This window comes from Halichoeres trimaculatus, unplaced genomic scaffold (genome assembly GCF_033239565.1).
Source record: "Halichoeres trimaculatus isolate MK-OKI-2021-1 unplaced genomic scaffold, fHalTri1.1 fHalTri1_scaffold_19, whole genome shotgun sequence".
Lineage (NCBI taxonomy): Eukaryota > Metazoa > Chordata > Actinopteri > Labriformes > Labridae > Halichoeres > Halichoeres trimaculatus.
In genome coordinates this window covers 1228582-1764125 of record NW_027437197.1, presented here as the reverse complement: position 1 = coordinate 1764125, position 535544 = coordinate 1228582, and the positions used below count along the sequence as shown (strand labels likewise).

At 41.6% G+C, this 535544-nt stretch overlaps 11 protein-coding genes and 1 long non-coding RNA gene across 24 annotated transcripts; 6 read left to right on the top strand and 6 right to left on the bottom strand.

Annotated features, from left to right (window-relative positions):
* The first annotated feature begins 1331 nt into the window (after positions 1–1331).
* med14 (mediator complex subunit 14) lies at positions 1332–15206 on the top strand. 2 transcript variants are annotated; one of them, XM_074695185.1, is made up of 29 exons: positions 1332–1752; positions 2645–2671; positions 2780–2885; positions 2982–3155; positions 3242–3371; positions 3475–3603; positions 3693–3800; positions 4673–4805; positions 5139–5289; positions 5373–5484; positions 6909–7034; positions 7137–7215; positions 7458–7617; positions 7744–7938; positions 8018–8152; positions 8235–8311; positions 8397–8557; positions 8636–8782; positions 8864–9108; positions 10448–10717; positions 11152–11401; positions 11867–11989; positions 12178–12348; positions 13246–13484; positions 13562–13741; positions 13834–13941; positions 14018–14143; positions 14231–14420; positions 14527–15206. In XM_074695185.1, the coding sequence occupies exons 1-29, from the start codon at positions 1577–1579 to the stop codon at positions 14598–14600; spliced, it is 4302 nt and encodes a 1433-aa protein (XP_074551286.1). In that variant the 5' UTR covers positions 1332–1576; the 3' UTR covers positions 14601–15206. The 2 variants fall into 2 exon arrangements, with proteins under 2 accessions (XP_074551286.1, XP_074551287.1); XM_074695186.1 differs by lacking the exon at positions 11867–11989.
* Positions 15207–17351: 2145 nt separating this feature from the next.
* Positions 17352–21341, top strand: LOC141808452 (uncharacterized). Its single transcript, XM_074695069.1, has 8 exons — positions 17352–17810; positions 18082–18200; positions 18287–18347; positions 18421–18488; positions 18570–18672; positions 20524–20642; positions 20724–20869; positions 20946–21341. Exons 1-8 carry the CDS (start codon positions 17750–17752, stop codon positions 21052–21054), a joined length of 786 nt encoding a protein of 261 aa, XP_074551170.1. The 5' UTR covers positions 17352–17749; the 3' UTR covers positions 21055–21341.
* Positions 21342–22742: 1401 nt separating this feature from the next.
* LOC141808356 (cohesin subunit SA-2) lies at positions 22743–37461 on the top strand. The gene is made up of 32 exons (XM_074694908.1): positions 22743–22876; positions 23203–23298; positions 23384–23462; positions 24734–24892; positions 24968–25064; positions 25137–25213; positions 25283–25354; positions 25458–25662; positions 25745–25896; positions 25986–26059; positions 26148–26271; positions 26348–26446; positions 26520–26599; positions 26687–26794; positions 27918–28029; positions 28111–28222; positions 28310–28413; positions 28656–28748; positions 28818–28904; positions 28977–29177; positions 29281–29357; positions 29438–29525; positions 29601–29681; positions 29758–29850; positions 29941–30115; positions 33538–33674; positions 35292–35393; positions 35467–35618; positions 35704–35832; positions 35910–36091; positions 36164–36236; positions 36313–37461. The coding sequence occupies exons 2-32, from the start codon at positions 23249–23251 to the stop codon at positions 36446–36448; spliced, it is 3510 nt and encodes a 1169-aa protein (XP_074551009.1). The 5' UTR covers positions 22743–22876; positions 23203–23248; the 3' UTR covers positions 36449–37461.
* Positions 37462–39647: 2186 nt separating this feature from the next.
* Positions 39648–67916, bottom strand: ppp2r3b (protein phosphatase 2, regulatory subunit B'', beta). 3 transcript variants are annotated; one of them, XM_074694989.1, is made up of 14 exons: positions 67695–67916; positions 66739–67125; positions 53599–53784; positions 53242–53345; positions 51017–51119; positions 49721–49795; positions 49524–49610; positions 47210–47366; positions 46572–46620; positions 46401–46490; positions 46087–46262; positions 44140–44258; positions 43956–44062; positions 39648–40802 (listed from the first exon to the last, which is right to left on the bottom strand). In XM_074694989.1, the coding sequence occupies exons 2-14, from the start codon at positions 67090–67092 to the stop codon at positions 40664–40666; spliced, it is 1746 nt and encodes a 581-aa protein (XP_074551090.1). In that variant the 5' UTR covers positions 67093–67125; positions 67695–67916; the 3' UTR covers positions 39648–40663. The 3 variants fall into 3 exon arrangements, with proteins under 3 accessions (XP_074551090.1, XP_074551091.1, XP_074551092.1); XM_074694990.1 differs by lacking the exon at positions 67695–67916 and adding an exon at positions 67477–67659; XM_074694991.1 differs by lacking the exons at positions 66739–67125; positions 67695–67916 and adding an exon at positions 57369–57775.
* Positions 67917–67921: 5 nt separating this feature from the next.
* Positions 67922–95687, top strand: LOC141808413 (uncharacterized). Its single transcript, XR_012599901.1, has 3 exons — positions 67922–68015; positions 68916–69011; positions 95603–95687. It is a non-coding gene; the product is annotated as an uncharacterized LOC141808413 (long non-coding RNA).
* Positions 95688–176259: 80572 nt separating this feature from the next.
* On the top strand, positions 176260–185825 carry shox (shox homeobox). The gene is given in 7 exon segments (XM_074695549.1): positions 176260–176714; positions 178331–178539; positions 181732–181789; positions 181956–182044; positions 183615–183683; positions 183686–183827; positions 184166–185825. Coding segments are annotated over 7 exon segments (1074 nt in total). The 5' UTR covers positions 176260–176473; the 3' UTR covers positions 184432–185825.
* Positions 185826–192009: 6184 nt separating this feature from the next.
* Positions 192010–350565, bottom strand: asmtl (acetylserotonin O-methyltransferase-like). 6 transcript variants are annotated; one of them, XR_012599927.1, is made up of 19 exons: positions 350471–350565; positions 349142–349257; positions 348851–348982; positions 348718–348765; positions 348167–348231; positions 348017–348081; positions 347662–347770; positions 347123–347390; positions 346857–347048; positions 344251–344413; positions 343962–344161; positions 343752–343884; positions 341772–341912; positions 341565–341687; positions 340587–340698; positions 327639–327753; positions 230196–230270; positions 227175–227236; positions 192010–192305 (listed from the first exon to the last, which is right to left on the bottom strand). XR_012599927.1 is itself a non-coding variant. In XM_074695555.1 (16 exons), the coding sequence occupies exons 2-16, from the start codon at positions 349232–349234 to the stop codon at positions 327744–327746; spliced, it is 1854 nt and encodes a 617-aa protein (XP_074551656.1). In that variant the 5' UTR covers positions 349235–349257; positions 350471–350565; the 3' UTR covers positions 327359–327743. The 6 variants fall into 6 exon arrangements, 4 of the variants coding, with proteins under 4 accessions (XP_074551656.1, XP_074551653.1, XP_074551655.1 ...); XR_012599926.1 differs by lacking the exon at positions 192010–192305 and adding an exon at positions 219400–219470; XM_074695555.1 differs by lacking the exons at positions 192010–192305; positions 227175–227236; positions 230196–230270 and having other exon boundaries at positions 327359–327753.
* A 1008-nt stretch (positions 350566–351573) lies between these two features.
* p2ry8 (P2Y receptor family member 8) lies at positions 351574–354871 on the bottom strand. 2 transcript variants are annotated; one of them, XM_074695189.1, is made up of 4 exons: positions 354508–354871; positions 354266–354353; positions 352733–353052; positions 351574–352637 (listed from the first exon to the last, which is right to left on the bottom strand). In XM_074695189.1, exons 3-4 carry the CDS (start codon positions 353047–353049, stop codon positions 351875–351877), a joined length of 1080 nt encoding a protein of 359 aa, XP_074551290.1. In that variant the 5' UTR covers positions 353050–353052; positions 354266–354353; positions 354508–354871; the 3' UTR covers positions 351574–351874. The 2 variants fall into 2 exon arrangements, with proteins under 2 accessions (XP_074551290.1, XP_074551289.1); XM_074695188.1 differs by lacking the exons at positions 354266–354353; positions 354508–354871 and adding an exon at positions 353589–353833.
* Positions 354872–355714: 843 nt separating this feature from the next.
* Positions 355715–362145, bottom strand: upf3a (UPF3A regulator of nonsense mediated mRNA decay). 2 transcript variants are annotated; one of them, XM_074695567.1, is made up of 10 exons: positions 361956–362145; positions 360227–360333; positions 360023–360129; positions 359834–359932; positions 359624–359734; positions 359473–359528; positions 359226–359384; positions 358990–359123; positions 358565–358865; positions 355715–356902 (listed from the first exon to the last, which is right to left on the bottom strand). In XM_074695567.1, the coding sequence occupies exons 1-10, from the start codon at positions 362094–362096 to the stop codon at positions 356714–356716; spliced, it is 1404 nt and encodes a 467-aa protein (XP_074551668.1). In that variant the 5' UTR covers positions 362097–362145; the 3' UTR covers positions 355715–356713. The 2 variants fall into 2 exon arrangements, with proteins under 2 accessions (XP_074551668.1, XP_074551669.1); XM_074695568.1 differs by having other exon boundaries at positions 355721–356902; positions 358577–358865; positions 361956–362144.
* A 1743-nt stretch (positions 362146–363888) lies between these two features.
* Positions 363889–372462, bottom strand: cdc16 (cell division cycle 16 homolog (S. cerevisiae)). Its single transcript, XM_074695679.1, has 18 exons — positions 372229–372462; positions 372010–372064; positions 371420–371517; positions 370867–370905; positions 370576–370716; positions 370065–370224; positions 369888–369982; positions 369296–369429; positions 369107–369186; positions 368960–369009; positions 368802–368875; positions 367884–368009; positions 367523–367675; positions 367093–367156; positions 366948–367009; positions 364909–365044; positions 364680–364770; positions 363889–364588 (listed from the first exon to the last, which is right to left on the bottom strand). Exons 1-18 carry the CDS (start codon positions 372274–372276, stop codon positions 364335–364337), a joined length of 1860 nt encoding a protein of 619 aa, XP_074551780.1. The 5' UTR covers positions 372277–372462; the 3' UTR covers positions 363889–364334.
* A 1063-nt stretch (positions 372463–373525) lies between these two features.
* On the bottom strand, positions 373526–529392 carry cfap97d2 (CFAP97 domain containing 2). Of its 2 annotated transcripts, XM_074694436.1 has the most exons (11): positions 529205–529392; positions 383047–383291; positions 380467–380533; positions 379834–379929; positions 379070–379574; positions 376020–376093; positions 375802–375904; positions 374550–374630; positions 374244–374362; positions 373963–374149; positions 373526–373867 (listed from the first exon to the last, which is right to left on the bottom strand). In XM_074694436.1, exons 6-11 carry the CDS (start codon positions 376064–376066, stop codon positions 373574–373576), a joined length of 831 nt encoding a protein of 276 aa, XP_074550537.1. In that variant the 5' UTR covers positions 376067–376093; positions 379070–379574; positions 379834–379929; positions 380467–380533; positions 383047–383291; positions 529205–529392; the 3' UTR covers positions 373526–373573. The 2 variants fall into 2 exon arrangements, with proteins under 2 accessions (XP_074550537.1, XP_074550538.1); XM_074694437.1 differs by lacking the exons at positions 379070–379574; positions 379834–379929; positions 380467–380533; positions 383047–383291; positions 529205–529392 and having other exon boundaries at positions 376020–376857.
* fgf14 (fibroblast growth factor 14) lies at positions 391576–533942 on the top strand. 2 transcript variants are annotated; one of them, XM_074694438.1, is made up of 5 exons: positions 391576–391772; positions 488367–488477; positions 490891–490994; positions 527448–527646; positions 530534–533942. In XM_074694438.1, exons 1-5 carry the CDS (start codon positions 391682–391684, stop codon positions 530674–530676), a joined length of 648 nt encoding a protein of 215 aa, XP_074550539.1. In that variant the 5' UTR covers positions 391576–391681; the 3' UTR covers positions 530677–533942. The 2 variants fall into 2 exon arrangements, with proteins under 2 accessions (XP_074550539.1, XP_074550540.1); XM_074694439.1 differs by lacking the exon at positions 391576–391772 and adding an exon at positions 475458–476677.
* The last annotated feature ends 1602 nt before the right edge of the window (positions 533943–535544 follow it).

The following is a 535544-nucleotide window of genomic DNA, read 5'->3' as shown; positions in this document are numbered from 1 at the left end:
AAATGCATTTGTTACATCATGTTGCTGTTAATTGACACCAGCAGAGTTTTGACATTATGTCCATGTGACAAAATAATCTTAACTAGGATGGAACTATTTTTACAATATGATGCTGGAAATTTGGTTGAAAGGATCATGGAAAAGACAAAAAATCATCAGATGACTCACATTATACATGTGGTGTATGACCTTAAGATTTTAAAATGTGAGGTTCCACTGAGAGGGATTAACATTAAAATGATAGTATCTGCTTACATATCCAGATATGTTGCTCTGATGACACAGCAAAAACAAGGCCAATAGAAACTGGAGTGATCCAGTGAACAACACACTTATCCCCCCCTCCCATCCTGCACTGGGCTCTTTGTGCTCTGACTGCACTGTGATTTGCCTTAGTCTAAAGTAGGAGCTCCTTTTTCAACCGAATTCATCTTAATTGTGTTTCAGCTGTATTGTGTTTACAAGCGTCACCCTCTGTGATTATGTGTAACATGATATTACCAATCTCTTTGGGCTAAAGGGGGACCATGGCCTGAAATAGGTCATAATAATCCTAAATCTATATTTTTTTCATACACATTTACAACCTGTCAATAATTTTGTCATATACATTTACCACTGTATTTTGATAATTACTATCAATCTACTACTATCTGCAAAGATACTTCTTAATGGACTGGATTGGCAGGCAACCCTAATAAATACACCATCACCATTTATTCCAATAGATTAGGAGACCATTTTATTTGGCACCTAATTTCATTTTGTCCATCATTGGGCATCAAATGGAATGATTTACAGACACTCGTGCATTTAATAACCTTGTTTCTTCCCTTACGATAATGAGTAAACCTCTGGTATGTCTAAGATTTTTTTTTGGTCAGTTTGGTTACAGAGGCTATATCTATCTATCTATCTATCTATCTATCTATCTATCTATCTATCTATCTATCTACATATATATATATATATATATATATATATATATATATATATATATATATATATATATATATATATATATATATAATTCTTTTTTTTTACCCCATTTTGCATGACTCAATTAAAATAAGTCCTCCAGAACAACAGCAACTATGCATTGACTCAACAGCCAAATAGCCTACATATTGATCTTTCTCGCAATGTCAGCAAATAAGCAAATAAATGTTAATGTATTAAAAACTCATTAAGCTACTCATTATTTATCACTCACTTGTGAACATCTTGTTTATCCTCACACTTGCCCTGGCCTGAAAACCAATGACCTAGCGTACAACGGCAACAAGAAACCGTCATGGCTCCCGCTCCGTGAAAGTCCGTTCAGGGTTTTCCTTCCAGCCGGACTTACGTTGAACGTTCCGACAGCAAAGATGGCGGTTGAGCAGCTCTGAGCTCCTCCGTGATGAGTTTCTTGCATTTGCGTATTTGTTACATTTTCAGTAATTAAACAGAATTACGGGTATCCTTCAGAGCTCCCCTTTGAGAGATATGTTGTGAAACTGCGGATATTTCTTTCAGCCGTTGCAGTTCGCTAGTTCTCCGCTCCTTGTAGCCACCTAGCTCTCGTCATTGTAAAATGGCTCCGGTGCAGATTGGCTCAGATGGGCAGCTCGTACCACTCGGAGGTCCGGTGGTTTCGGGTCCACAGCCTCCGCCACCCGGGACCCCAGCCACACAGGGGGTCCGGCTCAGCCTGCTGATTGAGTTTCTTCTTCAGAGGACCTACCATGAAATCACCCTGCTGGCAGAGCTGTAAGTAAAACATTGGCTCTGTAGGCCTCGATGCTAACTGAGCTAATAGGCTAACGTTAGTAAACTGAGGAGATGCTCCTCTTTCATTCTCTGGAATAAACAAGTTCACCAACAAGAGGAGAACCACTTATGTTCACATAGACCTTAATTAAGAGGCTTGGGACAGATTAAATCACTGTAGCCTGTCACAACAGTCTGTCTGAAGATCCTAAACTTAACTCATCTTTATTTATGAATCAGCTTTTGTATGCTTAACATGCAGCTCAAAGTGCTTCACTAAAGAGCTGTCAATAAATGAGAAGAGTCCTATTAAAAATTTTAAAATTAAAAACAACGCTGTAGAATAAAAATTAAAGTACATTTTAAAATAATTAAAATGAGTTTCGTGGCCAGGTTGGTGATGAGCCACTTTTATCAGTCACATTTTAAACACGGTTTCTCTTTACTTTCCTCCTTTTCCCTCACAACTTGAATTTTTTCACATGTAATAATAAAGTTCACATTATAACAATCACCTGCACGATTAAATCTCCTGTCAACAGTCATAAAGAGCCTTACTTAAACTAAAAATGTAAGAAACTGATGCTATAAAAGTAAACATAAAGCAACCCCTCAGTTATTACAAACACATGCCAAAAGCTAGGCAAGATTATTTACAGCGCACCTGTCACACTCTGAGGTAAGTCAAAGTGTTTTGGAGTTTAAAAAGATGCAATAACAGATTTTTGGTTGAAAAGCAGTAATAAAATATTTAGAATTTGTTAAATATGGCAATTATTTTTTTTTTAAGATTATTAAAAATAACAACTGCAACATAAACAAAAACAAAATAACCTAAAGACATTAAGCATTCAGAATACTAAGTTTAATATTTCTAATAATTGTTTTTCAGGCTTCCCAGGAAAACAGACATGGAGAGGTATGTTTTAATGAATTTCCTATGTTATAAACCATCGTTCTTTATACTTTTACTTTGTTTCTGTTGTACTTTTATTCTGCATAAGCTTAATACTAATTTTTTTACTAGAAAAATGGAGATCGTCCAGTTTGCCAGTCGTACCAGGCAGCTTTTTGTGCGACTGCTAGCCTTAGTGAAGTGGGCGAGCAATGCAGGGAAGGTGGAGAAATGTGCGGTATGTTGGCCTCTGTATCTTTATGATACCTTGCAAATTGTTCAGTTATCATCAGAGCACAAATAAACTCACCGTCATCTCTCTGTATTGTTTCAGATGATTTCTAGCTTCCTGGATCAGCAGGCCATCCTGTTTGTGGACACTGCTGATAGGCTGGCTTCACTGGCCAGAGATGCTCTCGTACACGCTCGTTTGCCGAGCTTTGCCATCCCGTTTGCCATCGATGTTCTCACCACAGGGTCATACCCACGCCTGCCGACATGCATACGAGTGAGTTTTCTCTTCTGCTAATCCTTATCAGTATGTTTCAATCTCTGATGTGTGTTTTCATGTATTTCTGATTGTTTTTTTTCCAGGATAAGATCATTCCTCCAGACCCCATCACCAAGAATGAGAAGCAAACCACTCTGAGTCAGCTCAATCAGATCCTACGGCACCGTCTCGTCACCACAGACCTCCCGCCTCAGTTAGCAAACCTCACAGTTGGTGTGTGAACCCACTGTTTCTTCTTGTTGTACCTGTTTACTCCAGTTGTATTTCTGTTTGGCGTGTTTTAAGAATTCATCTGCATGTGTGTAACTCTGTGTAGCTAACGGGCGTGTGAAGTTTCGTGTGGAGGGAGAGTTTGAGGCCACTTTGACGGTGATGGGAGATGACCCTGATATTCCCTGGAGGCTGCTGAAGCTGGAGATTCTTGTGGAGGACAAAGAAACTGGAGGTAAGTCATACAGATCATTTATTCTTTATCATTCATTGCTACTTTTATGCCTGTGTTTCCCTCATTGTGATGCTCCTCTGTGTTGACAGACGGCCGAGCCTTGGTCCACAGTCTGCAGGTGAACTTCATCCATGAGTTGGTCCAGGCCCGTCTGTGTGCAGATGAAAAACCTCTACAGGACATGTACAACTGCTTGCGTATCCTTTCCCTGTATATTTTATTTTCACACCAATGCCCAAAGAGACATCTTGTGTGTGTCCTGTACCAACACTCTTGGCCTAAGTCCCAGTTTGATGTGGACTGCTGCAGCAGGGTGGGAGTGTGTGTCTGAGCATATAGAGTATTGACTGGTCCAGCAGACCCATGCAGCATTCTAATGAGATACACAGCTGCAGAATTGCATCCTCCTGAACGGCCTCTTTTTTCATTCAAAAAGCACAACCCTTTTCTGTTTCTGACAGGAAAAGGGCATCTCCGTTCCCCTCACAGCCTGTCACCTGGTAAGGTCATGTGAGGTGCGTTTCTTGCAATGGAGATGTTTGTTTTCAATACCCGGAGGATTCACCACGTTTCTGAATATTTAGAAAACAGCAGCCTAATTAGCGTGCGTTAACCTTTTCATCCAAAGCGATAACCTTTGCAGAGTGAAACGGTGATTTCTTTAACATGTAGAGGAGGGTTTGGTCTGACCTGAGGCTGAGGCTGCAGGCTCATCAGTGAAATGAGAGAAACAACATCTTGTTAGCATTCACGCTAACAGCAGCGACCCTTATCATGCATGCAGGAAAAGTGCGACTGTGCTTATCACAATGCTAATCAGTACATCCCTGCTCTGCTTTTCCTCCAGCCAGTGCTAGCAATGCAGCTCACCGTGTCAATGAGCAGTCTGTGTTGGGTACAAATACCCCTTTTTATACCAGCAGGGTGTGTGTGTGAGTGTGTGTTCTGGGGATAAGTGTGCGTTATGAATATTAATGGAAAGAGATGTGTGTAGCACTTCATGTCCACTCACCTGGGCTCGACATTTTCCCACACCGTGTCTTCTTTTCTTTAACCACATTGTTTCCAGACTCCTTCTGTCTGTCGCTGCAGCTCGAGGTGCTGCGCTCTCAGACGCTCATGCTGATCAGGGAGCGGTGGGGCGACCTGGTGCAGGAGGAGAGATACATGCCTGCAAAGTACCTCACGCTCAACGTGTGGAAGTAAGAGTCAGAGAATCGTCTTTGCAAAGTTTTAAACACAAAAAATCTGATTATTGCAAGAAAGTTTAGAGTTTATCTTGCTTCTCTTTTCGCCTCAACAATGTCTCCATTTTCCTGTTGTCTGCTGCTTCTTTTAGGTAGTTTGTCCCAATTATATCTTCTAACAGAAAATGTCTTCACAGGCTATTTTTAGCTTAAGGCGGATTCAGTTTAGCTCTTGACTTCTCAGGAATATTAAAAATGGTGCATATGCAAGCTAACAGGATGTCCATGCTGAATATAATTGTTTGTACACGTCATTTAGAGGCGTATAACTGTTTCTTTCCACTTCAGCCAACAGGTTTTAGGGAGGAAAACAGGCACAGCATCAGTCCACAAAGTGACCATCAAGATCGATGAATCCGATGGATCGAAGCCATTACAGATCTCTCACGAGCCTCCTCTCCCGGCCTGCGACTCCAAGTTAATGGAGAGAGCTATGAGGGTAAGGCTGGTGTGTTCAGTGTTGGTCTCACTCTTTAAATTTCCTGCACTTCACTGATGTCTTCGTCTTTCTTCTTTCTCCAGATCGACCATCTGTCTGTGGAGAAACTTCTGATCGACAGTGTGCACGCCCGCTCTCATCAGAAGCTGCAGGAGCTGAAGGCCATCCTCAAAGCCAGCAATCCCAGTGACAACTGTGTGTATTCACTCTGCAGTCTCTTTATTTAAAGGCTTTCATACTGTCTATAATAAATAACGTGCACAGAAACAGTCTTTTCTCCAGCAGCAGCTGAAGCCTTGACACCTGACCCCAACCAGCAACACTTGAAACAGAAATAATAAACTGAAAAAATACATTATTTTTGGGCAAATAGGTTGCACACAGGGGTTTTTAATTGTTATCTAAGAACAAAAAAGTTACTATACCAATTAGGAACTTTTATACTCGCAGGCCCTGACTCCAAAATCCTGAATTTTTGGAAAGTACAGCCCTCCAAGCAGAGACTTTTCAAGGCATGATTGGCAACTACCCCATAACTAACTTAAGACCCTGGTTGTTGCTTAAAAAGTTCCTGGATCCTTGGGAAGGTTCCCCCTGTCAAAAAAGATCCTTTAGGACATCTGCAGCATAAAAGGTCCCATATTCTGCTCCTTTCCTGCAGTTTAATCTGGATCATTGATGTCTTCATGAAATGGTAGTAACATGTTTTGGTCCAAAAAGCCAATAAATCAAGCACAGCAGCATTGTTTCCAGGCTCTCATAGCCCCTCTGTTCAGAACGCTCTGATTTAGTGGGCGTGGCCTTCATATGTAAATGAGCCACCGCTGATACCGCCCCGCTCTTCCACGTCACTGAGAGCGGCGCCACAAGCTCCGAGTGCACAATAGAAAACAGAGAAGCTCGTTTACCGTAACATTACAGGCTAAAACAACAGGCTAACTGCAGCTAAAGTTAGCATCCTGAAGCTAACACAGAGACAGGGGGGACACTGAGGAAAAGCTCTTCATCTGCTCCACAGCACACAGCATTTAAAATACTCACATTTCCAGGGTCCCAGGTTTGTTGGAGGATGGTTGGTAATGCGCCTGGATTCAGGACCAGTCTATTGGCTAGCCCTCTGTTGGACTGTCCAAAGTTGGAAAAGCAGTCGGCCGTGAAGTGACTAGCACACACATGCACAGTTTTACTGAGTGTAGCTGGAACATTTCCTGATAAATGAACTCTAGACACTTAGTCTGTCTTCTTCAGAGATGGGAAGCTTGAGCATGGAGCTATGTGGCTGTTTACAGCCAAAAACAGAGCAGTGATGGCTCTTCAACTTCGGGGTTATCTGCTCTGGTGGACCAATCAGGTCAGACTTGCTCCTGATTGGTCAAAAAAGGGAATCGCTGATGTCGGCAAATCCCCAAAATCCAAACAGCTCGTTTTAGGTCAGGATTTTACATTCACAAGCTCTACTAAGAACAGGTTTGGTCATTAAATATCACATTTTGTGGGCTGGGAGGAAAGACAAAGACCCACAAATTTCACTAAAAGACTTAATAAAGTGATTTTTGCAGAATATGGGACCTTTAAACTGAGATTTTTATTTGAGGGTTTGTTTGCATCTTTTTTTCCAGCGTTTATCGAGACGGCTTTACCCACGCTGGTTATTCCAATCCTGGAGCCGTGCGGTCGCTCTGAGTGCTTACACATCTTCGTGGACCTGCATTCTGGCATGTTCCAGCCCATGCTGTATGGATTAGGTAAGTCAGAGATTTCTCCTGTTTTCGTCTTCATCCGATCTCAGCTTGTGTTTTTTTTTTTTACAGCTTTGTGATGATAAAACTTGTCTGTTCTCTTTGCAGATCAGTCCATGCTGGATGACATTGAAAAGACCATCAACGATGATATGAAGCGGATCACGTCTTGGCTTCAGCAGCTAAAGTAAGCCCGCCTATTCAGGGTTTTTTTTGAAAGAGGGATGAATGCAACATGTATGTTCAGGGAAAGTAGGAAATGTGTGTTTTGGCATGAGCAGGGTTAGCCGGTCTGACGCCTGCCCCTCGCTCGTCAAACGGGGTGATTTCTGTCAGCAGCTTCACTTGGCTGAGCAGGTGGCGAGCTGAGTGTTAAATCTGTGCTGGAGTCGAAGTACGAGCATGAAGCTTTTTTTTCTCTCTGTCAAGGTTCTGGTTGGGGGAGCAGCGCTGTCGACAGTCTGTGAAACACCTTCCCACTGTGTGCACTGATGTCCTTCACCTGTCAAACTCTGCCTCTCACCCCGTCGGCAGCTTGTCAAAACACAAACTCTTCATTAAGCTCACTCGTCTTCCGCAGTACTACATTGTGAGTGCTGTCCTTCATAAGACTTTAATATAATTCCTCCTTAAGTTAGCGCTCAGTTTACTGTTGGATCCTCTTTCTCATTTTCCCTTTTGGATCTTTCCCACTCCTCATCTCTTTTTAATGCAGGTGGTGGAGATGCTTGAAGTGCCAAGCAGTCCCACAGCGTTGCAGTACAAGTACTCCTTCCTGTCAGTGTCTCAGCTGGAAGGAGAGGACGGACCGATGTGTGCTCTGCTCCTGCAGCACTTCAAACCCAACCTGGAACACCTCGTTCAGGACACCACGGCGGGGAGAGGGGCGCGACCCGGGACCAAGAGAAAGGTAGTTAGTGCCAAAGCAGCAGTAAAGGATGGCGACAGCTTCATTCCTCATAATCCGTCTCTTTGTGTCTGCTGTTCAGATTTCAGGGGAGCAGGGCGACTCGGAGCCCAAGAAGCCGAAACGTTCAGGAGAGATGTGTGCCTTCAACAAAGAGCTGGCTCACCTCGTAGCAATGTGTGACACCAACATGCCTTTCATCGGCCTCAGAACAGAGGTACACACCTCATCCTTCATCTCAACATGTGTCTCAGCATCTTCTGTTTCGCTAACACTGATGTTCTCCTGTGTTCGAGCAGCTGTCCAACATGGAGATCCCAAACCAGGGCGTCCAGGTGGAGGGTGACGGCAGCAGTCACGCGATACGTCTTTTAAAGTAAAACACACGTTCATTTAAAGTCGTTTTTCAAGCTTCAGGAATAAAAACTGAGGTAGCTTCACAGTGTATTTTCACCCTGCAGGATTCCTCCATGTAAAGGTGTCGGAGAGGAGACCAGGAGAGCTTTGGAGAAGTCCTTACTGGACTGCACCATCCGGCTGCAGGGCAGGAACAACCGGACCTGGGTGGCTGAACTGGTCCTGGCTAACTGTCCTCTGAACAGCACGCACAGCAAAGAGCAAGGTACGCAGTGATCACAGAGTCTTTCAGGGTGTTAATCAGGATGTGCACTCCTCTAAATGTGATCTTACACGTCCACAGCCTCCACGCGGCACGTCTATCTGACCTATGAAAACCCTCTGTCGGAGCCTGTCGGAGGGCGCAAGGTGGTGGAGATGTTCCTGAACGACTGGAGCGCCATCAGCCAGCTCTACCAGTGTGTCCTCAACTTCTCCCGTGCTCTGGCAGGTGTGTGAGTCTGAAAAGCATCACGTTGGTGCAGAAGTCTTCACTGTGAGCTCCAGATCTAACTCCAGCTCTTTCCTGCAGAGATGCCGTCTTTCCTGAGCCTCTTCTCCGAGGTGCGGCTCTATAACTACAGGAAGCTGGTGCTGTGCTACGGCAGCACCAAAGGCAGCTCCGTCACCATCCAGTGGAACTCCAACAGCCATCGTTTCCACCTGGCGCTGGGTACCGTGGGGCCCAACTCTGGCTGCTCCAACTGCCACAACATCATCCTCCATCAGCTGCAGGAGATGTTCAACAAGAACCCAAATGTGATGCAGCTGCTGCAGGTACTCACAGTTTGGTTAGACATGACCAAGGGTCTTCAACCTGTGGCTCTTTAAATCCTTTGCAGTGGCTCCTAGCTTAAAAAAAATTACAGAAATAAAGATTATTTTTCTTACTGAGGGTAATGATGATAAGAAACATAAAATAATGATAGTATAATTTGACTGCCATAGTGCTAGTGTGATAAACATGCTTTATATGTAACAAGATATTAGCAAACAACAAAAAAGGTGAATTAAGCAATATTAATGTTATCAAATTCAAGTAGCCTATTCTTTCAAACATTTTGTAATTTTTGCAAATGTATTCAATTTCTCCTTTTTCTTTTGCAGTTTTTTATATTCCAAATCTTTTTTTTGACATTTTTGCAATTTTTTTTTAAAAAAAAGCAATAATGCAAAAATTATTTAAAAATTTTGCATTTTTTCAAGAAGCTCCATTAAAAAAAAAACAAAAAACAAAAAAAAAAACTAATTTTGAAATTTGTAAATTTAAAAAACAAGATAAATTTTATTTTAATAAAAAAAGAAAAAAATTTGGAAACTTGAAATTTCAAAAGTTTAGACATTTTTGATTTTTTTTAAAGCAAAAATGCAAAAAATTATTCAAAATCTTTGCAAATTTTTTTAGAATTACAAATATTTCGCTTTTTTTTAATAGCTTCATTAAAAAAAACTTATTTTTAAAATCTCATTTATTTATGCAAAATTTGTAATTTTCAAAAAACAAGTTAAATTTGATTTTAATTTAAAAAAAAACAAAAAATATTTTGGGAACTTGAAATTTCAAAAAAATTAGACAGTTTTAAAAAGTTTTTAACAAGCGAAAATGCAAAAAGTATTTTAAATCTTTGGAATTTTTTTTAAGTTACAAAAATTTTGCAATTTTTTAGACATTTTTTAAATAGCTACTTTGAAATCTCATTTATTTATGCAAAATTTGTTAATTTCAAAAACAAGTTCAATTCAATTTTAATAAAAAGAAAATGGAAACTTGAAATTTAAATTTTTTGACATTTTTGGAAATTCTTGAAATTTCAAAAATTCGACATTTTAAAAAATTTCACTTAAAAAAAAATTCTGGAAGTTTATTAAAGGTTATTAGACAAAAAACTCCTTTTTTAGATAACTTTTTGCTAGTACAGAATTTTACACACTTCATAGTTTGGGTTGTGAAGATAAATAGATTTTGTGGCTCCTGAATGACTTTAATCCAGATGAGCTGAGGGAAATGTCTCCTTTGAAAGTGAAGGTCACAGACCCCTGGAAATGAAGGATACTTTAAATGTTTTTCGTTTTTCCTCTTCTTTCACGTCTAACCCGTCTCCTTGTTCCTCTCCAGGTGCTGTTCGACACGCAGGCCCCTCTGAATGCAATCAACAAGCTACCAACAGTGCCCATGCTGGGCCTGACCCAGCGCACCAACACTGCCTACCAGTGCTTCTCCATCCTCCCGCAGTCCCCCACACACATCCGCCTGGCCTTCAGGAACATGTACTGCATCGACATCTACTGCCGCAGCCGCGGCGTGGTGGCCATCAGAGACGGCGCCTACAGCCTGTTTGACAACACCAAGATCGTCGAGGGTTTCTACCCGGCTCCTGGACTCAAGGTATCAGCGATGTCTCGTCTGCTTTCCAAAACATCCTGAATTCTGGGAAATATTTTCAGGGTTAGAAAACTGGTGTGACTGTTGAAAATGAAAAGCCCCGCCGGCAGCCAGTCAGCTTCAATAACTGATAAAAACAGGAAGTTATGAGTCTGAAACAATAAATTAAGCTTCTTTAAGGTCACTCATCCAGCTTCTTTCTATCGCTGTGAAGTTATTTGTTTTCTAAGAATTTGTTCAGCTGATAAACCCCAAATCAGTTTATGTGAAACAACAAGTTGCTCTCGGGGTGTTTTTTTTAATCTCACTGTTTCCCGTCTGTTTCCCTCCTTGTTACACTCACATCCTCTGTGATAAAACAGAGTGTATCTGATGTTTCTGTGTGTCGGAGCAGCTCAGACACACTCTGATGATGAATCCTGTCTTCCTCTGTCCAGACCTTCCTCAACATGTTCGTGGACAGTAACCAGGACGCTCGCAGACGCTCCGTCAACGAAGACGACAACCCGCCCTCTCCGGTGGGCGTGGATGTGATCGACACTCTAATGGGCCAGTTACAAGCTCCTCAGCCTCCGCAGCCAATGAGAGGAGGAGCAGGAGGTGTTTACCCTCCTCTCACGTCACCGCCACCAAACTACCACCCTAACGTAACTCCATCACCGTCCATGATGCCCACGCAGTCACCAGGTAAACGCCACTTTGCTTCCTGCAGTTTGTCTCAGTATGTGTGAGTGAAGGAGGAATTTGAACCGACAAACTGTTTTTGGTCACTTCATTCTGCTCCCATCCTCCGCCCTGCTGAGTTTTTGTCAGAGCATTTCATGTTAAAGCCAAAAAAAGAAAGCGGTAACGCAGCGACCATGTGTGCCCGTTTTGATTTCTGTGAATCCATGAGATGAGTTTTGTTTCTCATGCGACATACACACGCCTCGCCTCGCCGCTCCGCAGAGAGGGAACAAAGCATGCATTTAGTCCGCCTCCTCCATCCCTCCATCCCAGCCCGCCAGCCGCAGACTGCAGCCCTTCCGCCCTGCTTCAGAGTGTGTACATGAGTGTGTGTACATGTGTGTGTGTGTGTGTGTGAGCAAAGAGAACTTGTCAACCTCAGAGTCTGACGAGCCATTTGGTGTGTGTGTATGTGTGTGTGTGCAGGGAACATCCATGCCTCTGGCTCCCCTAGTGGAGCTCTGAGGGCACCCTCTCCCTTTGGGCCCACCCCGTCTCCGTCTTCTCTGGGCATAGCCATGGGTCAGACCAGCTTTGCCAGTCCCCACGGTAAGCAGCAGGGTGGTGGTAAACGCTGGTCTGTGGGGCTGAACGGAGCACGCTCAGGTCTTCAGACTTTAGAGAGTTCAGGATGCACAGCGGGGGGGGCACAGCGTGGTACCTGCATGTCACTTCTTTCTGTGGTGCTTGTTCGGTGTCGTTCTGTCTCTCATCGCTGTTTCTCTCCGCTGCTTCAGGTGCTCTGGATCCCAGCTCACCGTACACCATGGTGTCCCCCAGCCACAGGTGGCCGGGCTCACCCCAGGTCTCAGGGCCTTCTCCGGGGGCCAGGATCCACGGCATGTCCCCTGGTAATCCATCACTGCACTCGCCTATCCCCGACCCTCATTCTCCACGGGCTGGGACCAGTAAGTGTTGAAACTTTGACTTTTAGAAATTAAAAACTACAGATTTCTTTCATAATATAATAAAAATGATTATTTATTAAATTAATTATTATTATTTTTTTTTTGGTTAAATTTTTTTTATATATTTATTTATTTAATGTTGATATTTTTAGTATTATTGATTTATTTATTTATAATTTTATTCTTTTATTTATTAATTGTAGATTATTTTAGTATTTATTTATTTTTTGGTTATTTTTTTTAGTATTTATTTATTTTTTGTTGATTTTTTTAGTAATTATTTTTTTATTTTTTGGTTATTTTTTAGTATTTATTTATTTATGTATTTATTAATTTTATTTATTTATTTATTGTTATTTTTTGTATTTTTTATTTAATTTTTTATTGTTGATTTTGTCTTTATTGTTGATTATTTAGTGTTTTTTAGTATTTATTTATTTATTGTTGATTTTAAAATTAATTATTTATTTATTTATATTTTAAATGAAAAAATGAAAAAATATATTTAAAAAAAAAAAAGAGAAATATTTTAACGTTGTTCTGAGACTTCAGTGTGTGTGAGGTTTCCTGTGAGAGGACAGCAGCCTTTTAAGGGAGCGTAACATCATTTTAAACATTTTATTTACTGGAACATTAAAATAAACAGGTCAAGTTTCCTGTGCTTATTTTTAACTCATTAAAAAGATATGACTAAACCGTCCCAGGGCAAAAACAAACAGAAAACAATCATCTTTCTCATCCCACAAAGATTTCACACTCCAAAAATAAACCGTGCAGCGCTCCCTGGTGGGCAAACTGTTGCATAAGCCAGATGTAAACAGGAAGTTGTGATTCTCACACACACATATGAACACAGCGGCTCTGATCTTGTCTTTTCTCCCTCTGTCTCTGCTCCAGGTTCACAGGTCATGCCCACCAGCATGCCTCCACCCCGAAAGCTACCTCAGCGCCCCTGGGCCGCCTCCATTCCCACTATCCTCACCCACAATGCCTTGCATGTGCTTCTGCTCCCCTCACCCACTCCCTGCCTGGTCCCGGGCCTGGCGGGAAGCTACCTCTGCTCGCCTCTGGAGCGCTTCCTGGGTTCGGTCATCATGAGACGGCACCTGCAGAGGATCATCCAGCAGGAGGCTAATGTAAGACAGAGATCCTGCTCTCCTACACACTCTGATTTTACTCCTCCTCCTCTGATTTCACCTCGTTTCTCCTCCAGTTATCCATCGTGAACTCCAATGAGCCGGGCGTGATCATGTTCAAAACAGACGTGCTCAAGTGCCGCGTGGCTCTCAACCCAAAGAACTACCAGACGCTGCAGCTCAAAGTCACTCCAGAAAACACGGGTCCCTGGTCCCAGGAGGAGCTCCAGGTGCTGGAGAAGTTCTTCGAGACCCGGGTGAGCACACAGCGTCAGGTTACAGCTCCGCTCTGAGGCTCTCCTCACTCCTCTCTTCATCCATCCATGTTTTACTCCTCCTTTCTCTGCAGGTCGCTGGTCCTCCCTTTAAATACAACACTCTGAATGCCTTCACCAAGCTGCTGGGCGCACCCACCAACATCCTGAGGGACTGCGTGCGCATCATGAAGCTGGAGCTGGTGGGTTGATGTTTATGCAAAGGAAGGAGCTGGAAACACGCAGGTGGATTTATTTAACACGTCTCCTCTCTTTCAGTTCCCTGACCAGGCTGCACAGCTGAAGTGGAACGTCCAGTTCTGCCTCACCATCCCTCCCAGCGCTCCGCCCATCGCCCCTCCAGGAACCATCGCCGTGGTGCTCAAGTCCAAGATGCTCTTCTTCGTAAGTCTCTGAGCTTTTCACCTTTGATTACTGCCTCCTCCTGACCCTGTGTTTGACCCCGTGTTTGATCCGTGTGTGTGTTCACAGCTGCAGCTCACCCAGCGCATCCCCGTGCCCCAGGAGCCCGTGAGCATCATCGTGCCCATCGTGTACGACATGGCCACGGGGCTCACGCAGCAGGCCGATATCCCCCGACAGCACAGCTCGTCTGGAGCTGCAGCGCTCATGGTTTCTAACATCCTGAAGAGGTTTAACGAGCTGCATCCTGCCAGACCGGGTGAGACCTTCAGCACTTCACCCAGAAACCAGTCACCAATACGTGTGTTTTATAAAATGTAAACCTCTTTTATCTCCTGCTAAAGCTCAACGTGTCTCATTCTCAGGTGAGTGCACGATATTCGCTTCTGTTCACGAGCTGATGGCCAACCTCTCCCTACCACCCGGCACCCGTCAGTAGAACCTGCCCCGGAGCCATAAAACCAACCACCCTCTCCTCTCGCCTCCTCTCGCCTTCACGGCCGAGGAGCAAACAGTCTGTGGACTCAAGATGTCAAACAAAGCAGGTGTTGTACCTGCTGCAGACCCTGGACCTCTGACCTGACGTGTGACTCAAAAGGACGATCAAACGCTCCGTCGAACAGGAGCCGCACGCCGACTTCATGACGCGGTCGATCTTTGGGGTCATTTCATGCAAAAGGATATAAATGTTATTTTCCTCCAGGTGCACTTGTAAACAAGATTATCTATTGAATTTAAGGTTGTTTACAAAAATCTGTACATTGCTGTATATTTGAAAAGAATCAGGTGAGTTAGATTTTCTAGAGAACGTCTTTGTTTTGTTTTTTTATAACGCCAGACTGATATTTCTTTAGTATCAGGAGATATATTCCTTAGCACACTGTCTAAATGTCCCTTTGCCTCTCCTTTGTCTGTGTTTTGATTTCAAACTCTCTTTGGATACTGGAACACTGCATCAAACTTTATACGCCTCTTGTATTTTATTAAGAGCTGATTTGAAACAACCTGCCTGACTTTGCTATTTAATAAACCAAGCCTAGAGTTGGTTTGTGCTTTGGGGGTTTTCTACAGCGGGTACGACGAGTTATACGATCAGGAAATAAGAGGAGCAACACACAAACTATCAAGAAACAATGTTTTACTTATAAAACTCTTAAAATTTAATAGAAAATAATTTCAGCTGCAGCAAAGAGCTGAATTACTGCATCTTTATTCTCACCACTCTTTGGTCTCTGCATCTTTCCTGCTGCAGTAACGAGTCGGATGCTTTCATCTCCTAAAATCTTACTCCTCACTCAGGAACAGTTTGTTATTCCTGCTCATAATCTGAACACATCTGAGCAGTGGCGTGCACAGACCATTGAAGGGCAGGGCTGAAAAGGAAAAAAAAGGCACCTCCAACATGTTATCGCAACTAGAGAGAGGGCTTCATCACGCTTTAACCCCTTAATGCCTGTTTTCGCAAATTTACAACAAACACATTCTATATATACATAAATATTGATTCATATTCAACACTTAATAATGATCGTATCAGATGCACTTTGTCAAAATATAAAGGTCAGAGGGTGAACTTCTCTTTTCTATACATATAACTTTTTTATAACTGTTATATGTGCTATTTTAAAATTAAAAATCTTCCCTCGATTTAAGATCTGTAAAAATGCAAAAACATTTTTTTTTATTAAATGTGATTATAGATTAATTTAGGCAGCAAGGCAAGGAGAGTTTATTTATATACATTTAGCAAATTCAAAATGCTTTACAGAGAAAAAAAATATAAATAACAAAAAAATAAATTAATTAAAAATTAGATAATAAATAACACAAAATAAAATAAAAATAAATGCATAAAAAAAGAAAAAAGGTTAAAACAGATTAAAGATAAAAGCATAAAATTTGCAGTTGCAGAGTTGTGCGGTTAAAAAAAAGATATTACAACATTTAAGGGTTAACCAGCCTGGAGGGAACTGAAGCTTGTGTTTTTTAACAGCTCTTTTGCATCTAAATGATTTTAAGTTCTTTTAAAGTGAAAAATTTTCTTTTGGAAATCTGTTGGAGAACTTTACAGTGACACTTTTCCAACTGTAAAAGGTGAGGCTTGATAGGTGTTTACATGTTTGCAAAGAGTGCTTCAGCACCACCATGTGGTTTGTACGGAAGAGGATTAGGGCCACTGAAAAAAAACAATACCTCCAATTTTTTTTAATATTATTTTTATTTTCTGAAAAAAGTCACCATTCTGAGATTTAAGTCTGAATTTTGACTTTTTTCACTCCGAAAAGAATGAAAATAAATTTTTTTGGATGTTTTTTTTAAGTTATTTTTTTGCAGTGGCCCTAATCCTCCGTAGTTAAGATATAGAAAAAAAACGGTAAAATCTTAGTTAAATATCCAACATTTATTTTTCTAAATATGTGAAATCAATCATCATTTTAACTCAAATTGTCATTACAAGACTTCTACCAGGATTCACAATTTTACTATTATTATTTATTCTTTATCCTCACGGTTTGTTTGATAGAGACAAAGCTACTGATTAAGTATAACTTCTCTGTTTAAAGTTATTATACACATTCAATTATTTATTACAGCAAATATACATGTTTCATATCATTATTAAAAATGTTATTGGTTTAGACAAAACAGTACTCTTTTTCTTTTCCCCTTGTCCCTCCCTTGATAATATCTTCATAAGATCCAAAAGCATCTCTTGACCAATGAAAAAAAAAAGTAAATAAATTATAATAAAAAATTATAACAAACAAATTATAATAAATAAATAAATTATAATAAAAAATATAACAAACAAATTATAATAAATAAATAAATTATAAAAAAAATTATAATAAACAAATTATAATAAATAAATTATAATCAAAAATTATAATGAATAAATAAATAAATGAGTGACTAAGAATAATTATCATTATGATATCTAGATACTCATCTGTCTTTTTCAAACAGCTGTAGAAACTGACACAGAGATTAAAGCTGTTCATAGTTTTTAACTTTTGTCTCTGTTCCGGTTTTTGGCGAAATAAAAAAAAAAAGAGAAATTAAAAAAAAAAGATCAGAAGACATAAAAGCTAAAAGATGATCTCATAGAGTCTGAGAGGATGAAGCCTGATCCTCATCCTCCTCAGGTGATGATGCTGAGATCTTCATCCTAAAGATGACGTCACCCTGCTCGCTCGGCTCGCGCTCACTTTGTGAATGTGGGGGGCGTTCAAAGCTGCAAATCCGGCTGTGGCTGCGCGGCTGTTGTTGCAAAGGGCGTGGGCATTGTTTTAATCCACTCCTCAGCCTCCACACAGCGAGCCCGCATGGACCCACGGGGTGACGGCTCCACTCTGCACCGTCACCTGCGTGGAAAGGACGAATAGGAGATGGTTATCATCGGGTTGTTTATCAGCCGGAACCAGAGACCGAGACTCGGACGCGTCCCTGCGGTCCCTGCTGAGGACAGTCCTGGAGAGATGCCGTGAATCTGAGCAGATGCCAGGGAAATCTGTGACAGATTGAGCCTCTTCGCGCCCTCTGTGGCTTCACTGAGACATCAGGAGAATCTTCGAGGATCGATCAGACATGGCAGTGAGCAGCACGGAGCCGCTGTGTCTGCCCTGCGCCTATCACGCAGCTTTTAAAGGTGAGTCTGACCCAGGAAGCCTCAGCCTGTCTGTGCCACTCTTTGTTTCTGTGTGTCTGTCTGTGTTTTGGGAGGAGTGCACCCTGCAGGACCTGTCTCTGACCCCCCTCCCCTCCGGAGTCTGAGCCTCCTCCTGTAAACCTGGATGAGACAGAGATGCTGCAAAGAGATGACATAATGCTGCTTGTTCAGGCTGCAGTGGAGCTCCTGTGTGTGTGTGTGTGTGTGTGTGTGTGAGTGTGTGTGAGACTGATCTGGTGTCTGCTGTCAGTGGAGCTACAGGTGAAGAGACCTCTGATGCCGGTCCAGCTGAGTCCGGAGCAGGTGGGGCTGGAGATGCTGTGTCTGTGTGGGCAGCTGGATCTCCTCATCAGGGCACAGATGCAGCAGGTAGACTCACCTGAACTCACTGACCTCTGGTTTCTGCAGCTTCTGTTGAAATGTGACATCAAGGTCTCGTTTGCTTCATGTTTCAGTTCCAGGAGCAGTTAGGACAAGGCTGCAGCCCAGAGGAGTCCGACACTTTCCAGGCTCAAGGTGAGCGTCAGACAGCTTCTCAATCTTTCTCCTGACTCACTTCACTCTCATGTATTTGTGTTTTTTCTTCCAGGCTCAGACATCCTGGACCAGATGCTGCAGTGCCTTGAACACCTACCAAAGCCTATGCCCCAGCTGGAGGTACCACACCAACAAACTGTCCAGATTAACAATGATCTGACCTTTTATTATCATGGATTCACTGTGCGCTTGTTCCTACAGGATTATTTAGACATGACGGGTCTGTCGGCGATGTTCCCTCGGGTGGAGGTGTTTCTGATTCAAGGCAGTCCCGTGGAGATGCTGGAGAAGCCTCCGATGGATGGTAGGAGATCCTGTGTTGGTTTGTACTCTTTGCGTGTGTGGGTCTGAGGGGTTGCAGACTAACAGACTAACAACTAACTCTCCCATGCCCTTTGAGTTGAAAAACCGGCACTAGATCTGCCCTCTTTGATGCAAAAAAACATATGCTTAAGTGTTGTATTATATGCAAAACACATGCTAGGTGCCATTTTGGGGCAGGAACACAGGCTAAAGTGACTTCTGTGGTGCAAAAACACATGCTAGGTGCCATTTTGGTGCAAAAATACACGCTAAAGTCACCTCTGTGGCACAAAAACACATGCTAAAGTGCCCTATTATATGCAAAACACACACCAAAAAGCTCTATTATATCCATAACACATGCTAAAGTGCCCTCTTTGGTGCAAAAACACATGCTAGGTGCCATTTTGGTGCAAAAACAAAGGCTAAAGTGACCTCTGTGGCGCAAAAACACATGCTAGGTGCCGTTTTGGTGCAAAAATACATGCAGGAGGGCCCTCTTTGGCGCAAAAACACATGTGAAAGTGCTCAATTAAATGCAAAACACACTCTAAAAAGCCCTATTATTTTCAAAACACATGCTAAAGTGCCCGTCTTTGGTGCAAAAAAACTTGCTAGGTGTCATTTTGGTGCAAAAACACAAGCTACAGAGACTCTGTGGCACAAAAACACATACTAGGTGCCATTTTGGTGCAAAAACGAAGCTAAAGTGACCTCTGTGGTGCAAAAACACATGCTAGGTGCCCTATTATACGCAAAAGACATACAAAAAAGCTCTTTTATATTCATAACACATGCTAAAGTGCCCTCTTTGGTGCAAAAACACATGCTAGGTGCCGTTTTGGTGCAAAAATACATGCAGGAGGGCCCTCTTTGGCGCAAAAATACATGCTAGGTGCCGTTTTGGTGCAAAAATACATGCAGGAGGGCCCTCTTTGGCGCAAAAATACACGTGAAAGTGCTCAATTAAATGCAAAACACACTCTAAAAAGCCCTATTATTTTCAAAACACATGCTAAAGTGCCCGTCTTTGGTGTAAAAAAAACTTGCTAGGTGTCATTTTGGTGCAAAAAAAAAAGCTACAGAGACTCTGTGGCGCAAAAACACATGCTAGGTGCCATTTTGGTGCAAAAACACAGGGTACAGTATTCTCTGTGGCGCAAAAGCATATGCTAGGTTCCATTCTTTGCAAAAACACACGCTTAAGTGTTCTCTTTGTCGCAAAAACAAATGTGAAAGTGCCTTTTTATATGCAAAACACATGCTACAGTGCCTTCTCTGGCGCAAAAAACCTTGCTAGGTGCCATTTTGTCACAAAAGTGCATACTAAAGCGCCCCCTTTGGCGCAAAAACACACACCACAGTGCCCCCTTATGTGCAAAAAAAACAGTAAGGTGCTCTTTTTGGCGCAAAAACACATACAATGTGTCATATAGGAGCAAAAACATGTACAAAAGTGCCCTGTTTGGTGCTAATATTGGCGCCAGTGTGCTTTTTAAAACAGGCAGAACTTTGTGCTTTCTTCAGAGTTGAGATGTGTTGTTTGTGCTTTTTTTACTTTTGCCCCTGGCCTTCAAAAGTCTGTTCACGGCTCTGTTTCAAAGGCAGTGATGGGCTCTTTACCCCCCTTAATAATGAACATTTCTGTGTAATTTCAAGTTTTAAATTAAAAAAAATTGAGCTGGACTATGAGACGCCAAACACTAACATCTGACTGTGCTGAATAGAACACACAGGATCCTCCCTGAGCAGGATAAACTGATTTTATATAACAGCTGGATGAATCATCTCCTCACTCTGTCTGTAAACATCTCCACAGGAAAACTCTGCCTCATGTTTACGTCTTTTGCAGAATATTTCTTCCACATTGCCAGACTGAACCAGCTCCTGGTGCTGAGTCAACAGCTTGAAGAGGACATCAGACACCTTGGGAGTCACAAATACATCGCCCACCAGCTCTCAGTCATATACGTAAGAACACAGCTTCTCTGCAGTCTGCATCGACCTGCGTCTCTTTCCTCTACCGTCAGCTTTCTGCTCTTCGTCCTGCAGCAGGTGGTCAGCTCCTTCAGAGGGATCCAGGCCTTCTACGACGTGAAGAAAGACATCGAGGCCAACTTCAAACAGATGAAACAGTGTCTGGTGGCAGAGGAAGGCTCCAGACACGAGCCTCAGCTGGCGGCTCACTACATCAGCTGGTGAGTCTCCATCCAGACGTCTCAGAAACACAGAGAGATGCTGACTGGAGATAACGCTGCGCTCTTCTTCCTGCAGGATCCTAGAAATCACTCAGAGCCTAAACTCCACCGTGCTGTCTCTACCGGAGGAGCTGACTGACGACATTCACCAGGCCGTGACCTTCGTGTCCCAGTTCCTGTCCTGACCGGGTGACGCTGACCACGCCTCTGTTTTTATGAACCTTCTGATGGATGCACCAGGTCTCTCCAGGAGCAGATCCAACATGAACTGAATCAGTAACGACTGTGAAAGGTGCTAAAAACTTCATCACCGGTTGGAGTCTGGATTAAAGAGTTTACTTTATTTACAAACCATGTAGGTTTTTGTATTTTCCTCTCGTGTGCTGTTTGGAAATGAATGTAAGCCTGGTCAATCCCTCCTTGCACTACTGTAAGAACTACCAGTTTCTTTTATACCTAAAATAAAGTTAACTGCACAAAAGATGAGTCTCCTCTGGTTCCCCGAGTCAAAGTGTCAAAGTCAAGAAATACAAGATGAGGTCAACAACACCAGGGAATGATGCTGACAGAAAGATCAGGAGGAACTGGCACAGAGACGAGAGAAGTTTTTTTTTAAATTATTATTCTTGTCTCCTTCTTCTTCTTGTTTTTATTTATTTATTAAATATTATCATTATTATTATTATTATTATTATTATTATTATTATTATTATTACTATTATTATTATTATTATTATTATCATTATTGATCTTATTATTTTTATTATATAATTATAATAAAAATAATTATCATTATTATTAATATCATTAATGATATTATTATCACTATTATTTTCTTATTATTATACATTTATAATTCATTGAATCGTTTATTTTTTATTTTGTAACTATTATTTTTAATTTTCTTTTTAATTTTAATTAATTTAATTTCAATTTTCTTTTTCCTGTTTAATTTTTTCCTCCCATATTTTTCATTTTAAATAATTTAAATTTGCTACCCACAGTCAAACCAACACTTGAAGGGATTTCAGACATTAACAAAAATTAATAAAATAAAATTAAACTAAACTAAATTAAATTAAATTAAATTAAATTAAATTAAATTAAATTAAATTAAATTAAATTAAATTAAAAGAGTGCAGCAACAATTGTTACAAATGGGAAGCAACAGGTTAACAAATTTAGAAATATTGATTTCAGATTAATGCAAAAGGGCTTTATTGAAAAGGGAAACATGAACTTAAATCCTAAATGACAGATACCTCACATCAAAATAGGTAAATTACTGCTAAAAAAAATTGATCTACAGATCTTATTAAGGATGCCATAGGGCAAACATGTAAACTCAAATACAAGTAGTGTTAAAAAATTGATCAAGAACAAACAGATAAATGTAGGTTTTTAATTTTAAATACAAGGATATGCTTCATATTGTTGTTATGGATCGAGGGCGCCCCCTGCTGTTCAATCTACGGTAATGCTTTAATATGAAAATGCCAGCACAGCTCCCTCCTGATTTAAACCAACATTATAAACCGAAACGACTCAACAGATGAGACCAGAAAAGAGATTTTAACTTTAAAATAACTCTTTAAAACGCGTCATATCCCGTGTTATGTTGTTGTTTACAGGCTGCAGATGAAATAAACAGTTTTTCGCGGTTTTTGAGCCTCAGCTGTTTCTTCTCTCACGCGTTTAAAGCCCGACTTCAACAGATGTTTCCACCGGGGAGGTAAACATCAAACCAACCGGACACGTTCTGTCTGTCAGCGCCGTCAGAGGCGGGAAAAAGCAGCGAGTGACGTATGAGAACAGCCAATCACGTCCTTTCCTCGTAGCGCGCTAGCCAATCAGAGCCTGTTAGGCTGTCCTGTAGACTTGACTGTGAGAGCTGTGGGAGAAGAAGGAGGATTTTCGTGTTAATGTGTAACTTTCTTCAAACTGAAGCTTTTAAACGATAAAAACACAGACATGGGAACACGGGGAGGATCAGGGAACGTTCAGAAGGTGAGTTAGAAAAGTTTAGGAGCGATGAGGCGCTTTGTTTTCTCCTCCCTGAGGTTTATCTTTGTTAATCTGAACATGCCACAGCAGCACTTCATGGTAACATTAGTTATGAATGAGTTATTGGATTAAAATGTGTGATTTAAGCAGAGCTGGAGGACATGAGAGGGCTGTCTGTGAGCCTCACTGAGCTGTGAGCATCCTGTCCTTAGACAACCCTTTCATTTCCTACCTGCCCTACCTGTGCTACCTGTGAAACATCAACTTTTCAACATCTGATGCTGTGACAGGGTTATTATTCTGCTGTGATACCTGAATGCTCTCTCCAGATGCAGACACACACACCTGAGCTGTGTGTGTGAAGACCTGGAGGAGATGATCCCAGAGCCCTCTGCTGCAGCTGCATCCAGGTCCTCAGAGCAGAAGTAAGCATCCTTAAAGAGAGTTTTCATCTGTTTTTATTTCCTATTCATGACATAATCTGATTTCATGTTTGATTTGACCTCACAGTGATGATGCAGCAAACTCCTCTGGAGCGGTCAACCACTCAGAGGATGACTCTGGGAACGAGAACAGACAGAAGAGTGTGGTAGGTGGTTTCACTCTGCTCATTCAGCATGCAGTGTGTCCTGCAGGGCTGGTCAAGGATGCTCGCAGCAGTGCACACTCCCATGAGGCTCTTTTTGAGTTTTTATTATGAACAACAACCAAAAATATCATCTAATGCAAACAACCAAAATTAATTTGTGCACAAATAACTGTGCAGTTTCTGATCCAGGAATGACAGATATGCAGAGGATGAGACCAAGATTCAGTTTTTAAAACATTTTTATTTTTTATCATATTTCTATTTTTATAAATATTTTATTAAACTTTTACATGTAATATTATTATTATTACTATCATCATTATTATCGATAATAATAATAATAATAATAATAAATCACAATAATACAAATAAATAGATTATTATATTTATTTTATTATATTTATTTTATTATTATTATTATTATCATTATTATCGATAATGATAATAATAATAATAATAATAAATCATAATAATACAAATAAATAGCATTATTATATTTATAATCATTATGATTATTATTATTATTATTATTATTATTACTTTTATTGTAAAAAGATACAAATAACATAGACCCAGCAATAAAAATAATGTATAACTGTACTACATATATATATATATATATATATAAAAATGATTATATAAACATATAGAAATGGGGAGAAAGTAATAACAAAAAAAATCCACAACAACAAAAATAATAAAATTATAAAATAAAAATATTAATGAAAGAAGTAAATAAATTAAAACAAATATACAGTAGCAAAAAATAGCAGCAATGACAACTTAAAGACCTCAAGTTATTACAACTTTCAAGTTTCAGGTTAATTTTCCTGGGGAGAATAATTTTATTTCTTAACTCTGAAACATAATAAATACATGTGAGGTATCAACAATGCTGCTAATAACACCTGTACTCTGTTACACCTGGATTAGTAGACTCAAATTAAGAAGTCCAATGAAATATTTCACGTGTGAGGAATTAACTGCAGGTTTATTTTTGTGTTTTTGAGATTTAGGAAGAAAAAATAAAGGATTCAAAGACATAAATTAAATTTACTAGAAATAAAAATGAGATTTTATTTATTTTTTCTTACATTTTACAAACAAAACAATTATCATAACTGAGATAATAATGTTAAAAAAATTACTCAAGTATATTTTAAAAATTTTCAGTTTTTTGGTTTTAAAAAAGTCATCTGCACGTTTGTAAAATCCTGTGAATCTGAATTATCTTAAAGTCTTTTTCCCGCTTTTATTCTCCAAACCCGCAGAGGAGGAGGAAACGAGCGCACTCGGCCTCGGAGAATGTCACAAACAAAAGTGCCAAAGCCGGCCGCAGCAGCACGAGCCGAGGAAGAGGCGGCAGACGGAAACACGTGGAGGCCGTCACGCTGTTCGAGGTCATCACCATGGGCCGCAGCGCCATGCAGGTAGGAGGTCCGGCACGTCCCGGGTCGGGATCTGAGACTTCACACACTCAATCTGACGCCTGTGTGTCTGAACAGGCGGTGATCGACGACTGGATCGAGGCGTACGTCACGGACAGAGACTCCTCCCTGCTCGATCTCATCAGCTTCTTCATCCAGTGCTGCGGCTGCAAAGGTGAGCACGAAAACACACGTCAGGTAAGACCAGAAACAGGAAGTGAAGTGTTGACCTTCCTGTCTGTGTCAGGTGTGGTCACGGCGGAGATGTGTCAGAGCAGAGAGGACGGAGACGTCATGAGTAAGATGGTGGAGGAGCTGGACGAGGTGAGACTCTACTTCCTGTTTCTGTTTTTCATTTTTGATCCATGAAGCTGAAGGCTGTGTGTGTTTCAGGCGGCAGGTCTGCAGTACAAGAAGTTTCTGGCCTTTCCCTGGATCCTCACGGTCACATGGCCCATGGATACGGTCCGTGCTGTAACCCTGAAATCCACATCCTCAACCGGTTGTGTTTTTGTTTTCAGCATCATTTTGAAAAACTTCTCAGAAATCTCTTTGCTCTCGATCACAGGACAGCGTGGAGTATCCTCTGATCCAGTCCGGACCGTACGGGCGCTGGTTTCACTCTGAGTTCTGTGACTTTGTGTCCGTGTTGGTGACCCAGAGTCAGCACAGCGTCATATTCGACAGCTACCTGATGAACACCGTCATCTCTCTGCTCGCCGAGCTCTCCGACTCGTACGTACGAGCCTTCAGACACACCTGCACGCTGGCAGGTAAGGCTCCAAACACAGACGCACTGACGCGTTGAGACGTTTCACAAACTGATCTGTGATTTCTGTGGTCGTGGTGGTTAAGCGGTGAAGCTGCTGAGCTCTCTGGTGGGCGTGGCCCTGAGTCTGAGCGTGGGCATCGAGAACAGCCAGAAACTGTGCGAGGTGCAGAGGAGGAAGACGCTGAGGCAGAAGAGCTCCGTGCAGCTGGAGAGGATTCAGAAGAAGATCACAGAGGTGAGATATGATTCACTGTGAGTTTATCCTCTCTGAGTGTGTGTGTGTGTGTGTGTGATACAGAGCGGCGTCTGTGTGTGTGTCTGTAGCTGCAGGAAAAGAGGACGGAGATCGAGAACATGATGGACATCATCTTCAAAGGCGTGTTTCTGAAGAGATATCGGTGAGTGTTTGAATAATTGTTGCTCTAAGTGGAGCTGTCTGGATCTGACTTTGTGTGTGTGTGTGTGTGTGTGTGTGTGTGTGTGAAGTGACGTGCTGCCAGAGATCCGCTCCATCTGCATGGAGGAGCTGGGTTTGTGGATGAAGCTCTACAGCTCGGCGTTCCTCAACGACAGCTACCTCAAGTACGTGGGCTGGATGATGCACGACAAGGTGAAGCCATCAGGTGATGTAACGCTCGCTCGCCTCAGACAAACGCTGTCCTCACTGACCAGCATGCTGTCCTCAGGTTCCTGATGTTCGCCTCAAGTGTGTGCTGAGTCTCCAGGGTCTGTACGGAGATCCGGTGCTGCTCCCCAAACTGGACCTCTTCACCAGCCGCTTCAAGGTACAGGGATCAGTTCCTGCTCCACACACTGAGCTCACCGTGCAGTAACGGGTCAATGTGGTCTCCTCTGCAGGACCGGATGATCTCCATGACCCTGGATAAGGACAACGAAGTGGCGATGCAGACGATGAAGCTCCTGGTGCTCCTCTCAAAGTGAAACACGCCTTTGTTTCTGTTCATTCAGAAGTTCAGAGTTAAAATAAAAACAATCAGCTGATCACAGATGTTTGTTCTCCTCAGAACCTCAGACGAAGTTCTCAGCTCGGACGACTACGAACAGCTGCTCCAGTTTGTTTACTCCTCACAGCGCCCTCTAGCGGCCACTGCAGGGGAACTGCTGTACTCACGGTGAGTTCATCTCCCTCATACGGTTGTTTTTATGTTTTTTTTGTTTGTTTTTCAGATACAAATATAAAAAAAAAATCCATGACATGTTTATCCATACTTCAAAATGGCACAAACAAAAACTAAATTGAAATAAATAAATAAAAGATATTTAGATATTTATAAACATATGTGAAAAACAAAACAAACAAAAAACAAAAATTTCAACACAAAATACACAGCAGAAAAGAACAATAAACAAGCCAAAACAAAGCAAAAACAAACAAACGAAAACACCAGCAAAATAATAAACAAAAAACAAAAAACGCAAAAACACATACAACAAACAAACAAAAAATAAAAATTAAACAAAAAACAAACAAGAAACAAGCAAAAAATGAAAAATAAAAAACAGCAAAAAAGGAACAAGAAACAAACAAAAAATTCCAACAAAATAAATAAAAAAACAGCAAAAAAAAACAACAAACAAAAAACCCCAGCAAAAACAAACAAGAAACAACAACAAAAAAAAATGAAATCATAAAAAAAGAAACCCCAGCAAAAATAATCAAACAAAAAAAACAGCAAATAAAAAAATGAAAAAGAAACAAACAAAAACAAAACAAAACAAAAATTAAAATAACAAAACAAAAGAAACCCCAGCAAAAAAAAACAAAAACAAACAAGAAGCAAACAGAAATCCAACAAATACCCCCCCCCCCCCCCCCCCCAAAAAAAATAAATAAAAATAAAATAAAACAAAATAAAATAAATGAAAAAAATAAAAGAAAAAACTTTTATTATAATTACTGAGATTAAGAAAAGACCAGATTTAAATGATAATATTGGAACTTGGAAGATGCTAAATTCTCCAGATTTTTCTGAATTTTTATTTTTATCAGGAGTATTTTTGTTATTATTGTTATAAATGTTTGCCACACTCAGTAAAACATACTTTTCTTTCCATTCAGCCTGAATTTAATTTAGTCCAACAGCTGGTGTTTCATTACATTGTTTGTTAAAGTTTGAAAACTGAGGATTTATTCATTTTTGATTCAACAGAATTATTTTATTTACCAGCAGCATCTGAAAACACGTCACGTCCTTTTGGTCATTAATCATTTCCTTCATTGAATTCTGTCGTCAGGATTCTCAACACTGAATCAGAAACTCAGGACGACCTGAACCAGGAGGAAGAACAGAAACATCAAACTTTAACCAGAATCAAAGCTCTGCTCCAGTTCTACCAGCGGTCCCAGGTGAAACACTCTGACCTTAATGACTTTAATCACCTGTGATGTTTGTAATGAGACATTAAACCAACAGGAGTCTGTTTCCAGCTGCACAGACACGTGGTCTACCTGGTGGACAGTCTGTGGGACTGTGGAGGGGCTCTGCTGAAGGACTGGTCCACGCTGACGTCTGTGCTGCTGCAGGAGTCTCAGTCTCAGGGTCAGTCTTACCCTCCTCTGTCACCAAGATCTCTGTGGGGTCAGGTCCCCAAGGGCCCAGAACTGATCCTGTCCCGTGTGTCTGCAGGTCTGACTCGTGAGGAAGAAGCTGTTCTCGTGGAGGTCTTGGTCGCGTCGGTGCGTCAGGCCTCAGAGGGACCGGTTCTGGCCGGGAGGAGCGGCGCCAAGAAGGTCAGAGGCTGCTGCTGAATTTGAAGCTACTGTCTCTTTAAGGCTCCACGAACCCCCTGCCTTCTGATTGGCCAGAGTGGGCAGTAGTTTGAATTCAGATTTCTACAACATATGATTAAGTAGAGGTTTGATGATCTGCACATGCTCAGTCTGAACGTCCAGGATTATAACTTTAAACCCATGTTTACGTTAAAGGAGCCCATCATACCCCTCTTTAAAAAAACTCTGTTTTCACCTCTCAGGTGATGAGTGCACGAGAAAAGAAGGTGCAAATCGACGACTGCTCCAAACTCACTGAACACCTCATGGTGGTGCTTCCTCAGTTACTCTCTAAGGTATTAAAGCGGCCCTCTGGACACCCCTCTTTAATCTTTGCATGGTGTAACAGTTTTTTTTTCCTGCAGTTCTCAGAAAGTCCCGACATCGTCTCCTCCCTGATGAAGATTCCTCAGTTCTTCGTCACAGAGTGCACTGAAGCTGGAAACTCACAGGTGAGCACCCTGACCTCTGCACGCTCACGCCGTCACACAGACGTGTTAAAGTCATCGTGTCCTCCTCTTCAGGTGGTCTCAGACCTGCTGGATGGGATCAGATCTGTTCTGGACCTCCACTCGAGCCCGGCCGTCCTGGAGGCTGCGGCTCGTACGTACCTGAGTCTGTGCGCGGAGGAGACGAGCTGCAGCGCGGCGGCTCAGAGCGCCAGAGACGAGCTGCTGCAGAGCTGGACGGACGGACTGACGGAGCTGCTGCAGGACGCGCTCAAGGTGAAAGACGGAGAGTTTTTTTTATGTGCACGCTCGTCTCGGAGCGTCGGAGAGAGCTTCTCCTCTCCTGTGATTCTGACTGTTTCCTGTTCCTCCGCTGCAGGACGGCGCTTTCACAGCTGACGAGCGACGAGCTGCAGAGATCCTCGTCACGCTGAAGAAGCTCAGAGCTTTCTACAAGTACAGATTTTCTGTGAATACGTCTGAACTCCTTCTTCTTCCCGTGACGAGTGTTAATCTGATGTTTCTCTCCTCGTCAGCTGTCACGACCTCTCGCGGTGGAAGCTGTTTGAGCTGCTGTCTCCCCTCCTGTCAGCAGAGGGCGCTCAGGGAGGAACACCACCTGAGGTACCTTTGCAGTCACTTTGTCTTTGTGTCGTCCATCTTTCTGGCGTCTGACTGTCTCCGTCTCTGTGTGTGAAGATCCTGCTGGAGCTGCTGCAGTGTCTCAGCTTCTCCATCATCTGGTCTCTGAACACCAGCGGAGACACGCTGACGTCCAGGGTGAGTCTGAGCGGCTTCACTGTCACGTTTCATTGTTAGTGTGCCTCACTCTGAAGTGTGTGTGTGTGTGTTTTAGGAGAAAGCTGTGTCTCAGAGGCTCCAGCTGCGTCTCTTCTGTGAGCGTGGTCATCACTTCCTGTCCCACCCTGAGCTCGCCGTGCGGCAGCAGGTAACGTTGACCTCTTTTTCTGATCAGAGACTTTTTCCTCCAGCTTCTCTCTCATCTCCTTTCCTTCTCTCCCTCCTTCCTTCCTCTCAGGCTTTCCTCGGCGTCTGTGACGTCCTGACCGCTCACTCCTACCAGCTCCACGTGTGGGATCCCACCTCCTTCGGTCCCCTGCTCTACACCCCCAGCCCCAAACTGCAGAGGGCGCTGTTGACCTTTGTGTGCCAGCACGTCTTTGTAGGAGCGGAGAGCGACGGACACTCTGGAGGTGAGAGCCCATGTTTTTCCTCCCCGTCTTTCTGCTCTGATCTTTAACAGTTTGATGTTTGAGGTCACTTCCTGTCCCGGATGGGAACAAACCACGGATCCTGGATCAGGGATGTGGAGTTAAACTTAAATGATCCTTCTTCGAATCACAAATCAAAACTCATTTATTGATTATCATTTTTGTTTGACCACGCCGTCCTCTCTTTGTTGTGTCAGGTGACCTTGAGTGACACGTAACTTATTTATTATTGTTATTTTTATTTTTTAATTAATTCAGAAATATTCACTGATAGGAAATGGGTGGAATAAATATATATAAAATGATCAGTTTTTAACTTTTTTTAATTTTGTACTTATTTTGAAACTGGACGATGATGATCCATTATTTAAAATTTTTAATGTCACAAATAAAAGACTCCATGATCAGGCTTCATTTAAAAAAGTGTAAATAATAATTTAAAAGACAAATAAAAACATGATGAATAAATAAAAAAACTCAAAAATAAATGGAGTAAAAGGAAATAAATAAAATAAGAAAAACAACATTTAATGTTGGATAAAGATTGAAGAATTGTGCATAAAATGCAAAAAAAAAACAAACATTTAAAATGTTTTTATTAGACTGAATTTTTGTCACATCCACCAGAAAAAAAATCTTATATCAAGAATTTAGAAAACAGAAAATAAACAGGTCGTAAAAAATGTGATAAGAACCAGGTAAAATTTTAGTTTCTCTTGAAATAAGACATTCTTTTTACATTTTTCTTCTTCATTCCAAGTGATTAAATTTATTGGTTAATTTCTTTCCATCCAGAAAATGTTGGTTTCTTTATTTGGCTGTTTTTAGGTTTTGGCTTTTTGAATTTTACAGAAAGTTTATCTCTAAAGAACACGAACAGCTGGAGCCTCAGACGTTTCATGAACCTTCACTAAACGTGTCTTCTCTTACTTTGCATTGGTGCGTTTTTCTTTTTTAAACCCAAACTCTGATTATTTTGCCCTGATGCTGTTTTTTTTATTCCTGTGGTAAAGTTTTGTTTTGTTGTCAGTACTTTGTGTAATTGTCCAGCAGGTGGCAGTCTCGCCATGCTAAATTTGAGATAGTTTCCTCTCAGACTTCAGTTTCTCTGATTTTTTTTTTCTGCTGTGGCTCCAAACACAGGATTTCACTGCACGGCCTCATGTTTGGTTTAATGAGTCTGTGAGGAGCCGTCAGCTGATCACAGACCAGGTCTGAGGTCCAGAGCTGACCCCAGGTCCAGGACGCTGGATCATCACCGCTGTGTTTTTTATAAACCAGAGAAACAGGAGCGCTGAGTTAGTGTGTCTGTGTTTTTTTTTTTTTGTGTGTGTGTGTTTGGCTGTTTTATAGTTTTATTATTTTGGTTAGGTCTGTTTTCTTTTGGTGTTTTCGTGGTTGAGTTGTTTTTGGTATTTTGGTGTTTTTGCAGTTTGGTATTTCGAAATTTGGGTGTTTTGGTGTATTTGTTTTTTTTTTATGTTTCTGTTGTTTCGTCATTTTTTGTGTTTTGGTGTTTTCGCTATTGTGTAGTTTTGTATGTAGTGTAAGTTTTTTAATGTTTTGGTGTTTCCTTGTTTCTGTAGTTTTGGTGTCTGATGTTTTTGTTGTTTTTTTGTCCTGTAGTTTTGTAGTCTCAGTGTTGTGTAGTTTTGTTGTTTCTTTCACTCTGTGTTTTTGTGTTTTTGGTGTCTTTGGTGTTTTCTGTAGTTTTGGTGGTTCTGGAGTTTTTGATGTTTCATTGTTTTGTAGTTTATAAGATTTTGTCGTTTTAAAGTTTCTGTGTTTTGTCATTTGTGTTTTGGTGTTTTTTATATTGTGTAGTTTTGTAGTTAAAGTTTTTGGGTGTTTTGGTGTTTCTGTGTTTTTTTTGTTGTTTTTGTTGTTTTGTTGTTGTGTAGTTTTGGAGTCTCAGTGTTTTCTACTTCAGGTGTTTCTGGTTTTTTTGATATTTTTGTGTTGTGAAGTTTTGGTGTTTCTTTGTTTTTGTGTTTTTGGTGTCTTTGGTGTTTTTGTAGTTTTGTTACTTTGAAGTTTTGATGTTTCTATGTTTTGTCGTTTTCGTGATTTGGTGTTTTGTTGTTTTGTTGTGTAGTTTTTGTGTCTCAGTTGTTTCTAGATGAGGTGTTTCCTGTGTTTCTGGTGTTTTTGTTGTATTTGTTGTTTCAATGTTCCTTTATTTTGTTGTTCCAATGTGTTTTTGCTGTTTTTGTTGTGTAGTTTAGGTGTTTCTTTGTTTCTGTGTTTTTGTAGTTTTGGCATTTGGGAGATTGTTTTGGTGTTTTTGTTGTTCTGATGTTTCTATGTTTTTGTCATTTTGGTGTTTTTAGAGTTTTTGGTGACTCAATGTTTTGTAGATTAGATGTTTCCGATGTTTTGTTGTTTTTGAGTTTTGGTGTCTTACTGTGTCAGTGTTTTTCAGTTTTTTTTGTTTTTGTGTTGTTGTTTTGTTTTGTAGTTTTGGTGTCAGTGTTTTGTAGATTAGACGTTTTTGTTGTTTTGTTTTCTTGATGTTTCTGCAGTTTTTGTTTTCGTGTAGTTTTTGTCTTTCTGGTGTTTTGTTTGGTGTTTTCTGTGTTTTGTTGTTTCTGAGTTTTTGTGTCACAGTGTTTCTGATGTTTTGTTGTTTTGTTGTTTCTGTGGTTTTGTTGTGTTGGTATTTTTGGTGTTTTCTGTGTTTTGTTGTTTCTGCTTTTTGTTGTTCTGGTGGTGTTTCCTGTGTTTTGTTGTCTCTTCTCCTTTCTTGTTGTTGTTTTGTTGTCTTGATGTTGCAGAGTTTCCTCTGTGCGTCGTCCTCCAGCTGAACTCGTGATTTCATCCGTGTCTTTCTGAAACGTAAAGACGTTTATTATCCTACAGCAGCTCCTCGCTCTCAGACTTATTGCATCCAAATATGGCCGAGTTCAGTTCAGAGAGAGCTGCGGCCGCCCGTCCTGGTGGGAATCTCTTAAATGTTCAACCAAATGCAATAGGGGGATTATTGGTTTCTGAACATGTAATAAAAAGCGATTGTTTTATTGGATTTGCCTGGTTATGCCTCAGCGATATATATAGACGGTGTTTTCTATTAGCTGCTGGATCAGAGATCACTGCGAGGGCAGGGCGCAGAGTTAAATCATAAAATCAGGCCGATCTCTTTCCGTGAGAAAATTCCATTAACTCTGGCTCACCTCGAGCCGTTTTATTAGCCCGGAGAAAGATTGAAGCCACATGGTGTCACAACCATAACTCTGCGCGCTGTTATCTTTGATTTCCACCTGCTAAAGCCATCGTCCTGAAACCAGCTCACACGCCGGCTCCATGACGCGGCTTTGTTCTCTGCTCTCTGATGAATCACTCTTTCTTTTCCTCCTCTTCCTCTTCTTCACGTCCCTCCACGTGTCCCGGCGCCGTCTGACCCCCAGTGAGCGAACGCTCGGAGGAGGAGCGGCTGGAGGAGCTGCACAGGCGCAGGAACCTGCTGGCGGCCTTCTGCAAACTGGTGGTTCACGGCGTGTTGGAGATGAGCGTGGCTGCAGAGGTGTTCATGTTCTACATGAAGGTAAACCCAGAGCTTAAAGGGACAGTTACACATTTTAGGGAAAGTTTTTTTCCTCATTGGAAGTTTTTTTTTTTACTCTTTACAAACAATCCATGCTTCATTTTTCCTTTAATATCTTCAAATAAGACTTTTCCCTTGTCTGTCAGGTGATTGTGGCTCAAATGAACTCTAATGGATAATGTTTTTAATTAAGATAAGACACTAACACCTGTTTTCATTCAGCGTGAAATGAGATGTTTTTAGTGTAGCCAGGTTAGCCTGCCCCACATAGAGAGTCCACGTCGCAGCAGTTTGACCATTTACTGCTCGTTTTCCCAAAGTCTCTACCAGAGTTGCTAAGTCCTCAGTAGGTAAAGTTGCCATTGGCTGTCGCTAAATGACATCATCACCTGCAAGCTGGAATCTGAGATGATTCCAGCTTTATGACATGGAGTGTTATCCTGCTGGAAGTAGCCATCAGAAGATGGGTACACTGTGCTCATAAAGGGATGGACATGGTCAGCATCAAAAACTCAGGTAGACTGTGGACTTTTTTTTCTTTTTTTTCTTTTTTTTTCTTTTTTTCTTTTTTCTTTTTTTCCTTTTTTTTCTTTTTTCCTTTTTTCTTTTTTTTCTTTTTTCCCTTTTTTTCTCTTTTTTTCTTTTTTTTCCCCTTTTTTATCTTTTTTTTTCCTTTTTTTCCTTTTTTTTTAGTTTTTCTTCTTTTTTCCCTTTTCTTTCTTTTTTCTTTTCTTTTTTCTTTCGTCCCCCTTGTTTTAAATTATTTTCTTTTTCCTTTTTTTTCTCCCCCCCCTTGTTTTTCTTTTTTCTCTTTTTTTTTCTTTTTCCTTCTTTTTTCTTTTTTCCTTTTTTTTCTTTTTCTTTTTTCTTTCTCTTTTCTCTTTTTTTCGTTTTCTTCTTTTTTCCCTTTTTCTTTCTTTTTTCTTTTTTTCCTTTTTTCCTTTTTTCTCTTTTCCTTTTTCCTTTTTTCCTTTTTTTTCTGTGGACTTTAAACCATGCTCAGTTGGTACTAAGGGGCCCAAAGTGAGCTAAGAAAATCTCCCCCACACCATTACACCAGCAGCAGCAGCCTGAACCGTTGATACAAGGCAGGATGGATCCATGCTTTCATGTTGTTGAGGCCAAATTCTGAGCCTACCATCTGAATGTGGAGCAGAAATCCAGACTCATCAGACCAGGCAACGTTTCTCCAATCTTCTATTGTCCAGTTTTGGTGTTGCTGTGTGAATTGTAGCCTCAGTTTCCTGTTCTTAGCTGACAGGAGGGTCACCCGGTGTGGTCTTCTGCTGCTGTAGCCCATCTGCCTCAAGGTTGGACGTGTTGTGTGTTCAGAGATGCTCTTCTGCAGACCTCGGTTGTAACCAGTGGTTATTTGAGTTACTGTTGCCTTTCTATCAGCTCCAACCAGTCTGTCCATTCTCCTCTGACCTCTGGCATCAACAAGGCATTTTGTCCCACTGAACTGCTGCTCACTGGATATTTTCTCTTTTTGGGACCATTCTCTGTAAACCCTAGAGATGGTTGTGGGTTAAAATCCCAGTAGATCAGCAGTTTCTGAAATACTCAGACCAGTCCGTCTGGACTGACCTGTTTAACCCCGTCTCCCTCCGTCCACAGTACTACAACGACTTTGGTGACATCATCAAGGAGACGGTGTACCGGACCCGGCAGGTGGATAAGATCGAGAGCGCTCGTACGCTGGTGCTCTGTCTGCAGCAGGTAACCGAGTAAAAACCGACCTTCAGCTCCTCTGACTCGCTCTGAGTCTGACGCCTCTGCCTCCTCCTCGCAGCTCGTCATTCGCCTCAAACGGGAGCAGGAGAGCGGCGGCAGAGCCCACCCAGGAGTCCAGACCTTCACCAGCATCAAGGAGCTCGCCAGGCGCTTCGCTCTCACATTCGGGGACCTTGTGAAGTTTCGTGAATGCGTGGTGATGATCCACAGGTGGGTGCGGCGCCTCGTCCTCTCCTCCTCTCTGATTGGCTCTTGGTTTCCTGCCTCAGGTGTGTGTGTTTGTGAAAATGTGCAGGAACGGGATCGAGTTCGTGTTCCAGGAGTTCAGTCAGACCCCAGAAACCCCCACGCCGCCGTACCTCTCCTACCTGACCATCCTCAGCGAGTTCTCCTGCAAGCTGCTGCGCCCCGACAAGAAAACCGTGTAAGTCCTGAAACCAGAGTCAGACCAGGGTCTAGACCTGCTGAGCGGTTTTTCTGAGGCTCCTCTTGTGTGTGCAGCTTCTCCTACCTGCAGAAACACGCCGCCGAGCACGTCGTCGACCTCAGGGAGGAGAGCTGGCAGCCGCTCATCTACTACCGGGCCTCGCTGCTGGCTGCAGCTGAAGGAGAGGACGCCGTGTCCTACGTGAGCTCCGACCGGCGCCCAAACCGCTCGCCACACCCCAAACAGAAGATAGAGGGTACAGAAAAACCAGCACAGGTCTCCAGTCTTCGTTTTCAGGAGCCTTCATGTGTCTGTTTTTGTGTTTCAGGAAGTAAATCTCCGTGCACGCTCACAAACACTGAGAAAGTCAGCAAAGGTCAAAGGTCAAGCTTCAGCCCAAGGTGAGCTTCACGTTCAGACGCTTTTATTTTTAAATCTTTATCAAATATCGAACTCAAACCTCGTTTTCCTCCTTAGTCGTCAGGAGAAGTCAGCAGACCTGGATCCTTTTTCCGTCCCTGTTGATCCGCCTGCGAGGAGACCGACAGTGGCGGGGTCGGTCCTCAGCACCGGCAACGAGGTGGACGACGACACGGTGGAGGTGGAGCTCTAACAGGTCTGGACTCTTCAGAGACTCAGAGACACTTTAAACCCAGAGAGTCGTGTTTTTACAGGGACCTTCAGACGATCTGTCTTTAAAAGATCTCAACCACTACATGAACGGTTCACACAGACTGATCTGATCGCTGACGTCCTTATAAGCTCATTTTGTCCGTTTGGTGTTGATTCTGATCAAACCTGTGCCATACGTCCTCATTAACGCCCTGAGAGCCAATAAGCTCGTCTTAATTTAGGATAATGTCCCCGTTAGCCACAAAAACAAGAAAAGGAGTTTCCTCTGGGTCGATCTAATCGTTGATTTTCTGACCAACAGCAGAGAAAAGATCCAAGCACTCGCACTTTTTCCTCTCGTTGGGCCTCGTTCACTGATAAATGTGTAGAAATGTAAAAAATAAAATGATTCATCACTGTTTGTGTTTCACAGCACAAACAGTTTTTACTATTGAATTCAATCAGACGTTTTTCTTGTACTGACAGTTTAAATATGTTACGAAGCATTTAGTCAGAGCGTATCAGACATGACGGATTGGAGACAGATCTTGTGTATTTGAGGCGTAAAAACAAATTCAAGGAAGAAAATCTTGATGAATCACGGATTAGTGCGTCAAACGTTAGCACGCACGATTAAAGCTTCCACTGTTTGTGAATGAGACCCAATGAGCGTCTTTACGTTGAGTAAAAAGATTATTTAAATTATTTATTTAAAAAAAAAAGAAACAGATTTGTCGCCAGATTTTAAAGATTTAACCAATCAGGGGAAACTTTTCTCAAATCTACAGAATTAAAACAGAGACCAGCTGTTTGCTCTCCTCTTCACTTCAGGACCACGTCTGTCTGTTTCTGTAAAGTTATTCCTCTGTGAACTCTGGTTCATGTTTCTCTGAGAGTTATTTTATCACCGTTCATCTGCTCTGTCACTTTTTTATGGGAACATTTGGTACTCTGTGTGTTATTGTGAAAAAAACAATTAAAGGAATCAGTTCATCCTCGTCTGAATGATGTGTGAATGTTGTGATCTGTCGTTATTTGGCTGTTTAAACATTTCTTGCTTTAAACTGATTAACTACTGAACCTCCGATATGATAATATCACGATATTGTGATTTATTGCTGATCGAAAACAACTTTTTAAATTCATTCTGTTTGAAATAATGAGTTAGATGCAGAGTTTTATACAAACACTAAACGTAAAAACATAAAGTTACTCAAGTTTGTCCCTTAAACTACTGTGACATCAAACTAATGTAAAGAAATTAGAGCTGAACAATTAATCGAATTCAAACCGACATCAAACTATGATATAATGCAATTTTCAAATCACAAAGGCTGCAATTATAATAAAAAAACATTTTAATGAACAGAGACCTGGAGGGAATACAGTAACTTGTGCTCATTCTTCTTCAAAACCTGCAAAAGTCAATCCGCTGTTTTTTTTTTCCTGACAAAAACCTGTAAAAAAAATCCAATTTTTTTATTACTATTTTTTCTGAGAAAAAAAGTAAGAATTCTGAGATTAAAGTCAGAGTTCTAGGGGAGAGGATCAGGGTCACTGAAAAATAAAATAAAGTTAAAAAAAAAGTCCAATTTTTTTATTAATTAATTAATTTTTTAAGATAAACATCAGAATTCTTAAATTTGGATGTTTTATTTATTTTTTTTATTTTTTTATTTTCCATGGCCCTAATCTCCTTCCCTAATACCCCTTGTTCTCTTTCTTCTGTATAATTTTTTCTCTTACTGACAACTGGAGGCCAGTAAAATTTCACAGTGTTCCTTTTTCTTTTTCAGTTAAAAATTGTAGTTAAGAATTGTTTTGGATGTTGACAGTATACTTTGCTGTGTTGGCCATACTCTAGATTGATTTAGTGCTTCTGCAAAGTGAATAATGCAGACAGATTAATGTCCTCCCTGAAAAACCGCAATTGCAATATTGGTCCAAAAAATCCCAATTAGATTATTTTCTAAAATCATTCAGCCCTAAAAGAAATGATTGGGTGATAGGTCAGCTGGTGTAACCAGTGTTACTAGGGATGTGTACCGAACTACTTTTATAGGTACCTACCGAATTCAGTCAAAAGTACCGGGCACCGATTCACATAAAATCAAAAGGTACCCTGTTTAGGTACTTAAACGCATCCTTGTGACTGTGAGGGAGTGGAAGAGGAGGTGGTTTTCCATATTGGACATGAACACAACATTGCAAGGTTATATATTAAGGAATAAATGTGTCAAATTGAAAAAAAAAAAGTATTTTAATATCAAACAAATTTGATATTTTATACCAAATAAACACAAAAAGTACCAGAAATTGGTACAGTTGAGCACTGATACCAATAGCCAGGTACCGGGCATCGGTATTGTATCGTTACAAATCCCTAAGTGTAACACATAAAAAAAATCTGAAATTGTGCAAAATATGACTAAGATTGTTGTTTTATCAGTCTGCTACACTATAAAAATTAAACTTCAAATGATTTTAAACTGACAACATTGATGTTAACAGCATCAAATCCCACATCGACAAGTTTAGGAAGAAAGTATTTTGAATAGACTTTCAGATTAAATTCATTATACAGTCTCTGGGGATATTTCGCAGAATAGCTCTTTGGCGCCATCTACTGCAGTGGAGGTATGGAAGTAGTGTTGTATTTCCAACTCACTTAAAATGTGAATTTTTATTTTTTTTTTAAATATTGATATTGAGACGTAAGATATTTATAATTTATCACAGGTCAAAGTATCGCGATTAGGGGGTGCACTGATCACAATTTTTTAGCCGATCACTGATCTTTTAAAATCCTGACCTGCCTATACCGATTTTTATTTTTTATAACTGACTCCAATTGTATTTTATTGAAAATCATTGAACACCTGTAAACCAATAAAATCTTTATGTTTAAACTTAAACAACCAATAAAGTGTCCTGATTGATTTGCCAGCCGATCAGGACAAAACATCGCTGTATCAATATTTTTCCACACCTCTACTTTAAACCTCTGTGAGGACTTCAGGTTGAGTTTGGCGCCCCCTGTGGACAAAGCCGTACCTCTGACTACTATGTCTGTTTCAGCGTGATCCCATGGCAGCGTTTTCAGGTGATCAGAGTGACTTTAAAGAGACAATTTGTTTCACAGCCCGTAAAGACTCCTCGCAGAGATTTAATGTGTGAAATAAACACCACATCTTTCTGTCTTTACCTGTCCGTTAACGAAACTTTATTATCAACTTAAAGAAAAACACAACAGTTTAAAATTGGTTCCCTTTGTTCAGTGAAATACATTCAAACATAGAAAATTTCTCAACGACTCATTTACAACACGGCAAGCTCCAGAGAAATATGTACAGGTATTTATAAATCCATCTCTAATAATTTATTTCCTCAGACTGTGGCTCATTATAAACAGACCTGTGTGTGTGTGTGTGTGTGTGTGTGTGTGTGTGTGTGTGTGTGTGTGTGTGTGTGTGTGTGTGTGTGTGTGTGTGTGTGTGTGTGTGTGTGTGTGTGTGTGTGTGTGTAGCAGGCCTCACGGTGGCTTTTTTGGCATTTTCAGCGACTCCCGAGTTTCAGCTTTCCATCATCACTGGAATGTAGCATCAGCCAATGACGTCAGACCATCCTCCGCTCCGTCCTGGGTTCAACTTCCTGTTTCTGTGCAAAACTCCGGCGTGCAAACAGCGTGTGAGTGTGTTACGTGTCAAACATTATCTGTACAAAGCTCAGCAAACCAATCAGGACTCCTAACGAGTTAACGAGGTGAGGATGAGCTGCAGGGGGCGTTTTCTAACCGGAGACGTACACACAGCGCCTCCTACTGGACGAGACGGGGTGTGACACCTCACTGATGAAGACTGTGCTCATAATACGGAGGAAGACTCTGGATCATGATGTTAGAAAGCTCTGAAAGACTCTGCTGGATCAAACTGAGTCCAGTCCAGAGTCCGGCTCTAATCTGGGACCAGCTCCCTGACGCTGCGTTTAAGGCGGTATGGGAGGCAGAACGGTTTAAACCATCTTAAAGAAACAGTCGGGCGCTCCGGCTGCTTCACGTGTGATACAGTTTGACATCCTGACCCCGCCCCTGCTCGTACGGGGTCTCCTGGCGTGGTGCGGCGCCCCCTGGTTGTTGCGGTGTTTTCTGGCGATTCCTCCTCCACGTCCCGCTGGATCAGCCGGCGTGTGTGAGACAACGCAGCAGCAGCATCCAGGGTCATTCGAAGTCGTCTTCGTACTCGTACTCGTCCAGGTCCAGGTTGCAGTGCGGACTCGGGATCTCGAAGAAGTGTCTCTTCGTCAGGCCCAGGTCGCTGGAGATGTGCTGCCCCAGGGGGCTCAGAGGGTTTTCGTACCTGAGCAGAGACGGAGACGGAGGTCAGAGACACAGAGACAGGAGAAGAAGTAGAATGACACCATGAACACGGTGAAGAAATAGTTCCACATTTACTGAGGATCCACTGAGAGGAGAAACACGAAACCTGAGGTTTGAACCAGGAGTACAGAAGCCCATCAGGGCCATTACTCATGGAGGAGAAAGTTTTAGCCAGGGTGAGATTGAAGTTGAGATTAAAAACAAAAAACAGCTTTGAGATTAAAGTTGAAATGGCGAAAATAAAGTTATTCTTGATGTTTCCATTTAATCTTGACCTGCCCAAAATTACAGAAGCAAATTAGCCACAAAATTATGTGAATTTTAACAGATACTTAACTTAAGATCTAAGACTTCAAGTTTCACTACTCAACAACAAAAAGATTTGCGTTGCTTAAATTCAACTTGTCGAATTCAGATGCTGAAATTCAAGTTGGAAATTTCAGGTCGCAACATCTGGGCTGCCCTGGAAAGCCATGAATTCATTTTTGTTTTTATGTCAGTATTCAACATTCAGTAGCTGTTAACATTAGGGGTGCATTGATCACAATTTTCTGGCCTGTCACCGATCTTTAAAAAGCCACCGATTTTAACTTTTTATTTTTTATAACTGACAGCATATCCCTTCAATGTTCCAATCTTGTTTTATTGAAAATCACTAACCAATTCCTGTGAAACAATAAAATCTTTAGGTTTTAACATTAAGTGTCCTGAGTTTTAGGTCTCAGAGCAAAAAGTGAAAATGGCTGACTGTCAGACCTTCCTGTAAGGATGAGCCGATCACCGATCACCGATCACCCAAAATTAAGGGAACCTGCACGGATCAATCCTCTAGTTAACATTCAAACAATTTGTCTCTATTTTGCTTCCATACAAAATGATTTTCTCCATTGTCATGACCCTTATCTGCTTCCATACCAGAAGTATTAAACTAGCACCCGAAGCTGACTACCTTAGCTTAGCATAGAGACTGGAAACAGGCTAACAGTTAGCCTCCTGTCTAACATGTCCTGAACAAATGAAGAATTAAGAGTAAGACGCACAGATATGAAAATTTTTGCTGATAACTGATATCTACCAATCTCAATATTGGTGGAGAGAAACAGCAGCGGGATAGTGAGAAAAGTCGACCATGGACAGGATTAAAGGATGTAGCACTCGGGCTGAACATGATCTAAAAAGTTTGTTTTGTCTGTTTTTTGGATCAAAAACAGGAAGAGAGACATAAAAGGAGAGAGTCCACTCTTCTTAGGTGGTTTTGGTGTTTACAGAGTCAGAGAAAATGAGATTATTTGGGTCTTTAAAGATTGTTCAAGATGCTCTGAAAATGGCTGGCAGCTAAATTTAAGTAAAAAATATCGGCCCACTTTTACTTTTACTTTTGAGTGGCCAATACCAATATCGATACCGTTATATCGTGCATCTCAAGTTCAAATGACTGAACTCTGCAGCTACAGCTCAGGACGTTGGCTCTTTACATTTAGATTTTATTAATAATGAAGCTTGGTCCACCCTCTATGGAGTCTTATCAAAGGTCCTTAATCGACTGGTGGCTCCCAGCCCTCTGATCTCTATTTTTGGTGTTCCTGACAATTTTGGTAGTATCTCCACCAGAGAGGGGATTGTTATAGCTTCTGCTTCTCTTGTGGCGAATTTTACTTCATTGGAAGGACCGAAAACCACCATCTCCTTCTTCTTGGCTGAGGGACCTCATGTCTTTTCTTTACTCGGAAAAAAAAATTAAATACAGCGTTAGAGGTTGCTCTGACAATTTCAATAAGATATGGGGTCCTTTTTGTCCTTTGTTGACTCCCTTAGGTCTTTGGATGACTAATGTACTGTTTGACAATCACATCGAGCAAATAATCTTATTTCTGTGCTCAGCTGTCTTGTACAGATTTTTTTTTTAGAAGTGTGGTTTATTATAAGAATTATCAGTTATTTTCACTTTTATGTTACTTAGTATTTGCAAAGTTTTTATTTTGTTATTATTTTGTATTCATTTTATTATTTTGATATTTTGGAAGGAGTGGGGTTAACGTTGTTCAGGGGGGACAAAAAAAAAAAGGTATTGTGTACATTGTAAAATAAATGTGCTATGTTGATAACCCTAATATAATGAAAAAAAAAAAAACATAATGAAGCTTTTGACCCTTTACCGAGCTGGTTGTCGTAGCTGCTTCTTGTGGAAACTTTTCATTTATTATCCATTGGAGCCGGGACATGATTTGATCGTGATTTGATTCGTTTCCCTTTTTTGGGGATTTAATTTAAAAGGCAGTTGTTTGATATGTATGTTTTTGGGGGTTTTAGTTTGCTGTTTTAACTTCAGACTATGTGAAAAAGTTAAATAATGATGATGATGATGTCTACAGACTACATCAGGAGCCATGTTTCCCATAAAATTCACATCATGTGAGTCAGAGGGAAACATTTCGCCCTCTGCTGGAGAAAAATGGGAACTTTTTTCCAACCCAGACTGTGAAAAAGAAACTTTTTTTTTGACAAAGAATCCCGAAACAAAAAATCCTGATATATTGTACAACATGTTTTCCTCCCATCCCTTCTCTCCATGTGAACGAAGTGAGTCAGTAAAAGAGGAAGAAGATCCAAAATGTCAAACTATTTCTTTTTAAGGACGGGAGATAATCCAGAGAGGAGCAGCACAGGAACAAACCGGACAGAGATAGAGCAGGAGAGCTGTTTCTGAGAAGAGGAGGATAAATAAAGGAGCCGTCTAAGACACATGAACACAACACGGATCAACACTCTGCTGAGGCTGGAGGGTCCAGAAACCAGGACTACAGGGGAGAGAGGAGGAGGACAAAGAGGGGACACTTAGTCCCCGCGGGGACCCTGAGAGTCTTACCTGCTGTGGTGGCAGCCTGGCTTTAGAAGTCGGTGGTGTTCCTAAAACCGTCATACGACATTCCTGTCAGCGGCCTCATCCATCAGCGCGTCGCCCTGCGAGGGCTCGGCTTAGCTACAGACATTTAGCTCAGTCACCGCTCAAAGACCGACCTCCACCCCTCTACATCACTAACCGATGAAGCTCTGTGCTGCGTCAGTAATTATCGACCTCATTAATGAGGCTCTCAGAGAACAGGAGACTTTCTCAGAGCTGAAGGAGACTTACACGTCGTTGCACTGATCGTTGGCCGCCTCTTCAGCCACCAGGATGTCGTACTCCTCCGCCGCGTATTTCTCCCAGTCGGAGACCTCCTGTCCGTCCGTCTCCACCTCCTTAAAAACACGACAGGTTACACCACCCGCTCCACCTCTGACAGGAAAACTAGCCCTGATCCGGTCTCATGTCTCACCCTGATGACGGAGAACGGGTCCTTCTGCTCGTGGTCCAGGTACTTCTCGATGTTGAAGAAGGTGTCGAAGAAGATGTGGGACAGTTTGCACCTCTTCAGGTCTCTCAGGGTGATCTTACCTGGACGGAGACGAGTTTGATCAACATTAAACACGTGTTCATTTCAGTCACTAAGATTCATCTTTTTCATACTTTATGAACGCGTCAATCATCTTTCTCTTCTTTGAAATGTAAAATAATGAGTCTGTGAGAAATGATCAGAGCTCAGTGACAGGAACTCAAACTCGTCTGACTGAAGACCAAAGATGATTCATTTTTCAACATTAAAACAGAAAATCCTCTCATTTGAGGATCTGTTGTTAGTAAATATTTAAAGCTTTGGGTTTTTAAAGATATTGAATCTCAGAGCACAAGAAAGGATCACACATTTCTTGACATTTAAATCTTCATCCAATCTGTCAGTAAAGCCTGCCACCACTCTGCTCCACCTCCTCCAACATCAACAGCCCACCAACTTTCCATGGGACTGAGACGTAAACAGAGGATTAATCTGTGGAGCTCAGCGTGACGTTTGGTGGCTGCAGGGTTAGCGGTGCCTGATTGGCTGTCACATAAACCTAAAATGGTCATGATCAGGAGTCTGCAACCTTTACTTTCATAGGAGCCATTTTCCCTCAGCTCAGCTAAATCGAAGTCATCCTAGAGCATCAAAATCTACTTTATCTTCACAATTAAGACAAAAGGTGTAAAAATTCTATGTATAGTTAAAATCAAGTGAATAATTATCTGAATGAGACATTTTTGGGATTTATTAATTCACACACGTAATATCTTACTTTTTTATTTAAAAAAAAAAATGCAAAAAAAAGTTCCAAAAATTTGCTAAAAATTCAAAATTTTAAAAAAATTGCAACTTTTTAAATTTCAAAATTTGTAAAAAATTTTATTTATTTTTTAATTTTGACAAATTTGCAGATTAAAAAACAAATTGTAGCATTTAACAAGTTGCAAAATTAAAAATAAAGAAATTTAATAAATTTGCTTTCTTTTATGTCAAGATAAATAAAATAAAATTGAATGAATTTGCTTCCTGTTATTAAAAAAAAAAGAAATTTAATGAATTTGCTTTTTTTATTTCAAAATTTAAAAAAAGAAATTAATTAAATTTCCCTTCTTTAATTTCAAAATAAAAAAGTAATAATTTTGCTTCTTTTTATTTCAAAATTTTAAAAAAGACATTTAATAAATTTGCTTTCTTTTCTAAAAAAAAGAAATTAAATCAATTTGCTTTCTTTTATAAAAAAAGAAAAACAGAAATTAATAAATTTGCTTTCTTTTATTTCAAAATTCAAAAAAATAAATGTAATAAATTTGCTTCTTTTTATTTTAAAATTAAAAAAAGAAATTTAATTCATTTTCTATTTTTTGTTTTAAAATTAAAAGAAAAGAAATTTATTAAATTTGCTTTTTGAATTTCAAAAATTAAAAAAAATCTAAATAACGTTTATTTCTAAAAATTTCAAAATATTGAATCTGTGTCACAGTTTGTGTGAAAAGCTTGAATCTGTTAAAATCGTACAGAGTTGTTCTCTCAGGAGCAGGAAGGAGGGTCATGTTAAGTGTTGCTCTGAGCTCCAGGTCTGCAGGACACCAGCAGGTCGCCTTAGGGTCACATTCTTTCTGTGGGTGTCCACACCAAACATGTTTAACCCTCACACAGACCAGAGTCCTCTCAGTGCAGGAGCAGCTCAGCTGAGGGCTGCTGGGAATTTGTCGACTGTGTGGATAACAGCAACAGCTGGCTGCCCCGATCACTCAGTGTCTCCTCTGTGAGGGTCTGCTCAGTCTGTGATCAATGCCTGGTCTGAAACTGTCTGTGGAGCTGTGTGTGTGTGTGTCTCAGTGTGTGTGTGTGTGTCTCAGTGTGTGTGTGAAGCCTGAAGCTGACCTTCGACCTCGGGCTTGACGAGGTCCAGCATTTGGCACAGGCAGTCCTCGAAGGGCAGCGGCTCGATGGCCATGGTCTCCAGCTTCTGACACTGCTCCTCGTAGAAGTACTCCAGCTCGTACATGCTCAGGACCCCGTCCCCGTCCAGGTCCATGCAGCGGAACCAGTACTCTGTGCTGGAGGAGGATCAGAGGGGGGATGTGAGGAAAGGTGTGATTAAACAGGAGATAACGACAGTGTGAGTCTGGGCGGCTAAGACTCCTCTGATTCTCCAGCTTCCCTCATAAAGGGTCATAGACCCTGAGTCCTGGTACCTGGTGTCAGTCTTCTTGTCTTCTTCAGAGATGAGGAACCAGACGAAGTCAGCGTAACTCAGCCGCCCCTCCTTGAACACCCGTCTGTCCCTGATGGAGGAGAAAACACCGTCACAGGAGCCAGACCTGAATGAGACCCTGATCTGTTTACGTCTTCAGATGTTCCCTCACCTTGTTACCGTTCCTGAGAAGATCCTCTCGATCATCTTGTGAGAGATGGCTGGAAAACAAAGCAGCGTTTAGATTAGTCACCACCAGACTCTGAGGGAAGGAACAGCTTTCTCATTTCATGTCCAACTTTTTCACAACACGTGTAATCCATCCTCACAGCCTGTAAATCCACACAGGCCACGCTGCTCTGTTTTATCTTGACGCTGCCATAAATCCTCCGGTCATCGCTCGGAGCGGAGAGTGGCAGAAATTGCTCCAGACATGGCGTCATTGGAGCGGAGTCCATACGCTGCTCTCTTATTGATCTTGTGTCTCATTTCCCCGTCTCACTCGCCGACCATCAACCAGGAACATGTGGCATTGAGGGTGGGGGTGGGGGTGGGGGTGTCAGAGACAAGTCTTTCTGCTACATCTGGGTTTATATGTGAGGAGTGAACCCTGAAAACACATTTACCAGCTCTTTTCATGTAGCTTCAGCTAAAGCCGTGTCCCAACATGCCGTGGAGTTAATCTGCTGCTCATGACGAAGCATCAGCGCTTGTCTTCCTTCGTTTGGTTCATCCAAACACAACAAACCCAGCAGCCCGCCTCAGATTAGCTCAGTTTAACTCAGTTTAACTCAGTTTAACCTCCTCTACCTTGGTCGTTGTGCTGTGCCAGGTCTTTCTGGTCGATGTAGAGGTCGTGGTCGGTGTCCAGCTCCCAGAACTTGCAGTAGATGACGTAGAAGTGTTCGTAGGAGAAGAACTCGGTCAGCTGGTTCACGTCTTCCTCCTGCTCCAGCAAAGCCAAGTTCTGACACAAAGGAAGGTCACAGTCAGCTTCTGAGGTCTTTATTTGTTTAATGAAGTTATTTTGGGGTAATTTTAGCCTTCATTTGATGGGACAGGTGAAGAAAAGAGGAAATGTGGGGAGCAGAGAGCACGAGGCTGTTCGAGGCTGAGAGTCAAACACGTGAAATGATTCATGACCCGACTTTAATTTTACCCTCAAATAAAAGAGTTTAGGTCATGATTTAACGACTGAAGGGTTTCATTTAATGAGCTACAATCTTTATGAAGCCTAATGTAGAGCTGGGAAATGAACTTTGGGTCTTTTATGGCACGGGCTTAAATATTTGGGTAAGTACCGAGTTTTAAATATGTCTCATTTTTCGGAACCCAAAGGATGAATCAATCAATCAATCTTTATTTATATAGCGCCAAATCATAACAAATATTATTTCAAGACACTTTACAAAAACATTTACAGGTCTAGACCCGTAAATGTTAATAAAATTTTATTAGCAGAAACCCAACATCAAGACAAGATAAGGAGTCTGATCTTATCTTAATCCACCATGAGTACAGAGCTCTGCAGCATTTAGCAAGTTACAATGGAGAGGAAAAACTTCCCTTTAACAGGCAGAAACCTCGGACAGAACCAGACTCATGTTAGACATCACTCATGAATGACGTGATCTGATAGTTTATTTTTATATATAAAAACTGCTTAGAGTGAAAAACTACTAAAGCTTAAGAATATGACTAAAGATTTGTACCGTAATGTCTAATGAATTTTTCTTTTTGTTAGAATTAAAATAAAGTTGGTATCCAAAGAAGTGTCGTTCAGGAACTGTTCTCGAAGTTAAGTTCAGTTTAGTTTGTGTATATTTCATTCATACTGTCATAAAAAAAATGTATATTTAATGTAAAAAAAACTAAAAGGAATACAGAGGAGAAGAAAGAAGAAAAGTCTTGTAAATAACCCCCTTCTTTCACAAAACATTAAATAAACCCATAATACAAAATAAAAAAAAAAAAACGGTTGGTCAACCTTTTGACGTCAGACACGTTGGAAATCTTGTGCGAGTTTCTCTCAGAGTCAACGACAAAAGATATAAAGGATATAAAGATGTGTATGAAAGATTTAAAAAAGTTTAAAAAATAGTGAATATAACCACTTTAAATTAAGAATATGAATAATAAAAAAACTAGAGTACCATAAAAACGCTGTAAACAGAGTAGAAAGAGGATGTAGAGAGTAGAGCACTTATGGGAGGGATATATACATCATTATTACTGTTCTTACAGAAAGAAGACAACAACAAAAATTGATCTACAAACATAAATGTGATGACTCGTGTTAATTTCCATTTTGCCACAAAACAAACTTGTTTCCCTGTATTTTTTTTATTTTAATAAACTGTTGTTGGTAGGAGCTTCTTACGAGCTTTGTACATAATTTGCAGCAGCATGAAATCTAAAGTCATGGTGAGTTTGAGGGATCTCTGTGTGGACTTCTGTTTATAATCTTTATTTCTCTTTTTTTTTCTCTTCAAATGAAGATTTCCTGGATTGAAGTTTTAGGTCAGATAAGGCTCAATTAGAAGATACAAGTCTCTGTCATCCTGGTAAGTCTTCACTTTATGAAACATTCTGATCGTTTTACTTGTTTTTAATCCATTAATATGTGATTTCCAATTTAAGTTTTCATCAGTAATAACAACAACGAGAACTCAGAACTGAAGTGAAGAACATGTTTGATTGATGCCCAGCCCTAGCCTAATGTGACTTTAATGAACTGCAGGGACCTGGTCCTGATTCAGCGACGATTCAGCAATGATTCAAAAACAGACGATCTAAAAAACTTTAAAATGACAGTTTCTTTTCACTGAGACTAAAAATGTTAGACTCACTTCTTTACATGTCCAGCAGGACAAAGTAAGCACAGTAATTAGCAACTAAACATCAACTCAGTCTGTTTACATTCATCAAAATATCAATAAAAATGACTTTTAAACCTCAAACTTAAAAAACTTTAAAAGTAAATGTTTCATCTCAGAACTTGTGACTTAAACCATCTTAAAAGATAAGTTTTGTGAGTATAACAGGACAGTTGATGTTTCAGACACCAGCAGACGACAGCAGCGACACATAAAGATGTTTTTTTATAATAAAATATTTCATCTACCTGAAGAAAGTTACTTTTCCTGAGCTCTGAACACGTTATCTTCCCGTTCCACGACCGGTTCACGTTGTAGAATATCCTCTGGATCACCTGAAACACAGGTCACATGACCGTGAGAAAACCCTGCAGAGACTTTAAACTCTCACTTCCTGCATCAGTGATGATGTCAGTGATGATGTCAGAGCTCTGTGGCTGCGTACCGTGGTGATGTATCTGGAGTGAAAGTCTGGAGCCTCTTTTAGAAAAGCCAGGCCGGGGTGAGAGTTCACAACATCCTGAAAAGCAGACGTTCAGAGGGATGAGTTTGTCTCTGAGTCATTTCCAGAACAAACCAACAAACACGTTACACAACAGCAGCCGTGACGCCTCAGAGAGCGCCGAGCGCCAACCGTAACTGTCGTTCATACTGCGGGGAACAGGACGGATGACATTCAGAGCGGCGGGATAAACGCAGACTGATTCAAACATCAGGAGCTGTCAGAGTCCATCCACGTCACCCTGTCAGACCTTACGCTTCATAAACGGGCTGTAAAAATAAAAGGCTGCAGTCCTCGCTGGGAGAGGCCGTCACATGTAAACGTTTGAAGTCAGAGACGACTCTGGGCCGACCGGTTTCACCATGATCTTAAGCCTCTGTGACTGACAGCAGAGACGTCTGCAGTGACTGCTCTTAACCTCCTCTCCTTCCCCACGCCGTGGAGTCACAGGGCCGCTGCATCAGAAATAAACTCCAGCTACATCCCTGCCACGACGCCGCGCCGCGTCTCTGCTTCCTTCCTCCCCCTTCCTCTCTGCTCGGGGAAGGAATTGTTGACATAAACGCGAAGGCGGCGATGAAATTAAAAGGCCTTATTTCAGGGCGGCCGTCGTGCCTCTTTGACTCTCACTGTGAGAAATTAAATCATAGAGAAACACATAAATCACAGGGCGCAGGAAACAGGCGGGGACAGTCAAATCGACTCCACTGCAATCCGCCTTTCATTCATCAAAACAGTCAAGGCTGATTCGCCGAGCCCGGCCGTACAAATTAAACAGCGTGTGCCACAAGGCATCTCTGCTGGGAAGCTAACGGGTGTTCAGAGCAGCCGCGCCGCTCCTGCCCGCATGACAATGAATCAGGTGAGGGGCGGGGCCTGAGAGGAGCCTGAGAGGAGCAACAGCCTGGCAGGGAGGAGAGGAGACAAAGGCAGAGCCGCAGGTCCACATGGAGCGACGGGGCACAATCTGAGACAGTGGAGACTCTGATCCAGGTTTTCAGGGATTATTCTTAACCTGGTTTCTGCTGAGCTGGACTCCAGCTCCAGGGGAACCTCTCTGGGTTTCTGGCTCTCAGGAGCGTCCCTGAGTTAATGCTCTGACATATTAAAAAAAGCTCTGCCTCAGCAGGACGGTGCAGAAATGAAGTCCGGTTTGTCCCGCCACAGCCAACGTAATTCTCGCCCTCCCCCCTCCATCTGCCCGGCCCGGCCCCCTCCCTGGGTGAGCGGCAGCCGTACCTGCAGGAATGGAATAAAGTCGTCTTGTTCCAGGTAATTACAGCCAGGCTTGGCCAAGAGGTGCACGAATTTAGAAGCGTCGTCGTGATAGGTCAGCAGAGTCCTGGAGAAGAAAAGAGGGAACAGATGGTTGCAAGGTTACTCCCTGTTTGCTCTGAACCCCCCCCCACACACACCTCGTCCTTTTCATTGTCCTGAGAGGAGCTCAACTTTTCAAACTGCTCTAAAACTCTAACACATCCTGAAACCAGGACTCTGGATCTTTCCCAAACCACCAACTACATCCTACATGTGACTCTACAATGAAGACTGCCTCCTGCTTTAGCATCTTTAGCCTATAGTCTGACTGTGTTGGGTCTGTTTGTTGTATTTCTACTCTGTATTTTCAGTTTTTTAAAAAAATTTTTTACCATCTTTAAATCTTGACATTTTTGTTATTTTGTTAATCTTATCACAGCAGAGTCACCATATATGATTTTTAATCTTACACCAAAAGTTTTATCATTAATTAAAAAGAAAAAATCTGGAAGTTATTGACTATTTTTTTTACAGCTGGTGGAAAAAACACCTGCATATCATCCACTTATGGTTTAAAAAAGTAAATCATTGGTTTTTATTGGCTTTGATTAATTTGTAGAAGTGAACACCTCTTCAAGACCAGACATGACAAGATTTACTGGTGTTTCTTTCACATAAATTCACTTCTATCTCTCAGACTGTCTGAAGGCTGATTTATGCTTGACACATCAGCTTCATGAGGACAAATCACGTCATTTCGGCACCTATGCCTCTTTGCACGGTCCTTTTCTCACGTGAAATTTCTACGCCACACACACTCGAAAATGTCTAACCTGACGAACAGAGACGCGCAGACAAGATGGCAGCAGAACAGGATCTCCTAGTGGTCGAAGTGCAGAAATGCAGGCATCTGTATGACTCTTCACACAGAGATCACGGTATTAACCGAGTGGTAAATAAGTCATGGCATGAAATTGTGGAGAAGAGGAATCAGTAGGAAGAACCTGGAAAAATCTTCTGGATGGATATGTGAATATGTTCTGAACAAAGGCAAACTTGTTGGACTGTAGTTTAGTACTCTGGTAGATGTTGGTTTGTGATACACCGCCCCCTGCAGTTTGGGAATGGACACCAACGGACGCTGCCCGGGGTGTTAAAAAGCATAAAAGCGCCACATGTTCTTTTGCGAATATCGTTCGTCTCATTTCCGTGCGTCACGTTTGTGTGGTAAGCACAACACTGCCAAGTCATTCCAGCAGATGGCGATAATTCACCCAAACCTGCCACCAACATTAGGGATGAGTACCGAATTTGGTACTTTTAGAGGTACCGACTGAATTCAGTCAAAAGTAACGGGTACTCATTCACGTAAAATCAAACAGTACCATGTTTTGGTACCTAAACGCATCTTTGTGACTGTGAGGGAGAGGAAGAGTAAGAGATTTTCCACGCTGGTCATTGAACACAGCAAGGTTATATAATAAAGAATAAACATGTTAAATAAAAAAAAGTCATTTTATTATGAAAAATGTATACTTTTTACCACATAAACACAAAAAAGTATTGAAAATTGGTACCGTTGAGTACTGGTACCGATTGCCAGGTACCGGGCATCGGTATTGTATAATTTCAAATGTGAAAGGTAACCATCCCTAACCAACATATCGAACACCGTTAGCGCCAGGTAGACTGGTCCGCTACATACTGAGAAATTTCCTGAATCAGTCGGAAATCCAGGAATTTTTTGGGAAACTGCAGATTTTGCAAGTTTTCACACACTGACTACTACAGACTGAATTTAGACCAAAACAGTAGGCACTGCCGGTGCAGCAGGCGGTTAGAAACCAGGACTCTGAGTCTCAGCCTGCTGGGTTTAAGTGTTAAAGTAGCGACAGGAAACAATGCGAGCATGTGTTGTGGCGTCTGATCTAAGAACGGCTCAGTCTCTGGAGGCTGGCGCATTAAAACCTGAGCATGTACTGCATACGAAAGCGTTCAGCGCACGGCGTACGCTGTTCCTCTCTGACACAGAACGACTGATTCCTCCTCAAACCCAGGACACGTCAGAGGAGAACCGTCAGGATGGCAAAGAGCTGCGCACGTCGTCTGTGATCTAAGAGCTGGTCATTGTTTCGGGGTGGTTGTGTAAGTCTTTGGCTGTGAGCACACTCGAGCACAGAGAAGAAGAAGAAGAGGCTTTGTCTTACTTTCTCCACATCGCCACGAACTTGTGAACAGACACGAAGCCCGTCCTGTCGCCTCCAGCCAAGCAGAACAATGGAGCTTTCCAGTAAAGGGGGCACTCGCAGGCCTGGGGAGAGACGGAGCAGAGGGCGAAGTTTAAACAACCAGGAGGACTTATTCAAGCTCCTTAACCTCCTCACACCTCCTGCTGAAACATCAGAGAGCGGAGCCACTGAAAGACTTCCTGACGCTCCTCAGGGACACTGGATATTTTCCCAGAGGTTTTTAAAAACTCAGCAAACATTCATGAAGCGGGGAGCTAAACGTCTGTAATGAAAATAATTTGCAGGGTGGCAGCAGACCCTCCATCACGTCCTCACCTTGGCGACCTGCCCCATGTCCTCAATGGTGGCCCTTTCATTTGGGAACTGTGAAAATATTTTCTCAATCTTGGAAATGAGGCTGTCGATGTTGAGGTTGGCTTGAGGCCGGCCCAGCGGGAAGTGAAACTTTGGAATGCTCTCGCTCAGCGCTGTGGTGACGGGCTCCTCGGTCCTCACCTGGGCCTGGGACACACAGAGAGAGAAAGTGTTAGCATCCTATGCTAGCAAACGCTAACACCAAGCATACCAGCATGAGTACAGACGCGTCTAACTGCTTCAGTTTAAAGCTAACCACAGAGCAGCCTCAGGGCCCATCAGACGGGAGCTGTGACACCTCATCGTCATAATTATCATCCATTAATCACCTGCGCTGTGTTTCATAATCCCTGCTAACGGTTTACAATCCTTCAAAGATGACGTTTCTAAATGATCACCGTTTTAAAGGAGGGAAACGGGCTGTTTATCAGACTAACTGATGTCACCTCTTTAACCAATCAGGTCTGAGAAAAAAGGGGAGAGTTTTGTAACAGTGTAATTACGGTTAAAACTGACATGTTAATAAGGCAAACCACTCACAGACGTATGTTTATATTTATTACACTGCAAAAAACTGAAATCTTATCAAGTGTTTTGTCTTATTTTCAGTGGAAAATGTCTTTTTAGACTTAATATGAGCCATATTCACATGAGCAGTCCAGACAAAATGAGGTCTGAATTGCTTTGAACAAGAGACAAGTTTCTTGTATAAAGACATTATTCTAGCTTTAAGCAATTTTTTGAGCAAATTTCTCTTGTTTGATTGGCAGATTATTATTTTTTTACTTGTTTCATGCAGTTTGTCTTTAAATAACTTTAAAAAAAGACATTTTTCTTGACTGAGCAGTTGAATGTGGCTCATATTTAGTGTAACTAGAGGTGTCCCAGTCTGATATTGATATCGGATATCTGTCCGATATCAGCAAAAAAAAAGCATCAGATTATATCGGAACGCATCTAAAATCTCCGATATAATCAGTCCATTCCAGACTCTGCTCCTGCTGTTTTTATTTGATTTATTTAGGTTATTTTCTGGGTCTTCTAATTCATTCTTTATTTCATTCAATTACTTGTACATTCTTATGTTTAATGTTAAAATTTCTGTTAGCCATTGATTAATAATAAATGGGTCAGTTTTTCCTCATACCTACTGTTGCTGACTACTGTTTTTTGTTTGAATAATATCACTTAATCAAGCCTTTTCGAACATGACAGAATAAGTAATAAAAGTATACATGTTTAATGCTGATATCGTATCTGATTCATATCGGTATCTGCCAATACTCAATGCTGCAGTATGGGTATTGTATCAGAAGTGAAAATGTAATATCCAGACATCCCTGAGTGTAATAAGACAATTTTTTTACTTAAAATAAGATTAAAAACACTTGATAAGATTTCAGCTGTGGTTTAATTAAACAGAAATGACTAAATATGAATAAATCACAGGGATAATCCAAAACAATCAGGTCTATGTAGCCATTCATCAGGTCTTGTTTTGGTCTCTTTAAGGTTAAAACAGAAAAGTATTTTTCCAAATGAAGCCAAACCTGCGGTGTAAGACATAAAACTCACTCCCTAAGTTATCATAAAAAGGACAAAGGTCAAATCAGGAGCATCTTCGTCTCTTCTCCTCATCCTCTCACCCCGGCCTGCTCTTAAATCGCTCTCACATAAGTTCAGTGTTAGATAAAACAGACACCATGACAGCATCCTCACTGACTGTGTGGCTTCTTTTGGATCATTTCAGTCAGATTTGTTCCTTTAAAGGCCCAAGCTCACGGATCAACTGAGCCAAATGAAGCAGTACCACCAGAAACCATGGGGGGCAGTGCTGCTGTTACTGAGCCCAGTGAGGAAATTATTAACCGTTCATTTAGTGAGACACGAAGAAGGAAAACAATGGAGGAACTTTTTGGAGAAAAAGTTTTTGTCTTTTATGCTGGAGCTACATTAGCAACACCTCCTCCACAGCCGCCATGTTTGTTTTTGAGTTTGTTGCTGTCATAAACTTTTGGCTCTGCACTGCCCCCCCCTGGTGGATGTATTGGTTAACAGCAATACCAACGTAAAGGACGCACGGAGGGATGTGAGCAGTGACGCTAACATCGTTTTAAAGGGACGGAGACATTTCTGTATGTAAAGGGAGGAGAAATGGACCTCAACACGCCAAGATTTCTCGATTATGCTCGGCAGTGATTTACCGCTGTTATTGGGTACCACATTTCTGCTCGTGCATGGACGGCTGTAGCTGAGGTTTGTGATGCTAAGGCAGGGTAAGAATCATAAACGTCTGCTTCAAACTGACAAAAGAATCTGTTCTCAGACTAGTTTGCTGTTTTTTGGCACGTTAAATTTGTATTTTAATCAGAGACTAAGGTCTGATGTCACTGCCATGGCTCCACTGGTCAGATAGCTTCAACAAAATCTTTTCTTTCAGTCGGTCATCAGATGATCTAACACTGAGCTTGTCTTTGTCTCCATTGTTAAATCAATAAATCGTCTTTTTCTCTGCAGGTATTCTTCACAGAAAGTTGTTCATCTACGTGTCCCAGTACGTCAGGACTGTGAGGCAGCATGGGAAATCCACCCGCCTTTGGAGACGTGAATGGAAAATATGCTCATGTTATTAATTACAGCTGAGCTCTTTCTGCTGTGCGACGTCAAAACCTAAGGCAAACAAACCCATTAAAGAGGCGAAATGTGCTGTTTACAAAAGAGACGACGGGCTGATGCATGATGGGAACTGCAGAGGTAACAACACTTAATGCTTTGGATCAGAGAGGATGGGATCAGAGCTCAACAACATGAGAATCCAAATGTGTCTGTCGCTGACTAAAACGGGCCGAGCGGAGCATGCTTCACTCCCGATCATCACCACTATTTACACGACGCAGGAATCTGCCAAGTGGATCAGTCTCCATGGCTTTTAATAATCACATAAACAGACCAACACTGGCTGGAATATCAACACCAAGCTTCAAACTACGACACTTTAAAAGTCCAGAAGCTTCTCACATTGTTAACCACAGGTTTTTGTTGATTAAAACACTTCGTCTGGATTGTTTTAGAGCTAATCTGCTCTTTACGTCCTGATGAAACGATGGATTATTAACGCTGCGTCTCCTCCGCTCTTCTCTGTCACATGTGTTGGTGTCAGCTATGGCTATAAAAGGACACCAACATCTCCAGTTGCCCGGCCCAGCGCTGTCCCCCCTCTCTGTCTCTCTTAGCCTCATGCTAACCGCTAACAGAGCTCTTGAGCACAGCCGCTAAGCCCCATGACATTTTAAACATCCAACAATGATGAAGCCTGAAAGAGGACAGCAAAGCAGCTGAGCAACATACCGCGCTAGATGAAACAACACGGACTAACCCAGGCTTACGTCTCGTATCGCTGTGTGCACACGGAGAATAGCTTCACCCCAAACAACTGCACAAGTAAAACCCAAATACGACAGCAACAAGATCCGATTTCAGAGTCGGGAGCTGTACGTTGGAAGTTTTGGATGCCGGTGATGTAACTGTGTTTGTCCTCACATGTCTGAGGAAACTGGCTCAGAAATCCTAAAAGTTTCACTGCCGCAAAGTGAGGATAACTTTAGTGAAAAATGTCGTGATCTATTCTGTAAATGCAGAAATGAAGTCCCAAACATCGTTCCTCATAAACAGATGTGCCCGCAGGCCGACAGGGCCCGTGTGTTAGAGTGAACACGACCAAGAACACCTGCCTGTCCTTGCTGGAAAGCTCTGAGCCGCTTCTTAAACCGAGAGGGCAGCACAAAGTCACAGCCGCGTGCCAGCAGAGCCAGCTCCTTCCTCAGGTCAGGATCCTGACGCAGAGACAGCTCCCTCATCCTCATCCTCGCTCCGGACAGGACGGGGAACGCATACACCCAAAGAAAAACGCTCAATCCAGAGAAGTCGTCCTGACGGTGCGGCGGTCAGCGGTGGAGGTCCCGTGTGTGTCCCTGTGATTGTCCTCTGTCAGACTGAGAGCCTCTTAATGCAGGAGAGCAGCTGCTACTGTGACGCTGTCTCCCATTCCTGGTCTGGTCGCACAATCTCAGCTCTGCCTGCTCCGTCCCCGTCTCTGCATAACATGTGCACACACGCACGCACACACAGACACACACACACGCTGCACAGGGTCAGGGAGCCCTTGCCTCAAAGCTGCTGGGGAGATAAGAAGTGACGGTGTGTGTGTGTGTGTGTGTGGGAGTCACTCAGGAGGGGTGTGTGCAATGGATCTGCCCTTTCCAGTTTGCATTCCTCGCTGCTCGTGAAGGTTATGCAAAGAGACGGACCTGTTGTTGCAGCTCACCGTGGCTGTGGGAGCAAATTAGAGGATGCACCGACACTCAAACACACTCATGTTTAACCAAAACTTTACAGAGTGTTTGCTTTTGCTCGGAGACTGCTCAAAGAAAAGTAAAGAGAGTGACAGAAACAACAGCTAAACCTGCTAAACCTCTGATTCTGTCCCAACAACAGCCGACAGGCAGAGTAAACTCCACCATACGCTGGGAAATCAAGCAAACAACCCTCGTTCCCGCGCGTAATAACAGCTAACAAGGGTGTGCCAGATGATGCTCGCACAAGACTTTAAATATAATCCTCTACATCCAGCCTTATGCTCGTCTTTGTTTTGCCTTCACTTGGCAGGCGGGCTGCCAGCCATTCCTCGTCTTATTATAGTTGATGTGTGGCAGAGAGGAAGGGAGGTGCATGTCAGATTCAAAGAGTGATGACCGAACCAGTCTGCGCCTATTAAAAGCTCCAGCAAACACTGTTTGGGCGATCCAAGAAACAAGATCTGGAGAAAGGAGGTTTATCTTTAGTTCCCAAACAAACATCTGCGTCTGCAGCTCTGGACTGATGGCAATTACATCAATTCTCCGTGAATGTGCTGATCTAACAGCTCGGGGGTTGCCTTCGCCGCAAACAAGGGAAGCCCGGCACCTTCACGTTGGACTGAGTGAAGGGGATGTAACACCCAGATGTCCACATCACCACGCCGCGTAAACAAGATGTGTGTTAATGTTGTTTTTTGTCCACACACGCAGTGAAAACACACACCCTCTGTATTTTTAGTTGACAGGATCACAGCGTCCACGGTTTTTCCGACGTTTCCGCTCAAACCCGGTTCCTGTTATCCTCCACACAGGACGCGGCACACGCCTGATAAGCTGTTTGCGACGCTTTCCACTCTGAAAGCTCATCAAGTCAAAGCACGCGTGGAAAAGAAAGCACGAGGGCCAAAACACAACCTGGGAGATCACATGGAGCCGTCAGCTGGCGTGGAAAAACTGTTTTCTGTTTGATGCAAAGAAAACCTGAAGAGTGTTTCAGGAAGACGAGATAATGATGTGTTGGTTTACGTGTAAGGCTACGGCACAGTTACTTTAGATTCTGGTAAACACGGTGTGAACGGCAACAACAGAGGATCTATGTGAAAACGTCAGGAAAACCTGGAAACTACAGATGTTAGCATTTCAGAGCTAGCTTCATTCTTTAACATCTCTTCCTCCACTGGCCCCAGAGATGATTGAGGAGGAAATACTGCTGGTACCAGCAGAAATAATACTTAAGATTGTGATTCTTTGATATTTGTAATTTTTAGTTTGTTTTTTTAACACCAGACTTGATGATGATGTCTGCAGACCAGGGGCGATGTCATGGGTGGGCCCAAAAGCCCCAGGCCCACCCACTTTCTGACAGTCCCACCTTAAAACTTTTCTTTAAAATTTTTTTTCTTTTATTTTTCAAAGAATCGTTTTTAAGCTGAATGTTATAAAATGTACGCTCTTTCTGTGAGAGTAAATTACGCTCATTTTGTTTTTGTTGCTTAGCCAAGTTTGGTCATCTTTGAGCCTGTTGGTAAAAAAGTTATGACTTATTCAGCCTCACATTATACTGGTAGGATTATAGAATGATTTTGGGAAAGTCTGTAGATTTTTGTCTTTTATTTAACCGTGATTAATGTTGCTGCTCTTGCAGCCGATAACTCATGGAAAGTTGAGGCGGAGCAGCCCATCAGCGCTGCTCTTTGGTCGATGCACTGAAACTTTATCAAATATTAAAGGATCAAAAAGCAACTCAGCTTTAAAACATACACAGTAACAGTAATATGTAGGGGAGCACCGATCACCAATCTTTAAAAAGCCTGACCTGCTGATACCGATTTTTTATTTTTATTTTTTTATAACTGACAGCATGTATAACTTCAATGTTCCGATCTTATTTTATTGAAAATCATTGAACAATACCTGTGAAACAATAAAATCTTAACGTTTTAACTTAAGAAACCAATAAAGTGTCCTGAGTTTAGGTCTCAGATCAAAAAGCAACAATGGCTGGCTGTCAGACCTTCCTGGAGGAATATAAAATCAGTTTCTTACGTAAGGATCGGTCGATCCCCGATCTCTGATCACCGATCCCTAAAAATTAAGGAAATTGGCACCGATCAATTGGTGCATGTCTAGTAATATATCAATATATTATCTACTAACTTTTGTAATTCAATTCCCAAAATCGAAATCCGGGCTCTGCCTCTGCTGCAGATGACATCAGGAGCCGTATTTTCCCCAAAAAATGCTCATCCCATGTGAGTCGGAGAAAAACATTTCAACCTTTTGCTGGAGAAAAGCAGTAACATTTTTCCATCCCAGCTTATAAACAAAGAAAATCCTGATTTAAAAAAAGTAGAACAGAAAACATCTTGATACTTGTGTGAATCGATTTTTTCTCCCACTCTTTTTGGATAGCACATGTACCTTCTTAATTTGCACAAGATGTGCGATTTTTTTGAGCTTAGCTTCTTCGGACATGCACGTTAATCAACGTTCAGCAATCTGCTTTAATGTTGTGCACTGAAACCAACACTAAAACAAGTCAACCGCTAGTTAAAGACTTGAGCCCATCCAGTTTGATAAAAAGACTCAAGCACGTCAGAGCTGAAGGCTAAAAATGTGAATTTCTACTGAAACAATTTGATTTGCAGTGTTTGAATGGATGCACTGTGCATGAAAGGCATCGTGTACGTCCACACTCCAATGGGTCACTGTGACAAACAGGAGGACCCAGACTGACCCCACAGCGTGTCTAATCTGTAAACTGCTAAATCTGATTTACACAGGAACATGTGTTCAGTCATGTTCACCTCGTTACATAACAGACAAGATTATGAAACACTGTCAGGAGGTAGAGACTCATCACATGACCTCTCACATGTTGTTGAGGTTAAATCTTAAAGAGATTTAATCACAAACGTATTCAGAAGTGACGCTTTAGAGTCGTGATGTTCAAGAGACGACATGTAGCAGCGACCGCAGCGAGGAGAGGAGCAACGCGCAGCAGGGTGGAGCCGCATACCGATCAGAACGACCCACAGGCTCCAACAGCCTGTCAATACAAGCTTACACAGCGCCCTACAAACAGCACCAACCTCCTCTGGCTCCTGGATCTGCATCACTAACATGATTGAACCACTAAGATGAGCCTAAAGAGGCGACTCAACCCGACTAATGACCGAGGGTGGGGGTCCACAGCACATGGGTCAGAACCCAAATCCAGAAAGCTCCGGCTCAATCCACCACAATCAGATGTCTGAGACGGGGATTTGGGATACATGTGAACCCGCGCCAAAAATAGGCCAGACTGACGGACAACACGGAAGGCTACGGGAAGGCCGGCGAGCAGAACATGATGTGAGCAGATCAGCTGGCGTGGAGAAGAGTAATGACACGGAAACAGAGCCTGACAGTTATCACGGTGGAGATCCTGAAGTCAGGAGGTTACTGTAAATACTCTTACACACTTACAGAGTTATTACAGTAACTATCTATCTGTGAAGGATAGATCGATAGGTTTTTTTTGCAAGGCCGATACCGATTATTATTAGTCAAGGAAGCCAATTACCAATATTTGGGGCCGATTTTCATTTGCGGTAAAAGTGAAAATTTTGGCGTCAAAATTTTGAATACAAACTCCAACCCTTAACTTTGTTTAGACTCCTTTAAGCACATGATGATTAAACAGCTCCCAGGCCCAGCGGCATGTTTAATAAAGTTAAATGAAAATTAAAAAACAAAAAAAAAGCTCCCTAAAGTTTTCTCTACATGTAACCAATCAGAGCCAAAATAAAACAGTTTGAAATTGGACCAGAGTTTTAATTGCTAGTTGATTTGCAATAACATAACACGTTTAGGGATGGGTACCTTTTACATTTGAAACGATACAGTACCAATGTCTGGTACCTGGCAATCGATACCAGTACTCAACAGTACCAATTTTTGATACTTTATTGTGTTTATGGGGTAAAAAATATAATTTTTTTTCATAATAAAATCTGAAAGTTTTTCAATTTAACATACTCATTCATCAATATATAACCTTGCAATGCTGCGTTCGTGTCCAGCATGGAAAGTTGCCTACTCTTCCACTCCCTCACAGTCACAAAGATGCACATGGTACCTTTTGATTTTACAAGAATTGGTTCCCGGTACTTTTGACAGAATTCAGTCAGTACCTATAAAAGTACCTAATTTGGTACCCATCCCTAAACAGGTTAAATACATTTTTCTTATTATTCTTTGTGCGCTCAAATCTCCTCAGTCAAATCCAAACCTGAAGTCTAGGGATGTGTACCTTTCATATTTGAAACAATACACTACCAATGCCCGGTACCTGTCAATCGGTATCAGCACTCAACAGTACAATTTTTTGTACTTTTGTGTGTTTATGTGGCAATAAATGTTTATATAAAATCTCAAAGTTTTACAATTTGACATATTTGTTTCTCAATATATAAACTTGCAATGCTGTGTTTATGTCCAGTATGGAAAATCTCCTACTCTTCCACTCCCTCACAGTCATAAGGATGTGTTTGGGTACCTAAACATGGTACCGTTTGTTTTTAGGTGAATCAGTAAATGGTATAACAGATGGACTTAAGGCTGAACAATTAATCGAATTTAAACCGACATCGCAATGTAATTGAATGCAATTTTCAAATCGCAAAGGCTGAAATTTAAAACACTAAACTAAACAAAAATTAAAGTGCGTTTTGTTACTGATGAGAGATCAGTAAGATCTTTATACAATTAATATTTAAATTTATGTTCACACAGTGTTTCTTCTTCATTTTATAAAAAAGTGCATTCCACATGTTGACATATTTTGGTTAAGCCAGAGATTTGGTCTCATTTACATTTCTGCTCTGTATTTTATGTGAGATCCATAGACGGGAGGATTCATATTTATTTTTTTATTTTCTTGTTCATAATAGGCCTGTCGTTCTGCAGTGCTTTGTTCCTTTCTTCAATTTTATTTAATGTAATTAATGATCATTTTATTACAGGTCTATGAGGCCTAAAGTTAAATCAGTCAGTCAGTATTCTACTGTGATTGTAATAGTTCAATAAAGGAATATGTTATTCGTAAACATGACATGTAGGCCTAGAAAACAAGACAAAAATTGTATGTTACACTATCCTTTGTTGTGTTGGTCACACTATAGAACGGTTTATTGCTTGTGTTAAGTGAATAATAGAAGATAAGTACCCCCCCCCCCAAAAAAAAAGAAATCGCATGCTAAATTGCAATCGCAATATTGGTCCAAAAAAATCGCAATTAGATTATTTTCCAAAATCGTTAAGCCCTTGATGGAATTTGGATGGTACCTATAAAAGTACCTAAATCGGTTCCCTTCCTCCTGAAGTCTGCTCCACTCTGAACTCTCCACAGTTAGACTCCAAAATAAAAAGACTTGCGGGAAACAGCTTAACACTTGTTCTCTCTGACAGGTCAGGCAACTTCTAACGTGACCCTGGACCCCCGCTTCAAATAGCTTCAGTGGTGCTGAGCCCAACTGAGCACGATAAAAATAAAGTCCCATCTTGAGAAATAAACTGTGATCCTAAATCGAGATGCTGAGAACAGACGGGAACTTCTGTTTTAAACTCTTTATCTGTCCACATACATAGTGACTGAGAGTGCGACTTCATTACACTCAGAAAGAAGAGAAACTGTGAGCTGAATATTATCTGTACAACATGCAGATAAATCTCCACAGCCACATAATGTGACAATGAGCAGCATCTTCCAGAAGAGTTTCAGAGTAATCGACACAGGATGAATGTCCGGCCACGCCTCATCTCTCTGGCAGGACTTCTGGGTATCTGATGCCAACATGAGGGAACCAAGGCTATCTATATCGGTGTCTGATGTCAAAGTCACACCAGCTGCTCCGGCTGCAGCAGCCTGACATAAATCGAATTTTTGACTAATCCTCTGAAGAATGCATCTGTATGCAGGAATTCATCCTGTTGTCTTAAAATAGAACTATTACTTTATACAACCTCACAATCCCTTTAATAATGAGTGACACGGTGTTGCCACATGCCATGACACATCACAGCAGAATACACAAACTGTCCAGCAGTCGCTTTTATACTCCGCTAAGAAGACGGAGAGTCACCGAGGGCCAGGGTTCACGTGGAGAAACGACACGCTGATGTGAAATCAAGAGGTTCAATCCATCTGTCAAACGTCTGACTCATTGGGGCTCATGTGGAGCGGACAAGAAAGGAGGAGAGAAAACTGAAAATTAAGATTAAAGCCTCGTCATTCTTCTGAGGATCACTTAAATCTGGGACCTGTAAAAGCAGACGAGCTCACCGCTGCAGCAGCTTTCTTCTTTGACAAGTTTAAGGATGTTTTTGAGATTAAAAAATGTCTCAACAGGTCACCATGAAGACCTCTGTTCGACTTTTTAACATCTCTGCCTAAATTAGATATATTTTCAATGAGCATGATATCAAACGTTGTTTATGGATGTTTTGGATGCAGAAAAGTTCACTTAAAAAGAACAGAAACAAAAAATGAGGAGTTTGATTTTTGTTTTGTTTTGTGGGTTTAGAAGTGAAACATTTGATTATCTGTGTTTAACAATCCTCTTGTGCTGAGCATGAAGTTATGCCTCTCTCCTCGCCTGGTTGTTTTGGTCAAGCTGAGATTAGATTTCACACCAGTGACCACTCGAATGCCTCCTCATGCCCGTCTTTAGCATGTCAACAACATGTAGAGGGAGGAGCCTCCATGTGGAGGGGCTCGCTCCAGCTGTCCGGCTGTCTCACTGTCATCACACAGACTATGTTTACAACCTGGACCCCCTTCCTGACACAGCAGGGGCTTTTGAAAAGATCACTTTTAGGTCTTTTATCTGTTGGATTTTCACCGTTTCACACAGAATAAACCCTCTGCCTTCTGAAGATCTCGGTCACAGCACAACACGCTGGAGCAGGAGCCACTGATAGGCCGGGTTTGGACCCTCCCACATCTCATACCACACTTACTCAACAGTGAGGCGTGAACATTTGGAAGGTATTTGTCTAACAATCACTCGAATGCCTGCAGACATGGAGGCTCCAGTGTGATGCTGCAGGGTGGACAGTCCCTAGACCCCTTTGATCCTGGAGGACACTCAGCAGCCTCTTGTGGCCGGCCTGGGGAAACCACTTTCCAAATACTGATGGGCTCTTACATGCTCATCTCTTTAAGTGAAGTTCAGAAACACTTGTGTGGTGCAAAGGTCAGGTGTATCAGATACATCACACCATCTGTGTGTGCAGCAAACATGCATAAATCTAGGCCTGTCACGATAATCAATAAATCGATTAATCAAACGATAAATAAAAACGTCCTGGGTAACTTTGCCAGCCTCGATAAACTGACACGTGCATGTTTGTTTTCCTCCTCTCTTTGGACCAAAGAGGCTGAATGAGAAGATGGCTCACTACGTCTATCTTTCCTAACATCGGGGTGCATAGGTTCTATAGCGGATTTATAGCGGAGTGAGCATCTGTCAAAAATGCGATCTTTGGGGTGAAGACGGGGCTGCTCGCACGTACACACGGAGAGAGCTGAAGCGAGCGTCCTGAGGGGTAAGGAGGAAACACACGCTAATATGAGTGATGGCACCAAAGATACGGTTCTTAAGCCGCCTGCCACAGTCCCAGTGTGGGAATATTTAGTTTTTATCAGAATGAACAAAGTGTGAGCTCATGAACACCAACGAGCTGATATGTGGCAATCCGCTCTTACTGAGGCTTTTGGTCGGCAAAGTAAATAGAAATAAAAGCTCCAAATGGTGGCGCTCAAAGACAGATACATTGCCAAAGAAATGCAGCCCTTCAATACGGTTAAAGCCAGAAATGTTAAAAATGATTGACAGACAGTACGGATTGACTAGGAAAAAGGACATGTTACAAACAATTCAGGAACTGTATAAACTCCCTTTTATTTAGGCTATAGTTTTTATTGTCGTTTTTGTTTTTGGAGTTTCGTTTTTTCTTTAGAGACAGGGTCTATGTTTTATTGTTTTTGATTAGTATTAATTATTTTAATTGACATGTATTTTTTTCTAAAAGAGAGTCCATTTCATTTTCATTTTTTTTCTCTTTCTTGTTTGTTAAATTTATTCTATTTTTTGTTTAATTTATTTAATTGAAAAGATCCTGGCCTTTTAATTACAGTTAAATACTCTTAAGAAATTAAAGTTTCTTGTTTTTGATATGGTGTACTCACTTTATTATCCCATTTATCATAATTACATCAATGAAAAAATGAAAAAAAAAAAAAAAAAATCAAATTAATATTGACAATAATATCGTTTATCGGCAATAATATTTTGGAAAATTATCGTCAAGCAAACTTTGTTACCGTGACAGGCCTAAATAAATCTAACCTGTTGAAACTGAGTAAAGAGCATGAGGTTGTGTCACATTTCTACCTAGACTTCTTGATTCTTTCAACACCTGACACTGTGATTTCGTGACACACATTCCAGTCGAGCTGATTTTTCTGGCTCCTAAAGACGGCTGACACTGCAGACACACCTTGTTCTGAATACTTTATGAAACAGCAGCCTCAGATGCCCTTTCACTTGGTATTTAAAGATCCTCCTAATCTTGTTAACTCTTGTTTAACTGTTACTTAACCCCGTAGATAAGAAGGAGGATAAGCTTTCTGCTTGAAGGAATCTGGAGATAAAGCCTTTAATGTTGTTTATTTACTATCAGATCAGATGCCAGTCGTTACCTTTTTTGCGCTGACAGATCTCCGTAGTACTCTGCCGTTGGGTCCGATCACTCTGGTGTTACTGCCACAACCAGAGGGCAGGGTGCAGGCGGATGGGGGACTGGAGGGCGTACCAAGGGGAGCAGGCTTCTTCTCTGCCAGGTTCCTTTGGGATGCCACATTGTTGTTTTCATTGAAGGTCATCATACGTTTACTCTGGCGGTCTGTGCTCATCAGATCAACATCATGCCCATTTTTGATTAGGTCAAGATAGTCCTTGAGTAGAGACTGTGTTGCAGGATCACTCAGCCAGTTGAGGAAGAGCTCATCCACCTTCATCTTCAGGACAGGCTGTAGGAGCTGTGGTGAAGGCATTGTGATGAGTGTTGTCTTCCCTGGTGGAGGAGCCTGTGTGAGGATGACAGAACAACACTTTGGTTCAGTTTCCTGCTCAGCTACAATGAATGAGCCTGAGAGGGAAGAGCACACCGGAGGAGATGACCAAGTTATTATCCTCTCTGTGTCTGATGGAGACAAACAGTCGCTTGGTATCAGCTGTTCTTACTTTGAGTTTACACAAAACACTCTGGGATGTTATTGAATTTAAGCGCGAAACGTCAATGGCTCAGCCTACAGGCAAAGAGCAGCGCGGACACGTATCGACCCCGTTAAAAGTCGCTATTTTTATCTCTGTTATCGAAAAACAGCTGCTTTAAGTCGGCATTAACCATCCAGATTTAGAATAACTTGTCAAAATACCTCTTCAACCTGATCCTGGGTCTGTAAATGAGTTCATGTCGCTGCAGGACTCAACAGGAAAACAAGAGTTAGCCCAAATAGCTTTAGCACACCAGCTAATATCAACTCGCTGTCAAAGATCCCGGATGTTCTGTGAATAAAGAGTGAAGTTAAAAACCCTGAGAGTACTGAAAGGATCTTTACTCATGATCGGAGAAGCTAAATGTTAGTTTGATTACCTGTAAATCAGAGAAGTCACGCTGTATCTCCCGTGTTCATGTCACTCGGGTGAAAGCAAAGCAGCAAACACCGCAACTTCTCGTGCTCCAGGTTCCCCTGGCAACCACGAGGAAGTATCGCGAGATCTCAGAGAGCCGGTACTTTCAAGACGCTTGTAGAAAGTTCTGTGTCGTTTTTGGATGTTTCTCCTCTAAAACTTAAAAGTTTCGATAAAAAGGAGCACACAGAAGTTATCTCTACCATAAGCTCACATTCTGAGCGGTTGAAGATGGTTAAAAAAAGTAAAACTGCAGTTTATTTCGAGCCGTGCGTCGAAGCAGGTGAGTATTATTAGCAAAATGCTTTGACATTGTTTAGAGTTAGGTAGTTTTACTGCTGTAAAATCAAAATTTAAGGTGTTTAAATATCAAAACAAACAAAAAACTCGTGTTTTTCACTTTAATTTGGCTGCCTTTATTGCAGCATATTTAAATACTGTATTAAATATCTTATCTTTTAAGATAAGATAAGATAAGACATACTTTATTAATCCCCGGAGGGAAATTCAAGTTGTTTGGGCTCTCTTCTTTGCATGGAGTTTATTGTGAATTACAAATGAAGCAGTTAATTGTATAGGGAAACATGTTTTCTTACTGTACACAAACACTTAGAAGCTTAAATCTTTGTATGGATAAGTATGAATTATTTTTATTACATAAAAACCTTGTGTTTATGTAGTTTACATATGTACAACTTCCATTTTCTTTGACATTAGTATTATCAAAGTGGCATACTCAATGTTGGCAGTAAAAAGCTTCTTAATCCCTGATATTTTTGCACAGAAGTGTGAATGTGTGGAGCAAAAGTGTCTCATGAATCATAGTTTCTAATTTCTAAATATTTTAATTTACAAATTCTCAAAGATATTAAAGAAAACTGATGAGGAGTCTGCGTCAAATGACAAAAATATATGCTTTAAAAAGTTAGACATTAATTTTAACCTTATTTGACATACTTGTATAATAATACAAAGGAAAATTAAGGGTAAAATAACTTGATTCAGTCATGAAAATGTAAGTATTTGTTTTCAGAAGCACTTTTTTTCAATAAGCTCGCCGATATGCGTGTTTAATTCAGCCTCCAATAAACTTCTTCCTGCCTTATTTTGCATGATGACAATGACACAGCTGTGCCTGATTCCCTTCTCCACTTTTTCCTTTTTTTGTTTTTACTCCTTGAAGCACCTGGTATGCACAAAGCTGCAGATGCTCATTTACTGCTGCAGGGAGGAGTGGTCCCAGACATCCCCAGCGTGAAATCAAGCAACACAAGGAAAGGTCAGTTTAGAAAAGGGCACGATATTTGACATGAGGGGCGTGATGTTTGCAGCAGACTTTGTATCAGAAAGCAGGTTTCACCACTAACATCTTAAAATAATGCATACTTCAGACATGAAGCAACACGTTGGCTGCAGTTTGGAGGCTAACATGTACTATGGATATTACAGAAACAGATTACATGATCAAAAAGCCAGGCATTAATGGGACATTAACTATTTAATGTGAAATTTCTCTTTCATGAGCGTTGCAGCCAAAGCAAACAAAATTTGTACTTGTTGCTCATTGTGTGTTTAGATTATTAATCTCATTGCTAAGGCAGCAAAACACAATTTTCCAAAGTAATCAGCCCTTTTTTACGACATGCTGTAATCTTAAAGAAAATATTTTGCACACTTTTTTCCCTGTGATCAGTCATTGTTCTCTATTTGTTGCTAATGATGCCATTTTCTCTTACTTTTGCATTTTTATTTGGTAAAATGATGCAATTATTGAAGAATTTAGAAGCGCAGAATGAAGATGTTGATTGTGCGTTGAGTTACTGTGACTGTATCTATCGATATGTTATCTTCTCTGTGTGTTTTCTGCATGGAGGACATTAGGGATACCTATCACCCTGCGCCTCCGTCTCTTTAATAACCACATTCAGAGTGCCTGCAGTGCTGTTGTTTAGAGCAGATTAATGGTGGTTGCACGGTTGTGAAAAATATCGACTGCATTCTCCTGATTGCTTCCCTTGATAACACCGTAAACCAATTCAGAGACATTCAAAGTTGTCTGAGGCGCAGCACGTAATGAGAAACCTCTTTGTTCTTCAGAACAGTGTGTGTTTTAGAAACATGTGTTTTAGAGCCTAATCAATATCAGAAATGAGGAGAGAAAAAAGTGAAGGTCTTGAAACTTTAAACTTTGCAACTTTTCAAAGCGTAATTATAGTGTACAAATAGGATTTTACCCAAAGCAGTGTGCATGTTGTTTCTTCACGCCTTGAAGGACGTTTCAAAGGTTTGGCCGAGGCTGAAACCACAGGGGGACAGCTGGTTAGCGTAGGAAAGTGTTAGTGAGGAGTTCATGTGTGCAGCTCTCCCTTACTGCTGTCAGCTATGCTATATGGGTGCTCTGTGAAGTAGGGGATAAGCAATCTGCTCTAATAAGGAGAGTGAATAAAGTTAAAAGTGTTGTGTTGTCGATGTGTTTCTGTAGAGACTTATTTTCACTGCAGTCTGGGCAGATAGTAGACATAGTAATGGGCATTTGGCTACAATTATTTCTATTCAAACTTTTTTGAAACTTCATTACTGGAAAACATTTCCAGATTCAGGTTTTAGATCTTTAATTGAAAGAAATTCAAAATGAATCACGCTCTTACGTAAAATTGGACGTTTCAGCCGTAGACATCTCGTCTTTAATCCCCGTTTTCCTGAATTTAAAGGTACGAATATCCTGCAGTCTGGGTTTTATCCAACAGATACTTTTCTGCATCAAACTCACGGTTTATTAAGTTTGGAAACATCCGTGCACACTTTTCCTAAATTGGTCTGTTAATCATCAGCTGGTGTCAAACATATCGCCACTTTTTATTCAATGGTTGAACATTTTTGCACATTTTTGTTGCGTAACAAGGAGAAATTACAAAGAAATATAAAGAAATATATGTCTTGTGCTAATGAAATTACACTGATTTTGATCACGCTCATATATCTGACATTCTGCTGTTGGCAGTGTTTAGAAAAAGCTTTTAGATTTCTACAACTTGGAGAAATAAAACCAAGCTGTCACAGACTTAATGGACTCTGGTGTATTTTTATGTTATTGGAGCATTTTAAAGAGTTTTTCCTTTTTGATTAAAACACAAAGACTGATCAGTGTCTGCAAACCTTTGGTGTGTTGAGAGCAGGATGTAAACTTGTTGGAAGTTAATTATTTCAGCCTTTAACAAGAAAAATAAACATAAAATAAAAGTGTTACAAAAAATATCATTATTCAGTTGAAAATAATACACCACTGTTGGAGCTGTTTGTTTATTTTTGTATTTTGTGGTTTGTTTACTTCAGGATTTGATGAGTAGTATTAGTTAGACTTATCCACATTTTTCTATTTTATAATGTAAGTTAGATTTTTCAGGCACACTTTATGTATTTTGTTAGTTATTTGGAGATGTTTTGTATATTTATTATTGTTATTATTGTTATTATTATTATTATTATTATTATTATTATTATTATTATTATTATTATTATTATTATTATTATTATTATTATTATTATTGAAGCAGTAATGTGGCGAAGGTGAGCACGCACCGGGGTGGGTTTATGGTTTTTTGCCAGCATGAGAGAGGCAGTTAGTTTGATATTTTGAGTTTTCTCTGAAGGTTTTTTTTTGTAGACAAATGGTCACTACAACCACTGTTTTTTTTAAAGACTGAAGTAAAATATCTGCTTTTCTCCGGATTTAACTCTTTTAGGATTTTGGGGGTGCCGATTCGATTCAAATCACGATTCTTGGATATTTCAGAGAGTTTTTGCTTTTTTAACACCAGATATATGAAAAAGTTAAATGATAATGATGATATCAACAGACTTTATCAGGAGCCATATTTTCCCATTAAATTGCACGTCACATGTGGGTTTGTTTTTCTAAATTATTCAGTGGATCTGACGTGTCGTTACCAGATCGTCGAAGAAAACATTTCGCCCTCTGTTGGAGAAAAGCGGTATTTTTTTTCTAAGTATCTTAAAAACAGGGTGTCCGCGGGGTCTTAAAAAGTATTAAAAGTTGATAAATCAATCGTAGGAAAATTAAGACCTTTAAAAAGTATTAAAAAGTCTTAATCCTGATGTTATGAGGTATGAAATTGTATTGGTGTTCAAGCTTTGACTCCAAACGTATCCCTGAATATTTATTTTCCTCCTTGCGACTGTTACAAACTAACCTGACTGATTGACGCGGTTAGACGATCATTCTGCTCGTCACACTCATCACAGACCAGCGTTTGTTTGTTTTGGAGCAAATTTTCTTTGTTCAAATCAACTTTTTACTGGAAACGTGAAATGGAACAGAAATGGAAACTGAAATGTGACAACAAGCAAAGTTGTAATTTTGTGAGGCGCGGGCTAACCGTAGCGCTAGCAGCCCAACACATCTGTAGGCTAATGTGACAACAAACTCAGTTTGTTCAGTAGTTTAGTAGCCGTCCATGTATCGCTGATAGAAAGCAAATAACACAATCTCAGGTGCATGTCCTAAATTTTGACAATGATGAAATAAATTCTTGTTTTTTTTCTGCAGGTTGGTCTTAAATAACAGCTGTTACTTTTTGTGGTAACAGGAATGTCAATTAACCTTCCTTTAGTTTCATTTATTCTTTCAAGCTTTATTCCTGCTCAGTTTATAATAATTTATGTTAAAATGCAAACTACAACTGTCAAAGATTGGTTGCTAACAACAGCTTAAAGTCGCGATAAGGTCTTCAGACTTTTTGAAAGGTTTTTAAAAAGTCTTAAAAGGTATTGAATTTAACCTCAGGATATCCGCATATACCCTGAAAAATAAAGACTACAATAAAGAATTTAAAAATAAAAAAAAGGATATTTGAACAAAAAAATGTGATTGGAAGATTATATGACAAAAAACTCCTGATGCTTGTGTGAATCGTTTTTTTCTCCCACCTTTAATAACGTGTAATATTAATCGAGAACATTTAACCTGAGCTGTTAAAGTAAAATAAAGTAACTCTGATGTAGAAACTGACTTTTTAGCAGTCATTGTTAAGTTTCCCATTTTTTTTAATTAATCTCTTTCTCTAACTTGAAGCAAAATTATCATAGAGTGATTTAAATAAATTAAACTCTGTGTTAAATCGCTCGATGCACAAAAATCTCGTTCTGTAGTGCAAAAAAATCCAGATTTTTTTTCACATTAGCTCTAAAATAAACAGTTAAAAGCTCCTTGCTTTATTTCCTAGAAAACTACTCCTAAACTTTAAACACGCAAAACATTTTATCTGCAAATTTCTCTTCAAGGCACCAAAACCTACTTGTTTAACTTCTCCTCCTTTGTTTTTATCTTTTATTGGAGTAGATGAAATCATCTGAAATAGAGTTATTTTTAATTCTTTAATTCTTTAAACTTTTTTTCTTCTTTGTTTCATAAAAAAAAAACAGACTTTATCATCTTCTGGCTGTTTTAAGCTCAGTCTAGTTTTAGTTTCCCGTCTCCGTACGCTGAGCACATTTCCCTCTCCTGCTCCCACAGCGTTACAGATTTGTAGATATTTCTCCCTCTGTCTGATTTCCAATAATAGCCAGACATTGTTGAAATAAGCGCTCGCATGAAGTAACAATTTTACAAGAATGTAGCTGGTCTAGTGATATTTTTGACCAGGAACGGCTTTGATCTGGGACTTAAACACTCTGTTTGATACGGCTTTCAGATGAACCGTGGTCTGAACCTCACTCTCCGCCTCCCAAAATGGCATCGGGTAGTGATGAGCCTTCTCATATCTCTTTCATGGCTTACAGTGTAAACACGCCACACTGTTTTTATTCCTTAAGAAAATCACAGACACAGAATCAAACTGTCTTCAGTCAACATTTAGATTCCTAATGCGCCGCGCGAAATGGAGCCGCAGAGGAGGAGACTTCTTTCATTAGACACTTCACTGAGGCTCTGAAGTTTGCTCCTTCCATCTGAGATGACTTTAAAAGAGAAACAATGCCTCTGCCTATTGGGGTCTTTGGAGATTTTCCCTCTCATCACGTATTAATGAAAGAGGTGGCATGTATGGAGCTGCAGAGCGAAGCAGGAAAACCTGGAGGAGAGCGTGCTGAGGAGAGCTGCCTTCATGTGCACGCCTGTTCGACGGGCTGAGCTGTGTTTATCTGAAGCTTTGTGCTGGAGAAATCTCTAACTTTGCTGCTTTCTTTGACGAGGTGTTTCCAGGAGCGGCCTGTAGAGGGCACACTTCACCTGGGATGCTTCAGGGCTGCACCTTTCCCCGTCTCTCCCTCCTTCACACACACACATAAACAATATTCATCAGAGTATAATCATCTTATATCAGGCGCAGAGACAGAATGAATTAGAGGTGAGTTCATGCCAGTTATTCTGATGAATGCGCCGCACATCACTTCCCCACGTTGGCCTCCATTTCTCCTTTAATGAGACAGGCCCATCAAGACGGAGCGGGAGCTTTTTGATATCCTCAGAGGGGCACGGCGCTCGCGAACATTAACGCTCATAATTCACAGCAAATCAAGCAAAGATCTGCTTGGAACAGAGGATCACACCAATTACCAGTTGTTTATTGTTTGCTATTGTTGTGTTTACCGCAGTCTAATCATATTTGTAGGTCAGCCACAGCGCTACATCAGCTCCAAGTGGAGGAGCGCGTTTGAAGCCTTTCATTTGGTTGTGCCATATTAGCTGCACCGAGCAGCCCCCGACATCACGCTGCCTTCGCTTTCAAGATAAAACAGAACAAGCATTACATCACTTTCTAAATAACGCCACGAATTAAGGAGATTGCTGGTAAATTGGTCACCTTAAAGAGAGGAGGAAAAGAAAAACAAGGCCCATTAAGGAGAGCGTGTTTCATGTATTAATGCACCGTCAGATAATCATCGTTTCCATAATCACTCCTACATGGGAACCAGTTTGTTGGGTTCAGCTGATGTTGTTTGGCCAGACAAAGCGCCCTCTTTCCCCGCTCCTCGCCCCTCCTGTGGACCGGCGAGGAGCACGAAGGAGAGAGGAGGATGGAAATCAGCGAGGCCTTCATTATACCAAGGTCATTACAGCTGCCTTTTATCCTCCTCTGTACTTATAGGAGGTAAGAGAATCCTGTTCTCCATCACCCAAGGCCTCACCTTTGAACGTGCACACACACTCACACACACTCACACACACACATGCATCAGTTTCTCTTTCATTTGGCCTCCTTGAATTTCATCATTCATTTTTACATAACATTAGCGTGTGAGTGGACGGCGTGCCGGCGTGAAGAGGGCGGCTGTTACTTCAGGAAGAGACTGAATAATGCACGCCAAGAGGCAGAGGAAGCCGGCAACAGCACACACCATCGCCTCCTTCACACACCTTAACACACCTTCACACACACACACACACACAGAGGAACAGATCATACAGCTCTCTGGGTCTTCAGCCCTGACTCCAGCAGGTAAACTGGGACGTAGGTGAGCCGGACCAACGATTAGAGACAGAAACGCTTTGATTTGTAAAGACAGGCTCTCCAAAAACCGGAGGATCTGTAGATCAGAGAGGGATGTTGATAAAACCTGAGATACTTTATCACTTTTATGCACAAGAAAAAGAAATACTTTGAGTTTCTAGCAGAGGAATTTGGAAAGATTTGTTAAAATCAGAAAAGAAGTGAAGGTCACCACGAAGAGACGCCAAAAATCTCTGCACATTCAGAGTTTTTATTTCAAGAAGCAACACAGGAAAGTTGAGTATCAATTAGTTATAAGTCTCAATTATTATAAATATTAGTCATAAAAAATTAAATAGTTATTTTTTCCTATTAAATGTGTTTTCTCTGTTTTTACAGACCCTGATTGTAACGTCATTCAACCTGCAAACGGTGTTTTTAAAGCATCAGAAAGCGGTTTGCTTTGCCGTTAAATGACAGAAACTTTAACAATAACATGAGAAGATGAGAGGAAAAAACTTAAAATGAAGTTTAGTGCAAACTTGGTCAGATAAAACAAAAACACCTGGATCATTTCCGCATGTTTATCATATCTCCAACTTTTCTCAAGTTTATTTATAAATCACATTTCAGCATGGCAATTCAAAGCGCTTTACAGGCAGAACAAATCAAAAGAAAACAAATTAAGATTCAATTAAAAAGCAGATTAAAATTAAAAAGATATAATAAAACAATAAAAAACAAAATAAAATAGATTTTAAAACAATTTTTTAAAATAGATTTTAAGATAAAAGTGGCAGTGCAGAGTCACAGAGATAGATATTAAAATAAATTGTTAAATGCAGCTGTAAAAAGGTGAGTCTTCAACCTGGATTTTAATGAACTCAGAGTATTTTCTGGCAGCTTGTTCCAGATATTTGGAGCATAGAAGCTGAAAGCAGACCTGATCCAGAAGACCCAAGTGGTCTCGATGGTTCATACGGGATCAGAAGATACCAACAGGAGTGTTTTAAACTCTATCCTCTGACAAACAGGAAGCCAGTGTAAAGACCTCAGACCTGGACTGATGTGATCCACTTTCTTGGTCTTCATGAGGACTCGAGCAGCAGCGTTCTGACTGATTTTTTAGGGAGACCTGTAAAGATGCTGTTACAGTAATCAGGTCTACTGAAGATAAAAGCATGGACCAGTTTTTCCAGGTCCTGCTGACTCATCAGTCCTTTAATCCTGGACACATTCTTAAAGTGATAGTAGGCCGACTTTGTCAGGGAGGGGTTAGAATAATTGTCCAATAGTTAGCGATGACGGTTGAATAGTATCTGTTTTCTTTTTTTTTCTGAAACTTTTTTTTATTATTGAAATTTCAATTTTATAAACAAAAATGTTAGAATAAAATGAAACAAATAGAAAGTAGACCACCTCAGCAAAATACATCTTTTTGCCCAGAAACAAAAGAATTATGGACAGAGATGTAGAGTCAGAGTCAGAGAAATTGTCTGGAAAAAAGAGGAAGTCAATGAAAACTGTTTTCCATGTGGTCACATGACCAAAACAAGTTAGAGATAAATGTGGTTTTATGTGTGTTACAATTACTACAGAGATTGGAGGTGTCAGGAAACGTACGAACAGGTGTGTCGTAGGATTGGGAAAAGAAAAAATTCTGTTCATGAATAGAAACTGAGGTGCATTTAGGAAAAACCTGCTGCAGATCTCGTCCCAGTCTTCAGGATTAAACGTCACCTCCAGATCAGGCTCGGTCAAAGCTGAAGAATCAGAATAAAGCAGTAAAAATGGATCCTTTAGGAGATTTTTCCAGCTCTAATCTGTGGATCTCGTCTGCCCTCAATAGACTCTATGAAGTGACGAATCTGGAGATACCTCTAATATTAAAATCAGCCCTGATTGTTCAAAGATCAGATATTATTTCTGAGTGAAATCTCTGTCTCTGGACTTGATGTCGTCATCACTAAAGGAAAATGATATGTAGTTGAGCTGTTTTTGAGTTATACTGTTTGTCCCTTTGTGCAACGACCCACAGTCATTATCAGAGTCATTAACAAACGTCACAGGAAAGTCAACAAACGATCAGTCAGGATTTTTCTATTAACAGTTTTGTGTTTGTTTCATAATTCAAAAAATCAAAAAGTTCATGTCTCTTATCTTATCTGTAACATGTACTTTATCTTATCTACTCTTTCCATTTCTATTTGCTCTAACTGCTGTAGATATTACAGCTTCCACTCGACAGTGTTGACACCTTTTTATTGACGATGTTTATGTTTATACTTTTATACTGGTGTTTTTATATTTATATAAGATGTCGACCGATATGGGTTTTTTGGGGGCCGGTGCCGATGCCGATGCTTTCCAAATTTGGACAGCCGATGCCGATATGCATAGCCGATTTTTCCAATTTGATATTCAGGCCGATTGTTAAATAAATATATATTTATCACATTTTTGTGAAACGCAGCAATTTCTGAGCAACTAAAGGAAATCTATGACAACAAGTCGTGTCCAGTCCTCTGAACATTTATTCAGCTTTCAAAACAATGAAATATTTTGTCTGAGTAAACACACAATGTAACAAGCAGTAGTGAACATTCACACTCTTCTTAAAATGTCAAAAAAGAAATTTAAACTTATTAATATAATTTGAACAAAAGTATGTAATGTATCCAAGTGGTTCCACAAGTTTGAGATGCTCATCTTTTTTGTGCCTGATCAAAAATTGCGTCATTTTATACAACAGATCAAAAATCTAAAACTAGGGAAACTAATTTCATTCCACCTCATGTTTTACACGCGTGAAATGACAATAAAGCTCCTTGAATCCTTGAATCCTTAAGGGGTTAATCAGCTCCTGGTTGACAGTTTTCTTAGAGCATCTTAAAGCACTTTTTATTTGCAGTTAGCAATCAAAAAACTTTCATAACAAGACAAAAACAATCAGAATAATCTGAGACAGCATGAGCACAAGTTTGAGGTGAAAATACAAACTGAAAATAATGTTGAAAGCAAACTATGTGAGGTAAAACAGGCTCATATTGATCATACAGATAGATATAATATCAAACTAACTTTGCACAGATATTAAATGGATCTGTCACTCTTCATATCTGTAAATAATCAGTGAATAGTCGGCGTATTTCTGGTTGAAATGTCCGTCTCTAGCCTCGATGGAGTCATCAGGAAACTAACTTGTAGGTGATCTGGTTTTGGGTTGGACTGTCTGGTCCCTGTACTTTAAGCTTTAACGTCTTCAGTTCTTCCCTCCCTCTTTGGATCGACAGAGGATTCGAGAGCGTCACTTTTATGCGTCTTAGCAGCAGAAATAAAAAGCGTTTCTATGAAGAAATTTGGGAAATCTTGAAGGAAAAGTTGCTGTGGTTAAAAAGTGTGCTCCTGAGCTCTCAGCTCCTGCAGGACCAGGATCAGATCTGCTCAGTTTGAGACTCACAAAAACCAAAATGCACTATCTTTGGACGTACTGGGTCAGAGTTTAGTTAAATACATCCTAGATTTAATGAGCTAAACGAGCTAATGTTTCATTTTCATACACTTGTTTTAACACTTTGTCAGGAAATGAAGAGTTTCTGATGAAATGACTTGGAAAGAGCAGATTTAAACTCATTTTATTGGGTATTTATTTTTAACTCAGCCCAATTAAATGAGGTTGATCAGGAAGAAAACATCCTTTTCCATATTTTTTGTATTTCTCAGATCGGACAGCTGAAGAGACAAACTCACATCCACGTGAGGTGAGCTGTTATTCTGCAGAATCCAGCTTTGATTTTCAGTGTAAAAACTTTAATTTAAAGTCATATATCTGTCAGAAAATGAAGAAAACGTGAGCAAAGTCTCCTTTTTCCTGCTCCCTTACAGCTGATAGATTTTTTTATCGACTGAATTTGTAAAGTGGGATCAGAAACAAAGCACCCAAGGTTACCCTGCTTTAAGTTTGTGTAATTAGGACGTTAGTTTCAAAGTCAGCCAATGCAACAAATTGGAGCACAGAGTGAAATAATCCCTCTCCAGATTTAACGTTAATAATTTTAACGAGCGAGTTAAAACGCTGGGTCTCCATCAGAGAGAAATAAACGATCTTAAGGAGAGGGAGAGCGTCTCCTCCGTCCGTCTCAGCGGCTGTGTCTGATTTGAAACCTGCATTGATCTGATACCACCAAGAACTGGCTGTGTGTGAGTGTGTGTGAGTGTGTGTGAGTGTGTGTAGGCTGGTGGCTCCAGTCCAGGTGGAGGGGAAATGTATTCAGAGTTATGTGCTGTCCATTGATAGTCATACAAACTGTAATATCCCTCTGAAGCCCGGCTCAGCGCCTGCCAAAACACGTTGGCCCGCTCCGCCGCTGCTGCTGACATCATTTCATCTTCAGGAGGAGCTTCAGTTTCTGTCCCAAATCCTTGATCTGCTTCACCTTCCAGGATGAGCCTGGCTGTCCCACATCCAAAACAAACACACTCATTATTATGACACACACACACGTTAAACGCTGTGTCCTCATCTGGTCTGCATGGGAACTGACGACAGGCCAGGAGATATCCGCTTTCATGCTCATAAATACGCGAGCAAATGTTCATCTTATTGAGCTCTGGACGGACTCTGTCCTCACAAACAATAGCTGCTCTGTTTCTGTTCGAGCGCAGAGAAGCTCCTCTCAGATTGGAGACGACAGAAGAGCTCGGGAGACGGCGCTGGAAAACGATGAACACCAGGCACCTGATCGGACAGGATCAATGAAAAGCAATTAGATGATAAGTCTGTGGCAGAGGCCCAGACCTTCACGAGGAAGGAAGGAGGGAGGAAGGAGGAATCTAGGAAGCTAACCCCGCTCAGTGTTTACATGTGTTTGTCTCGCCTCCTCGTGTGATTTCCCTAACATCTACTGTCATAAAGACGTGTGATTATTAAGGGAGCAGGTTTTTCACAGCGGGGAGAAAAGGGGCTGAGCCACAACAGGTTGGGCCTCCCTTTGTGTCTTTGTTTCAGCAAATCCATATTCATGCTCCCAATAAGCACGGGATAGCTCGCACATTTGTTTGTTTGTGTTGCATACATTAGCAGAAGCTCTTTCTTTGAATCACACTTTTAATGCAAACAGGGGGCAAGTGCTAATAGCGCAGAAAGGCTCGGTGTGGAAGAGGTGATGGAGCGGTGCCTTGTTATTCCTGTAGCATCCCTGCGAGAGGTTATAAGCTCTCGTAGCAGGCCGGCTATTAAGCTAAACCAGGCCGCGCTGCGTTCTGTGTGGGCTGAAAACACAAGTCCTGACCATTAGCGTAGCATCTGTGCCTGAACTACAAAAGCTCATGAGAGTTTCTCTTTCAATTTGTGGGAGTAATGATGACACAAGGAATCAGGCAGTGCTCAGTGCGGCTTTGTTAGTTTATACTAATGTTTCACTGTGCTGCATCTGTGGCCCTTAAAGCAAACCGAGGTGTAAATGTTTATTTCACAGTGAAGTGTCTCTGTGTGTGTGCAGGGTCTGTGCACGTGCTCCGTCCTGACACTAGATGGCTGTGTGTGCTGCGTCTGCGTCCCTCACGCTGCCCTGGAAATGCAACGCCGAGCTCACATTTCTGCTCCTAATGCTTTGAGACACTCGGGTTATGAAAACACACAGATACACAGACGCAGCACACAACTCCAGGTTTTGATGTGTGAATTTGCCAACCTTTCATTCTGTTTGAAGAAGTCATGAACAAGGGATTCGATATACTGTCATCGCAAGAAGTCAGGCAGGGATCCGACTCGCTGAGGTGAAAGTGCAAGTGAGTAGGTTTAAAAATAAACTCTACGCCGTGTCAATCCTCATCTATATCCCACAAATCTAGAGATTTTGTTTGTGTGAGGGGAACTTCAAGAAATCTGACAGATTTCAAAACAAGTCAAAGGTGTCACAAAGAGCGCCCGACACGTTATTTATCATAATCAGAGCCGCTGCGCTTTTACATCGCTGCATCTGCTGCATCTGCTGCGTGTGTTTGCAGTGAGAGGCTATTTGTAGTTTCATTAAGTGCAGTAAACGCGACCACATACAGCCCATGGTCGCCGTATCGACTTTGAAGATTGCCTTTCTTCTTCGTCTTCTTCTCTCTTCAGAGGCCGGAGCTCCCAAACCGCACCGCCGGCCGCTTCGTGGTGGCCTTTTATTATGATGTCAGCACTTCGCTTAAAGAGCATTCAATATCTCCAGGACGACCGTTGGTGGAGCATCAATAGGATAACACACACACACAGACAGAGGACGGCTATTCCTCATCGGCGGTCAGTTCATTTACTCATTGATTTATCGGCGGCTGACACAGTAATGGGATTAAGCAGCCGCGATTATCAGCAACAAACAGGTTGTTTGTTTTTCCTGCATCTGTCTGCTCCTGCATCTGAGTTTCACACACTCACACACATTCTGCAAAATAAGAAATCCCCCAAAGTTGTGTGAGGATGATGCAGTTTCTGATTTGACCCTCAGCTGCTCCTGAGGCTAAAGAATCGCTAATACAGGATGGAGAAACAAATGAGCCAAGCAGAAAGCTACGGGCTCTGCTTTATTAAAGGAAGGTGATGCAGAAAACAAGCCCAGCTTTGTGAGACACTCGTAGCCACATAAATCAGGGTGTGATTACTCCAGGAGCTGCAGTTATTGGGTGCTAACACTGCTGCGCTGGCTCTTTAACGTTATTAACACTCTTAATAGTGAGCGACAGCTGCTAACAGGAGCAGAAACAGCAGCTGCAGCAACAGGAAACTCAAAAACACCACTCCAAGATTTAAAGTGATACTCCAGGATGGAACAAGTTGGGTCCTATCACAAGGTTTAGGGCAGAAATTACCCCTACAGCAGTGTTTTTGTGCAGCAGAAGCCCAGAGCGCTCGCACCAAACACCCCCTCCCTGCTCCTCTGCTGGTTTCCTCTGCACTCAGACGGGGCCATATTTTACTTGACCAAAAACACAGATAAACGGACTCCCACGGAAAAAATCTGATATCGGTCTGCATTCACGCTTTATTTAGAGAATTTTCAGCGTGTTACTAATAAATAATTATTACTAATAAAAACGTCCTGGGTAAGTTTGCCAGCCTGGATAAACTGACACGTGCATGTTTGTTTTCCTCCTCTCTTTCAACCAAAGAGGCTGAATGAGAAGATGGCTCACTACGTCTATCTTTCCTAACATCGGGGTGCATAGTTTCTATAGCGGATTTATAGCGGAGTGAGCATCTGTCAAAAATGTGATCTTTGGGGTGAAGACGGGGCTGCTCGCGCGTACACACGGAGAGAGCTGAAGCGAGCGTCCTGAGGGGTAAGGAGGAAACACACGCTAATATGAGTGATGGCACCAAAGATACGGTTCTTAAGCCGCCTGCCACAGTCCCAGTGTGGGAATATTTAGTTTTTATCAGAATGAACAAAGTGTGAGCTCATGAACACCAACCAGCTGATATGTGGCATTTGTTTGAAAATAGTGGCGACGAAGAAGAAGAAGGGGAGGTGCAGCGGAGCCTTGTTCTTTGACAATCCGCTCTTACTGAGGCTTTTGGTCGGCAAAGTAAATAGAAATAAAAGCTCCAAATGGTGGCGCTCAAAGACAGCTACATTACCAAAGAAATGCAGCCCTTCAATACGGTTAAAGCCAGAAATGTTAAAAATGTTTGACAGACAGTACGGATTGACTGGGAAAAAGGACATGTTACAAACAATTCAGGAACTGTATAAACTCCCTTTTATTTAGGCTAGAGTTTTTATTGTCGTTTTTGTTTTTGGAGTTTCGTTTTTTCTTTAGAGATAGGGTCTATGTTTTATTGTTTTTTATGAGTATTAATTATTTTCATTGACATGTATTTTTTTCTAAAAGAGAGTCCATTTCATTTTTATTGTATATTTTTCTCTTTCTTGTTTGTTAAATTCATTATATTTTTTGTTTAATTTATTTTATTGAAAAGATCCTGACCTTTTAATTACAGTTAAATACTCTTAAGAAATTAAAGTTTCTTGTTTTTGATATGGTGTGCTCACTTTATTATCCCATTTATCATAATTACACCAATGAAAAAATGAAAAAAAATCAAAAAAATATTGACAATAATGTCGTTTATTGGCAATAATATTTTGGAAAATTATCGTCCAGCAAAATTTGTTATCGTGACAGGCCTAACTAGAGCCTTATTTAGTGTGAAAGTAACGCGCTGAAAATTCTCTAAATAAATCGTGAATGCAGACAGATATCAGATTTTTTCAGTGGGAGTCCGTTTATTTGTGTTTTTGGTCAAGTAAAAAATGGCCCCGTCTGAGTGCAGAGGAAACCAGCAGAGGAGCAGGGAGGGGGTGTTTGGTGTGAGCGCTCTGGGCTTCTGCTGCACAAAAACACTGCTGTTGGGGTAATTTCTGCCCTAAACCTTGTGATAGGACCCAACTTGTTCCATCCCGGAGAATCTCTTTTAAGATGAGGCGCTGGATGCTTTGTCTGCAGCGTGAGAGCGTGCACACCTCCACGTCTCCATCTCCTCCTGCATCTCCTGCTCTGTAATTCATGCAAAATGAAATAAAAAGAAGCTCCTTAGCAGTATGCAGATTTCTTTATGCAAAGCAGCATTACCTATGGTGCACGGACGGCAGCTAACGCCTTTGATCAGTCGCTCTGACATCCTCTAACTACGGAGAAGAAAAGAACTTAAAAATTGTAAAGGCTCTTAATTGAAGTGAACATAAAAGAAGATACATGGTGTTAATTGGTATACGCTAAGAATAATCCAGACCTTGGAGACCACTGTCCCTTACCGGCCCCCCTGCCAAAGTGTCAGGATTTACATCTTTAATTCAAGATTTCCCCACATTAATTACCTCGCAGGCAGCGAAATGCGGATCACTTCATTTTAAAGTATAATAAACATCCAAATAGTCCCCTCCTCCTCCTCCTCCTCTTCCTCTCCTCCTCCTCCTCCCTGCTCATCCATGAATTTCAATTTTTGTTGGTGTGCAAAAGCCTGTTTGGACTTTTTTAAGGAGGTAACACACAACCTGAGGAGACAAAACACAGCCAAAGAAAGCAGCAGATGGATTTATTTATGTGCCATAATTCTGGAAATGCAACTAATTTGTGTGTGTGTGTGTGTTCAATGTGTGTGTGTGTGTGAAGCAATTGGAGCACCAGGCCTGGCTCTGACCTTTGATTATGAGAGGAATACAGCCGTGCTCATATCCCAGGCCTCTCCGTCCCCCCTCCACATGATGAATGGGACACTCCGAGCTGCACGACACACACACACACCTGTACGCACATGCTCACACAGAGAAATGCTGACAGACAAATGACACACTGATGGAAAGTGAAGCACTTTAAAGTCCTTAAATGCCACTCTCACACACACACACACTCTCACACACACCTCTCCGTCTCTTTAAAGCACGTTTAACTCTGCACTGCCCTTCAAACCGAGCGGCTAACCGAAGCTTTTATCCCGTGAGCAGGTTCACGTATGGATTTATCGGCAGGAGCAGAAACACACACATTACGCCTCATTGAAACACTTTCAAACACACCCCACTGTGGTTCACATTACGTGCTTTATTAAGCAACAATAAGCAGTTTATGTAAACACAGTTCAAACGCGAGCTGCTCCTGTACGCCTTAAAAAAAAATCCCCCTCTCTGTTTATGAAGCTGTTTTATTTTTGGGGTTTGTTGTAATTTATTGGCTCAAAGTGCACGGTACAGTGTTAAAACTGATTTGATACAGAAACCTGCAGGGACATATTAATTAAAATAGCAATCTAATTAGCATTCCACTGTGACCTAAAAGTTGAATATTATTAGAGCTGCATCCGTCGGCTGTGATGAAAAGCGCTAACATGACAGTGAAATTGAAATTCAAAGAGCTGGAGATAATGTACACACAGATCAAAAGAACAAACGGTGGGGAGAAAAATAACACACCAAGAAGTTTTACATTTCCACACATGGGGGAAAAGCAGTACACACACACAGATACACACACACACACAGATACACACTCTGTTTCATCCAGACGTCTACCACACACAGAAACCAGATCAGCTAACACCTGAATGCTCACTCTCCAAATCTGTGGTTAGTTTAATTTTCAGAAAAGGACGAAAACAAAGAGACGAGCTTAAAACAAAAAACAGTAACACATGGACGCATTCAAATATGATGAAAACACAACTTTATTTTTATTATTTTCCCTTTTTGAGAACGTTTGGAGCCTGTTCCCGACCAAGGGGAAACATCTGGTTCAGAAAAATGAAGCCTATACAGAAGTACGGTGGCCTGCAGGTGTCAGACAATTTGCAAAAGCCACAACACGAATGCAACAGCAGAAACACAACAGAAGTTAAAAGAAGTTGGTTATCCTAACAGACACAGGAAGGTTGTAGGTAATCATATTTATATTTCTTAATTTAAAACTTGTCAACTTATCTTTAGCTTAATTAACCAACAACGTTAGCATCAAAGCTATATTTACCAAAGCTGGAGGTAAAAAAGAAAACAATCATTTTCTTACTTTCACATCTTTTCCTTTATTATCTTGAAACAGGCTGTCACACTTTTTGGCTCCCTTCTGTTGGGGTGCCAGACTAAACTGATCTGACCCCAGTAGGTGGAGCTAGAAACACTGCAGTCCATTGATTGGTGGAAAGAACGGTCACTTCCTGTGTGACAGCAGCTGCTGTATTTCTCCTGGTGGCTCACAGCTCTCTTGCTCTTTGTTTGCTGTGTCAAGTTTTTCTTCTTCGTTGGATTAAGGTGCGGGGTACACTGTGTCACGCTATTACATAACTTGCACAGCTATCAGCATCTAGCTTACATGCCGCCTACCACCAGGGGGCATTGGTTGGCTGTGGAAACCATAGCCTGTATAAAACATGGACGTAGTCTCGCCGACTGTTCTCACCCATCTGTTTCTGAAACGAAAAATGAAGCAGATCGGCTATAGCGGCCATATTGGTAGTGGCAAAGGCTTAGCGTAAAGCTATAGGACGCCTGTTGGTCACGTGACCCTCAGCTGTGCTTCTTATCGGGGGAGCTCGCTATCTTAATATCAACGGCCGAGTTAGAGTCATAGACCGGAGGTTGCCGCTTGGTGGAAACCATAGACTGTAAAAAAAATGGACGCCATCTTGCTCAGCTTGAAGTGAGGTCTCCACAAAAGCTGCTCCCCCTGGTGGCTGGCTGCAGTATAGGTAAAAAAAAATCCATCTCCCCAGTCATTCCAGATGGGCTGTGGTCATACTTTAAAAAAATTAATACTCCTGGTAGAAACGTTTCTCACGTCTGATTGTTGTGGTGGTTTGAAGATATCATTTGGCTGCTTTGTATACAGGTCCTCATTTTTCTGAAAAGTTTCGTTGTCATTAGTTATACGAGGTTAAAAACAAGGCTGTACGTCATGTTTAACAATGATTGAGAGATGCAGTTCTTGCATATTTTTTTCGGGGATTGTAAAATATGTCTGGAGGTAGAGTCAGGAAGTGATTAGACTCTCAAAAGAAAAAAAACATATATATTATATTTGTCACCCAGCTCCAGTCAGATTCTCCCAGAATCCCTCACACTCTCCTGAGCAGACTCTGGCTGCCAATGGCTGCGCCTGTGACGGAGGAATTTTGGCTTCAAAACCGTACAATGGGAAATAGGGGAGCCTTACTGTCCACTCTATATACCGGGGGTGGCCAACCTGCGGCTCATGAGCCACTTGCGGCTCTTTGTCTTTTGGTGTGAGGCTCTTTGATCCATTATTATCCAATTATTGATATATTGATGTTGTGATCAGTATTGATCAATACTTGGGTGATGCAAATGTTACTTAAGTTTAATTTTCTTTTCTTTACATTGCACATGTTCTCAAAGCTATCTAGATGGATGGATGGAACTTTGTCTTTTCTGCTCTAAAAACAGAACCTCGTCTTTGACACGGCTCCAGGTACGAACTGAAAAATGCTTACGAACGGAATAAATGTCACATCAAAATTTGGAAGTGTATTGATTTTCATCTTATGTCTTTTTGTTTATGTGTGAAATGAAGTGTGTGTGTGATGTGGCTCTTTGTAGTACCACGGTAGTTTTTGTGGCTCTTGGTCTCTGACTGGTTGGCCACCCCTGCTGTATACAGTCTATACCCAAACTAAACACAAACAGGATCAGGCTGAACCGATCAGTACCAAAGCGTACTGATCTAAATGGTCTGCTTGATGGAAATGGGGCTTAAGTAGTTTTTACTCCTGTATGCTGCAGAGTAGGGATATCAGTGGCCCTCAGAGCTGGATTGGTATTGGTGGGAAAGGGCTGTCCCATGGTGCTGATCCAGGGAACCAGCTCTACGCCTTTTTTTTAAGCTGCGATCTTGGCTACTTGATTCAAAATGTTACTTCTGATGCACTTTCTTTGTTTTTTGTTGCATTTCCACTTCACAGGGTAAATTTGACATTAAATAGTAATTTCTGTGCATTTTGAAGCACAATTTTAATATTTTCAGTAATTCCACATTCTCAAAGCCTCAGTATCAGTATCGGTATTGGGACCAGAAAAGTTGGATCGGTGCATCCCTGTGAAGGGATAATAATAATAATAATAATAATAATAATTTTTATTTGTATAGCACTTTTAAAAACATAGTTTACAAAGTGCTTTTTGAGCACAGAATAATAAAACACAAACAATGAGCACAATAAAGTAAAAACAAAAACAAACAAAAACAAACAAACAAAAAACAATAACAAAACAAAAAACAATAACAAAACAAAAAATAAAAATAAAAAAACAAACAGAAAACAAAAAAAAAAAAAAAAAAAAAAAAACAAGAAACAAACAAAACAAAACAAAACTGAAACAAACAAACAAAAAAAACAAACAAAACAAAAAAAAACAAGAAATCAACAAAACAAACAAAAAAACAACAAAAAACAAACACAAACAAAAACAAACAAACAGAAAACAAACAAACAAAAACAAAAAACAAACAAGAAACACGAAATAAACAAAATAAAACAAAACAAAAAACAAAAAAAAACAAGTAACAAACAAAAACAAAACAAAAATCAACCCCCCCCCCCCCTCCAAAAAAAGATAAATGCACATATTGCCTGTTTTACACACTGATCTGTTTAACATACACAGTTTACTAAGATCCATATTTATTGATCACATTTATCAATATTTTAATGCAACGCTCCACTTCCTGCAGGAAGTATCAAAGCTGTGTCTTCACACATCCTGGCTGAGCCCAGGTCAGAGGTGGTAACCTTTTTATTCTGCCCTTCGTCGCTGCTTGAGCCCAATCAGCAGCTCTGCACACTCACAGCGGGTGAAGTTTTCCTCCAGTGAAGCAGGAGGAAGCAGCGTATAGGTTTAGGTTTCTGGATTATCGACACTTCACTGGAGCTGACGTGTTTCATCACTGCTCTCAGTCTCTGGGCAGCTGCTTGACCTGCATCGTGTGTACGTCGAGCCGTGTACAGGTCAGGACGATCAGAGGTCAGCGCTCTCCTCTCTGCTCGGCGTTACTTCTCTTTAACCTTCAGGGCTTCTCTGTTTCCTCTGCATCCCTTCAGGGACGGACGCTGCATATTCCTCCTCCTCCTCCTCCTCGGGTAAAAGCCTCCACACTTCTCCTGCCGTTCTACAAGTGGGTGTGTTAGCATGTGTCCCTGCAGTGGGCCGACGCGCCAGCCAGGCTCTGATAATTATTCATTAGTATTCATTAGTGTGAGGTGCTGGCCGGTGCGGGGCTCATGTCGAATCAGTGTTTTGACGAGGCCTCGGCCCGGCGCGGGTCAGCGAAGAGCCAGTAATTAGGCCCACCAGTCAGGAGGCATTTCTCCTCAGCGCGAGGCGTGAGGGCGAGGGGGGGGATGCAAACGCCAGGAGAGCGGCTGCAGAGGAGGGAGGGAGGGGCAGCTTTTCTAACACCTCGGCCTCCATCGGTGGCGTGGAGCACCTTGACCTCTCTCCGTCACTCACTCTGGGTGTCTGCTTTCTCCCCTTTCTCTTCAAAGCTGCTCTAATTTGTTTGTTTCCTGTTGGTCTTTGTTGCACATGTTTATTTATGGCTCTTCGCATGTCGCAGGCCTGATAATAACAGCAGTTATTATCGCTTAGAGACGTAATCGTGTAACGGTTAACATGACGGAGTGGTCGCCTCCCAGGGATGCGGTTAGCGTTGTAAATGTGAGCAAGGCCTAACCGGATTAATCTAATCTGAAGATAATTACAGCGGCTGGAACAAAGCTGGACCAGATTTATCAAACCGCTTCCCGTGAGCTCGGGGAGGCGGGGGACGTTTCTGCGAGTCGGACGGTGCAGCTCGAAGCCGCCTGATGCTGAGGAGGCTTCAGCGGTGGAGAGACGACAACAGTTTACCTGAAATTACAACAAAAAGAAAGACACGACCTCCTTCTCTTCTCCTCTTCTTCCTGGTTTCTCACGTGGGACGAGGAGGAGGAGGAGGAGGAGGTGCCTTGCATCACCCTGTGTATCCTGACATGATTCCAGATTAGACAAATTCCCCAAACTACAAGCTGATGGCGTGACACCCTCCCTTCCTTTCTTTCTCTCCTCACCTCCTCCCCTCCTCCTCTCTCCTCTCCCGGTCTCAGGCGTGCACGCTCCTCTCCTTCAGATTTATGACACCGCCGTATAGGTGCACTTGACAGCTCTCAGATTGGCGCTGCAGAAGAGGGAGATCCCAAAGTGAGGTGGGTTAGCTGGGTAAATCTATCAGGGGTCCGTTCTGGAGGAGGAGGAGGAGGATGAAGAGTGTGTGTGTGTGTGCGTGTGTGTGCGTGTGTGTGTGTGTGTGTGTGTGAGGGGAGGGAGGGAGAACCGAGGGAGAGGAGGAGAGGCCCCGCTGAGCACATAAAGCCTCCACGCTGAGCACAAGCGCGGCTGGCTGACAGTTGTGCTCAGCCTTCACTGTAATAATGAATAAAAGGAAACTCCCTGCAGATTACACATCTTCCGTGTTTTGACATTGACCTTAATACATAATTTAAACACAAAGCCTGAAGAGTGTGTAACGAGATAAGAGAGGACCAGAGGATAGAGGGAAGATGCCCGGCCTCAAACACGCAGGCCAGAAAAACCCTGAGCTGTAATGACTCTAATACGGCGCCCGAGAGGAAACGAGTGCTGCACGTTTATTCCTGAAACGCTTTCAGGGAGAGGGCTGGAAGACGTGTGTGTGTGTGTGTGTGTGTGTGTGTGTGTGTGTGTGTGTGTGAGAGAAATGCAGTGTTTATCCAATCCCCAGAGGGAGGAGAAGGTAGTGTACACACCTCAGTCGAATAGTAATGTGTGTGTGTGTGTGTGTGAAACCTGAAAAGAAGTATTTGTCACTGTCAGTGTCACTCCTTGACTCCTGATAGTGTGAGTGTGTGTGTGTGTGTGTGTGTGTGTGTGTGAGAGTGTTTTCCTCGGGGCGTGTGAGCGTTGTGATGTGTGTGGCGACTGTTTACAGCTGAGCCAGCGCTCTCTCAGGTTATGTCACTCCAGCTGAGGTCACGGTGTCACACGCGCTGACAGGAAGTGCTTTCTTTTGACAAACTCTCCGAGCAGAAAAACAGCAGACTGCTGCTTTAGAGGAAGGTGTCCACTGCATCCATTAAGGACTCTGCTCCAGTCAGGGTTTAACAGGGGGCGGGAACCGCCAGAGGCCTGACTGTACCACGTTACCACGGTACTCCAGTCTGTGTCAGTCTGAGCGAGGGTTTAAAACAATCAATAATCTGTCGAGGATTGGGATTAGTCAGGATATTTAACTTTTTTTGTAAAGCAAATTTTTTACTTTAGACGAACATAAAGCGTTACCTTGCTGTTACACTGATGGATAGAGCACTTTTTGGTTACTACATCTGATCAAAAATATGTCAAACTGATTAAAACCTGGTTGGTTTGACTCTGCAGTTTATAAAATAAAACTAATTCTTCCTTCTTTGGTTTTGGTGGTTTCTGATCCTAGTGCTCAAAATCAAAAAGGAAAAAAAGAAAAAGAATTTTTTAAATTAATTTATTATTTATTTTTTAAATCATTTATTTTTTGAATCAATTTAAAAAATATATATATTTGTTTTTTTTCTGTAACATCTACGGATATTTACATGTGCAGTACAAAAAAAAAATGCAGGATATAAATTCCACATACCTATGCAGAATTTGTGCACAAATATGAGTACACATTAGAATAAATAAATGAAATCAATAAAAATAAATAAATAATACAAGATATAATAATAATAAAAATGATAATAAATAGAATTGTATATTTGAAATTTAAACAAAAATATAAGTAATAATAATGTTAGTAAAACAAAAAATCAAATTATACATAAATAAATAAAAAAAATCAATTAATCCAAGAGATTAAGCAATAAATAAATATAAATAATACGATTTAATAATGAAAAAAATAATAATTAATAGAACTAAAATTGATAATAAAATAAATAAAATAATAATTATGGTACTGAAAAATAAATGAATAAATAAATAAATAAATTGATTAATCCAATAAATAAATAAATAAATCATTAATAAAAAAGAAAAAAAAGAAAAAAACAGCGACCCAGAATAAAACCCACCCATTCCCTGCATCCAGAACTCTAGCTTTAAAAAAATAGTTTATTAATTTAATTTTTATGTATTAATTTATATTTATTTATATTTTTTGGATGGAATATAAAAGGATTAAATATTAAAGAGACTTAATACCCCACGCATTTAAAAAATTGAGGATAAAGGGTTAAAAAGAGTTGACGTTAAAGGGTTAATGACAACACTTTTACGCCTTAAACTATGCAGATATTTTTCACAGAGATACAGACACAGGGGCCGGTGCTCTAAAAACCACCACCGCCATAACTTTGATCTATTTGGTTTAAGTTTTGTGACAAAAACTTCCTATTTACCAAAAATTAACGTCATCGTCTGTGGTTAACGTCTACAAACATCATCTTTTTAAGATCGCCCAAAACTCTCCATCTGGTGAAGAAACGTCCTCTGTGTGTGCTGAGTTTCCCTTTCAGATTTCTGTATTTGCAGTTTGTGGATGAGTGTGTTGTTCTCTTTCTGCTGTGTGTGTGTGTGTGTTTCATGCATTAACAATCATTACAACCCAATTAAAGGCTGATTACGTCACGGTGGCCTGCTAGGTGCTGTGAAACACAGATGCAGATATTAAATATGAATTACAGAGGCTGCAGCACACACACACACACACACACACACACACACACACACACACACACACACACACTCACACACACACTCCTCCCTCCTCTCCCCCTCCTCTCAAACCCTTTCGTCTCCAGCTCCTCAAAGACACACGGCTCTGTAATTGAAGCAGCGTGTCGAAGCGTCTTCCTGTCCGCGTGTAACCCTCTGATTCTCGCTCTTCTCATTAGTGTCATAATTACCGGTGGTTGGAGCGCGCCGGCCTGAGCGGGCCCCTCGGCGAGAGCTGAGGTGAGAGTGCGGGCCCGCGGCGCTCTCAGTCGGAGGCTTCAGCCTGACCTCCAACCCAGTAGGGGGCAGTGGAGACGCACTGAAGCCAAGCGTGGTGTCCGCTGCTGAGGTCTTTTTGAGACTACGGAGCGTGCTGCTGTGCATGGAAACAAGCCGCCGTGAGGAGGATGCTGATTGGTCGATTAATGAAACATGAAGATTTTCTGATGCTGCCTTCTCTCCTGTTTTATCAGCTTCCTGTTCCTTCATGCGGTGACTCCACACACCTGTCAGTGCGTCCTCGGGCCTTGGCCTCCGCCTGTGTCTCCAGGCTTTGGGCGCTCTTCAGGGGATTTGCTTGGCTGCAGCCTAACCAGTCCTGAACAGCCTCCAACTGGTCCAGCTGGGTTGGACATCCAGTAAATGTGTGTGTGAGTGTGTGTGTGAGGGGATTTGTGCCATCATGGCTCAGTTAGCGCATGGAGCCTCAGCCATGACGGCGGTGGCAGTCGCACTTTGGTGCTCTGCCATCCGGCTTTCCTCCAAGGGCCGTGTCAAGACAGAGACAGAGAGTGTGTGTTGCTCCTGGTGTGGATGCATGTGTGTGTGAGTGTGTGTGTGTGTGTGAATGTGCTGGGCGATGCAGGGCGGTGCTCTACTTCTGCAGCAGTAATCTAATGAGCCTGTAAACACACTCATTTGACATCATTAATTGGAGGGAGATCAGAGATCCGAGACGTGTGTGTGTGTGTGTGTGTGTGTGTGTGTGTGTGTGTGTGTGTATACGTGTGTGTGTGTGTGTGTGTGTGGTAGTTGGAGGGTTCTCCCATCAGAGCGGGTTCTCCCAGATCAAAGATTTAGAGTGTGAAATCCTTGATTATGCGACAGAGAGACACATTAGAGGCAGTTTTCTGCCAAGCTGAGCGAGCAGCGGAGAGTTCGGCCGGTGCCAGCAGCAGGCCTTGATTTCAGCAGCGAGGAGAGCTAAACAACACACACACTCACACACACACACACACTCACTTCACCCTCTGTTTGTCCATTTAACCACAAGTGGACAAATTAAGGCTGGAAGACGAGGAGTCGTCTCCTCCAGATTATTGATCGTGAAGCATTTCTGCGTCAGCTGGCGGAGAAAAGTTTGAGTCCTCTGAGTGTCTGACGGGTCGGCGCTAATTGTGCCTCCGTTCGGCTTCACTCGCACTCGTCAGCTGGATCTAAGCTAGGGGGGAACAGTGACGGAGAAGTCGTCCTCTTCTCCGGTCCGGTCCTTAATGATCTATCTGCCTACCACCCGCACAATGGCCCACACCGCCGCTCGCTTTCATTTACAGAGCGCCACTCTCTGAACTCCCCTCATCAGCCCTTTGTTCCTGGCTGTTTCATGTTTTTTGGAGGGGAGTTGAACGGCGGCGCTGTGTACGGGATACTTCTGAGTGAGTGCTTGAGAGAGACAGCTAGTGAAGGAATTTTTCCAGTGCAATACATTATGAAGATTTCACTTTCTGCCTTTGATTCTGCTCTGACAGTTGTCCTTCAGCCCTCCTTTAAAGTCCCGCTTTCAGTCCCTAATGGCTGTCATGTCGCTGCGCTCTCTGGACTCTTACTCAAAGTGTCATTGGCATAATGGTCGGCAGCCGTTGGCCTCTTTTGATCATCCATGCTGTGTGCGGGAGCAACTGGAGCCGAAACAGCGAGGTGTGTGTGTGTGTGTGTGTGTGTGTGTGTGTGTGCAATACTCGCACCTCTGCTCAAGCTGCCACTCCAAGGCAAAGCTCCACGACCGGAAATCTAAAATTCACTTTCAAATAGTTTTCCTCCTGTTCTTGGTGCCTAATAGCCAAGCTGTGGAAAGTGTGTGTGCATGTGTGTGTGTGTGTGTGTGTGTGTGTGTGTACTCATTAAAGGGATAGCGCAGGTTTCTCCTGTATCAGCATCTCAGCCCAGTTTGGCTCTCCCTCAACGGTTATGAGCTCCACAAAGGGATGAAGGAAAGGCCGTGAGGGAGAGGAATCCAGGAGAGCGCAGACCTGTGTGTGTGTGTGTGAGGGTGTGTGTGTGTGTGTGTGTGTGTGTGTGTGTGTGTGTGTTTGACGGTGAGCCGAGGCCTTGGACGCTCAGAGCCAAACAGCACCCAAGTTCAAACACCTCGTCCTGCGTGTGGACGTATCAAGCCCTTCCAAGATAAATCCTCACTCGCGCGGCCAGAAAGACACATCTGAGCGCGGCGAGCGTGGCGAGCGCGGCCAGGAAGCGTCCGGAGGAGCCAGCAGAGACGTGTGTGTTCACAGGATCACATTATGTTCAAACATCCTGGGCTGAAACTCTGCGCTCAGATCCAAGCAGGGTCTCCTTTCCAGGATTAGCGTCGTCTCATTCTCTGCCTGACTCACCTGCCCGCCCCCAGCCGCTCCAGGTGCTGAGTCCAGGTGCTGAGTCCAGGTGCTGAGTCCAGGTGCTGAGTCCAGGGCCTACGGCGCTGACGCTGACGCCATCCAGAGCGTGAGGCCAGAGAGCTGCCGCCGCGGGGCTGCTGCACCTTCAGTTTCCAGCTTTGATCCCATTCGCTCAGACTAAAGAACTCGCCGTTGACCTTAGTAACAGTTTTTATTTGTGCGCCTGTGCTAGCGCAGCTTTTGGCGACAAACACACCTTTAACACACACAGCGTGACATGTGTCAAATGTTCGTTCGCTTCACCTGCGACATGTCAGTCAGGAAAAGTGCTGTCAGGATGTACTTAAATGAAAACCAACGTAGCGTTAAACTCAAACGTGCAAAACTAGTTCAGTGTTTAACCACATGAGCTTAAAGCACAAGGAGAAAACAGCAGAGACAGAAAACAGGAAGTCTCACAACAGTTGCTAGCTCTGTTAGCTAGCACATGTTGTTGTGAGGAAACCAGAGCAGAGAAGATTAGCCTGCTAATAACCAAAATGCTCCTGTTAGGTTTTGTGGAAGGTGAAGGCGTCAGAGCTGATGGCGTTTGTTGAGCTGGAGTACAAGCCACCGCCACGGAGAACAACATCTACGAGAGAGGAACAGAATATCGTTCGATATTCAGAGTTTCATCTTTTTTTTTTTTTTTTTTTTCCATTTTCTTTCTCTTTCTTCTGTCCTTCAATTTGATTATTGTGTTGACCTAATTTGTCTCTCAGTTCCTTCATTTCTTAGTTATATGTGTACCTTTATCTTATACTATTGTTCTTTGTTTGTTTAACACATGTTCCATGGATAACTGTAAAGCTGTTTGTTCAATACTCTGTAAAATGAATTATTTCAATTAAAAAAAAAAAAAAAAAAAAAGATATTCAGAGTAATCAAGTACAGGAGTTACTGCAAATTCTACAAATCCCACAAAAGACGGCAAACATCACCAGTAAACAGAGGATAATGGTTTGTAGTTGGACTTATTTACATGATTGCAGCACACATGGAGGATGCCACGGCTAAAGGTGCGTTCATGGTGCACACGTATGTCTGAGTTTTGGGGCTCTGAGTCAAAACTTTAATAAGAATGCCCTAAAGTTGAATCTCCAACTCAGAAAGTCGGATGATGTGCTACTCATGAAAACAGTAGTTTTTTGTTTTGTTGCACATTTGAAATGTAGAGTAAATATTCTGACATTAAGCTAACAGCTGGTTTGACAGTAATAAAACATTAATTTGCTCTAACCTGAAGAAGGCTAAATGTAGAAACACAGGCTTTTTCAGGCTGTAGGTGAATAGTTTTAATGTTTTTCTATAAATAATTTGAATATATAATGTTATTTTAATCAGCTACTGTTGAGTGGAGTTATATGATTTGAAATGTAAACATTAGCATCCTGATGACAGTGAGGCAGGTCCTCGTCAGTGTCCAAAGTGTAGACCAGGGGTAGGCGACCTTTTCCATGACTCAAGCTACTTTAAAATACCCTCATGCCCAAAGTGCCGATATTTACTTCTTTCATATAATCATCGACAGTCATCGAAGGGTTTTCCATGCTTAGCTTCCCTTACCGAGTTAGTTTTTAACAGAACAGGAAGTTTTGAATGTGTTGCTCTGTTTTGTAAACTTTGGTAACAGGACTTGATGTCCTAACAAACCACACTTTCACAGCAAAGGGTGCATATCCCTTCATCTCTGGCCATCTCTGGCAATAAATCCATCCTACCTTGTCGAGCTATGTTGGAAAGAACAACTGGAACTTGGTTTGTTTGCCATGATAAAGCCGCTAAATGGATGCGATCCCAGGCTAGCTGACTGACCTCCCAAGAGATTTGTGGTTGCCACACTTGCAAGACAAATTTGCACTTGAAACGTCATGATTTACATTTATTATTTAATGTTATTTAATTTTTTTACGTAATTTGTAGTGTGCTCAGTTTCTTGTTAAGTGTTATTTTTATTATTTTATTTTTTATAAATTATTTATTATTATTTATTTTGCCCTCTGCCTACCGTATTTTCCGCACCATAAGGCGCACCTAAAAGCCTTCAGTTTTCTCAAAAGCCGACAGTGCGCCTTATAATCCGATGTGCCTTATATATGGATCGATATTAATTAATCATGGCTGCTGTAGTCAGGGGGCGTCGCCGGAGTAACAGTGGTAAGAACCTGTAAAGAGGAATTCTGCTAAGTGCTAACGTTAGCTCACAGGCTGGCCGGGGCTTCTTCTCTTGTTTATTGTTAGAGCAAAACAGCGCCCCCCAAAGGTCTGGCATTTGAACTGATCTCTGGAAACTTATTTTGTGGACGGCAGAAACCTTCGTCTTTACAGCGCACTTTTTTTTTTAAAACGGCACAGAAAATAGTCGGATAGGAAAATGTGCGGCTCCGTGTGGATGTAGCCTGAGTTTGACTGACTTATTGACTGTTTTGTGGATATTCCATTTAGCGCAGCTCCATCTAGTGGATGCATAACGCAACCCCAGCCACTACTATAGCTTCTACTCTATGCGCCTTATAATGCGGTGCGCCCTGAAAACAGTTTTCAAATAGGCCAGTCATTGAAGGTGCGCCCTATATTTGGAAGCGCCTTGTAGTGCGGAAAATACGGTAATTGTAATTATTCTCTGCGTGCCAATATAAATAACCTCATGTGCCAGGTATGACACCTGTGCCCTGGGTTGCTCACCCCTGGTATAGACTGTATATAGAGTGGACATTGTACGGTTTTAAAGCCAAGACACCCTGTCAGAGGGGCCAGCATAGTAGCAGTTGTGCAGCCAGAGTCTGTGCAGCAGAGACTGTGAGGGATTCTGGGAAAACCTGAGTGGAGCTGGATGACAAGCTGTCAATCATCGTTAAAGGTGACGTAAAACCTCGTTTTTAACCTTGTATAACTAATGAAAAAGAAAATTTATAGAAAAAAGAGGACTTGAATACAAGGCAGCCAAATGATATCTTCAAATCACCACAACAATCAGACGTGAGAAACATTTCTACCAGGTGTATTAATTTTTTAAAGTTTGACCACAGCCCATCTGGAATGACTGGGGAGATGGATTTTTTGACCTATACTGCAGCCAGCCACCAGGGGGAGCAGTTTTTGTGGCGATTTCACTTCGAGCCGAGCAAGATGACGTCCATCAAGAAAAAGACAGAAGAAGGAGAGACAGGGAGTATGTTTGTTTTTGCCGTTTCTGTGGTTTAAAATGTGAATCTTGTTGTGTTTCTGTGTAAAACTTGGTCCCCCTGTTCCAAACCCCGTCAGCGCCCCCTGGTGGAGACACGTTCTCAGGCGTTGTTAGTATTTCCACCATGCTCTCTTTCTGCCCTTTGACCTTCTGCAGCTTTCGTCCTCGATGCACGTTGTTCTCTTCACGCCGACCCCTCTCCTCAGCCTCTGCTTGCTGCTTTGTTCCTGTAAAACGTTAAATTATACAAAGCTCTCCTCCTCCTACAATCTGAACTCTGAACCTCGATGCACAGCGCAGCAGTTTGTTTAATCTGAATCCTACATTTCTGCTGCAGCTCTTTCCAAAAAAAAAACTTTCCCTTTTCCCTTCTTCAGAAAACTTCTTCACTTCTGAGTTAATCGATTTGCCTTTGGACTTATTTATTTAGCTCACACACTCGCTCACACACACATGTGCAGCCCTCCCCTCCCCTTTATCCACAGAGGGATCCAGATCAGAGCGTTCGGCCAAGATGCCGTGTGATGTAAAGTTCTGGAGAATAAAAGACGTCTCTTCCAATAACATATTTCCTGCGTGTATCGAAAGACGTGTCAATTTCAGTTACACCTGGCGCCGCGGCTGGAAAACAGAGTTCTCAGCTTCTAAAAGACAACGCCATAGCAGTCACTCCCCACCTGAATGACTGATACATTAAACATGCAGGAAGCAGCGGGAGGACGCTGGGGAGGGAGCGTTCAAAGGCAGAAACATCGCATCCAAAAACAACAAGAAGAGGAAAATATGTTGCTCGCTACGCTGCGATACGATGCAGCTGTCTGCTGCTGCAGCGAGCGGCGCCGAATCCAAGTCATCCAGGAACAGATTCAGGACTACACAGCCCTGAGAAAGTGAGGAAATAAGCGGCGTTAAGATCCAGTTTAAGCTGTGTTTGGATCCCCGGTTAATTCTAGCCGCCAGTGAAAATCTATTCCTGTGTCTTTGTGATCCTCCAGCGATGTTTGACACTGCTAACCGAGCGTTTTCTCACTTCCCGTCCTGTGAAGGCTCCTCCAGAGGCAGCTGATCACACACAGGTTTGTAAGAGGAGCTGAGCAGCATCTCTGCTCTCTGGTTCCCTGACAGGACTGTCAGCGGACCCACGGCGTCTGTAGACCAGACAGGCTCAAAAACCGCAGTCCTCGCCCCGGCTGAGGAAGTGCTGACGCAGCTGCCCCGGAGGCTCGGCCTGTTGGCGGGAATTAACTCAGGCAAGGCGGAGGACACCTCAGCGAGGGAGGCAGACAGGCAGGAGGGGTCCTGTGGAGACGACTTGGTGGTCTTTGTTTCTCCGTTTATGGAGCAGATGATGCTGACTCCTCCCCGGAAACGAAACACAAACCTACCTACGTCTCCGTTTAGCTTCCTGTCTCCCTGCTAACGCTCGGAGAAATAAAAAAACACCCGTCCGTGTCAGCGTTTAGCTGTACAGGACTCTGACGTGCTCCAGACGGAAGCACATCCCGAAAGCTGACAGCGTGTCTCCTCCAACATCGGCCCTGAAATGTCAACAGCTGCCATGCTAAGCTCAACCACGGACGTGAATCTGAGACGCTGTTTTGCTTCCATAAATACGTCCAAATCATGTGTTTGAAAAATGTAAAAATACACACAAATGCTGCTGCTCCATTTCCAGATTGATGTCACGGCGCGGGGAGCGGAGGATACGAGACACTCGGACCAACCTTAAACCGACAGCGAGTGTGTGTGTGTGTGTGTGTGTGTGTGTTTAATCCAGAAATGAAGATTTAATGTTTGTAAAGCAGCTCACGGCCTCTGTTACAGGACCTACATTCAGATTGCAGTCTTAATCTGTAGTCTTTAGTTGGGCCTTGGGGAATCCTTATTAATAGATCCTCTTGCTTAAGGCCTCTGGCTTAATCCTTGCCATTTACAGCTTCCTCTGCTAGTTTGCTAAATACTCTCATTAGGTGGCTGGCGGGGCATTTTGTATCCCTCCAAGTCCTGACCACTCCCCCTTTTTTTTTTCTGGGTAATTTTCAGGCCTGACCTTGGTTTCCTGTAAAGATGGTCATGATGGGACCTTCATCTTCAACATCTCCCTGGATAAACTGCCAACTTCACAGTGAAATGATAATTAACTCCCAGCATCAATTAGCATTCAGCCTGTAGAAGGGTAACGAGGAGCCAATTACAAGAAAATATACATAATCAATTATTTATTCGCTCTTAATTACAGTGAGTTTTACCCTGTTACAGCCGCGGCAGTTCAATTAATGACCTTCAGCTATCTTCATTTAAAATTGCCGTGGAGCGGAGGAATTTACTCAAACCCTGCTGTGAAACAAAGCAGCAGAAACACACACATGCACAAACACACACACATGCACAAAGTGAAGAAACTGAAGAGGAGAAAGCAGGAGAGGAGAGAGGAGAGGTATGGAGGAAGAAGGAGAGCCAGCGAGAGGAGGGAAGGGAAGGGACTGGCACGCTGTCTGTCAGTCAGATGCCCAGAGCCGCGGTGTACGCCGTGTCACCCACAACGACCGAGCCGTCTGTCGAGGCCACCTGCCTCATTATGGGAAATGTATGCATCTGGGGCAGGCTCTGGCTGGCTCATCCTCAGCATGGGCACACAGGCAACTATTACTGCGTTGTGTTAGCGCGCGGTACACACTGCACGCAGACGGACTGCAGAGAGAAACCACTGGGAGGGTTACTTAGGGGGCTGCACAGGTTTGGGAGTGATTGTGAGGATTTCTCTCCAGTCCAGACTGGGATTAAACCAGTCACTTCCTGCTAATAGCATTTAGACGATGCATCCAAACACAATTCATGATGAGAGTTAAAATCATCCACTCATAGTAATTTAAAATAAAAACTGCTACGTTTATACTTTGTCTTTGGAGTCGTCAAGTTTATATCAAATACTGTTTACATAACAATGATAGAAAAACACATTTAGCTAACGTTTAGCTAGCATTTATATTATAAAAACAATGTGTCTCTCATTTCATATCTTACAAGTGTACAGTAGTTGTTTATATCTAATCAACAATGAAATTTAAGTGTGTTTTGTGGGTAACTGTACCTACTGTATCTGTGACATTTTTTGGTTCATTTAGCATTTTTAAAAAATATTTTTAAATAATTATTCCCAAATATTTCAAATTTTCCTCATATTATTGTCTTTGAACACAAATCAACAGATTCACAGAGGCCAAAAGTGTTATTTTGCAGCACAGCGGCTCTACCAAGCTGCACACAGGTTCACTCAGCATCCACTTCTATATATACACTGTAAAATGCGAGAGGTTGATCTTTCTTTAAAGAATCTATAAAACCAATTGCACTAAAAAAGGTAAGTAAATATAAACAGTAGTCTTTAGTTAAGTTTAGTTGAGGGAGAAATGCAGTGGATTTACAAAAAATAACCCTGTATTTTGAGATATTAACCTGCGTAAGGCACAGGATGTCTGTGCTCCACATGACATGAGCTGCTGTCTGTGCCCTATAGCATGGACCATGTACTAAATGATTTCTTAAGTATGTTAAATGTTTTATATCTTAACAAATGAGATGTAATGATGGGCAGTATTTAAATTAGCACACAGACAGCCAGTGAGCCTGTCCGTGCTGTGGAGCACAGACAGCCGGCATGTCTGTGCTCCACAGCACAGACAGCTCTACAACAGGGTTGCATATCCACTGCATTCCCTCCTCATTCATGTTTTTTTTTTTACCTTTCAGTTTGACAAATTATTAAATTAAAACAACTAAAAACTTGAAGTTGGATTGATGCAAACTGTTGATTTGACGTTAATAAAATTATGAAGTATCTGACTTAAACAACTGTGTTAATTAAACGTTTCAACTTAATTTCAAAGAATTAAAATTATTTAGGTTTTTTCAGTTGAAATAATCCAGTTAAGTTGGTCCAACTGTTTTCTTTTCCCAGCTTTAGTAACTCAGAAAATTAAAGTCGGTGTGATACAGAAAAACATATTGGAAACTTCAACTTAAAATAGGGAGTGAGATTTATACAAAAAATGACATTAATTCAACTGATTAAAAGATTTCTTTATGATGATATTAAGGTTTGTTGTGCACCTTGTGCTGACAGTTTTTTTTTAAAGAACTTTTACCAAAACATTTAGGAATAAGTTGGAATAGATCAGTGCACTGTGGCCATAAATGTTTGAGAAGTTGTTTGACTTTTACTTGGAGGCACTTCATCTTTAGCATCTTTAATTTTTTATTTATTTATTTATTTATTTTGTTTGTTTTTTTCAGTCCAGTAACTTACTGGTGAAAATGTTGATAGAAAATATTGTTGTTGTTTTTTTTAAAGCTTTTTACTTTAATGCAATGACAATAAGTGACTGTATTTGTTTTCACATTAAGGATACTGTTTGATTGCCGTTTTGAGTATTTATTATTATTATCAGACTGACTTTAATCCAAACTGTGAATCCTACATAAGCTCACACACATGACAGGAGCTGTTTGTGTACCTCTGTGTGTGTGTGTGTGTGTGTGTGTGTGTGTGTGTGCAGAGTGAGAGGACAGCGTGTCAGGAAGTGGACAGCTGACTGTACTGGCTGTCTGGACGCGGTTCAGATGTCCCCCACCGTGGCCACAGGGTCCTGCTGAAGCCGACACACAAATAGAACAAACTGATCACAACAGAAAACTTTCTCCCTGTCCATCCCGCTCCCCCTCCTCCTCCCCTCCTCCCCTCCTCTCCTCCTCCCTCCTCTCCTCTCCTTTCCGCCCATACCTGGCCTGAATACCATTAGACCTAATGGAGCGCGGTGTGAGGGACAGCCAATCATGATGGCGTCCCGTCAGTGACACCGACATGTATCTTGGTGCTCATTATCATCCTTGAACAGCGCCAATTTACATCTGATGCTCTGACTAATTCTGCTCCAGTGTTGTCAAGAGGCATAGGAAGTGGCCTGGCCGTGATGACAGCGCGGCTGTCAGGAGCCTGTGGATGGAGGATTCCTCGGGGCATGATTTAATGCCCATGTCAAGCCCCGCTGTCAGCCTCCCTCTCCTTCTCCTTCCCGCTCCCCGCGCTCCTTCCTCCTCTCCATCCAGCCATTAGGATTCAGCCGGCGGAGAGATGGAGCGATGGAGCCGGCGATTGGCCTGCTTAGGATTCACACTCTGGGCAAGAAAATAACACGCCCTGTTTCACAAGTGATTACCCTTTCCCTGTAAACTGCAATTAAGGCTGGGAAAGAAAAGCAGCGGAGAGGTGTTGGTGAAACAAAACGTGTACGACCGCCAAGTGAAGAGGAAAACCTTGAGCGTGTTCCCTCGCCGCGCTACGGCTGCCTGTTGGTCTAATTTCCACCGACAACTTTTCTGTGGTTTGCTGAGTTGTTTTGGTTTCTGTTTGGTTCTTTCACCGAGCGGATTCCCGGGCCCCTCGCCCTCGCTGCAGTCGAATGATTTACATATTGCATGATGTCTCCTGGTGCTCCACTTTGCTCCATGCAATCCTCTCTATATATTTATTCTGGTTCAGGGAGAGCAGGGTTGTCTCATTTTGTGAAGCGCACACTCACCGACTTAAAAAAGTTTATCCGAGGTGAATCTCAAAAATTCGCAGCGAGTTTCAGAGAAAAATGTGGGACAGAAGCCGTCTGCTCCTCGGAAACAAAAGCCCAACCTGAGACGCCTGACCTGTATTGACCTGTGTTAAAGGTCAAAGGTCAGAGGGGGCACAGATGGCTGGAGAAGCTGGATGGACAGAGAGGATGGAGTGATGGGAGTCTGACACAGAAACACCAGGCCTCTGAATGTGTGTGTGCTTCCCTTCAATATGTTTCTCCAATATGTCGCCCTTTCCCGGGTTTTCTCCTCGCTAACAAGGCAGTGATGGATGACCACAGCTTTCTCCGCCTAATGTGCAGAGAGTGAGCACATATGGCTCACTTTGGGCTCAGCTCCTTAAACACCAGCACCGAGCTGCAAACACCAGGACGAGCCGCTCGCTGAAAGCAGAGGCTGGCCCGGTGCGGCGTGAGTCATCGGGGTTTGAGACGGCAGCAGCAGGCGCTAACCTGGCCGCTTCCCTCGCTTTGACTCTTAATAAACATTAATTAGATTCAGTCTGCCTGCTGCATGTTTTGGACCAGCTTCACATCCTTTTTGGCCGCGTTAGGCTCAGCTCTCAGCTGCTGATTGCTTCAGCTGGGAGGGAAATACTGGTTCAGGTCTCAGCGTCACGACTGGAAACGGGTCAGACAACATGGGACGTGTGTGCGAGCGAGGTGATAGATGACAGGTGTTTTTATGGAGTGTGTCTTTGGTAAACCTTTCTGCTTCAGCTCAGCGTTTGGCACACCAAGGAGGAGGTCAGAGGAGAGGGGTCTGAGCCCAGTTGGCTCCTGTTGGTCAGGGTCTGGTCGGCCTGGAGGAGTTAATCCTCAGAGAATGTGCGCCACAGAACTCAGGAAGTATTAATTAATCTGTTAATCAACATTAAACTAATTAACAGACTCAAATCTTGAATAAATTTGTGCTTTTCAGCAGAAATAAAAGAAACTACAAACCATAACAACACTGCGGTTTGCTAACACAAACTGTGTTTGTAGATTTTTCTGTTTACAATCTGAGCTCCAACCTGTTTGTCTCAACTGTTCCTGAGTGTGTTAGCGACGAGCTAGCTTAGCTAACAGCTAAAATACTACCACAAACAATCTGAAAGTAAGATAGCTAAACAGACACATGATCAACCTGATGTAAGTTTGATGAGTTTAACCACAAAGCATGCTGGGTAATCAGAAAAAATTACTTTCTCGCCTCAAAATAATGTTTTCCCTCACAAATCTATCTGTGTCTGCTTTAGGGTTCTGCTTCTTCATACATGGACTAAACTGAGCATGTGCAGAGTGAATCAGCTGATTCCTAAATTGTTCCTGATTAAAGCAAATACAAGTGTTACAACTGACCCTGGTCTCCCCTACTTTAAATGATAAGAACAGGTTGAAAATTAAAATGATGTCTTATTTTTTGTTTCTGAGTTTGAAAATAGAGATGGAGTCTTTCTAAAATTTCAATTATTTTTTATTTAATTTAATTTGATTTAATTTAATTTTTTAAGGTGCTTGAGTGTCCTAAAAAACACTGTTAAAATAAATTGTATTTTTATTATTATTATTATTGTAATTATTATTATTATTATTATTATTATTGTTATTATTATTATTATTATTATAATAATTATTAATAGAATCATAATTATAATAATAATTATTATAATTTTCATTGTATTTGTCTTCCTTCTTTTGTTCCTGTATTTGTCTTCTTTTTTATTATATTATATTATTATTGTCATTATGTTATAAACATTATTATTATTATTATTATTAATGTTATTCTTGTTACTATTGTTACTATTGTTATTATAATATTTGTCTTCCTTCTATAGGCTTTTTTATTTTATTATAGTAATTATATTTGTCATTGTATTATAATAATTGTTTTTGTCATTATTATTATTATTCAAATTATTATTATTATTGTAATAATTATTATTATTTTTATTATATTTGTCTTCCTTCTTCAGGCTTTTTTATATTTTTTTGTTATTATATTTGTCATTGTATTATAATTATTGTTTTTTTTCGTATTATTATTATTATTATTAAAATTATTATTATTATTGTTATTATTATAGTTATTATAATATTTGTCTTCCTTCCTTAGGCTTTTTTAATTTTATTATTTTATTATTATTGTCATCATATTATAATAATTGTTTTTGTCATTATTATTCTTATTATTCCCTTTTGTTATTATTATTATTATTATTATTATTATTATTATTATTATTATTATTATTATTATTATTATTATTTTTACATTTATCTTCCTTTTTAAGGCTTTTTTTGAAAATATATTTTTACTGCCTTTCATGAATATACATTATAATCAGAGACACCAAAGTCAAGTCAAAAACCTCTAAGAAAAAAAAACTAGATAGAAAATATCTATCTATATATTTATTTATTACAATACAATACAGAAGTAAGATAATCATTAGAATCATAATAGTAATATTCAGAAACAAAAAACTTGAGGGGTGAAATAAAATGTTGGAAAACAAAACAATAAATAAAAACATATGTAAACTAAAAGACCTTCTTCAGGCTGTTTCAAGCTTCTCTCAAACCTATCTGTGTGAAAACTAAATGTAATTTATGGAGTTGGATGCTGAGAAAAATAAAAGTCCTTCATTCCTCCTTAAGACCAGAAAAGTTTGATTTAAGAAGCTTTATCTTTAAAACAAAGAAACATGCTGACTGTGGATGCTTCTGCAATGTTTTGTCTGTGTTCCTGCTCTGACCTACAGGTGGCAGTAGTGAGCACAGGAACCCTGTGAGCTGCCTGCAGAAGAAGAGTGTCAGGTAAATTCAAAGGTACTTACAGGAAGTGGGCCCATTTGAAATGTTTGCCCGGCCTGAGGAAAACAGTTTGGAGAGTGAAGTGAAGACAAAGTTTGTTTCCTGAACAACTTTAAAAGTAAGAAACAAACATTTTTATTTCCTGTTTCTGTTGTTTGGGCTGCACGGTGGTGCAACGGTTAGCGCTGCAGCCTCACAGCAAGAAGGTCACCGGTTCAAATCCCCACCTCGGCCGGTGGGTCTTTCTGTGTGGAGTTTGCATGTTCTCCCCGTGCATGCGTGGGTTCTCTCCGGGTACTCCGGCTTCCTCCCACAGTCTAAAAACATGCTTACCAGGTTAATTGGTCACACCAAAATTGTCCCTAGGTGTGAGTGTGTGCGTGCATGGTTGTCTGTCTATGTGTCAGCCCTGCGATTGACTGGCGACCAGTCCAGGGTGTACCCTGCCTCTCGCCCAATGATTGCTGGGATAGGCTCCAGCCACCCGCGACCCTGTAACAGGATAAGCGGTATAGAAAATGGATGGATGGATGGATGTTTCTGTTGTTTTAAATCAGCTGTTTCACTGACACAGTTTCTTCTTAATCCAAGAGTTCATCCGTGTGTTTGAAGAGTCTGAGTCGTGTTGTTGCTCCGGCTGTTTGGTTAATTCTGGTTTTATCTGTGCGTAAACTTCAGCTGTGTGTGTGTGTGTGTGTGTGTGATTCTCCCTCTTCACACACACACATGAGTTATAATAAAGTGTGACTGGAAAGAGTGGACGAGGCGCCAACTAACCCATGCAGTTATTATTCCCTGTTTGTGGTTAACTTCCTGTCTGAGGGCGGGATTGATGGTTACCCAGAGTGCTCCTGTGCGTCTTTGTGGGAACTATTGATCGCTGCTGCCGTCGCTTTCTGCCTCCATTTGTTGGTCGGCCCGTGAGCGCCGGGCTGAGCGCCGGGCTGCACGGATCACAGGAATGACCTCGGCTCTTTTTAATGATGTTTGAGCTTTGGAGGAATAACTGCTTCACCCGCTAAGTGTGGGGTCAGAGACGCCGCAGCTCCCGCTCACATCAGACGGCGTTGGGTTTGTTCTGGTGGCGGCTGGCGCTGAGAAACACTCGCAGATGCTCCAGTGCACAACAATTGAAGCAATTTTGATAATGATGCTCTCTGAATTCTGACACTTGGGCTCTGCGTTCATTTGCTAAATTGTCTTTAGTGTCGTTTTTATTGCAATTTTCATCAGCGCTTTTTTTCTCCTCTTTAAGAAGAGACGGGATCATTAGCCCAGGACTGCTCAGCCATGCACAGAGGAAAAACGCCATCAAAGTTGACACAGAAAATGTCCTTGTTCTCTAATTTATAAACAAAAAACACAGATTTTCTCTTTCATGTGGCTTCTTGGAGATAATTATGACAAGATGAAAGCAGTTAAATTCCTCCCTCTGTTCTCTGCTCTTCAGACGGTTCCCCCATTGTCAAAAATGGAGATGAGATTTCACGTGGCTGTCACTGCCTGTGTCCCTGTCTCCCTCTCCGGCTCCGTGTCTCTCATCCTCCTCCCCTCCTGTCTGTCTCTCCGCGGCTCTGTCTGTCTCTCCGCGGCTCTGTCTGTCTCTCCGCTCGGCTCGTCTTTGTCAGCTGTTATTGAACTCTGATATCTGGATCTGTTCACTTTTCAGAACTGTCAATCAATCAGTCACAATCTGTCTGCGAGGGCGCCGTCCCCTAATGGGGGCGAGTGATTGGCTTTAATCAGCTCAGATTTATCCGGTTTAAAGCTCTCAAACACAATCAAAGAGACAAATAATTCTTCGTGTTGCTCGCATATGTTTCCACACACACACACACACACACACACACACACACTCATGCAGGAACACATTGTTGATGGGATGTCTACACACCCCTCCCTCACACGTTCTGAGGCGACGAGCTGGAGCAGTGCAAGTGTGTCGTGGCACGCTGTGGTGTCTTTGTGAGAGTGTGTGTGTGTGTGTGTGTGTGTGTGTGTGTGTGCCCTCCTGGGAGGTAATTACCAGAATAAATACAGTAGAGGCCACGGCTGCTAATTTATGCCTGATTGTTGACAGTCAGAGTATTGTTTAACATGCACAGAGAGGGCCCTCCGTGTTGTGTTTCATGATCCTCCTTGAACGTGTGCTGCAGAGTGTGTGTGAGAGTGTGTGTGTGTGTGTTTCCTCTCTCTGTCTCAGCTGATTCCACCTTTATCATCATCTCCAGTCCCTGATATCTGTCTCAGGACGTCTCGGACTTTGACCTGCGATTATGGTCAGAGTAGACTGAAAATGGTTTGTTGACCAATCACACGCAGGAGCAGACAGGAACACTAAAAAACTGAAATCTCATGAAGTGTTTTTGTCTTATTTTAAGTAAAAATGGTCTTATTATACTCAATATGAGCCACATTCACCTGATCAGTCCAGAAAAATGTCTCATTTCAAGTTATTTAAAGAGAAAATTGAGGTCTGAATTGCTGCAACAAATAAAAAAAACTGCCAACGGAACGAGAGAAATTTGCTTGAAGATTTGCTTAAACTTGAATAGTGTCTTAATACAGGCAACGTTTCTCTTGTTCCTTTAGCAGATTTTTTTTTTACTTATAGCAGCAATTCAGACCTCATTTAAGTCATTTAATAACTTAAAATGAGACATTTTTCTGGACTGCTCAGGTGAATGTGGCTCGGTCTAAAAAGTCTCATCCTCTAAAATGTCAAAAAAATACATTTTCTACTGAAAATAAGAAAAACACTTGATAAGATTTCAGGTTTTGCTGTTTAAAAACGACTAAACTACAGGTTTAAATTACTAAAAGGTTAAGAGTTTGGGGAAATCTCTCATCCCCAGGCCTGGCTCTAGGAGGGAGCCCTGGTGGCCCACGTCCGGGCAAGGGGAACTCGCTACCACTTTTGTTATTCATCATAAGGGTCTGTGTGAGCTGCACTTTGTCTGGTCCCTCCCCTAGGACCTGTTTGCCATGGGAGACCCTACCAGGGGCATGAAGCCCCTGACAACTTAGCTCCTGGGATCATTGGGACACACAAACCCCTCCACCACGATAAGGTGGTAGCTCACTCATGGAGGGGTCTCTGGCCAAGGTGAAGAATTTAGAAAATACGTGTTTCACGTCTGAAAAACACTGACAAATATGAGTGTAGTAACTTTTGCAATATTTACTATAGATGCACAATATATCGGTATCAAAAATGGTATTGATTGATGTTCATCATTTTTCAACATATTGGTATCCATCAATATTAACTAATTAGCTGCTGGCATTTCCAGAGCATCTTGAACGATCTTTAAAGAGCCAAATAATCTTGTTTTCTCTGACGATGTAAAAACCAAAGCTACCTAAGAAGAGTGGACTCTCTTTTTTTATGTCTCTCTTCCTGATTTTGATCCAAAAAACAAACTTTTTGATCACGTTTATCACTACATCCTTTGATCCTCTCCATGGTCGTCTTTTCTCACGATTACGCCCCTCTTTCTCTCTGAACGACCTCGATACATCATCTCAGATTGTTTTATTTTTATTTTTTACCAATATTAATATTGGCAAATATTGGTTATCGGCCATAACAGCACTATTGATATCGGATATCAGTCTCAGACAGAGATTTCATATCGGAGCATTCCTACTTTCTATTTCAGGAGCAGTCAGGAACATGAGCGTCAGGTCAGACTGTGAGGTTTCACTGATCATTTTCAAAGCAAGAGATGATATTTTCTTTATGTCACTTTTATTTTTATTTTATTTTCTTGTTAATTGATGTTTTTAGTTTTTATCTCAGTCCTCAAGCTCTCATTTTATTTTGCATGGTTCTCGTATTGCCTGGGTTCATTCAGGTCGAAGCTTGTGTTTGTTTTCATGTTCGGGCTGTTAAAGCACTTTGTAAACTCCTGTTTTAAAAAGTACTACACAAATAAAGTTATTCTTATTATTGTTATTATTATATCTTTAAAGTAAAGTGTTCCTTGATATGAAGCCAAAAGATTTAGAGCTCCCCCTGCTGACCAGCAGCAGAACGAGTCATAAACCCCGCCTCCTTAAAGAGGGGTATTGTCATTTTTGAGTCCTTACTTTTTTTTTTTGGCGTTACATGATTTACAGCTCAAAACATCTTTATTTTTTTCTCTCTGCTCTTTTAGGAAACCATCACTATAATTTTTACATTTTACTATTTCACTTATCCAGCGCTTTTGTCCAAATGTTAAGTAGTTGTGGGGTGTGGTACCTTGCTGAAGGTCACCTGGACAGTGCCTAGGAAATAATGCTAACAGCTCTTCAGCTATCAGCCAAATTCCTAGTCTTGGTTCATGCCAGAACTTGAACCAGCAACCCTCCAGTCCCAAACCCTGACACTTCTTTTAGCTGCTGTCTCTTTAAGGCTTCCTGCTCCACAAACCTCCTTTATTCTCATTGGCCAGCTCTCTGCAGACCTTGGTGTTTGAGGCCTCGTGAATCAGTTAGGGGCTCTTGAAGTGAAGACATCATTATTCCAAATTTTGACAGATTTTGTTGACAAATCTCAAATCTTTTTCTTGCTTTTGTTTTTTTTTATTGTTTTAATTTCTTCTGCGTCTTTGTTTATGTGTTTCTTTCTGCCTACTTTGTTTGCAAACAAGCTCAGACAACAAATGAGTCACTCCATTTCTGCTTCTTCAGTAGTTTCCTCCTCATCCTTTAAATTTTCACTTCCATCTGTTAAACCGGTGAAAGTTTTTTAATCACTGGGTTAGTGTAACTACAGTTTTCTGATAGATGGAGAAATTTATCCTGTGTGACTGAGACAAAGTCCTCCTGAACTCTCAGACTTCCCAGAGTCGCACACAGCCGCTGCGTATTGACTTTTCCTCTGTTCCTGAACCGCACGGCTGTTATCAGATCGGCCAGCTGTGGCTGTGCGGTCGCGGGGCTTTAAACGCCTCATAGACACCTCGTGAGTTTTATGAGCATGAGAGGATGGAGAGTTCACAGCACCACCGCCGCCGCCGCCACGACGGCTGAGAGCTGCTGAGAGCTGCTGAGAGCTGCTGAGGCCTAAATGATCTGCAGAGAGCGCGGAAGTTCAGACGCCGGCAGCCAAACGAGCTGCAATGAAGTTAACTCTGGGTCCAGAACTTTTAACGATAGCCCAGCTCTATCAGAGATATTGGGTATTAATTCATTAATAATGAATACTAATGAGCTTTGAAGTGGGTGTGCTGTTGGACTTTAGAAGTCCCCAGAGACTAATGAAGTCTGTGAAACACCTTTGAGGTGCTGGGGGCCGGGGGGCCCGGCTGCAGGAAACACCACGAGTCTTTGTATTAGAGCTGATTGAGCCGGTCTGTGCCCCGGCTTCGTTACAGCCGACCACTCACACGCCCCGAACTCTAGCGAGGAGACCGCTGATGAATTTGTTTAATTGAACGTAAATAATGAATTCCCAAGGAAGAGATTTGGCCCAGTTGTAATTGCCCCCGAGATCAGACGGCACAATACCAAACTTCAAAACGTCCGAGCCAGGCGGTCGTAAGAGCCGTAACGACGACTTCCAAGAAAAAAGAAAGGAGCGATATAGGAGAGGGGGGGACAACAGAGGAGGAGTAACGGAGACAGAGAAGAGGGACTAATGAGGAACAAAGACCTAACGAGTTTTTCGCGAGGAAAATGAAGTGTTTCCAAAGTCGGCTTTAAACTTGGCGAGATGAAACGCGGGAGCGGCAGTTGTTTTTGACAGCTCGGGACGAGCTGGGCCGCGGCTCAGAGACGGAGGGGTAATTCCCTATTCCTTTATATTACCCTCCCTCCGTCTCTCTGCTGGGAGCCGCTCATCCCGCGCTCCGCTCCCCTACATCGATTCTTGAATTAGACGCTTTATTGAATAATTAATGAGCCTTTTCCCATGATTGATGATTTGCATGGCTTGAATATTAGCTTTTCAATCACACGCAGCTTGTTCTAATGTAACCATATTGAAAACATGTCAGACGCTGTTTACCCACTTTGTGCACCATGTTGTCTTAAGTTCCGGTTCGCCGAGGCCCCACAATGCTCAGCGGTGGGAGCGGCCTTGTCGAGCGCTCCCACGCACCCTCACAAACACTGCAGTAGCCACAAACCACTGGAAGTGTAGCTCTGGCGGCGGCGCTGGCGCTCTGCTGCGTTTGAGTGGCAGCGAGGCCAGTCTGGGAATAGATTGTCAGACATATTGCTGCTACCATCCTGCCGCCGTATCACAGAGCGCCAACGCATCAGTGCTGGGAGAGACACATGCATTAAGATTCCCTTTTAATTTGACTGGGATTGAAGTGGAGCGCTAAATTACGCCGTCATCCCCCAGCTCGGCCCCCTCCTCGCCGTGTTTTTTGTTTGTTTCGCTTATTTATTTATTTCCCCGTCTTACTTATTCATTCACTCCAAGAGTCCGTTTCTCAGAGAGTGTCAGCGCGTCACTCGGCGCATGAAAGCGCTTTGCGTGGCGTTGTGTCTGCTGTGTTTAGAAGCCTCCAAACATGTGCATGTTTAAATAATTTACAGCGTAACTGACTAATGACAGGCAGTGATCATGTCGAGACGAGGAGGCCTGGGTGACTGCTGATCAGGGACGGAGGCTGTCTCTTCCCCTCACGCTCACTGTGCGCGCGTGTGTGTGTGTGTTTGTGTGTGTTTGTGTGTGTGTGTTGCTGTCTCACTGCTGCAGGAAGCTGCACAGATTACAGCTCAGTCTGCTAAACATGGAGAGGATGGATCCTCCCAAGACATTTGTAGAAAATTGATTTTGAGTTCCATTCATCACGGGCTGTGTGTGTGTGTGTGTGTGTGTGTGTGTGTGTGTGTGTGTGTGACACTTCATTGAGTGTGTGTTCATGGAAGCTATGAGCTCCACGCTCCCAGGACGCCGCTCTGAGAGATGCATATGAACCTGAGAGCTGAGCATCGTCTCACCTCTGATGATGAGGATGTTTGTGACAGAGGTTTGAGCCGTGCAGCTTTAATTAATGCAAACAGGAAATGCTCTGTTTATAAAACCACCAAACTCCTCCAGAGCCTTAACGAGGCTCCATGTTAGAGATTAACCAGGCTTCTACAGATTACAGCTGCGTTAGTGTCCGCTTTAACTGGGTGAAGAGGAACGTAAGGGTCTCTATTTTTATTTTGAAGAAGGTTTGGTGCAAAGTATTAAGAGACTGAGACATGTGGGGCACACAGAGTAACCGTGCATATGCAGCTCGACGGCACAGGCCAGGTCGTCAAGGTCAACAGCTTCCACTGGAGCTTGCAGGATAAGTCTGTAAGGCTCAGTTTGGTTAAGAACAGGTGGAAAGTGTTTCTGTAAAACTGTTTGGAAAACTTTCTGGGATTGTACGGATCCAAAAACGACTGAAAACACCAGAGTTTGCATGCAACAGCTGTATCTTTTGCTGCTGAAGGAGAAAACATCTCTGTGCATGACTGTAAACAAACAATAAGATGAATATGCACGTGTAAAATCTGGATTTGACTTCACTTTTTCACAGGTATCACCAGTTTGCATGTTGAAGGAAAGCGCAGTTTGCAAATCAGTTTGTGACGTTTGCATCTGCAGCCGTCTAAACCGCTGATAACTGGAGTAATTTACTGTTTTCTTTTGAGTTTGTTTGCAACAGGACAGCCATGACAGTCGATTACATTTGCAACTCTTTGGCTTTAATATCAGCCATGTGGAAATATTTGAAATCAGAAAGTTAAACAGCCAATCTGCTGCTGCATAGCTGCATCCAGCTCCACCAAATTCAGCTGAAACAGTAAAATCTTTGCTTTAACACCCTTCGTCTTCGCTTTAACATCCTTGAGAGAGCGTTGAGAAGGTGGTGAAAGACAACCTGCGAAACTCTGAGGCTAAGGACGCAGGTTTCTGCCGTCTCTGTGATCCACCGTGGGCCAAAATGCCCAAAACTATGGCAGCCCTCATAGCATCACAACTTAAGAAAACACCTGCAAAAAGACAAAACACAAGCAAATTAAGGAAACATCTTCATCAATTTGACAACACGTATCCAACATTTAGAAAATGCTGCAAAGACCACAACAGAAGTGTTTCCAGAGGACACTTAAAAGTGATGCACATGTCCCGACACACTTGTTGTTGGTGTGGATTTTCAGTCACAAACTCTAATACAGTAGGGCTGGGATGATATGTTATTCTCACGACTCAATTCCATGACAATTTTCATATTTTCGGATACAACGCACATTACGTGAGTCAGCGAGACACAGTTCGCCCTCTGCTGGAGAAAAATGGAAACTTTTCTCCAATCCTGTTTATAAACAATACAAACACTCAATACAACCCGAGGAGGACGCGGAAACGCCCGCATGGCTGAAAACCGCAGCAGAGCCCGGGACGGTAGTGCTGGAGCACGCCTGGGCGAAGGGGAGAGTGACAACGACTCAAATGCTTAATACATCAACAGGAACAAAATTGAAAGACCCACGAACCAGGCCGTACGTGAAGAACAGGATTGGACATTTAAAATCAACTATGGACACTAAAAGACAATAAATAATTACGCAAAGTTCTGTAAATGGAATCAAAATTTATATTACTCTGATGATTTGTGAAAAAGAGGAGACTAAATATTGAGTAAACGGGGACGGGACTAGATAAGCTCTGCTTCTCCCGTCTTCCCTTTCGGACATGTACAATGTGATCATCTATTGACAATGTGTGATGTTGTATATGTGTGTCGACATGACCGAAATAAAAATCAAATCAATTCAATTCAATTCAAACAAAGACTGAGATGAAGAATGTGAATTAAAAAAAAAAAAGGTTTTTTTGACAAAGAATCCTGGTTTTGATATTGTCAAACAAAAAATCCTGATATAAAAACTTTTGATTTTTCTCCCGCTCCTATAATATAGTGTTGAATAAACCAAAAACAAATACTTTTCACTTCATTTTCCTACAGAACTGACGCAAAGATAACCATAACAAGCATGTGGGGATGTGTGCATCACCTTGAAGTGTCCTCTGGAAACACTTACATTGTGTTGTGGTCTTTGCAACGCATGTTGTCAAATTGATGAAGATGTTTTCTTAATTTGTTTGTGTTTTCCTAAGCTGCAGCGCTCTGAGCTCTCAGGGCCACCGTAGAAATCGCTGATTGAGACATAGTTTGAGCTTCAAACGTCAACAAAAGCTGAAGTCTTGGTCACAAACATCCATTTAAAGGGGTATTCCTGTTTTTTGTTCCCTGAAGAATCTGTGTTATAAGTCTGACTTCGATCTTTCTCCAACAGATTGACTCAGAAAGACTCAGAGTTTAGCACAATAACCTCCTCCAAACCGGGCTCCTCTCACTATAAAGGCACCTTGAAGAGGAGGCCCGCTCCCTGGGGCTTACCGAGTATCTGATCTATTATGCAAAAAATCATTAGGCTAAATTAAAAAGCTGTTTGAGGGTAACCAGATCCTTTAATGAGGTCAGCGAGCAGAGGAGCGACATTAAAACACAACCCGGGAACAGAAACACGAGAGCAGAGGAGAAGGAGGCCATCGATTATCAATCATGAGGGTCATTATCTCACTGACTCACACACACACACTGGATTACACACACACACACACCATCCCTCTCACGTCCAGCTCTCTATCAGACAGGTAAACTTTTTATCGTGCTGTAATCATCCCTTTAAGCTGCATCACAACTTTGCTGGTCAGCCGCTGACAGTCGCAGTAATCAGGACAGATTCTGCTTCGCTGGCTGCTTTGTTTTGAAGTGTGTGAGCGTGTGTAGGAGTGTGTGTAAGTGTGTGTGTGAGTGTGTGTGTGTTTGGGTTCAGCTGACAGTCTTCGTAGAGTTCCTGGGATAAGACATCAGTTTATTTGGCGTGGTGAGAGCCTCTGTCTATTTAATTAGCGCTGTTGAATCTCAAGCAGGCTGCAGATCTAAAAATACAACCAAAATGATGTTAAAGAGACGAGCTACAGTAAAAGCTGACAATTATGATAATCCAGCCGCCGTTTCAAGGAGATATACTCTGAGATGTGTCCAACCTGCCTCCTGAAGCTCTCCAACGCTGGCTGAAGTGTGAGTGTGTGTGTGTGTGTGTCTCTTTGTACAGTAAGAGCATTGATTCAGAAACAATACAAACACTCCTGATTATATTTACATCTCATAACCATAAAACAAACACATTATCTGACTCTTAATTGGACGACATTGGAAGCTCTGAGACTTCATTTATTCATCAAACAGGACGTTTGGCCTCATGTCGACGAGCAGGAAGTCGTTTGACTTCAGACTCACGTTTTGTTTCTCTAAATGTAAATTCACTCAATATTCCTGCTCTGCTGTGATCTGTGTTAAAGAGTCTATCTATCTATCTATCTATCTATCTATCTATCTATCTATCTATCTATCTATCTATCTATCTATCTATCTATCTATCTATTGGGAAAAGCACATGTAGAGAAGAGAAACTGAAACTTCAGTATCACATCTCATTACTTTGTTGTATCCTGACTTTAATCCATAGGCAGTAAAAAAAAAAAAACAGACGTCCACTTGCTTCGTTTGAAGTGAGGTCTCCCCAAAAACTGCTCCCCCTGGTGGCTGGCTGCAGTATAGGTCAAAAAATCCATCTCCCCAGTCATTCCAGATGGGCTGTGGTCAAACTTTAAAAAATTAATCCACCTGGTAGAAATGTTTCTCACGTCTGATTGTTGTGGTGATTTGAAGATATCATTTGGCTGCCTTGTATTCAAGTCCTCTTTTTTTCTGAAAAGTTTTGTTTTAATTAGTTATACGAGGTTAAAAACAAGGTTTTACGTAACGTTTAACGATGATTGACAGCTGCCGTTCTCGTGTAAATAATAATTATTATTAATAATTAAATATAAATAAATAAATCTAATAATTATTTTTGTCACCCAGCTCCACTCAGATTCTCCCAGAATCCCTCACAGTCTCTACTGCACAGACTCTGGCTGCTATTGCTGCGCCTGTGACGGGGTATTTAGGCTTCAAAACCGTACAATGATAAACGGCGGAGCCACGCTGTCCACTCTATATACAGACTATGATTTAATCGATCATGAACTGAATGTGAATTGAATGTGCATTAAAATTGCACATTGCGTCAATTATTGTTCAAGTTTAACTTAAAAGAGTTTACACTTGATATAAAAGCTTGCAAACAGAAAAGAAGAAGTTGAACTCTGAGGGGATACAATCACTTTAAGACTGAAGCTTTTCCACCTGTCAATCAAATCAGCCATGCCCTTATATGGTCAAAACTCATAACTTTGAAAACAACAGTTTGTCATAAATCCTTTCTCGTTCAGTGTGCGCTGACAGAAATTATCTTTTCAGACTGAAACCCTGTTTCAAACCAGGCTGTGAACACGTTTATTTCTCCTGTAAGGATCGCCTTTTCGAATGAGTGTGTATGTGGTTTCCTGTGCTTCTGCAGCCAGCCTCTAGTGGACACTGGAGGAACTGCAGGGGGTTGCTGCTAGGGTTAGGTTTCTCAGTATGGATCCAAAAGAAGGGATTCCTCTTTTAGCATTTTTCAGCTGTTTATTTCTGTCGTAGAGCCTGAAGATTTACTGTTTTTGTTCAGTTGAAGCTCTCTCTGAATCCCAGGAACACTAAATATTAAACACCAATCACTTGGTGGCTGGAGAGCCAGATGTTTTTACCAAAGAGGAAGTTAAATACCAGACCTAATTCGACTTAAGGAGCTGATCATTTCAATGTTCCTCTGTGTTTTCTGGATGTTTCCTGAAGCAGCTGTTTTAGATAACATCAGATTAAGTCAGTTCATCTGTGAAAGAGGTTTTAATGAATGTTTTAAAGTACAGTGCCGCCTACAGGCCTGGCATGCTTACTACAGCGTTTCCATGTAAACACAGATTTCTTTCTCTTCCTTTTTTGCGTGTTAGTGTGAAACGTTGTTGTGTGAACGGGGTCTTAGTTGTGTGACGGCCTTATTTTGGACACATGGATCCAAACATAGGACGCAGGAATCCTCGCTCCTCTGCTGAGCCTGTCATGTCCTCACTGTGTGAGTGTGTGTGTGTGTGTGTGTGTGTGTGTGTGTGTGTGTGTGTGTGTGTGTGTGTGTGTGTGTGTGTGTGTGTGTGTGTGTTTGGAGGGTTGATTAAAACCTAAAATAGCGACCTGCTGATGTCTCCAATCAATCACCACCCCCCCTCCCCGACCTCGTTGACCCCCCCCCACTCTGAAATCTCTGCCTCTCGCCTCCTCGCCGCCTGGCTGCACGTCCTCGTCCATTTCCTCATCTGGCATCATCTCCCCGTCACCTGCCCGCGCTCCGGGGACGCCGTGTGCGTGTCTGTCTGCGTCAGTCGACCCTTTGACCTCGGGGGAGCTGAGTGAGAGGTCTCGCTGCCGGCCCGTATCAAACCGGACAGTTGGCACGGCTCAATCAGATGCAATTACGGCGGCCGCGATTACGGCTGTCAGCGCACGGAGCGGGGGCCGCGGCTGAAGGCGTGAATGTGAATAATGGAGGAGCGTGAGCCCAGAGGAGCGCGGGAGCCCTGATCCCTCCTCACCTGTTTGTTTCGTTACACTCAGAGTTTTCTCGCAGAGAGGGCGCCGAGGCCTTGATGCCTGAAAAGGGCACGCGGCGTTTATCTCAGGCTGCTGCTCAATGAGAGCAACAGTTGTCAGCTGATCTGAGAGCAACCTCTGAAACACCTGCTCCGTGCCGCTCACACACACACACACACACACACACACACACACACACACACACACACTCACACTCTGCTCTTCCTCCTGTTCGTCCTCTAACTTCCAAATTTCCTCCTTTATTTCGCGGCTTTTTGAGTCGCATCGAGTGCGGCCCAATTAAGGAAACCCCTCACACTGTTTCCACGGCGACGAGGTCAAAAGCCAATCCTCCAAACCCGGTCTTTGATTCTCCTTCCTCTCCGAGCAGCTCCAGCGACTCCGGCGTGTCAGATGTGTAATAACGGCGGCAGTTAGGAGCGAGGTGTGTGTGATTAGTGGTCGGCGTGAAGCGGCATGACGCGGCGTGTTCCAGAGCCCTAAATACTTCAAACACACACCCCCACCTGCACATGTGCTCCATGCTAGCATGCTATCTGTGTTCTCCGCGCCTGAGTGTGATCAAGCAGCTCGCCGTGACCTTAAGGTGGCGGGCCTGCAGCTCCATGATTAGAGGGTCACCGGCTCGAACCCGGCTCCAGCTGTTCCCCCTCAATCCTGCTCAATCCTGGTCCGGCAGTTTGGTGACATCACCAGGCGGAGAGGATGGCGGGAAGCTCCGCACGCCTCACCTCTGGGACGGAGCTAATGAGGCGTCGCTCTCTCTCTGCGTCCGTGCGTCCAGCGTCCTGCTCTGTCTCAGGGTCCGCCCCGCAGACGGAGACTCCCCACGGCTCCTGCAGCTCTCTAATGACTCCCACACCGGAGACTGGAGGCTCAGCCCGCAGCCCGGCCGGCGAGCTCAGCTCCACGCCGGCTTTCCCTCAGATCTCCTTAACGCGGCACAGCAGGAGGCGACCTCACACACTGTGATCTGGATAACTGGCTCACACGCTCGCCGCTTTGTCGACCAAATCACTCCAGCAGGACTGATCCTGATGGAGGCTGAATTCACCGGTTCATTGTGCAGCGGCGGCGGCGTGTCCCTCTTTATCGTCACTTCGAGTCGAGTAGTAATTAGTCAAAACGATTGTTCGGCGTGTGAAAGAGACGAGGAAGAAAACTCAGGAAGTGATCAATACACAGGATTGACTGATGTGTTTATTTCAGGCCTGTTTTTGTTTCTTTAAAGATCTTATTGTGTTTTTTTTTTTTAACCAGACTCGTCGAGGCGATCGGGATAGTCATTAGAAATTCACAAACAAAATAATGATTGTAGCGCATTTATCAGATGTTGCTATTTATTGCGAGCACGCTGTGTGTGTTTTTTTCATCCCACCATTGTTGCTCCGCGGAGAGCAGGCCGAGCCGCTCTCCCCTCACATCTGCACACCCTGTGTAGTCGATTCACTTCGCCGCCATCGAAGGAGCTGCAAGGTTTTGAACTCCAACCGCAGTTAAAAGACGATGCAGCTGCGGTTGCATGTGACTTTGAAATCTGAAATCTTTTCCTCCGTTTCTGAAGGGAGCGCTGACGAGACAAGAGAGAGCGCGGCTTTCTGTCTGTTTTTTTTTTTCATGCACTTTTGTTTTTTCCCGTTAAGAATCAAAAGACGCTGCTCGCCGTCTTCGCCCCTCATCAGCATGCAGCTGCTTTGGTGCCGGGTTGCAGAGGTGTAAACTCTGCTCTTCTTCTTGTGCGGTGTTGCACATGTTTCCACAAAAGATGTTTGTGCTGCACGTCTTTCAAAACAACAAGACAAAAGGAGAGAGCATGTCTTACAAAACGACCACAGCTCACTGTACAAACCGGTGAGGCTTGTTTTTTTTCATCTCAGACTAAATGTTTGAGCTGTGATGCTGAGCTCCGTTTTCCTCCTGCAGGAGGTACGATCAGCGCCGAGCCGCAGACGTTCACACGTTTCAGGAGAATCGTTCAGACGGTGACGCAAGCCTTAAATTTGACATAAATATTCCCGAAGGATCACTCTTTTGAAAAAAATGACCTTAGACACTTAAAGATTGATGAGGACGCCCTTTTTCCAAGATGGCTGCCTGTTATTTCAAAAGTTTAAATGGTGACATTACCATAAAATTTGGCACAAAAACTCAGAAGGAAACTCTTTTGGAAAAAGGTGCTTGCCATTCAAAATTTAAAGATGGCGACCTCCTGAATTTCCCTTTGGGATAAATAAAGTATTTTTCAGTCATTTCATGTCATTTATTGTGATACATTGCAATATTCTACACAGTTAACCAAGAAAAAAATAGAAATGATGTAAATCACACAACATAACTCAAACTTGAAAGGACCAATTAAATTAAATAAAATAAATGTTTGTTGGAAAACAACTTTTCTAATTTATTGTGTTTAAAATTTCTGAAAGTATAATGCAGTGTTTCATACATACATAGACTTAACATGAAAACAGGAAGTGCATTAAGTTTGTCACCTCAACTGCAGTGACGTTAAACTAATGTTGCAAAGAAATTATCTGGTGAAAGTTGTAACTGATAAATGTTAATTTGTGTTCTTATAAAAAAATCTGATTAGAAAAAATGAATACAAACAGTCTGCTACGCTGTAAAAATTAAACTTAGAATGATTTTAAACCAACTGACCCCAAAATAGAGACGAAACAATGTCTAAAGCATCAAGTTTAGGAATAAAAAATTTTGAATAAACTTTGAGATTATATTTATCATACAGTTTATGGGAAACAAACAGCAGAGTAGCTCTTTGGCGCCATCTACTGCAGTGGAGGTGTGGAAGACGAATTCACTTCCAACTTGGCTTAAGTACAACTCTGTGTTTTAAAAAAAAATGTCCATAATGTAGAGGTTAAACTTTCACAATATCTATTGCCGTGTTGAATTATTAAGAATAACACTTGATCACACTTTGGTTGACTTGACTTGAACCCTTAAAGGTGCAGTGCGTAGAAATGAGAATTTTAGCGACACCAGATTTTAGACTGAGCCCATCTTTTCCTCAAACTTCCCATCACTCAGTGAGTCTCAGCCTCTTCAGGATCAAACAGGATCCTGAGGATAGCTTCATTTATTGTGATCCTGATGGTGTTGATGCTGAGGGACATGTCTCATATCTGGAGAAACAACAGCAGAAAGCTCCATGAAGCCTCATCACCCTCTGAGAGCTCATGTTCAGTTTGACAGAGATAGCCTTCACCAATGAGAGGAGAGACAGGAAAGAGAGAGGAAAGACTCTCAGAGAAACGCTGACGATTGTTAAATTGTATCATCAACAATAAACAATGACGTTGCTATGGAAACATTTTCCAACAGTACATTGCAACTTTACCTGTGGAGCAGAAAACCACTAACTTCAACGTCGTCCTTCAGACCAAACTTTTTCATTGATGACTCCCAGCTCTGAAACTCTGCTCCCATGTTTACTCTGCTTTGAGTTGTTGTCTGTCCCAGTTTCTCTTCATCTCTTCCTGATCTTGTTGGACCAAAATGTGAAGGATTAATACCATTTTTTTTTTCAAAACAACAAAAGTATACTCTCCTTCTTCTTCTTCTTCTTTAACAACAACCTCTTTCTTCTTCTTCTTCTTCTTCTTCTTCTTCTTCTTCTTCCTCTTCTTCTTCTTCTTCTTTTTCTTCTTCTTTTTCTTCTTCTTTTTCTTCTTCTTTTTCTTCTTCTTCTTCTTCTTTAACAACAACCTCTGTTTTCTTCTTCTACTATAAAAACAACAACCTGCCCCTCTCTTCTTCTTCTCTGCCTGATGTCCAGGTAGATTCCAGGACCTGCAGCCAGGCTCATAAAGAAAACTGAGTTTCGCTCTTTCTGTCCCTCAAAATCTGCCGTAGACAAACATGGCTGTTCGTTGTCTGCCTCTGTGAACAGTAAGTCATGTTAGAAAATAAAAAGCTTTTGTATAACTTAATAAAAAGAAAAGTAAAGTTTATGGGGATTATTGTCACTTATTTCACTTATTTTAAATCTCATTTCTACCATTTCTGCTCCTTTAACAGTTTGGTTTCAAAAGGAAAAAAGTGTTTTTGTGTGCATATTATGCAATTTACAACTACTTACAGTACTTGAAAATTTTGCAAATTGTCCTTGAAAGTCCTTGAAATTCTTTGAAAAGAACTTGAATTGAACAAATATGTAGTAAAATGTGAGAAAGTGTTTGAACCCTGAGGATGTTTCCCTCCCAGCTGTGAGATGTGAGCGCAGAGGTCGGCGGTGGGTGGAGATTGATCTGTAATCGTAGCTGAATGCGCTAACATCAGGCTAATTGGAAGGAGTCGGAGCATTTTCTCCTCCTAATCACTCTGATAAAGTAAAGTGGCGTCAGACAAGGATTCTCAAACTCTGCTGAACATGATGTAACTGATGCAATCAGCAAAGCAGAGCCTGTTTGGGTCTGTTTCAAACTGTCTGCCTAACATGACTCATTTGGCCCATAGCTTTATTAATAACCAGCTCCTCCTCCTCCTCCTCCTCCTCCTCCTCCTCCTCCTCCTCTTCCTCCTCAGCTCGGTGTCACTGAAAAACCCTCCAACATCTTGTCTTGATAAATGCAGAGCTGCTCAGCGTCTGTGGCGATGCAGCTGGACAGGAGAGTGAAGTCAGAAATTGGAGGTGCCCCAGTCGATGTTCAACCCAGAGAGCGTCTGAGCGAATCACCCCAACCATTCATCATCACCGCGTTTGGATGCTCCCAACATTAGCAGGAGCTCATCTGTGCTTAGCATCAGCGCTAAATTAATGTGGCGTTACGGCGCTTTATGACTGTTTATCGTCAGAGCAGGGGCTTGTTCTGAGCGCGCTCTCAGGCAGCGCTGGCTGAAACATGTCGAACACGTGGGAGAGATGATTGGAGGGAGAATGAGTGAAAGTGGTGTGAAGGCTTTTTCTGCTGCGGAGCGCCAACCACGCTGCACATTTTTCATTTCCCGCCGAGTTGAAAAGATCAGGTAATTGAAAGGGAGACAATCCAACAGCCCGGGCTCCACGGACGCCAATGAAAGGCTTCAGAGATATTAGAGTATTACACTTTGGGCCCCGTCTTTGTATTTCCTTCACATGGGGCCTATGGAAAAAATGGCTCTTTAATGACAACACCTGAAAAGTGTTTTCCATCAGGCTCATGCATCATTGTCAGCGCGGAGATGAAACCGTATTGTTTCTCTTTGGATGGGTGGCGTCGATGGGCAGACAGCCGGCTGAGGACAGAGAGATGTAGTATGTTCTCTAAATGCAAAGTGCACAGGAACGAAATAGAAACCTCTCACATCTCGTCTCATAATAAAAAAAACAACTGCTCCAATAAAAACTTGCTCCTCTCTTTCTGATCCAGGGGTCTGAAACCTTTACTTTCAGGGGGGACATTTTTCCTCATCTGGATTAAAGTCATTACACAGCCACTAAATCTACTTTATCTTCACAACAAACACGATAAAATGTTAAAATTCTAAAATAGTCAATAATTAAAACAAGATTTTTTTAAATTTATGTACACATGAAGTCTTGGTTGATAACCTTCAGTAAATTTAAGAAAATAAAAAAATATTGGTAGAATTTTTTTTTTAATTTGATTTTTTATGAAATTCAAGTATTTAAAAAAAAAAATTCAAAAACTTTCATACAATTAACAAAATTGTGAGATTTTGAAAATTGGCAAAATAACAAAAATAAATTTCAAAAATTTGCATAAAAATAAAATCTTTGTGAAATTCCAAAAAATTGGCGAAAAAAAAAAAATCAACAAATTAGCATTCTTTTAACTTCCAAAAATTGCAAAATTTTGTAATTGAGAAAATTGGCAAAAATTCAAATAATTCTTTTGACATTTTTTGTATTTTTTGTCAAGTTTCCAAAACTTTCTAATCCAAAAAAAAAAACTCTTTTGAAAAATTGAAACAAAAAAAATTGCAAAATTAAAGGGAAACTTAATACATTTTCAAAAAATTGCTAAAAAAAAAAAAAAATAAATATTTTTTCCATAGAATTAAAAAATGTTAGATTTCAAAAATTGGCAAAAAAATGTTATTTTGAAAATTGGCAAAAAAATCTTTTTTTTTCTGACATTTTTTGTGTTTTTTGTTGTATTTCAAAAATTTTCAAAAAACCTCAAAACCTATTTTTTTTTTCGAAAATTGAAATAAAAAAAACTTGCACAAAAAAGGGGATATTTAATACATTAACAAAAATTTTTTTTCAAAGATTACTTAATTTTGATAACATATATTGATAATATCATTCAAATCACCTTTTTTGTTGTTTGCTAATGTCTTGTAACATATCAAGCATATATATTAAGCTGGCACCTTGGCAGAAAAGAATACTTTATCCACACAGAATTAAAATCAGCATTTTCTTCCAGATTAGTCTTTTTGTAGATGTAGTTATCTTCCCAGGGCTGTAAAACTTGAGGTTAGCCACAGGTGCATGGAAAGTTGGTGGGCTGTTGATGTTGTAGGAGGTGAAGTAGAGCGGTGGCAGGCTTTATTGACAGATGGGATGAAGATTTAGTTCAACTAAATGTTAACACAGGATTTTATTTAGTGTCAGTGTCTTTAATCAGCCACTGCAAAGGAGTCAATGGGCCGCATAAGGCTCCAGAGCCACAGGTTGAACACCCTTGTTTTAATCTGAGTGTTTCTGCGGTCAGAGTGATTCACACCCTGCTCTTCTTCCAGGATCATATCAAAAAGTTGTGTCCTGCTGAGCGGTCCCCTGCAGAAATCTACACTCATTATTCATTATAAGATAATGAATAAGTCAAGAAACATGAATAAGTCAATTGTCAGATCTGAAAAACATAAAAGGCCAAATAAAAAGTGATGAAAGTAACTCAGAGTATGATCATTAAAACATGAAGCGTGGGAAACACAGCAGCTTCTCATCGTGGCGTTCTGGGACGTGCGGTTTGTTGTCTCCCGTGGAGGAAGGTTAAATGCAAATGTAAACAAATGAAAATGTATGAAGCAGGCATGAAGACTTATGGTGCATGTCACACAGGAAGCCTTCACGTTTCGGACGGATCTCATTTCTCCAAACCCGCCGCTGCCCTCCGTCGAGCCTTGCGAGCGGGATTTGTCTAAGATTAATAGTTTTATGATTTATAGGCTGGCAGTGTGTGAGCAGCGCGGCACCTCCAAACAGCCAGATATACAATTATCCGCTGCTCCTGCCCTATATGAATGCCATTTCCCCTGCATCCCTCCTTAAAAGAGACATGGGCCATTTGTCTCCCTGGCTGCCTCCTCACCCGGGCCAGTAATAAGCCATCTGCTGGATCTGAACATGAAAGATTAAAATGATATACAGTATGAAAGCTCTCTATTCAGTTGCTAATGTCCAAGATTCAGGGACGCAGAGGCCAAAGCTGTCATCTCTCTCAGGAAGAGGTAATTATCACTCTTCCTCCGAGGGGCGGCCGCTACCTCTGCCTCAGCTTCACGCAGGACCCGGCCCCCGTGCCGGCTGCCACCGGCCAAACCTCATTTAGTAAGCCAGAACAATGGCCCACCAAATGTCTGGCTAATCCCCACAATCCTTTGTATTCATCGAGGGCTGGTCGTATGGGCCTGAGGAGAGGGCCCCGCTGCTGTGTGTACGTCTGGATGAGTGTGTGTGTGTGTTGGAGGGCAGGGGGTCAACTTCAAGCCCACAGTGCTACAGGCGAGGCGGGTGATTATTTCACTCACTGTCATTAAGCCTTCCTATGTGTGTGTGAGAGTGTGTGTGTGTAAGTGTGTGTGTGTGTGTGTGTGTGCCTGGGCCTGTCCCTTGTAAATAAACGGGAGATTAGAGTGAGGCACATTTGTTGTTTGAGTTTGATCTACATCTGAGAGCCCAGCGAGGAGAAGCAGGTTAAATTGGCCTCGTACAGGAGGGGATGTGATTATGGCGAGGAAACCCACGAGAGGAGAGGCCCAGCACTTTCATTCGGACTTTCATGAGTCTGGAGGCGGACGTGATTGTGTCTGATTGTCAGCTCCTCTGTGTTATCCAACAGCATCTTTGTATCAAAGGTTTGAAGTCAGGTTTGCATCCGGATGCACATTATTCTCCTTTGGAGCTGAAATGAGATAATGGCCTGAGTTTACCTCCTTATTAGTGCAGCAGGATGGACGACAACTTTCAGACGGGTGGACGGGGGTTCAGCCTGGAAACAGGACAAACTGCGTCAGTCAGAGAGACGCAAAGCTTACATTATTACAGAAAACAGTTTTCACTTTACTGAAAATTAAACAGAAAAAATCACAGTTTCCCATTTTAGATTTTGGAGCCAGTGAATGCTCTGCTAAAACTAAAATAAAGTAAAGTTTAAATCTTATTTCAAGTTAAAACTGTCTTAGACTTAATAGGAGCCTCATTCATCCAACAGGTCGAGAAAATGTTCCTGTTTCGTTTTTTTGTACTAAGACATTATTTTTATTTCAAGAAACAGACAAGTACATTTTTCTTTCCACACTTACAGATTTATTTTTGTCTTAAAACAATTTTAGCGCCACGTTTCCGTCCATGGTTTGTCAGAACATGGTCACACAGATGTTGCAGCATGTAGTTTGGTTTAGACTGGTGTCCAGCTTAGCATTTAGCTTGGTTAGCCCATAGCTTAGCTGACTTGTTTATTATAGCATGTAATTGATTTAAGGCCAGCATTTAATTTAGCATGTAGCTTAGTTAAGCCCAAAGCTTAGCTGAATTTTAAATGTAGCATGTAGTTAAGTTAAGGCTATAATTTAGCTTGGTTAGCCCATAGCTTAGCTGACTTGTTCATTGTAGCATGTAAATTAGTTAATGCTAACATTTAAAATAGTTAGCCCATAGCTTAGCTGACTTTCAAATTGTAGCATGTAGTTTAGTTTAGGCTAGCATGTAGCTTAGTTTGGCCCATAGCTTAATTGACTTTTTAATTGTAGCAAGTAGTTTAGTTTCAGCTAGCATTTGGCTTGGTTAAACCATAGCTTAGCTGACTTGTTAATTGTAGCATGTAGTTGATTTAAGGCCAGCATTTAATTAAGCATGTAAAGCTTAGCTGAATTTTAAATGTAGCATGTAGTTTAATAAAGGCCAGAATTTAGCTTGGTTAGCCCATAGCTTAGCTGACTTGTTCATTGTAGCATGTAAATTAGTTTATGCTATCATTTAGCATGGTTAGCCCAAAGCTTAGCTGACTTTGAAATTGTAGCATGTAGTTTAGATTAGACTTGCATTTGGTTCAGTATGTAGCTTAATTTAGCTCGTAGCTTAGCTAACTTCTTAATTGTAGCACGTAGTTTAGTTTAGGCTAGCATTTAGTGCGGTTAGCCAATAGCTTAGCTGACCTGTTTATTGTGGCACATAGCTTAGATTAGGCTTGCATTTAGTTTAGCATGTAGCTTTATTTAGCCCATAGCTTTGCTGATTTTCTTATTGTAGTCTGTAGCCTAGTTTAGGCCAGCATTTAGCTTAGCATAGAATAGAATAGAATAGAATAGAAAATACTTTATTTATCCCAGAGGGGAAATTCAGGAGTCACCGCAGCATTTAAGAAAACAAAAGTAAGAAAGAGTATAGAAAGTGCAAAAAGGTCCACAAGAAAATAGATGACGACTTCCCGTCCACCACTCGTCCACCACTCTCGAGCCCAGCCAGTCTCCACCTCCACAGGGTCCAGGACTGAGCCTCCCCAGCAGTCTGTTCAGTCTCTGTCTCCTGGATCCTGTCTGCTCACAGCAGGCGAAGCTCCTCCGATGTGTCGCTGGCGTCCGATGTCAGCTCCGTCAGCCACGTCCGTGAACAGCACGATGCCGCTGGGTTAGCACGGCTAGCTCGTCCATCCCCCGGGCTGGATCCCACGCTCCCAACAACGATGGATGGAAGGACAGGTCCACGTTGTCATCTCCCAGCTCACACCCGAGAACCGGCACGTCGTCCTCACCTCCTCCTCCTCAGCTCGAGGGAAATCATCAAGCCCTACACTAGTTAGCATTGGCATGCTACAGGCTGCTAACAGCTGAGTTCGCATGTAAACAATGCAGCCATGGTTACATGTAGGATCTCCAGACAAACACAGGAGAAAAGTAGTCAAAAATATCGCCGAAGCCACAAAAAGTTTGGTGTCCGTGACCGACAATGAACCATACAAAGTGATGATCCACTCCAAATACAAAGATTACGAAAAAGAGACGAAAAAAATGACAAGAAACAGACAAAGACGAGAGAGCTGCTGCAACAGGCAGCTACTTGGGTAGCGCGTAGCATGTACATTAGTTTAGCTTATAGCTTAGCTGACTTAATTGTAGCATGTAGTTTATATCAGGCTTGCATCTTATTAAGCATGTAGCTTTATTTAGCCCATAACTTTGCCGACTTACTCACTGTGGCATGTAGTTTAGGCTAGCATTTAGCTTATTATATAGCTTGATTAGCCCATAGCTTAGCTGGCTTGTTGACTGTTACACTTTGTTTAGTTTAGGCTAGCATTAAGCTTGTATGCAGCCTAGTTTCATACATAACTTAATTTTGCATGAACTTAGAACTAAGGATTTAGCTTAGTTAGCTTAGCATTAATGTTACATTTGTATTACATGCAATTTTATCATTTTCTGTGAGAAGTTATTTATAGCACCTTGCTAACATTAACATGTTTTTTCTTGTTGAAGTTTTTTTTTTTTTTTTTGCTCTGAATTCAACCAATAATGTAAACAAAGATCAGCTGAGACCAGACTCCATCATCCTTTGAACTGGAGTTTGGCTGATTGTCAAACTGTATCATCACAGTTAGCATGATAGCTTCTCCTTCACTTTAAATTCTCTAAAAAGCTAATTTCACTTTATATTAGAAATTATTAAGACAGCTGTATTTAGTTACATTCTGTGTTTACATTAAGTAATCTACAATAAAAGATCTGAAACATAAGTGGATATTTAAATGAAAGATATCAGTATGAATCAAGAAAATGTCCACTTAGATTGATGTTATTTCTCTTTGTTTTGATATTTTGTTAGGGATCATATGACAGCTTTAATAAGGGTTAAGTTTAGAGAAACCTAAAGTCAACACATCATTGGTCTGATGCTGAGTGATATTATAGAAACAGCTTTACGTAACCCGTTATGTGACCTGGAGTCTCCTCCTGCCCAGCAGCAGAGTTTGATTCAGATTTAAAGCAGCAGTTAATGAGCTTTAAATCCAAACAGGGCCCAGAACAACAAACAGAAGTTAGCCCAACAAAAGCAGTAATCCTTCCAAACAGAAAACAAACTTTAACCAAATGTTAATTCCCTTACATGACCTCCTTATGAAAAGGACAGAGAGAGAAACACAAAGAGATTACGCTTACAAAACTACAGCGAGTCGCCCCATGTACGGAGAAGTATGTACGATCAGAGTCTGAGGATGATTGCCCCATACTGTGCTTTTAAAAGTCACAGGATTTTAGATTTATAAGGGAGAAAACTCAGGTGGTTTTGGTGCAGGACTTCCTGTTCTGCTCGATTAGCTTTTTGAGGAGATCCTTTAAGATCCGGCGCCGTACCAGACTGGAGACACATCTGGTGTCTTTAGGCCGTTAAGGGTCAAAATGAGACCTGTGTGCTCCTCTTCCATCCTCCTCCCAGATTTTACCCTGAGTTATTTTTCTCTCCTGAGTCTCTCTCTGAGCCATGAGCGCTGTGAGACAGTAAATTAATTTCCAAGCAGACCAGAGAGGTTTAATCCAGAGTCCCCAGAGCTGTCTCAGCCCGGTCTCTGTGGAGATGGAGAAGGAGCAGGGAGAGTTTCTGAGCTGGCTGAGGAGATGAGTCTCTCTTTCTGACATCCCTGCCTCCCCCCTTCAGCTTCTTTCAGTCCCTTTCAAGACGACGCGCTCCCTTCATTCTCCTTTTCGTCGTACAAGCCTCAATTATGCATAAAGTCGTCAATTTGGCCGTTCAAAGAGGACTGACATGGGATCCAGTGGAGAGAGCTGTCTGAGGAGATATTGTGAAGCTTAATGCTCGTCTCGGTGACTGTCCCGTCTCCTGTGTGACCTCACGGCCCTCCTGGTCATCCTGTAACGCCATCACAACCGTCGAACTCGCAGAACTTTCTCCATCCTCTTTTTTCCAGGAGGCATTTATTTTCTGTTATTAGAACAAAATCTCCGGCTCCTTACATTTCAGCCTCTGGAAGTCTCCTTTAAATGAGACTCTGTGTGTGTGTGTGTGTGTGTGTGTGTGTGTGTGTGAGACCACCCCGGCCTCGTCTGTCTTGTTCTCTCTATCTTCCCCTCCATTTCTTCCCTTTCATCTGAGTCCAACTGTACCTTCCTCTCGGTGAGACGACATGAGTAAATGCTTCTGTCAGGCCTCCTGAGTGGATTAAAGTGGCCTTCAATTACCTTCATCATTGACCTTATGAAGCTGGTTAACTGCAGAATCCTTAACCCCAAACTCTCTCATTGTTCGCTCTGCCTCACACACACACACACACACACGGTGACAAACACACAACACGATAAGGCGGATAAAAACAGGAAGAGGAGATATATAATGGAGAAACAGGTCCGGGCCAGAATAATTCATTCTGGAAGTTTCCTTTTTGACCGGTTTGGTGCAGATCAAAGCTGGGTTTCAGGTCTAATTAACCAAACGAATGCAGATCCCAGACCTTCTGGCTGCGGGGAAGGCCTTGGAGGGCTCCCTGGCTGGAAATCCACATCAGATTTAAATAATTAATATGACACCTTGAGCCGCGCAGAGAAAGAGGGGCTCCGTGTTGGAGTTTAGAACAATGTCACTGCCAAGTGTAATGCTGTTTGTGTCCATGAAAATGAGCAGCCACTCCATTGTACGGAGCGGGGGACGTCTCCGGCCTTTGTCATGCTAACCGGGGGCTTTAAGGGGCCGTTGGTAAAGTCGGCCTGCGGCCTGCGCTCCGTCCCGGGCTGGGCAGGGCTCAGGCAGGCTGGGCCCGGCTCCTGGGACTCGGAGCTGGGGTCATTTTATGGTTTTTAATCCTCTTAATCCCCGTTAGAAGGGGCTTGGTGGAGACAAATCCGCTCCCAGAGGTCCTTATGATTCAAACGCTGCGCTTGAGCAACTGTATCATTTGATAACAACAATGGAGGAGGACAGAGGGAGAAGGGAGAGGGACAGACGGAGGAGGAGAAGGAAGAAAAGATAGAAATCGACATTGTGATTGGGAGATATAGATTTTATCTTTGCCCTCTGGTTATTAGCTCTCCTCCTCGTCGTTTGCATCGTCGTGGACTGTTGTCCTAAAAGTCTGAGTCAAACTGCTTCATCCATGACACACACTCTCACAGAAACACACAGAAACACACAGAAACACACAGAAACACTGGGTCTGACTCTCATGCTAATGGCCCTTATGTTGCTCTGTGGTCATAAAGAGACGCAGCTCGCTCCGTTCCCCATGTGGACGCCACAGCGGAGCCCGGAGCGGCCCGAGGAGCCAAGACTAATCCAGAGGGCCCTATTCAAATTAATACACTCCTGTTAACCTCATCTCAGACAAGCGCTCTTCATTATCACTCAATTAAAACTGCATATTTGAACAGATCCGGGCTGGAGAGGCCGCCGCAGACGGTCTGAGCTCAGTGACCGAACAGGGGCGTCAGGAGGGGGGTTAGCCAGTGATCAGGGGTCTACACGTCCTGATCAGATCGCTCTGTGATGTGACGAGGAGAGGCACGACACGCCATCTGGACTTCTGATGAATCATCACAGATATCACACACTCACGTTAGGGGACGTCTGTGCACGGTGGTCCAGCAGAAGTTTGTCGATTTATTCCTTTCTTGGTGATGAAGGTTTGTGCCTCTTAAATCTGCGTGCTCAGTGTTTGTTTCCATGTTTTGGTCTCAGTACCAGGCGCAGACCGAGCCGCAGTAAGCGCAGACTTTCTCTCAGCCTCTGGCCTCTCCGTCATCTCTAATTGAAGTAATATGACAGGGGATGATTAGCTTGAGTCACAATTGCCCGTGGCTCACTGAGGAACCCAAACTTAGCCTCCAACATTCCTCTTACGGAGCGTGACATGAGACGGGCTGAGCTTGTGGTCGGCACAAACCGGAGCGGAGGAGAGGAAATCTGACCTGTGGGAGTTTCCATCTTTAAGGTGTCCTGTGCTTGTTGCTCCCCATACTTCTAAATCCTCCTCCTCCTCCTCCTGCACTTCCCTGCCAATGTGCCCAGAGTGCAGTATGGGGTTGAGCACCTTCAGCGCTGAGCCCTGGTGTGGGAACAGGCTAGCTGTCTGTGTTCTGCATATAGCCTGCAGCCAAAGACTGAGAAGGAGCGAGCAAAACAACAACCACAAGTCTGGCCTGTCTGCAGGATGCCAGGACTGCTTAGTGGTTGGCAGCCTCCAACACACCAGGGGTACACTGCTGTCATTCGCTGCCGAGGAAGGCTTGAGATCCCAAATTCCACAGACAGGGCACATGTTATGAGGATGAGGATGAGGAGGGTGGATCACTCCCCCGTTTGCATGCCTAATGCTGGGTCTGGATGATGAGAGTCTGCAGGTACTGGCTGCACCTTTCAAATCTCTCGTTTGTGGCCGAGCGGCTCGACTCTGCTTCTCAGAGAGGGGCGGAGCAGCTGAGCTAGAGCAGCTGAGATTTAATGTGGGAGTCTGGATCAAACACGCCTGCTCCATCTTTACCTCGTAATGAAAAAACTTCAGCACGGTGGCACCAAGCAGCATAAACTAAACCCCTAAAGTTTAGACCTGGTCCAGTTCAGGTACTAACAATTAGAGCTCCCATAGTGGATCGTTTAACAACTCAAAATGCCAAAATGTCTTTACGCTCTCATAAAAACATTGCATAGTCTTCGGGTTTCTGCATTCGTTTCGTGCAGGTTTCTGCCCTGAAAGTCAGAGTGCGTCAAATTTTATCTGTTAGCTCTTGATCTTGTATCTCCTACAACTCATCACATGTAGGGGAGACTGGGGACAGTTGCAACAAGGGACGGTTGCAACAAGCCTTATTTCTCCAATCAGAAACATGCTAGAGTGATGACACTCACACTGCACATGCTCAGTTAGACCCTTTACCCACCAAGGAGAGAGAGGCCATATTGAGCATCTGGTCCTGCTTCTATCGAGTGAAGTTGTTTTGGAGGAATGAAAGTAGCTTTTTTCATGAGCTGTTTTTTTGTCATACTGTCCTGACCTTATGTATGAATGAATCCAAACCTGTCTAGTTTGAATCACTGTTTGTTGACTATTAAATGACATGGTGAGCATGTGTCAGTGTCAATGTGGCTAGCTAGCACATGGCGTTTTGTCATGACTGGTACCATGGGGACAGTTGCAACTGTTGCAACTGTCCCCATGGTATTAGGTTAGTCATATTAGAAGAGACCAGACAACCATATTGTTTAAGATTTTTAGTTCAAAATAGGCAAAATTAATATATTTTATTGCTCATGATGAACAGAACAGGCAATCACATGGAGAAACTAACACTAATGATAAACATAATAACTTCCCAAATAACTTGTTAAGCAAAAATGAGCAATTAGTTATTATTGTATGTTGTATGTCATATAAACTAAATATCTAAATAGTGAAATTGTTAAAAAAAAAAAAAAAGAAATTATACCATTATTTTTGTCCCAAAATGTAATATTGAGTTTTTATAGCTTCAGTAACATCTGTACATTGACTCAAGGTGGGCCATTTTTTTAAACAAAACAAAACTAATTAAATATCTTAAAGCTGTACAGAAAAGAAAATTGAATTTGAGACCACTCTGGGTCATACCATTAGTATTTGTCCTATTTAGACAAAACACTGAGGATAATTAGGGAAAAATTAATGTTTTTTTTTTTATATGTTGCAACCGTCCCTGATCTGTGTTGCAACTGTCCCCAGGTTTGGGGTCAGTTGCAACGTCTGAATTCCTCTATTCAAATGAATATTGTGATTAATATGTTATATGTAGCCATCTTTAAATGGTATGAACATTTAGCAGACAGATGTAGGTTTAATATGTAAAGATTTGGTGAGACTACTCCAAATATTCTCTGAGTAACTGAGAGTAATGTAAAAAGTGTTGCAAATGTCCCCAGTCTCCCCTAGATATCACACCAGTGTCATTTGCTCAGTATTACCCCGAGACCCAGAAACCCTCAGAAGTGACCCTGATCCAAGCGCCAAGACTGTGGTAGGGATGGGAATCAAGAACTGATTCTTGTTGAGAACCGTTTCCAAATGGTTCAATCCATCGACATTGTTTACATTTATCTTAACGATTCCCTTAACGATTAACAATTTTCTGAGTGCCTTGAAAAGTCTGGGCAGATGAGAACAGAGACTTTGGGGTAAAAAAAAAATGGTGGATGGTACGAAAAGTAGACAAAAAGGATCTAATGTGTGGCTTCATTTTTCTAAGAAAGACGACAAAAGCGCAGAGTGCGAAGTACGTCGAGCAGCGCTAACATGCAAAGGTGGAAACATCTGCAACGCACTTAAACATTCAACAACAGGGCACAGCATCAAATATAAGGAGCCACATGTGTTCGATGCTCTCCCTGAGTCGTCAGCGTAGCTACGTGTGTGTTAACATAAACACAAAGCAGCCTGACTGTACAACGTATAACGTATTTGACTTTTACTGACTGAAGTAAATGTTGTACAAATAGTTTGTCATTTGACTTTTTTTAAACAATAACAACAATGTTGGACTTCTGTGGCTTCTACTACTTTTTTTTAATCAAAGAAAAACATTGATAAGGGAATCGTTAAAGAATCAAATCAATAAGCAGAATCGATAATGGCAGCTATATCGATTAAATCGTATCAATGTCGTAATCTGAAATCAAGAGTGAAGACTCAGAGAATTATCTTTTTGTTTTTCATATAAGTCCTTTTCACTTGTCAGTGCGGTTTTACAACCTGAGACGAGCCACGAATAAGCAATTGAAGCCGGTAGAAAAAAGAAAACACGGAGAATTCATTTGATTGTTTGTATTATTTACTTTATTTGTGCTGAATTTGCGTCTTTAGATTGAGTTTTAGTGTAGTTCCCTTGTGCTAATATTAGCAGCCATCAAATTTATCATATTCGATTATTGTACTGAAAATACCACTGATTAATTGTTGATTAACTGATTAATCGATTAATCGATTAATCGATTAATCGGTTAATCGGATAAGGCATATTTTTGTTTATTGAGGAGTAATTAATTTTCAAATGATAATTTGGTTTAAACAAGTGAAAAAGAAGTTTCTTTAGATGATATAAGGCACCGCTGCTCGTTGAGAAGCAGGTGGCGCCGGAGATCACCACATACTCTCATGTCAGAGTCCAAACTCCAGAAAAGTCTCTAGATTTGCCGCATATCCTTCGCACATGTGAAGTTAGAACTTTGTGCCACTTTAAAAGTGGAGGAAATTCCTTGATCATTTTTTGTAACCGAGGAGCTCGAATTATTTCGAGGAATCGTTTCAGTGCTGGTGTGAAAACGACAGAGGAGTGACTCTCCTGCAACAGCCAATCCAACATTAGTGAATCAAACATTCAGGTGCTCCTTCTCTTTTTCCTCCCCTGACATTTTCAGATAGTTCGTCCTCTTCTCCCCGGTGTCCAAACTGAGACGATCGACTGAGGGTGTCCTACAGCTTCCCCGGAGTTTATATCGCCCCAGCGGTTGTTTAGGAGAGATGAGTGAATCCAAAGGCCCCGTTCTTTCAATAACAGTCAGGAAAACATCAAAACGATTCTTAATTCAAGGTAAAAGTGATCTGTAAAGTTAGTTTAAAGGTCAAACACCTTCATTTGGATGTTATTAAAGACATGTAATCAGTGGTGGACAGTGTGGGTAATGTTTGGAAAACAAAGAAACCGTCTCTTATAAACAAACAAACATGAATCAGTAGTTGAATAATAGATAAAGATGCACTCAGTTTCCAGCCTCATGATTTGGTTTCTCACCTTCTGTTCACCTGAGTGTGTCAGAGAAAAATGTGAAACATCAACGTCCAAATTTCTGTTTTTTAAACAACCAAAGTTGTGGATAAATTGAGAACGTCTCGATCCCGACATCTGAAGTTTGTCTTAAAAAGTGTCCGCGGTGAATTTCCTTTTGGAGCGTTATAATGAATCATTATTACGAGGTGCATGAGGGGGACAAACCCTTCGAAAAAGCCGCTAATGAAATGAATTCCCAGCATCCGCTGAGTTCACAGCGTAGGTTTGACCCTGTTGTCCTCTCCACAGCAACATCTAAAACTAGAAAGAGCATTCAGAGCGCCAGATTGCCGTTTCCATCTGGTGGATTTGCCGCGCGACACGGGAGGATGTGTGGAAATCTTTTCGTAATTGCGGTTTTTCATAAGGAACGGCGGCGGCGGCGTTTGTTACGGCGCTCTGGCTACACACACATTGTTTCACACTGCGGGTTGTTTTCTTTGTCAGGTCCTAAGTCCTAACTCCACATCCTTTGATCAGGGCTGCGTTCACCACCCTCATGTTTCTATAGCCTTTGAGAAAGACAAACACAGGCAGCCAACCTGTGTAATGAGCAGAGCGTGCGTGCTTGTGTGTACGTGCGCTTTATGAATCAGAGTTCATTTCAAACACTTGGTTCTTACTGGGAGTGCAGCTGAGAGCGAAAACACTGCTCGTTGCCGCGTGTGTGTGTGTGTGTGTGTGTGTGTGTGTGTATTGATGTGTGTTTCCATGTGCGCTGACAGCCTTTGAGCCAGTTCTTGCCTTCACTAAAAACGCTTAGGGCACAAAGCAGCCTTCCCCCCTCTGCTCCTGAGCACGGGCCCTGCTCTCGGCGCTCGGCGCTCGCTGACAGCAGCTGAAGGTAAGCACCAAAGACATCCTGACACACGCCTGTAAAAGCACTTTTGATGCGGGGAAAATGGACCGCTTTGCAGTGTACAAATAACAGCAAAATGTCAACAGAACGAGGCGAGTCCGACGGGAGGCAACAACACAAGCCAGGTTCAGATGATATTACGGCGAACAAACGCGAGCGTCAACCACCAAAGGCCTCTTCGCTCGTCTGCCTCCGTCTTCACAGCGTTCTGACTCCGTCTGCTCGTCGCCGCGTCCTCTTCTCCCACGTTCAGGCGAAATGTGATCGCTGAGAGACACGTGACGAGGAAACAGAGAGAGGAACGCGTCAGAGTCGGAGGTTTTTTCATCTTTAGACAAATTTTTCTTACCTTCATTTCACCCCACGCGCTCGACTCCTACGATCGTTAAACTTCTGCATCATGAGACCAAATTAATGACATTATACAAGAAATAAAACCCCAAATAAAGATATTTTTGTCTTCAAACTGATCCTAGCTAAAGCTAAAGACACATTACACACCGTGACGTGAGTAAATAAATGAATAAAGAGCCTGATGATTATGGAGCAGCTTTTTAATCAGGAAACTTTTTAAAATAGTTTTTAATTTCTGTCTTAACAGAAATCATCTGTTTTTCTAATGTGTTAATATTTTACAGATCATAGGAAACTTAACAGAAGATTTCCTCTGATGGGTTTAAATTTTAACCCTTTATTTGATATAAACAAAGAATTTTAAGATTGTTTCAGCTGAAATATGAAGCAGCATCTCGTGAGCGTGCTCAGTAAATTTATGTTTTTGGCTTCAACCTTATTTTTTTTAGCAAAGAGGACAGAAAAATGCCGTGCTAAAAAAAGTCTGGTGACAGTGATGATGATGAAGATGATGATGATGATGATGATGATGATGATGATGAAGATGCTGAGGTTTCCAGAGGATGACGGTATTTATTCAGAATAATAAAACCAAGCACTTCCTCTCAGGTGTTTTTTACTTTGGACAAAAAACAAAATGTTAAATCATGACACAGTAATGTGTCCCGTGTGTGTGTGTGTGTGTGTGTGTGTGTGTGTGTGTGTGTGTGTGTGTGTGTGTGTGTGTTGGGGGGGGGGCTTTGTCCGGGGTCGGGGGCCCTCTGATGCTCTGGAAGATGAGTGTCTGCTCTCACCCAGGGCTACACCTGTAGGTCACTGCAGGGGGATGCTAATCCCTGAGCCGCCCGCTAATACTGATGATCTGCATCTGAGACCCCGTCCCCTGGGAGTGTGTGTGCCTGATGTTACTCTGTGTGTGTGTGTGTGTGTGTGTGTGGTTGAGGAGGCTGACAGATGAGGCAACAGGGGGCCCAGCAACCCGTGTCTCTGTATTTATGCATGTGTGTGTGTGTGTGTGTGTGTAAGTGTGTGTGTGTCTGTAGAAAGGGGGATGGTAGGAATTGTTTCATTCAGTGTGTTTACGTGTGTATGTGTGTGTGTATGTGTGTTAGGGTGGAGCTGTCTTGATAGGATGATAGGTGGGTAACTGGTCCGTTTTCCTCGGCCTTCACCTTCAGAGGAGGTTGGATGCTCAGAGGGTGGATGCTGGGAGCATGAATGCTCAGTTGGATGCTTGTTGGTTGGATGTTTGAAGGTTGGTTGCTAAGAGGTTTTATGCTAGGATGCTGGATGCTCAGTTGGATGTTTGGAGGTTGGTTGCTAAGAGGTTGGATGCTAGGATGCTGGAAACTCAGTTGGATGTTAAGCGGTTGGATGCTTGAAACATGGGTGATCCATCGGATGCTGGGAAGTTGGATTCTTGGTTGGATGCTCAGAGGGTGGATGCTGGGAGCATGAATGCTCAGTTGGATGCTTGGAGGATGGATGCTCGGAGGTTGAATGCTCAGAGGTTGGATGATAAAAGGGTTGGGTGCTTGGAGGTTGGATGCTCAGAGGTCAAATGCTGGGATGTTGCTTGCTCAGTCAGATGTTTGGAGGATGGATGCTCAGAGGTTGAGTGCTCAGAGGTTGGATGTTGGATACGAAGAGGTTGGATGCTCAGAGGTTGGATGCTCAGAGGTTGGATGCTCATAGGTTGGATGCTCATAGGTTGGATGCTCAGAGGAAGGATGCTCAGAGGCTGGATGTTGGATACGAAGAGGTTGGATGTTTGGAGGTTGGATGCTAAGAGGTTTGATGCATTAAGGTTTGATGCTCAGAGGTTGGATACGCAGAGGTTGGACGCTTACAGGTTGGATGCTTAGGAGTTGGATGCTTAGGAGTTGGATGTTCAGGAGTTGGATGCTTAGGAGTTGGATGCTTACAGGTTGGATGCTTAGGAGTTGGATGCTTAGGAGTTGGATGCTTAGGAGTTGGATGCTTAGGAGTTGGATGCTTAGGAGTTGGATGCTTAGGAGTTGGATGCTTAGAGGTTGGATGCTTAGGAGTTGGATGCTTGGAGGTTGGATGCTTAGGAGTTGGATGCTTAGGAGTTGGATGCTTACAGGTTGGATGCTTAGGGGTTGGATGCTTAGAGGTTGGATGCTTAGGAGTTGGATGCTTAGGAGTTGGATGCTCAGGAGTTGGATGCTTAGGAGTTGGATGCTTACAGGTTGGATGCTTAGGAGTTGGATGCTTAGGAGTTGGATGCTCAGGAGTTGGATGCTTAGAGGTTGGACGCTTACAGGTTGGATGCTTAGGAGTTGGATGCTTAGGAGTTGGATGCTCAGGAGTTGGATGCTTAGGAGTTGGATGCTTACAGGTTGGATGCTTAGGAGTTGGATGCTTAGGAGTTGGATGCTTAGGAGTTGGATGCTTACAGGTTGGATGCTTAGGGGTTGGATGCTTAGAGGTTGGATGCTTAGGAGTTGGATGCTTGGAGGTTGGATGCTTAGGAGTTGGATGCTTAGGAGTTGGATGCTTACAGGTTGGATGCTTAGGGGTTGGATGCTTAGAGGTTGGATGCTTACAGGTTGGATGCTTAGGAGTTGGATGCTTAGAGGTTGGATGCTTACAGGTTGGATGCTTAGGAGTTGGATGCTTAGAGGTTGGATGCTTAGGAGTTTGGATGCTTAGAGGTTGGATGCTTAGAGGTTGGATGCTTAGGAGTTTGGATGCTTAGAGGTTGGATGCTCAGAAGTTGAATGTTTAGAGGTTGGATGTTAGATACAAAGAGGTTGGATGCTTGGAGGTTGGATGCTCAGTGCATGGGTGCGCAAAGCATGGAAGCTTAAAGGTTGGATGCTGGAACGGATGTTTGTTGCTCAGTTGGATGCTTGGAAGTTTGATGTTTGGAGGTTGGATGCTCTGAGGTTGGATTCTCAGAAACTGGCTGGCGGAGGTTTGATCTTTAGAGGTTGGATGCTGGAGGTGAACAACCTGAAATATTTTGCTGATTTTTTTTTTTGTTTGTCACTTCTTCATCCTTTAGTCACTTTTTTAGCTCCTTTGAATAAAACGTAGCTGCCCATCAACAGGAAACTGAAAAACAAACAGAATTTTATTTGTTTTCACTTTCAACTGTTTTTCTATTTTTCTTTTTGATTTTTGATATTTCAGCTGAGGAGCTACGGAGCTCCTCGGCTGAAGCGATGGAGCGACTGAATGTTGTAAAAAAGAAACTGCAGAGGAAGAAACGTGGAGACGAGGCGATCTGTAACGTAATGTGATGAAGAACAGGGTTAGAAAAAAGGTTATTGGGTCTGTCCTAAGGCTACCTGACTTCACACACACTCTCACACACACTTCCTCTCGCTGCATGCTAATCATGCTTCACCCAAATCACTAAACACACACTCAGATTTGAAGGTTCATCCCAGGCGGCCGTTTCAGATGATTATGTATGATTCCAACCACACAGAGCACAGAGTGTTTACTCTCTTCATTGAGGCGCTGCAGAAGTTGAGAGCAGAAGCTAAGTGTACTACAGTCTATGGCAGAAGAATAAACATTTTCCTTTATAGCCCCAGGACCCACTTTTCATCTGTCAAGCATGTTTTAATAATTAATCTGTTTAATACACACACAGCATCTGCTGGGTACAACTCCCATCCTCCCGTTCAGACTGACGCGCACAGCTGCCACTGTTTGGGTCTACTGTACAGGACCAGAATGTGATGAGATGTTTTCCTCCTGCGCAGACCGGATCCTGCTGCACGCACGCTGACACACACACTCACACACACACACAGAGGCAGACAGAGAAACAGAGAGTGTGTTTATGCACACACGGCTGCAGAATAGTTGATGCTGAAGGGGTGAAGCCCCGACTCTGGGCCTACTTTCCCTACGCCGGCTCCTCGGTGAGCAGGCCAAATGGGGATTGTGTAAATTAAATACATTTCTTTTTCCGGGCAGCAGAGAGAAATGATGCCAGATTAAGCCCATGAATATATACATGGGCCTGGGCTGACCTGTCTCCAGACGCCTGATTTCCCTGGAGGGGCGCTGACATGGCGAGGGGCTCCAGGGGTGTGTAGCGAGGTGTGTGTGCCTGTGTGTGTGTTGTGCTCAGACAGAGGTGAGGAGATCTCTTGAACAGGTCCAAATTGAGCTTAATCTCATTCCTCATTGTGCTGGAACAGGAATGAAATTGCACAATTGCACTTTAATCGACGATCGAACACCCTCTCTTCCCCCCGTCCTCCCCCACTCCTCGTCTCCTCGTCTCCTCGTCTCTTTGTGTCCTCGGCCTTAAGTTCCCTGCACGGGCCGGTGGGCATGATTGCCTGTTAGCCTCTTATTTTCTTTCTGTTCCAGTGGAAGCATCTAATAATGTCTGTTCAGGCAATCAGGAGGTTAATGTGGTTAGGATAAGGCCAATCATAAACCAATAAAGACCGTCCGGATGCTCCGCTTCTCCTCCGTTCCTCGTCTAATCCAGGGAGATTGTGATTTCAGGAATCATGCGTTGCATCCGTTGCACTGAAGCGCGGCGTCTCCATCACGGGCAGGAAGGATTCAGAGCGTCCCCCTGGGGTTGATTACACACAAACACACACAGGTGTTTCTGATTAAGGTAGGAAACCTTTAGTCAGCTGATTATCGGCCTGTATGAGCAACGTTTGCTTCTCCAAAAGCACGCAGACGAGAAACGGAGGGATTCATCCTCACAGAGCCGGAGTTTGTCTGATTCCTCTCTGAGACGTCGTCGGCAGATATCAAACAAACCACAGACTCAGCCGAGGATCTATTTTTGTTAAACAAGTGGAGGACAACATCTGACTCCACTAAACCAACACGGGGTGTGTGAGGATTACAGAGATCTGTGTCAGTAACCGCAGAGAAACACCTGACACGGCTGAGTGAAGCTCGAGGAAGACGCACAAAAACCGACACAACATTCAACAAACACGACTTTACGTCTTTAACATCACATTTTTATTTTCTTCCACGGTTTCTTTAATCACACACGGCTGCGCATGTGTCCACGTAATGGGACTATTAGCATGTTTGGCCGCTCGTCTCTTGTTTTACATCGTTAAACTGTGATGATTATTTTTTCGGGAGCATGCAGACGTAATGAAAGCACCGTGTGTCAAAAAACATACACGAAAGCAAAATGTGGAAAGCTGCAGGTACTCGAGCCGTGTAAAATGTGTTGATTTGTTGCTGGAGGTGTTGGAACAAAACAATGCAACAAAGGTTCCCGGGCTGTTGTATCTGGGGTGGATGTACTCATTATGGCCCATAATGAAGGGCCCTGCTTACCGCTGTGCATCTACTCAGAAACACTGACGACCTACACACACACGCACACACACACACGCGTGCACAGGCCAGGCCGCTGCCAGGCTGTCAAGTCCAAAAATAATTAGGCATCAAAATGAGTTTCCCTGTTTTTTTTCTCCCCCTACCCTTGTTCGTTTTATTCATGTGCTGGAACTCGGGAGACTGGCTAATGCAGTTAACATGCTCTCATCATGAATTTTCATTACACCACTACATGGGTACATTACACGAGCAGGGGCGCTGTGACTACAGGGAGGCCATCAACATGCACAAACACACACAAACACACACATGTACACACACACTCATGCAGCCATGCATTTATTCAGATGGATGAATGCACAGCTCTGCAATATGTAGCTCTATCTGTACGTCACTGCTCTTATAATTATCACCCAGGTGTGTTAAATACTTGATCCTGATTGGTCAGAGACGTGTAACAATGAGGATTCAGTCTCAGGGACAGTCTGTGCGCACGTCGCATCAAATCATGTCATGGTCGTTCGTGGAGAGAGGAAGGAAACGGACCCGTCGCCATCGCCACCCGCTCACGATACATCATTCATACAAGCGCTGTACAACACGAGCAAGAGTTTAAGCTGGAGAGGAAATCTTAGCTTGTGCGAGGAAGTGTTTCAGGTTATCAGGCTGCAGGTGCTGCCATCTAGTGTCAGAAGAAGTGCATTTTTTCCCAAATCTAAAATAAAGTAGCAACAGCTAACCACAATTAAAAATGTAACAGAAGTAATATCAGATTTTTTTGTCACTTTACAATTTAAAATCATGATTTTTTTTGTTCAAAAATCGTTTTGTTTTTTAAATTTAAGTCCGTCGTATAAGTCTTTTTTTAAAAGCTGGATGGAAAAAAATAAAAATGTCAGATCCCTTGATTGAATCTTAAAAACGGACTCACGTGGTAAACATTTTTTTGGGGAAAAATGTGGCTCCTGATATACTCTGCAGACATCATCACTCAACTTTTTCACTTGGTCTGGCATTAAAAAGCAAACTTAAAATTGGAACTATAGAAAAATCGTAAACTAGTTGGAAGTAGCGCCCCCAAAAATCATACAAAAATTGAACGGAGAGAAAAGAAGATCATCCCAGCCCTTGTCTGGATTGTCTCGAAGTACGGATGGGTACCTTTAACATCCAAAACCATACGGTACGATTGCCCGGTACCTGGCTATCTGTACCGGTGGTCAACAGTGCCAATTTTCCGTACTTTTTTTGTTTATGTGGTTAAAATTTTTTAATTATTTTAATTAATTAATTTAACATATTCATACTTGACTGTATAACCTTGCAATGCTGTGTCCATGTCCAGCATGGAAAACCTCCTTCTCTTCCACTCCCTCACAGTCACAAGGATGCATTTAGGTACCTAAACAAGGAACCTTTAGATTCTACGTGAATTGGTACCTGGTACTTTTGACAGAATTTGGTCGGTACTTTAAAAGTCCGTGTTTCCATCCCTATTTCCAAGTTTAGTTGCCAACTCAGCTGTGAGCTCTACTTGTTTCTGCGTCTACACTTTGGCGTCTCTTTGCAGTTCTCCTCCAGAACACATGAGGGCAGTGTGGCCTGTACAATCCACAAGTTGTCTGTTTCTGCTCCCGCCGCCATGCTTCCTCAGCGACACATGTTGATGTGAACCAAACGGCAACTTTTCCACAGAAGGAGATAAGGAGGAGATGAAATGTACGATTCCAGAAATGTAAATACAGAAAATAGTGTCCTGCTATGACACCTGTCAGGGGGCATGTGGTCCGTATTATTTTGATATGTCGTTACATTTTGGAAGGAGATGCTTTTGCGGCTGCACACATAGGTTTCTGCACAGATACAATCGACATTTATCTTTTTGTTTTATTTAACCTTTATTTAAACAGATAAACCCACTGAGATCTAGACCTCTTCGGTGAGGGTGACCAGGCCAAGAGGTCGACAGCACACGTCATAAAAGATGAATGACATGCGTTTGTTACAAGAAGGATTAAAACTATACTTTAGAAATGAATTAATAACAAATTACAGCTTCCTTCTGACCACGTAATAACAATCTGCTTCTTCTGACCTTTTTGATTCCATTGAAATCTTTAAGTATATGTTTAATCTGTAAATAAACACAGACGCCAAAGTGTTGATCTAGTTCCTGTTTGTAGCCAAAGTAGCAGCATCTTTTAGCGCTTTATACAGCTTTGGCTTTGTCCAGAAAAACATCTGTTTACAAAGTAAATGAGGTGAAAGCATCAGAAATGACACAACCTGCTGCTTTGATTCATCTCCATAAATAGACAGTGAAGACAGTAACGTCTAAAGTTGCTAGCTGGACTGTAAACAAAGCTCTGAAATGATCTTCTGTATCCTAATGATCCTCTCGACCCCTTTATTTGTGATTTTTAATGTTGGACAGAACCGGGCTGTCTGCCTGATTTTAAGCTAAGCTACGCTAAGCTAAGCTAAGCTAAGCTAAGCTAAGCTAAGCTAAGCTAAGCTAAGCTTGCTGGCAGCCTGGTGTGTTTGTGTGGCATTATGAAGTTAAAAAATAAAAGAGAGTGACATCAGCTCATCTAAAGTAAATAAAGGAACATTACAAAATGTTTATTCCTGTTGTTACCAACAGGATTAATATGAACTTTATTTCATTACTTTTTAAGAATCACCTCAGAGTTCCTACGTGGAGAATAATTTCCCAACAGTGTAGTGTTAAAGAGGTGTGTGTGTGCTAGTGTTAAAGAGAGTGTGCGTGTGTGTGTGTCACTCTCTGAGTGAAGCTGGTTTTCCATCACTGATCTGCTCACGCTCAATTACCCAAACCCTCCTGAGGCCGAGCGAAGGTAAACACACATCAGCTGGGCCTGATTTATTTCACCGCTGCTTCACACTCACTTAAACACACACTAACTGCTCTGAATCATGGGTAACCTCCGCGCTCACACACACCGATAGGATCCTGATCCCTGCTTTGTCATTTGCAGAACTTTGCACGCAGACGACGTCTTAAGTGGGCGATGAAAAAAGACGTTAAAGCTGGGAGATCAAACGCTTCATTAACATCTGACAGTAATGCTTACAGAGCTCGCAGAGCCAACTTAGCAAAGTCTTAATGAATTGACAGATGAGAGAGCGCCGAGCCTTTGTGAGGATGCCAAGGCCCCTAGTCCAAGTCCTCTGCCATCCCTGTCCTCCTTCCTTCCTTCCTCCCTTCCTTCCTCCCTCTGCTCCCTTCCTTTGTTACTCAACAGGTATATTCATGCACCTTAGCATCCTTCAGTTCTCATGCCGTGTATGTTTATTGATTCCTGTGAGTATGAAGTCAAACTGGACCATGACCCCATTAGAGCCCTGTTAGAGGTCTGCTGAGGGAGCAGCACAGTCTCTTTGTCCAGATGCAGAGATGATTTCATGGCTAACGCAGCAGAGGCCTGAAGCTGGAGAGTTGATACAGACCTGTTGAAGTTCATCTTTAAAATATCACCATGAAGTGTGCGTCACCTGCTTGGTCACATGATCTGATTCAGAAACTGATCTGAGCCCAAACGGCCTCAAAGTTCTGCAGCTTTGTGCAGTTTTCTCCAGTTTGTATTTGACTAAGACAAGGGTGTTCAACCTATGGCTCCTTGTAGCTTTAAAAAATATAATTGATATTATTGATGATTAAAGACACTGACACTAAATAAAATCCTGTGTTAACATTTAGTTGAACTAAATCTTCATCCCATCTGTCAATAAAGCCTGCCACCGCTCTACTTCACCTCCTACAACATCAACAGCCCACCAACTTTCCATGCACCTGTGGCTAACCTCAAGTTTTACAGCCCTGGGAAGATAACTACAACTACAAAAAGACTCATCTGGAAGAAAATACTGATTTTAATTCAGTGAGGATGGATTCATTTAACTGACAACGTGCTGGATTAATGTAGATGCTTGATACGTGGCAAGGCAAGAAACAAACAGAAATTTGGACATTTTTAAAGTTTTGAAATTTCAACAATCTGAAACATTTGATTTTTTTTCAACTTTTTTATTATTTTTTTTTTAAGTGTAAAATATTTTGCAACTTCATGAAATTTCAAATTCTTTTTAAATATTTGATTTTTTAATTTTGCAAATTTATTAAATTTCTTTTTTATTTTTCATTTTTTTTTCTTTTTTTTTTCTTTTTTTTTTTTCATTTTTTTGCATTTCAATATTTTAACTAATATTTGCAAATATCACATGTACTATTGTATAAATTAAAAAAACGTAACTTTTTACCATCTCAACGTTTTTTTTTTTAATTGTTTAACAAAATGATATTTTTTTTGCAACTTTCTGAAATTTCAAATTCTTGTAATTATTATAATTAAAAAAACGTTTTTGCAAATTTGTTAAATTTATTTTTTATTTCTTTAATTTTTTTTGAAATTTTTACATTTCAATTTCTTAATTAATATTTGCATTTTTTATTAAATAAAAAAATGAAGGCATCACATGAACAATTTTATAAATTAAAAAAAAAATATCTGAACTTGTATAGATCATTTTTCACCGGATTTCAACTATGTGTTGAATTTTATACACTGTAGTCTTTATTGTGAAGATAAAGTAGATTTTGTGGCTCCTGAATGACTTTAATCCAGGTGAGCTGAGTTCAAACTTTTGGTTAGCAGCTCCACGCAGCGCTGTGCTGCGCACTCTCATCCTGACGGCGCTAAATCACACTCAGAGTTTTTTTTTTCTTGACAGATATTATTATTATTATTATTATTTTTATGCCTTTATTTACTTTATTAAATGATGTTGCACAGATTGCAGTTTGTACCACCCTCACCTTCGGCAGCAAGGGAGTAGAAGCAGCTTTTTTTGGACTAAAAAAAGAAACACGGTGGTGATTAAATTGACCATGTTTGATGCAACCTGTATTTATAATTAAAACAGTTATAATAAAGGGTTACAAACAGCCTGAATGCAAAGATATATCATTTCACCGTCATCAGGAAGTGGAGCTTTTGGATTAATCGCTGAAGATTTTAAGCACAAAGACACTTGAGACTCTGCAGGCAGTTAGCGCTGATGTTAGCGCTAATGTTGCATTTGGTGTTATTTTTCAGTCAGGCTCATTTTGCTCCAAATTAATCGATTAAAGCGTAAGGAAATGCATGCAAACAGCATGTTATCTGCATGGAAACACAGTTTTTTGTAGATTTAACCCTTTACACAAGCTGTGAATCAGTGTATACGGCCCATTTTCACAGGTTTAGTGAGCACAAAACTCATGCTAGGTCTGCTGTGCACGTCATAATGAATAAACAGTTCATTGCAGTGATTACTTTAGTGAATTTTTGACAGGAGGCTGACTTTTACACAAACTATCTTCGTATTTTACCATTATACTTAACACTACTGCTCATAACTGTTTTTTTTTATGTAGAAATGTTTGATAAAGCAGCTCAAAGTCCTGTTAGAGGACGTCATAGAGGCTGTGATCTGACTCAGGCCTCATGGTTTCAGCTCAGGGTGAGGAAAAAAATCAGATTTGTGTCTGAATGAAAAGCTTCAACGTGAAACTGTGATGGAAATAAGACAGGAGCTCCAGGTTATCGTCCTCTTTATGGGACCAGTCCTCTAAAGTCTGAGTGATCCAGATCTGAGTGATAAATCCTGAAGACAGAGGCTGAAAGGACCTGAGCGCTGCAAGATAACAACACTGAAGAGGAACCTCAGGATGAAAGGATGAAATCTAAAGAAAGAAGAGTAAACTGGTAGAAAAAGATGAGCTTCATCCTCCTCTTCTTTCAGCCGTCTTGTCGTCAGAGCGCCGTCACCGCCACCGCCGTCGCCTGCCAGACGTGCTGTAACATCAGTGTTAGGAAACGGTCCTCTCTCTGGTGTGAGGCTGCAATGACAACGTCTGCCATGTTTCACTCTGATCTCTCCATCAGTGTGAATAAGTGTAGCGCCCAGCTTCCTCACACTGTCACTCACTCCTCTGGGGACACACACACACACACACACACACACACACACATGCACGCGCGGCGTCTTATTATCCCTGCCAAGATGGACGCCTTCAAATGGAAATCCTGCACAGGAAAACACTCTCTGAACATGCATACATTGTGTCTTGTATATATTTGTGTGTGTGCACAGATTATGCAGACACACTTTGCAGCCTGCAGAGAAACAAATGGACACACATAGCCGTGCAGCTCTGATAATAACTGAGTGTGAATGTGTGTGTTTTACAGATCAGTGGGTTCAGGCTGGAAAAAACAGACAGATGTGACAGAAAGAGCCAGAGTCCTGCGTACACATGTGTGTGTGTGTGTGTGTGTGTTCATTTATTTTATTTAAGTGTGTGCAACTAGTATTCACTGCCTGTGTTTGTGTGTGTGTGTGCAGGAGTGTGTGAGCTGACCTGTGGTGCAGCCGTGCAGCACAAGCCGACTACCTTTGTTAGATCCCGCTGTCTGTCGTGTCACATCAAAACAGCTCATTATCTCCTCCTCTGTCGTTGGATTCAGGCTGTTCTTTTTTTACGATTAACCTGCTCAATATGCTCCTCTCCGTCTGACTCACTCTGCTTTCTGCCCACTCTGTCATCAGCAGCTCAGGCAGTGTTGGGTAACAACTTCCTGCTTCTGGTTTGAAGCGTTATTTCAATTACAGATGTCTCGTCCTGAGGAGGACGGGACAAGAAAGCGCAGTGCTCCAGTTTTTTTGCTTCTTCCTTTCATAATCTGTCAGGTGAGGAAGACCTGTGCAGGGAGTAATCTTCATCAACCCTTCAGCTGCCTCTCAGGCAGAGGAGGAGCACATGGTGTTGGTGGAAATGTGGGAGAGATTCAGGTTAAATTTTTAAGGTCATCATCGTTTTTCTTTGGCAACAGAAACATTATGTTACCACATTTACGGCTCATAATCTTACAGAAAACTATATTAATGAGTCTCCAGCCTTCTCTTAATATGATGATCACATTCACAGTTTTATCAACAAACTCATGTGCACTTTGAACGATGCTGCAACAGTCCTTTCCTAAAACCACCACGTTGCATCAAGTGTAAACAAACGTACCAAGGGTGCAAACTTTTCCACAGTGAGGTAGAGACCTGAACATGCTCTGAAGCCACTGGTCGCTGCTCACGATGCGTTGAATATATAAACACATCTTAAAATGCAAAGCTGATGCAGAAGTGTTAAAGCTGCAGTTCCTCGAGCGTCCACTAGGAGCTGTCTGCAGAAGCACCAGAAACCACATTCACACCCATTCAAAAAATTGGATCTGTACAACACAGATGAACCTTTTTTAATTATCAAACTAACATTGTTTTGTCCATATAGGGGCAATAAATAGATATAAATTCATTTTTGAAAATTTCAAATTTCTTGAATTTCTGTATTTTTTTTGAAAATATTTAAATTGTTTTTTTTTAACTTTCAAAATTTTTATAATTTTTGAAAATTTTACAATTTCTTGAATTACATTTTCCCCAACTAATGAAAATTAAGCAAATTTTAGAAAATTTCAATTGTTTGAAATTATTGCACATTTATTAAATTTCATTTGATTGAAAAATGCTGAAATTTTTTTAATTATATATTTTTTGAAAATTTTGCAAACTTTTGAAATTACATTTTCGTTTGCCAATTTATGAAAAATAAGCAAATTTTTGAAATTTTCAAATGTTTTAAATTTTTTGAAATTTTCAAATGTTTGCACAATTTTTTAATTCATTTGATTAAAAAAATGTTGCAAATTTAAAAACTTTTTTTTTTGAAAATTTTGCAAATGTTTGAAATTGCAAATTTTAGCCAATAAATGAAATTGAAGCAAATTTTTTTGAAATTCTCAAATGTTTGAAATTGTTGCATATTTTTCAAATTTAATTTGTTTGAAAAATGTTGCAAGTTTTTGAAATTTCTTTTTTTTAAAATACTGCAACTTATTCATGTTTTATAAATTTTTTGCTAATTTTTTTTTTAACTCATGTTAAAAACCTCAAATTTTTATTTTTTTACATTTGCAAATTTTTCAAAAATAAACACTTAAGCGTCACATGTATAATTTTATAAACACAAAATATTTTTTAAAGATTTTTAAAAAAATTATGTTTAGAGTTTTATACACTTTTTAGTCTTTTTTGTGAAGATTAAGTAGATTTTGTGGCTCCTGAATGACTTTAATAAAGATGAGCTGAGGCTCGATTGCTCCTATGAAACTAAAGGTTGCAGACCCCTGGTCTAATTGAATAATACAAAGTGTCTCAGTCAAAAGCAGGAAGTCAGTGCCTTTAACAGGAAGATGATGTAATGACAGTGAATGAACAGACAGCTGGATGTTATTGCACATATTGGACTAATAAGTTAACTATTGCTCCCATTATGATGAAACTGAAGAAATAACCACTAAGATACTCCACTAAGGATTGGCTGTGTTGTTACTACACTCAGTATTTTGAGTCTGCTCTGATTGTTTCATGTCTTTCCTGTAGAAGGGGGAGGAGTTTAAGGCATGATGGCCACAGGTGGGGGGAAAGGACGACCTGTGGCGTTGTGTTTTTTCTCTGGATGTGAACTTGAACGTTGTGTTTATGGATGTTCTGCTAGATTAGAAGAATCCTGTTTCTATAAGTTATAGAAATAAAGTGAACAGATTTCCCATGAGTCAGCTGACAGGAACCAGGATGACTGGTGTTAATCTGAGGCTCTGATCTGGACTGTGCTGGTCCAGACTGGACCTGTTCCTCAGAGGCCCACTGTAGCTGAAGTCCAGACCTCTTAATTACACCAGGAGTCCAACAGGAAATCAAAATGACTCCAAACAGGAAATTCATGTTACTGTGTGAGCCTGGCTGTGTCAGCAGTGATCACTCTCTCCTCATTAGTGTGTTATTTCACCTCACACACACACACACTCACACACACTGCACCTGTAGACTGTGGGGGCCAGGTGTCCGCTGAATGGATCGCTCTCTCTATGCTCCATTTCAGCCAACAGATGTGTTTGAAGGGAAGTCCACGGAGCAGAGACTTCCTGTGTGAGGATGTGTGGGCGTTTCTTCAGGTTTCACCTCCTCTGCCTTCCCTCCATCTTCATCATCATCATCATCACCATCATGTTCACTGAAGTCTAATTAACGACGGATATTTTCTCTCAGCTGATGATGCAGGAAGATTTAGGTAATCCTTGTTTTTACTCTCCGAGCACAACTTTTTTGAGGTTGGCTGAAGCTGAAACCTCCTCCTCCTCCTCCTCCTCCTCTTCCTCCATATGAAGGATGGATGCTCTCCTCCCTTCTCCCCTCCATATGAAAGAGTAACGCGGCGGAGCACGTGGAAGGTGATCACCCTTTTGTTTAGTCTGAGCTCCATCACAGGCTCTGTCAGGCCCAACAGACGAGCAGACAGAGCCGTGACAGGCCCGCTAATCTGACAGCTCCTCCACATCACAAAGCAAAGAGCAGCCATCACATCAAAGTGGCGCCAGAGAGGCCCGGGCGTGTGAGGGATTGACGCCGCTCCTTTGCTCTGCCATCTCTGCTGGTGTCTTCATAGAGCCCCTGACACGCTGCGCTCCAGGAACCTTCAGAGGACGGATCCAGGTGGCAAAGGGGGGAGGCCTGAGTGGAGGGACTCCCCTCTGGCTGAGCGCTGAGGATGGGAACCTTCCTGCAGGATGAGTGTGTGAAACGCTCAGAGGACATGACAGGCTGCTTAAACGCATTTGTGTTTGTGTGTTTGTGTTGTTGACGGGGCTGTTCTTGAAGGAGGTGGGGGTCATACGGTGGGGTGGCTTTTCTCTCTGTGTGGCTTTGGTTATGAAGGAAGAGACGATGGAGGAGATATGACGGCTAGAGGAGTCAGGATCATCCAAACAGATGTTTTCCTCTCGTGTTTGAAGGCCGAACTGCTGCACAAAGACACTTAAATAGAAATTTAACATCATATTTAAGAAGATCAAACTTCACACATTATCTCAAACATGAGATACCATTGTCTTTATTATCATTTTTTTCACTTTTTAATTAATTTTTTTTTATTTCAGTTTTTTTTTTTTTTTTTTTTTACTTTTTTCAAATTAGGAAAATATTAAATTTTTAAAAAATTTTTGCAAATTTTTACAACTTATAATTATTTTGAAACTCATCAAATTTTTTAAATCATTTTTTTTTACTTTTTTTTTTTTTTGCCAATTTATGAAATCAAGGCATTTTTTTTTTAATTAAAAAAATTAAGAAATGAATAAATTTATGCAATTTTTGAAACCCCCTGAAAATTGGAATTTTTTGCAAATTTAAGCATGTTATTTAGATTTTAGTGTTTTGAAAACTTTTTCAAATTTTTGAATTTCAAAATATTTTTAAAAAAATGTTGCAACTTTTCCAGATTTTTTAAAACTTTTTTTTGACTTGTGAATTGTGTGACATTACTCTTTCCATTTTTTCTTTTATAATATTTATTAGAATAACAAAAAAATAAGACATCTCATGGCTGCTATGAAGGTGAAGGTTGGAGACCCCTGCATCACACTTTTGCACATCTGAATGAATCTTCACCATGTTTGATTTTGCAGCTCAAATCTCCTGAAGACGCCTGTTTGGAGATTGTTTGCAGATTGTTTGGAGATTGTTGGGGCTGCAGTAGTTTTATCAGTCCATACCTTTCCGTCAAACCCAAACGTTCCCTCTCAGCTTCTCTAACTTCTGCTGTAGTTCCTGTGGGACTCTGGGACATGTCACAGAGCGGGGTCACACACACTGTATGTGGGTCACATGTGATCTTCCTGATCCAGATGGTTCAGCAGATGCAGAGCTGCCAGTCGTCTGACAGCGTGTGCAGACCCTACCTGCATACGAAGTGCACACATTAAAACAGAGAGCGGCGACGGTGTTAACCACAACATTTAAGCCTCAGTCAGGTTGGTAAGCGTTGGCTGGGACGCCATGGAGCGCCAACACCTCTCAGGCTGCTGGAAAGCTGCGTCTCTGCAGTGTTTAGAGAAAGAGCTGCAGCCTGGGCGAGGTTTGGGAGCGCGGTGAGGTAATGGTGTTGTAGCGCTCTGAAGTGCCCTGAGTCCATCTAATAATGTAAAACAACACTAATTTGAGCGAGCCGCTTCATCTCTGCATGTTAATCAATAAACTCATTACCTGCGGTGCTTAGTGAAGGATTCCCTGATGCCTGCTCACTGATGTCGACTGGAAAAAAGAGGGAGAGGGGGGAGGAGCGGGGGAGGTGGGGGGAGAGGTTGATTATAATTACAGATTTTAGCAGCCTGTGCCTTAGCATAACCTGCTCATTACTGTAAGTGAGTGTGTGTGAGTGTGTGTGTGTGTCGGCCTCACACTCTCCACACAGGCCCATAGCCACGGAGCTCCCCAGCTTCCCCTCCTGCTGCACGACGCCAAGAACAGCCGACACAAGTGGCCCATTTAAAATATAAACACACCAAAACCTGTTATTTCAATTGACCTCCGTCACATCAAGCTGTCAATGATCTCAGCTCTGTACTCGCAGTCGCCTTCTCCTCCTTTTTCTCCAAGGCAGGCTGCATGGTAATGAGCATTTGGTGGAGGAAAGGTGAGGCAGAGACACAGGGAAATGATATGCCAGGGCGTTTAGCCTAGCAGTGTTTCTGGTGGAGGTAAGACAGCCAGCAGCGTTTATGGAAATGGACGCAGCTGAGGGAGCCGCTGTGGCTGCTGCTGCTGCTGTTTCCCCCTAAAAGTCCCAACAGCAGAGCGGTGGAAAGAGCTCTGACAGATCTGGCTTTTCTTTGTTAGAGGAGATAAGTAAACTTTCATTTTAGGCTTAATTTGGAATTTCTTTTGTCATTAAATTTGGGGAATCTTCTCTAAACCTGACACGACTCACTCATACAGTGATGACTCACTTTGAAAGGTTGGACGCTCTGTGGCGTTCAGGGATTATCGATAGAGCGTCTCATTGAAAGTTTTCATGGAAACTTGTCAGACTAAGACTTTTATTTCTGCTGTAGAGATCTGTGTATTGTACATGCGTCTAAAGCTGCTTTCTAGGCGTCTGAATTTGGGTCTAATCATAGTTCTGGGAATGTTTCTGATTGGTGGAGCTCCCAGCTGTGACGGACTTGGTTTAGTACCACGCAAACAAAGGTCGTCTTTGAGCCTGGAGTGACATCTGGGGACGTACACGACAACGTTTGACCCAAAAAGCTCAGTGAAAAAAATCTGTGTCTGAAAATGCTGCAGTATGCATGCCAGGCCTGTAGGTGGCGATATAACTGTAGAGACACACCCACCACCAGTGACCCGGATGTGAAATAAAGCTCCGTCAAAACCTTAGACTGTAAAAAAAATTGGATGTCATCAGTCTCCAAGTGAAAAACTGCTCCCCCTGGTGGCTGGCTGCAGTAGAGGTCAGAAAATCCATCTCCCCAGTCATTCCAGATGGGCTGTGGTCAAACTTAGAAAAATTAATACACCTGGTAGAAATGTTTCTCACGTCTGATTGTTGTGGTGATTTTAAGATATAATGTGGCTGCCATGTCTTCAAGTCCTCTTTTTTTCTGAAAAGTTTTGTTTTGATTAGTTACTAGAAGTTAAAAATGAGGCTTTTACATCACATGAAACACTGGCCACGTTTACATGGACCTAAATATTCCGCTTGCATTCGGTTTGTTTGCTCAAACGGAAAGAATTTAACCTTCCCCAAACATTGAGGTTTCATGTATCCACTCAAACAGAAAGTTGTCAGGGTTCGTTATTTCAGCGCATGCTCAGATATGACGTAAGACGCAACTAGAGAAGTTCCTCAACTTTAAAAATGGCGGCGATGAGTCAGCACTGGACTGCTGCGGAAAGTTTGTTTTTGATCCAAACTTTGAAAGAAATGAACATAATTTCAAGACTGGACGGACGACAAACTCGCAATACAGAGTATTGCAACACCGTGATAAACAAACTGTCGTCCTCCAGCTTTGATAAATCTTGCGATGTTTACGTTTTTCTGCACATGTCCCATTGACTATTCTGTTTGATTATAGCGGCGCATGTAGACCAGAGATTGGAATATTTCTTTCCATGTAAACTATTGTGTTCGGAAAAGTCAATCGGAAAGATTACATTCAGAAAGACGAAAAACTTTTCATGTAACCGCTACTGATTGACAGCTGATGTTCTTGTGTATTTCTTACAGGGATTGTAAAATATGTCGGGAGGTAGAGCCAAGAAGAGATTAGACTCTTTAAAGAAAAAAAAATGTTATTTTGTCACCTGGTGATCCTCCATGCTAACAGGCTAACTGCTGAGCCACGTAGCTCGTCTGCCTTCATGTTGTCTTACTGCCCTCTAGTGGTCGGGTGGTGTTTTGCATAATCTACCTGTGTCTTCGGCCTTGCAGTCAGACAAACAGCGGACCACAGGAACAATTCACTCCCTGGACTCTCTGGTCCAAATGCAGCATTCGTGGTTTCTGGTGTTGCTGCAGCCAGCCCCTAGTGGACACTGAAGGAACTGCAGGTTTTGACACTTATGCATCGGCTTCTAATTCAAACATTTCAAAGTGTCTGAGATTATTTTTTTGTTATGATTTGGCGCTAAATGAACGACAACTTGACGATTTCTTCTTCCACTTTTTTCCATAAAATCTTAGATCGTCCTTTAAGTGTTGTCGCCTTATAAACACTGGTTTGTTCAGTGTTTGGCTGCTGCTGTCTGAGCGTTTAAATTACAAACAGGAAGGATCTGGAAAAATCCTCAGTCAGTTTTTTGCTACTTTGGGAAGAAACGATAATAAAAGCTTCATTTTGCTCCTGAAAAGCAGGAAATCTCCTGTTTGCTCGCACCCAGCTGCAGCGATGACAGTCCTCAGATTTTGTATCTTCTGTCACATTTGTGAGTGTGTGTGTGTTTGTGTGTGTTTGCTGCAGATCGTCAGCGGTTTGTTGATCATTATTTTTGTCAGAGTCGTGCCGTGGTGGATCTCGCAGGCTTCCCTGGCCTGCTCCTGGCTTGTGATTAGGAGATGAGAGGTGTTTATGATTGACTGAGCCATCCGCTGTCACTGTACACAAGCATTAGCATAACTCTGCCAGCCGTCACTCTTCATCGGCTCGCTGTACGCACACGCGTCCTGGAGAAGATTGAAACCAGTAATTATGAATAAAAACCTCCTCTTCCTGCTTTCTATCAGAACTCGTGTCGTTTACGGCGCCATGACTCGAGCTCCAGTGTCCGGCCTCATTTTGTGATGCGCGTGTGACACTGAGTCGGTCGGACGTGAGGCTTCACTCTGAATCTTTCCGCGGGACAGGTAGCAGCATTGAAGTGTTGTTGGCAGAGGCGTGCGGCTGTGAGATTAGTTGATTGGAAAATGTAACGTCACAGCCGCTTTTCGCCGTAATAATAAATGTTTTGTGTGTGCAGCAGAGGAGCGTTCATTTCCAGCTCTTTGCTCTTTGTTTACCACTGTCAGCCTGTGAATAAAAGCCAAGGTAAATGGAGGTAATGGAATCTATATCTGCATTTCAGCTCACTTTGAGGTTTTAATGGTGCTCCGTAGTCTCATTCCAAATCCATTAATATTCTGTTTAATACGGCTAAACGCTGCTAACTGTTTTTAACACTGGGAGACAGTCTGTGGGCCGTCTCTGTTTGTGCTGCCAACACATCCACAACATCAGGTCGATGGATAGAGAGGCCGTAAGCGAGTGTGACAGCCAGTTTACAGGCGGTTTAAAGCTGCATTACGTCTGTAAACAGCAGGATCCAAACTCACTCAGCTGCTGCGTCGGCTTTGTACAGTCAGGCCAAATGAATGAGTTACTGAGTTTAATAAATTACCAAAGATTCAACTTTTAACTCTTCATGAAACATCAGCAGATATTTAAAGTCAGAGGGTTTAAATGTAAACTGCTATCACTTTTTTTAAAGTTACATTTACGTAAATTATCCTCTAAAGCTGGTTTCTGTCACTGAGCTTTATGTTGGGATAAATCCACAGAGCATTTATTTCTATACCCTCCATTTTAGCAACTTTTAGCTCATTGTTTTGGTTTTAAAAGTGAGCAAACATTGGGTTTTTGATTGAAAATAAAAAACTAAGCAACTGAAATATCTGCTCCTAGATTTAACTCTGCTTCTTTGATGAGTTGAACAGATTAAAAAACTTCCTCGGACGAGAGTTGTCAAACCTGCTTTCAACATTTAGTGTACCATAACATAATGAAACATAATTTAATGTATTGTAATGTTACCTAAGCAACAAAAAGTAAGTAATAAATTGTTGTAAATCAAAGTAACATAACCTAATGCAGCATAAAGTTAAGTAAATTAACAAAATGTAAAGTAATACTGATGTAACATAATGTGATGGACATAACGTGACCTAATGTTGCTCATTTAAAGTAAAGTAATGTTACACATCGTATTGTAAAGTTACATACAAAGTGTCAAGTACATAATAAAACCAGCAGCCCTTCCTCTCAGACCCTCTGAGATTGGTACCGGGCCATACACAAAAAATACTCAACTTTCATTATTTCAGTTTGTTATATTGTCTGATTCTGATTCTGAACGATGCTTTATTTTGGAAAATTACCGTATTCTCTCTGTGATACCTGTATATGACTCATTCTTGACGCCAAACCCCCCAAGCTAGCAAAACGGACAAAAAAACAAACAAAAACAATCTTTGGAAAGTTTCTTTAGGCAGGGTTAAAGAGCCAATATGGAGACAGAAAAGCAGCCGGTCCGTGAAAATATTGTGTGGGGACCACTGCTCTACAGGCTACATCTCATTCTACTCGTTTATATCAATGACAGACAGCTTTGTCTCTATACTGTTAAAACACATTTCCCTCTGTCACCTCTGAGTTTTATTTCTTATTTGCACATTTTCTACACTCAGCTGACATGTTTAACTTAATGTTGTATTTAGTTCTCATTTCAAAACCAGTAGGTATGTTAATTTCAATCTTTGTTTATATTTCTCTCATGATCTTACTTGCTATATTTTGAGTGCTTATTTCTTTTTCTACTGGCTCTGATAATATTTGCTGCTGTAACACCATAGTTTCCCAGTTCGGGATCAATGAAGTAATTCTATTCTATTCTAGTCTATTCTATTCTATTCTATTCTATTCTAGTCTATAACATGACATAGCTTAAGGTGACAGAACATGACCTAATGTAACATAACATAAAGTAGCCATAATGTGACATGACGTAGCCTACTTGAAAGTAACATAATTAGCTAATGTAATGTAGCCTAATGTAGCATACCATAAAGTAACAGCACTGTGGAAGATAGAGTAACAGTACTGTGATGTTAAGTAAAATACGTAAAGTAGCCCATTGTAATGTAAAGTAACATATGTTACCTGTGCTGACTTTAGGGCAGTTTCAGTTTGGTTTGGAAACGTGTGCCAGAGAGACTCCTAAGGATGGGTACCAAACTAGGTACTTTTATAGATACCGACCAAATTCTGTCAAAAGTACTGGATACCAATTCATGGAAAATCAAAAGGTTCCATGTTTAGGTACCTAAATGCATCTTTGTGACTATGAGGGAGTGGAAGAGTGGGCGATTTACCATGCTGGACATGAACACAGCATTAGAAGTTTATATACTGAAGAATAAATATGTTAAATTTGCTTTTTAAAAATATTTTATTATAAAACAAATTCATATTTTTTACCACATAAATACAAAAAAGTACCAAAAATCAGTACCGTTGAGTACCGGTACCGATTGCCAGGTATCTCCTCTGTTTTTGTTTGTGTTTTGGTTTTCTAAAGTTGTGTCGTAGTGAGCGCTCTTGATGCACTGTGTTTTATAGACGATCTCTGACGTATCCATTAGCCCGTTAGCTTGTTTTTATGTTTTTGCTCAGATCTACAAGTGCTGAGCTTTCCCACATATTTCTGTTTTGGGTTGTTTGTCTTTTCGTCACGTTTGAGCCTTGGAGGCCCTTTGGTTTTTTTTTCAGCAGAGGATTTAACCCGATCCAGTTGTTTGATTTGATCCGTATCTTCTGTTATCCGTTTTCTTTTTCACTTGTTTGCCAACATCTTCACCACCACCTGCTGAACCCTCTCGAATCGTCTTTGTGTTAGAAACTCCCACGAGTGAAATTCTCCTCCAGTCAGTGAGCCATCTCTGGGCCAGGTTTCCATGAAGACGTGAAAAGTTTGATCCGTGTCGTGGGGAGCGCTCTCCGTCCTTGCCCCTGATTTGTGTCTCTTCCAGCCTGGGCTGCGCTCACTGGTTTCTGGGCAGAGGAAGCTGGCACTGTGGGGACATCTGGACTCGAGAGGGGAGCGTCCGTACAGGCGAACTACAGGGACAGCCGTGCCAGAGACACAGGCCCCCAGATCTGACGCCAGTGTTATGTTAATTTGATTTGTTAATTCGGTGGCCCTATTTGAGGGAAATCTGCCACCAACACCTGCCACGGTTTCCAAAGGCAAGGACGCAGATCCGCTCTGACACCGGCTTCATTAAATAAACAAACCAGGTCCCCCATAACAGCATTTGGTGGAAGGCACCATCAATTCTTATACATTTAGATCAGAGCGATGAGAGGTGACACGGAGGAGACTCACAGGGTGAAGCTGTGTGTGAGGATTCGTGTGTGTGTGTGTGTGTGTGTCTACGCCCGTCTCTTTGTGTGCCACGTTATTTGCGAATGAGAGCTGGAGGAAGAATGAAAATACACTTGGCGCGTTTACACTCCGTCTTTCAGCTCCTCCGCCAGAGAAAGATGGCGACTGATGTATTTTTCAGGCGTAGTTCCACAATCAAAGAGGCTCTTGTGGCCTTTCTGATGCGTCATGTAAATTTTATAAAGCGTGGAGCCGAGCAGAGTCAGAGAGAGCAACTGCAGCTCTGGAAAGCCTAATGTCTGTTTGCCTTTAACTCTGACGGGCTGTCTTTGCTCCTGTCTATCCCACTTCCCCTCCACTTATCCCTCCTCTGCGGATCAAGGCCGGTCAAGGAGCGTCTCACCACAGGGCCTGATGTCAGACAGAACGCGTGGACGTGCGTGGATGTCAGAGCGCTCGCCGGTTCTCTGGGAAAGGAGGAAAAAAAAAGGAGGAAGTGAGGTGTGAGGAGATAAAGATGTGGGGTTTAAGCGTTATTCAGCGTGTTGGTGTTTCCGTTCACGTCCGTGTTGACGTGTTTACGCCTCTCCTCTCCGTAAGCGTGTTGGACGGAGGATCCAGGCCTTCACATATTTTCCTCAGCTGCAGTTCTGGCAGGTCCTCAGCCTACTGTGTGCTTTTCTAATGATTCAATTGGCCCAATGAGCATATGCTCTCCCCGGCATCATAAACTTCAATTAGATGTGCTGTAATGTGATTTGAGAGTGTTTCTGTGTGTGAAAGGAAAGCTTCGCTGGAAGGAAACGGAGACAGAGACACGGTTTGGCCATCGCGTTGGAGGTTTTTGAAATGTTTCAGGATCTCCGCTCAAATGTTTCCATCGTCCGACAAATCAGAGACGGCAAAGTGTCCCAGCTGTGTGTGAGGCTGCCAGCTTCCCTCCCAGTTTAACCAGTTAAACTGAAAGTCAACAGTTCAGAGCTGCAGCACCTCGCGCTCTCAGCTGCCGCGTCGCCCCGCCTCCCCGCGATGTTTACTGCTAAATATTGATAGACATCTGGAGCGCCATTCATCCAACGTCAAACTTCAACGTGCCAGGGAAGTTGGCCCAGCCCTCCAGTCACACACACACACACACACAGATGCAGACACACACACATGTTCACAAAGGCACCTGGAGTTTAGCATCCATGGAGAATCAGAGGCGGTGAAATCCTGGAAGAAGAGGAGGCTGCTTTCTGAAAACGCAGTGTTTGGCTAAAAACGTTAAAGAAGGTTTTTATTTTTAGTCTTTCTTTTGTCCCTCTGATGTCCCCGTAGAATCTTTACATGATGTACAGCTGAAAACAAATCTCCGCATTTTACAGCGTTTCTACTGACTAATCCTGGAACAGATCCCCAAATAACGAGACCCTTCTGTTTGGAGGGTGACCAGGTGCCTACAAGCCACATGTGGGACAAGGAGTGTGTTTGTGCGGGACAATGTGGGGCATGTTACTACAACGCTAAAACATAGACTAAAATTTAAATTAATGTCCATCTAAGCCTGAAACATTAATATCTCTAATGAGACCAAGCTTATAATAATACAAATATCAACAATTTGACTTGGTTGCACACAGTATGCACTTTTGTGTTTTGTTTTTGTTTTCTTTTCTCCCTTCAATGAAATTTTTCCTCTTCAAAAGACAAGGAAATGCATTTGTCACAGGAAAATGATACTCAAAGAAATATCAATTAATTAATTGACTTGTCACAGCTCTTAAAGGTCAACTAGTCTGTGTGTGACAACATTTTAACTTTCTGCGGGAGCTGTTTCTGTACGTTTGACATCATGATGTGTGTCCCTTAGCATCATACTCGACTCCATCGATCCTTAAACATTTACTGTGAATCTCCCTGCTCTGGTTTCCGCCTTAAATAAACATGTTAGCAGCTCCTTCACCCCGACATTTCATGTTTCTCGACCAAAATCTGCAGTTTGGTGTCTGAGGCTTTTACCTTTCTATTTCGTGTCAGTTGGCGATGGGAAGGAGGACGCAGGTTACAGGTCGACAAACTCCTGACGCCACATGTAGGATTGACTTACAGTGGACAAATGTAATGGCAATAGTCCTCTTTCAGCTTTTGGATGAAAATCATGATTTCAGAAAAGCCGCACTTTGGAGACTTGAGCGAACGCAGATCAAATGCGGGACGTCTGGTCACCCTACCTGTTCGGGGTGCCAGACCAAACTGATCCTGGAAGGTGGAGCTACAACACTGCAGACTGCTGATTGGAGGAAAGAATGGTCACTTCCTGTGTGACAGCGGCTGCATTTCTCCTGGAGGCTCACAGACTTCTCTGAAACAAAGCTTGATTGTTCTTTGTATCAAAGAGCTACATGTCAATCACAGAGAGGATGAAATGCTGCATGTCTTCATCGTTGGTCTTTGTTTACTGTGTCGCGTTTTTCTTCTTCGTTGGATTTATTAGCGGGGTACAATGTGTCGCACTGCTATGGCGTCACGCTATTATGTAGCTGATGCGGCTATCAGCATCCATCTACCATGACGGGGCTCGGTCAGCTGTGGAAACGCAAACAGGACTAGAGCTGCACGATTTGGGGAAAAGGTGCGATTTGCGATTAGGTGGACAATATTGCGATTGCGATTGTGCTTACAATTTAATAAAAAAAGTTGTGTCATGATGAGTCTACAGGCTTGCTTGGTTATCATGGAGAAAAATCTGAATTGCATGTGCTGACATTGCGATTGCGATTGCGATTGCGATAATCGTGCAGCCCTAAACAGGACCAGACTGAATCAACCCAGACCGCTTGGTGGAAACAGGCTTTAGTTTTAGCTGCTGTCTCTTTAAGGCTCCCCACTCCAAAACGTCCCTTCACTCTGATTGGTCATTCCTTTTGGAGGCCTGTCAGGGGCGGAGCTACAGGTAGACCTTAGTGTTAGAGGCCCACACCTCCTGCATGTTATGAAAGAGAGGATTTTGTGAGGATGTAGTGTTTGCATGTTTTGTTTCGTGCAGGTCTGACATCTTGTGCACAAAAATTACATCCTGAAGAATCCTCTCTGTTGGCGGGCATTGTGCAAACTCTCTCACGTATCAATCTATCCAACCCACATCAGTCGGTCTCCAGAAACACGTGCTCCCTGTCTGACCGAGCAGACAATAGATCCTGGATCCCGTCTTTTGTCTGGTCCCGGCTAACCAAAGCTCCAGTCCTGTGGAGGAAAAGACCCGATGTCTGATGGAAACGGTGTAGAAATGCGCCGGCGGGATGAGCAGAGCTTCAGCAGTTGTGTTTTCACCACAAGCCTCTCGACGTCGGAGGGAGATGCTCGTACAGGGTCAGATTGGAAACATGTGTTGTGTGAGCACCGTGGAGAGAACGATCCTCCGTCTTATTAGTGGGAACTCAGAGTACACTACACTGGGGTTTACTAGACACACAAAAGAAGGAGATACTGCAGGAGAAAAAAACAAGGCTCTTTTGTCTTTTCTTAATTATTCATGCCCGGGAGGGATGCTCTCCTTCCTTTGTTTCTGTCAGCTGACACATGTACAGGTATGATGGTGCAGGCTCTGTGTGTTTCTCTTCGCCTGTCTGTGTTTTTCTAATTGCACAGAAACACCAGTTTAATGCGTGACTCTCTCTTTGTCTGCCTGTGTGTGTGTGTGAATGTGTGTGTTTGCACGGCGTGTCCATCAGCGTCTGCGCTCACGGGCAAACCGAAGCAGCAGCTTTTCTCCTCGGTCCAGAATCAAAGTGAGGCAGGAAGCGTAACAATGAGCCCAGCAGTTTGAGCTGATGGGCTCTTTAAATCCACCACAGACAACAGCAGCTCGGCGACGACCCTGCCCCGCGCTCTAATCGCTTCAAATGAAGTCATGAAGGAAACGTGGCACAGCCAGCCTGAGCTCTCCTGTTCGGAAGGTGCAGCAGCACTTGTTTGTGCAGAATGTCTGGCAATTAAAAATAATTGGGAAGCAGGTTTGCCCGCGAATCTTCCAAGAGTGCCAGTTATGATCTAATGAAGCTTCATTAGGCATGCTGAAAGCTGAGAGCGCCGTATGACAACGGCAATTAGCCAGGATCATAGGCAAAAAATAATCATTAAAAAATACCTCGGCCAAGATTAGCTTTTCACTTAATGACCAATTCATTAGCTAATTGATTTCTTATTAGTTACAGGCAGAGACGACTGTTTGGGGTACTGGTGCCGGTAATTAACAGCATTTACGCCATTAGTCAATCGACTAATTTTCCAGGAAAACAACTTTAGAGGGGAGCATAGCTGGAGGCTGAGGGCCATTTGCTTTCTGCTCCTCTGCTGTGTTATCTCTTTAATATCGAGAGGGGAATCGTCTCTCAGCTTAGGGCTTGTTAACACGCACTAATACCTACTGATTACCCATTCATGTCATGTGACCACGTGGTCTCTCTGAGTGAAGATGGACAGACGAGGGGAGAGGAGGGAGGGAAGGAGGGAAGGAGGGATGAGAGGTGATGTAATTAAAAGAAAAAAAGAGGATCAGATGTTTTGCTGCACATTTCTCCTCTCTTTATCTAATCTGACGTTTTTTCAGCAGCACATCTGTGCGGCCTGCACCTATAGATCAGGTGTGGGGAGTGAATTGAGGGCGAATTAGATTAATTATTGCTCTCAGCTGCCGCGGCCTTCAGAGGGTCTCCTTCCCTCTTCAGAGCTGAGATGGATGGATGAGCGCTGACAGGTGCTCTCTGCCTGCAGCCGCGTCAGACGGCGGCGTGTGACCGCAGAGGAAACAAACCTCTGCACACTCTACGCTCAGATATATGAAATAAAACCTGATCACTTTAAACAGCAAAGACGGTTTCTAAAAACAGCCTGTCAGGTAGTTTCTGAGCCCTGATTGGTCAAAGGACATGATTATGATCACATGACTTGGTTGTGTTTTAAAACATCAATACATTCAGCATTTCATTACAGTTTGAAACAACAAGAAACTTAATGACACACTGCGACACATTTCATTATCACAAGATACTAAACAATATGATACAGGAAATTAAAGTTCATTACAATAAAACACGATACATAACGATTTTTACAATACAGTACGATACAATACAATTCTTAACGACACATTATGATTTATTAAGACTAATTAAGATACATTACGATATGATACAATTTGATACACAGGGGCGTAGCTACAATTAGGCAAACACGGGCAGTTGCCTGGGGCCCCAAGATTCCCAGGGCCCCCCAAAGCATCTCTTAAAAACTGATTTATGAAGTTCTCTTCAATTGAAATCATTTCTTTTTTCTAAATCTTACTTCACATGCTTCAAAATCCATCAAAGGCTTAATCTGTAATGATGGTTTTGGCTCCTCCCCCTCCCTTCTTATTCAATGGGCTATTCCATGTTACAACACATCTGAACATTTGATTCAGGAAGAAAGTGGTAAAAACACTTTTTACACATTTTTTTCTTATTTTCAACCAAGTGTGAAATAAAACCAATGTTGCTCTGAGATCTGAGATAAACATATCAGACTTTTAGGATTTGAAGGACTTTATCTAGCCCAGGAAACAGGATCATTTTCTCTAAATCAAACTTTTGGAGTTGGTGATAAACATTATTGTATAAATCTCTTTTTTGGAAACATAACTCACTGGACAGGGGTCAAATAAAAATACATTCACTTTAAAATAATAGTACCAAAAAGTATGGTAACTGTAAATATCACCTCTTTCAGTAGATTTTTTTCCAGTTTGATGTTGTGCTTGATCTTTACATATTTTTTCTTTACTAAATTATTTTTTCAATATTTACCTATTGTAATGTTTTTCACTTCATACTTTCTTGTTTGTTCCTGTTACTCTGTAAATTCCCCACTGTGGGACAAATAAGCTTCAATGGACCATAAAAGATTTCAAATCCAGGACAAAGTGGACTAAATGATGGATTCACTTTTTTCTAAATCAAACTAAAGTACAGAACTTGAGGAAATGCATTTAGTTGTGTTAAGTTAGCATGAACAAGATTAGCGCTGTCTCATGCCTTGATTCTGGGAAAGAGACAGTGGACCCAGGGAAGGCCAGTCTAGCTCTGAGGAAGAGGAGTTACAAGGACATGGAGGGCCCCATGGACTGGGTTTGCCTTGGGCCCCCAAACCACTAAATACGCCCCTGCATATAACATGATACAATACCACTTATTAGGATACAATAAAATTACAAAACATTAGAATACATAAGGAAACATTATAGGGCTGGGAGAAATAATCAATGTATCGGAGTATAATAATCCATAAATTGTGATTTTTTTGTACAAAAATTGATTTTTTAAAAATATTTTAATCCTTCATTTCAGTCTTTGTTTCTATCTTTTTTTCCAATAACAATACAAAAGACAGAGACTACTTCATGATTTATTAAATATCAGGTTTCTAAATAATTCCTAAATATATTGGCAATTTCATTTTTTTAATCTGCTTCAAAATTTGCTGCAAATTCACATCATTAAAGCTAAATCAGTTGCTTACACATGTATAATCTCAATTCAAATGTTTTAATATGACAAATAAGCCAAATCATCCTTTGAATTTGTTTCAGTCTAAGATTATCACGTAATCTAGGTGCAATTCCATTGAGAATTTCCAGTTAATACAAACTATTACCTATTATTTTATTTTCTATTTTAAATACATGTATAAAATGAAAAACATTTGGGTTTGTTTTGGAATATACATCGACGGTATCGACCTGAACCCAATGGGAGATACATAATTAAGACTTGTTTAGACCAGTATGGCGGTTATTCTAAAAGCATTTATCTGCTCTTCCTCAGTGTAGCTGGCTAGCTGGCTAGCTAGGTAAAGTTGGTAGCACTGGATAGCATTAACTTTAGCTAGCTAAGTTTCAGCGGATTCCTTCAAACTGGCATCGAAAAACCTCGCAGTCAGCCATGGGAATACTATTCATAAAGCTGTGGAGGCTTTTCAATCATCCTAAAAACTGACTCACAGCTGATGTGTATTTATTGGGTAAATATGGCTCCTTATATAGTCTGAAGATAGCATCATCATCATTCAACTTGTTTTTTTTGCATGGAGTGGTGTTAAAAAAACAAGCTAAAAATTGCAAAATTTGGAAATATCGAAAAATAGCAATTTAAATCGAATCTGCGCCACAAAAATCGTAAAGAATCAAATTATATATCATATCGTCCCAGTGCTAATACATTAAGGTACATTATGATACAATAGGATGGGATACATTTCAACTCATTATATTACAGTTAGGGATGGGTACCTTTCACATTTGAAATGATACGGTACCCATCCCTAGTACCTGGCAATTGGTATCGCTACTCATGGGTGCCAATTTCGGTACTTTTTTTGTGTTTGTGTGGTAAAAAAATATAAATTTCTTTAATAATAAAATATACATTTTTTCATTTTAACATATTTATTCTTCAATATATAACCTTGTAATGTTGTGTTCAAGTCCAGCCTGGAAAATCTCCTACTCTTACTTTCCTTCACAGTCACAAGGATGCGTTTAGGTACCTATAAAAGTACATTTTGTTTCAGTAAGACTAATAATGATACATTATGATATTTCACAATCCAATAAAAATAACACAGTATGTTTTGATGCCTTGTGATAATACAGATACAACACGATACATTGTGATTTAATTAAATATGAGACATATGAAACAATGTGTTTCAATCAAGTGGCAAGCTCTGGTCGTGACTTTTGACACCACACACACCAGGCCACAAAAACAGACTTTTACGGCATTAAAAAACATGTTTCCAGCCTGGATCAAGAATAGGTTAGGTCAGAGTATCTCATTCCTCTTTCAGTGTACACTGTTTAAGGCTGAATTCATTTCTTCAGTTAAGCCACAATAGCTGTTAGCTGGAAGGCTCAGAGCTGCCCCATTTCCAATATGGCCTCCTACAACGATAGGCTTCAAAACGCTGTGTCAGAAACTGATGGGTGACATCACAGAGACTAGGTTGAATTTTTTATTTTTTTTTCAACATTCTTTTTTTATTGAATTTTTGGCACAAAGTTACCAGAAATTTACCGTTTGTTACAATGAATGCGTGCATTTTCGCAATGGAAAATCATAACATTATGAAGAATAAAGGTATGCGTATTTACAAACATACATAATCATAGACATATACACATACCCCCCCCCCGCAAAAAAAGGCCATATCTGCATAAAGTTTTTCAAAATATAAGAAAAAAAAACGACAGAAAATAATTCAGTAAAATAATAAAATATTTAAAATATTTAGAAAAAGGAAAAGAAAATAATAAGCTATACACACATACATACACAAACAAAGTAATAGTAATAACAATAATAACTAGAAAATAAATTAATAGAATATCGTATTAAGAATTAGAGGAGTTATGCAAAACAATTACAGTTAAAAAAAAGAAAACAGAAGAAAATATGATAATAATAATGATGATAATAATAATAATAAAATTTAAAAAATAGCTAAAATAAAATAAATAAAAGAATATATATATATATATATATATATATATATATATATATATATATATATATATATATATATATATATATATATATATATATATTTATATATATATATATGTACTAGGTTGAAATTTGATACAGTCTTTGGTTTCAATACCAGAAGATACAACAGGGCTCAGTTTAACATGGTATTTCAGCAAACTGTGATAGTTACAGATTTTCTTCTCTGCTTGTCTTTATTTTTTTCTAAACAGTGGACCAGTACCGTCCAACCAACCCAAGACCAACCATTGAATCCTGCATGGATTAACGTGTTTAGAGTTTAGTGCCACTTTAAAAGACATGAAGGCTTGATTTCATGTTTTTACTCTCAGCGTGAACCGATCTGCTTCACAATCCCCTCCTGAGATTAGGAAACAAAACGTCTGACGTCAGATAAACCCACAAACATTTTTCCTTCTAACTGAAACAAATGCAGACGATAACAGGAAGGGCACATGTCACAGGACGTGTAAAGGATTAATAACCCTGGTTTGTGTCTTCAGTGTTTACTGTCAGGCCTCTTGAGCTCCTCAAGCCGCAGAAGCAGAAGTCAAAGCGGGCGCTGAGGCCACAGAAAGAGGAGTTTAACTGTAGTCCCTGCACTTCTGGCCTCTGTCTCTTTTGAAGGAGAGATGTGAGATTCAAAGAGATGACATGACAGACACGTCTGATAGGAGAGAGGCAGTGATTTGGCCCATCAAAGGCAGCCTTCAGCCAACAGACACAGCCTGCGGCACATGCCCATCACTCTTACATACATGCCTCTGTGTGTGAGTGTGTGTGAGTGTGTGTGTGTGTGTTTGCACTCCAAACCGGGCCACAGTCGGTTTCTGCTGAACCTCTGGCTCCCTCAGAGTCCCGGCTCCAGAAACAGGCCTCCTCTTCCTCATGCAGCGCCATTCTCATCCTAATCTCTGGCATCTGTTCTCCATTCACCCCTCTCCCCGCGCTCTACCTCTCTGTTTTCACGAGGAGACCCCTTCTCTGTGTTTTCTTCACCTTTTTCCATCCCTCAATCCCTCCTCAAATCCACTCTCTCCCCTCTCCGGCTCCTCGGTCTGCGTCGGGCCTTCGGATCCGTTAATTAAATCTAATGAAGTCATCTATCAAGGACTCCTCTTTTCTCCACACAACATAAATCACTCTGTGTAAAAGAAGCCATCCCTCTTTCTCCTCTCTCTTCTCCTCTCCAGACTTTAATTGTGTGATTGAGAAAGTGTAGCATCGCTCCATAAAAGCCTGTCTGCCTCAAATGGTCGTTCTCTGGCTGACACCAGAGGGACCCCTTATAGCCCGCTGTGGTGAGACTCGCGCGTACACACACAAAGCAGGCGACTTAAAACAGACACTTATTGTAAATGGGCCTCATTGGTCTCTGAAGACGTTGTTAACATGTCTGTGGGATGGCTCCCCCTGCCAAGAGGGAACTTGATCCATCTCCACATTTACAAAATTAATTTCTATTACAAGCTGTGACTGACTCACGCTGCCCAGATTGAGATTTATTTGCTCTCTGTAGTAGATTTAAACAAACTGGCTGCGATGCTGCGTCTTCTCCGCTGTGATGTGTCGTCCTCTGAACAATGAGGATTAGCCCGCATAAGCAGCGTTTTCTCCCGTGTCGCCCCTCCAAAGCTGATGATGCAAACCTGCTGTAACCAAATGTACACCAACAGGCCCAGACGCGTCTAAATAATGTATAAATGATACATCTTGTTAGCCGCGCGCTCGCAGGTTTGAGATGTCTTCTTGTGCACCAAATGATCAATGTCCTCCCATTATCCTCATGCACTCTCTTCAGTGCCATTCCCAATCCGCCTCCCCCACTCCTCACCCCGCCTCCCTCCAGGTCTTTCATGTTGCCCTCTGGGAGCCAAACAAAACATGAGTTTCTCCTGCAAATAAGGAGCTAAAACACCATGTGATCAGTCATGAATTATTTGAACGCTATTGATTTGTGTAAATTGTTGCATTTCCCTCGAGTGTGTGAGTGAGTGTTTGGCCAAAGTAAGAACAATAGCATCTTTATGTGGAAGTTAAAGGAGAAACCACTAATTGGAGATTGGACCTGAGAAGGAGAAGAGAGGAAAGAGGAGTTTGTGTTTGCTTTGTGTCTGAGGATTACTGTGTTTTCTCTGCAAAGCTGCGCAGTATTTAAGGATATAATGTCAATTTCATGGCGTTTCTTCCCCCAACGAGAGGCCCCGGTGCCCTGTGGGTAGATAGCAGTTAGGGAGGAATAACAATCCAGAGAGGAGCACCAGCATATTCCCAAAACATCCCAGTCGAGTGCGAGCTAATCTTCTGCACATTGTGGTATTTTCATGTTGGAGTTTTTTCTCTTTTCTCGCCCCGAAAGCCTCATTTAGATGGCAGACGAGGCGTTTGAACACAGAGCAGCCTGAAGTCTCGGTGGACCGCTGAAGCAACGGGGAAAAAAAGGACCTATAAATGAAGGCAGCAGACAATGTAGGAGCCAGCAGCAGCCTGCAGACAAGCCAGAGGAGGCTGATAAACAAACACACAATCACTGTCATTAACACCACTGCAGGTAGACCCTCCTCCTCCTTCCTCCTCCTCCTCCTCCTCCTCCTTACAGGTACATTAACCACCAGGGGAAGAATCCAATCCACGCTTTCTGCTCAGGCACACATCTGTACAGCGTCTGTGCATCGCTGAATCACATTCAGGCATATTGCATTTTGTTTGCAGTTGGTCCCCGTAGTGCAGGATGATGATGTTTGGAGATAAGAGACGCTCTCAAAGAAGTTTTCACGGTCGTGGAGATCACATTAGGAGGGAGAGGTGCCGTCGCTGCTGCATTCAGAGGAACTTCCTGCTCCTCCTGGGGCTGAATTCAACATTTAGACGATGAAGTTTGTCACATTTTATGGTTTTACAGACAGACAGCGAGGCTGGGAACGCATTTTATTATGTTTCCATTTCTGTTTTACGCACAGGATTCTCTCATACTGTGCATATTGAAGGGCAAAGGTTACGTGTGTTGTCGGCTACAAAGATGGTTCCTCTTATGTCCCATCCAGCTTTAAAACAGATAAATAACTGGAGCCTGGATCCTCTGACAAAGCTGGCGAGCCTCCAAAGGTGGCGATCTGCGTTTAGGCTGATCCGTCCCTCTCACACAGGAGGGATTAGTCCTGCAGAGGGAACAGGTTGAAGCAGTGCAGTGGCATCCCTCAGAGTGAGGACGTGTGTCTCTGCATGTGGATCGAGCAGGTCCAGAGGGACCCGGACCCTCACACGGGCCAGGGGACGCTCACACAGCTCGGCTCTGACATAAAAACCCTAAATGTGATGTATGATCAATGAGGGCAACACAATCCTAATTTGCTGGCTGATTTGCATCGCTGCTCTCTGCCCCCTCCTTCCTCTCCTCCCTCCTCCTCCCTCCTCCTCCTCCCTCCTCCCTCTCTGTGAGTCTCTGCTCTCCTGCAGCCAGCCAGCGCAGACTCATTTAAGTCTGCTGATGTCTTGATAATGTTCCAAAGCCTTCACAAGCAGGTAGAGGAGGAATTCCTCAGCTCCCTGATTAGCAGCAAATGGGCGATGGAGGAATGAGGAGGTTTATGGACAGTAAAGGAGGGAGAGAGGAGCTGTCACCTCCTGCGTCTCTGCCAAAACGATATTTTACTCAATGTAAAGAAAGCTGCAGCCATGTTGGACGACACTGCGGAAGGTTTAATCAAACACTTCAAACAGATTTATCCAATTATCAGAGCAAAGATCCAGATATTTAATTCCTTTATTTTTTATTTTATTTAATAATTAGTAAAATTAAAACTAAGATAATAAAAACAGGATTATTCTGCTGAAAAAAATAAAATTTACATCCTGATTCTGTCTGAATTAAAGCTAAATAAAATACTAATAAAAATAAAATAAAATAATAAAAAATGGTTTGAAATAAAATCCATGATCTGACACTGAGCTATTAATATTTTAAAAACCCTTTAAAATAATAATAACTGAGCTACATTACAGTGTTTAATGATTTTTAATAAGTATGATAATTTAATGCAATAAAATCAGTGTAATCTAATTTGTGTGTTCAGCTTTAAATGTGTGTGTTAGTGAAAAACAGTCACACACACACACACACACAGTAAATAAACACCTGAATAATTAAAACTGTCACTGACGCTTTTCTGTTTCCGCGGGAGCGCACGTGCAGCAGGGGGAGGCGGGAGTGGTGTCGTGCTCGCGCGGAATGAGCGGAGCTGGAAATATGATCGAGGCCCCTTTAAGAGTTTTTGGCCACTAAACAGTTAGCGACAGCAGCGTCGCTGCGTAAAGAGCATCCCTCCCGGATCTCTGCTGCTTCTGCTCCAGGCGGCCGCTGATTGGACACCACGTGTGTGAAATTACACACAATCACTATTTTTTTAATCCTAAAAAAAAGAAAAGAAATGTTTTTAAAGTGTTGGTGAAGGAGGAAAATAATGTGAAGGGGAGAAAACGCGCTGTGTATTGTCTTGCTTTAATTGGGCGCTGTGTTCGTCATTCACATTAAACGCGCGCAGCCTGTGGGCCTTCTGGCGATATGTTTAGCTTTATTATGCTGGGTGAATATTTTGTTGCACTGAAGAATTTTAAATGAGCTTCAGTTTCACGAAAACACTGCTCAAAACAAAATGTTTCACATCAGAAAAAAATGTTCCTGAACAATAAGCGCGTTTTAAATTATCCTGATTAATAACTACATTAAAGAGAGGTCAGATTATGTGTTGTTTTATTTTATATTAATTTATAGTTATCTTTAATTTAATTTTTTATAAAAGGGTGTATTTAAATCTCCAGATCCTCCTCACCCAGGAGCTCACAGCAGGATGGCACGTGCAGAAGCCGTGCGTAAAAGTTTCATCTTTTCCTCTAATTTCATTTTTAGGGAGCCCCCGTGGTGGATTACGTCGTTACACGCACGTGCCCCTTTCGTAAACGCCACTTTCATTGTGCGCTGCTGCGGAGGCGCACGACAGGGAGCGCAGCTTTGCGTCTTAAAGAGGATTTAGGTCTATTAACGACAAAAGGGCGCAGTTCATGGCACGAGGGAGAGACCTCGACGTGTGCGCGAGCCGAGGCGATGTGAAGCGCGCGCGCTGATAAATGGAGAGACATCAAACCGAGTCATTAGAGGGCTGAGATATGAGACTTTCACTGTGGCGGGCCCGCTCAGGGCGCGGGACCCAGGGGGATCCGGCTCCTCTCGCGGCCTTTTGTGTTTGTGTGCTGGACTGATGAGCGGCTGAGATAACGCGGGGCCATTATGGGCTCACTTATTCCCATGAAAAGCCTGTAAATAGAGGGAACATTTTTTCACTGCTCGTATCTATTGATTTGTTGCTCATATTTGTAACCGGAAACCACAGAGGAGAAGCAGAAAATACTCAGAGGGGAGCCGAATTCATCAGAGTGAAATATTTATCACAGGAGGATGGAGATCACGCTGAAAAATACATTCTAACATTTGTTTAAACCTCAAATTAATATCATTGATTTTAATCTGTGAAATGTAAAAAATAGAATTTTAAATTCCCTACTTCTTGATTTCTGGTTTGCGTTTAAGTTTTTATAAATTCACAGCTTTTTATGGGAGATTTGGATTCAGGAACCACGTTAGAAAAATCAAAAACATAAAAAAATCTTCACAAAACTACTGAAAAACAAGCAGCAACTATGACTGAAAATTACTCTACACTGCCTGGAAATAAAAAGTCTTATTTTCAGCATCTAACATTTTCTGATAAATCAACCCCTTTAAGTTTCTGACTCTGCCCATGCATGTGCACTAAAACCATATTAGAGGAAAGTCCAATCAGCTGATAGACCAGAGGTTAGAGGTGGCTTGTTGAGCCCAGATTAGCTTTCAAACACATTTGTCAACACTCAGAAAAATAAATGAATAAAAAGAATTGGAGAAAAAATCAGAGGCAGCCTCACAAACGCAGCGTTTCTCTCTCCTATAATCGTGTTAATTACATTTTGGCTGATTTAATTAGCCATAACAGTCATATATAACAGCCTCCTCCTCACAGGAGTGAGCCACCGCGGGCATTTTAATGACCCCGTAATTCAATTAACCGCCTCCATCAGCTCCACCATTGATTTGTAGCAGAAGAAGAAGAAGAGGAAAAAAAAAAGCTGCTGAAAGTTGAATTCTGCAAAGTCGAGGCGGCCTGTAATTGCTCAAGACACAGAGATCGGAGGAAGGGGGGGTCTGGGTGGGTGTGGGGGTGGAGGGGGGGCTGGGTTTGAGGTGGCCGTGTATAAATAGTGTGCTCTCAAATACACAGTCACAACAGCAGGAGTGATCTCACCTCCTCTCCACCCCTCTCCTGTCGATCGCTGCTGCTGCTGCCAGCCTCCAAAAAGCCGAGCGCACACATCCGCGCAGAGCTGGTCCCCACCGAGAGCCGCAGAGCTTCCCTGCACTGAGACTTCACGGTGGATTTCCAGGACCAGGACCAGGACCACTGCTGAGCGCACACAGCCCCGAGCCATGGAAGAACTTACGGCATTCGTGTCGAAATCTTTCGATCAGAAAACCAAGGAGAGCAGCAAAGACAGCATTACGTACCGGGAAGTTTTGGAGAGCGGCTTGAACAGGGCGCGGGAGCTGGGCAGCCCCGAGACGAACCTGCAGGACATAACGGAGGGCTGCCCGGTGCATCTGTTCAAGGACCATGTCGAGCTGGAAAAGGAGAAACTGAAGGACTTTAATGTTTCCAGGGCGTCAGATGGTAAGGGCTGATTTTTTTGTTGCATTGAGAGGAAATGATCCGTAATGTGTCGGAGAAATGTCTCAAGTTCGGTTTGAATCCAGAGCGACGGCTTCGGTTTTTACAAATCCTCACGAGTCAGCGCGAAAACACGGGTTTTATTATGACAGGCGTCATGTTTGAGTCTATTTACAATTGTAAAACAGGATTCTGAGGTTAAAATGTTTAATTTGACGAAGCAGGAGGCGGGCCCTGCCTTTGATCGTGTTTTTAACTCTTTCGTTTTTTTTGTTTTTGTTTCCAGAATCAAACTTTTACGCAAAACAAAAAAAATACTGTGAGCCATTTTTAGAAAAAAAAACACAACTTTATTTTATTTACAGGAAAATTTATTTAATATGATTTAATTTAACGCGCAGACTAGAAAACATTTGGCGACCAAACTAATCCACAGACTGCACCAGGAGGAGCTAATGTGAATTCTCCACGGTCGATTTTATTTTCTTTGTATTTTAACAACAAAATTTGATTTCTAACTGTTATTTTAAAACCCATTTACTTTAATTTAAACCTTTTACTGTCTTATTAATGTAAAGTAGCCCCAGCTGTACAGTTAGCAGTCAGTACGGGCTGTAATCGTCCGGCATGCTGCGCCTTTCACTCTCAGCTTTGTAGATGTTATTCCTCTAAAATAAAACAAAAACTGTAACACACGCTCACTTTTATAATAAAAACTGTTATTAATGGAGTGTTTTAAAGTGCAGTTGCTCAGGAGGAGAGGCCTGTGTGCTCCCAGCAGTCACACTGTGCAGAGTTTGGGACATTTAGTGTAATTTTAGCTTCTTTCTATATTTATCCTGCTGCAGGAGGAAGAAAGCTTCAGAATTTCCTGCTTTGAATTTTTATTATTTACAACTTCCAGATTAAAACATTTCCTCTCTTTGTGTTATTAATCAAATTAGCACCATGCTCTCTTTAATATTATCTTTAATATTTATTTAAAATCATCTTGAATAAAAGAAATAATCCATTTAAAACAACAAATATGAGGACGCAGGCTGGTGGTGTACCTGCAGCAGCTGTCAGGTGTGTTATATTTAATCAGGCACAGCTCACAGTGTGTATGTGTGTGTGTGTGTGTGTGTGTGTGTGTGTGTGTGTGTGAGGGAATAATAAAACACACTCTTTAACAGCTGATTAGCAGCCACAGTGTACATTTGGGATATTTATGGTTTTAGCATTAGAGCTCTGCTGAAATGTTGAGGCTGACACCTCTGCTTTAAAGCTTTACATTTCCTCTGCGTGTTTTCAAACCAGGGCAGATAATTCGACCTAAACCTGCGCCGTTTATCCCGAGCTTAATTCGCTGCTCTTTGAATAGCCTCTAACCTTATTAGGCCTACATGCCATGCTTGACTGATTCACTTCTATAGACGCACTGACGTTACATTAAGACTTATGGAGGCTGGAGACGCAGCCACAGGCCCCCCTCTCTCTGCCTCCGCGCTGCAGAGCACCCAGGCCCCTGAGAGAGGGCCCAGAGTGGGGACACCCTGTGATGCATGTGCGGCTGTTAATGCAGCTCCTCATGACGCTAACATGTGCTGTTTCTCTGTCACTCGTGGGCCGTGTCACAGGGATATACGAGTGTAAGGAGAAGAAGGAGGACGTGAAGTCTGAGGACGAGGACGCGCAGGGCAAACTGAAGCAGCGGAGGAGTCGCACGAACTTCACGTTGGAGCAGCTGAACGAGCTGGAGCGGCTGTTCGACGAGACGCACTACCCGGACGCGTTCATGAGGGAGGAGCTGAGCCAGCGGCTGGGACTGTCCGAGGCCAGGGTGCAGGTCAGGGAGCTACATCTGTGCTATACCTTCCATCCTTCTGCATTCACGGCTTTCATTTCCGGCTGGGATTCATTTATTCACACCTAAAGTGTCCACACTGCCATTAAACAAAAGATTATCACGAATCAGAAGTGTTAACACACAACACACCTTAGGGAGGTGAAGCAGGAGTGTGTGCGTAAATTCGGTGCCATTTACGCACCATGTTGGAATCGTTGTTTTTCATCTCCTGGGCCTGAATTTACGCAACATCCACCAACATTGATTAAAAAAATAAATTATACCACATGATAATTCTGCACATAAATCTTTAAAATGAAATTCTCATAAACACTATTATCTTTTTTGAAAAATGACGTAAATTATCTGCGCGCACCACAGTTATTTTAATGTGGTTTGAGTCCAGCAGGTTGTAAAGTTTGACCTCATTCTGGCTCACTTAAAAATCATTTTTTTAAATTTAATTAAATTAAATAAATATAAATATAAATTGTGTCACATTCAAGACTCAAGTTTTTGCGCATTTGCAGAAAAATGCGTAAATTACTCTAAAAATCTGAGTTTATTAATCTGCAGCAGGTTGACCAGCAGCCTGGGGGGAAACATGGTGACTAAAATATTACTGTAATATTCCTGAGGGGGTTTGAAAAGTATCAGTGGTGGTCAAAAGTGGATTTGTTGTCATTTTTCCTGCCCTCTGGTGCGTAATGGTCTGTTTCTAGAAACTCCAGCTCTGCAGTGGCTGGTGTAAAAAAAATCAACATTTAATTTAATCTCCAGGATTATTTATGTTTGTCTTTAAGAGTGTGGAGGTTGGAATAATTTCATATTTCAGTTTTATTTACCCACAAACTGACACAACGAACGTGCTTTTATTTTGTAGCATCAGTGAAATCAAACAAGTGTAAACTGCTGTAAATCACGCGGGACCCGACAACCCCGTGAACTCGCAGCTGCAGGCCTGCACAGCCCCAAAACACTCTCCTCCGATCCCAGCAGCCTTCAGGGGCCGAGCAGGAAAAAAAACAGACTCCAAAGCAATGATTAAAATGAATGAAGAGCCTGAATGGCTGCTTCAGGGGACGCGCTCTTATGTCAACTCGGATCCCTCCTCATTTTCTTTGTAATATCTGCCATTGGCTTGATGTAGTGTCCCCATAAAAAGAGATTAGAAATAACTCGATTCTCTCCCAAACTCTGCTGCTGTTCAGCTTTCTAATCGGATAAATAAGAGCCATCACAGAGAGCGGATTTGTTGCGGAACATTGTCAGAATAAGGTGATAATGTGCAACGATTACCAGAGAACTGAGGGCGTTGGAGTGTTTTAACTAAAACCAAAAACCCACAGTGTGTGTGTGTGAGTGTGTGTTTCCTGAGAGCACTTTCTTCAAGCTCCCTGAAAGCCACTTCTTTATGTCGTGTTTTCCTGCACATTTGGAGGCAGTGAGGAGTCGCAGCAGGACTGGAGCAGCCTGGGAAGGAGCTGAACGCGCTCCGAGCAGCTGTCAATGAATCTAATTGAAAGTTATGAGAGCTTGGTGAGGAGCAGGCAGTAATTCAGTTACGACTAATATCTTTGGGTTTCTGGCGCGCTGCTAAATTAAATGTCATTATTCACTGTCTCTATTAAAAAATCAAAAAGGAAATGAGATTAGGGTATTTGTGAAGCGCATCATTGAGTGGCCCTTAATGAAGAAATAACTGTCTGAACCAGTGTAGTTCACTTTGCTTAACATACTGGCGCGTAATTGGAATTGATCCCGGGCCCGTCCAATATGAGCCTTGATTTATCTGAGGGATTACTGAGAGTCTATGCAAAATCACCTGAGACTCTCATAAACACCTTTACAGACAGCCTGTACCGCTGTACCTCTGCTAACACCTCTGCTAACACACCGCATGGGCAGGGCCAATCAGCGTGGGTCCTAACACAATAACACTCATAATCATTATAATTATAATAATATAATTATATATACATTTAAAGTGGTGAAGATAAAAATATGTTTACACTTTCACCGTGATAAAAGGCTTCAAATTTTTTTTTTTTTTATTTCTAAAATGAAAAAAACATTTTTTATTTCGTTATGTCTCGTGAAAATGTAGATTTTTATTCTTCGTCTATTTTAATTTGAAAATTCTCTTCACTTTCCGGTTATGAAAATATTCCTTAACGTCCAGGTAAAAAGAAATTAATCAAAGCCGTTTTAAATTTTTAAAATAAAACACATTAAAAGTTTTATTTAATTGTTAAAATAAATCAAATAAAGGCTAATTTCATAGCAAAATAATAATAAATAAATTAATTAATGTAAAAAATAAAATAAAAAATATATATCCCAACGTGTTAGTTAATTGTGAAAAATCTTTCTACGTCGAATTAAATTATGAGAAAATTGTGAAAAAATTACCAAAGCGTTTCTACGTCATTATTTTTTTTCTAAAGTGATTTTTTAAAATTCAATTAAAAAAAAGAAAAAATAATATATTTTTTTCGATCACTCCTCCTCTTGTGTATTTAGTGCTGCTTTATAGACTCTCGTGTTAACACATGGATATATTGATGTTACTCGTTGATCCACGCGGCGCCAAAATGGCTCCGTGCACGTGCTCGGCACCTTGACTCATCATCCTCCTCATCAGCGCGCGCCCTTTGTGGTCGCGCGCAGCCGCTAATTCCTCATCAGTAAATGATAATGATGGCGGGGTCGAAGGGGAGGGGAGATAATGTTATTCACTGAGCGAATTAGCCTGATGATGATTAACAATAGGACTCTGAACACACACACACACACACACGCGGAGCTCTTATTTTGAAAATACTTTATTATTATTATTATTATTTTAAAAAAGTAATAATCCTTTAAAAGTCTAATGTAAGATTTAATTTTATCTATTTTTCTTTTTTTTCTGCCTAAAAACAACACTCTTTGCAGCATCTCCTTTAATTTTTAAAACATCACTTTGCTAACAAAATAAAAATAAAAATAAAAACACTTTTATCTGATCATATTTAACCACCTCCTGTTTCATATTTCCCATCAGTTGTAATTAAAAATCCTCTTTATTAATATATAATAAGATAAAACATCCTCTTAATTAAAAATAAAAATATAATCAGTAGTGTTTTTTTAATTTAGGACTTTTATTTTGTATTTTTCTCACACATGTCCTCTTCCTCTCATCCTCAGGTCTGGTTTCAGAACAGAAGAGCGAAATGTCGAAAACAAGAAAACCAGATGCACAAAGGTAAAAACACGCTGCTTTCTATCTTCTTCCTATGTTTTTCTTTTTCTTTTTCCTTTTTCCTTATTTTCAAATTTGTCGTGTGTGAAGAACAACAAACTGTGACCTCCTCATCTCACATAACAACAACTGTCTGGCTGTCTGACAGACATCTTTCCCTTCTCTCCAGGTGTTATTCTGGGCTCCGGCAGCCACCTCGACGCCTGCAGAGTAGCACCCTATGTCAACATGGGCGCCCTGAGGATGCCCTTCCAACAGGTAGGAAAGATGTTTCTGCAGAGATTTGTTTCTCAGGGGAGCAGAAATGTGGTGCACGCTTTGAATCAGGTGATAATTTGAGGTTAAGATGCAGAAAAGGAGTTGTTAGTCAGGAGGTGTGTGTGTTTGTGTTTGGATGGAGGCTTTCTGTGACTGCACACATGATCTCAGTGTGTGTGTGTGTGTGTGTGTGTGTGTGTGTGTGAGCTGGAGCAGGAAGCAGCAGCCAGGCCTCGCTGCACCTTTCACCTCCTGGCTGCGTGCTGCAGAGCTCACAGGGGTCTGAGAGGTGGACAGACATCTGATCTGCAGCGATCTGCCTCTGCCTCCCCCGGCCCGCTGTGTTGTCCGCCTGACCCCTCGTGAAAAAGCGGCGGCCTAATTAAGCCAACAGTGCGGCAGGCAGGCGCGAGCACATAAAAGAGATGATGAAAGCGCGGGGAATGGAGTGGGCTCTGATGGATATTGGCGTTGAGCTGCGCTGGCAGGGGTGGAGGCTCCAGGCCCGCATACCGAGATGGGAGAGCTGTTTGAGGCTGCACGGTGCTCTGCCGTCACAATGCAGCAGCGTTACTCTGTGTTTATCGCTCTGATTTCCTGCTTCACCAACCAAAAAGTGAAGGAAGCTGCAAAACGCTCTTCGTAAACACCAGAGGGTGAAGGAGAGAGAAACATGCACCACCTGTTCAGTCAGGATGAGTTTCTGTCACACGTTTCAGAGAGCTGATGTGCACTTTTTCCATCACGTTCGAATGTTGTCGTTGTTGTGCTCGTGTTTGGATGCTGCTGAGCAACTTCAAATCTCAAATTTAATTTTCCCTTTCATTTAACAACTTCAACATGAGTCACTTTCGCTCTTTCCCGGGGCCTCCGTATGAGAGGAGGCAAAGTGGGAAAGTAATATTCGGTGGAGTTCAAACTTTGACTTGAAATGCTTCTATTTTGGTTGGAGTAGAAAGCACTAACACTCCAGTTTTTCCCACTTCTTCCCGCGGTGTTTGAAACACATGAGGACTGGCAACAGGCTCAGCGGCCTCCCTCTGAAGTTACTGGATGCTTAATTTTCACCTACTTCTTATAAAATAATTGCCAAGAATGTGAAAACTGATATTCTATGCTCCTTATGGTTCCCCTTCCTCCCCCCGTCGACTCAGGAATATGTCTGGATAAATATTTATAACTCCAAATATGTGAATATCTTTTTAGTGCAAAATTGTTTATTTATGCAATTGAATACATAATCAGGATAACAAGACGCGCATATTTCCAAGGGTATAAGCGAGTTCTCAGTCTGAATTAAACAAATCTGTTCTGGGTCCCAGAAACACTTTGATTCTGGACGATTAAATTGGATGTGGTGTCTGAGAGCGATGTATGATTCATTAACTTTTAGAATAGCTGACGTGAAAAAAGGCCGAGCGCAGCTTTCGCTATTTTCTTAGAAAACACAGAGTAAGCATCAGCTCCGAGGGGGCAGCATCTGAGGGGAGCGTAATGGTGTCAGACTGTGAAACCTAAATCCACACACACACACTCGAGGCCGCTCTAACTGTGTGTTTCCATCCCGCAGGTCCAAGCCCAGCTCCAGTTGGACGGCGTCACCCACTCCCACCCCCACCTGCACCCTCACCTGGCCACTCACGCTCCCTACCTGATGTTCCCGCCCCCTCCCTTCGGACTACCAATCGCCTCGCTGGCCGACTCGGCCTCTGCGGCGGCGGCTGTGGCGGCGGCTGCCAAAAGCAACAGCAAGAACTCGAGCATCGCCGACCTGCGACTCAAGGCAAGAAAACACGCCGAGGCTCTGGGACTCTGACCCCAACCGGGCCGCCCCTCCGCCCGCCTGATGCCCATAATCGCCTCTCACACAAGACTGAGCCTGTGAAGGGCCGTGACACTCACAGCTAAAACTAAACAAAAACACTGAGAAGTGGGAGTGAAAGAGAGGAACACATACAGGGAGAGGGGGAGGCAGGAGAGGGGGAGGAGGAGGAGGAGGAGAGTGGGAGAAAAAAGGAGGGGAGGAGAAAATTGTCACAAACCAGCTGCCAAAACAAACCACTTGTAGAGAAACGGTAATGAAATACCAGTGAAATCACCTTCTACTTTTCGCCCCAACAGGCGGGACTTCTGCGGGGCCAGTGGCTCAGTCCACTCCAGGCACAGATCACATCCCAAGGACCGTACAAACACATGTGGATGTCTGTGTGAGGGCCGGGGCCCCCGACAGAGCAGAGGACGTTAGCACAAAGCGAGCAGCAGCAGAGGCTCCTCGCCGACGCTGGCTGACGCTCTCTGACGCTCGTGGACAGTGCAGAGAGCTTTTTGTGGACTCAAACACCGACTCACCGAGGCGCTGGAACTGCTCTCACCTTTACGCCCGCTAACCCCCCTCCCACCCCCCCTCTTTAAACAGAGAAACAGTAAAAACCGGGCGTGCACGAGCTCAGAGGGAGGACCACACCTGACGCTAACTGGTTTCACACTGCCGCTCTCGATTATGGTTCGATCCCCGTCTCCTTCTGGACTCAGACAAAAGCAACAACGCAGACAGATGTTCTCCCCTCTCCTCCTCCTCCTCCTCCTCCTCCTCTGTCTTCATCCCTCCCTCGGTCTTGTGTTGTGTCCCGGGTAAAGAAGTGAAGATAGCCTTTGCACTTCAGGGTCTTGTATGTGGGTGTTTACAAATGGCACTACAAGCAGATACTACTTTACTAATTAAAAAAAAAAAACGGGGAAAAGGGGGCGGGGTTTGATATTGTCATGTGATCCTGAAAAAGGACATTATCTTGGATAAAGGGTATAAAAAGTTTTGTTTTTCCTCTCTCTTTTTCTTTTTTTGTAACTCTGAAAATATGAAGCATCAGTCAAACTGAAATGCAATGGTGTGCAGTTTAAGTGCAATACTGTAAATAGGCGAAAAAAGTAAAAAACAAAAAAACAGCTAGCAGTTACTCCTCCACGATAAAGAGCCCCATGATCCTTCAGTTGTTGTTTCTCATGCACTGTTGAGAGTGTTGCATTTCTTTGCCAAACACACCTTTTCTACAGCTCATGTCAAGGTGCCATACCCCCAGATATCCTCATGTGTGTGCGTGTGTGTGTGAGTGTGTGTGTGGAAACTTCGAGCACAGAGTTGGATGCAGCAGGAAGGAGCAAACCGAGGACGCGCTTCGTTCTGCCGCTACTTTCTGAATCCTCCTCGACTCTCCCGTCTCCTCCAGAGAAGAGCAAACATTTGGATTTGTTTTTGGAGTTTGAGGATGATTTAAAGCCCTTTTTTTCCACGCCGCTGCTGTCAGAGCTGCACCACATGTCGATCTGTTTCAGATCAGAGTCCGAACCCTCCTCTGCAAACAGACCTCCATTTCTCTGTGTCTCCATTTAAATTAAACATATTGGTGTTTATTATTTATTATTTTGTCTGAAAGTCTATGAAAGATGACATAGTTGAGCTACAAGTGTACATTTCTACATGGCTTTGCATTTATTTTTGTATGTTTGTTTTTTTTTTTTTTACGTGTTCATTGGATTAGGAGGTGTGGCTGTAGTGCATCGTCTGCCTAAAGGAAAATAATGTAGCGTGTCTGAGTTTACAAACATTTCAGGGATGGTTGAATTCTCCGTGGAATTTGTTGTACCCATTAAAACGATTCTCATTTCATATGCAAGCATGCCTAAACATGAACCATCGTACGGTTTGTTTTCCCCCTTTTGATTCACAAAATATGAATGTACATCTTGTACAAGTAAACTATCAATAAAGTTATAAATATTTGTACTGGAGTTTTAGAGTAATTTACAAACACACACACTCAGCGTCTCCTTCTGTGGATCAATATCAGTCTCACGTTCCTGTTAGCCTCCCCGTTAGCCTCCCCGTTAGCCTCCCCGTTAGCCTCCCTGTTAGCCTCCTGCGCAGAAAATTGAGCTGCTATAAAACCCAGATGCATCCCCTCCTCACATGGTCCATATCTCTGCTCGTGTTCGTCAAAGTGACACAGCCCCAACGTCGTCAAATAGAAGCAAGATGGCCGAACCCCGGGGTGGGAGGCCTGCGAGCGAGCCAGGAGGAGAAACCAGCGAGATTTGAGGGATTCTGTATTTTCTGACGTGTAATCTTCTCTGAGCTCGGTGCTCGCAGAGGATCTTCCCTCCTTGTTTTTTCACGTTGATGATGAACTTTGAGAAGACGACATGAGGAGGTCAAAAGTTAGCGCCTGTTTGTCTGTAACTACGTCCAAAGACACACACATAGACACACTCAGAGGCTGCAGAAATTCAAAGCGTTAAAAAGATTCAAGCTGAGAAAGTTCAACCTGTTTTTGTTGAGGACATTTTTGCTGGAGAAAGACATTTTTGGAGGGAGGAAAGAAATGAACAGGCCGAGATTTAACCACCAAGCTGGACCCTGGTTTTTAGCTCCAACAGGTCAAACCTGTCGTCTTTAGGAGCAGGTGTGGATCAGTTAGTCGTAGAGATGTAAAAACAGGAACCATGCTCGTTAACTTCTTTCATCCTTCATTAAAAAGGTGGATTTCATTTTTTTTTCCATATAAAGATATTTTCTGGTCTCTGCAGCTAAGGCACATTGAAATAAACCTGAAGGTTTACATACATCTGCAAAAATGACCCCTGAACACCTACTGATTTTTTTTTCTAAAGATATGAGGATTAACTTGTTCTGTGCAGCTTGGGTTCATAAGACACATCGCAGGCTTGAACCCTCACAAAATTTTTATAGGAGTCTTAAGAGTGTCTCAAGTGTGTTTTGGTGACATCTGATTTTTGGTCAAATTTCTGAAAAAAGCCTCAGGGGTTAGCCTTTGATTTTCTTTTTGAATAAAATTCAAAAATCATAGAAAATTCAAAATTAAGAGCTTGTTTACCACTAGGGTGTCATTATTAGAGTCTTAGGAGTGTCCCCAGTGTTTTTTTTAAGCATTTTATTTTTGGTCAAAAATTTGAAAAAAAATGTAAGGGGTTAGCCTTTGTTTTTTTTAAATGTCCAAAATTTTAGAAGTTGAAAAAACATCAAAATTTTAACATTAAGAGCTTATTTAACCACTAGGGTGTCGTTTTTGCAGTCTCAGGAGTGTCCCTTGTGTGTTTTTTGAGCAACTTATTTTTGGTCAAATTTCTGAAAAAATGTAAGGGGTTAGCCTTTTATTTTTTTTTTTTTTCAAAACTTCAAAAGTTGAAAAAATTACCAAAATGTCAACACTAAGAGCTGATTTTACCACTACAGTGTCTTTTTTGGAGTCTCAGGAGTGTCCCTTGTGTGTTTTTTCAGAATTTTATTTTTGGTCAAAATTCTGAAAAATTTGTAAGGGGTTAGCCTTTGTTTTTTTTTAACCGTCAAAAAATTTCAAAACTTGAAAAAACCACCAAATTTCAAAACGAAGACCTTATTAACCACCTGGGTGACATTTCTGGAGTCGTAGGAGTGCCCCTAGTGTGTTTTGATAGAATTTTATTTCAATTTCATTTGGTCAAATTTTTGTAAAAAATTGTAAGGGGTTAGCCTTTGATTTTTTTTTTCTTACCAAAACTTCAAAAGTTAAAAAAATCACCAAAATCTCAACACTAAGAGCTCATTTACCACTAGGGATAGTTTTTTGGAGTCTCAGAAGTGACCCTAGTGTGTTTTTACAGAATTTTATTTTTGGTCAAATTGTTGAAAAAATGTAAGGGGTTAGCCTTTGGTTTTTTTTAACCGTCCAAAATTTCAAAAGTCGAAACAATCGTCAAAATTTTAACACCAAGAGCTCATTTACCACTAAGGGTTGTTTTTGGAGTCTCAGGTGTGTCCCCAGTGTGTTTTTACAGAATTTTATTTTTGGTCATATTTGTGAAAAAAATGAAAGGGGTTAGCCTTTGTTTTTTTTTTTTCTTACCAAAACTTCAAAAGTTGAAAAAATCACCAAAATCTCAACACCAAGAGCTCATTTACCAATAAGGGTTGTTTGTGGAGTCTTAGGATTGTCCCTAGTGTGTTTTTACAGAATTTTATTTTTGGTCGTATTTGTGAAAAAATGTAAGGGGTTAGCCTTTGATTTTTTTTTTCTTACCAAAACTTCAAAAGTTTAAAAAATCACCAAAAGCTCAACAGTAAGAACTTATTTACCACCTAGGTGTCATTTCTGAAGTTGTAGGAGTGCACCTAGTGTGTTTTTTCAGCAACTTATTTTGGGTCAAATTTCTGAAAAATTGTAAGGGGTTAGCCTTTGATTTTTTTTTTCTTACCAAAACTTCAAAAGTTAAAAAAATTACCAAAATCTCAACACCAAGAGCTCATTTACCACTAAGGTGTCGTTTCTGGAGTCGTAGGATTGTCCCTATTGTGTTTTTTCAGAATTTTATTTTTGGTCAAAATTCTGAAAAAAAAATGTAAGGGGTTAGCCTTTGTTTTTTTTTAACCATGTATTATTTCATAAGTTGAAAAAATCACCAAATCTCAACACCAAGAGCTCATTTACCACTAAGGGGTCGTTTTTGGAGTCTCAGGAGTGTCCCCAGTGTGTTTTTAAAGAATTTTATTTTTGGTCATATTTGTGAAAAAATGTAAGGGGTTAGCCTTTGATTTTTTTTTAAACCGTCCAAAACTTCAAAAGTAAAAAAAAATCACCAAAATCTCAACACTAAGAACTTATTTACCACCTAGGTGTCATTTCTGAAGTTGTAGGAGTGCACCTATTGTGTTTTTTCAGCATCTTATTTTCGGTCATATTTCTGAAAAAATTGTAAGGGGTTAGCCTTTGGTTTTTTTAACCGTCCAAAATTTCAAAAGTAAAAAAAATCACCAAAATCTCAACACTTAAAGCTCATTTACCACCAGGGGTCGTTTTTGGAGTCTCAGGAGTTTCCCCAGTGTGTTTTTACAGAATTTAATTTTTGGTCAAATTTTTTTTTAAATAAATGTAAGGGGTTAGCCCTTGTTTTTTTTTAACCGTCCAAAACTTCAAAAGTTAAAAAAATCACCAAAATCTCAATACCAAGAGCTCATTTACCACTAGGGGTCGTTTTTGGAGTCTCAGGAGTGTCCCTCGTGTGTTTTTACAGAATTTTATTTTTGGTCATATTTGAAAAAAAAAAAATGTAAGGGGTTAGCCTTTGTTTTTTTTTAACCGTGTAAAATTTCATTAGTTGAAAAAATCACCAAAATCTCAACACCAAGAGCTCATTTACCACTAAGGGTTGTTTTTGGAGTCTCAGGAGTGTCCCTTGTGTGTTTTTACAGAATTTTATTTTTGGTCAAATTTCTGAAAAATTGTAAGGGGTTAGCCTTTGGTTTTTTTTTACTGTGCAAAACTTCAAAAGTTAAAAAAATCACCAAAATCTAAATACTAAAAGCTCATTTACCACTAGGGGTCGTTTTTGGAGTCTCGGGAGTGTCCCTCGTGTGTTTTTTCAGAAATTTATTTTTGGTCATATTTCTGAAAAAAAAAAAATGTAAGGGGTTAGCCTTTGATTTTTTTTTTCTTACCAAAACTTCAAAAGTTTAAAAAATCACCAAAATCTCAATACCAAGAACTTATTTACCACCTAGGTGTCATTTCTGGAGTTGTAGGAGTGCACCTAGTGTGTTTTTTCAGCATTTTATTTTCGGTCAAATTACTGAAAAATTGTAAGGGGTTATCCTTTGTTTTTTTTTTTACTGTCCAAATTTCATAAGTTGAAAAAATCACCAAAATCTCAACACTAAAAGCTTATTTACCACTAGGGGTCATTTTTGGAGTCTCAGGAGTGTCCCCAGTGTGTTTTTACAGAATTTTATTTTTGGTCATATTTCTGAAAAATTGTAAGGGGTTAGCCTTTGGTTTTTTTAACCGTCCAAAATTTCAAAAGTTTAAAAAATCACCAAAACTTCAACACCAAGAGCTCATTTACCACTAAGGGTTGTTTTTGGAGTCTAAGGAGTGTCAGGTGTTTTTTTTTTCAGAATTTTATTTTTGGTTATATTTCTGAAAAAATGTAAGGGGTTGGCCTTTGGTTTTTTTTTTACTGTCCAAATTTCAAAAGTTGAAAAAATCACCAAAATCACAACACTAAGAACTTATTTCACCACCAGGGTGTTTTGGGGGTCTTAGGAGTGTCCCCAGTGTGTTTTTACAGCATTTTATTTTTGGTCAAATTTTTGAAAAAAATGTAAGGGGTTAGCCTTTGTTTTTTTTTAAACCGTCCAAAACTTCAAAAGTTAAAAAAAAATCACAAAAATCTCAACACTTGAAGCTCATTTACCACTAGGGGTCATTTTTGGAGTCTCAGGAGTGTCCCTAGTGTGTTTTGACAGAATTTTATTTTTGGTCATATTTCTGAAAAAAATGTAAGGGGTTAGCCTTTGGTTTTTTTTTTAACTGTCCAAATTTCAAAAGTTGAAAAAATCACCAAAATCTAAACACCAAGAGCTCATTTACCACTAAGGGTTGTTTTTGGAGTCTTAGGAGTGTCCCCAGTGTGTTTTTTCAGAATTTTATTTTTGATCATATTTGTGAAAAAAATGTAAGGGGTTAGCCTTTGGTTTTTTTTTTAACTGTCCAAATTTCAAAAGTTGAAAAAATCACCAAAATCTCAACACCAAGAGCTCATTTACCAACTAGTTGTCGTTTTTGGAGTCGTAGGATTGTCCCTGGTGTGTTTTTTCAGCATTTTATATTGGTCAAATTTCTGAAAAAAATGTAAGGGGGTTAGCCTTTGGTTTTTTATTAATTGTCCAAAACTTCAAAAGTTAAAAAAATCACCAAATTCTCAATACTAAGAGCTCATTTACCACTAGGGGTCGTTTTGGAGTCTCAGGAGTGTCCCCAGTGTGTTTTTACAGAATTTTATTTTTGGTCATATTTGTGAAAAAATGTAAGGGGTTAGCCTTTGATTTTTTTTTTTCTTACCAAAACTTCAAAAGTTTAAAAATTCCCCAAAAGCTCAACACTAAGAACTTATTTACCACCTAGGTGTCATTTCTGGGGTTGTAGGAGTGCACCTAGTGTGTTTTTTCAGCATTTTATTTTTAGTCATATTTGTGAAAAAATGTAAGGGGTTAGCCTTTGTTTTTTTTGTTAATGTTCAAAATTTAAACACCAAAGGCGTATTAACCCCCTTACTGTTTTTAAGGGAGTCCCAAAACTGCCCCCAGTGTGTTTCTAAGGAATTCTATTTTTTGCCAAAATTTGGAGGAAAACCTCAGGGGTCAGTGTTTGTTGACAAACGAAACTTTGGGGGAAAAAAAAAAACATCACAATTTCAGAGCAGATGGATTATTGACCTCAATGTTGTCTTTATAAGAGCCCCAAGAGTGTCCCCAGTGTGTTTTTGCTGGATATTATTTTTGGTCGAAATTCAGACAAAAAAAAGAAGTTAGCCCTCGTGTTTTCTCACCAAAGGTTTTTTTTTTTAATAAAGAAAAAAAGAAAAAATAATCTTTAAGGACTTATTTTCCACTGAGCTGCCATTAAACCCATCCTAGAATTGTTCTCAGTGTGTTTTTGTTGCGTTTTGTTTTTGTTCAAAATCTGAAACAAACCTCAGGGGTTAGCCTTTGGTTTTTACATTTTTGAGGCATATGAGGTTTTAGATGTTTTTTTTTCTGTTAAAATGCATGAAAATAAAGTTTGGGAACATCAATATCTAAGAAATAATGAAAAAAGAAACACCTTAAACTCTTTTTTTCAGACTTTCCCTGATTTTTTTAATTTCAAAGATATAAGTTGTTCATTGGTATCAATCCCAGGAATACATGTATCTCTAAAGACTAAGTTTAAACACTTTTACTTTTGAGAAGATGGTCTTTTTTGGCGTCACTGATGAGAGGACAAAAAACATGATTAAAAAAAAAACCAACTGACTGAAAAACTCATCCTCCTGTTCATTCATAAGAGTTACGCTGCCATGAGAAAAACAAACAAACAAAAAACTTAAAAAGTGCGAACAGAGAAGAATTTTAGTCCATTTACTCTCTCTAAATACTGAACAACAAATGCTTCTCCAAACATGAAAAACAAACCACCATGAACGACACGTCAAAGTGTGTTTGTGGCTAACCCTAGCAGCTTGTGTTTGTCAACCAGAGATTGGCTCAGGATCAGCTCAACATGGGATAAACGTACCACTTCCTGTCCTGATGAGCAGACTGAAAACACCCCAAACCTCTCACAGCTGGTCGGTGCGTTCACCTCTGGCTGGGCGAGCAGACGCCCAACATCCCCGATGTCTCCTCCGGTGAAAAGACGCCGTGAAGGAAACTTCAGGAACTGAGAAAGTGAACCTGTGGGGACAGAGTGGGACAGTCTGTGTCAGTTTTTGACAGCGTTACGTCTCATCCTCTCATTTATCTCATCTCTACACGCTGAGTCAGTGTCAGTGTGAGTTTTCTCTGAGGGTGGAGCTGTGTTTGATTCAGGGACGCTGACCTGGGGCAGCACAGACATTAAACATATAATGATCAGGGTAATTATTGATCATATCAGGACTTTATCTTTAATTTCAGTGAGTTTCGTAACGGCCTGGAAACCCCTCAGTGTAGGTTAAGTGTAGAAACACACACACACACACACACACACACACAGCCCTCCTCTTTCTTCTTTTGTAGACTCCAGCGTCCTCGGGGAGATGCTTCCAGATGTGTGTACACAAAGTAATTACACCATGTGGTATAGTGGCCTATTGTCTGAACCCGTGCAGGAATTAGCCCAAATGGCGTCCTGTTGAGCGCAGTGCCCCCCCTTCAGGAGGTCGCCGCGCGTTTAATTTGTACCTCTGCGCTCATACATCAAGATTGAGTGATATGGTCGCAGACTGATGGCTCGGTATTTACCCGCTGACCCTCCGGCTGGGACCCGGCGGGCCCGCTCTGCTAATGGCAGCATCCTTTTATGTGAGCTAATAATTAGCATGGCACACACGGCCATCCATCACGCAGCAATGAGCCGTGGCCGCTTTGTCAACATGCTCGGGCTCGTAACGCTGTTTGTGTTGGAACAAATACACAACACGGCGAGCTAATGGACGACAAATACACAACGAAACAGGCTTTAATGGACGGACATGTTGATGTTTTTCAGCGCAAGTCAAACTTTATTACTGACTCCTGGTCCAGAGTCTAACGAAAGCAGAGGAAAGTTTTTTCTCTAAGTTTAACTCCTGATCAGCTGATTTTTTCTGCTTTCTGCAGACTGTGTCTGATTTTATGTCTGATTGGATTTAAAGATGTTTCTGATTCTCAAAATTTGGAATAAGATCTATTTTTGTGTCTGATTAGCATGTTAGCTTAAACGTTAGTTTAATTTTATTTATTTATTTCACCTGAAGGCTTCAAGTTTTACTTTTCTACTGATTCTAAACTGTCTTTTATGTTTTTAAAAGTTAAAGACACACGTCTATAATTCCTCACTGTCTAAAGACATTTGTACAAATATCTGGTTTTATGGACAATTAGCCAGTTAGCCAATTAGCATTTCAGTTTTCTCTTGATGTTCTGATTCTTAAAAAGTTTATTTCTTCATATTTAACCATCAATAAGTAGATTTTAAAGTTTTCCCGTCATTGTGAGTCCGTTAAATCTCAATTTCTTTTATTGGTTGAAAAAAACGGTATGCTCTGGTTCCTTTAAGAAACTGAAATCAACACCAATTAGCAGATTAGCTTTTCAAGTTTTTTGATCTCAGGCTCAGATTTTTTTTTCCAAACTGCAAAGAATCAGTCTGCTGATTTTTTTTTTTTCGATCGAGTTTTTAAAATGTTTCTGTTTCTCTGAACTGAGCTCTGGTTTCTGTCTGGAGATCTCATCAGTGATTCAATCAGTGCAGTTTTTTCCCTTATTCTAGAAAGTTTGATGATATACACTGCAAAAAACTGAAATCTTACCAAGTGTTTTTGTCTTGTTTTAAGTCAAATTGTGTTATTATACTTGATAAGAGCCATATTTGAATTGTTTGTAACAAATAAATAAAATCTACCAATGGAAAAAGAAAAGTTAGCTTGAAGCTAGAATAATGTCTTGATGCAAAAACGTTTCTCTTGTTTGATTTGCAGACTTTTTAAAACTTTTTAAAACTTTTTACGAGCAATTCAGACCTCATTTTTGTCTTTAAATAACTTGAAATCAGACATTTTTCTGGACTGGTCAGGCGAATATGGCTCAGATTGGGTCTAAAAAGACATTTTCTACTGAAAATAAGACAAAAACACTTGATAAGATTTCAGTTTGTTGCAGGGTAAATATTTGTTCTTGACTGTACGTGACCCTGACAGTCAGACATTTAAGTAAAAGTTGCTGATTTCTGTCTGATTATAAAACTTGACTTTAAGTTTTGGTCATTCCTCTGGATTGATTTACGAAGGTCAGGTTTTACTACAAACTTTCCAGGTTTCTTAAATGTGATCATAAAGATATTTTTGACCTTCCTTTTTGTCTTTAAGATTTAAGATCTTCCATATTTCGTCTCCTAAAATCCAGTCTTTGGCCGCCGCTCTTTTCTCTGATAACCTTTCCGTGGTTAAACTCGTCTGATTCCCATGAGCTAGTTGCCGTTAAACATCAGATTTCACGTTCAAACTCCTCCTTTAATCTCGCCGTGATAGACTTTACTCCCATTAGATCTTTCTGTGATAACCTCGCCCGCTGGTAATCCCACCCGGACCTCTGCACGGCTCGGCGCTCCCGGGGAGAAGTCTGTGCCCTGGTGCTGCGCTGCACTGGCCTATCAGAGGTTAAGTGCTCAGGGGTCACATGGAAATAGTTTTTATCACATTTCATTCTCGTAATCCTCTTTGAAATGTCACACACAACTATGATCAGAGGGAATGTGAGCTGTCCTGAGCTGTGCTGGTGTGAAAACGCGCCGGGCCTGAGAAGACGAGGAGTCCTGGGCTCTGGGTTTCTCCAGTCCGTCTGGATCCCAGTAACTGCAGGCTGCTCTCAGAGTAAGCGTCTGTTTGGTTTAGCTGAGAGCTTTTTTTTCCTCTGAGCCAACTTTGTGGTTGGTAAATCCAGAGTAAATCCTGTTCCGGCAGTTTCAGTCGTAGCTTGAAGTGAAGCCACCCAGAGAAACCTCAGCTGAAAACAATCGAGCCCAAAGTGCTGAAGTCACCCCGGCCGGCCCGGGATCAAAGGCCGCCTTTCATCCCCCGTTTGTTTGGGCTAGACTCGGGTTCGCTTTGTTGGCTAATGTTCATAAATGTATCTGGAGTCATCAGCAGTGCACAACTATATTAAAACTAACATTTTAAGCCTGGGTCAACACTTTGTCTTTCTTTTTCCGAGCCGTGGAGGTGGAAAGTATCAAGGAGTTAAAGTTAGAAAAATGGGAAAAGAAAGCAGAGCGTTAAGTTCACGCTGCGTTCAGACGTTTATGTTTCTGTCATTAGAGGTTTATTTTCAGATCAGAGCCAGTTATCGCAGTAAAACAGCACATTTTATGTCTTATTGCTGCCTAATGTGGGGCTATTACTTAATTTATCAGCTCCATCTGCAAACACGGCTCAGAACAAACACTGGATGTAAATTTAGGAGTAATTGAAGTTTGTTTTCATGTTGCACAACCTGATATCAGTCATGTTTTCCCACAGACGCTGGGCTCTTTCCACTTCCACTAAAGCTGCAGAAAATTGAATGACAGATGTAGTAAGAGATATGTGAGCAGCTGAGGTCGAGCTGGGAGCTTCTGACCTGCATGTTGTGGTCTGTGGTTGAATTTTCGGGTTAGTTTTTGGGTTTTGTGGGTTTCGCTGCTGCTGGGTGTCGTAGCAGCTCCATCCAGTGGGCTCAGAGGATCTCTGACCGGCACTTCCTGCTTCTGCTGCTTTCCCTCTCTGTGCTCCTCTTTGAGAGACTGAAACAGCAACAAAACTAATAAACTTACAAAAAGTAAGGATCAGGATTCATGGATTGTTTTTAGTTTTTGATTCTTCAGCCTGGAAAACTGTGGAAAACATGTTTGCTGTGCAGAAAAGTAGATTTTATGGAGGATTTTGGCAGCCAGAGTCTGAAAAAAAATACACATGGACGTCAGCTGTCAATCATCGTTAACCTCATATAACTAATGAAAACAAAACTTTTCAGAAAAAAGAGGACTTGGATACAAAACAGCCAAATGATATCTTCAAATCACCACAACAATCAGACGTGAGAAACATTTCTACCAGGTGTATTAATTTTTTAAGGTTTGACCACAGCCCATCTGGAATGACTGGGGAGATGGATTTTTTTTTACCTATACTGCAGCCAGCCACCAGGGGGAGCAGTTTTTAGGAGACCTCACTTCGATGACGTCCATTTATTTTTACAGTCTGTGGTCTCGAGTTGATGTTTGGTTCATTTTCAGCTGTTTCTTAATGATATGTTTTTTTTAATGTGACCTGTAAAACTGCTGCAGGTGTAAATTAGAGACACACACATCCACACATCCCGAAACGTTCAGTTTTCTTTCGTAAATCTGATGAAAACTGGTGATGAATGTGTTTAGTTTTTGTTTCTATATTTATCTCCTCCTGTGGTTTGAAGCTTTATTCTGACCTGACTGAGGCTATGGATGAAAATTAGTCTTAAGGTGAACTCTGACGTATTTACATGGATGCAACACTGAAGTATCAATTCAAATTCAAAGTTAGCTTCATTAGCATGAAGGGTTTTTTTTGTTTTAGTTTTTGTGTTCAAATAAAAGGATAAAAACCACTTATTTAAAGCAAAAAAGAGAAATAACATCAATAAAAAGTAAATATTAAGGATTTGTTTTATTAAACTGCAGCGCCACCTTCTGGCCTGGGGTCTCACACACACTGTTGTAAATGAATTTTAGCAAGGCATGTTTGTTTTGTTAAGTCAACTTTTTACCGGATACAACGCCATGAGGTAAGGTATTTATCACTACAGTTACTTAGTGCTACGGTTTGAAACGTGACAACAAGCTAAAGTTGTAGTAGCTGGCTAAATGTAGCGCTATCGGCAGCCTAGCGCTGTAAGACGTGTCAGTAATGTGTAACGCTCGTAAATAGTTTCATTTGTAAAGCACTTTTCATCAAAATGATCTCAAAGTGCGACAGTGAAGCAAGATTAAAAACAAGATTACAAACAGGTTAAATGCCTGTCTGTTGCTTGTGGAGCCCTCGAGTGCTCAGGTGGGGTATTCCACTAGCGAGGAGCGGCTGAGCTAACACAGTTTGGTCCTGGGGAGCAGAAGGAGGTAGTTGTTACCCATCTTTTACATATGGGGGGCGTTTCCGTGGAAGCAATGATGAGTTAGAAAGGAGATTTTATACTAGATCCTGATTGAGACCTGAAGCCAGTGGAGGGAGTGAAGGATGGGTGTTATGTCATCATACTTCCTCATCAGGATCCTAGCGGCGCTGTTTTGGATGTTTTGGAGTTTTTGTAGACTCCTGCTCGAGCCTTGAGGAGACAAAGGCGTGGACGAGTTTTTAAGCGTCTGAAAGACTCAGTAGGCGGAGTTATGCAATGTTTCTTAGGAAGTGAAAAGAGGTCCTGTGGATATGTTTCATGTGAGTGTCAAAGGTAAGGTGACTGGTTGGGTGTATCCATAAATCCTGGTCATGTCCTGCCAGTCATCGACCAATCAGAGCTAACCTAACCTCACTCTTCATTTTCTATATTTTATTGATAGACTCTCAAGTTTGAACAGACCACTGCAGAATAACTGCTGACTGTGGGTTGGAGTCAACATTAGCACTAACAGATTAGCCCTTTTAGCCTTTAGCTTGTGCTCTATCTCTCTCCTGTTTCTCTCTCTTCAGCTCTTCTGTCCTTTTTCTGTCTGACAGTTAGGCTCCAGTGTCCACCATCACTACAAAATTTCTCTCTATTAAACTTCATCAACTGGTGTGGTGTTGTCATAGAGACTGGGACGTGCTGTAAATCAGTCTGGTCCTGCTCAACCTGATTGGGAAGCTAAGAAGTAGCATTTAGGAAAAACTTGTAACCTGTGATTTTGGTGCTGATAATCTCATTTTAAAGTGTGGATTATGATCAGGCAGATATCTAGAAGGGAGACGTTTTCAGGATCACTTTCAAACTTCTCACAGCCCCTTTAAGATATAACAATATAAATAAATAAATAAATAAATAAATAAATAAATAAATAATATAATACTGATATTATAAAATATTAATTTGCTTGTTTTTATTTTTTATTTTGTTGTAAAGACCATACCTTATATTTATCCTTTTTTTGTGAAAGTGAAAAATTAATTTAAAAAAATTGTAAAAAAAAAAAAAAGAAAAAAAAGGAAAAAGAAAGAAAGAAAGAAAGAAAGAAAGAAAGAAAGAAAGAAAGAAAGAAAGAAAGAAAAAAGTATGTATCAGCACGTACTGTCCCTTTAAATAAATGAATAAAAGAAAGCTTTGTCCACAGGGGGCGCCACAATCAGCACAAACTAGGAGCCTTAATTTCCATCTCTAAAATCGAAAGCTTCTTTGTTTTCCTGAAAATAATAAAACGTAAATAAAAACGATGACACCCTCTGGAGTGTGAAGTGAAGGACCAGCTTCAGACAGAGTGATGACATCAGACGCCCGTCCTCCCACTTCCTGTCTCAGACTCTCTTTGAACTGCCCTAACGTTGGAGTCGGAGTCGTCTGTCACATGACTTCAGACTCCCTGATCCGTGACGCCTCGTCCTCTTTCTTCTCCTCTGTGTCACGCCGTGGTGAATATGGAACAAATAAACATCCAGCTGCTGCTTCAGACCCTAATTCGATGTGAAACCTGCTCCATTGAAGTGTGGAGTAACAAAGACTTCACTTAGAGCTGTTTTCAAAAATATGTTCCTTAAAACGTCAAACCTCTTTACTGGAGTCGTCTTCAAAGCTGTTTTTAATTACCGGGCTTCAAACCGGTGTTTAGACAACAAATTCACCCTGAGTAAATAATCAGTGTGTATTAATGTGATCAATAATCCCAGAAAACAGCACTTTAAGTTCCTGCTCATCAGAGCTGCAGGCGGCTCTCTGCTCGCCGCCGCTCACTCGATTCAGTCTGAGCTGCTCGGGCTCAAATTTACACAAATCTTCATTTAGAGAGGAAACAGGAGTCTGACAGGACGCTGAGACAGACTCAACACCTCAGGGTCATCAAGGGTTTCAGCATCAGAGTCAAAACTAAGTGTGATTCCTCATCTCAAACTGGACAAATTAACTTAAGATCATCTCAAACACACTCACACACACACACACACACACACACACACACACACACACACACACACACACACACACACACACACACACACACACACACACACACACACACACACACACACACACACACACACACACACACACACACACACACACATCCATCCAGTGTGGTTTCATGTTAACGCAGAGCAAATATCTGAACACTCAGAGAAACTTTGTCCTGATGAGACTCAGAGAGAATCAACGTCTGTGTGACAGAGGCTGCACACCTGTGTGTGTGTGTGTGTGTGTGTGTGTGTGTGTGTGTGTGTGTGTGTGTGTGTGTGTGTGTGTGTGTGTGTAAGAGAGAGCGAGAGAGAGAAAGAGTTAAACCTCCAGAAGAACAATCAGGGGTTTGAAATCTGATTGGCCAACAGGGAGCCGTCCATAAATCTTAACCTCTGATTGGCTCCTTGCCCTGTCAGAGGTGGGACTTAGTTTAATGTGACACATTTCCTTTAGTTTGTGTTTTAATTTGTGACTTTTTCAAAATGGAAATTCTTTAGAGGTCAAACTGGTAAAAATTGAAATCTTATCAAGTGTTTTTGTCTCATTTTCAGTAGAAAATGTCTTTTAAGACCTAATAGGAGCCAAATTTACCTGACCAGTCCAGAAAATGTCTGATTTCATGTTATTTAAGGATGAAATGAGGTCTAAATTACTGGAACAAGGAAAAAAAAATCTGTCATTGGAACAAAAGAAAAGTTTCTTCTATTAAGACATTATTCTAGTTTCAAGCTAACTTTTGAGCAAAATTTTCTGGATTCATTGCAGATTTTTGTTTTTACTTGTTACAGTAATTCAGACCTCATTTTTTGTCTCTAAATGATTTAAAAGAAGAAATTTTTCTGGACTGTTCAGATGAATGTGGCTCAATTCAAGTTTTTTACTTGAAATAAGACAAAAACACTTGATAAGATTTCAGGTGTTTTTTTGCAGATTCTGGTCTGAAACACTCCTCTGTTACACTCTCCTGTTGGTAAAGCTACGGTGGCCTTCAAGGACAAAAAGCTCCTGACATCTCTGGTAACTGATCTTCCAACCTTGAAAAATGGAATCACATTATCCTGCCCACATCAACTACTTTCTTCTTCTTGTTCATCTTCTTCTCTTTCTTTTATGTTTTTAATTTTCTTCCTATTCTTGTTTTTTGTCTTTTTGTTTTTGTTTTTGTTTTCCTTCCTTTTCTTCTTTTTCTTCCTCTTTTCTTCTTCTTCTTCTTCGTCTGTTTCTTTTCATTTTTCTCTTTCTTATTTTTCTTCAGAGTTCTTACCTTGTCTTCTTCTTCTTCTTCTTCTTCTTTTTTCTCTTTTTCTTCTTCTTCTTCTTCTTCTTCTTCTTCTTCTTCTTCTTTGTCTTCTTCTACTTCTTCTTCTCCCCCTCTTTCTCCTCACGCTCAGAAAAATTGAAAAAGCATCAATACCTTATTTTGTGTGATATTTCTGAAGTCCTGTTGAAAAAAAACAGCTATTTCCATTTCACTTTTGAGATAAACTTCTGTAAAATCACCTCTTGAGAGCAAAAAAACTTTGAAAGGTTTTTAGAAACGCTGGTGTTTCCATTTTCCAACAGTTTGTCTGTTCTGTGCTACTGTAGAGAAAGATGGCGGCCTCCATAGATGTGGACTCACATGTGTAGATACAAAAAGATATTACTAAATGAACAAAAACTAAAGGCTGTGTTTATCTGGATGATCACTCGTAAAAGTTTTATTCTCTCACAGTTTGGCTGAAAGCTGCCAAATACTACAGACTGCACCTTTAAAGCCAGGAGGGTTTGATTGTTGACTTTTGTAAATTAAGCTGTAAAAATATTAAATCTGTGTGATCTAGTTCTGGTTGGCAGAGATCTGCTCAGTCTGAGTGATAAAGTCTGGACCTGACTGATAACAGCTCCGATGATTCGACTCTGATCAGTTTTACGAAGCGTTTCGTCCACACATGCTCAGAAAGTCAGCGTCATTTCAGTCAAAGGACATCTGCAGAAACGCTCTTTGTGGTTTCTGCTGCCAGATGATGACGTCTGAGCAACCTGAATCTCATTAAGTCCTCAGAGCTTTCCTGACTGTCTGCTGTCATGTTGCTCACTTCTCTTTGCTTGATTCCAGCTTTGAGAGACATAAAAACTCTTTCATTGTCAGACGAGAAATGTTTACACAACTGATGTGGGACAGTCTTTGAGCTGGAGTCTGAAGAGGATCCCTTTGGAGGATCCAGAGGCCGTGGTTAAAGCGTGTAACGTATATGATCGACGGCGCTCTCCAGCAAACTCAAACATTCACAGTAAATCCTTCTGCAAACTTTCCAACTCATCCTGGCTGCGATTGTTTCTCCCACCGTGAAATAATTGGGAAACAGATGATTAAAATGAAGCCAGAAGGTTTCCTCATCCCATCTCATCTCAGGGAGCAGAGACAGAGGAGCCGGCGTGTCCTCTGCAGGTCTCGGGGAGGAGGTTTTGGGAGCAGGAGCGGTACCCGTTCAGACAGAGGGTGAATGTTAATGAAAAAGCAAACAGCCCAGCGCTGCAATTTGTGCAGGAAAACATGTTTGAGGAATGGAGATGTGCTCAGCTTCACTCTGCTCGGCTCGGCCTGCAAACAAGGAAGACTTCAGGGGAAATCATTATCCCTCACTTCCAGAGAGAAGGTCCCAAACTAATGGATGCAAATCAAAACAACTTCCGGTTTCTCAGTCCGGCTAATTAAGCAGAAAAATGCAGATACAGAGCAGAGGGTGTTTTATTTTCTGCTCCCTGAGTTTCCTCCTCTCTGACCAAACAGAGACGACATGAATGTGAAAAGTTGACTCACTTTTTGTTTCTGTTGCTGCAGAAACTTTGTGCAGAGGTGATTTGAAACAGAAATCAAACATTAAACTGGATTTTCACCTCTTCCCGTCACGTCGAGCACGAGTCCTCTGCTGCAAATCCACAAAGACGGCGGCTCGGAGCGGACGAGCAGATTAAATTTGAGGCTCTGGTCTGAACCCAAACTTTCCAGGTCAGAAGGTCAGACCCGACTGAGTGAATTCAGATTTGAGTCCTCTGGGGACGTTTGGGTTGTTGGGAAAGTCATTAGCATAAAATATGTCGGGCAGCTCTCAGTTTGCATTAATGAAAAATCAGTGAGGAGTTTAGGACGGCACATGAGCCTGATTTGGATCCATAACTGTAGCTTTAAGACTCAAAATGACTTTTTCAACGGCCAAAACTTTCCAGTCACTTCGTCCCTGACAGAAATAGCTGAAATTTAGAAAAAGCTTTGTCGATAACTGAACACTTAAACATTCAAAGTTGGACAAATATTTTCAGAATAGAGAGCCGCGCTCACAGAATCAGCTGTATCGCCTTACTAACCGTGACCTCGAGAGGGAACGGCACCAAGTTAATGATCCTCATAGTGTTTTACTAAAGCTCAGCTGCAATGACTCTCAAAATGTGAGCTCCATGGGAGCGGGGGGCTCTGAGGGGGGCTCAGGGATCACAATCATATACAATGTGTCACTAACAGCTCAGCATTACATCCAGTTCATCAGTAACTGTGCAAAAGTGATAGTAGAGGCTGCTATGGCCTAAAGATACAGGACAGTAACAGTTTGTGCAAATTTAAACATGCAAAATGACTAAAAAATGTGCATTTGCAGAAAAATATGTCAGTGGTTTTCAAAGTGTGGTCTGTGGCCCCTTGTGGGGCCGCTAGGGAGCAAAAAAGGGGTCCACAGAAAATTGGAAAGAAAAGGAAAAAAAGGAATCTAAGTATTATTTTTTTGTTTTTATCATTTATATTCATATGCAGTTTTTTCTGAATGTACAACACGTAAAGTGTCGTAATCGTCGGGTTACATGTGTCTAATTGTACCTAACTGCACCTCATGTGACAGCTGCAACTTCAGCGTGATGATGTCATGATTTGTTTGCACCATAGACTGTAAAAAAAAAATGGACGTCCGCTTGCTCGGCTCAAAGTGAGGTCTCCCCAAAAACTGCTCCCCCTGGTGGCTGGCTGCAGTATAGGTTCAAAAAATCCATCTCCCCAGTCATTCCAGATGGGCTGTGGTCAAACTTTAAAAAATTAATACACCTGGTAGAAATGTTTCTCACGTCTGATTGTTGTGGTGATTTGAAGATATCATTTGGCTCCTTTGTATCCAAGTCCTCTTTTTTCTGAAAAGTTTAATTTTCATTAGTTTTTAGAGGTTAAAAAAGAGGTTTTATGTAACGTTAATTGACGATTGACAGCTGACGTTCTTGTGTTTTTTTTTCCCGGAGATTGTAAAACATGTCTGGAGGTAGAGTCAGGAAGTGATTAGACTCTTGGAAGAAAAAAAAAAAAATTATATTTTTGTCACCCAGCTCCACTCAGATTCTCCCAGAATCCCTCACAGTCTCTACTGCACAGACTCTGGCTGCAAACTGCTACAATGGCGGCGCCTTACCTGATTGTGATAGACACTGTGAGTACAGGCGCACTGCAAAACACAATCTGGACAGAAGTTATGAGCTCATTTTCACCAAATTCTCATGAAATCTGGGGGGTAATTTAAAAAGCAAATGCTGTTTTGGGGCCTTGGTTTTGTAAAGTTTGGAAACCCCTGATTTATGTGACGGGTGTTAATGCAAAGATTGTCATGTGTAAACGATTTGTGTGCAAATGCATGTGCAAAATTTCTTATGCAATGGTGTATGAGCAAATTTTGCATGTGCAGTGTAACGATATACATGCAAAGACATATGTGCATACGGATTTAATATGTGCAATTTTTCATGTGCAGGGTTATATGTTGAAAGTTTTGTGTGCAATAATTCATGCATACACCTTAACTTTATAAATACATGATAAGAATGTAATCTGCAGCCATATTTTGGTGTTTTTCAGGTGCATAAAGACTCATGTGCAAAAAAATATGCGCAATTTTGCATTTGCAATAATAACTGTACACTATTTTTTTTAATACAGCTTTTAGAAAAGCCAACTCAATGTGAAGCTCATCAGTCCAGACCGTGGGCAGAGTCAGGAACATGAATCTCGTAAAAACACCACTAAACAACACAACAGCTCCTCTTTGTTCTGCTCATTAGAGAAATAAAAAACACAACCGAACGATCCAATCCTCAACCAGTGAGAGGAAAAGTCTTGATCTATGTATATGTATACATGCGTATATAAGTCCATAGTTTTCATGTATGAATGATGCAGATTTTGCCTCCTAACAGGAAACAGTCTGCAGAATGAGCTGTTTGTTGTGTGATGAGGGTTTTATGTAAATGAAAACAGCGCTGAGTGAATCACACAAAACCTGATCTGTGAGATGATCTTTGGTTGCATATGCTCGCTGATATGATCCTGAATAATTAAAAGTTAAATGCAAACACACCCTTTCCAATGAGAAATCAATTCATTTTAATTCAGAAGTGTATGCACATGCATGCTAATCACTCCACAGCTATATCACACATTTCTGCGCGACCTCCCGACCCCTCGGCTGAATCAAAGCCTCCAACGCGGCGCTGCAGTCTTATCTTCAGTCTCATACTGAGCGCAGTGTGGCATTATGGGATAAATATGAATATAAATGGGACAAAATGCATTCAAGAAAACTCAACAATCCCCATGACAGCCCACTGGGGTCATATCCAGCCATGTAAAATAACAACATGTCATATACACACATCTGACCTCTGACCCTGGAAGGATTTTACTGGCTAAGAGGAGCAATGCCTCCAGGGCTGCACCCAGACTTGGAGAAGCTTCTCTCTGAACAATGGGTTACTTATAGTTCCCCCTGAAGGTGAGGAGCAGGCGAATATTCCTCACTAGAAAGGCAAATGGGTCTATATTTGGCCTGAGGGAGAGCCAGCGCTCCTGATTGCTCCTCATCTCGCCGTTTCCCAGATGTTTTATGCTCTCCTGACTGCTAATCAATAGCTACACATGCAGCCTCGCAGCCTGCGCTGGTCTTTTATAGTTCGCCCGAGGAGCAGTTGTCAGTCAACGGCAGCCTTATAAATAGACCGAGGCTGCATGTGGACAGATGGATGCCTTCCCTGTCAATTGGGCGATGCCACAGTCCAAACCCTCGGCTTGAGTTTTTCCACTGGAGGCTTCTGTAGCTGGGCTGAGGTGGAAATCTGCCAACAGTATCTGTTTGCTAACGTGGAGTGTTGTTAACGTAGGTGTCAACAGACGGAGAGTCGTCTACCTATACTACACACATCACTTATGAGCAGTGCACCATTGATTTGGGTCTGGATGCTCTGCAACGGCTCCACACAGGGTCGAGTGGTCTGAGGAAGACTCAATACTCACAACTCAAACACCTCTGCTCTTTGGAGAACTCGTGGCCTTCACGACTCTGCCGGACAAACATTTGATCCGACTAAACTGGCAGCACACGTCTGCTTCAGCTGAGGAACACATTCAGCTCGACCAAAGTCAGGCTGGAGTTGGAGGCCGAGAGCGTAAAGCCCTGAAAACATTCGAGGAGTTGGTTCAGTGCAACGTGTGAGTGACCGTGGGATGAATCCAATCAGGGATGTTTCTCAGTATCAGATCCCAAAGGTTACAGAGGGGAGGATCATTGAGGAGGGTTGTCACAATATGTACTTTCAGAGAGAAGACAGAAGTGTGCAGTTTAAAAACAAAGTGTCAGTCACTGTGGCAGCACACGTCGGTTTGTGAAGCCTGTTTTGTGGCCTTGGTGTTTGGCAGGAACCTCACGGTGCTCAGTGGTGGAAGTAAACTGTCTGGTTTGATTGAAAAGATTCCTCGATTTAAGACCGTGTGTCACCTGTTAGCAGCCTGTGGCATGTCGATGCTAACTGGTGCTGGGACAGGTGTCCCCAACAAGCAAAGAAGAGACATCGACCTCTCCTTCCATCCATAGTCATGACCAAGGGTCTTCAACCAGTGTCTCCTTGTAGCTTAAAAAAAATATTATTGGAATAAAGAATAGTTATTTTTCTTCCAGAGGGTATTGCTGATTAAAGACACTGACACTAAATAAAATCCTATGTTAACATTTAGTTGAACTAAATCTTCATCCCATCTGTCAATAAAGCCTGCCACCGCTCTACTTCACCTCCTACAACATCAACAGCCCACCAACTTTCCATGCACCTGTGGCTAACCTCAATTTTTACAGCCCTGGGAAGATAACTACATCTACAAAAAGACTCATCTGGAAGAAAATACTGATTTCTATTCTGTTTAGATGGTTTTATCACAAAGAAGGATGAGTTGAGTGATATAAGCTACACATGTTTTCAAATTCATGCAGTCTTTTAAAATTTTTAATTTTTTTTGCAAATTTATCGAATTCCGTTTTTAAATTATTTTGAAAAATTTAAATTTCAAAATTGTTTGAAATTTCATTTTTTATGTTTGCATTTTTTTTGAATTTCTTTTTTTTTATAATAAATCTTTTTTTTTTTGCAAATTTCATTTATTTTTTTGTTAATTAATTTATTTTAGATTTTTTCAAAAACTTTGCTACATGTTTTCAAATTCATGCAGTCTTTCAAAATTTTGAATTTTTTGGCAAATTTATTAAATTCCATTTTTTTAAATATTTTTAGAAAATTTAAAATTCAACATTGTTTGAAATTTCATTTTTTTATTTTTGCATTTTTAAATTCTTTTTTCAATTTTTATTTATTTATTGTTTTTAAGCAAATTTTGCAAATTTTATATTTTTAATTAATTATTTTGTTCATTTATTTATTTATTTTAGATTCTTGCAAAAATTTTGCTACACATATTCAAATTTATGCAATCTTCTTAAATTTTGTAATTTTTGCAATTTTTTTTAATTCCAATTTTAAAACATTTTTGAAAATTTAAATTTCAAAATTGTTTGAAATTTCTTTTTTATTTTTGCATTTTTTAAATTCCTTTTTAAAAAACTTATTTTTTTTTTTTTTGCAAATTTTATTTTTTCCATCAATTTTTTGTTTATTTATTTATTTATTTTAGATTTTTGTGAAATTTAAGAAATCACTAAACTAAGACACTACATGTACAATTTCATAAATTCAAAAAAAAAAACTTGTTTAGATAATTAATTACTAGATTTTAACAATGCATAGCAATTTGTTCCCTTTAAAGTCTTAATTGTGAAGATAAAGTAGATTTAGTGGCTCCAGAATGACTTAATCCAGGTGAGCCGGGATGAAATGACTTCTATGAAAGGTTGCAGACCCCTGGTCATGTGCACTTATATTATTTATTGATAAATCCTCAATGTTTTGCACTGTATACTGTGTTTTATATTTGCTGTGAATTTCCCTTTTTTTCCTTAATCTAATTTCCGGCGATGTTTTGACACAGCAGAGACGTAAACCCAACAAACCGTGTCTTTTAAAGCCCTCGTTGTCAGGTGTTTACAGGCCTTTAAACGGACGCCCTGGATCCCAGACTCAGTGATGATTACCCGCCAGTGAGAGCTACATCAGTGGATCCAGGAAGGCTGCTGTTTGCTTTGAAGAGAACAGAGTACCTAATTACCCTTATTTGCAGGACGCTTGTGAGTAAAGCTTCATATTATTTGGCTGTGACAGACTCGCGCGCCTAATAAACAAGATCATTAGGATGTTCACTTGTGCAGCTACGCCTCGTGCAGATTACTGCTTCCTGTCTGCAATCACATACAGAAGCACAGCTTTGAAGTAGAGGGCAGAGGACCCTATCGTGAGTTATTATGGATGTGTTGGAGGAATTTATAGAGTGTTATTGACGCCTGCAAACCCTCAGGGATGACACACTGGCACACACACGCAGACTGACACACACTAACAGAAATGAATGTGGTGCATAATCGCCCTCAGAAGCAGAACTAAGAGTGTTTTATTTTCGCCCGGCGCTGCTTGATGACTGTTTCTATCTGCACAGCAAATAAACGTCCCAGGTACATAATGTGGGACACGCTGATGAAAAAGAATTGGCCCTGTTAAGTTAGTGCACTGTCTGTCCCTGCAGGCGTGCTTATGCTGTATTGATGAGCGAATTAACAGGGTTGGATTTGACTAGAGAAGCTTCTATTAGATGAAGCTGTGAAAGATGAATTCAATTGTGATCTGAATAGCACAACCCCACAGCGCGGCGGCTCGGGATGCAGGCAGGAAATTGGCTGCAGCTTAAATTGAGTTGTGCTTGTTATGATGAATGCTCGGCGGTGGATCAGCGTGGACTGGATTCATCACCACGCAGGACTTCAGACGTTTATATTTATATTTTTACACCCTTCTGTAGATGCAAACACTTATCATACATATATTCAATCTAGTGTGTTTCTTTGAATTCCTCGACCGCTCACTTTGGATCAGAAACTTGATGAACCCTTCCTCCTCTCTGCTGTTATTCTGAGACCCAATTAGATGTACATATCCCACACAATCCTGCGGTTGGAGGCCAGAGTGCGCATGTTTGTCCAAAGGGAAGAGGCGTGGGAGAAACACATAGTGGTTTTCACCCGCCAACACGCTGCAGCGGGCACGCTGCATATCAATAGGAGCAGCGGCTAATAACACTGGCTGCAGGTATGTCTCTAAACTTCAGAGGGAGACGAGTGCAAAGGTTGTTTCATCTTTTATGGATCCTGTTTGAAAGCTGCAATTGCCTCAAAGAAAGACAGGGAGAGGAACCAGAGAGGAGGAACCCGAGCCAGCGTGTGTGTGCGTGCATTTCTTCATGCGTGTATGCACGTGTGTGTGGTGTGTGTGTGTTTTCCCGGCCCGAGCAGCGTAACTGGGCTGTTTGCAGCAATCTAGCCTTGTCTTTGAAATTGTTTATGTAGGCCCAGATCCCCACGGCCGGGTAAGCAGGGGGCTGCAGGGGTCCCTGCGGAGGTCAGCCTCTCTGAAGCCCCCCCCCTCATTTGCGATAGCACCCAGCAGGCCTGAGAACACAGCGCCTAATGCTGGGATGGATGGTGTCATGAAAGAAGACAATTATCAGGCAGTGAGCGGGGTCTCCCAGGGTTATGGTTTTAGTCAGATCATTTATTTTATGTAGTTTCTGAAGCAGGAGCTTTAAAGTTTAACAGCCCTGGGCTTCCTTTCGCCTTTCTCCCTGAGCGCTGGCTGTGTGTGTTTGTGGGAGGGTGTTTTGCAGGGAATGGGCTTTTTGATGATCTAATTGGCGATTATTGGATGTTTTCAGGCAATAACATTGTGCTTTTTTGGTTTTGTTTTAAGGTGTAGTACGTTTGATACTGAATCGACTTCACGTAGGCTCATCCTACACCCTTCAGCGTGTTGGCCGCAGCAGATAACACACACACTCACACACACACACACACAGCAGAGGCAGAGACGGCAGGATGGAGAGCATAAAAGAGAGCAGAGTACGGTGCCGTTAATTACAACTTTTCTACGGGTGAGGAGGGTGAGGAGGGTGAGGAGGGTGTTTCTGTTGTTTCTGCAGCCTCTTCACATTTCAAATGCTGTCGTCCAAGTGTCAAAGAGTCGGCTTCATGCTTCATGATGTTAAACAAAGACACAAACCGCCGTTTAAAGGTCAGAGCAGTTTCACCACAAACAAACATCCTGCAGATTTTTTGTCATTTGTTTCCCAGATGTGCAAAATGCTTAACTCTGATTGGTCAAAAACAACGACCGGTAATTAACTCTCAACAGCTGATTGTTGTTGAAATGAACCAACTCATGGAAAGGAGTCTGGCCCTGACTTGTTGACACTTTGGCTAAAACATTAGCTTGCATTAGCATGCAGGGCGCTAGAGAGCCACTGTTAGATATGCAGCTTTTAGCTCCTGCAACGAAATATAATTTAAGCACTTAATTAATAATTAGTACACTTGTAGTCTAAACGGGCCCTGCTGCCCTGGACTCGCCTGAATTAGGTCATCAGTCGTCAGATTCTTTAAGTTATTAGCTCGCTGCGTCAGACCATAGACTGTATAAAACATGGACGTAGCCTCTGCTCTCCTGACACTCGAAATGAAGCAGATCCACAGACGCAGACACATTTGCTATGTCGGAGGCTGCGAGTTTCATTTCGAGCAGCTACAGTGTGCTCATCAGTCACGTGACCCGAGCTGTGCCTCTGATTGGACAATCAAATGATCCTAATAACTTCTAAACCGCAGAGATAGAAAAAATTCACTCACAATACTCTGTTTGCAGATAGTGAAATAAGCTGTTTTTTGAACCAGGCTGTAAATATGTTTTTAATGCTGTAAAAGTCTGTTTTTATGGCTGGGTGTGTACGTGGCTTACAGCCTTTCTGCAGCCAGCATCAAGCGGATTCTCAATGAACAGCGACTTTTAGCACTTCTGCATAGGCTTCATTTTTACTAACCGGATGTTGCCCCCCAAAAAGGTAAATCTGTCTGACAGTCAACACTCAGATCGAGGAGGTTTTCACTTTGATTGGAGGAGAACTGTGCTCTCAAGGCAGAAACTAAAAGCGCCAACCTCTCTTTGCAAACATCAACTCGACTATAACAGAGCTGGAGCGCTCAGCTACTGAGGGGCCGTTTACATGACAACGGTTTTACGGTGAAACGCAAAAGTTTTGTTGCATTCCAACCTCTTCCAAACTTTTGATGATGGCCTCCAGAGTGGGATTTTCCTGAAACGCTACCGTGTTGGGCTTGTGCTGCTCAATCTGCTGAATCTGTGACCATCTTTAACTAAATGAGCATCTGTTGCTCCATTTCTGCTCTTAGCATTCACCAACACACCAGATGATCGACTCAACTCTACTTCAGAGGAGATCTACCAAAACAAGACAGTTATAGCGCCACCTACAGGCCTGGCATGCTCACTACAGTGTTTTCAGTCCCTCAGCGTTTCTGTGTAAACGCGGATTTTTTCACTGTGTTTTAGCGTTTTCAGATGAAACACAGTGAAAACGGGGCCTGATTCATCGGATGCTGTTACAGGGTTCCTACAGCTCAAGGTGAGTTAAATTCAAGACTTTTTAAGACCGTTTAAAATTAAATTTAAGACCAACTTCACAATAGACATGAATGGAGAAAACACCACATGAGTTACACAGAGTTAGGGACATCAGTGTTTGTTTTGCTATCGTGATGGTGTGGTGTTACCGCGAGAGTCACTCAGTAAATTACTTAAAAAAAAGATAAATGTCGGCATTTATTTTGAGATTTGGGACTGTTAACAATCATACTAACACGTTTGAACATTTTTAAGACTTTTAAAGATTAATTTAAAACATTTTAAGGCCTTGTTTTTAGATTCATGAATTCAATACCTTTAGGATTTTTTAGGGATCTGCTTAAACCCTGTGTTAGCGTGCTACAATCACAGGTGAAACCTTCGTGTCTGAAGTGAACCAGCTAACTGAGAAAAGCATGGATCTTTATTTAGTTTAAAATAAGAAGGTAAATATCTGTAATACTGAATGTCTTATCATAAAATATCGTCATTAAAAACTCATACTTTTTATAGATTAAGTCTTAAGAGTTGGAAAATAACAACAGTTGAACTCCAAATGCCTTTGATAGTGGAGCGAAATCCTGTCCTGCAATCCAGACACCACGAGCAGAGCTGATGTTGAAAATCTCTACAAAGTCACTTAAAAGGAAACAAACTTTTTATCCCTCGTCAGGTCAAACTCATGAAGCCAAAAAGCCGATGCATTAAATATTTAACTGTAAGTCAAAAGAGGTCCAGGTTTTTGACTCCATGCTCCTGTGCAGGTAGATTTCTGCTGAGCAGATCCTGTTTTTTTATTGCTCACAGAAACTAAACGTCCTCCAGTTTGAAGGAAACAAACGTGATAAAAATAACCGTCTGGACTCGGCCTCTCAGAGAAAAACTCTCCTCACACATTTGTAGAAAAATGTCCCGTTCTGTAGCATTTGAAAACGAACAAAGGCTTTTGTAGTAAAATGTCGTCTCTGTAGGGTTTCTGCGCCGTGTGTGTTTTTCACACTGAGAGGATGAGTGAGCGCTGAGTGTGCGTTTGTAAACGCCTCGTGGCGTGCTTCAGGCCATGAGCTAAACTGCTGGGTGCCACCAGCCGCATTTGGGTGGTGATGCTAAACTAATCTCAGCTGTGTGTTGATCACCAGAACACACACTCTGATAGCTGTTTTTTCTCATCACATTTATTTCCAATTCAAACAAAATTTCTCCCAGACATTGGTATTAACTCAAATAATCCACACATGAAAAGAAATCACAACGTTCAGGTCCTTAAATAATGATTATGGTGAATTAAGTTTGATAACACAGGAAAAAAGTATTGAACACGCTAACTGGGACTCATCTAATACTTAGTGGAGAAGCCTTTGTTTGCAGTGACAGCTTCCAGAAGCTTCTTGTATGTTTGAACTAATGGCCCACACTGCTCAGGTGTGATTTTGGCCCATTCCTCTGCACAGATTGTCTTTAAATCTGGAATATTCTTTGGTGCCCTCTGGTGAACCCTTTTCCCACGTCTCATCTTCATCATCCTGGTGGATGGCAGCAGATTCAGATCAAGAATTTCCCCATACATGGCTCCATTCATTGCTCCGTCAGTTATATGAAGTTTGCCAACACCATGAGATGAGAAACAACCCCATGCCATGATGCTTCCACCTCCAAACTTCACTGTTGGTGTAGTGTTTTTTGGCTGATGTGCAGAGACATTTCTCCTCCAAACATGGTCTGTAGTATGACAGCCCAAAAGTTCAGTTTTGGTCTCATCTGACCAGACAACATTCTCCCAGTATTCTACAGGCTTGTAAAGATGCTGTTTAGCAAACTTTAAACCAGCTTCAACATGCCTTTTCTTCAGGAATGGAGTCTTGTGGGCTGAGTGTCCATAGAGGCCATGGCGGTGGAGCGCATTGCCTATTGTTTTCTCTGTAACAATTATACCTGCTGCCTCCAAGTCTTTCTGGAGCACTTTCAGGGTGGTCCTTGGCTCGTTGAGTCCTCTTCTGACTATCTTTCTGACTCCCTGGTCAGAAATCTTCAAGGAGCTCCTGTGCGTGGCCTGTTGATGGTAAGGTGGTGCTTCTTCCACTTGTGAATAATGGCCCCAACGGTGCTGACTGGAATATTCAGGTGCTTTGATATAAGTCTGTAACCAGTTCCATTCTGATGCTGAGCAACAATCAGGTTGTGAATGTCTTCAGAGAGCTCTTTGCCTTTACCCATCATGAGGTGTGTGCTATTTAACTGCTTGGTGAAAAAAACACCTTTTTTATAGGACCATCAATTTGCTCTAGCCCAGCTGATGTTGGTTTGCACTAATTGGAAGTTCAAGTAATAATTACTGACAGATTTCAGGTGGTATGGAGCATTTCCTGTCCAAAGTATACAGCCTTTCCATGGTGTGTTCAATACTTTTTTTCCTGTGTTATCGTACTTAATTCACCATAATCATTATTTATGGACCTGAACGTTGTGATTTCTTTTCATGTGTGGATTATTTGAGTTAATACCAATGTCTGGGAGAAATTTGGTTTGAAGTTGACGCGTTCAATACTTATTTCCTTCACTGTATCCGTGAGCCTCACTCTGTGTGTGTGTGGATTGATGGTTTAATTCACCGTGTGTGGGTAATATTACTACTTCCTGTGCAATCAGCCTCACTACTTTCCGTCTCCTGTAATCACGCCGCCTCTCTGTAACGTCTGCTTCCACCCAAACCGGGCCGTTCTGAGTAATTTGCGTGAAGATTCGCCAAATTAAGAAATATAATGGGCGCGATCCGGTCTCTTCTTCCCTGGTTATTGAATACAGCGACGCCAAAAGCGACGCTCTCCCTCCCGCCTTTTGTTTCTTGTAGGTAATCACATTGGCCACGTCCTAACCCTGAGAGCTGCAGCGCTCGCTCCCAGAATGGAAAACAAAGGCGGTCATGGCGATCTGTAATATTAATCTGATTGGGTTAACCGTGTCTCTGGGGCGCGTCCGGCCTGACCGCTCCGCTACCTGTGGCCATGTTTTCATCTGATTGCACTAATAGCATATTCAGAATCAAGACCTTGCCGCTGCCCCCCCGCTGGTACACACACGCTCTAATAGAACATCCTGTATTTCACATGAACACTCACAAATTTGTAAATAATTACTATCACATGGGGGAAAATAATAGGCGGCCCCAATTCAAATTCAGTAGCTGGAGGCGGTGTGGTAATCATGGAGGAGAGCAGGACAGGGAGGGGGTGAGGGGGTGAGGAGGGTGAGGAGGGGGAGGTAATCAGATTGTATAACAACCACACAGTGTGACGGTTTGATAAGAGAAAGAGTTCAGAGTGAATAATGAGAAACTTTGTATGTAGTACTTATGACTTCATGTGCTGCATTATTTCTCACTAACAGGCGCGCATGTGTGTGTGTGTGTTAGTGTGAGTGTGTGTGTGTCTTTGAACGCCTGTTAGTCGATGTTAAAACCAACTCAATCGAACAGATTCTGGACGGCTCTTTACATCATTTCAGTCCCTTATTTGTGACTTTAAACACACACACACACACACACACACACACACACACTGCAGAGTTGATGATGAATTGGATGTGTTATCTGCCTGTTAGCACAACAGCCCATTATCAATGTGCCCAGGTTAGCGCGCTAGCTGTAAAGCAATAAAGAGCGCCTGATTCCAGCCTCGGCTGAGTAGGAGTTCAGTGGCCGCCTGCGTGCCGTCACTTTCAAATGAGCACCACAAATCACTGCAGCAGGATGCCTGCGCGGCAACGCGGCCATCAGCATATGAAAATATGAAAATATGTATGGGAGACCTTCCAATTTGCTGGCAGCAAACACGAGGAAGAAACCGGCGAGCGCTGAGTGATTGTTAGACGGCTGGCTGCTGTGCATACGTACACGCCGTGCATGTATGGCTCAGCACGGACACACCTGGCCCTGCAGTTGTTAGCCGCAGCACAACATGTGAATCCCATGTAAACAACATTTTGAAAATGGCCGGAAAGCAGCCGACATTTGTTGCATTAATAAGCAAATCAGTGTCTCTCAGTATAACAAGACGAGCGGGGAAAGTTGGGCTGCTCTGTGCCTGTGTTCATCTCCAATTTGTTTTCGTGTGAGTCTGCAGGAACATGCCTGTCCGCCTGTAATCATGTGTGTGTCTGTCCGTGTGTGTTTGTGCAAACGGAGCAGATTTTCAACATCCTCACGAGGGTGTTTTGTGTGCACTTTGTTCTCCGCACTGATCCTGTCCCTGCCAGAAAATAATTACAGTCCGTTTGTGAGGCGCTGCGACGGAGGAAGGACAACACGGAAACGGGCTCGGTTTTTTCACGGCTTCAGAGGACGTCACATCGCCCAGGAAGAAGAAGGGGAGAGGAGAGGGAGAGATGGGACCAGGAGAGGAGAATGCTAATTACTCCACCTCGTCCTGGACGTCTGTCAAACCACCCACTCCTCAGATTAAATTTAAATGCTGCGTGCCTTACACGCTCCTCAGAAGTGGGCTCACAGAAACAGGATATACCTCAGAGCCGCTCCACGCTGACAGACTGAAAGAGCCTCTGATATCACCGGCCTGTGGTACGGCACTCACTGATCCTCTGCCGTGATTCAGTGAGCGCGCTCGTTTACGACACCTCATCTATACGGCTGCTGAGTCGGACAGGTAAGTCGCTCTGAATCCAGGTAAACAACCACAGCGTGGCGGAGCGTGTAGCGTGTATCAAAGCAGCGGAGTGTCAGGTATCTGTGCTTTTCACATGACATAATAAAAACAATAAGAAGATTGTAGCAGTGGAAACATGAAACACTTGTTTTAAGATCAGTTTGAGTTAATAAAGAAAGCCAGGAGTGGTTTTAGCTGGTTCCCAGACTCTTCCAGGAGATAAAAAAAGGAATAACTGCTTTCAGGACGTCTCCCTCGAAGCTGCTCATTTTAATCAGGATGAAATTGTTTGTTTAAGCTAATGTATAAAATAAAAGTCTCATTTAAAGCAGTCTTTAATTTTATCGCTAAAACAGAAGTGGAGACGAGCTCTGCAGTAGTGACGGGAACCTTTCACATTTGAAAAGATACGGTACTGAAACCAGGTACCTGGCAATCAGTATGGTGACTCAACGGTACCAATTTTCTGTAGTTTTGTGTGTTTGTGTGGAAATAAATATTGATTTGTTTAACAATAATATCTTCAAGTTTTTCAAATTAACGTATTTATTTCTCATTATATAAATTTGTAATGGTGTGTTCATGTCCAGCTTGGAAAATCTCCTACTCCTCCACTCTCTCACAGTCTCAAGGATGTGTTCAGGTACCTAAACATGGTACTGTCTGATTTTAAAAGTACCTAATTCGATACCATCCCTACTCTGCAGTTATATTTTTATAAATTAGCAAACATCAGCACTAGGGCTGGGTATTGCTACGAACCTCACAATTTGATTTGATTTGACTTTGATTCTTTAGGTTGCGATTCAATTCAATTTGATTCAATATTGATTTGATATCAATTCGATATCAATTCGATATCAATTCGATATCGATTCGATATAATTCGATCTGATATTGATTCGATTCGATTCGATTTTTTAGGTTGCGATTTGATTCCATATAGATTTGATTCTATGCAATATTGATTTGATTTTGATTCTTTAGGTTGCGATTCGATTCAATCCAATATTGATTCGATTCGATTCGATATCGATTTGATTTTTGATTCTTTAGGTTGTGATTCGATCTGATATCGATTTGATTCTATTTCAATTCTTTAGGTTGCGTTTCGATTTGATATAGATTTGATCCAATATTGTTTCGATTCGATTTTGATTCTTTAGGTTGTGATTTGATTTAATTCGATATTGATTCAAATGCTTTGATTATTGATTTTCATGCCTCGTGTGAACACTTGTAGTACGTGACCACACCTTTTGGAGCAATAAAACAACCCAAACATCAGACTTTAAAGCTGTAGGATCTGGCTTTATGCTGCTGCTGCTGCTTTGGCTGCCGTTTTTTTTTTTTGTTTGGTCTCTCATGGCCACTGTCCATACAACGCGAATAACACTCACTCTTCCCCCATTTGCCAGGAGATGAATCAATTCAGAAGGTTTGCTGAATCAATTTATCAATACTTTTTACCCACTCCTAATCAACACGCTAACAAGCTCAGCTGCTGCTGTGAACGGTTAAGCTTCTTTCATGGACTAAATAAAAACATGGATGATACAACATGTCCCTCAAAGTGAAGCCAAAGATTTTGGTGCTCCCCCTGCTGGCAGGCTGCAATATATGTCCTAAACTCTGCCTCTTCAGATGAAACGAATAAAGGATGGATCATTTATGAATGTGTTTTTATTGAATTTCAAAGTGGCCTTAAGTGTTCAGGAAGGGAATAATAATAATAATAATTTATTATTATTATTATTATTATTGTTAAATTTTTGTATTATTTTTTATTTCTATTATTATGCTATTATTATTATTGTTATTATTATTATTATTATCATTATTATTATTATTATTATTATTATTATTATTATTATTATTATTAGTAGTAGTAGTAGTAGTAGTAGTATTGACAAAAGAATTACAAAGTAAATCACACCAAACATGATAATGTCACTGTTTTTCCAATAGTTCCAGATCAAGGCCCACTTATCACTCCAAAAACACAGAAGTTAAACGTTGTATCACTTGCAGATGCAATTTCTTCTTGTATGCTGCGCTGAAATGATCACTTATATGCACTGTCTCTTTAAACGACTCAATCAAAAAATGAATAAATAAAAAAACAAAGGTTTTTAGTGACCTGCCTCTAAAAAAGTTATTAGACGTCAGGGGTCTGTACCTGTACCTAAAATAATATAACTTCTGTAAATCCATCTTTCGTATCTCGTACTTTCTCCTCCCAAACAGCTGAAATCGTCCCGTTTGTCTGAACCGATGCAAACATGAAAAATCTGGTTTTCTGGAGCCGAACCAGCAGAAATAGAAAGCTGATGATAGCGACGAAGCATTCACTGATTTGAAGATAAATCAGACAACACAGCACTGGAGACAATGCCGCCTCTTTATAAGAATTTATGACACACTTGCTCACAAACCCACACCCACAGACGGTGTCACCCCCCCTCCTCCATCACTCAACAGCAGGATTTACATACGGTACACTCAGACATGCACACACACTCATTAGGAGCGGGCTCGTGCATGCTGCACGCTCCGTGATGCTAGATGATTCCCACCTTCTTGACAAGAGATCTAAGAGAGCGCCCTGTGTAGGAGAAAACAGCGTTGAAGGCTCCTAATATCTTTGATAGCATCGTTATGGTAATGATCAGGCTTAATGTAAAATTCATGAAGTGTACCTTGCATTTGAGGATTGCCAATACTTGTTCTGCTGGCAAGAGGGAGGATAGAGAAAACATGTGCATGCAGATGTTGTTCGGCTTTGCCCTAATTGTTTTTCGACAGTTAAGTGCAGCTAAATGACTTTCATGTGTTGGCATGTACACGCAGGGAGGGGATCGCTGCTTCCCAGCTCCTCTTTCAGCTCCTCTTTCAGCTCCTCTTTCAGCTCTTTGGAGGAGCGCTTGTTGAAACAAAACGCTGCTTTCCTAATTATTCAAACCATTAGACCTGTTAATTTGCCCAGTCAAACAATCCAGACAGACACCGAGTAAAAATACCAACAATGGAGTTATTGTGATTTCCCGGCGAACATCTAAGCGCAGCGAGAAGAAGAAAATGCAAAACAATCAGAAGGGGTCTGCAGCGGAAACCTGGTCCGTCCTGTCACTTCAAAACGTCTCTGCATCAACCTGTCCATCACTGACAGTTATGAGTTTGGACTCTCACTCTCACTCTCTGATAGTCTGTGTGTGTGTGTGTGTGTGTGTGTGTGTGTTTGGTGTGTGTGTGGGTAAGATCTCTAAGGAGTGTCTTTCAAACAAAATTCCATCGAGCACTCATCAGTGGGAGGTCCAGGTCCATTGGAGATGGCGTAGTCACTCTGAAATCACACAGCTAACCAGGACTGTCAGCCAATCAGGATGTTTTTGATTTTTCTTGAAATCTGCGCTCAGTTCAGATTAACCTGGACTCCGACACACACATCACGATGGAGTGTGATTAGATGGCTGAGGATGTTCACATCTGGGGAACAATTAGCCCGGATGCACGGCCGAGCTGGAGTGAACAGAAGTGACAGTGCTGTCAGCGTTGACAGGTGACTCGAGCTGTTCCAAATTTAGAGCCATTGAAGTTTCAGGGGGTGGAACCAGGTCGGAGACACGCGTCGGGAAAAAGGGTCACTTTGTCTTGGGAACCACTGGCTCTGCGCGAGGGAACGGGAAAAAAAAAAACTGTAAGGATGTAAATGTGTTTTTTTCAGACATGAGAGAAAACACCCAGACAAATAAAAGTATGACAACACGGAAAAATGAGCAGATTATTGGATTATAACGATCCAGCCTAGAGAGCAGTGGACTTTATTTAACTGAGATTACTCCAAGTTTCTCATCAATTATGTTTTTTTTCCTTTATACAAATATATTCGGCGCAGGATCAGAGCTTAGCATGAGGCGTTTCAGGACGAACTACCTCCTGTAGGGACCTGGACCTCGAACAGAAAAACTACTTCTGCTCAAATTCACAAGAAAACAGGACTCTACAGCTTCCTGGGGTTTTTGCCTTTTTCTGCACCAAATTTTACCATCTTAATATTCCAGTTTGCTGGTTTAAAACCCAGGAAGAGGATCTGCACGTTATGCATGTGCATAACACAGGCGCCGCCCAAGTGGCTGCCTGTTTCTTTTTCATCATCTTTGCATTTGTTATGCATTCGTTACTTTGTCTTCAGTGATATTTTTTACTACTTTTTCTCCTGTGTTTGTCTGGAGATCCTACATGTAACCATGGCTGCATAGTTTACACATAAAATCAGCTGTTAGCAGCCTGTAGCATGTCGATGCTAACTGGTGCTAGGCCAGATGTCTCCCCACAAGGTGAGGAGAAGGAGGTGAGGACGACTTGCTGGAGTAAGAAGTGACGACATGGACCTGTCCTTCCATCCATCGTTATTGGGAACGTAAGATCTATCTCCAATAAGATGGACAAGCTAGCTGTGCTAACCCAGCAACAGAGGGAATACCAGAGGGCAGAGTAGCAACATGCTATTCACAGTGTATTCACAGTATTCTTGTTTTAACATCCACTTGTTATTTCTTCTATTTTAGCAAAATGCATCAACGTTTGTTATATCATGATTTATGGGAAACACTCGCTATTTGTGGATTCGCTAACTTCAGAGTACTTTGCTGAATTCTGACTGAAAAACAGATTCAAAACTCTTCAAATCAGCAGGAAACCTCGTGACCGTTTCACCTTTAGTAGCTGGGACGACTAAAGTGAGACACGAGGAAATGTGGAGAGCAAAAAGCGAGGGAAGACAAGCAGTGAAAGCTCAAAACTGGAAGCTAAACCATGAAAGCCTTAGTCCCTGTACATGGGGTGCACGCCAAAACCACCACACCAGTAGTGCACATGCACTGACACTCAGAAGCTAACTGTGTAGCTCACAGTTTTACTCATACTTAATCTTTAAACAAACACACAAGAAAAAAAGATAAACAATAAATTTACTTCTGTAAAATTTCTTCCAAACTATTTCTGCTGTCATCTTCTTCTGAATAAATTCACGAAAACTAAATCCATATCCATTCTTAAGTGTTTTGTCTGTGTGTCCACTGTTTCCAGGATCACCTGCACCAAACGCTGCATTTCATGACTCGTAAACACACCTCGCTGGCGTTTGACCTGTGTTACAGCTCCAAACTTGCCGTCTCACAGTATACAGCGTACACGCGGGGGCCTAACAGGTATAATGACGGCGTTTCTGTTGAGCAGATTAATTCAAAGTCTCCGTCCTGAAGCCTGGCAGCCTGTTATTAAAGCTGTTGTCTGGAAATAAAAGGAAGTCGTTTCCCAGCAGAAAGTGGACACTGGTGAATTGCCAATGATGAAATGACAAGGATGTCTGTCAATTGGACGTTTGATGTGGGCTCAAACTGAATGAGCGGCCGTTAGCGGTGGAAAGCAAACACTCTTTGAAGCGCGTTATTTTATGACATGTTGTATTCATCGCTGGATGCCAGGCGCTGAATTAATGAGAGATGAAAATATGTCAGCCTTTTCTTTTAAGCCCATCCAAACCTTAAAATTAGAATTAGCATATGTGACTTCTACACCTCACTTCATCCAGTTAGTCAGCCGAGTTTGTCAGCACAACTTCAAGACGCACGTCTGAATGTGAACGCATGGAATGATGAAATATTAATGATAGGAGGAGGTGAGTGGGGTCATTTTCAGACCAAAAACAGATTATTTTCATTGTTTAAATTTAGAGTCAAAGCTCCTGTCAGGAAGTTTCACTTTGTTTGAGTTTGGCGCCCCCTGTGGACACAACACCTCAGGGTAACGTTTCCTGTTTTCAGCGCTGCTTTGGTCTTATGGACACTACTTTGCTCTCTCATGAGTATTGTTTTCAGAAACTAATCTTTCTACTAGCATGTTAGCTTAGCATGGCATTTGACTGAACTGCAGGCACAGGCCATAAGCTTAGCGTTGCATAAAGCCTGAAATCAGGAGAGTAACAGTGAGCCAGGAGTTGTCAAACCGAACCGTTTACCTGGTTTACCTGGTTTACCTGGTTTACTGAACTCGGTTTGGGGTGTGTGTATTTCTGATTTCCCACGTTATTACTCCTACAACATCAACATCCACCAACTTTCCATGCACCTGTGGCTAACCTCAAGTTTTACAGCCCTGGGAAGATAACTACATCTACAAAGAGACTAATCTGGAAGAAAATACAGATTTTAATTCTGTGTGGATGGATTCATTAAACTAACAATGTGTTGCTTAATATCAGGCTTTAAATGTGGCAAACAACAAAGAATGATGAGTTAAACAAACTTCTACATATATGTTATAAAATTCCAGTAATCTTTTTATTTTTTTTAATTCATAATTTATAAAATTCCATTCTTTGCTTTAAAATTGTGTGAAATTTTTGTATTTTTTTTAAACATTATTCTATTTTTTTGCAAGATTTGAAAATCTAAATTTTCCAAAGAAAAACTCAGAATTTTTAAGAAATTCTAACATTTTTTTGATTTTTTAAATTTGTTTTGTAATTTTTTGCCAATTTGGAAATTTATTTATTTTTTTTGAAATTTTAACGTTTTTGGGTTGTTTTTGTAAATCTTTGTAAATTTTGTTAATCTAATTTTTTCTCATTAGCTTTTTTGTAAATTTATGTATTTTTTTACACTTAGATATAATATGCACAATTTCATAAATAAATAAATATAATAAATAAAAACTTCTGGCTCAGATTATTACTCACTAGATTTTAACTGTTCATTGAAAATACAGACTTTAATTCTGTGTGGACTTATTCATTTAACTGACAATGTGCCGTAATAATAAACAGGCTTGATCTGTGGCAAGACATTAGCAAACAACAAAAATGATTAATTTAGTGATATTATCAATAAATGTAATGAAATTCAATTATTCTTTCAAAAATTTTGAAATTTTTGTAAATTTATAAAATTCAATAATTTTGCACATTTTTAAAAAAAATTTAAATGTTTTTTAAATTTTTGTATTAAATTTAAATAACAAAACATTTTGAAATTTTTACTTTTTTTTTGCTTTTTAAAATTTTTTAGTTTTTATTTTTTTGAATAACTTTAAAAATTAAAAAAAATCACGTGTACAATTTTATAAATAATAATAAAAAAACCTTCCTGTTTAGATAATTATTCATCAGATTTTAACTTTGTTCAGAATTTTATACACTAAATAGACTTTATTGCGTACATATAGAAGATTTTGTAGCTCCTGAATGACTTTATTCCAGGTGAGCTGAGGCAAAACGGCTCCTATGAAGGTAAAGGATGCAGACTCCTGGTATATGGTGCTCTGGGGTGTTAATAACAGCAACAATCTTCACTGAACCGAACCTAGAAACACGTGATAAGATCCAAACTGTGGATTTTGTTAATTGTTCAATCCCTAATAACCCTCAACTGCTGTTTTTGTGTGTATGCCAATTAAAGCCAAAACTAGTTAGCCATTTCTCCGCACATATACAAGAGTAGAATCTATATCTCACCCAGTTTAAGAGGAAATATTTCTACAATATCGACAAATTCTGCACAACTTTGTATTTAAAGTGTGCTTCAGAATTCCTCAGTGTTAGTCTGTGTCTGAACAGGGCTTGTTCCCACAGCCTTGGCCCGTCCTCCTCCTCCTCCTCCTCCTCCTCCTCCTCCTCCTCCTCCTCCTCCTCCTCCTCCTCTGTATCTGCTTGACCTGCTGGGGTCTGCCTGTGTCGGCTCCCACACCTGTGCACCATTTTACCCTCACAGCTCTGGAAACATGTTGACTGACAGCTGCACTTCAAAGATCTGCTCTTGTTTTCATGGTTATCATCTGTTCACAGAGTTCGATGGTCGAGTGTGTGTGTGTGAGTGTGTGTGAGTGTGTGAGACAGAGAAAGGGGGCAGCCAGTGTGTCGTGGGGGCCAATTTGGATGATTGGCCTTGAAACGCTAGCTGAATGGGGCTTCCCTGTGTTCCTTTAAAGTGACCCGTGCCCGGCAGTGTAGTGTAAAATTATCCTCGGCGTGTTTGTGTTGTGTCAGATGTGGTGACTGGCAGAAACTGTTAGTAATTGTCTAAGTACTCCGGTGTGTCAAAGCTGTCCGTCACTCATCCCGGCCCCCTCCTCCCACATCGGCTTCTTCGGGCTTCTCATAATATTTTCACTGAACTGCGGAGGACAAACTACTTTCAGTGATGGAGTTGTCACTTTGGTGCTTTTGCTTGGGAAAATATTTTAGCTCTGGAAGAACACACACTCGCCTGACATGTGTTCCTGCTTTTTGGGAGAGGGAAAATAAGAGACGCAGACTTGTTCTTTCTTTTGTTCTTTGATACTTTTACAAATTCAAGACTATGAGCTTTTCTTGTCAGAGCCCATTGAAGTCGAAGCTAACCTGAGAGTGGCGTTGTGAAAATACATCCTCAGCTCTGAGGGGACGGACACGTGTACGTACTCTCTCATGTATGCACTTAAAATGGAAGCGATCAGCTGTGCAGCACGGTTTCATGAAAGCCTGGAGCTGAAGTTTCAATAGTTCGTCTGCTCAGAAAGGATTTAAAGACATTTGAACGCGTCAGCTGCAGCACAGCGTTCACAGTCTGAATGCTCGACACATTAAAGGCCTGCAGCGTGGAGACGTGCAGCTCAGGTGTGTCTAATCCAACCCATGAAGCGTGAATTTCTCCGGTTATTAATCCTGTTAATCAGGAGTTTGTTTAAGCAGGAACAGCTTCGTTTAAAGCTGGGGTGAAGTTATTTCAGAGGTAATCAGCAGAACTATAGAAACACTGAGTATGGACACAGCCTTTAAGCTGTTTTTATACTTTTTTAAACCTCTTACAAAAATAAAACAACAAAATTAGGTTTGAGCTGAAAATAGATCTAAATGAATCATTAAATGTGAAAGAATTTGGCACCTGCTTTCAACATCTGTAAATATTTAAAGAGGGGGTATTATGATATTCTAAACATATAAAGTAACAATCCTGGATGTTCAGACTGACCGTGTGCAGATTTTCAAAGATTTACGTGTTCATATGGTTTAGAAATCTGAATCTGTCTGTAAACTGATTGGGATCTCTTGACTGCTTCACAACACAGTGGAGGGATGGGTCTGCTCGTAGCTTGGCCCTCCAAAGGGCTGGCCAATTAGAGGGAAGGGGGTTTTCAGAGCAGGAAGAAAATCTTAAAAGGAAGTGTTTCAACTAGAGGCTGAAATAAGAGTTTTCTATATCACAAGGGAGAGGAAAATTAGTTTCTTTAGGAACAAACAATGTGGAGATACCATTGGTACATCGAGAGTACAAAAAAAAGACAAAAAAACAAACAAATGCGAGATACCCCCTCTTTAAAGACAGACAGAATTAAGACTAGAAAAAAGCAAAACATACCCTCTCTTTAAGGAAAAACAGGATAGAAAACCAAAAAAAAAAAAAAAAAAAAAAAAAAAAAATGAGACACCGCCTCTTTAAAGACAGAGAATTAAGACTAAAAACAAGCAAAATAACCGGCTCTTTACAGACGGACAGAATTAAGACTAAAATAATCAAAAAGTGAGATACCCCCCTCTTTAAAGACAAATGGAATGAAGACTCAAAAAAAGCAGCAATACCCTCTCTTTAAGGACAAACAGGATAAAGACAAAAATTGAGATACCCCGTCTTTAAAGACGGAAAGAATAAAGACAAAAAACAAACTAAAATACCCCCTATTTAAAGACAGACAGAATATTGGTATATAAAAGGCAAAAGTACCCTTTCTTTAAAGACAGACAGAATTAAGACCAATAAAGCAACAATACCCACACTTTAAGGTTAAACAGGATAAAGACAAAAAAGTGAGATACCCCCTCTTTAAAGACAGACAGAATTAAGACTAAAAAAGGCAAAAAAAACCAACAAAAAAAAAAAACTCTTTAAGGACAATCAAGATTAAGACTGAAACAAGCAAAAATACCCTCTCTACAAAGACAGACAGAATCAAGATTTTAAAAAGCAACACTACCCCCTCTTTAAGGTCAAACAGGATAAAGACAAAAAAGTGAGATTTTCCCTCTTTAAAGACAGAAAGAATAAAGACAAAAAAAAAACAAGCATAAATACCCTCTCTTTAAGGACAAACAAGATTAAGACTAAAACACGCAAAAATACCCTTTCTTTAAAGACAGACAGAACTAAGACTAAAAAAGCAACAATACCCTCCCTTTAAGGTCAAACAGGATGAAGACAGAAAAGTTAGATACCCCCTCTTTAAAGACAGGCAGGATACAGACTTGAAAAAAGTGACATACCCCCTCTTTAAAGAAAAAAAAAAGTATTTCTCAGATGTGATATATCTGTGTGGAGGCCTCAGATTTGTTAAAGGGCAAAAGCACAGATTTAAAGATCTCTTTTGTGAGTGTTTCTTGATGTTTCATGGTTAATGTTTAGCTATCACAGGAACACCTCGGCTCCAAGTTTCATGAATTTCCAGCAAAAGCAGAAAAATCAAGAAACCTGTGTGAGTGTGTGTGAGTGAGTGTGTGTGAGTGAGTGTGTGTGTGTGTGTGTGTGTGTGTGTGTGTGTGTGTGTGTGTGTGTGTGTGTGTGTGTGTGTGTGTGAGTGAGTGTGTGTGTGACTTAATGTTTAATAATTTTCGGGCTATATCAATCACAGGCAGAGCAGCAGATGTGTGTTAACATAATATGTTTGATATGAAAACATCGGCCAGTGTTTGTTCAGTGTCGTCCAGTTTATTGCTTCCTAATGCCGTCTAATACCAACATCATTTTTCACATTTGTGATTTAATGTGCCGTCCGCTCTGTGAGCCCCCCCCCTCATCCTCCTCCTGTCCAAACACACCTTCTCCTCCTTCCTCTGGGGAGGAGAAAAATCATTCGTTATTTTAATGGGTGTCAAATATGTTTTCCAAATCTACTAAAAGGTTATCGTTGTTACACACGGACAAGTGCTTATATCTGAATCAATGTTAACTCTGTTAGCAGGGAAATTTACGGCCTTCACGGGGCGACCTCGCTGCACAAACTCAATCGGCGTGTTTTCACAAAGTGCAGCTGGAGGGTGATTTATACGGCCGAGGTGACTGACTGCTCTTTGATAGAGGAGATGCATTCAGCGGTGGTGGCGGCGGTGGCGAGGTGCGATGGAGGCATAAATACCAGGCTGTGTGTTTCCACCCTGACTGTCTGACACATGGAGATTATGTATTGTTAGTGTAAGAACAGCAGGGGAGGCGGGAAGTGAGAGGCGGCTGCTTGTAAATGTGGTTATGTGAATGAATGACACATGACTCTGGTGGTTTGCACTGTGAGAAAACTTATAAAAATCACCACAAACCACAGATCTGAACCTCTGGTGTCGGCTCACCTGGTGGCGTGGAGGTCCTCCTCTTCTGATTGGTTCAGGAGGATCCTAATTGACTAAAAAACCTTAAAGAGGAGGAAAGGAGACGAGAGGATGTGAGTGCTGCTGCTCCTCCAGAGCCTCTGCGTCACTATTTGTCTTGTGCAAGTTAGTTTTATCTAATAAAGTGTCTTTGTATTAAGATGGATCCTTCAAACACTCCTTTGTCTCTATAATCACAGTGGAGGGAGGCAGGACTCACACATTCCTCGCTCAATTTATTATTAATAAGTACATCAGTGGGAGAAAGATATCCTGGGGACGCAAACACCCGCCGAGCGCAGCATTCATCAAACGTAAACGAATATCACAATACACAGGATACAGAGGCTCCAATAACAGATAATTGATGAGAAAGGTCTTTGGGAGCAGTGGATCACTCCTGATGCTCATCATTATATAACACGGTTTCATACTTTACTCCACATGATGAACTGTTTGTTGAAGGGAGACATTTCTGCAGCCTTCTGTTTGCACTTAAGTCGTCTGTTTGCGGGGAGCGCCGGGTCACACTCTGCTCCCGGTGATTAAACTGTGGTTGGCGGCGTCACTGCGTCCACTCAGTGCTTATGCTTTTCTCACAAGACCTTAATCTTTTGCAACCGCAGCAATTACCCTCCTGACAGGGAAACAAAACACAAACAGCACATCCAAGGCTCCTTTTATTCGAGATAACCTCTTCATCTTCTGCAAAACGAGCCTTTGGATCTTGTTTTCTTTTCCTAATTTGATGAAAGATGCAAAATAAAAACACTGCTCAGATAATTTGGGGACGTGTTTCGTGTTTGGAAGTGGTAATGAGGCCGTGACGACAGGAAAAGCCCTGTTCCTTTCTATAACACAAGGGTGAGGGAAATAGCTTCTTAAGAAATAAACAATGTGGAGATACCATAGGTACATGGAGAGGACAAAAAAAAGGCAAAAAAAAACCAAATGCGAGATACCCTCTCTTAAAAGACAGACAGAATTAAGACTAGAAAAAAGCAAAAAAAAATAACCTTCTTTGAGGAAAAATTGGATAAAAACTGGAAAAAACAGTGAAATACCCCCTCTTTAAAAACAGGCAAAATTAAGACAAAAAAAGGCAAAAAATACCCCCTCTTTAAGATCAAACAGGATAAAGACCAAAACAAGCAAAAATACCCCTTCTTTGAGGAAAAAATAGGATAAAAACTAAAAAAAAAAGTAAAATACCCCGTCTTTAAAGACAGGCAGAATTAACACTTAATTTAGCAATAAGTAAGATACCCCCTCTTTAATTACAGACAGAATTAAGACAAAAAAACAAAACAAAAATACCCCTTATTTGAGGAAAAAATAGGATAAAAACTAAAAAAAAATGTAAAATACCCCCTCTTTAAAGACAGGCAGAACTAAGACTAAAATAAGCAAAAAGTGAAATACCCCCTCTTTAAAAAAAAGACAGAATTAAGTAAAAAAAAAAAAAGCAAAATACCCCTTATTTGAGGAAAAAATAGGATAAAAACTTAAAAAAAAAAGTAAAATACCCTCTCTTTTAAGACAGGCAGAACTAAGACTGAAATAAGCAAAAAGTATGATACCCCCTCTTTAAAGACAGACAGAATTAAGACCAAAAAAAAGGAAAAAATACCCCCTCTTTAAGGAAAAACAGGATAAAGACTAAATCAGGCAAAAATACTCGCTCTTTAATGACAGACAGAATTTAGACTAAAATAAGCAAAAAGTGAAATACCCCCTCTTTAAAGATAGACAGAATTAAGACTAGAAAAAAGCAAAAATACCCCTTCTTTAAGGAAAAAATAGGATAAAAACAAAAAAAAGTGAAATAGCCACTCTTCAAAGACAGACAGAATGAAGACTCAAAAAAGTCAAAAACACCCTCTCTTTAAAGACAGGCAGAATTAAGACTTAAATAAGCAAAAAGTAAGATACCCTCTCTTTAAAGACAAATGAAATGAAGACTCAGAAAAAGCAACCATACCCCCTCTTTAAAAACAGACAGAATCAAGACTAAAAAATGCTGGATCTTGTTTTCTTCTCCTAATTTGATGAAAGATGCAGAACAAAAACTGCTCAGATAATCTGGGGACGTGTTTCGTGTTTGGAAGTGGTAATGAGGCCGTGACGACAGGAAAAGCCCTGTTCCAGATGACAGATGGGACTATCTGTGTGACTGTCAGGAAAGGCCAACCCGGGCCCTGCTGCTCAACCTGTGCTCCGGTGTTGGGTTTCCTGCAGCGAGGAGCAGCCTGACACATGTAGCTATAGGACCCGTGTCTGAGGGCAGGAATTCAATCAATAAAACTCTCCGCTCGACAAGATATACGGTGTTACAGGGAGACGCAGAGGGAGAGGGTGGACCATCTGCTCCTCTCTGTCACATGTCAATCTGTGCGGCTAATGCTCAACCTATTGGGTTATCATTCATAAAGTTTAAAGCACCTTCTCTGGCTTTATGTAATGAAGCTGTAACTCGATTGGTTTTGGTTTACTGTCCCCGGTGTCTGCTCTCAAATCGGCTTGCATCTGTCTCCCTCCCCTCGGGGACCGCAGCATCACTGTGGAGCTGTTGTCACTTTGCAGGTGATGCGACATCATCGCAGCACTTCATTAACAAACTGCACGAGGGCTGCGTTTGCTCTCATCGCACACTCGTCTCATTCAGGGGCCAAAGACGTCAAAATGAGACGCTCTTTGTTCCTGAACAGCGTCTTTTTCTTGTTTCCTAACCCAATTCAAATTTAGAGATGAGAAATTCAGACTTTAAAGGTTCATTTCTGGTGTTAGCCAAGAAAACAAACAGTCAAAACAATCCCGTGACTCAAATCCAGGAGCGCAGAGATCAACTCCACATGGTGTTTTCTGGAAGCTGCAGTACCACCAGTGAAAGTTGGGGCAGTGTTGAGCAGCGTAGTCATCACATCCAGCCAGATGAAGAACAACAACACTTGGAGCAATACTGAGCAAGTCAGGTACAAAATGTAAACATATCCATGTCGTTACCTTCTCAAACAGCTGGGCAGAAGAAGCAGACGTGAAGTGGCGCCCTCTTGTGGATGCACGCTGCAGCATCAAGCCCTGTGAGAAAAACACAAAGCAGAGTTTGGGTAAATGCAACGAAGCATAAATCATCTTACGGCTTCTTTTAAAGACACTGTGATGATCTTTTACTCAGCTTTGAGTTTGGCGCCCCCTGTGGACAAAGCAGTGCATGTTCTTAGCTAGGTAAAATCTTAAAAAAGACGCTGAAAGTCAACAAAAACCAACCTGCAGCCAAAGAAAAAGATATTTTAGAAAGCTGCAGATATAACCAAACCTTTTTCTAATTGTCTTGAATCCTTTTGTGGCTTTTTTAAAGCATTAAAGAGAGGGTATTTTGCTTTTGTTAGTCTTAATTTTGTCACTCTGGTGCCCCTGTAGTAGCATTACTTTGTTTCAAATAAATCTCTATCTTTCTGTCACTGGTGTTTTAGAAAACCCTCATTCAGTCTCTGTTTGAAACACTGTCGCTTTAAGGCTCCCTGCTTCACAAACCTACATCCCTCTGATTGGCTGGCCTTTTGGAGGCCTGTAGGAGGCGGAGCTAAGGGCAGAGCTTGGTGTTTGGGGTCTGTGCCTCCAAAATAGCACATAATTATCCCACAATCCATCGTCTAACCATGTGCAAATGAAGGCTACACGCTAAAAATTCACACATAAAAAATGTTTGTTATTTAAAGAATATTTAAAGAATTTGGTTTGTTATTGCAGAATTGTTAAAGCTAACGCGACTACTGAACAAAACGAGTACAACAGTGAAACCTCTGGGGTCATATTTTGGAGCTAAAGACAGACATAGCGGCCATTTTTAAGAGGTCTGAGAGCAAACGTGGCAGATTATCTGAATCCTTTTGTCTCTTCTTTAACTTCCTGTGGCCTAGAGTTGCTTAAAGCTCCTGCAGTGAGTTCCTCCTGCAGTGAGTTCCTCCTGCAGTGGGTTCCTGGTGTAAATTGGTGGCAGGTGAAGAGTAAAGAGGACGATTCAAAGCCAAACTTGATGATGTGACCTGTAGAGACTCTGAGGGTACTCGAGCTTGGAGGAGCCTCTCCACAATCAGAGCGGCTTTTGAGCTGAATACGGTAATCATTCGGTAGACAACCTTCGAGTGCCTTTGAACGCACACCTCACATAATGAGAGCATCATTAGTCAAACCGCCGCATGATTCGTTGAAGTCTAACGACTCAGGAGGTGTCGAGGATGCTGTTATTATTATTTTTCACATCCTATTTTTGACTTAAATGACATATTACAGAGTTTGCACTTACAAGGAGGATGTCAGGCTTTTTTTAACGGGCTGTTTGTACTTTTCTGACATTTGTAAAGCTGTAACGAAGAGAGCGCAGAGGATTTAGAGCATGCTGTCTGGTTTTTAAGCTAAAGAAGACTCTGTAATAAAACTGCACATGAGATATGTTTGAAAAAACAGCCATGTTCAGGGGTCTGCACCCTTTACTCCCATAGGGGCCGTTTACCTCAGCTCACCTGGATTAAAGTCATTTAGCAGCCACAAAATCTGCTTAGTCTTCACAATAAAGACAACAAAGGGTAAAATGTTCTATGCATAGTTAAAATCTAGTGAATATCTGAACCAGAAGTTTCTTTGAATTTATGAAATTGTAAATGTGATGAAGTGATGTGAAGTTTAAAAAAAAAAAAAAATTCCAGATAACAAATAAATATGAATATAAATAAATTAATAAAATTCCAAGAATTTGCAAAGCTTCACAAAAACATAAGTTTTGAAATTGAAAAAATAATTGAAAATACAAAAAAAATCAAAGATTTGCAAAATTTAACAAAAATTGAAAAAAAAATCAAAAAATTGAAATTTAAAGAAATTTGTAATCTATAACAAAAATTGAAAAAAAATTTGCAAATTTTCAAAAATAAAAAAATAAAATAAAACAAATTTATATAATTTTTTTAATAAAAAAATCCAAAACTGTACAATAATTAATAAAAAATGAAAAATGTGATTTAAAGACTTTTTAATCTTTTTTAAATACATTTCCAAAGTTTGCAAAAAAAATACAAAAATTAAAAATTATCAAAAAAATTTGAATAAAAAAAACAAGAACTTCATAAAAAAAAATAAATTTCCAAAATTTGCAAAATAATCAAATAGAACAAAAAATAAACAAATCATTTCAAACAAGTTTAAAAATCAAAATTAAATTATATAAATTGTCAAAAAAAATTCAAAAGAATAATTTAATTTTATAATATATATTTATAATTCCACTCAACTCATCATTTGTTTGTTGTTTGATAATGTCTTGCCACTATTAGTCATGTATATTGAGTTGGCCTGTTGTTTTTCAAATCAGTATTTTCTTCCAGATGAGTCTTTTTGTAGATGTAGTTATCTTCCCAGGGCTGTAAAACTTGAGGTTAGCCACAGGTGCATGGAAAGTTGGTGGGCTGTTGATGTTGTAGGAGGTGAAGTAGAGCGGTGGCAGACTTTATTGACAGATGGGATGAAGATTTAGTTCAACTAAATGTTAACGCAGGATTTTATTTAGTGTCGGTGTCTTTAATCATCAATACCCTCTGGAAGAAAAATAACTATTCTTTATTTTAATAATATTTTTTAAAGCTACAAGGAGCCACAGGTTGAAGACCCTTGGCTGTGTCAGTAAAGAGAGGACAGAAAAAGCAGAACGCATCAGTTCATTGCTACGCTGAGTTTCTCCATTGTTTGAACGCTCTGTGTAATCCTGCTCTCACAGCATTATGAATGCTCCCATCTGTTAGCTGTTAGCGCTCAAACCGCACTCAGAATGCAAAGCCACAGCCGTGAGAGACGCTGACTGTTTAATTAAAAAAAGAAAGGAAAGAGTCAGAATAAAATTATACCGCAATAAAAGAGTCTTTCCAACAATAACGTTATCGTTTGACATGTGAGGGAAAAAAGCTTCATATCACAGCAAAGAGAGGCGACCTTTGAAGACGGCGTGTGTGTGTGTGTGTGTGTGTGAATTAAGCTTCAAAGATCGCTTTTAGGAAACCACAAAAGAATAACCTCTGACACCCAAACAAACAAACATAAGCCACATTTAAATAGCTCGAGTTGGAAAAGTCTGAGAGCTCACTTCTTTGGTGTGTGTGTGTGTGTGTGTGTGTGTGTGTTGGACTGTGTGTGTGTGTCGTAAAGAGCAGCGACATGTCTATTATGTGCAGTTTGATTAAAGCATGATGGCTGGTGTCCAATCTGCTTTCCAGGGGAGCGCTGTGACAGCCAGCAGCGCCGTGCAGCGCAGCACAGCGCAGCGTCTACCTGCTGCCTCCTGAGCGTGTTAGGTGATTTACGGCTGACTCCCTCCGTTTATGTACTGCCTTATTTTCATTTCCACCCCGCTGAGTGCCAGGTTCAGAACTCCTGAAGAAATATTATGCTTTGCTGACAAAATACAGTGACAGCCATCTCCCAGCTTTAAAAGAGTGCCAGAGTGTTTAACAGTGCGAGCGCCTGGGAGACAAGGCGAGGTTGAAGGCATCTGTAAAGCGCGCGGCCCGTTGAAACGAGCGTTTGATCTAAACCAGCTCTGATTGGGTGGAATGATGTTTATAGCCGAGTTAGAATCCACTTTCAATTAAAAAAATGACACGGGGGGAAAGGGGAGGTCTGTAAAACAGACGGTAAAATTTATTGAACAACTTTTACAGGGGTCTCGTCTGAGAAACATGTGGCGCACAAATGAAATGTTTGTTTCGACAGACGGGTTCGCCCGCAGACGAGCAGGTAACTTGACGCCAGGGACTTTTTCATTAACCCCGAGTTCAAACCCGGCTGCTGTTTCAGGCTCTTTGTGGGGAAGCAACAATTTGATGTAAACGGGTGAATATAAATACCACTGTTGTTCAAGCGCCGCCATGTTTCCTGTTCTCTGCAGCCTGTTTTCTCCTTTACAAGAGCTACTCTGAGCCGTAATGAGGAGTTGTAGCGTCCCGAGGCGTTATCATTTGCCGCATTATTATTTCAAAAGCCTCGACAACACAACCGTCTCTGATGTAATTCTCATGCATATGGAAGGTGTTCCAGTGACTTGATTTCCTGGATTTTTTAAGGGCGGAGGCGACCCCTCGCTAAATCAAATGAGTGATCACAAAGCTAATGAGGCATGTGGGTGTTTGCAGCGGCTGGGGCCGGCGTCAGATGGACACGCTGTTGTCTGTAATTAGCCTCTAGCTACATGAGCATCACTTATTTTTATTTAGACGCCAGCTGTGAAACCAGTGAATGAGAATCTGACGCCACAAAAAAACCCAGCCTCCCCCCCCGCTTCTGAGAGCGACTATAAATAAAGATTGTCATCGTAACCTAATCAAATTATGAGACGTATTTTGGTTGGGTTGTCAGTTGTCTCTCTCTGCCTCTGGTTCTCGGCAGACGGGGCGAAGCAAAGTGAATCCCCTGAGGTCCTCTCATCTCTCTTCAGGAGCTGCCGACTCTCTTCTCTTTATGGCACACCCAGAAGGATTAAGCACAAATGGCATTCACATGATTTCAATAAGCTCAGGGAGACAAGAAGCAGCCTTTCAGCACATTAGCTTTTAGCTGCAGAGGACACAAAGCAGACACGGCGCGGCTGCAGGGGGAGGAAAGAAAGGACGGGGAGGAAGGAGCAGAGTTAATAATGCTGCTCATAATGGACCGGTCTGTGCTGCTCCAGAGGAATTCCACAGACCCCCTGAAAAAGGCCCCCCGTGTAGTGATGTCATCAATAAGGGCCCTGATTGGGTCAGACGTGAACTTGAAGTGACTCTGTCTGAGATGTGACCACAGGAAGTGGACAGGGTAAAAGTCAGCTATGGAGACCAAACAGAGCTAAATGTAGCGCTTTGATTTGTTGTTAGCACAGTTTCACTTAGTTTTGCGTTAAAGTGATTAACAAAAAAACAGATGAAAGCATAAAAGTCCTTACATGCCTTTTCTTACATGCCTATTTCTTGGTTTGTTACACAAAACAGGTCAACAAATGAGCAGTTTACTTCATTTTGTTTTGCTAATGAAGCTAATGTTAGCTTTTGGGCTAAAAACACTGATGCTAACACTCAACTGTCTCCCTGATCTCTGACTTTAGGGTCATTATTTCCCTTAATTAAAGGTGGATGAGCACAGAAACCAGCAACTGATTCTCAAGGCAAAGAAAATCAGATGTTTTAATTCTTGGAGTATTTGTCATACTTTCGTGTTGTGTTGTGTATAATGTGTATTTGTGTCTGTGGTGGAAATGAAATTTTTGATCTTAATGAGTCCTTTTCCTCATTAAATAAAGGTGTTTTAATAATAATAATGATAATAATAATTTTAATATTAATAATAATAATGATCTTATGTTGAGTTAGTCCTCCTTGCCAGTAGTTGGCGCCACATTGCCGCGGTTTGACACACGTCAGATCCTGTTCATATGATTTAATAAACCAGGGTGAGTTAATGGTTAAACTATTTGATTTTGCACTTAAGTTTATTTATTTATTATTTTTTAAATGACTAAAACTCTGTCAGTTATTAGTTTAATTTTGCACGTGTTATGAAGTGTGCACTGCACACGATGGCGTTTTTTGTGACGGACTGCAAACAGCCCTCTGACATTTTATGTTTATCTATTTATTTTTTGGGGGGATTTAAGTTTTTATTTAATGCAAAATTAAAAATGTTTTGCAGCGAGACAAAGTACAATACATTTTTCAGAAATAAGGAAAAAACAGTAAAACTAGTATAAAATGTTGACCATTGTTATGAAATATGTTTAAAAAAAATTTAATTGAAAGCAAATTAAGAGAAAAATAAAATAAAATAAATAAATTAAAAAATAACTTTTGTATCAAAAATAGGAATATCAGGGGTAGTAACATTTACATGTATGTCTTTGCCCCTTCCCACACAAAATGAAAAATCTTTTCAAGTACATACCCTCAATCTCAAACAGGGTAACTGGCCGACAGTGAAAGAGTGCAAACAAGTCCCAACCAAATATATAACTGTGTAGACATATGTCCAAGTTTGTGATTATCATCAAGTATACTGAAAACTAACAATTTAAAGTGTAGTTTGGGTGGGGAAAAATGAATAAAAAGTAAAATAATAATAATAATAATAATAATAATAATAATAATAATAATAATAATAATAATAATAAAAAATAAAAATAAATAATACATATATGAAATAAAATAAAAAATATAAGACAAATTAAAAATGAAATAAAATAAACAAAAATAAATAGAAAATAGAAATAAAAAAAATGAAATAAAATAAGATAAAATAATATAAGTAAAACAACCACAACCAAAAAACCTCTTAGTACTATGGACCATAAACAAATTAGAGGGTTCGACATTTTAAGTTTTAAGCTTCAGTATTATAAACATGGATATAAAGTAGCTGGATGTTCAGACTGAGCATGTGCAGACTTTCAAACCTCTACGTGTTCATCTGTTGTAGAAATCTCTGAATCTGTCTGTGAACTCATCAAAACGCCACATTCTTAAAATAAATCCAGATCCTCACCAGATTGGGTCCCAACATAAGGACCCCCTAACTGCCTCACAACACGTTGGATTGGCCTCAAACACCAAGGTCTGCCCCCAGAGGGCTGGCCAATGAGAGTGAAGGGGGTTTGTGGAGCAGGGAGCCTTAAAGAGACAGGCACTATATTAAAAATGTTTGAAACAGAGGCTGAAATAAGGCTTTTCAAAAACACCAGAGAGAAAAATAGAGTTTAAGTTAAGATTAAAAAACCATGTACAGATACTACGGGGGCACCAGAGGGACACAATAAAGAGTCAAAAAAGCACAATACCCCCTCTTTAAAGAACAAATAAGGCTAATGAACCAGCCTCCTCTCTTCAGTTTCTCCTGTTTCTTTCTGTCTTTCTGTCTTTTTACGTCTGATTTTTTCTTTTCATTTGCCTTACATCCTGTCTTTCTCTCCATTTTCTCCTCTCCCACCTCTCTCCTTGTCCCCTGTGTGTGCTGTGAATCGTTTAGCGTGGCTGAAGGTGGAGTAGCCCCTCCCCTCCTCTCCTGCACTGTCAGTAATTTTTCATCGCCCTTGTTGGGGCCGTTTTATGCATTGTTTCCCTGATGCAGTGATTGATGTCAGGGGCTGGTAATCTGGGGGAATGAGAGGCTGGATGGCGGCTGCCGCGTCCCCCTCCGTCTCTGACACGTGTCGGGGCTGAGCGTTGGAGCGCCGTGCCGCGCGGCGCGGCGTGCTGGGGGCCCCCGTTTGGCCGCGGCCACTGCTGAGGCTGCTTCGCTTCAGCTCGGCTCGGCTCAGCCCTCATTTCCATTTCAATCTCAACCTCATGAATGCAAAAACTCTGGCCGAAAATTAATAACACCACACAGGGGAGAAGTGGGCGCAAAGGAGGAGGCTGGAGCGAGAGGAGCGCGATGGAGAGGAGGGCGAGGAGGAGAATGTGGCGCTGGGGTCCTTTTCAGCCCTTTTGTTCCTGCAAAAGTGCCCCTTATTTTATTCCCCTCTCTTTCAGCGGATCCTCCAATGAATGGCGTTACAGACAAAGCCAGATCCAGAGTGACACAAATTTATTTCGGTTGCAGCGCCGCAGTGTATTTCCACAGAACCAGGGGCGATTTGTCTGGGGACAATTTGGTTTCCATAAAGGATTTAAATGGTTTCTGTGGAGATAGTGGGGTGAAATTTAATTTGTTTCTCATTTACTACAGCAGGTATGAAAAGGAGAAAAATTGGACGGCTGATGGGCTAAAAATTGGTGCTGTCCCTCTGCTGTATCCCCAAAGGAGCAAGGCCCTGCATCATATAGATTGAGTTCGACCCCCCCGGCCCTCCCAACCACAAGCCAAGCCAACACACACACACACAGCGTGACATACACACACACAGCGCCTGCCTGCAGCCTGCACAGAGCTGTAACCTTAAACCAACTTAAACAGTAACCTTTGGGGAGGCTGCCAATCACTCCTAAAACAACGTTTCCATCGATCGGCCTGTCTGCGTGATTTATGGCCTCATTTTACACTAATTGAGAATTAGAGGGCGGATTAGTGGGCCTCAACACTTCGGCCTGATATGCACTCTGAGCAGTGTAATCTGTCACGCCGGGATGTCCGACACTCTCTTACTCACAAAGGAGGCGAGGAGGGAGGAGAGGAGGAGAGGAGGGAGGAGAGGAGGAGGCAGGGGGGGCCTTTCTAATTGAATTTCCAGATAACACGGAAATTAATTTGACACCGGTGAAATTTGACTACAGCTCTGCTGCTGCTGCGCCCCCCCTCAGTGAAATCTATGCGTCTCCTCCTTCACCTCCCTCCTCTGCTCCTCTGCTCCGCTCTCCCTGTTTCTGCTGCGCCCAGCAAACACTATTGATCCAAATCACTTTGAGTCCGGGCCACCTGACGCATGGAATCCCTAAATCATATTTGTGCTCATATTAGGCCAGTTCATCTGCTGCTATCTCCGTCCACATAAAGAAGATTACCTTTCATTTTCTCTGACTGTGTTCACATTATCTTGCTCCTTCTTTTTTTTAACGCGGGGAGGAATCTCCTCCTTTCCTGAGGCCGGCGCGTGCACGCAGGCGAATGCCCAGAGTCAACAGTTGGAATTGAATTATTGTCCCAGCTCGCCGGGTCCATTGTCTGGGTAATTTGTCGTATAAGTGGCAAAATGAAAGCACTCTCCACGGTTCTTCGAGCACCTGCTGTTGTGTCACTCATCACTGCAGAAACAGAGGGAGGTGCGGGGAGAAAGAGGGAGCAAGTGTTTCAAACGCTGTCAGAGATCACATGTTACAGCGCTTCAACATCAGCGGCTCAGATGTCATCGCCGGCTTTTTGTCCCAGTAATAATGACGTCAAAACCAGCAGCAGCTGTGACGGCTTTAATGTCGGATTGAAAGATTTGTTGTAATGTGCAGCGTGTGTGTCGGGCTCTCAGGTCCTTCCCTGACCTTTGACCCTGTGACACCAGGATTTCATGTAAACAATGTTTCAGTCTCCTCTGTCCTGGTTTATTTCTTTTTTTTTTTTAAATTAGGTCCAAACAAACCATGACCTAACTTAGACATCGATACACAGTTCAACATCTGACCATCTGAGCAGGAGTGTGTGAGCCCACTGAGCAAAGAGACGCTCAAACGAAGTCTTTTCATCACTTTTTGGGATGTCTAACCCTTGATTCACACACTCATCTGTCCATTTTTTTCCAGGCCATGTCCACACGTAGCCAGGTGTTTAGGAAACCACATACATTTCTAGTTTAAGCCTGTCGTTCACATGAAATGAAAGCTTTACGTCACTAAAAACGATGTTTTCTGAAAACTGGCCAAAGTGAAGATTTTGGAAAACTCTGGTTTGATGTGGATGCCAGTAAACAGAGTTTATGGTTCTCAAACGTCACAGCTGAATGATGAGGGCTCATTCTGATTGGCTGGCATGGGTTTTACGTCAGGAAAACACTGCCCATTATGGGTCTGGCGTGCCAGCGGATTTACCAGATGCGTGTGGACGAAAGTATTTTTTTAAAACGAACGAGGGGAGATACTTGTCTTAGAAAATATCCGGCTACGTGTGTGCAGTGTGTGCTGCAGAAACATGTCAATCTCTGCACAGCAGATCATACCAAACAGGAAATCAAACTTGGAAACGATCATTCAAATCTCCATGTCCATCATAATTCTCATCCTTGTTTATCAAAAATACGTCACTGACACATGGGCAGGAGTCATCATCAGCTCAGATCCAGAGGGAATCTGAGGTTTTGGATCAGTAAAAGTTAATCTTGGAGGTGGAAAACTTCATAACTCTATATGACAGAGGTGAATTGCTGACGTTTTGTGAGGGCCAGGTGAGTTTAACGTTGTCACGGGTGGGCTGCTGAACGTCCATTCATGACGTCCACAAGACCTCCCCACTGCTCAAAGGACGTCCTTTCAAAATCGTCTAATTTAAAACATTATTTTTGAATCAAAGTAGCATTTAATTTGTTTGCAGCTCTGAAGTGGAAACGTGAAGCTACAGGAAAATGAAGAGGAGCAGTCTGCCACCTTCAGAAACTGGACTACAGGTCCAAAAAGTCCAAAGTCTTTGCTTGTTCAGCGCCATCATAACAAACGTTATCTCAAGATACTTTACAAAAACATTCACAGGTCTACACCCGTAAATGTTAATAATATTTTATTAGCAGAAACACAACATCAAGACAAGATAAGGAGTCTGATCTCATCTTAATCCACCATGAGTACAGGACTTTGCAGCATTTAGCAAGTTACAATGGAGAGGAACAACTTCCCTTTAACGGGCAGAAACCTCGGACAGAACCAGACTCATGTTAGACAGGTAGACACGGGAACTAGAAGGAGGATCAAAACAAGAAAAGCCTCAGTGGCAGCGACAGTAGATCAGTTATAGGGACTTGGCTTTGAAACATATCTCCCATATGATCCACAACTTCCTGTTTTCGAGAGGACGTGGTTCTGTTAACACTAATGCAGCTACAGTGTGCTGAGAGGGACAAATTAGCACATGATGAGCAACAGATCTTTTTTGGAATCTGAATATTTCTTCTACTATAAATATTTTCCTGATGATAATTGGACTGAATCGGTGAAAAGCTCCATGTTTCTGATCAGAGACGTCTGAATGTAAACAGTCCAGTGAAGCAGCGTCTGCTCTTTAATCGTGAATAAGTCCCCTTCCTCCTCAGAGCCAACAAACTAAGCGATCTCACCTTTGTATCTGCAGCAGCCTCCTCTTTGTTTGCAGCTTTGTGTGGGAGTTCAGTTTGCACGCCGGCTCTTTAGCGAGCTAAGAGATGCATTTATCTGCGTAATGAACTTTGGACGCTTGCTAACTTAATCCCAGTAATGCCTGCGAGAGTCAATTAGCGCGACGAGATTCAGTGCGGTATTTATCTGATAGAGCAGAGCCTGGTGAACACACACTCTCACACACACACACACACACGCTGTATTGACCATCTTCATCTTATCTTTCGGCTAATGGGACCACAGGGCCCATCATCAGCTCGCTCTCAAACGCAGCGTTCAGTTTTCTGAAAAGCCGTGGGGAGGTTTTGGAAATTGAGTAGCTGTTGATTTGCGGCTCTAACAAGTCTTTAAGAGTTGATTTCTTCCCTCCACGGATCGTTTTATGAACCTGGATTCTCCTCAATCAATGCACGCAGGATATTATCAGAGCAGCACACAGGTGACAGCGTGTTACAGGACCTGGAAGAGACCTCTGGGATCCTGGAGTCCCCCATGACAGGGTCTGCCTGGTGCAGCTTGTACAGAGAATAATAAATGACAGGAAGTGATAAGACGAGGCTGTTAGCAGGCGCGGTCATGGTCTACATCGGCCTCCTCGTCTCTCCAGGGACCAGATCCTGCACGTGTGACTTTGTGCATGCATGAATGTGTGTGTGTGTGAGTGTGTGTGTGTGTGTGTTGTCCAGCTGCGCTCAGACCTGCTTCACTGCTGCAGCAGCGTCCATGGCGGCCATTGTCTCGACGCTGCAGCACACACAGGGTTACAAAAGGTCTCTATCAGCCGGCGTCCTCATTTCTTATTCAGACCCACAGGGACGGAGGGTGAGGCGGAGGGGGGAGGACGGGGGGGGATAACTGAGAGGCTGATGGAGACGAGGTGACAGGTTGGAATGGGCCGTCAATAGATCCATCAGCCTGGTAATTTGGAGCGCGCTTAACATACATCAGTGGAGTCGCAGGAGCTGGTATCTGTCTTGTCGTGGAATCACAGTAAATAACAGTTAAAGATGGTGTCAGGCCTGACCCGGCTGACCCCCCCCCTCACACACACACACACACACACACACACACACACACACACACACACACACACACACACACACACACACACACACACACACACACACACACACACACACACACACACACACTAGTGTAAGAAAGCAGCAGTGCAGCAGCAGCAGAGACGGGGATTAACACAAAAATTAACAACATTTAGATTCACACTCCAGAGTTCATCACAGACACACACTCAGACTGATCTGCTCTGAAATATCTGCTCCACTCGCTGAGATCAGCTCAGATTACAAAACTTTAAGGTCCCATTTTACACAAAAATCACTTTATTGAGTCTTTTAGTGAAATGTGTGGGTCTTTGTCTTTCCTCCCAGCCCACAAAATGTGATATTTAATGACCAAACCTGTTCTTAGTAGAGCTTGTGAATGTAAAATCCTGACCTGAAACCAGCTGGAGTTTCCGGGATTTGCCGATGTCAGACCTGATTGGTCCACCGGAGCAGATACCCCATCATGAAGAGCCATCACTGCTCTGTTTTTGGCTGCAAACAGCCACATAGCTCCATGCTCAAGCTTCCCATCTCAGAAGAAGACAGACTAAGTGTCTAGAGTTCATTTATCAGGAAATGTTCCAGCTACTCTCAGTAAAACTGAGCATGTGTGTGCTAGTCACTTCACGGCCGACTGCTTTTCCAACTTTGGACGGTCCAACAGAGGGCTAGCCAATAGACTGGTCCTGAATCCAGGCGCATTACCAACCATCCTCCAACAAACCTGGGACCCTGGAAATGTGAGTATTTTAAATGCTGTGTGCTGTGGAGCAGATGGAAGAGCTTTTCCTCAGTGTCCCCCCCTGTCTCTGTGTTAGCTTCAGGATGCTAACTTTAGCTGCAGTTAGCCTGTTGTTTTAGCCTGTAATGTTACGGTAAAGGAGCTTCTCTGTTTTCTAAACATTGTGCACTCGGAGCTCGTGGCGCCGCTCTCAGTGACGTGGAAGAGCGGGGCGGTATCAGCGGTGGCTCATTTACATATGAAGGCCACGCCCACTAAATCAGAGCGTTCTGAACAGAGGGGCTATGAGAGCCTGGAAACAATGCTGCTGTGCTTGATTTATTGGCTTTTTGGACCAAAACATGTTACTACCATTTCATGAAGACATCAATGATCCAGATTAAACTGCAGGAAAGGAGCAGGAGATGGGACCTTTAAATAATATATCTAATGGTCAGGCTGCCTACTTTAACATCAAACAAACTGACCACACCAAATTCAAAAAAATTATAGTGCAATTAAACAGCTTAAAGGCAAAAGATACAGTTGGAATTGATGCCTTCTTTTTGAAGAAACATAGTGCCATCTTGAAAAGCCTGTTACTCCATTTGATAAATTTGTCTATTAAAGAAAGGAAATCTCCTCAAAGCTTTAAAATGTCTCGCTAGCCACATGTGGCTCTTTGCCTTTCGGTGTGTGGCTCTTCGATCCATTCATTAAAATGTATATATAGATATGAGTAGTGGTGTGCCGATCAATCTAAAATATGTATATATGGATGGCAACGTGGGGATCAGTTGGGGTTGATACTTAAGTTTCAGTTTCTCTTCTCTAGTACGAATTGAAACACACAAACAGTAAATCTCGCTTTGAAAATTGGAAATGTATTGATTTTTATTTTATGACATTTCGTTTATGTGTGAGAGGAAGTGTGTTTGCAAGACCACAGGTATGACGTGGCTCTCTGAAGTACCACGGCCATTTTTGTGGCTCTTGGTCTCTGACTGGTTGGCCACCCCTGTTATAGACCAACATCAATTGTTAAGACTGCAAATTAGCTGAAGCTAGACGTCTTATAAGCATCACATTTTCCCATTTCCTCTGACAATGTTGTGTGTAACCTCCCTGTTAAATAAACATTGAATAATACTAAAAGAATAAATCATTTTGCATCATGCGGCAAATTCTACAACCGACAAAAAAGACCCTAAGAGAAGCTGAAACCCTACCAAACCCTTTCAGATCTGAAATTATGATAAAGAAATGTTGGATAAATGCGCTCACTTTAAAGACCGAGCCATGAGACAGGAAGTACCTGAACCCCGCCATAATAAAGTTGACAAACATGCTGCAGCGCCTCGTTGACAGACGCTGGCAGAGGAAACAACTGCTGCAGGTGCTTTGAAAGCTGTGTGTAGCACCAGAGGGCAGGCAGATGAGCCTCATCCCTCAGGAAGGTGTGTGTGTCTCTCTGTGTAAAGGTAAGAGTGTGTGTGAGTGTGTGTGTGACTATGAAAGTGAAGCACCTTAGGCTAACTGCTGTTCCTGCCACTCACACTCCACACTCACCTCTCCAACACACACCTTCAGTCTTAAAGGTGTCAGCTCACATTCAGGGATAATTCAGAGGACGCCTGATGACGACAGGCTCCCTTCATCCTGATCCACGATACCTGAGCTCAGTTACATCCTGTTTATGATCAGGTCTGTGAGGAAATCCTGATCCAGTTCCTGGGTACAGGTCAGGGTCAGAGCAGAGCTGAAACACCGCAAACTACACGTCAAATTTTTATTAAAGGGATTATTATCATGACTAAAATCCTGAGTCTAAATACAGCTTCATGTTGTGGAAACTCAGAACAGAGCTTAATACGATGTTTCATGATTAACGATCAAAACAGAGTCTGATTAAGTTTAGGAAAGCATTAAGCTAATCTGTTAGCTACTGTAAAAGACTGAAATCCTATCAAGTGTTTTTGTCTTATTTTCAGTCGAAAATGTTTTTATAGACTCAATCTGAGCCACATTCACCTGACCAATCCAGAAAAATGTCTGATTTCAAGTTACTTGAAGACAGTGAAACAACAGAAAAGTTTCTTGCATCAAGAAATTTTTCTAGTTTTAAGCAAATTTTCAAGCAGATTTCTCTCGTTCCATTTGAAAATTTTTTAACTGAACTTAACAGCAAATTCAGACCTCAGTTTCTTTTTTTAAATGACTTAAAACAAGATATTTTTCTGGACTGAGCATAAAAGACAATTTTCCTTAAAATAAGACAAAAACACTTGATAAGGTCTCAGGTTTTTGCAGTGCAGCTCTGTCTCGAGTCTCCAAAGTTGAAGTTCTGTGATCGTCACTCTCACTCACAGTATTTCAATCAATGAAGCACTGATCCAGCTTTTCTGGTCCTGGTACTGATACCTGTGGGGATGGGTACCAAATTAGGTATTTTATATAGGTATCAACCAAGTTCTGTCTGTAGTAGCGAGTACCGATAAAAAATCAAGTGGTACCATGTTTTGGTGCCTTGTGACTGTGAGGAAGAGGAGGAGATTTTCCACATTTGACATGAAAAAAGCAACGCAAGTTTATGAATCTAGAAAACAAATAAATTAAATAAAAAATTAAACAAATTAATATTTTTTACCACATAAACACAAAAGTACCAAAAATTAATTGTTTTAAATGTGAAAGGAAGTCACCCCTGGATACCTGGGCTCTGAGCATCGACCTGTACCAACCATAGACTGTGTATAGAGTGAACAGCGTGGCTCCGTTATTTGTCATTGTACGGTTTTGAAGCCAAAATTTCCCTGTCAGTCCCCGCAGTAGAGACTGTGAGGGATTCTGGGAGAATCTGAGTGGAGCTGGGTGACAAAAATATTAATTATTTTTTTTCTTTGAAGAGTCTAATCACTTCCTGACTCTACCTCCCGACACATTTTACAATCCCCGAAAAAAATACACGAGAACGGCAGCTGACAATCATCGTTAAACGTCACATAAAACCTCGTTTTTAACCTTGTATAACTAATGAAAACAAAACTTTTCAGAAAAAAGAGGACTTGGATACAAGACAGCCAAATGATATCTTCAAACCATGTGAGAAACATTTCTACCAGGTGTATTAATTTTCTAAAGTTTGACCACAGCCCATCTGGAATGACTGGGGAGATGGATTTTTTTAACCTATACTGCAGCCAGCCACCAGGGGGAGCAGTTTTTGTGGAGACCTCATGCATTTTCTCTCTGCAGAAGTTTGCCTGCAGTTTGTGTAAATTTGTGTTTTATGTTCACTTTGCGGGACTGGATCATGATTTTCTGCTCTTGAAGTGAAGCAATTTCACATCATTCATGTCTTAACGTTGACTTATTGTGATTCAGGTGTGAAAATGTTTTTTTAAATCCTATGTAAAAACAGAAGAAACTAAACCACCTCTCTCTGTCTTAATTTATTAATCGCTCTGTGCGCAGGAAGCTGCTCACTTTTTAGGACTTTAAAGAAGTGACTGCAGAAAGGAAGGAAGGAAGGAAGGGGACAATAAAGGCCCAACAAACAAACGTTAATGAGCGAACCCTCACAGAAACAGGAACCAGATCTGATCCCTGAGTCCAACCTGTCCCCGTGTCTCATTGAACCGTCTCCGTCCTGTTGCTCCGGCTTTAATTAAACCCAATTATCGAGTCAAGGTTGCAGGAGCGCGGTTACTCTGATACCGTTTGGCCTCTCTGCGTCTGCCTTTAAGTGTGTGAGGATACTTTAATCAGAATTGTCAGTTAAAATGAAACTACAGCTTGAGTAATTAAATTTAATTGGCTCTTGTCACTTCTTGTGCTGCCGGTGTTTTGATCCTCGTTGAGTGTTTGCTGCCTCAGCTCTGAGCTGAACTTTATTACGACGTGTGCCCTCCACCTCGCCGGGCCAAATGGGTTCGGACCTGGTTGAAGTAGCAAACGCTTTGAACTCTGTTCTGCAGGTGAGGCTGAAGAAACAGCTCCTACTTTCTGGATAACATCAGGGAGTATCCTGCATCATGGTGGAGTTTGGAAATGACCACAAACTACGGAAAACTGAAGATGATTGTACGACGGAGGTGAGAGCCTTTTGTTTTTGAAGATAAATCGCCTTCTGCTCACCAAACCCTGACTGTTTCATGATGTTTTCAGCACATTTACAAACCCCTGATTTGACGGCTCATGAAGGAGATAGGAACGACTGCTGATCCCCGTCTCCAACGCGGAGGTACGGGAAGCCAAAGGTGGAATAGCTTTTCCTGCCGCGCCGCTTCCTGGTCAGGTATTTGTGTTGCCAGAGGAATGAAATATCTAAACGAAGCGGTCAGGATGGGCTCGGCAGCGCCGCGGTGACCTCTCCACCTCCAGACTGGGGAGAAACGGAGGAATTCAACATGCAGCGGCGCCACCTGAGGCGGGAGCGTCGAATCTTTATTCACTGGGAGCCGCTTGCTGCTAAAGCACATTCCCTTTCAATCCATTAGAGCCCGCCGTCCCCTTCCCCTTCATCACACGCTGCAGCCCTTAATTTGACAATGACAAAGAGCCACTTGCAGATTTTAAATTTCATAATTTTAATCTGTCAAGTCTGACATTTAATTAGTGGCTTCCTAACCTGTGTCTGCCTGGCTCTCTGAAGGGCACCGTTTGTTCCCGGAGCGCGGCGCAATCTCTGAGCGGAGGGGCTGAGGGAGTGGATTAATATATATGTACATTACCAGCTGCTGCAAAGACAATACACAGAGAGGAGGCCATTAGGGCCTAATGCAGACAGATGAGGTTAATAATATTTGGGAAGTGTTGCTCTATTAAGCCGAGCACTGATTAAGACCTGAGTGGGATCCCCCTTCATGAGCCGCTGATTGGGACCCGCGCCGCCTTTTGTTCTCCGGCTCCCCGAAAGAGGAGCTGGGGACGGAGGAGCGCAGGAAGAAAAGACGGGAACAATGTTGGCCCACTTTGTGCTGCAGCTGACAATGAGGATGGAGCTTAATGAGAATCTTTACAGAGCTGGACGGGGGTTTATAGAAGTGCGACACCCACTGATCACTTCATTACCACCGCCGCGCAGACAGATGGAGCCAGCTTTGGGAATCTTTCCCTTTCTGAAGGAAGAGCTGGGTGATTGCTTTTCTTATTCACAGCAGATAATGTTTCCAGACTGACCTCATTAACTGATTTCCTCCATCACACAGCTTGAAGTGAGGACATTCAGCCCAGATGTGCTCTGAAATCTTCCCTCAGAAAAAAGAAGATCAGGTTCAGAGTTGGAGGCTTTCACACAGACAGCTCTTTGGAGCCCGATCGATTTTACAATCGATAGAAAGTGAAGGGAGAAGGGAGGAGGAGGCGTCGGGTGCTGCAGGTGTGTGAAGCCTGTAAGTTTCAGTGTTTGTCAAACTTTTATTTTCCTAAACAGTTTCACTTTTTACTGAGCTGGAGTTTTAAATATGCAGAAACTGAAAATATGTTTCCATCGCTCAGAGATCAGGCTCTGAAGGCTCGTCTTCTCTTCTTTCAGGAAAAATTTGAATTTTTCTTTTGCGCAAATAGTTGAAGAGTTACGGTAATGAGAACAGCTTGCATTATTGTTTCCTGTGATTGGAACATCGTTACACATAGGTTAACCTTAAAGCTTCTCTTTTCGTCTTTAAGAAACTATGAAACCTGCAGTTCCCAAACCGTCCACTTGGGTTCAACTTTAGAGCTCGTATAAAATCTACGTTTTTTTTCCTAAAAGTTATTTTTTGGGTTTTTTATGCTTTAAATAGAAAGATGAGGACAGTGGATAGAGAAAGAAACAGGATGAGAGTGGGGGATGACACGCGTGATAGAGGCCACAGGCTGGATTCAAATCTGGACCACCCGTGTGAGGGTGAACCACTAGGCCGTCTGTGCTCATAACATGTCCACTTTTACTGCATGATTCAATCGTCTAAAACACCTTTTGTCTCTTAACTCCATGTTTTTGTTACTGTTAAAGAGTGTGCACACACACAAACAAACACACTATTTGGCCCTGGTGGCGCTGTTGCTACATGAAATCTGCTGTAAGACCAAAATACCTGGATGTTCTCAGTATGCAGCAAACTACGGTGGCTGGTGGGTGTCAGATGATTTCCAAAGGCCACAACAATAATGCAAAAAAGCCACAACACAAATGCAAAAGCTACAACACAACTGCAAAACTACAACACAAATGCCAAAAAAGCAACAACACAAGTGCAAAAGCCACAACAAGAATGCAAAAGCTAAAACAAGAATGAAAAAGCTGAAACACTAATGCAAAAACAACAACACAAATGCAAAAAAGCCACAACAAGGGTGCAAAAGCTACAACATTGCAAAAGCTACAACACATATGCAACAAGTCACAACACTAATGCAAAAGCAACAACACAAATGCAAAAAAACCACAACACAAGTGAAAAGTTGCATCAAGAATGCAAAAGCTACTACAAGAATGCAAAAGCTACAACAAGAATGCAAAAGCTACAACAAGAATGCAAAAGCTACAACAAGAATGCAAAAGCTACAACAACAATGCAAAAAGCCACATCACTAATGCAAAGAAGCCACAACACACATGCAAAAGCTACAACACAAGCAGAGAAGCAACTACATGAATGCAAAATCTACAAGAGGAAAGCAAAAGCTACAACACAAATGCAAAAAGTCACAACAAGAATGCAAAAGCAACAACACAAATGCAAAAAAAACCCCACAACACAAGTGAAATAGTTACATCAAGAATGCAAAAGCTACAACACATGCAAAAGCCACATCACTCATGCAAAAAAGCCACAACACAAATGCAAAAGCTACAACAAGAATGCAAAAACTACAACAGGAGCGCAAAAGCTACAACACAAATGCAAAAAAGCCAAAACACAAATGCAAAAGCTACAACAAGAATGCAAAAACTTCAACAGGAGCGCAAAAGCTACAACACAAATGCAAAAAAGCCAAAACACAAGTGTGAAAGCCACAACAAGAATGCAAAAGCTACAACAACAATGCAAAAAGCCACATCACTAATGCAAAGAAGCCACAAAACACATGCAAAAGCTACAACACAAGCAGAGAAGCAACTACATGAATGCAAAATCTACAAAAGGAAAGCAAAAGCTACAACACAAATGCAAAAGCATCAATACAAAAGCAAAATCTATAACTTGAATGCAAAAGCAACAACACAAGCGAGAAGAGACACAGAGGTTGGATGAACACCAGGGACAGCAACAGGTGAAGCTAATGAGGGAGACACACAGGGACAGGAAGTCAAATCAAAGCAGACACACTGAGAGCAAGAACTTCAAAATAAAACAGGAAGTCACAGCCAGAAACAACACAACCTGATAAATTTAGTTTTATCCTAAGATTTTGACCCTTCCTTCACTTTAAAGCTGGAACACTCAAACTCTTATTTTGAAAGGGTCACAGGCATCTGAGGAGAGCTGAGCGGCACAGGATGTTAAAACGTTCACGGGGCCCACTAGTGGTGACTCTGTGCCTCTTCAGCTGAGTCAGGATGAAGGATGGAGCAGCTGACAGACTCAAAGAGAAGAAGAAGAAAGATTAAAGAGGAAGAGGAGGATGGAGTGATGGGACAGAGCAGATCCACAGAGCCACCTGTTCAACCACCATAAATCATGTGTGTGTGTGTGTGAGTGTGTGTGTGTATAAATCAGCCTTTGGTCTAATTGGTGGCTGATAGCGCTCTCACTTCCTGTGGAGGGGGGGGTCATCAGAGGCCTGCTGGCCCGTCCTAATCTCTACCAAACCTCTCCTCTGCTGCGTCCTCTCTCCTTCCCTTCCTTCCTTCTTTCCTAGCGGAGTTTAGATTTCATGTGTGTGTAAAAGTGGGTACGTGTGTGTGTTTGTGTTGCACTTGATCTCAGCCTTCCCCTGACAGAGCTCATAGAGAGAATTAGAGAGCGTCTGAGATAATCACATGAATAAAATGCAGCCGGTAGCTCATTACAAACCCTATTATTCATTAATTAACATTATTAAAACGTCTAATAGAGCGCCGCACTCCTCCCGAGCCCCCCTGCCTCTTTTCAACTAGGTCCCTGCTCCTCGGTCCCTCCCGCTCCTCCACATGAAAAGAATCGCACATCAAACGAGGCCTGGTTTCAATGTGTTGGGGATTTGCAGGTGTAGGATCACACTGCGCGGGGGGATCGGCTCCGTCGGTCCCGCCACGCTCTACACTCTTCCACTTCGGCCTCGCCATGACACACGCCGCCGCTGCTCGCCCGCGCCATAACAAACCCCTCATTAGGAGTGGGGAGAGAACTGGGCTGTGCGCTCCCTAATTAGGTCCCCATCTGAAACTTTCTGTCTCCCCCTCCTCTCCTCCCCTCTCCTCTCCTCCCTCCTCGTCCCTTCATCACAGGGAGGAAGAATGCTGACATTCATGGAGGGAGGTTTAATCAGCCGAATGCAGACGAGATATAAAGGAAAGTTTTGATAACAGTCTGCGTCTCTGATATGTGCATGCAAAGGAAACACATCCCTTTGCTGCGTCTCTCTCGTCGACATTTTTTGATGTCTAAAAAGTCGGCTTCGAATCGCGTCTTTGTTTTGTAGTTTCATCCAAAAGCTGCAAAATATCACATTTCTCTCCTCTCTTCTCCCTCGGCTGCGTTTTTCATGTGTAATCGCACATTAAAAACGCAGAAACGCGGCCTTAAAGTGCACAAACGGAGCATTCAGTGACCAAGATTCAACTGAGAGAATAAAATCTATCAAAAGTTTATAATTGTGTTTCTGTGAGCAGCGGATATATTAAACATGCATAATGTATGTGTCCTGGAAATGTAATGATGGTTTTCATGCATATTCAAACGTCCAAACAACACACCTTAGTTAAACATTAATACCATAATTTAGATACAATCAGTGTCCAAGAAGAGCAGTATTATTCCTCGTTTTGTTCTCATTATTTTCAAATAAGGAGCAGAAAAAGAGGCTGAGAGGACAAATGATGAATATGCAGAAACTCTCAGAGATATTAGTGAGCGTTAAACAACATCCTCTGATTACTTTTCCACTTTTAAATACTTGATGTTCCAGTTGTACTGTGACCTTAAACTGGATTTTATTGGAACACAATATCCATACCATTAAGGGAGTCTTTTATCATCCGGAGAGGGACACCGGCTCCAAAGGAGTCTCTGCACGTTAAATTACATTAATATTTCTATTTGTGGCGCCACATTGGTGCGTAACACAATACAGCACATGCATATTGTATAACGCTAAAAACAAATATTTTCTCCTGGGATATTTGATATTATAATCCTGTTTTTAACTGAATTAATTCCTCAGACGCTGGGACGGATGCAGGAGTGTGTTTGAGGAGGAAAGTCAGGAAATCATCTTCCTCATGGCAGCGTCCTTGAAATGATTGGATGTATATTAGTATGGAGACTCTCCTCTCCTCACTTCCTCTCTTTCACACACGCTGAGTGATGCTCCCTGACAACTAAATCACAAAAGAGGCAACACACACACACACACACACACACACGTGCGGCCCAAGAAGCAGCATCCTTCATCCCCTTTCTTCCCCCTCTTCCTCCTCTCCTCTCCTCTCCTGATTAAATCTGCAGCTCCCTGTAGGATTATTAGGATTCTAATTCAATCTGAATTTCAGGAACTTGTTTGCTTGGTTACCTGTCACAGCAGATCAGCTTGTCATATTAGTGGTGATCGTTGGCTCTACCTAATCTGCTTTAAACAATTTCATTGGGCGCTGGTCTATAAATCATCCCGTAATGGGATTGACGCGCGCGGGCTTAGCTAGGTAAACAAATCAGCTTTGTTTTATGTTAGGCAGCAATGAACTTGGCTTTATCAACTTCCCATCGATTCACACACACCACAAGGTCAGGATGTGTGCAGCTGCTCATCAGAGGGAGTAAAGGGTCAGCACGCAGCAATTACAATATGTATCCGATGGAAAAAGAAGAAGAAGAGCCGCCTTCCCCGGCTTCCTGCGAAGCGTTGATTCATTTCGTATCAAAGTGAAGCATTTCAAAGTCCGGCTCTACGGCGTCGGATGGAAAGAGCCCTATACGGGAGTTTGAAAGAGAAAATGAAATGAGTTTGTAGTTTTATTGACGGGGAGTCCCAGAGGAAGCTTAAAAACTCATTAACCTTCAAACTAATTCAAACATGGTCGTTAACGTCCGAGGTTTCTCCTACAGATGGAGGACGTGTTTCAGGATCACGCAGACGCAGTGAAAGTTTATTCAGATAACTCAGCCCAAAGACGTCTCACAAACAGGTTGTCACATTTTACCTTCTTTCAAAGTTATAAAAAGGTGTTTTCAGCTTTAAACTGCAGTACAACAAGCCGCCACTAGTCTGGGCTGTAGCTCTGGTTAATGGCTCCTGCCACAATGCTACAAAATGTTTGTCTCTGCAAAGTCACCTCCGTAACGAGCACAAAGTAGTTTAAGTTGTAAGACGTTAAACACAGCGCTGAACTGTTAGCGTTTGATTTATGAAATATTCTTCTCGGACAAAAACATTCTTGTTAACCCTAAGAATTGCAAACAAACAGGCGCAAAACATTACAACTACAACTACTATGAAGTTTACAACAACTAAAGACGCTTTTAAAAGAAAAACTTGAGCATGAAGAAATCATTTTCACCTTAAAGTGTCTTCTTCTGGTCTCAAAACAAAGTATTTTACTAACTATGGCTGCAACTAATGATTGTTTTAGTAATCGATTACTCTGATGATTATATTTACGATTAATCGATTAATCGATTAATCGATTAATTGATTAATCGATTAATCGTAAATATAATTATGAGGATGAAAAAATAGTAAAATTTGCAAAACCAAATGTGTTGTTATTATAGTTGCTTAATGATATATACAAAGAAACAACATATCTGAACATAGTTAAACTGACCAGATGCTACATTTATAAAGTATAGAAAGTGATATGAATGTATCGTCAGTTAAAGAATCAACAGTTTGGGCAAAATAACAGAAAATATCTTGTTTTATCATCAGATTAAGAACTTAGTGGACTAAAAAGGCAAATAAATAAAAATATGTCCTCAGTCTTTTCACCTGCAGATCGAACAGTTCACCTCCTCTGCCCTGCCACTGTCTGTAGCAGCTAACGCTAATGCTAACGTTGGTTTAATGAACTCTTCGAGGTTTTCAAACGGGGTCATGATTTAACGAAAAGACTAAACGAGACCTGAAAGACAAACCAGGCATTTCACAACATATAAAGGAGTGTATGTGGGATTTTGTAGCTCCGCCCCTCGCTGCGAGCTCCTGGGTCGTCATCGATGAGACCAACATGTTTGAGTTTTAAGAGCTGGATCATTGCAGTCGTCCTGCCATGTCATCCGAGGTAATTTTTGTCGATTAACACGCTGTGAGCTTTTACTCAGAGGAAATTCTCCCAAACTCTGGAGTTTTCGATGAATACCTTCTCCAGCTCTGACATTATTCACGTGCTCGGCTTCGAGGGCTGAGCGATTTTGGAAAATAATATAACTGCGATTGTTTTAGACCAATATTGCGATTTAGCATATGATTTTTGGGGAGGACGTTTATCTTCTGCATTGTTCACGTAACACAAGTTTTAAGTCATTTTATAGTATGACTAACCAACAAAACATACTGTTGATAATTTAAAAAGCCTTTTTTGCATTTCTTCATTGAAAAAGAAAAAGGAACACTGTGAAATTTTACTGACCTCCAGTTGTCAGATTTAAAAATTGCATTGTATTGCATTGCGATAATGGTTCAAAATCGAGTAATTGTTCAGCCCCACAGCACAGGTAATTACACTCCAGTCCAGTAGGGGGCATGCACTTTCAGCTAGCTGCCAACCACTGAAAAATCTGACAAAAAGGAAGAAAAATAAACTGAGGACAAGCTAATACACTTCTGGCGCAGCACAGTGCAACAATTATTGAAAAAACGTTGTTGACGCTTTTACCAATCGATTTTAATCATTTATTGATTCCTCGTTGCAGCCCTGAACTTAACCATAGATAAATAAACTCTTCACAATAGAGGGATCATTTTCTTACAAATTTTATGTCTCAGTATTTCATTGGCACTTAAATATTTTTTTTTATCTTGGTTTTATCATTTTTTATTATCTGAGCAATCATTTCACTTTTTATTTTCTTAAAGTTAGGATTTTAACTGCATTTTAACTTATAACATTTTTTTAATTCAATTCAATATTTTTCCAAATCCTGACTAAATTTTGCCAGTTCTGGTTTTGTCTTCTTTAGCGCGTCTCTCAGTCTTTTAGTAGCATCCTGGTCTGAGGGAGACTCTTTCCTATGGGGGGTATATTGGAATAATATTTGGTTTATGATCCTAAACTTGGATTTGATTCAAAAATTGATTGAATGCAAAATGTTAAAGGAGTTTTCCTTGGTTGCTTTTTGTTGAATATACATTTTTTAATCTTGTGCTCCCCCTGGTGTGACCTGTCCAGACGTTAGCCTCCAAGAAGACCCAGTTTCTGGTTGTGCTAGCTCTGCTAATGTTAGCGCCACTTAACATAAACAGTTTGAGAAATTAAATCATGCTCAGTTGTGACTCTTCTGACTTTTTTATTCTTCTTTAACTTCTAAAATCCTAATGTCCATTTATCTTCAGGTAAACTGAGCAGAACGGCACCTTGAAACCAGACACTGAAGCTTTAGGAGCCGTGTTAACTCTTCATTTTAAATCTTTTTGTCTCCTTTCTGAAAACTCGTACAGTATAAACATATAGAAAAACAGAATCGAGTCCAAACACCAATTAGACGATGGTAAACGTGTCTCTGAAGCCGACACAGGGATTGGGAACACAGGAGGAACAAACAGCACAGAGCTGACCTGTTCAGCGGTGTGTCATGAGATCTTTTCACACCAATACATCTCCCTAATGCAGGCAATTTCCTGCAGCTTTTCACCCTAAGAGGGGATTTGACCTCTGCGGGCTGCACTTAAAGCGAATTCTGCTGTTTGCCAATAAGGAGGGATTAAGTCAGCCAGGAAAGAGTGGGTTAAGAATGTGAATGTGCTCTGCAGCAATTAACGGCTGGAAATATGTGCATATAAAACACACGGGTACATGTGTAGAGAGACATTATACATTCATTTAACATACAACATAAATACATAAACATACGGGAATGTGCGCTCACAGCAGGGCTGCGCTGTGACTGCGGCGCTCTCAGAGTTTGGGGATCGGGCAGTTCACGCTCAGTAGCTGAAGCTGGTTTTAAACTCGCATGAAACGAGCGTGTCAGGGAAGGAGCTGCTGCGTGGAGAACCAGAGCGGCTCTGATGAATATACATCTGCCAAAGTGGTTGACAAGGCATCCAGAGTAAACACAAATATGTCAAAACCTGCGCATTGATGTTTTCTGGAAAGGCTTTTGTGTTGAGATATTCGTGTGCGGGGAAACTTTCAGCGCCTGAAAACCTCCCAAATCAGAGATGACGTGTTGAGGATAATCTTTTCAATTACCTGCGCGTGTGTTTCTGAGCGTGATGGGCTCTTAGCCTTCTGATTCCCCTAAAAGTCTGTGCTGCTGTTGACAATGAGAGGTAAACAAGAAGGGGGGCGCTGGGAGAACTCAGCAAATCCTCCAGAGGCCTGAAGGGGAAGCCACGCAGCCCAAACTCCTTCGTCTGCTCGGGAGTGAAGCAGCAGCTGAGCTCAGGAGAGACTGACAGCAATTACAGCTCTGTCTTCCTCCACCCTCCATCCCTCCATCCCTCCATCTCTCTCAGAGCCAGCCACTCCACAGGAAACCACCAGAAAGGAGCAAACCTCCTCCTCCACCTCCGCCTCGTGGCGAGGGGATGATTGTTTGCTGTGAGTGATGTGCCATTATGACACTTCAACAAATCAATGCTACACGCGTTTGTGGCAAACGCTGGAATTTTAGAGTAATCCCATGTAAATTATTAATCCTTTCACAGAGGAAGTAGCATCGCAGCGAGCGTGCAGCACGTCTGGAACACACGGCGACCTGACAGTTCGTACCGCTGAGCCAAAACGCCTGACAGGCTGCGCCGCTTCAGGTTGGTGAGGAAGACTCTGAGGAAGACTCTGAGGCCGGACTACGCGGTGTTAAAAACACTTAAAGGCCTGTGAAAAAAATCAAAGGTGTCAAACTGTGCCTGATGATATCCTTCCTTACTTTACATCATGTGTCAGACGTGTCAGAAACAACACGCTTGTTCCACTTTGAGGAGAAACTCACAAAATCAAACAGATTCAGGTTCCTTTTCTGATCCTCAAAATTCCTGAGTTAATCTATAAGCGATAGTAGAAACACGACAAGGAACGTCAAAGTCTTTACAGTCAGAAAAATAAAAAAGCTGGCCGACCAAGAGGAGTAAATTTGGCTGAACGGACTCTACACATTACACTAAAACATGGAGAAAGATTCATGGAAAGAGTCATTTCAACCCAGGGCTGAGGAATTAATCCAAAAAATAATCAATCAATCCTCTTTCTACTGTACAACCCCCTCAAAATACTCGGCAGTAGCGAGGTGTCACAAAGCGTAAAGGCTGCAAGAAAACTCGCAGAAGAAGAAGAAGAAGCCACAGGACACCATCCCATCCAGTCCGCTATACTCATGTTTACATACAGATTAAGAAATCAGACTATGAGTTTTTCTTTCACTTTCTGCTGGTTGTCCTGTCACAGCAAGCAGCTCACTCCCCCACACACCCAGGAATCTCTGTGCTGTGTGTTTTTGTTGTTGGAGAGGAGGGAAAAAGTTGCTAGCCAATCTGATGAGTCGTGGGTTTAGGGTTTTCAAACCCAACTTTTTAAAATCCAACTGAAGGGTCTGCTTGAATATTTAAACTGGTGTAATTTTATATATCAAAAGGCTAAATTTAACATTTATGTATTGATTTAGAGCAGAAATCAGAATATCGAGGTATATATATATCATGTTTGGTGACATAGCTTAAAAATATTGAGAAACTGGTTTTAGGCCATATCGAGCAGCCCTACATGTAAACAGCTTAGTCAGACTGAGAAGGGACTGGGCAGAGCTCCATCAACACCTGTAGATGATGCGACTGATACTGGACTGCAGCAGGACTTGGCTGGTCGTCATGGAGGAAAACTCAAACACTGAGCCACCAACAACACGACGGGAAGCAGCGTCAGGTGTCTGGACAAACTTTGGCTCCAATAAAGACGACGTTGACCAACATGTGAAGTCCTTTTTTCAGAAGGTGAAACCAAGGGGCAACATCTGGTCAGTAAAAATAAAGCCTGTGCTAAAAGTCGCTGCTCGTAGAGAATCTGCTTGAGTCTGGCTGCAGAAAGACCACAAGTCACGTACACACCCAGACATAAAAACAGACTTTCACAGCATTAAAAACATATTTACAGCCGGGTTCAATAAACAGCTTGGGTCGAAAACGCTGATTTCTCTATCGGCACATGCTGTACGGTGAGTGGATTCTTTCTAACTCAGTGGTTTAGAAGTTATTAGGATTGTTTGATTTTCCAATCAGAGGCACAGCTCAGGTCACGTGACCGCTGGGTGCTCTGTAGCTGCTCGAAGAAAGACTCACAATTGGCGTCATAATGAATGTGGCTGCGTCTGTGGATCAGCTTAATTTCATGGTTTCAGGAAGAGACGGGTGACTTTGCTTAGGCTAAGTCCATGTTTTATACAGTCTATGGGTGAAAGTTATTTTCTCCATTAACACCACAGTATTTAAAGTATTTATTTTGCTTCAGAAATACAAGTTTTTATTTTCTCCTTTTTTCGGAAAATTAAATTTATTTTTTCACACAATATTTCCACTGTAGCTGATGTGTGTTTTTAATTTTATTGTCTCAATAAATATCCCTTGTTTTTTTTTTTTTTTTTCTCAGCATGTTCATTTCAGTAACTTGGTTTCAAATGAAACAACTTTTTACAGAATAAACTGAGAGTGGCATAATTGTGTATTAATCAAAATTGAGGTAAAACCTTTAATAATCCTGATTTTAATTTTTGCCAAGCTCATTTTTTCACTTTCTAAGCTACATTATTTTTATTATCTTTTTATGTTGAATGTTTCTAAGCTGTGGACGGGACGTATTAGCGGAAGCTGAGGTTTTTTTAATTGTATATGCAGCTTTGCAGGACTTTAAGGCAATAAACACTTTAAATAAGCGAGTGTGTGTACCATAGATTATGAAAAAATGGACATTGACATGAGGTCTCCACAAAAACTGCTCCCCCTGGTGGCTGGCTGCAGTATAGGTTAAAAAAATCCATCTCCCCAGTCATTCCAGATGGGCTGTGGTCAAACTTTAAAAAATTAATACACCTGGTAGAAATGTTTCTCACGTCTGTACGCTGTGGTGATGTGAGGGTATTATTTGGTTGCCTTGTATTTCTTTTTCATTAATTATCAGAGATTAAAAACTGGGTTTTACGTCATGTTAAACGATGCTTGATAGCTGATGTTTTTGTGTATTTTTTTCAGGGATTATAAAATATGTCGGGAGGTAGAGTCAAGAAAAGATTAGACTCTCCAAAGAAAAAATAATTATAATTTGTGTCCTCTGATGGGGGTATTTTGGCTTCAAAGCCCAGTTTCAGTCATTGGATGTGAAGCTCCCAGTTGATGTCAGTCACAATGTTTGGACTGTAACAGACATTTCTACTAAGTATTTTACCTTATTTATTTATCATTTTGTACTTCCAGTGATCTCTAACGTTTCTTCTAAATTCAGTTTCCTGTTTTGAAGCGCAGCGGCTGCTCTCCTCAGTGATGAAACTCCGTAAACCTCCTTTAAAAACCGGATTCTTCGTTTGCACGCCGTCTGCGCTCCGTGCCTTCCCCCTCCTGTCGTATATTACTCGTCTTTACGGTCTCTGAGACGATTCCTGTGGCACTTTTATTGGTCTGAGAACACTGAGAGTCCATGAAAGCTGATATGAGAAACATGGTAACTGGAAAATATCAGAATGACTCACTGACAGCTCATAACCCTTTTAAAACCTTGAAATAGATCCACGGTAACTGCTGAGGTGGATTCGCCTCCTCTTCCTCCTTCCTCCTCCTCCTCCTCCTCCTCCTGTGGATGGTCAGCGCACGGATCAGGAGGTGAAGCAGAATCAGAGAGGTACACATATTACTCTCTGTCTGCCTCCATTCTCCTCCGCTGATGGTTGACAGGCCTGTCGGGCCTAACCCGGGTGGAAAGTGACTCTAATTGTCATCTCCGCAGACAAGGTTCTGCAGCCATCCAGGAGGCACGGGCGAAATATACTTAGCTACTTTATCATATAGACAGAACGCCGACCACCGAGCCACCTTATTGACGTGGACTTTTATGCAAAGATAGACTTTTTGAATTGGCAGGTCACGTCAGCCGCTGCTCAGCATGCATACATAACGAGGCTAAAGCTTTTTAGGTCCTGGCTGAGACACAAGCCTCTGACAGGTAGGGTTTGGAGAGTTCAAGGAAACGTATATATTTCCTGCCTCATCTCCTGCAGCGCGGCTGATTGTGTTAGCTGAGAGAGGAGCATTTTACCAAATGTTCAGTGCTCCATGGCATTAGTTTGAGGCCCGCGCTGTGTCGTCTTTACTGCAGCCAGCACGTCGCTCTCCTGATGGAAGCTATCAGAGCTGAATGCTGCTTTTATCGCACAGAAAAGAGACTTTTGGAGCAAACGGAGGAAGAAATGTGACGATAAAGAGAGTCTGCAACATCCAGGCGTTTCAGTGACGTGTTTTAACAACGTCAGGAAGGAGCCTGAGGCAGAAACAGCAGAGGATGGACTCAGGAAGACCAGTGCTACAGAAGAGATTAGAGATAGACCAATATGGATTTTTCAGAGCCGATAACTGATATTTGAAGCCAATATTCATTTGCAGTCAAAGTGAAAATATTGGTGTAAAAATTTGAACAATACAAACTCCAAAACTTAACTTCATTCAAATTCCTTTAAGCATATTTTTATGAAACAGCTCCCAGGCTTAGCAGCATGTTTTATAAAGTTAAATGAAAACTTAAAAAAATAAATAGCTTAAGTTTTCTACAGTAAATAAAGTTTTCAAAAATTTCAATGTAACTGCAATAAAACTGGACAGAATTCAGTTTGTGCTGCTTTTACAGGCATGTAATGCAGTTGAATTAATTTTCTGTTTGGTTTTACATAACTGATTTTAAATGACCATCCAGGGCTTCCATAGTGTAGACTGAAAAACTCTGCAGAGAAGCATCAGAGCCAAAACAACACAGCTTTGAATGGGTTCCATAAAAGGCTGATGTTGATACGCCCCAAAATGCCAAATATCATCCTTGATAATCACCCCGACCAATAATCGGTCTATCCCTACAAGAGATTAGCAAAAAGTAGAGATGGGTACTGAATTAGGTACTTTTATAGGTAACAACCAGTGCTGATTGCTCTAAGATTGCAAAGGAAGCTCAGCTTCCCCTAAAATGTCCCTAAAAAAGTGTTGATATGTTCTGCTGTGTGAACATTTCATTGATAAAATCTGAGCTAGAATTCCTTCATCTTTAGTTCAGAATCAGCTCCTATCACAGGTAACTGGCTCCACCTCCTTCTCATTCATCCCCGCAGCGTCTCAGCGCTTTAACACAGTCGGACGCTGAGCGTCTTCTGACTTCAGCGGGGAAGCGTAGAGTGGGTTGTTCCACTGTGGAAACTGGACCGTCATTGGATAAACGCTGGGCTTTGTCCCGCCCATCGGACGCTCAGCGTCTCTGGGGGTCTATGAGGCAGTGGGCTGGCCTGGACGCTGGGCTTCTGCATGATGATTGGATGATCTGTCTGAGGCTGAATCCCTTTTTGATTGACAGTGAAATGAGCCAGTCAGAGATCTTGAAGTATAACCCTCCACCGGAACATCTTCTCAGTTTTACAGTCAGTTGTTCTGGACTGATCCAGAGGCTAGATCGATCCCCAGAGAGTTTACCTTTCTTAAAAACGACGAGCGTTGTGTTTAAAGATTCTCTCTCTTTTCACCAATAAGCAGCTACAGCTACAGCTGAGGAGCTTCTCCACCTGTCACTCACACTTACAGCCTGTCGTAGTCTCACGTAGCAGCTCCAGCTGCTAACAAGCTGACACAGAGGGTAGAATTTACCTTTAAATAAATAAACAAATTTATGATGCAGGACGGAAAAAAATGAGCTTCCCCTCCTTCACTGACCAGCAGCCGCCGCTGGTAACTGGACCGAATTCAGTCAAAAGTACCGGGTACTAATTCACATAAAACCAAAAGGTACCATGTTTCAGTACCTGAACGCATCCTTGTGACTGTGAGGGAGTGGCAGAGTAGGAGATTTTACACACTGGACATGAACACAGCATTATAAGATTGTATATCGAAGAATAAATATGTTAAATTGAAAAAAATTGAGATTTTATTATAAGAATAATTTATATTTATTACCATATAAACACAAAAAAGTACCGAAAATTGGTACCGGGCATCAGGACCGTATCATTTCAAATGTGAAAGGTACCCATCCCTAGCCAAAAGGGAAGAGGAATAACTCTGCCCACAGGGGGCGCCAAAATCACTCACTAGAGCTTTAAAGTGTGGGTACTCTGCTGGATGTTCAGACTGAGCATGTGCAGATTTTCAAACCTCTACATATTTACGTGTTGTTGCTTAACGACACATTGGAGTGTTTTTTTAACCCATAGCTCCGCCCCCAACAGGCCTTCAGAGGGCTGGCCAATCAGAAGAAAGGGGGTTTTGGAGGCAGTAGGTTTAAAGAAACAGCAGCTTAAATAAAGTGTTTCAGACAGAAGCTGAAATAAGGGTTTATAAAACACCAGAGAGAGGAAAACAGATGATTATGAACTGTGAATCATGATACGGGAACACCAGAGGGACAGATTTAGGCCTGAACCACACCTATATGGATATATTCCTAAACGCACGTTTTTCTGTCCCATTGGGCCTCTCAACCACACGAACAAGGCGATTTCACCCACAGAAACTGAGATTTTTAAAAACGGATAAAAAAGCGAAGTAATAAAAAATATCCGGTTGAGTGGATCCGTGTAGCGGTGTTAAACAGAGCTGGTGTTGACGCGATGACGTCAAGCGCCTAGCAACAAGTCACTGTGTTTGACTGCGCATGCTCATAACTTTCTTCTTCTATGGTTTTCACATTTTGCTAGCCTGCTACTTATCGGCCAGGCGTGGCATTGCAGGCTTCAGAGGCGATCGTTTTCAGTTTGGCCTCTTCGTATGGACAGAGATATTTCTGTGGTGTGAACGGAGATTTTTTTTTAAACGAGGACAAAGATATCTGATCAAAAAAATATCCGTATACGTGTGGTTCAGGCCTTAATGTATGTCTACAAAGTAGTCACGCCCTGGATGAAAACTCAACAGAGAAAAAATAAGAAGCTAAAATGTTACATACATTGTTTATTAATCTTTCTCCAACCAGCTGCACTGCCCCCTGCAGGGCATTCCAGGAAACGCAGGTTTCATCTTTGCATTATTACAAATTCTGCAGATTAAACCTTTAAAATGTGTCAAACCCCGGTTTGTTCTGGGCCCTTTAACACCCTTTGTCTCTCTTTGTTTCCTGTATTTTCTTCTCCGCTTCAGATTTCAGCTGTCGCCCCCCCGCTCGCCCGCCTGCCCCCCCACAGATGTGAAATCGCCCGCTCTGGTTGGAGGCTGAGCCCTGCTTTGGATGTAGCCTGCGACTGAACGCCTGTGGGCCTGTGAATGTGCTCTGAGAGGGAAGAGGAAAGTTAAGCTGTCCTATTGAATTGATTGAACATTCATGAAACTAAAGTGCCCCCCCCCCCCCCCCCCCCCCCCCCCCCCCCCCCCACACACACACACACACCCTCCCCCCCTCCCCTCGCCTCACATGTGGAAATGACTTCCAGACGTCTCCAACGCCCTGCATGGAGCACAGCCGCGAGGATCCCCACCTTCAGTCAGGTGCGGAGCTGTTGCCCTGCAGGCACGATTCAATTGTTAAATCTCTTATGAGGAGAACAGGAACGTTCATTTTACCTCTCGCAACCTTACACACGCACGCTTTTGACTTTATTGGAATAATTGCGCAATTATTGTACACGGTATCTAATTTTGCAATCATGTTCTGCTCTTAGCTGCATAAATAAGGGCTGAAGGAGCCGTGGAAGAAAAAAGCAATGAAGCGCTTTGGAAAAGAGAATGTAACACTGCTTTATATTCTTTGTTTCTCATTATTTCACAATCTTAAAGGAATGTTAACGGCATATTGACTTTCTCCACTTTTATGTGGCTCTTTCATGTGTTTAATCAAAATGCCTTATTACTGCTGCCTGACGATACACTCCGACCAGATGAATCCCAACGGCTTCTCATTTTATGTCAATGTCTGTACACTGTCAGCCTCAGAGGAGGCAATATTGAAAGCAATTTTCGACGTATTTAGGGGACAGTCAAACAATTTCTGGAAGAAGAACTAATAAAAATGCATGAGGTGCGATCGATAAAAAGTGAAAGAAGTTTAAAAGTGGAGTGATGAATTACAACAAATCTTCTCCCTCCTGCTGTGAGGATATTTTAATGTGTGTCTCCATTCCTGCATGCGTGTGTGTGTGTGTGTGTGTGTGTGTGTGTGTGTGTGTGTGTGTGCAGTCCAGCAGCAGACTGCATCATGTCCCTCCATTAAACCAGGCGACATCTTCCACCCAAGGTTACAGTCACCACCGCAAAACAACAACAAGCCGACAGCCGTGAGCCCTAATCATTATTTGGCAGAAGTAGCGAAAGCGTGTCAGGGTGAAGCCCCCGACATCCTGCTTCCCAGTCACATTTTAATCATCTGCAATTAGTTTTGTTTTAATAACACTCACAATTAAAGGTCCTCCTGCTTGCATAATTCATGCCACGGCAGCGCTGATGTCAGAAATCAAATGCAACAAATTAGAAATAACAAGTTTGAGACAGTGTGATTCAATTAAGATCCGGGGAAACATTGGGCCATGCATAATTGAGGGGCCAGCGAGGCAAGCCTCATGTCAGGCCTGTCAGCCCCGCTGCAGATATTGGATTTGTCCTGTCACACACACTCAGATCAGCCCTGTAAAAATTACAGGTTACATTGATTTCTTGTTTTTTATTTGTGAGTGCTTCTGAGTGTGTATGCGTGTGCTAATGCAGGGCTGTGTGTGTATGTGTCTGTGTGTTAGAGTGTGTGTGTGTGAGCGGCCTGTTCTCACTCCTAAGTTGACAAACACAGAGCCGGGTCAGAGATACAAAACATCCAGATCTGAAGCTGTAGGTGAAAAAAACAGTCGTCTTCTCTGAGTGAAGGAGGAGAATAAACTCAGGGTTTACTTTGAAAAATGTTTCAAACAAATGGGAGCTTATTAAAAAGTTGGTGTGATCTGTTTGAGTCATATTATTCAGTATGACCAAATTAAAGCTCCTATAAGTGATTTTAAAGCCTACTACCTCTTTAATTACAGCCGGTCCTTCCTGAGGTAAACACTGTGAAAGATTCAGGTCTAAGAAAATAAATCTTTCAGTGAAGTTAAAGTGATTCATAAGGATGCCCTCAGGTTTTTTTTGCCTTTAAGTCCCAGTCCAAGATAATCTGATGCTGAGTCCCGATTCGATACTTCAACTTTGATACATCCCACTCCCAGCTTTAAGCTCCTGCCATAGTTTGCTCCACTTTACAGCATTAAACCAATAATGTCACTGCAGCAAAGTGAGGTCATGTGATGCGTTGTTTCTGTGAGGAGTTTAGACGATCTAGATCTGAACCACCACATAATAACAGTAAATACTAAGCTGTTATCCTCCCATTTGTTTAGAAACATTATAGATCTATTAAAAATAATGAAAACAGATAAAAGTGTATATAAATACTGTATATAAAACCGCGTTTCCACCTAGCAGTCCGGTTTGGCACAGTTTGTTATAGTTAAGACTGATCCTGTTTGTGTTTTCACAGCACACTGTGTGTGACGCTGTAGCAGCACGACACAGTTTACCCCGCTAATAAATAAAAAAAAAACTACGAAGAAGAAAAACGCTACACAGTAAACAAAGAGCAGAGATGAAGACATGCAGCATTTCGTCCTCTCTGTGATTGACATGTAGCTCTTTGATACAAAGAACAATCAAACTTTGTTTCAGAGAAGTCTGTGTGCTGCAAGGAAGTGAGGATTCTTTTGACCAATCAACGGTCTGCAGTGTTGTAGCTCCACCTTCAGAGAGTGGATCGGTTCAGTCTGGCACCCATATGGAAGGGTCCCAAAAAGTGGGACGGCTCGTCTCGGTTATTTGGGGATCTGTCCCGGCATAAGTCAGTGGAAATGCCACAAAATGCGCGCTATACCGAGACGAACCACGTGATCGGCCCTGATTTCCGATCATGTGATCAGATTGGGACGTCCCTAATAATCCCCACACATGCAAAATCTGCTTTTCATAGTTAATGTGGACTCAAAAGTTGTAATAAATGGAAAATAATGTGGTTAAATAAGATTTATGAATTGTTAGACAGCTATTTTTAATGTTGTAATTTATATAAAAATGTTTAGAGAGTTATTCACCCAAACACTGACTCTTTTCCAAATCAAAGACAAGAAGTTTTTGTGCCTTAACGTCAAACTTTCACAGCTTTACACACCTAGCATCAACTGTTCCATGTCCAAACACCTTAAACAGGAACATTTGATCTTCATTTTCTACCTTAAAGCTATGGTGTACGATTTGGAAGCTTTGCACATCTTAATAACACCGTTTATAGGGCTGTTATGGTCCTATGGTCTAATCTACACAATATAAAGACCAAAAAGAACGAAAAAAATCCATTCAGTATATCTGCTGCAAAGCTGCAGTTCGGATTGGTCCGTGAGTCCATCCAATCCATCTCCCTCGCTTCACACCGTCATGCCCATGGTCCCACCTCCTCCTCCCCCACTACCCCTCTCACGTCAGCTAGCTGCTCAGCTACCGAAGCGTCATGGAGCCAGAGAAGACCGAAACCAGGAAGCTGTTACTGTTACCCTCCACAGGGAAGGGAAGAAAACGAAAAAATTTCAAGGAAAAGGCTGAAGTAAGGAAGAATTATGAGCGATACAGGTGCCAACAGAGACTGAATATTGGAGAAATGTACGACCGGCGGAAAAAGCTGCAGAGGGATTTGGGACTGAAGACTGACGCAGAGACAGCTGAGTTTCTGTTGAACAGTTAATGACTTTGTTTACCACAGTGGGAGATGTCAGCTGAATAACTCTGGTTAGTCTGAGCCTGTACTGGCTAATGACTGAACGCTGCTGGTCTGAACGGGTCGGCTCTGTCAATAGATGTTAGCATAAGTTAGCCACACAGCTTTAGCATTGTAAACTGAGCTGGTGAAGACACGGTGAGAAAGGTAAAGCCCCGCCCACAGTCGGCTCTGCTCTGATCAGCTGGCAGTGGCAACGCCAGACCTACTTCACCGGCTAATTCATGGTTTTGATCGCGATTTTGCGGTTTTCATCTATTAATTTTGCTATTGATTGAACTGAGCTGGTTTGAAGTGTTAGCAGTGAGCGCTAACGTGTGTGTGTGTGTATGTTTGTGGGTGTGCTCATATGTTTTGCGTCCCGTAAACTTGGTGAACTCCTTGCTGTAAGTTTTGGGTGATACTGACAAGTTGGGCCGGGACAATATTTTACTTTCACAATTCTTTTACAATTTTTAGGGCGATTCGATTTTAATAGTGATTTTTCGATATTTCCACTTTTGCAATTTTTAGCTTCCTTTTTGAAAAAGTTGAACGATGATGATACTTCTTCAGACTATATAAGTCGCTACATTTTCCCCCAAAAAAGCACATCACGAGTCAGAGAGAAACATTTCGCCCCCTGCTGGAGAAAAGTGGTACTTCTTTCCAATTCAGCTTGTAAACAAAGACTGAAATGAAGGATTTAAATTTGAAAAAGGGAAAAAAAAGTTGTTTTTTAACTAAGAATCTTGATTTTGATATTGTATCCCAGTTTGATCCCATCTTTGAAGCTGCAGATGTTGAGTTTACTGCAAATCAGCTCCAATAACAAACAATCAGCAGCTGATAAACACGAGGCTCAGAAACTGCTTTATCATTACGAGGTGTGTGTGTGAGTGTTTACTGAGAGTTTCCTCTTTGTTTCTCTGCCTGAATCAGGGAAAGTTTGCTTCGGTCACATCTTAATCCAAAGAAAACTGCAGATTTACAGATTTTCCCGCGGTCAGGTTGTTATCCTCCATAAAGCGCGTGTGTGTTTGTGCAGAACGAGCCCCGGTGTCAGGCTTTAAATGTGCTCTCTGTTATGAAACACTTAGAGGGTTTTAATTATCACACCATTTTGGAGGATTGTTGGGAGCAGAGGAAATGGAATAACTTCTTTATGAGTTTGGAAACACCCCCTAATGCTTATTTCATTAAACAATCGTAACCACATCTCATAAAGTCTCAGAGTTAATCAGATTCTCTCAGCGGACGCACATTAACGCAGACGGCCACGCTTTGGAAAGTGCTGTTTGAGAGTTTGGCGTGGGCAAAGTCACATTTTATGAACGTAGATTGTAATTATGAGAAAGCGTCGGTGATATCAGGGTTCAGTTTAGGATAACGTTTGGAGATGTGTGATGGAAACACTTCCTGTGTGAGCGTCAGGAGGAAACACGTGTTGGTAAGCTTCAGAGTCGCTTATCTCTGACTGAATAATCACTAACGACTGAGGACCAACAGCTCCCCAAAGCATCGGTTCAATCTCGTCTCCGAGCGGCTAATTGTAGCCAGACACACTAACCTCGCCGTGGCCTGTGCCCCGCCTCTAACCCTGCCACTCTTCTTCTCCTCTCCAACATTTTTATCAACTTCTCCTAAACCTTCTCTCCTGCTGCTCCCCTTTCCTCCTCCTCCTCGCATCCTTCGACAGCACATGGGAAACTTTCAGCGGCTGATTGCTCCGATCTGATTAAGGGAAGTTATGTAGCTGCCATTTATCGCCGCGGCGGTGAACAGGCAAGCAGCTGTGACGTCCAGGCCCTCAGCTGAGCTCCCTTTTTTCTGGCGCTGCCTGTTCTCAGTCCAAACTTATCCATTTAGATCCCGTTCAGGCTCCTCCGATTGTTCCCGCTGCCAAGCCTGCACCGTGAATCAAAAACCCTTGGCAGACGCACAGATCTGTGTGTAATTGCAAAGTTCAAAACAAAGCCATGCCCACTTAGAGCCGGAGCGGTTTGTGCTCAGTTAATTTAGAGTCAAACAGGAACGGGTAAGAGGGCCAGGGATTAGGAGGGAAAAGTGCGAGAAGTGAGGAGGAAAAAAACGGTCCCTGTGAGAGGCAGTTTTACATCACATTAAGGCGGCTGGTTTGGGTTCAACAAAAGCGGGACTTGGCCTGAGGAGCTGAGCGGAGCGGGGAATTAGAGCGTTTAGCCATCTCCAGACGCAGCAGAGAAATGAGCCTTGTGGCCTTTGTGTTATCTAATCTCGTTTGCATTTCCTTTCAGCATCATGAAAGAGAAATGTAATAGGGCTCTGATTGTGTTTGTTTGGTGAAATTCTCATTTAGGGCTGCTGTGGCTGCGTGCCGACACGAATAACTCTCTCTGCTGTTTCGTGTGTGTGTGTGTGCGAGTGTGTGTGTGTGTTTCTCTGGTGTTTAAGCTGTTTCAGCATGTTTGACTTTAAAAGCAGAAACTTTTAACTGGAACACAAAAGAGACGATAAGTTACTCCTGTTCTGGCAGAAACAAAGATTTTAAGATCCTACAGTTTTTTATTTTTACAACATTTAACATCCTGAAATTACGGTACTGATGTCCGTTTTTTTTCTTTTTCTTTTTTTTTTTACTTCCTTATTTTTTTAATCTTTTTTTTTTGACTGTATCATGGAAAGGATCTTAAATCTTCTATCATTTATTGTTTTTATTTTTCGAATATTTCCTTTCATTTATCTGGTGGTGGTTCATAGCCTTTTTTTAATCTTTTTTTATTTTTCCTCACATTTCTCTGTTACCTCTCTTTTACTTCTTCTCCTTTTTTATTTTTACTGTTTACTGTTTTTTTTTTTTAATATAAAGCACTTTGTAACATTTTTTTAAGAACTATATAAATAAAGTTTGCAACAACAACAACAACAACAATAATAATAATAATAATAATAATAATAATTATTATTATTATTATTATTATTATTATTATTATTATTATTACCTGGCAATTGGTATCTGTACTCAATGGTACCAATTATCAGTACTTTTCTGTCTTGATGTGATAATAAATATCTATTTTTTTTTTAAACAAAATCCCAAAGTTTTTCATTTTAATGTTTTTACTTCTAAATATTTAAACCTGCAATGCTGAGTTCAGGTGCAGCGTGAAAAATCTCCTACTCTGCCACTCCCTCACAGTCACAAAGATGAGTTTAGGAACCGTAACATGGTACCGTTTGATTTTATGTGAATCAGTTCTTGGTACTAAAGAATTTGTTGGTACCTGTAAAAGTCCCTGATTTGGTTCCTGATCCTGTTCTGTGTTTCAACGCAACCTTTCAGAGTAACTAAAGACATCCAAAGAAAGTTGATTTTGTTACGTCTTTGCTAAATCACAGTCTCTTGATGTTTTTTGTTTTTGCTTCTGTCACTGTTTCTCATTTTCTTCTGTAAAGTAAAGTCCTGCTCCTTTGTAGAGTCAGGACAACCATGGCTATAAACTAAAGTAACTGGATTATACTTTCATGCTGAGTAAAAAATAAAAAAAAAACATAAATCATAAGACAAAATGATTTTTCTCTGATTTGATCCGCTCCATTTCTCGCTGTAACATGAAGTCCTACAGCGTCTCCTGAGCAGTCTGACACAACCAGAGCGCGGTAATTATTAAGACATCATTATAAGCTCTTTACTCTATAAAATATTTACAGTCCATGTTGTCACAACCATTCACACAGTTTACAGTCGACGTGCCAGAGGCTTCACGCCGACCTGCAGAGCAGCGTCCTGTAAGACTGTAAGACAGCGCCATGGAAAGGAAAATTCAAAGGATTTTTGAAGCGTGAGTTTAGAGTTTATGTCTGTAAATCAGGGTTTACTGATAACAGGAAGAAGCGCAGAATTTTTTGTTTTTACAGAACCGAGCTTGAGCAAACGGTTTATTTTCTGCATATTTTTAAAGAAGGCATGGGAACCAAAGCGATGTTGATGAAATCCTCCCGTCTTCTGCGGCCTGTTTAGATACAGACTCGGGAATCTGATGATTGTGCTGTTTTATTTTTTATTTTTTGCAGAATTTAGAGCGGACAAATGGTTTGTAAATGCCACTTCTTTAAAGAGAAGCGGTATTTTGATCCCTATGGTGGGATCAGGATCCTGAGGGAGACATTTCAGAAGGCGTCACAGAAACACAGGAACAAATCTGCAGCTCCACAAATCCTCTCAGATGTGCTCATTTTAATATGAGTGTTAATGAGGTCTCATGGGCTTTTGGGGCCAGCCTCTAGTGGACGCTGGAGGAACTGCAACTCTTTTTTTTTTCTGTTAAGTTATTTTTTGGCTTTTTATGCCTTTACCTTGATAAGAGAAAGCTGCTTCAAGCTCGGATTAATGTCTCGAAACTTTTTCACCTAAATGAAAGTGTGTGTGTTTAAATATGCTTTACATACAGGAACTGAGCTGTGTGTGTGTGTGTGTGTCGGAGAGCTTCAGGTGATGAAAAAAGCAGCTTTTAAAGGAAAAAAAAAAAACACGTAAGCCCAGAAAAATGAGGGTGAATTTATGCATCATCACTTCTTCTTCCTCTGAACGTCTCAGTTCACAGCGCCGCGTGATTGACTGGCGGAAGGAAACGCGGCGGCCGGATGACAAAAGAGACGGGAAATGGACGTGGAGTGGATTTGACATGATGAGTGCCAATGCCCCCATTGATCAGCGGCTTCGCCTCCCCTCCCACACACCCGGGAAGGTGGGGGTTGGAGTCGGCAGGCAGCTGAAGGTCACAGCTCGCTGTCACAGCTCTGTCCAATCACATTACGCTTCACGGCGTCTGAGGAGCTCCGCGCCTTCTTCACATGACGGACAGATGACAATCATCCCGCTCTATTGTCTCCTCATCTCTGGGATTTATGTATTAATGGGATTTTGTTCCCGTTTATATCTGAAAAGTGTCAGACTGCATTGCGGGGAGAAGTGTCAGGCCATAATATCCTGGAATCAAACTTTCTCAAACTTAACGCTGATTAATGATCGCCTTCTGTTTTCCAGCGGACACACTTTTCACTCTTTTGGCCCAGCACACGCTCAGAGCGGCTGATTTACGGCCCCGGGTCGCTCAAAGGAGGTGTCTGTGCTGCCGGCCAATGGGCTCTTTGTGTTTTTGACGAGGGCAGAGGATGGAGAGGTGGTTTGGGCGGACAGCAGGTCTGCTTCTCCTCAGTGCAAACCTCCAGCAGACAGGCCATTAACAGAGGTGACAGGGAAAAGCAGCGGCAACCGCTTTGATTCTGATTTACACCCGCTCCGAAAAACCCAAACAAATTAGAGGAACAAAATAATACACAGCGAGAAATAAATCACATTAATGATCCGGCTTTGAACGACAGTCAGACATGAAAGGCGGTGGCGGCGGGGGCATGTGGAGGAGAGGATGGCAGATTATGAGATGATATTAGGAGCCGTCTTCAGAGGAGCGGCTGAGAACAATCAGGCAGCAGCCGTAACGAGGAGAAGCTCTTTGTTCTCCTCTCCCTCAGTAACTAACATGTTGTTATTCAAGTCAACAGCCACTAGAACCTCGTTAGCGGGCCCAGACGCGTGCGGCTCAGGAGCTGACAAAAGGGTGAAACTCAGAGAGGAGAGGAGCTGTAAATGAAGTTTAAGGAGCAAAATATACAAAACACTGGAAAACATCAACAGGAGCGACGAGGAGACGCGTGAGGTTACGGTGTCGTCTCCAACACGACACAGGAAGCAGGAAACGGGCTGAGAGCGACGGGTTACAGAGGCCTTCAACCGATGGATCAGGGAGAAGATTAGAAAGACTCACGACAACCTGAGAGACTGAGGAAATTCAGGCTTTTTCTTCAAATCTTCATCCGTTTAAATCTGAAAATTAAAGTCTGTGACAACTTTTTCTTACCCTTTAAACCCTCCCCCGCCTGATTGGTGGATTCATTTCCTGTGGTAAACCTGTTGGAGACACTTACGCCAATCAGGACCATGTTAGTCATGGTGTGGATTCACTCGGGCATACACTCACCGCAAAAAACTGAAATCTCATCAAGTGTTTTTGTCTTATTTTCAGTAGAAAATGTCCTTTGAAGACTTTTTTGTGGTTTTTCTTTTTTCATTAATAAGGAAATAACCAATTAATGAAAACAATGAACTACCACAGGACTAAGACTAAAACGGATGAATACAGAAATTAAGCCTACCTATCAAATGCGTATATGTATGCATATGTATATTTCCTCCCCTGTATACATGTATGTTATTTATTTCTTTTTTTGGGGGGGTTGTTTGCGTTGTTTTCATTACCATTATTATTTGAGACAATTCGATTTGATAAATGTTGAGTTTTGACTGTGATTAAAAAAATAAGTAATAAAAAAAGAAAAAAAAGAAAATGTCTTTAGATTTAATCTAAGCCACATTCACCTGATCAAGCCAGAAAAATGTCTTATTTCAAGTTATTTAAGGACAAAATGAAGTCTGACATGCTTGTAACGATGAAAAAAAATCTGTCAATGGAAGAAGAATTTTTTTTTAAAAACTTCGACGTCACTCGTCTGTTTCTGAAACGGAAAATGAAGTGTTCTTCCTCATTTTTGTCTTTGAAAACCTTGAAATCAGACATTTTTCTGGACTGATCAGGTGAATGTGGCTCCGATTAAGTCCAAAAAGACTATTTCTGCTCAAAATCAGAGAAAAACACTTGATAAGATTTCAGTTTTTTGCAGTGTAAAGCCTTTGGGATGGAGGTTGCTGGTAAAAATCATCATGGACGATGGACGTCCTACGTCTGTTTCTGAAACGGTAATTGAAGCAGATTGGCTATAGCGGCCATAATGGTAGTAGCAACGGCTTCGCCTACAGCCATAGGGCGCCTGTTGGTCATGTGACCTGAGCTGTGCCTCTGATTGGGCGAGCTTGTGATCTTATTATCCTCTGATCCACTGAGTTAGAAAAAAAAATCCCCCCCCATACTGTGTGAGCTGGTAGTAAAATTAGGAGGATAGGAGACGTTTTTTGAACCAGGCTGTAAATAGGTTAATTTCTGCTTTGAAAACTGCTTTTTTTGGCTCGGTGTGTTTGTGACTTCCTGTACTTCCAGAGCCAGCCTCAAGGGGACACTGGAGAAACAGCAGATTTTAGCACTTCAGCATCGTCTCATATTCTCAGACTGAAAATTGCTGCTTGGTCTCAATACAAGAAACTTTTCTCTTCTTTTCTTCTTCAATTGGCAGATTTTTTTTACTTGTTGGAGCAATTCAGACCTCATTTTGACTTTAAATAATTTGAACAGACATTTTTCTGGACTGATCATTTGAATGTGGCTCATTTCAGGTCTAATAAGACAACTCTTACTTAAAATAAGACGAAAACACTTGATGAGATTTCTGCTTTTTTGCAGAGCTGCTTGTTGTTAGGCCTCCTCCTGCCTCTCTGCTTTTCACCATCGTTCTCAGACAGTTGAAGCTCCTTCTCTATGTAAAGGGGCTAAATCTCTTTATCTTTACTTCTTCTTGTCGTTTTCTCTTTTATAAACCAACTGTTGTTCAGTATTTCCTGCAGACTGGAGCAGGAACGTCCACAAACACCTCGTCTTTTTTCCAGATCTCGAAAACTTCCAGACTTCGCAAAGAAAACCCTTTAAGATTTGACATGAGGACGAGCTTTCCTCCGTCCGTTTCCCCTGAAACGATCTGCACCACTGTTAAAGTCTCAAACTGCACCACAGGTTCACCGACAACCACTTTATTTTAAAGTCTTCGCACACTTAGTTCGTTTTTTTCGTCTGAAAATGAAATCTGATCCCATGTCACGTCAATCATGTTGGCACATTTACGCCAAAACTTTTGCCTGTCATTATTTTTTCAGAAATGGCTAAAAAATTTTTTTAGTATTTTTATTTTTTATGTCTTCCCAGCATGTTTAAGGGGTTGTTTGACCATTCAGGGACACCGTAGGTGACTTACAATGTCACACATTCATATTTTCCAACACATTTTCTGCCATTTTGGGCTATGTTCAGATTATGGATGTAGACTTGCATTTAGTATGTGTCTATATGTGTGTGTGTGTGTGTGTGTGTGTGTGTGTGTGTGTGTGTGTGTGTGTGTGTGTGTGTGTGTGTGTGTGTGTGCCAGCTGCTGCTCAGCTCCTTCACCAGCAGGTAAACCTCTCCTTGCTCTGTTTCTTTTTCTTTTGTCAAGTAGAGAAAGAAAAACAAATTCATCGTCACGGCTCGATGACTCCATTTTTCTTTTTTCGGACTGCAAAATTTTGCAATTAATAGAAAAATAAACTCATTAGTTTCAGCGTGTGAGGTGTCAGATCCAAAAACAACAGACTCGGTGTGCAAAGGCTTTAACTCCTGCAAACACGGTTTTACTGCAGCTCATTTTTAGCATGATACCAACATTTTTCACCAATGCAAGTTTTTGCAACAGCCATAATCCTGGATAAAAAGAAAAAAACAAAAACTCTGGCTTAAGTTTGGAAAATTAGAATAATGATTCATCCCAAATATCATAAAACAAGTTTTAAAAAGCGTGTTGTTATCCTGAATCATTCCTCTTCACTCATTCTGACTGTGTGGAGCTAAATGCTACGCTATCGAGCTTTGGGGACCATGAACTGCTCTGTTTTGTCTTTTAATCCAGAGATAATCCACTCAGGAATGAGTCAGATCTTACATAACGTCATGCTTTGAGTCATGTTTGAAGAAAGATTACAGAGCGTGCTCAGTGTGACTGCCTCCCCGTGTGACTCCAGGTATCATGACGAGTATTAAAGGTCAAAGTGAGGAGCAGCTCTGCTCCAATCATCAGGTAAAAGATGCTCCCATCAGACTGCGGCGTCTGCGCGCTGATAGACTGCCTGTGCCGTACACGCCGCTCCACGCCGCGCCGCGTAATGAACTGCTCCCTGCACTGTGGTCCCAGGCTGGATCCAGATGACAGCGCTAATGGATGATCCTGTGATGCAATCATCTCCATCCCCGCCGCCGCGTTCAGCAGATGGCTGCGTTTCCCTCTCAGGCCCGGCAGATTGAGAGCTCCTTAATGCAGACATGCAAAAGTCATTACGCTCTTAGGTATGTGCTCCTACTCTGGATCCACGACGACGACGACGACTTAATTTGATTTAATTTAAGGGGAAATTTCCCCCAAATACTTTCCTACAATCATATCTGACAGCGGGTCAGGAGGCGAGGCCTGGGATGACGTGAGCCTCCCTCTGCTGCCGCGCTGTGTGAGAGCGCGGAGACGCTTTAAGGAGGACTGAGTTAATTTAAGGTCCTTTATCAATCCACACGCTGAACAACTGTGTAAACAGGACTAACCACACTCTCCTGAACATCCCAGAAACACAGACCACTAATGAGGCCCTGACATGAGCTGGATTACAGCTCCTGATTGTTTATGACCATGATCCTCAGACTGCTCCTGCAGTGTCGGCCTGAATTACACACACACCCACACACGATAGGAGCAAAGTGGAAAAATCGATCCTTCAAGGTGAGTTTCTGACAGTTGTGGACGTCTGTCTGCAGCTCTGCTTTCCAAACACTCACCCTCCGTCTCTGCTCCACAACTTTCCTCCAGCGCCTCCTCACACACAGAAATCTGCTCAGAGGTGAAGGAGGAGAGGGAGGTATCGGAGCTCAGACCGGGGCAGATCTTCTCTGCAGCTCGCTCTCACTGACCCCGACGAGACGCGGCTCACGCCACCAGTCGATCGCTTCCTATCCTCGAAGATCGCGGTGTTTCAAAGGACACAGACGACTTTAAAAAGGTCTATGACTTTATTTTCACAATCGATTAAAAACTAGTCTGCTTTCGTTCACTTCTTCATCTCCAGATACTGACAGACAACTTTCCTCATCAGCAGAGTGAAAACAGTCGACAACGAGCAGACGCCGATCCTCACAGGCAGCTGTCACCGAGACGAAGCTTTGTGGTGATCAACAAAACTAAAGTCTAATAAGAAGGGCTGTTTAAGGACACGATGACGGCTTGAATTATTCTGTGCTTTGGATTCAGGTGGAAGTTGGCAATTGTTGGAGGCCCACAGCGCGCACATTTTCTGCTTAAAAAAGATGGTGGAAGGGGGCACAGCTGCTGAAATGGCCTCACTTGTCCACACAAAGCTGCACAGACCTCAAGCATAAACTAAACTTCCTGCTCTACAAACTCCCTCCCCTCTGATTGGCTGGCTCTCTAGAGGCCCTGTTAGGGGGGAGCAATGGGCAGACCTTGGTGTTTGAGGCCCGCTGTAAAAGATAGTTCATGATGACCTCATCATTTAAGCAAGATCTCATGTAGATCTCGTGAAGGTCTTGGGCAGATCTAGCAAAGACCTTGTGAAATTCTGGTTTTGGTTTCTTCAAGATCTTGTTAAGATCTCGTGAAGATATGGTGTAGATCTCGTGAAGAGCTCATGTACATCTTGAGTTGATCTTGCAAAGATCTCGTGAAGATCTTGTGAAGATCTTATAAAGATCTTGTTTAGATCTCCGGTAGATCTGGTGTAGATATGATAAAAATCTTGTGAAGATCTGGTGTTGGCCTCTTTAAGATCCTGTTTAGATCTTGTGAAGATCCCCATGCAAGATCATGTGAACATCTTGCAAAGATCTCAAGCAGATCTCTTGTAGATCTCGCAAATATCTCGCAAAGATCTGGTGTTGGTCTTGTAAAGATCTTGAATAGATCTTGTGAAGATCCACTGCAAGATCTGTTGAAGATCTCAATAAGAGCTTGTGAAGATCTGGTGTTGGTCTCTTGAAGGTCATGTAAAGATCTCATAAAGATCTTGTGTAGATGTTGTAAAAATCTTCTAAAGATCTTGTGAAGATCTGGTGTTGGTCTCTTTAAGATCCTGTTTAGATCTTGTGAAGATCCCCAGCAAGATCTCTTGAACATCTTGCAAAGATCTCTTGTAGATCTCTTAAACATCTTGTGAAGATCTTGTAAATATTTCAAGAAGATCTGGTGTTGGTCTAGTAAAGAGATCGTGTAGATCTTATGTTGATCTTAAATAGATTTTGCAAAGATCTTGTGAAGATCTTACACAGCTCTTGTGGAGATCTCCAGTAGATCTGTAGTAGATTAGGTGTAGATGTTGTAAAAATCCTCTAAAGATCTTGTGAAGATCTGGTGTTGGTCTCTTTAAGATCCTGTTTAGATCTTGTGAAGATCCCCAGTAAGATCTCTTGAACATCTTGCAAAGATCTCGAGTAGATCTCTTGTAGATCTACAAACATCTTGTGAAGATCTGGTGTTGGTCTAGTGAAAGTCTTGTTAAGATCTCATGAAGACCTTGCGTAGATCTTGAGTAGATCTTGTACATCAAGTGTTGTTGCTTTAAATTCATGATCAGTCTAAATCTCAGTCCCTCAGGATGTTTTCGTCTTACAGGAGTGACACACGGTGTTGCTGATTGACGGTATTGTCTGTCTTCCTCTTCCTCTTCCTCTTCCTCTTCTTCTTCTCTCGTCTTCCCACCATCCTGTTAACCATCCAGTCTACCAGTCGCTCGCCTGCCGTCCCCGGGGAGCAGGAACAGAATCTCACACAGACACCCACACAAAGGACAGGCCTCCACTGGCAGGTGGCTGTTTCTGTTTTTGGGGGAGGAGGAGGAGGAGGAGGAGGAGGAGGAGGAGGAGGAGGGGTGTGGATGAAGGAGCGACTGCTCACTTACAGTGCCTGTTCCTCTTCTGAGGGATGATGCGTCCCATGGGAACAGCGCACAAAGAGATGGGACTGAGATTGAGGCGCTGTGTTAGAGACATGCTGATCTGTTTATGTCTTTGTTAAAGGCGAGCGCCTCCTTCACCTCAACGCGAGGAGGTGAGGCGCCGTCACGCTGCTCGACTCAGCGCTGAGAGTACGTTCAGGTTACAGGTAGAGACGTTAAAACTCTGAGACCAGGAGGATGAACAGTAAGCAACGATTACTCCACGTTTGGAAGATGAAGGTGCATCATCAGAGGAAAAGGCCATCCTGGCTCCTCCCACTTTCACTTCGCTCCTGATTGTCACTGTTTCCCCTCCGTCTGTTTTCCAGCCTCCTCCTCGCCTCTCCTTAAACACACCCATCCCTCACTCGGGCAGGCAGTGACAGGACAAACACAAATAAGACGGAGCTGCGTTTATGGTATTTGTATAATCCATGAAGTGAAAATTACGCTCCATTTAGATGAAAGGCAATTAGACAATTAGAGCTAATGAGGCCAATCCTTTTCTTTCACCCCGAAGAGTCCACAGACTAATTATCAAATTAAAGAAAGCGTCTTTTCTCCCCGTGACCCGGCGGGCGCCGCGGTGAGGGGGGGCGCTGTGGGAAAGGCAAACATTGGAGCGCTCTGTGGAGGCCGGCGCTGCAGAATGAGCGGCGTTTAGAAAGTGATGGGTGTATTAATCACAGCTGAACCTGAGACAGCTTTACGGTCTGCACACACACACACTCACACACACACACACACACACACACACACATGTGGGAGGCTGCACAGACACGCCGCTGCTCACTTCATTATACATCATATTAGACTGTGCAGAGAGGGCCAAACAGGAAGTGGACGTGCTCAGACGACTAGCGTTTCCTGCTGCTTTCGTTTCCTCCTCTGGGGAGGCCGAGGGTCCTAAAGACATCCACCTGACGCTCCTACACCCAGACCTGCCCAGACCTCATGAATACCTCCTTTATTTAAGAGTGAACCTGAAGTGTCAGGATCTGTTAAAGTAAAAACATCATACTTGCTGAAAAGGATTTATAAACTTGTTATTTTACTCTATTAAAACATCTTTTACTGGATAAGACATTAAAATCCTCGCTGATGCTCTGAATAAAAATACAAACATGATAAAAGCAGAAAAAGTGGATTTATTACAAAAAAAAGTAGGCCCTAATTCTTTGGATCCAAAAGTGAAGCCAAGTCCAGAAATGCCTTAAACTTGCTTTCTTTGTAACTACCAGCAGAGGGCGACGTCATTGCTTGCAGAAACAGGTCAGAGCTATAGACAACAGATAATAATAAAAACAGAGTTTTGAAGCTGGAGCGGCCATATTGGAAGTGGGACGGGCTTCAGGTCTCCACACCAACAGCTATAGGCCACCCATCAGTCATGTGGGCTGAGCTGTGCCTCTGATTGGTTGAACTCTTCATGATCTAAATATCTGTTAAAACGCCGAGTGTAGAAATTAGCGAATCAGTCAAGAGACTTTTTTTGTTCCAGGATGTAAATGTGTTTGTTTCTGCTGTGACAACAGATTTTTTGGGCTCGGTGTACTTCCAGATCCAGCCTCAAGGGGGCACTCCAGAAACATCGGAGGTTACTGCTTGGTTAGATCCCATGTCAACAAATGTAAAGAAGCTCAAAAGAGACGCGCAGCCAAACAATTAAGTTACTCTTTTTTTCTGTGTTTCCTTAAGAATGATTTGATGTCTCATAATTTTTGGGTATGAAAGCTGTTTTTTAATTTTTATTGCTGGACATTGAGCTTTTGTTTAGTCTGGTTGATTCTCTAAAGATACACCGCCAAAGAGCACCAGGCGCCTGAGCAAACAAACAGCACTTCCTTAGTAAGTTTTGAGTACAAACACGTAAAAATCTTTGTTAAAAACAAACTCAGAAAACATTAATGAAGAAGTATTTATCAACGACACAAACACTGATCTGTAGTTAAACGCCTGAGAAGTTGTTTAGCTTTTACCTGGGGAAAGGTGAGTCCTGTCTTTCACTGTAACTCCCTCTAATCTATGAGCTGAACCCTCTGTTTAGCCCAAATCCATCCGTTAAGGAGCAGAGCAACATATCCTACGCTACAACGGGGCGCCCGGTGACTTTGGTGCCTGAGCATATGGAGGACCAAAACTGCCAAAATTAAAAATAACCCAAAGTAAAAAAATAATAACGAAATTAATATATATACATAAGTAAAGAATGTAAAGTACTGAGGATTGTGTGAGCCCGCACTCCAGTAACATTTATCTTTGCTTATTGTACAAATACCTGATCAACAGACTACAGCTTTAACAGAAAAAAAGAAAAAAAAAAAAAAAAGAAACTGATAAAAACCAAACTAGCCGGAAAGAAGAGTTTAAAAAATAATCTAAATCTACAATTAAACTGAACAGTACTGTGAAATCTTTCTTTAGTTGTACTTTGAAATTAAAAATGTATGAAATGAATATTTTTGTTTATAATTGTACAGTAAACATTTCACAACTACCAATGTCTGCATGTTACTTCAAGATAAAACATGTAGACTCATATTATTATTCATTTTTATCCCAATTTTGTCAAATCATGCAGCTGCAGGTTGTTGTCGGCAGCTGCTGAATGTAACTAATAAAGTAACTTGTAATCTAACTTAGTTACTTTAAAATCAAGTTATCAGTAAAGTAACTAAGTTACTTTTTAAAGGAGTCATTAGTAATCAGAAATAACTTTTTCAAGGTAACTGTGGCAACACTGTATGCAAATGAGGCTGCAACATCACCTACTGGACAAATGACAGTAATTTTCAATAAGACACCATTCGAAAAAAATGCATTGTTTGTATATATCTCGCTCCTATATAAATATGTAAATAGTAATATTTTTCTACTTTTCTATATTTCTTCATATATCTTCATATTTCTTCAAATTTCTAATTTTATATTCTATTATCGTATTCTATTTTTATTATTATCGCATTACTGCACTTTGATTTTTTCTGAGCTGCTGTGACATAAAAATTTCCCCCAAGAGGGATCAATAAAGAATATTCTATTTTATTCTCTGTTCTATTATTTTTTTTATCATTATTAACTCTGATTTCTTGGTTGTGCACTCACCTCAAAAATGTTTTGGTCAAAAGTTTCTGGTTTCAACCTTAGGATCTATGTTCCACATTTTTAATTCATGTTACAGGGCGCAGGGTGGATTTAGGGGCTGTGGCCACCTGTGATTGACAACCAGGACATCGTAGCATTAGTTTCTACCAAACACGGTCTCTTTTGGCCACCAGGAAACGAAGACGCTAATTGCCAAAACATCCAAATGCCTTTTTATTCTGAATATTATCCAGATCCAGCAGAAATAGCAACCAGCTAAATGTTAGCAGAGTGAACTATGTTACCATCTTTAATTGAAGATTCATCTGGAGCCGAGGCTTTCCCTGACTAATCAGACGGCGTCTGTTTTCTCTCTCCCAGCTTTTGGAAAGCTGATCAGTCTCAGTCGGAGAGCCAGGGGAAAAGTTCCTCCGTACGCCCTGAACATGTCTGCTGCCAAACGGGCCACAGCTTGTTACAGAGCGAAAGCTTCAGCTCGCCAAAAACGTTCATGGTCTGTTGATATCATCCCTCAATTAACTCTTACTTAACTCGGAGCATATATCACGGCGTGTCGGCTTGTTTCTCTTTTAGTTTCTCTGCAGCTGCTCCTGGTTTCAGAGAGCGGCTCTGTCCTGATGACGGAGCTGTTGGTGTCATGAAAACATGAAGCTCCTGATCGGGCTGTTTGGACCAGGCCTGACACTTTCCTCTGCACAGCTTTGGAGCATCACTTTAACCCTCCTGAGCTTTCTTCATCAAACGTAACGCCACGTCGTCCTCTGTCACCCTCACTCTCTGAGGCAGCGTGCGGGTCAGAGGTCAGAGGTTAAAGAGAGGCTCTTTTCACACTCCCACGCCGCTCTTACAGGTGCAGGCTGTCTCTGAAACAACTTAACGGCCTCCTGCCTCTGAGGAGAGACCTGCGAGGAGAAGAAAATACTCTCCTAATTGTTCCCTGCTCCGATCCGATGCCCGGCCCAAACACTCCTTGTTATTGCGTCTTGGCAGAGTGTTTTTGCAGTCGGAGGCTGACGGAGGGGTTGGAGTGAGTTCACAGTCGCCCTGCTATGACAGTAACTCCTCCTGTCACCTGCTTTCATACGGCGGGGCTGTTGGTGTATGGTGAGAGACTGCGGCTGACACCCCTGACACGGCTGGACCTAATGAGGACTGATGGCAGCCTGTCAGCGCACTGACACGTTAACTGCTTTTGTCAGAGATCAGCCGGCGAGTTTTATGCAAAAGCGGGGCCTTGCGTTTACTTGGAGATGACCTTCCAAAGTTTGCTGGGATGCAGCAACGGGTTGAGTTTAATTTCTCAACTCTGGGATGCGGGAAAGGACGCAGAGGCATTCATGAATGCAAAGTTACACAAACACAATATCTGGCTGTGCTGCACCAACGGGAGGAGTGTGTGATTGTTCAGGTTTGGAAAGGTAGCAGCTTTGCACGTCTCTCCTGTGGATTAAAAACACTGAAGTAGTTTGTAAAGATTCACAGTGATTGGGTTTGCATGTGTGGAGCTTCAGGTAGAGGATCTGTGGCCTCGCTGAAGCTGAGGGAGTTGAGAAACGATGCAGAGAAAAAGATGAGGGTGGATTTCAGTCTCGCTGGACACTGATGTTTTTTCTGTTTAAGAAAAAAACAAACGGCGAGGTTTCAGCTCAGGCGACACAACAAACACTGTGTTTCTCCAAAATTCAGCCATTTAAATATATTATTATACAAGATGTGAGTCACTCCAGAGCCACAAAATCTACTTAATATTCACAATAAAGGCAATAAAGTGTATAAAATTCAACTCATAGTTAAATTCAAGTGAATAATTACCAATACAAGTTTAGATATATTTTTTAATTTATAAAGTCCTACATGTGATGTCGAAGTTTTTTTTAAATTGCAAATATTGAATCAAAAAAATTTAAATGTAAAAAAATTGCAAAACATTTTGAAAAATAAAAAAAAAGGAATTAAACAAATTTGCAATTTAAAAAAAACAAAAATCAAAAATTTCTAAAAAGAATTCAATGTTTCAGAAAGTTGCCAAAATTTTAATTTTTTAAAAATGATTTAAAAAAAATGTTGAGATGGTGAAAAGTTTATATATATATTTTTTATTTATAAATTTGTACATTTGATGCCTTTGTTTTTTATGCCAATATTTATAAAAAATTTAAATGTAAAAAATTACAAAAATTTTGCAAAAGTAAAGAAATTTAACAAATTTGCAAAAAAAAAAAAAAAATCTTAAAATAATTTGAAATTTCACAAAGTTGCAAAAAACATGTTCTTTTTTAAACAATTTAAAAAAATGTTGAGATGGTAAAAAGTTTAGGTAATTTTGTTCTAATTTATAAAATTGTACATGTGATGTCATAGTTTTTTTATTTTTCAATTAATTTGCAAATATGAACGAAAAAAATTGAAATATAAAAAAATGCGAAAATTTTAAAAAATAAAAAAGAAATTCAACAAATTTTAAAAAATAAAAAAAATCTAATATTTAAAAAGAATTTTAAATTTTAAAAAGTTGCAAAAAAAAATTAAACAATAAAAAAAATGTCGCAATAGTAAAAAAAATTCAAAAGTTTTAAATTGTTTAAGTTTCAAGGCTACAAAAGAAAAATCTGTTTCTTGCCTTTTCACGTATCAAACATGTATAGTTAATTTGGTTTATTTCAATAATACTTTTTAGAGCTACAAGGAGCCACTGCAGACTCTTGGTGTAGCGGGAAAAGACTCTTTAACAAAGCCACATCCAAACGTGTACTTTTTAAACACAGACCTCTTCAGTTTCACACTTAAAGTCATAACTCTTCAGAACCGCTTCATTTAAAACTGGAAATGAGCCGGCGTGTAGCTGAAACCCTCCAAAATATGTCCCTGTCAAGCCCAACATGAAGTTATTTGCTCATTTGTCTGAATTGTTGGAATAATTTGTGTGACTGGGCTTTTATTCCTCCCCAGTGGTCCATGAATCACCCACGGCTCCTGGAGGAAACGGCTTTCCTTTTGTTTATCCCACTTCAGGCGCTCAGAGCTTGATTCATTGGGAGACAAATCTACTCGCAGAATTTGTCAAAGAGTCAGATTGGATTTATTTGAGGCAGTAAATTACAGTTTAAAGTGATTAGTCAAAGTGGGATATGAAATTTGATGACTTGTTGGCGACTAGAGTTCCCTAAGTGTGTTTAACATCAGCTGTTTCACCTGATTCTCATGGAGAAAACACACATTATGAAAAGGAAAGTGTCATACTTCACATTAAGAGTGTGTTTTCTGCTTTCCTTGATTCAAACATGGACATAAAGCGTCACCGCTGAGCGTCCAAACTAAACGTCTGCAGACGTTTCTCCAGTGCAGCAGCAGGAGTGGGAAAACAATTGTTCCTGACTGATTTTCCTCTAACCCCGTAATGAAGCCCATGTGTACGAGCAGCCTTTCAACAAGCTGCAAATCTGTGCCGGCCCACTCTCCACTTGATTAAAGCAACAGCCACTCACCTGCTCCTCATTAGCCCGGACCAGGAACAGACCCGGCCAGATAAGTTAGCACCTGTATGTTCCAATTCCACATGCCTTCTACATGTATGTAATATTTGTGTGTGTGAAGCTGACAGCCGTATAAATGATGGCCTGGATTTAGCTGCGGCCGCCTCGCTGCTGTGTGTTGTGAGAAAAATGAACGGGGATGATGTGAGGAAGCTGAAAAGCAGCGGGCGGAGAAAGAGCAGCGACATGTTGTGTGTTTTTAAGTCTTTGGAGATAGATGAGGGGACCGGACTTGGAAACACTCATTAGACTTAATCAGGGTCCCTAAAGGAGAGCAGATGGTGGCAGGGGGAAAGAAAACAGAAAAGTACATGCATGGAAACAAGAAACACGCACAAAATGACACAATGATAGAGAATACTGAGTTCAATCAACAGAATCAGATCATTAAGAGGCTGAGTGGGGAAAGAGGAGGTGGACTTAACTTCCTATTAGTCTAAAGTCAAAAAGGGTTTAAGGTTTTTTTTTTTTAAGTTTGATTCCTATAACTACAGAAGAGGATTAGAGCAAAATAACAAATTTAAAAAATGAAGGTTCATAATTATTTTCATTATTATTACTATTATTATTATAACATTAAATTCAGAATTGAGAAAAAAGACAGGATTTTGACCTGAATCACATAGTCAAAAAAAGAAATAAATACATAAATAAATGAACAAAAATAAATAATAATAATAATAATAATAATAATAATAATAATAATAATAATAATAATAATAATAATAATAATAATAATAACAATTATTATTATTATTATTATTATCATTATTATTATTATTATTATTATTATTATTATTATTATTATTTAAAAAATAAATAATATAAAAAAATAAATAAATAAATAGAAATAAATACATAAATTAATCAATTTAATGAATACATAAATAATAAATATAATGAATCAATGTTTTTTTTTTCTTCTGGCCCTAGTCCTCTCCGGTTTGAAACATCTTCAGTCTGAATAAAAAAAAATAGTCAAACATTTTCTGTTAATGAGATAAATATTGATACAATGACTTTGGCAACCCCTGGAAAAACTAAACTTTTAAAAAAAATAATTTAAATACAGCATTAATCAGAAGGGGTATTTTTTAAATAAAATATTACATAAATATATTTATATTATTATTTATGTATACAACTATATATATTCATGTATGAATATATATTCTAAAAATTTTATTATTTTATAGTATTTATATTTTATTGATTGAATGTAGGTTTCTGTATGTAATGCAGGAGATATTTGAAAAAGTATTTTGTGTATCATTTGCATAATGTAGAGCGGGAAAAGTTCATTTTCCTTTGTTGGTTTCTTCTGTTTAGTTAAACTGTTTTTGGATGGTTAATATCCATGGATAATATTCAGAGTCCCAGCTCAGTTCCCACTGAATTCTGATTGGCTGAGCCAAGTGCTGTCTCAGAATCCTTCACTGTGATTGGCTACATGTTTCGTCAGAGGCGGGACTCCAGTTAAATTAATAATCTGTTGCAAAATGCAGCACATTTTCTATTGTCAGGGATTTAAAATGTACTTTAAAATCTAAAATTTAAGTGTTTATGTCTTTTTTTTAAATCAAATGCTTGTTAGACTTAAAGTGAGCCGCATTAACCTGACAAGTCCAGAAAAATGTCTTAGTGCAAGATATGAAAAGGCAAAAATGACGCCTGAGTAGAATATCTCTGCATCCACAAAAACCACTCAGTGTGAGTTGTCGGTCATACACGTCTGACCCTGTTAACCACGTTTGGCACCAAACAGCTTCATCTTTACGTTCATCTCTAAGAGCTCAAACTGAGCGTCACCTCACCAGGGCTGAGGCAGGATGGAAATGTGAAGCTCAGAGTGTCTCAGCCTCTCCTCGTGGCTGTGTAAACAGCACATTTCATATCCCGTGTGGATGTATGTAAAGCAAAATGTGTCCAGACGTGCTGGTCATTACAGAGCGGCCCTGAAGGGCACTGTGTGGGATGGGATCATCAGAGCGCTGCTGTTTCTGTCTGCTTCCTGCTCAGCACTGACTCCTCTGACCTCTGCCTGCTCTGAATGGAAGCATATTAACACTCCAGGCTCTCAGCAACATTTAACCAATTTGGTAAATTATCTGTGAGGCCACTTTTATAGCGCTTTCTTATTATTCAGAAGGAGGGGGAGAGACAGAGACTTGATGAAGGGATACAGAGAGCCGGCTCCCATTTACATACATTATCAGGCTCTCTTTTCCCAGAGTCCTGCAGAGGAAGCACCTGTTAGCCTCTCACAGTCTTTCCCCCCTCTGTACCCCTCTCCTCCTGCTCTTTCATCCCTCCATTTCTGCTGCGACCCCCTAGATTCACCCCACGAGCAGGTGTTCCCCGTCAAAGCGCCAGCAGAGAGGGAACGGACCAGGAGGGCAAATTGGCCCCTGCACAGAGAGCCGACAGATTTACAGTAGAGGTTTGGGGCTGCGTGAAAGCCCCTCCGGCTGGGGTTGCTCTGAACCTCCGCCCGGTCCAGGTGTTTGATACCATCACTTCTTATTTACCTCGTGCGGACGTACAGTCGTTCCTGGGGCCTGGACTCAAAACAAATTGCTGGAGTGGAGGGTTTGTAAAAGAGATGTCTGTTCTGTCGGCGGAGGGGTTAAAGTTAATTTGATCGGGCATGTGTACTCTGGGCGAGGAGCGGGGAACATCTGCATTCAGTGGCATGGCCCCATTTGTTGCAATTTTGGGTCTCATTTCCATTTGCAAGAGAGATAACTGCTCACATATGGAAGCAATAGATAGAAGAGGTCAGTGCAATTCCTTTCAGCGGGGGACGAGGCGGGGAGGGGGAACCTTCGCAGTAATCTCTGTTGGCAGAGGAAGAAACAGGAATCTGAGGTTTGGAGGAAGGAATTTCTCTCAGTGCAGGGATTCCTTGATTCGTTTACCAGCCGATTACAATCCCACACCCTGGACCCCTCCAATCACTCCTATTATCACTGATTGGATCTGGTGACGTGAAGCAGAGCTGCTGCGTGCTCCCACCATCGCCCGGCGTCACATTTCCAATGGCAGACTGATAAGGCATTAATAAAACATGTGGCGTTCTGACCAACATCGTGTTACACCGGAGGAGTTTGGAAAATCTGTCAATGAGGGGAAAGATTTTAGATCCTGAAGAGGGTTTAGATCAAAAACATACAGGAACTGAATGATGCTCAGCAGGAGGAGGAGACACTTCACACATCTCAGGTTTACAGAGTGTTACATGAAAGTCATCAGGACAACTCTTACAACTCTTGCAGCTAGAAAGCTTAGCTACAAAATCATTAGCATGGTTGATAAACACGGGAAGTCAACGTAAAGAATCGAGATCTTTTGTTTAACAATTTAAAATCTTGATTTTTTGTTTAAATTTTATTTTTATTTTTTTTCATATTTATATCCTTCATTTTAGTCTTTGTTTATAAGTTGGGCAGTAAAAAAGTCGAGATGTGAGATCCACTAAATAAATCTTAAAAACTGACTCACGCGATGTGCATTTTTGGGAAAATCCAGCTCCTGATAAAGTCTGTAAACATCATTATCATTCAACTTTTTCACATGGTCTTGTGTCAAAAAAAGCAAACTAAAAATCACAGAATTCATAAATTTCGAATAACCTCATTTTAAATTGTATCAGCGCCCCAAAAATGGTAAAAGAAAGAGAAAAGCATAAGAAGCAAGGGGACGAACCAGGCGGCAATAATGCGCCATTATTGCCGCCTGGTTCGTCTTCTTGCTTCTTATGCTTTTCTCTTTCTTTTACGATCTTGATTTTTTTTGATCTTTTAATTTTTTTTTCTAATTTAAATCTTTCATTTTAGTCTTTTTTATAAACTGGGTTGAAAATATGTTGATGGTCAGATCAAAATCTAAATAATTACTAAAAACAGACTCACATGATGTGCATTTTTAGGACAATATGGCTTCTGATAAAGTCCGTAGACATCATCATCATCATCATTCAACTTTTGTACATGTACTTGTGTTAAAAAAGCAAATTAAAAATCACAAGATTTGTAAATATCTAAAGAATTGCAATCTAAATTGAATCGGCATCGCAAAAATCGTAAAAGAAAGACAAAAGCTTAAGAAGCAAGAAGACAAACCAGGTGGCAAATGGCAAAAAAAATTATCCTTGCAAATTTACCAGTTCATACCTGCAATACAAATTTTGTCCACAGGGGGCGCCAAAACCAGCACAGGCACTGGTTTTTTTTTGTTTTTTTTTGTAAAATGGGTTTGAGCTGTTTTCTCCTCTGAAAAATAAATATTTTCGAAATCAAAGACAGAATTTTGAAATTTTCAATCTCTACTCTTACTTTCAGTTTTTTTTTGAGACCACAACGTGAAAATGTCTTCAAAGTCTAGCGACAAATACATCTTTTACCCACCAGAACAATGCTCAGCATTTTCTTTTGTCCTTGCTAAACTGCCAAAATCAAAAGCGTAAAAATGTAGTGATTTATTCCATGGTGGAAAAACATTTAAAGTGAGATTTTGTCCAGATTTAAGCAACATCAACGAAAAAAGCGTCAGCTATAAAAAAGAAGCTCAGTTGGTCTTGTTTTTGGTTAATTTTGTCATAAAAATATATTTTCAAAATAAATAAATTAAAAAAAATTAAATTAATTAAAAGGAGCTGAAAAAAGAAAACATCGCATTATATCTGCTTCTTCTCGCTCGCAAAAAAATGAAAAAAAAAAAAAAACAACACATTTTACAAAATCGGAAAAAAACAAGGTCGACTAAAATCCGACGTCTGTCAGAAATCTTTTCAACATAAATTTTTAAGTTTTACTATCAGTGAAGCAGCCCCTCATAAATCTGGTAAAAGGAAGTCATCTAAACAACAGATCTGTCTATTTTGCAGTGTTAGAAAGTGCAGTTCCTCGAGTGTCCACTAGAGGCTGTCTGCAGAAACCACAAACACACCCATTCAAAAAGCCGCTCTTTGCAGCAGAAATGTGTTCAAACATGATTTCAGTCTGAAGAAATCATTTCTCTGACAGCGCACACTGAACGGGGACTAAACACAGATACAGGATCAGGTCTCTGACCCGGCTCTCACAGACTACAGTCCCAGGAACCACGACCAAAGAACGAAGAGTCCAGAAATCATTATTCTGCAGACAATGACTTCACAACATGACGCACATTAATCAAAACAAGAGCCCAGCACATCTTCTCCTCCACAGCCGTCAGCCGAGCTCAGGACGCTGCGAGGATCCTCTAATAAAGCGGATCAAACCTGGAGCCTGGAACTGGTCTGGAACCACCAGAGAGCAATTACACTTTAGTTTGATAGTCAGCAAAGGGCCAGAGGACGGTCTTTGTTCCTCCCAGACGCTGGAGACTAATCTGAGTGTCTTTATGTGTGGTTTTGTTCAGATTAGTGACTGTTGTGGAAAATCAGGAGGAGATATCTGGATCCAGGAAGTGTTTGAAGCAGATCAGCGTCACGCCGTTCTCTCTGATTAATTAGGTCTGCGTCGTCTGACGGGGGGCCGGCTCACATGAAGACAATGGCCCCCAAACTTTTTAAGAGCTCTTTGAAGCGGTGCGTCTCTTTGGGGGGAGCCGAGTAACTCCTGGCTGTGAGCTCTGAGCCTCAGACGAACTGATTTATGTCTGAGAACGAAGGAACAAACGAGGGAGGGAGCCGGTTTCTTGGCTTTGTTTTCGTCCGTTCGACGGTCAGTGAGTGGATATAAAAGCTGGATTCTGACTTTTTAACATCTGCTCTGGGTGTGCAGTGTGTGTCTCACCGCTGCCCCCTGAAGCCCTCATTTCCTGTTGGGAGAAGGCGGGATTGGATGAAGGACGCGGCTGGAGGCCTCTGGGGGCCCGGATTAGGGTCTGCAGGAGCACACAGAGCCGGTCTGGACACATCTCCGTGGACTCAGGGACTCATTGAAGAGGAATAACGCTCCTGCAGCTGAAACAGGTGCTTTTTATTTCCCTTCACGCCAAAATGAGCGCCGACGCTGAAACACGGGTTTGGTTACGGCGGCGTAGGAACATTTCACCAAACACCAGCAGCACAGCGGCTCCTCTCCAAGGCAGCCTGGCTGAGCGTGAACCTGAGGGAAGGAGCGACAGAGACGGCTGTGTGTGGAGGAGAGCTCATTAGGAGCAGCCGTGTGTGTTTAACAGATACCGAGGGCTCCGGCTCCTCCAATAACAACTCATTAATGAAGGTTTGTGTGTGTAAGGGAATTAGAGCGGCTGTAGTCATGAATCATGGGACACATCAGTCTTGTGTTATTGATCAGATCCCAAACAGCAGCGTGACAGAGATAAACACGGCGGCGATGTGAGAGGCAGGAAGAGCAGCAGCTGTTTATATACGTGCGTCCATTCACAGGCCTTTATGAATGACTCCCAAACCACTAATGAGAGACTTTCAATACAGAAACAAGATTATCCCTATTAGCCACATGATGCATTTAGTATTAGCCTTTAATTAGCTTCATACTGAGAGCGATGGGCCACGCTTCTACCAGCTTGTTGTCTATTTATTCTCCTGTAGAGGTAAAGCTTTAAAGAGAGGGTAAAGGGCTTTATCAAGAATCAGAATCAGAATCAGAAACACTTTACTGATTCTCTTGAGACTCTTCTTTAACCCCAGTAAAGTATTTAGTCTTTATTCTGTCCCTCTGATGCTGCCGTAGTATCTGCCCCTTTCCCACCAAGCAGTTCAGTGGAGTTCCTTTTTCCCCAAATTACCGATCCGTACCGTCCAACTTTTTGCTTCCTGAAGAAAACTTTCTTTCTGTTTGGAAAATGGTGTCACCAAACAACGTGAAACTGCTGTCAAACCAAACTGTGTCGCTTTTTTCTTCTTCATTGGATTTATTACACACCTCCGACCAAGAAGAGCACAGTTGACAGGATCAGGCTTAACTGATCCAAACCGTACCTAGTTGTACTGATCCGTACTGGACCACTAAAGCCCTGTGGCGACCAAATGGTTTAGTTTATAGCAAACATTTTTTGGCGTTTCCACTAACTAATCCCAGCTCAGATCTCAAAATTAACCAACCTGTACCGTCCCACTTTTTGGTTCCCTTCTGTTGGGGTGCCAGACAAACTGCGATGTTTAAATCTCCTGTTCACTCCCTGAAGGGGATTTCCTGTTTATTTAGAAAATGGTGTCACCAAACAGCGTAAAACTGCTGCCAAAACTAAACTGCGTTGTGTTTTTCTTTTTCTGACCAAGGACATGATTGGCTGTGGAAACACAAACAGGATCAGGTTTTACTGATCCCCACCGTACCAAGTTATACTGATCCGTACTGGACCACTAAAGCCCTGTTTCCACCGAGCGGTTTAGTTTTTAGAAAACATTTTGTGGTGTTTCCACCGACTAATCCCGGGACAGATCTCCAAATAACTGAAACAAGCCGTCCACTTTTTGGTTCCCTTCCATTTTCTGACATTTCCTTTGACTCAAACAGGACAGGTCCCCAAATTACCGATCTGTACCGTCACACTTTTGGTGCGCCTGACATACTGCCATGTTTAAATCTCTAGTTGACTTCCTGAAGAGGAGTTTCTGTTTTTTTGGAAAACGGCGTCACCAAACAGCATGAAACTTCCGTCAAAACTCAAATGTGTTGTGTTTTTCTTCTTTGTTGGATTTATAACACTGCGTGGACCAATAAGGACACAGAAAACTGGTCCACACAAGCCCTGTTTCCACCAAGCAGTTTAGTTATTAGCACGCAATTTGGTGTTTCCTCTGACTAATCCTGGGACAGATCTCCAAATAACCAAGACAAGCCGTCCAAATTTTTGGGACCCTTCCATCTTGTGGCATTTCCTTTGACTCAAAACAGGACAGGTCCCCAAAATTCCGACCCGTATTGTCCCACTTTTTGGTTTCCTTTCGTAGGGGTGCCACACTAAAACATTCTAATCCTGAAAGGTGGAGCCAGAAACGCTGCAGACCATTGATTGGTTGAAAGAATGGTCACTTCCTGTGTGACAGCGGCTGCTGTATTTCTCCTAGCGGCTCACAACCAACCACAAAGACAAATTACTGGATGTCTTCAATCGTTGCCGTTGGATTTATGAGCAGGGTACACTGTGTTGCGCTGCTATAGCGTCATGCTGTCACGTAGCTGATGAAGCTATCACGGCTACCAAATAGGGCAGGGTTGGCTGTGGAAACACAAACAGGATCAGACTTTACTGATCCAGCCCGTACCAAACTGGACTGATCCGTACCAGACCACTTGGAGGAGGGCTTCCTGCTCCACAGACCCCCTTCTCTCTGATTGGCTGCCCCTCTAACGGCCAATCAGAGGCAAAGTAATGGGTAGACCTTGGTGATTAAGGCCCACCCTTCAAACCTGTCATGAACCAGTAAGGAGAGCGAGCCTGATGTGATGACATCATCATCATGTTTCATGAAGATTGAAGATTTAATCCAGTTCAATCTCACATCTTTCCACTTCTGTCTCAGCCAACAGGTTGAAGAGTGACGAGTAGCAGCATGTTGAGATTTGGATAAGTTTGGTACCCCTAAAGAAGGGTCCCAAAACTGCAGCTGAAGCTACATCCATGCACATCCTAAGAAACGTAGAAACGTAGAAAGAAAGACTAAAACCACAGCACAGAGAGCTGGAGAGAGGAAGAGCAGGAGTTTGCAGTAATCAGGCTCCACGGCCGTGATTTATGGCTCGTTTTCACCTTAAACACGTTATGTGTACGATGACAACAGCCCAGTTTATTGAAAAATACCTGCCTGCTCAAAATAAAGTGCTCCATTTCTCCCTCTTCAAAGCATCTGGCCTGCTGCAGGGAGCGAAACGCAATTAGAGAACAATAATAACATCTACATGTAAAGAAGGAGGAGAGGCGTGGGCCGAGGGGAGGGCGGGGAGGGAGGGCGCGCTAATGGGTGCTCTGCTTCCTGTCTGAGAGCTTCCTCTGACTCATCCCAGCCCGAGCGGCTCGCCGCGTTATTACCCATCAGCAGGGTTTTATGAAGTTCTTTACAAAGCGTCGGACAAAGGGAAAAACTAGTTTAACAGCTCGCCGAGGCGACGCACGGCCCCACAACATCCCACATCTCCTGCCGGAGCGTCGGCAAATGGGAACCATGTGTGCTTTGATGGCCCAGATTCTTTTAGTATTAGTTTGTTTTGAATTAGGCTTGTGATTGCAGGTTCCTGGGAGGCTTTCACTCCCCATTAAAACGCTGATTTGACAGAATACACTTCTCCTTCAGGATAGGAGCTTTTTATACTCACACTGCAGAGTTAACGGCTGGACGCTAGAGTAACGTGATCCACAACTGATCCTGTTCAGGGGGAGTTCTGCTTCAGACCAGACGTTTTAAGGAGAGGTCAGAGGTCAGAGGCCGTGTGAGTGGGCTCAGTTTGATAAACAGGAGAAATCTGGTGATGTCAGAGCTGAGGAAATCCAACAGGTCTGCGTTTATTTTAATCCAAGTGCACAAAAACGACAGAAAATCTGATTTAAAAATAACAGATGTAACCATAATATTTTATTTTATTAATTCCTGAAACTTTAGCTTGGGGAATCTTTACTTTTTTCTGCATTTAAAACTTTTTATTCATGCGTCAAGGCAGTAAACAAAGATGCAACCTCAGCTGCAAGAGATGAAACTGCAGTTCCTTGAGTGTCCACTTGGGGCTGGCCCCAAAACTACCAGAAACAACATGCACATCCATTCAAAACAGCTGATCTTCAACACTCTCAGTATGGAGGTAAATTTTCTTGAAAACAAAAGTTTATAATGTTGAAGATTAAAATTTGGACCAATCAGGAACACAGCTCTGTAGCTGTTAGCATAGAGGCTAAAGCTAGCTTGTGCGTAGCCCTGAGGATGAACATACATCAATCTTTTTAAATTTTATTACAGGATTTCAAAATAAAAACAAACTCAGTTTCTTTCTGTAAATTACTTAATCTGATCTTTTCTTCCTGACGTTTTATTTTGAAATCTCGTCCCATCCTGTTTGACACTTCCTGATCACATGTTGTTCCCGTGCTGCTCCTCACACAGGAATAGCAGGTAGCCATTCAAAGTGACAGCACAGTCACAGCCAATAAGCCGGCGCTGATTGGGCCTCTTGGGGTTGGATTTATTTTAATTCACTAATCCTGTAATGGCGGCGCCGTGTCCTCGCCGCCGTGGGGCTCCGTGCACCAAAGCGCCGACAGCGCCCAGTCATGGCCGGCCTGTCTCATTGCTTCAGGAGGAAACTCACAGAGCCACTAAGCGGCGTTTGACTCCTTAAGCTCCTGGAAGGAGCAGGGGTGGAGGAGTGGAGGAGGAGGAGTGCAGGGCTGCTGGTGGCGGTGGCGTTGAAGCCGTGGGGGAGGGAGGAGCCGGTTTTCAGGGACCAACAGACGAAACATTCTCCTGAAAAAGAGCATCGGCCGGACTAATGGGGAAATTATTTATGAACTATTTGCAGTGCACCTGAAAATACCTCCAGTGAAATTATGTTTGGCAACCTGAGCGGCTTTGAAGTCAATGGAGTGGCAATAAAAATTAGGCCTTCATTAGCGAGCCGGGCCTTTCAAACCGAGCTGGCCCAGTCCTCGCGGGTCAGGCAGCCGCACACACATGGAAGCAATTTCCCTGATTCTCTGCTGTTTTTACCATTTTCCCCCTTTCATTTCTCTCTCACCGCACTGCGCTCCTTTTATGTTGCATTTAGGAAATTAACACTAACCGACAAATTACTTAGTAAATAAAAAAGCAGGAGCTTTAGAAGTTTGTGAAAAATCAGACGTGCCCAGAGGCCGGTGTTCTCCTCAGACAAAGAAATCCTTGATAGCTGCTCAGATACGTCACCCTGAAGCCCGGCTTTATTTTATCAAGTGTGTATAATTCTTCAATTGGAATAAATGTTGGGCAGTCATCTCCCCTGTGTGCCCACTCAGAAAAATGGAGCACTTAAGGAGGGGAAAAAAATCACTTGAAGGGATTTGGGGTCATTTGCAGACTGCTTTACGCTTCGGTCAAGCACAAATCTCATTCACCACAAAAAACTGAAGCCAAACTGTGTAATCTTCACAAAACCAGATGCCCCAAAGTCCAGGGGATTGTAATCTTCAGAGATGTAAGCTAATTACTTAATCACTTGCATTTGTAAATCTTATTATTGTAAAAGAAATTGCCGCAGTGATTAAATTACTGATATTTATCTCCTAATAGCGCTGATTAGGAGGTGATGCTAATCTGTCATTCTGAAAGGCTGATATTAACGGCATCAATCTAAGAAAACAATAAACACTTAATGTGAAAGAGATGTTTTGTGCACTCGGGGACCAGATGGCCGGCTTTAGTCAGGAATGTGCAGCGTGGAGCCGCGCTCGGCTGCAGCGCTAATGATGGGAACCACAAACTGTTGACTTATTTAATTGAGTTGTTTTGGCCCATTAACCTGTTGTCTGACGCGCTGGACGCGGATCTGTGAGATTATTTTGATTTCACTTTTAAAACTTTTTCTCCTCAATGATTTTTTGATCGTTACAGCCCAGTTTAAGTTTGGTAGTTTAGACTTTGAGAAGTAGGAATTAAAGCTGCAGTGAGAGATTTTTAGTTGTGCAGGTTCAGGCGCCCCCTGTAGGTAAAGATGTGCATCATCTTTTATATATTTTTTTAATAATTTTTGAAAAAAAAAAAATAATGATAATTTTTTAATAATAATTGACAGACCCATGAATTATGCCTTAGGTGGAACAAAGGATTGGACATTTAAGATCAAATATGGACACTAGACAATAAAGAATTAAATCATACATCTGTAAATGGAATCAAAATTCATAATAATCTGATGATTTGTGAAAAAGAGGAGACTGAATATTGAGGAAATGGGGGATGGGACTAGATAAGCTCTGCTTCTCCTATGTTCCCTTTCAGAAAAGTACAATGTGATCATCTATTGACAATGTGTGATGCTGTATAAGTGTGCTGACATGATCGAAATAAAAATCAATTCAATTCAATTCAATTATTTAACCTTTTTTAAAAAAAATAAATTGATTGATGTATTTATTCAATTTGGTTAAGAATAGGAAAAACATCCTCTGGCTTGAAAATATTATTAGTATTATCATCATTACTATAATTATTGTTATTTTTTAATTATCATTATTATTATCATTATTATTATTATTATTATTATTATCATTATTATTATTATTATGTGAAATAGTTCAAAATACTCCTAGGTTTATTTAATAATAATAATAATAATAATAATAATAATAATAATAATAATAATAATAATAATAATAATAATAATAATTATTATTATTATTATTATTATTATTATTATTATTATTATGTGAAATAGTTCAAAATACTCCTAGGTTTATTTAATAATAAAAATTATAATTATTATTAAAATTATTATTATAATATTATTACTATTATTATTTATTGAATTAATTTATTTGATTATTTATTTATTTAATTGATTAATTTGTTAATTTTATCTAATCTTATTTATTTATATATATTTTCTTTAAATGTTTTGGCTTAAAAGGGTAGGAAGACTCTTTTCAATATAAGTTGCTGGAAATAATTTGTCTTAAATTAATTTAGTTGGTTGACTGTCAGAAAAATGTCTTATTTTGAGATGTTATTAAACAAAAATGATGCCTGAATTTCTCGTAAAGAGTAAAAAAAATGTGGCTTCAATGTAAAAAAACTGAACAAGTACATTTTTCTTACACCATTGGCAGAATTTTAGAATCCTTAGAGGAAATTCAGGCGTCATTTTTGTCTTTTAATATCTTGAATTCAGACATTTGTCTGGACTTGTCGTGGGAATGTGGCTCATAAGCAGGTTGGCCCCATTGAGATTAAAAACCTCTTTTTTAAGGGAGACCTGACCGAGACAAGCAGCAGCAAAAACCCAAAGTTATAGACAGGAAGCAGAAAAAGAGACAAAGTAAAGTCAATAAAACACTGGATAATGGATTAAAGTCACGTTCCAGGAAAAAACTGTTTGAACAACTGAGCTCAAACACTGACATCTCAGAGCCTGAGATCTTCATAATCTAAAACTGGTAAAAGGATTGCAGCAATAAGACACTTTTACATTAAAAGAAAAACACAAACTGTTTCTGATCCTTAAAACATCTAAAGAAAGTCCTATTCTGCTTTTTTTTTTAAAAGCTTCAAAACATAAATTTCAGCGGCTGTGGAGGCCAAACTGTCACAATCCTGAAGATTTAAAAACCTTAAATGATCCTTTTTTACAAATTACAAACTTCTAATGACTCATTTTACTCTGTTAAAATTTCATGACATTAAAAGTACAGGTATGCGCATTGTTTTAGATTTTTCTTTCTGTTTAACATTTACTGTTAACCATAAAAAATGATAAAAAACAACAAATAGGAAAAGTATGAGAAGTTTTCAAGACTTATGGCCAATACCAGTATCGATTGTTAGTCAATAAAGAAGCTGATACCCGATCTTTGGAGCTGATATTCATTTACAGTAAAAGTGGAAAATATTGGCGTCAAAGTTTTAAATTATACAAACTCCAACACCTAACTTTGTTGAAGTGTCTTATGAAAACTTAAACAAATATCTCTCTTAAGTTTTCTACAGTAAACAAAGTTTCCAAAATTTCAATATCACTAAAATGTTGTTTTATGTTTTGCTCATCTTTGTTTGGTGTGGTGCTGTGTGGGAGTGGGTTGATGTGCTTTCCTCCTGATTCACTTCTTTTACAACTTTTGGGGTGTTGATTCTCAGATATTTCTGATTTTTGCAATTTTTAGTTTATTTTTTTAACACTAGATCAAGCGAAAAAGTTGAATGATGACGCTGATGTCTACAAACTTTATCTGGAGTCATATTTTCCCTTAAAACTAAACATGACGTGAGTTAGTTTCTAAGATTTATTTAGAGGATTTGACATCTCAACTTTTTCAAACCCAGCTTTTAAACAAAGACTAAAATCAAGAACTTACATTTGAAAAAAAAAAAAAAAAAAAATGATATTTGGAGCAAAAAATCCCAATCTAAAATCAGTAAACAAAAAATCTTGATACTACGATACTGCATATTTTCTCCCGCCCCTAGTACTGAGGGTGGGACGATGCTGCAGACAGAAGAATCAGAACAAATAAAATAAATAAAAAAAATAAAACAGTTCCAGTTTATTTCCCATCAGCTGTTTGATTAAAGGAAAAGCCGATATGCTTCAAAATACCAAATATTAGCACCAATAATTTGTCTACTGCTAGTAAACACATGAGTGTATGCATCTATGAATGTTGTTTTGGCCTCTTTTCCTGCTGATTCTTCCATGGTACAACCTGAAGCAGGTTTAACTTGTTTTCTATCCTGACTCCAGTTTTTCACCGCAGCGTCTCCTCGACACAAAGCTCCGACTCTGTTTCCTGTGATTCAGAAATGACATCCTCCAACACTTCGCTGGGATCTGGAGGGTTTGAATATCCTAACATATTCCACGTGCAGGTAACACACACACACACACACACACACACTCGGCAGCACTGGCCTGAGTGTTTGAGCAGTTTTCCTCTTTTCCACTGATTCTGGCAGATTTCGAGCACCTTTCCCTTTGAAGCGCTGCAAACTGTGCTGGCGTGTGAAGCTATTCTCCTGTGCTTGCTCTAATGCTACAGAAGTAGCCATAAATTATGCAGCAGGAGTATGTATATGTATTGACTTTAATAAAAGCTGTTTCCAACACGCCGGCTTTTGTACCTGCTGGAAGAATCACTTGGGTGTTTTCCGAACCGGCTGGTTCTGCTCGCTGCTCTGCTGACGCTCAGCTGGGGATAACACTAAAAAGAGCATAATTAAAATAATAATAGAGTCTCCTCTTGTTTGGGGGAGTTCAGAGATATTTTTTAATATTGGAGGAATTTGCAGGAACTGTCGAGGAGCGTCAGAGCCGGAGAGTAAACTCAGCTTTGTTGGGTTGTGAAACATAATCAGGTTGAGGCTGTCAGAAGTTTTCCGCCTCCATCTTTCCCTCTCCTTCCTTTTCTCCTGGCTGTGTGTGACGTGACGCGCCGAGCGTGTTAGAGCTGAATCCCTAACACAGAAAAACAACTCATTCAACAGCAGAACAACAAGTTTATGCACAGCCAGCCCCTCACAAACAAATGCTGCTCCGTCTTCCTGCGTCTCCCCGTCCTGACCCCAGATCCAGGCTCCCTGCGCCGTGCATGTCATCCGTCCACTCCTCCTTCCTGTTTGGCCTCTAGTGCTTTGTGTCTATGAATGCTAACATGTCTTACCTTGCCCTGGGCGAGAAAGAAAGTGGAGTATACCTGGTATTTGACCATTCTCATCCGGTAGGCTCTCTCTGTGGAAACCTCCGACAAAAACACTGGCCGACTCTCACAAACACACACAGGCGCGCTCACAAACACACACTCCCTGACAGTCGGGCTGAGGTCTCGCTGGCGCTGCTTGTCAAAACGGAATAAGTGCTTGTGTTTGCTGGCCATGTGGTGCCCTTCACGCTGAGACGGAGGCTGAAATGGCTGTTGACACCAGCCGACAGCGAAGTCAGGGCTGTGGAGTGGACTCAACAACACAACTCACTGCACCAGCAGTCCACACACTGACAACACACACTCTGACAACACACACACTGACAACACACACACTGAGGCGGCCTGAGCAGGGACACAAACAAACATGTCCCTCAAACTGAAAAACTAAAAGGTAGACGACAAACAAGTGTTTTTCAGGGCTCATGATCAAAAAGTCAAACAAAGGAAACAGATCAGCCTGAAAAATGAAAACAAAACAAATATCTTCGTGTGTTTTGATGAGGGATAGATCTCTGCAAATTGCTGACATATTTATTTCTCAAACATAAGTTGCAAAAAGAGGAAAAGTTCTAAAGAAAATTTCAAGAAAAGAAGATTTTCTTTTTTTTTAAACTATTTTTTGGCCTCTTTTTCTTTCTTTTTTTCTTTTCTTTTCTTTTTTTTTGTGGTAAAAAGTGACGCAGGTTCAACTTATTTTATATTCCTGGCTCCAGTTTTTTTTGCCACTACTCAGCAGGTCCTCCAACACAAAGCTACAACTCTGTTTCTGCAAACATAAGTTGCAAAAAGTTGTTTTTAATACAAAGAATAGAAGAAAAAATTGAAAGACCATCACATTAATTTTCCCTGAATTATTAATTGATTTGGTTCGGTTTTATTTTTTAATTAAATTTATTTTTTATAATTTTTTTAATAATTTTTTATTTTATTTATTTTTATTTTATTTATTTTTTTATATAAATTAATTAATGTATTTATTCAATTTGGTTAAAAATAGGAAAAATATCCTCTGGCTTAAAATAATTATAAGTATTATCATCATTACTATTATTATTGTTATTTTTTAATTATTATTATTTTATATTATTATTATTATTATTATTATTATTATTATTATTATTATTATTATTATTATTATTATTATGTGAAATAGTTCAAAATACTCCTAGGTTTATTTTAATGAAAATAATAATAATTAAAATTATTATTATTATATTATTACTAATTATTTATTGAATTAATTTATTTGATTATTTATTTATTTAATTAATTGGTTGATTTGTTAATTTTATTTAATTATATTCATTTATTTATTTTTGCCTTAAATGTTTTGGCTTAAAAGGGTAGGAAGACTCTTTTTAATATAAGTTGCTGGAAATAATTTGTCTTAAATTAATTTAGTTGGTTGACTGTCAGAAAAATGTCTTATTTTGAGATATTATTAAACAAAAATGATGCCTGAATTTCTCGTAAAGAGTAAAAAAAATCTGGCTTCAATGCAAAAAAAACTGAACAAGTACATTTTTCTTACACCATTGGCAGAATTTTGGAATCCTTAGAGGAAATTCAGGCGTCATTTTTGCCTTTTAATATCTTGAATTCAGACATTTGTCTGGACTTGTCGCGGGAATGTGGCTCAAATTAAGGTGAATAAAGTATTATTTACTAAAACTGAGACAGACACACTTGCTCAGATTCAGTTTTTGCTCAGTATAAAGAAATAAAAAGTTAATTATCTGACTTTTTTGTTGCTGGATGCTACAGATTCCTCCAAATGATCCTTTTCCCTGTGCTTGAATACTCTGAAGTGGATTGTCAGGTGCGGGGATTCCCTGGTGCTAACGTGAAAAGCCAAACAGACCGTTCTGGACTCTGTGGGGTCGGTGGAAGTGGACTCTCAGTCCCTGAACACAATCAACATTCCTCACAGTCAGAAAGAGCAGGGGGTCAATCAGCGGCCCGGGCTGTGAAAACCACAAAGAAGATGTCATCAAACAAAAATGCTTAGGTACCGACGCTGAGAGATGGATGCTAAACAGGGGGGGGGTCTATTAAGGTGACATAAGGGACAACCGTCCAACAGCTGCATGGGAACATGGAGGGAACACGGTGTGTGTGTGTGTGTGTGTGTGTGTGGGTCATCACCAGTCTAAGCATGTGCTGATGGAGCCCTGCAGGTCTTTGGAGACCCTGGAGCTGGCAGCGGGGTCACAGGAGCACCAGCGGAGGCTTCAAAAAGCCTCTCTGTGCTGCACCGAGCAACTGCCTGGAATGCGGCCGCGCTGAGACTCACTTAGCCGGGGTGGGACCGGCTCTGATGGAGCCAACAGCTGGGATATGACATCAGCCGTCAGAGCGCTGGCCATGTTTTCACTCACTGCAGCAATCCTGCTCTTAAAAGGCTCCATCAGACGCGCTGGGCGAGCTGCAGAGAGCCGCTTTTCATCTCTTTGGCTGTGCAATCCCCCAGCTGGTCCGGCTGCTGCCCCTTCGCTAAGAGGGGACGGAGACGCCAGAGTGCTCATGAGTGCTCCATTGTCTGTGTGAGCGGGACGCATAAAGAAACACACGCAGCCATAGATCTGAGTGGGAGACAATTACAGCCGAGGGGAGGCTGCGTTTTTCCATCTACGCCGCGCTAACCCAAACCAAATGGCACGTATATCTCACGCATGTGACAAGAATGGATTTCATGTGTTCGAGATACTTTGGCAACATGTCCGAAAACTTTGGTTTGACCTCTGCGCAGGTACTTGTGAATGAATTTTCATGAGTTGTGCTGAGCCTGCAGTCACAGTTTCCAACAGGGGCCTCTTAAAACTCCTGAAGCCGGCTCCGCTGAGAGCTCGCTGTGATTTAGCGCTGAATATTTCGAACATAAAAACCCTTCTTTTTCATTTCTTACCCCTGTCTTCTGTCCAAGTATCTTTCCACAGTGACACCGGGGGACCAATTGAGAGAGAAATCTATTTGCGCGGCTCTGTGCTGCGCCGCGTCTGTGCACACATTGCCTGCAGTGAGTAAATCACCAGGGTGGGAGGAGAAGCACGGTGAGGAGGAAAACTAACAGGCGAAGCCGAGCTACAAAGCAGCTTATCACATTTAGCGTGTGCTTATTAGGCCTCGTGCCTCTGCGTCGGCTGCTGAGAGATTGAGCCTGGTTATTTGAACTGCGTCAGACTGATGGTGAGTCGGGGGTATTCTGATGAAACGCGGTGACATCGTCAAACTCGCTCGGAGGCCCACTGCGTTGGCTGCTCCGTGAGTAAATGAGGAAAGCTAAACAGCTCAGGAAGACGCAGATGATGGTGATGTGTGTGTTTGGGTAAAGGAGCCATTAGCGGCGCTGCGACTGACGCGACTCAACGTTTGGTGAAGAGAAAAAGCGTCTCAGTGTCGTCCTTTAGTGAAACTGGTAAACACCAGGAAGCTCCTTTTCCTCTTCCTCAGATTTATTTAAGTTTATTTCTTCAGATGAGCCAAAAACAAACAGTTCAGCTTCACTCTGTGATCCGCACTCAGTGTCCTGTCTTCATTTCTGTCTTTCTTTCATTTATTCACCACGAGTCACACGAGTCACTCTCTGCAACCTGAGAAGTTGGTGCACCTGCTCCGACACTGCAAAAAACTGAAACCTTATCAAGTGTTTTTGTCTCTTTCAAGAAAAAGTTGTCTTGTTATACTTGTTTTGCCAATGGAAAAAGAAAAAATGCTGGAAAATTTGCTCGAAACTAGAATAATATCTCAATATGAGTAACTTATTTCCACTTGTAACACCAATTCAGACCAAATTTTTCTGAAATGATCGGGTGAATGTGGCTCAGATTGAGCCTAAAAAGACATTTTCTGCTCAAAATAAGACAAAAACACTTGATAAGATTTCGGTTTCTGCAGTGTAAAGCCTTTGGGCAGAGGTTGCAGGTAAAAATCACAGACTGTATAAAACATGGACGACGTCTCCCGCCTGTTTCTGAAACGGTAAATGAAGCAGATCGGCTTTCGCGGCCATATTGGTAGGGGCAACAGCCTCGTGTACAGCTATAGGGAGCCTGTCGGTCATGTGACCTGAGCTGTGCCTCTGAATGGGGGAGCTTGCTATCATAATATCCTCCACGACTTCCTGTCCTGCTCGATTCGCTTTTTGTAAATTGATGCATCCGGCTCCTGCACTGTGAGTTGACTTGAACAGAAACCTGTTGGGCTGCATTCAGACCAGAAAAGTCCTTTGGTCCACTTGTTTGGTCCGGACCAAAAGCAGACTTTATTTTTTTGGTTTGGTGCGGTTCGTATTCAGATTGTACTTTTATCAAGTGGACTATAGTCTGTAAACACATCCAGGTGTGTGAGGATCAGTGCTCTCATTGGACAGCACTGACAAAGGGCAGCACACAGAGTACAGACCTGGAAATGGAGGTAAACATGTGTGTTTGTGCTCTTATTAGAGCTGCTAAATCATTTTCAGTTTCAAGAGCAGCTCCTTCAAAGCAGCTTAACAACACCGTTTACAATTTAGGAACAGGAAGACCAATGATCGCAGCAAGGAGGCGCTATGCTCTGCGTGTCCTGACCCACAACATGCTAGCAACAGCGTGGCTAAACAGAAGACGGAGGATCAGGTATGAACCAAAGACGGTTAGGTTACGGTGGCTCTATAGGCCCAAAAGGAGCATGTATCCTGTAGTTAGTTCAGATGGACCTTGGTTTGTATTCAGACCTGCACCGGAGAACCACGAACCGCACCAGAGTTCGTTTGTGTCCATTCACACCTGCATGAAAAGTCTGCACCAGTGTGGGAAACGAACCCTGGTCCGTTTAAAGTGGACCAAACAGTCCAGGTCTGAATACGCCCTTAGATTCAGTGCTGTGACATTACTGAGCCGGGCTGAAGATGCATCAGTGAAATGAGCCAGTCAGTGATCTTGAAGTATAACCCTCCACCACAGCATCTTCTGTAGAGAGGAGCTTTTTGTGTTTGAAGCGGCTCAAATCGTACATTCTCGACACAATGAGCCGAGGCCGTTAAAGCAGTCAAGCTCTGCTGTCCATTAACAGAACACTGGTAAAACTCACAGTATCTACTGTTTTTTAAGAGATAGTGAAAGAGAAGCTTGGTCGACACATGGGTCTTAGCTCAAATCTGGCAGATGAGACACATCAGTCTGGTACAAGTCAAAGGGAGACAGACTTATGCAAACTTTTCCCAAACCCAGACAGTCTGCACATCCACGAGGTCTAAAGACTGAGCTCACTTCACCTCCTTCTGCATCGCGTCAATAAAAGAGTAATGGATGGATTACACAGAAACAGAAGTCTGGGAACATCCCGAACACAGTGCATCTTTTTTTAAACATGTATTTATGTTTTCTGCTCAGAGGAACCAGCATCAGTCCGTGTCGTCCTCTGCTCCCCGGCTGTCAGACCCCGACCCTGCAGCGGACTCTGGGTCTCCCAGGGTTCCCGTGTCTGACCCTCAGCCGAGGTGTTAATCACATTTCTTGGAAATCCGCCTGCAGCCCAAACTGAACACAACGCTACACGCAATGTTTTACACGGGCGGCGCTTTGCAGAGTGATCTGTGTGTGGGAAACACTGAGCCACTCTGAGGAAGCTGAAAGAAGCTTTTTAAAGTCTACAGCGTTTCAGAAAACAAAGATGGACCATCCCAGCCCCCCACACCGTCTCTGTTGGGATCGTCCTGCTGGGTAAAATCAACCCTCCTCTCTTACAAGAAAATAATGAAAATGCAGATAAAATATAGAAAAGGTTAAGATATAACGTATACAAATATACAAAAAACAAATATAGAAAAAATATAAAAATTAGCATAAAATAAAAAATAATAAGAACAAAATAAAATAAAAAATATTAAAAATAAATAAGATAAAATAAATATAATGAGAATAAAATAAAAAAAAAATATTAAAAGTTAAATAAATAAAGGTATTAAGAATTAAATAAAATAAAATAAAAATTAGGAATAAATAAAGATAAAATAAAAAATATTAAGAATTAAATAAATAAAAGTATTAAGAATAAAAAAATCAGGAATGAAATGAGATAAAATAAAAAATATTAAGAATTAAATAAATAAAAAGATTAAGAATTAAATAAAATAAAAAATTTAGAAATAAAATAAAATAAAATTAAAAAATATTAAGAATTTAACAAATAAAAGTATTAAGAATTAAATAAAATAAATAATATTAAGAATTAAATGAATAAAAGTATTAAGAATTAAATAAAAAAAGGTGTAGGAATAAAATAAGATAAAATAAAAAATAGTAAGAATAAAAAAAAAAATATTAAGAATAAAAGAAATAAAAAATATGAAGAATAAAAAAAGATAAAATGAAAAATAATTACAAAATGAAATAAAAAAATAGTAATATTTACATTACATTATATTATATTATTCGTGTCACCGTTGGTGAGCGAAGGCCTTAAGAGTGGCGCTGACTTTTAGTGACTTCACTGGGCGACATGTTTCCAGACTTTAAAACGCTGACTGAAGCAGCCGGTAAAACCAAACCTCCTCTCCTCCTGACCTCCCTGATGGTGGGTGCTGTAGGTGGCGCTGGCTGGTTCTGCCTCATTAGGTCTGAGCGGCTCTGACAGGTTCTCACAACACGCTGCCCGTCCCCTTAAGCCTGGAGGGAATCAGCAGCATTGTGACTGCCTGGGCGACCTAAGCCTCCCTTTGTTTCTCTGCCAGGAAGGAGCTCACCGAGGAGGCGCAGGTTAGCGCGGCTCGTTCTCACGTCACAGCGCGGTCGTAGCGCACAAAGGGCCGCGCTCAGACCTGAGTGTTGAGGAAAGGTATTAAGGGGGGGGGGGGGGGGGTCTCACATGCACAGAGGAGCTGTTAACCCTTAGACCAGAAACCATCTGAAGACGGTCATATGCACGCTCCAGGAGAGAGCTTTCTTTACTGCAACAGATCTCTGGATTTCACTTTTTAATTGCAAGTTAAAACCACTCAATGGTGTCTGAATTTGAGCAGCAAAACATTCAAGATCTAAGAGTTAAAATCTTATCCTGTTACACGTTGAGAAATGCGCAGGAGTGTGTGCAAAAAGAGTTCATTCAGTGTCAGCGTGCAGATAGGTTCAGATCATTTCAACAGCTAAAGTGCAAATCTGAAAATAAAAGTTTGAACAAGTTTTATTCCTGAGATCTTTGCAGAGTGATCAGCTGACGGAGGACAGGCAGGGTCTGCACACCTGACCTGGAGCACAGGTTAGCATCATGTGTGTGTCCTGCACGGTGTTAGGGTCTTTGCACACAGAGTCTGCTTTTTTCAGATGCTTTTCCTTGGATCAGTAATCAAAAAAAAAAACAACTCATGCACAGACACCATGCACACTGTCTCTGATGCATTTGCTTTATATTGTTTACGAAAATTTGCAGTACAAGAAAAATGTAATCATCAAGCAGTTGATCCTGAGCAGCAGCTGTCAGTATGTGCGGCGTGCACGCACACACACTGTCACACTTGCACATACACAAGTCTTCATTTATCATCTAAACATCGCCCAAAATTTTGGGACAATATGTCAGAAAATGGGAAAATGTGATGTTGCAAGTAGCCTACGGTGTCTCTAGTCAAACTACTCAGGAAACGAGCTGGGCGGATGTGCAAAAACCAAACGGCAACCTCCGGTCTGAGAATATGAGACAAAGCTGAAGTCCTAAAATCTGCTGTTTCTCCAGTGTTTGCTTGAGTCTGGCTTTGGAAGTACAGGAAGTCACACTAAGCCAAAAAAAGCTGTTTTCAAAGCAGAAATTAACCTATTTACAGCCTGGTTCAAAAAACGTCTCCTGTCTGAGTCGATAATTTTACTATCAGCTCACACTGTGGGGGGTGATTTTTTTCTAACGTCGCCGTTCAGAGGATATTAAGATCGAGAGCTCCACCAATAAGAGGCACAGCTGAGGGTCACGTGACCGACAGGCACCCTTTGGCTGTAGGTGAAGCCCTTGCCACTACCAATATGGCCGCTATAGCTGATCTGCTTCACTTTCCGTTTCAGAAACAGACGGGTGACGTCAGAGAGACTACGTCCATGTTTTATACAGTCTATGGTAAAAACACAAAAAATCAAACCTGTTCCAGAAAAAATAATGATGAATGAAAGTTTTAGATTGAGTGTGCAAACATGATTGACATAACATGGGATCAAATTTATTTTGCGACATGTGTAGAAAGAAATGGACTCAGTGTGAAAAGATGATTAAACTGTTTCCTGTTCCTGTTTCTTTCACAGCAACAGATCAAAATGTCTAAACATCAAATGACCAACGTATCTCAGACACAAGTCTCCAGGAAAAACTGACCTGAGTTGTTTTCTGCTCATTTAGCGAGTGCTGATGTTAAATTTTTGATTTAAGTCACCAAGTCTGTGGCGCTTCAAGGACTCCAGAATACTTACACTGCAAAACAGTTAAATCTTCTCAAGTGCTTTTGTCTTTTTTTAAGTAAAATTTGTCTTATTACACTCAATATGAGCCATATTCACCTGATCAGGCCAGAAAATGTCTTATTTTAAGTTAATAAAGAAAAAACTTGGTAGAAAATTAGCTTGAAACTAGAATAATGTCTAAATACAGGTAACTTTTTTTAAAGTTTGACTTGTCACCTGATCCGTCTGGTTTAAGGTGAAATATTGAGCCAAAATCTGCAGCCGTGTCATGATGCTCCACCTTGGCAGCAGTTAGAGCCGAAACAGGAAGTAAAAAAACACGACATTAAAAAAAAAAAAGATGCAGGGTGCAGGCCTATGATCCCACTCTGCTCCGTCCCATCCTCTAAATATAAAAGTGTAAAAGTCTCCAAAGGAAAGAAACTAAAATATAAATCTGCATTTGTCAGGTCACTCATTCCTGCTGACAGTCGTATTGTGCTTTAATCTGAGATCTATCTGCAACCATTTTTCAAAAGTACAGATTAAATTCTGCCAAAACAGGCCCCACACGTGCCCCCGCCCTCCACGGTCATGTCCTTCCTGTCCGTTCAGATCTGCAGCTACATCTCACACAGACCGAGTCCGAGGCTGAGAAATCCCTGAAACGCTCGCCTTCTCCCCGACTTTGATCTGAGGAAACTTTTGCAAATTTTTTGTCTCCTCCTCCTCCTCCTCCACCGTGCCACCCTCGCACCAGCAGCCTCCGTCAGCCCCCCGGTTCATTAGTCGACCTTTAGCCACAGAACAACAATTAGGGCCTGTCGTTCGCTCGCCGCCTCGACTCTGCCGGGCCGGCTGCGCGGCGAGGAACAGTCCCTGACTAATGATTGGCTAAAGAGAGCTGACAGCATGTTACAGCCACGGCTGTAATTGAATATAAGCTCTAACAAGCCTTTGAACAGGAGGGAGAAATATTTCATAAGCTTGATGCAATTTGCTGGGTGCATGTAATGAAAATAATGAATGTGATTCGCTCACATTTCCAGCTGATAATTGATGCATTTCTGCTGTTTTTACAGGAAATAATAAAACGGATCGAGTCGGACTCAGGGAGACCGTCATCTGAACATTTTCATCCTTTCAGAGCTGCCAAAAAATGCTGTCCTCTGTATTTTGCAGCTGTTTACATTCTAATTTGTTGTTTTCAGCGGTTATAACAAGACTGATGTTTGGGGCTTGGAAACTGACGCCTTAAACATGGGGCAGCTTATTATTTCTCTCACAGTTTACATCCCAGACTCACTTTTCTGGAGATCGCTGATGTCGTGGTCCACGTTCGCCGGGCTCAGCCGCGTTTTCTTGGCCAATCTCGCGCGTGTTTTTCAAGCTTTTCCCATCTCTCTCCTTAAAACAGCGCTGATCACAACACGCTAAAAACAAACACCAGGATTATCCAGCTGCGCCCTCATCATCAGCGCTGTGTACATAACTTAGACATGTCATTAACAGGACGCTACGAAGACGCTCTCTGCAAAAGTTGGAGGAAAGTTTTCCGGCCAAAGTGGGACGAACAGAAGACGCAGAGATTGGACATCAAAGGCGGATTCAGAGTCCAGTAATCAGGACGAATGTCACTGAGCGCGTGAAACCAAAGGCCTCCGTGATGAATTGGACCAAATTACGCTGAAGAAAAAAAAAACAATCAAATATTAAAAGAGGGCACAGCACTTTCCCCCTCTGACATCAAGGGTGCCCAGGCAGTAATCAGAGGACGGAGATGTTCATCATTGCCTCCGTTTAGTGTGAGAGCAATAAAAGAAACGTCAGAGCTGGGAGACGGCGCCCGGCCCGGCCCTCATTACCCACAGGGGACACAGAGACTTTGGGGCCTAATCAGGACGTGATTTAGCCAAATTACAGCCTTATGATAATGAGCCGGCTCATAATAAGGCCTTTTTGCTCTTGTTTGTTTTCTGATTCGCAGCATATTTACCCTACATGGCCACTAAGATTAAAAAGGCGGCCTCTGATTGGCTCCTTTCTTTGATTCCTCTCTTCTTTTGAGCGAGCACCCTTGATGTGTGCTCTGAATTCACCCGGGATGAATCAATGCTGGTCTGAATCTTTAAACGAGGTCCTCTTTGGAGCTGATTTTATGGATTATCACGCTCTTTGTGTGGCTGTGAAACACGGACCTGAAGGATTGAACTTGTTTTAAAGTAGGGTAATGCTTAAAGTTGGACGAACGTGGTGAGAGTGCAGCTGGTTGGAGGCGTCAGGTGATGCACGGCGTCTGTGACAGGAACAACACCTACAAACCGCAGCGCATGATGGGATTACAGAGCATGGACCCTCAAAGGGTTAATATGCTGGCTCAAACCGTGTGAGCAGAAAGTTCATACGTCGTGGCGGCTTCTGCAGCGCCGACATGTGACTGTCAGAGAGCAGCTGAGGTCAGACCAGAGCTCACGTTAACTTTGACACAATTTTTGAGCAATAACATAAAAATCTGAAGGTTAGAGCGATCCAGTCCATCACTTTCATAGCAACACAACCTTTCATTAAGCACATACAGCACCTGCAGTTCACCCCCTGTCCAGTTGGTGGCGAGCGTGCATCATTAATTAGGTATTATCTTGTTTTTGTCACAGGTTGCTGCTAACGGCCACTGACCACTACAATTTTTTTTCGTACGTTTTTCTCAAGCTTTCACACCAGCACAGTTCCTTCACTGAGTGAAATTGGGGCTGTTATTTTTCGGACTGAGTTCGATTTTTCCCAAGTTTAACTTGCAATCAGTACACATTCGACCAATCAAAATGGTTCTTTACAACAAAGACATAAAAACTACAAAGATAGCAATGATAAAGACATCGTCTAGAGGAAAACAGCAGAGATTGAATGTGCCACCTCCAAATTTTTCGCAATTACCTGCCATTTATCAGAATCAGAGTCAAGTTTAATGTCAAATACATCTGCAAGGAATTTGTCTTGGTGTGTTGGTGCTAAACAGTTAACAAGAAAATTATGAAACTGCAGATAGAATATAGAAAAGTTAAAGATTTAAGGTATAAAAGAATATAAAAAAATATAAAAGAATATAAAAACATATAACCAAAAATATTTATAAATTAAAATAGAATGAAATAAAAAATATTAAGAATGAAATAAAATAAAAATTGAGAATAAAATAAAGTAAGATGAAAAATAATAACAAATAAAATGAAAAAAGTAAAAAGAATAAAATAAAAAAATAAGAAGCGTTAAATGAAATAAAATAAAAAAGTATTAAGAATAAAATAAAAAGTATTAAGAATAAAATAAAAAATAATAAGAATAAAATGAAAAAATAAATTAAATAAAAAATATTAAGAAACAAATAAAATAAAAAATGGGAATAAATGAAATAAAATAAAAAAAACAAATAAAATAAATAAAAAATAATGAGAATATAACAAATAAAAAAATTAAGGATAAAATTAAATAAAAAATAATAGAATAGAATAAAATAAAATAAATAAAAAAATATTAAGAATAAAAGAAAATAAAAAAATAGGAATATTTACATTATTTTCATTATTTACATTCTTTATGTTATTCATGTTGCCATTGGTGAGCAAAGGCTTAAGAGTGGGGCCATTTTTTCAGGCTTCACTTGGCGACATGTTTCCAGACTTTAAAACGCTGATTGAAGCAGTCGCGGTAGTTCCTGTCTGTAGCAGCAAAACGAGGCTTCAGCCTCCAAAAAATCAAAACAGAGGCATGAAGTCGGCGTCTGAGGCAAAAACACAAAACCTGATGCTGATCTCCTCTGCCGTGCTCTCACTTCATTACCTTGATTACACCAAGCGAGCGTCCACTTTAAATCCTCACAGTCAAGAAAAAAAGTCTGAGCTCAGGTAAACCAGAGTGCAAAAAAAGGAAGCAAAAATTCCATTATTTGTCCACTTTTCATCAATATTTTCTCTTTTTTGCCCCGTAAGCAATGTAACTGCCCTGCATCATTAATTTCACAAGTTGTTTTTGAGTCACTTTTGAGATGAAATGTTAAAATATAGAATTTATATCTAATAGGTCTTATCATGGATTTTTTTTAAATGGAGGAATTATTCGGTATTATGACAGAATTTTTATGACCCTGTCCGTCAAAATAATGGACAAGTAAAGTATCGAGTGCAATGTCTGTGTTAGACTGAGCTTTAACAGTGGAACTAGTCCTTTAAGTGTCTGCAGACGAGTTTTTCAACCTCCTGTCTGAGTTCAGTTTTTTTTAAATGTCCAATCAGCACGTAGAAATCCAGGATCGCCACAGCGCCTCTTTAACCTGGTTCAGATGAAGTGTGACCTGTTTGTTTCTGCTGAACATGCAGAGTCACAACGAAACAAACAGACAGAACCATGTGATGATGATAATTATGATAATTATGATGAAGAAGGTAAATGACTGACAGGCATCCCGTTCTTTAGCCCCGCCTCCACCCAGCGTCCCTCCTCTCTCTGACGGCGTGGTGGACATCTCCGCAGCGCTTTGGGGAATTTCCTCCTGCTCTGCTTTGTTGCTGCTTTATTTGCATGATAATGAGTTGGTGGCGGTGTGTATCCTAATTAATTTATTAATTGACAAATATAGGTTCACAGGCGGAGGGAAGGAGTGAGCGGCGAAGGAGAGGAGTGCGTGCATTAATTACAGTGATTAAAGGATCCACTGAACTCTGCCTTCACGTGTTTATTCAGCTAACGAGCAAAGTGGCAGAACCACTGTTCCACTTTCAGAAGCTTTAATTGTTCTGATTTCTTCATTTGGGCTCATTCATCTTACACTCGTCCTCCTCAGCCGTCACATCAATCTCCATCCTTTGTTCACAGAGTTTACGTCTTTCCTCCAAACCACAGAGGATCTTTAAATCTGGGATTACGAACTGTTAATCTGAGCGTCAGCCTCTGAAACAAACAAAGATGATTTATTGTTAATAGCCAGAACTTTGAGTTCTTATATGGCAGCTTTGTTTTCACACTTTATCACTTTTAATCTGCAGTTTTCACTCCTCTGGGCTTTTTTAAATCCCATACTTACTTTTTTCAAAACCTTTGAAAACTGTGATTGTTATTGTTTAATTTGAACTGAGCATTTATAACAGCAGAGAGGACAAACTTTTATTAGAAAGTGATCCAAGAGGATATTAGTCTTGGGTGGTCAGGGGCTGAAAGTCCAACACTAGTTAATGTTGAGTCATGATTCTTGATTTAAAAGCTCATTGGACTATCTTCCTGCTGAGAAAATGTATTTTTTCATTATTTTTTTTACAGCTAGCACACAGTAACTCTAACCCCTCTGAAAGCTGTTTAATAAAAATAAAAGACAAATAAGAAAACATTAATATAAGTTGAACGCAATTCCAGTCGTAAAGGAAAAACTGACAAGGCGCTATTATACTTTTGTGAAACTTAAGAAAAATTGATTGATTGTATAAAAAAGTGTAACGGAAACGCAGCTTGTATCAAACACATCCTCACTTCCTGTCAGAAGAGTACAGCACGCTGGTTTCCACCAAGACCTGTAACCTCCAAGGTCAGACAAACTGGATAACACTAAGGCCGTGTCCACATGTAGCAGGGTACCTGGAAACCACAGAGTTAACTCCTGTCATCCAGAGGAAAACACAGTTTTATGTCACTAAAAATGATGTTTTCTGAAAATCTCTGGGAAATAGAGTTTCTGGTTGTCAAACATCACAGCTGAATGATGGGGGCTCATTCTGATTGGCTGGCACAGGTCTGAAAAACATTACCACCTATTGGTTTGGCATGCTGCGAGCGGCACTTATCAGGAGATTAACCTGCTTTCAAAAGATCTCAATTTGTTTCATAATAAAATAAAATGTTCAATTTAACATATTTATTCTTCAGTATATAACCTTGCAGTGCTGTGTTCATGTCCAGCATGGAAAGTTGCCAACTCTTCCACTCCCTCACAGTCACAAAGATGCATTTAGGTACCTCAACATGGTACCTTTGGGTTTATGTGAATTGGTACCCAGTACTTTTGACAGAATTCGGTCGGTACCTATAAAAGTACCTAATTCGGTACCCATCTCTACATACCTGGCTACGTGTGGACCAAGGGCGTAGGTTTGGTCTCAACATTGGTAGGGACAATATAACAGCATAACCTGCATGTACACTTTTTGCTGGGGACGGGACATTAATAAGACCAAACAGATTGGGTGAACGGGGGTCAGGGCTTCATTTCTCACAAATATGAACCCAATTAATTGATAGGCTAAATGATCAATGCAAAATAAATCTGTATTGACTTAAACTAACTTTCATGTGTATTGGTTCACCTGGTACACCATTCTATTCAAACCTTTATTTTCAAAAACTACTAAATAAACATTTTGAAAACTTCCAGAATAAATGTCTGGATTTTATTAGCAAATTTAAATTGCAATATATGAACATATTATATTAAGGGATTTTAATAACGTTCTACCTGTATGCATCTCGACAAAACAAACTGAAAAACAACGGTAGTACTTTGGCTGTCAAATCAGCCTCCAGTAGCAAGTTTCGCATGAGTAGGACATTTCGACAGAACAAGCTTCCTACTCGAGTTTTGCTGGTTAGCAAGTCCACAAAGTTTAATGTAACGCTAACTCTGATGCAGGTCGGACTTTTAGTAGCAAATTTAGTGGTGTGTTCCCCACCTCCACAACACTGACGTCTTTTTACATTACTTACAGTGGCTGCTGCTGGCCGAAAAAACTTCTAATGACCCTCCTCTGCGAAGGAGGCGGCATGTTGTCGACACGTATTTCTGTCGGGGCTGAGTGAGTGTGCGTGTGTGTGTGTGTGTGTGTGTGTGTGTGTGTGTGTGTGTGTGTGTGTGTGTCATTAGCCAATCTAACGTGCGTTTGAGGGAAAAAAATGGACTGGCACATTCAGCGAGTGAAAAGGGGTAAATTTAAGTCTGAACATTATGAAAATAATTCACTTAATAACGGTTGGGTCAATTCTATCCTTACAACATATGGGAAGACAATCTAAATTCCCTATATAACTGAACTCATTATATTATGCAAAAAGTTGCTTAAAAGTTGGTGGGGACAATTTGTGCCTCCTGAAAAGTTGGTAGTGTTATGTCCCTACCGTCCCTATGCAAACCTACGCCCTTGGTGTGGACAAGGCCCAGAGCTTCAGTTTGGCTCAAGTGTCAGTCAGTCTCAATAATAATGATGCAAAATCCTCATTGACTGTCCCCTTAAAGTTTTCCACTCTTTAAAGGTTTAAAGATCCAGCAGAATTTGCAAAATACTTTGATTTTTAACACATCCGTGCACGTGTGGCCGACGAGTTCAATCAAGCTCCAACAAAAGTTTCCACCAAAAGTGATGAACTGCAAATTCTGAAATGCTACAAGTTTAAAATCTGACGCATGAAACAAAAACTAAACTGAGCAAAAAGCTGAAAACACAACAACTGCAGTCATGGTGACAGAAATGCTGCAGGACTCAGAGCGTCACGTGTTTCTACATCTGCTCAGTCACAGTTTGTGGACGTGTAACGATCCTTAAATCATGGATCAGTTTCTAACGGTTACGGTTTGGTAGATTCGACCCCATGGACTCATCAGAGAAATATTTTAGCTCGTCTTCTTTACAGGAAAGTGGGTCATTGAGGAGCATGAATCGTCATAATTTTCTATAACCGAGCTGATCTGATGATTTCTGACAAGCACTCATTAACTCCCTCCCTCTTGTCCCTTGCTTCCTCTCCTCGCTCCCTCAGCCTAGGACACAGGGCGCTGCTTCCTCCCCCTCATCTTCCTCTTCCCTTCTGTTGCTCAGGCCTCTCTCAGGGTTTCACTCCGGGGAGATGGAGCAGTTTGAGTCCAGCTCTTGCAAAATCAAACCCCCTCTTTATTGTCCGCCTCTGTATCCGCCGAACTCCCAGCGCATTGTCCAGGAGGAACAAAGGCGGCCGCCTCGCTCTGATGGAAGCCAATGGCTGGTAAGAGGTTTGATTTGAGTGTTGAGGATGCTATTTGCCCAGAGAAAGCCCGAGGACGAGGGCTGATCGCGCCTGGCAATAGAGCCGGGATGTCAGCTGGCATCCAGCGATAATTGCTTCCCATGGCAGGACCCCGTCGGCCGAAAGGGGAGGAGCGCGGTGTGGAGAGTCGCCGCGGGAATCCATTTCCAGAGCAGCCCGGTCATAATTGTTTCGTGAGCGCGAGGATACTTGTTGCCAATCTGCGTGAGGGCCAAGGTCTGATTGACACCCATTGACCGGGGAGACCGGGGGATGCTGGGAGAAAGGAGGTTTGGAGGCCTTGAGTATCGCCGTGATTGTCACTCAAAGATTCGAGGAGGAGGAGGAGAGAGGAGGCAGAAAATGAGAAAAAGGAGGATGATGACTCCTTCATTACCTGCGATAGTTTCCTCCTCCATTATTTATCCGTCCAAAATCAAAGCTCCTCCCCGGTGAACCGTCATTTACAGCGGTCAATAAAGCAGTAATGCTGAAAACAAGCAGCGCGGCCGGCTAATGATTTTCTCTCTGGATGCTCCACGGGGGCAGATGTATATTTCATCCTCTTTAAGCTGCAGGAGAGCTATTGATTAGTAATTGATAGGATCGTCTTTTCGAATAGACACAGACGTCTGAGAGCTTTATCAAAGAGATCCTTAACGCTGATGTTGATTACCGAACGCTCCTTCCTGCTGCGCCGCGAGTGAAGACGTGTTTCTGTCGTCTGGAGGATGATCTCGGGTTTTATTTGGGGACAACCCTCAACAATCCTCAGAGTTACTCTCCACTCCTCCGTGAAGAGGCCTGGATCCGTTTGGCGAGAGCGCCGGGAACTTATCACTCACCTGTCCAAAGCTAATTCCACCTGGTGTCAAGCATGGAATTGGATTTAAGGACGAAGAAACAGCGAGGTCCGTCTGCTGTCAGCAGGTCCCCGTGTCCCTCTCGTGTGTCACTTCAGCGCCGGGTGAACATGCAGGGTAAAGCGCCATCACAGGCCGTCCGCGGCCCTCGGCAAATCTCTGATGACATCCTCTATTCCCCGTCTTCCCCCAGACTTTGGACCAGGATCGGGGGCGGCTCGCTGCGAGGGGAATAAGGAGTCAGAGGAGATCCTGGACGCGTGACAGTGACGGCCTGTTAGCTGTCACAAGAAAGATGTGTCAGAGTTCCTCAGATGAAACGGGGAAACGGGGGCCGGTCACGTCTTTGAATACTCGATGCTGATTGGTCAGTTATGGTACAGGAAGGAAACAGGAAAACTGAGGAGCTGAAAACTTTTAGAGGAATGAGAAAGATGAAGGCTTCTTGAGCTTTACAGATCTGTATGTTTTAAACAAAATAACCAACACTTCTTCATGTTAAAGTCCATTTCTCCTTCTTATGACATTGTATCCGTTAAGTTAAGTTAAATTCCTCTCTTGCAAAGTAAAAAACGTTGTCAGTCAAATTTAGCAACAGCTTCAAGTTCGCAAGTTGTGATGTGCTTGATGACGGAAATTATGGAGCATGTGGATCCCAGTTTGATGACCAATTATTCATTTTTCTTTGTGGCTTTGGACAATAACATGAAAATGCTGAGACCTGCAAAATTCAATTCAAGGATTCAAGGAGTCAAGGTCTTTATTTGCCGTTTGTACACGGACCAACAGTCCAGACACATAGGAAGTCTTGTGCAGGTCTCCTTCAGGGTCAAGATGTCTAAAGACTTGAAGGTCCCATATTGTGCAAAAACCACTTTATTAAGTCTTTTAGTGAAATGTGTGGGTCTTTGTCTTTCCTCCCAGCCCACAAAATGTGATATTTAATGACCAAACCTGTTCTTAGTAGAGCTTGTGAATGTAAAATCCCACCGACGCCCCTCCCTGCTGCTAGAGGAGACAGTGAAGTTGAAGAGCCATCACTGCTCTGTTTTTGGCCGTAAACAGCCACATAGTTCCATGCTCAAGCTTCCCATCTCAGAAGAAGACAGACTAAGTGTCTACAGTTCATTTATCAGGAAATGTTCCAGCTACACTCAGTAAAACTGAGCATGTGTGTGCTAGTCACTTCACGGCCGACTGCTTTTCCAACTTTGGACAGTCCAACAGAGGGCTAGCCAATAGACTGGTCCTGAATCCAGGTGCATTACCAACCATCCTCCAACAAACCTGGGACCCTGGAAATGTGAGTATTTTAAATGCTGTGTGCTGTGGAGCAGATGGAAGAGCTTTTCCTCAGTGTCCCCCCTGTCTCTGTGTTAGCTTCAGGATGCTAACTTTAGCTGCAGTTAGCCTGTTGTTTTAGCCTGTAATGTTACGGTAAAGGAGCTTCTCTGTTTTCTAAACATTGTGCACTCGGAGCTCGTGGCGCCGCTCTCAGTGACGTGGAAGAGCGGGGCGGTATCAGCGGTGGCTCATTTACATATGAAGGCCACGCCCACTAAATCAGAGCGTTCTGAACAGAGGGGCTATGAGAGCCTGGAAACAATGCTGCTGTGCTTGATTTATTGGCTTTTTGGACCAAAACATGTTACTACCATTTCATGAAGACATCAATGATCCAGATTAAACTGCAGAAAAGGAGCAGGGTACGGGAGATTTAAAACAATTTGAGTGAAGACTATTAAAAAAAAAAAGCCAGAGCACTAAAACACTGTGCAGGGGGAGGTGATATGTACAGGAAAGGTGGTGATGTGTCCTCAAGAAGTATCATACATAGGCAGGAAGTGAAAGAGGGTGATACTGATTGTTGCACATATGAAAGGTGATATGCACATAACAGAAACGTCTTATAGTCATCCTGTTTCCTCCTCTGTCCAATTAAAGGCAGAAAAAGCAAAAAAAAAAAAATTAAAAAGAAAAGTTAGTGATGCTGTTCTTGTTTACCTCTCCATCACCAAGTCTTACTGCTGCACACAGCTCAAGGAAAATACTCTCTTCATGGAATCCATTTGAAGGTAGCATACGACACCCAAAGATGGTGGAAGTCACCATCGAGCAGAACCCAAACGCGGTGTTGTTTCTGTCGTATGTAAACGTTAGCGCAAAGTGGCCACAGTTACAGTATAAGCATTCAGATCCTGATGCTCATTCTCAAACCCTCAGTGGTTCCTCCATTCAGAAAGCCGTGGTTACCTCCACACGGCGACAGTAATTGCCATGGTACCCGTCTTGTTTAGAGAGCGTTCGGGGTCAAGGGTGAGAGATTAGCCTGAAATATTCTCCCTGAGAAGAAATGGCTGCTGGGTCGACAGCCACTGCCTGCTCGCTGCGTTCGCCTTGAGGCATTCAAATTGACAGGTCTCATTATGTGTGAACTCTCGATATTCCCCTTCGGATTCCACGGCCTGTCTGTCTCCACCTGCCTGTCCATCTCCTCCACCGCTGCACCCACTCGCTGACAACCGGCTGCTCCTGCACTGCTTTTAGACTGGAAACAAGCCGCTCTGTGAGTGTGTGTGTGTGTGTGTGTGTGTGTGTGTGTGTGTGTGGGAAGGCAGTGGCAGGCTTTGTAGAAAGGGTCTGGCTTTCTGCTGACAATCTGACAGGGGTCCTCTTGTAAACAAACTGCAACAACCAGAGTGATCTAACCTATAGCATTGTACTGCAAATTAGACTCACACCTCACATGCATACACACGTACGTATGAACACACACACACACGCACACACACGCAGAAGTATGATGGTACCTCAGCAGAATCTTAAGTACCTTATGCAAACTGTATGTTTGTTGGGGAGGCTCAGGCAGAGCGCTGATGAGTGGCTCATTATGGCAACACCAGCTCTACACACTGGGTATCGCATAATCAAAGCCTGGGGGTACGTATTAATTATCCTTTTGAATAGTGATGAAATTTTAAAAAGCTTCTCCTTAAGGCTCACATCACGGATAGATGAAACAAAGCGCGGCACAGCTTGCGCGCCCGGGCTCACATGTGTTTTTACATCTGTTCAGGATATTTCAATTTGATGCTCAACAAGCTGAGAGCGAGATTAAAGGATAATAATGTGTCATCCTGCACACAAGCATCTCTTCCACAGCGAGTAATAGCACATCAGCAGGCAGGCAGGCAGGCAGGCGGGTGGATGGATGGCGGGCGGCGGGCGGATGGCGGGCAGATTCAGGAGGGAAAGCTAGCTAACAGCCATCACAAGCAGAGTCGATGCAGTCACGCATGTGTCTCCTGCTTGTCTCCAGTCAAGGTTGCTGAGGCACCGTCTCCCTCTCGACTGGGAAAAGAGAATAGAGGAGGAAGAGGAGGGAGGAAGAGGAGGGGGCTTGTACTCAGATTTGCTTGAGAGAAATATTTATGAGCGTTTTCTCTTCCTCCAGAAAGCGTGATCTTTAATGAACATGTTTAAAGGTTGTTTCAGCATCTATAATTCACAGCGCGCAGCTTTGTCAGGGAAAAGAAAACGCGCGGCGAGCTGCGGTTTGTTCTCCAATCCTTGATCAGGACGGCAGCGAAGAGGTGCGACTGCTCCACGCCGCCGCAGCACAAAGAGGAGGCTCATGGGAAACGGAGGCTTCATGAGGACGAAGCTGCTGATTGACCAGAGAGGAGGTGGAAGAGGCCTCGAGCACCAGCCTGACCGTCGCGCTCAGGAGGAAGGAGGCGGCGAGGAGGTGAGAGGAGTTTGTTAATCAGTGAAGCATCACTGTAACATCATCCTCTTAATAAATCAGATCTTTTCTCTTTTTTCCAACATCAAATTTAGTTTCATGTTCCTCCGTCCTATGAATAAACCAGCGACCCTAACAGCAGGCAGCTTTTTATCAAACAAAGAGTTTTATCTCCACTTTGAACGCCAGGAAACTCATTGATTCCTAATTAATGATATCACTGTTTGAAGCTGCTTTAAAATACAAATTTTAAACATCATTGTTATTATCACACCATCCATATGATGAAAGAGAAGACTGTGAAGGTTGCTTTCCCCAGAGGATCTTTGAAAGAGTCCAGAGACTTTAAACAAGCTGCTCAAAACTTGACGGACTTTTCCTTTAGTGGAAGCTCGAGATGTAAAATCACTTTATTCCACGTTTCCTGAAATACGATCACTTCCTGAGTTTACTGACCCACACTTCCTGGTGTCATGAAGGTCACACTTTCAGCTGAGAGTCTTATCATGGATTAAATATTGTTTCTAATTCACTGAATTTATTTAAGTCACTCAAACAGGAAGTGGGCTCTGCAGGGACTCGTGAAACAGCGTTCAGGTGTTTTTGTGACGACTGATGAGTCGATCAGTTGCTTCAGAGACAAGAAACAAAGTTCAAACATTTTTCTTTTTTTATACAAAGTGAAGCTAACGTTAGACGAAGATTGGAAACAAAAAGGAGACAAACGTTAACATCAGGCTGTGATTGGTCAAAAAAATAGAAAGAGAGGAGGGTGTTGTTGTTTTTTTATCATGAAAAATGATCCTTTTTAAAGTAAACATTAGGCCCTGTTACATTACGGATCAAATATAAAGTTAAAAAAAAAAATATTTACCTACTTTTGCAACTTTTCTGTGTCCATTGGGAAAACTGACCTCTTTTGCATCCCTTGGGTTGTGGCTTTTGCATTTGTGTTGGAGCTTTTGCATTTGTGTTGGAGCTTTTTCATTTGTGTTTATGTTTTTGCATTTATGTTGGTTTTGCATTTTTGTTATGGCTTTTGCATTTTTGTTTATGTTTTTTCATTTGTGTTAGTTTTGCATTTGTGTTGTGGATTTTGCATTTTTGTTGTAGATTTTGCATTTTGTTTATGTTTTTGCATTTGTGTTGGTTTTGCATTTTTGTTGTGGCTTTTGCATGTGTTGTTTTTGCATTTATGTTGTTGTTTTTGCATTTGTGTTGTGGATTTTGCATTGGTGTTGTTGTTTTTGCATTTGTGTTGTGGATTTTGCATTTGTGTTTATGTTTTTTCATTTGTGTTGGTTTTGCATTTTTGTTGTGGCTTTTGCATTTTTGTTGTGGCTTTTGCGTTTTTGTTGTAGATTTTGCATTTTGTTTATGTTTTTGCATTTGTGTTGGTTTTGCAGTTTTGTTGTGGCTTTTGCATTTGTGTTGTTGTTTTTGCATTTGTGTTGTGGATTTTGCATTTGTGTTGTTGTTTTTGCATTTGTGTTGTGGATTTTGCATTTGTGTTTATGTTTTTTCATTTGTGTTGGTTTTGCATTTTTGTTGTGGCTTTTGCGTTTTTGTTGTAGATTTTGCATTTTGTTTATGTTTTTGCATTTGTGTTGTGGTTTTGCAGTTTTGTTGTGGCTTTTGCATTTGTGTTGTGGATTTTGCATTTATGTTGGAGGTTTTGCATTTGTGTTTCTGTTTTTGCATTTATGTTGGTTTTGCATTTTTGTTATGGCTTTTGCATTTGTGTTTATGTTTTTTCATTTGTGTTAGTTTTGCATTTTTGTTGTGGCTTTTGCATGTGTTGTTGTTTTTGCATTTGTGTTGTTGTTTTTGCATTTATGTTGTTGTTTTTGCATTTGTGTTGTGGATTCTGCATTGGTGTTGTTGTTTTTGCATTTGTGTTGTGGATTTTGCATTTGTGTTTATGTTTTTTCATTTGTGTTGGTTTTGCATTTTTGTTGTGGCTTTTGCGTTTTTGTTGTAGATTTTGCATTTTGTTTATGTTTTTGCATTTGTGTTGGTTTTGCAGTTTTGTTGTGGCTTTTGCATTTTTGTTTATTTTTTTGCATTTGTGTTTTTTTTTGCATTTTTGTTGTAGCTTTTGCATTTGTGTTGTTGTTTTTGCATTTGTGTTGTGGATTTTGCATTTGTGTTGTGGATTTTGCATTTGTGTTGTTGTTTTTGCATTTGTGTTGTTGTTTTTGCATTTGTGTTGTGGATTTTGCATTTGTGTTGTTGTTTTTGCATTTGTGTTGTGGATTTTGCATTTGTGTTGTTGTTTTTGGATTTGTGTTGTGGATTTTGCATTTGTGTTGTAGCTTTTGCAGATTGTCTGTAACTGTAAACATTTCCAAGCACAACCTGAGTTAGCAGCAGGCCTACACCTGTATCTGACTTGAGACCAGCATTAGCATTAGCATTAGCATTAACATATACAAACTGAGTCAGGGGTGAGTTGAAAACAGACTCTCACCCACAGAGTCACTAAATCAAAGAGGGAACCAGTGCAGTGGACTCACATGAATTCACCTTTGATGAAAACTGGGTCACAGCGACTCCACAGAGTCGTGGTTTGGAAACATCTCTCAGTTCAGAGCAGCAGCTCATTGCAACAGGTTGTGACGCGGGCAGGTAAGCTGACCTCGGCGGTCCATTTTAAACCACAGCCCTTACTGGGTGAATTTAATCTTCTTCCCTCTGACAGAGGGTTTGTTTGCTCTGGTGTAAATCCAATAAAAACAGATTTTTCGTCCCATTTATTCTCACTTTACGCATGAAAATGTCTGTTGAGCCTTTACATTCGCATTGCTGTTAACCAATACATCCACCAGGGGGCAGCCCAGAGTCAAAGTTTATGACAACAACAAACTCAAAAACAAACATGGCGACTGTGGAGGAGTTTTGCTAACGTAGCTCTAACATTAAAAAACAAAAACAGAGGCAGCGTTTTTGGTGGTGGTGGTTGTTATTTCTTCTTCTTTCTCACTCATTGTTGCTCTGGTTTCTTGCCGGCCTCTCAGGTGTTTAATATGAGCTGAAAGATTATAAACGTGTTGTAAAATCAAATTAAATAAGATTAACTTGCTTTAAATCAACACACGTGGAGCTTCCTGTGGCGTGACGAGCGGCTCCTTCAGTTTGTTTGACAAGGTTACGTCACACACCTGCGCCCCGTGATCGTTTCTCTTTACCTGAACCGAGTCACACTGAAGGTTTCGTTTTGTCTCGTAGGAAAATGAAGCTAGGCTAATTTCCCCAAACACCTTTCGGCGCTCTGCTTCCTGTGAGAGGCGTGTAACTCACCTGTTCGCGGGGAAAGGCTAATGTTTCCTGAGATTTTGAGAGCTGCAGTGTTCCTCCCTCAAACGGGGAATATGAAAAGTGTTTTTGCAGCCGAACGATATGAAAAGTCGAGGAGCCAGCCGTGGTGACAACACGCATCAGACCCGCTTTGGCTGAGCGGAGCAGCGTTTGTCTGGATGTCTCCTCCTATGACCAGAGAGGATGATCTAATCGCCTGCTGCTGCTGCTGCTCGCGCTCAGACGCCCTCGGTGATGACAGCACAGGTGAGCAGGTGAGGTCACAGCCAATTGTCACTAATAGGAGCGAGATCAGGCGCGGCACGAGCAACTGTGCAAAAACTCTAACCTTATTATTTACAAAGCTGCACCTCCAACCTGATCAGCCTCAAACGGCGGCGGCGGCGGCGGCAGAGCGAAGATTATCACAGTCAAAAAAAGAGAAGAGAGGGGAAAACAAGCTATACTGTAGCTGTCAAAACCTCATCCTGTCTGATTCTCTGCTTTACAAGCGCCGCACTATATGTAAACACAGGCACACACCCACACACACACGCACGCCAACACACACGCAGCGGGCCGCGCACGCCCCAGCACACACTCTGTGATTATTTTCCAGTGGAGGATGTTGGAAAACCTGTCAGACTTTCACAAAGAAAAGCAAATTTATTTATTTATTTGAGTTCAGAGTAATTACAGGCATTACGCCGGCGCTTGGCTGTGACATCTCTTTCTAAAATCAGGTTCAGAGTGCGCCGAGTGGAGACGTGCCAGGGAGGAAATGTGACTCTTTTCCTCCTCTAATCTCTAATCAAATTAAATAGGTGAGCACTTTTTTTCCTCCTCCTCCTCCTCCTCCTCCTCCTCCTCCTCCTCCTCCTCCCATCACATGAGACGGGAGGAGAGGATAAGCTTTGCCTCAAACTGCCAAGTGTACATCGACGTAGCATGAGAAATCCTGCTTGTCAGCACTAACTTTGAGAATTTTTTGGTCCTGAGGAATTTTTCAATATAACTGCACGACTACACACACACACACACACACACACACACACAGCAGCACAAGGAAAACACCAGAGCCAAGAATCCAATTGAAGGTATTTGTTTCCATTTCCGGCTATTTGGCAAAGACGAGACTAGATAAATATGTGATTCCTTCCTGCGAACAGTGGCTGCGGAGGAGGAACGCTCCTCTTTCCTCTTTTTCTTTGACTCTAAATAATTGAACAGAGCGAGTGGAAGGCCTCTGCAGGGTTCATATTGAGTTTTTACCCACTTTCCCCACATCTGTTCCTCCTCCTTTACACACACACACACACACACACAGGAAGAGATCCACGCTCACACACACATCACATGACAACACATGTCTGTAAAAAAAACCCGCCTTTGAGCTCAGGAAGGAAGAAGACGCAGGTACAATCTGGTCAGACTCCGCTGGGTGTGCTAACGCTAACGCTAACGCTGCTGTGCTAGCTCGACGAGCAGCGCCTGGCGCCTCAGGGCCCTGACAGAAGAGATGTGACATATTTTAAAAAACACTAAAAGAAGGGGGGAGAATAAAAACAACCCCTCCTCCGTGAAGACGAAGGAACAGCCTGTGTTTTACATCTTTTTCACAACGACAGCTTCAGGGACAGTTTACGAGCGGGAAACGACGACACTTTGACACTGTCAGCTTCTGACACTGACGTTAGCCGGCGAGGAGCGGGAAAGCGGCCTGCTCCTCTTGTGTTGATCCATGTGTGTGTGTGTGTGTGTGTGTGTGTGAAGATACAGTAGGGCTTTGTGTGTGTGACTGGATGTCTAGAGGCCTTTATGATAATGAACACGAGGTCTTCCCCTGCTAAAACATATCAATAAATAAAACATAGGAACTCCTCCATGTGGTTGATCCACACACCGCAAAGACACACGGGCCCCTCACACACACACACACACACTCACACACACACAGCTCTGCCACTTTAAGGCAGCGAAGCGTAGCTGTGATACAAATACACCATCATAAACACTTAAGATGAACAATCCACCTGAGACCGAGCAGCAGCCGCTTTTATCCGCGGTGAAGGAGAAGGATCCATAATTAAGAGAGGAAAGAGTAAAGATATAATTGCTACGTTGTTGATAATCTTGATTAGCGTTATTAAGTCGTTTTTAAAGATACATGACTCTGAGCCATATTTAGAGGAGCTGACTTATTCATCAGGCAGCTGTTTGCTGAAGCTCTACAGAGGAAAGCAGGAGAAGAGGTACAGCAGAAACTCGTGTTGGAGGAGAGGGTTTATTGTTATTTAGGCTAAATTAATCATGTTGATTAAAAGAGGAGAAAAGTGTGAAATGTGCTGTGATTAATCTGAGCGTATGTGAGGGTGTAATCAGAGACAAACGGAGCTGACAGCCAGAACCAGCACAATCAAACCCAGCATTAATCAGCGGCTACATCAAACAGCCTTTCTGATATAAGTTCCCTTCATGGCGTCCCAATCTGTGAAATCCTCTTTGTTTCTTTGTGTTTGTGCCGCGCCTGCTGGGGTCAGCGCTCAGGTCTTACCCTCAGGTAGACGGTTTCAGGTGCAGCCGACCCGTCCAGGCCCCGCTCGGCTCGGCTCGGCTCCCGCCCCCTCCTCCAACCGTCCTCAGGCTCCACGGCTCCTCTTCAAACACGGCTTGAAACAAACAGAAAAAAAAAGAGGATTAAACATTGATTAGTGAGAAAACATCGGTGGGTGTTTATTTCCAGAGGCAGAATATTTGTAAGAAGAAGAAAAATATCCTAATGAGTCTGTGAAAAAGCTGGATTTAAAAACATAAAACGAGATATTAGTGGACCAATGATCACATGTTTAATCTGTGCTAATCAGCTATTAGGCCTTATTGATCACTAATTGGAAGAAGAAAGTCATCAGGATGTGGAAATCAATGACTCCAGATCAGAGAAAAGCTGTGGAAAAACAGAGAAATGACTTTTGAGCCAAACTGAAAACATGTATACAAAGATTTATAGAGAAAAAACCACCACAAACACACAGAAGTGATGAATTCATGCATGTTTCCACCTTAATTTCAACCGATAATCAAACATTTCTCTAATTGAAAACCAAGAATCAAACATCAAAATTCACCTTATACGTCATAAATCATGTACTATCCACCCAAACAGCAGCTTTAAAGGGTGTCGAGCTGAGCTGGTTGTGGTTTGGGTCTTTGTGGTGATGCTTGTTATCATAGTCATACTGCCCTCCTTTGGTGGAAAGTCGTATTACAACCACTGTGCAGAGGGGAAAATGAGACATGCACTCTCTGGGTTCATGGAGCCAAAATAAGAGAAAGTAAAAAAGTTTATCTGCAAGAGCTTCACAACGTTTCCTCTGCAGTGTCTCCTTGTAGCTTTAAAAAATATGATTGAAATAAAGATTTTTTATTTTTCTTCCAGAGGGTATTGATGATTAAAGACACTGACACTAAATAAAATCCTGCGTTAACATTTAGTTGAACTAAATCTTCATCCCATCTGTCAATAAAGCCTGCCACCGCTCTACTTCACCTCCTACAACATCAACAGCCCACCAACTTTCCATGCACCTGTGGCTAACCTCAAGTTTTACAGCCCTGGGAAGATAACTACATCTACAAAAAGACTCATCTGGAAGAAAATACTGATTTTAATTCTGTGAGGATGGATTCATTTAACTGACAACGTGCTGGACTAATATACATGATTGATATGTGGCAAAACATAAGCAAACAACAAAAATATTGAGAAGAGCAACATCATCAGTATATGTTATCATATTCAAGTATTCTTTCAAAAATTTTGAAACATATGCCATTTTTTAAAATATTTTTGGATTTATTGCAAATTTATAAAAATCATTTTCTTGTATTTTTTATATATATATATATATATATATATATATATATATATATATATATATATATATATATATATATATATATATATATATATATATATATATTTTTTTTTTTAATTTGTTTGCAAATTTATCCAGTTAAAAAAAATTGACACTTTTTGAAATTTTTAAAATTCTTTGAAATTTTTGCAATTCTTTAAAAAAAATTTTTTTAAAATTCAAAAATGTTTTGATAATAAAAAAAAGAAAGAAAGAAAGAAAGAAATCACATGTACAGTTTCACAAATTAAAAAAAAACTCTGCTCATTTAGATAATTATTCCTATTCCTATGATTGGACTCATTTAACTGCCAGTGTTCCAACTTCAGATACATGCTTGATATGAGGCAAGGCGCTAGCAAACAAGAAAAAATGATGATTTGAGCCACACTGTCAATATAAGTTTTCAAATTAAATAATTATTAAAAAAATGTTTGAAATTTTTCAAATTTAACAATTGTTTGAAAAGTTTGCCTTTTTTTGTTAATTGCAAAAATTTAAGATTTTTTTTTTTTTTAATTCAAATTTTTAGAATGCACCTAAATTGAATCTTTGCAAAATTTTGGAATTTCTTTTTTCATTTTTTTTTAAATTAAATTTATATTTTTTTATTTTGCAAAATTTTAACATTTATAACTTTTAAAAATATTTGCAAATGTATTAAATTTAAAAAAAGGACATTACATACAAAAATTTATAAATTATACATTGAATGTTCTATTTAGATAATTATTCCTCAGATTTTCCCCTTGTTTAGTATTTTATCCACTTTGTCTTAATTGTGAAGATAAAGTGGATTTTGTTGCTCCTGAATGACTTTAATCCAGGTGAGCTGAGGGTAAAATGGCTCCTATGAAAGTAAAGGTCTAGTTTTAAAGGTCTAAGATTTTGTTTTTCACTTGCTCTTCAGCATCATCAGCGTCACATCCCAAATGTCTCGTTGGTTGTGGTTTCCTGCGTCCCCTGAGGTGACGTTACAAACACATATCTGAAAGTGGGCGTCACTGAAACGTCACCTTCACTCACTCTAAGCGCAGTCAGTCTTCGTCCTAAAACAATGATCACATTAACGTCACTAACTGGTTCATTACACACATGGTTATCATTGAGGGTGAGATATTCAGGCTCATACTCCCTGAGTGACTCGCTGAGGAGCGATGAAAGACAAACTGGAGCCACTCTGAGAAGTTTACAAATGTTATGATGATGGAGGGATTGAGTCTAAAACCCCAGCCTGTTTATAAAAAAGAGAAAAAGAAGAAGAGGAAATGTGTGTTTTTATTTTACTGGTGTTTATCCATCTTTATAATTTTATTTTGAAGTGGTGCACTTTCTGCAGCAGCATTTTTTCCCATCAGTGTCATAAAGTCTCTTTAGACTGATGCTGCTCCTCCTGCAGAGGAGCTACTGTGTCATGTGGATGTATCCCATAATGCACTGCAAGATCTATGCATTCACAGAGTGGTTCAGGCTCATTTTTAAAGAGCATGTTTATGACATCACTGCAAACTTTCACCAATAATTACTGTAAAGAGGAGGCTGAGTTTTTTGGATTGTTAAGACAGTTTTATATTTAAATTTATACATTTTTATCTTACACTTCTTTTTTTATACTTACATTTTTTATCTATATAGTAAAAAGAGATTTTATTTTTATTTTTATTTTTTTGTTTGTCCTTGTATTTAAAGAAAATTGAGAATTATTATTTTTTTTGCATCCTCTGAATCTTTGATTTTGCTAATTTCCTGTACAGCTCCGTGCAACAAGTGAGGAGGTTTTTAAAAAAAGATATTTTCAGATGTTTCCAGATTCATGACAAAAAGAAAAGCTACATTTTTGACAGCCAATCTTTGTATATGTTCATGCATTGTACTTTATCTTCATTAACATACTTTGTTCATTTATCTGTTTTTATTTCATCTTGATGTTTGTCCATGTTCTCCACAGGTGGTGAGGGCGCTACGTAGAAATAAAGGTCTAAAACAGGGGTGGCCAACCTGTGGCTTGCGAACCACATGTGGCTCTTTGCCTTTTGGTGTGCGGCTCTTCGATCCATTCATAAAAATATATATAGTTATAAGTAGAGGTGTGCCGATCAATCTAAACTATATATATCTATGGATGCCAACATCGGGATCAGTTGGGATTGATACTTAAGTTTCAGTTTCTCTTCTCTAGTACGAATTGACACACGAAAAAACACAATAAATCTTGTTTTGAAAATAAGAAATGTATTAATTTTCATTTTGAGAAAAGTTAAAGTACCAAAACTCTGGATGTTTATCTTTATAATTAATTTCTGCACAAAAATTCAAGAAAATGTTAAAAATGTAAAAGTGACAGTTTCCTCTGTGCCGTCCTCTGCTGGTCAGACATCCACCGCTACGCTTGCACTGTCTTCAAATGGAATCAAAAGATGAGAAACTAAACTTTCTGATGGTCTTGTTTGGTGTTTCAGGTCTTGAGGAGACACCAGTGTTAGCTTCATGTGTTTACATCCAGTTATAAACTCCACACATGAGCTTTATTAAGTTAGTCTGAGCAGGTTGAACTCATTTGAGGAAATCTGCTTTTTGCTGCACATTAGTGCAAACTCACAATATTTAATATGAGCTCCTGACATTCAGGGGCTGCATGCATGTGGAGAGAGCGGGCTGACAAACACAGAGCCGTCACCTTCAGCACCATGCATGCAGCAGTTTGTGCAGATTTAATTGTGCATCTGGTGTCGGACAGAGCAGACGCTCAAACAGAGGTTTAATCTGTTAACGGTTGTTATGCGAAGAGTCTACCTTTGAAATGACGTGTTGGCATGAAGTAAACTGGTGTGATTGTGAAATAAAGTGTGAATTTTTGCAGCTTTAGCTTCACTTCTCTCCACTTTGACTCGAATCCCCAAACGCTGGAAACGTCAGTCGTGCAGTAAAAGTAGTTTTTCTCTTTTCCTCCTGAATTTGTCCCTGAATTTCCCTCATTTTGCAGCAGATTAGAAGAGAGCTGGGGTGAAATTTGGGGATTGAAGCGTGCAATTGGTTGCAATAGCAGAGCTGGCTGAGGGTGTGTGTGTGTGTGTGTGTGAGTGTGTGTGGCAGAAACAAGAGCAGAAGAATCTGTGAAATCTGGAAAAGTTGTAACTGCAGAAAGAAGCTGTTTTTATACGTGTTCGCTGTCGCTGGAGGACGGCTGTGTTTGGAGTGTTTACACGGGGCAGGTTAAGTCACATTCGAAGCAGATTAATGGCGGTGATCCAGCACGCCGTGATGGTGAAAGCAGCGGTTTTCTCGTGATTATTAAGTGCGAGAAGAAGCAGAGAAACCCGACTCACATCCTGGCTGTGCTGGTGAAAGCGCCGGACTTTGTGCAGCCGAGCAGAGGCCTGACTGGAATAATGAGTGGCTGACGTCTGGGAGGCAGGCCGAGGGGAGCTGACTCAGAGCGCCGCCATGTTTAGGATATCGCCGTGATTGAAACCAGATGGTACAGGGAAAACACACACTTTTCATTTTTCATTACGCTCTCGTTTGGTGAAAGACGTCTTTTAGACACAAGCAGCGAGTCTCAGACCACTTCTCTGGAAACACTAAGAGCGAAATCATGTTTGTAATTAACCCGGCAGCTAACGACAGAGCCTGATGAGAAATGAGCGATAAATCAGGCAGAGTTCACGCTCCTCAGCGAGGAACCAAACGCCTGGACGTGAACGCAGGACCAAACACGGCGTGATGCGTGTGCACGCACAGAAACGCTCCCTCAGGGCCAGGAAGACGGTTTGGCAGGGGATCACGAGGAGCAGGTCAACGCGAGGAGCCGGGGAAGGCGAAGGCGAAGGCGGAGGAGTCAAAAGCAAACCCAGAGAAGTCTTTGAATCCAGTGGAATTCCTCTCCTCCTCCTCCTCCTCCTCCTCCTCCTTCACGGCTCCTCTGGGAGGCGTCAGGAGCCTGTGGAGAGAGCGAGGTAAGACGGGGACTGTCAGGAACAAAGCTCCAAATTCACATGATATGTTTAGCTAAAAGGGTGAAAGAGAAATGAATCAAAGCTTGGCGGGATCAAAGAAACGCAACAATAAAGTCGAGGCGGTTGCCATGGGACCAGCAGGAGATGCATATCATTTATAAGTTGTTGTGCAGCTCTGTCAGATGTGCAGGGGATTGATTGTTATTGTTTGGAGGATGATCTGCTGCTGGAGGGGGTTAAGAGCAGGGGTTAGCATCGCGCCGTGAGAGGAAGAGATCTCCTCGCTTGTTTTTAACAGCACACGCCTCTGATCCGTGTCAGAGGCCACCGCCGCAGCACCTTCAACTCAGGATAACAGACGGCGAGACAGACACAAAGACAACTCTGTCAACCCCATAAATATCTCGCCGGCACCAGCCATTGATAGGCTAAACATTTGTTTTGCATCTTACACTGTCAGAGGTTACAGTCACTGTAAGCGTTTGAATGTGAAATCAAATAGACGCCAGCTACTTTCATTTCGCTTCACGCAGAGAGCGTTTCAAAAGGACGGCGAATCAAGGAGCGTTTTGTTTTTATTTTTCATGGTTTTTAATTCTGACGCAGGCGACTTGAACTCAATTACAAAAAGACCAAAGTCTCTCTTTACCTGACGGGAAATTATCTCTAAGCACCAAATTATAAAATCATCAACCTGAAGCTGCTGTGAGGAGAATTTTCAGTCTTATTCTGTCCAGACGGATGTTTTATTTCCTGTCTCTTTAAGGCTCCTGCTCCACAAACCCCCTTCACTCTGATTGGCCAGCCCTCCTGGTGTCTGAGGCCCCGCCCCCTAACATCATGATTCAGTTAGCAGATCCTTCATCGAGAGATCTCGTTAAGAGACTTTTAGAAAAAGGTTTGAAACTCTCCACCGGTGTGTGTCACTCAGCGTTAATGGCGTTCCCGTTGGCGCACACGCCTCCAGAAAATCAGCCGGTTTGATTGACATGACAGTGGAGCATGTTACAGTTTTTTAGCACACACCTGAGAGTGTGTGTGCAGAGTGTGTGTTGGTGCTGGTGCAGAGATGAGACCCGTCTGTCTGCTGCTCTCTCAGATTGCACCCATGAGAGATCCCAAAATAACAACAAAGAGCCTCCGTGGGTCGGATGAAAGCCCTGTCACCAACCATTTCAGCACCGAGAGTCTCCGCCCCCTACTGTATCTGTGAATGACACCTCACGCATCACGCAGCGACGGGACGAGGAGACGGCGCGGGGTCTGACCACAACAAACATCTCCATATGTTGATGAGGCTGATGTTGTTAGCAGAGGCTAAATGGACGCTCATGTTTTCAGTTTGGGAACGAAGCTAGAAGCAACGAGGGATTAAAACAGATTAAAACCTGTTTGCTACTTTACTAGCATCAGGTTCAAAGTTTCTAGAGATACACCTGAACATTAACCGGTGACACTGTCACCTCTTATTGGGAGTTCTCTGTGTGTATAAAGCTTAATCCAGGAAGTTTCAACTGGAAGTAAGGAGGTGGTTAACCTAGCTTAGCATAAAGACTAGAAACAAAGGGAACAGCTAGCATTGTTCCACCTATAATAATAATAATAATAATAATAATAATAATAAAAAAAAAAAAAAATAATAATAATAATAATAATAATAAATAACATAAGTAGAAAAAAATAGTAATAACAATAGTAGTAGTAAAAATGAAAATAAATAATTGTAAATAAATAATTATAATAAATAGAAATAATAATTATGATGATAATAATTATAAATAAATAAATAAATAAATAATAATAATAATAATAATAATGATAAAAATAATAATATTAATGATAATAATAATAACGATAAATCTGGTTTAAATAGCGCTTATTAAGGATACTGAAAGACGCGTTAAAGAAGAGAAACAAATAAAAGAAAACAGGAACAATAATGATCTAAATGACACCGTCAAACATTTCAGACACTTGTTAATTGGCAGAAAAAGAAAGTTAAACTGGACTAAACACAGGAAATGAGGTTTGTTTTGTGGATTCGTTTTGTGACATAAAGCTTAAAACTATAATCAACCAGTAAAATGTAACAGGAACTTTGATATCATCAGTATTTAGCCAAAGCTAAGGAGGCGATTAGCATAGCGTAGCATTAAGATAGGAAACAGTGAAGATTATTTTTTTAATATCAAGATGTTTTGTCACAAAAGAGTTACGAACTTACTAGCAAAAACTAGCAGCAGTCACTGATGAAGCTGTTATCAAGAGAAGGGAGGCGCTATGCTAACATTTAAATGAACAGATACAACTTCAATACACAGCTAATAAGCTTCATTCATTACACTGTATCAGGGACAGACAGGTGACGCCACAGAGACTAGGTCCATATATTATACGGTCGATGAATAAATACAAAAAAAAATAGATATTTAATTTTTTTAAAAAGAGAGACTGTTAGCATAATTTAGCATACCGCTAAAGAATAAAACAGCTAGCATTTCTTTATCATAAGCAATGATGACAAAAAAAAATGATGAGATTAGCGATATTATCAAAATATGTTATCAAAAGTTTTTTTTCCTTTTTTTAAAAAAATTTTGTTTTGAATGTATTGAATTTCTGGGGTTTTTTTTGGAGATTGAGTTTCAATTTTTTTTTTAATTTTTTGAATTTTTGGTAATTTTTTTAAAGTTATATGCAAACTTAAAATTTCAAAACTGTTTGTTTTTGCATTTTTTTAATTTCAACATTTCTAAGATGTTTGTAATTTTTTTAATGAAATTTTAGCAAATTATTTGAAATTTCAGCATTTTCTGGATTTTTTTAAATGTCTTTTATTTTACTTTTTGCAAATTATTGAAGGTAATGACACTAAGACATCAAATGTAAAATTATATAGATTCAAAAAACTTCTTGTTTAGATAATTATTCACCAGATTTTAACTATGTGTAGATTTTTATACACTTTTTGGTTGTGATTGTGAAGATAAAGTAGATTTTTTGGCTCCTGATGACTTCAGTCCAGCTGAGCTGAGGAAAAATGTCTCCTAGTAAAGTAAAGGTTGCAGACCCCGGCTCTGAAGAGTCTGAAACAAATGAAGATCTGTTTGATAATCCCGGGCCCTGAGATGAAAAGCAGACATAAAGCGAGAACAAACATTCGCTGAATCACCGAGTGTATATTTCACTAATCTGATACTGCAGCATAAAGCCTACTTCATGAAAAGTAGCCTCACTCTTTTAAACAGTCCCAATCCTCTGTGAAAATCCCTCCATGTTCTACAACTGATGTCAGTCCAAAAAACTACAAACAGCCGAGAAGGACTCCATTGTTATTTCTAACTGGTAGAAGCCCCGGGGTTATTTTTCCTCTGCCTTGAAACAAATCAATGAAGCACAACTCACTTTGAACAATCGCACATTTGCTGAAATCAGATGTGGGCTGAAGAGCCAGCCATCATCGCGCTTATTCTGTTTGTTGACAGAGAGGCCTTTGATAAACAAGCCGCGTCTTTGAAACAGGTGCCCGAGCATGAGTTCAGTTTGGAGAAGCAATTCAGGAGAAAAAATCGTCTGATTAGGGAATGTTTGTTATTCTGCATGCAACCATTTGAGTCTGCGTTTCCTTCCCAAAGTCACAGAGCTGCTCCGGGTGTAAACACAGGAGCTGTTTGTTTCTTCTTGACTGAGATGACACAGGAGTTTGACATGGGTATTAGCAAAAACTCAAATATCTCAGCAGGAAAATCATCCGTCCTCTGCTGTCACTTTGAAGTGTGTCAACAAACAGGGAGGAAAAACTCTGCGGGGAAGTTTCTCTGGTCAACGCTGCTCTCTAGTGGTGGCACCTGGAGTTGCATGAGGAGAAACCCTGAAACGACCTTTAATGACTCTTTGCACTTATTATAATTTTTTAAACGTGGATTATTTCATAGTTTTCTGAGAGATGGATGGACTTTTTGTATCAAATGTGGAAAAAGTGAAGCTGTTCTGTGTTTTTCTTCACCAACAAACACAACAAACAGTCCCCCTGGTTCCCAAACACTCCTTATCCTCCCCGTCCACATGTGGAAGTGTTTCAGATCCACTATCTTCTAGCAGCAAATGGTCTTAAATCAGTCATTTTAATATCAAAGCACTTAACACGAGAATGATGATTACTTGCAGGTGGATATCCGTGCTGCTTGTCAGGACTGCATTTGAAGAAAATGACTGAGCTCTTATCCGACACGTACAGTACAGCCAGTGTTCAATGGGCGAGATCACATTACAGAAGATTACTTTGGAGTTTGAGCAATTTTCCCAAATTACACCGGCCTTTGGTCTCTGCTAAACTTGATTGACTTGAATGGTTTTCATTAGACAGACTCTGCAGAGGCTTTGCTGTTGATGCTCCAACACAATAAGTCGAGGGTGAGTGGGTGCAGATGGGACGCTGGGAGCTGGGGGGGTATGCAAATGCTTCTCTGGGCATGCTTTGTCATGTTTTAAAGGAACACGGACTCATCTGGGTTTCACCATCCAGCGGACTGACGCGTGAATCTGAATTCACTGAACTAATAAATACTTTCACCATCGCTCTGCCGGAGAAGTTTGATGCCTCCTGAATGTGTTCACAGCACAACAAACCTCTCACGGCCCAGAGCCCACGCTCGGCCTGAACTCCAGCCCACCCTCCCCCGTCGCTCCTCGTCAGAGTGAAATCTGAGCAATAAAAATCAGTTGGATGTCACAATAAGCCGCAGCTCGGACTGACAGGAAAATGGCTCTGAATAACATGACCACCCTCATTACCATGCTAGGAAAACACCCCGGGACCAGGATGAAGAGTTCTCCTGATAGACGTTCAGTGTCAGAGGGAATAAGAGATATTTACCCTGGCTGCACATATTCCCACACTCCCATCAGCTGTTTGGCTGCTGTGAAACCTGGCCTTAAAGCTGGAGACAGCAGAGACAGAGACACAGAGACAGAGACAGCAGAGATAGAGACAGCAGAGATATAGGAGCTTCAGCTCAGGAACAACAGGAAACACACAACACTGCTTCCACGGTAACAGAAACTACGATCAGGACAAGTTCCCGTCTTTTAATGTTCACATGGTCTCTTTAAACCTCATCAAGAAGTTCAAAACAGGAAACAAGTCGTCCTGGATTATCTGCAGGTTTGTGGCGCCACCTTGTGGAGGTTTGCTGACACAGCAGGGAGATAAATACTGAGCATGAGTCAGGGTTACACTTTTTCTTTTGGTTTATGTCTTTGTAACTTTCTTTTACACATCGTTGACGTTGTTTTGCATCTTTATTAAATGTAAATGTCTGTTGTCTTTTATTTACACTTTTAAAGTTAGTTGCAGCCATGTTTCATCTCTTTATGTTGTAACTATTTAATCTCCTGGTGGTTGTTTCCTGCTCTTTGTAGAGATGTCTAAAGCTTTGTGGATGATTTGCACGTCTTTATAAATTTCACATCAGTTTGTGGTGTCACTTTTGAGCTATTTGTATTTCTTTGAGGCTGTTTTCCATTTCTTGTTAATAAGTGTATAAGCAGCTATATAGAAATATATTTGAAAAGAAATTCAGTATTTTATTCATGTTTATATTTATTTTATTAATTATTCATTTTGATTTATATTTTTAAACTTTTACACGAGCAACTAAATGTAAAAAAATTCAGTATTTTAAACATTTATATATTTCTTTTATTGTTTATTTTATTTCATATTTTTATTTTATGTATTTATTTTATTTAATATTTTTAAACAAGAAACTATATGTTTGAAAATATTTATGTAGATAAATTCACTATTTTACTCATGTTTGTATTTATTTTATGTATTCATTTTATTTCATATTTTTATAAAAGCAACTATATGTTAGGAAATATTTATGTAAATATATTCACTATTTTATTCATGTTTATTTTATTTTAAATTTTTATACAAGTAACTATATGTTTGAAAATAAGTGTAAAAAATTCAGTATTTTATACATTTTTACATTTAATTAATTTTTCATTTATTTTATTTCATTTTTTTATACAAGCAACTTTAAATATTAAAATACATGTGTTAAAAAATCAGTATTTTATACATGTTTATATTCATTCCATTTTTTTATTCATTTTATTTCATACTTCTTTACAAGTAACTACATGTTTGAAAATATTTATGGAAAGAAATAAATTACAATTAATATTTCATCTTTTTTACGTGAATAACTGTACATATAAACAGTTAAATGATTATATTTACATAAAAAAATGAGTTTATATAAAGGGATAATATTGAGTGAATACTTTTGTATATACACTTATTATTATATTTTCTATTTTATTTATTATGAAGAGCATTCATTGACTATAGCAGAGGTCTTCAACAGGGGGTTTGTGGCCCCTGGGGGGGTCCATGGAGGTATGGCAGGGGGTCTGTGACATTTTGGTTGATTAGGAAAACTTTCTTAGCTTCAAATATTTATTCCCAAAAAAATTCTGATTGTATTCATGTTAAATGCTTTGAACACAGATTAAAGGATGAATCAGAAATGTGTATGTTCAAAATAAAAGAAATAAAAATGGGCAGAGGTTAGACCACTTGCAGTAACTGGAATATTTCAAATGAAAATATAAATATATAAACCTGTGTATTATCTGGTTGTTTAATGTTAATTTCTATGAAGTTATTTCTCCTTTCTCTTTAGTAGTTTAAGTCTGTCTTTGTGTTTGTCACGTTTTCATTCCCTATCACTGATTTTTTTGTACTTTGAAGACAGAAACGTTAACAGTCGATCAGTAAATCAACATTTCATCTAAAACCCGTTTTGTTTCCCTGAATTTTAAATTATCTATGGATTATTTTTCAGAGGCTGAGTGCACAGACTTTTGTCACCTGATGCAATCTGAGTGTTTTGAGTTAAACTCTCCAATCAGAGGAACGCGCTGTCGTCAAACGGCGCTTTGATGTAGTGAGACTCTAACATTTGGACGGTAATACGAGCTGAACAAGTTTAAAAAGTTCAAAAAACGAGAATCAAACTTTAAACCAAATTCCAAACCCATGGTTCAGGCTGAGACGTTCGCTCCACCCTCTCCTCAGAGACCGTTTGACGGGTCGTCACCGCAGAAACTCCCTCATCCCTGGCAATGAGGCTCAAAGTGTCGATAAAACTGACGGGAACATGAAGTCATATAGAAAAACGGCGTCTCTTCACGGGAGAAATCTCTGCTTATATTTTATCATTTCTCTTTAATCATCTCTCTAACATTGCATCTGTGTTGCATCACTCTGACACGACACTCGGGGTGTTTAAGAGGCAGGATGCACTCTGCAGCCGTCATCCCGCTGACCACAGGGCGAGGCGTTCAGGAACCCAGAGACTACCAGAGTCTGGATCAACGAGGCCGAGGAATCAGAACAATCCACAGGCTTAAAAATATTAAAAACAGATCATAAAACCACGGGTCTGCTCATGATGTCTCTAACCTTTGACCCCTGACAGGAAGATCAACCACCAGAAAGTGTGACACACTTTTTATTCACTCTACATCTTCACAGACAGGAAAGCATCCAGAAAGTTCCCCGTGTGCACCAAGCGTGTTCCCCCAAACCCGTGTCTGCTCAGCAAGTCCACGTACTGCCTCTCCGTCCTCTCCGTCCCCTCCGTCTGAGCCAGCATGTTCAGGGACTGCAGGGCGGCGTGGGCTCGCCGTCCGTCCAGCGTGGTCTCAGCGACGAGCACGGCGCATCCTGACCCAACACAAGAGATCAACAAAACCTTAGCGTGTCTGATCCTCAGAGCAGGATCCAAAGCTCAAAGAGGGACGGACACAGAGGAAAGTCAAACTCTTTATTGATTCACAGACGCTACATGAGGGGATCACAGAGTCCTGGTTCTGGTGGAGACGGGCTGGATCTCAGAGTCTCTGAGCGAGCCGTGGCTCACTCCTTGATGCTCAGCAGAGCGTCCAGCAGGTTCCCCGTGTGTCTGACCTGGGTCGTCCTGAACCCGTGGCTCTTCAGGAGCAGGCTGTACTCCGTGGTGCTCCTCTGTTTGCCCACGCTCATGCTGAGCGCCTGCAGCAGCCCGCGGCTCGGACCGCCCCGGTCCTCATCCAGGAGGATCTCACTGAGCAGGATCCCGCCGCCTTGGGACAGGATTAAGGATCCCGTAAGAACTCTCTCTGAATTATTCGCTTCATGAAAAGATCGACATTACACACAGGCTCCACAAGCGTCTCTTGAGTTTGGATTTGAAATCAGGGAAACGATTTTTATCGTGTTAGTGAGATTTTTTTTTGCAGAGTTTGTAGCGAGAGCTTGCACATGTTTTCCCCTGCCTGCACTTAGCTGGTGATTGATCAGCAACACTTTCCACCTCATGCAAAGATTTGCAAGTTAGAGCGATGCAACATGTTCAACATGTCTGATAAAACCAGAGAAGGAGGACACACAATCAAACTTTTAACAGACACGAGCAGGAAGTGCACACACACACACATTTAGATGATCAATAACACAATAAATTAAATTTAGCATTTTAAAACATTGGAAAATTGATTGTTTTGGGATTAATTTTGATTCAAAATGTTTAATAAGAGGTATGAGAGTGTTACCTGGCCTGCAGGCGTCAGAGATCCTCTTCAGCAGAACGTCCACCCTCTCATCAGGCCAGTCGTGGAGGATCCTCGCCAGGATGTATAAGTCAGCTTTGGGCAGCTCATCCTCAAAGAAATCTCCTGAAACACAAAAGATTTATTTATGGATGAAGCCTCTGAACGTGAATCAGTTTTTCCCCTTCACACCGTGAGAAACAAACTGACCTCCCACAAACGTCACCCTGTCGTCTCTGTGCGGAGGAGGGAAATGCTCCTTCATCTCAACCACAGCAGGAAGGTCGAACACGGTCACAGACAGCTCAGGATGGGCTTTGGTGAACTCATACGCCATGGCACCGGTGCATCCTGGGAAAATAAACAGAATGATGAGAAAAGTAAGTAAGTAACTTTAATTTGTAGAGCACCTTTCACAGAGAAACCTCACAAAGTGCTTTACAGAAATAAAAAAATAAAACAGGCAAAATAACGTGCAACTACAGAAAAACACATTATACTACTAGTACATTTTAAACATAAAATTTAAATTAACAGCAACAGATTATTTTGATCAAAGACGGCACAGTCACTCTGACATAAAGTCCAAATAAAACACAAACAACTCTCTGAGTTTAGACATTTTTTTGATAAATATAAAAAAATAAGAATATTAAAAGTGCACAATAAAACTAAGTTTAAGTATTTTTTTTTAAGTCAACTGAAGAGGAAAATAAACAGTTTAACTGTTAACTCTCCCTTGTTCATTGATGTTGTCTGAACTAGAGAAAGACCAATATGGATTTTTCAGGCCGATACTGATTATTTGTGGTCAAGAAGGCCGATATCCGATATTTGAAGCCGATATTAATTTGCAGTCAAAGTAAAAATATTGGTGTCAAAATTTTGAATGATACAAACTCCAACACTTAACTGCATTCAAATAACTTCAAGCATATGTTGAAGGCAATGAAATGGTTTAAATCCTGTTTGTCTGAGAGGACCTTCTCTGTTCACCTCGGTCAACACGCTTCATCAGAGGCCCCCCTAGTCTGTGGGGTCCCTCAAGGCTCTATTCTTGGCCCTGTACGGTTTTCTTTAAATATGCTCCCATTGGGATCCATCTTCAGAAAACATGGTGTCTCTTTTCATTGCTATTTCATTGCAGAACATACATCGATCATTCAGAGCCTGTTTAATGCAGTAAAGAGTGTAGAATTATCTGTTTTTTACAAAATTGAGCAAACGGTTGATTTTCTGCAGATTTTCAAAAAGGACGTGTGAATAAACGAGATGTGGACCGCAGTCTCTCGCTTTCCCCACGGTCTAAAGCATGTTGCTTTGAGTCAAATGTGATACATTCAGGGACCGTCGGAAATTTGAAAATCTGACGAGAACTCCTCTTTTTCCAAGTAGGACAAACGGTTTGTAAATGCCAGACATTTGAAAATAAGTGCGTCTTTGAACGCCTTGCGGGTTTGGGATCCAGATTAATCTGCGTTAATTTTTATAACTCGATAATTTGCAGTGTAATTAATTAATCTAATTAACGCGTTAAAATGAGAGCCCTAATAAAAATATAAATGCTTAAGTTTTCTACAGTAAATAAAGTTTTTAAAAATTTCAATGCAACTGCAACAACTGTAATAACTGCACTGCTGATTGGCTGTTTCCCAAGCCATGGCTCTGCTTGTAACCAATCAGATGGTGCTGTGGGTGGGCCCGGCCCGGCCGATAATCAGCCTATCCCTAGTCTGACCAGGACCTGACGCATGTGCCGTGGTGTTAAACCGCAGCAATAAGCAGCAACAAGTGGTGAAGAGGTTTGCTCGACGTAAGATTTGTTTTGCCTGGAGTATCTCCTTCTGGTAGACGCAGCCTTCACGAGTACCGGTACCTTGAAAAAAGGCTGGTATCAGCCCGATACTGATACCTGGTATCAGAGCATGTCCTGATCAAAGATAACACCAAGATTTCTCAGGCGAGAGCAAACGTTTGGTTTCAGTGACCCAGTACAGCTGGCAACATCACAGACAGCGTCTTCAGGAGCCACAATCAGGACTTCAGTCTTAGCAGCATTAAGCTGAAGGTAGTTGTTACTTAACTAATCATTAATTACCAAAAGAGAATCACTCAGAACTTTCAGATCCCCGGTATCATCAGGATCAAATGAGTAAATACAACTGAATGGATAAAAAATCCTCCTCTCACCTCCGAGGTCACAGGCGGTCTTAAAGCTGGAGAGGTCAAATGCTGTGGCCACGTCTCTTCCCGTGACTCTGGCGATGCTGTGCATGGCGTTCATGAATCTCAGTTTGACCTCCTGGTTGTAGTAGACCGTGTCCTTCATGTGGAGACAAATGAAAACTGTTAAACTCACGTGTCGCTACATTTATCCTCACAAGGCTGAGCGACACGAACCTGAAACATGTCCTTGGACTTCTTCCCAAAGGCCTTGTCGTGCTGGCTGCTGCCCTCCTTCACGGCGCTCTCCAGGTGGGAGAAAAGAGGCCAAACGGTGCGGTCGCAGTGCTGGATGTATCCGTGCAGCGAGAGGGGAGCGTCTGACAGGAGGAACCGCGAGGAGAGATCTGTGTTCTCATAGACCGGCTTCTGGGAATCTGCACAGGTGGGTTTTTAAAGAAATTACTAAAAAAAATGAATGTTTCCAGTACTCTGTCATCGCAAACACAGATTAAAGCTGAGTTACTTTGCTCTTCGCTCTGTAATAAACCCAAAGACACGCAGGCTTCCAGCAGACACACAGTCCCCTTCACGGAGGCTTTGACCTCCTGAGCGACCTGCTCGGCGTCCAGCCCCGGTTTCCTCTGCAGCAGGTCAAACACGCCCAGCTTGGAGGCCGTGAACAGAGCCTGCACAGAACGGATGCAAAGGAAAGATCAGTTAACTGAATTTCAGATTTGTTTTCACGTTTTCCTTCACTGCAAACAAAAAGAGCATTTCCTGTTTGCACCAGTTTCAGCAGCACATCATCAGGAGCGTTTTAACCATTTCAGCAGAGAACAACACGTCCAATCTGTGAGCATACCTGCTCAGGGTTAACGAGGTAGGAAACGGCGTCCTACGTGTTAAAAACTAACCTCAAAATCTCACTTATCAACACCTCACATCAGACGCGCTGTCAGGAAATAAGCAGAAGTTTCCAAGAAGCGTCGCGATAATCTCAGTTTGACTTCCTGAGATTTTTTTAAGCTGTTGTGGTAAAACAAACCACATCATTCACTTTTCAAAGACTTTATTTAAAATAAACGAAGATGTTGAAACGTTTTTTTAAAGAAGATTCAGAGGTGATACTTTCAGTCTCCTGCTGCTCTCTGAGAGACGTCGGCTGTTTCTAAAGTTTCTTTCTTCTGCTGTGCAACAAAACACGACGTTATCGAGTTTCACATCTGAAAATCTCAGTCAAATAAACCAGCGCTGACCTAAAAGATCAACTATTCCTGTAAATCAGGCTGAAATCTGTCTGATATTTCTAAAGAAACAACAATAACCACAGTCTGTTTCTCTTTTGTCTGTTATTAACTCTGTGAATATCAACGTTAGACGTGGAGTTCAACTGAAGAGGAAATGAGAGTTTACAGTTCAATTTCTTCCTTAGATTTCCATTTCCTGCTTTTTTTATTTTTCCTTTTTTGTTTTAATATGAGTCACAATTTGTTAGTCGTGGGATGAGATTCATTTCAAACCTTTATTAGTAAAACCAAATTCAGTTAGCGTTCTATCGTTTTAAATTACATCAAAATAGATACAGTGGGGAAAATAAGTCCTGAATGGTCCTATAAAAAAGGTGTTTTTTTCACCAAGCAGTTGAATACCACACACCTCATGATGGGTAAAGGCAAAGAGCTCTCTGAAGACATTCACAACCTGATTGTTGCTCAGCATCAGAATGGAGCTGGTTACAGACTTATATCAAAGCACCTGAATATTCCAGTCAGCACCGTTGGGGCCATTATTCACAAGTGGAAGAAGCACCACCTTACCATCAACAGGCCACGCACAGGAGCTCCTTGAAGATTTCTGACCAGGGAGTCAGAAAGATAGTCAGAAGAGGACTCAACCAGCCAAGGACCACCCTGAAAGTGCTCCAGAAAGACTTGGAGGCAGCAGGTACAATTGTTACAGAGAAAACAATAGGCAATGCACTCCACCGCCATGGCCTCTATGGACGCTCAGCCTGCAAGACTCCATTCCTCAAGAAAAGGCATGTTGAAGCTGGTTTAAAGTTTGCTAAACAGCATCTTGACAAGCCTGTAGAATACTGGGAGAATGTTGTCTGGTCAGATGAGACCAAAACTGAACTTTTGGGCTGTCATACTACAGACCATGTTTGGAGGAGAAATGGCTCTGCACATCAGCCAAAAAACACTACACCAACAGTGAAGTTTGGAGGTGAAGCATCATGGCATGGGGTTGTTTCTCATCTCATGGTGTTGGCAAACTTCATATAACTGACGGAGCAATGAATGGAGCCATGTATGGGGAAATTCCTGATCTGAATCTGCTGCCATCCACCAGGATGATGAAGATGAGACGTGGGAAAAGGGTTCACCAGAGGGCACCAAAGAATATTCCAGATTTAAAGACAATCTGTGCAGAGGAATGGGCCAAAATCACACCTGAGCAGTGTGGGCCATTAGTTCAAACATACAAGAAGCTTCTGGAAGCTGTCACTGCAAACAAAGGCTTCTCCACTAAGTATTAGATGAGTCTCAGTTAGCGTGTTCAATACTTTTTTCCTGTGTTATCGTACTTAATTCACCATAATCATTATTTATGAACCTGAACGTTGTGATTTCTTTTCATGTGTGGATTATTTGAGTTAATACCAATGTCCGGGAGAAATTTGGTTTGAATTGCAGCTTTGGAAATAAATGTGATGAGAGAAAAGTTGAAGCCTTCAATACTTATTTTCCCCACTGTAAATAGATTAAAATAGATAACCCCTAGAGTCAAAAACAGCACTTTTTTAGCCCAAATATAAATTTTATTTGCCCTTTTATTCATATTTTATCTAATATTAATATACATTTGTTAAAATTGTTTATTTCTCTGTTTTGTTTCTTTTGTTTTTACTTTCTGTGAGTTTAATCCTGATTTTAGTTTGAAGGAGCCTTGATGTTTCCTGCTGTAGCTGCTTGTTTTGTTTGATTTTTTTCATGTTATGATGTCTAATTTTAAAAGGGGCTTTTTGTATAAAATGACGTTCATCAGACTTTGATTTGATGCAAACTGCTTTAAATTACAGATGAAGAAGAAGATAAAATGACATCATCGTTATGTTTCCACCTTTACCTTCGAAGCTTTGAACCCGTCCATCAAATCCATGATTTTCTTCAGGTCCTCTTTCTCCTCTTGCTCTGATGGGCGCCCCCTACTGGTCGTCAGTGGTAACGTGCAGTCAGAGACGTCTGCGTGGTTGGACGAGCTGTTGACCGTCTTCAGAGGACTCTCACCACCTCCAGCGTCGCTGCCCGTCCTCTTCACCTGCAGGGGAGTAAGTCTGCTGATAAATACTGAACCTAGGAGACGCTGTGAGCTCACCTGAGCGTGGATCTCACCTTGTGGAGCGGGCTGGCTGAGGGGCTCTTCCTGTGGTGGTGGTGTGTGTGTTTGGATGATGAGGGGCTGTGTTTGGCTGCAGAGCTGTGGGAGCTGATTACAGACGGACTTTCCCGCTCTGAGGAGGAAGTGGACTGGTTGTAAATCAGATCGAGCTGTTTGCAGAAGCGGTTGAGAGGGAAACCCACAACATTGAGGAAGTCTCCGTGGACGCTCTCCACCAGCATGCCCCCCAGGGCCTGGATACCGTACCCGCCGGCCTTATCCCTGAAACACAGGCAGAGAAACTTCCCTCAGAGAAGAAGAAAGACACTAAAACACCAAAAACTCATCATAAAACCGTTTGAACCTGTGTGTTTCAGGTGACTCACAATCCCCGTCATCCGGGGGCAAAGCAAACACACTCAGGAACCAAAGTCCAAGAACTAAACCAGTCCATCTGACCCATTAAAATGACCTCTATTGACAAACGTCCGCTGTGGTTACGACATGAGGTGACTCAATCATTTTATGTGAAAGTTCAAGTCTTTAAACTCACATGGGTTCACCACTGTTGATGTACTCCCACAGCATACTTTCTGACAGATCAGCAAACTTCACCTTTGTTTCTTCAAAGAAGTCCATGAGCTGGTAGTCCACCTCTTCATCTGGAGGACGACAGGAAGAGAAAGTCCAGTTAGAGATAACGTTTCAAACCTCCTCTATTCGGGAAACTCAGCTCACATCTTTCTTTGGGACTTTCTGACAGAAAAATACTGATGTGGTGCATGAAATTTTAATTCCTCACAGACTTTGGGGAAATTTTCAGAAAGAGTTTCAGTATTCTCATGAAACTGTGCTTCATAAAGTTTCTGAGGAATAAAAAGAGAGGAGACTCCACAGATGGGACTTACTTTCTTTGTCGTGGCAGAGGATTATGGCGACACCAGTGTAGACGCTGTGCTCTTTGCCGCTCAGACTGGAGGAGAAGAATAAAAAATTAAAACTCAACAAGTCACGTTTGTTTTGTAGTTTGAAAAAAGGAATAGGATCACGTTTCTGACCTCGACAGCATCCTGTAAGCATCATGTTTGTCCACCGGCTTCTCCAGGATCATGCCATCAACAGTCTGTGGAAACAGAATCACAAAGACTTCCTTTATCCTGGGTGAAATCTGTCATTACAGTTACAAAATACAAGAAGTTTGGTAAGAAACAGAGAGGTTGGAATAATTCATTGTCCAAAAGCATGCGTCCAATCAGCTGATCTCTGTGTAAACTCGGTCAATCTGTAAGGAATATCCCAATGCAGCTACGTCCACCTCACTTCCCTCCTAGTTTTAGCCTCCTCTGCATCATAAATACTCAGAGTTCAGCAGGAATCTCCAAAGGTTTGAGCATAGCATCAAAAGCAACAGCAGGAAAAGTTAAAAGTTTGTGTCAGGATCAGACCAAAACTCTCCAGCCACAAAAACCAGAAAGGTAAATATTATAGAGAAGACAGAAAGAAGGAAAAGGAGGAACTGTGAAAGGCTGCAGCCATGATCCAAACTTTAAAACTGAATCTATAAACAAACTAATAAAAGAGCAGGAGACAGAGAAAAGCTGAGTCTTACCACGATGGTGTCAGCTCCTATGACCATATCTGGAGTCTTTAAGTGTTTCTGGGACAAAAGGCACAAATTAATGATCATCCAGCTCAGCAGTTCAGTCACATTTTAAACAGAGATAAAACGGGAATAAACTTACGAGAGGCATCCTCCGCGCCACCTCCAAGGCCTTCTGTTTGGCCGTCTCCACAGCGTACTCATGAGGGGCTTTGAAAAGTCCTTTATCCAGAGTTTCCTTGAACCAGGACGGGACCACTTCAAACTTTAAGCCCTGTAATGTAGGAGAGGAGGAGGCAGAACAAAACAGCTTTTTCTTTCACTTCTATAGAATTTCAAAGCTAGAAACCAACTTTTCATGCTCTGCACTTCCTGTCTGAGAGGTATTCAACTGAAAATTCAGAGAAACTTCATCCTCTGCACTGAAACGTACCGCGTTACGTAGGATATCCTGTCTCCGAGGAGAAGCACTCGCTAACACGACCAGTTTATTGGCGAGTTTGGAGATGACAGGGTTCAGCGCCATGGTGTCCTCCTTTCTGACTGAGCCTGTCAGATAAAGAAAGTAGGTTAAACATTACAGATGTGGCCCAGTTTATGCTCAAGACTCAGCATTTGGTCATCAGATGACGGCAGCACTTTACTGACTGACTGACTGACTGTGTCATGTGACATAATATCAGCTCATTCATTATTATTCAACAGGATAACACGCCAAACGCTCAGTCAGAAAGATTTTCTATTCCAGGCAAAACTCACACCTACTTACCCTCTCTGTCTTGATCTCAGGGGATGAAATCTCAGCCTACTTTCTGAACACAATGAGTGATTTGTTGGACCCAAAGTACAGAGGTTTTCTGCAACAATTGCATATTATGCTGTTTATTTCACTGGATATCTGATGGGATGTAGTGACTCTTGGTTGTCTAGATTGCAGCTAGATTGTACTGCATGCTTGTATCTTCTTATACAATCTCAAAATCAACACTTTATAACTCCTGTTTTAATCCTGGGAGCCTGACCAGAGACAGGGGTTGCTAATTAGCTGTGGCTCCACACCTGTGTGTACATCACCTACTTCATTTGTTTAATGAATCCATCTTTCATTCATTTGTCCCTGATAAATAAACAAAGTGTGTGCTAAAATATGTCAGTATTGACCAAATCTCTCTGTGAGGGATGTGAGGATTGAAAATAATTGAATAAAAGTTAAAGAAACAACACATCTACTGCATGTTTTAGCATTAACAAAAAACTAACCTGTGATTCAAAGAGATAATTCAATGCTCTGAGATTTAAAAATATTATCAAATTTATCATTAAGTTGTGCTATAATGCTATGCTTCTCCATTTTACTTGCATTTAACGTTTATTATGATATGTGCATGCTAGCATAATGGATAAAAGAACTGTGTTAGTGTCTATAAAATACAACAAAGCTACATGAATAAGAAGAAACATGCTAATGTGAGCAACATGCTGCCAACTTTAGCATTTAACACGTTAAATATGTTATAAAAACTAACCCAATCACGTGTGCAGCTCTGCTTTCTGCTAACTTCCAGTCAAAGTTTAATTTAGTGTCTTTAGTTGAATGAAAACCTTCTGTTTGACTGACCCGCGAATAAACGGCTCAGTTTATCTAACAATAATTTTAACAGCCCGCAGAGCTTAAAGGACACACGTTAAAAACACAGTCTCTAAAGTCATAAACTGCATATTCACCTAATAGTATATCAGAGGTGTGTCGTTTATCGCTTACCTGCTTCCAAAGTCAGGAAACTGCAAAGGAGAGCTGCCTGCTTGGACGACGAGCGTAAGCACGCAGCGTGATGACGTCACGCGAGAGGGGCGCGGGCAACAGGGTTGTTGCCGGAAGAGGAGGAACAATTACCGACCTTAAAATAAAAAATTTAAACCCGTTTAACCTTTTTTTTCTTTTAATAAACGATATAATTTTTGTTTTTAAATCTTAAAACCAAATATTATGAAGTTTGATGTCATATAATCAAAAAAACGACTCTTAATCCCTCCATTTTTTTTTATCTTGGGGGATATTCCTGATTAATATTAATATTAATAAACAGTTATAATGAAGAATTAATCACTGAAAAATAAGAAATGAATAAATCATTAAAAAAAACATTCTATTTATTTCTATTTTATTTACTTTTAATTTAGCTTTGTATATTCTAATGCTTCTTTATCTTCACAAATTGATTTACAAAAATAATAATAGTAATAAAAAATGCTCTCTCTTACAAGCTCCTTGCATTTAATAAATGTCACTTTTTCCTCTTTTTTGTTTTGTTTTGTTTTATGATAAAGTAAAAAATAACCAGCTATTGACCCTAATTACAGCTTTACCCAAGGACAAAAAAAAAAAAAAATACTGTGATTGTCATGATCTAATAACAGTTAAAGAAAGCAAAAGAAGTCAAATACATTAATTGATTTTTTTAAATAAATAATGAAATAAATAATAAATATAATAATCTAAATGATGAAATATAAATAAAAAAAATCTTATATCTAACACTGCACAAACTAGGCCCACCTTAACCCTTAAACCCTACTGATGTTCTTGCCCAGATATATTATTATAACACCCACATTTACTGAAATGTGTATAGAATATTATTTTACAACAGAAAAAGCATTTTAATTAATCTACCACTTTGATTCCTGGGGTTTTGGAGCAGCTGTGTATTTCTGTAACAAGTTGTGAAAAGAGATTTAAGGTCCCCAATCTTTGTATTAAAAGCAGCACACATTCACAGAAACTACTGAGCTCAAATTTGTAAAAAGTAAGCATCTGCTGTCAGAGAAGGCTTGAAAAATACAGACTTTATTTGCATCGTATTTACAAGTTTGTATGCTACATTTTTTCATAACAAGAATAACAATAAAAAAAACTTGTATAAGAAATTATAAACACAACACACATACTTTTTCAAAATGAAGCATAGAGTAATGCAGGAACAACAGGTGCTGAGAAAAATTGGATTATTTCTTCACATTTCTGACGACCCCAAAGAGAGGAAACGGTTTCACTTGACCCCAGAAAAACATTGTTCTGAGGGTTTCACAGATGTGGGTCAACCACACTTTCCTTCTTCCACTTCCTTTCTCACATCTTTGAAACTCACATCAGTTCATCTTGTCACTATGAGCTGTTCTTTGGCATCAGAGTCACCTTACTGGGTTCCTTGTCTTGACCGTCAAAGGTGAAATGTGCTGAGAACATACTTTCTTTGCCCTCATGCCTCGTCGACTCGCCACTGCTCTGGCTCTGCAGACGCATTATGTGCCGCAGCTTCTGCCTGAAGTCTCTAGAGGCGAAGTAGTAAATGAAGGGGTCGAGGCAGCTGTTGATGCAGCTCAGACACAGGGACATTTTGTAGGCCATGTAGAGGGAGCGACCGAAGAAGAGTTTGGTGACACCGTGAGCCAGCAGCAGGATGTTGTTGGGGGCAAAGCAAAAAGTGAAAACCACGATGACAACCACAGCCAGGCATATGGCTCGCTCCTTCTGCCTGGTCTTACAGTCGCTGGCCAGTTTGCATATCACCCTGACGTAGCAGAATGCCGTGACACAGAAGGGGAAGAAGAAGAGAAAGAACGACATGCTGAACACAAAGGTCATCCAGGCCGCCTTGGTGGGGAGCATCTCTTTCTTCAGCATGTCAAAGCATGTGGTTATCCCGAGTTCAGGGATCTCAAAGGTCAGGTCTGTGGTCATCAGCGGGTGCAGGACTGCCAGGACGACAGCCCACATGAGGAGGCAGCTCAGCACAGCCACAGACTTCCTCTCCCTGGTCTCTCTGAACAGCATGGGCCGCACGATGCCCAGGTAGCGGTCGATGCCGATGGCCATCATGGTGAGGATGGAGCAGTACATGTTGGTGTAAAAGACCATGGTGAGGAACCTGCAGGTGGAGACAGAGAGGAGTGATGCGTCAGCAGACATTAACAGCTAAAGAAGCACATTTCCTGTTTCAAACAATCTGTGTTGTCACTTTACCGGCACATCCCGGGTCCCAGAGTCCAGTGGTATCCCCTGAGCTGGTAGGCGATCTGAAAGGGCAGCGCAGCGCCGATGGCCAGGTCAGTGAGGGTGAGGTGGATCATGAAGATGATGGAGGGACTCTTCGGGAACGTGCGGAAGATGAGGATCCACATGGAGAGGCCGTTTCCCAGCAGGTTGAAGATGAAGACGATGACGTAGATGGCAGAGATGACCATGCCGGTGTTCCAGTCCTGAAGCACGGCCATGGTGGCGTTGTCTATCCTGGGAGCGCTGGAGTTCGTCATCACGACTAGATTGGAGTGACTTCTCATCACCTGTGCAGCAGGATTCATAAAAATATTACTGTTTCTTTAAAAAATCTGTTTTCAAACTACGTGTGTGTGTCACAGTTTGTGGCATTTGAATACAACTACTATAAATCATTGGTGCATGAAGCAGTTTGGAGTAATTTCCTCTTCTCTGACTGATATGAAAGCGATAAACTGATCTGGAGGTGTGAGGAAGGTGTCGAACAGTCAGGCCTCCCTGTGTGTTGTTAGCGTGCAAAGACAAGCATGTTGTTGGGTGGAGTTCACACAGGAAAGGGACACGCTTGATCTGTGGTGAGTACCAACTGTCAGACTGTGCCGCGCTGATGTCACGTGACATAACGTCTGGGGCGCCGAGTAACCACGGGGACTGAGTGATGGAGGCACTGAGGAGCTTAAACTGGTTCAGCTCCCCTCACCTCCAGCTGCTGGTCTACCTTTGTAACCTGCTCCTAATTTAAAGTTTTATTCCTTTTCTGCTTTAAAGGAAGCGTATTCTCCAGTTTAACCTTCAACTGATGTTTTTTATTCTCAAACTTTACCTTTTCTTGTTCACATCTGTTCATATTTCTGCTGGTTTCTTCTCATGTGAGCTGCTCTGAGTTGCTGTTTTGTGTAAAAAAGATGCTTTCTAAATAAAGTTGTGTTGTTGTGGTTGTGGAGGGAATTACCGTTTACTCATCTGTGTCCAATCAAGCAAACGATCAGCAATGAGCTGTTGTAAGTTTCTCTTGAAGTTATGCAACGGAAAGTACCCCTTTATTAACAAAATGACAGTTATGACGACACTTTTTGTTTCCCCGTTAGACAAAGAGGATTGTGTCACAGCAACAAAATGCAAACTCTGACTGTGGGAGTCAAAACGTGGGGAAATGATTTAACAGATTTGCTTATTCTTGTTTTTTCTTTTCACTTTTGATCAATTTAATTTAAAAGTTGAATACAAATATAATCCTTTAAAAAAAGTTATGACTTTAAAAAAAGACGAAACTGTGAAAAAATATAACTGTAACCAACCCAAAACACATAAAAAACAACCTCATTTTGAGATATTTACATTAAGCGATGGCTTTAAAATGCACAGGAATTAAAAAAGTGACATAAAAATGAAGAACCTAACACGTGGAGCAGCTGAGTTTCACGCTCATATTAAGAAATAAAAAGTTTTTTCTTAAGGTGGTACCTCCCCTGATAAATCTCAGTACAGTCAGACACTCACCTTTGTGTCGGCGCAGTCAGCAGACGGGGCGGGTGGCAGGTCGGCATGTGAGCGTCAGTCAGAGATGAGGGCTCAGTTATTGTGACTGCTGAGGAAATGAGGTTTGAGCTGATTACAGTGCCAAAGACAGAGAAAGGAAATGGGTCATGTGACTATCCTCATCCTATACCAACTGTGGTGACTTCACCCGACAGAGGCAGAGATGAGTTTTTAAGATGCCAGGACACGTGTGGCATGAATACCTGCGTGACAGTCCTCACTTTGTGGCTCACGACGCTCCTGAATCATCCTCTCTACACACGCAGGGAGAGCCCGGCGTCATCTGATAACTCCAGCAGACATGAAATGGAAAGTTCAAAACGTCAGTATGTTTAATTTGGAAGTCCCTGCCACCTGCGGAGGAGTTATTTTCACTTTCACGCGTTATCATGAAACTGGAGCGGACAAAAGAGAAGACAAAGTGTCACAACGTTAGTTTTAGATAGAGGAAGTTTTCAAACCTCACATGCAGAAGATCAGGGAATTTAAAGAGCACGTCAGTTCACACCCAGAGCAGAAAAATAACCTGAGTCCAGATCACTGTAAGACAGAGGGTTTCCAAAGTGGGGGTTGGGACCTCCTGTGGGGCCCCAAAACACTGATAGGGGGGTCCAAAATAAAAAACTGTTTGCAACTTTAAATTTCATCCAATATTGTAAAAATATAACAATGATAGGGGCAAAATAAAAAAATAAATCAAAAAAAGAAAGAAAAAGAAATTATAGTCCTTTTCTGTACTTTTAATATAATAAGTATTGATACAAAGCTTTCCCTTTGCTTTTAATCTCTTTCTTTTTTTTTCTTCTTCTTTCTCTCTCTGTTGTACGTTGTTGACGTGGGTTGGGAACTATAAAAAATTTTAAAAAATTACATTTGTAGAGGAAAACATTTTGTTTGTGATCATTGAAAACTTTAAATAAAGTTGTGAAAAAAAAAGAAAAAGAAAAGAAATAAATGCAACCCAGGATTCTTTTGTTGGCAGATCAGGGTTTTGCTTTTGTTTACACTTTTTTCATTTACAAAAGGCTGAAGTCACTTTGCAGATAACTGCTTTTGATAAAACAAATAAAATAAATGAAAACAAAAAGACAAAAGAAAATATAACAAAACAAACAAACAAACAAGAAAAGCCAAATTAAATCCACTTTGGTTTGACGATTGAAGACTGAAAATCACACCAAACTTCTTTCAGGTGAACAAAGAGAAAAGATGTGGGCAAAAATGACAAACAAATAAATAAATCTGGATTGGAAAGTTTTAACTTCTGTTGCTCACTGTACGTGTCACACACACACACACACACATCTACACACAGTGACACACACGTGTTTGTTTCTAAGTGAAGTGAGAGCGCAGATTTAAGCTCACAAGATCCACATGTGCTCGGCTGCGAGTTTCCTGTTGATGTGACAGTTCTGCTTTATCAAACGACTTCCACTGTCTCCGTTTTATAACAGCAGCAGATGAGGAGTCGCCGTCTCTGTCCCGTTACTCTAACCACACTCAGACTCAGAGAAAAAGGGCTGGGTTTACGTTCTCAGAGTGAAACAGCTCAGAATATCCACGCCTGGTTTAAAAAGAGTTTTCAGTCTTTTTCTGACTCACATCAGCCGAGCGGCAGCCTCACCCAAACCGTCAGACAGACACTGATTTACCTTCAAACACAGGAGACGTTTATTCTCTACAGTCCAGAGGAAAGGAGATACAACAGGTCTGACAGACAAATGTTCGGTCATGTGCAAAAATAAAGTATAAGGCTTGGTAAAGATGGTGCTTCGTAAATACTCTGACTTCTCAACACAGCTTAGAAAATGAGCGCTGGTAGATTTTCTGTCATTGTTGATCTTTTTAGGAAACAGGTTATGACGTACAAACTTTAAAAGTGACGCTGACATTGTCCTCGTTAACCTCTCACCTTTATACACAAAAACACACACTACGTCCTCACCCACCGTTTGTAAGTCACACTTCAAATATATTTTCATCTTCATAAAATCTATGAAATTATTACAAACATGGAGTTTCAGCAGAGTCCACAGACGCTGAGGAAGAGGAGTTTCTTCTCTTATTGGGACGAGTCATAGGGATTAAACTGATTTATATCACAGGATGAAAGTTTGAGGAGTTTCAAAACTTAGTCTCAGGATGATGTTTGAGGAAAGCAGAGCATAAACATAACAAGTTACTGTGAGAAATCCAGTTGTGCTGCTTCTCAAAGGATCTAACATGATGGTTTTTAACTCTGAACAGATGTTTGGATATCTGTGGTGTTATATTCATGCTCCTGCTGAAACTAAAGTGTTGACACATGTTTAAAACCCTAAAAAGACTGAAGGAGTGTGTGGAGGACTTTTCTCCGTCTGCAGGGCTTTGAGAGTCCAGAGAAACCGGCCCCGTCCAGGCTGCTGCTCACTGTTCCTCTTTGCTCTTCTCAAACCCCTTCTCCAGCCCCGCAGCCACAGTCACGGCGTCGAAGCAGTGCTCGGGCCCCGGCTCAGGCGAGCAGCCCACGGGGATGCAGTCGTAGCTCTTTCCTGCTGAGCTCATGCGCTTCCTGTTGCGAGCGCCCGGCTGGTAGAGCTGCATGGCGGGACGGTCCTGTGGACAGACGAGCGTAGGGACATGGGAGGACAGGCGGCACAGCTAGCTTAAAAACCAACGTGTACCCTCAGTTTCTGGACCCTTCACCTTCATTTTATGAGCCACAGAAGCTGAGAGTTAAAGCTACGAACACACAGGGCGGGTAGAGAAACTCTGTGGTTGAAGCTGTTAAAGCGCAGCTCACACCCTGTGAGGACTTTCACTGAGGTCGTCGAGACGTTCCAAGAACTCACTTTCACTCAACAACAAACTCGAGAGCTGAACTTAAAGCTGTGGCTCCAAACCAACGTGTGAAAGAAGAGGTTGATTTCAGATTATATTTACACAATAAGTTCAAAACAAGTTCACAGACTGTTTCACCTCGAACTTTGGAGCAAGCATCCGTGTTACTGAGGTGACCTCAGGCTGAGAACAAGCTGAAAGGTTATTGAAAACCAGGTTTTAAAGAGGGGTTATTCAGATTTCTCTCTATGCTAAAGTAACATATCAATCCCTGATGTTTAGACTGAGCATGTGCAGATTTTCAAATCTCTACATATTCAGGTGCTGAAGAAATCACTGAATCTGTCTGTGAACTAATCAAAATGCGCCTCCAGAGGGCTGGCCAATCAGAGTGACGGGGGTTTGTGGAGTGGAAAGCCTTAAAGAGACAGGCGCTAAAACAAAGTGTATCAGACAGAGTCTGAAATATGGGTTTATAAAACAGCAGGAAGAGAAAAAATGGGATTTATTGAAGCTGTAAGTCCATAAAGCAAAATAAAAAGACAAAAAACACAATCCCCCTCTTTAAATTAATAGTAGAAGCTTTTCACAATTAGAAACATTATTTTTATCCCTAAAACTTGTTCTTGATCAGTTTTATGTAGCTGTTACTGTCCCCCAAAAGTTTCCTGAATGACAAATTTATTTGTCACTTACTTTAAAGAAGCTGCATTATTACTGTTATTATTCATTTATTTCATTTTATTTCATTTCATTTCATTTTATATTATATTATTTTATTTTACTTTATTTTATTCTATTTTATTTTATTACAATTTATTTCATTTCATTTCATTTTATTTTATATTATCTTATTTTATTTTATATTATTTTATTTTATTCTATTTTATTTTATTATATTTTATTTCATTTCATTTCATTTTATTTTATATTATTTTATTTTATTTTATTTTATATTATTTTATTTTATTTTGTTTTATTTTCTTCTATTTTATTTAATTTTATCCTATTTTATTTTATCTTATTTCATTTTATTTATTATTTCTTTTGTTCCTTGTTCACTCTCCTGTTTATGTGGTTGTGGATGCTGCCATGAATTTCGATTATAAATTTAACCAAACCGTAAATAGTTCCTTGTTAAGTTGTGACTATGATTTATTAACTGAGATCTGTAGAATTAAATACGCAAAGCTGCCAAAAAAAAATAATAGTAATAATGATATGAATAAAATGTTTAAAAAAAAGCAAAAGACAAAAATCTCACTGTAGTTAAAAGCTGAATTATCTGCAGATCTCTTGCTTGAAACAGACTCTCTCCAGATCTACTCAAAGTGAATGAAAACTTGCTTCCTTCTTGCTCATAATCCAGTAATCCCAGAAACATTTCTTCATCATCTGTAAAGAAGTGAACCACCACCGTCCCCCTCTCATGCTCACCTTTTCGCTCACCTTGTTTCGGAGGCGCTCCTTCCTGTTACACAGGTCGTCCCTGTCCTCCTTCCCCAGTTTGTCCCCGCTGTCAGGACAGTACGAGTACCCATGATGGTGTCCCTCTTTCTTGGCCCGGTCCTGGCAGTAACCTTTGCCCCACTTGGTTTCGTCTTTGCGGCGCATGAATTTATCGAACTCGTAGTGGTGTCTCTGCCGCTTCCTCTCCTCGTCCTTCCCACGGTGATCCTTGTCTCTCTGTCTGCGGCCGTGCTGCTCTCTCTGCTCCTTGTCGCTCTCTGGCTGCCCTCTAGTGGTCAGAGGAGAGAAAGCAACAGCAGCATGTTTAGAGCTTGTTTGACTCATTTTCTGTTAAATTATATGAACGTATTGTCCTTATTGATGGATCCCTGAAATGTTTTCACACGTCTTACTTTTCTTTGAGGTCCTTCGACTTCATCTGTCCTCCAGTTTTCTCCCATTTCCCTCTCTCCGTCTCTCCAAGCTCACTTTTGTCCTTCATCCGGTCTGAATCCACGTCATCGTCTCTGTCACTCTTCTTCAGGAGCTGCAGCAGCCGAGGAATCAAGAATCAAAGGATAAACACACTGAACCACCATCCTTTACACATGAATAAACTAAAGTTGAAGTTTAATCGTTACAGACCAACCTTTATTTTGATATCTTTGTCAGATAACTTCTTCTGCTTCTCTGCTTCTTTACGTTTGCGTCTCTCCTCCTCCCGTCGCTTCCTTTTCTCCTCCTCCCTCTGTCGTTTCTTCTCCAGCTCCCGTCTTCTGCGCTCCTCCCTCTTCTCCTCTCTTATCCTCTGTACAAACACAATTATCACTTATTACACTTTACCTTCAACATCTCAGAAGTGATTCCTACCCTTTGTCTGCATTTATCCGTCTTACCTGTTTCTCGATTTTCTTATTTTTGATGTACTCCAGCAGCGGTGTCGTCCGTTTGGCTGCAGAAGAAAAAGAAAAGAAGATTAAAGATGATAAATCTTGTTAACCATGATTCAGAGGAACAGAGAGGAGGTGTGAGCTGATGAGCGTGTACCTATGAGCTCTCTGGTTTTGGCCTCGATCTCTCCCAGCAGAGTCTCTGGGTTGGCCATAGACTTCTCCTCATCACAGGAGTAATTCTCCAGGAACCTCCTGTACTCTGGGTCTGACACAGAATCAGGGGATTAATCCAGCAGATATCAAAAATCTCAAATTCACAGATTAGGACGGTTTAACTTGTAGCTCAGACTTTGTGTCTCTGTACCTTCTTCGATGCTCCCTGCTTTTGCATCTTTCTTCTTCAGCTTCTTCTTGGAGATTTTCTGAAAGGGAGCAAACTCTACCACAGCAGGAAACTCCTGACCTGAAGGAGAACAAGAAAAAAGAAAGTTTCACAAAGCCACCATGAACTCCATGAGTTAATAAGCTGCTTACAAACAAAACTAAAACGAACCTTTGTTATCGATGAAGACATATCCATCAAAGCGGTCTCTGAACAGCAGGATGTCTTCAGGGTTTTTAAAGTTGATGTACGCTCTGGAGAACAGGTGAGGATAGAGGCTGAGGGAAAAGAGGGAAAAGAGAAACAGATGATCTCTGGTCAGGGAACAGAAAGAAAGAAGAGATCGTCTTTGTTGATTGGTTTCATCATGATTACCTCTGATCGGCTGGAAAGAACTCAAAGTAGTCGTATGAAGGAAGCGGACTGAGCTGCTCCTCCAGCTGCTCCTTTGACAGGTTGGGTGGAAGCCTTCGAATCACGACCTGAGATTAACAAAATGAGGAGGAGGAGGAGGTGTTTCTTTATCAGTGCAGGGAGGTCTTTACACAAAACATCACCAGGAGCAGAACTTTAGATCCAAGTTTTTCTGCTCTTCTTAACTTTATCCCAGCTGTTATTGGGCGAGAGGCAGTTTACACCTGGACAGGTCACCAGGTCCTCAAGACTTTTTACCTGTATGTTATATTAAATATGTGCATGTTTTTTTCTAGGTTACTCTTACTATATTATTCTTAAGTCCCTTTAAAGACTCAATTATACAGACTTGCCTTTATGTGATAACTGTCTTTTACCATCTTTTAATGTCTTTTATCTCTATCTTATTTTGTTTTACTGTTTGTTTTTCTTTACCTTCTTTTACTCCTTTTCGTTAATTTATTCATACTATTATGTGCTATTAATTATGATTTTAACTTTTTGATGGTTCACCTTTTTAAACTCTTTTATAGATAATTTTTAGACCTTAATTATTTATTACTGTATTTTGTTATTTTATCATCATTGCTCATTTCATCTTTTTATATTTTCTAACCTGATTTCTGCTTTCATCCCTTTTTTTATTGCGTTTCCTATTCTTGCTGATTTTATGTTTGGTCCTCATGGTCTCTTTTTAGGCTGTATGGTTCTTGTATTGTCTGGGTTCCAATAAAGTACTATAAATTATGAAAAGGACCTTTTCACCTCATGTCTTTTTACATTGTCTCTCTCTGTTAGTCTTGATTTAAGCTGTGCTTTTTGTTTTTACTTTATTCTGCTCATTGTTTGTTTGTGTTTTATCATTTTGTGCTGAATGCTTGTCAAAGCACTTTGTAAACTATGTTTTTAAAAGTGCTAAACAAATAATAAAAAAATTATTATTATCATTCTGTTTGATACATTCTTATCATAATGTGTTCCACTTTTTGTTTGCTTCTGTAACTTTGTAAATTTCCCCATTGTGGGATAAATAAAGGTGTTCTTATCGTATCTTTTAATAAAATAATGAAAACAGCTATTAAAGGGTACATATTGAACTCTGAATCAAGTAAGCAGATGAAGCAGAATAATACACTTTTGTTATCTTAAAGATTTTAACGGAAAATGAGACATTTTTTAAAAGATTTGATCAGAAAAAAAACACAAAATTGCATGAATAAAATAGCTATTGCAAACAGAGACATGAAGACATGTCGGTGACACCTAACAAACAATAAAAATAAAAATTGAGTAACAGTTTCAAACATAAAAATACTATATAAGTATTTCTGAGCCATTACAGATGTTAAATGAGTTTAACCCAGAGAAACGCAGCGGTACGCGGGCTTTCACAGTGACAATCAGTGGTCGGTGTTTACTGCATCGGGTTGAACCTGAGCTGCATCTGTGAAGGTTAGGAACAGAGATTTTTATCTGTAAATGGATTTAAACTAAAGGTAAATGTGTAATATGTGGTATTCTGAGGTAAATGTGGTATCTGGAGGGTAGAGACGGGTGTTGTGGGTGTTTTCAGTCTTCCTGTCTGTCGCTGTCCGCGGTGCTGAAGTGTTCCCGCCTCCCTGCTCGCCTCCATGTCCGTTTTCCTCACGGAGTAAACAATGCGACACATCCCGATTATTCGACCACAAACCTTCGTGAAGACTTCTTTCTTCTCCTCTTTCTGCTTCAGGTGCCCGGGGATGTTATCGGGGTCTCTCTGGAGGTCTCTGAACTGGATCTCGACGACGCTTTTCTCCTTCCCCACGGCCGACTGGTCCTTTTCAGACCTCATTTCTCCCCATCTCCCTCTCGCCCGCGTGAACTCGTTGAGATCTCGCGAGAGGATGTGGATTTACAAAAAACAGCTTTGACAGCGGCTGAGCTGAATCAGGGAGGTTTTATGCAACATTATTTACAAAAACAGGAACAATAATGAGCATTTTTTTTAATAATATTAGCCGAGAGGCATAAAAAAAATCAAAATTTATAATAAAATACGCATTTTTTTTTTACTGTTTCCTCGTATAAAATGATAGTCGCTTACTTTCACTTCTTCTTCTCATTCTTTTTTTACATCTTTACTAAAGGTCTTACAAAGCGGAAAATCTGGTTTACAGTATCAAAAATGGGCTCTAACAAAAATATAAACTGCTTAAAAAGCCTTTTGAAAATATTTAGAAATATAATACCAACAACTTTTCCTATTAAGTTAAGCTTAAAAACAAGCCAGCAAGAAAATAATGGAAATGTATAAATTATCAAACTTACAGGACAAAAAAGTCTGATTTTCGCATGCATATTTTTTCTTTTTCATATTTTGTAAGCAAACACTACTGTTTTGTTTTCTAACAGTTTTTTGAGCTAGCTGTCTTTGACTGTATAGCATTAGACCAAGGCAAATGAGTTGTAATGTAAAAACTACTTTGTAAAAAAAATAAGTCTTGCCGCTAAAACATTATAAATTGGTAAAAATTGAAAGTGTAGAGTGAAATAATGAAGCAGAATTAACAGGTTACTAACACACAGGTGAAGAGCAAACAGGCTGCTTTGGGGAGCTCCTTTTCAATCTGTGATGATAAAACTGCTCCTTCAGGGCTCCGGTCATGTCCCAAAGTCCTCAGTGTCCCCGTTCAGGTCCTGGGTCGGGCTGCAGGGCATCAGGCTCAGCTGGTCTGCACGGCACGAGCAGCTCGGAGAGGTCCAGGACTCAGTGCCTGAGGACTGACTCACCGAGCGACTGAGGGCATCTCTGCTGGGGACTGGAGGAAACAGGGACACCCACAAAACCAGCTTCATCATTCAAATATGGAGCAATAACCAAACACAAAGAGAGGACCCTGGTGGGTGCAGGATCAGGTTTTTATCTGGCCACACACTCACCGCTGAGGAAGGCTTGTCTGCTGTGGGTGGTCTCCACACACTGCCGAGGTTTCTCTGGTGATGACACCGAGCTCTTCAGGCTGGGGACAAAAGTGGAGCAGGTGTCCAGGTCCCGACAGACCCTGTCCTGCGTGTAAATGACGGCCGACTTAGACGGAGTACAGCCCATTTCTCTTTAAAGCCAGAAACCGGATCTCCATTGGAGGGAAAGTCCAGGTTTATCCGGGAGCCAGCTGAAGAATGATGAGCCCATCCATCCTCCCCCTGCTGCTCAGGTCTCACTCCTCCCCCTCACCGGAGCAACACGACATCCGAGGGGATGGACTGAGCTCACATGGCGTGGGCTCCCCAAGACAGGAAGGGATGCAGCGGTAAATTCAGATTTATGAATCCAGATAAAAAAATGATCAAAGTATCACCATGACAATAAAAAATTTAAAATAACATTTTTTTTTCCCCAAAACTGCAAATTGCATATATTTTTTTCAATTATCATTCAGGTTCTGCAAATCTTAAGTTATTTTTTTCCATAAAGAAGATTAAAGAATTAGCTGGAGTATGCTGCACACTGACAAATAAGGTGATTTATCTTTTTTAAAGAGTCTGTTGTTATGGGCAGATTCAGTAAAATAAATATGTAAATGTCTGAGTGATACCTGTAAGAGTTAATCCCCTTTTCCTGATAAACACATACGTACACACTCTTGTGTTTTAAGATAAATGCAGGGTTTATTGTCTAAATTACCAAGAAGTGTTTGCTTATTCTCTCCATCAAACTGCTTGTACTGAGCTGGCTCTTTATTCAGGTGTGAATCCACAGGTAAACCAACACGGAGGGTCCTGCCACAGGCAGCAATAATAAGTGAGGAGTCTGTTGGGAGGTGTGAGGTGTCTGCCCGTGTGTGCTCTGCTCAGAGGACCACAGCGTCTTCAGCTTCAAAACTAAACCAAGGCACACGCTAATCCCCCTTTAAAGTGCGTTCTTGTTAAAATCATTCACACATTTGCTGTCACATATTAATAAACGACCCTTACAGGAGCGATCAGATCTACAGCACAGGAGGGGAATCACAGGAGACCTTGAGTTTTGGTTGATCTGTGCACATAAGACGGCGTGTTGCTGACAGTTCCACCTCCACACAGAGCGACATCACGTGCTGGTGTCGGACAGCGTCTCCAGCATGACGTCGCTCTCATACATGTCACACTCTAGGGTCAAAGAGAGCCTCAGCGGCGTGTCCAGCATCATCTTGTCCTGATTTGAGAGCGGCGTCTCCATCGATGTGATGCTGGTGTCTTCTAGTCTGGGCGTGGCCAGAAGCTCGCTTTGCTCGTTGGTGTTGAGCATCTTCATCAGCGCCGGAGTGTTCAGGCTGCTGCGCACCTTATCGTTGATGTCGGTGCCTTAGAGGGAGAAAAATGACAGCGTGTGATTTATCAGTGACGTTTAATACGACTTCAAAGACTGAGAGCTCTGTTTTCAGCTATTTCCTACCGATATACGCGTCTGTGTCACCGATGTACATCTCAATACAGTGGCCGAGCATCGTCACAGAGAAAGTGTCGTCCCTTTTTAGTCCAAGTGCCTGAACGGGAGAAACCAAACCCCAAAACTTCAGAGGTGAAGCTGCTTCTTCGTGCTCTGTCAGAATCATGGCTAAACTCTCAAAACAACACTTTAGAAGTCGCCCAGAAACACAGAGACCACAGGAAATGAAGCGTACCGTGTGAAAGTAGTCGATCGCGCTCTCAAAGTCCCCCATGAGGCTGTGCACATATCCTATGGCGGCGTAGGTGGAGGCGTGCTGAGGAATCAACACCAGAGCCTGACGGTGGTACTCCAGAGCCTGGTCGTATTTTCTGCACAAAGTTCACAAAGTTATCATCCTGAAAACACTTCTCACCTGTCAGAGTGGTATTCTAATTTAAAGAGGGGGTATTTTTCAGTCTTTATTGTGTCCCTCTGGTGACTCCGTAGCATCTTTAGATGATTCAAAGCTCAAAATCAGCACCTTTTTCTAGGCCTGTCACGATAATCAATATATTAACTAACCGAAAGATAAATAAAAACATCCTGGGTAAGTTTTCCAGCCTCCATAAACTGACACGTGCATGTTTGTTTTCCTCCTCTCTTTGGACCAAAGAGGCTGAATGAGAAGATGGCTCACTACGTCTATCTTTCCTAACATCGGGGTGCATAGGTTCTATAGCGGATTTAGTGGATTTATAGCGGAGTGAGCATCTGTCAAAAATGTGATCTTTGGGGTGAAGACGGGGCTAATTGCGCGTACACACGGAGAGAGCTAAAGCGAGCGTCCTGAGGGGTAAGGAGGAAACACACGCTAATATGAGTGATGGCACCAAAGATACGGTTCTTAAGCCGCCTGCCACAGTCCCAGTGTGGGAATATTTTGTTTTTTATCAGAATGAACAAAGTGTGAGCTCATGAACACCAACCAGCTGATATGTGGCATTTGTTTGAAAATAGTGGCGACGAAGAAGAAGAAGGGGAGGTGCAGCTGAGCCTTGTTCTTTGACAATCCGCTCTTACTGAGGCTTTTGGTCGGCAAAGTAAATAGAAATAAATGCTCCAAATGGTGGCGCTCAAAGACAGATACATTGCCAAAGAAATGCAGCCCTTCAATACGGTTGAAAGCCAGAAATGTTCAAAATGTTTGACAGACAGTACGGATTGACTGGGAAAAAGGACATGTTACAAACAATTCAGGAACTGTATAAACTCCCTTTTATTTAGACTATAGTTTTTATTGTTGGGTTTTTTTTGGAGTTTCATTTTTTCTTTAGAGACAGGGTTTATGTTTTATTGTTTTTGATTAGTATTAATTATTTTCATTGACATGTATTTTTTTCTAAAAGAGAGTCCATTTCATTTTCATTGTATTTTTTTTCTCTTCCTGTTTGTTAAATTTATTATATTTTTTGTTTAATTTATTTTATTTAAAAGATCCTGACCTTTTAATTACAGTTAAATACTCTTAAGAAATTAAAGTTTCTTGCTTTTGATATGGTGTACTCACTTCATTATCCCATTTATCATAATTACATCAATGAAAAAATGGAAAAAAATCAAAATAATATTGACAATAATATGGTTTATCAGTAATAATATTTTGGAAAATTATCATCTAGCAAAATTTGTTTTTGTGACAGGCCTACCCTTTTCTATTTTAAAAGAATGGATGTAAACGGTGTGTTTTCCATGAGTGGATAAACAAAGACAACTTACTCCACACACACACACCTGTGTATTAATCAGGAAACCTATAAGGAACAATGGGAGTGACGTTGGACCAATAACCTCCACACTCTGCTCAGATGAAATCCATCCAAAGCTTTTCTTAAAGCCACTTGTGTGCTGCACATTCTGCACGCGCCTCCTCTCTATTGAGTGGTAGCGATGCATAATTCATTAAAGGGTCTTTTCATGAATTCTAAATGAGGGCGCTGCCTCTGCTGAATGACTGAAACTGAACGACCGGGCACATCTGTGAAAATAGTTTGTAGCAGCCAGGTGAAAGAAAAAAAAGGCCGGGAGAGGAATGAACAAATTAGAGGAGAGAGCACTCAGACCAATCTTCTTTCATCATCCACTCAGGATAAATTTAGCCTCCTGTTTGAGCTCTATATGTGCCCGCTCAGATCCATAATGCCATTTAGAGAAAAGCCAAAGCTTCAAGAGCAGGTCTCTGTGAAAGAATACCCCCAGACCTTTCAGATCACTGAAAACTGGCCCCGTGCTTACTTCAGTTTCCGACACACATGACCCAAGTTGTTCAGCAGAGGCTCCCATTTGTCCACAGTGACCTGAGATTCACAGGAGAAACAAGCACAAATAAGGATGTGTTTGCAGAACGCTGAGCGGTCAGGTGCGTTTGTTTCTTACACACCTCGTTCCCGATGGCTTTGATCTTCTCCATGGCGTCCAGAAACAGCCGCTCCGCCGTCTTCCAGCTGAAAGAGAGGGTTTGTAAACATCAGTTTCACATCAGGATCGTCCTCTGAGTTTGTTCAACTTCTGAAAGAGTTTCTGAGAGATCATTTCCTCAAACAGGAAGTGTGTTTTCCTGCTTCCAGTGGAACTGTGTGTGTTCAAAATAAGATAAAAGGCAAGAAAGAAATCACAAAATCACATCTCAGTCCACCTCTGGAACCTGAACGTTGAGTTTTTCCCTGGTACACGCAGCTCATAGTCTGAAATAGATTCCTGATTGTGCTATTTAAACCAACGTCTGCTCCTGCTGCCTGTAGCATTCATATTACCTCTGTGAAACTAAGAGGTCAAGAGTGGCTGTGAGTGTTTTTGTCACGGTGACTCACTCTCCGTTCTGAAAGGCGACCACGGCCACCTCGTGAATGACAAACGGGTCCTCCGGAGCGATGCTCAGAGCCTGGCTGAAGAAACGCTCAGCGAGCTTGGAGTTGTTGGTCAGACCGTACTCCAGGCCGATGTAGAGCATGGGGAGGTGACAGCTGAGGGGAAAGAGAGGGAGGAGTTAAGAGACTTTCAGTCACAGTTGAGGAAGTTCATCAGACTTTAATAAAAGACAGAAACAATGAGTTTACTTTCTGAGAATCCCAAAGAGGAAAAAAGCTAGATCCCTAAAGCTACAAGTGAATTTCCTCTACACTCAGTGTGTGTTTATAACTCAGGTAAAAATATAACTATCCATGCTCTTACCCTTTCATTAGCTGTGCCGCTGTGAAGTAAGCAGCCATGGCCTGGTCGTGCTCACTCTCCACAGCAAACGAATGTCCATAAGCGATCCAGGCCGGTCCGTACGTCCTCTCCAGCGTGGTGGCTTTGCTGTGAGGGTGAAATAGAATAAAAAAGATGATGTATTAGACTTTATTATCATTATTATTTTTTAACTCACTATAAAAACTGCATCTTACAGTACAATTTAAACAAGGAAAATAAGTGAATTAACATAAAATAATGACGGAGCAGTGAATAGTTTAAGTACATAGCAAAATGGCATAATTAACTTTTTTTTTTTTTAAATGGCATTTATAGTGTACTACAAAAGAACTCTTCATAAAAAATATATATATATAAATATATATGATTTTATTATTATTATTTTATTATTGTTGCTGTCATTATTTTTTAATAGTAATTATAAAATAATAATTATGATAATATTTTTCTGTTTGCTTTTTTCTGTTTTAATTTTGTTAGATTATCACTAATTTATTTATTTTTAAAAGCCATTGTTGTTTCACTCATGTATGAATATGTTTGCCTCTCGTGCCAAAAATTAAATAAAAAGAGTGTGGAAAAAAAAAAAGAGACAGATGGTCTGTGTAGTTGCAATTACACAGAAACCAACATAATGGTAACGAAAAAAAGACTTAAAAAGAAGCAAATTTAGATTTTTTTGACGACAAAACACACACTTGTCAATACCACAAAGTCAGATTATTCTTTCTTTAAAAATCTTTTAAAGTTATTTTTTGGGGCTTTTACACCTTTATTTGAAAAGGACAGGACAGTCCTTCAAACATTTTATTAAAGCAGCATTATATTCGTTCAACTTCTCTCAACTCCACCCACAGGAAAACCCTCCTGCTTTAAAGTGGCTGTTCATCCACTCACCTGAGGTATCTGCGAGCGTGCTCGTTTTTATGGCCGACCATGAGATAGTAGCAGCCAACAGCAAACCAGGAAACCTATTGACGGTTTAAAAAGTTAACTTCAACTTAAATTCATTGAAAAGGGGAAAAAATGTGCATGGATAAGGAAGAAGGTCTCACCGGGTTGTTGGGATACAGGTCTACAAGTTTGTGCGAGAGGTAAAATAACTCTACAGGAGCAGAAAAAACAGTGAGATTAAACTAAAATCCTGATGTTTGGCCAAATAATCTCATGAGCAGTCTGTTTGTGTGTCATGAAGAGTTTACCATTTGCTTTTCCAAGCTCCACAAGAGTTCCTATGTGGACGGGTAAACAGTTGGCGTGGAATGGGTCTTTGACCATCACCCTGAAAATCCAACAACACTTAAGAGTCAAGTTTAATCTGATCAGACTTACAAGTTCTCTTCATGCTGTTTCTAATCCAGAAATAAACTAATATCCCCAAGGAGACCTACATGGACGTGAGCTTGTAGCACATCTTGAAGTCACAGTTATAATAATGCCTCTCTGCCAGAGACACCACTACATCCAAGTTGTCCTTAAGCCCGTTGACCATCTCTGGCACCACCACGTCACTGGGCTTGTTATACTGCAGAGAAGGAGAGGACAGAGAGCGTGGGTGTGTGTTAAGACGTGTGAAGGTGTGTGTAGGGTTTAAAAGTGAGTAGGTGGAGGAGGAACAACGAGGTCATGAAACAGGCAGAGAGAAGAGAGAAGGCTGAAGAGGAGTTTGAACAAAAACCGTCGAGTATCCACAGGAATCATTTGCATTTCAATGATTACAAACTGTTTACAAATGAAGCCTGAAGCTCACACACAATGGAGACAAACACTTGTTATAGGCTCCAATCAGACAATAAGACAGTACAGTGTATCAGGGAGTGACTCATGAAAATCTGTGCTGCTCATTGTACCAGGAAACCTTGACAACACTTCACAACAATCTGTCCCTGGAGGATTCTGGTGCATCAGTCTGACTGTGAAGGAAAGACTCAGTCTCTTCATTAGTTAGCATGAGATAAATATAGAAAATCAGCAGACCCTCACCTTCTTTAATTTATTCTCAAACAGGAAGTGTAAGAGCTCCTCCTCCTCCTCAGTGCACTGTTGACTCAGAGGAAGTGAGTCCAGGAAGTCTTTTTCTGTCAAAAAGGAGACAGCAGCAGATGTAAAGAAACTGAAAGGCAGATATAGAAACCAGTGATGTCTGCAGATCAGCCTCACCTTCCTGTGCCGTCAACATGTGGTGGGATGTTAAAAGGTCAAAAGCTTCAAAGCAGTACACGTCCAGTTTCAAGGCCTCTTTGTAGCTGGAGGTGGCCAGGGGTCTGTTGTCCATGGCATCATAGATTTTCCCCCGTAGGAGGCAGATGGAGCTGTTGACCTGGAGTGTTTCAGAGAAAGCAGGAAGCACGGAGGAGTGGGCACATCGACGTCACGAGGGTTAAAATTCAGTGAAGAAGATGCACCTTTCAGACCGTGTCTCATCTGAGCAGTGAGCTGTGTCATATACACTGGTGTAATCAATACACAGACAGGCATTAAAAACACAGAGGTATAACGTTCATCCCATAAACATGGCTTGATTATAAAGACAACAAGTGACCAGCGGAGGGCGATAGCTCTAGTTGCTGTGAATTGGTTGCAGGAAGTGAACATAGCTCCAACTTCTGCAGGATAACTTCCATAATAACCATTTAGAATAGACTGTAACCGAGGCTGTGGGTGGACTTACTGAGGCGGGAGACATGTCCCAGTCCTTGTTTGACTCTGAAGTCGTGTTGTCCTCTTTCCCACTTCTGTCCAGCAGCTTCTTACTTGCCGGCTCTTCTGCGTCCAGGATATCCAAGGCCTGCTGGAACTCTTTGGCAGCATACTGAACAAGACAGTCAGAAAGAGGAGCAGAGTCAGCCAGGCTTGACAACGACACCTGGCAGTGCTGTCTTGGTTTTATGATGTAGTTTGTAACACACTTTGAAGCAGAAGGTTTGGGGCTGATGCTGTGTTTATTTCTGTAATTACTTACATGGCACCTAGCAGCGAGATACTGACACGCTCCATACAGCTGTGAGTGAAGAGACAAGAAGGTTTACACCATTAGCATTAGTATTAAATTTTAATTTAATTTATTCATTTATTTGATTGGGACAGTGCACATCAATCAACAATTTTGATAAACATGTCATAGTAAATATGCTGGAATTAGCACAATAGCTAAATTTCATCCGTTGTCCTAAGGCAGGTGATCAAACAGGAAAAAACAAAATTAAATAACACTTTCCACAAGACACAAGAATAAGAAACACGCAGTTTTTACAAACAAGATTGACACAATGTGTAAACAACAGACAACTCACAATCTATCCAAAAACAGTAAAACATCAAGTTTTCAGTAGCAACATCAGCAGCAATGGAGGAGAAAATGAACTTTGTGTGTGATTACATGACTGGTTTGTTTTCAACCAATGTTGAACTTTGTTTTTAAATAGTTTTCACTGTCTCTGATCTGTGCTGGTATAAACTCAGTCAGTCCAGCTCTGCATATAATCCACAACATCTCACACATGACCTGCAGTTACCTTGTCAAGTTTTCGTGAGCGTAGGGCATGGGAGGCTCTGTGGTACTGAGAGGTCAAGAAAAGGCACTGAGCAAGCCAGTAAATATCCTGGGGGTCCTCTGTGTGACAAAGAGGTGGGTTTGTTAGAGATTTATCACAAGTAAAATACATAACAGAGTGTGGACACTGCCTTACCTCTTTGCACTACATTCATGTTTCTTAATAAATACATTTTATTGTATCTACCTTTATTTCTTTTTGTTTATATCTCCTGTATTTCTCGACATTTTATTATCTATCTTCATTTTTAGTGCACGGCGTTCAGTGTTGATAGAAAACTAAGTATTACATCGTTCACATGACAACAGACACTGAGTTTTGATAAGCAGCTAGTAAGCTTGAGCGCTATCTATTAACATCGCTAACCAGTAAAAGTTTAATTTGAGTTGTAAAGCTGTGCAATAGCAGTAGTATGGTATACTATTCATTGTATAAAGTGTGTTGTGTTTCCTCTCCCCGTTTAACCCCTGAGCCCGTTATTCCTGTAGCTTCAGATGGGACTCACACGGATTAAAGGCGACACCAGGCTAACAGCAACCGCAGACACTCACCGTGGGAGAGGGAGGCGATCTTATCGGCCCAGAACAGAGCACTTTGATACTGTTGCTGTAAACAAACACAGAAACATATAAAGGATCATATAAGAGAGTGAATTCATCCAGTTTCTCTGTTTGAAGTTTATCACACAGAGAAACTGATGAGGTTTACTGTTGACGACAGCTACACTAAAGCTAGCATTAGCTAGCACTGCACGGAGCTTTCTTCCTCACCTGATCGATGTACTGACGGACCCGCTTCCGAAGTCTGTCCAGATTCATCCTGATATCTGCGAGTCTGATCCCGGGTTAACAGAAATGTGTCATTCTCTGTGGATATATAAAATATCTTATTAAACAGAGCTCAGCGTTAGCCTGTTAGCTTCAAATCAAACCCGCGGCTTCTCTCTGCGCACTGTGTTCTGTGACACCGTGACGGAGGAAACACGCTCCGTGACATTCGGTTCCGCATCAACAACGGTCTTTTTCAGTTTCTCTGTGGGATTAGACGTTAAATAATGTGAATTTTACCCTCATTTGAATTACCTTTTATTGTTTTATTTATTTTAAGTACAGACCACTTTCATTACCTTATCTTGTCTTATTTCTTTTTTTTATTATTCTTTTCTTTTTAAAATCTTATATTTCCCGTATTTTATTCTCTAGTTTTCCTGTTTTATTCCTCATTTATTTATATAAATATGTATATTTTAACTTAATTTCAAGTATTTTTTATTCTTAATTCTTAAAAATCATTTTCTTATTTTATATTATGATAAATTTAATTTTATACTTTTTACCTAACCTCCAGTGTTTTCTCATTTTTAAATCAGTAAGACGGCGTTTCCTCAGTATGTACTGGGTACAGCAGTGTGCTCTATTACTGTCTTTTATCTATATTGCTTTTTATTAACACTGTGTATGGGTTGCTGTGTGAGTGGGTTTGGGGTATAATTCTTTTATTTAATTCATGTGTCTGTTTGTAAAGCACTTTGTGCTACATTTCATTTAAAAGTAAATCATTATTGTCATCAAAATTGTGCACGTATGATACACTTTGTCACCTTCTGTTCGTGTGTATCTAGCCCTGTCTCCTCTAGTCGAGCTCATCTTTATAGATTACTCTTTATCATATAAAGTTGTGTTCATTAATTTACATACCTGAGCAGAATCCACAGAAAAACAATAATTTTCCATCTCTGGATCTGAGTTTGAACACTTCTTATTGGCATTTTCACAACTTTGGATTTATTACCCAATTTAAACCTGTGTGTGTCATCCAGTGTTATTATAGTAGTATTATTATTAGGCCACATATTTGATTTTGATTAGGCCACACGTTTTGATTTGGGCTATTTAGTGATATTCATTATCACTGGGATGCACACATAATCATGGAATTCTCCTGACCACTACATATGATTAAAAAAAAAGGTTTCTGCTTGATCGTATCATATTGTAAACTTATGACCCCGACTGTATAAAACAGATTAGGCGAACTGCGACAGTGTTAACAGCTGTAAGTGCGTCACTTTATTGTGCAGTATGAAAAGTTTGACAAGATAAAAATAGAAAGCTGTCATCCTTCTACAGAACCTGCACATCCATCAGAAGATGCAGATGTTTCAGCACAGTGAGTTTCGTCTGTAACTTTGTTGTTGTCACTGGATGGAGCATGCTCAGTAGGGTTCGCTGCTGTGTCCGGCTGTGTTTCTTTTATCGGGTTTGCTGCTTCTCCCAGTTCCTTCTCTGTATTTTCCTCAGGTTTTTCTTGTTTCTCTTTGTTGCTCTCAGCGCTGTGAGCAGCAGCATCTTCACGATCATTTTGCTCTTTATCCCATCCGCTGGGCTTCTTCATAGGTTTGTCCTGTCCCTGGAGTTGACACATGAAGGAAATCTTTTTAATTCTTCAAACAGAGATTATTCAGGCAGCATGGTTAGCTTATCTTAAAAGAAGAAAGGTGAAACCTTTAGCAGACTGCTGTATCCTCTGGGGTATAGCGCCACTCTGTCCATCAGCTTGAGATGTTTGCGCCAGTCTTTCTGCCAGCCTCTCACATCATAGTGTGACCTGCAGCAGATCAGACGCTGATGGGTCTTTAGATTCTCCTTCTGTATGTGGAGCTGCTCCTGCTGTCTTCTCTCCATACTCAGGCTAGAATGTTTACCAAAAAAAGGAAATTAAAACAACATTTTCTCAACTAAGAAGGTTTAATTATCTACATATTTCTGCTTGAATCTAAACTAACCTTTTTTTGGTGTAATGATTCCAGTTGTCAACTGCTCCTGATGTCATTGCGATGAGCGTTATCTTATTCCAAAGAAGAGTGTTTTCCCTCTGAATCTTCAGTGTCCTCTCTTCTGCAAGCTTGAAGAAAGAGTTTGATAATTAACTAATTACAATAATTATTATAAGATCAAAATAAATACAAATCATTTGATTAGAGAAGAGGCAGTCTGTGAGTAATACATTGAAGTACAGCAGCAATAAAGTTGTCAAAAACATCTGCAGCCATGTTATGGAGACAACATAAAGAGCAAAGAAAACAAGATACCTTTTGTTTCTTCAGCCCCAGAGACACGTGAGGGTAGATCTTTGGTGGAGTGATGTTCAGTTGTGATTTTGCTGACTTCACCTGAAGAGAGGAAAAATCACAGAGCTTTGAAACGTGTGACAAAAGTGTTTCAAACATCTGGGTCTAAAATAAAATGCTTGTTAAAGTTAATTATGATTGCTCTGCACAAATATGCGAAAACTATCTGCACGATAAAAACTAAAGTCTGAATTTATCTCCATAAATAAGTCATTTTTTTTTCCTTTTAAAGGCTGTGAAACGGATCTGTTTTAATCAGACTGCAGCGCCACCTTCTGGTCTGGAGTCGCACACACACTGTAGTGAAGATGGAAATTGAAATGAATGGAGATAAGATCTTCTTTTTACACTTTTCTTTGTTCAAGACAACCTTTTACCAGATCCAACTCCACCAGGTAAGGTATTTATCAACAGTTAGGTAGAGCCAAGCTCTGAAACGTGACAACAAGCTAACTTTGTCAGTTTGTACCGTGGTTTAGCAGCCGGCTACATTTGGCTCTACTCACAGCCCGGTGCTCTGAGACGTGTCTGTAACATGGACTGTAAAAAAAAATGGTTGCCGCGTGCTCGGCTAGAGGTGAGGTCTCCACAAAAACTGCTCCCCCTGGTGGCTGGCTGCAGTATAGGTTGAAAAATCCATCTCCCCAGTCATTCCAGATGGGCTGTGGTCAAACTTTAAAAAATTATTACACCTGGTAGAAATGTTTCTCACGTCTGATTGTTGTGGTGATTTGAAGATATCATTTGGCTGTCTTGTATCCAAGTCCTCTTTTTTCTGAAAAGTTTTGTTTTCATTAGTTATATAAGGTTAAAAACAAGGTTTTATGTAACACTTAATGATGATTGACAGCTGATGTTCTTGTGTATTTTTTTCGGGGATTGTAAAATATGTCTGGAGGTAGAGTCAGGAAGTGATTAGACTCTCGAAATAAAAAAATATTATTTTTGTCACCCAGCTCCACTCAGATTCTCCCAGAATCCCTCACAGTCTCTACTGCACAGACTCTGGCTGCAAACTGCGTAAACATAAATGGCGGAGCCACGCTGTCCCCTCTATATACAGGCTATGGTCTGTAATGTATAACGTATAACACAACAAGAAAAATAAGTCAATACCTTGAAAAAACTGTATTTTACTTATCCTAAAAAATTAAAACACCACTTTAAATGAACTTCTAGGGCTTCCGTAGGAGTGCCCTACACACAGGCTAACCTTTTCTCTGTGCAGGTCATATGAAGCTTTGTCCCATTTGTGCTGCAGGTATCTGTTTGCACTGGGAAGCAGCGGCTGGTATCCCTGGTGTGACCTTATGGTCCTGCAGAAAACAAATCAAAAACAGAAAAGTTTAAACTTCATTCCCACTCATTCATGTGATAAACATGGTGAAGTGACCAGTATTAAATGATGCTAACCCTGTCCCTGGGTCTCACCTGGCAGACCGGGGCCCTCCTGTGGGTTTGGAATCACCTGAGTCCATCAGTCAGCAGCCCAAACGCTCCAAATCCTGCGGGTAGACTGAGCTCAGACTGCAGAAACACACACACACACACACACACACACACACACACACACACACACACACACACACACACACACGCACACACACACACACACACTCATGCATCCACAGTAACCATGGCAGCAGCAGGAGAACGCGCGAGATGAATGAGACGAATTCGAACGATCAGCTCTTCACAGAGACACGCGCATGCGCACAGAAGGAGCGACAGCGAGAGGCTAATTAACGAGGCGCTGCAGGAGAGGGAGGGTACGACGAGCTGCTGTGTGATGACACCGACTCACACAAGTTCAAAGCCCTGAATAAAAACAGAGTCAGGATCAAAATGTGCTCATGATGTGTGAGAGCAGAAAATACGACACAGAGATGATGATGATGATGATGATGATGATGATGATGAACAGTGAATAAGAGCAGGGTTAGAGACATGTTTGGGTGGAGAAAGAGAAGTGAAAGTGTCAACAATGAACAATGTGAGAAAATAAGAGGTCAGGGTCAGGCAGGCTTCTGTTTGATGTTGCATTCAGACAGTTAATCTGCAGCCATGGAAGCAGTTACCTGGAAACTTCCACCTGAGCAACTTCAGCTGTCACAGTAATGCAAACACATCAGAGATAAACAGAAACCAGCTGAGGCAAACACAACTTACATTTCAGCACAACAGATTTTCTATTTTCTGCAGTTATGGATCAGTTTTTATCAGATTAAACAAAAAGATCACACTGTTTTAAACAATTATGTGACAGTGTGTGAATTTCTGTACACTGCAGCCATCACTTAAGATTTGTTGAATGAAATCCATTGAGCTGATCCGACTTCATGAATGAACTTATAAGTCACAACAGTCCCCTCTAGTGGCTGCAGACGGCTATGACAGTCTATGGTGCAACTGTGAATAACACACATCTACTAGAATAAATCAGTGTGACTCTTCCTTGTGCCATGAAACTAAATTTAATGTAAAACAAAGAGTCTATGGACCTCACACGACAGGTGAAATGACTCCAACATAGAAAATTAAATGTGTGTAAACTGTCAAACAGGTTTCACTTTATGAGCAGTGCAGTAAAACAGGTGACTTTAACTGCAGCTGTTGTAAAATACAGCAAACAGTGATTCTCCATGTCTGACCACACCTCACACCAGTGATTTAATTGTGTCCCGCAGCACGGTCACAACTCAGCGTGGAGAGGAGCCTCATGAATGAATTATGGGCAATAAAACGTCTCCAGTTCAATCTGTTGCTTTATTGTGGAGGAGACGTGTAGACGGATGGATGGCAGACACAAGAGGGATAAAATAAGACGGATACAAAAGGTTAAACTTTATGTGCAACTTCTCTACAGCAAGACCTGAAATTTAACCAATATTTATGCCTCAATTTTATAAAAAATTCTCTTATTAGAGTAGAAAATGTCTTATTTCATGATAATCAAAAAAACAAAAACAAATATGAGGCATGAATTATTCAAAAAATCTTCTACTAGAGGCACAAAATGAACTTTTTAAGTTTCTTAAAACAAGAATAATGTTTTAATACAAGTACATTTCTGTCTGTAACATTTGAAAATGTTGTTTTCAAAGTCTGATTTTATTACAGTATGAGAAAAACACCCTAAGAACACAAAAAGTGAAACAGAGTCAGTGTCATCGTCATTAAGAAAGGAGGTAATGATGTATTACAGATAATTAGGCTTGTTTTTACGGACGGGGAAGCTAACAGGTCCTGAAAAGTCTCACAGGTGGATCTTCCATCGCTCTGCTGTGGGAATATGTGCAGAGGAAGAGGCTCTCTTTGGGACAGGTGGGGTCCGGATACACACATCTTACACACATGAAACAAGGGCTGAAGTAATGTGTGTGTGTCGAAATCAAAAAGGCAAAAAGCAGGTTTTTAAAAGGCACACTGAGTTGCCTTGTTTGGCCATTTTCATGAAGATATTTTTAACGCCTGTAGAGGCCGCCACTGAGCAGGAGTCAGACTCACGGATTACCTGCATGCTGATAAAACATTTAGATACAAAGTGAGCGATATGTTTGGTTAAAGGACAACAGGAAAAGACGTTTTTTGTCAGAAAATTTCAGCACTCAGATAAAAGAGTCTGTCCATAGGGGGCGCCAAAGTTTAGCACAAACTGGAGTTCCGATCAGGAGCTTTAAAATCTGGGGTTTGGGATTTATTTTAAATTATTTTTAATTTTTTTTGTTTTATTTTTTTCTATTTGAGGTACAATTTTGTCTTATTTATCCAAAGAAATTAGATTTTTTTTGGCAATGCAACACTAAACTAAGACTTAAAGGTGCTGTAGGCAGGATTACCCTGGTAAGATGGCGATTTGAAAACCAGCACAGCCCCTCCCGTCCTGTGTTCTCTGACATCACGCCCTTACGCAAGTTTAGCCCCTCCCACAAGAACGCGCGCTAACGCTTATTTTTGCTCTTCTCCCTCTTCTTCTTCGTGCTGCCCTCGTTTAGCTCCTTGGTGTTTTGGTTGGAAGTCCGACAAGGCAGGTAAATATGCGAGCCAGGACTTCCTCGTTCGTGTTCACGAGAACTAAGAGCCTTACAACCAATCCCGATGAAGGACGAAGTGCCGCCCCTCGACCAATCAGGATAGAGCCTCAGGGGCTCTTCTGATTGGTCAAAGATACCTGGAGCGGTCAAGAATCCTTGTCTCCTCCACTCATGAAGAGTTATCAATGGATACTCTAACATTTAATCCAAAGAAAACACAAAAAAAATAGCATTGACGAGCTAAATCCTGCCTTTGGCACCTTTAAAGGTACAATATGATTTATTCCCAGTTCCCAAAGTGGGAGTCAGGACCCCTCAGGGGTGGGTCCAAAATCCAAAACGATTTACAGTCATGTATTTTATCTACTACTGAAAAGACAACCCACCCCTCCACATCCCTGGACAGGAACAGGAAGTCTATAGAAGTTTGATTTTAACATAAATCACCTGAATATTAAAACAGTTTTGCTTTTGTCCCCTCAGAACGATCTTTTTTGTCTGCGTGGGAGCGACTCTTCGACCACCATCAACTCCATATTTCACTGATGTGTTTCTAAGAAGAGGAGAAGAAGAAGAGTGTGGTTGTTGTTTGCAAAACATTTGTATTGACTGGAAAAACTTGACATTAAGGGCTTCTTGTCCTTCCAGGCCACCGTAGTTTGAGAATCTGACTGTGACATCTGTGTCTTAATATTATCTTTGCCTCTTCTGCGTTATGTATGACGGTGCAGGAGTTAAGAAACTTAACTTGAGAAACCAGAAGAAGCGTCTGTGCTTTGAGGAGTAATTAGACGAGATAATTTGAGCAGATTAAACACGTGTTTCTGTGTTCCTCGCTCTGCAGACCGCTGGACGGGAACGTCAGCATCTCCCCAGCCGGCAGCCGTCACCGCTGATTGAGACAAACACCAGGAGTCCCTCAGAGCTCATCTTTTATTTTTCCCTCCTGTACCTGAAACCAGAAACACAGAGGCATCAGCAGGTGGAGGCGGAGCTTCTCCCCAGGGAGGGGACCAAGCTTTTTTTTGGATGTGTGTAATGGAAAGTGACTGTGGTAACAGGTCCCAGGAGAGGAACCTGCTCAGCGGCTGCTTCACGCCGCTCTCAGCTTGTTAACACCAACGATCAGCTTCAGTTTGTGAAAGGTGTTTCCTGCTTTTCTTTGAGTCACTGTGGACAAACTTTATGAGTTTATAAGCTTTCAGACTCACTCTGTTTGCTGCTTTAAGATCCTCAAACTGATGCTCGCTGAAGCTGCAGGATACCCCTCCTCCTCCTTTCCTCCTCCCATCTGATCTCCTGGTTAGCTGTGACGAAACTTTAACTCTAACAAATTCTGAAAACCCTTCTCACTTGATTTACAGAAAGTACTTTCAAAGTCAACACGATTCCCGGCTAATGGATGGTAGAATAGGTAACGACTGCGAGGCTCTACGCTCTCAGCCCCGCTGCTCCATTAATGCCGAGGAGCTGCGGAGGGGGCGGTGGCTCAGAAACAGGCTTTATCCCTCTAAAAGTGGCTCTTTTAACGACAGTTTGGTGCACACGTATGCTGCACTTCCTCCTGAACGCAGGAAGTTTGTCCCATTTTAATCCTCAGACCCATACAGGCCGATATCCCGGGTAGATCTGTGCCATGAAAGCACATCAATAATGGAAGACGCCGTCTTTACAAGTTAAAAAAGAGCCACAGTGCCGTTACATAACAGTGGAATGAGTTATGAGGATAACAAATTAGGCGCCGTGAGGCCGAGCACAGTCACATGCACAGTCACTGACACAGGAGCAGACCTAACCTCTGCTTTAAACTATAAATGTTCTCCTGTTTCCCTGGGCAACTTCACCTCTCCTGCACGTCTCTGCTTCCTGGTTACAGGCCGGGTTCCTCCTCTTCGTCTCTGGGTGTAAAACCTGCAGGAAAACAGACAGGTGATATCATTTCCTGTGTCTCTGCAGAGTTTAACTCTGTATTCTGAACGTTCAGAGTGTTTTGGAGAGATTCGACTTCATTTCTTCTTTTCTTTTTCCTTATGAAGATTGTTTTTTCTTTGACTTTATTTCATTCAGCCAAGAAAAGAAAAAAGAAATTATAAATACATAGATGGGAATCAAATTTGGTACATTTATAGGTACTGACTGAAGTCTGTCTGTAGGACCAAACCTTCCTTGTGACTCTGAGGGACTGTGAGTGGAAGAGTAGGCAATTTTCCATGCTGGCCATGAACACAGCATTGAAAATTATTACATAGAGAAGAAAAATGTTAAATTAAAAAACTTTGAGATTTTATTATTAAACAAATTAATATCTATTACCACTTTGACACACAGAAAAGTACTGAAAACTAGTACCGTTTAGTACCGGTACCGTTCACCAGGAACCAGACATCGGTACCATATTGTTTTAAATGTGAAAGGTACCCAACCCCACATAAATATAAATGAAAAGGAGCAGAAAATAAAAAGTTTCTTATCATATCTTCCCCTTCTCTCACAAAATATTAATTACAAAACACAAAGAAGAAAATAAAAAAAGAGCTGCAGGCCAACACGCTTCATTACACATCATTTTTTTCTTGTTCCAAAAAAACCCCCCAATCTTTGCAAATGTTTAAATTTCATTTTTTTCTAATATCTGCATTTTTTTTTCAATTTTTTTAAAAACTGTAAAATGAAAAAAATGGCTAAAACACAGTTTTTTAAATATTTTTTTTTGCAAATTTATGAAATTTTAGAACAGTTATGAAATCTCAAATTTTTCCAATTTCAGCCATTTTCCCCCCCCTTTTTTTGTATTATATTTCTTGAAAAAAATTCACAATCTTACTGAAATATCTCAAGTTTTGCTAATTCATGAACTATGATATTACTTATTTTTCCTTTTTTTGATATTTGCAAATATATTGAATATTTTTAAAAAGGGACAAAAAAATTACAATTTCATAACCACAAAATCCTCTTGTTTAATTATTCACTAGATTTCTAATATGTTTCAAAGTTATGCACTTTTTTGTCTTTACTGTGAAGATAAAGTAGATTTTGTGGCTCTTGATTGACTTTAATCCAGGTGGGCTGAGGCTTAATGGCTCCTATGAAGGTTGCAGACTCCTGTCATAGAGATTTGGACGTGCTGTAAATCAATCCAGTCCTGCTCGACCTGATCAGAAAGCTAAGAAGTAGCATTAAGGAATAACCTGTATTGGTGCTGATAATCTCATTTTAAAGTGTGGATTAGGATGAGGCAGATATCTAGAAAGGAAACTTTTCAAGATCACTCAGAAACTCATCACACTCTTTAAATTATAGAAACTTTCTCTGTTTTTAAAACAATTCTGGATGTTGGTTGGCAGCAGTTTCTTATGCGCTTTGTTCATGATTTTTAACACAATAAAACCTATTATCTCATTGAATTTGAATAACTTGAGAATCTAAATCTATGATGCCGAGGCAGGTAAAGACTCAGCTGCTTCTTAAGGACGTTTGGTTGTTCCCCGCACACGGAGCCGTGCTGTGCAGGTGGTGCATGAAGAAGAAGTGTTTGAGGAAACAACCACCTCATGCCGACACTTAAAATAACCGCAGAGGATCACATGTTCGGTCCTCCTACCTGTTGTGTTTTATTCTGGTGCGAGTAGTAAGAGCTGGTCTGACAGCGTCTTCTCCCTGCAGCATGTGAACAAGATGTTCAGGATAAAGATAGAGCAGCGAGCAGATCGCTGCTGAACACGCAGGGAGGCCGAGCTGAAGTATTGATTATCTTATTGGCTCTGCAGGAAACGATCGATCACATGACAGCACATGGATATATGATGGGGGTTAACTGTGGCTTCATGAGCTCCGCTCTGTGACTGCAACATCACGGACACGTATGACAGCTGAGAAACTTCAGGAGAACAGCTTTCTAGAAGCTTCCTCCACTGCTGCCAAGCTGCAAAGTTTCCAAAAATCTGACCCAGAAAGTTTGGAAAGCGACGACATCTGTCCCATAAAAAAGGCATTTCATCTGCTGACCTACTTAGATTAGATGGACAGCATGAAACTCACATGTACGGCAGACACAAAGGGACAAATCATCACAAAGCTGCAGACTGAGCTGTGATCCGTTTGTTTAAATTACACGCTACGTTCGGTGAATGTGTAGCCTGCATTCTCAGCAGGTCGGTGTCATCGCCCTCATCTCTCTGAAATAATAAACGCTGTCGGTCACAGGGGAATTAAAGAGGAGTTGTTATTATGTGTGTGGGATTCCTCAGTTTGTACCGTTGGTCTTTAGCTCTGTTACTCACGCTGTGGGAGCCGTGGAGGGTTTGAGCTCACGTCTAAACTTCACATATGGTGGATCAGGATCAGACAGTTGATAAATAAGTGTTTCTAAGCTCTCTGTGTGTGTGTTTGTGTGTGTGTGAGTGTGTGTGCTTTCATAAAACCTTTGGTTAGGACTTGGTTGACTTGCAGCTGTTCATTTCCTCCAAGCAGTGCCAAACAATGCTCATTCTCCCGCTCTGATTGGTGGACATGTTGGCTCTGTGCACGCTGGGTGAAGGGCAGAGGATGGTTTTAATGCTCCAACTCATCCGCTCTCAAGTGGCCTGGCTTTGAGCTCTGGACAAAACACACTCAGGTTTTTCTCCTTTGTCTTCAGTGTGTGTGAATCCATATCTCATGAAGTGATCTGGAAGAGTGTGAAAAGACAGCGCTGCATTAAAAACCCTTCAGAATAAACTTATTGCAAATTGATCTGTGAACTTCTTTAGGGTCAAATCCAAGCAAAAACCTCTGGTCTAAAAATATGAGAAAATGCTGAAGAGCTAAAACCTGCTGTTTCTTCCAGGACAGGAAGTTACAAACACACCAAGCCAAAAAAAAGTTACTTTCACAGCTGAAATAAACATATTTACAACAATCAAGAAAACCAAAGTAAGAAAGTGTATAGAAAGTGTAAAAAGCTCCATAAGAAAATAGATGGTGACAGCTTGTCCATCATTGTCCAGTCAGCCAGCCTCCACCTCCACAGGGTCCAGGACTGAGCTTCTTCAGCAGTCTGTTCAGTCTCTGTCTCCTGGATCCTGTCTGCTCACAGCAGGTGAAGCTCTTCACATGTGGCCTTGGTGTTTGCTGTTAGCTCTGTTAGCCATGTCTGTGAATAGCATGATGCTACTCTGCCCTCTGGTATTCCCTCTGTTGCTGGGTTAGCACAGCTAGCTCGTCCATCTTATTGGAGATAGATCTTACGTTCCCAATAACGATGGATGGAAGGACAGGTCCATGTCGTCACTTCTTAGCTCACACCTGAGAACCAGCACGTCGTCCTCACCTCCTTCTCCTCACCTTGTGGAAAACATCTGGCCTTACACCAGTTAGCATTGACATGCTACAGGCTGCTAACAGCTGATTTCACATGTAAACAATGCAGCCATGATTACATGTAGGATCTCCAGACAAACACAGGAGAAAAGTAGTAAAAATATCACTGAAGACACAAAAAGTTTGGTGTCCATGACCAACAAATGAGCCACACAAAGTAATGATCCACTCCAAATACAGAGATTACGATAAAAGAGACGAAAAAATTACATTAAACAGACAAAGAAGAGAGAGGTGCTACAACAAGCAGCCATAGCCAACAGGGCGGCGCCTAGCAACCATTTATTATTTAGATAAATAGATAAATAGATTCAGATTTTAGGGATTTAGATCAAGAGTTCGCCCAATTAGAGGTACAGCCCAGGTCATGTGATTGACAGGTGCCCAATAGCTGTTAGCGTGGAGACTCAAGGCCGTCCCACTTCCAATATGGCTGCTTCAGCTAGTTTGTTTGAAGAACCTGTTTCGGAAACAGACGGGTTACGTCAGGGAGACTACGTCAATTTATCATAAAGTCTGTGGTCACGTCCCATCAGGAGACAGTTACCGCTCTAACTTGACTCGAACTAAACTCTAAACACTGCAAAACTGAAATCGAAGCTTGTGTTTCTGCCTCATTTTAGTCAAAATAATCAAATTAGATTTAATCTGAGTCACGTTCCCCTGACAAATCCGGAAAAACATCTTATTGATATAAGATAGATATTAAAAGCACATACATTTTATTTACACGTCTCACTCCTCCGTGTGTGAGCCCTTTAAACCTGTGGAGTTAAACCACAGAAACCATTAGAGGAACTGGAACCAGTCCATTTATCTCTCAGCATCTTAAATCAAGTTATTTTTTCCCCAGCAGAAGAAAACAGGCTTTTAAAAACTCACAGGGGAGCCACTTCCTGCCGGCCGCAGCCCGGGCAATCAAAAAGAAGTATTCTAATGATCCCTGACAAAATTGTCAGAGGATATCCTCCAGGGTGCTATGATGCTTTACATTACTGTAGACAGATCGATGGAGAGGACGACATGAGAGGCCTCTGCAGGAGGAGAGAGCTGCAGAGCCCAGGGAGAGCCTGCAGAGCTCTGCTCCGACCCGGGTGAGTCCTCCGTGGGTCCACCTGACCTCACAGGACGCAGGTAGAAGAGCACACATGTAAGAAATAAGACACACAGTGACACCCTCTCCTGTTTGCTGGTGTTCTGCAGCTGTGTGTGTGAGTGTGTGTGTGTGTGAGTGTGTGTGCACCTGGCACCGTAAACGTGTTAGCAGGTACACAATGTGTGCGGTAATTGAAAAATTGACAGCCTCCCCTGAAAAATCGATGAGGAATTCTTTACAGTTGGCCTTTAAACAGTGACACAGCAAAATGAGAAGCCGTGGGAAGAAAGTCAATCAGGAAACATTTGGTTTCAAAGTGGCCCACGTCCCCCAGGAACCAGTTATCACAGACAACCGACAAGACCTGGGCGCCTCAAAACTGGGTCATTAAAGTGGATTAATGCTGTAATTCAGAGATGAACACACAACCCGACCACGCTAATGAACCTCCCAGTCTGTTACTGGGCTCGCTGCGCCGTGGTTAACTCTGCTTACTCAAACCTCAGCTCCTGCTCGCTCCACGCGGCGCCGCTTAAAAGACACCCTCAGCGACACGTCTGACACATCGAGTCCACTTTAACTGCACCAACGTTACGGTGAGCCAATGATTTAAAGTTTTGGTCCTGATTCTTTAAAACAGGCTGTTTCAAATACTCGATTCTGATTGGTCGAAACTCCAAAACAACAGTAACAAGCTACTTACTGTTCATATTTTTAAAGGCAGACTCAAGACCTTCCTCTTTAATCTCACTTTTAGCTGATTGTATTTAATATTATTTTATGTTATACGTAACTTATTTTAACCCTTTTATTTTGTTTTATTACTACATTTCAATCAGATTTTTATTTTCTGTTTTATTTATTTATTTATTTATTTTACTTGGAATTTTATTTTTTGTTAAATGCTTCTCCAATTTTAGCTGATTTTTTTGACCCACCTGATGTGACACAATCTCATTTTACAATATTATTTATCTAATTTTTATTCTATACTGTTTTGTTATATTATTTTACTTATTTATTTACTCATTTATTTATTTTATCCTCTAGTATTTTCAAGTATTTACGAGTCTTTTTAAGTATCATTTTACTTTTAGCTCCTGTGTTTCCTCATTTTTAATACAAGGTGGCGTTTCCTCAGTCCTCTTATTCTGCTCTCTGTCAGAATTTCCTTTTCATGTCTTCATGTGTTTGAGAAAGTGAGTGTGTATGTTAAATATGGTTTGGGGGTGGGGGGATTGTGGGGGTCTTATGTTTTCATTTTATGTAATTATGCAATTTCTTTTGCAGAATCCTGTATGAAAAGTGCCGTACAAATAAAGTTTGATTGATTGATTGATTGAAGCTGCCAACAGCAAAAAGCCAGATCACATGAGTTTTGTGTTTCTGTTTGTTTCACCTCTGCCTGTTGACTCTGTGGTAAAACTACAGCTTTTAAAGCCTGGACTGTTCCTTTCAGATGCAGAGTCATGGAGCATACGGTCGGCAGGCGCCTTGCTAGGAATGCTGACTCAGGCTATGTCCACATGTAACCGTGTTTCTGAGAAACTGCATATATTTTTTTTATACATTAACCCCGTTTCACTTAAAAGATTTGTCCGGTTATATGTGGATGAAAGTATTTCTAAAAGCAAACTGAAAATACCCTGCTTCATGTAAACAGGAGGCTAGCTTTAGGCCTCCTTGCTAACAGCTACAGCTGTGCTGCTAATGGTACAAAACTCACAGTCCTAACTCCTTCAAAACCCCTAAGTTACAGATATAAGTGTGTGGATGAGGAAATTAGCTTCTCAGATCAAAATCATCCAGTAGCAGGTTGTAAACTTATTATTTTGTCTGTTAAGTTCAGCTTTTTTGACTTTAGACCGAGCCTCAAGTGGACACTTGAGGAACTGCAGTTTTAGCAGATGGAGGTTGCCTTAATCAATCAATCAATCAATCAATCACGTTTATTTATAACACATTTAAAAACAACCAAGGTTGACCAAAGTGCTGCACAGTCTTGAAACACAATCAAATAAAAGCAAGTTAAAAAAAAATAAATTAAAAATAAAAATAGAAACAAAAAAATGTGTTAAAGAGAATAAAAACAGTAAAAACAACAAAAAGACAATAAATAGCAAAAGAGGACCCCATAATAAATAGAAAAAAGGTAAAATCATGGATGTCTTGCTCAACTAGTATTAAAACATCAGTCTCTGTTTGTTTTCTAAACTAGTAAACATTGTAGAAAAATGTCATCTTCTTTTATGACACCTGACAAATGAAGACTGAGAGTTGTCTGAGGAGCTTGTCCTGCAATCCAGGCAACAGCAGCAGATAATAGCAGCAGACAAACACATCAGACCAACTTTAAAACTGTAAGGATGAAATAGTGAACTCTTCCTACTCATACTTTCAGCTCATTAATGAATTCAGCTCTTCAGAGTGAAACTTCCATCCTCACAAAGAGCAGAGGCTGTTTGATAAACACGCTGCTCGTTAGCATGATGTGATATGACAGCCTGCAGCAGATCACTCGCTGGCAAACAGTATCAAGCACCTGTGAATGGGGTCAACACTATATCGAGCATCTAACGGGTCAACTTCCAAACACTGGCAGGCAAATTGACTTCAGTTATTCATGCAGGGAGGGGGTCAAGCTGACGGATCAGGGGGGGTTGGACACATCCAGAAAACAAACCACCACAGCAGCAGAGGAAGAAGGAGAGACACTTGTTACGCACAAAAACAAACTTCCTCCAACCTGCTGAGGGCAGGCATGATCAGGGGAACACAATGTCCTCCTCTCCCCTCGGCATGTGATGGAAAATGTTTCAATCCTCAGAGAAAAGTCGTCGTACTGTGGAATAACAGTCGTCATGAGCAACACTAACAGCTCGCGTCCTCCGGGGTGAGAGCAGCAAACAGAGCCGGTGATGCAGCCCTGCCAAACAAACATATATTATCTGCTTCTCACGTCCAAACACTGAACTGTTTCAGCTTTTCCAGGCACTCAAGTTGTTTTTATGAGATGATTAAAGTCCTCTGAGCACTTTGGAGCAGTGGCGGGACTTTTTAAAGGAAAAAAAGAGCAAAAACAGCAGCTTCTCTCCACTGAAGAGGGCAGTAAGACCTGCATGTTTCCTGGGGGCTCTATAGCACACGTATTAGCCTCTTTAAGAGGGGACTCTGGCACACATTTTGACTCTTAGGATGGCATTTCAGCATCTGCTTTGGCTCAAGGGGGCACTTTAGCCCACTTTAGCAAGCTTTTAGGCCCACAAGAGACAATTAAGCGTCAGTTTGGCCGCCAAAAGGGCACTTTGCGTGTTGATTGTTTCATGAAAGGACACTTTAGCACCTGGTTCTGGGCATAAGAGGGCACTTAGGTGCATGTTTAGCCCCCACAAAGGCATTTAGGCAGACAACAGGGCACTTAAGCACACATTTTGGCTCCTAAGGTGGCATTTAAGCATCTGTTTTCTCTCAAGAGGGCACTTTAGTGCAGGTTTCGGCACCAAAGAGGGCACATTAGCACATGTTTGGGGCCCTAGTGGCCACTTAAGTGCAAGTTAGGCTCACTAAAGAAGCACTTTGGCAAGCATTGTGACTGACAATAAGGCACTTTAGCACACATTTGGTGCCAAAGAGGGCACTTTAGTTAAATATGGCTCCCAAAATGCACTTTGGCATGTGATTTGACTCCCAAGACGGCACTTTAGCGCATGTTTGGCCTCCAAAAGGGCACTTTATTCTGTTTTGTTTTTAATAAGACGACACTTTAGCACACAATTCTGGGCCTAAGAGAGCACTTTAGTGCACGAGGGGAACTTAGGTGTGTTTTGTTTCAAAATAGGACACTGCAGCACACAGATCTGGGCCCGAAGGGGCACTTTAGTACAAGTTTGGCTTCGAGGAGGGCATTTTGGCAGACAACAAGGCACTTGAGCACACATTTGGTGCCCCAAAGGAAACTTTAGTGCAATTTGGCCACCAAAATGTCCCATCTGGCATGTGTTTTGGCTCCTAAAGGGGACTCTAGTGCATATTTTGCCTCCCAAAGGATACTTTGCATGCATTTTGGCTCATATGAAGACACTTTAGCAAATGTCTTTGGGCTTGAGAGGGCACTGAGGTGCATGTTTAGCTCCTACGAAGGCATTTAGGCTGACCATAAGACACTGTAGCACACATTTTGTCTCCCAAGGTGGCATGTTAGCATCTGTTTTGGCTCGAGAGGGCACTTTAGCGCAGGTTTTGGCACCTAAGAGGGCACATTAGCACGTGTTTGGTGCCCTAGAGGCCACTTAAGTGCAAGTTAGGCTTACTAAGGGAACACTTTGGTAGGCATTTTTGCAGACAATAAGGCACTTCAGCACACATATGGTGCTAGACAGGGCACTTTAGTACAAAATGGCTCCCAAAAATACACTTCAGCATGTGTTTTGGCTCCAAAACGGCATTTTAACGTATGTTTGGCCTCTAAAAGGGCTCTTCAGTATGTTTTGTTTCAAAAGAGGACACTTCAGCACCTGGATCTTGGCCTAAGAGGGCACATAAGTACACATTTTGGCTCCCAAGGTGGGAATTTTGGCAGACAACAAGGCACTTTAGCATGCATTTGGTGCCCAAGAGGACACTTCGGTGCAATTTGGCCACCAGAAGGTCCCATCTGGCACGTGTTTCGGCTCCTAAAAGAGCACTTTAATGGATGTTTGGCCTCCAAAAGGATACTTTGCATGCATTTTGGCTCATAAGTACGGAAGCGTATTGCATTAACTTGAAGAAAAAAAAAAAAACTCAGGTTTTTCAGAGTCATTTATTCTTCGGTTTGTTTTTTGTGGTAATTAATTTTGTTTTTCAGATTAATGTTTTTTTTTATTGTTTTGTTTTTTGTTATAATTATTTAGGAGTCTTTTTTTCTGTTTTCAGATTACTTTTTTCTTGTTTTTCTGAGTAATTTTTTTCCTGAAGTATCGAGATACTTAGAAATCCCATGAGAACCTCCAACCTGCAGACGACTCCCGTGGATGTGTGGTGGCTCCTGTGTCCGGCACGGATCAGAGATCCTGTTAGGCACATATATGCCTTATCCTTAACTTTCTACCGGTCCGTACCGGGTCAATAAAGGTAAGGTATTAGCCACACACAGGGTATGAAACCCTTGTTATGTTTTTGACTCTATCCTTGTATTTTATATGAGCCTATTGTTCAATGTAATACTTGAGGAATAGATGAAGATGTGGCATTAAAAAATGCATTGCTTCTACATTGGAAAGCCGGCAGCACAAACACTTTAGCATGTATTTCTGGGCTTGAGAGGACACCTCAGCTCATGTTTATCTACTATTCAGATAAATAAGGGGGCAACCTCCCCCATTTCCCCCCCTCTTGTGCACACCACTGCTTTGGAGTATTAACTTTTCTCCTGCAGCTCTTGTTGACTGAGTGATCTGTTGCTCTGCAGTGAGATGACTTGACACAAACACAGGTGAGCCCCCCCACCAGGCTGATACAGGTGAGTCTGCACGGAGCTCTAGTGCAGAATTTCTCATCCAGGGTTTAAAGAAAAGCTGCAGCAACTTGAAGAAGAGCAGCGGATGAATCCACACTGTCGATGTTTAACGTGCAGAGCAACGTGCCCTCCTGCAGGAGAAAAAAAAACCCACTCCACAGCCCAAACTGTCATCTCCTGGAAAATCAGCCGCAAACAGCTTGGGACAATAGTCTCAGTCAGATCATAAAAATTTCCGAGAGCATCACTGAAATGACGGCGCAGAAACCACGTGTTTACGTAATGGAAAGCCAATCTTTCAATTTAACCCCTCCTCCCCGTCTATTTCTAACTGAGCTCCTCCGCTGAAGGAAATTCATGCAAATGTTTTTATAGGCGCACCGGACTTTTTCTGGAGATGCGAGTGGCGTGGTGCTGAGCGGCTGGAGGAGAAAACCCCGCAAAAAAAAAAAGCAGGGAAGAAACGCACACTTCAGGAATCACGGAGGGAGCAACACACACAGCGAGCAGCCAGAGACGTTGCAGTGTGGGACGAGAAGAAATGCAAACTGAGGTTGGTGTTATCTGACCTCGCCGAGCAAGCTGCTTCACAGGAGACACGAATTGGACCGGATCCGGCAATGTGCTGTTTTGTTGGGGCTATCATTGCAGCAGTCTGTGCATAGGATGCATCCTCCCTTGGCTTTTGATGCTGTGCAGATCCACCCTCCTCTCCTCAGAGTGATGAACTAATAGGCAATGATTTTCTCCTCGGAAACGCTCCGTGTTTTACTGTTTTCACGTTAGTTGTGTTTGTTTACTGGCGGCCCGTCTCCTCCCGGTGCGACACATGCAATTTACAGAGTATATTTTCTATTATCGACTAGTTGAGGAGGCATCCTTTATACGCCAGAAGAAGAAAACACAGCGGTGTTACGAAGTCTGACAGATGCCGAATATTTTGCCACGTGAATGAAAGCGCATAGGACTTGGATATACCTATTTTTCTATGATACAATTGGTAGCCTTGTCCTGGAGAACTGATCCAATTGTGTTATTATGCAACCGCAAGGATCTCATCTATATCTGGGTGTTTAAGCCACTGGATTGCTCTTCGCCCAAATCAATGTGGTTTCTTTGGAACATTTTCAGCAAAGGAACGCATATGCTGCAGTGTCTTTGTGGCAAGAGTCTTAAGAAAAACAAGAATCCAAGTGGTAAGCTCATCACCATTATGCCTACTCCTCCGTTTCGCTGTGAACCGGCGTTGTGCGTGCGTGAGAGCGTGTGAGACACTGTGTGTGTGCGTGTGTGTGTTTGTTTGCTGTACTGGTGATAGATCTGCAATCATATTTATGCAGCGAGTGGATCATGCAGAGGCGCTGGGAGGGGGAACAACTTATTCTGTGCAGCTACTATCGGCGAGCGAGCCCGGGGTTTGGGGGGACGCGCAGCGCACACACACACAATGCGCCCCCCACCTCCTCCTCCACCTCCTCCTCCTCCTCCTCCCCTCCCCTGCATCACCACGGCACCATGATCTCCTAACTTTTTAAATAGCGCTCACACACACGGACAAGCAAGATGCATTTACAGCTGATCACATCCACGCAGAGTGGTTGTGTCCTGCGTGGTTTCCCCCGCTCACCACAGGACTCCAGACTCCATCCCCGGGTCTGCTGCTGCAGCATTCCCCCCTCTGCAACACCACTTCTCGATTAAATGGGCTACTCGCTGCTCTCAGCCGGAGGAGACAGACTATTCTTTCATGTCTGCCCCTCTCGGCTGTTGCAGGCCGGGGCTCATGATGCGGGCCTGCTCAGACAGGGATCCACACGAGTTGATTTTGTGCGCAGGGGGAGCCAGGTGGGATTACAGCACGTAGGGGAGGAATCCTGCAAGATTCTGCAAAATTCTGCAAAATTCTGCAAAATTCTGCAAAATCCTGCATTTCAGACGGCAAGAAGCCTCCCCACAGCATCACACACACACACACCAATGTGAATGCAACATCACAGGGTGTGCATTTCAACAGGCTGCTGCTGCTGCTGCAGGTAGAAAAGCCCCAGGTGGACAGCATGTAGTGCGGGCAACTTGTTAGCAGCTCATGTGGTGGGTTTAAAGATGATGTGCTCAGCAGCAGCAGCAGCAGCAGCAGCAGCAGTTCCTCCACACTGCAGCTGCAGTATAGTAGATCATCATAATACTGGAGCGGGACTATTTGCCTTGCTGACACTGCAGGAGCAGGAAAACACGGGCAGACACAGACAGACAGCGGCGTCTTCACACAGCCAGGGATCAAAACACAAACATGATCAGAATCATTTTCTGCTTTTCATGTTGCAGGCAGCCTCTTTCTTATTCCAGACTTTTATTTTGGTGGGGTGCATTCCAATAACAAAGCTAAGGCTAAGTGGCTAAAGCTAAACTTTAATTTGAAACCACTTAGCTCTTATTCAGATTCCTCCAAAGACTTCCCTCAAAAATATTTTTCCCTAGATGTTTCATACTCTGGAAATACTTCTCCAAACTCACAGTGAAAGTTTTGAGATTCATGTGAAAATGTTTGACATGTAAGAATCCAGATTACATGAAACCCAGGACACGTAAACACACAAAGCTCGGCTCAGGTGTCATGAAGATATGCTCCTTTCAGAGTAAGAGTCTGTCTCCTGGAAGCTCATTACTGAAGCATCCTAAAGTGATGATATCAAGTAAATCACAACGTTTGTGCTGATGAAGCCAGCAGCTAACCGAGAAACGGAAGCTCCCATTTCCACAAGTGGTCCGGTACGGATCTGTTCAGTTTGGTACAGGTTGGATCAGTAAAACCTGGTCCTGTTTGTGTTTCCACAGCTATCTGTGCCCTTCTTGGTAGGCGGTGTGTAAGCTGGATGTAAAAGTGTGATGGAATAGCAGCGTGACATAGTGTACCCGGCTAAAAAAATCCAGCGAAGAAGAAAAATGCTATGGAGATTTTGACATCGCAGGATCATGTGTTGTTCTTAGTTACCGCTGTCACACAGGAAGTGATGATTCTGTCCTCCACCTCCACCTTCTGGGGTCAGATCAGTTTAGTCTGGCTTCCAACAGAAGGGAACCAAAAAGTGGGACGGTACAGGTCGGTAATTTGGGGACCTGTCCTGGTTTTAGTCAAAGTTAAAATTTGGTCAAAATGCCACAAAATGTTTGCTGTTCTGAGATAAAGTGATGATGTTGGCTCAATGACCAGAGTTTGTGTTGATGAAGCTAGCAGATAACCGTGAAACCAAAGCCCCGTTTCCACAAGCGGTCTGGTATGGGTCATTTCAGTTTGGTACGGGTCAGATCAGTAAATCCTGATCCTGTTTGTGTTCCCACAGCCAACCGTGCCATTCTTGATAGGCAGCTTGTACGTCAGCCAAGTAATAGTGTGACGGCATAGCAGTGTGACACAGTTTACCTCGCTAAAAAATCCAGCGAAGAAGAAAAATGTAACACAGTCACACTGTTTGTGACACCATTTTCAAAAGAAATAGGAAGTTGACTGGAGATTTAATCATCATATGTGATGTTCTTTATTACCGCTGTCTCACAGGAAGTGGTGATTCTTTCCTCCAGCTCCACCTTCTGGGGTCAGATCAGTTTAGTCTGGCCACCAACAGAAGGGAACCAAAAAGTGGGACGGTACGGGTCGGTGATTTAGGGACCTGTCCTGGTTTTAGTCAAAGTAAATGACACAAAGTGCAGTCTGTACCAAGATAAAAGTGATGATGTCGGCCCAGGAAGTGAAAGCTCTGATTCCACAAGTGGTCTGGTACGGGTCATTTCCGTTTAGTGTGGGTCAGATCAGTAAAGCCTGATCCTGTTTGTGTTCCCACAGTCAACTGTGTCCTTCTTGGTATCTGGCATCAACGTTGGCTACATAATAGTGTACCAGCATAGGCAGCTTGACAATCCAGCGAAGAAGAAAAAGGAAGGAAGTGATGATTCTTTCCTCCAGCCCCACCTTCTGGGGTTGGATCAGTTTGGTCTGACACCCCAACAGAGGGGAACCAAAAAGTGGGACAGTTCGGGTTGGTTATTTTGGGGACCTGTTTTAGTCAAATAAATCACCACAGAATGCATGCTGTACCAAGATAAAAGTGTTGATGTCGGCTCAATCACCAGCATTTGACTTGATGAGGCTAGCAGCTAACCATGAAACCAAAGCCCTGTCTCCACAAGTGGTTCGGTACAGATCATTTCAGTTTGGTACGGGTTGGATCAGTAAAACCTGATTCTGTTTGTGTTTCCATAGTCAACTGTGTCTTCCTTGGTAGCAGCTTGGTACGTCAGCTACGTAATTGAGTAACAGCATAGCAGCGTGACACAGTGTACCCCTCCAATTAATCCAACAAAGAAGAAAAATGTGACACACTCACAGTTTGTGATGCCATTTTTTGAAGAAACTGGAAGTAGACTAGATATTTCAACATAGCAAGGTGATGTGTTGTTCTTCATTACTGCTGTCGCACAGGAAGTGATGATTCTTTCCTCCAGCTCCACCTTCTGGGGTCAGATCAGTTTGGTCTGGCCACCGACAGAAGGGAACCAAAAAGTGGGACGATACGGGTCGGTAATTTGGGGATCTGTCCTGGTATTAGTCCAAGAAAATGCCACAAAATGCGTGTTGTACCAAGAAAAAAGTGATGACCAGTGCGAAGTGGGAAACCAAAGTCCCTGTTTCCACCAATTGGTCCGTTCTGGATCATTTCCGTTTAGTTGGGTCGGTCAGTAAAGCCTGATCCTGTTTGTGGTCCCACAGTCAACTGTGTCCTTCTTGGTAGCTAGCGCGTACGTCATTAACGTAACAGCGAGACGACATAGCAGTGTGACACAGTATACCCTGCTGATAGATCCAGCCAAGAAGAAAAATGTGAGACAGTCACGCAGTTCATGATGCCATTTTAAGAAGAAACAGGAAGTAGACTGGAGATTTCAACATAGAAGGATTATGGGTTGTTCTTTACTACTGCTGTCACACAGGAAGTGATGATTCTTTCCTCTAGCTCCACCTTCTGGGGTCAGATTGGTTTGGTCTGGCTTCAACAACAGGGAACCAAAAAGTGGGACGGTACGGGTCGGTAATTTGAGGACCTGTCTTTGTTTTAGTCCAAGAAATCGCCACAAAATGTGTGCAGTACCAAGACAAAAAGTAGTGAACTACTTGGAGGTACGGGGGCCAAAGTAGGCCAGGATGCAGACTGTCAGTGGGGTGCAGTATCCTTCTCATGACTCTCTAACTCCAGAAGCAGGAAACATATTTTTCCCTAGATGTTCAATACTCTAGGAATACGCCTCCAAACTCAAGTTGAAAGTTTGGAGATTTCCAGATTACATGAAATCCAGGACATGAACACACAAAGCTCAGCTCAGGTGTCATGAAGACATGTTCCTTTCAGAGTAAGAGTCTGTCTCCTGGAAGCTCATTACTGAAGCATCCTAAAGTGATGACGTCGGCTCAATCACAGCGTTTGTGCTGATGAAGCCAGCAGCTAACTGGGACCTAAGTAGGCCAGGATGCAGACTGTGTCAGTGGGGTGCAGTATCCTCCGTATGACTCGCTAACTCATCCACCACGAGTCGCTAAACATCCACAACCGCAGAGGACTGGGTTCCTCCGTCTTTGGAGCAGACAGACGATCCTCTGCGTGGCCCTCTGTCAACAGAAGCAGGTGTTTCCAGCGTGGCGCTCACCAGGCCGAGCTGCAAGGCCTGGATACAGAGCTCCAGCTCTCCGGCTTATTTTTAGAAACACAACATAACTGAGAGAACACGAGAGAGACTAAGCCAACGGAGCTGTATCAATAAGACTGTCAACATGGAAACATCTGTTTCAGGATCCCCGTGCTGGGCTCGCGCTTTCTTCTCCACGCGCTGAGGAAACCGTAGCCTTCGCTCCTCATCTGTCGCCGAGGTGACGGGAAGCTGATCGTCGCTCATCTGTTTAAAGGGAGACATACATGTGTGTGTGTGTGAAGTGTGTGTGTGTAGCTCTATAGTATCATGTTGGAGACTTCCCCACATCATCAAACTCTCAGTGATGCATCATGGCTTAATGATGAGCTCATTTCAAAATTCATGCAAATGCTTTTAAAAGTTTGAGCCTCTGCTTTTTTCTCAGGCGACGTCTGAAAATGTGGATTATTCCACCTCTGCTTGTTTAGGTTGCGTTGTTTTTTTCCCATCAGTCACTGCAGAGACACAGGAAGTAGAAATCAACAAACTTTTGTTTCACTCTGATGCAGGAGTTGGGTTTTTTCTTGAAGCTGTAACGCCGTGTTTCTGTGTTTCTGTGCGTGCCTAAAGCCTCTCCTCCCTTCGGGGTTGTCCGTCCTGTAGATGCCGTCTCCTCCTTTAAAGAGCTTTGGGAGAAACAAGCCACAAAAAGCTGTCGTGGATGTAAAACTTGTTCCTTTTATCGTCTCTTAATAGTTAATAATCTCAGATGTTTGAGTTTTATTCCAGTTTCTGCAGAGATCTCGTGCCTGAGCCGTCGTTTGAGTCGTCGCTCTCCTTCAGCTGGCGTTAACGACCCAACCTGAACGTTGGATGGATATACGAGTGAACGTACTTCATTAAGTCAATTTAGTAATGAAGAAGCTGAGTTGCGGTGAAACCCTGCAGCCTCTGCAGCAGCGCGGACGGTGAAACTGACCTCATAGAGTCGATCTTTGAGGACTTTATCGCTGCGATGGCGACAGACAGAGACGTGAAGAGGTGAAGGGAGCTGCTGCGTGTGATTCAGACAGATACAAGTCTCTGTTTTAACGTGAAGACGGCCAGAGACAACTCCAGGATGCTCTCTGTTTCCTGGTCAGTCAGCCTGGAAGAGCTGAGCTCAGTCATGCCCATATATGGTCGTTTCTGCTTCCTGTAAACAAACATGGCAGAAAGGCTCCACTATCGCCTCCTCAGACCTCGTCTCTGTCTCCGTGTGACTCGGTGAAGCTGCTCCTCAGAGCTGGAGAGGAGCGGCGGACTTGCTGAGGGAGCAGGAACGCCGTCGACTCGTTCAGTCAGTAGGTTGCGTCCTCTGAGCAGCACATCAGCGCTGAGTGACAGCACAGGTCACAGGACAGCCAGCGTCCACGTGAGGACGGTTCATAGCGGATCAAGTGAAAGTCAGCGCGATCAGCTGTGACAGAGAGCAGGAAGCTGAGCTGAAGCTGCAGCTGGAGGAGGAGGAGGAGGAGGAGGAGGAGGAGATGTAGACCTGCAGCTTCAGTCTGACCTCCGGCTCCTGAAGCTGTGACCCCGAGTGATTCATGTGGCTCTGCTGCTGCGGGGCCTCTGGGGGCCCACATCATTTTACTCATGATTTTAGTTTTACTTTATTTTATTTTATTTACTTTTTTAGTGCTTCCTTCCTCCTTCTTTACTCCATTTTATCACTTTCTTCCTTCCTTCTTCCCTCCTCCTTACCTCTTTCTTACCTCCTCCTTTTCCCCTTCTTTTTTACTTTTTTCTTTTATCTGTCTTTTCCCTTCTTCTTCCCCTTCTTGTCCCCTCTTCCATACCTCCTTCCCTCCTTGCTTGAGCCTTCTTTTCTCTCTCTCCCCTCTTTGTCTACTCAATGTTGACACTTTGTTCCCTGATTCTTCACTCCTTCCTTGATTATTTCCTCCTTCCTTGTACTTCCTTCCCTCCTCCTTCCATCCCTGCTTCCTCCCTCCTTTTATCTCTTCGATCCCTGCTTCTTTCCGTTCCCCTTCACTCCTTTTCCTTGCCGTGCTCTCCTTCCTTATGCCTTGTTCCCTCTTCCTTCCTTCCTTCCTTCCTTCCTTCCTTCCTTCCTCTCCTTTCTTCTTCCATGCTTTTTCACTCCTTGTTTCCTCTTTCTATAATCAATTTTCTCTTTTTGGTCCCTGCTTCTCCCCCTTCTTATCCCCTTTCCCTTCCCTCCTTCTTCCCTTTTTCCTTAAGCCTTCTTCCCTCTCCCCTACTTCCCTCTTTCCTCCTTCTCTAAGCCTTCTTCCCTCTCCCCTACCTCCTTCTTCCCGCCTTCCTTAAGCCTTTCTCCCTCTTTCCTACTTCCTTCTTCCCTTTTTCTTAAGCCTTCTCCCCTACCTCCTACTTCCCTCCTTCCTTTAGCCTTCTTTTCTCTCTTACCCCCTTCTTCACTCCTCCCTTAAGCCCTCTTCCCTCTCCTTTATCTCCTTCTTCCCTCCTTCCTTAAGCCTTCCTCCGTCTTTCCTACTTCCTTCTTCCCTTTTTCTTAAGCCTTCTCTCCTACCCCCTTCTTCCCTCCTTCCTTGAGCCTTCTTCCCTCCCTCTTACCTCCTTCTTGGTTCATTTTGACACTTTGTTTTCTGCTTCTTCACTCCTACTTCCTCGCTTATTTCCTCCTTCCTTGTACTTCCTTCCCTTCTCCTTACTACCTCTTCCTTCCTTGTGTCCTCCTCCTTCACCCTTTCCCTGCTTCATCACTCCATCTTCACTCATCAGCCTTTACAATGTTTAGTTAAAGGTTTTATGTCCTGCGTTGTTTAACTACTTTGCAATTTTTTAAATATTTTCTAACATCCTCTTCTTTCTTTCTGTGTTTCAACCCATCGCTGTGAGGAAGTGCAGCGTCTGTAGTTTCTAATCCAGATATCTGCTCGGACTTAAATTTTAAGTCCTGTTCATCTGACAAATCCAGACATGAGTGGAAGTTTTCCTGATATCAAAAGCTTTGAATAAGACCTGGAGTCTTAGCGATGTGAAGTTTTCTTTTCAGGCTTTTCTGGAGGAAATGTAACGTGGGAAAGGAGATTTTTTTTTTCAACTAGTTTCAGAAAAACTTCTAAAGCTTAAATTTTTGTTTTGAGAAACTTGAGAACATTTTGTTTGCTGCTTTGGCAGATATTTTTTTCTCACTTCGAGCAGTTTTGGCGTTATGTTTGGCTGGAAATCCTGAAACTCGTTTATTCCTGGTCTTGTCTGGTGAATTTGGATTGAAGAGTTGAGACTTTGCTGTGAAATAAACGACCTGGAGACGTCCAGAAAGCAGAGCTCCTCAGTGTTTACATCCCGGTCTGTGTGCGGGGTGTTTTCAGAGACTCTCCTCGCTGTGCTCCAGTCTCTGCTGAGCCAAAGCCTCCCGTAGACTAATCTAGAATTACATATGCAACGCAATAACCCAAATTTATGCAGCGGCTGTCACTCCTCACCTCACAGCCAGAGCAATATATCTCAGATTCACTTTCCCTGAAGTATCCAGCTCCGAGGAGGAAAGAGGCCGAGTTTTAACCCAGTTAGAAGCAGCGTGATGTGTTTGTGCAGCATTCCCACGCCACTCTGGATCCATGCTAACAAAGACACGGCAGTAATAATTAAAGGGGCCGGGTGAGATTCAAACAAGAACTCCAACAATTAGAGTAACAGCAGGGTGGGCTAAAAATATCCTCCTCCGAGCTGCGCCGCACGTTGCTAGGCTTCACCCAGAAACTGTGCAGTAAGTTTGTAAAGCAGCGTTTAACCGCCGCGTCTTCCTGACGGGATCACACGGTGAGGAGGGAGACGTTCAAACAAAGACGTTTAAACACACAAAAAAACCAGCGCACGCCGCAGCCCGTGAAGCTTTTGTTTCTAAAAATAGCCGAGCGTTTGCATCCTAACGAGCGCGGAGGGAAAGTTCGACTCCTGTTCTGCCTCCGTGCAGATTTGAGGAGAGCACAGCGTTTGCATGTAGCCGCAGCGGATACTTCACATGTCAGCAGAAAAAAGCGTCTCACTCTCATCTTTTCGGGCGTTTTTGTGGCAGCAGCATCATCACTTTTCACCACGAATTAATTTTGGCTGTCTCCGTCCTGCTCTTGAGAAAAATGACCTGCAGGGGTGATGAGATTCAACTTCCTGGCTGCCATTCTGCCTCCCTGAGCGAGTGTGTGTGTGTGTGTGTGTGTGGAGTGTGTGTGTGTTTAGAGACGGAGATAAGGGAGCACACACTCGGGGTTTTACGTCTGCAGATAATAAATCAGAGTTTATGTGGAGCCTTTCCCGGGGATGCTCTGGATCCTTCCCAGATGCTCCTGCTGCAGCAACAAGAGGGATGATGGGACATGCGGTCCTGGCCCGGCGCCCTGCGGGGGGCCCCGGCTGCAGGGGCTGCTGGGTGAAGCAGATCAGCTCTTTCTGAGTATTGGTTTGTAAATCAGTTAATCACTAATGGTGCTCTGCCTTTTCCTGTAACGTGCACTTAGCGCCGCTGATCCACTCGTCCGTTAAAGGTTACTCTCCTCTGTCGGAGCGTCTGATGCACTTTTCCTGAACATGTTTTAAAGATAAACCGATGACATTTACGGCGTCAGCTGTAATAACACACTCTGAGCTCTGTGTTTGTGTCTCCTGAATGGATCCACAGGTAGGAAGGAGAAGGAGGAGTGTGAGGAGTGTGAGGAGGAGCTGATTGCTCTGTGATTTGCGTCTCAGATACAGTTAGTACCTGTGGAGAGGACGCCGCAGAGGGACGCCGTGACGCCGTGACGTCGAGCTGATTTGAGCGGAGTGAACAGCTTTGCAGCGACATGTGTTTTTCTCCTCTAACAAACGCTCAGAGCGCTGAACGCCTCCCTCCGTCCTCAGCTGTGCTCCCCCTGCGCCTCCTCTGCGCCTCCTCTGCGCCTCCTCTGACTGATGCTGGCCTCAGAGAGCTGCAGTCCTCCATTAGCGCTGTTGGTATCGTCTTTGTGGCAGAGAAACGTCAGATGAGCTAATAAATTGTTTCTCTATCGTCGGTTTAATGAACTTTCCCGACCTCAATCACTTGAAATCATTTAAGGTCGGTGAAACGTCCGATCAGGTCGAGGGGGAGACGTCGCTCTCTGTTCTGAGAGGTTTTACTCCACTCGGTGTCTAATCTGAGGACGACAGAAGAGCAGGGAATCGTGGGAAATATACGCTGAGGTCAGAACTGAAGGAGCAGAGGTCAAGAGCAAAAACAGCCCAGTTAAAAAATGCAAAAAGACGTTTTTCCCTGGTTTTCATGATGCTTCAGGATTTAACAAAGAAGCTAGAGTAAACCCAGAAAATTCACTTTAACAGGACGTGAGACGCCAAGGATCTGCTCTGGAGTTCGTTAGGTTTCCAGGTGTTTTCAGCTCAGATTGAAAGTGTAACTGAGTTTTTTAAAGAAAAACAGTAACTCTTTACAGGTTTAGTAATTTTATCGAAATTAAGTAAAACTTTGTCAAAAAATTTTTTTTTCGATATTTTTAAAATTAGCCCCGAATTTCATGACAGTTGGGTAAAAATGAGCTTTTAACTTCTTTAGAATAAAGTTCAAATTTAACTGTAAGCAAGTCCCGTTTGGAAAGTTACTTTTTAAAAAAAAATGTCTTTAAAATTTCAAGGTGAATCGGTGAAAATTGGTAAATTTTAACCCAAAAAATGTTCAGAGAATAATCCCAACATCCCTGTGTAATTATATTTTCCTATTTCCAGAGAAGCAGGTGATAAATAACTGATCAGTTTTTAAATAGATTTCTAATAATAAGTAATACGAAGTCAGGTCCATGATCAGCTGTTTGTTTTGTAGTTGTCAGAGTTCTTTAGGACTCAGATTGTTGATATAATAACTGAGATCAAACATAAAGAACAGATAAATGATAAACTTTTGTATTCAGGTTATAATGTTTGAGATCTGACTGAACTTATCTGCAAATTCTGTTTTAAAGTCGAGTAACTGAGTTATGAGTTTAACTTCAGACATGTTTCTAACTTTTTCTGATCAGACCAGTTTCATTTCTAACTATTTTCTGATCAGCAGACCTCTGAAGTAAAGTGAGTTGTTTAATTTTTTGTTTATTTCCAACTGATTTAGGCACTTTAAAGTCTGCTAAAATAAATTATTCGCTGATTTTCACCTACTCACCTTAAAATTTGGAGGAAATTTCAAAGAAACTGAACAAAACAGCAACTTTCCAAGTGTGACTAACTCACAATTATAATTACATGTCATTTAAAAAAAAGTTAAGAGCTTATTTTCAAACAACTGTAGCCTCCAGTTCTCATTTTTGTAATTATTGTTATTATTATTATTATTATTATTATTATTATTATTATTATTATTAATATATTTCTATTATTATTTTTTAAATTTTTATTATTGTTATTTTATTATATTTGTATTATTTTATTTTTATATAAATATTCTTTATCTTTTTCTATTTTTGTACATTTGTTTATTTTATCTCTTTACTCATTCTTTTTTTTTTTTATTTTTTTACAGAGTGTAAATAATGAAATCCTGTAATTTTTAAGTAGTTGCTCTTTTGCTGTTCATGTTATTTTCCTGTTAATTGTTGCACCAAAACTCCAAGTCAGATTCGTTGTTTTTCCAAATGTACTTGGCAATAAAACTTGATTCTGGTCGTCATGAAATTAAGGGGGAAAATTTCAAAGATATTTTGAAAAAAAAGTCTAATTGTGACTTTATTTTGATGAAATCTGCAGAGCTGTAAAGTGTTACACAAGAAAGTTTATAAATCAGTTTAGTTTGTAACAATATTTGATAAATGTATGTCTAATGTAGATTATTTTTGAATTTATCTCAATGAGTCACTCTTCATTCACTTTAATGTTTCCTTTAATTATCACTCTTTGTTTACTTGGAGCAGCCGTACCTCTTGGGTTTCTGTGGCTTCTCCTGTTATTCTAAATACTTTAAAACTAAAACATCCTCATGGTGCTGTTCTTTATTTTATACTGTAAAAAACATTCAGTAGTTGAGTTTTTATTTTGACATAGATGCTACTGAAAGTGTCTTTGTGAGGGAACATGTTTCCAAAGTTGATAAGTGAACCAGGACATGCTACGCTGAGAAACTGAGGCAGATCTGAGCACAGGAGGATTTATGGTCCAGGCGTCTCACACCTCTGTGTTTTTAACGGAGGCTCCATAAATCAGGCTGTAATTTAGCTCATCCTCTGCCCTAAATAGTTGGAGCTGTGCGACAACATCCGCTCGATCTGTGTGAGTCAAAGAGCAGAGAGCTGACACATGATCACGACTGAACGCTCGCCGCTCCAGGAGCTCGTAGAATGGGACACATGATACTGTGAGATTAGGGAGTTTTGTAAGCCAAAGCTATGGGGAGACCTTGGTGTTTGAGGCCCGCGCCTCCACCGTGTCACGAGGAGTTAAGAACAGGATAAAGCAGAATACCTCCTCTTTAAACTTCACGCGTCCTCTTTTATCCAAACATCCTCTGATCCCAGTGTAGACATAAAAAGTTAATCATCCTCATGTCCTGGTACTTTTTTCTCCCTGACTCAGCCGTTTCCCGTCTAATGACCCCTCAGCAGCCTTTAAACGGACCATCATGCCTCTCTGCTGCTTCTGTTGACTGCTACCACTGAAACTCCAGCTCCTGGGAGTTTCTGTCAGCAGGAGCTTTAAAGCATCTCCTCTGTAATCACATCAGCTTCCTGTCCGCAGAGGAAACGTCAGCTGGTCAGAGGATTATTAGCAGTAATGTGGTTAGCCACTGAGTGAATGGGAGGGGCTAAGGAGAGCGGGGACGACGGCGTGGGAGGAGCAGACGTGATGGAGTTGGTGAATGTGAAAAATGAAGTTTTTCAGGAAGTGAAGGATGTGAGAGCAGCTCTGGGGAACACACACTTCAGGGTGACTCATGGTGACTACACACAGGAGGGCGAGCCACCTGCTGTGCTCACTTCTCTTTTTTAAGTTTGGATTTTTAAGTGAGAGCACCGACGGCCTCCATCCAAACACAGGAGGAACCAGGATATCACTGCAACGCAGAGAAACAAACAGATTAAAGACTAAAAATATGGTGGACAGAGTCAGCTGCCCAGAAAACTCCAGTGTCCGTCCCAGTTTTTATTTAAAATAAATTTATTAATTTTATTATTATATTTTTAATTTTATTGGAGGACATGTTTGAGCTTGGGTGTATGGCAGAAGAAATCACTTCATTTCTGAGGATATCCTCTCAGAATTCATCAGCTATTTATGGACTTTACACCAAAATAAAATCTGTTGTCTCATTTTAATTATTGTGAAATTTATCAAAACTCTTTTCGAAGTTATCTCACTGATATGAAAGCTGTAAATTCTGCAGAAGATTTAATTTTAAGCCTCACTTTCTCTGTTATTGATATGACTGAAGCCATATTGTTTATTTACAGTCACAACGCTGGATGTTCAAACTGAGCATGTGCAGACTTTTAAACCTCTACATGTCAGTCCCCACTGTCCACTGCCCGATCATGTCTGATTAAAATCAAAAAACGCCTGAAAAATAACTTAAAAACAAACAAACAACAATAAAAAAAACACTTTGTTTTCTTCCAGAGAGCTGGCCAATCAGAAAGAAGAGGGTTTCGAGCAGGGGGTCTTAAAGAGACAGCAGCCAAAATAAAGTGATTCAGACAGGGGCTGAAATAGCAGGGAGATTTTTTTGAGCTTTGTATCACCAGAGGGACAAAATGAAGACAAAAAAACAGCACAATAGCTCCTCTTTAAGACCTAGAAACTTCAATATGTCAAACCTGTTTCTCATGTTTGAAGAATCCTGAACTGTCTGATTAAAGAATTTGACTACAGGTTTTTTTTTTAATAAAAACACAATAAAACAAAGAGATAAATCAATGAATGGAAAGAGAAGAAATGAAGTGGTTTTTGTGTCGTCCTGGTTGGAGCTGGTGTTTCTGTTTCTCTGATGTAACGATAGAAAAGTCCCCGTCAGCTGAAGGTGTGAAGGCCGACAGCGCGCCGTGTGTTATCACTGATTCTGTTTCCGTCATCCAGAGCTGGCTCTGAGGCCGCCACATTAGCATGTTCCTGCTCTGTGCGGTAAGAAGCCGGGGTCACATTCCCCGTGGCTCTGCTGACAGGAACGCAGCCACTTTAACCTTTATCAAGCACAGCACCCTGAGCACAGCCACGTGTGTTTGTTTGGAGCCACGCTACGTGTTGCTACCGATCCCACAGCCAGAGGCGAGCTGCTGAACGGACCGCTCTCTGCTGCTCGCTTCCAGAGCCACGAGGAGGCGCCGAGCGAGGTCAGCCGGGCCGGCTCCTGTCCCGAGCTGGAAGTAGATTTTAATGATTTGATTATGAGCGATTGCTGATATGATTTCATGACTCACTGCTGGCCTGGAGCTCATTTATTACTGATGTCCATCATCGGACCGGCCGGCTGCTGAAGGCACAGTGCTCTCCTTCTCTCTGTGTCCACACTGAGGGCCAGTCTAACTGAAGCCTGCACTGTAAAAAAAATCCTAATTTTATGGTTGATAACTCTACATTTTTAAAGGAGTTTTTCTGGTTTTCAAAAATAGTTTAAAAAACGGTAAAATTACAGAAATTATCTGTAAATAACATCCTTGATATTTTTTTTTCTAAGTTTCATGCCAGTAATGACAAACTAATTTAATTTCTCTCTCTCTCTTTTTTTTCTTTAATGGAGACACAATGAAAGGAAATAAAATGGTATAAATTTAAAATATACTTTTTTTTCTTTTTTTTCCTTTAACAAAACATAAACATTATTTCTGCATTCAAAGATTATAAAACGTAAAATTAAATTCACGCAATTAATTATTTAAATAGATTGTTCTAGATATCAAAATAAATAAATAAATGAATAAATAAAAAAAAATATTTGATTAATTAATTCATTAATCAATAAAGGGGGTGTCTAAGTTGGGGGAGAGCCTGGCAATGACCAAATATTTGTCATTTTTTTGCTGGAAAAATCCTGGAAAAACCGTGAGCAGCTGCTTCCTGTTCCATCCTCTCTCATGGTTGCAATAAAAGTAACACTGTTTGTGAACTGTTTTTTGATTGATGACAGATTTTTAAAACCAAAAATCCTCCAATCAGGACACACGGCTCCTCTCCTGGAAACACATTTTTTGTACGCATCTTTGGTCACTTTTTCCTCCATCAGTTTGTTTCCTACATTTCCTATTTTCCTGTTATTTCACAGCAAAGTCATTTTGTGTTGTGACAGCGCTTGTAACCGTGAGTGAGGAGGAAATACTGTGGATATTAGAGCCTGCTGTACAGGGGGCTCAGCATGTCTGTGTACCACAGTAAAGACCAGTTGTCTATGCTCCAAGGCGCGGACCATGTATCCAGTGAATATTACAGTGTGTTTTTTGCTAATAATTTAGTATGTGCTGATGGGCTATGCTTTGTTGGTCGATAAAAAAAACCCAACAACAACAGTGTAATAAAGATTACACAGCTGGTCCGTGCAGTGTTGCACAGACAGCCTGTTTCCCCAACCCAACACCTTAACGTACAGCAGGCTCTTATATCCACTGTGTTCCCTCCTCACTCACGGTTACAAAACTTCAGCACAACAAAAAGTGTTTTGCTGTAAAATAACAGTGTTGTCCTGCAAAACTCGTAATGAAAATGTCTGTAAATTTGATGTGTTTGTGCTTCATTTGAACGAGAATATTTTACTTTAAAGGGATCCTGTTTGGTTGCTGTCAGTCATTTACTTTTTTATTTACAAGTTTTTTTCTTACAGCGTGTGTATAAGGTTGAACATATTTTAAAAAGCAGAGTTTGTAATTTCTGCTGTTACCATAAAAGAGGAAGTTGGTGTCATTTGTCAGCTCTGGATCCGTCCTGAAAGCAGCTCTTTGTTTTTAAAGCTGGACTGTCTCAGTCTGATGACCAACCTGTTGAAGTTTTAACTCATGCAGCTTTGTTCGGCTGAGCTGGATGGAAACACAGAGTCAGTTTGATGCAGTTAATTTGTGTCATGTGTTGAATATCTTAGAAACTCATCCTCTGGCTGATTAATCCAGCATCTTTCTGGTTTGGTTTCCTACAGTCTCCCTGTCCCTCAGTCCTCCCCCCGTGCTCAGGGTCTGTCTGTGCGGTGCTGGAGGTTGTGTGGTGGCTACGCTGTGTATGCTGTGTAGATTTTTGCTGCAGTGCAGCAGGCGGCATTGTGCTGCTGCTGCTGCTGCTGCCTCTGTCTTCCTCCCTCTCTCTGTCTCCGCTCACGGTTTGCTTCAGTTTTCTGTTCGTTCTTTGTGATTGGTCAAACTCTTCCAAACAGTTTTTCTATAAAAGAGGAAAAACCGGCGTCGGGCCTGCAGCCTGTGTCTCCTCCTTCATCATCACACCAACACGTGGCGGTACGGCCTTCAGCTTCGTAAACATTTCCCATCACCACCTTCTTCTTCTTCTTCCCGTCTTTGGGTTCAATTCCCACAGTTTGAGCCGGTCGTCTCCTGTGGATGTTTCCGTCTCAGACACACAGAGAGGAGGAGCAGGGAGGAGGTGATGGGAGGGCAGTGACTGAGTAACCTGTTTGTGGTGTGTGTCAGGCCCTCGGTGCAGAAAGGCCAGTTGTTTGCAGCTACACACACACACACACACACACACACACAGGAGCAGTCAGGTGGAGTGTTTCACGGCGCAGACACACACAGCACCAGGGGGACGCAGAGAAGGAGCCAAACACTTCAGTACAAAAACAACATGAAGCTAAAGTCTCCACCAAACAGCAGGTTCCCCTCTCTGTTAGGGGCCTCTCTGCACACACACACACACACACACACACACACACACACACACACACACACACACACACACACACACACACACGGACGCCGTTTCACCGACACTCCTCAGCGGTGACGAGACAGCTCTTGACATTTCTGCGAGCTAACGTCCAGCCGGCTCAGAAAGTGTCGCTGCTATCTGTGTCCGGTTGCAGAGCTGGTGGTTGGTCTTCACAAGAGGGTGACGTGAGGTGTGTGTGTGTGTGTTTGTGTGTGTGTGTGTGTGTGTGAAGGTGGAAATGCTGGTGTGATTGGGTTAAAAGGTTGTGTCGGGCTCTGTGTGAAGCAGAACGGATCAGTTTGTTCAGTTATTTGAAACTTATCGTCAAACTTTATTGATCTTAATCCAGTTTCAGTCAGAGTTCAGGGACACGGTCGATGGAGACGTCGTCTTTCGCTAAGATCGTGGAGCGGCGTGTTCGTAAGGTGTTAAAGGCTGAAGCAGACCACGGTGAGTCCTGAGGGGACGGTTTTCAGGGTTTGGATCAGAGTCTCAGGGATAAACTGAGAATTGATGGAGGTGATGTGTCAACATCAGTCCCATGTTTAGTCTGCGTTTGAGATTTATAAGTTCTGGTTTTAAGGTTCTAAGTTCTGTAGCCGCTGCTTTTCTTCTGATTTATACTTTTGAAGTTATTTTTCCAACTGGTGGAGTTGTTGAGTTAAAGTTTTTTACTTCTGATTGACTTAGTGTAGAGGCTGGGTGATGCTCTCTATACAAATGTGACGCACAGATTCAGTCCATTCCCAAGCTGCAGGGGGCGATGTATCGCAAGTGGATGTCTACCACAGTACTAAACTAACGCAGAAGAAGTTTCTAACATTACTTAAAACTGTTTTTTGCCAATTCCTCTTCTCTGTCGAGTTTGGACCATTCAGTGTAAAAAAAATGGACGTCATCTTGCTCGGCTTGAAGTGAGGTTGCTACTAAAACTGCTCCCCCTGGTGGCTGGCTGCATTATTGGTTAAAAAAATCCATCTCCCCAGTCATTCCAGATGGGCTGTGGTCAAACTTTAAAAAATTAATACACCTGGTAGAAATGTTTCTCACGTCTGATTGTTGTGGTGATTTGAAGATATCATTTGTCTGTCTTGTATCCAAGTCCTCTTTTTTCTGAAAAGTTTTGATTTCATTAGTTATACGAGGTTAAAACGAGGCTTTGCGTCACGTTTAACAATGATTGACAGCTGACGACCCTGAATGATCTGGAGCGTGCTCACTGATGCTTTCAAACTGAGAAGTATCGCTGCGTTTTCACCAAACACAAGTGATTGTGTGATTTGCAGAAACAAGAACGTGCAAATGTTTTCGTGTTTACTTGCGTTTTCAACTACTCGGAGATTTAGGTCGTCTGTCGGAGCCATGAATACATCTATCGTTTGTTTTTCTGTTTTGGAATTTTGAGGTGTGAGGTTGTTTTATGTTACTTATTTTTTTTTAAGTCACCTGTCATGGTTTGTGTGGCGTGGAAGGGAGAGGGGGGGTGAGCTGGGATGGCGTTTTTTTGTTGACCGTTGTTTCCTTTAAATCACCGTTGAAATCCTTTTTTCTCACGTTAAAATCAGTTCGTTATAATTCGATCATCTTTAAAAAGATCAATCGTTTATTTTAGGATTTGAGCGATTTTTTTTTTTTTTTGCACCGACGAGTCGAACATTTTACCAGGCCCAACCTCAGCCCCTCAGCAAGTTTTTTGTTTCTTGGAAGTCACTACATCTTCTTAGCTTCCAATGAGGTTGATTTTAGCTGCGAGATGAAACAAGTTATGCTAACTGGAGCCGTGCTAGAACAGCTGATATCTGGACTCAAGTGGCAGATAAAGATTTTTACCTCTTATCCCACAATCAGACCTCAAAGCAGCTCCTTTTCAATCAATCAGTCCAGGGTTTCACAGACAATAAACCTTAAACTCGACTTTAGACGGACGTCACTGGAGGATCTTAAAAGTTATTAGATACAAAGAAGTTACTCACTTGTGTCTTTACGTTTGATTCATTTGTACAAACATTTTGATTTACGACTAGAGTCAGTGATCAGATCCATGCCTGATCCTGTTTTCATATCAGAGGTCTGACACTCAGAAATAACAGAATCTAAATGCTGTAACTGACCAATCAGAGAGGAGCGTTCGTCACAACTTGATGTTTTTGTTGACAGGTGACGTTTTTATCACGCTGTGAAAATCTCCTCTGAAATAAACTTTGAGCAAACAGGAAACTCTGATCCAAGCTGCTCGCTGCAGATCATCAGACCTGAAGGTTACACTTTGTACAGTGTGTGTGTGTGTGTGTGTGTGTGAGCATGTTTGCATGTCTCTGAGTGTGTGTGTGCAGCAGCAGCAGCCACAGAGAGCTCTGACTTCATTATGCATGCGATGCTTCTGGAGTTTATTTGGTATTATTTGTCCTGCATAAAATATGAAGCCGTTTCCAGGCCAAGCCAGGAAGACGCTCGGCTGTGTATCTGCGACTCTCCTCGGAGTCTGCAGTCAGGCCTCGCAGTCAGGCCTCGCAGCTTACCCAACGTGTCGTGTATGAATCCCTCTTTGATAACGGCGAGGAAAGCAGTCGCTTTGATAGACCTGCTGTTATAGCAACAGAGTCACGATCCTCGGGCTCCAAGGCCAAACATCATGGCTGTGTTTTCTCATGCTCTCAATAGAATCATCTCCTTATTCTCGCTGCAAGAAGACTTACGTAACCCAGCGGCTCCGAGCCAGCGCTGAAACACTTTACGCCAAAGTATTAACAAATAAAAGTGCTGCGTTCAGAACACACACGCAGCAGATGTGATGAAGACAAGGGGACAGACGTGTTGGAGGGAGGTTTGTCCACACAGAGAGTCTGTAACAGCACAGCTTTCTGATGAGAGCGTAAACATGGACTCTGGTCTAAACTCTGTGAAAGTTAATCCCTTCATCGCTGATGAACTTCATCATCTTCACCTGCATAATTTATGATTCATGGCCGTGGTGACCAATCTGTGACTGATCAGATGTATCGATTTTATAAAACTGTGTCTGAAGAAGCTGTCAGGAACGATTCAGATCTGCAGGAGAGGGAAGGTAAAAGGAGCAGGATGAGAGCAGGAATTCTCGCTTCAGGGATGATACCAACAAATCTCCACCGTCACGAACCCAGAGGGACGATCGTCATTTCTGGTGGAGTTTGATTCACATCTGAAACGATACAGCATCGGTATCAGTACTCAACGGTATCGATTTTCTATACTTTTGTGTGTTAATGTGGAAATAAAATTAATTTGTTTCATAATAAATCTATTTTTCTTTCAATTTAACACATTTATTCCTTGTTTTATAAACTTCCAATGCTGTGTTCATGTCCAGCGTGAAAAATCTCCTACTCTTCCTCTTCCTCTTCCTCACAGACACAAGGATGCATTCAGGTACCTGAGCATGGTACCATTTGTTTTAACATGAATTGGTTCCTGGTACCACAGATGGAATTTGGTGTCTGGAGCCTCCTTTGACTGAGGTCTGGAGCCTCCTCTGACTGAGGTCTGGAGCCTCCTCTGACTGAGGTCTGGAGCCTCCTCTGACGGGGTCTGGAGCCTCCTCTGACTGAAGTCTGGAGCCTCCTCTGACTGAGGTCTGGAGCCTCCTCTGACGGGGTCTGGAGCCTCCTCTGACTGAGGTCTGGAGCCTCCTCAGACGGGGTCTGGAGCCTCCTCTGACTGAGGTCTGGAGCCTCCTCTGACTGAAGTCTGGAGCCTCCTATGATGGGGTCTGGAGCCTCCTCTGACTGTGGTCTGGAGCCTCCTCTGACTGAGGTCTGGAGCCTCCTCTGATGGGGTCTGGAGCCTCCTCTGACGGGGTCTGGAGCCTCCTCTTACGGGGTCTGGAGCCTCCTCTGACAGTGTCTGGAGCCTCCTTTGACAGGGTCTGGAGCCTCCTCTCACGGGGTCTGGAGCCTCCTCTGGCTGAGGTCTGGAGCCTCCTCTTACAGGGTCTGGAGGGTCCTCTGACAGGGTCTGGAGCCTCCTCTTATGAGGTCTGGAGCCTCCTCTGGCTGAGGTCTGGAGCGTCCTCTCTGATGGGGTCTGGAGCCTCCTCTTATGAGGTCTGGAGCCTCCTCTGGCTGAGGTCTGGAGCCTCCATTGATGGGGTCTGGAGCCTCCTCTTATGAGGTCTGGAGCCTCCTCGGACAGGGTCTGGAGCCTTCTCCGACTGAGGTCTGGAGCCTCCTCTGACAGGGTCTGGAGCCTCCTATCTGATGGGGTCTGGAGCCTCCTCTGACTGTGGTCTGGAGCCTCCTCTGATGGGGTCTGGAGCCTCCTCTGACTGTGGTCTGGAGCCTCCTCTGACTGAAGTCTGGAGCCTCCTCTGAAGAGGTCTGGAGCCTCCTCTGATGGGGTCTGGAGCCTCCTCTGACGGAGTCTGGAGCCTCCCCTGATGGGGTCTGGAGCCTCCTCTGACTGAGGTCTGGAGCGTCCTCTGATGGGGTCTGGAGCCTCCTCTGACAGGGTCTGGAGCCTCCTCTGACGGGGTCTGGAGCCTCCTCTGACGGGGTCTGGAGCCTCCTCTGATGGGGTCTGGAGCCTTCTCTGATGGGGTCTGGAGCCTCCTCTGATGGGGTCTGGAGCCTCCTCTGACTGAGGTCTGGAGCCTCCTCTCTGACGGGGTCTGGAGCCTCCTCTGATGGGGTCTGGAGCCTCCTCTGATGGGGTCTGGAGCCTCCTCTGATGGGGTCTGGAGCCTCCTCTCTGTCTCTATCTGAGAGGAGAGCTGGGCGGGCTGGGGCCAGGTGTTGAGCTCTCCTTGGGGCGGCAGCAGCTATTTCTGGAGGCCGTGTGTGAGGAAAGGTGGAAAGTGACTCCTTTAGCGTCACATGAGGGACGGACGGAAAGACGAGTCTTTTGCTCTTGATGGATAAAACCTCAGGTCTTGGTCGGACCGTCCTCTCAGCTCGTGTGTTTTTATTGGCAGCCTGTTTGCTCTGATCACTTCCTGTGACTGACGGAGTGATCGCTGCAGTCGTCTGGAGGGAAATGAACAGACACTCAGACTCTTTTAATGAAATCAGCTGCTGAGCTGAGCTCTGCTTCCTGTTTGTTAACAGCGAGGAGCGTTTGAGTCCCGCCCTGAGACGCTTCTTTGACCTTTTTAAGGTAAAAGTCTAATCCTCTGCGGCCTTCACGGTGGGCTCCTTATCTGGCTCTTATCTGTTTGTGGTGCACTTTATTTCCTTTTCCTCCTCCTCTGCTGTATCACTTTTCCCTGCAAGGGCAACATCGGCTCCTCGACCTGCTCCGAATCCTCCCGTCAGTAAAATCTGATCCTTTTAGACTGAGCAAGACCGGTCTTTTGCATGCCAAAGTCTTGTTGATGGGGGCCAAATGTCCTCGGCTTGCCCTCCAACTCACCACGGCAGCAGGAAAAGGTCTCCTAATATCTCCACGGTAACTGGAGATTGTGTCGACACTGACAAAGAAGGCTGCGACAGAAAAAGGGGTGCAACGTTTGGAGCTAACCGGATCAGCAGTCTTTTTGGAGTGAGGATGGAGTTGGAGCAGGGAGGTGCGACAACGGTGGATCAATGCAGGCGGGTGAAATCTGTCAGATCGGAGACTTATTAAGAGAATGAGCATCGACAGGAGACTGAGTCACTGCTGCTGAAGCTCTGTGAAAGAGGAGAGTCATCACGGACAGACGGACGGACGGACGGGAGGAGGGAAACTTCCACACAATATGAATAACCTGTTTGTGGTGAGGGTGTTAAACACGGGATTAGACGTGTTTGGCAGCTCATGTATGATCTTAAAATGACTCGGGAACATACAGATCACTGCTCCATCACCGTTCGTCCAGCTTCACCTCATCGATCAGATTAATGTAGCTGGAGTTTTTTCTTCACTTTGTAAATCAGTAATTACAAATTACATTAGAAATCAATCTAACCTTGTTTTAAAGTTTGTTTTCTTGTTTTTAACCTTAAGATATAATCTCAAACTTAGCATAAACATGTCTCAATTTTTCACAATTATTCATCAGATCTTAAAATTCAGTCAAAAAAACTGTTGAATAAAACTTCAAAATAAAAATTGTTTTGAAGAAAACATAAAACATCCTTTAAAAACACAATTTAACCAACTGACTGATTCAGAATTAGACTAAAACATGTGAAAACTTCATGACAGAGACAAACTACGACTCCTGATACAGTTAAAGATCCTTAAACACCTTTTAGTGTCATTTCCAACCTGAGCGGTTTTGTTTCTTGGACCTTTCTGCCATCCTTAGCTGAAACAATAAGAGTTAAACTGGATTTTGTTTGCTTATATTCTCTTTATTTCACTTGTGCTGTGTTTGAGGAAGTTTGTTTCCAAGTATTTTAATCCAAATGTCAGAATTTCCTTCTTGTTTTGACACTTCTCAAGATCCGCTGATTTATAGATTCAGAATTCTTCCTTTAAGTAAAATCATTTTGTTGTATGAACAGATGTTTCTTTAGTTTTAAGAGCTTTCTTATTATATTTAGTGTTTTTTTTTATCGTCTTTAGACTCAATTTTTAGCAGTGTAACAATCTCAACTGTTTCCCTACGGATAGTTTTAACTTTTAACTCTTTATTTTCCAAATGAAGGAACAAAAAAAATCTTTATTAGCTTCTCACTCACACCTGAGTCTGATAATCATGGGTTGGTTATTTAGGGACCTGTCCCAGCTTTTGTCAAAGGAAACGCCACAAAATGTTTCGTACTGAGAGGAAAGAACTGAACTGTTTGGTGGAAACTGAGCTTTAGTTAAAGGTAGGGACGGGTACCTTTCACATTTGAAATGATATGGTACCAGACTTCAACGGTACCAATTTCTGGTACTTTCTTGTGTTTATGTGGTAAAAAAAATATCAATTAGTTTATTAATAAAATACTTTTTTTTTTACAATTTAACATATGGATTCTTCAGTATATAACCCTATAATGTTGTGTTCATGTTCCGCATGGAAAATCTCCTACTCCTCCACTTCCTCACAGTCATAAGGATGTGTTTAGGTACCTAAATGTGGAACTTTTTGACTCTACATGAATCAATACCCGGTACTTTTGACATAATCCGGTTGATACCCATAAAAGTACCTAATTCAGTACCCATTCCTAGTTAGAGGTCACATTTCCAACCCTTAAACAGTTAGTTTCTGCTGACTTCCCCAGTTTAGACAGACTTTTGTTGCTTTGGCGTAACTTTAAGGAAACTGTGTCCGTCTTTTTATTTTATAATCCTTAATCCCATCTTTAAAGGAATTATTTTGCCATCAATCATTAAAAATGTTGAGTCATTACTTTTTTATATATATATATATGTTTATCGAGTTTTCAACAATTTCTGAGACACACAATTACAATTAAATAAATTATAAGATCAAATACAAAATAAAACAAACACTACAATAATAACAATAATAATAATAATAATAATAATAACAACAATAACAATAATAATATAATAATAATAAAAATAATAATACTATTTATAATAATAATAATAATAATAATAATAATATTTATGATAATAATAATATTTATAATAATAATAATAATAATAGTAATCATAATAATAATCAAAAAAAATAATTACAAAAAGTTGCTTCATAATTACTATTCATCTTAAATAAAGATAAACTACAAATATAAAATATTTTATATATAAAATATGTAAAATACTTTTTTTTTTCAGAAAGCAGTTTCTGCCACAGCGACCATCGTCGCCATAGTTACAGACATCTTCAGTTTTATACCAGCCGAGCATAAGATGAGTGAAAAATCTTTATCTTGAAGAAAATAAAAAAAAACAGGCCCCAGATATTTTCAAATAATTCTTGTTTGTCTTGGAGTGTTTGTTAGTTTTTTCCAGAGCCAAACAGACGTTTCATTAAGGCACCGTGTAAAACTCAGCCTATCCCTGTTTTTCCACGTTAAGGCTATTGTCCCATGTCAGACCTCTGTGCCCACTTGGAAAGACTTCCCATGACTCAGTCCCGTTGTTTGTCACCAGATCAGCTGATCTACCTGAAACAGCAGCAGTTAACCCCTGACCTGGCGTGCTAACGGTTGCGGCTCGTGTTCTGTGTTTTCGTGGACGCTCCCACGCCCTCCTTTCTGAATCCCGTTGTCAGATTTAGTGATTCGCGCTGCTCCTGATTCGATTAGCCCATTGATGCTGGATGTTGGCAGCTGTGTTGATGGTGGGGAAAGGTAAGAGTAACTGACAAGGACACCGAGTGAAGCTCCAAGGTCCCTGAGTCACACACACACCCTGCGGCAGAGCGCTCCTGGCTGCTGAGCTCCTCACAAAGCCTCCTCAGACTGGCTTTATTAATACGTGCTGGGAGCTGATCATATTAGGAGAGCTGGGTAAAAATAGATGGGGAACAGACCGCTGAACACCTCTATTTATAGACGGTATTTATTAAGGAGGAGTGGGTGACAGGACACCTGAGGGTTAATGGCATTGTCAGAAAACTACAGCATAAGCAAAAAGAGGAGGCATCACCGCAGCGAGGAGCAGACAGCGCCTCAGAGCTGGGACAGGAGGAGGAAATGATTTCACTGGATCAGAAACTGAAGAAACACTCAGTTTGAAGCTAACATCCTCGTGTTTCAGCTAACCTGCCTTTACTGGACTCAGGGACTCGACACGAGGCCTGTGTGACCAAGGAAATATGAACATGAGTGATTCACGCCATGAGAGGCTCAGACTCGCCGTTTTATCCACATTATGTCATGATGAGCAAAGCATTATGGGCCTTTTTACGGCTCAGTATATCACCTCTAAGATAGAGGGCCATATGTCCGCGCGGCTCTTATTGCCCTTTGGTTCCTGGTGATGTACGGTGCATGACAACATGTTGAGCAATAGATACGAGGCGGCGTATACGGCGGCTGCTCTGAGCCTCTCCACATAAAACCTGCTGCTGGTCGTTTGATGAGGGGACGTGAAGTGAGGCCGTGTTATTGTGCTGCTCTTCATCCCCACAGACAGACGCAGCGCCCAGAGAAAAGGCGGTAACGGGTCAGTATTGTTGTAAAAAGGCAATCAGGTGAGCACAGGTCGTAATCATCGCTCGTAGATCTGAAGTGGACGCGGTCAGGAGGACGCCACTCACTGCTGCAGGCCGAGGCCGTGAGTTAAAGAGGGGCTGTGTTTGGGTGAATGAGTCGAGCTGTGGAGGGGTGGGTTACGCTACGTTTTTAAAGCTGCACAGAGAAGATGATGTCCAGAGACAAACAGGTTTAAATTAATGTTTCCCTTCTTCTAATAAAAGGTTTTTGGTTAAATTAACTAATACTTCTTTATTTTTTATCACAATAAACTTGAACAATCAGTGTGATGCAACGAGCTGTAACGCAGCCTCCTGCCACTAGCTGGGGCTGTAGTCCAGGTTAAAGGCTACTGCGCCCTCTACTTTTCCCTCTACTAGCTTGTAGCTACATGGCAAGAAAAATGACGCTAAGGCTGTGCGTAAGCTACGTCTGTGAACATGAGCCTGTCAACCTGACCTTTGACCAGCAACCTGTCAGAGGGACTGAACACTGGGGGTGCTAGCTCTGCCACCTTTAGCCACCCTCTGCAGAATAATTCGACAACAAACGCTGTGCTAACTTTTCTGCTTGAAACCACAGAAAGTCAGAAAGATTTTGAGGTTTCACTTTTATAGATTCAGTCAAACTCTTCCCCTGCTTCTGTCCCTGGATCGATATTTTGAGCCTCTCAAATACAGAGTCATGGTGTTGCTCCGAATTTAAACATTGTTTCAATCAACTTGGACATAAATAGTTTAAGAATATTCCTAATGCTGATACTGTTTTCATTCAATCACACTGTAAGGATGTGTTAGCTAACCAGAATTATTAGTTAATTTAAAAAGAAATCCCGTAAGACTTCTCATTCCTCGGGGATCAGACGTTCTTGAACTGTATTTCTACGTGAGCTCCTCATGGAGGGAATGAAACTCAGACAGCACACACACAGTTTCTGACCTAAGAGCCCTGAAAAGCTGGACATGGCGACTTCAGGAAGTTAAACAAACCTGCCACTGAGCATAACTCCAAGCTGACCATCACATGCTCACTTTTGGAGCCAGCCTCTTGTGGACATTGGAGGAACTGGGCAAAAGATATGGTCAGTTGGTGAAAATGACCATGTCGTTTATCAGTTAGCACAACAAACTAACAATGAATTAGGGATAGACTGATCATCAGCCAGGCCGATTTTTGGCGTTTTGAAGCATATCGGCATCTGCCTTTTTTTACTCCGACGGCCGATAAGAAACAAATTTAAAACTGCGTTGTTGCAGCTCTGATGCAGCCGCTCTGCTGTCTGCAGTCACTACTTAGTCCCCAGCTCTGTCCCACCCACAGTAACATCTGATTGGTTACAAGCAGAGTAAGAGAGTTATTACAGTTATTGTAGTAGCATTGAAATTTTGGAAACTTTATTTACTGTAGAAAACTTTAGCTATTTATTTTTTTATGTTTTAATTTAACTTTATCAAACATGCTGCTGAGCCTGGGAGCTGTTTGATAAACTCATGCTTGAAGGGATTTGAATGAAGTTAAGTGTTTGAGTTTGTATTGTTCAAAATTTGGACACCAATATTTTCACTTTGACTGCAAATTAATATCAGCTTCAAACATCAGATATCAACCTTGGTATTGGTATTGGCCTGGAAAAAAAACATTTCAGTTTATCTCTACTGTGAATTTGACTTTATCAGTCTACTACACTGTAAAAAATGACATTTTAAATGATTTTAAACCAACTGACCCCCAAAAAAGAGCAAAAACACTGATGCTTACAAACTGACTTCTTTAGTACAACAAAAACATTTTATCAAGTTTATAAATTAAATATTTAAGCAAACTTTGAGATGATGATTTGAGATGATCTGTGCATCTAAATCACTTCTTAAAAGGTGAATTATTTCATGCTTGTCATGTTTTTGTGAATTCACCGTTTGACAGTTTCACGGTACTGATTTTTTCATTGGTTAAAAATGTTAAAATGTGATTTAAAAAATACTGTGACACCAACAGAAATGCAAACTTCATAATTTATCTTTTCAGACCCGAGCTTTTGTCTGGTGTAAAATGTTTAATTCACCTAGCTGTTTGGGATAAGTAAGACCTGATAAGTTTAATAACGCAACTTCTCTTTCTCTTTGTACAGGAAGTTTGATTATTTGTGTTATGACTTCTCTTTTAGCTGTTTATTAGTGTTATTGAAGTTAAATACATTGTTTTTGTTTTGTTTTTTTGCTAAAGTGAGTGTGATGTTGTGATTTCACTAAAAGATGATGTGGGCAGTGTCCCTAAATTTGGCCAAAAGGTCAAAGTTTTAAAAAATGGACGCCGGGTCTTGAGGGGTTAAACAAATGTCCATCATGTTGATTTAACAAGTTTAAAGCAGATTTTTGATAATAATTCTTATGTGTGACTGCGTCTTTTCCACTCTTTGGCGCTCTAACAGTAGCTTCATCTCCAAGCCTTCAGGTTTGTGCATGTGTAGCGTGATGTGAGCTAACTGCTAGCGTCGTCATGCTAACAGAGAAAATGTGCAGAAACAAACACGAACATGAAGCAGACAGAGACGTTTGAGTCCTGCTCTTACAGAAACTAAAAACTCCTCTGAGTCTTTTTACTCTAATCTCTTTCTGCTCCTTTTAGAGGACACGGCTCCAGGTCCCAGGAGCTCGGGCGGCGCAGCCACGGCATAAAGATTTTAAAGCCACACGTGAACTTGTGTTAAGCAGCGAGTGATTACTCGCCACTTCAGCCTCCGCTGGAGATGCTGTTTGGCCTTAAATGGCTTTCTGAGCGGAGGCATTACGTATTCAGCTCAGCCTAATGTTTAAAAAAACAATACAGTGAAATATTCATCACGCCGCCGTCATGGCTCGGAAACGTGCGATTTATTTATTCATGGGAGGCATGTGGCGGGAGTTGTGGAGCGTTTCTGTGAAGGAGGACATGCTTAAAACGTGCACTAACTGACGGAGTGTGTAACACGCTGAGGTTTGCTCCTCACACACACCTCTCAGGTCAGACCAGCTGATCCTCTCAGGTCACTTTTTAAAAAGCTGTTTCTCTGTTTTCTCTCCGACTCGGCGTCCTTTGGGAGATCTGACCTCTGCAGCTGATATCTGAACAGCATGCTCACTCACACACACACACTCACACACACACACTCACAGCAGCAGTGAGGATGAGCTTTGATAATCTGATGATTGTCCTCTCCTTTCTTCCCTCTCTGCTCCTCTTTGAACATCATTTATTTCACTTTTTTTTCGGTTTCCTGAGCTGCAGTCAATTCCCCGAGCGGTTATATCTGAATGAATTCAGAGCTGCTGTCACAGCAAAAGGCCAGCCACAGGTACAGCAGGTGGTGTGTGTGTGTGTGTGTGAGTGTGTGTGTGTGTGGGACAGAGTAGAGAAGAAATGCTGACTAGCTGAAGTCCAACTGTTGGAAACGGAGGAAGTGAGCGTGTTCGGAGGCGTTTCTCATCCTGTGTTCGTGAACGTTTCTCCTTTTTTCTTCCATCTGTGTTTTTCTCGCTGCTCACCTGGGATTCATTTAACACCTTGATGCTTCTGCAGAGTCCAGACACGACCTGTGCAACAACAAAAGGCCTCTCCCACGACGTTTCACCCACACACACATGTCTGTGCACACACACACACACACACTCTCCATCCCTCTGCTTCTCACTCCGTCATTTCCCACCTGGAGTCGAGTCTAGACTTGTTTGTACCGTTGAGGTATAATTGAGTCTGGGTCAGGCTGTGTGTGTGTGATTCATGTATATATATATATGTGTGTGTGTGTGTGTGTGTGTGTGTGTGTGTGTGTGTGTATCTTATGCATGAGTCAGGGATGAAATCTAAATTTATAAACATATTTATATCTGCATATTCCTCCTCCTCCTGCCTCCAGGTCTTCTCTAAGTTTGTCCCTCCGTGGACCCGTAGCCCCCTCCTCTCTCTGCCTTCAGGTGTAAACTTTGTGAGCAGCGCTGAGTTTGTTAAAGTGTGTTTGCACGTGTGTCAGGCTGTGCCGTTACAGTTGAATACAGTGGAGCAGCTGTTGCCTGCACTCTGTCCTGTTAAATTTATAATGGCTCCGCCCCCTCCCCCCCTCCATCTTTACCACACGGAGCAGGAGCACTTGAGCCGGCTGCGGTGGGTACGGACGCATGGCGGAGCAGGTGATTACGTAACGTGAAGGCAGAGACGGGCTCTTCTTTAACCTGAGAGTGGTGTGCAGGATGTTTGTGCTTTTACAGACTCATCATCATCATCATCATCATCATCATCATCATCATCATCATCATCATCGTCATCATTATGCAACTTGGTTGATTTAAGACGCTGGGCATAACGTGAGGTTTACTTGAGTGTCTGAGGGGGAAGAAGGCAGGAGACTAAAACTAAACATCTTTTTTTTTGTCTTATTTAAATCCTTCATTGTAGTCTTTGTTTATGAGCTGGGTTGGAAAAGTCAAGATGTCAGATCCCCTGAATAATCCTAAAAACTGACTCACATGTGATGTAGATTCTTTGGGGAAAATGGCTCCATTCAACTTTTCACTTAGTCAACTTGGTGTTAAAAAAACGATCTCAAAATTGCAAATATTCTATCCAAAATTGGCAATGTAAATCAGACGGCACCCCAAAAAATCTTAAAAGAATTGAACCAGGGATTGATCAAAAACATAACGACCAAAATACACCAGATGCAGGTTGGAGTCCTCCGGATCAAACAACCTGGAGCTGTAACGCATCGATTTGGACAAACTGATCAAGCAAGACAGGAAGTCGTGCAGGAAGACACATAGAAACACCTTAAGACTTTCAAAATAAAACAAAGCGTGTCCAAACCAGGTGGTATTTATCTTCACTCGACAACAAACCGACATAATGAGCAAAGCCAGACCAGGACGCAACCGGTTTTACAGCCCAACATGAACCAGAAGAGGATCATCATAACTGCCAGAAGAAGCAGTTTTTAAACAACAAAGTATTTTAGTTCAAACCTAAAAAAAAAGGAAGCAAGAGGAGAAGGAAGGAAGGAAGGAAAATTATTCTAAAAGCTTGTGAGAGAAGCAGCTATTTCTCACTGTTTTGTTTCTTTTACTGTTGATACTTAAGTTCTTTTAATTTGAGCTACTTTAAGACTTTTACTCATGTGATTTTTCTTTTAGTGGGTGACTTTCTTTTTTACAGGAGTAGATTTCAAGTGAGATATCTTCACTTTTACTCAAGTACGGCTGAATTAGGCTAACGTGCTAAAGTTGCATCATGTTTTTTTTTATTCTGGTCCTGTTGGTTTTTATGCTCAAGCTGGTTTTGGTCCCAGAAAGTTTATAAATCTGAATTTGGGTCTGCAGGATGAGCTTCACACATTCATTTCTAAAGAGAAGGTCTACATCAGGGGTCGGCACCTTTACTTTCAGCGGTTTTACCTCAGGTCACCTGGATTAAAGACGATCCAGAGCCACAAAATCTTCTTTACTTTTACTATAAAGACAATAAAGTGTGTACAATTCTAAACATAGTGAAAATTAAGTAAATGTTTATCAAAAAAAGAATTTATTTTTTAATTTGTGAAATTTTACATGTGATGTTTGGGTTTTTAATTTACCAAAAAAAGTGAAATTTCAAAAATTTGAAAAAATGTGAATAGAAATTCTTTGCTATTTTGTTTTTTATTTATTTTTAAATTAAGCAAGTTGTAGCAATTTTTGATTTTTTTTAATTCTGTAAAACTTTTGCAATTTTCAATTTGTATATGTAAGGAATGTGCATTCATTTAAAAATAGAAACTTAATAAATTTATAAAAAAATTTAAATGAGTTCAAAATTAAAAAAAAAAATGTGCAAAAATCAAAAAGAATTGGAATTTATTAAATTTGTAAAATTTTCCAAATTTTAGTTCATAAAGTTAATAAATTGGCATTAATAAAAAAAAAACAGAAATTAAATAAAGTTATAAAAAATTCAAACTTGTTTGAATTTAATAAAAAGGAAAATCAGAAATTAAAGAGAGCTGGCATTTAATGAATTTGCAAAAAATTTCAAAATTGTTGCAGACCCTCTGTGTACATGTCCTGTACCAGACTCTGATCAGTGATGGTGTGTCCCTGTGAGTCTGAGTTAGCATGCCTCATTCATCCAGTCTGAGCTCCATGCCTTCAATGTGATTACTGCTGCTAAGATATTCTGTTATTGTCATGATGGAGGCAGTGAGCTCTCTCTATGTTTGCTCACTGACTGGTTAACCTGATTACAGCAGCAGATAATAAGATCTACACTGAGGGAGCACTGAAACACAGGTACACTGACTGAAGTCAGTGTGTATGAAGCTGTTCACACACACACACACACACACACACTCAGGCTCCTGTGACTGCTGGGAGAACGCAGCAACAGGAGGAGGCCGGGCTGGGAGTGGCGCCGTATGAAAGTCATTAACGAGCTTTGAGGAGAAAATGTTGGATGTGCAGGTCGTGACTCTTTACTCATTCAGATTTTCTGGCGTTGGAGGAGTGAAATTATTACACAATTATCTCTCTATCATCTTCCTGGCAAACTTCTGCAGCAGCAATAAACTATCAGCACACACACCCACAGTGTTTCTCTGCAGTGTTTCTTCTTTGTGGCCTATTTGTGTTTTTATTCCAGTTGATAAAACGGCCACATTAATTACAGCTAATTGTTTTTCTGTGCTCGCTCGGTTTTGAACTCAGATCAGCTCCGTCTCTCCATCATCCATCAGAGGAGAGGAAGAAGAGGCTGTTTGGCTCTGAAGTCTGATTTATCACCACTGAATGTTGGAGACCAGAAAATCCACCCAGACTCCCATTAGTCCCAGAGAAATCAGCCAAGACTCTTTTCTTCAGCAACATAACGTCCTGTGCTATTTCCTGGAGACGCTGGCTCCAAGAACTGAGAATATTTAAAGCTGATGATGTGAAAAAAGGAGCACAGGCAACATGATCACTCTGTAGTTATACTTTTGGAGGGCTGCTGTTGAGTTCAGTGTCTGTTTGGAAATTAATTCGCTCGTCGACATAACGTCCTGAGAGGTGTTTACTGTGATCTGTGACTAACCCTGAAAAAGGATGCCAGTGCTATGAATTAGCTGGGAGTCATTTTGGCTTCATTTCAAACAGTGGAGAAGGAGGCGCGCCGTCCACATTTATGTACATGCAATAGTTTCTAATTCATTTCTTTTGTTTTGGATACAGACTGCACTGTTACACTGGAATTTAAGCTCATGTTTACACTTTTAGCTTATGTTTTAGCCCTTAACTCATATTTGAGCCTTTAGCTCATGTTAGTATTAAGCTCATGTTTACTCTTTAAGCTTTTGTTTTAACCATTTTTCAGATGTTAGCTCATATTAAAGCCTTAGGCTTATGTCTTAGCCATGTTTTAGATTTTAGCTCATGTTTTAGCATTTAGCCCATGTTAACAATTGTAGCTCATGTTAAACTTTAAGTTCATGTTTTAGCCTTTAGCTCATGTTTTAGCCTTTGGCTTATGTTTTAGCCTTTAGCTCATGCTTTAGCATTCAGCTCATGTTTTAACCTTTTAGCTCATGTTTTAGCCTTTAGCTCATGCTTTAGCATTCAGCTCATGTTTTAGCCTTTTAGCTTATGTTTTAGCCTTTAGCTCATGCTTTAGCATTCAGCTTATGTTTTAGCCTTTTAGCTCATGTTTTAACCTTAAGCTCATGTTTTAGCCCTTGTTTTGTGTCTAAGCCATGTTTTAACCATTAGCTCATGTTTTAGCATTTAGCTTAGGTTTACACTTTTAGCTCATGTTTTAACTGTAAGCTGGTTTTAACCTTTTAGCTCATAGTTAGCCTTTAGCTAATGTTTTAGCATTCGGCTCATGTTTCAGCCAAATTTTCGACTTTGGTTCATGTTTTAGCCTTTGGCTCATGTTTTCACTCTAAGCTCATGGTTTTGCCTTAAGCTCATATTTTAGCCTTTAGCTCATGTTTTAGCACTAAGCTCAAATTTACACTACAGCTCATGTTTTAACTGAAAGCTCATGTTTTACCATGTTTTAGCCTTTTCGCTCATATATTAGCCTCAAACTCGTGCCTTAGCCATGTTTTACACTAAAGCTTACGTTTTAGCCTTGAGCTCATATTTACACCATTAGCTCATGTTTCAACTGTAAGCTCAGGTTTTAGCGTTCAGCTCATGTTTTAGCCATATTTTAGCTTTTAGCTAATTTTTTACACTTAGCTTATGTCTTAACTTTTAGCTCATGTTTGAACCTTTATTTTGTGTTTAAGCCTTTAGCTCATGTGTTAGCCTTTAGCTTATGCTCTATCTCTCCCCTGTTTCTCTTTCTTCTGCTCTTCTGTCCTTTTTCTGTCTGACAGTTAGGCTCCAGTGTCCACCATCACTACAAAATTAATCACAGAAATTGTTTTCAGCAGAGAAAAACACAGATCTCTCTTCTCTCTACTGAACTTCATCAGCTGGCGTGGTGTTGTCATAGAGACTTAGACTTGCTGTGAATCAGTTTGGTCCTGTCTGACCAGGAATATAAAGGAATAACCTACATTGGAGCTGATATTTCATGTATGTTTTTTTTTGCTCTTTACAGCCACTTTGATCTTTTAAAATCTTGAAATAAGACAACTTTCTTAACTTGTTATGTGAATGTTTTTTCTAGAAAAAAAGACAGAAACCTGCTCGGATTATCGGCTTTGTGATGTGTTTTTCAAGTGCTCTATGTTTCTTCAATCTATTGTGTTAATCTGAATCTCTCAGGCTAACCTGCACACACACACACACACACACACACACACACACACACACACACACACACACACACACACACACACACACACACACACACACACACACACACACACACACACACACACACACAGTCGTCTGTATTTCTGACTTTTGACCGTCAGTCTTGTAAAGCAGCATGTTGTGCAGTTTTTGGTGTCCCTCCTGCTCTGCTGGGTTCACTTTACAATCTTAAAGTCTAATATTTCTGGGTTAGTTCCCACTGTGGATTAGCAGAGTCTGGGTGTGTGTGAGCTAAGCGCGCTGTAGCTGTAGCAGAGGAGCAGGGAGGGCAGCAGGCGTACAGCAGGTTGTATGAAAGGTGGAGCTCCGTCAGCGGGAGGAGGTCGGTTTGTGCTGCTGCTGTGTGAGCGTGTTTCAGGGACCAGGAGGGACAGACAAAGTGGTTTCCATTAAAACTTCTGCCTGCATGTCCTGCCTCTGTGTGTGTGTGTGTGTGTGTGTGTGTGTGTGTGTGTGTGTGTGTGTGTGTGTGTGTGTGTGTACTTTATGTAACTTAAATATATGTGTGTGTGTATATGTGTGTGTGCTTGTTCGCTCATGTCCTACATCAAAGTGTAGTAGCCATGCAGTGAGTCTGAGGAGGCACGTTCCAGTGTGTGTGTGTGTGTGTGTGTGTGTGTGTGTGTGTGTGTGTGTGTGTGTGTGTGTGTGTGTGTGTGTGTGTGTGTGTGTGTGTGCTCTGAGTTATAGTAGTGGGCCGGCTCTGCCTTCAGATACAAATGGCATCCTTCCAGACCAGAGCACTGAGGATCTGATGAATCTGTTTCAGTGCAGATTCTCCCCACAGCAAAGCCACGCCACCGCCGCCGCCGCCGCCGCCATGCTCTAATGGAGCACATTACGCCACCGCTGCTGCCCCCACCTCTCTGTGTTTGTGCTCACATGTTTACAGACATGATGACATCTTTCCTCCATACATATTTTATCTTTTATTATCAGACTAAAGCCAACAAACAACTTCCTGTGAGCTCAGATCATGTTTGGATGATCATGCAGTTAAAAAAAAAAGTCTGATAAAAACAGCTGAGATACTTTTTCCTCTCTTTGAAGCTCTTTGAAAGTCAAACAAAACCATTTTTATAAGAAAAAAGTCAAAAAGAGGAGATATTATTACAATATATTAAAAGATATTTTCAGACAAAAATCACGCCTGACTTCTTTGTATGAATTAAGGAAATGAGGTTTGAGAAATTCACTTGTTAAGTTTCTTTAATTGGGGCTTTGTTTTTGTTTCACAAAACTTGAAGAGCAAATTTTTCTTTCCTCACTACAAGATTTTGAAAAGCAACTCAGCTGCCATCTTCTTCTTTGAGTTTCTTGAAATAAAAACATTTTTCTGAACTCATTTTTCATTTTTCATTTTTCTAACAGGTGCTCCTTAAATTACCGTAACTCCTCAACTATTTGAGCAAGTGAAAAAATTCTTACAACTCCTTAAAGAAGGAAAGACAAACCTTGTGGTGCTGTGTTGGGTGTTACGGTGCTGCATAGAAACCCATGTGCAACAAAGATCCAATCACAGAGGATAGTTAGTGCAAGCTGCTCTCATTACCGTAATTCTTCTACTATTTGGGCAAGAGAAAAAAAAAATTCAGACAGTTCCTGAAAGAAGAGACAACAAGCTTTCTGAGCATGATCTCTGACTCTTTAAAAGACAAAGAGACAAAAAAGATCCAGGTGGACTCTGTGATACCTGGGTGATAAAGGTTGTCTGCGCAGTAGAGACTGTGAGGGATTCTGGGAGAATCTGCGTGGAGCTGGGTGACAAAAATAATATATATTTTTTTCTTTAAGAGTCTAATCACTTCTTGACTCTACCTCCAGACATATTTTACAATCCCCCCAAAAAATACACGAGAACGTCAGCTGTCAATCATCGTTAAACGTTACGTAAAACCTCGTTTTTAACCTTGTAAAACTGATGAAAACAAACTTTTCAGAAAAAAGAGGACTTAATTACAAGACAGCCAAATGATATCTTCAAATCACCACAACAATCAGACGTGAGAAACATTTCTACCAGGTGTATTAATTTTTTAAAGTTTGACCACAGCCCATCTGGAATGACTGGGGAGATGGATTTTTGACCTATACTGCAGCCAGCCACCAGGGGGAGCAGTTTTAGTGGAGACCTCACTTGAAGCCGAGCAAAATGACGTCCATTTTTTCCAGTCTATGATTTAAATCTAATAGAGTGATAATTTGAGTAGTTACCTGGATGTGCAGCCACATTGGAGGTACATGAACATAAACACTGAATAGACGGAGATAGATGTGCGCGGTAAAATCTGATTTTAAGAAGTCTTATCCACCAGCAAATGTGGAAAAACATACAGAGCACACTAAAACCTGTACCCATATTAAGAGGTAGCATCTTTGTCATCGTTTGCCCAAAGGTTTGAAAACAAAGATGTTTTCTATCATAACATATTTACTGTAACTAAAGTGTGATTTTAAGATGCTACGGACAGAGAACAAGACTTTCCTGACAGGAAATGCTGTGAACAGACTCAAATATTGAGATTAAAGACAGATTACTGCTTTGGAAATCCTGATGGAGCTTAGCTCGCCACAATCTTCTCCATTTTTCACACAATTGTTTGCACTCTTCACCCCGATCTGTGATCATTTCTGGGAGTCAAAAGTTTATGAAATGTTTTTCTTGGTCCGACCGATTAGTGCAGTGAGAGTGCCTCCAACATGGTCGAGCTCGAGTTGATTACATCACGTGAAAACACTCTATGATTTAAAATAAGACTTGTTTGGATTTCAGTTTTTGCCGTGCAGCCTGAGACGTAAACTGGTGTTTTTCCCACAGTGTCAACAGGCAGCAGTCAGCTCCTCTCTGAGCGTGTGATCAGGTTGTCCCTGGTTCACCTCTGCTTCCTCGTGACAAACCCTTTCCTACAGAGGAGGAAAAGCTTCACTCATTCACCCGTTAACACATTCATACCTCTGATCTCTCCTCACGCACCTTTAAAGGTGTCGTCGTGTTTGAAAATGAAGACCTGAGACGAACCCTGAACCTTTGATTCTCTCTGCAGCATCAATTCAGCTGCTTCTCTCCATCCTCCTGTCCTCTCCCTCCCAAACCTCCGCTCCGTCACTGCTAACGCTCCCCGACACGCCGACACACTCCTCCCTGTGCTCTGACCCCCTCCTCCTCTTTGGTGCATATGGAAACTCTAAGAATAGCCCTGTCACCTGATGGGCCTGATAATACTGTATTGATGCCAGGCCTGCTCGGCCCTGCTGCAGTGACTGAGTGAGGGACTGCTGCACAAGTGTGTGTGTGTGTGTGTGTGTGTGTGTGTGTAGTCTAACCAGGAAGCAGAGGATCAGTGGGTTGTTGACATCCAGAGTCCTGTTCTGCAGAAGCTTAAGTCGCCCAGGAGGGACACTGTGGTGCTGATTAGTGCAGCGAGGGGACACAACGCCACCTCCTCCCCCTCCGTCTGTCTGTGTCTCTCATTTTCACCCTCTTTGGTCTCAACCTCTACCCCCCCTGCCTACCTGCCTCTCTCTTCTCCTCTCCGTTTAGTCATGCCTCACTATGGATGAAAACACACTTTTCCACTCCTCTTTCTTCTCTCTGAGTCACACGTCGATATCTTTGTGTACACTTAACCTTTCCACGTTTTCCCTGCGCCTCTCGCCTCCCTCTCGCTGATCACACACTGGATCTTCTGTGATGACACATGTGGTTTATTCAGCGGAAAACACTGTGTGCCGGGCGCCGCGTGCTCCTCTATTATTCCATCACGGGCAGAAAGAAAGGACGGAGAGGCAGAGGCAGAAAGAGACAGCTTGCATCCTTTGTGATGATAATCCACCTCCCTGAAAATGTGCGGAGACGCTGTATGAGTCAACGTTAATCTGAGCCACACCTGGGCTGATCTCCTTCAGCTGTTTACGGTTGAAGAGGAGTTCACTTTAACGAAAACGGTATGAAGAGTGGGGAGCAGAGCAGCAAAGGGTGAGAGCAGGGTCTACAGATAAAACTTTAAGACAGACTCTGAACTTTGGGTTTCAGGTGGACCATGTGATCCAAAACAAAATGAAGCTCTATCTCAAACTCAACAGGTCTGAGGAAGTGGTGTTGCTAGCTCTGCTAGCTGTTAGCTACATCCTGCAAACCAACCAGACATAATCAATCTACAAACTCTGTGATGGATTAAAATCTGATGCTTAAATATGTTGCGTTCAGTGTCTAAACTTTAAACCAGTGAGTTTCAGTTCTCTGTTGGAGTTTTCGGTGTAACTTTGCGTATAGAGGGTTTGTGTTTACGTCACTTCCACTCAGGGACGCCCCCACTTCAGTCAGACTAAGTGGTGAAACAAACCCCACTTAGCATTACGAAGAGTGGGAGTACAGTCGGTGAAACTGGAAAAAATGTGTAATAAAACATGAAATCAAGAACAGTTGGACTCCACATTGATTTGTTAAACTACTAAAGAACAAGGCGTCCAGAAATCATATCCTGAGATTTATTTGATCCTGATTTCAGCTCCAGGAAAACACACACTGCAAAGCCTGAACGCTAATAAAGCCTCTAAATGATTCAACTGACAGTCTACAGTGTACTGACTAGTGATGGGTACCGAATCAGGTACTTTTATTGGTACCAACCAAATTCTGTCAAAAGTACCAGGTACCAATTCATGGAAAATCAAAAGGTTCCATGTTTAGGTACCTAAATGCATCCTTGTGACTGTAAGAAGGTGGAAGAGCAGGTATTTACTGTGCTGGACATGAACACAACATCACAAGGTTATATATTGAAGTATAAATATGTTAAATGGAAAATAATTTACATTTTATTACTAAACATACTGATATTTTTTACTACATCAACACACAAAAGTAGCAAAAAATTGGTACCATCGATTGCCAGGTACTGGGAATTGGTTCCCAGTGTTCAAATGTGAAAGGTACCCATCCCTAGTATTGACCCAGAAAATACTCTTATTATCTATTTGTACTTTTGGTATTTAAAACAGACTGGGTAATTGATAGATGGTGACAGTATTTAAGTAAAGTTAATATCAAATACTTGGTAAAAGCACAGCTACAACTGCTTGTGCCTCTTATTTAGAAAACTGGGTTAGCGTTAGTTTAAGCTAGTTTACAAATCATGTAGAGCAAAACGTTAAAGTTTCAGCTACGAAAAATCAAGTTGAGTGAAAAATGCTAACATTTAGAGATCTGGTAATTTAAGGAATGGTTTAACCCAAATATACAGCATAAATTAATGTAACTGACATAAAATAGGAACCCTGAATCCAGCTTTCGTTGCCTGAATTGTTTCTGTACATTTCAGTGATCCATCAGTTTCTCTTTGTCTTTTAGTACCTGTCTAAAAATCGCTCCGATCGCTTTTCAAACATGTTCGTTCGATCATTCGCCCAACAGCTCTTCCCCACTTTTTGATTTTGTGTCAGAGTTTCTGATGGTATTAAGCTAACACTGCCACTCATCTCCATCTTCCTGCCACGACCTCTGCTTGCTGTGACGCCACGTTCATACCCTCTTTACTTCCTCTATCTTGGTCCTAAATCCTTTATCTCTTTTGATTGCTTCTGTCTGTTTTGTTTCTGCTGTTTGTTGATGTGTCTGTTGATGTGTCTGTTGATGTTTCTGTTGATGTTTCTTGTGTCCTTACGTTGTGAAGATGGCAGAAATCCAGACATTAATGACTGTGAATCTTTTACTGAACTGTGAGATTTTTATTTCTCAATGATCACTCTGAGCTTTTACAAAAACTCATCTGGATTATTGTGATGCAGTTCATGTTGTTTGTAGCGACTTCAACTTGTCAGAAACACTGGCGCTCGACTTTTATCCAGGATCAGATTCTTCCTGTTTCAGCCTCGACCCATTTTCCTGCCCGACTTTGACCCAGTTTGAGGAGTTTAGCTTTTATTGTTTTTTATTGTTTGTCTTTATTGTTTATCATTGATAGTTTAGGATTGTGAACAGCACTTTGGCTAACACTGTTGTAGTTTAAAGAGCTTTTTAAATAAAGTTAAAGTTGATAATGTTGGTTTTGTTTTCTTGTAGCTGGCTTGTTGTCAGGCTCCTGTTTTCCTTTCTGGTTATTTGGGTCATTTTCCTTGTTTGATCATTCTGCATTAGTATTATACATTAAGCGTTCATAGTTTAATGTATTCTCTAAGAGACGTTAGTGTTTCTAAAGCTGTATCTGTCTTTACCTGCAAGAGGATCTCATTTATATCCATCGTTGCTCATAAAGATGGAATAAAACATTTTCTACTTAATAATTATGTTTGCAAAGATTAACTGTGGTTTTATTTTCACTGTGAAATGTTTGGAAGAGATTGATGGATAAAGTTTGAAGAGTAGAGATGTAAAAAAAAATATTCCTAATTCATGGGTGACACTGTAAACTCTTTGAGACATTTTAAAGATTTATTTTGTCTTACTGTAACCAAGAAGGAATTAATTGGTAAATTCGCAGAGCTTCCTGATGAGGTGTTACTGTTGTGCGTGTGTATGTGTGTGTGTGTGTGTGTGTGTGTGTGTGTATAATCCGTGTAGACGTGTTATTATCAGGGTCAACAGTCTGTCTCTGCACATTAACTGCTTTATCTGCAGACTGAAGGAAAGTGACCACATGAAGTGAAAGGAGCTGCTGAATATCAAACACTGAGGAGAGTCTATATCATGATTAATGAGAGGATTCTCTGTGCAATATAAATATTTAATTTCAATATTAGTGCAAAATCCATAATCTAAGTCACTATTTTTCATACCATATTCTGAGTCAATGGTCATACTTATTTATTTTTTACTTTCCTATATCTTATAACTTATAACTTATAACTTAAAAGTATGTGATAATGTTTACAGACCATGAAGGCAAAAGATTTACAGCGCCCTCTGCTGCCTGGCTGCAGTATAGCTCATAACGCCTCCTCCTCTTTAAAGGTCCCATATGATGCAAAAATGACTTTATTAGGTCTTTTAGTGAAATGTGTGGGTCTTTGTCTTTCCTCCCAGCCCACAAAATGTGATATTTAAAGACCAAACCTGTTCTTAGTAGAGCTTGTGAATGTAAAATCCTGACCTAAAACCAGCTGTTTGGATTTTGGGGATTTGCCGATGTCAGCGATTCCCTTTTTTGACCAATCAGGAGCAAGTCTGACCTGATTGGTCCACCGAAGCAGATACCCCCTAACCTCCTCCCTGTTCTCCAGCAGCAGGGAGGAGAATGCGAAAGTTGAAGAGCCATCACTGCTCTGTTTTTGGCTGTAAACAGCCACATAGCTCCATGCTCAAGCTTCCCATCTCTGAAGAAGACAGACTAAGTGTCTAGAGTTCATTTATCAGGAAATGTTCCAGCTACACTCAGTAAAACTGAGCATGTGTGTGCTAGTCACTTCACGGCCGACTGCTTTTCCAACTTTGGACAGTCCAACAGAGGGCTAGCCAATAGACTGGTCCTGAATCCAGGCGCATTACCAACCATCCTCCAACAAACCTGGGACCCTGGAAATGTGAGTATTTTAAATGCTGTGTGCTGTGGAGCAGATGGAAGAGCTTTTCCTCAGTGTCCCCCCTGTCTCTGTGTTAGCTTCAGGATGCTAACTTTAGCTGCAGTTAGCCTGTTGTTTTAGCCTGTAATGTTACGGTAAACGAGCTTCTCTGTTTTCTAAACATTGTGCACTCGGAGCTCGTGGCGCCGCTCTCAGTGACGTGGAAGAGCGGGGCGGTATCAGCGGTGGCTCATTTACATATGAAGGCCACGCCCACTAAATCAGAGCGTTCTGAACAGAGGGGCTATGAGAGCCTGGAAACAATGCTGCTGTGCTTGATTTATTGGCTTTTTGGACCAAAACATGTTACTACCATTTTATGAAGACATCAATGATCCAGATTAAACTGCAGGAAAGGAGCAGGATATGGGACCTTTAAATGTTAGAGCAGACACCAAACTCTAAAAGTTAGTAGTATTTAAAAAAACAAGGGATTCATGTCACGTGATGATTGACAGCTTTGTTGTCAAATGTGATTCTCAGCAGCGTCACCAACCAGAGAGTCATTAAACTGTCGTTATCCACCAGCGTCTGCTTTATAAACATTCAAAACATTTGTTGGATTAAAGAAAAATCATCAACACATGATTTGACAGAGAGAGTCGTTGTTTTTTAAAAATAAAATCAGCTTGTCTCTGCGCTCTGAAAACACAGGCCTGAGGATAACTCTGTGTTTACAGCAAACAGTCGCGGGGCTGTAGTTCAGAAGCAGCTGCACCGAGCCGAGCAGCAGCCACCGCCTGCGTCCCGGCGTCCCGGCGTCCCCCCCCCCCCGCGGAGCTAACTTGTCATGTGTGTTTTTGCTCCAGACTCTAAGTGAAGTGAGCGTTGTCCAATTATGACATGGTGCAGTTAGTGTGTGTCACTCTCCCTAATGATAAGTGACTGGACACAGAGGATGAGCCTCGCCGTACAGCTCGCATGCTTTATTCATGGACGCCGTACAAGGAAACTGCATCGAGCCGGACGAGGAGGATTCAGCGTGAGATCTGAGCGGAAAGGACGGAGAAAGAGTCTGCTCGTTTATCTTTAGGTTAACTCTGTGTAACATGCTTTTAAAGGGCTATTACAGTAAATTTTTAACTATTCTTTGTTGAAAAGCTTCACAAAGCCCAAACTCAAACAGCCTGTCTTTCTGTTTGATGCGTGTCTAATAGAGTCATGAAAAACTTTGAAGTTTGATCTTTAATTGGAGCCAAACGACAGAAACCAGCTCACAGCACAGTCCACAGAAGCCAAACAGAGTTATTATCCATCTTTGTAGACTTCACCCTGGCCTGAGGAGAGGTATTGTGATGGAGTTTTATTTAACGAGCAGGTGTTTCCCATCAGATATTTCCACCTGAATGAGAAAAATCCCAGGATTCACTTTGATATCTGAACAAAGAGGAAAGCAAACAAGCGGTGGTGCTGCCATCCTTTGAATTTCTGGAGGCTTTAGTCGTCTCCCTGTAAGTCTTTGTGCTGAGCTACAATAAGAGAAATGTTAACTGGCTGATAATGGAGTGATAGCAAACAGAAGTGGCTCTGCGTCAAAGGAGGAAGGTGGATCCTGGTTTGTCTGATGTTCGCTCACACAAAGCGTCTCCTTCTCTTCAGCTCACTCATTCGCTCACTTGTTGGACTTTTTGCAAGCTGTGGGGTTTTTTTTTTTGGCATTTACCAAACAGTTTTTCTAGTTTAGCCTCTGCCTCCAATCTCCTCTTTATTGATGAGGAGTGGTTTTCACTCATGGAAAAGAGTATGTTGTATAATTTCTTTTCTCCATCTCCAGTTTGTAACTATCAGATCCTCTTCTAAAAGTGGTGGTTTCCTGAATTTATCCCTTTGCTTGTGTCGTCAAGAAGGTTTTAAGATCAAAATCTTTTCTTAGCTGCTCAAATGTTTGAAGTAAACCAGTGTTAAACAGCTGATGCAGGTAAATCAATCCCTTTTTTTTAGAGTTAGGGTTAGGGTTTATTTAACTCCATATTTTCAGATTGACCTTGGTCCAGTCCAGGGGTCTGTTATCTTTACTTTAACAGGAGCCATTTAGCCTCAGCTCATCTTAACTTAAGCCAATCAGGAGCCACAAAACCTACTTAATCTTCACATTAAAGACATTTAAGTGTATAAAACTATGCACATGGTTAAAATCTAGTAAATAATTATATAAACAAGATTTTTTTTTATTTATAACATTGAAATGTGTTGTCTAAATTTTTATTTTATTTTAAATAAATGTTCAAAATTTCTAAAACATTTTACAATTTAGAAAAAGGCAAAAATTTGGGAAATTTTAAAAATGTCATGAATTTGCAAAAAAATATTTTTTTATATTTCAAATTGGTAAAAAGTGCAAAAAATTATGAAATTAAAAAATTGAAAATAATCAAAAACTTGTTGAAATTTAAATAAATTCAAAAAAATAAAATAGATTTTATGAAACTAAAAAAAATGCGAAAAATCAAAACATTAAAATTTAAAAATTGCAAAACTAAAATAAAATTTATGAAATTAAATAATGAAAAATAAAAAATAATGAAATTTTTTTTGAATTCTGAAAAAAGCAAAGAATTAAAACATACTTAGATTTAAAAATTGCAAAAAATAAAATTTATAAAATTAAAAAAATGCAAAAAATATATATTTTAAAGTTAAAAAACTAATTAAATAAAATCTATGAAATTAAAAAAATGCATTTAAAAAAATATTTTGAAATTTAAAAATTGCAACAATTAGATAAAATCTAATGTGCAAAAATACTTGAATTTGATAATAGCACCAAACTCATAATTTTCTCATGTTTTTTAATGTTTTGCCATATATCAGTCATGTATATCAATCTGGAACTTTGTCTATTGTCTGAATCCATCCACACAGAATTAAAATCAGTATTTTCTTCCAGATGAGTCTTTTTGTAGATGTAGTTATCTTCCCAGGGCTGTAAAACTTGAGGTTAGCCACAGGTGCATGGAAAGTTGGTGGGCTGTTGATGTTGTAGGAGGTGAAGTAGAGCAGTGGCAGGCTTTATTGACAGATGGGATGAAGATTTAGTTCAACTAAATGTTAACACAGGATTTTATTTAGTGTCAGTGTCTTTAACCATCAATACCCTCTAGAAGAAAAATAAAAGTTTTTTATTTATCAATTATATTTTTTAAAGCTAAAGCATATGAAAAACGCTGCATCATGTTATTGACGTGTTTATTCCTGTGTGTGTCTCTGCTCCGCCCTCCATCACAGCCGCTACCTCACTGACTCTCTTTAGCGTCTAACACTGTTTTCCGTATGCACACCCCGTCTGCTGGATGAGACTGAACAAAGGCTGTTTGGATCTAAAGACGGAGCTGGGGAAGGTGTTGAAAGGAGCCACAGTTTTGTGTCTCTGAATCCCAAACTGCCTTGTTTGTAAGTGATAAATCCACCGATGACTACCAGGTGCCGTTTCCCACCCGGTGAGTCAGCCCTCATCATGTTCTGGGAGGTGAGAAGCATTCCCAGGGTTACAGACACAACAGTCGCAATCGCCTCTCCTAAATACCTCATTGGCTGACAGAAAGCGGCGCCCCTGAATGTCTGAGACAGACTGCGACTTCACAGTGGGTGATTCACTGACGCCGCGTTACCAGTGGCTGCTTTTCGCCGTGTGTTCAGGAAGCGGCCTGTCTGTCATGCCAAGCAGTGAATTAACCATCTACCTGAGCTGCCGTGGCCGTGGCCAGCGGAGAGCAGATGGTGTTGTCAGAGGATCTTGTAGAAGTGATATATTTTTAATAAGCTGTAAGTGCTGTGGCTGAGAGGAGGTAAGAAACGCTGGAGCAGCCGCAGGTTTGACGGGTCAGCTCTGGTCCTCCTTACGTTGAGATATACCCAGAGGAGGTAACGGTGGCGCCGTGCTGTCAGCGTGCATACGGTTACACTCAGTGGATTGAACAGAGGATATCATCACACGTCACGCCTCTCTGAGATACCGCTCCTCCACACTGATGCTATTGTTCCCTGATGCTTTCCAAAGGTGGATCTCAGAGTCTTTGGGCTAAACCCATGTTTGTCCTGTGGTAACTTTTGGCCAGCTTCACCTTACATCCTTTGGAGAAAAAAACATCCCGTATTAGCCAATCAGAGTGACTCAAGGCTCATCATTTAATGGTTGATGCATCTTTTACAAAAACTTGAGGGAGGCCAGATCCAACCTGGAGTCTAACCGACCACAAACTGTTACAGAAGACAGCCACACTCTGTGAAACCAACCCACCGTGACCAGCTAATCCACTCTGCAGCGTAGCTAGCAAGTCAGAAAACAAACAGATTCAGGAGCTTGAGTTTCTGATAAAAAGTGACTTTACAAAACTTTTGTTTGAGACTCCACTCTAAGTCAAACTGGAACGAAAGCTGACTCTAAAGCTCAGTTTAACTCCGGGACAGCTGAGGGATATCTGGATTTTGTTGTAAATGCCGTATGATCGCCATTATGTGTTAGCGTTCTGCTGCAATGAAGCTCTAAGACGTTTACCAGCTTTGAATGGGCTTTTCTCTGAGTTAATAAAGACTGTGCCATCGCCATGAGCACACACACACACACACACACACACACACACACACACACAGCCCGAAGCGTGCACCTGCTTCCACGCGCTTTCGCCTAATCACAGACATGGCATCACGCATACGCTCGTCGTACCGACAGCTGAGACTCTGGGGCTCACTGCCGCACTAACTCTGCCCTCTTTTTAACACAAACACTAAGATTAATGAGAAGTCAGTCAAATAACAGTCACAGCAATTTATTTTACTGCAAATTACTCAAATCTTATCAAGAGAAAAGTCACTTGTGTTAAGACATTATTCTAGTTTCAAGCAAATTTTCTCTTGTTCCATCGGCAGTTTTTTTTTTACATTTTACAAACAATTCAGACTAGAGCTGCACAATATGGCCGAAAACCCAATTTCTCAATTTTTTTTTGGCATATCATGATACAAGATATTTGTCTCAATATTCTGATTTCTTAATGTTTAAGTCAACCCTTTGATGCTTAAAGTGACACCAGTACAATGATTCAAGCAGACCCTTCGGTTAAGTTTTTATGATGTGAATTGTTAAAGGAGGAAATCACAAAAAGGTTAAGTCAAGCTAACCTTTTATTTCAAACCAAACTTTATGTACATTAAGGTAAATATTTCATTCAGATTTATTCAACTGGCTGTTGCCAAAAAACCTTATTTGTTTTCTGAAAACATCGCAGCTTGCAGTATTCTGGTATTCAGTTGTAAAATAGCATCAGACTCCTCTCTGTTATCATACATCCAGCAGTGCACAGCTGAGTGCCGTGACTGAACAGCGAGCGGGGGAGGGGCAGAAAAGCTAAAGTCAAGAATATGTTGCGTTTGTTTCTCGTTGTAAGCTGGGGGAGAATCAGGCAGGGATCATACGGACAGAAAAGCAGCAAATAAGCAGCTACACGTTGGAAAACAAAACCAACAACCCACGACTGATGAGACGTGGGTTGTTGGTCTCCTCTCTCTTAATACAAAAACACGCATAAAAAGAGATTCACGTTCCCACTCCTGAAAACATTAACTCGACTGTTTGTACTCTATGGTTGCGATATAGTCATTTTGAATATCTTACGCGCAACAACCCCCGATACATCGAATATATTCGATATTTAGCCCAGCCCTAATTCAGACCTCATTTTTGTCTTTAAATGACATGAAACAAGACATTTTTCTGGACTGATCGGTTGAATGTGGCTCATATCAAGTTTAACAAGACAATTTTTACTCAAAATAAGACAAAACACTTGATAAGATTTTAGGTTTTTCCATTGTTGTAGTGTAAATAAAGGTAAAAATTAGGGCTCTCATTTTAATGCGTTAATTAGATTAATTAATTACGTCGCAAATCAACGCGTATAAAAAATAACGCAGATTCATCTGGATCCAAAACCCGCGAGACGTTCAAAGACATACTTATTTTCAAATGTCTGGCATTTACAAACCGTTTGTCCTACTTGGAAAAAGTGGTGTTCTCGTCAGATTTTCAAATTTACGACAGTCCCTGAATGTATCACACCTGACGTCAGCAACATGCTTAGACTGGGGGGAAGCGAGAGACTGCTGTCCATGTCTCGTTTATTCACACGTCCTTTTTGAAAATCTGCAGAAAATCAACCGTGTGCTCTATTCTGTAAAAAACAGATAATTTTACACTCTTTACTGCATCAAACAAGCCCTGAATGATCGATATTTGTCCTGTATTTAAATCTAAAGAATTCTTTGAAAATTTCCTTCCATCTTCCTGGCGTCATGTTTCAGCTTGGGGCTGCTCTGCACCAATCAGCAACAGTTTGTGTGTTCAGAGCATGTTAAACTGAGAATACTTCACTTTTCTTTGATCCAAGACTTGAATAAAGTGTTTTGTACATAGTTCCTCACAGTTTTTAGCCTTTAGCCCTGGTTCTCCTGACTTCATAGAAGTATAGAAGTTCATATTGCAGTGAAAATTGAGTCCACATCGAGTAAAAATGTGACAGAAGCAAAAAACGTCCTAAAAATCAAACCAGCTTATCTTAGGTGCAGGACTGTGTAGATTTTGTAAAGATAGAACCAAAAAACTTTTTCCATGTGTTCCTTATGCCTCAGGGTACCTAAAAATGTGTTGTATATATTCCCACCTTATTTTTTTTAATGTTTTTTAATGTAATTTTAATGTCCTGGAATTCAAATTCTTTATTTTGGGACCTTAAGCAGATATGAGATTAAAATGTGATTAATTAGATTAATTAATTAAAAATCCTGTAATTAATTAGATTAATTTTTTTAATCCTGACAGCACTAGTAAAAATAAATAAAAGTTTAACACTGAGTTGAATTAGTTGCTCACTCTGGCGTCTTTAGTCATTTTATGGTTATTGTTTACCACCACTGTCGGCCAGTCCTCTGGAGGCCTGTTTGGGGGTGAAGCTAAGGGCAGACCTTGGTGTTTGAGGCCCACCTCAGATTGTTTTAGGGTGTTCAGCAAAGGGACTGGCCTTGGATCCACAAATACTTCATTTACCTCTCATTAGATAGGTTTTAAGACTGGTGTCTTTATTTTTGACCATGAAATAAGAAATGCAATGTCATTAAAAAAAAAAAAGAAGAAGCAAAAACTGCTTCACTCATTAGTACGGTGGCTGGTAAGTGTCAAATTAATTGCAACTTAAAAATACTTTAAAATATATTAAATACTAGCCTCATAGGGGTCTCACTTTGTGATATCCTCCAAGGTGGTGGCTCTGATTAAGTCTAATAAGATTATTTTTATAAGAAATAAGACACAAACACTGTCTTATATTTTAGTTTTTCCAACGTGATCATCTTTAGGAAAAAGTTAAACTCCTCAGGCACTGATTAGTAACAAATAAAAATGACCTATGTCTTCATTTTTACATGTTATGAAAGCTCAGTGCTGTGTTTACACGTGAGGTTGTTATTTTTGGGCCCAGTCATCAGGTGCACACACACACACACACACACACACACACACACTCACACACCTGACTGCGCTAACAGAGCCTTTCAGGTCTGAAGTTTCAGCTTGAGCCAAATAAACAATAATTAAAGTGTTAGTGCTCCTGGTGTGGCTCTGACACAGCTGCTGCTGCTCGCTTGTTTTAAAACGCCAACCTCCCGTTTAACGAGCTAAGGTTTCAGTCTGAGCGCTGCCAGTTATTCCTGAGCACGCCGCGTCACGAGGTCGCTCTGTGTTTGTGAATGAGCGTTAGGCGCTCGCTGTCAGCTGACCCACATAGACCAGGTTGATGGATTACTCCCTGATATCAGAGCGGAGGGGAGCTGGGTCATTCTGCTGCACGGGATCTGGATCTGCTCTTTGGGTTGAGGTGGTGAATTCATCCGTGTGTGTGTGTGAGAGTGTGTGTGTGAGTGTGTGTGTTCTGGAGCTACAGCAGCAAACAGTCAAGCCTTTTCAGAAACACTTGACATATTCATGCCCATCTGTTGTTTGGAGTCAACACGAGGCAGAGCTCCAGAGAGAAGGGGGGTGGTGTCAGACCACATCGGGTCTGCACCACACTGAAGGTCCAGACAAAGTCATTCCCATTTGTTGGTTTTTAGACTCGTCATCCTGCTTCTTATTTGCATGTTGATGCTGAGAAGAAGACTGGAACTTTCCTCTCACTCCTCAGACTCAGATTTAACGGGACCGGTCCACCTGGTCCACCTGGTCCACCTGGTCCACCTGGTACCTGAAGGAACCAGAAAACCATCCTCACAGAGAGACACCGCTCCGTAATTACAGGATCCTGAATCCTGTTTATCGTCATGTTTATCTGCTTCTTCGTGGTGTTAGTGAGGATGTGATTTCTTTGATGTGAGCCTGACAAAACGACAACAAATAAACGGGTAAACTTTCCATCTGTCTCCAAAAAAAGCCCCATGATTCATCTCTTCTTTGTCGCCGTGTTGAAAGCTTTTGTGATTTAATTTCCCTCTCCCCTCCCCGCGCGCAGTTTACACACATTGTCCTCAGAATAATGTGGAGCTGAGAGTGTGTGAATGATCGCCGTGTCACTGTGGAGTGTGTGAATGAGAGACCCGCTTTGTGCACGTTTGGGTTGAGTGTGTGCGGATGTGGAGGAGCGCAGAGTGGCGTTTGTGCGAGCAGCGCTGAGACCCACTTAGAGCGCGGCGAGAGGACTGTTGGATCCAGGTTGTCCTGGATAGCGTGGTCAGAATGTGGGTCAAGACCGGATCCTTTACAGCTCCGTGCTTCACCTCAGCCCTCCTGGCTGTTGTACTTTTCCAGAGTGTGTGTGAGAGTGTGTGTGTGTGTGGCTGCGTGCAGGAGGACAACCAGAAAACACGGCCTCCATGTTTCCTCCTGCCTCTCTGTGGTTTGGTCACATACGGTCAGTGCTGATTGGCTTCTGTATCTCTGATGTCACAGCGAGCTCTGAGCGTCCTGTGGCAGCTGCGTCAGGTTTACGAACAGGTGAAGGATCGCTTCTTGAAAAACAGGAAGTAGCTCACTTTAGTGTTTGTTACGTGTTTCTTTAGCCTTTAACTGGTTTATCAAATTGAGTCTGTCTAACAGGATCTGAATCGTCGTACACCAGACGCACAAAAACAAACAGAAAACTCAGATATTACGACGATCAAACAGCCCACACTGCCCTCTTGTGTTCTGGAGGATTACTGCAGGGAAACATAGAGTGTGAACCAGACGTCAACCCTTTTATTTCAGGGATGTTCTTTATGAGCTGGAGGTTAAAGTTGGATCCTTTAGTCACACACTCAGCTGACAGATCATAGAGTTATGTGTGTCTAAGTTTTAGCAAGCTCGGGATTTTAATTGCGATTTTCTTGGACTTCAAACCTAATATCTGTCCATGTTTTGACAGCGGAGTAATTCATTAAGTTTAATAAATGTCAACGACTGAAAGCGAGGAGCTGAAGCAAAGGGGGCTCCACTGGACAGGAAGTGAACTTTGAGCTATTATTTACATAAACTAGAAGAACCCAGCTCTGGAAAAGCTGTTTGCAGACACATCAGAAACAAACACTCGGAGTGTGACTCTGCGTTTGATGCCGTTATACTGGTTTAGTGGTCACGCGCTTACAAAGGACGCAGCTGATGCTTTAGATGGAAAAAAAAAAGTTACAAGGTAATAAGATAAGCACTAAGTGCAAATTTTTAAATAAGAAATGAGTAAGCAATAAGTCCCAAACAAGATAAAAAATAAGATCCAATGAAAATAAAAAATAAAATAAAAACTGATACTGCACGATGTATCAACCAATTTGCAGAAGAGAAATCAGAATCTTCAAAAGCCAAGTTCGCTAAAGTCTTCCCAAATCTGGACTCCACTTGTGATAAATGTAAACCAGCACTGGCCAACTTATTCATATGTATTGGTTGTGCCCATTTTAAAATCTTATAACATATATCTTAGCATAAGTTAAGATATCAGTTGAGCCCAAGCAGCAACCTCCGGTCTAAGAATATGAGACGATGCAGAAGTGCTAAAATTCTCCAGTGTCCACTTGAAGCTGGCTCCAGAAGTACAGGAAGTCACAAACACACCAAGCCAAAAAAAGCTGTTTACACAACAGAAATTAACCTGTTTACAGCCTGGTCCAAAAAACGTCTCCTGTCTGAGTCACTAATTTTACTACCAGCTCACACAGTACAGGGGGTGAATTATTTTCTTACTCAGTTGTTCAAAAAATATTGAGATCATGTGCTCACCCAATCAGAGGCACAGCTCAGGGTCATGTGACTGACAGGTGCCCTATCGCAGTACGTGAAGCCCTTTCCCTTACCAATATGGCCGCTATAGCTGATGTGCTTCATTAACTGTTTCAGAAACAGACGGGGGACGTCAGGAGACTACGTCCATGTTTTATACTGCGATGTTATCGAATGATGGTGGTATTGGGGGGGTAAGAGTGTTTGAGTAGAGATGGGTGACTTAATATTTTGTTTTTTGTATATCTCGCAACTGTTTTTACTGTTCAAGTTGAAAACTCAATTAAAAAAGCAGAGAAATCAGCGTCTTATACTCTGAATTTTATGGTATATGACCATCACAGTAGACAACGTCCGTGAGTGTATGCACAAATGGTATTTGATTACCGTATTCTCCGGGCTAGAAGTCACACATTTTTCCATATTTTGGGAACTTTGCGAGTTATAGTCAGGTGTAACTTACATATGAAATTAAATAGGGAGCTGTGTTATTTGATACTTTATGAAAAAGGATCATGAAATCCACACAAGGAAGTTTGATGAGGAAATATCTCCACTGACGGAGGCTCTTTAGCCCCTGACAAAGTGATTAGAGAAATAAAAGTTTACTCCTGTCTTCTTTGCTCTCCGTTATAAACAGATTTTCAGGATTTGAGTCTCAAACTAGAGTCAAAACTCATGTGACTTTTTAAAAGTAGCATGTTTATCTGATTGAGCTAATTTTAGCTAACACTGCACCCTGGGTGGAGTGAGTGAGAGGAGCAGACGTAGAGAAAAGAAACCGAAACTGAAGTATGCTCACAGATATAAGATGCCGTAGGAGAAACATTTAAACCTCCTTATAAACAAATACTGATTTATCAAAGTTTTATGTTTGTCTCTGGAAATACTTTAAACAAACCAAATCACTCTGATAAATGTGACTCATGGTCCAGTGCAACTTATTTTTGTCTTCATGACGCTTTTTTTTTGACTGATCTGACTTGTAGTCTGAAAAGTAAAGATGCATTAAGCTGTTTTATGTTCTGATTAAATGCATGTCTCAGCTGTTTCCTGCTTAAAGACGCCCTCTCTGAATGAAACACTCTGTGCGTTCAGTTTCTCTCTGAGTCTCCTCGATGTTCTTTACTTCCAGGCTGTTTTTCATTTCACGTGATGAGCGTCACGAGTTGCCTAAAACGCCTTTCGGTGCATTATTTATACATTTTTTAGTTTGAGAGTTTGGGTCTGAGGCTTTGTCATGTTATATTCTCATCAAAGGCTTCCTTTCAGACTTTATTCATTTTGCAGATACATTTCTTTTAATAGCTGGCAGTCAGGAGGCACACACACACACACACACTCACACACACACAGATAGGGAGATGTTGCTTTGTCTAGTTGTCATTTACCAAGCCGCTCTTGATTACCATTTCAAATTAGCAGCTCCATGCTTCATTACACCGCTCGGTGCCCGTCTGAACACAGCTCGATGGCTGGTTATCGCTGCCGTTTCCACGCGCTGCTCTGTGTTTGAGCTGCGAGCAGGAAAAGTTACCTTGACAGGAGGCCTGACACATTTTCTGCATCCTGCATCTCCACTTCTGTTGGATTAAATCAAATTGAGCTGAAATCAGAAAAGCTGTGCCTGATGCACACAGCCAGGTCTGCAGCAAACACAGTGAAAGACATCCAGCAGTTTATTTGTTTATGTGCACGTTGCTGCCTTTGTGTTATGAGTAAACTGTTTCTACCTACTCAGAGGGATTATTGAGTGACGGCTGGCAGAGAGCTGCTTAATGGCTGTTACCTGTGAGTCAACACGAGAAGCACCGCGGAGAGAAACATCCCTGAACTCCTGCAAAGAGGAGGCGCTGACGGAGATTAGAGGTGTGAGAAATATCCAAACTTTAGAGGGAAGTTAATTCTTAAATGAAGTAAACACATGAAACTTTTCTTCTTTGGCTTTTTAGATAGAAGACGACAATCATAGATCCAGAATAATAGATTGCACTTTGATATTTAGATATCTTGGATGCAAAACAGTAAACTTTTATAATATCAGTTTTTTGGTGTATTTTTATTTACATTTCCTAAAAGTAGAATTTGGTGTGACTTCTGTGGCATTTTGCAACATATCACATTAAGCCTTGCAGGATTTATCACAATATGCATATTGCAACATGTTTTAGTTCATATTGCAGTAAATCATGATAAATAATTGCAATATGAAGGCATTATTTTTTGCAGCATGTAGCACTATACAGGTTTAGTTAAGTTAAGTTTAGTTTAATTTAGTTTAGTTTAGTTTATTGGTTTAATATATACAGACAATGCACGCTGATAAACACTTCTGTAAATATGCCTGATTAGCTAAGTTGGCTAACTTTCAGCTGTCGTCTCTGGGGCAGGTCGTATGAGCACTACAATAAATAAAATGCAATAAAACAAAAGTAAAACTAAACTGCGCTATGCCTATATTATAAATTACATTGCAAACATTCAATAAAATGCAATTAACTTAAAGATCAAACCAGATGATCACACACTCGACCATCTCTCATGAGCCGTATGCATCGACATTTGCTGCAGTTTGTTTTGCAACATTAAAATCAATGAGTTGGTTTTAGCTGTAGGGTTGAAGGGTGGTAACCTTGCAGAGAAGGTGGACCAGCCTGATTCAGTTTCTGAAATCCTGCAGATCCATCTCGCCAGGCTCCATTGACCAACGATTTCACTAGGCTAAATTCTGACCGGCCAATCAGAGAAGAGAGGCGGGAGCAGTGGAAGTGATGACAAGACGTGACGTCAGCAGACTTGCGTACTTGTCAGTGTTCCTTTGATTCTTAAGTTAACTTTACAAAAACAGCAGCAGTCGTCTAACGCCAACATCACAGCTGTTTCCCATGTTCCTGTAGTTGTTCGTCTATTGTTTCTCAGCAGCGGCACACATAGGCTACGTCATACCGTGGCTTGATGCGGATTGGTCTGTGGTGAGTGTGTTAACCAGAGCTGTGACGGACGAGAGAGCTGCTGCCAAGATGGACTAGTGAAATATTTCTGTGGCGGATATGAAACTGTTCTTAAATATCTCAAACTACCATTACACATGTGTTTTAAGAGAAAATTTACAATTCCAGGTTTTTCTTCAGCACGAGTTGTTTGTGTTTCTGTCTTTTCTGTGTGTGCCAAAAAAACCAGGGGTCCCAAAATGCAAACAACAGGGGCGTCAGCAGTTAAAAAAAAAAAGAAATAAAGACAATCAACATCACACGTGATCAACAAAATAAAGTTTTACAAAAGTTAAGAAGGAAACTACCACTGATGAGCAATCTTCAGAAAATTAAACTACCAGGAACATCCAGGAAAACTTTTTAACAAAAGTTCAACGGATGCTAAAGATACTATAAATAAATAAAATCAGGTTAGCATGGTGGCGCTGCTGCCTCACAACAAGAAAGTGACCAGTTTGAAACCTCAGATAGGGTCCAGCCCCCGCCACCATGAATCGAACACGTAGTAAAATATTACAACATGTTTTAGTTTGAATTGCAAAATATATTATGTCATATACAGCATTATGTCTTTGAATATGTGCAAGATTTGCTGTAATACATTTTCAGATAAGTGTTTTTATGTATTTGCAATGTGCCACAGTTTTCACTCTGCAAAAAACTGAAATCTTATCAAGTGATTTTCTCTTATTTTTAGTAGAAAATGTCTTTTTAGACTTAACTCAAGCCACATTCAACTGACCAGTCCAGTTCTTTTTACTTGTTACAGCAATTCAGACCTCATTTTTGTCTTTAAATAACTGGAAACGAGACTGGACTGATCAGGTGAATGTGGCTAAAATCAAGAGTAATAAGACAATTTTTACTTGAAATAAGACAAAAACACTGAGATTTTAGTTTTTTTGCAGTGCTTTCAAAATGTATTAAGACATGTTGCATGCTGGGTTACTAAACTGCAACGTCTGGTCTCAAAGTTTGAAGATGATGAAGTGTTAAACTGCAGTTCCTGGAGTGTCCACTAGAGTCTGTGTGCAGAAGGAGCAGACGATCTTTACGGCTGAAGTTAACATGTTTACAGCCTGGATTAAAACAGTATTTCAGTCTGAACAAGTTGTTTATCTGTCAGCACAAACTGAACGAGGGATGAGTTCTTTAAACAAGTTATTTAGTTTTTATTTTGACGAGTTTTGGCCATATAAGGGCTTCAAAACTCACAGAGACCAGGACGAGTGTAAAGAGTCAAACTGGTCCAGTTCTGCTCAGATCCCGGGCTCTGACGGTTTCTCTGCTGATCTGTGTCCGTGTGCAGACAGAGTCAGATCCAGAGATGGATGAAGCGATGCAGACAGAGCACACTGGGGGAGTACATCATGAGTAGGAGGAATGTGAGCCTCTTGGGAGCGTGCCTGCAGGTTAAGTGAGGTTGTTGGAGACACTGGAGAGCCTCTTTATTCACTTAATTACAGGTTGGCAGTAAGTCTCTGATTAAAGACTTTCTTATTGAATCCAGCGTGCCTTTAACAAGCCGCGGGTTTCTACGGCTGCAGAGCGGGCGTCACACGCTGGATTCACAGGAAGAAGATGTGAAACGGATAAAGAGGAAACTTTGGGATGAAGCGTTCCCACAGTGAGCATGAAGTTTTCTCCACGTGTGTCTGATGAAGCGTTTTGTCTGCAGCCTGATCACACAGGGAGGACGTATAGATGCTCATAGATCACAGGAGCAGGCTTGGCTGAGCTCCCTCCTCCAGCCCACCTTCCTGTCCTCTGCGAGCGCGTGCGCCTACACAACCATTTACTCACTCAAACGCTTTTTGTTTTGCATTTCAAGGTTTCTCTGATCGTATTAAGTGAAAAATTAACACTTTGAATACAGGAGATTAAGCTGTATCCTGCACCGAGGCTGGGTTAGCATTTAAAGGAGGCAGCTGTTGGATCAGATCGAGCTCTGTGGCTCCCTGGATGGGATTATCAGAGACCTGTTATCTGAGGAAAGCTACGAATCAGCCAAGATATCTCACAAAGTTCCTCTGTTTGCTCCACTTCTCAAACTTCTCCTCTGAAGGAAACTCCAGCGTACCCTGAGCCCGTCCTGGGCTGTTAGCTGGTCTCCTCGTGGAGCAGGCTGTTTGTAGTTTATTAGCGGAGGCCGGAGGATGTTTAACAGCAGAGAGGAGCGCTCTGTTAAAGCCCTGATTCTGTCTGTGTGATTTACACCGCCACGCGGCGTGTGGCGTCTTCTCGGAGGCTTTCAGCAGGAGGAGCGGGGCCTCTGCTGGAGCTGTACACATGATGAATGACCTGCTGGTTATGAGATAACACGCGTCAAAGTGTCGCTGTCACATGCTCACAATGCCTGCACAGAGGACACACAGGAGGAAACAATCGCGTGTGTTTTTTAGGCTCCGAGCAGCGAGTGAACGATGATGGAGAGGGGTGGAGATATCTCAGCACCTGGCTGAATTAACGCCACCAGAGGTGTTTATTAAACATATACGAGTCAGTGTCAGCGACAGCCTGAGGACAGATCCAATAATTATCCAGGAGGCTCTGCTGATGCTAAAAAAGCTGGGAAAACACAGCTTTCTATCATTTTACAGTGAGCTGTGACGTCACTTCCTGAGAGGGGAGGAGCTTCCTGCTGCTCTCCGACTGATTCATCTCCTTAAGTCACATGTTGAAGCCACTTCCTGTGTCTTATTGAGAAAACATTAAAGCCAACCTTTGTTTGGTTTAATTTTTACACACAGAACTCGTTTCCACCAAGTGGTCCGGTACAGATCAGTCCAGTTCGGTACGGGTTGGATCAGCAAAACCTGATCCTTGTTGTGTTTCCACAGCTAACCGTGTACTCTTCTTAGTAGGCGGAGTGTAAGCTGGATGCTAGTAGCCGCGTCAGCTACATGATAGCGTGACGCCTTAGCAGCACGACACAGTGTACCTGTTAATAAAACCAACAAAGAAGAAAAACAAAATACTAAACAAAGAGAAATGATGGAAGACATGGAGAGGAAGTAGGGATGGGTACCGAATAAGGTACTTTGGAAGTCCGCTTGCTTGGCTCAAAGTGAGGTCTCCACAAAAACTGCTCCCCCTGGTGGCTGGCTGCAGTACAGGTTAAAAAATCCATCTCTCCAGTCATTCCAGATGGGCTGTGGTCAAACTTTAAAAAATTAATACACCTGGTAGAAATGTTTCTCACGTCTGATTGTTGTGGTGATTTGAAGATATCATTTGGCTGTCTTGTATTCAAGTCCTCTTTTATCTGAAAAGTTTAGTTTTTATTAATTATAAGAGGTTAAAAACGAGGTTTTACGTAGCGTTTGACGATGATTGACAGCTGACATTCTCATGTATTTTTTCAGGGATTGTAAAATATGTCTGGAGGTAGAGTCAAGAAGTGATTAGACTCTTGAAAGAAAAAAAAAATTATTATTTTTGTCACCCAGCTCCACTCAGATTCTCCCAGAATCCCTCACAGTCTCTACTGCACAGACTCTGGCTCCAAACTGCTACAGTGGTGGCGCCTGAGACGGCGGCATTTTGGCAAAAGTTGGTACCGTTGAATACCAGTACCTATTGCCAGGTACTGGGGATCTGTGCCGTGTTGTTTCAATGTGAAAGGTATCCATCCCTAACAGGAAGTGACGACTCTTTCCACCAATCAGCAGACTGCAGTGTTTCTAGCTCCACCTTCTGGGGTCAGATCAGTTCAGTCTGACCAAAGAGTGGGTAAAAGGTTGGTGATTTAGGGACCTGTCCCTGTTTTAGTCAAAGGAAACGCCACAAAATGTGTGACATACTGAGACAAACTGACCTGAACCGTTTGGTGGAAACGAGGCTGAAGTGACTCAGGATAAAACACGCAATTATCAATGATACAGATCATATTACGACACAGCGATACTGCATTGAATAATTTATTCACTGCAAAAATCAAAAATTGTATCAAGTGTTTCTGTCTTTCTTTTAGTAAAAAATGTCTTATCATACTCGATATGAGCCACATTCAGCTGGTCAGTCCAGAAACATGTCTTGTTTTAAGTTATTTAAAGACAAAATGAGGTCTGAATTTCTTGGAACAAGTCAAAATAATCTGCCAATGCAATAAAAAACATTTGCTTTAAAACTAGAATAATGTCTTAAAACAAAAAACTTTTCTCTTCTTCCATTGGCAGATTTTCTTTAACTTGTTACAGCAATTCAGACCTCATTTTGTCTTTAAATAACTTGTAATCAGACATTTTTCTGGACTGCTCAGGCGAACGTGGCTCAGATTGAGTCTAAAAAGACATTTTCTACTGAAAATAAGACAAAAACACTTGATGAGATTTCAGTTTTCGTCCCACCCAGACGACGCAGATCAGTGTTTGGACCCGAAATCCTGATGTGTGAAGTTTGTTTTTCTCTTCATTTTGGTTTGACCTGATAAGGTTGACTTTTTATTCTTTGGTTGAGTCTTTTATTTTGAAAGGTTTTTTGAAGCTCCGAGCAACACACTGCACAAACTATGATCTTATCAAGTGTTTTTGTTTTATTTTCAGTAGAAAATGTCTTTTTAGACTCAATCTGAGCCACATTCACCTGATCAGCCCAGAAAAATGTCTTAGTTCAAGTTATTTAAAGACAAATAAAGTCTGAATTGCTGTCACAAGTAAAAAATCTACAAGTGGAAGAAGAGAAAAGTTTCCTGTATTTAGACATTATTCTAGTTTAAACCAAATTTTAAAGATATTTTTCTTGTTTCATTGCCAGGTGTTTTTTTTTTTATCTGTTACAGCATTCAGACCTCATTTTTGTTTTTAAATAACTTGAAATCAGACGTGTTTCTGGACTGCTCAGGTGAATGTGGCTCAGATTTAGGAAATAAGACAAAAACACTTGATAGGATTTCTGTTTTTTGCAGCATGAGCCAAACTTTGGGGTGAAAACATACGACTGTGTTTGTCCTCATGTGGTCTCTGAGACTCTCCGCTCTGCCTCGTGCATGACTGACCTCCTGCAGATCAACATACTGGACGATGCTTTTTGCCTCGCGGTGCTTTCAAAACGAAGACGGCAACGAGGGAGGGAGGGAGGGAGGGAGGCAGGTGGGTGGGTGAGGAGAGTGGACCAGCCGCCGGCCTCACAGTCCTCCCTGATGCCCCGGTGTGCTCTCAATGACAGGCTTTTCTCCTGTCCACCTCCAGACTCATCACCTTGGAGCACGCAGGGTCATGAATATTCAGCAGAGCGTCCGGTGTTTACCTCTGCAGCAGAGATCAATGTGTGCCCTCTGCATGTGAACGCTCTCACTGTGCCAGAGAGCGGGGAGAGCTCTTCCTCTGCTCTCACTCTGGTTTCTGCATCAGAAAACAGCACAATACCGCCTTAAATGCACGACCTGGTTCACCAAAACTATGATTTATCTGCAGCCGGTTTGACTGAATCAATCCTTCTGCACAGAAAGATGCAACACGGCAGCACTTTGCTCTGCAGGTGGAGGTGTCAGATCAGGACAGACACGTTCAGGATGTTTGAGGAGCTGATTCTCCTCTGCACCTCCTCTCTCTGCCCCTCGTGCTGAAACTCCTGTGAACAAACTGAAACATTTGGCCCGCTCTGGAGACAAACAACTCCCGTCTGCAGCGTGCCAGATAAATATTGAGTTTATGAGTTTGTACTCATTCTCTAATTGGCAGCAGACTTCGACTGTGACACTGTAGAACAAATAATTTGATTCCAATTTGGTGTCCCTCCAATCACTTACTTCAGCTCCAGGATATAATAGATCATAACGGGCCACATGCACGGCTCGCTGCTGTAAAGACGCTGCAGAGAGACTCTCTGTTTGTGTGTTAGCTCGATGCTAACGCTGCTGTCTGAACAGCTGATCTCAGCCTCTTCCTGAGCCTCCGCCAGCACAGAGGCTCCTAATAAACAGCTTTATTGGGAAGCTAAAGGCAGGTGGGAGGAAGAGGAGGAGGAGGAGGAGGAGGAGGAGGAGGAGGAGGAGGAGGAGGAGGAGGAGGTAGGCGGGCTCTGTGGGGGCTGAGCGAGGAGCCGGGACGAGGAGAACTTCCTGTGCTGTGTGATGTTGGTGTGTTGACGAAGTGTCCTGAAGTTTGAGGGAGAAGACGCTTCATGTAAAGACGGATGAGTGTGTGAATGGGAGAAGGATGTGGGCGGACTCTGAGTGTGTGTGTGTGTGTGTGTGTGTGTTTGAACACACACATGCTTATATGTGAGAGCAGGAGGCGGACCAGTGGGTTCGCACACCAAATGATTCAGCACTTCATGGACAAGATTCATGTTTTATGACTCTGGGCCTCCATAAATTACCCGTCCTGCTTTCTGCTGCAGCAGCACCGCTCCCTGTCTCCTTCCCTCCTTCCCTCCTTCACTTTCCCTCTCGTTCCCTTCCTGTTGCTTCTCTCTAACGTTTGGGAAAGTCGGCGTGGCTGTGTCCCGAGCTGCTGCTCCCGTTATGTAAATGTTGTGAGGAAACAATCATCCTGAGTGAAGAAGAAGCAGAGCCTAAGGATGTTTACCGCTCGGCCTACTCGTGCGGGGATAAAGCTCAGCGCGGCAGAGACGTGCAAACTTGACTCAGCGTGTTTACCTGTGCACCGTGTGTAGGCTTGTGACAAGCGGCTGAACTTGCCGGAGCGTACTTCAGGGAGCTTCCTGTGTGTTTCTTAGCAACCAGCCGTGAGCGTGCACTGCAGAGTGTGTTTTGTGTTTCTTAAGGAGCGCTGTCTCTCGCTGCGTCCTTTCTGTAAATGTGTTTTTAGGTGTGAAAACAAACAGAGGAGAGAAACTGAGCTAAGAGGTTTGAAATGACTTCACTCTTTTTCTGCTGAGTCAACAAACGTGTGAGAGGAGCTCGACTCGGCGTCTGTTTCACCTGGTTCTCTATCACCACACACACCTGAGCCTTTCCCTGAGCTGACCCCTGACAGAGAGGTCAAAGGTCACTTCCTGTTCTAGCTGGAAAAGCTGCTCCACGTTAAGTGTATGAGCTGAACATGCTCCAGTGTTTGCACACAGCCTGATCTGTGGATGGGCAACAAGTAAAGTGGTTCAGGATGATTCCAGCGATTAGCAATCAGGCGGATCATCAGCGAGAGGAAACACGCCGTAACGCCTGCAGACACACAGAGGGAAAGATTCAAAGTTTGGGCTTCACCTCTGTTCACTCGATTTCTCCTCAGAGTCATGTTCAGAGGCTCACAGACTCAGCTGAACACAAAGAGCAACATCTGGTTTAGAAAAATGAAGTCAATGTGACCGTAGAAAGAGCAGAAACCACAAACACACCAAGCCAAACAGACTTTACAGCGTTAAAAACATATTTACACCCTGGTTCAGAAACAGCTTGGGTCTGAAACGCTGAGGTGACTCAGTGACGAAGATATTAGGATAGTCTGATTGTCCAATCAGAGACACATCTCAGATCATGTGACTCAAAGCATCTAATATGGCCCCCACCGTGGGGCTCCGCCATTTCTCATTGTACGGTTTTGAAGCCAAAAAACCACGTCACAGACGCAGACATTTGCAGCCAGAGTTTGTGCAGTAGAGACTGTGAGGGATTCTGGGAGAATCTGAGTGGAGCTGGGTGACAAAAATAATAATTATTTTTTTCTTTCAAGAGTCTAATCACTTCCTGACTCTACCTCCTGACATATTTTACAATCCCCGAAAAAAAATACAGGAGAACATCAGCTGTTAATCATTGTTAAATGTGATGTAAAACCTTGTTTTTAACCTCGTATAACTAATGAAAACAAAACTTTCCAGAAAAAAGAGGACTTGGATACAAGACAGCCAAATGATATCTTCAAATCACCACAACAATCAGACGTGAGAAACATTTCTACCAGGTGGATTAATTTTTTAAAGTTTGACCACAGCCCATCTGGAATGACTGGGGAGATGGATTTTTAAACCTATACTGCAGCCAGCCACCAGGGGGAGCACTTTTTGTGGAGACCTCACTTCAAGCCGAGCAAGACGACGTCCATTTTTTTCCAGTCAATGATTTAAATCTAATAGAGTGATAATTTGAGTAGTTACCTGGATGTGCAGCCACATTGGAGGTACATGAACGTAAACACTGAATAGACGGAGACAGATGTGGTAAAATCTGATTTTAAGAAGTCTTATCCACCAGCAAATGTGGAAGAGACTATGTCCTGGTTTTATTCAGTCTATGTTCAAACTTTAACTATCAATCAGTATTTATTTTTGAAGCCCTGCACAATCACCATAAAGAACTAGGGCTGGGTGTTGCTAAAAACCTCATGATTTGATTCGATTTCAATTTTTTAGGTCGATTATTGATTTTCATGCCCCATGTGAACATATGCGGAGTGTCACCTCATGTTTTGGAGCAATAAAACCACCAGACTTTAAAGCCAAAGGATCTGGCTTTATGCTGCTTCTGCTTTGGCTGCCATTTTTTTGTTGTTTGGTCTCTGGTGGCCCTTGTACAACGCAAATAACACGCACAGTCCTCCTCATTTGCCAGGAGATGAATCGATTTAGAGGATTTGCTGAATCGATACTAAATTGGTCGAGGAAATATTTCAATGCATTATTATTCATTAATATTTTCACCCATCTCTAAAAGAAACCCAGAGTGTTTTACAGCAGGAACAACAGAATAAAAACAGGCCGACCACAAAACAAAACATGAAAATACAGATTCAAGTGTAACACAAATACAAGGTGTCTAAAGCCTTTCAGGTAAAACAGAATAAGTCAAAGTGCGTACATTAAACAGGGTAGCCTCAGTCTGAGTTTAACGCCATTTTAAAGAAGTCAGTCTTTGTTTCAAATCGATTTAACTTGCGATTCTTCAATGTTCACGATTTTTGTGATTTTAAGTCTGCTTTTTTAAAATTAAGACCAGACCAGGTGAAAAAGTTGAATGATGATGATGATGATGTCTACAGACTATTTCAGGAGATGTATTTTCCCTAAAAGTGCGCTGATCACATGACTCAGAGAGAAACAGTTCGCCCTCTGCTGGAGAAAAGTGGGAACTTTTTTCCAACCCAGTTTATAAATAAAGACTGAAATGAAGGGTTTAAGTTAAAAAAATATTTTTTAAAAAAGAATTCTGATTTTAAAATTATAAATAGGGTTAGAGTTAGGACTAGGGCCTTCACATGATTGTCAATAGTTAAAATCTCTGACATGTTAAAGGAGCCGCGCCGTGGACGGCGTTAAAACAAAGGTGGACGTGTTTCCTGTGAAACGCAGAAACGAGCCTGTGACCTCTCCATAAGACGGATGAGCTAAACCAATCTAATTCAGGCCTGGTGATGGGAGAGCAGCGCATTTCCCTGAGCAGAATTGACCAGGTGTCAGGGAGGCTGATGGAGAGGCCAGAGTGCTCCCTGCATGTGTGTGTGTGTGTGTGACTCCATGTGTGTGTATCTGCAGACGTGTGTGTGTGCACCTGGACTTCCTGAGCGTCTCACGTATCCCGGAGCTCCCCTTTATTTGAGACGTGGCTATTTTTAGAGCCGTGTCCAAAGGTCAGCTCCTCCACGGGCTGTAGTAAAAACCTGAACCGTGTGTTTAAAGGGAGAACATGCTTCCTCTGGGAAACACACGGCGCTGAGCCACGGTCACATGATCTCTGCGTGCTCAGAAACAATGCGTCAGGAGTATCTGACCACGTGTTGTTCGCCTGCTTTTCCAGCTCGTTTTAATGTTTCTGCAGTTTTTCTGGAAAAGGAGCAGCAGGAGTTCACGTGGGTACAATGGATTCCAGGAATATGAAGTTTTCATGTTAAAACCGGAGCTGAAACATTAAGAGGAGTCCCAGTGAACCACCGTGTCAGCATCACTTCCTGCTCTCTCCACCGTCTGCTCCGATAGTCGTCAAACCATAGATCTGCTCCTCCTCTGCTCCTCCTTTGCTCCTCTGCTCCTCTCCCAGAGGTTTATAAAACAGAAGCTTTTCAGCCATGTTTGGGTGAAACATGACTGTAGTGGTTTGTAGATGGATTATTTCTGGCAGGAAGTTAAATTATCACGTTGTTTCATCCTTCGTTCATTATTTAGCTTCAGTAAAAGTGCACAAAATGGATCGTCTCAAATTTCTACGCTGACATTTTACAGTTGGTCCTCGCTTTGAATATCAGAGGACAGTTTTTGGTTTGGTGTTGTTTGCGTTTTCTTATCATGTTTGATCTGATGCTGGTCTACAGAAACTGGCCTGGATGGTCTGGTGGTCTAGATGGCGCTCCATGAGGTTCGCCCTCACACGGTGGCCTAGGTTTGACTCCTGCCTGTGGCCTCTTTCCTCTCTGGTTAAAAACATAAAACATTAAAAAATAATTTCCTCAAAAAAAAAAAAAAAAAATTTTAGCTCCTGTCTCTTTAAGGCCCCCCCCCCTCCACAAACCCCTTTCCTTCTGATTGGCCAGTCCTTCATGGAGGCTGCCAGGGGCGGAGCTATGGGCAAACCTTGGTGTTTGAGGTCTGCTCGTTAAGATCCTGATGAAATGACCTCATCATTTCATCAGATCTCGTTAAGATCCTTTGAAGATGTTAATTTTCAGTTTACGGACAGTTTCAGGAATTTCTTTAATTTATTTTATTTTGATTTATTTTATGTAGAATCACATATTGCTTCATAATGTCCATTTAACAATAGAGTGATTAATTTGTTCATATTTTTATAAATTTATAACAAGGGGAAAAAGAAAGCTAAAAGAAAATGAAAGAATGAAAAAGGGACAAGAGGGGAAAAAAAAGCTTAAATAATGAAATAAATAGAATAAAAAATAATATAAATACAATGAATCAAGTAAAGACTAATTTTTCAACAGGATGAGATTCAGGGATTTCTATAAGGTATGAATATAGAAAAGTTTGGAAATGTTTCTTTTTCTTTTTTTTTTTAATGACAAATAAAAACAGATCTCAACTTGAGTAAATAAACATGGCTGCTTCCCACCAAAGAATCAGCTGATCCATGCTCAAGGATAAATCTTATTTTTATTCCTGACAGAAACTTTTAAAGGTCCCATATTCTGCAACAATCACTTTATTAAGTCTTTTAGTGAAATGTGTGGGTCTTTGTCTTTCCTCCCAGCCCACAAAATGTGATATTTAATGACCAAACCTGTTCTTCATAGAGCTTGTGAATGTAAAATCCTGAATGCCAAAGTTGAAGAGCCATCACTGCTCTGTTTTTGGCTGTAAACAGCCACATAGCTCCATGCTCAAGCTTCCCATCTCAGAAGAAGACAGACTAAGTGTCTAGAGTTCATTTATCAGGAAATGTTCCAGCTACACTCAGTAAAACTGAGCATGTGTGTGCTAGTCACTTCACGGCCGACTGCTTTTCCAACTTTGGACAGTCCAACAGAGGGCTAGCCAATAGACTGGTCCTGAATCCAGGCGCATTACCAACCATCCTCCAACAAACCTGGGACCCTGGAAATGTGAGTATTTTAAATGCTGTGTGCTGTGGAGCAGATGGAAGAGCTTTTCCTCAGTGTCCCCCCTGTCTCTGTGTTAGCTTCAGGATGCTAACTTTAGCTGCAGTTAGCCTGTTGTTTTAGCCTGTAATGTTACGGTAAACGAGCTTCTCTGTTTTCTAAACATTGTGCACTCGGAGCTCGTGGCGCCGCTCTCAGTGACGTGGAAGAGCAGGGCGGTATCAGCGGTGGCTCATTTACATATGAAGGCCACGCCCACTAAATCAGAGCGTTCTGAACAGAGGGGCTATGAGAGCCTGGAAACAATGCTGCTGTGCTTGATTTATTGGCTTTTTGGACCAAAACATGTTACTACCATTTCATGAAGACATCAATGATCCAGATTAAACTGCAGAAAAGGAGCAGGATATGGGACCTTTCAGAAGTTAATCCTGTGAAGTGATTTGGATCAACAAGAGAAAGATCAAACTCTGAGTGAAGGTTTGATTCCCTGAGCTTCATCTGTGGATGTTTGCTCACTGAGTGACTGTAACATCATCATCATCTTTCTCTTCTGCCAAGTCCCTCATCTTGAACATCCTGAGGCCCAGGATAAAAACCTGTCCCTCCTCCTCGTCTCCCTCCTCCTCCTCCTCCTCCTCTGTAGGTAGGCGTGCTGGAGGAGGTGAGTGAGCTCAGGCCAACACATCGCAGGCTTCGTCCTGCCAACTCCTGCTCTCCAACAAGTCCCGCCCCCAACAGCCTGATTCACACGGCGAGGAGCTCTCAGCCTGCGGCTCCTCTTCCTCCCCCCTCGTGGATTTAAAGTGACTTTACATTTCAACGCTCAAACACCCCCCACTCCATGAAAACTTGAGTCCTGGCATCTCACTCACACACCAGCTAATTATAGTCCTCAGTAATTACTAATGTGTCATTTCTCATTAGAGCCGAGCAGCAGACATGGCAACGAAACGCTCGCTGTGACAGAAGCTTCTTTAAATCTTTCTCTGACTTTATTTTATCTTTAGAGTCTGAACGAGCTCACCCCTCTGTTATAATGAAGCCCAGTTATCTGTGATTATTATTCCATTATCCTGATTAGGATGTATGTTAATTAGAGCCTGTGGGTATAAACAGAGAGCATCATGTGGAGGCTTTTATTTTGGAATCACTCTGCAGACTGTCTTATTTTAGGGATCCTATGCTTTTATTTTGAAGAAACTTTGTAAATACCTGCAGCAACATCCAGGACAGGAAGTGAGGTCAGAAAGTGTTATCATGAGGTCATGTGCTGTGACTTCCTGTGGCGATGCAGCCTGACAAGTATCGGATGGTGTGTGTGTGTGTGTGTATGTGTGTGTGAGAGTGTGTGTGTGTGTGTGTCCTGAGGCTCTGATCCATACACAGCCCCTATATGCTGCTCTGACGTAACCCACGGAAATGAAACCCTCTCCTGTTTCTATCTGTGACACTATGTGTGTGTGTGTGTGTGTGTGTGTGTGTGTGTGTGTGTGTGTGTGTGTGTGTGTGTGTGTGTGTGTGTGTGTGTGTGTGTGTTTCTCTCATTTCACAGTAATGAGACAGAAACTGAGCGTTTACAGCGTCGGTCGACAACAAGAGGCAGATTAATAATCCTCTCTGCGCTCAGACACAATCACATTATGGTTTATCTCCATGATACAGTCTCTGTCTGTCTGTGGGGTCAACACTCTGAGCTCTCATTGGCCGATAATCTGTCGCTGACATCATCAAACGTCGTTTTTAGACTCATTCAAACAGAGTGTGTGATTTTTTTAACACTTTACAGCTTCTTTGTGAACTTTAACAAAAGGTTTTGCAACTTCTTGGAGCTGGTTTGGCCTTTATGTAAGTCCCAGTAACTCCAGTTACTGTAACCCAGCAGATATCTAATGTATTAATATTATTATTTATTATTTAATTATTTGTATAGCAATTTTAAAAACACAGTTTACAAAGTGCTTTGACAAGAAATCCGCCTAAAAAGAGACCATGAGGACCAAACCTAAAAAACATAAAATCAGCAAGAATAGGAAAGGGAATAAAAAAGGGATGAAAGCAGAAATCAGGTCAGAAAATATAAAAAAAGATGAAATGAGCAATGATGATAAAATTACAAAATACAGTAATAAACATGAGCAAGAGTTAAGGCAATTAAAAAGGTCTAAAAATTATCTATAAAAGAGTTTAAAAGGGTGTACATTAAAAAGTTAAAATCATAGTTAATAGCACATAAAAGTATTAATAAATTAAAGAAAAGGAGTAAAAGAGTAGAAGGTAAAGAAAAATGAACAGTAAAACAAAATAAGATAGAGATAAAATACATTAATATCTTGATTAGTAGATTGTTTTTTTTTTTGACCTGGACTTTGATTTTTACTGAAATATTTTTTATGTAAAGTTTTATTCTTTATAACATTTTACTTTTAATCACTTAAAGAGTTAAAAAAGCTAAAAATAAATAAATAAATAAAAATACAAACTTTTTGTATCAGCGGTGCAACTGCAGCTGATCGGCTGACATCTAACACCTATACACACATACTTACACAGCAAAAACTGAAATTTACACAAGTGTTTTTGTCTTATTTTAGGTAAAAACTTGTCTGATTAGACTTATTTTAAGCCATATTAACCTGACAAGTCCAGGAAGTGTTTTATTTTAAGATACTAAAGGATAAGAATGAAGCCAGAGTGCTGCTCCTTTTAATAAGGACTTTTAAAAACACCTCCCAAATCAAGAAATATTAAAAATAAACTTGCAATATTTTGAAATAATACATTTCTCTTTGCTGATTAAAGTCTTTTTAGACATTTTAAATAAAATTAATAAAAAAACAAAGATTTTAACTTCTATTTAAGTGATTTAATCAACGTAACTGCACCTCAGAAGAACATATTCCTCCTGCTGAATCCAACGATCCAATGATGAACTTTAACTTTCCCCAGAGAGCTGCTTGATCCGGATCTTTCCGTGCAAACTGTTGGAGCTTTTATTTTTCTCATCCATTCATAAAAACCTCTCTAAAAAAACTGTTTTAAAGCAGAGCTGCAGAGTTGATCGTCTCTGAGCATCAGTTTGCTGCAGGATCACTGAGCTGGTCCTGAGGAGGCAGAGTCCTGCTGAGCTCTGCGCCGCCCTCTAGTGGCAGAAAAAAGGAAGAGCAGTTTGTTAGCAGTAATTTCCAACATGACTGGAGGGTTAGAAACCACTTTGTTAGGGTGTGATTCTCCTTTCTTTAAAGGCCATGTGTGATTAGTGTAAGACTCCAGATGCTGATGATTTCATCCAGTTTCCTCACGATGAACAAACCCCACAGCAGCATGAGACAGGGTGATGTCTTAAAGTCTAAATGAGAAACACAGTGACGGGATGAATGATGCTCTCAGCTGCAGGCAGGACCACTACATTTCTCTTGAGTGTATATTGATAATTTCTGCAGGAGGCTGCACACACACACACACACACACACACACACACACACACACCAAACTCATCGTCACAGTGAGTCACGATGTTTTGATCTTTTATGCTGCTCCAGTTTTCCCCAACCCCTTTATTCACCCACCTCTACATTTTAACGTCAGCACTGCTGATCACAGAGAAACCAAACTCTGTAACTTCCTGTTTGACCTAACCTCAGACAGCTGGGACAGATACAGAAAGTCTGATGCCTCTGTGTGAGCACGGCTTTTCTAACTGTTGCTTCCAGCGCCTTCGTCTGCTTTGTGTCTCCTTCTGTGACGGACGTTTTACAGCTCAGAGTTCCTCTTGGCTCAGAAACAAAAAAAAAACAGCCACAGCTTCTTTTTTTGTTTCTTTTGACAGGTCGGACAGTAGTGACAGCTTTATGGAACAATAAATTACAAGTACGTTCACTAAAACGTCAGAAAACGGTGAATAATGTTCCACAAGGCCGGGATGACATCCTTAAAAGTCGTGTTTTGTCCAAAGAAGATTAATTTATTGTGGTAGAGTTGTAATAAAGGCAGAAAAAAGCTGCTGAGTCAGAGGATGATGATGTTATCAGCTGGCAGATCATGCATCAGGCGCTCTTTCTCTTCTGTTGAGTAAATTTTGGAGTTTTAAAGGGAGTCGAAGAGGATCCATCAGGCAGACGTCGTCTTTGTTGATTATTTAAGACTTTTTTTAAGCCGTTTGAAATCAAATTTAAGACCAAGTTGACAACGAACCACAATTGAAACTAACAAAAAAAAATAAAAACACCACATGATTTACCTGGGTGAGAGGCCATTTTGACCCAATGTTTATTAATTTAAATAAAACCACTTTTTGTCTTCTTTTTAACCCCACTTTTACAGCTTTATGCCTATTTTACCCCCCATTCATCGTTTTTTGGCCACTGTCAGAAACATTTTTTTTATTTTTACATGTTTTTTCAAATTTAATATCAAATTTAATTCCCAATTTTGCTGCCAAAGAATATTTTCTTCAGCTACCTATGGATTTTTTTACACATTTTTCCCCATTTTTTTTTTTTTTTTTTGCAATTTCATACCTATTATGCACCTATTTATTATCCTTTTTCCACTTTCGGACCATTTTTGCCCAGTTTTTGCAATTTCATCCCTTTTTTGACCTTTATTCATACACTTTGTCCCACTTCTGGTCCATTTTTATCTTTTTAAGCCCGTTTTTATAACTTTTTTTTTTTTAGTTTGCCTCCATTTTTTTTTTTTGACCACTGTCCGAAACATTTTTGGAATTTTTACATGTTTTTTGACATTAAATTTACAATTTAATTTCCAATTTTGCTGCCATAATCAATTTTCCAAAGCCACTTTTGGATTTATTTTTGCCAGTTTTTCACCTTTTTTTCCCTCTCCAGGCACTGTAGTTAAAACCAAGACATGTGTCTGCGCTGAAAGATCCTGGTGCAGCCACATCACTGATTTGTTAGTTCTGCTTTTGTGATTAAACGATGTTGCCATGACAATAAATCAGTGAATTCTTTTTGAAAAATAGATACATTTTGCTGAATATTTTTTAAGTTCAATCTAACATAAATCTTATTAATGTGGTTAGATTTTTAAGACTTTGAAAATTGGATATAAGACATTTTAATGCCAATTAAGGCCTTAATTTTAGAATTATGAATTCAATGCCTTTTAAGACTTTTCAAGGATCCGCGGGAACCCTGCACTGAGCGCGTGCAGAGATCCAGCACCTGAGAGGGTTGACGTATCGGTGGCTTTGCTAACATTTGATCTGTGACAGAGCTGATGGCTGTCTGAGTGTCTGCTGTAATGACTGCTGTCAGGCTGAGTATTAACCCCGTCACTTCAGACTAATCACTGCACTCCCTGTCCCCCTGTCACCTCCATTAGCTCTCTGTCACACACACTCACACACACACACTCTCAGCCTACAGTAGCAGGATCTATTTCCTCTCTGCAGCCTCCGAAGAAGAGGGTCAGAGCAGCCAAAGAGCGACCCCGGCTAATGACGATTAGCGTCATAACTTGGGCCGTTACAGACATCATTAGTCTCTCATCGTCTCCGGGGGAAACTCGATTGGTTTTCTCAATCAGAGGTGGCCGAGGTCTCAGTGGAGATCCACGGTGGGAAGGAGGCATTAAAGAGGAGCGTATGAAACACACTAATCAGACGCTGGACTTTATGGGCCCTGTTATTTTTTACGGCTCTGCTTTCATTAACAACAGGACGTTTGTCATGTTGTCATAAAGTTTATGGCTTGTATGTAAAGCGAGGTTATGTCATCCGTTTGTGCTGCGGTGCATTGGACTGAGCGAGCGTTATTTCAGCAGGAAGTCACATAAAAACCATCATGGAGCGAAGAAGAGACGGGGCGTTAATGAGGTTTACATCAGGAGCAGGATTAAGACTTTAGAGTTTGCAGATTTCTGCAGCTTTAATGTTATTTTTACTGAGAGGCTGGAGACAGGAAACAAGCAGAGGATCATGGGAGTTGTTGTCTCTATAGCCTACTTCACAGACATTTCAAAACCAGTCTCTGTAATGTTTTTTTTTTTTCTTGTTGTATGACGTCAAATTTTTCTGTTTGTTCACAGCTCAGACTTTGATCGTCGCCCTCTGCTGGAGAATCTTTGTGCTTCACTTTTATTGGTTAAATATTTTCTGTCACAGGGAATAACTGTAAAGAAGAGGAGGAAAGGAAAGGATGATTGGTTGTTCATTGTTTGTTGGTTTTTTGCTCCACCCCCTGTGATGCCAAAACGAGCTAGCTTTTGGCAACAAACCTTCAACATACACAGCGTTACACGTGTGACCCAGCTTTTTGTCCTGGCCCAACTGAAGATACTAGATAAGAAAATAATTAACAGTATACAAACGTTTGACTTCTTCAGCACCGAGCCAGATTTCAGCAAAAACAACTGATTTACGGCATCTACCGCAACTCTCAAGGGACATGTTACTACCCCGAAAGCAAAAGCACAACAAATGCAGAACCCTGTGGAAGAACTTTGACAAAAACCATGACGTTAACGCGCAGTGACGTGGGATGGGAATCAAAAACCGGTTCCTGTTGAGAATCAATAAGAAATGTTTCAATCCATCGATATCGTTAGCCTTTGTGCTTAATGATTCCCTGATCAATTCTTAACATTGTGCCGGAGCCACCGGGCCTTACGTCGACTAGTCTGCTGCAGCTATCTTAGCTTAGCAGTTAGCTAACGTTTCCCAAGAAAACTCTGATTCAGGATTTTCAGCTTGAAGTTTTCCTGAAGAACTGACTTCATAAAGAAATGTTCATCACTCTCTCTCAGGAGATTCATATTCAGCACATTCAACATGGTATAAATCACCTTATTTACCAAAATAACAAAACAGCACAAGCTTGATGCTAACGTATATGGGAAACTGCATTGATATGCTAGCAGTTAGCATAATTAGAATAACTTCAGCTTCAGAATAGAATTTCAACTTTCATCACAGAAACATATCACATCAACTCTTTGTAAAAAATACTGAGAATTTCAAATGCTAAAAGCTAACAGGCTAATGAAAGGCTAATGGCTGACGGAAAGGTTCCAAACAACTTAAACTATTGCTATAACCACTTTGAGACACTAGATGGCCTACTTGAATGATTTAATTTCTGTTTAATTATGCCCAGAAATATCCAGACTCAGGGACCAGTTACATTTTATTCACTTACAGTATAAACTCAATTAAATGTTGTTGACACAGAAAACCTGTAAAGATACTTTTTGTACCAAGAAAATTCACGACAGGAAATGATAAAGAATCAGATCGCTAAGCAGAATCAATAAGGGCATCGATATTGACAAAATATTATCAATTCTCATCCCTTGTAGTGACAGATACGTGGCGTTAAAGAGCTGTAGGTGCTCTGTCTCTTTAAATATCGGGAGTGTTTGAGGTTTAACCAGCTCCACGCTGCGTCCCCTGACCCGGTTCTGCCAGTATCACATCTCTGGATCCACACCCTGGGCCCTGACCTGACTTCACCCTCATTACGCCTCCATTAAACCTCCTGCTCCCACACACACCCCGCTCCTCCACCTGCACCCCGCATCATCAATATTAATGAGTCCACCTATACGCTGCACGCATTTCCAAGTGGGTACACACATTGTCTGCCTGTGGACACACACATCCATCAACACACACACACACAGAAATAAACAGTCAAGCCTGCACACACACACATACACACACATACACACTCTGGGTGTCAGCCTTCAGCTCAGGATGCGGGCCTTTCCAGAGGCTTCGGACTAATTGATATTCTCCCACAATGCCGAGGGCTTCTCCAAGGAAGCTCACTCTGCAGAGCTGCTGACATGACAAATTCCTTCAGTGCTGCAGACTTAAAAATAGGATCAAAGGATGAGGCAGAGTGTGTGTGTGTGTGTGTGTGTGTGTGTGTGTGTGTGTGTGTGTGTGAGGGAGACAGTAAGGGATGTGTGTGTTGATTCCTCCTGACTCTCTGCATCTGGCTTTCTCTCCATGTCTGTATCAGACTTCAGTTCATCCTCATCTCTCTGTGTTCTCTGATCTGAAGGCGCTTTCCACCAAAAGTTCCTGGAACTACTCTCACAGAAACCAAACAGTTCCTGTGGCCTGTTGTTGTCTGTTGTTGTGTGTTGTTGTCTGAGTCCACCTCAGCCTGAAGTCATGTGACAGTCAGTCCAGTGATGTTTGCAGGAAAATAAAAGTATTTGCACTGCACCACCTGACCAGTAGAGGGCAGTAAAATGACAATGAAGGCTGTCTGCTGTTAGCTCTGTTAGCCATGTCTGTGAATAGCATGATGCTACTCTGCCTTCTGGTATTCCCTCTGTTACTGGGTTAGCACAGCTAGCTCGTCCATCTTATTGGAGATAGATCTTACGTTCCCAATAATGATGGATGGAAGGACAGGTCCATGTCGTCACTTCTTAGCTCACACCTGAGAACCAGCACGTCGTCCTCACCTCCTTCTCCTCACCTTGTGGGAAACATCAGGCCTAGCACCAGTTAGCATTGACATGCTACAGGCTGCTAACAGCTGAGTTCACATGTAAACAATGCAGCCTTGGTTACATGTAGGATCTCTAGACAAACACAGGAGAAAAAGTAGTGAAAATATCACTGAAGACACAAAAAGTTTGGTGTCCATGACCAACAAATGAACCATACAAAGTGATGATCCACTTCAAACAGAGAGATGATGAAACACGGATAAAGAGGCAGAGCTGCTGCAACAAGCAACAAGCAACCACAAATAACAGGGTGGCGCCTATCAACTTAAGATTCTAGTATCAAAACTTCTGAAAATTCACCTCATAAGAGCTTGAAAACTTTTTACCTAAATTTGAGAATTTTTTCAAAATTGTGGCATTTCCATATTGTTTTTTTTATTCCAATATTTAGGATTTGCACATTTCTAGGAGTGTTTAGGGGGTACTACACCAAGCCCATCACAGCTGGAGATGGGAGGGGAATATAAACACTCAGGGAGCTTCACCAATTAGAGACCTTCAGCTCACAGAGCTTGACAAGGTTCCTGGAGAAAGTTCCTGATGTCGAAATGCAACATTAGTATCTTTATCCGCATTGCTGCTGCTTCTTCTTCTTCTGACTCTTCTTCTTCTGACTCTTCTTCTGACTCTATTTCTTCTGACTCTTCTTCTGGCTCTTCTTCTTCTGACTCTTCTTCTTCTGACTCTTCTTCTTCTGACTCTTCTTGTGACTCTTCTTCTTCTGACTCTTCTTCTGACTCTTCTTCTGACTCTTCTGATTCTTCTGACTCTTCTTCTGACTCTTCTTCTTCTGACTCTTCTTCTGACTCTTTTTCTTCTGACTCTATTTCTTCTGACTCTTCTTCTGACTCTTTTTCTTCTGACTCTTCTTCTTCTGACTCTTCTTCTTCTGACTCTTCTTCTGACTCTTCTTCTTCTGACTCTTCTTCTTCTTCTGACTCTTCTTCTGACTCTTCTTCTTCTGACTCTTCTTCTTCTGACTCTATTTCTTCTGACTCTATTTCTTCTGACTCCTCTTCTGACTCTTCTTCTTCTTCTGACTCTATTTCTTCTGACTCTTCTTCTGACTCTTCTTCTTCTGACTCTTCTTCTGACTCTTCTTCTGACTCTTCTGATTCTTCTGACTCTTCTTCTGACTCTTCTTCTTCTAACTCTTCTTCTTCTGACTCTTCTTCTTCTGACTCTTCTTCTTCTGACTCTTCTTCTGGCTTTTCTTCTGACTCTTCTTCTGGCTCTTCTTCTGACTCTTCTTCTTCTGTGATTGGCTGGTGGCTGCCTTTAAAGCCATCCCTCATTCTTAATTGTTCTTTCAGCTTCTCCTGGGATCAGTTTATCTCCTGTTGTTGTTGATGCTAATTTGTCTCTGGACGTGTTGATCTCTCCTGTTTCTGCCCAAATTGACCTTCTTCATGAAGTTACCCCACAGAACCAGATATCAGAAAGTCTCATTTTAAAGAAGATCAGTGACATCACTTCCTGTAGTCCCTCCTCTCTGAGTCATAAAATCATACACAGCAGTTCATTTTGTTGAGGGGTTGATCTAGCCTGGTTTTCTTTGTGACAGCAGCTCAAACTGTGTTTCATTAATGTCTCTGTGGGGGCTCCACCTCAGGCCGCTCCGCTCTCTGTCCCAGGGGGCGGGGCCACTCTCCATCACGCTCACAGGAGAGAGGCGTGTGCTAATGTGGCCATAGTACTCTCTGGTGGCGTGTTTAGTGCCCCCGGTGGGGATGGCGTGTCGTACCTTCAGATGGTTTTCGGAGCCTCTGCGTGAGATGATGGAGCGGCCTCTTAAAGGTCTGTGAGCGGGAACTTAATGCTGCAGCTCGGCGCCTCGTTTGGGCCTGAACCTCCGGGGACTTTTTGTCTAACCTTTTCAAATCCATCACAGAGAGGAGAGGAGGAGGAGAGGAGGAGAGGAGGAGAGGAGGAGAGGAGGAGAGGAGGAGAGGAGGAGGAGCCAGGAAACATTTTACCATCATACCCTGGGGGATTTTCCTCTGGTGATGATACACGCTCATTTATTAGCTCACCTGCTCTCCTTCCTGTCTTCATCTTCTTCTTCTATTTGTCTCCTTTTCTATCTTCTTCTCTTTCTTCCTTTTTATATTTTTTGCTACTCCTAGTTTATCATCCTCATCATCTTTGGGTCAGTCTTTAAATGCAACAACACAGTGGACACTAAATCCAGGGACAAATATTAAACTGCAATTTTAGACAAAAATATATTTTTTTGCTGATGAAATTATCAAATATATAAAGAACCCCTTATAGCTGAATAAAAATATCCAGAAATATATAGGAGAAAAAAAACAACAACATAATTTTCTTGGGCACTGGGGACATTTTAAATTTTTTAAATGGTGTTTAAAAAAACTTTAAGTTTTATGAGTTATATCCTTGTTTTTTTAACAGATAATTAGTGAAATTTCACTAAAATATATATATATTTTGGCTATTATTTTTGGAAAATACAGCTGGATTTAGGCTGGGGACACAAAAGGCACCGCGTTTATAGAATGTCCCCTTTGCTTTAAAGGGGACATATCATGCTGATCCCTGATTTAATAGTTACATATAATAAAATAAATTTGAAAACAAGACCTTTCACCCCCTGAATTTTCAAAAAATGAGATATTGTATTTTTTCTGATATCCTAGAACGAGATTTGATGCCTCTGAAAATAGGTCATTGTCATTTGGCCGCGAGATTTCGACCGTGGTGACGACACGAGGATCCTTTCTTTTTATTGGAGTAATCTGATAAAGCAGCTCCTCCTCTGTGATGTCAGTTAGTCACACAACCACCACCGAGGGATACACCCACCAAGAGCCGACTGACTGAGTGCTGGATGCAGGGCCTCTGCTCTGCTGAGCAGCTCGGCTTTACATGGTGAATTAGCAGTTAAAACACTGTAGTTTTAGCAGACGTGGTAATACTTGAGAGACTGTGATATTTGCATGCTTGTTCTGACATGCACTGTGAACCTGGACCACAATAATGCTGCGGTAATAACATAGTGAGTAACTGACGGTAGAGGTGATCTTTAGACGACACTTTCAGCATGATGGATAAAACAGACAGAGAAAAGTGAAGGAGCAGGATGGAGCCCTGTTATAGAAATAGTTTATTGGTGAAGTCTGCCTATATTTCCACGTATAAACTATACATGTTACAGTACCGCTTTGACTCACCACACTGAAGCGTCCTGAGATGATCTGTGTCCAGGTGGATTTTCTTCCTCCTGAGCTGCAGAACCGTCCGAGTCTGACTCGGGGTCCAATTCAAAAGGACGTATCCTACACTCTGCCATTTTATTAGTGCCATCAATGCCTTACGCTGAAGTTTTTGCAAACAGCAAACTCGCTCGGTCTGCTCCATCCAATATGGCGATTTTGTAAATACTGCCTTGCTGCAAAAACCGCCCCCTGGCTCTACCCCCTCCGCCCCTCTGATAGAACCGACCAATCAGAGCACAAAGGGCTGTGACGTTGCGAGGTTACTGGAGGTCATTCTCCAAACGGAGCGTTTCACCGAGATCTTCAGAATGGCCTAAACTGAGGATATTGAGAACGCTATTGTGGGGAAATGAAGGAACTAAATGACTTGTACTGAGGCAGAAATGCTTTACAGACATCTTAGTCTGGTATAGTGAAAAGGAGAAACAAGCATCATATGTCCCCTTTAAGAAAATCTGGGAAATTGTGTCTTATGTCTCAATTCGCCGTCCTGCAGGCCTCACCACTGTCGGTTCAGCCTCACCTTATGTGCCCCTTGATGTCCACCCGTCCGTCTCCACTCTGTGATTAGCTCCTTTATTAGCCCCATCAAAACAATTCACACACACACACACACACACACTCTGCAGTCCGTGTTGTGTTCCTGCCTGTGTGGATGGACTAATGATACTCAGCGATTAACCAGCACAGAGGGGAAGAGACGACAGGCGGAAAAAAGGAAACGACATAAATCCCAGCCGTGTAAAATCACGGCTCATCACAAATTCAATTAAGTGTCTCTTTGATAAAGCCGGCTGATTTGATTCAGGCTCCTTCTCTTATTCTTCCACGCCGTGACGCCGGAGAAGTGCTGAGTCTCCCTGTTAGTGTGGAGGACGGCTGATAAAAGCGGCGGCCCTGCAGCACAGCAGCAGCCGCCGCAGCGATAATCAGAGGCTTGTTTATCCGCTTCAGGACGGTGACATTTGCTTCTTCCTCTGCAGCGGGACATCCAACAAACACTAATGTGATTCCCTCCACCAGATTCGATTAAACTCTTCTGACCCTGATGAGGCTTCACAAGTCTGCGTCTGATGCTCCATGTTTTCCATCCAGCAGCTGATATTACACTCCCAGTGCTCCCAGTGCTCCCAGTGCTCCCAGTGCTCCCAGTGTCACCATGCATGGAGGAAAAGGAAGTTTCCAGGCCTGATTTTCATGCAACAGGCTTGTTTCTGGTGCCTGATGTCCTCAGGGCAGCGTTTAGTCGTCTTTAATTTGCACTGAGCCTCAGACCAAGTGTCCAAACATGTTAATCCAGCCGCCGCTCTCTGTCAGCTGACTGAAAAGGATGAATTAAAGTGTTTCTGCTGGTGCAGCTCGGGGCAGACTCTCAGCTCACACTAACTACGTTAGGACCAGGAAGGGGGAGTATAAATGGGGTTTGGGGAGTCACAGGACAAAGGTCTTAGAGGCTGGTTTGGCTGGGGAATGGGACCGCCATGGACGCCCACACCTTCACATGCAGGAGGAAAAAAAATGTAGGTACGTGCGCCATGATCGCTGATCCTGAGGCTTTTCACGGTTTGGTGTCTGACAGCTCGCTCTGTATTCTGTTTGATATGAAGGGATCCTGGAGATGAAGACTCAGGCTTTATTATCAGTGTGTGTGAGTGTGTGTGTGTGTGTGTGTGTGTGTGTGCTGGGTGGAGCTTTGCATGTGTGTGTGAATCAGTGAAAGCTGGAGCCTCTCCTCTCTGATCCTTTCCTCGGGTTAATTTGATCTTTGCAGAAACATCCTTCAGTTCTACATACGTCCACATACAGTCACTTGTTTTTATAATATCAGCTGTTTTAAAACACTTGATTCTGATTGGCTCAAACCCAGTGATAACAGTTATTAATCCTGAAAACTAAAGGCAGCGTTTGGGACACCCTGACCACTCTTTGCACAGCTCAGATCAGTCTGCAGGAAGGAGTTAGTGCACGTCTTCAAAAACATAGAAAAACTACAACTGATAAATCACGGTCGTGTATTTTGGTCGTTTACGGGATTTCTGGGAAAACTCTCTTTGAGAAATCTCTTGTATGTTGTGTTTCTGTCTAAATCCTGACCCACATGTCCTTCTCTAAGTTATCAAAAGAGATAAAAGAGACAATTCTCACTTGTTTTTTGTTTTTAGAGCAGCGATAATGAAACGAATCACAAGGCCCTGGCTGAAAAATGACGATTTGGTTAAATACTAAATAAAAAGACGTCGTACAGGAAATTTATGAAATGGAAAAAAATTATAATGAAAATCAGAAAGTAGCTCTGTTTTTGAGAAAAGATGGAAAATACACAGTGAGAAAAACTTTAAATGATTCACTGGTTAAAAGTAATAAATAAGGATTCAGTTTTTCATTTCATCTATTTCATGACATGTTTGATTTAGCCGGCATCTGTAGTTATTTTCTTCCTGTACACATGAACTGTTTCCATTTACACTTTCTATTTTCATCATCTAAAGAAGGTTTCTGCTAAGTAACATATGAATTAAGCTCCCTGGACTCTGTTTAATTAATCGATTTTAAACCGACATCGTAATGTAATAGAATATAATTTTCAAATCGCAAAGGCTGCAATTTAAAAAAAAAGAAATAAGTTTCATGTACACAGACCTGGAGGGAACATAGTAACTTGTACTTGTTCTCCCTTAAAACCAGCAAAAGTCAAAATGATGTTTCTTTCTGGCAAAAAAAAAAACCCTGTGAGCTACAAAGATCCATCCAGTAGATCTTAGAGACATATCCCTTAATCACTTTGTTGTGTTTGGTTTGTTACTCTTAGTGACAACTGGAGCTCAGTAAATTTTTCCAGTGTTCCTTTTTCTCTTTCATTTAAGAAAAGCAAAAGAGACTTGTTTAAATGCTAACAGTATCTTTTGTTGTGTTAGTCATTCTATAAAATGACTTAAAACTTGTGTTAAGTGAACAATGCAGAAGATAAACGTCCCCCCCAAAGAATCGAATGCTAAATCCCATTTACATTTAAAGAAATGTGTTGTCATATATGATTATCAATTTTATTATTATTAATTTTATCATTTGCATTTTTACGTTATTTATTTTTTCCTTTTTAGTTGGGTTGTGATATATTACTTTTCATTTTGTGTAACTATTTTCTTTGCTTTGCCTTCTCAAAATTTTGAAAAATGCAAAGAAAAAAAGGAGAAAAACTACAACTCAGGAATATTGATATGACATGACAGCAACAACAAGAAGAAGCGACAGCAAATGACACTCAACTGACAGAGAAGTCAAGAAACAGAGACTATAAAGACAAAGAAGCGATCGAACGGGAGGAAAAACTGAGATTAACAGAAACTAAATCCACTTAAAACGCTGAGACACTGAGAACAAATGCAAAGAAAAGGTCTAAACAAGACCGAACCAAACCAGAACCAGAACATGAGAAAACCCAAACCCTGAAATCAACAAAAAGAAAACCAAAGACCCAATTATATCGATCTGTGAGGAGCTGAGTGACAGAAACATCAACCAACGCTGGAAAAACTGAAATCTGATCAAGTGTTTTTGCCTTTTTTTGAGCAGAAAATGTCTTTTTTAGATTCAATCTGAGCCACATTCAACTTATCAGTGCAGAAAAATGTCTGATTTCAAGTTATTTGAAGACAAAATGAGGTCTGAATTGCTGCAACAAGTTTAAAATAATCTGTATTAAGACATTATTCTAGTTTTAAGCAAATTTCTCTTGTTCCATTGGCAGATTTTTGTTTTACTTACAGTAATTCAGAGCTCATTTTATCTTTAAATAACTTAAAATCAGACATTTTTCAGGACTTATATGTTGAATGTGGCTCATATTGAATATAATAAGACATTTTTAACTTAAAATAAGACAAAAACACTTGATAAGATTTCATTTTTTGCAGTTTAACCGAAGGAAAACTGCAGCACGGTACGAGCTTCAGCAGAGGAACAGGAAGATCAGAGGAGGGAGCGTTTAAGGAGCTGAATCTGTTAAAAACTCTGACAGATGAATGAGTTTAGACTTCACAGGGACTGAAAATGTTCAGTTTGATGTTAATTTAACCCAAACCTCAGAATTCAGTCAGTGTTTAGATGTTAATTTGGACATAAACGGATTCACAAAGTAACATAAAATGTAAAATCGTCTTATCTTCCTGATCCACATCGGTATTTATCATAAAGGGTGTTTTTTTCTGCGAATAATCTCTGTAACATCTGACTCCAGACTGTCCCCATAAAGCTCCATCAGTCTCCATGCTGAACCTGCAGCTTGAACCTCCTGTCTTACTGCAGGCTGCAGTCTCAGGACTGGATCCTCAGACCCAGAGACCAGCTCTGAGGCAGACCATGAACGTCCTGGGTGCAGGGACAGAAACGCTGCAGCTCTGCTCGTCTCTCAGGGAGCAGCGGGGACCATTGTTGGGCTGACAGTGTCCGCTGCTGGCTGGAGCGTTAACTGCAGTGTCTCCTCCTCCAGCAGCGCGGAGCGGGAGGCTCCACTGCACCGCCACGAGACACGGGCGCGTGCACGGAGAGGAGGAGGAGGAGGAGGAGGAGGAGGAGGAGGAGAGCAGGGTGCAGAAACCAAAGCTTTGACACAGAGACCATAAATATCCTTTTATGGGAATGCAAACATCCACTTCATTCAACAGACGCTGCAACATCCATCTCCTCCTCTCCTCCTCCTCTTCTCCTCCTCCTGCAGTGTGAATTATTCATCCCTTTTTATTTAGCCGTGTATCTGCAGGTTCAGCCCCTCCTGTGTTTCCACCTCCCTGCAGCTCGGCATCAACAGGTGCGTCTCTGTGCAGAAGGAAGGCGCTCCGTGTCAGCCGGCTCTCCTCTCCCCGATGAGCCCAAATGTTTAATTACAGACACAAACAGCAGATGGCTCTCTTGAGTTTTAATTCCTCAGCCTGTGATTGAGTCCAAGATGATGCTCAGCCAGAAAAGAAGACAAAGGGTCACTTCTTCCCCTCTTCTCACCCTGGCTTTGATTTTGTAGAAGTAGAGGGTTATAATTTGGAGGAAGGAGGTGGAGGGGGAGGAAGTGGGTCTCCTGGTGGCTCAGGTTCAAGTCCAGGAGTCTCTGGCGGATGTTGGTGTAAAGGAAGGGTGGATGCTGAAGTCAGAGGAGCTGTCCGTGGTGCTGAAACCACTCAGAGAGGGTCTCACTGCAGCTCGCTGATAAAACAAAACCACATTTCTGTCCCTCCTCTTAAAAAAACACGTTTATTGTAGTTTTCTCTGTTCTCTCTCATGAATCCTGCAGATCTGACTAAAAATGGAGGAAAAACTCAAACACACTCCAGGGACGGACGTTACTGCTCATTGAAAAGAAATAAAACAGTTTGATCATTTAGAGGCTGATTCTGAGGAGCACAATCCTCCATCTCCTGATCCGCGCCCATTCCCCTCCAGCAGGAGGAGGTGAGCGTGGGGGGAGGGCACCTTCTCCACTCAGGCGTGGACTAACGAGTGGGTTCGACTTGTTGATGTGAGGTTTCGACCAAAGCCTGTTTTTGTCGTTGTGTGATCGTGGGGACGTGATTCATGAACCGTTTCTCCCGGATCTCCGTGGGAGGATCCACGGGGTCGAAGTGTGTCCTCCTGGTCGCTGGGGGGTCGAAGTTTGACTGTGTGTTTGCAGCCTGGCTCACAGAGCAGACGTCACTTCAGCTGGATCCAGACCAGTTTTGGTGATGTGTGTGTGTGTGTGAGTGTGTGTAAGTGTGTGTGTGTGTTTCTCCCTCCCTGGCTCCTTTCGCGCGCTCCAGCTCGGCGCTTCCTGTGAAGAAAAGCCGTTTTGAGGCTTTTGGAAACACAGCTCTGGTTGTTTTTCAGCGCGGTCTTGGTTTCGGACTCTCCTGGATCCGTTTTTCCTGACTCTGTTGCGGTTTTTTCTCCGGCTTCTTGCAAACTTGGGAGTCCGCTGGAGCGCTGAGAGGAGGCGCCTGTGTGTGCTTGATTCGCTGGCGGCGCACATGCACGGGCGTCCCCGTCGCTTCACCCAAACAGCGACTCCTCGTCTGGAGGAGAGGAGGAGAGGAGGAGGAGAGGAGAGGAGGAGGGAGCGGGTGAGCGCGCGGTGAGAACGCTGCTGCAGCCGGTTGTTGGACATTTTCGGAGGCGATGCCGCTGAGCAGGAGGCAGACAATGAAACGCATCTGTGTGCAGGTATGAAGCGTCCTCTGACAGCTCCGTGAGTCCAGCTCCGTGAGTCCGGCTCCGAGCCCTCCACCAGGACTGCATGTTTGGGATTACGCATGAACTGATCTCATCGTTTCCATCATGTGCACGAATCTCCCGACTGATGATGATGACAGCTGCTGTGGAGTCGCAGTTATCATGTAGTGTTTGGACTAAACAGAACCCCAGCTCCTGAAAAATCTCCTTTTTGACATTTGACACCGCGGACCGGACCGCTCAGCCGCCACCATGGGACTGTGACCCGGGCTGCGAGCTCCGAGAGGCGGCTGTTTGTGTAGTCTGTGCTCGGTGTGCAGACTGGACCTGAGCAGTTGTGACATTTTGAGCCATGGCTGCTGCTATCGCGAGTGGGTTGATCAGACAGAAGAGGCAGGCGCGGGAGCAGCATTTGGACCGGCCCTCCACCAACCGACGGAGGAAGAGCCCCAACAAGAACAAGGGGCTGTGCAATGGGAACCTGGTCGATATCTTCTCCAAAGTGCGCATCTTCGGCCTCAGGAAGCGGAGACTACGGAGACAAGGTGTGGGAACTTTGGTGTGCAGGGAGTGTGTTTGTGCATGGGGCCTGTAAGAGTCAGAATTGCATCAGCAACTCTGTGGTCAAAGTGCAGGAATAGGATGATTCACACTCGTTTATCTCTCATTAGACTCGCCAAATTGCGCCTCCGTGCGTAAAAAGTTAAATGAAGTGGGAGTCAGCTTTCTATTTGTGCATTTTCCACCGAATAACCTGCCTCTGATTCCTCATGCAGCTGACAGCTCCTGACGAGTCCTATCAAATGTTTGGATGTGTTTACAGTCTGCGCTGCTCTGCACAGGCATCACAGCAGAGGGATGAAAGGTCATTCCTCCAGGTGCAGAGTGGAGGTTACGCCTCTCAAACATCATCTTTCCTCGCATAGTTTCTGTCCTCATTCCTGTGCCACTGGCCTCTGATTGCTCCAGCTGAGATTCAGCTCCACTTATGAAAATGTCATGAGCTCTTTTTTGCTTTAATGTGGCAGCTCGGGATTGTTAAAGAGCACTGTCAACACTTATTACTCTGCTGGAAACAGAGCCAACTGAGAGGATAATATTTCTTGCAAAAATGAATTAGGGTAATTCATTCAGGAAAGGAATTAGTCTGATTGTTTCCCCTCGTTAGGGAGTGATGGAGAGCTGCTGGAGCCGCTGCTCCTCTTGGAATCATCAGGTATCAAACCTGTTGCATCACACAAACTGCGACTCCACGGCCATGTTGGAGAATTTAACCTGGAGATCAGGTCACACAACAGCTTCATTTGAGTCTGATTTAACAGCTTAGGTGAAAATGTGCAGATTGAGGCCACATGTGGACGTGTGACTGACAGGAATCCTCCTGTGTGTGTGTGTAATGATGTTTTTGTGTGGTTTAATCGTCCTCGTCTGTCACCATCAGCCGTGTGCAGCTGCCTCCGCTGTTTCGTCCTCTCTTCAGACCGTGCCACATCTGGTAACCCTGAAATGACCTCTCCGTATCACGCCTCCAACGGCCATTTTCTCCAGCGACTTGGGGCCTCAGTAAGAGATGATGATCCACAGAAACAGAGCCGGCTCTGGCGCTGTGTGAACTGTGTCGTGAGGCTCCAAACAGCACGACCCGGCTGCCTGCGGGAGGAGGAACACTGCTGCTAACAGGGAGGAGAAATTAAGGAGAGCTGCCGGCTTTGTCCTGGTTTTTCTGAAGCGCTAATCAGAAACAATCTGTTTTCTCTGCTGTTATTTGATGAGAGGCCTAATGGGAAAATACTTCATTAATTCCTGCCTCACTTGAGAGTTAGGAGGATCTTTACCAAGCCACGTCCCTGCGCACTTTTCTTCTCCTCCATCCTCGACATTATCACAAGAGCACACAGCTAAGAGGGACTAATGGCTTGTTTGGTGTGCTTAATTTAATATCAGCCCCCCAGAAGGACCGGGGTTTGTCATTGTGTGTTTCTGAGGAGTGAATAAATGCACCAGCGATCATATCCCCGTGATAACACTCACTCACACACACACACTCTGTTGTCTCCATCTCCCAGGTGAGACGGAGACGCCGGGTTTCCCCCCTGACAGCTGAGCCCGCAGAGAACAGAGCAGCTCTCTGAGCGTCTCTCTGAGCCGGGCGGCTGTGATTATAAATTGAAGCTAAATTCAGATTCCCACAGAGATGTGTCAGGACGATGGAGAGGAGGTGTCTGAGTGTACTCTGCGGCCGCGCTCCCTTTGGCTTTGAGTATCGATCTCCTGAGAGAGACACTAGATTAGCTATTCTTATGGGCTGCATCGATCCAGCTGACAGATTGTTTGAAGAAGAAATGATCACAGATACATCTCTCTTTTCTGAGCCTCAGGGGGTTTGGCCTCAGATGGTGAAAATATCACAGATGAGGCTCCGCCCACAGCATTTTTAAAGTGGGCGTGGCTGATCCAAGACTGATTGGATCCTGGAACCGAGTACTGGTCTGATACAGACTGAAAAAGTGAGACTGGGCTGATCTATTCATCTCAGTTCTATGTTCTTCTGTGTTCACCAATACTGCTAAGCAGGGCTGAACGATTTTAAGAAAAGATTGAATTGCGATTTTTTCTGGCAGATATTGTGATTTCAATTTGATTCACGATTTTTTTTTCAAATCAAGTTTTGGGATTTTCACATGTAGGGCTGAACAATTTTAGGAAAAGATCTAATTTTTCTGGCAGATATTGCAATTCACGATTTTTTAATGATCAATAGTGATGGTAAATAATCTGTTTTCATCAACTTCTACTCCTAAACAGAGGCTTTGTGTTGTTGACCTGCTTACCAGCACTTTTAACATATAGATTGTCTACGAATTTGTAAAACAGAATGTGTATAATACTTGACACAACAGATCCTGAGTCAGTCAGGAGCGCTCGGAAAATTGCTGTTTTGGCGATCTCAAAATTGCATTGTCTAAAATTGCGATTTCGATCTGAAAACGATAAATTGTTCAGCCCTACTGCTAAGTCTGAGCATTTGAGCTAATCAGAGCTAATGTTCGGGTTTAATTCATCATGTTTCTACTTTAGGTGAATTTAACAGTTAAGACTGTGAAACCTGTTAGTGTTGGAGGTTTTCTCAGCACACATTCGCACATTTATAATCCCATTAAATACAAACACAGTCAGTTTAAATATTATTTTTTTGAGGTTTACGAAGTCAGAAAAGTCGGAAGCTGCTGAAACATTTATCAGTATCACCTAATATCTCAGTCCAGATATCGGTGTTGGTATTGGGACTTTGGAAGTCAGAGCAAGGAGACGAAAGGCGTATTCAGACCTGGACTGTGTGGTCCACTTTAAACGGACCAGGGTTCGTTTCCCACGCTGGTGCGGACTTTTCATGCAGGTGTGAATAGACACAAACGAACCCTGGTGAGGACCAAACAACCGGACCCAGACCCACTTTTTGAGGTGGTCTCAGTCTGCTTCCAAACGAACTCTGGTGCGGTTCGTGGTTCTCCGGTGCAGGTCTGAATACAAACCAAGGTCCATCTGAACTAACTACAGGATACATGCTCCTTTTGGGCCTGTAGAGCCACCGTAACCTAACCGTCTTTGGTTCATACCTGATCCTCCGTCTTCTGTTTAGCCACGCTGTAGCTAGCATGTTGTGGGTCAGGACAGAGCATAGCGCCTCCTTGCTGCGATCATTGGTCTTCCTGTTCCTAAATTGTAAACGGTGTTGTTAAGCTGCTTTGAGGGAGCTGCTCTTGAAACTGAAAATGATTTAGCAGCTCTAATAAGAGCACAAACACACATGTTTACCTCCATTTCCAGGTCTGTACTCTGTGTGCCGCCCTTTGTCAGAGCTGTCCAATCAGAGCACTGATTGTCACACACCTGGATGTGTTTACAGAATATAGTCCACTTGCAAAAAGTACAATCTGAATACGAACCACACCAAACGAAAAAAATAAAGTCCGCTTTTGGTCCGGACCAAACAAGTGGACCGAAGGACTTTTCTGGTCTGAAAACAGCTTAAAGGTGCAAACTAGGGCCCAAAATCTGGGTTTATACTCCCGGGGTGAAGCCACACATGACAACATTTCTGGGCTTAAAGTTTCATCTCCTCTCTTTCTTTCCATGCGATTGTTGCTGAATGATGTCAGACTATGGAAGCTGCAAGTGGTCAGAATTCAAATGAAAATGCATGAACAGAAATGCTTCTTCATTTTTAGACTACAGGTGTGTGACATTAGACTCAAAAGCTAAATGGAGGTTAATTTATCTCAAAGTTACCACTATAGACTTAAAAAAAATGGACGTCATCTTGCTCGGCTCGGAGTGAGGTCTCCACAAAAACTGCTCCCCCTGGTGGCTGGCTGCTGTATAGGTCAAAAAATCCATCTCCCCAGTCATTCCAGATGGGCTGTGGTCAAACTTAAAAAAATTAATACACCTGGTAGAAATGTTTCTCACGTCTGATTGTTGTGGTGATTTGAAGATATCATTTGGCTGTCTTGTATCCAAGTCCTCTTTTTTCTGGAAAGTTTCATTTTCATTAGTTATATGAGGTTAAAAATGACACTTTACGTCACGTTTAACGATGATTGACAGCTGACGTTCTCGTGTATTTTTTCGGGAATTGTAAAATATGTCGAGAGGTAGAGTCAGGAAGTGATTAGACTCTCGAATTCTCCCAGAATCCCTCATCATCTCTACTGCCCAGACTCTGGCTTCAATGGCTGTGCCTGTGCCTACAGTGATAAATGGCAGAGCCTTGCTGTCCACTCTATATACAGTCTATGGTTACCACGATTCAGACCAATCGGAAACTAAAACGGCAAAGAGGAGGCGCAGGAAAGTGACGTCAGAGACTTGGCGACTTTCTGGAATTGGCAGACAGAGTCTCACTTTACAAACTGATGTGTATTACAGGGTCAAAGATGCACACTGCCACCTGCTGTCCTGGATGTATAGCGCAGCCAGACTCTGAGCTGAAGTCTGATGTCACTTTCCTGCGCTGTCCACTTTGCCTTCTATTCATTTTGGAGTTGGTTTGAATTATAGAAAACTTTTAGCACAAGCAGTTTAAAAAAAAAAAAAGCATTCGAATAATGTCAAACAATTTCCAGACACAGATCGGAAGACTGAATTTTAATTTTTAATGTAATCTGAAAACGCAATTCCGTTGTTACATTTTCATTACAAATTTAGTAATTTCATTTGAATTATGAAACAAATTTAGCTGAGCATTTTCTGAAAATGAAAAAGCAAATATCATTTTCTTCTTTATTTTAATTTAGTCAAAGTATGAGCATTTATTAGAAAATAAAATACAAATGAGATAAATTAATCATCATTTTGTTTTTTGAGTCAGATAAAACAGCCATACTGTAAAGATTAAAAATTTTAATTTAAGCTCTGATCACTAGATTCTTCCATATACGACAACATGCATCAGTTTTAAAACAACATATTTTGCTTGAAATCGCCCAAAAAAGCAGACCACACTGCCCCCATGTGTTTCGGAGGAGAACTGCAGAGCACAGAGGACATTTTGAAGCGGAGTCGACCTCTAAAGCACAGAGTAACCACAGAAATATAAACCAGATTTAAACCTGTTTTATTGGCTTGAGTCAGGAGTTAGTCTCTGTTTTATACGTTAGTGATCCGTTAGCTGTCTTTGCATTTTTGGTGAAGAGTGAAGGTGTGGTCACCTGTCCTCAGTGTCGAACCGTCCCTAACTGTAACCCATCCGTACGTCCTGCCAGCAGCTCCTCTGATCACTCTGATCTCACTCTGGGATTAGATTAGTTAATCCTGTTACGCTCCGTTAAGTGAGCTGGAGGCAGACCCAGCTGGGCCGGTCTGTAATCTGGCTGCTCTGGCTCTCATTATCTCACAGATTAGATCCAAAGATCATTCGATCATATTACACAGATCGGCTCACATGATGGAGGACGCCGTTTGAGATAACTGCTCTGAGGCTGCGCGGCGGTTTGTTGGAGGGAGCGTTGCCGGAGCGTCGCCGTCTCCTCCTCTGCTGCTGGGTCTGAGGAGGTGCTGTTGAGATGTCAGAGATGATGCTGGGATAAAAGGAGCAGCAGAGGAGGAAGGAGGGAGTCAGAGAGAGGGGTTTCTCCTCAGCAGGCTGGAAAAGCCCTTCTCTGATTCTAGAAACATCCTAAGTGGGTCAGGCAGGGCAGGGTTGACAGCAGTCTACTACTGCAGCTGTGCCCTTCTCTCAGTGTGTGTGTGTGAGTGTGTGTGTGTGTTTCTGTTTGCTTTGCACGGCGCTGAACATGTGTCTTCACGCGGGCACAGGAATGACACGACAGAAAATGAGACAGGAAGGGAGCTGCAGGGAGCCACTTTGGAGGAGAAACAGCAATAACAACCTTTGTGTGACAGGTCCATTTATATGCAGAGAGGACTTCTGCTGCACAACAACACCACTTCACATCGCACCGCTCACATTCCTGCCTCATTTCTTTCAAGGAAACCCCCCCACTGCTGCCAAACCAGCGCACTGCTCCCCCAGAAACAAAGAAACATCATTTAATAGACACAGCTCTGCTGCTGTTAAAGCTGAAACCAGAAACAGACAATGAGTAAGAGAAGAGAGGAGTGAGTCAAAGTCCGTCTCCACCCGGGGAATTCCTCAGAGACTGGAAACTAAAGCCATCTTGAATTTTGAAGACCACATCAGGCTCGTCTGACAGGACAGAAAAACGCTGCGTCACTCCTGAAACACTTCACACGTCTTCTGTCCAACACAGCCGTCCTGTCAGAGCCTGAAAAGATAACGCTTTCTGTCACTGCTTCTCAGCTCTGACCAAAAACTCATGTTCTCCACGCTGTAGAAAAACCACACGGAGGAAAATATCAGTGAGGATGAAAAGAAACAGGATGCACTTACACAGAGTCCTCTGTGAGGACAGGACCAGACAAACATCACAGTATCATCAGCGTATTCAGCACAAAAACTGAGGAGCAGCTGCAGAAACAGGGGCAGGCACAGACTCTTTGAAAGGCAGGGTTGTAAGAAAATATAGGAATTTACAGCTAGTCTCACCACAGATTGTTTTTGAGAGCAGATTTCTGCCACCCTAGAGAGCAAATAAGTGTAATTTTCCAACTAGGATGGCACTTAAGTGCACATTTTGACCCTTAAGAAGACACTCTACCCTCTTCTTGGCTAATACAAAGGGAATTTAATCAGTTTTGGCCCCAAGATGCCAGTTTGGTGCAACGTTTGACTCATAAAGGGCACTTTAGCGCACATCTTAGCCCAAAGAAAGCACTCAAGTGTGTATTTTGGCTCTAAAGAGGACACCTCACACACCTTTTGGCTCCTTAAAGGGCAGTTAAGTGCAACTTTTGACTCATAAGGGGCACTGTAGCGCTCATGTTTGGTCCAAGAGGGCACTTTAGCGTGCATCTTAGTTCCCAAGAAGGCATTAAATGAGTGTTTTGGCTTCCGTGGGGGCACTTCAGTGCAACCTTTGACTCTTAAAGAGCACACTGGCACTATTTTTGGCTCCAAGAGGGCACTGTAGCGCAAGCTTTGACCCATGAAGGCACTTTAGCGTATGTTTGACCCCAAGAGGGAATTGTAGCGCAAATTCCAGTGGGTTTTTGCCCCAAGAGGACCCTCAGTGCACATTTAGGCTTCCAAGAGGGCCATTCAGTGCAACCTTTTACTCATAAAGAGCACTTTAGAGCTCGCATGTGGTTCCATTAGGGCACTTTAGTGTGCAAAAATGCCCTTAAATGAGTGTTTTGACCCCATGGGGACACTTTGGGCAAGATTTCACTCATAAAGGGAACTTTTGCACTGATTTTGGCGCCAAGAGGGCACTGTTGCACGAGCTTTGACCCATTAGGGCACTTAAGGGTATGATTTGACCCCAAGAGGGAACTTTAGCACACATTCCAGCACCTAAGAGGAAACTTTAATGTGGGTATTTGCCCGAGGGGACACTCTGTGCACATTTTGGCTACTAAGAGTGCAACCATTGACTCAGAAAGAGCACTTAAGCGCTCATTTTTGTTCCCTAGAGGGCACTTTAGCGTGCATCTTAGTCCCCAATAAGGCCTTTAAATGAGTGGTTTGGCTCCCATAGAGGCACTTCAGCGCAACCTTTGACTCAGAAAGGGCACTTTAGCGCTAATTTTGACTCCAAGAAGGCACCGTAGCACAAGCTTTGACCCAAAAGGGGATTTTAGCACACAATCCAGCCCCCAAGAGGGCTCTTTAGTGTGGGTATTTGCCCAAGTGAACACTCAGTGCACATTTCGGCTCCAAAGGGGGCACTTCAGTGCAACATTTGATACATAAAGAGCAGTTTAGCGCTTATGTTTGGTTCCAGGAGTGCATGTTAGCGTGCATCTTAGCCCCCAAGAGGCCCCTGTTATGAGTGTTGGGCTCCCATGGGTGCACTTTAGTGCTACTTTTGGCTCAGAAAGGGCATTTAACCATATGTTTTGACCTCAAGAGGCAATTTTAGTGCAATTTCCAGCCCCTAAGAGGATACTTAAAAGTGGCTTTTGCCCCAAGAGGACCCTCTGTGCACATTTTGGCTACCACAAGGGCACTTCAGTGCAACCTTTGACTCAGAAAGAGCACTATAGCACTCATGTTTGCTCCCAAGAGAGCCCTTTAGCCAGTTTTTCAACAACTGTGCCTTGAGAAGGGGTTGGCTGCCCCCCCCTCCTGTGCACACCACCAGATGTTTGAAGCATCCATCAGACATCATGAACCCTAACTCAGTGACTGATCAGATGCCTCCTGCAGCCCAGTGACGTACAGCTGGTTGAGTTTCACGCTGCAGGGAGACAAAAACACCAGCCTCACATGAATATTTAACGAACACTCAAACCCCTGGAGGAAAAACTGTTGAGCGGACACCTGAAGTGGTCCAACCTGCGATCGATGGCTGACTTTGATCAGCAGCTTTTAAACAATGTGAGGCTGTTGGAGATTGATCTTTGAGGGCCATCAGGAAGAATTAAACCTGTTCCCGGCCGTGAGGAGTCCCTCGCCGTGTTTTTGTGCGAGCGTGGAGGTGAACTTGGCGCCTCCATCATGCTATAAATCATGTGATGCTGGCTGAGATCCCTCGGGCGAAGCAGCCAGAATATCTCTCACACACTCACACACATTATTCCCCGTCCTGTTTGAGATTGTAGAGGCTGATTCACTGATGTGAAATCTGTCAAATTAGAGCTTATTCCTTAAAAACAAAGATTAAAAAGCCTGAGATTCAGTGACAAACGTCTGTCATACGATCTCCAGTTTGATTGAAAACGTCCTGGAATCACGGAGGTGTTATTCATGACGGATGATTTCACATCAGACATTCATGCATGCTGCTGCATACATCAGACCGTCATAATGGGCCCAGCATCCCATTAATACATCTCATGTTGAAGGTCAGGCTTCCTCCAGTGAAATGGATCAAATGTTCAGATGAATCAGAGTCATTTATCCTGTTTTGTGCTCGGTGGCGAGTGAGCATATGTTCGTAAACGCCGTTAAGTGACGATTTTATGATCACAGCTTGTTGTCATGTAAGATTTGATCATTAATAACATTTTGCAATCCTAGAATTTCCCAATATATACCCCAGAGGTAGAAAGGTCTACGTATTTAAAGCATCAAACATTAGGAAAATGGTTGTAGAAAGAGTAGGCGTAAACTCGCAGGTATGTTTGCTTTCCAGGTGAGCCCCAACGTGAAGTTTGAGGGTAATATCAGGACTGTGAATAAACACTTTATTCTTTCAGCATCTACAACAGGAGTCTGCAACCTTAACTTTCATAGGAGCAACTTAACCTCAGCTCACCTGGATTAAAGTCAATCCAGAGCAACAAAGTCTACTTTATCACAAAAACTCACACAGTTCACAATAAAGACGACACAGTGTTTAAAATTCTAAAATCTAGTGGTTAATTATCTAAATAAGAAGTTTTTTGAATTTATAAAATTGTATGTGTGAGTGTTTTCTATGTTTTAGTAAGTTTGCAAAAATGTCGAAAAAAAATGTAATTTACAAAATTTAAAATACTTCAAAAAATTAAAATATTACAAAATTTGCAAAAAAATTTCAGAAGAATTTAAAAATTACAAAATTTGCAAAGTCAAAAAATGTAAATATTACAGAATCTGCAAAAATTTAAAAAAAATTAAATAACAAAACTTGCAAAAATTTCAAAATATTTTGAATATTGCAAATTTGCAAAAAATAAAAAAAAATTACAAAATTTGCAAAAATAAAAAAAAATTAATATCAAAAAATTGCAAAAATTTAAAAAAATTAAATATTACAAAACTTGCAAAAATTTCACGAGAATTTGAATATTACAAAAGTTGCAAAAATTTTGAAACATTTGAAAATTTCAAAATTTGCAAAAATGTCAAAGAATTTTTTAATTAAAATGAAATAAATCTTAATTATTCTAAAACTTTTCAAAAGATTTTGGAATGTAAAGAATTTCCAAATTGTCAAAGAATTTTAGGAAATTTAAGAAATTAGCAAACCTTTCATTAATTTTTGAAATTTAATACATTTTCAAAAGTTAAATTTTTTTTAAATACCCAAAATTTGCAAAAAAAATAAATAAATAAAAATAAATAAATAAAAAAAGCAAAATCTGCAAAAAAAAAAGAAAAAAATTACATTTAAACATCTTTTTTTTAATCAAAATTTTTGAAATAACACTTGAATTTGATAACATGGACTTATAATACTGCTGAACTTATCATATGTCTATTTTTTTGCTAATGTCTTTCTACATATTAATCCTGTATATTAATCCAGCACGTTGTCAGTGAAATGAATCCATCCACACAGAATTAAAATCTGTATTTTCTTCCAGATGAGTCTTTTTGTAGATGTAGTTATCTTCCCAGGGCAGTAAAACTTGAGGTTAGCCACAGGTGCATGGAAAGTTGGTGGGCTGTTGATGTTGTAGGAGGTGAAGTAGAGCGGTGGCAGGCTTTATTGACAGATGGGATGAAGATTTAGTTCAACTAAATGTTAACACAGGATTTTATTTAGTGTCAGTGTCTTTAGTAAGAAAAATAACAATTCTTTGTTTCATTAATATTTTTTTAAAGCTACAAGAAGCCACAGGTTGCAGAGCCTTGGTTTAGAAGCTAGCACAGGGATTTTTCTGCGTTAACTCTGGAAATTTAACCTCACAGAATCAGTCTCCTTCCCCTCAGCTCGCTCAGTTCACTTCGAAGACAGACAGCTTTCACTTCAGCCACCTTTTCACTGTTCTGCCAAAGGAACAAAGCCGCCCTGCAGAAAGCCATTGTAGCCTGGATATATTGCTTGGGCTACAGCAGCAGAGAAGCCTTTTCTCCTCCTTTCAGGCAGCAGGTAAAGGTCTCAGAGCCACCTAATGCCATCCCCCGAGAGAGCACAACCATTTCAGGAGAGACCGCCCTGAGCCGCACACCGGCAGGAAAAAAGCTCCTCTGTGCCCTCAGCAAGACCTCTGGAGGAGTCCTCTGTGGCTGCGCTCGCTGTCTCACTCTCTGTCTTTGTCCCTCTGTAACACCCACACACACACACACACACACACACACACACACACACACACACACACACACAGCTTGCAGGGATCACGGTTTAAATCCAGGTGAAGCTGATTGTCGGCCTCCCCGGGGCTTTCTGAGAATGATATCGGGTGTGATGGCTGTCTCCACAATGAGAATAATGTTGATGGTGTGTGACCTCAGTGGTCATCAATGCACACGGGTTCACACACACACACACAGATAGAAAAACAGTCACATGGCTTGGGCACGAGTAATATTTTCCAGAGCGATCTCTGCAGGCACAGGGAGTCTCATAAAAGTCTCTTTAAATCCGTCATTTCTCCTCTTTTTACATCGTTTCACAAACGGGACATCAGAGCGGCGCTGGCTCATAAATGTGACTTATTTACCGTGGATTCACGAGGCTGACTCTCCTGTTGGGTCAGCTGAACGGGGACAGACGCTTTCACATCCCCCTGCCTGCCCAGGACCCAGAGAGGGTGCTGTTGGCCGTACGGAGCGTGACCACAGATTAAGTCTGCAGCTGATAATCAGGTGGTCTCTGAGGGAGGGGGGCAGATGCTGTGGCTGCTTGTGATGTAAAGACGTCATGCTCATGTTATCAATCAGAAAAAACATCTTTCCCTTGTGATGCTAATGGCTAATCTCTCTCTTCTTCTCTCCTGCAGATCCCCAGCTCAAGGGTATAGTGACCAGGTTATATTGCAGGCAGGGATACTACTTGCAAATGAACCCCGATGGCTCTCTTGATGGGACCAAGGATGACAGCAGTAATTCCTGTGAGTACCTCGGCGGTGTGTGTCGGCCTTTTACATCAGATATCTGACGGCTGTCTGCAGCTATTTGAAGCATTGCTCATGGATGATGGTGTGAAATTCAAATCTGCTACGAGGGCAGAAGTTAGTGGTTGCTGATGTAGAGGAAGCTGCTTTTAACGGCCAGCAGGGGGCAGCTGAAGCGAGTCCAGTAACAGGACAACTATATTCATTCAGAACAGGAAGTTAGCCGACCTCTGAGCTAATTATTACCTCTGCAAACACTGTCACAAAGAGTTTATGGTCTCAGACTTTACTTTCAGGTCTTCGTGTAGATTTTACAGTTAGATAGATGATAAATGAAGGTGTAACTGAGGGCGTGGCCACCAGGTGTGTAGCTACAGCCTGTCACCAAGAGACGCAATTCAGGGTGCAGATTAGGGATGGGTACCAAGTTAGGTACTTTTTTGCGGCTTTTTGACCAAATTCTGTCAAAAGTACCGGGTACCAATCCATGTAAAATCAAAAGGTACCATGTTTAGGTACCTAAACCCATCCTTGTGACTATGAGGGAGTGGAAGAGTAGGAGATTTTCCATGCTGGACATAAACACAGCATTATAAGATTATATATATCAAGAATAAATATGTTAAATCGAAAAAAATGAGATTTTATGGACTGTGAGTACCAGTACAGATTGCCAGGTACTATGTTTCAGTGCCTCATGGTTTCAGATGTGAAAGGTACCCATCCTTAGTGCAGATGGCTTAGTGGTCTAGGTTGTGCCCCGATGGCCTGGGTTTGAGTCCACTCTCAATCTGTTGATCCATTATCCTGTCCTCTCCAATTAAAGTTATTAAAAAACATGAAATGAAATAAAATAAGATTAAATTAAAACAATAATTTAAAAAATAAATAACAAAAGACACAATGCAAGCATATCTACCAAAAGGTGACTGCAGTTCCCCAAATGTCCACTGGAGGCTGACCCCAAAAGTAAAACAAACCCACTAAAACCAGTCATAAAATGTCCATTTTACATCAGAATTAAGCCGCAGCAAAGAGTTGTGTCTGGTTATAATTGGAGGCCGATAGCACTACAGCCATAACTATCGTATCCACACCATCCATGTATGGCAGCCGGAACCCCAAAATCATCATTGCAGTAGTACTGGACCAATCGTATTCCTTTATTTAGAAATGGGGCGGGGCTTTAAAATGATGAAACAAGAGTACCACATCAGATTTTTTTGTAAACAACCAAAAAACAGCTGCTCCCAACACTGGGAGGTCTGTCCAATCACTTCCAGAGGTTTTTCAACAAGCAGCTGAAACAGGAAATTATTTCAGTGGACCCAGGATGAACTGGTCTGATGAGGCCGGCCACATATAAGGTTGTTTCTAGTTAGAAAATAAACCAAATTGAAGCAAACGATGATGCTGTAAGAGCTACATCTACTCCTGGTTTAGCTTTACAGACTTTTTTAACGCTGTTGACTTCAGTAAATGAAGCAGCGTTCCTCTAGTCTGGTTTCTTTGCCCTTCAGGTCTTTACCGTCTCTTACTTTTCAGACGTTTGGAGCACAGAGTCCTCTTACAGCTTTATCCTCCTCTTAGAGGGAAAGTGGACCAAGAAACAGTGGGCTTAACAGGAAGAAAGGGGTATTATTAGCTTGTTCTGGCACCGCTCCTCCAGCGCCCCAGGCTAGGTGGTTAATTTGATTCCAGGGCTTGGTGCTAACTCCGTCCTGCCACGCTGCATTGTGTCACTGACTGCTGACAGCATGAGGAGACGTGGCACATGTCACGTCTGGTCGTCTGACGGGGTTTATGCAAACAGTGGAGAGGTGCACAGACGATGAGGTATCATTAGACGTCCATGTTTGGATCAACACAGAATTTATGTTCGTCCAAGTCGAAAGAAATCATCTGTGACGCGTTCGACCTTCTTCGAGGCTCCAAACCTGCCAATACCAATTACTAGCAGGGTCAGCCGAGGTATTTCTGTGCCTTTAAGTCTCTGATATACACACACTGGATGTCACAGCCAGGCCGGCCCTGCTGCTTCTCACCGGCACAAACAGTCATTAGCTCCCAGGCCCAAGGAGTCTGCTACAACAACAACAAAAGGGGGCTATTAAATCTGCCTCGCTCCACTGCTGGCCTCAATTACACACACTCCTCAGGTAGTACTGGGCGGCCGCGGCCATGCTAGGCTAGGCTAGCAGCTCATCTCTGGAGATTACCAGCAGCTAGCTCTTGTATTAGCCACGCTTGGTGGAGCGTTGATAATGGACAGCTTGGCTTTGGATGATGAATCGCATGTTTTTGCTTCTCTGCCTGGCGTGTTTTATGCTCTCTGGATGCTTGGATGAGTCTGCGCTAACTCTGATTGGTTGGATTTTCACATGTGTGTGTTTTTTTTTTGTCTTTCCAGCTTTGTTCAACCTTATTCCTGTGGGCCTCAGAGTTGTCGCCATTCAGTCCGTGAAGACAGGGTTATACATCGCCATGAATGGGGAGGGCCATCTGTACACATCAGTAAGCAGAATTTCCTCTTTTGAGCCTTAAAGATATGAAAGACTGTCTTTAAACTGAGACACCAGTGTACGTTTTTGGTTTCAACTGTTTCTGATAAAATACAAAATGATCGAGACATTTCAAATAAGAGTCCCTGAACGCGCCTCGGATATTTACCACGTAGCTCAGGGATAATTGCTTTCCACTGAAGGTGAGGGATCCCATTAAGCAGAAATCCTTCGATTCATCAGGTTAAATTCCCCCCAGAGTTTCCGTTCTATATGAAAAACCATTTACACACAGTGACATAATCAGCACCAACTCTTATTTTGCCTCCTGGCGTGGGCTCTGCCTTCACGCTGTTAAATTACCCAGAATAAACCGTTTAGTCTCGGAGCTGCTGGGATGCTGTGACACATATGTTTAGCATAATGTAAACCCAAAGTAAATGAGATGCAGCGTTATTTTTGACCTGATGTCTGAGGAATTGGTGGCCCCGCTCCGTCAGAGCCCTCAGCTCTCAGATCGATCAGCAGGAGGAGCTCTGAAGAAGAGCCCCAGCGTCTCTCCTCCTCTCTGCTGTCCTCCTCTTCCTAATCCTCAGAGCTCGGAGCGCGACTTTCCGTCTTACTCCTCATTCATTACCTCCGAGGTTCAGAGGAGCGACTTCTTTTACTGTACAACACGCCCGGCGTTCAGCTGGAAGTCTAACACTTTATCACCGCTTCACTTAAGCCATGGAGGGAAATCCATTTTGGGAGGATTGACCCAGAAGCGTATGGATTTTGTTAAAGGAGTGCACAGCAGGGATTAGGAGTTAATGTATTCTCTGGATAACACAGGAAGACCTAATTGTGTCATTTGTTGATTACACAACATGGTTTGGTTTAGATAAAGCAGCGTACTACAATGGTAGGACATCCAACGGGCTGTAAAACCTCAAACCGGCTGACTTCTGATCTGGTCTTTCTTATTTTGTCCGTTGGTTGTTGTTGTAAAAATAAAAACCATCTGGTTTGGACATGCTTTGTTTTATTTTGAAAGTCACAAGTTGTTTTTAGGTAGTTTCCGTGCATGACTTCCTGTCCTGCTCAATTTTCCCTAAGGTGAATTGATGCATGACAGATCCAGCAAAAAGAGGATGGTTGTGTATTGGCTGCAATCATTGACTTGAATCTGAACCTATCTGAGCGTGATGGAGTGGAGATGTATCTAGTGTATTTCAGCATCAAAGTACGGTTTCCACACATTTATCATCCTTCGACCCCAAAATATCGTGGCCAGACTCCTTCTACCCCTCCTGATATTCCTCTATTTGTGATTTTTTCTGTCTTAATTCTGTCCCTCTGGGGCTCCTGTAGTATCTTTACATGATTTAACAGCTCAAAAACTTACAGTGGGGAAAATAAGTATCGAAAGCGTCAACTTTTTTCTCATCACATTTATTTCCAAAGCTGTAATTCAAACAAAATTTCTCCCAGACATTGGTATTAATTCAAATAATCCTCACATGAAAAGAAATCACAACGTTCAGGTCCATAAATAATGATTATGGTGAATTAAGTATGATAACACAGGAAAAAAGTATTGAACACACCATGGAAAGGCTGTATACTTTGGACAGGAAATGCACCATACCACCTGAAATCTGTCAGTAATTATTACTTGAACTTCCAATCAGTGCAAACCAACATCAGCTGGGCTAGAGCAAATTGATGGTCCTATAAAAAAGGTGTTTTTTTCACCAAGCAGTTAAATAGCACACACCTCATGATGGGTAAAGGCAAAGAGCTCTCTGAAGACATTCACAACCTGATTGTTGCTCAGCATCAGAATGGAACTGGTTACAGACTTATATCAAAGCACCTGAATATTCCAGTCAGCACCGTTGGGGCCATTATTCACAAGTGGAAGAAGCACCACCTTACCATCAACAGGCCACGCACAGGAGCTCCTTGAAGATTTCTGACCAGGGAGTCAGAAAGATAGTCAGAAGAGGACTCAACCAGCCAAGGACCACCCTGAAAGTGCTCCAGAAAGACTTGGAGGCAGCAGGTACAATTGTTACAGAGAAAACAATAGGCAATGCACTCCACCGCCATGGCCTCTATGGACGCTCAGCCCGCAAGACTCCATTCCTCAAGAAAAGGCATGTTGAAGCTGGTTTAAAGTTTGCTAAACAGCATCTTGACAAGCCTGTAGAATACTGGGAGAATGTTGTCTGGTCAGATGAGACCAAAACTGAACTTTTGGGCTGTCATACTACAGACCATGTTTGGAGGAGAAATGGCTCTGCACATCAGCCAAAAAACACTACACCAACAGTGAAGTTTGGAGGTGAAGCATCATGGCATGGGGTTGTTTCTCATCTCATGGTGTTGGCAAACTTCATATAACTGACGGAGCAATGAATGGAGCCATGTATGGGGAAATTCTTGATCTGAATCTGCTGCCATCCACCAGGATGATGAAGATGAGACGTGGGGAAAGGGTTCACCAGAGGGCACCAAAGAATATTCCAGATTTAAAGACAATCTGTGCAGAGGAATGGGCCAAAATCACACCTGAGCAGTGTGGGCCATTAGTTCAAACATACAAGAAGCTTCTGGAAGCTGTCACTGCAAACAAAGGCTTCTCCACTAAGTATTAGATGAGTCTCAGTTAGAGTGTTCAATACTTTTTTCCTGTGTTATCAAACTTAATTCACCATAATCATTATTTATGGACCTGAACGTTGGGATTTCTATTCATGTGTGGATTATTTGAGTTAATACCAATACGCGTTCAATATTTATTTTCCCCACTGTACTCATTTATCTCTCTCCTTGGTGTTTTATATAAGACTCCCTGCTCCACAGACCTCCTTCACTCTGATTGGCTGGCCCTTTGGAGGCCTGGTTGAGGCTGGGGCTTAGTGTTTGAGGCCCCCGCCCCTTGAATGATTCATGAAGCAGTTAGGAGATCTTTATGTGATGACTTCATCGTGAAGATCTGGTGAAGATGTCATGGTATTTTTGGAGCCTTTTGATCCGTTTCCATCCTTCGTGATTAAAACACAGGAAAGCAGAATCTTCCCTCTCCTCCTTCCTTCGTCTCTTGGTTTTGTCCTGGATCTGAAGCTGACGTGTTTGGTCCCTGAACAGGCCTCGGTGAAGTGGGTCTTGTTGAGTCTGTTGTAAACTCCTCCAGCACCATTTTCCATGCTCTCCTCTTCACTCCGTCCTCTTTCCTCCATTTGCAGCTTATTTCTGCGCTAATGGAGGTTCTGATCAGACCTCAGCCGTCCAGCCGCCCACTCACAGGTCTCCTTTCCTGCTCCTTCAGCCTGTGAATTGCTGCCATAATAGCAGCCTTGTGAGATGCTCCTCTTCTCTCCTGTAAGCAAGGTACAACCACTGCTCGCATTAACGCTCTGCTCCTTCGCTACAGCGGGATCTGACAGCCGACCTTTCCCTCCCATTAAGAGTATTTGATTACAGAGCAGCCGCGTTTCCAGAAAGTACTCGAAAGGTTGGACTAATGCTGCACAACATGTTGCGTCAGAGATGGTACATGTCTGTGGAAAACAACCTGAACATGTGTTTTTCTCACGGCCTCCTTTCTCCATCGTTTTCCTACCCAGGATTCACTCGGAGGTTTTCTTTCACTTCATTAAATTAATCAGCGAAGCCTTTCTGTGACGACGAACTCTGAGAATGACTGAAACACAGTTTTTGTAACAGATGAAGTGAATGAAAAAGGACGGTCTTCACTCTTTCAGGGAAAAGACGGAGCGCCCATTCAGGACCTCTGGTAGTGCATCATATTCCTTTGTGCGAGGAGCGCGAAGGCACGGCGAGCGGCTCCGATGACAGCGATAGCATCAAAGTGAGTGTGCAGCCAGGCACAAAGGACACACCGTGGAAGAAAGCAGAGTTCAATCATCTCACCCCTTTTTAATCTGAGCCTTTTGTATCTGAGCCAATAAAGTGGCGGCTAATTTCTCCTGCAGGCCGCTCCCCGGATCAGACGCTTCTCCTCAAATGTAATAAGGGGAGAGGAAGTCTCTGAGCTTGTTGACGGCTGAGCGGAAACAGGACTCGTGGCGGTCTCCAGATAACTTGGTGTAAAACACAGACAAATTTGAATGAGATAAAACATAAAACAGCTTAATTATTCTGTAGGGACTGAGATGTTAATCCCCTGGAAGCAAACAGGAAGTGTGGGGTTGTGTACTTTTGTTGCACATGATGAAACGATGCCGCCACAGACTGAAACTCCCCACAGCGTGGATTCTGCTGCTGCGTCTCTTTCCTGCTCATACATCCTCCAAACATCTCTGGAGTGGAAAGGTTGGGCGTTTCACGGCTGGCTGCTTTTCTTTACAGCTGGTTCCCTCTTCCCCTCGCGCCGCTGGAGCCTCTCGCTGCAGGCCGCCTTTATCAGGAGTCTGCACTTGTTACTGCTACCTTTCATGATGGTCCAATTGACTTGCCACATCGCTGGAGAGCTCCCTCTTTCAAAATGAAATCCTTGAAAGCAATCTGGAGCAGCGCCGGTGGCTGCAGCCTCACTTGTCAGACGCCGTCGAGTCTTGTGACGGCGCAGCCTGTGTTTCCTGAAGTGTTGGATTCAGAGCGAGGGGAAAGTCCATAGAGCTGCGTGTGAGGGCTCCCTCAGCTCACATCAGTATGAAAATGAATGTGCACAGAGGTGGTGTGTGCAGGGCGGAGCAGTGAGCTGCTTCTTCAGGAGGCGGTGGAGTGAAACCAACAGAGTCCTCAGAGAAAGTCTCTGCTGTTCGGCTGTTTCATATTTTCCAAGCGTCATTTTTATTCGCTGCAAAGCCGTTTTAAAATACTGCTCTGTAATATTCAGAGTATCTGTGAAACTGTCACACAGACGCTCTTTGCTCTTTCGCTTTTATCTTCAGGTCTGCTGCAAAGATTTGGCATTTTCTGGGCCGAGAATTCACTTCCTCCTGATATTCAAACAACCTTTGCGAGTCTGATCAGGAGACTGAGATATTTAAAGGTTCCACTTCAACTCAGCGTCTCATTAAAGCAGTTTCCACCAAGTGGTCCAGGATCAATTCAGAGTCAGTAAAGCCTGATCTTGTTTGTGTTCCCACAGTCAACCGTGTCTATGGAGTCAACATAGGGACAATAATATCATGCACAAAATAACAGAGAAGCACACCTCTGTAAAGTTGACATATCAGTGTCATTTTATTGTTTTCTTTTTTTTTTTAATTATCACTTTTCTTTTGACACAGTTCCATTTATTGCTCCCTTTATTTTTTTATTTATTTGTCATTTGTCGTTTTTTTCATTTCTTTTCTTCCTTTCTTATTGGGTGATCTAAAACAGTGATATTTTTGAGGAGAGGATATTATAAAAACTGTGAACCTCCTATCTTTGTATTATCGTTGGGTCATTTTGGAGCGAAACGTGACCGCCGTGAGCGAAGGTCCGTTTCTCAATGGATTTGTCTCTCGGAGGGCTAAAAAACAAATTTAGCCAGGGTGTATTGTTTAAAACTGCGGGGCAAACTTTTTAGAGGCCAAAATCCAAAATGGCTGTCGTGGAAATGATCTTTTTAAAAGCTCGACCTACTATGATGGACAACACATGTTTTCAGACCTTATTTTTGGTGAGAAATACATCTTTCTGTGCTACATTATGATTTGACCTTATTTTAACCTTCAAATTCAAGATGGCTGCCACTTTTGGTGATTTTTAGGGTTTTTTGGAGGGGGTTTATGCCGTTTTTGGGGCTTTTTTTTTTTTTTTCAGAAAACCAGACACAGTTTTGTTTCTGCAGCAGTTTCACGCTGTTCGTGACGCCAATTTGATGTGGCGTTTTCCACCAATCAGTGGACTGCAGTGTTTCGAGCTCCTCCTTCTGGCGTTGGACCGGTATGCACCCCAACAGAAGGGAACCAAAAAGTGAGACGGTACGGTTAATTTGGGGACGTGTTCTGCCTCAAAATGCGTACCGTACCAAGACAAACCAAACTGAACTGCCTGATGGAAACATGGCTTTAAGGGAAGCTGTGACTGGAGTCGTCCTCGTTTATTGATAAAAACGTGTTTCTGTTTCATAATTTACTCAGTAATCTGAATAAACCACCTGAGGACAGACACGTCCACAGCGCTCCTCGCAGCAGAAGGTTGTGACCGTTATATTTTCCATTCCTACAGATCTGAGCTACCTGTAGTAATTACTCAGATGATTTCGCCTCCAGAGGAGCGTCAGGCTCAGGGTTGAGGTGGGGGGAGCCTCATTATTTCCAAAGCGCGGCTCTCTCCTGCCTTTAATGCAGTGTCAGAGTCGGGGAGAGGTGCTGGTCACAGGGGCTGGAAGGAGAACAGCTTCATACATTAATGAACAACAAGGTTGGAGGTAGGCGTCAAAGCTGAACCGGTGAACTGCTGGTCGGGGCCAAGAGGAGCTAAGAATAGACGGAGCGCTCCTTCAGCTGTGTAATATCCCGGCTGCTGCTAACGGCTTTTTAATGGAGACGTTTGTGAAAACAAGTCGGCGGATTATTTGTTCCCGTCCGACGCCGTCTCCTCTCAGAGTTTCCATGAGCTGAATGCTTCTCTGAAGACTGACGTTTGCATCGTCGGTCGGGAAGATGGAGGCGGAGAGGAGCACGGGGGTTAGAAAATGTTAGAAATTGTCTTTAAAGGGACAGTGCGTAAAAATGGAAATATTTAAGGATATGTAGCGGTTAGTTTCTAGATTGAAACTTTATCATCCTCAATTTGCAAAACCTTTCATCACCACAAATTTTTCCGTGCACACAATCTTCTTTTCCATCACCAACCAGCTCATTTCCTGCAGCTGGATTGTTCGCTCTTTGTCACCTCTTTCCAAAGTGAGTAATGCTTCACTTTCAGACTTAGAATGACTCAAAGATTCCAATTTCACAAAAATCCAACTCTTAAAAAGTGCCAAAAGTTGACTACAGAGCCCAAAAACTTGTTGAATGATGAAAACTCTGATCTCCTGCTGTGGTTCAGCGTTTAGTACTGAGCTTAATGAGCACTGACTCACTTCTGAGCCAGCCTCAAGTGGCCACTCAGGGAACTGCAGATGTTCCCGCAGCAGCTTGATTCATCAGCCCCTCCGTGACGCAGGGAGCTTGTTTCTCCTCCCCTGTGGAGATGGTTCCTCTCTGAGCAGTAAATCATAAACGCAGCTCTCAGCTGATTGGTCCTCTGTCTCTTTCCAGGTCATCAAACTAACGGTCTATTAATATCCCATCTCCCCCTGTTCCTCAATCACTCTGCTGTTCCTCGCTTCGTTCAGGTGATGAAGAGTCAGAACGTGCTGCTGCTTTCTGAATCACTGCTTCACATGACTCATGTTCAGGGACAGGGCGACGTGGGGAGTGATGTTTGGACTAAAGTGACCCTCTGAGTTTGTTGACTTTAAAAACAGCAGGAGAACGGAGGTTTTTGACTCTAAATGAGATGTTTTTCTGTGCATCCTGCAGACGAGTGTCCCGTGAAGCTCCTCTGGTGGATGTGTATCGTGTAGTTGATGGAGCAGAGTTGGTTTAGCTGAAGGCGTGCCTGCATTAGCTGATTGGTGTCAGCTGCTTCTTTCATTCCTCACTATCACTGCTCCGTCGCTGCTTGGCGTCTTGGCCACCAGCGGACCAAAGATCAATCATACTCAAAATAAACTTTACAGTCAACTTTTCAGAGTGATTTCTTGGCCGATTCCTTCGTGCCAGTTTGTTTACTGATGCATCACCTTCCTGAGCTGCTCGTAGATTTGATTTAATAATCCTGTTTGATTGGTGGAAGGGGGAGTTGGTATTCAAAGAGGAAAACGCTCCGCTACAAAAACCTGTCTCTGGCCAAACTTTTTCAAATTTTCCAATAATTTTTTTAACAGAATGAGCTTGCAGACAAATTTTGACTGAAACACATCCTTTTAACCATTTCTGCAACTGCAAAACACAAACCATGAATTGAATTCAATATTTAAAACACACACTCACACACACATATTTATATATTTAAATGCATAAAAACTACAAAATATATTTTCTCTTGTTTTTAACAAATTCTGCGAACCCCACAGCTTCAAATTTGTATGAATAAATTTATTCATTTAATAAAAATATAAATTAGTTTTATCTAATGTCACTGTTTGTCTGGACTTAAAAAGGACTTTAAATGTATGAGACTGGCTGAGGCACATTTGGGTAAAATACATTTCTTTACTAAAATCATCGACTGGAGAGTTTTACATCTGTACACCCAGAACACCCCTACTTACGTCACCAACCTCACTGTGACACCATAGTCTAAAAGTTTTGACAGTTTTAGATTGAGACAAAGTTTAGAAAGTTTTAGTTTAAGATAAAGTTTGGACAGTTTTAGACAAAGTTTAGACCATTTTAGTTTAAGAAAAAGTTTAGATGGTGTTAGTTTTAGACGAAGTTTAGATGATTTTGGACAAAGTTTTCGAAGGTTTTAGTTTTGGACAAAGTTTAGATAGTTCTAGAAAAAGTTTAAACGGTTTTAGTTTTACATAAGGGTTTATACGGTTTTAGTCTTGGCCAAAGTTTAGACCGTTTTAATTTTAGACAAAGGTTTGGACGGTTTTAGTTCTTGACGACGTTTAGACAGTTTTGGCCAAAGTTTAGACGGTTTCAGTTTTAGACAAAGTTTAGACGGTTTCAGTTTTAGACAAAGTTTAGACGGTTTCAGTTTTAGACAAAGTTTAGACGGTTTCAGTTTTTGACAAAGGCTAAGACGGTTTTAGTTTTACACAAAGTTCAGACATTTTTAGACAACATGTAGATAGTTTCAAATTTAGGGCACATAAAAATGTGATATGAAAGCACACAGGCCAAAAGCCTGGGCTGGAGGAAAACTCCTCTTTAGATTTTCAAAGAATAAGAGCAAAAATAGCCAAACTACAACTCCTGTCTTAAAGAGACAGCAGAAAAGTGACCGAAACAAACTCCATCGAGGTGTGTGACCTTCCTGCCCCAAAAGTCTGAACACAAACAGTCCCATAATCCACAAAAGGAGGCAAAAAAATAGTCCAAAACCGATAATGGTGGATCATGGAAAAAGCTTTACCTGAAAAAAGCACTTATTACATATTTTAAATACAGGAATGAGAACGAGACAAACAAGAACAAAATAATATTATTTTGATCTCTTTTTAACTTAACTTTCTACCCTCTCTTTTTTAGCAAGATGACCTGTCACACGCTTACAGTTAACAGTTTATAGCACTCCATATTTCGAACCACGCTCATAGCTACTTTCAGCTTTTTCTTCGTCCCAGCTTCCTTTGAGCTCATTCATGCGTCACACTCAGGAAAATCCTCCCATTAGCCTAGTCATGATCAGCACTTTGTTTGAGCAGTTTGGAGTAAAACTGTCCAAAGCTTTTATCAGGTGTTGAGATCATTTTATGGCCTTACCAAAAACTGGATGGAGCACAAACTGAACCTTCATTGAACCAGGAGGATAATTCGTCACCACGGTGACAAGCTGTTCTCATCAGCTTTTAAAAGAGCTGACATTTCTCTTCTGCTTCACTGACGCTCATCTGCAAGTCACCTCAGCACCTCCTCTGGATCCCTACTTCAGTTTTAGTGCTCCTCCCTAAGCGATGGCTGCTCTGAGAGATGCTGGTCCCTCTGAGCTCACCACAAATCCATTTTCTGCATCTGAAAGTTGTTTCTCTGGATCTCCGCTCAGGCATGTTCCAGATGTATTTTCCTCCCTGAGTGGGCGGACTCACCGCGGCGGCCATCAGCCAAGTATCGATCGCTCAGCCAGAGCTTACCCTGAATCTGCCTCATCCATCTGGGATAATCCCACATCTCTATTAAAATGGGGGAGACAAAAACACACACTTACAGAGGTGGTCAGTGTGTGGTGTGTGTGTGTGGAGTGTGTGCTGCAGGGGGAGCTTCACGCTACGTTCAGCAGACGGAGAATTGGAAACAAAGAGGAAGAAGAGATTAGAAATATTATCAAATATTTGATGATACATTTGATGGAAAAAAAGTTGAATTATTTCCTGATTTTTGTGTTTGAAACATTCCTTTCTGAACTCTCCCTCCAATATTTTTGTACCCAGGCGATAAAAACTGGGTTTTTGTCCTTCGAGTGGCTCAAACAATTTCTCTGCAAAATGAAAAATCATTGTGTTGGATGTGAAGTGGATATTGTGTTTAAAGCGAAGCCACTGCAGGGAAAACAACCACGCTTCAGTTTATTAAGAGGTGCTGAAGACTGGAGGACTTCGCTCTATTCAGCCGACACACAATGCAGCAGGACGGGAGCTCAGATTCAGCTCAGACTCAGAGGAAACGTACCGCTGTGATCCAGGGGACAGTTGTGTGAAGACGCCAGAACACAAAATGATCTCACACGTCAGGAAAGGATGATCGTAACCCTCCTGGTTGAAAAGTTGATAAATCTTCAAAGGGCGAGGCCTCGGTGAGCCTTTGAGATCCCTCAGGTCTGAGGAGCACAGGAGTCAGGCGTCAGAGCAGCAGCATGAGCATGAAGCTGGAGCGTGAACGTGCTCAACATCCATGCAAGAAGAAAAACTGGGAACAAATACTACGATCTCCTGGTCCACATGAAAAACTGCTTCAGATCACCTCAGATCTGCTGCACGATAATGCCTGAAACTAATATTCCGATACAGGATAAACATCTCGATATTTTGATTTCTGCCATTAATCACTATTTAAATTTTAAACTCAACCCCTTGATGCATAAAATGACCCTAATTTAACAATTTAAGCAGACCTTTCAGTTGGATTTTTTAAATTTGCATTTACTAACTCTAAACCTGTGCCTGATGATGTGTAAGCGACCCGAAAGCGAAAGAAGTGAAACTCGAAAGAGATTTACATACCACGTCTTAAAATTTGTGACAATTTGTACTCCATGGTCACAATATAACAGTTTCAAATATCTTACGCGCAATATATCAAGTTTATTCAATACATCCCCCACCTCTAGATCAATGTTTAACTCTGAAAGCAGAATCCTGAATGCACAGCATCCTGTCATCTCTTTAGCTCTGTAAACACACTGGCTACTAGGGATGGGTACCTAATTAGGTACTTTTATAGGTACTTTTATAGGTACCAACCGAATCCTGTCAAAAGTATCAGGTACCAATTCACATAAAATTAAAAGGTACCATGTTTAGGCACCTAAATGCATCCTTGTGACAGTAAAGCCTGGCTCACATTACAGGATTCTCGGCCCGATTTAACCCAGATGCGGTCCTCCCAACAAGAAATCTGGTCGGGGACTAAAATCGGCCAACATTCGGCCAAGATTATCTTCTAGTGTGAGCGGTTGACAGATAAATCTTTAGCCCCACGATCGTCTCACAGACTCGTTGGAGCCGACCCGATGATTTTCAAACATGTTTGATATTTATCTGGATGATTACAACATTGATTCTCACTGAGGATGACAACAGCCAATTAGAGAGAGCCCCAGAGACTGGACAACAGACAACAAATTTAGGCTCAAAGTGAAACTGAAAGGCTCCGGGTCAGCTGACTGCGCCCTCCACTGGCTCACTCCAGCCAGTTCAATACTGCCTTTAAAAATAACACATAACCACGCCATTTTCATACAGTAGCAAACTGTTGTTTTATCAGTGATGGGTGTGAGATTATGCCATTATTGGCTGATACAGCAACAGTATGGATGAAAGGCACCGCTGCAGACAGCATTGCAAGATTATGTACTGAAGAAAAAATATGTTAAAATAAAAAAAACACATTTTATTATTAAAGAAATTGATATTTTTTTTACCACATAAACACAAAAAAGTATCAAAAATTGGTAATCATTGAGTACCAATACCCATTGCCAGGTACTGGGCATTAGTACCGTATCCTTTTAAATGTGAAAGGTTCCCATCCCTACTGGCTACGTTTTCATACAGTCATTAACACTTTCTGATTGGAATTTTAGCAGCCATGGAAACACCAGTAGCACTTTCAAAAAACTGGAATAAGCTCATATTCAGGCTTTTTGAACACCTCAAAATCCCCCCTGGGTTTCTCTTTTTCTAACCTGAATATTTGTTCATGTTTACACCTGTCAGGATGTCCCCAGGTAGGGCTGAGTATTGGCAAGAACCTCTCAATATGATAGTATCATAATGTATCACAATAATATGATTTATCGCGATATTGTTCACAGTTGACTGAGAAAAAAATAGAGATGATGTTTTTGTAAATCAAAATATTCCTCAAAATTAAATAAAAAAACGAGGAAAACATTGATGTCTGTGACAGACTGACTTGCTCAGTACAACAAAAACCCATATTATCAAGTTTACAATATAAATATTTTAAATGGACTTTGAGATGATATTTATGATACGATTTACTGGCAACACACAGGGTAGGAGCTCTCCAGCGCCATCTACTGCAGTGGAGGTGCGGAAGTTGTATTTTACTTCCAACTCCGCCAAAACATGAACTTTTTGCTTTTAGTTTATTACACCTCTAGTTTTCTGCACATGTTCATAAATCTTGGTCTTTTGAGAACAGGAAGTCTGCCACTCTGCTGTTATTGTTGCTGCTGTTGCTATGGATACAGGAAGACTTGTGTCGAGATGTTGTCCATGCCTCTTTCTGAAAGTTTCTGAAAGTTTCAGAAAGAGGAAAATTGACCTGAACGTGAACATCGACTCTATGTAAACCACTGAGAGATGAGTGTGACTCAAACATCGGGTGTGTGCAGCTGTGCAGATGGTTTCTGTGTGTCATGATTCTCACTCAGGACATGAAGATGTTTCTGAGCTGTGATTTGGGAGGTGTTAAGTTATAATCTGCCTCCTGCCAGCTGCTACTTTCAGGTTCAATTCAGGAACTTCTAAACCTGGCAGTTTCATCAAATCATCCTATTTTTACTCTTTCCTTTCCTCTGGTGAGTCATGTAGTGATGAGCTCACCTCTGTCCACCTTCTCTCAATAGTTTGACTTCGTTCAGACAGTTAGTCACCTGATTGGATGATCTCTCTGACTGGTTTATGATGAACTGGCTGTGGTAGCGCTCTCATGTCTCCATCCTAAGCTCCTGTTTCCTTTCACCTCCTCTGAGCCTGTTTGAAAAATGCGTGTTCACACGGCGAGCCCCTCAGACCGCTCAGACTCAGGCCACTAGCGACGAACAAAGAGCTTTTTATTGCGGCTGTTGGTTGGAGCGTTTGTGTTTACAGCGTGTAGCAGCAGAGATAAAAAGGCAGGAACAGAAGAGGAGTAGGCAGAGGGAGAAGGATCCAGTTCATCATCTGAGAGCGCCGCAGAGGAAATGTTAATACGCAGAGATACAGATGGTATCGTTGTCAATTCTCCATGAATACATATTGAAGCAGCTATTAGAGCAAACACATCTAGTCTGCTGGATGTATTAATGACCCCGGCTCCAGCCTAATTGCTTTCCCAGTGTGTAAATGTCAAGCACCATGCAAATACAAACGCTGCGCTGGTGCTTGTTGCCTCAAGAGCCGCGCGGCGTGTAAATGAGGAGCGGAGAGCAACAAGTAGTCCTCAGGAAGCGCTCTGCAGACCTGGATCAGGTCATGGTCTTCAGTCCTTTCAGGGTCATTCCTCAAACTCTGATTGTTTTTCTTCAGCTGTTTTAACGCTAAACCAGGATTGTTGCACTAAAGTTTCTGTTTCAGCCAGACGAGCAGGATGAAGCTGCTGCCTTTAAAGTCACATTAGCCACGTTTACATGAGCAGTTTTTCGTCTTTCTGAATGACTTTTCCGAAAACAATAGTCTACATGGAAAGGAATATTCCAATCTCTGGTCTACAAGCGCCGCTGTAATCACACTGAATAGTCAATGGGGCATGCGCAAAAAAATGTAAACATCACGAGATTTATCAAAGACGGGGGACGACAGTTTGTTTATCACGGTGTTGCAATACTCTGTATTGGGAGTGTCCGTCCTGTCTTGATATTGTGTTCATTTCTTTTCAAAGTTTGGATCAAAAACAAACTTTCCTCCAGAGCTGACGGCTCGCCGCCATTTTTAAAGTTGAGGAACGTCTCTAGTTGCGTCTTACATCATATCTGAGCGTGCGCAGAAAGAACGAACCCTGACAACTTTCCGTTTGAGCGGATACATGAAACCTCGATCAGTTTGGGGAAAGGAATATTCCACCCCTGTGAAACCGATTAAATGTCCATTCAGATTGTCTCTTTTCTTTGGGAGTGAGGTGTTTACAAAGGTTAAATTCTTTTCGTTTGAGCAAATAAACCGAATGCAAGCGGAATATTTGGGTCCATGTATACGTGGGTAGTAGGGCTGAACAATTTATCGTTTTCAGATCGAAATCGCAATTTTAGACAATGCAATTTTGAGATCGCCAAAGCAGCAATTTTTTGCAGCGCTCCTGACTGACTCAGGATCTGTTGTGTCAAGTATTATACACATTCTGTTTTACAAATTTCTAGACAATCTATGTGTGAAAAGTGCTGGTAAGCAGGTCAACAACACAAAGCCTCTGTTTAGGAGTAGAAGTTGATGAAAACAGATTATTTATCATCACTATTAATGATTAAAAAATCGTGAATTGCGATATCTGCCAGAAAAATTAGATCTTTTCCTAAAATCGTTCAGCCCTACATGTGAATATCCCAAAGCTTGATTTGAAGAAAATCGTTAATCCAATTGAAATCACAATATCTGCCAGAAAAATCGCAATTCAATCTTTTCTTAAAATCGTTCAGCCCTAGTGGGTAGTGTTTGAGATACTTGCCAACAGGAAGTGCTTTACCTACATGGCGTGCTGATCACCTCATCCTCTAGTTTAGAAACTGATGTGAGCGCTGGGACAGTGGCTCGCCTACACATCTAGAGGAAATACTCAGCACTGTGCACGCCATCAGGACGCCACTTACAGTATGATGTAGGGATGGCGAGTATCGGTATCGGGTAATGGGCCAATACCAGCCTTATTTCAAAGTATAGGTACCCGTGAAGGCTGCCGATACCAGCAGCCAATACTGAAGTAGGGATGGGTACCTTTCTCATCTGAAACGATACAGTACCGATGCACAGTGCCTGGCACCTGGTACCGGTACTCAACGGTACCGATTCTTGGTACTTTTTAGTGTTTATGTGGTAAAAAATATCATTTTTTATTGATTATAAAATCTTTTTTTTTTTTTTTTTAATTTAACACATTTATTCTTTAACATATAACCTTGTAATGCTGCGTTCATATCTCTAATATCGTAACATGAAGAGGATGTTTCAAAATAAAAGTCTGAAGCTGCCTCTTTGGGTGAAGAAGTGAATCAAAGGAGCAGAGAAGTCTTCCTGTGTTGTGCCGGTTTGCAGTGAAAGTGTTTTATCCTCCCTCTGCTTCCTCTCTGATAGTATTTAGGACGGAGGAGTGATTCATAAAAACGTTATGTAGGTTACGGCGATTTTATCAAACCTCAGAAGGACTTTTGTGGCGTGCCCACGGGGCTGCTGGTTGCAGCCTTGTTGGAGCTCTCCTCTGTAGCTGAATCACTGCGTGTGTGTGTTTCTGTGTGTGTGTGTGAGTGTGTGAAGGATGGAGGTTGTTTCACTGCGACAAAAAAGCCTTCACCCGCCCGCCTGCAGGTGTAACTGCTCCACTCTCCTCTTCTTCTCCACACGGATCCTTTCTCCTCGTCCGTTTCCACCCGTGAAATGAAAGCAACATTTTATCAAGCTTCACCCCCGGAGTTGTGAAAATCAATACAGAGAGAGCTCTTACAGGAAAGGTTGTAAATCCTGGAAATTCATTCTCTTAAATCTGAGCTAATCCTCTCCCTGCTGCTGTTTCTGTACGACGCAGAGCCGCTGGAGGAGGAGGAGGAAACGTTTAAAAACCAGAGCATCATCTGCATAGAGAGGAACTTCAGATGAAAGTCTGAGAGCAGCTCCTCCATCTATTGTTAACCACGACGCTGACCCGTAAATAAATCTTCATACTACGTTTCTACTCGCAGCACATCCCCACAGCAGAGGCCAGCAGGTCAGGAGGAGTTATTGTGTGATACACCCACACACACTCTCCTGAAGGCTCTTCCAACCAGAAAACACTCGCAGGAGGAAGAGGCTTCCATTTTTATTCCTAGCAGCTGCTGAAAATCTGCTTTTTCAAACCTTAACTCGCACGTTTCCTGCTCCACACATCTGCGCCACATTTCACCACGTTACTTCTGTTAACACGGACGTGAGCTGCAGCGTCTTCATGCACAAGCCGGGTCACTGAGTTCATGTTTAAGGGATGGGTTCTGTCCCGATCCAGAGCCGCTGGAGAGGAGCAGGGACAGGGAGAATAATGAGCAGCCCGCTGACTGACAGCACGGAGAAGTTTCGCCTCGGTGCATCTGCAAGTGGAGTTTTCAGGAGTCTGACTGTGAGGAAAGTTTCAGGAAAGTTAAAGAGACTCTTGAGTTTTTGGTGAAATAGCCCTTTAAAGGAGCTCCAGACTGCAGCTACAGGTGGAGCTGACGGAGGTTACGTGGCTCCTTTCTGGCTGACTGCTCCGATCACTCAACCCTCCAGCTGTAGCCACATTTCATCCTCAGAGACAGACGCACTGCTGGGGAATCCTCTGCTGTCACACACACACACACACACACACACACACTCTCACACACACACTGGATGCTCTGGCTGCTTGTCAACAAGGTTTCAGAGAGATCGACGCTGTGAAACGGCCTCTACAGTCAGATTTCACCCAACACCAAAGGCAGAGCAGGATTCTCTGTCACCAAATCCCTCAATCCTATTAGCGCGACGCCGGCCCTTTAAGGAAATCCCATCCAGACTCTTTTTTTCAGGATGTAGCACCGCAGGTCTTCCGGTTTACTGCGCTACATTTCAGACATCTGGCTTCATGTAAATCCAGTCTAAGCACATGATATAACCTGGTTAGCGGCGTGTAATGCCACAGGAAGAGTTACGTCCACTTTCATAACTCTCCATCATCCAGATTTGGTGATGCTCCCCTCCACCTGACCCCGGACTCTCCTCTCAGACTCACACACAGCGTAATCTCCTGAGCTCCTTTTCTGTATAATTTGGAGCTCAAAGTGGTGTTCATCCTGTGAGGAAAAGCAAACAGACGTATTACTCTGTTTCCCCTGTGACTGATCTTTGGAGTCCGGCATTAAAAGGTCGGAGCAGGTCAGGTTTTCCAAGTTAAGCTCCTCTGATAAATCAGCTCCGTGTTTTCAGAGGGGGAGCTTCACGTTTGGACTTTTTCGAGGAATTTATCCACGAATGCAGGCAGACACTGGTTTCTAGTTAAGAAAAGTGCCAATACTTTTTCAATATTTGTGTTTGAATTCAAGGATGTCGATAAAGATTCAGTTAGTAAACAAAAACCCTGAAGCATACAGACAATAACAAAATATCGAGACTTCTGATGCCGACTTTCTGTGCTCTTACATCGATTCTCAAACCAAAATATCAACACTTTTGAAACTTCGGTCATTTGCGGCCCAAGTCATGCTTCAATAAATAGCTGCATGAGTTTGTTTGAATTAATAATTTGTGGATCAAGGAGAAAATCTCACACAGGATTAATTCAGGTTAGCTCCCCTAAAGAATTGATCACAAACACCAGGTGTCATTAAATCACACAGAACAACTGCAATTAAACAGTCATGGTGAGTTAAGGAAAGTATATACCGGGCTCGTTGTGGCTAATAGCTCCTCAAGCTGCTCTCACATCCACATCCACTCTCTGTCATTACTGCCCAACTCTGAAGACAAGCCTGAAACATTTTTTTTTTAACAATTTAGGATGATTAATTCAACAAATTTCCTCCTGGGATAAACAAAACTATCTCTGATTCTTAAGAACTGAAGCTAAGATTTTTGCCACAGTGTCAACAGGCAGAGATGAAACCTGCAGGACTCAGTCATGCTGATAGATCTGATGCTGATTTAAAGAGGCTGTGAGGAGTTTGAAAGTGACCCTAGAAAAAGTTTGCTTTGTGATATATCCCTGATCATAATCCACACTTTAAATGTTCCAATATTACTGGTTACAGGTTTTTTTAAACAGCTTCTTCTTAGCTTCCAGTTCAGGTCGTCCTGGACCAGATTGATTGTTGTCTAAGTCTCTATGGCAACACCACATCGACTGATGAAGTTTAGCAGAGAGAAGAGAGATCTGAGTTTTTCTCTGCTAAAAATGATTTCTGTGATTAATTTTGTAGTGATGGTGGACACTGGAGCCTAACTGTCAGACAGAAAAAGGACAGAAGAGAAGAAGAAAGAGAAACAGGAGAGAGATAGAGCACAAGCTAATGGCTAAAAAAAACACAATCTAATGGCTAAAACACAGGCTTAAAAATTAATTGCGGCTTAAAAATAGGGCTGAAGGCTGAAATACTAGCTAAAGGCTACAAAACACAAGCTGAAGGTTAAAACGTGTTAAGGCTAAAACACAAGCTAAAGGCTAATACACTATCTTAAGGCTAAAAAGCACAAGCTAAAGGCTAAAACATGAGCTAAAAGCTAAAACCCAGGTTAATGTGTTTGTGCTAATGTTGCCTCCAACCCACAGTCAGCAGTTATTCTGCAGTGGTCTGTTCAAACTTGAGAGTCTATCAATAAAATGAAGAGCCAGGTTACGTTAGCTCTGCTTGGTGAGGTTGGAGTTGGTAGATGAGCTCTGGTAGGACAGAACCAGGATTCACTAACGTTACATGTTACAGACACGTCCCAGAGCACCGGGCTGTGAGGAGAGAGAAATATAGCAGCTGCTAAACTACGCTACAAACTGACAGAGTTAGCTTGTTGTCAGGTTAGCCTATGGATATGTCAGAGCAGCGAGCTAACATATAGCCGACTGCTACAACTTTTGCTTGATGTCATGTTTCAAACCGTAGCGCTTCATATCTGGTAAAAAGTTTTCCTGAACAAAGAAAGTTTGTTTTGATCTGATCTCCATTGAACCCCAAAACACACCTTGTGAAAAGTCATTAACGACAGTGTGCGGAGACTCCAGGCCACAAGGTGGCGAGGGAGTGCAATCAAAACAGATCCTCCTCAAAGAATCTTTAATAATTCTGGGATGTTATGCCTTACTCCTTTGATTCTTTACAATTTATGGGATGTCGATAAGATTTAAAGTGCAATAGTCCGATACTTCTGATTTTTTTAGTTCACTTCTTAAACCCAAATTTACTGACTGAATCAGAAGCCATATTTTTTCAAAAAATACACATCACATGTGAGTTTGCTTTTCTGATTTATCCAGGGGATTTGACATAACGTTACTAGATGGTCGAAGAAAAAATTTTGCCCTCTGCTGGAGAAAAGTGGTATTTTTATCCAACCTAGCCTAGAAACAAAAGCTAGAAAGTTTTTTTTTTTTTTTTTTTATGTTCCGTTTCATACAAAAAAAAACATGATTTAGAAATTGTTAAACAAAAAAATCACAATTGTTTTGTGAATCAGTTTTCTCTCCCACCTGTCGTATTTAACAGCCTGGTGATAGAGAAAGGAAATGGAGATAATCCTGCCTGACTAATTTCTGAATATCAACAGAAATGAAAGTAAAGACGTGTTGGAGCTGCAGACTTCCCACTTTGCTCCATTATTTGGGGAAAAAACGACTTTAACTTTGGATTCGTCTGATCAGAGAGTAGAAAAACTTTCTGAGAAGCAGCTCTCACGTCACAATCACTGCCATGTTTCCAGCACCGTGTCTAAATCCGTCTCCCCTCCAGGCACATCTCCCCTGAAACGGCACGCCACTGCTCAAACCATGAAATTGTCACGCTTCCCTTTGCATTTGTGATGAGAGTTTGCACTCAGGCGCAATTTCATGCCAAATCTGGTTCCTGAAATTGCAATGCACTCCATTGTATCTGCATAAATACAACCTCTGCTGTGCCCCCCCCCCTCCGCGCGCTCTGCGAAACCAGCGCTTCAAAGTGTTCAAAGTGTGAGGGAACTGGCAAAAAGACAAGAGGAGGAAATGTGCCTGGAAAAAGAAACGGCGCTGCTCTCCTGTTTGTTCTGCCTCTGCTTCAGTGGAAATAGAGCGCTTTATTGTCCAGCCAGCGCGTTCGCTGCAGCCCACAGGAGAGCGCACAGGAGATGTGTGAAAACCCCAGAGTCCACCGTGAAAAATGACTGCACAGTTCAGGAGCGCCGGACACCCCTGGTCCATCACAGCATCCTGTGGGGTTTCCTGTGAAAGCAGGGGCCATTTATTACCCCGCAGTGACACCGCTGGATGTACATCATGTGATATACATGTGCATTATTTTATCCTCACGGAGGGAACAGCTCTGTGCGCTGAGACTCAGGCTGCTGCTGGAGTCACACACCAGGCCAGTCCGAGGAAAGAGTCCACAGAGACACACCTGATCAAAATCTGGAGACTGGGGGAAAACTGCACAAACTCACTTTTTGCTCTGTTGGATCTTTGGATGGTTTGATGCAGAGTTTCAGAATAATAAAAAAAGAAGAAATGGGAATGAGACCAAGGAGTTTAGAAATTTACTGCAAACAACAATTAAAGGTAAACAGCTCAAAATAAACTGAAAACCTCTGAAATAGAAATCAAAGTTTCAAAAAGGACTCCTCTGTTCTTGTTGATCACTTCCTGCTCGATGCGAGTGTTTCCAGGAAGCTGATGGAAATGTTGCTCCAAGTGGTGACGATGTCTTCATGGAGGATCATCCCCTGTCAGAGTGATTTAGGGAGTATTCAGACCTGGACTGTTTGGTCCACTTTAAACGGACCAGGGTTCGTTTCCCACGCTGGTGCGGACTTTTCCTCCAGGTGTGAATAGACACAAACGAACCCTGGTGCAGACCAAACAACCAGACCGAGACCCACTTTTTGAGGTGGTCTCGGTCCGCTTCCAAACAAACTCTGGTGCGGTTCGTGGTTCTCCGGTGCAGGTCTGAATACAAACCAAGGTCCATCTGAACTAACTACAGGATACATGCTCCTTTTGGGCCTATAGAGCCACCGTAACCTAACCGTCTTTGGTTCATACCTGATCCTCCGTCTTCTGTTTAGCCACGCTGTAGCTAGCATGTTGTGGGTCAGGACACGCAGAGCATAGCGCCTCCTTGCTGCGATCATTGGTCTTCCTGTTCCTAAATTGTAAACGGTGTTGTTAAGCTGCTTTGAAGGAGCTGCTCTTGAAACTGAAAATGATTTAGCAGCTCTAATAAGAGCACAAACACATGTTTACCTCCATTTCCAGGTCTGGACTGAAAAAGTCCAAACGGAGAGTTTGTGGCGTTGAAGGAGGCGAGGCCTTTGAAGACGTTTTTTTTCTAAGGCGTCTGATGGTTATTGGGCTCCAGTCAGCCAATCACATCCTCCGGCTCAGCTCTGGGTCTACCTCTGGACTTTTTGTTCCCTAACCCTCAGGATCCACATTTTGTGCAGATTTTGACTGTTAAAGGTTGTGGCCACCAACAGTGAAACATAATTTTGTGCAATTTTTCATCTGATCTCAAGACTTTAATCAGGAGTGTATAGTGGCGTTTTTGTTTTTTGCCCTGAGTAACAGGATATTTATGCCTCTCTGCACTGCAGGGTGGATTTATTGGTCAAACCAACAATAAGAATAACATAATCCATCAGCAGGCCTCTGCTTTAAATCTGTGCAATATCCTTATTAAGTTTTTACAAGCTTTGTTTGGCTAATTGAACCCTGCAGCAGCAATAGGACGGCCAATAAAACAGAGTGGTGTCTGAATTTGTCCATTAACGAAATTTATACGACTGAATGAGGATCCAGCCTCGAGCTCCACTCACAGTAAAAGAAGAAACAATGGCAGCAGGTCCGCCGCTCAGCGCGAAACGACAAGACTCTCAGACAAGAGAGAAGACGACAGTGTCTGATAAAACTTCTGAGAAAGGAGATTTTAAAAGGAGATTTTAGGAGCTGAGGCAAGTTGACATGTGTGAGGAAACACAGGGAGGAAGTTCCTGAGGGTGTGATCCAAATATCGATAATCTTGATACCAACGTTGGTATTGATATCAAATGATACCACTTTAAACAGATGGATACTCTAGTTTAATTTTTCTCCTGCGTGCTCTGACTGCTGCGGTTTTATAAAAGTGACGCCCTGACCGTGTCTGTCTGTGTCACGTGGCTCAGCGGCACCAGAGAAACAAGCGAGCAGACTCCGAAAAAAGACGTTTGTTTGAAATGTTTTAATAAAAATTTGTAGGGGGGAGCGAGTACTGGTATCTGTATCAGGGATCGGGCTGATACCAGCCTCATTTCAAGGTATCCGTACTCGCAAAAGCTGCTGATAACAGCAGCTGATACTCAACGCAAAAAAAAAAATCATACGTCAAGTAGTCCTCCTCACCAGTAGTTGGCGCCACAGTGCTGTGGTTTGACACCACGACAAATGTGTTTCAGCTCCAATTCACAACATGAATGAACCAGAGACAGTCAGCAGTTCAACTGTTTTATTGAGCTCTTCAGTTGATTTAGAGAAATTATAAAATGACTAAAACTTTGACAGTTGTTAGTTTTATTTTGCACTTTTGTGAACTTACGGAAAACAAATCGTAAACTTACTTCGGACTTCGAAATTTTATGTTTCAAAATAAAGTGGTAAGAGAGAAAGTACTCACACCGGTATCATTCTGAAAAAAGTGGTATCGAACATCCCTAAAAATTTGTTCTGGTGTGAGAAATCTTTGTTCTTTACGATTCAAAAAAATGAGCGCATGGGAAAGCTTCTATTTCTTTATTTCTTGTGTTGTAGTTTTCAACTCTGTACCTCAAAAAAGATTTTGTTATAATTTTACCTTCAAGTGACAATTTTTTGCAACTTATTTTTTAAGAAAAGAAAGCCTCACAATGTAGAAGCCCATAACGTAATAACGACTCATAATGTAATAAATTTTCCCTTTTTAAAATGTAATAGGCCCATAACCTAATAACTGACCAGTAACGTAATCAAAGTCCTGAACCTATAACGTAAGAACTTTTGACCAAAAACGCAATAGCTTGTCACGTTATTGGCCAGTTGGGCCTGATGTAAAAAAAAAAAAACCTTTGAAAATGTAATAACTGAGCCGATAACGTAACAACCAGCCAAGAGTGTAATACATTTGCCTTTTTGACAATGTTATTGGCAAATAACATAATAACTAACCGTAACAGTGTATAGCATATCAGTTAGTGCCTCAAAAAAGTACTCATTTTTGTCCTGAAAAATGCAATCTTTATTAAAACTCTGTAACAGTTGTTCCTTAAATCTACTTTATTTGTTACGACTTGTGTTCTTCAAAATTAAATTAAACAATAAATTACAAAATTGAGGTCTGGTCTCAACAACTTTAGATCCTGAACTGAAAAATAGAACAACAGAATTGAACATATTCAACCTGAGGACAAAAATGATGAGGATTACTGTTCCCTTTTCTTACATTTAAACATTCAAAAAAATCTAATTCAAGTTACTTTCTACATTGAAAAATACATCAACTTGTCTTCAGCAAACAGCTCTTAAAGAGCACTGCTGCGTCCAGCAGCTCTTTACAGTAAAAAGAGAGAGAGTTATAACTACATATTTTTTAATAATTATGAATCTAATTATTGACAAAATCCAGTGAAAGTTATTACGTTATAGGTTCAGGATTTTGATTACGTTATTGGTCAGTTATTACGTTATGGGCCTATTACATTTTAAAAAGGCCAAATTTATTACATTATGGGTCGTTATTACGTTATGGGTTTCTACACACAACAATGTTGTGGGGAAAAATTTGTTTTGTCACTGTTGTATTGTTTCTGAACATGAATTTTTATTTTGACACTAAAGAAATTAGTCATCTTCAAACTTTACCCAAATTTTAACAACAAAATCAAAAGAAAAAATCACAACAACACCTTAAGGTCCACAGCTTGGTGATTACAGCAACCTTAAATCTTAAAAAGTACCGATACTAGTATTGGTATCGGTGATACTGGCTCTGTATTTACTTGGTATCGGATCGATGTCAAACTTACAAGTATCGCCCACCTCTGATATCAGCTTCTAATTTTTTTAAGCCGATAAGAAATTAAATTTCTACTCTGTTATTTTGGCTCCTCTCCGTCTCTAGCATCGTTCTACTCACAGCAGAAACATTTAGGGAGCTATTTATTTTTATTTTAAAGTTTTTAACTTTCAGCCCCAACTATCGGCCTCCTTGATCAACAATCGGTATCGGTATCAGCCCTGAAAAAAAAACATATCGGTCTTTCTCTAGTGTCACCGAGAAGAAAATTCAGCTCCATACTCAGAAACACCTCTCACATCCTCTCCCTGTCTTCCTGTGAGTGTGTGTGTGAGTGTGTGTGTACAGGAAATGAGAGCCTGTGTGTTTGACATGTCTGATATTCGCTCGTCGTCAGCTTGTTGCACCGAGCAGACCGCTGGCTCGCCTGACGAGAGATGACGAGCCAATCGAGTCGAGGAAAAAAAAAAACTGGCTGCCTTGACACCAATCTGGCTCCAATTTGCAGCTCGACGGCAGCAGAGTGGACAAACACACACACACACACACACACACACACACACACACACACACACACACACACACACACACACACGGAGGGGCACTTGAAGCCCTGCTGATCCAGGGCGTGGGTGGAGTGTGTTTTGTGCGTTTGCTCGGCATCGAGCGCTTCAGCTGGGGCGTGTTATTTATTGTTTAGCGTGAGCGCAGGAGTCGCTTCTCTCTTCAAATCCACGTTAGCATAAAACATTTTGACATTAGCAGGTTTTTGCTTCGAGTTTTCCTCGAGCGATTTTCTTTCTTTACCTGGAAACTCATCACCTGCACCTCGAGTGCAGTTTGCATAATTCATCTCATAATCATGACCTTTGGCTGCTCCATCGAGTTGGCCTTTCACTGATTTTCTGAGAGCATAAGTGACTCATTTCCCTCTTAATTAACTTCAAAACATTTTCAGGAGCTCTTATTTTGGCGGGGTAAAAACCTGCTCTCTGCAGCGGCTCAGTTTAAAGCCCAGATTGTGACCTAAATCCAGTCTGGACTTTGCATGCCACAGGTTCATCACCCGCTGAGAATAGCTGCTCTGCTCTGGAACATTTCTTAGCATGGACCGTGTGTGTGTGTGTGTGTGTGTGTGTGTGTGTGTGTGTGTGTGTGTGGTGTGTTAAAGGTCCCGCGCCTTCAGGGAAACTTTATCGAACACTTAAGTGCTTCTGCTGGTCAAACAGCTCAAAGGTGTCGCTGCTCTCCTGGCTCTTTCTGAGGGAGGTGTGTTTTTATTCAGGTTAAAATGAAGCGTAGCAGCAGAGTGGAGGTGGCTGCGAGCGAACGCTTTAATAAGAACGACTTAATGTTAAAATCAATTCACATTTCAGCCGCTGCATCGACAGTCGGCTGGCTCTCGGCTTTATGGCTGCAGATATGAAAGTTTCTCCTCAGCCGTCTCTTTCAGTCAATGATGAATTAATCTGAGAGATGAAGAGATCTGATGTGCACCGGGCTAACTTCAGCTGCATTCACACATGCACAAAACTCCTCCTGAAAATCTGCAAGTGTGAACACAGAGCTGAAATATTCACCATGACGATAATCAAACTTTATGGGTAAGATGGAGGAAACTGAAGAGTTTAAACGCCTTGTGCATGACTTAGTGAGTTACATAAAAACTTTAAAAAACTTTTAAAAACTTAGAGAGTTATTACAGTTTTAGGATTATCCTCCGCCCTAAAGTTTCCTTCAAAACATTTATCTGCTCTCTGCAGTTTCTCCACTCAGTAAAACCGTTTCTCCTCCCCACAGTGTGTGTGAGCCTGTGCATGCACAGCTTTGACTGCTGATTGGCTGTTACCTGAGCCATGGCTCTGTGTGTAACCAATCAGGTGGCGCTGTGGGTGGGATAATGCTGAAGTCTGCAGACAGAGAGGTGCGGCTGCATCAGAGCTAAAATAACACGTTTTAAACGTGGGCGTCTGTGGCTCCGTGGTGGGAATCGTGGCTTCGCATTTGGAAGGTTGGGGGTTTGATTCCAGTTCCTGCAGTGACATGCTGAAGTGTCCTTGAGCAAGACACTGAACCCTAAACTGCTCCCACAATATGTGTGTATGTGTTAATTAAAAACTGATGGTTCCCAGGAGAAACCTCTGCCTCAGTGGATAAAAACATGGGTGTGGATGGGTGAGGCGAGCAGAGTAAAGCGCTTTGAGTGGTCAGGAAGACCAGAAAACCACAGCATAAGTACTGGTCCATTTACTATTAGTCGTTTAAATTAAATTAAAATACAGAACTCTGTACAAACTTCTTTATTTTAATTTTTTAATTATTGTTATTTCCTCTACTAAAGTTCTATTTTTTCTACTTTTTTAATATTTAGTGTTTCTTAGTGTTTTTCTATTCACAACAATTGTACCAAGAGAGTTCAGCTTAAACTGGAGTCAAATTCCTTGTATTCTGGAAATACTTGGCGAATAAAGCTGATTCTGATTCTGGTTGATGCTAATATGTCTTAAAATGCCGGATATCTGCACCATTAATCAGCCAAATCAATAATCGGTCTATTCCTAATGGGTGACATAAATGTTGTCATGCAAAAAAAAAAAAAAGATTTATTATTTAATCATCATGTCTTGTATGGATGGATGAGCCGATACAGATTTTTTCTTGACTTCCAATCTGATCCGGTTTCTTCATGCTATGTTTTGCCGATACGGATCCGACACGGTACCTGAAACCTACATTTTCATTCATTATTTCAAAAATAATGCAGCCAGTACATACATATCTTTTTTTTCATTTTGCTTTATAAAATGAACTGTATTGAGACAAACTTGCTCGCTCGATCAGGTTATAATACAGAACTAAATAAAAATTAAAATAAAAAATAAATAACATTAACCCGAATAGTTCAAAATCAAAAGCCACAAAACAACTCAATTTTTCAAAAGAAACAAAACATAGTTTACAGTTTAAGACGAAACCCTTCGAAAGAGCTGTCGCTAAACTTTGTACACAAAAAATACTGACTAGGGATGCACTGATATGAAAATTTTGGCTGATACTGATATTGTATATTGATACTGGTAAAAAAAACAAAACAAACAAAACAAAAGTAGTTCAGAGAGAAAGAGCTGCATGATAGTAAGAAAAGACGACCATGGAGAGGATCAAAGGATGGAGCGCCTGAGATGACCACGATCAAAAATGTACGTTTTGTCCGTTTTTTGGATCAGAGTCAGAGAAAACAAGATTATAGAGGTCTTGAAAGATCGTTCAAGATGCTCTGAAAATGTCCGGCAGCTAACAAGTAAATATCGGCCGATGTCGATATTGGTACCGATATATCGCACATCCCTAAAACTGACCAAGAAAGTGCAGAGTGCAGGGAGATTTACAGCAGCCGTAAAGCGTAACGGTGCTGAAAACACGTGAAAACTGGATCAGTCCCGAACACCAGTGCTCATCTCTGTCCACTCACAGGTCTCAGTTTTGAAACTAACTGATGCAACAGTGTTAACGTTTTACAGCCATAACGTCTTCCTGTTCTTCAGGCCTCATGCTTTAACTTCCATCACCTGCAGATCACAGACGTCTGCGTCACTTCCTGGTTTGATTTCTTCAGACGAACAGATTCCTGTGAGTGTTTCAGAGCGTGAGGAACATCCACGTTCCTCCGTCTGATCCGAGCGTCTGTGGAAGTGGAAATATTCTCCAGACTTTCAGTCAGAGCCAAGAACCTGACGTCTGTCCTCAGTTTTCACTCTGACATATTTAAATCTGACAAAGCTCAAAGGTGTCCGTCACGCTCGTGCTCGCTCAGTTTGTGCTGCTTTTATTCATTTTTCACATTAAAATACTCAGACGCTCTGAGTGTACGGGATCCATCCAGCTGTTTACCGCGGCCTCCCCTCACTCCGCCCGCGCCTCCTCCTCCTCCTCCTCCTCCTGCTCCGGGCTGGATAATCAGACAGGTCTACAGAAGCCCCCATTGTCTGCACACACTGCCGACGTGACTCTGATACATATGAGCGCGGCTCAGCGTTGTGAATGCAGCTCAGCTTTCTGGAGGCTGACCTTTTTCCATGGATTAATAGGTTTTATGCTGGCAGCATTAATAAACAATTTCTTGGTTTCCACAGTGGGGTAGTGAGGAGCCACTCTGCATATTAATGTCCGTCTCCCTCCTCCCCCATCCAGGCGCCTCTCACCCAGTTTTCGGCGGGAATCACGACCCGTGGCGTGTTTTTTCTGAGGCGGTTTGTTTCACAGTGACTCTCTTTGCTCTCTCGTCTTTTAATCCCTATTCACTCCTTTTTTTCAGGGCTTTTCATTGAAACTCCCACTCTCTCCATCTGTCTCCATCCATTTGTCTCCTCTCTTTAAATGTGATTTTTCTGCAGAAGCTGGATTTCTCTCTGCCCCTTCCTCTCCTCCTCTTACTCAATCTCTGCCTTTTTGTTGCACCTCCACCCGACTCTCCATCTCTCCTCTATTTCCTCTGCTGTTTTTTTTCCCCTCGCTGTGGCGGCGGCAGCGGCGGCGGCTGATTATGTGGGGCTGAGCAGTTTTGGCCCTCACACTGTCGGTGGCCAAGGTCAATTATGGCCTTCCTCTTTGGGCGCGGGGAGCCGCTGATGTGGAGCGCGGGGCGGGGGAGATGGAGTGGGAGGAAAATCAAGCCTCCGTCGCCTCAGAAATGATTCGATTTGCCGTCGGTGTGAAAGCGTCGGCTGTGTCCGAGGCTCAGTCACCTCTTTCTCCTTCAATGTCACCCACATTTTCCCAAAGACGGGGTCGGTCTGAAGCAGAACGAGACGTCAGGAGGTGAAGGTGCGACTCCCAGCTGCTCAGACATTCCTCTGTGGTCGACTGGGGCTCTGAAATTTACACCTTTTAGATCCAAACACACCTGAGCTTTCACCAGAGAGACGAAAACGACACACCCTGAGTCTTCTGTCATGATGGATGTTGACTTTAGACGAGGGAAGGATCGCAGTGAGAGCAAAACATGACGTCTGCAGAAACAATCGGCTGAAAGAGGCTAAAGCAGCGACTCTGAGAGAGTTTGAGAGAAATTATGACGAATAGCTTTGTTATTTTAGCGACTACACTCACAATTTGTTGCCTTTAAAATCTGTTATTACAAATTTACTGATCAGTTTATCTTTAGATCTTTTAAAGGGATATTTCAGAGTTTTTGAAGCTGAGTTTATGAGCATCTGCCCTCGTAAGCTTCGCCTATAGTTTTCTGCAAACGAGGTTGAGTTGAGTCGAAGATAATCTTGAGAAACTCCTACTCACATTTAAGGGTGGACATTCTGAGAGATTTCCAGAAAGTCAGTTTGTTTTGTGCTAAAGGTGACGATCAGACTCCGGTTCAACCAGTTTTTGTCTTCATCATCCCACCCTGGTCTCATCAGCTGTTTGAGGCGTTTCTAAAGATGGTTGATGCAGATTTGGCTAAAAAAAAAACTGAATTAAAAGTGAAAAACTTCCTTCTGAAGGTTTGAACATTTCAAGAACTATTCTTCTTAGCTTTTGTGGTGCAATGATAAAATAAGTTTGATTTTCAAGATTTTGCATAAACAGGTCTTTGATTTTTGTGCACGATTCACCCAGGATTTATTAGAGCGCGATAACTGGTTCTGAGACGGGCTTTTTGTCAGTCACCAACACTTATTTGGTGATAATTTCCCAAGTCCCTACAATCTGTAGAGTCGCTTTCTGCCTTAGTCTGAAGACTCACCTGTTTAGCGAACACTAAAGCTGTGTTTCCACCAAGCAGTCCAGTACGGTTTGATACAGTTAAGCCTGATCCCGTTTGTGTTTCCACAGCAAACTGTTTCCTCTCGTGGTAGGTGGCGTGTAGGCCAGATGCCCAAAGCTGCAGCTGTTAAACAATAGCGTGACGCTGTAGCAGCACGACACAGTTTACCCCGCTAATAAATCCAACGAAGAAGAAAAATGCGACACAGTAAACAAAGATCAACGATGAAGACATGCAGCATTTCGTCCTCTCTGTGATTGACATGTAGCTCTTTGATACAAAGAACAATCAAGCTTCGTTACAGAGAAGACTGTGAGCCTCCAGGAACAGGAAGTGAGGATTCTTTTGACCAATCAACAGTCTGCAGTGTTGTAGCTCCACCTTCACAGAGCGGATCGGTTCAGTCTGGCACCCATACGAAAGGGTCCCAAAAAGTGGGACGGCTCGTCTCGGTAATTTGGGGATCTGTCCCAGGATAAGTCAGTGGAAACGCCACATAATGCGGGCCGTACTGAGACAAACCGGACCGGTCTGATTGGTGGAAACGCAGCTTTAGGACCTAAATCTGAGACTTTCTCTTTGTCCTTGGGGGCAGAAGGAGTCAGGAGGTCTCAGGCCCAGCTCTGAGTGAAGATTTAGCTCTGATAACTTAATGTTGTTGAAGGTTAAATGATATTGTTGACGTTGGTTTTTAGTTGTAGTTAGCTGTGGCTACATTATTCAAGACGAGGAAAAAATGCACTTCCTCCGGCACTAGATGGCAGCACCTTTAACAAGATAACTTAAAGCTCTTTGTCGCACTAACTGAGGTTTTCCCTCCAGTCTAATTTTTTGCTTGTGTTGTATGTCACTACAGACAAAAGCGTCTGTGAAATAAAATTGAAAAATTGTTGCGTAAATATAAAACTGACGCTCGGATATAGATTCTTCCTTCTGCTCATTCATCCGTGATATAAAACAAATATGCGATTTCCTGTTTCTGAATCTGCCAGCACTACCACTCTGTTTCCACCAACTGTTTCTGATGTTTTCTTCTTCTTCTGCTTTTAAAGCTGAAATCAAACAGCTTTCACCTGCGCTACTGCCACCATCTGGTGAGAGCATGGTATTACAACCATTAACCATAAAATTGTGTTTTTCAAATGTGATAATACTCACGATAACTCTTTAATTATTCATAAACCTGTGAATATTCAGGTGTTTGGAGGTTTCAGGTTTTGGAGTTAAAAGTTGATAAGGACAGTTTGTGACGTCGTAAAGCGTTTCTGATCACAAAGAGGAAACTGAACGACTTCCTGTCTGTGTCATGAGAAAAGAGCGAAAGCGCTCTGCCTGTCATCGACGTCTCACACACTTAAATCTCAATCAGCACACACACGTGTCTCCCGTCAGCGCCTTGGTTTCTCCAAATCAAAGTGATTACTGTGACTGACAGAGGAGCGTTTCATGTTCAGCATCCAGCGTCTCTGCACAAACAAACAGCCCTCCTCTGCTTCCTGCTTCAGCAAACAAAGCTGGCTTCTCCCTGTGTTTATTTGAAGCCGTTTGATTAGCCACGATTACGTCCTCGGCTCTGCTTTCTGTGATTGCTTCGACTCCAGGCTGTTTTGAATGTTCTGTAATCAGAGCCGGGCTGAACCTGAAATGTTGAGTCTAATTACACAAACCAAGCGACCCGCGATGCAGCTCACCTGATGAAAAAGTTGAATTAATTACCTAATTGAAGCCGCTCGGGGAGCATGAAGGTAAAAGAGTTTGTAACGGGCGCAGGAACGGGGTTTACCCGAGTGTGAAGACAGAACAAACGCAGCTAAAGACGCTGTGTAGGAATCACCACAGGCTGTTTGTCCAATCACACGTCTCGCTGGATGGATGTGGCGAGTAATATCTGACATCAGATGGGACACAGACGTCCTGCTCTGACACCTGAGCCGCCGTCTGATAAACCTCCGCCTCCCGCTGACGCGCCATAAATCCTAATGTGCCGCCCAGATGAGTAACGATGGGTCGGCTCGGCGGCGTCCGAGGGGAATGTTTATTTATTTGATATTAAACATGCCAGACGGCTCCTCGCTCAGGGTTTATCGGCCCGTGCTCCGTCTGCAGAGCGGCTCCTATCAGCAGACTCCTCGGCTAACCTCCTTCTCTGGTCGCGTAGTTTCACTAAAGGGACTGAAAGGAGTCAGGACCGTGTCCCTCTCTGACCTCTCACAGGTTTCAGAGCCTCTCTTTGGTTTTAACGTCTGCTTCAGAGATCCAGCTTCATGTGTTTGTGCCTTCTGCTCAGAAACACCCAGGAGTCTCTGATCAAAGACGGAGAGGACGGGTGCTCCTCGGGGTCATTACAGTCGTCCTGTGTCCCTCTGCGTCCGTCCTACTCAGCTCTGCGTGCAGATGAAAACCGTCTGGAGGATCGGCTCTGACAGGATAATTCAGCGACAGACTAATTACTCTGTAATCACAGCGCCGCGTGTCCTGTGTTCAAACTCAGCGTTCAGCCTGACAACGACTTCCTGTGCAGAGCCTCGTCTTTAGATCTGTAAGGTCACAACCTGCTGCGCGCCTGCTGCAGGCGTTAGCTGACCGTTACTTTGAGAGATGCACCAATCCAACTTTTCTTGTTCCGATACCAGTGTTAAATAACAACCTGATCTACTGTGGGATCAGACTGGTTTGGGGTAAAAGGCAAAAAATGAGTAGATGGTAAAACTGAAGTTAATATTTACTTAAGCTATAAAATCTTAAAACTTTTATCAGCAAAACAAAGCCTCAGAATGTAAAGAAATTCTATTAATTTATAAACTTTTTTATCCTGTTAACTGGTAACACAGCAAAAAAACAAAGAAAGATCATCAGAGCTAACATTTCAAACCAAGTATTCAAGAGAGTTGGTAAAAAAAAAAAAAAAGGCAGAGCAAGAGCTGGATCCCTTTCCCATCAATCCAGCTTTGAGGGGCTCTGATCCCCGATACTAGGATCAGTATCGGTGCATCTCTAGTTACTTTATGCTGCAGATTATTTCACGATCAATCCAAAAAACTCGAACTACAGGCTGTCAAACGTTGTGTCTAAGCCAGGGATGTCAAACTCTTGCCATGGAGGGCACGGTTGCAGGCTGCAGGTTTTCCTTCCAACCAAGAACTCCACCAGCTGATTCCACTGATTTCCTCACCTTCAAGCAGAGAGCAGGGACTAATCAGTGAAACCAGCTGGTGGAGTTCTTGGTTGGAAGGAAAACCTGCAGCCTCTTGGCCCTCCATGGCACGAGTTTGACATCCCTGGTCTAAGCTGTGTCACTAACTCAGACTATAGCTCCAGTAAACAGCAACTCCCATAATGCCACAGTAGTCTACTACCAGGATGTAAAAAAGCATAGACTACAGATATTATCGTCAGTTTCAGATGACTTTATTAATCCCAAAGGGCAATTCAGTTTGCAGTTTACCATCCCTCACTGAATCAATCTGAACAGCCAAATATAAACACCCACATTCACCTAAATGTGAAGACAAAAATACACAAGTAAGACGCTCCAAGTTACAACCAAAAGTTTCTTATCTTGATGATTCCTGGAGCTCGAAAATGGAGATAAAACTGTGTTTAGAGTGTGTTTGGTTCAATTAGCAGTAGTAGAATTAGGTACTTTTATAGGTACTGACTGAATTCTGTCATAAGTATCAGGTACCAATTCACGTAAAATCAAAAGGTACCATGTTGAGGTACCTAAACGCATCCTTGTGACTGTGAGGACAATAACACAGCATTACAAGGTTATATATTTAAGAATAAATGTGTTAAATTGAAAAAAAATGAGATTTTATCATCAAACAAATTGATATTTTTTTACCACATAAACACAAAAAAGTACAGAAAGTTGGTACCATTGAGTACCGATACTGATTGCAAGGTACCGGGCAAATTAAATGTATCGTTTCAAATGTGAAAGGTTCCCATCCCTAATTAGCAGATAACCGCTGGACCAGATCAACAAGTTCAGCTTCAACATAAAAAGATATCGGTCTAGATTGGAAAACTCTGCACGGCGTTAAACTAAGAAATAAAACTGGGCACAAAAATTGACGTCTACCTTTCAGAGAGGATTTATCTCTAAAAGGACGAGGACTGAAGTGAAAGTTTGCGCTAAATATATGTTAAATAGACTTTCAAATTTTCCTGTTGTGGGATGAGTAAAGGAGTATCTCATCTTATCTTGACGCTACATTAGGGATAACCACAGAAGAAGAAAAACAAGAGGAGCAGCTGTTAGCTACAACACTATTTGAGGGTTCCTGAGTGATTGACAGTCGTATCTAAATATTATCAAATTGATTTGAGTGATTTCAACGATAAACAGGGAACTACGACGGCTCTCATGTGACCCTGGTTTGTGTGATTACTTTATTCAGACACAGAATTAAACACACAGGTTAAAGACCAAAGAATGACAGAAAGACAATCTTCATTTTTAGTCATAATAAAAACAAACTCTCCTTAATTCTCTCCTGATTATCGCCTTCACAGACTCCACACCCTGAACTCAGGAAGTGGAGCATCGATCAGAGCGTTTCCCGTCCACCGTCAGCCGCTCTGTGAGCCGCTCACAACAGATGTGGTGAAACATGGAGACGAGCGCGCTTTGATTAATACACCCCGATGAATGCCTTTATTTTTAGCCTGGCGGGGCGGACAATGTGGAAACGCTTTTTATTACCCTTCTGCTTGGAGATGAATGGGCAACAGCAGAGAGAGATGTGGTGCCTCTGCCTCCATCCGTCATTGCCAGATTGAAGTGTAAAGGATGGAGGAGTCGCTGGATTAGTGCGATCATTATTCCTACAAAGTTCAGAAGGCAGTCTGCGACACATCGCTAATGGACGAGACGCTATTTGGAAAGAGCCACTTCCTCTGGCTTCCTCCAGCTGGAGGAAACTCAGAACGAGAGAGGAGAGGCCGCCTGGACATGTGGGGTGGAGAAGTGCTGATACTTTCAGAGGCGGGGTGTCGGGGTCAGTGCCTAACAATATATACCTTCAGCCAGGAACAACGGCTAATTGACTAAACGAGTCCTCTCACATCCAAAGTCAAGGTGAAGGCCAAGGACGGGAGGGGGGATGCATTTCATCAGAGCAGGTGGTTAGGTCTGAATCAGACCTGATTACAGAGTGCAGAGCTCATCCTCTCAGTGCAGGTGGAGGTGCAGGTGGAGGTGGGACATCCAGGCGGCCTGGTCGGGCGGTTTCTGTGACTACTGAGGCCACGGACTGTATTTAAGATGGACCTCCTCTCTTTCTACAAAAGTGAAGCCAAACAGTGAAGTCTTAGTCATTTTATCCATTAGTTTCTGCTGGACAAATATTTTGGCCTCACTTACAGAAAGCTGTCATGTCCCTCATCTTTTACAAAATTGATATCTTTGACGTTATTTCCTCAGTATGAAAAAAAGGTGGTCTTTATCCTGATATGAAATATGAATCTTATGTTACAGGGTCTGCAAACTTTACTTTCATAAAGATTGTTTTCCCTCAGCTCACCTGGATTAAAGTCATTCAGGAGCCACAAAATTTACTTTATCCACCCAATACAGACAATAGGATGTATGAAATTCAATACGTAGTTAAAATCTGAAGAACAAATATGCAAACAAAACCTTTTTTAATTTATGAGATTGTACGTGTAATGTCCTTTGTTTTTCAATTTTGACACATTTTTATAATTGTTTTTTTTAATATTGAAATGTAAAAAAATTGAAAAATTTCAAAAGTTTAAGAAAGTTGTACGAAATTAAAAACTTGATATATAAAAAGTTTACTTGAATTAAAAAATAATAATAATTTGAAAAAATAAGCAAAATAAAAAAATATATAATTAAAAAGATTATTAGAAAAATTTGAAAATTTTATTTAAGTGCAAATATTTAAAAAAAAAACTGTACAAAATAGTTAAAATCTGAGGAATAATTATTAAAATGATTTTTTTAAGTTATGAAATTGTAAATGTCATGTTTTGTTTTTTGATTTTTAATAAATTTTAAACATTTTTTTTTCTTTCTGAAAATCATGAAAATTTAAAAAGTTTCAAAATGGCAAAAAAAAAAAAGAAGTTGTTTGAAATTTAAAAAAGTGCAAAAAAAACCCCCAAAAATATTTTTTTTAAATACGCAAAATCATTTAATTTTATTTATTTGCAAAAATGTTTTTTTTAATTTCTAAAATTTGCTTGAATTTCAAAAATGTGAAAAAAGGTGAAGTTGCAGAACTGACAACATTTTTGAATGTTACTTGAATTTTATTACTTTTTTTGATATTGTTGCTCAACTCATCATTTTTGTTGTTTTGCCACATATCAATCATGTATATTAATCCAGCACGTTGTCAGTTGAATGAATCCATACTCACAGGATTAAAATCAGTATTTTCTTCCAGATTAGTCTTTTTGTAGATGTAGTTATCTTCCCAGGGCTGTAAAACTTGAGGTTAGCCACAGGTGCATGGGAAGTTGGTGGGCTGTTGATGTTGTAGGAGGTGAAGTAGAGCGGTGGCAGGCTTTATTGACAGATGGGATGAAGATTTAGTTCAACTAAATGTTAACACAGGATTTTATTTAGTGTCAGTGTCTTTAATCATCAATACCCTCTGGAAGAAAAATAACTATTCTTTATTTTAATCATATTTTTTCTGCCTTTCTCGTCTGTCTCTGCAGGAACTCTTTACAGCGGAGTGCAAGTTCAAAGAGTCGGTGTTCGAGAACTACTATGTGATCTACTCGTCCATGTTGTACAGACAACAGGAGTCGGGGAGGGCTTGGTTCCTAGGGCTCAACAAAGAGGGCCAAGCCATGAAGGGGAACCGGGTGAAAAAAACAAAACCAGCTGCTCACTTCCTGCCCAAGCCATTAGAAGGTACGTGCTGCACCGGGGACGCCCCAACATGATCCAAATCAACAGGTCGGATCAGTCAAACCCAAAACCATCAGACATTCAGAGCAGTCTGTGGCTGTGCTGCAGGAGCAAACCTTTCAGGATAAACTAATCCAATAACTCAGAGCTCTGTGCTGAGCTGACCTTTAGAAAACAGGTGCTGTTAGATTAAGAATAAATGAATTAAACCAAAAACTGCCGTAGAAAAAAAGCTTAACAGCTTTCTGTTCTGTTGTTGTTACTTAGCGAGACTCAGGGGGCATCATTAGCATTTCCTCAGCACTTTACTTCCTCAAGCAGTTTCTCAGCTGTCGACAGGAAGGAGACCTTTTTACAGTAAACAATGAGGGGAACCATGACCTGCAGGTGGAGACATCCCAATAAATCAGCTACAAACAGTAAAATCTGACACTGACTCGTACGTTTTAAAGGTAGAGCTGTGACATTTCTACATGGGACGTATTTCCCTGTTGCTATGCGGAGCCGCCGTGTTTCTGCGCTGAGCATACAGATGAGGAGGCAGGACGGCTCTGAGAGTGTGCGACGGGAAATGATGGTCCAGCAGATGCCACCTTCGCTCTCGTCAGCCACCAGCCTGATTGCCTCCATCATTGAAATGTGGAATCAAGCTGAAGTGTCCTGTCAAGACATTATCCAGCTGGAGTCTGCTGGCTGTAAAGTGGAGGATAATGAGACACTTTCTGCTGTTTGGTTGGAAATCGTGTGCTTAGATTAAAAATCAGCGAGTCAGGATGGTATCACGACGCCTGGAGGCAAAAATCTACCTGAGCGCTGTTAGTGCCAGATATCCCCCTCATCTCCGCTGAAAAAACAGACATTTCACCTGTTTTTATTTCAGCTAAATGTGTTTTTGTTTCACTCCAACATTGTTCTTTTATCATAACAGCAGAACACCAAACAGCTCAGACAGTTTCTACCCAAACAGCTCTAATATTCACCAATAAATAACAAGATTAAAAGCATGAATTTAAAGACCAAACAGTGGAAAATGAAATGACAGACAGGAGGCAACATGATCTCAGAGAAAAGAGCAATCAGCAGCTGCAGAGCCATCAATAATACATCCACAACACAAAGCCAGGGTTGCCAGATCTAATGCAAACCAGCTCAAATCTCAATCTCTTGAAATGCTCACATCAAGATTGTAGATTTTTGCATAAAATAAAAAAAACTGTCATAAGGACATGAATAAAAAGAAAAAGTAACACAAACAAGCAACCCACAAAAAGTGCAATCAAACCAAACAGCCAACACAAATTGCTTTCCCAATCATGTCGTCATAGCAACTGAAAACAAATCAACCACACAGCAGAAACGACTTTCTTTATAATCTCTCAGGAATATTTTCTAAAAACCACCAAATGTTGCAGAAAGCAGATAAAATGTCCAAAAGAAGCCCAGCTGGGCGGAAATCTGACCGATCTGGCAACACAAACGTTTAATCAGCAGCCTGAATGAAGCTCAGGTCACAGGGGCGCGCGAACGTTGGCAGCACGAGGACAAAGCTGCTCTCACTCACCTGTGACGATCAGACAGGTGAACACACTCCTCATGAAACGGCTCATGGTGATGACGCACAGTCCCGTACCTGTCCCAGGTGCATCCAGGAGCATCCCCGGTAAATCCAAAGACACGCAGGTAGTAAGTGGTCCAAGAAGATCCAGTTCTGATCAAACCCACGGACCCAGAGCTCAGCAGGTGGACGTGGAGTCCACTCCTCAGGAGTTTATCAGGACTTTGTCTCACTTTGTCTGCGAGCTAACTGCTAACACGCTAATCAGCGAGGACACACAGCTGCTTCACGTCCGAACGCTCACCTGCTCCTTTGACCCGCCCCCTTTTCCCTCGACCATTCAAAAATCAGAGAAACGTGACGTCACCGCGCTGATCCATTAGAGGCGGTTTTAAAGAGAAATAACCAAAAATAAACACGTTTATTAAGACTTCAGTTACAAAATAATTAAAAAATAAATAAAATAATAAAATAATAAATAAAAGAAAAGAAAGTAATAATTATAATAAATAGATAAATAATAATAATTAAAAAAAAATAATAATAATAATAACATAAATTAAAAAATAAAAGTTTATAATTTTGAAATGTTTCTTCATGATAACAGACTGTCATATAATGATATTATTATAACATCTGTCAAATAAAAACAATAAAAGATTAAAACAATAAAAAAATAAAGGATTTAAAATCCTGCTCATGATACAAACAAAGATAAAAAATAAAAATAAAAATAAAACCAAAGCAGCACTCATCTTAAATGTCTAACAAAAACATAAATATCTATAAAAATCTGTATTTAAAAGATTTTTTTAAAAAAGGTCAGAAAGGAGCTACTACAACTCTGCGTTGTTAGCAAACATTAGCTAATCTCATTTTAATGTGAATTTTTAATTCTTGAATCAAATTTGTGTTGTTACCTTACATACCTTTAGAGAATCCTTTTACTGAAGTTTAACATTTTATCAAACTGCTTTTATGGTTATATGTGTTTGTTTAGCATGTCTGTGCATTATAAAAAACAAAAGCTGCTTTCTGCATGAGCTGACCTGAAGCAGTTTCACTGATTTTTTGCTGAGCTTAGATTTAATACTGTATGGTTTATCTATATTAACGGCAAAATACAAAGTGATGATAATTATATCTAAGGATCAAAGGAAGAAAAACATTTTATTATGGTCTCATTCGACCTGTAGCTGCAGGTTTTGACATTTTTCCATCACAGAATGAACAGTATGTCTAAATGTGAGTCTAACAGTGTTTATTGGGATTATATGCTGATTAAAAACACATGAGGATGATGTGTCTAACAGGTGTTTCTCTCTCCTCCTCCAGTTGCCATGTACAGGGAGCCATCATTGCATGACGTAGGAGAGACGGTGACCAAGGCGGCGGTACCTCCCAGTAAAAGCACAAGTGAGCCGGCGGTGATGAACGGAGGCAAACCTGTCAGCAAGCCCGACAAGCCCCCCACATAGCCACACCTGGAGGGAACCCGGCGTGTGTGTCCGGAGGGCGGAGGCAGGGCTGCTCTTGACTAGACTCCAGACCCTCTTTTCTTCTGCGGATCAGATCCAGGCAAACCTCCTTCCCTCCCTTTCCTCCTCTTTGCTCCTCCGTCCTCCTTTCGTCCGCCTCGTCCTCCTGGGATCGTGAGGGGGCGGAGTTTCTCCAGCACAGGAGGGGAGAGGACCTCCGATCATGGAATGCCTTTAGATTCCTCTGAAACTGTGAGAGTTCATATTTCACAACAACAACAACAACAACAACAACAACAGCGCTCGTGGTACTTTGCTTGCTGACGGTTCATTCAAGAAACCTCCCTCTTCCTCTTCCTCCTCCTCCTCCTCCTCCTCTCTGTCGCAGCAGAGTCTGTGTACCTTCAGATCTATTTTCTATACCACAGTTCACCAGCTCAGTTCTGGGATAGAGACTGTATAGATAGAGTAAATATTTGGACTGTCGTCCTCTATTTTTTACGAGTCTGTTCCCTCTCCTTCTCTTTCTATCTCCAGTCTCACTTTTCTCTTTGTCAACTTACCTAGAAAAGATAAAAACAATTTTGCAAGGGGGTCGTGTGATTTTCTAAGAAATGCATTCACACAGATGTGGCATAAAAAGAAAACAAACATGTGTAAAAAGAAAAAAATCAGATTTCCTCTCACACACACACACACACACACACACACACACACACACACACACGTAAAAGTTTGTGGGAGAAATCTGAGACGTTGATAAAAACACACAGGAGGCTGGCAGAAAGCTCCTGCAATCATAGCTGATGAAGTGCTAATTACCGCCACTGCAATCAATGTGAGGAGCTCCCTGCACACACACACGCACACACACACACACAGAAACACACACACACTTCTTGAAACAGATGTGTGTGTGGGTGGGAGCGCGCTGTAAAGGAATGGTGTATACATATCACTATCTACGTCCCACCAGCGGTTCGGTCCGCCTTCTCTGGTAAATAAAAATCCTGAAGTCTATTTTTCTTTAAGCTTATTTCCGAGCGTGGGCTCTAGGAATACTCTAGGCCTTGTAGGCCTCCGTCCCTCACTCACTGACTTCTCCTGACTGCAAGGCAAGGCTTGTGGCTTTGACCCAGATGGTCTCTATCTGCAGCTCTGGCAGCCGTCGTAAGGCAGCGTCTACTTAAAGCCAGAAAACAACGTGGCTGAACACCAAGTGGGCGACATTTACACTGGCTGCATCCCTATTTGGTTTCAGCAAACTAAAGCATGGGCAAGGTTAATGTTGTGTTCTCTCTTCTTGCAGCAGTTATACAAGAGATGGCTTCTATTGTAACATTTTCACTGTATAAAACTTAGGGAAAATGACTATTAAAAACTTTTTAACGACTAGATATTATTATTATTATTATTGTTATTATGATTATTACTACGAGAGGATTTGTCTCCTAGCTCAGCATGCAGAGTCCAGATCATCTTGGCCTATCACGTGCCTGTTTGGACCTTGATTCCCGGCATGCAAAAACAGGTTCCCAGTCCCCACTGGGCCAAAGGTGCCTCACCCACCCGATACATCCACGTAGAGGACACGTAGCATTACCCATCAAAAGAAACACACACACACACACACACACACACACGCTCAGATGTACTCGTTCTGAAATGACCAAAGTCTTTTTCATCCCAAGAAATCCAAACCAGATCTGATCTCTCCTTATCCATCCATCCAAGCTTTCACTGTGATAGCATTTGTCCCGTGACCTCGCCCCGCTCCGACCCCTGACAGGTCTCGACTTGATGTCATTTTATGGAGAAGTGCGTGTACCTTGAATTAATCACATGCATGTGTTTTGTATAAGGACCGAGGTACGCGTCTCTGAGATCGCTGGAGCTCAGCGAGGCGGGAGCTGAACGGGCATGTTGGAGGCTAATCTTGAAGCTAACACACACACACGTTGCACTTTCTGTTGTTGCATCTCCATCCTGACTGTTAGAGGTTGATCAGAGCTCCATCTCTCCATGACGTCGCCGTGAAGTAGAAGCTGTGTGTGCTGCTAACGTTTGATTTGGTGAATTTCATTTATTAGCCACACCATCTCCTCCGACAGGAAACACCAAACACGCCACTTCCATATTTGTGTGTTCGAAGCTGTTGAGACAGAAATGGCGCGCTTCAGTCAGTCAGTCGTTTTCAGGGCGGAGCCTGTGCCCCGTCTGCAGCCAATCACCTTCCACTCTGACTAACTCTACATGCTGGGCTGGCTGCTGCTCCAGCCCCGCAGGCTGACTTTATTTTTGTAAATGACCGGTGTGTAAATGTGCATCTGTTCTTTCTCTGTTCGTCTTCATTCGGAGTGTGACGTTGTCTCCTGATCTGGATCACTTTTCTTTCTCAGATTATTCTAGCACACTTTAGTTCCCTCTGTTTCTTCTTCTTCTTCTTTTTTTAACGTCTTATTTTGTACGTTGTCCCATCTGTTGCATGGGGAGAGGATGGCATCGATGAACTGCATGTAGTAGGCTATGTCTATCAAGAACTGTTGGTATGTACCGCTAATTTTACATACATATATGCAACGAGTTTGTCTACACTATACAGTTTGTGTTTGTTGTATAACACCTATACAACATATTGATTAAAATATTTATATAAAGGGTGTACTGTACTGTAACGTCAGTAACATACTTAATGCAATATAGAGTGCAGTATATTATTGCACCTTTCATTTCTGATGGGACGGAGAAAACTGAAGGGTTGGCTAGTTTAAGCATGAAAAAGGCCAAAGTAGAATTTACATTAAATTTTCTTTGTGACTTCTTATCGGTCCTCTTTTTGGAGTGGTGACGGAGCTCTTGCGTCAATGCAGCTCCCGTCGTCCCCTGATGCCACCGTACGCAGTGACATGGACGTCCAGCATGCCACACCTGAACTATGTATGCCCTCTCTTTGTTTCCTCCACTTAGAGTTTACCCTGATCACTAGTCTGAGTGCGATGCGTCCGTCTCGTACTGTAGCTTCAGTACCACGTGGGGTTTGGTTTGGTTTCCCCCGTTTGAGAAGAATAGGCACTATTAAAATGATTTATTTTCAAAATAAAATATATATACCATTGCAAGTATGCCCATTGGAGTTATGTCATGTTATAACAAATTTGTAACCATGTATGATTAAGGTCTTCGCATTGTTTTCCATGCAAAATGTTGTGTCATGCGGCACATTTAATGTTTTATTATTAAAAAGAAATAAAAACCTCAAACAGTAACTTCTGCCTCGTGCTGACTTCCTCTACAGCTTTTCAACAACACCTCAACTCAGCGTGTTTCTCTCTGAATATGAGCCACTTTCATCAACACGCCCAGAAAAACGTCTCATTTAAAGATAAAACATAATGATGAATAAAACCTGAGGGAAAAAGGATTAACTTTATTGCAAGAAATTCGACAAATATGTTTTTCTTCAGCCATTAGCTGAGCTTTTTTTACTCTTTATGAACAACTCAAGTTTTGTTTTTGGCATTAAAAATCTCAAAATAAGACATTTTTCTGGAATTTCAGATCAGTGTGGCTTATTCAAAGTCTAATAAGACTCTTTAACTGGATTTAAGACAAAAACATTTACTTAGTTTTGAGTTTTTTGGAGTGCTGTATCATTAGCTGTATATACATAAAGACAACATGCCTCCACATCCTCCCCTTGTAAAAAAGTGAAGCCAAAATAGCTCTTAGACTGCTGCTGTGTGTTTTCAGATATATTTATAATGTGGGGGCTTTTTTCATGCCTTTAATTAAATAGGAGAGGACAGTAAGTAGGGAAACACAAGAGGAACCATCGGCGCCTCTGGTGACAGTATTTAACCTGGTGACACATTTTGCAGCGTAGACACTTGAGGAAGTAATTAACGATCACATTTGTAAACCGTGCTGACCTTCCTTTTTTAACACCCGGCTGTTTCAGGCCCCGTTTACATGACAACGTTCAATCTGAAAACGCTAAAATGCAATCAAAAAAATCAGTGTTTACACGGAAACGCCGAGAGACTGAAGCATGCCAGGCCTACAGGTGGTGCTATAACTGTCTTGTGCAGAAGCAGCTATAGAAAGATCTCCTCTGAAGTAGAGTTGAGCCGATCATCTGGTGTGTTGGTGAATGCCAAGAGCAGAAGTAACAAGTGTTGTCCTGTTGTATGCACTCGCACTCATTTCAGAAAAATCCCACTCTGGAGGCTGTTTTCAAAAGTTAACACTTTAAGTCGACTGAAACGTCGTTTCCGTGTAAACTCGAGGCTGAAATCCAACAAAACTTTTGTGTTTCATCCTAAAACCTCAAACTTCTCAGAAACACAAACACTGTGACGTCAAACAGCAGATAACTTCAACTTAAAACCATTTCAGAAACTGTAGCTGGTCACTAGGGGGAGCTCTAGCAGTTTTGGCTTCACTTTGGAGGAGCTGTCTACGGCTGTTTTCCTAACCGCCTACTAAGTACTACATGTGAATGTAGTGTGTAGTAGAAAGTACATACTACCTCCTGCTTTTGCTTGTAGTATGCAGTATGACTGATCTGTTGGGTCTGTTTTGTAGTAAACTACTCTGGTTTCCCGTCTCAGAAGGTGGCGCTAGAGGTGATGTTGGGGTTTTTTTGCCTTAAAGTGATACTCTGGGATGGATCAAGTTGGGTCCTATCACAAGGTTTAGGGCAGAAATTACCCCTACAGCAGTGTTTTTGTGCAGCAGAAGCCCAGAGCGCTAGCACCAAACACCCCCTCCCTGCTCCTCTGCAGGTTTCCTCTACACTCAGACGGGGCCATATTTTACTCGACCAAAAAACACAAATAAACGGACTCCCGCTGAAAAAATCAGATATC

Coding starts and splice junctions, on each gene's coding strand:
- med14 (XM_074695185.1), top strand. CDS start 1,577: ATGGCTCCGGTGCAGATTGGCTCAGATGGGCAGCTCGTACCACTCGGA. Junction 2,672..2,779: donor AGGAAAACAGACATGGAGAG/GTATGTTTTAAT, acceptor TTTTTTTACTAG/AAAAATGGAGATCGTCCAGT. Junction 11,402..11,866: donor GATGCCCACGCAGTCACCAG/GTAAACGCCACT, acceptor GTGTGTGTGCAG/GGAACATCCATGCCTCTGGC.
- LOC141808452 (XM_074695069.1), top strand. CDS start 17,750: ATGGCAGTGAGCAGCACGGAGCCGCTGTGTCTGCCCTGCGCCTATCAC. Junction 18,489..18,569: donor AGCCTATGCCCCAGCTGGAG/GTACCACACCAA, acceptor TTGTTCCTACAG/GATTATTTAGACATGACGGG. Junction 20,870..20,945: donor GCGGCTCACTACATCAGCTG/GTGAGTCTCCAT, acceptor TTCTTCCTGCAG/GATCCTAGAAATCACTCAGA.
- LOC141808356 (XM_074694908.1), top strand. CDS start 23,249: ATGATCCCAGAGCCCTCTGCTGCAGCTGCATCCAGGTCCTCAGAGCAG. Junction 26,060..26,147: donor GTGTTTCTGAAGAGATATCG/GTGAGTGTTTGA, acceptor GTGTGTGTGAAG/TGACGTGCTGCCAGAGATCC. Junction 36,092..36,163: donor CCCCAAACAGAAGATAGAGG/GTACAGAAAAAC, acceptor TTTGTGTTTCAG/GAAGTAAATCTCCGTGCACG.
- ppp2r3b (XM_074694989.1), bottom strand. CDS start 67,092: ATGCCTTCACCACAGCTCCTACAGCCTGTCCTGAAGATGAAGGTGGAT. Junction 53,785..66,738: donor GATCTGTCAGCGCAAAAAAG/GTAACGACTGGC, acceptor TGTGTGTCCCAG/GCCCAGGTGAGGACCGAGGA. Junction 47,367..49,523: donor GGAAAAGTAACTTTCTTCAG/GTAGATGAAATA, acceptor CCTTTGTGTCAG/AACTTGGCTTTGCTGGAGCA.
- asmtl (XM_074695552.1), bottom strand. CDS start 349,234: ATGGCGCTGAACCCTGTCATCTCCAAACTCGCCAATAAACTGGTCGTG. Junction 348,766..348,850: donor TGGCGCGGAGGATGCCTCTC/GTAAGTTTATTC, acceptor CTTTTGTCCCAG/AAACACTTAAAGACTCCAGA. Junction 341,097..341,564: donor CTCTGACGCCTGCAGGCCAG/GTAACACTCTCA, acceptor TCCTGTCCCAAG/GCGGCGGGATCCTGCTCAGT.
- p2ry8 (XM_074695188.1), bottom strand. CDS start 353,612: ATGAACAGATGTGAACAAGAAAAG. Junction 353,053..353,588: donor ACAGATGTGAACAAGAAAAG/GTAAAGTTTGAG, acceptor CCTGCTGCACAG/GTGATGAGAAGTCACTCCAA. Junction 352,638..352,732: donor CTGGGACCCGGGATGTGCCG/GTAAAGTGACAA, acceptor CTCCACCTGCAG/GTTCCTCACCATGGTCTTTT.
- upf3a (XM_074695567.1), bottom strand. CDS start 362,096: ATGAGGTCTGAAAAGGACCAGTCGGCCGTGGGGAAGGAGAAAAGCGTC. Junction 359,735..359,833: donor AGCAGGGAGCATCGAAGAAG/GTACAGAGACAC, acceptor ATTCTGTGTCAG/ACCCAGAGTACAGGAGGTTC. Junction 358,866..358,989: donor TCGAAGGACCTCAAAGAAAA/GTAAGACGTGTG, acceptor TCTGACCACTAG/AGGGCAGCCAGAGAGCGACA.
- cdc16 (XM_074695679.1), bottom strand. CDS start 372,276: ATGAATCTGGACAGACTTCGGAAGCGGGTCCGTCAGTACATCGATCAG. Junction 370,717..370,866: donor ATCTCGCTGCTAGGTGCCAT/GTAAGTAATTAC, acceptor TGTCTTGTTCAG/TATGCTGCCAAAGAGTTCCA. Junction 364,771..364,908: donor CGATCGACTACTTTCACACG/GTACGCTTCATT, acceptor TCTCCCGTTCAG/GCACTTGGACTAAAAAGGGA.
- cfap97d2 (XM_074694436.1), bottom strand. CDS start 376,066: ATGGACTCAGGTGATTCCAAACCCACAGGAGGGCCCCGGTCTGCCAG. Junction 375,905..376,019: donor GGAGGGCCCCGGTCTGCCAG/GTGAGACCCAGG, acceptor TGTTTTCTGCAG/GACCATAAGGTCACACCAGG. Junction 374,150..374,243: donor AATCATTACACCAAAAAAAG/GTTAGTTTAGAT, acceptor TAAACATTCTAG/CCTGAGTATGGAGAGAAGAC.
- fgf14 (XM_074694439.1), top strand. CDS start 476,485: ATGGCTGCTGCTATCGCGAGTGGGTTGATCAGACAGAAGAGGCAGGCG. Junction 490,995..527,447: donor AGGGCCATCTGTACACATCA/GTAAGCAGAATT, acceptor CTGTCTCTGCAG/GAACTCTTTACAGCGGAGTG. Junction 527,647..530,533: donor CCTGCCCAAGCCATTAGAAG/GTACGTGCTGCA, acceptor CTCCTCCTCCAG/TTGCCATGTACAGGGAGCCA.